This window comes from Micrasema longulum, unplaced genomic scaffold, assembly GCF_059751315.1.
Source record: "Micrasema longulum isolate JH-2025_06_02 unplaced genomic scaffold, ASM5975131v1 h1tg000684l, whole genome shotgun sequence".
Classification (NCBI taxonomy): domain Eukaryota; kingdom Metazoa; phylum Arthropoda; class Insecta; order Trichoptera; family Brachycentridae; genus Micrasema; species Micrasema longulum.
Window position 1 is genome coordinate 1 of NW_028277880.1, and position 548,410 is coordinate 548,410.

A 548,410-nucleotide genomic window follows, 5' to 3' on the forward strand; every position below is an offset into this window, starting at 1 on the left:
AAAGAAACTACGATTAGCGGCCGATCAGTTCGCGGACGAATAATATAGTGACGAGCACCTACGCTCGGGAGGAACCGGTCCTCCTAAAAGTGATTCCCGTCATGTTGAGTGGTCCGCGAGGACGAGTGAACGCGTACGCGTTACTGGATGAGGGATCAACCGTGACATTGATTGACGCAAAAATAGCAAACGACATCGGCGCGCCGGGAGAGACTCGAGGATTAAAAATCCACGGTGCCGGCGGAATGTGCGTAACAGATAGTGCATCAAGAAAAGTCACAATTAAAGTGCGCGGAGTTACGGAAGATTTATTCACTCTCCGCGCAAACACAATACAGAAGCTGAGTCTGCCGCTACAGCCCGTGATTGAAGGGGAAGGCAGGATGCGACAAGTGTGCCCGCAGTTACTCATCGGCCAAGATAACGCCTCTCTCATAGTGACGAGAGAGGCACGGAGATGCGGGGAATACATCGCCTCAGTGACAGCCTTAGGAAAGGTGATACACGGTGGGCGGACACGCCAGACTAACGCCAGCATACTAATGGCGCTTAGTACAGAACAGAGACTAGAAAATCTAGTTAAACAGAATTACGCCGTCGACGCGTTAGGTATAAGTTCGACAGCCAAGATATCGCGTCAGGAGGCGCGAGCCACAGAAACCATGAGAGCCACGACACGTTTCCTACCGCAAGGACAGTACGAGACAGGGCTACTATGGAAAGACAATCGAATATGTTTACCGGATAATCGCCGTACAGCGCTGAATCGATTTTTAAGCATAGAGAAAAAGTTCAGTAAAAACAGTGAATTCGCCGCGGCTTACAAGTTAAAGATTAAAGAATATCTAGACAAGGGGTATGCCCGGGAACTGACGCTGGCTGAAAGACAAGACACTGCGAGTGGGCTTTGGTTTTTGCCGCATTTCGCAGTGACAAACGTGAATAAACCGGATAAAATACGGATAGTATTTGACGCCGCCAGCCGCTGCAACGGGAAGTCATTGAACGACATGTTGGCCAACGGCCCGGACCTTCTCTCATCGCTTATGGGAAATATAATGCGATTTCGCGAGGGAAAGATCGCGCTGGCAGCAGATATAAGGGAGATGTTTCTCCAAATTAAAATAAGAAAAGAAGACCAGAGGGCGCAGCTGTTCCTCTGGCGCGATAGTCCCGAAGAAGAAATTCGGGAAATGATTATGACGTCGATGACGTTCGGCGCGGCGTGTTCACCGAGCAGCGCACAGTACGTGAGAAATCAAGTCGCAGAAGATCACGGGCAAGAGATGGCCGCCGCCAGGGATGCTGTGCGAAATAAATTCTACATGGACGACTATATGGATGCCGTAGACAGTGCAACAGAGGCGATACAACTGCGCCACGATGTCAGCGAACTACTACGGCGGGGCGGATTCATCCTCGCGAATTGGGCGAGTAATGATCCCTCCGTAATGGAAGCGATTCCTTCAAGTCTGAGAGGGAAAAGCGCACGCGAAATAATTAGCGGAACCTCCGTGACAGAGAGGGTCCTCGGCATCAAATGGGACCCGGTGACAGACGAGTTTCAATTTAAATTTAAAGTGTCACGGGAGGTTCCAACAGAGAGGCCTACAAAACGGCAGATGCTAAGTGAAGTTATGAGCATTTTCGATCCACTCGGTTTCGTAGGGTGTTTGACAATACGCCCGCGAATACTGCTACAAGATGTGTGGCGCTCCCACATAGAGTGGGACGAACAAGTGAATGAAGAACACGCAGAGAAATGGCGCACTTGGGTGGACATATTACGCAATACCGAGTGCGCTATACCGCGGCGCGTATCGAGCGCCAAGGGCAAGCCAGTAGAGCTGCACGTATTTTCCGATGCCTCGGAGCAAGCGAGCTGCGCCGTAGCCTACATCGTGGAGGAGAACGCCGCCGGAAGAAATGCGACGTTCATGGCTAGCAAGTGCCGAGTTAGCCCGCTACGAGCGCTATCAATTCCACGCCTGGAATTACAAGCCGCGCTCATGGCCGCACGACTGGCGGCCACAATCAAGAAAGAATGCGGAAGTAATATACGCGAAACCTACTACTGGACAGATTCTACTACGGTGCTGTGCTGGGTCCAGAGTGATTCGCGTATCTTCACGCCATTTGTAGCCCACCGCCTAGGGGAAATAGATGAGCTAACGAACGCTCAAGAGTGGCGGTGGGTACCAGGAAAGAAGAACCCCGCTGATCTCGGGACGCGGGACGGCGAGATACCAGACATCTCCCCGGCCGGCATGTGGTTCAGTGGGCCGAGTTTCATAAAGAAAAATAAAAGTGAATGGCCGCCGCTCAAGATAATAACGGCGACCCCGGATACAAGCAGTGAAATAAAGTGTGCGAACAGTGCCATCGTGATGACAGCCCTCCCGGACGAAAGAAGATTTTCCTCCTGGCGGAGACTGATCAGGACTACAGCGTGGGTGTTGCGCTTCATAAACCACTGCAGGAAAAAGAATACAGGAAGCGCGACACTCATCGCCCCGGAACTCAAGGCATCAGAGAGGGCGTGGATACTTATAAGCCAGACAGACAGTTACCACGCCGAGATAGCCGCAATTAGACGGGGGGAGTGCCTCCCGCGGAACAGCCGCCTGCTGGGTCTCACTCCCTACCTCGATAAAGATAGCGTCCTCAGGATGGGAACGCGAATTATGGAAGCGCCCGCGGTGAGCGAGCAACTGAAGGCGCCCGTCATACTGGACGGAGCGCACGCCTATACGCGTCTATTGATAAGGCATTATCACGAGTCGCGGCAACACGCAAGTACAGAGCGGACACTCAGCGAACTCAGACAACAGTTCTTTATAACACGATTACGGACAAATATAAGGAAAATTATATACGAGTGCCGCTACTGTCGAATACAGAAGGCCCGCCCGCAGCCTCCGCTCATGGGACAGCTGCCTGCCGGCCGACTCGATCATCACGTAAGGCCTTTTACCCACTGTGGGGTGGACATGTTCGGGCCCGTATACGTAACTATCGGAAGACGCCGGGAGAAACGATACGGGGCCCTGTTTACGTGCATGGTTACGAGGGCCGTGCATATTGAAATTACACCGTCGTTGAGTACTGACTCGACGGTGCAGGCCCTCAGAAGGATGGCGGCCCGCAGAGGACATCCGACAACGCTCTACTCGGACAACGGGACGAACTTCAGAGGCGCAGACAAAGAGATGGCGGCCGCCATGAAGGAACTAGCCCACGATCCCGAACTACAGAACGAGGCGACAAGGAGAGGGATCAAATGGGTGTTCAACCCGCCATCGGCGCCACACATGGGGGGAGCCTGGGAACGGCTCGTCCGGTCGATAAAGGGGGCGCTTATGGTGATTCTAAAGGAACAAGCCCCCCGAGAGGAAACGCTAATGACAGCGATAGCGGAGGCCGAGTACACAGTAAACACTCGGCCCCTAACCCACGTCTCGCTTGATAGCCGAGACGACGCTCCGCTGACTCCGATGCACTTTCTCATCGGGTCGAGCGGGGCCCAGCCGCATCTGGCCGATTACAGAGACGCGCCGCCCGAACTGTGCCTCAGAAAACAATGGCGGGTGGCGCAGAAACTAGCCGACGCATTTTGGAAAAGATGGATGAGGGAATATCTCCCGACGTTGGCACAGCGACGGAAGTGGCAACAGGCCGCCACACCGATCATGGTCGATGACCTGGTCATAATAACGGACGCCGCCCTCCCGCGGAATGAATGGCCGCGGGGACGCGTCATAGCAGTCACACCAGGGAAGGATGGACAAGTCAGGAGCGCCCGGGTCCAGACAGCCACCGGAACCTACACACGACCCGCCGTCAAGCTCGCCGTGTTGCAAATCAAGGACGACGTCGGCGCAGAGATGCCTCCTCGGCAGGGGGGAGTGTTGCCGACGTAAAAGTACATGCACCAACTTGGCGGCCCTTCCTGGGGTTTTAATGTAGCATAGGAGGCTTCAGTATGTGTAAGCGATCTACCACCTCCTCAATAAAGACTAGTATTTGTCACTTTCGGGGGTGGTGATCGCCATACTGAAGCCCACATATAGATTAGAAGTCATGAAAATATTTGTATGCCCATAATGTGTTTTTATGTTGTTCTGTATAAGTGTTGATCGCCGCGCGGTCGGCGGGGAACTGCGGCCGGTAGCGGGAGGGTGGGGACCTTATACGTGGCGCGAGAGAGACCGATAGAGCCGGCAAATGTGCTCGCTATCTCTCTCGCCGCGTGATTGGTCAACCTAGCACCGCCCGCTATTGGCCTAGCCCACCGCCGCACGGCAAAATGTTGTATATATAGCCCCGCCGGGGAAAAATAAAGTCAGTCATCTCACCACACTACTAAGGCTTCTTACTCTCCACTTCACCTCCCTACCTCGCTTCAAACCGGACCTCATCGCCACCTGGATTCGAACACCGCTACCCCCCTGGACTTGGAACTCGGATACTCTTTGGATTGGATTTTGGACCCCGGATAATTTGGACCCTTGGATACTTCCCCGGAACACACCCCGCCGTTCCCACCGACGGAGAGATACCGGCCTTACAACCCGGTTGCCTGACTCAGGATTGCGGCCGCCAGCGCTACTCGCTAGCGACCCCGCAAGGGATCTCTAGGCGACGATACCTCCCCCGGAGCTTATCGTTCGTCGGCCGAGGCCCGCCTACGCCCGGCCACTCTGCGTTTGACACCAGCACCTATAGAAATACAGTTCTTGTGACGGGCGCGATTGCTACGGACGAAGCAGTGATCCGCCGCGTCTGTTACAGGCACTATAGCCAATATTGAGCCGCCTTGGCCTCTATTGACTTTCGCCTCCAACTCCTGTCATCTGCTGCAAGCCTCTGCTTAGAATTTTCCAGTTGTTGGGATGCATCCTTTTTGTGTCATCTTTCCAGCGCTGACTTGTTCTACCGACCTTTCTGCCTCGTGTGTGCCCACCTAGGACTCTTTTGATATCCGTGATGATGGCATTCTTTGCACATGTCCAACCCATCTTAGTCTAGTCTCTGATGTTTACAGATAATAATGCCATCTCAATGAGGAAGTTCAGTAGTTTTTTATTTATTTGTTAATAGACTATCAAACTAAGCTAAAATGTATATGTATTATCATAGCCATGCTTTTTAAAGTTTTGTAATTTTTAAATTATTCCGCACATGATGTCACTCTTCAGTGAGTTGTCCTGATTGGCAAGTTGGCTTCCCAAAAATCAGGAATATATCACAACACTTATCATTTATTGATTGAAAAGAATTCATCACATTTAAAGAAGATAATTTAAATGAATTATTTCATACAGTTTAGAGAAATAAAGCCTTGCAATTTAATGCTCTAATTTTCACCACGCGTAAGAAAACATTTTTTATATTCAATTACCCATAGCACTGAACTTCATCACTTTTAATTGAACATTTCTGATGAAGCTTGATAAACAAGTCTTTCTTTATTAATGTTTAAAGAAATAATTATGTGCCCAAAAAATTCAATAAACGATACTAAATATTTGTATAGAACCACCTACCGGTTTCGGGATGGGTTACATCATGAAACCGAAAGACATAGAAAAGTCGGTAAGTGGTTATATAAAACATTTATTCGGTAAGTTTTTTCTTGGTGAGGCTACAATTTTTATTAGAACTTTTGTTATGAAGATTTGGTTTTAGAACAAGATTGAGCAATCGACACAGGGTTAAATAAAAATAAACAACAAATGTGATTGCATGAATTTATTTTCAGTTAAGTGGCTGCATTGAAAACAGCCAAAACACCACCAGTTCATTTCATATTTTAAGATGTTAGAAAACATTTCAAATAACAATCAAATGTCCTGCACAAAAAAACGTGTCGGCTAAATATAATTTGTTATTACAGGAAGACATGGCCTAATAAGGCTAGATACTGTTGAATATTTGTACCTGTGTATTAAAAAAATATATGTAACAATGAAATAAATTAAATGTGATCAAATTGTTGATAAATATTTGTACAGGACAAGTGACTGAGTCAGTAAACAGTCGAGATTTAAAATAAAAAAATATCTGGTGATTCAAAACATTTCACAACTTCAATGATTAAAATTTTGCAAAAGTACTGTTCGTTACATTTTAATGAACAAGTTTATAAACATTATAAAGAATTGAAAAACACCACTTTACTGTAATTTAGCAAGTGATGTACAATGTTACTAGTGAGGTGGTGAAAATAATATTTGTTGGTCCAAGCTTGCTGAGAATTACTGAAGTGCTTCTGGTGAAAAACCATTTTTAAACTGCAGTATTGAATTCGCAAGTGGGTAACAAAGTTTTGGCACTTTAAATCTTCGTACTAAAATTTTTTAATCTGTAATCAAAATTATTTATTCCGAAAGTAACTTGCAAAATTCAATATTATATAACTAATTCCTAATTTGATACATTATTGTTTCAATATCAGGGCACTAAATGGTATATGATTTTTTTTTTTTTTTTATGTTTACTCGACACACACATACGACAACAAAAGTTGTGTAAATAAACATTGTGAATACATTGCGTGTTACTATCTTACTACATGTAACTTTCTTCTGAAAACATATTGTTAACACAGCTAAACTTTACGATGTGAAGAGTTTACATTTCATCATGATTTTAATTTGCACAAGCTGAAGCTTTTATCCAAAGATAGGAAAGTTAACAAAATACAGAACTTACGAGGAAAATATTTAGACAAATAAATTTATGAATTAGTTTATGTCAAAATATTTTACCCGTGTTAAATATTACGGGTGATTTAATTAAGACATTGTAATTAATAGTGAGGACAGACCATTCAAATTAAAGGGCATAGAAGAAATATTGACTAAGCCACTAACTACCGACTACAATATATACCGTGACTCTGTTAGTGTTCAAAATTCAGTTGGAAATAACAATGAAATTAAAACCCTACAAAACTGTCAATAATAGATATAATATTTTATATAAGACACAAAAATTGAAGACACTATATTTTTTTTAATGAAAATGTCATCGCTAGATAACTGAAAGATGCAGGTACACATCTTCGTTACATAAACACAATATATTAGACAACCAGTATCATTTGCCATATGTATTAGCTGTCATTTTTTTTTTAAACCATTAAATATACGTAATAGATAAAATATAAATAATTCCAGCTTTGAGCAGAGCAAAACGAAAAATGTTTTAAAATGTGAAAAATAAAATCTTGCATTTTTGCTATACAATGTTATGTACTCCACTCAAAAAGAAAATATTTAAAAATACATACTCGCCCAATACGGAACTATCCAAAACTAAAATTAGGTATTATGATGTTAACTCGTAAGTTGGATCTTGATCTTGTACCTAGATACACCGTTTTAAAAATTATAATACCATTTCTTATTTTTTTTGGATGGTTTCACATTGGTCGCAATTTCTCCATTGATACATGAATGAACAGTGGATACAAAAGATATTCAAGTTCTTATAATGAATATTTATATTATAAAACAAATATATACATACATACATAAAATAGTTTTATACAAGAGAAAGTAATGTTTCATAGTTCTCAGAGAGGATTCCTCGGGTGTTAAGTGTTTCAATATCAAATACAACACTACTTCAATACAGAAAAATAAACGTTAATATTGAAGCATCGCTATATTCATAAAGTAAAATAATATTACAAGGCATTCGATCCTTGCTAGCATAATATATAAAATAATGATAAATAAATTTAAACATCATCGAAGCATAACGATCCCCCTTCCAAGATCGCCTACAGAATACAACTGTCAGTTGCATTACACACTTACTTTGTGCTCCGAGTCGAGAGGGAAGCTTTCCGGCTGGTTTCACACTGATCACTCTTCCCTCTACTTGCACTGGACTCAATCGGCACTATGTTGTAACAATTATAGAGCTTTTCAAGTCTGCATTTTAAGCGAAACAAGCCTTTTCCACAAGGGCTGATGAACGCGAACGTAGTCCATCCAGAACAACTTCCTAAAATCATGTTTATTCCTCCATTTCTGGGATCTGTAAAAGTAAATGTTACTAGGCTTTATTAAAATAAACATGACTTTAAAACATTGTAATGGAGAACACGACACGAGCTACACGTCGGATGTTACGAGTTATTATATACTTAGAATTAACTTAACATACAATTTCCTCATCCAAACACACATTCGCACCACCCTACCTTAACATCACTTTTACGCAAACTTTGTACAAAGTTTTCCTTTTTTTTTTTTTAAATGAACATTTACTTTATTTGACCTGATATTAGTCAACACGAGTGGCGTTCATTTTAACAAATATAAATATTTATATTGTAACAGAACATTAGTGAACGATAACTTTAAAAAAATACCATATTTTGAAAAGAATTGTGTAACTTTTTGGAAAATTTATTTGAATCGGAAACTTAACTTAAATGCATTCACTTCTTTTGTTCTCCGTGAATAGGTTTTTAAAAGTGAATATACAAAATAAAAACCACATCGCCCGCTCTTACAAGATCCAATGTGACATTCTACGAAAGAAGTCAAAAAAAGGAAACATACACACACAAAGTGATTTTATTTCACAATAAACATTCAGACAATTTTTACTTTTCTTGCCTGGGTATAAAACAAATCAATACCTTTCAACCACACAATCATTTAATAATACATATTTAATAATCGTACATCATTTTTGCCATATGGAGCAAAAACTCTTAATGTTTAAAAAATGTATTAGTAAACAATACACAAGTCCAGTGACAATAATATAATAGGGTTTATCAGGTGTATTGTTTGCCTAATCATTTTGAAATAACAGTAATATTTTACTAAATTTTAATTCAAAAGAAAATAGCTCATAATTTTCTGAGTTAACACAAATACATAATATTTTTTAAGGACAGGAGAAAATTTTTATAAATCATAATGGAGTGTAATTAACACATTTAACTATACATGAAATATACGATACATTGCACTATACAATTGAATTATTTTTAATATTCCGTTGATGTTAATATTTACGAACCAGATTTATGGATCAATAAGATAATGAAAACAAAGGTAAAAATAAGTTATTTTGTAATATTATTAGCATTAATATTTATTTAGTTACAAGAAGTTAGAAGTTTCTAACTGATAAATGTAATAAATAATTATATTATGTAATACATAATTACAAGACTAGATGAAAATAATGAAATTATCAAAATACCCACATTGGGAAATGTCGGTTATTGAAAAATATTGCAAACAAACGTAACTGCGGTAGACAATGCGACGCATTATCATATTTGGTATGGATGAGGTTAAAATACGAACAAACATACTCTGATTCTATACTGGAGAAGTTAAAATATAGTTACTTTGAATATTACAAGTGCAAATCTACAGTAAAAATACATTTTTGACAGTGAAAATTAAACAAACCCAATAATTTTAACAGTATACAAATCATTAATAATTAAATTAACCGACGAAATATAAATATTAAACAATTCTATACAGGTTTTTGAAACGAAACAGACAAATAATTTTTGGCTTAGGATGGTATGTAACATAATGCCCAATATGCATTCCGTTGTATTCCAATTTCCTTTAACCTTTTGTTCATTCACAAAATGGTTATTTGCTACGGCCAAAGTATTAGACCCCAATAATGTACATGTGTCAAAGAGTTTTGTCCAAAACACATAACGGAAAATTTAAATGTATTTATTTACAAGGTTTTTATCATCCAAAAGATGACTTACTTCCCAAATTATCTATGAACTGGGTTATTTTTGATGATAACAATTTCAAAGCCCCCTTCGTTCAACACAATTTTAATATCTACTGGACGTCTTTCTGGTAATATATATTGGGACTGTCCATTTAATATGCCTCGTGAGGCTTCATAAAACAAAAAATACAAACAATAAGTTCTGTAATCGATAATAGATGTCGTACAAACTTGGGAACTCGATACCGTACCACCGTATGCTCGACACCTATTACCAAATACGACATTCTCCAATCTCAAGGATAAAGTAGGGAGACGATTACTGAAACTCTTCATTGCCGGTTAAACTACAAATACTCGAGGCGTGTTTTTACAAATGATTGTACATACAAGCGGTATCCTTAAGATTGGAGACTTTATATTGGCTAATTATTCTAAAGAATCATTCCTTACGGTACTTTTAATATTAAGCGAATATGTTTTCATATTGCGTCAGATACGTTAAAAATATTAAATAGTTATAACATTTGAGGGGTAAAGAAACACTATTGAAATAAATATAACAGTGAAGACTACAGATATGTGATTGAGATAAATGTATAGATTCTGGATTGTCGCAATAATCGTCCATTCAAGTGATAAACAAGCGCAATTTGGAATTAGCATATGATACGCAACATTTACAGGTCTAAATTATTATATTTACATGCACAAAATATAGCAAACATCGGTTGGGGCATAAGGCATACATTGTTTATAAAGTAATATGTAAACAATCATAGAGCACTGATACGACTCGGTCAGATAATGAAAGTAAACATTGTCGGGAGAAACGAAACGGACAATGAGGAGTGGCACCGTGTTACATCGCCATCGGAGTTAGCGGGTGAGGGGGCGGTCAGCGGCGGCGGCGAGCAGCAGCGGCAGGGCGGGCGGGCGAGGCGGGGCGGGGCAGCGCAGCTTGCCCGCGCCCCCCGCCCCGCCCGCGCTGTGGCGCCGCTTGCGCGCGAGAAGGCCCCGTGCCGCTCGCACATAGTCGCCGTCCGCCGCGCGCACTGTGGGCTCTGCCGCGCCCGCCGAGCTGATGTCAGACAGCAGCTGCTCCCAGTCGCGCGCCGCCTCCGCCTCGTACCGCGCGGCCTGCGCGCTTCCCCTCCGCCTCGCTCTCTCCGCAGCCTGCAGCCGGGCGCAGTCCCCGCACCGCTTGCCGTCCGAGCCCCATATCTCCGCCGAATTGTAACCCAACAGAGGCGGCCTAGAATGATCTGTAACCCACGGCGCTCCGTTAGATTCGCATTCCTCACATTGAATCCAGTTCGACTGAGAAGATTCTAGTTCGCGGTCGGCATCTGCAGCCTTTCCGAACTTTTCTTCGGGACCGGGGGATACCTCGGGAGAGACGACAACCTCCGGAGCGGACTCAGCGGCGCATTCAGGGAGAGGTTCGATTTCGTTATTATCGTCATCCGCATCGGAAATTTCTTGCGCAGAGACCTCTGTTTGGACTGACTTTTCAGTTTGGCAAACTTTAAACTTAGGAACGAGATCTCTGCAGGACAATCCTTCGTCCGAGCAGGTGGCAGAGGGGTGAATCTCCAGTCTCGCGTAGTCTATCCCCTGTTTGCGGAACTCCATGTACATTTTAGGTGGATCAATATCGGACTCTAAAAATATGCTTCCTGAACTGCTTCGGTTAAATCTTACTTCATCTAGGTCGCTGATAATGGGGAAAGTTACTCCATCCGGATAGTCGACTATAGCGTGTGTGTTTCCCACACTTTCCTTCTTGATAGGTTTGAAATGAGTGCGCATTGAAGTCAAGTAATCTTCTTCTATCTTTTCTCCATTAGGACCGATGGTAACAGTTTCAGGGAGTCCGACGTTAACAGTTTCCGAGAAATCTACATTAAACTGGGTGTTGCTTTTTCGTTTGATAGTATCTCCGATGTAGCCGGCTGTAGACTTGGGAATAACTTCTGTAAAGGAGCTGTATAGGGGATTATGGTTGAGGGTGGTGAGACTGCGAATGGCTGTGGTGGCGGCGGGAACCGCTGCGTAGCACGGGAGGGGATCTAGGGAAGACGTACTGCCCCATAGCTGAGACTCTTCCGCAGGTCCCCAAGCAGAGAACTCTATCGGGTGACACTCATCGTCTGCGTCGTCCAAATTTAACGGGCGTAGCTTGTTGTATATTAGCTCCATGGATTCTTTGCTGTATGAATCTGTCTCTCTTTGCCAAAGATTAGACTGAATTTTGGGATAAAAGTTAAAGGTTGAATCGGATAAAAAAGCGCTTGGTCGACGATCTTCTTTGCGGAAAGCGCAATCCCCCATTTCGCATTCGAAGCTGGCATCATTGTTAGACCAAATAGATCCAGTCAAGGATGCAGGCAGCGGGCGTTCTGGAGACGAGGGGCAATCAAACATTCGGTCAGAAGGAGAAGAAAGAAGGTCTTGGAAATCAACAGGAATCTCGCGGTAATCATCTTCGGGAGTTTCATTTTGCCGTTTGGGCCAAAGGGCCTCGAGGCTCCTGTCAAACTTGGCCTCGAACTTAGCTATGATTTCTTCCTCGTCGCGAGATTTAGGCAGAGGACAAAAATCCTCCGTTATCACCCAATCCTCGCACAGAATGGCGTCATCACTCTCGCAGCGTGGAGAGGAGTCAGAGTCTCTTTCGTACAGGCGCTTGGAGCCGGCCGAGTCTTCGGCGAGCGTGGTGTCGCAAGTACCGTAGCCCTCGTCGCGGCCGAGGTCACGCAGGGGGTCGTGGGCATCCATGTCCCAGGTGTCGCCATGCGTGACCCACTGGGGCAGGCGTTGACGGGGGGCACGACGGGCGCGGGGCGGGGCGGGAGCGACGGCGCGCGGAGGCGCGGCGAGCGGCGGGGGCGCGACGCGGCGCCCGGCCCAGGTGCGGCCGGGGACGGGGATGTTCTCCTTGCAGGCAGGGTCGGGTTGCTGCAGCGCTGGGAATGCGGCGTAGTAAAGTCGGGCCATTTCCCTCGGGGATAGTGTGCGACGTCGCTCCCTACGTGCTCGTGTAGCCTGGTTAGCTCGGTCTCTACGATTGCCTCCGGTCTCCTCTACTTCCTTTATCTTCTTGCAGAGTTCATCGACCAGTTGTTCGATGCCGGAACCCTACAATTATTTTGATTTTATTATTTCAGCTGACGAAAAAGAAGCGAGTACTAAAAACAAGTCTTTATTTCACTAATCCAAATTACAGGTATAGATATTTTTTGCAATTACCTGTTCCTCGGAGGCATTAGTAAGACACTGAACAGCTGCGGCACGTTTCAAAGCTTCAATCTTAACTGGACCCCATTTGGATTTATTTCTGCGCTCCCAAGTCTATGGAAAGGAAACATAATTAGTATTGACATTATGTAGTTTGTAACCATTCTGAAAAGTTACATTTTCTTAGGAATACGCACCACCACCACCCATCATCAAATGACATCTTATTCATCCACTGTACACTTTCGAAGAAACCAACAATAACAATTTGTTAAAATTGACACATTTTTACAATTTAATAGCAGCAATATTTGTTAATCAAGGCTTCTTCCACCTATTACATGCACCACGTTAATATTATGTTTCTAACTTGAAATCAATATTGTTTAATAGGATACGGGTTAGTGGATACTATTATACATATAAAGTATTTAATTATTAAATTAATTCATAATTTTGTTTCTAATATAAGCTTATAATTTATGTATCTCATTTACCCAATACTGTTTTCTTATTGTTTTTTTCAAATAGCATGATGATATAATAAACACATTCAATAATAATACTTAATATACTGGCCCCCAACTCCTTAAATATTTACATAGTATTAAACGTGAATTTGTGTTAAAATATTATTTAAAACAATTTGATCTGAACCTTAAGTATTCTAGAAAAAATCGTTTTAAGAATCAGTAGTTTTGTACTTTGATTTTCATTGCATTGTACATTATCATTATCATCAGCATTCCCTTTCAAAACCTTATGGTGGCTAGAGCACTGCATCAGAACACCAATCGCAGCAAATTTTGATTGATTTTCGTTTCATAAAGGTAAGATGATCACCATGTATAGTACATTTAACATGTGAAAATATCCGATATTAATGAAACATTTAACAAGTAGAACCTTGCTTGGGTGGATTTTTAATTACAGTTATGGTTATGAAACATTTTTTTTCCAATAAACAAGAATTACAGGTTGTAAAAAGTGATAAAAAAAAAGTTTTTTAAACTTTTTTTTAACACCATTTCCCATCTATAAAACCTGATTTTAAGTAAATAAATCAACATCAATTAAATATTATTAACAATTAATAGAGACACAACAATATTCACAATATATTAGACTAGACAAGATGACTTTGACGGCGGTCTTATTTATTTATTTATGATTTATAAAGTTAGTTCATAACATTTTAAGAATTAATATAAACTTTTGATAACATTATAATTTTTTATTAAAATTTCTCAAGAACATATTTTTAAAATTAATTTGAAATATTTTAATACTTTTTTATTTCTTTATGGTTTGTTATGCCACGGGTCAATATTTTTTATTAGACAATTTTCTTGAAAATTATTACTATTAGTTAATTATAAGCAGGCAGCATATGCTTCTATTTGAGACTTGACTCTCGAAATTTTGAGTTTCGAGATTTCGAGACCAGCAGTATGATTCTAAGTAAGGGGTAGAGAATGCGTTGCAAGCGCGTAATTTTTATACTAATTAAAAAATTTAATGCTGCCAATATCATCCAAATATATAAAAATTTAGGTTACGTATGTTAGTGGCCACAAATCTCGGAAAGTAATCGATGGATTGACTCAAAATTTTGACAGAACATTGCATTTTAGCAGAAGAGTGTTTCTATATACTTTTTATTTGGAAGTTCTAAGGGAAACGGAACATTCTATGCGTTTTAAATTGACTCATGATTTGTCATAGTTAACAAGTACTGAATGACAGTTCTACACAGTGCGCCATTTTGTCAATCCAAAGTTACAATTTTCTTTCCTTATATTCTACAGCATAGTCACGGCAACACAAATTAAGATATTAAATTAAGAAATGTATTTTCTCCGTCAATGATTAGTTGCTAGACTATTTTTATTTACTCCCCATATAATCGATATCAAACAAAGCCACAGCGAAGCGTGGTCGGGTTCAGCTAGTATTATTTAATATAATTAGTAATGACAATGAAAGTACAATTTTACAATATCAGTGTTAGCGCAGGCAGCACTAAGAATCCAAAGCAAAAAACACACTCGCCAGGTCAAAACTGCCATTTTTCAATTAGACTGAGGCAGAATCAATCACTGCTCGAATACATGCTAAAGCTGCACATATTTTCTCTTAGCTCTGGTTGCTAGCTGACTTCCCCTTTAACTAGTTGTTGATTTAAGAAGATTATTCTATTATTTTAGTAAGGCTATTGTGATCTATGTTTTACTAAATGCACTATTTTTTTATACAAATTATCTTTAGTATCGAATAGTCTCAAAAAGTCTCTAAATTTCAAGACTTGGTCTCCGAGCCTCATCTTAATCTTGAGACTCTAATTTGTGTCAAGACTGGAAGCCCTAATGCTGGTGTGCCTATATCCAACGTATATAGTTTGACTAAGGTGTTCTTCCTTTGTAAAAACCATCCAATGGACAACTGTATTTAGTAAATTATTCCCAATTGAATCCACTGGTAGAGAAATATAGGATGATCGTTTTTGATGATGCTGCAAACGAATTGATACATTTAATTTTTTTAATTTAGTACGCAAGTGACATTTTTTTGTGAGCAGTAATGCAATTTTTTTAAATTTGTAGTCAACATAAGAGGCATGTTCAGAAAGTAAGTTCCGTATGTATTTCTTGCCATCGCAGTTTCGCACATGCATAGTGCATACCCTGACCTATTGAGGAGTTGACGCTATGCGTTAGCTAACTGTCGTGTATGCTTCGTGGTGCTTGTTTTAAATGCTAAATAAAATTGAAAATCCCGCCACTTGCGAGATAGGGTCTGTAATTTGTTTCCTTAATGAGGTTAATTAAGTATTAAACCGGTCCGCATTTGTGAACAGGACTGTGAGGTGTGCGGAGAACATGTGATGAGTGATTCAATGGTAAGGAGATGGGTGAGACAGTTCAATGAAGGTCGTGACAACGTGCACAATGACGAACGAAATGGAATTCCATCTTTGATTAGTAATCAACTGGTTCATGCAGTTGAACAAAAAAAAAAAATCTACTCGCTACCCATGAAGATTCCCCAAATTTCAAGATCACTTCACGAAAAACAGGATTTTTGAAAACTTAGTATGAATTACCTGCATTTAACCGTCTCACCCATCTCCTTACCATTGAATCACTTATCACATGTTCTCCGTATACCTCACAGATCTGTTGATGAATGTAGACTGGTTAAATGTTCATTACAATAAGGAAATAATTACAGGCCTTATCTCACAAATGAAACGACAGGATTTTAATCAAGCACCATGAAGCGCACACAACCATCAGCTAACTCATAATGGGGTCAACTCCTTCTCGATAGGTCTACGCATGTGCGAAACTGCGATTGCAGCGCTGCGATACTCTCTGGATATACCTCGTAATTTGTGGGCCGATGTGAGTGATCATAATAGTTGGGGATAGGTACCTTGCCACCCTGTATGGTATCGGGGCTCAGGTCAGCGGGCTGCAGGGGCCGTGTGAGCAGGCTCAGCACGTAGCGGCCGTAGGCCGGCGCGTCTATACCGCGCGCGTCCAGCTGCCCCCTCAGCCACTGCCCTAGGGGGCCCTCCCACTGCGCCGACCACACGTCGCACCTCATGCCCGCGCCCACGCCCGCGCCTGACACCAGATGTAACGTTAGTGTCCGTTCTCACAACCACACACCCACTGGGCAAATAGCATTTGTCCTCTCTACCCGACACTGGACTAATAACATGTGTCTTCTATAAGGTAGACCAATATCATGTAACCTCCCTCCTCACTCAAGGTAAGTAGCATTTATTCTCTCCAATCATACTCAGCATACATTCTTTTTATTTAAAAATAGTATATACTTGCATTCTTGTAATATAACCAAACATTTCCATTTTGGAGGCCATTTTCAACGAGTAGCTCATTATTAAAAAATAGGAATCAAGTAAGGTTAGAGTGGGGTTCGATCTGCGGATCCGTGAGTCTACGACACTAGCATTGGAACCACGACTTGATTTAAAATTAGAGGTTGAACAATATATATATTTATTTGCATTCTTGCCTAAATATTTTAATTTTATCGCCATTTTTAACTAGTCAATCTTTGATGGGTTGACGTAAGACTATAACTGCAAAACTGAACGATTCAGGGGAGCGAAAAACATTATTACAAACCCAACTATTTAGTTACAGAACTCATTTATTTATTTAAGATAATTTAAACAGCGCCATTTTAGTGAAAATCACCTCAAAGGCACTGTACAATAACTATCCCAACACGCCTTGAAACAACAGATCATGTTTTGCAAAATGGGTTATTATTTACAGATCATTTCACCACATTTGAGTAAAAATATTTAACATACACTACTTGAACCATTAAAGATGGGACAGAAACGAGTCTGCTAACTAACTTATACTATTGTACCACGCAATGAATGATAAAAATGAGTCTACTTGGATTATTGAGATATTTTACTATTTGTGTCACTGAAAATATTATGCAAATGCGCGTACTTCTTTGATTAAAACCAAAGTTCAAAAGGCACAAAGTTGTTTATTTAGGTTTTGAGTAGTCGTATAAGTGTATTGTTAATACCATTGATGCAGGCATATACAAGGCATATTTTCTCATATAAATCGTAAAATTAAGAATGAAGTCTTACTGTTATGTCTGCCCATCAAAGAAATAACTGTGCTAGATAGTGGGAATCAAGTTGTGGTAGAATGGGATTTGAAATATAATTACAAAAAACCAAGTATCGCAAATTTGCACATTTATCAAGGAAAAAATAATTCCATTAGATTGTATCATTAATTTGGTTGAAATTTTTACACATTTATAAACAAAGTTTATGAAACCTTAGCATTCTGTAAGTAAAAAAAGGCAACATGATCATTGAATTTGTGCCTAAAAATGCTCATTTGCTCTTTTCTTCAAATATTTTAACCCTTAAGATATTTCCACTTCTGAAAACTTTTTATGCAGATAAGGGGTTGTGCATTTTGTCAATATGCATCAACAAAACATTAATGTCGATTATTTTTCTTAATGTTGATGTAGTTAGGTATGAGAAAAATAAGCGCAGAAAAAAATTATTTCACCACCACCTCTAAAACTACTAACCACATTATAAAATTATTGAAAATCGAATTGAATTATTGATTATCGCATTGAAAATATATTTATTAAAAAAAAATACCACCTCAAAATGATAATTGTTCTTTATTTACTTTTAAAGAACAATGGTGACTGTTTATTTTACTTTCAAGTAAAATTATTGTGATTTGAGCACACTTTCTAGATTTAGTATGGTCTTATCTCAAAAATTTGCGGAGTCATTCTGCAGATAACTTGCCAAGAATTTCCCTAGATTGGTATTCCCCAAAGAATTTCACAGTGAAGAATTTAATTCAGTGACACTTTTATCAATTTTAGATGTACACACAAAACAATTAGTAAGATGATGCATTATTTAAAATATTAAATACAGCTCAAATTTTTTTTCCAAATCTTGTTATATCCGGCGAACTAAATTTGTGAAAGCTGATGTTATGTAGTGAAAATAAGAGATAGAATCGATGATGTGAATTTCAGAATATTGAGTTGTAATTAGTTGCATAAAATTAAATTAAACTTTGGGTAACTGATTGATATACACACATGTAGGCGAAAAATAAACTGTTTCTGGTTTTAAAATGTTTCAGTCAACACTATAATATTTGAACAGCTATTTCTGTAAAATAAAATGAATTGGTAGTATGAAATTACTTTACAATATTTGATATTGACATGTGTGGTTTGGGTAAAATTTATTGTATCCATTTTTAAACGGAGAATTTGTAAGTCAATATGATTCTACAATAAAAAAAAAGTCTGTTACTCTTTATATTTTCGATATAAGATAGAAGAAATGAAAAGATTTTTATCATATTGCAACATAATTTATTCTATTCAGAACATAAAACTAAAAAAAAAATCTTATGAAAATCTCCATCAGTAACTAAAATAATGCATTAAATGAACCAGGAAATATTACCAAGCTTCAGAAAAGTCAGCAAATTTGTACATAGACTCAATTAAGTAAATGCGAGATTAGTTATTAGCTAACAAAATGAGCCTCTAAAATATATTTAGAGTAAGTAAATGACATGTTTTTTATCTTTTTCATATTTGAACTATGGAGAAGAAAAAGTAATTAAGCAACATTCAGTGATACGTGGGATAGTATAAGTATTTTTTTAATAAATAGACCCAAGAGTTATAATTCAACTATATTTTGACACATACCCAATGTCCCTTGCACCTTTTTGATTCTTTAGCATTGACATACCGGCACATTTACAAAAAGACATTCACCACATTTTTGTTAAAATCCATAATCACACAAACCAAATGGAAGCAAATGTTAAAAAAATACACCAAAATAAAGACCTTATATTTACATGTGGAAATGTCAACCATTTTCATCTAAATCTAAGATACCCACAACAGGCAAGAACTACAAATCATGCATTGCCGACTGATTTCTAACATTTGAGTTTTTGCAGAACATGAGTAGAGAATACCTTCTACGGACAATAATGTAAATACAAGTTTTAATATGAAAATTGCCAAACCAAATACAAATTTTAACACATTATTGCATTAATTTGTTATATTAAAAAATATTTTAATTATTGAAGTAAATAACATTTTGTACTTTTTTCATGAGCTTTGTTCTCTGCTTAATTTTATATCTTTAAAAAGCACTCAATAACAAACTGCTATAAAGCTATTTGTCAGGACTTTTTAAAACTATTTCTGTAATTTTGATAATAAATTTAAAAAATCTATAAACTAAAGATAAAAAAAATCTGTAAATCAGCCAGCAACTCTAATGGTTATTTGCCTACATCAATGTTTACAATTATCGAACACCCACACAGAGTACCAAATACAAATTTAATTTAGGCATACAATTATCTTTACATTAATATTTCAGTATTTGCAATTCAAACAATATGACACGCATGAATTTTAACGCTTTTCGCTAAAGCTAATAATTTTAGCTTAACTTATAAGAGAGATAAATTACCATTACTATAATGAAAACAATACTCTATCATTTGTTGATTTGGAAGGACTTGTGGAGTAGTTAATTTGTATTATTTTTTCATACATTTTAGAGAAGCTTTGCGGTACAAATAAATACTCTAATTTTTACCGCATGTGAGAAAACATTTTTAATTTCCAATTTCTTGCTGAGCTTTCTTACTGAGTTATACTTTAATTTGTAGAAATAGACATGCATCTTCTTAATTCAAAATATTAAATATTATGATACAAAATAATACATGAAATTAATAGATCAAATAAGAATAAAAATCATGAAGTGAATAATACTTTAGTTAAGAAGATTTCGATACAAAAGCGAGAGATATTTAATGCAAATAAAAGCCAGACATTCTTGCATGAAGACAAATTAAATGAATAAAAATGTGAACTGAATGAGATTAAAGAACTGCCGACCTTGGTGAAGTACTGAAGGTTAAATATTTCATAAAACACAAAGCTCATTTTCATGATAACGTGGAAAACATAAATGTTGTTCTTAAAACCACTAGATAAAAATCAACTAAGTTCTAGAAGAAAAATATAAGTATATTTACTTGTAAATGGGTAGACACCTCTCATACTGTAACTCATTGAAGTTAAGAAAAGAAAAAGTATTTTATAGAAGAGTATAGTTCAGGGGTAGCTGTTAGAATAACTAATCCATAGTGCTTAAATAAATGGCATCAGAAACTCAACTTTTGTTTACATTAACAAATTAGGTATGGGTTGTTAGATTGTGGTAGGATCTTATCAATATGTGTCAACACAACACATCGATTCAAACTGCAGTTATTTGATAATCTCAAACAACTTCTAATAAGTTCAATGTGTTGTGGACACAGTGATTAACTCACTATCACTACTATTTACTCTGCCTAATTACATTTCCCATTGGGTCCAAAGGTTGCTCAAACTGCATTCCAGTGGAAACATGTAATGTCTGACTTTCTTGTCAAATTAATAATGCAATTATTATAGCCCCATAGAGGTATAACTTAATGATACAAATCACTATTTATATCTATTATGTTTGTATTTCCAATAACATGACTGAACGGTTAGATTTACTCAAACATCACAGAAACATGATTAATGTGTTTGTATTAGCGTTTCAAGGTAACATGCCAGTCTCAGATTACATAACTAATGCCCGAGAGAAAACATGCAAATGGTACTTGTAATAGAAGCATAAGGGCAGCGTTTGCTCGACGGCCCGGGATGCGGAATATAGTGCACTAACCTGATGTTGTTGAGTAGATGTAGCCATCAGAAGCGATGGAAATGATGTGGTGGTTCTCGGCTAGTTATGAGGGCAGATATGCCAGGTCTTTCCTTGTGTTTAGGCATTCTTCTTCGATTCAATTATCTCGTTGTCAAACATAGTTAAAATAAAGTTCCAAAATTCGTAGAGTCCTTATATCATGAGCCAAAATCCAATCATAGCGTGAACCTTCTTAGTTAATGTACTAAAACATGTTTAAATCTTTGGTTTTGCTCGTTTTACTTGCCAACCTAGAAACAGAAAAGCTAGCATGAGGAATGGCGAGCGTCGCTACTCGTAACATCGCATCGCGATCGCCGTAGATAGTGAATGACAAAACTATCCTTGGATACGAGAAACGATCTCGTACGTCGCACGTATCAATAACTAGTGCAATCACGAGGGATCGATATACAAATAATGGTATCGCAATAGTAATGTCACTGAGTGAACCTTGAACGAAAAACACTCACGCGAAACAGAAATACTAAGATGTACGAATAAAATGATGACGGCTCATAGTTGCCTACACACACCTAGCGCCTAGTTCGCGCCACAAAAGTGGGCCGATGACATTACTGGCGGAGTGGCAGGTAGAATCCCGCGCCTTCGGTCATACATACTATGGCAGATTTGAACAACACGTAAAATGATAAACTAATAATAACCGACAAAGAAACAGCAATCGTTAACCTTGCGAATGTACTGACTCACGTCGTATAGTGCATCGATTGCGACATTGAGGAACAAGATTGCATGCATGTAACACACGAGTCTAATTTCCGCACTATCATTTTGAAGACTTTCACTTTGTGTCAAGTACCAATAGTAGAGGAATATCGTTATAGTTGAGTAATGAATTATAAACACTCACCGTTGACTTTCGGAGGGAGTTATTAACCCCGTTTAGAATTACACACCCCGCGAGAATAAAACATGGCAGCCGGGAAAATAACCCAGACGAAAATGTGCGCAACTGCGCTTGCCGTAGGCGATGGCCAATCGTAAAAGCTAATTTTAAAAAACCAATCATGTCCATAGAGGCCCAGAATTCTTAGAATGTGATGTCCTGATTGGTGGAATTCGTTTTCAAGGCCTTATCGACGAAACGCGTGCCATTTACTAACCAATCAAAAGTATGAATTCGTATTTTCTGCTTCGTATAACGGAAATGCGTCAAAACCTGCTAACAAATAAAGCGGTAAATTCAAAAATTTAGTCAACAAAGATAAAATGCGCATGAAAATACCGCCCTTTTCGACAATTTCATTTCAAGATCATGAAAAACTCCAAATGCTTTAGCGATTTCATTTAATTCCGAAACATTTTCTAATGTTTTCAACCATTTTTTTTATCGAAATCTATATTAATACAGAATAAAATAATGTCATTGACCCTACCGCAATAAAAAAAAACAAAAAACGAACAATAGATATCTACATAACAAAAATATATATACAGCATGAGTTCAGAAACAAGTGTGTATAAAAATAAAATACAGTAACATTCATTTGACATTGACAAATTACAAAATTGTCTTGAATCTTCATGTATGCATCAGTTATTTAAGCTATTTTTTTTTTAAACCATTCATTTAAAAAAAACTAATTAACTTCATTAGCATTAATTTATAATGTGTTTTTAAAGGATTACTGTGATCATAAAAACCTACTTTTGATTGTTTCAAATATCATATCCTATTTATAAAAATAAATCACACTAATTATCCTTCATAACCTCAAAATTTACAAACTCTTGTAAAAATGTTTTTTTTTTACATGTATATTTAAATTTCTAAATTACTTATGTATTATAATTTAAATGAATAAGTTTAATTATTAATATTACATTTTACTAGGTATTAAATCAATATTTCATCACACACATTAAGAGGAATTAATAACTTATTATCAATAAAATTCATACTACGTTTCTTTATCAATTTATAAAGTACAGATCTGTGAATACCTGGAATAAATTGTTATTAGTAGTCGGGTTTGCAATAGATTATTTAAAAAAAACTTGGTTGGAATATCAATCAATAGAAGTTATAATATAGTTACCATAATGTGGTTTATATCACTGAGGTATAAGTAAATAGAAATGATGCTTCATAGAACGATAGTGTGAAATTATGTTCTGAAAAATGAGCACTATCACGTCAAAATTGCTGTGAAAAATGCGCAGTGGAGTAAAAAAGGGGCCAATGTCACAACATTACGGCAGAGTAATTTTACAGCTGTTTTGTATAATAAACTATGTTCTAATAACAGTTTAAGGTGTTTTAAACTTTTTTCAATGAAAAAACACTACCAAATAATATTTGGTAGTATGTATGTGTATTTAAATGGTTAAAATATGTGTATTTTTTATTGCCATAAACCCTCTACAAAATGTTGGCCAGAAAAAAATCTGACATTGGCCATTTTAGACCAAAGACAGAATTTGTACCCTTTTACTTGAATGCGTTTTGTGCAAAATATTAAAGCAAAACTCTAACCTTCCGTTTTTGGTTAAATGTAATTTGTTAATTAAATATTTGGCAAACAAGTGTACTGGCGATTAAATGTGAAATGTACACATGTCATGGCGAATAAATTTTCAGTGAAAAAGTGCTCTGGCGAACAGCTGTTGGTGAATAAGTTTTCAGACACGATGGCCTCAAAAGTGAAATATTTGGGTAAATCAAAAGAATACAAATATTTGTTGAAAAAAGAGGAAAGTTCCCTTTTCTTACCTTTATATAAACAGTGTATTGAGGTTAAATTATTTCTAATCCCTGCATTCAGTTAAATTATTGTATTCAGGACCCCGATTACAATGGGAAGTTATCTTCAATTGTATCTATAAAGTTAAATTAAGTTTTCTGAAAAGCAGAATATACATACAATTTTTCCTTATAAACATATTTAATTATATGTTGCCGACGAAGGTACTTTGAATGTTCATGCAAAGATACTCATCTTCAATTTTATCTATAAAGCTAAATTAAGTTTTCTGAAAAGCAGAATATGCATACAATTTTTCCTTCTAAACATGTTCAATTATATGTTACCGATGAAGGTATTTTAAATGTTCATGAAAATATACTCATTTTCATACACAAATATCGGTTTTTCTTTATACAGTCAAAGGTAATTCTGTTAACTTCCCATTGTAATCGGGGCCCAGGACTCCATGTACATACATCTTTGGTATTATGTAGAACCTATATTTTATCTTACTTACACAACTTTCTTTGCAAATTCACAATCAAATATGGAAACAGTAAAAAATAAAACAATATTTAAAAGTATTTTTTTATTTTAAAAAAAACATACAATTTTTGAACCCGATTCACATTGATTATATAAAACCAAAAATGTATTTATGTAATGGGAAAAAGCAGGATAAATATTTAAATTCAACGATTTTACTCAATTTTTTGTAATGCTTATAATAAATAACATACTTTTATTGACATTTCATATATACTCTGTTGGAAATGTATTTTTCTATTTACACGTAAAATATAAAATATAAATATGCAATAAACTTTAAATGGATATTTTGCATGTTTTATGTATCATACAAATTCTAATGGCAGTTGTAGAAAAAACTTGTAGAATATAAACTTAATTTTTTTTTAGTAAAGAACTGTTAACTTTGAAATATTTTAGTACAATTAAATTGATAACTCAAGCAAACATTTTAAATGAGTCTTTTTCACATAAGTAAATGTCATATATAAAAGGAAAGTGGAAATTTTACAATTTCATTTGAAAAAACTTTGAGAGATATTTTAAATCCATTGATAAGTTGCGAAGTATGTATATATTTTATACATGCATTCATAATTGGAAAAAAGGAGACCCAATCTGAAGGCTAAGGTGAACATTTACTATTATAAATGAACATGCCGTTTATTATCCATCAAATTTACTATATTTTGAGACTATTATAAAAATATATTATGTACGTTGTACACCTAGTTATAAATGGATCACAAGCACCTTTTTATTACATAATATAATACAAAACAGAAAAATATATTCTACAATTAACTCACTATACTAAATTAAGGTATTAAATAATAGCATCACAATGTTTTAACTTATTGGTGAAAACTACGTATCAGAATGAAAGTCGTTTTCGACACATATGTCGAAAACGACTGCGTGTTTTATGTCTTCCATAATATGTATATGTACGCTCAAAAATTGCTCGAGTGTTTAAAAAACATGCAGAAGATTTAAGTAGCTGTGATGTAAAATATATCTTTTTTTATGTAGATACATATTATAATTTATGTATCGCACACAATTTCTATGAAATTTGTAAATATAGTACATATCAAACTCAATGTTTGTTTTAAATCACTAATACAAACTGGGTGGTGTTTTTAAGGTAAAAAGTAGTATGTAACACATCATATCGAAGGTATTCTAATAAATAATTATTATTTACAAGTTAAATAAGCAATACATACATTCATAGATATGTAAATAAGAAACACAATTATCGGAAAAATGTTTTGTACGATACACATAAGTGCGTTTTCTATTTATAATTGTCACAAAATGAAAAATGTATATTTGTAGTTATTTGTGTATTTAACAAACACAATCGAGTTAAAACACGATACAAATCAAAATGTTTGAATATAATTGAGCTTTCTTTAAGATTTTACAGTTCTAACAAATAAAATAATTAAGGTTGATACTTAAGAATTTAATATGTAATTCTGACATTTTCTTTTACACCCTGGCAACCATCCTGAGATCTATAATTTGACGTATCTGAAAAGAAAATAATAAAATATGTGCATAATATGAACTATGATAAAGGTATTAAGGAAGTAAACACAAAATTATAATTATTGTACAATTACACTTTTTTTGCATCGTAGTATAAAACAACAACTTAATTACTCGGCGAGGAATTTCCAAGTGAAAAATACCTACATTTTATACTAAATGTGTTCATACCCGATAAATAATGAGTAATAAGAATAAAATAAAAATAAATTATTAATTAATACTTTCTGCTGTTATGACCACTTTTCTTATTGAAAAAAATTCATAATTTGTATATTCAAATGTAAACGCAAGATAGAATATATTATCTTGTAAATTACATTTTTTATTTGATGTCATAAAAATGTATGCATGTAGATTAGGCACAAAAAAAAGATTTGACATTTTAGGATAACAATAATAATACAATAAATATTTTCCAGCAACATTCTCAATGGCCATTAAAAATACATACTTATATAGATTCAAAATGATAAAATTGAATTAGGTAGTTTCCAGTTGTTTATGGGATCAATAAGCACTTATCGTATTATTTAAATTTCAGCCAATTATTAATAACCATTATTTTTAAATGATATTAAGAGTCTTAAAATAGAAGACAATTATATTTTGAGATTTCAGGTTTCCATATTGCAATGAAAAAATATTTTATGCACTTTTATGTTTTTTCGAGTTGGAGTAGAGTGGGGGTTATTTTCGGGCCTCTAATACGTGACTACGCAACACTAGCTACAGGACCACAACCCGATAACACAGTTTTACAATTCCATCATGTGTTATAATTTTAGTATTGCCATTTAAACAACAGTGGCACCCTCGTTTGTTTTCTACCCTATTTCGACAGACTCTAGTTAATTTAGAATGACAAAGTTTATGCAAGAAAAAAAAACATATTTCAAAATCTAGTTGAAATTATTGCCAATTATTTTATTATTCAATTCTGCATACAAATTTATAAATTTGCTCTGATAAAGGTCTTATCCATTTACTGCTGACTATTTTACTGCAAAATTTCAGTATGCCACCTCAATTTTACTTTCTTTATGGCTATAGAAATTGGCATCATCTAGTGAAAAAATACACGGGCAATCAATGTGTTATGTGTAGAATTTTGAATAAAATAAATATTACATACATAAACTACAGTCCCATTTAATCGAAAATCCGGATGAATAATGGAAATATTTTTTGAATTACCATATTCTATGTTAATAGTAGATGAGCTCAGCTCCGATGATGATGATGGTCCATCTCTTCAAGAAAAGAAAGAGTTAAACCATTCGGAAGCAACTAGACCTCATGTTGTACCTTGAACAATAAGAGGAAACATCTCCCACTGAGCTGCTTCTCATTAAACGCCCTAGGGATTGAGCCACAAAGAAACTTCCTTCTCACATGAAGCAAAAAAAAATATCAAATGTTTTTCCTTCGATTTAGTTTTGTATTCTATCACGCAGGAATGTATTCATGTGTTTTTAGAAATTTCATTTTATGATTCATTCTAAGCTGCACATTTTTAGTACGTACATATTTTCCAGTAAAACGTAATTTTTGTTTAATCGAAGCCTCATCGGTCCCATCAAATTCGGTTATAGGAGACTGTAGTTTATTTGCAAAAATAAATGTTTTGTTGCAATCACTATTTATGTAAATACATATAAATATCTCTGAAGATCACCGGTAATGAAAATAAAGGAAAATTACATAGTGTTGGATAGAGTAACAACTTAAAATAATGATAACATTAATTAAAACACAGCCTTGTATTTTGAATACGACTGGTGTATGCTTGTCACGTGAACTAAGCATTAAACATTCGTAATTATTAAGGTATTGGGGAATACACTAGATTTATTTATTGGCTGCCTCAAGCATAAAAAATTAAGGTATGTGAACGGTACACAAACATTTTGTTTTAATATGTGAAGTTCTGTATTACTAAGGGTCAGTAAAAGTTTTATTTATGTTTGTCGATATACACCAATTGAATTTTCAATCCTAAAATTGGAATATTTTAATGAAATTTTTAATAGATAGAAAACAAGAATTTTCCATACAGGTATTCCAACATTTATGTATAAAAAAATAACATGACTACTGAAAAACGGCTGGTAAATTTTTCACCGTCTAATTATAATAAGGAGTCCAAGTTTAATGAATAAGTTACATTAAAAATTAACTATCAATAGAGCATGTGTCATTACAACCTGATACTTCAAATTTTATACGTTAAGAGTTTTTTGTGAATAATAATTCCAGAATATGAATCAAATGTACTGAATAAAAAAATTTAAATATTTTGATAATGCATCTAAAACAATTCCTTGTTTCTTAGAAATAAAGAATTTTGATAAATCTATTGGTGTATGTTATTATGTTTATAATTTGTGCATATTGAATAAGCAAACTAGATAATATTTTACAAAAAATAGTGCTAAAGAAACATTGAATTATAACTACCAACAGGACTTGAATGTGAACAATATTTAAAAAAAATCTATATCATTATGCTGATTATTCTTACAAAGGCAGAGGTTTTTTTTATATCAATATGCACATTTAAGATAAAAAAAACAATACTTGAGACAGCTTTATCTATTACCTTTCATGACAAATAAACAATTTGTTTAATTAAAAAGTTAAAGTCCTTTTTCAGGTCCCTTGGTAGTATCCTGCTTGTGGTCTTCAATGGCTGGTTTGGCCACTTCTGGAGTTTCAACTTGAGGTAGGATGTTCTCCTTTTGCTTCTCAATGGCATCCTGGATTTCTTTTTGTTTTTCGGCCTCCTTCAAAAGATTTTCATTGGCCTAAAAATTTGTTCAATTTATCTAATTTTAAGCTAAAAACCTTGTGTTTACATCTCATATAATTAATTTGTGTTAAATCAGCAACAAATGACTTTAGTACAAATACTATTTCCTATCTTTTAAATTGTTATTTATTATTTCATTGCTATTTAATTTATTATTAAATAATGATTTTTTTCTGTCAAAACTTAAACATGGTAGATATTTTTATGGTAATTTAAAACATATTAATTTTATGAGTTGTAAAAGAAAAATCACATATGTAGTGATTTATGCATAGACTTGTGGCTTGTTATTCAATTTCAGCTTTCTAGTGTTATTTTCATGTGAAAAAGATTTGATCTTACAAATATATTTTCGTAAGCAAGTTGAAAAAATTATTAACATAGTTAAGGCATTAATTTTACTAATTTTTATTTCAGTCAGATCTTATGAATGTAAAGCATAACTATGAATAAAGTGCAAAGGGTTATATCTAAAAATTACTTTGTAAAACTTGTTATTTAAAAAAAAAAAATATTCACCAGCTTTGAAGTATGAAAAAAGGAAACATAACTATGGTTTCCAAAAAGGGAGGCGTCGTGTCAGAAATGAGTGCAAACGTGATTTGGACTATCAAAAATTGAATAATTTCGATTGATTTTGATAAATTTCAAATGCGCACTAAATTAATACTAGTATGAGTTTCAAATATCTCACGATTCTCCAAACAATAGTTTTTGACTTTCGATGACTCCTCATCTTCCAAATATACCTACTAATAATGCAAAGTAAGTCTGGATTGTTCATTTTCTGTCGCAGTACGTCTCAGTTTTATAAAAAGAGGTTAGAGGTGATCACAGCCGTTAGATCAAAGCATCGGTCTCTTTAAATTGACATCTCTGGTCACCGTTAAAATGGCAGTCTTGTTATGCCCACTGCATCATGGCACATCATGGTCGTCAGATAACAGCACTGCTTTCTCAGAAAACCAAAGCTTTACTTTTTTTATTTTATTTAACTTTTGTACATAATGTTATTTGTACATTGGCGGGCTTATTGCCAAATGGCAATTTCTTCCAACCAACCAATAAAATAAAAGTTTTATTTTTATAATTCAAGTTACAGAACATATTCAATAGAAAAAGAAAAAAAAGATTAAAAAGTTAAAAATATATGGAAATAGAAATAAACGTTTACTGCTTCTTTGCTTAAATATTCATACAATCAATGTAATTAAATTAAAATAAATATATATTACATAAGATTTACCTTATTTTGCACAGCGATTCGTGGTTCTTCCAGGGTTTCCTTTTCTTTCTTTTTCAATGTTTTTTGCTCTTTGTCTACTTGTTCTTGATCCATTTCTTTCTGCAAAGCTTTTTGTATTTTGTTTTCCACATCAATAACCTCCTCTTTGTCGAGTAACTCTATCAGTTCTCCAACTTGGTCTTGAGAAAGGTTAACATTCTCCTTTCCGATGGCTTCAATCACCTAAAAAATGCAGAGATAGTGTGAGTAGTCTGTATTTGGTAAAACAATATTAGTAATAAAAATTTGGCAATTTAAATAGCGTCATTTTTGTAAAAATTAAGCTCAAGTATGCTTTACAACATTGTGTATGTTCCAGAAGCGCTGGAGTAAAATAGTCCTAGCTAGGAACCCCGGTATCTGTTAGCTATGTGCTGGACATTAAAAAAAACAAGGTTTGCTTTCAGGTTTGGCCTCAGCGATACCGGGGCAAAATATGGTGTAAGATTTCTTAATTTATATCAAAATCTTAATAAATGTGTTCCTGCCCTAAAAAGGACTTTAGTAACGTTATTATATTTTATGTGTTTCGCACGCCGCGGTCCCGGGTAAAATAGCCCATTTGGACGCGAGTCCCAGCCTTTCACGGACCCGGCGGTCAAGCAAGAGCCGGAAAGATGGGGGCTGAGCGGGCTCCCTCCTTCTGTCTCACCCAGTGCGGAGTATGGACGCTTTGCACGGCCCTATATAACATGTACACCCTGTTTTAATGAATCAATTGAGTCGTGAAGTCTTACAAGTGAAAATCATGTTGAATTTGTTTTCACTCTGTGTGCTCTCCGCCGTCCAGTTCTTCGCTTGCGCTCTGCGTGGCGACTGCCTTTGGCTCTTTATACCATTTGAACCGGGTGGAAATTCCTTATCAGGGCTATTGAGGTTGACTTGTAGTCGGTGCAGTCTGCTCTTACCTTACAGCTTTGCTTGGGATGGTGGCCTCCCATTTACCCAGGGAAGCTTGGCTGTGGTAGACGCCAGGTGACGAACCAGCAAAAACACGTGGTAATGTGTATGTTACAGGATACATTATGATTTCAGTTCAGTTCAGTGTCGAAAATCGACGTTTGTTAAAGTAAATAATACAATATGTTCTGTTTGCAGAACCGTAAAAAAGGGTACAATGAAGTAAAATTAGATGTAGTACAATTATGTACACTTAAATTATAAACAAACATATTAGACACTGTCGATCCTCACTAGGTATGGTAAATACCTATTCTGACGTAGGCAGCATTTATTTATTTTTAAATGAAAATCTTACAAAAATGATGGAACTAAAAAAATTTAAGACTCAAAAGGTTCCAGGTTTGATTCCCGGTGAGAACACAAAAATTAAATGCGATTTTTCTCAAGTCTGGGTGTTCTATGATGTAATTCACCACTGTAATTGGACCTCCTGGCCTGTTGTGGTGAAAAAAAATGTATATAAATAATAACATAAGCTGACTTTCTTATTATTTTATATTTAAATTATTGGGCCACCTGACCTGTTAAAAAACAAAATGTAGTGAAATAACTTATTGATAACTAACACTACAATGGCCAGCACATGGTCTTATTTGAATTGTAATTACGTTTTTTTATTGATTGAATTTTTGGAGATACTTATTACTTTTTACTCTGTTTTTACTCATTTCTTTTACTATGTTTTTACGTTGTATTTTAGTATGTTTTTGGTACATATATATACAGGTTGTTCTTTGAATCCTGTCACATCCGAAACCACGATGATCAGTATCGACAGGAAGACATATTGGCATATTTAAAAATATATTTAGAGCAAAAAAAATTTTTAAAGTAAAATATTTAAAAAAAACCAAATAGTTGTTTACTTCTGCAGGGGAGAAGTGAGGGGAGCGCTACCGTGAGGTTGTCAGCTTATCAGACTCCTCCCTCTTTCTCTCCTGCAGAAGTAAGCAACCATTTGCTTTTTTTGATATTTTATTCATTTCAAAAATATATTTTAATGTGCCAATATGTCTTCTTGCTCATACTGATCATCGTGGTTTTGGATGCGACAGGGTTTAATGAACACCCTGTTATATCATTATTATAGTATTCTATGTATATTTTCACATGTAAAAAAAAAGTATATTGTTAAGTGTCCTCGGCAAGGGTAACCCCAGTGAGGTCACAATATTTTTATTCTTTATTATTGTTTATGTGAAAAAAAAAAAAAAAATTTTTACTATGTATTCAACTATGTATGTTTTTTGTATTTCCTTCGTATTTTACTAGATTTTTTAATATGTCTCTTACCATGTCTTTTACGACATTTTTTTTTACTGTTTTTAGCATTTCTTCACTACCTCTACTACCTTTATTTATTTTGTCTATGTTTTGTTTACTGTTTTTGTATATTTTTTACTGTCTTAGAACAGGGTAAATAAATCCCAGTTAGACATGTCAAAGTAAATTTATATAAATGTATAATTTTATGTGAAACTTATTATTATAAAGATTAAAACTAGCAGCTGATGCATGTACATCTAAAGCATTTCTTCTTAATATATACAAAAGTTGCTATTATAGTAGTCATCAATTATCAATAAAATATGCAATGGTCATTTCTAGAGAAGACTGTTTCATTGGTCAACAACTAGGTTGTTCAATAAATGTTTTCTAGAGTTATATACAAATACAAAAGATGCTAACCTCAATTTAAACAATCGATGTATATATGTATTTTATTTACTGTGTATAAATAATGGAAAAATTAATGCAAGTGCATGCATTCAAAAATTATATAATACACAACAAGTACAAAAAATAAGGATTTTTAGTTTTAAAAATACTAAGAAGTTTGGCTCCTTGAAAAAAGAACAAGTTGTGTTCTGAAACCAGTTGGCATTAGTATTTCAAATAAAATCTTATAAAAATCATGAAAAAAATGTATGTATACCTTAAGCACATCATCAACCTTGAGTTGACCATCAAAATCATCATCGAGTCTACCAAGAATATGTTGAATTTGGGCCATTTTCGAGTCATCAGGTACGTTTTGTATCTTCTTGATCGCTGTCATCAAATCCTCTATGTGCACTAATTCTTCTTCGCTAGTTTTAAGCTGCTCTGGTTTCGATCCCTCGGTATCATCTTTATGCTTTACTTTCTCTTTTTCTTTCTCTAAGTTAGCGAGAACAACATCTAGTTTCGAAATCATCGAATTAACTTTATTGTACAATCTGCAAAAAATCATACATGTACAATTCAGATTATGTTATATCTAAAGTAAACTAGCTAAAAATCAAATAATATAATATGTTTTGTCGGGAAAGATTTGTATGAATTCCCGGTGCAGAAATAAGTGGATGTATTCCAAAAATCATATTGAAAGAATATAAAGCTACAATAAAAATATACAAAACAGTTTGATTAAAAGCAGTACCTTCTGGCACCCTTTGTTTCCTTAAGTTTTAATTGTTCAGCTTGACTTATTTCCTTCAATTCCTGTACATCCTCCTGATAATCAGCCATTTCAACCTTCAGACCAGCAAGTTCTTCTTTCTCCAAAAGAAGTTTCTTCTTATTCTTGCCTAAAAAGAGAAGAAAAAAGACTGAACAAGTGTACTACCAAAATCACAATTTTTAGCTTGGGCCAATCAACTACAGAATGAAGGCCTTATTATGAACTAACCATAGTTAAAAATCTAACCACATAATTGTCTACTATGCGTCGCATTGTCTTTGGCACCGATTACCTTATTATAGAGGGACACAATATGATATGTTGCCTTTGTCACTGTAATAATTCATTTTTGTTACGTTTTTTGTTATTTTATTGTAAACTCAAGTTTCGGGTGTAAATAATTATAATCTCTTTTGTTATATTTATATTTGTTGAGAGATAACCTCAAGGGAACAGAACTACATACATAATATTATGTACTATCATTCTTCTCTAAGCCAACATAAAAATTTAATAAGATCTGACACTATCTACAAAATTATTTTATGATGCTAACTACTGCATGTTGCCCATCAAATGTGAGTTCAGAGACACTATAGTCTTGAACATCCATATGAATAAAGCTGCTATACAGTCAAATGTCATTATGGTAATCAAGAAGGAATGATAAGTATGCAAACCCAGTTTATCTAAAGCATCCTCGATGATTTCAATATCCTTGACTGAAATTCCTTCTTCTTTCTTGGGTTTTTCAGCTTGCGCAGAAATGATGGGAGCTTTGTCGACAAGTTGCGGAGTTTCCTCTGCATCGATAACCGGTGCTTTATCTTGAGCCGCAGCTTCTTCCTGAAGTCGAGCCGTTTCCTCTCTCTGTTCCTGTCTCTCTTCTTGGATCTTACGCTCTTCCTCCTTAATGGCTTCGATTTTAGCCTGAAAGAATATGTCATTCCTTGATAAAACCAATAGCGATAATTCATCAAACATACCGAGTTTTCTAATTTAAATTAGGGAAAAACTATAAGAGAAAAAAAAGAAAAAGAGCAAGCAATGTGCAGTACATTTTAATTCTGTCATAACAGAGTGTGTAGTTAGTTAAGACAATAATAAAAAAAAATATGTAACTTGTTATTATATCTTCTTCCTTATTATAAACCTAATGAACATTTGAGAATTATTCAATCATTTGAAAAATGAAAACGAATTGTGGGTTTTTTAAATATATTTGTGAATAATTTATTTAATTCTTGCACCACAGCGGGCCATGAGACCCCCTTACAGTGGTGAATTACAGAGAAAAATCACATAAAATTTAAGTGTTCTTGTCGAGAATCAAACCAGGAATCTTTCGTGTTTGAGTCAAGTTTCTTAGTCACTACATCATGGAGGCTGTTGTTGCTAGCAAGACCTAAGTCTTAAATAAATTTAGCAATTTTTTGAAGCAGGCTTACAAAAATCCTATCTTGTTAACTAACCAAAAGATCTGCCTTATCATCACTTTATTAATATCATTGATGAATGAGAAGCGGGGATTTAAAAAGAACAAGAATTTTGGATTACATCTCAATATAAAAATTATCGATTTCCAAAACAATGTAATTAAGGTGATAAAAAAATATGAAGTACACAAACCTTATGGTCAGAGGAGCCTTCTTTCTCTGAAATAGCGGCGGTCTGTGAGACTATAATATTTTCAGGAAGAATGGAAATACTGGCTTTCAATTTGTCAGGTGTTGGGACATGTTCAGGTATCATGAGGGCACGGGAGAGCAGGAGCAGCGAAGGCGGCACTTTCTCATTCAGTGACAAGTCCAACCACGACTCGAGTTGGGATCGTAGTCTGTCCTCTGGCATTCCGTAAGCTCGCATCCCTCGGGACCGACACGCTTGCTGCAACTCTGATAGGGATAAACTGTTCACACCTTCCCTCGCAATCATTTTATCATCTGCAGCCAGACTCCGAAGCTTCATGCGCAGGTTGAACCGCAGAATATTACTAGTCCCTATTGTGTTCACTTCCAAGACACGACACAAAGCGACAAGCTGCGGTCTGTTTAATGAATTCAAAGTTATTTCATCCTCAAACAATTTCCCAAAGCGTAATATTTCTTCATTCGTTGGCTGTTCTCCTGTAGACCTTATTTTAATGAAGAATTCCGAAAACTCCTTGGCCAGTTCCGACTGGTGGTCTTTAGATTGTGGAGCCATTTGGTCCAATGTTTGCTGTAGGAATTTTGCCATTTCTAGTTTTACTTTTAAGCTCTGTCTCATTTTATCCTCTTTTTCTGTGTTCGTCTCAAATGTGGACGGTAGCATGCCCGGGAAAAATTTAATAAAAACGGGGAGAAGGAACTCCATGAACGGTACGATTATAAATACTGAAAACGGTATCAATCTAAATACATCGCCGGTGGTGCGAACCAACAAATTATGTTCACGTCGGGTTAGTGTTTTTCCATTTAAAATTCTACCTAAGAGCTTTCTAGATACATTGATATCTATGAAGAGTAATCGGAAGCCGTGATAGTAATGAAGTAGCTCGGCTACTATCTTTTGTTTCAAAGTTTTTTTGACAGGTACTTTTTTTAAGCTTGTTTCTGCTTCAATCGCATCTGCCTCTTTTTTTTTCTTGAGGGTTTGTACCGTTTCCTCGACCTTAGAAGAGGGTTTGAGTGGCTCGCTTTCAAAATATACATTACTTACTGAGAAATGCCTGATCAAAAGAAGATTACCGCTTGAAGGGGTGAAGAACTGATTATTGTCGATGTTAAAATGATCTGCACTCGCGTGTCTTAAAGATAATCGTCCAAATGGGAAAGGAAAAACAATAGATTTGGATATTATGCATGGTGTAGCGTGTCCCCGATATTTCCATTGATTGCAGTGGCAAGAATCTGCAAGGTACCGAAATAATACATTAAAGAAGGAATGTGACATTCACACTGTCATATAATGGGAGATAAATACATAAAAAACCGTAATGTATCAATATTTACTATTTTTCGATTATATAAACAATAGGAATTCAATGATGAAAGCATGTTGAAATGTCAAAATATTTAATAAGAAAAACATACTAAGAATTACTCACAATTAGTTCGGAGTAAGCAGTTGGTTCGCTGGCTGATATTTTTTGGAGTTTTGAATAGACGGTACATTTTGTAAACAATTGTCGGCAAATCATAAATGACACAATATCACGCACTAGAAAAATTGTAACCTCAAGAAGCAGTTTTTATTCGTTCCATCAAACTCGTCTATAAAGTAGTATAAATATGTTTGCATATATATACATAAATATGTCACATTTTGCCTATGTATGTGTGGAAAATATTGGGATATGTTCCGATATTACAGTTGTTCGGTATATTCTAACTTTTGTCTATGGTTGTTCGCATCGTGTAGTCGGAAGTTAGTGACGTATGCATATTTTTTTTATGTTTGCCAGTTTTACCACGTTTTTTTGGCATATTGTGGTCTAATAATGTAAATAGGTACTAGGTTTTATATACCTAGGTAAGTATATAAAAAAAGTTGAAATTATGATTTTCGAATTCTTGTTTTTTTACGAATGGTACGAAGGTTTTTCACGGCCACTGTTATCAATTTTTTAAAATTATTTTTTTTTTAGTTTCTGATACACCATTGAGTAGCTTGCGTGTCCAGTTTACCCTGAAGATGGCTCCTGCAATGGTAACCGAAACGTCAGAATAAATCCAACACCATTTTTAGGCGATACCGTACGGTATCACCCAAAAAAGAAACAAATTGACTTCTTGTTTTATTTCTAACTAAATCATGTTTTTCGAACATATCCCATTTTGCATTATGTTGTAATTGTAATAATAAAGAAGTACGATGAAAATAATACAATTTCGAAGAAAAAAATAAACGAGTTAATTTTTTTTATAGGAAATGTTTAAAAAGGGCGAAAAAAATGTAACTACCCATGAACTTATATAATATAATCAACGCTACATTATCATTGTTAAGAATGTGCTAAATTACTATTCTTTAGAACGTTATACAGCGTTTCTTTAAACCCTGTCACATCCAAAACTACGATGATCAGTATGGGCAAAAAGACATATTAGCATATTAAAAAAAACAAATGGTTGCTTATTTCTGCAGGGGGGAAGCGAGAGGGGCGCGGCCGCGCGGTTGGCAGTGTATCAGACTCCCCCTCCTCCTCGTTTCTCCCCTGCAGAAGTAAGGAACTATTTGTTTTTTTTTATAAATATTTTATTTGTCCTAAAAATTTATTTTAATCTGCCACTGTCTTCTTACTCATACTGATTGATACTGATTACTGTGGTTTTGTATGTGACAGGATTTAATGAACATCCTGTATATGTATTCCAAAGTCTCTACCAAACATTTATTGAGGAAGATTAATGTAGTTTTTATGTGTTTCTCAGGACACAAAAAGCTTGGTTCTCTTACAGTTTTATTTCAATTATATTTTAATGTTAAATTCAATATTGCTATTTTGTTTCAATTGTAATACCTGCCTACTGTGCATTATTAAATTCATGCCATAAAAAATAGAAAAAAGGGTGCTGAATTTTTTGATTTTATATTAGGTCTCATATTTAACACATTCTCATAAACTTATGTTCTTATGTTACAAAAAGCTAACGTAATTTTTTATTTATTATAACTGAAGTTTTGTATTAAATGCATGATACTAACAAAAGTAATTAAATAAATCGTTTTCACTGTTAAACCTACTGTGTTTTTATACTGAGGTCAAACAATTAGAAATATTGAATATACATAATATTTTGGTTAGATTTGGTATGCATGATCTCATTTAATAATAATGAACAGTCCAACACAAATACGTAATTTGAGATAGGTTAAAGTATCCTGCCTAATGTCGTAAACTACGGACAGGGAGGTCTGAGTTTCGAAATATTAGGGTAAAAGATTGCAAATATTTATTTAAAATATAATAACAGAGCACGAGTTGTGGTGGTAAAAACTGAATCTAGGACAACTGAGTTTGTAATTCTACCACAAAATTAAAATAACTTTAAAACTTTTAAAAATAAAGAAAAAGAAAAATTGCTTGGACACAAAATTTCCACATTACCCACCTAATTTAAAAAACAACCAAAAGAATCAAAAAAGCTACCATGGATATTTTTTAGCAATTTTGCTTCCTAAAAAGGTTCTTAGAAATAATGTCAAGCTTGCATATATTACCAATTAGTTCTTCTAGCAAAATGTAGGGCATTATTATCTGTTCAACCGTACTATGTACAATTCCACAAGACTAAAATAGACATAGAAGTTGAGCATAGGCCAAAACATTATGCTCTAATGAGTAAGAACTTTACATAGGGTAAATCCATAGGCAACCAGGCATCAAACTTTTTCCAGATGATGTTCTCTTTTTAGGTGTCATATTGAAATTCTTGATTAGGATTTTTATAAACATTTTTTATTAGATGTCCATCTATGTCACATTAAATATTCTAAACAGGCCATTTAACTAAAAACCCTTCAGAATTATCAAACATACAAACCGTCAGTGTTAAAAATACATACCTATCTAAAACACCAAGAAAATATTTTATTGGAGAATATGGGTAAATCCATGGTAAATCATAGAATTATAATTCTATGGGGTACATGTATTTATTTTTCATTGAGTATTTTTTTTTGATGGGTCTATCAGAAGTACTACTTTTTACATACCTAACATGTAATTTTTATGACAAATATATTTTTTTTACAAAATACACACCCTTTTTTAAATCATTCTAGGATTATTATCTTAAATAACACCCAGGTAGAGTTGAAAATCCTAAGACTTGCATCTGAAGTGAGATTATCTTGCCGTCATCAGTGCAGGATTTACGTGTAAGCTACACAAGCTATAGCTTGGGGCTCCCACTTTCTTGGGGGCCCCCAAAAAATATTGTCCGAGTGAGCAATTGTCATGTATGTATACTTAAATATACTGCAGCATTATTAGTCACAATGCTGCACGTCCGGGATGTCCCATACTCTTCACTTATTTTTTTTAGCGTGTCTTTTCGAAGAACAAAGCGCTATTTGCTTAGGGAGGATTCCCAGATTCTAGTAGGAGAAGTCAAGCATTTTCATTAATATGTTAGACATGGTCAAGCCCATGGTTCAGTGGAACAAGATAGACAGACACATCAGCGGTGCCATTCTGCACTGTTCTCGCGGCCGTAGAAAACACTTGATCTCGTGTATTTTGTATGCAAATACACGAGATTGATGGTTTTCATATGGGAATACAAGCCCAGGATCTGTATGGGGTAATATTTAACAATCGTGTCCAATCAGCATTCCCTAATGTATAAGCAATTTTGAGATTGTTTCTTAGTATAATGGTGGAAAATTGCTCTGGAGGAAGATCTTTTTCTCACCTGTAGAGGATAAAAAATGAATTTAGAAAAACAATGACTCAAGATAAATTATGTTCTCTCAGTCTCATGTGCATAGAAAGCGTCAAACTATGCAGTTTATCATCTGATGATGTCATCAGTGACTGCTCTGGCAATGGCAAGAAAGAAAATATTTTAGTTTAATATACGAGTAATTCCTTAATCCTTATAACATGTTTCAAGAGATAAGACAGTAAGCCTTTGTAAATTGTACCTTTTAAAAGAACTTTTGTTTTTTTTTCTCCAGAGTTTGTTATGAATAAAAATGATTTTAATTAAATATTTATTATTTCACTATCAATGTAATTCTTAATTGTATTTCAGTTTAATTCTCTACGTATCTGAAAATCATATTAGTCACTGACATAGATTATTTGGACTTATAAAGGGCCCCATATTTCAAAAATCTTAGGGCATTATCAAGTCTAAATCTGGCCCTGGCCGTCATATATATTTGAAATGATTGCTGATACACTATAATTGGAGTAATAATACAGCGCCCTATGCACCATTAAGAATGTGTCTATAGTTTATATATTTAAGTTTACCGACACTGTTTTTTCCTTACCATTGAATTTTTAACATCTATATAATTTTTTCTCTAATCACTTTTCCATTACTAAAAATTCTTTTTTGGATCCCTATTTTCATTGCAGTCTAGAAATACTCATAGATAATATGGGAAAATAAAACTACATTTAGTACATCAACTAAGTTGTATTTTTTTATAAAATAGATACATACATCTTAAAACATTTTCAAACACACATTTACATTGAGTAACAACAAAATATATGATAATAACTCCTTGCAGTTATAAATGGAAATATTCCTAAATCCATTGTTAAAAAAAAAGTTTAAAACAACATTGTTTGACAACGTGACTTATCTATTACTTATAAATAATATGCTTTCGTGATTCGATTAAAACAAAATTGATTGCATTTTTAACAATGTGAAAATCAATCAATTAATCATATTACAAACTGAAATCTGTTTTTATATGAAATATTAAGTTAAACGGATTGCATAGTAATAATATTTTAGTTGATAAAATTTACTATGCATGCATATAACAGGACGTAGTACGTACATACAAGAAATTAAAAATATTAAAAAAAACAATTTTGGATATTGCTTTTGATTTTTGAGGGTGCACTTTAACAAAACATAATTGTTTTATTTACTAAATTAACACTACAAGGAGTTGTTAGAAACATAAAAAAATCAATCAAAAACATATCAGATTGTGTACTCAAAAATACCGGGGAAAATATTAATATTAAAAAATACAGGTGTATAATATTTTGATAATTTTTCAGTGGGTTACTTGACAATTTAATACCTAAAAAATTTGGATGTATTTAAAATAAAATTTTAATTGGAGAATAAAATACAGAGGTTAGAAACAATTTCAGCTTTATAGTGATTGTCTGTGAGATATGAAAATTATTTAGTTGTAATTAATTTTCCGTAGGGTGCCTGAGAGATAATAATATAATTTTAGATATGGATTATTTCATGATGTATGTGGATTTCAAGATGCAATTAAAAAACAAATTTTAAAATGTTTATTTGTACCATTTTGTATAATAAGGTTAATCATTTTTTATAATGTCATATGCCCATATATATTTTTGAATGTAGTATGCGATTCTTCCGAAATGTGTCAGACTCTATATTATTTATAGTGAGAAACTCATATTACTTACTGGGTAAAAACAGAAATAATATTTAAAATAAAAGTTTTATCATAAAACTACATGAACAGCCCCATTTATTTTTGAGTATTCACTCGTTATGTTACATTATGTTTTTTTTTGTTGTTGTAAATTTGTGTCTTTAATACAATTTTATTATGATTTTTGATATGTGGTATTTTTCCAATAACAGTGTATATATGTATAAATATATACTATTTAAACCAGGAAATATTTAAATCACAATTCATATGTACAGAATAAAATATTTAAATTAAAATAAGTACGTAATTCTGTGATTACAGTATTTCTGATGATCTTAATTTTTAAGGTTATTAAAATTTTAAAAAAATAATTGAAAAATATTAAGTAAAAATAAACTCAATGTTTAATTATAAAAATTATTTGCAAAAAACATGTGAAATGAATTTCACGGAAGAAAAAAACATTTACCCACACCAAAAACCATAAGGTAGCTCAAAGAACAACAATGTTTTACAAATATAGGTCTAATACAATATTTTGGAATGGTTTTTATTATAAATTTATTTAACAATCAAGAAATAATAAGAATATATAATATTATGTATATTAAACAATTCGATTTCTAACATTCAGGGATACAATATGCATATTAAACCATTTCTTTAATTCATTAATTTCTTTATACTGTCATTATCTTCATACACACTAATAATTAGTTTTCCTTCATTAAACAATTTAGGTAGGTGTGTAAATATTTAAAATGAACCAAAACCCTAACTACCATTTACTTTGACCTCAAATAACGAGATTATTTTAGAAAAATATTTTGGTTATAAATAAAATTTACAGTTTTTGGTCAAATAACTTCATTTTATTGTTTAATTTACTAAATAAACAAAATTGATTCTTATTTCGCAGTATTGAAATAATGTTTACATTAAAATAGTAATGTTAGTAATGTAAAAATAATGTAATATAAAACACATTAATTTGTCCTAAATGAGTATTAAATCATTGTTATATTTAAGCTCTTTTACATTTTCTTAAATGTTATAAGTAGTAAAGAAACTAGATATCCAGAGTAAATAAAACAGGATTTAGAAAAACATCATATTAGAAAATATGGAGTTTAGAAATACTAAATAACTATAAGTAAACAAAAAAAAATACTGAAGACTTGGCAAATATTGGCATAATTTATAGAAGATTAATACAAGTAATAACTTCAGCAGCATTAGGTACTAATATTTTTCATTCATCACAAAGTTTATGTTATATAACTTAACACGGATTATAAATGTCTTTTTGATGATTTTTTTTCATTTCATCGAATAAAAAAAACCTAAGTATAAATTATTCAAGAAAAGTATATTCGATACATCGAATATACCTACCTACATATAGGTTCCAAGACAAACTTGTGAATACTAAACAATAAAAAGGAGGTGTAATGTTAATATTCAAGAATAATAATGCTTAGGTATCCAAATAAAATTTTGATAGATAAAGACGGAGGAAACCTTAATTTTAATACATGTAAATATTCAGCTTTTAGAAACCATCAATAATTTTGAAGATCATAAGACATCATTTACTTAACTACACATTTGGAATAATGTATGTATACTATTTAGAGTAAAACAAAATATAATATATTTATATTTTTAATGGTATGTTTTTATACCATCGATAATAAACATGTAATGATTTTTTATATTCACACAAAATTCACACATTTAGTAGGTAATTTAAATTTAATAGTAGGTAAAGATTTCCGTTCATGTAACATTTTTGTCAATAAAAATACAAATACATTGCAATCTCTAGTACATCAATATTTATTATATCGGATAATACATTTAATGAGTAGGGCAGGTTTTCAGGGGGAAAATATTTAATAAGAAAACCATTGGAACAATCATGCATTATTTATCTAAACACTGAATATACGTGAAACACAGGATGCCAATTTAATAACATTATTTTGGCAATTAAACTACAATTTAATACGCACCATAATTTTTTCATACTTATCTCATAAGATATACATATATTTTCAAATTGAATAGTAATTAATGCCATCAATGTTCATTAAAAAAATATGTGCACATTATAACAACTGTTGTAATCTGCTGTTGATAAAACTTGGAAGATTACTCATGTAATTGAAATTAAATGGAAGTCTTATTGAAGACAAAAAAACCTTACCTAGGACTCAGTGGTGTGTTATTTATCACATTAAACTATCATATTTAGGGAAGAAGTGAAGTTACATAAATCCTACACATTTAAGAGTATAGAAGCGCTAATGTCTAAATCTTGGATTTCAAAAATGATTTAAGACGAATATAAGAAATAAATAAATTAAAGCATAGTTATTGAAAGATTGAAGCAAGGAAATTTTTTAATAAATGTACCAACCAATAGTATTCGGTTGATTTTATAGAAAAGAAATTAAAATATATAAAACATAAATAATTGTCAGAAGCAATGATCAATAATAAAAAAAACAGTTTAAATGTTTTAAGGGGCGAGATAGAAATTTGTCAAAAAAATAAAATATTTAAAATGGAACAAACATTAAAACACCTATAATTTTTGACATTTTGAGCCAATATATGTGTTAACTTCCACGCAAACATACCCCATCTCCCAACAATGCATCAACAATTCAATAATGGAAACAATCGTATCAAAAGATATACATATTTACATTTTCAAGGGTGTTCTCGTTTCTTGGCTTTCCGGCATAAGATGACATTGTCAGACTGACTTCATATGAGAATTTCCAAAGTGGAATGGACGTTACTGGCGGATGTAGAGGGTTCAGGTTCCTCGGCTGCCGGCACTATCTTCCCTCAGGACCACGGGGGTAGAGGACGAGCACCGACAGGGGAGCGTCAGAAGGAACTGTCAAATACTGTCATCGATCTGGAAATGTCTTCGTCATTGTTACAGCATTCGAGGAACTCTTCTAATGTCACAACGCCATCTTTGTTAACGTCCATTTTCTAAAAAGAAGAAAAATACTTTATTTCTAACTGGTGTGATACTGCCCTGCCTTGGTAGTCACTGAGAAATATTAAAGGGACATTTAATTTAGGATAAATTGGTGGTGGAAACAACTAGTCACAATCTCTCAAGTAATATACTTAAAAAAAGGAAATCATCAAACTCATAGGTTATTTTCATTGATTACATTTAATTCATGTATGTATCCACTCATGTAATGTGCTTGGCTGCCATGTAAAGGTTATATAGGAAATATTTTTTTACAAAGGTTTTTTCATATAAAAGCATAATCCAATAATGTAATTAACATTAAATCAATGCAGTGCATCATTAGGCACAAATGAAGGATAGTTGATGATGAATGAATATATGTATAATAATTTGTTGCAACACAGAGGGAAAACATTTTTGAGAAGGGAATATGGAAGTCTGGGCATTTACAGAGCTAATGGCCACTTTACACACTGTGTAACATTCACCATTCTGCCAATGTTTAAACATCCACATTTTTTAAACTCTACCATTTGTTGACTTTTGTGAAGTAAAAGAGCCGAAACCTTTATCTCGTGAGTGAGATTCATCCTGCTGAAACAAATTTAGATCTGAATAACTCCCCAGGGAAGAAATCCAGCCAGTCTGCAAACATTTGGACATATTCAAAACAATATTGATTTGAATAGCCTCAGTATAGAGAAAATGTTTTGAAAGGTTTACTGAACATTGCTAGATAAGAGCAACTGTGATAGCCGGTACCATCTTATCCGATTTTGCTTGAGAATGTCAGGGATTGGTACACAAAGAGCATTTCTGGGTTATTATGCTGTGTGTCGTTCGTACTCTTTTTCGACGTAGCTGATTACAATCTTCATCATCAGGGTTGATGTTATTTGTGTAAATAAATATGTAATGTTATGTATTTAGGATTTATACCACATTGCAGTCGTTGCTGTATGCAGCTTGTTAATTTGAAATTTTTGTCATTTTACAGTCTACGCTAGAACGCACGACACATGGCATAATAACCTAGATAAACTCATTGTGCATCTGAATGGCCGTGAAAGTCCAAAAAATATTATCAGGGATTGATAGCAAAAATCCTTGTTCCTTGAATGAGATCAAGAAGCAAAAATGGACTTACATATAATATCTCAAAAGTATTTTAATAATATAAAAACCTGAAATATTCTCTCCACTTTTTCCTTAACAGTATCGTCATCAACAGTTGGCTCAGCCAACTTCCCCATGAGGTCATAAATAGCTGTCACTATATCCGTCATTTCTTCTTTAGTTATGTATCCATCTCCGTTTATATCGTATAATGAGAAAGTCCATCTTAATTTTTCTTCTAAAGATCCTCTCGAGAGAATTGATAATCCAGACACAAATTCCTAAAATGATGAAAACAGGGATAATAAAAAAGGATTAAAATCCAGAGGAACATAATAAGAACATTTGCGCAATAATAATTCGCTATATGCCACATATTATTATTACAAAAGGGTAATTTACCTCAAAACTTAATAAGCCACTGTTATCTTGGTCCAATGTATTGAATACATAATGGGCATACTGGCTGGTGTTTGCTGTAAGAAAAAAAACCCTTAATGCAAACGTTTTGTAAATGCAAATTCAATCTAACTTTTGAAGTTAAGTGTCAAATACATTTTATTTATTATATACGCCCAGAGGGCTTTTACATCACAGGTACAAAATTAAAATTCAAGTATTTCATAGTATGAGAAAGCAATATGTTAGTCTAATTTATAGGTTGCTAAAATTCCACTCGCCCATGCGCTTTGTAGCTGCAAGGCGATTAGTAATCGAGCTTCAATATTTATCAACTATCGAATACCTAAATTTTGAAAATGGGGTCTAGAATTTCAACTGTCTAAGAGCTCAGTAGCTGCAATACTTGTTATAATCTAACTCCTATTTTCAAAAATGAGTTTTTTTCTATATATAAAGTTTATATTTGAAGCACTAACTTTGTGGTTATTCATTATAATAAAATAAATAAAACAACTTTGTTTTTAACCACTAATTTTTATTTTTCACCGACCAACAAAAAAAACACTTGATTTATTGGGTCCACGTGTAGTATTTAGTGAACATGATAGAAATAAAATAAAAAGGAATCAATTCATTAGTTACCTAAACCTTGACAAAGAAGCTTGTTTGCTTTGAAACCGGTCGGTGAAAAATAAAAATTAGTGGTTAAAAACAAAGTTGAGTTTTTTCATTTATTTTAATGTCATTCAAGCACTAAACTTCATTGTCAAATTGAAACATAATGTAAATGGGAGCTAGACCTCTTACCATCCATGCGCTCTGTAGCTGCAAGACGTGCTGTAATCTAGCTCCTATCTGTTGTAATGTAAATATATCATAATTGGAAACGAGGAACTATAATCCCAATCGCCCATATGCTCTGTAGCTGCAAGACGGGCTGGGATATTTATTTACTGTACAGAGCCCTTGAGGTGATTTTCACAAAAACAGCACTATAGAAATTATCCAACTATAGTAATAATAATATATATGTATCTAATAAACAGGTAATAATTTTTTTAAAGTATCAAATTACATTATGCTTTATGATATATTTTGTTAATATATTTCACTTTACTAAATTTTTAATTTTTAAAGAAGTCACAAACATTGCTGTTCGGATGCTGATTGCTGTTTTCGGGGTTATTTTGCTGTGTATAACATAATTAATTTTCAACATTTCAGACTACATGTAGTATCAATTGTCATGGCGGATAATAGAAAATAATAGGTTCTAGAAATTATCAATTGTTTAATTCAAAGCGGGTGTCAGTTTTCTTTTGAAAAGTGCTCCTGCTCTTCGAAAAACCCACCCTCGGACTTGTTTGTTTGAATGTAACTGTCATGATTCTAATATCAGTAAACTAAACGGTACTGTTCTTTGCACCTTTAAAAAAAACAAAATCAGTATGTTATTTTCAATATTTATAGAACAATTTTAACGGGGTAAATGATAAGGAATTATTATAACTGTTGAAAGTAAAAAAGAAAGTGAATCGGGTTGTGGTCCTGTGGCTAGTATCTCGGACTCACGGACCAAAGGTCCGAGGTTCAAATCCCATCCTACCCCAACTTGATTCCCATTCTCTAATAGTGAGTTATTATTTACAACTCGTTGAAAATGGCCACCAAAATTAAATATTTGGGTAAATCATAAAAACGCAAATATTTATTTTACACAAAAAAAAGAAAATAATAACTAAAAATATTTTCATGATTAAAAATTATTTATGGAATGCTACTATTTACGGCAGATCCAATTACCCACAGTATTGAGTATTTTAATAAATAATTTTATTTAATAAATAAATAATAACATCACATAACTATCTGTCTTAAAATCTATAATTATCTATATTTATTTGTACAAACATGGTATTATGAACACATTTATAGGGCATATTTAATAATATACACTATAAATGCATTCATAATACTAGCTCGGGGGTGGTATTCTGAATCTTCTCCACCCCCTAGAGAGTACTTAATTTAGGGATTTTTATTACTTTGCTTCATATAATAGCCACACTGATGATAAAACGCCATATGATGTATAAAACTGTATAAAAACCCAAAAAAAAAAACAAAACAGTTTGGTCAATTCAACCTAATTAACTGTTTTGGGTAATGCTTAAGGTCGCAATAATGTTTTAGATGAAAATTTTCATGTTAGATTTCACGTGTTCTTATTTATTTGGCAGTCAATCATCAGTTTTGCTAGAAATGAAGCAAAGTGTTAAAGTATGCAAAAATGAAAATCCCCAGATTAATCACTCTCTAGAGGGTAGAGAAGCTTTAGAATACCAGCCTGGGCTATGAAGGATAAATACTAAAAACTGATTTTAATGTAAATCTAAATGACAGTTTGTAAAATTAAGTGTGATATAAATCTGTTGATTTTATGAACATCATATAAGGGAAATGATCATCATGGGTGTTGGCTACGGCGCAGCTTAAAATACTGAGAAATTCGTATATAAACACTCAAATTAGGCTATAGTGCTGCGTCAGCGACTTAGCCTTTTTACTCTTGATTTCTTTAGTAACATAAAATAAACGCAGGGTAATTACAACTAAGTAACTTTAAATGCAATATTTTGTGAGTTACTCACTAAAAACACATTGTTTTATTCTCCATGAACGCTGCAAATACGTAAGTCATGCATCAAATCATCAAAATGTGATTTGAATGAATCACAATTTGTTGATTCGTAGCATTTATCGAGGAAGATGCAAATACATATTTTAACAGTTAACTCAAAAATGCTGATTTTAAAGTTACTTAGTAGTAGTAATTACATCACAATATGCAATTTTGTAAATCCGTTTTTTTATGTTAAGAAGTAATATCAAATCTTAAAACTAATGATTGGTCCAATGACTTCCGAAGTAATACCGATATGCATACTAACCTAGTATTACAGTGATAAAATATACATAATATATAAGGGAATGCTGAAAAGTAATGCACATATGTTTGTAGAACATGAACAAAAACAAATAACAAGATCGGGCAAAAAGTACAATAGTCACCGTTAAGCCCACCACATTTCTCCCAAATTGTAAAAAGTTGTTTCATTCAGTCACTGAAAAACTCTTCCGACTTTTCTCGAATCCTTGACTTGATAGCTACCTTCACCTCATTGTCCAAGGTATAATGATTACTCCTGAGTAGAAGCAAAAACTAAAAATTGCAAGGTGCAAGATCGGGGGAGTAAGGAGGGCACGGAACAGGTTCAAACTTCATGTTTTACAGAGCCTCATCAGTTGCACGCGAGTTAGTTGGACGAATGTCATCATGCTGCAAGATTATTTTACATTATCCCATTTGTTCAATAAAAAAGCTGATTTGTTTCTTGGACATTCCAATATGCTTTGTGATATGTTTTTGAGCGATTCACTGGTAATTTTGAATCAAATCGTCGACGAGTTTGCGATGTTTATCATATGTAGCAGTGATTGGACGTCTGCTGAGTGTTTTATCAACAATAATGGCTTTTCTAGGCTCGTAATCACTAATTTTTACTTATTGATTTACAGTAGATCTATCAACAGCATCGTCACTATAAACAGCCTTCAAATAACAGTTAACTTCAGTAGGAATCACTTTGTCAGCAGTTAAAAATGCAATAATAGCGCGCTGTTTAACTCACATTGATTTAACACTAGATGTTCCATACTTCTGCTTTTCAAAATACACTGGATGAACACAACACCTTATATATATAGTTGGATAATTTATAAAGCGCCATTTTTGTGAAAATCACCTCAAGGGCGCTGTACAATTAATAAATATCCCAGTACGTCTTGCAGCTACAGAGCGCATGGACGGTTGGGATTCTAGTTCCTCGTTTTCAATTAAGATCAATCAAAAATTATAATAGATAGGAGCTAGATTACAGGACGTCTTGCAGCTACAGAGCGCAAAGACAGTTAGAAATTTAGCCCCCATTTACACATTTTAAAAATTGACAAATAAATTTAGTGTATTACAAAATAATAATAATATGAATAGTAAAAAGGAGTAAGATTACAACACGCCTTGCTGCTACTAAGCGCATAGACGATTGGAATTCTAGACCCCGTTTACAAAATTAAGGTATTTTAAAGTTGAAATATGAAAGCTAGATAACCAATCATCGTGCAGCTACAAAGCGCATGGATGAGAGGAATTCCAGCAAAGTTAAAACAATATCAATAAATTTATAAAAAATAGAGTATAGTAGTAAATTGGTCAAGTGTTCATACCAAGAAGTAAGCAATAAAAAACTAAATAAATAAAGCACTGTATCAACTCCATGGTTAACAAAGGGAGATAGATGTCCGAAGAGAATCTTTTGTAGACAGTAGGTAGATATCGTCACCATGTGGTCCACTAGGCTGCTGGAGAATTTCTGGAAACGCACGTGTGTAGACCCCAGGATTACGCCTATTGTTCCAACGACTTGGTGTCCATTTTGGTCCGTATTATTTCGTTTTATGAGACGCAACATTCCTGTTCAAATTCACTTCTTTACATGAATATTACACAAACGCGTGTATAAGCGGTTTGATTTATAATTTTGTATATTATTAGAAGGCAGATATTTGAAATATTATGTATTTATCAATAAATGTCAGTTCACTTTTAGTAGCACTGTTGTAATTTTTTAATTATGGGTGTAGTGTTCTAAATAGCAAAATTTAGGTACTTTCGCGTCAAAAACTGATTCTTAAACGGTTTTAAAGGATTCATATAAAATTTTATGATTTTAAGGTTACAGACGCACTATTTTTGTAAGTTTCCATTGTTCACTATTTGTCACATATTTTGTTAAGAATAAAGTATAAAACAATGCTATTAAATAAATAGTCTTCTTTTTTCCACTGTTTGTTGAAACATGACTACACTACTACACACTAATGATTTATAAACATAAACTCATTGTTTTCTAACATATAACAACTTATTTTCAGATTTATTATAAGATTATAAGCTACGGTTGGGGAGGAACTATATTTCACGCCCAGCCCGTACGGTGGCTGAGCGTGATGAGCTTCTAACCTGCGAATGCGTATAAAGGGAGAATGTTACTTACACATGCCACCTTGTGCGTTTCTAAAGGTAATTTCGTTCGCGATCAACAAGCATGTGTGCATTAGTTCTCGCCTACCCTCGTATTATGTAGTTTATGCAAAAAAAATGAAGGCAATAATAATAAAAAGCAGTTTTACGTTTCAAATATTTTTATTAGGTAAAATTATTAGATTTACATTAAAGGATATTAAAAATGAATGAAGGATGCTGCCTTCGAAGACAAACATCAAATACTATCTTAATATTCTTAGGTCTTAAAAAACAGGGTATAAAAACAATGAACCAATTTGGTATAATCCGTACTTCTTAAAAAATACATGTGTTTTATTGAGATTCCTTTCCATTAGATGAAGAAATGCATTTTCTTTCCAAACATCAGTTCAAATAGTCTGGACTGAAGGCAAAATGTTCTTATTTTTTTACGTTTTAGGCATTTGTCTGATTTTTAATACCTACTTAAGTTAATCCTTAGTTTTTTTTTCAATTGATAAAACATTTTTGAAACGCTGGAATTTTTAATAATGGATAAACATGTACCCACATTATGTAGAGGAAAAGGAATAAAATAAAAATAAAATGTAGATCTTATATTTATTCTTACAGATACAATAATTAGTTATACTTCAAAATAAAAACCACATTTAATTTTAGTCGAAAAAGTCCACTTTGTTGGTTGAAATTACTTTTGAAAATATAGTTCACCATTTCCTATTTACCACAAGGGAGTTGTAGTGACAAATCAACTTCAAAAGGTCGGTGAGTTTAAATAATTTTTCAAAGGATGGGATGACAAAATGTATTATCAGAAGAACCATTTTAACATGGATCGAGGAATTTGACGTAACTTAGTATTTAAAGGAATGTGGTTTTGAAACCAACTTCACAAACAGCTTAAATAACATCGAGTGTCCCATGGTTCATTAAACGGTTGCTTTGTCCAATTTAGATAAATCAAACAACCGAAGTTTCAGGGAATGATATTTACATTTAAATTATAAATGAAAAGTGAACATCAAATGCTACGGATAAGTTATTAGATTTTTAAGTTGAATGAAGTCAGTTTCCTCCAGTCTGCTGTTGGTATACTTCTATGGTATCGGCTTCTTCCATCTCCAAAGAAGTTGGGGTATCATTCTCATTTATTGGCTGGCCATCGAATCGAAATCTAACCACTTGCATTGATAGGCCCTGGAACAAATGGAATGGAATACACATTTAGTAAACATAATGCAAAATGACAAAAAGTAATGTTACATGTGTTGAATTCAAACGTATTCAATAACTTAAATACATTCAGCGAGGACAAAACAAACAACTATAGGCAATATTTATTTGTTTAGCTTCTATACATTCACATTTGTACATTAGCGGGCTTATTCAACTAATAAAATAAAGTGTGGTATTTTTATATTTTTAGTTTTAAAATAAAAAAGAAGAAAATAAAATAACCAGCAACATGTGTACATAAATGAAATAATGTCGATACTAGTCTTCAATGGGAAAAAGAGGAGAGATTAAGGAAGAGAAAGGAATATTTCTTCAGGCTTGATTTAAACTGAGCGACTGTAGGAACATCTTTGACAGTGGATAGGATATGATTCCACAGTCGAACCATATGGAAACTGTATAAGGAGGAATAATTATAGGTGGGAATTATGAGGGTGCTTAGAGAATAAGAATGAAGAGGTAAACCATGAACTGATGACCGTAGAAATTTTCCACAAAGGTATATTGGAGCGTTAGGACTATGAAGTATGAACAGAAGTGAGAGGGTGTAATAGTCTCTTCGCTTTATAATTTTAAGCCATTTCAGTTGCCTACGATAATCAGATATGTGATCATATTTCCTGAGATCAAAATGTACCTAAAGCATGTATTCTGAAGTTGTTAGGGTTTATCAATTTGTTCACAGACTAGGTAAATCAGTCATGGTAACATGGGTAGTAATAATTCTTATAAGAGTGATCATTTGGTAATAATGTGTAAGAATTTATATGGCCTTCAGAGTAAAAAAAGTTTGTGTTTAGGTGGGTTTATGAGTAAACCATACTCTATTGTCCATGTTGACATGCCATTTAGAGTTTAAGACATGGATTCTACTGCTTCACTGGTACATATGATAATGTGATTGAACTCGTAATTTGTAATAGATGTATTATCGTTTAGAAGTAACCAGAGTAGTAATAACTTCTTTTTTTGTAAAAAAAAAACAACAGGGCCCTGTCAGCAATTAAGAAATAGTTGAATTTTATATTTTTTCAATCTTCTGATCTGAATTATCGCATTTGGCGTCGCAGTTTCAAACTAACTTACATTACGGAAATTAAGCTTTCTTAGAAACACCCCCCAATTAGCAAATGCAAAGCTATATTTTTTCAGTATTTTTCTATGTGGTCAAAATCCAGACGCTCGCCACAAAGAGAATTTAGACATTTGAAATGTGGTGATATAAAAGTATTATAATGTGCATTAATAAACTATACAGGATAAACTTCATATTACAAGGTGAAAAACAAATTCCAATTCTCTAATTTCGTAGAGTCAAACATTTCGGTGTGTGCTTATTTAAACTCGCAAATTATATTTTGAAAATGATAAGGTTGGCGAGATCAGGTTCCAAAATGGCCAATGCACATTTTAAAATGCTGTGACTCATTTAGAAGTCGAAGCAGGAAAATAAATATAAAATAAGTAAACAGTATGGTGAGTCATCAAAAGATTGCATGAGGTTATGAAATTATTAGTCACACAGAGAAAGGCAACCATCGGTCTGTGTTTCATTTATTTAACACTATACACATTTACAATTAATATACATATAAGGGCGGGAAATTTTAATAAAGCAGCAAGCAGATTTCTTATTGTCTATGCGCTCTGTAGCTGCAAGACGTGCTGTAATCTAGCTCCTGTATATCATAATTGGAGACGAGGAACAAGAATCCCAACCGTCCAAGCGCTTTGTAGCTGCAAGACGTGGTGGGATATTTATTTATTGTACAGCGCCCTTGAGGTGATTTTCACAAAAACGGCGCTATAGAAATTATCCAAGTATATATAACAGAATTATCAAATTTATCAAGCATTGTTTAAAATGAGTTTTATTAAAGGTCATCATAATCATTCCCCTTTCTCTTTCTGCACACAGCGGTGTGTAGGGTACTCCATTGGTAAACTAAATGCAGTGGATTTTGATAATTTGTTACATGGAGATAAGGTGATCGGCCTTACACTTTTACACTACAAATGTCAGTCTAGCAACAATGAAATATTTTGGTTCAAAAAACCTTTAAAATCAAAATTTCACATCCACCCGCCACGAATCGAGCTCAGGACCTTAATAATGCTAGGCGAACGTGCTAACCACTCTTCAACACGACGAACTTATCACTCGATTTCCTTATCCAGGTTTTTTACCTGACAGCAGCCATCGAGTTGAAAACACTTATCCAGGTTTCTGGTTCTATTTCACACACAGAACTGTATTCTTCATTCGGCTGAACACGGTAAATTAAAGGCAATACGTCAGAAATTTAATAAAATTATCTCAATATGGAATATTTAAGACGTTAATCAAAAAATCTATTACTGTCTCTTTATAAAAGGCCCTGTTATTAAAATGACAAACAGGAAACAGTTCACACACATAGGGTATTTTCACAAGTCGGGAATAACGTTAAAAATAAAATATATATTTAGAGAGAATTTTTACAATTCAAATTATATCACTATCAATGTATTCAAAATCAGTTTTCATCTATAATTTTCGGGTTTAAAAATGAGCATATATAAAACGGAACGCAGTTGGCATCGAGTCATTTTGACGTCACGCGTTACAACTGCCGACTGCGCTTCTAATAAATATTGCGTACAAGTTTGGCGCCAAAATGTCATACGTGCGGTTTGTCCCACAGGGCGCGAAACATCACGGTTTCGGACAATTCAAAATAAACCTTTGTAGAAAATTTATTCGATATCAGTACAGTTACCATTGAATTATTTTGCTTATTTATGGATAAAAATAATAAAGAATTGTAAAAATACCCAATTTATTCTAATGTTAGGCTACAACGGGCAGCGCAAGTAGAAATAATGAGTGAAGAGAGAGTGCCCTATAGGATACTTCACACAGAGCCTCAAGATAGTGCCTGTGGACCCAAACTCCAATCGCTAGATGGAGAGCAACGGGATGTGGATTGGCATCGGGAATTGGAGGAGTACATGACAGAAGGGGAGATGGTGACGAATGTTGGAGGAGGTCAAGGTCCACAGCAGGCTGCAGAGCCAATGATAATTCCATGGCTAGCATTAGTATGTATCCGGGCAAAAGACTGACGTTTTGTGTGAGAAATAAAAACAGAAAATTAAATGCTGATTAGTCCACCTCATAGTGTATTGGTTAACGGGTCCGCCTTCCATGCTCGAGGTACCGAGTTCGATTCCCGGCAAGGTAGATAAGATTTTTTTAAAAGTGGCAGTTTTAGACTAATCTTTAACTGCCTGCACCCGAAGCTTAACTGATCATCTCGCCTTTATGTACCAAATGTTTAAGACACGATGCAAGTACCGAATGAAAATGATTATTTTAAGCTCCTTTCAGTGCAGATAAGGTAAATGAAGGAAGAAAGCACAAATATGATCGCCACTTGTCACATTTGCAATATTATACAAATAATATTCAGATCACATATTATTGTCCAAGAGTAGCATAGCACATGCAATGAGAAAGTTCAGTGGTTTTTAAAATACTTTTATGTATCATATTATCAGGGCTATGATTTTTTTAAGTTCACCCGTGATGTCACAAGTTCTCGTCGATGAGTTCTGCCGATTCGGAAGACCTTGTGACATAGTTCAAAGTAATTAATTTTTAATTATTTTTTTCATACATTTTTGAGAAACTTCACAATAGATTTAAATGCTCTAATTTTTCCTGCATGTAAGAAAACATTTTTTATATCCAATTTCCCACAGCTCTGACTTTCCTGGTTATAGTGATCTCACTGTGAATCGTACTCAGGACCCTAGTGTGCGAGGATAGCATTTTAGCTATTGAACTAACTAGAAATCAATGAAATAGTATGCAAGTATTTCACGTTTTGTTATTATTTAATGTAAAAATGACATTAAAAATAAGATCGGTGCTGATGTTTTCTGTAGTTAAGATTGTATTGTTTTTATGCTCAAACTACTAGTTTAAGGGGGCCTATTTCACCATCTCTTTGTATATCCTGATTGTGAGTATACTGGCAAAAAACCTTAAAATACACTAAGTCATTAAATTTTATGTATCTGTAGTTTTAAAAATAAATTTAAGGTTAAGCCGTATACCCGGTATTTTATTCAGGCTAAAAGCTTTGAACAGCTAAATATTTACTTAATATAAAATTAAGAAACGGATAAATTACAAACACGTTCTTAAATGAGCACTTGACATCTTACTATATTCAAATAAGATATAAAAGAGTAAAATTGGAACAAAACTTAAATGCTCGATTTCTCAAAACAGGGATTTGAGAGTTGAATCTTTTTGCCAGTATACCCACAATATGTCCTGCTAAATCGCATTTAAGTTTAAAAATCAATTTCACAACCTCTGATTATTGCAAAAAAATTATAAATCTCCTTTAGATTGTCACTAAAGTTAACTAGAGGTATTTCCTCTGTTTAAAGCACATGTAAAAATGGTGTCTTTATGTTATCGATATGACAGCAATGCTCAAAGTTTTACAGTGTTGAAAACCGTTCATAATTGACATAGTTAGGTTAGCGAAGAGTTAGGCACACTCTCTTCACCCATTCTTTATACCACGTAAAAGTTAACGATTTATTTATAAACAATGCTGATATTGATTGTCTGGAGCCTTTAACAGATGACGACATGGCAAGAAAGGTAAGAAATAAGCATGCCAACGAAAAAGAATAAGGGCATCGGAACCAGTTGCACGGATTCTAAATACTCAAGCTGTGTCTGCCTTGAATACTTGCTTGGAATGGGCAGACGAAATTGATACCTCCATTCCAGAAAAAATGCTTTTACGCACATTTAAGGATAAAGCATTTTTCTTGTCACTAAGTAACACTTGTCAAAGCACTATATTGGAATGCTTTTAAGATGAACAGCATTAAACTTTAATAATATAACATTTTGCATGATTAAAACATACTTTCAGTTATAAAAAACATTGTTTTTTTAACAAATGCCCATCAAATATCCACATACTATAATCTGAATGCTTCGTGCATCCGAACAGGGTATAAATTTAAGGCGTTTGGACAATCGAGGCCCTGCTATATTGTTATTATTTTTCTGGTAGTCTTCTTCTTCCACATCAGTGATTTTGGTGGTATTGGAGGTTAGCATAATGAAAATAAATAAAATTATTTACCGCTCTGTCACAGTATGCATTCATCAGCTTCCGGAGGGGAGTATGCTTCTTAATCTTAAATTGTACTATGGCATTGTCTTGTCCCAGCACCTTCAGGTTGATGTGTTCACTTTCCCCCTTAAACGAAAAATAAAATTATTGAAAATAAATTACACTTAGAAAATATACGTGGGTGCATGCAGAAATTTCCAATTCACTGATAATATAAGAAACGATCGGCAAAAATTGAGAAAGCATTTATTAAAAACAAAACTGTACAGCATTTTCACGTATGTTATACCACAAGGGTCACCGATCTACACGAGCGGCAACGGTATTCGCCCTATTGTTATGATGCCACATTCCCCGGTGCGATGTTTTATCGACAAGATGACACCAAGCTGCACATAATAATAGAATTGCAGGCGAATTTAACACAGATGAGAGTGTAGCAAAATAAATCTGGTGAAATTATGTCAATGTAGCGCACAAGTGGATCTCAATTACGCATTTTCACAGCCGCTCGAGCTGAATGGTGTAGGTAATGCCGGCACGACGCCGAAGCTAAAAAAGGTATTGTACTTACTTTTTTTTCATCAGACATGGTGAAACGTGGTTTGGGAGGATATTTCCAACACAAATTTGCTAGTTTAAACTATAGGATAAGCCCCACAAATATATTATTTGGATTGACAGCACAGCTCTCGGGCGGCGTGCTAATGGCTTCTCCCGTTTTTGGCGGCTTGAGAAGGAAACAGTCGTACCAACATCCGCACTGTCGGAGTGAATAATGTTTTGCGCGCGCATCCTACAAATTTCGCGCAAATTATTTTAAACATTAAAGTTTCAGAGTAAAATGATGCATAAAAGTTAATAACACGATTTCGAAAGAAAACGTATTATCTAAGAAGAAAAATACTAAAATAAACTCTCGTTGTTCACTTAACAAAATGCTAATAATCAAAGAAGATACTTTTACTTTCAGTTTTAAAAAATAATTCAAAATTTTATTGTTTAACACGTTACACATACTTTGAAAAATATTCAATAAAGAATATTTTTAATTCTTCATGGAGCGTACTCAGGTATTGTAAAATAGTGACGACAAATTGTAAATTAATAATTTATTTTCTTCACGTTGGTACTTACGTTTGTTTATGGTATGGTAAGTAAGTACCATAAAGATGAAATGCACAAAATAGTACCTACTTATAGTAATAAAGATTTTTTTAAATTTTGTAATAAAAAGTGCACATTTATTATAAAAATGCATATTGTTGAAGTCAATATTAAAAATTCTTTGCAGTATTTAAAAAAAAGCAAATGGAAAAATATTGAATGATTGATTATTTTCCTAATAAAAAAAAATATATACTTAACCTAACGTACATGTGGAAATGTTTTTGGGTTAAATTGAAAAAAATTACAAATCAATGAGTGATCATCGTTATTTATTTTTGTACAAAGTTTATTTGTTTTAGCGAAGACTTAATTTCAATGGTTAAATTTTAAATATAACTTCTTGCAAAATCGTAGCAAGTATTGTAAAAATAAAAAAAAACATTCTCCTATTCGCACGGGACATTGCATTGTTACACGTACAGAATGCACCGTATCTCGGTCTTCTGATAAATGATACAAGGTAATGTGATTAGTTTTACGTTTCGTAAGCCAGTCAAGAAAGTACGAAATTATAGAGTGAGAAAACGTCCTTTGTATGAATATTCCGAGTTAACTTTATGAGGAATTGATTACGCATCCTCTTGCATGTTAGTAAACATAAACAGAAAACAAATGAAGTATATATATACCTATGGAGGAATGATGGATTATGCCATGTTGCCTAAAACGCCACTAACTAGTGTTAACGATACAACTAATAATAACTGAAAAATTATCTGCATCTAAAAGTCTTAAACATCACATTAAATAAATAATCAGAAAAATTAGGAACAATAAAAATCTACAAAAGTTACCTAATAATTAATATACCTAAATATTTTTAGCTCACATTTTATGTAACCACTCACCAGTTGATAGAAGGCTTTATATCCTTAAATCGCAGACGTGAAATCCTTTGGTATGAATAAAATATTAAGTTTCTAACACTCGTAAAAAAGTTTTTTATTTTATAATATAACCTAACATAACCTAACTTAACCTAACCCAGTAATAGCTGAAGTTGTTAGGTTTAAGTATTGCCCAGAGTTGCTCTGGGCTGCGATTACAAACGCTATCTTCATTGGTACATATCGAGACGATATAAAGTAAAATCGAAATATATGTACAAACATGTGTATATTTGTAAAAAAATAAATTCCTCGATAACCTGTAATTGAACGTGTTTATAACAAAATGTAAACAACAACAACAATCTATCACCCCGTTTCCCCTTAAGGGTAGGCAGAGAGGATAGAACGCCACAACACTCTATCTTTGCATACAGATCTCGCTTCCTCTACATTCATACATCTTCTCATGCACGCGCGCCGATTATTCCGACTTTTGACAAGTCCATCTTTAAGTATTTGTTAAATTTGGTCATGCCATGTCTTTCTCGGTCTTCCTCTATTTCTGCATCCATCAACATTCGCATTGTAAATATTCTTAGCCGTTCTTTCGTTGTCCATTCGTTCTACATGTCCAAACCAGCGCAGAGCTCTTTTCTTGATTTTGTCGATAATACTTGTCTCAGCCTTACATAATGGACGGATCTCAACATTTGTGCATCTATCGTACATAGTTTTACCACACATTCTCATTACCACTCATACTTCGCTCCCATGCATCAGGGACGGGACCAGGACTCCGTTATGAACTGCCAATTTTGCCTCTTGTGACAAACATTTATTTGCCAAAGTCGATTTAAGTGCACCGTTCACTCTGTTCCCAGCACTCACCCTCCTTTTAATATCTTTCTCAATCATTCCATCCCTAGTGAACATACTTCCTAGATACACAAACTCCTCTACAACAAATGTATTCAATTCATATTCTAAGTTTCATACAGAAAACTTATTTTTAGGTTGTAAATAAAATTGAAGATAATTGTTAACTTTTATTGTAATATGGGCCCTAGGCCGCAATTGTAAACGCTACCTTCATTGGAGCATATCGATACGGTATATTTAACTTTTCTACTATCTCTGCCTACCTCGGTATGCTCTACCGACTTGTCGATATGTGGTTTCATCACGTCATCTCAGACGTCAAATATTACAACCAAATTTAACGAATAGGTGGCGCTGACATTTTGCTCCGCATTAAATGCTAAATTATTTCAATTTCAAAAAGCGCTGGCTTGAACATAATTTTTATATGACATTTTTTAAGACAGTATGGTAAACTTTTCGTCCATCTCTATCAACAAGTACTTTGGTATTACAACGTCGGCTCTACAAATTATAGTCTGGCTCTATCGATATGTCTACACGTGTGTTCAAGCAGATAGGAATTATATGGATGGGAATTATATTTATTTTTCATATTGGCAATATTTTAAATCTCATAGGTCACGTGATCGTACGCATGCGCCATATTTACCCTGAGTTTTCAAACTTCACCGGTAGATGGTTCTGTATTAACCGTTGGAATTAAATGTCTTTTTTAATTTTTTTTTTATTTATTTAAAAAATGTTTACAAAATAAGTATAAAATAACATAGGTTTACATGATTTAAAATTGCAGGGAGTTCGTTTTATATTAATTTTTATTATCTAAAACAAGTTCCTTAAAATCAAATATTATATGCTCGAACTCGAATAGTCGTACTAAAAAAACATAACTTTCTAATGTATAGATTTTAGAATAGGGTGAGTCTCGTGAGTCTAATGTTTAAAAAAAAAAATTAAATGTTTTAATACTTGATATTGATTTTAAGTTTTCTGAAAGATCATTAAAATTTTTCTCTAATTGCCCTATACAATATTGAATTATTTGGAAATCTAGGGTTTCCAGTATTTTGGAAATTAGTGGGTTTTTTTCTTTGAAAGTTTGTATAATAGATGCTTTTCTAAATTGAAAAATAAATAAAATTACAATCGACCCATTTCTCTTTCGTATTTTATATAGTTTTCTAAAATAAAATAAAAAAATCGTCATGAAAGCAATAAGTGCTCGGTGAAACAAATTTTTTATCACTTTAAATACGTAGACATATGTACCGTGGAGCGTGGAGAACTTGAGTCCTCGGTACATATCGATGTACTTACCTCAAAACTTGAAGATAGTACAAACGATACACAATTAAAACATATATATATTGAAAATATTTGTATATCGTACGAGTATGTCCGAAGACGGCAGCTTGCCGACCACATACCGCACACCGCATCTGAGGACATAAGTCTCCTTGGCGGTGCCCACAAACACGGAAAATTTGCTCATTTTCAAACGAGAAAAGCAGCTCGAAGGAGCTCTCTGAAATTTGGTAGCCTTAGCATATTTGTGCTGAAAGAAGGTAATCCAGAAGTACATAATATGTACTTCATTGGGAGAAAAGAGGGAAGTGAATTCTTCACTGACTGGGATTAAATTGATTGGACATGATCAATTCGCTGAAATGATTAAAAAACTTTTTAAAAGCCTTGAAATTCATCTTGGAAGCCACCAGATCTGTATATCCAACAGGACTTATAACATGGCCACGGATAGTAGCGAGAAGTTCCATTCGGTAATCATAGAGAATGGGAAAGGGACAAAGATTAGATTGGTCCGAAGACGGCAGATGAAACTGGGCGCTTTTATAAGTTTATGATTGGTCCTAGCTCCCACATTTTCGTTAATCAAAAAAGAAAAAAAATCGAGTCACCCCAATGGTAAATATCTATAATGTGTAAAAGAAAACACTGCTTTAGTGCCATATTCCAGGGAGAAAATACGATAATACGTTTGTATGAAGAAAAGTCAGACCGCGTTTCCTCTTAACACGGAACTTAATAGCAAGTTGCGACATGAAAATTGGTGATGAGGAACTTGAGACCTGCGGGAAATTGGATACGAAAAATGTTTTCTTACGCGGGGTAAAAAAATTAACGAGTTAAATTATACGGCAAAGTTTCTTGAAAATGTACGCAAAATATATTAAAAAATATTTTAATAAAAATGAAGAACTTTGAACGACATCATTGGTTAATATGAATCAACCAATGATAAGAGAGATTTTTGGTTTACTTACCGTCAACAGAGCAATCGGCAGAACTGACCGAAAAGAAGCCGAAGAGAACATAAAACGACACATGCGGAGTAATTTCAGAAATACAAGACTTTAAAAAATCATAGCGCTGATAATACGATTCATTGCACAGTAAGGAAATTGCTTAGAGTATGTACATACTCTAAGAGAAATTGTGTAATATTGAATAAATATTTCAAAAAAATACATATTAAGTTAAATAAAAAAGATGCTGACTAATCAATAAATATATTTTTAATGCAGAAAATTTCTAAAGCTCATAATGTTATGAATGTATAGTGTCGATAATCAATAGGTTCACAAGTCGATTTAACTGCAAAATAATTAAACATATAAAAAGAGCACACATCCCATAAAAATGTATTTATTTATTTTATTACAGAACAATGACATAAAGTTGGACATACGAGTACATACTTAAATTACATATAGGATAATATAAAATATTGTTTGACCTGTCACCCTTTATTTATTTATTTACATATACATAAGTTTATTGTACATTATTTGAGACATAAGTCCCAACTCCATGGGACTAAAAGTCCTGTGTTAAGATGGGACTAGCAATTAGTTGACACAGACACATGAGTATATCACCATAAATATAGGATCAGAAACATAAAAAATATTTAAAAAATATATATAAATGGCATATCAATATGGTAAACAGTAAACTCAATCATTCGGAAAATCATCAAGGAATTTCTTACTCAAATCCCTCCCACTAAGGATAATCCAGTCCTTAATTTGTCCTTGAGAGCTTAATATGCTCTTCCTAAACATTGAACACTCTCGGTGCGATAAATGAGAGATGTCTCTGAGCAAAAGTCGTACGGGTTTTGGGTATGACATAATTCATTCTCTGGGAAAACCTCGTACGGACATTCTGCTGAGACCTCTCCTTATTGTTTGACCAGAAGTGTGTAAGTGCTTCTTTTAGGTACAGTTGTCTCATATCCAGCACCTTAATGTATTGGAACAGCTGTTCTGACGGGTATGTAAGAAGGCGCCGGAACATTATTTTCAATAATAATTTCTGCGAAATGGATGCCGCACAACCCCCCCCAGCCAGCTATTCCATAGGTTGCAGTGAATTGAAACAGAGCAAAATACACACTTCTGAGAGTGCCAATATCTAGAATGTCTTTAAGAGAGCAGAAAAGATGGCACAGCTTTCTCAACTTAGAGTTTAGTGACTGGATCTGAGCCTCCCATCGCAAATTCCTATCAATGATAACACCAAGGTATTTTATGGAATCTACCCTATCTTACCTTTATAATTATTGTTCACATCATGCATTTAACTTTTGAATTTCATTAATTTTTTTGAAAGTTTTTTCTTTTTTAATGCTTAAAAAAAAAAAAAAAAACTCACCAACCGAAATTGCGAATAATGATTCGATTTGAAAATAGGAATTTGATTTTCATAGCACAGAAAAATTCGCAGCATGGGTGTCATAAGGGATGTGACCTAATTTCAAGCCCTAAAAGTCAATTATCATGACGAGTCAGACAAATCGTATTTAACTGTACGACTTGGAAAAGTTCAGAATAGATTTTCAAATGTCTAAGGACTCGACATTTAACATTGAACCACATCTTAAAGAATTTCGAATATTAAAAGTCAGTCAACAATTAATTTTACAATTCAGTGGAAAGATGGCAAAGTATGATGTCACATTTTAGCCAACATCATCATCAGTGATGCTACAGCTCGTTGTGGCCCTAACCTCCTCCAGAATCTGTCTCCAGTCTCCATTCCTCCCTGCACCCTGAGGCTCTTCTCCCGCTTGTCAGACCAATTGCTCTAATGTCACTTTATACATTATCCAGCCATCTTAATTATGGTCTACCTCTGCTTCGTCTGCCCTACAGAGTTGTATAAAGCCGGCGCGTTCCACCCATGCATACGATGCGACGCATCCCTTGAATATTTGAAAATAATAATATGTATTTTATTATTGAATATTTTAAATATGAAAAAGAAACTTACAAATATTCCTAAAATTATCGCAAAAAATGTAGGTGTGCTCGCGATTTACAAATTCATGAAATATTTTCAGTCTACATACATACCTACGTATTTTATTTTTATTTATTCAGGAAAAACAACAGTTGCCATTTGATAATATAAAAATTAGTACATACATCCAGCTAAAGTTTTTCATAAATATAATGAGAGAACATGTTACACAGTAAAGAGAAAAAATAATATAATATAAGACGACAAGACAAAAAAAGAGCAAGAAGGTAAGAAGGAAGAAATAGAGTGGAGTTCACCGATTCAAAATTTTAATATACCTGCGTATGTGTATTTACTATATCAACATACTGAATACCAAGGTGAATATCCAGGCCTTGATAGTTTTCTTTAGATACGCTGGAATCTGAATACTACTCTTCATTTTGAGTCCAGTCCAAATACAAATGTTTGAATTTCCTCGGACGCGCATTAAGATTCATCACGTTGTCGTATTGTTTTACGAGACTCGTAGAGATAAAAGTATCCAACTTGTAAAATGCAAAGAAAAAACTACTTTAATAACGTAAAGCATTAAGTTTAAAAAGGCGCATCATTAAAATTTGTTAAAAATTTAGGAACATTTGTTTTTATTTATTTATTTATATATAAACGCCCGATGGGCATTTTTAAGGACATATTTATAGGTAGAAAGTTATTATAAAGAAAATTAGAAATACACAATGGTATTTAGTAGATTTTGTGGGAGTAGAAGCGAGAGAGAGGTGTTAATAATTTAATTTGATTCAGAAATCGTTTGAAAGAAGACAACTTGTTATCAAAGAAATCAAGACTGGTATGTTTGTTGGCAGACCTAAGAATTTTGGGCGTAGGGGAATTAAAACCATAGTTAGTTCTATGGTTATCGGTATGAAATAGTAAGTTTTGTCTGAGGTTTCTAGTTGGGATATTTAATTTTATTGAGCTCAGTAGTTCAGGCGCATCAAAGAGTGAGTTGAGAATTTCAAATAGGACTAGAAGGTTGGATTTATTTTGACGGTCTTGAAGAGAAGATATATTTAAGCTAGTTTCTATCTCATAATACGTATATTGGTTTCTGGATAAGCCCAACCTCCAGCCTATCTTTCTCAAAAATCGATGTTGAACTGATTCAATATTCTTGATGTGAACATCTAAAGTTTTAGGTATTGTCCTAATTTGAGTGTTTGATTTCTAATATTATAAGTTTAAATATGGAGTTCTACAAAATGAACACCAAATCGATCAATATATTGTCCTAATGTTTGCAGTTTCACCGCTAGACGCCTTTGATCCATTAATTTATAGACGATTAACGGTTCAGTATCATAATTATAATGGAAAACTTAAATAGCACCGTTTTCGTAATGTAATACCTCAAGCACACTTTAAAAAAGTAATTCAATGCAACATTGATTTTAATTTGACTTAAAATTTAAGTAAAACTTTTCAGAAAAACTTTTTTATTATTAGGGAAGCAGACACTTGATACTAGATACATAGGTAAAACGTGTACCTACTACTAACTAATACAGTAAATTGAATAAAGCGTTTTGGAAAAAATAAAAAGCAGTTTTTTGCCATAATTTCAGCATAAAAGAGTTATATTTCCTACTTCACAGTTATATATTAAAAAGGTATACATAATCTTACAATAATTACAATACAAATTTAGTCAATATCATAGAAAAACCCAAGGGAATAATGAAAAATAATAGTTTAAAAATATATTCTATCGAATGAAGACATCATTGATCATATTATTTCAAATCAATAAATATAAGAAAACCGTTTAAAATTAAAAATAATGTGAAAATGATTTATTAATAAACAGCTTGAACATGAAAAAAATTGAGATAAGTTAATTGGAAGAGTTATAAAAAATGCAAGTAAAAAATCAAATAATTTTTTCGTCCCAATCAAGCAAGCAATCTTCATTTTGTTCTAATTTCTAATACCTCGTGGCAAAAATACTTTGCTTACGGAATCGGGGTATGTTGGTACAGAAATAAACAGAAAGTGCCTCGCAGTATTGTCAGTAGGTAGGTACCCGAAATAAAAAGAAAATGCCTTCTCTAACCACCTCATTTCACAGGCAGCAATTTAAGCGCGAGTTTTATCTCGGTTTTCATTGGTGGATGTCTGTTAAGCCTTGGCAGATATTTCGCTCAGTTTATGGCCTAAGAATCTTGGTGGAAACATCGGATATCCTTCGGGTTGTTCGTTACTTCCAAGGAAATATACTGAGCTGGCTGTCATAATGTTCCAGCTAGAAGGTGAAAATAAATGCGCTCTGAGGAATGAATTCTATCCCGAGAAATAATTACACGCTCACTATAATACCCCGCGGCGAAAAAAACTACATAGATCATTACTCCGAAATGTTTCATAATAATATTGTATTACTTTAGTAAATTTTTATGATAAGGTTGTTTTAAGGTTATTAAGGTTAGTCGGCCTCGCGGTGTAATGGTCAGCGCGTTTGCCTACCATGCAAGAGGTCTCGGGCTCGATTCCCAAAATGATTGATGCGAAATATTTATTTAAAAGGATGTTTTTACACTAGAATATTTCGTAGTCCCTGGACTGGTACCTTAGGCGTAAAGCTGATCATCTCACCTTCATGTATAATAATCAAGATACGCTGAGATTGGTGTACCAATGCAGTGCCCTATGCACCATTAGGTGCGGAAAGGGAATGTTGATGAAGTTGTTTAAAAAAAGAATTTGAAAATATGATTGTCAAATTTAAAAATTAGGACTAACTTACACTGTCGTCAATATTTTAAGTTTGTCCAAATTTTTGTAGACAATAACTGGATTCAACTCCCTATGGAGCTGTTAATATTAACATATTACAACAGGGATGGCGAACACTTAAGAGAAGATATAGAAATGTAGGCATCTACAGGGCTTATGACCTGTCGTATTATTAACATCAGTAATACAGTATTTGATAGACTTCATGAACTCGGCAATAGTAATATTTGATATATTTAGTGTAGGGTATTGTTCCTATAAAAAAACCTTCTGAACTTTTTCAAAGATGGTGAATGGTAATTATATTTATTTATTCATGCATTTCATAATATATACAGTTTTTTGTTCACTTTGCCAAGCTGTATGAAACAGTACTTATGATTTTCTTGTTGTATTACCCTAGAATATTTTATTATTTATACCTTCTACTGAATATGCTGTATAGTTTTTAGGTTAATTTTTAAAATATAAATCTTTAATAAATTTTAGGTATGTTTTTTTTTATAAATCTTGGGTATAAGGAAATTTACGTTTTAAAAAAATAAAAAATAAATATTAAGCCAAATATGTTAGTATTATAAATATTTGTAAAAGGCAGATTTGCCGTTTATGTTAATAAAATAAAATAAAATAATATTAACAGCTCTCTAGGGGGTTGAATCCAGTTCTTGTCTACAAAAATTTGGACAAACTCAAAACATTCACGATGACGATGATTTCCTTAATCAAATAGATTTTTCTGTTACGTATCGGTAAACAAAGAAAGTAACATGTTTGTTCGATATTTTGTATCAAAATTATTGATGTGGGTATGGTGTTTGTTTTGTTGTTCATACGTGTCAGATATAGATTTTTTGGGAGAAAAATGTTTCTGTGAAATTTGATCCTCAGAAATTGTACTCTTTATTATTAAACCTTCAAACCTTAGCTAGAGTTTATGAATTTCGATAAACTCTAGTCGGAGTAAGAACATATTGTGGTTTCTATCAATGACACTTATGTAGACTGCTAGAAAAAATACGAGAACAGGTTATTTCGATTTGCGGGTCTACACCCTTACAGAATAGGGACGCGATGTATCTAACCACGCGACTACACAGCGCGCAGCGCCTCATTACTGTATATTTTCATTTTGCATTACGTACCATACGGGTTTAAAAAATTACAATAAATTATTGTGATCTAATCAAGAATCGAACTCAGAGTCCCCGTGCATTAGACAAGCATTTTAACTGGGGTCGTTACAATGGAATAATTTCGTAATTTGCAGAAAAAAGATGTTGGCATGTCGCGATTTAAGGTATATTACAAAAGCTTATTTTTTTCCGGCACGGGGTATCCCGATAAGGAAACATTATTCTGAATGAAAAAATAAATAAAACAAAAATAAAACCGTTGAACAATGGCCTGATATCATGAAGGCATAATACTATCCAATAGTAAGAGTATTTAAGTCTAAAACATTGTTTCACTAATGAGAAAGATGTCGATCTCAGAAGTGATTATGGTAAGCTGCCTGGCTGCTTTTTCTATCGGCATGACCGGAGGTCTGTGCTGACGCTGCGCTGACAGAGATGTCCACCCGGAACATAAAATTAATATTATCCAAAATGACCGAGTTCTCGATATAACCTCACATTACCCTGAAAAAATGTGTCAGTGTGAATTCACCCCTTTTAATTTTCAAAATGTTAGTCCCCTGAGTGCCACGGATAGAGCCACGGATAACATCCACATTGTTTCATATAGGGGTACCTCAGAATTTAGAACCCTCTTCAACATGAGGGAAAATCTCGCCTCGTGTGGACTGAGTGTGCTGGGATTCTAGAAAACTCTGCCCGTTAGGATAATAAAATCCAGTATCTTCAGTGCAAGGTCACTTGTTCTCCCAATGTGAGCATGAAAAGTCTATCAATTTACAAATATGACCCCAAGATCCATCATTGTCGAAACACGCATGAGCTGGTGGTTAGCCATTTTGTACATCTCTGTAATATACAGTTCGCAATGCTCTAGTAAAAGATAATATATCTATTGTCTACATTAGCAATTTCTTGAAGACATCAGGGGAGGTTCATATTTAACGTCATGAGGTCTTGCAGCCACAGTAAAAATAATAATAAAACAAGTATCAAGGTGTGCTTACGTGATTAAGAATTTTCTTGGTTTTAATAACCAAGTTAATTTCATATCACATACCTAGGTACAAGAAATACTAAAGACGTTAATAAATTTGTGTACACTGTTTAAAAATACACGGTTGAAAATCATTATGTTCATCTTTATAAAATACAGTTGAAGCTTTAATATGCTAAACCATGACGGCTAAACGATCTTGTACCACCGTATTTTTTATTATGTAAATTATTTTTCTTCAATTTTGTTGCATTTTTATAATTCTAAAACCAAGGGTAAGATTTTATGAGTTCTGTTAGCGAACTTGTAAACGTGAATAGAGTTTACTTAACAATCCCGTGAAAATATATTAAATATATATATTCAGAGCGTCGCATAGCTGTTTTTTAAGTTCACAGAAAATGGACTTAAAATACATGGCGATTAACAGTTATATATATCTATGTTTACACTTGTAATGATTTTTTCTCACGTCTTTTATGTACCCTTAATTAATTTTTTTTTTGCACAGCAACAGGCCTGGGGGCCTTATAACAGTGGTGAATTACAGCAAAAACACCCAAGCTTGAAAAAATCACATTTAATTATTGTGTTATCATCGGGATACGAACTTTAAACCTTCCGTGTGAGATTCACGCATGACCCTTACACCACAAAGGCCTTTCACCACTTGGACATTATAAAACTTCATTATAATCTAAGTAAGGCAAGGCATCTTGAAAAATAAATTATTAAACTAATAATTATTTTTTTAAGTTAGATGACATAAAAGTTCGTATAAAATAATATTTTTATTATCCGCATACGACACAGCTACAATTCGATTTATAATTTCTGTCAACGAAACATATGAATTCTTTTGATAACTTTATTTTACAATACTAGGGAATAATATTAATTTTAATACAAAGATATTTATTAAACTGACAGAAACAACGTATATAAATTCAAATAAATTATTTATGTCAGCATACGAATGTTATGATTTTTTTGAATATTGGAATTCATTTCTGAGAATGAGGAATTTTTTAAAACAAATATTCGTTAATAGACTAAGCAAGAATAATAATAAAAAATATATATTTATTCTCAGGACTCAGGACTACGATTTTTTAAGGTTTTAAAATTCTGAAATTACTCCGCAACAGAAATCAATCACTTTATCATCAGTGGATTCGGAAGAACTTGTGACGTAGTTCAAAGTAGTTAATTTTATTATATTATTCATACATTTTCGAGATATTTCGTGGTACAATTAAATACTCTAATTTTCACCGCGTGTAAGAAAACATTTTTCGAAATCCACCAATTGGAATATATGGATTCAAAAAGGGATTTATTGAAAATTTGTTTATGGTGTTTTTTTTTAATTGATAAACTTACGATTGGTTGACTAGTCTGTTTTTTTTGTTAGCTGGAAGATAGCCAAAGTGCATTTATTCTATTACTTGAAGTTTTAAATAATTAAATATATAACGGTGTAACTATAATGTACAAAATGTACAAATATTTTATAATAAAGGAAAATAGACAAAAAACATTAAAAATCAACATAAAATCACGAATATATGACAAGAAAAATAAATATATTATGTATCGTAAAATATTTATTTGTGGAAGATTTGATTTCACAGAGATACAGGTTTGTATCAGTGAATTTAATTTCAATTAAACGTAATGAAAAGGAATTTAAAACTAAATCAAATCCGTATAAACAAAACCGCAATTAATTATCAATTCGAATAAAAGCACGCGTAAAAGCGACATAAATTTAACCCTGGGAGGAAATGTGTAACATAACTACATTTTATGTTTTCCTCAAACAAAGTAACTTAATGGTCGTAAAATAAACCTACGTAACATTCTCGATCGATTCTTGGAAATATTTCATAAATTACCATTTTTAATATTAGTTTCCATAAATAGTAGTTTTCTATCTTAATGATTATGTACTACTTACAATATAAAAATACACCAAAATTCAACGAAAAAGAAAGCTAATTTAATTACGCTTTTATTTTTTGTTAACAGTAGTTAAGTAATAACTTAACTGACTCAAAAACTTAAATTGATATAAAAATATCATCATTTCTCCTTTTTTTTTACATATCCGCTCCTAAGTGGAGCATGTGGACATCATCAGATGCCTCCAAGAGACCCAATCGCTAGCCAGCACTCTCGCCTTCTGGCACGTGAATCTCGTGTCCCTTAATTCCGGCAAAAAAAAAAAAAAATTCCGGCGACGGAAGCCAGCAGGTGTGCAGAAGAAATAAGTTTGGTTAAGGCTCTCTAAGGCATTCGCAGCACGGGTCTAAGCCATGTCCACCACCGCACCCTCAAAACGCTCCGGGATGCGGCTGCTTCCGTTCTTGGACTGCAATATTTGTTACGAAATCGAAACACATTATACCTAATATTCTTATCAAGTACTTACTCTCAAAATTTACAATTGTGGTATTTTGAATTTTGGTAAGAGCCAGAACTCGCACTCATGTTGGAGTACTGGGGTTGAATAATCGGCATTTACAACTTATTTGAAATATATGAATAATATTAATATATTTTAGGGGGCTTATTTTTAAGGGGTATTTTTTAGGTATAGGTACATGTTGAAAAACTTTATTTTAAATATATAATGTGGCACGTGCATAAATAACACGAAAATGTATTTATTGAAGTAATCATTTAAATAAGCTTAAAATAAAAGACATTGTTTTTCCTTCTTTGTTGTTTAATTGGTAAACACAATTGATGCAATGCTAATGCTTAATGTTTGATTCACAACAAGGTGGTGCATATGCAAAATGATGAGATTTTACGTTGAAACAGTCCTGAAGATCTATGAAATATTTTCGTGAAAAACACAAGTTGTATATATACACTATTTAGTCATGCTTGCATAAACCAATGTCCCAATCATGTCGCATTGTAAACTCGAGACAAGATTCGGACTTTTTTGGCGTGAGTCTTTCAAGATTAAAACAATTACTAAGATAGACCAGATTTTGTCGTGAGGTAGTAATTATTATTTAACATCGTTACCCTAGCTTTGATTTTCTTTAGTTGTATTTTATTTCAATTGTACTTGTACATATTATAAAGAAATGTGTTTACCATTGTTAAAGGGACTGAACAAGCTCGCAAATAAATAACAAAAAAAAATTGGGGGAATCAAAAAAATAATATTGCCCTAGCGAAAATATGTCACTAAAATGTTTTGCAGCAAACTTCCGTCGTCATCACCGAAGTACTTTCGAAACGACCCAAATTTTTACCGGACACGGAGCTATGAGAAGTTACCTATATAGGTTTAAAATAAGGAATGATGATTATTGCCCGTGCGATGATATTTCTTCACAACATCTGTTATTTCAGTGCCCATTTTTCAGTTTACAACGCCATTGTCTTGAAGCAGAATGCAGGAAAGATGGAATATCCTTAACAGATATCCACACTGTAGTTAAAAGTAGTTATCACGCGCCATTGTTCTTGAACTTTCCAACAATGGTGATTGGACTCATAAAGGTAATAAACCGAAATCAGTGATCGAACATCCCATTTCTAAGACAAACAAAAACTATTTTTTTCGAGCACCTTAGCCTTGTACATGACACGTAAGGCTACTAAATACAGGGGTCCAAACACATAAAAAAATAAATAAAAAAAACAAAATATGTGCCTAATTGTTATAAAAGGGAGTTAAAAGGGTTAGGAACATGTATAATAAACATAAATTAAACGGACACTGAGATTGGTATGTGGAAAACAGAGCTCCCAAAGAGTAAAGGGGGAATTTCCACCTTTACAAATGGCGTAAATTAATTTTACATTGCACAAGGAGGACGAGTGAATTACGAAACGGGTGTACAGTATTACCACTGGCATTATGTGTAATGGCTGAATTATATCAAAACATATATCATCCAGCAATATGAATCATTTACCTCAATCATTTATTCACCGTGGCTGTTATTTCGTACTAAATTAATTGAATTGTATGTAAATATTCAAATTAGTGTTTACTTGGAACCTCTGTGTGTTCAATGCAATTGATATATTTCTGATGTCGTGTGTGATCCAGATTAAAATAAATTATCCCAATTTGTAACCGACGACATCTCACCCAATTAAAAAAGGAGATACATAATTAAGCGCTAAAACATTATTTTTCAAACATTTTTTTTTGTGAATGCGAATAAACATCTTATGGTTTATTCTCGGTGTCTTGTATGGTTTTGCTGCGACCAATATTTGTGTACTTTCAAAGGCCTCGTAAACAAAAACTATAAGCATTACAGAATATCTAAAATAATGACTAAATAAGTCGTTTTGTCGGCTACCAAAAATAATTTGTGACAAGTGAAGAGAAAGTTGCGAGGTGATTTTCTGCGCGTGAGGGTCTTAATTTGGGCTTGAGTGGGCATGGCGCGCGCTCAGTCGGCCACCTGACACAGGCGATATTGCATTATAATTTTTTCACAGTCAACAATTCTTTCAGATTTGATGCTGCCTCATCATATATTCATCCAAACGTAGAAACAAAATACGTTAAACTTTTCATATTTCAAAGTCATTGCAGATTTGGGTGCCCAATATCTAAGGTCATTGAAGGAATTAAGCCCAACATTACAATGCCAATATTTCTTAATGGTGATTTCAATATCGATCCCAACGACCCAATAAATGACGTGCTGGTTCCATATATGCGACAAGAATTTTATTTACCGTCAATCAATTCTTCATATGTTAGCCATTTGTACTAATGATTTCGATTAATAAATGTTATGCACAGCGTAATTTTGTTTCTTTCATTTTAACTTTCTTCCTGCCAAACGAAACAAAAAAATTTCCCAATAATGAGAGTAACGTAAGAAATTTCGCATTCACGAAATAAAGATCCAACGGGAGCATCAAAAATATTGCAGTAAAACAGTTGTACTTAGGCTAAATATTACCAATATTTTGAGGTTGTCCAAATCTTTATACATAAATACTGAATTGAAGTTTTTAGGTAGAATTTTAGTCTTAGAAATAAGGATTCAATATTTTTACTTTAAAATCAACAAATGGAAAGATGAATAGAATATGGCAATCACTAAATATTGGTTTCTGTTGTCGTCTTCGTTGGACCAGATTAAATCCCCCTTTTTATTGTACATACCAACTCGTAATTACAATTTTTCTCTACAAAAATGTCTATATTTGTATGAAAAACTAAAGAATATTTGTGAATTACCTATAATTAAACATGTACACCGCAAGACAAAAAAAAATACGAGTTTACCTGCTACCGCGCCCCTTGACTTTACTGAACCCTTTTTCTAAGAAATCCTTTATCGATACCTCTTTCTTTTGTTTAATAAATTAAGGACACTATGTGTCACCTTTCTACAATATTTACATTTTAAAATGTCTCAACAGTCTTGTTTTACCCGCGTTTGAGTGAACATAACACAACAATCATGGAAAGTGCAAAGCAAATGTCGATTGCGATAAAATCCAAAATAATCACATTGTCGCAAGAAAACATATCTAATTGTGAAATATCTCGTCGAGTTGGGTATTCAGAAGGTGCAGTGAGGTTTTTATTTAAAAAAATCCAAGAAACTGGATCCATAGAACGGAAAAAAGGAAGCGGACGGGGGCGCGTGACATCTGCCCGAGATGATCGCTTAATAAAAAAAATTGTTATGCGCGATCGATTTTTAACGGCACCTGAAATACACGCAGAGGTGCAGTCTACCAGCACATCAACATTTTCAGTAAAAACAGTGTCCGGGCGGCTGTTGGAGCATGGTTTCCAAACACGGAGTCCCGCAAAGAAACCATTACTCACGGACAAAATAAAGAAGGTTAGACTGGATTGGGCGAAAGAGCACCAGAATTGGACCTTGAAGGATTGGCAAAATGTTGTTTTCTCTGATGAATCAAAATTCAACCTTTTTGGTCCAGACGGCAGAAAGATAGTTCGACGAAAACGTGGGGAAAGATATCATCCGTCGTGCGTCACTCGAACCGTTAAACATTCACCCTACGTGATGATTTGGGGGTGCATGACAGCATACGGTTTAGGACCTCTAAATTTTGTACAGGGTACGATGAATGCCATTCAGTACAAAAAAGTGTTAAAAAAACATATTATTTCAACAATCGAGGACATTACGCAGTATACCGCGGACCCAATTTTTCAGGACGATTCTGCGCCGTGCCATAGAGCCCGCACTGTGAGTACAAATATATATATTTTTAAATGCATTTTGTGACCACATGATAAATAATTTATTGTTTTTTTATAGATCAATGAATTCAAGGAGAAAATTGGCTTAAAATCGTTGACGTGGCCCGGGAATAGCCCTGATTTGAACCCGATAGAAAATTTATGGGCGATTATGAAAAAAAAAGTCGGGAAAAAAAAATCAAAAAACATTGAGGAATTAAAAAAAAACTTAATTCAAGTTTAGGAAGAAGAAATAACATCAGAAATTTTAGATTCGCTTTACGCTTCTCTAAATAATAGAATTTTACATGTTATAAAAAATAAAGGTGAATTCACTAAGTACTAAATATTTTTAAATGTTATAAATATGTTTAAATGTAAAATACTTTAATTTAAAATAAAGCGATAAGAACCTACTTCTTAAATATGAATTAAAAAATAACATGTCTTTTATTATTCCATCACAAACACTCGACCATAAATGAACCGTTATGGGTCTCTAAGGTTCGGGTAATCTGATACCTGATATATAATGGCAATTTCTAAGTACAATTCATGAGTAAGATTTTTTATTTTAACCTTGAAATAACGAGTAGTCATCACATATGTCAAACAATATAAAAAAAACTAATTAAATATCAAGAATAATTCATTATATGTCAATTTTAGTTTTTTTTGAGAACTCGTAAATTTATTTGTCTTGCGGTGTATATAATAAAGATTATCTGAACATTCCATTTGACAGGGTTAGACATAAATTTGATAAAGTTGTGATACCTTGTAGGCATAGTTATTATTATAAGTGATAAAAACTGATGAAATGAAATTAATTAAAAAAAATACAACTTATTTGTACATGTGCGCATATATAACTGATGAATATCTAAACTTTGAAAGTTGTGATTATTTCTTTATTAATTTATTTATTTATTTTAAAGAAACAAACAGTCGATAATGATATAATAATATTTAAAAAATACGGTTTAAAAACAGACCAGCGAAGATTCTAAATAAAAATCATACATATTATTAAATTGTGTTACAACAAAAGGACGTGTTTATGTGTATTAGTGTGGGAGTAAGTGTTCAGGTGTGTGCATCATTAACTAGTAAGTGGGATCGTATCGCAGCAAGAAATAATCAGTATAAATTTATTTTTAAATAAATTAAGAGGCATGTAAAATATATCAATAGAAAAAAAATTAGTTAGAGCAAGAACGATAGAGGAAAGAGTGTTGTGCATAGTTAGTGCTACAGACTGGCAGATGAAATAAATACTTATTTCTTGTCACGCGAAAGGGGACATTAAGATTATTTTTGGAGAGTAGGTGAAAAGAGTCTACTTTATTATTTAATAATTTATGTAAATAGCGTAAATCAGATACAGTGCGTCTGTTTTCAAGGGTAAAAAATCTATTTTGTTTGGCAGATTGGCTGTAAGTATTATAAGACCAATGTCTTACATGTTTTCTTTTGTTTGCGTATAACAAATCAAATAAAATTAAAATAAACTTGACCTCAGAGACTATTTGCTCTAAAGGCTTTTTAATGGATTTGTATTTTATTAATTTGCCAATCAAAAACCAAATTTCAAGAATAAGGTAGAAAAATTGCAATTAGAATTCAAAATAACACAAAAATTAAATTAAAGGCAGTTTTATGTTTAGTATTATTATAATTTTCTGTTATTTTTGTATTAAATGGAGTACCTATGTATAGCATTGCAATATCTAATCATTGATCGTATCAGTTATGACTAATATAAAACGTAAAAAATAAATACCTAACCGAATCAATAAAATCATTCGATTTGAATAACCGATTATTTGCAAAGCTCACTAAAGCTCGCATTATATGAATGAGAAAATGGTATTATATCTTGTGCAGGATTTGACCTAATGAATATTGTACAGACTATGCAAATAAGTTAAATAAATCAGAATTAATTATTATTATTATTGTGTCATGTAATACACAAAATGTAATCGTCAGCGCGTTTGATTACCAAGCATGAGGTCTGATATTTTGATTTGATTTGATTAGGTGTTTTCACACTAGAATATTTCATAGTCCCTGGACTGGTACCTGGAGCGTAAGACTGACCATCTTACCATCACGTAACAAAAAAATATTAGGATACGCTGCGATTGCACCATTAGGAGCGGAAAGGGAATTATGATGATGAATACACAAAATTGGGTGAAATTTTCGGTCAAATTCAGAAAAATTTGAATATTTTTTTTCAACAAATATTTGAACCAATATCTACGCTAAATCCCCACCTTCGATACTCTTAACTGTTAAATTGTATTAATTTTTGTCGCTCGTGTCACTTTCTTCATCCTTGATCTTATTTGTTTTACTGCAATTTTTAATTTCACGCAAGGTTTGTGATCCATGTTATTTTAGAAACCTGAAGTTGATTGTTAATCGCAGAACAATATGTATTTTTTATAATTAGCCGCGTCCTCAAAAGATAGTTCGTTTTGTAAACTGCCCGTTATTTGAAATGGCGCCGAAAACATCTACAAATGTACATTAGAGTGGGCCGGTGATGTTTGAGGTTTTTTATTTTTTTAGACATCAAAGTGAAAGGGGTCTAAAAAGTTGCATTTTGGATCACATTGAACATAAAAATTATTTCAAAAAAATATTCCATACTACTTTTGGCCCTCAACCGAGGTTTGAAGTTTATCACTGTCTGAACATTTTGTTAATTATCTTTATTGATAAAATTATTTTGTGTTAGTAAAGAAATAACTTAATCACATTACAATTTCGAACGCACTTTAAAACTACCGAAATGGAAAAAGTTTACACTCCGCGGAACTAATTCCGTAGAGCGCCTGGCTAATATTGACAAAACAATGGCCTATTAAAACAATGCTACCCATTTGTTACAAAACAAAGTGCAACTCACGCCCTTAGATGCTTATTTAATAAGATTAATGGACATTATAACATTTAATTAGACTGATTTTCTTACTTAAATACGAAATGACGGCCGGTTTACTAAAAAAAATCGTCTTTTTCGAAAATTTCTTTAATATATATTTTAATTGATATTTTTTGCATTCTGAGTAATCCAAAAGGCAACTTTTAAGACTCCATTCATTACAAAATTAGGAAAAAAAAATATCGGCCCACCCTAATGTACATCTACGCGTGTCAATCCGAGTAACGGCTCTGTACATAGCAAATAAAATGGTCCAAGCTTAAGCACAAGAAACCGCACCAGATCTTGGGCAAGATCTCGTACTATTCTCTGGCTCATGTAATACGAGCTTGAAGTAAAATTACCATAAGCTAGAAAGCACAACAAATGCTTTTTACTGGCTGAATACATCAAAGAGGCCATAAATAATAAAATAAGATTCCGTATTGTTAGATGTTTTCAGGGAGTTTGATTAATAACACGGTTCATGTTTATTTACATACATTTATGATGACGTAATGTATCCACGGTAGTGTTTGCTTAATTACCGTATACAAATGTAAGTAATATTAAGACTGACGCATGACGTCTTCCAAATGTACGTTGGTTCCAAGAAACCTCCCAAATCAAGGTAAATTCTCCATTTATTTGCTTGTTAGTGATGAAGAGCGTCTTTATGTAAACCACCTATTCAATGAAGCGTAATGGAGGATTTGACGCATCAAATAAATTTCAATGTTCCTTCCTGAAAACACAAGGCTATTAATACAAAGTTCATAGGAAACGAAAACACAAATTTATCTTAAATTGTCAATTTATTTATTTTTCAGAAAGATGGTCTTAAGACAAAAACAAAGTCAGATTGATTTTTTGTGTTTTTCCAGGTAGTACCAATTAATTTGTTTTTCCAGTTTTTCCTGTTTTTCTGGATTTTTATTTGATGTGTGTCTCGGAACAAAACGTTTGCATCTACAACTACAAATCACATACAAATATATGGTTTTATACAAAAATAAAAATTTGTACCCACAATATTTCAATATGTCCAAATGTTTGTAGACAAGGCTTGATACGGTTTCCTGGGGAATTATAGAGATCAAAAGTTATGGCAACAGAGAAGACAATATGGAATTCTAGGCATTTACAGGGTTTACGACTTGTCATTGGAGAGTCACATTACACACTGTGTAACATTCACCATTCGGTCTATGTTTTAATATCCACTTTTTCTCAACTCTTTCAGCTGTTGACCTCGAGTGAGTAAATGACTAGACTTGTATTTCCCAATTAAAAATGTTTTCTCTCAATGATTTTCAAATATTTGCGTTCCAACTTCTTCTTCTTATCTTTCCTCTTCCCGATGGAAGTTGGATATCATCGTAGCAATTCTCACTTTGTTGGCAGCTGCCCTGAAAAAGGAATGAGTACTGCAATGGAACCAGTCACGCAAGTTCTTTAGCCAAGAGATGCGCCTTCTACCTGCACTGCGTCTTCCTTCAATCCTTCCCTGTATAATGACTTGTAAAATGTTATATTTTTCGCCTCTCATCACATGCCCAAAGTACTCAAGTTTTCTTTTCTTTATGGTCTTCAGTACCTCTTTAACATTTTCTATCCGTTGGAGAACGTCATCGTTTCGGACTCTGTTCACCCAGGAGATTTTTAATATCCTTCTGTAGCACCACATTTCAAACTACCATATTTTTTGAAGTGCTTTGGGTGAGTGTTCACGTTTCGACGCCGTAAAAAAGTACCGCAAAAACATAACATCGTACAATGGGCATTCAAAGGTCTAAATTAAAGTCTCCACTGCAAAGGTCACGCATCCTGAAAAAGCAGTCTCACGCCATCTCTATTCTGATTTTGATCTCTTGTGAATGATCCCATTTATCATTCAGCCAGCAACCTAAATATTTATATTGAGGGACTTTCATAATAACCTGCGTTCCAAGTTTTATAGTCATTAGGAAGATTTGTGGCGTTTTTCGAATAAGCATACATAAGTATAGTCTTGGAAATAATCATTTCTAGCCCTTTATTCAAACTAGCTTTGTGAACTTTGTCAAATAGTAGCTGCAGGCTTTCCATACTATCTGCTGGAAGGATAGTATCATCCGCGTATTGCACATTGTTTATAATTTGTTCATTTATGCCAATGCCGTCTGTTATTTCATTTAGCGTATCTCTAAAAATGGCTTCCGAGTACAAATTAAAAAGAAGAGCAGACAGAATGCATTCTTGTCGGATTCTTTGACGTATGTCTATATCCGATTTCAATTCATCATCCATTTTCACTGCAGATTTTTGATGCCAGTAGAGGTAACCAATTATTCATGTATCTCTATAATCCAGGTTGTTCTTTTTTAAAATTTCTAGAAGTTCTTGGTGCCAAGCAATTGAATACAACAGAGAGCTTCTCTTGTACCATATCCATTCCTAAAACCAAATAGTGTTTCGCTAAAATATTCTTCGCAATTTTTATATAGTCTTCTAGAAATGATTTTCAGATTTTTTAAAAGAATGTGGCTTATTGTTTTATATTTACCGCACCTTCACCAGCGTTCCAACAACTTGCCCAAATATATTGATTTTGGGGTCATATTCATTAAGTTATAAATAACCAAATAATCAAGAGTTTTTTAAAACGATTTTTAAATTACCACTGAATTTAATTTTAATTTTTGTCATAACCTCTTTTTAAATATTTTATTTCATAATTACGTGTCTCACTGGGTAAGCATGTGTCGAGGCGGAAAATGTTTTTTTTTAAGTCAGTGGTTATTTAACACAATCATTATATCCCTGCATATACGAAAGTGCATAGGGCGCTACGTTAGAAAACAAAATGCATCCTAACTCGATCATCTGTTGCTTCAGCTTTTTACGCTTCATGTAGGTACCAGTCCGTCGAGAGGAACATCGTTGTGTTAAACCGCCATAAAAACAAGATCATAATGAACATTTTAGTGAAGTAAGGATCGCGGACTAAATTTTTGGGGTAATTCATTGGTCGGATTCGATCATATGATGTCAAGATAACAAGTAGGTAGAACAAAAGAAGTTTCTAAGATATCTCTATATGAGAAAGTGCGGGTATTATACCCGGCTGAGTTTCTCCAGGTAATGCTCGGCTACAACAATTTAGAGACTAGAAGAAATGTGTATTTAACTACACATTTTTATCGATTGTTGCGCGGTATGGTCGATAATCCTAAGATTATGATGAGCATTTGTTTGTATGTTCCTGATTATTACCTAAGACAGCATCAGCATAGACTGTTTCATATTCCATTATACAGAACCAACCTGCCGATGGTTATGCCTGTTGGAAGGGCTACAGCTATGCTGAACAACATCGCTCCGGATGTTGATCTGTTTCATGTATCTAAAGGGGTTTTCCGGAGCAGGATTCTCTCACTACTTTGACAAAAGCTTCTTTCCTGTATTTTTTTTCTTTTTATGATGATCTTTTTATGTACGTCTTGAATTATAGTTTGTTATGTGTATGTTATTTTTAAATAAATGTATCGAATTGAACTACAAACATACCGACGTAGATACAGATAGTATAGAAGTTAAGAATACCGTCTCGGTATGTACAGATGAAGATAGCGATCAAAGTCGAGACCCTGGTGTATAAATACACATATATCAATGTGATACACATATTTCACTTAGAGTAATAACACGCCGCTGACTAATAAAGTCGCCCATACGGAGAAAAACAGATTATGATTATCAACCACGAAGTTAGCTACAGATTACGGCAATTCAACGGGCCATAGGTACTCGGGTCGTCAAACCGAAGTCCGTTACACGTTTGTTGTTAAACTAAAAGCCAAACTTAAACCACACCAAAAATTTGGAACGCTTTTGTTATATGCAATAGAACTAAAAGATTTCCCTAAAGTCATTTAATTTTTACAAGAATTTCCAAATAAACAAACCAGCCGCGTGATACCCGACGGAAAATAATATATTTCACACATATCATTTTAATCTAAGCGGCACGGTAAAATTAAAGTTGACATTTATGAGATTCGTTAGGACTTATTTAAATTTGAAAACATTTAAATTTTTCTTTTTTTTCAAAACTCCATAGATAATGACTTCAATAAAAATACCAAAAAAACGCCTCGGTAAATACATTATTATTAAAAAAATAAATATGAGCGTTCTTTTTATTTACCCAGATATTTCAATTTTGGTGACCATTTTTAACGAGCTGTAAATAACTCACATTTAGAAAATGTAGGGTAGAGTTGGGTTCGAACCTCGAACCTCTGATTCGTGAGTCCGCAACACTATCCACGGGACCACAACCCGATTCGAATAATATAGTAAAACTTAGTAAAAGAGATTATGATGATAATTTAATCAAAATTATTATTTAAATTTAACGAGTACTCTCAGGTAAAAATCCTGCAAATCGAAATCAACTGGAGATTAGTCGATTTCATGGTGTACTGGTAATTGCGTTAATTGCCAGGAATTAAATAAATAAATAATGGCCCTACCACTCACTCAAAGAAAGTTTACCTTTCTGGCTCCGAATTTTTTTAATTAACTTCCTGCAGCCATAAAAAACTCCACAAGTGCCAATGTATTTAAAAAAATTGTTTGCAATTGGTTGCTGCGCATCGATAGGGACGATATTGTCAATTTTTTTTTAAGTTCGAGATTAGCAATTAACAAAAATTGACAAATCTGCTTTCCTTCCATACTTTCACCTTTATTTGCTTTTTATATATCTTGATATTTTTTTCGTTATGTATTTTTGTATTATTTAATTAAGTCGTCAATCCTATTAAGCATATTATTTATTACTCCTATTTCTGACTACAGGGTAGAGCGATTTTATAGAAACCATATCTCAATTATCATTTCAATTATGTTTTATGTATATATATTCTTTTTCTTTTAATTTCAATGAAACTATTATTATTTTCTTTTTTTTTTAAATACTACTTTATTTGACTATTTCACTTTTATTTTGTTGATTTCATTTGTTATTTTGTAAATTGGATTATGTATAAATCTAAATTTATAAAATTTATAATTTACATTTAAATATTTATGTCTGATTACCTTTTTTAAATTGTATTCTTTGGAATTTTACTATTTATTACTTATACCTTTTATCTGGATTATTATTATATTGCATCACATGTCACTATATTTGAATATAATTAATTCTAATTTGTATTTTTTTATTGTTAATTATTGTGGCTTGACACGGGCACAGCCTAAAAAGTTTTAATAAGTTCACTTATATTTAAACGAGTATAAATTTTTGGTGATTATATAAATAAATAAATTGTAAATCAATAAATATCGATCCACCAATCATGCGATATCACGCAATGGGCTCGTGGTTTGCACGTGCACAGCGGTCTAGTCTCCGTGAATGCACGGTAGTGAATTATTACTCTGAGGTAATGCATTATAATGTTCTGTTTTTAAATAATTTTCTTCCTGAAAAAAACTCCATCTATCTTATATGCTAGCCTACATAATATATGCATTATATTTCATATGTTTTGAAATATATAACGGTATATATTTTGTATGAAAATGTAAAGGAAGGAAGATAGTGGATGACGTGCTATGGTAATGTGGTCATTAAGGAAATTGTGCGGAAGGGTGGTTTTACGTTATTGTGGACGATATGACTGAATGAACATACACAAATACACACATACACAATACAATACATAGTTTTATGGACACGCAAATTATGCAGTTTCCTTTAGTGAATTAGTTTTCAAAATAATATATTGTATATTATACAGGGAAGCGTTCATTAGCGTTCAAAAGGAAAAGCTAAATTCGAATAAAAACAACTGTAACTCAATTTCTACTCCAACTGAACATTTTGTTAATTATCTTTGTGTATTAAGTCTCATTTGTATATTCTCAAAAGAAAAAAAAAAGAAAGTATATTGTGTCCTCGGCACGGGTAACTCCTGTAAAGTAACATTATTTTTATTATTAATCTTTATTTACTATGTGAAAAAAATGAATAAATAAATCATTTCAAGGAAAGGGAAGACATATAGGGTAGAACGCCACACTACTGTCTTTACATACACACCTCCCTTCATCTACATTCTTACATCTTCTTATACACGCACGCCGATGATTCTGACTTTTGACATGTCCATCTTTAAGTATTCAGTCCATTGACTTGTTGACGTCTCAAGTTCTCTTTCGCTTCTTCTCTGTCAGTTTTTCCGATTGGTCCGTCGACGGTAAGAAAACCGGAAATCTTTGACAATTTTCTTATCATTGGTTGATTCATATGAGCTAGTGACGTCGTTCAAAGTAGTTCGTTTTTATGAAAATATTTTTTTTGTACATTTTCAAGAAACTTTGCAGTATTGTTTAATGCTCTAATTATCACCGTGCGTAAGAAAATATTTTTTGTATCCAATTTTACGTAGGGCTGAAGTTCCTTATTGAGGAAAATAAATGGAATTTTTCTTCTAACATTCGGAAAGCGGCGCGGGCGTCACGGCGCGGCGACTGTCTTATAAATATGTACATAAATAAAATGTTATTATATAGCATTATTGATCAAGTTAATTATTTTCAAAACGCAGCCCAGAAATAAGTCAATAGCAGTCTAATGACCAACAGTTCCCGTACAAATTGTAATATCAATCAGGGAAATCGATTGAGATGTTTGGATTGGGTTCACAGTAATCCATCACTAACAGTGGAGAGAACAAATTAATGGGGAGAATTGTTTGAGATCAGTTTATTATATAACATGTATACGCAATGAAAGTAATCAGTAGAGATTACGATTTTTCTAAGGGCCAGTTGCATCTAATAAGACGGATTTATGTTTAAAATTAACGTTTTTGTCCAAATGGTGCGAGTTGAATAAACTGTTTTTGAGAAGTAAAAAGATGCGACTTTGTCTCCTTTTGTCAATCTAGGAAACAAGTCGAAATTTTATATGAATAATTAATGATGAAATAGATAGTAGTTTGGCCGGAAAACGGATATTCGGCAAGCCCCTAAGCCGGTTAGGCCCATTGTCTTAAAAAAACGGTACTCACTCGAAATTCTCTCATAGGATAAAAACAAAACTTTTAATCTCCATAAATAAAAAGGGGTTTTAATATTTTCATTATGTTATTAACAATCACTTATGATCATTGATCATATCGATATGGTTAAAAAGATAAAAAATCAATTGATCATCATGGTTTTGGGTAGTTTCACCTCTTGCGGTTTATTTTTTTCACGCAAACATGTTTTTTTATTTTTTAGAAACGTTTTTTATTTGCGTGTTAATTTTTTTCTTGGGTGTATACTGAACACTGAAAAGCATTTTTATGAAGAAAAGGAATATTTTAAATAACGAGGGTTACTTCCTTTTTTCCAAATAGGTCGATATCAATAAATATATTCAGTGGGGTTGATTTCATGGAATTTTCGCAGTTAAATTGATATTAGGTATCCGCCGGATATTCATTTATTTAAACACAGCATTTCTGCCATCTACATATCATGTAATTGAAAGAGTGTTTAAAAATTAAAATACAGTATTAGATATAATAATTAACTAAAACCTATATGTTTTATACTTGGCGAATTTAGACTAAATGATCACTAATAAAATAACCCATTGAGCACTATTTGGTATCTAGCTGAATAATATACCAGATACTTATCGGATATTCGTTTAATTCACAAATTAACAATTTTATTATACAGAAGAACGTAGGTGTTGTTTATGATAAAAAGTTAACTTTCGCAAATAAAATCATATCTAATTAGGACCTATACATAGTGGGATTTGAAGATTAACGTAATTGGTAATATGACAAGGAGACGGGCACGTCATAAAACTGGTAGGCATAGAAAAGTCGTAAGTGGTTGTATACAAATATTATTCGTCTGTTTAAAGTAATCAAGTTTATTATCATAATAAATGTTATTAAATATTTGTATATAACCACTTGCCAACTTTTCTATGTCTACTGGTTTCGAGACGTACCCGTCTCTTCGTCAGGACACCAATCAAACCAATTGCAAAACCCACTATACACCTTCATCATAGTTGTTGCACAAAAATATAAAACAAAAATAAGCAAATGCACTGATTAGGACAAACCTACACTGATTAAATTATAATAATATTATTTTGTTTGAGAATTCATGAAAAAAGTAGAGGGGTTTAATAGGGTGACCATTACAGTGGAACATCGTATAAAGGACTATATTGTTTGAATATTGATCAAAGGAACGTTATTTTTTAAAGCTTTCTTATTTGAAATATTTCCAAATTATTTACTTTTAACCCTTTATTATTTGTATGTAAGACTTTAACTTCTGTATTTTTATTAAAGTCATCATTTAAATTAATTAGGTGATTTGCGAAATCGGAGAAGTTATTATTGTGAAGACATCTCATATATTCTTTAACACGAATATAAAAATTTCTTGATGTTCTTCCAACGTAAACTGAAGGACAAGAATTGCATTTTAATTGGTAAACACCTGAATTATTTAATTAACTATTTTTATCTTTAATATTAAGCAATAATTTACCAAAACTATTTTTGTTTTTATTATATTTGTATAAAAAGCAGGTTTGATATTATTTTGTAAAAATTTGGATACATTTGTGGATATAGTATTTACATAAAGAATTCTTCTTAATTTATTATTATTATTAGTCTTATTATAATTACTATTGACAGGATATAAAAATTGTTTAATTGATTTTTTCATTAGTTTTCTATTTAAAATAGTATTTATAGTTTAATTGGTGTCCTGACGAAGAGACGGGTACGTCTCGATCTTGGTAGACATAGAAAAGTTGGTAAGTGGTTATATACACATATTTAATAACATTTAATAAAATGTTTGACCACAAAGTTAATGCTTTAAATATTATAAAGTTTGTTATAAGTTTCAAAAATATAAGAATACGAACAAATAACTGAGTTTAATCAGAGAGAAAAATCTAGATAGAATAGTCTGCTACCAGTATGTAAGGTCGCTTTAACCTTTTAATAAAAACATATATTCATGGCGGGTAATATTATGGTCTACTTTTACGAGACGCAAGATACGTGCTTGTATTACTGCAAAAATGAATTTGAACCCGGTCACTTGGTTATATGCATGACTGAATCCTAATTACACAGTGGTTTGCGCCTTATCTGAGCAAATACAAAGGTTTTATATTCAACGCGAGGCCCCCGTGTCAAGATTTAAAAATTTAATTTTAAAAATAATTTATACATCGTTAGAAAATCGATTTTGGAAAATAACCTCATTTACAGAATGGAAACTAATTTCCCGGGGTCATTGTTCTGACTTTTCTTGTAATATTTTTTTAGCATTTAAAAATGCTAATTTTTAGTGGCCATTTTCAATTTTTTAGAAATAATAATAATTATTTTTTTAATTTTTTTATTTTATTTATTTACAATTTTAAAAAACCCGTTAGGGTTACATTAGAAATTTAATATTGTCTAGTCATTTTATGTCTCGTCTAGTCTAGTTAGTTCAGTCATCATGTGCTTTTTCAGATTGATTTTAAATTTGTCTCCAGTAAAAGTTTTCAAGTAGCAAGGTAGGTCGTTGTAGTGTTTAAGTCCATTATGTAGTATTTTTGACTGTCCTGTGTTTGTCTTGCTTTTTCAATATGATAGTGTTGATAGTGTAATATGATAGTGTATGTTATGCGTTTTTAACACTTCGTATCCCGGAGCCGTGTAGACACGTGATTATATAACCACGCGTTGTGTCCCGGTCCCGTGTTTTTACGTGGTTTACCAGCTGTCCAAAAAAGTGCATTTTATTGACATAAAGTGACTTTTATTAGTATTTTTTCAAAAGTCAAAAACTGTTGTTGATGTTAGTAAACTACCTTGTTGTTAAACTACCTTGAGGTGATTTTCACAAAAATGGCGCTTTATAAATTATCCAACCATATCAATACGTGGAAACTAAGACACAACGCGTGGTTATTATAATCACGTGTTTATACGACTCCGGGATACAAAGCACAAAAAAGGACTGAGACCCTGTGTATATGTGCAAACATTGCAATGTGGCTCTCCATAAAGGCCAATATTGGCAAAACTATCTAAAAAAATGACTTATTGAATTGTTTTAAATAGTTATGAGAAGTTTCAATTGATTTAACCCAGTACTTTCATAATTATGACACTTTTAAGAAACCCTTCACAATGCATGAAATTTCACAAAAATGGGCCGGGCACAGGGTAAATTCTATGTGTATTCGGCCGGTGCTCTAAGTGTTTAGAGGAGATTTCGCAATAGTAACGGTATGTTTTATATTTTCCAAGTTTTGCTATTATTTTATTCGTGTTATAAAATTTAATTCTCAACTTTTATGTTTTATTTATCTTTATTATGAATATTATACTTTGCATGCCGTGGACAACTGGGCAGTTATAAAGGAATACCGGTCGAGTAAAACATGTTTTTTAAGAGTCCACGGAAGTGTTCCTCGGAATTTGATATTGTTTTAATAAACATAAGCCAGTTGGGAAGGGATGTACAGAATTTACTGATTTCTGGCATTTCGTAGGTATATACGAATTTTGTAAAAACAATTTTTTAATTGAATATTTTTCCACTTTTATGTTATAAGTAAAGAACAAAAACACCTACTTATACATAGTTATTTATTTCATTGTCCGGTAGAGGGGTTATACATCTTATTGTTATGGCTTTAATACTTAATGTTAAAAATGAAACGAGAAATAATTGTGGCGTAATTAAAACGAAATTACAAGTAGTATAAAAAATATTTTCTGGGACATTCCTTAATTTTATAATGTCTTATATTTCTAGATTGGTTCAATTAAAACAGTAACTATCCTGCGAACATTCAGGTAATTACAAAATATAATCCCGTTTTTAATTATATGTAACAAAATGTTCCAAATAAACTCTAACGACCAATTTAAACAACGTGTTTGAACTATAATTATTTACAGAACTTAAGTAATTAGATACTCGAAGAGGACCTTTTAGGGCCACTTTCTAAAAGTTTCTTGGTTTAATCAACACGAAACCGTAAAATACATGATATTTATGTTCGTTGCTGACACACGGTTTATACTAAAGATCTCCGAGTAAATTTTATTTTGAATTTAATCATTATTTTTTTTATTTGTAATGAGTCATTATTTCTAACTAATGTAGAAGCTTGTTAGTTGGCGCAGGAACTCCTACACCAGTTGGAGATGAACAAAAGAAACGAAATTGATGTTCATTGCGTATTTTTTACATGTTGAATACATTACAGAATTTGGTTTTCAAGCGCGAGAGAAACGGCGATAAATTAAATTAAATTGCAATTTGTTACCCATGCTCTGTGGTCCTTTTGAAGTTCGTGTTTTTTTGTTCTTCTTATCTTTATGGAGAGGATGAAGTTAATTTACTCCGGAGGCCGTATGCTGCACTCTTTTGTCTTAAGAGTCGCATTCGACTTATATATGTTAATTGACGAGTGACAGTATTCTTAAACCACCCATGAGATCACTCTCAAAAACGATCAAAAACCAGTCGAATTACCCAATCTCGAGTGTCCCAAAGCACTCGACATTGACAATCGAATACCACATCGTACCTTCTGCTGTCAAACTTTCCTAAACAATGAAAGCCATGCATGTTTAAATGACGAGTATTTTAATTTCATTTAAACTTATATGAATCAAAATTAACTGCAGTGATGAATATTGTGATATTGGGTGTACCGAGAAATATGCAAATAGCATAAATTATATAAATATTTCCAATCGCTACTGATATGAAACCCAATTATAAAATTATTTCACCCTTCGGCGATGTCAAAATACATATTTGTGATAATATATGTATATTCAATGAATAATGAGCTTTAGAAATCCATTAAACGAATAGGTATTACGTATAACGTGTCAATGTATGTTATATCGAGCTAACAATAATTTAAAGTGTTGTTGTGTCATATACAAAATACCCAAAGTGGCACGTTTGACTAAAAAAAATAAGACAATAATAGTACTGTAATTCACACATTGTATGATACACCAGACCGCAGCATACTAGAATACTGTCCCATAATTTGGGACCCTTCGGAATCAAAACAAAAAAAAATACATTTTCACGGATGTATGTTAAGATTGTATAATAATGTAGAAAATAATGCTAACAATATCTAAAATAACAATTTGTGAATATTTTACCAATGTCATATGTATTGTTTATTGTTTGTGAACCTTAATAAATAAAATAAAATAAAAACACATCCTTGATATAGAAAACTTTCAAAAGCGATTTTTGAGACGAAAAGATATACAATTTTTATTAATCATCAAACTTAAAAGTCTTTTTTTTTACTGTAATTTTGTGGACCAGTTCTTTTCACCATCTAGATGACAATTTATTATTGTTCTGGTATTTTTTATTTATTCATTGAAAATTACACTCGTTTAAATAAAAGTGAACTTATTAAGGCTTTTTAGGCTGTGCCCGTGTCAAGCCATAATAATTAACAATAAAAAATAAATGTTAAAATTTATTATATTCAAATGTAATGACATGTGATGCAACATAATAACAATCCAGAAAAAAGGGTATAAGTAATAAATATTTAAATGTAAATTATAAATTATATAAATTTAGATTCATACATAATCAAATATACAAAATAATAGTGTTATTGAAATCAACAAAATGAAAGTAAAATGGTAAAATATGGTAGTATTGAAAAAAAAACAAAATAATAGTATCATTGAAATCAATAGAAAAAGAATACATATATATACATAAAACATAATTGAAATGATAATTGAGGTATAGTTTCTATTATTTCACTCTACACTGTAGTAAGAAATAGGAGTAATAAATAATATACCAAATAAGATTGAGTACTAAATTAAATAATACAAAAATACATAATGAAAAAAAAATAAAAATATCAAGATCAAGAAAAGCAAACAAAAGTAAAAGTATGGAAGGAAAACAGATTGGTCAATTTTTGCTAATTGCTTATCTCGAACTTAAAAAAAATTAACAACCTCGTCCCTATATTGCATTATTGCATGTATTGCATGTATTGCATTTTAAAACCAAAAAAATTAGGGTAATGTTTCATGTTCTATTTTTTTCTAATTTATATAATTCATCACATCAATGGATTATATTTACTTTCCAAAATGAATAAATAGTAAAAAAAGTGTATTGTCATAAGTAAAAGGATGAAACCCTGTTAAAAATAAAAGAGGCTTGATTGAAAAAGAGATCATATACCTACATAGATACATGAATGTATAGAAACCCTTGATCCTATTTGGGTCACTGTTTTGGGTTCTAAGGAATCACTTTTATCTAATCAATTTGCCCATGCGATCAAACAAAGTTCCTATTTTGGAATGTCGTCGAGCTACCAAATATTTCAACAAACTGCTGAAATTTTCCCACAAATATTTTATTTTATGGATAAACGAAAATTTCCTTCCCGAAATAAAAAAAAGTATCATAATGTTTTTTAATATTTTTTTTTTGCACCACAACAGGCCAGGAGGCCTAATTACAGTGGTGAATTACATCACAGAGCACCCAGGCTTGAGAAAAATCACATTTTAATTTTTGTGTTCTCACCGGGAATCGAACCCGGAACCCTTTGAGTCTTAAATTTTTTTAGTTAAATATTCTGTGAGTCATGCGTCTTGACCACTACACCACGGAGGCCGCCCTCTATAATGTGATGTAACCCTCTATTAAGTAAATAATATAAAATAAAAAGAGTATAACCATACACGTTATAACTCTGTACAAGTCTATTATACCTTATATTGATAGATATTTTAACAAATATAGAGAACCTAAAGAGAAGGGGTGTTTTTTTTAATTTTTATGTTTTTAATCCACAATATTTTGAATTCGGCTTCGTGGTGTTATGGTCAGCGCGTTCGTTTACCATGCGAGAGGTCTTGGGTTCGATTCCTGGCATGGTTGATATGAAATATTTATTTAAAAGGGTGTTTTCACACCAAAATATTTCATAGTCCCTGGACTAGTACTTCAAGCATAAGATTTATCATGTTACCTTCATGCAACAAAAATGATCAAGATACGATACAATTGGTGTACCAATGCAGTGACGATGATGACGAAGATGATGATATTTTGATGTTTGGCTAACGGGGCGTATAAACTGATTACAATCAGTCAACAAAATTATCCAGCAATATTCGTTTGCGTAAGCAATAAAGATGACAATGATATTCTACGGTTAATGTACTAATCGGTACCCTATGCACCATTAGAAGCGGTAAAGAAACAACGAACGAACGGAATAAACATTTGTTTTAAAATATTAACTTTTTTAAACGTAACTTTTTTCGATGCATTGAGGAAGTTCAGTGATTTGTAATTATTTTTTATTTGTTAATAGACTATTAAAATGTATATACTCTAAGATATAACTCAGCCAATTTATTTTATTTTATTTAAATGTATCGTATTGTCCTCGCTGTGATTTTTAAGGATATTGTAATTTTGAAAGTCCTTACTGAAACTTCGATATTACACAGCCTGCGAAGTCACAAGTTCAGGTCGGTGAGTGTTTCTGACATTTAAAAGTTGTGACCCCGTACAAATGATTTAAACACGCTAATTGTCGAAAAAAAATCCCACCCTCGTAGCCGGAAATCTGCTGCCGATTGTTACAGCAATAAAACAACGCTGTAATTGATTGGTTATTGTAAACATGTGATCACATGAACATTTTTCGTTGCAAAGAAGTTAATTGTCTTTAAAACTATTTTTATGAATTTTTTCATACATTTTTATAAATTACACAGCACAATTAAATGCTCTATTTTTGGCCACGTGTAAGAAAAAACATTTTTATATCCAATTTCCCGTAGCACTGAACATTCTCATAGAGACCCTGATACACAATAGCAGTGATGGCAAATCCGCGGGTCTGACACTGACCCACCCTGGCTTTTTATATGACCCACGTGTAATTTGGATAAACTTAATTTTTAATATTATATCATAAAAGAGAGAACAAACAATCAAAAATATTTATCAAATAGAGTATACAACAGCGGAAAACGGTGATTTTATTTACAGGTAAGCTATAAAAAAATATTATTTATTTGTTCCTCTATAGTACGTACATAATAATGTAAGCGATTAATACTATAAATTGCTATTTTTTCTGTGGTTCTGTGTGATACAACAACTCTCATTTATGAAATCAACTCAAACGTCGTAACTTCGTGATATATTATATTGTGTAGATATTTTATTCATTAATTTAACACATAACTTATATAAAAGTTTAAAATAATAGGCACAATGAATTCAGTCAGTATTAAGTATTCTCATTACGATTGAAATATCAACTGGCTGATCTGTTCTAGAAATCAATAATGCCAAAAACTGCCACGTCGAGCCCCAAACGTGTTGCGAGTTATATGTCAAAAGTATCATCTCATAGAAAAATAGTTCTTAAAAAAAATTATTTGAAATACTGTTTTCCAAATCGAGAATCTTCAAAGAATTTGTGTAATCTGCAAGTTTACTCTAGAAGAAAAATCCCATCACTGGGTTGAATATGTTCGTAAATATAGTTTCACTTATTTGTATGAAGAAATAAGCTGGAGTAATCGGCTAGTTCCTTGGATCATCGCTGGTGCTGGCGCGCTTTATTAATATTTTTATTAATGTTTGGAGAAAAATATAAATGGTGGCAATGATTTATAAGAAATAGTAAATATTTGTTTGTTTTTCTGTGAATAAAGTCACCGTAAAACATTATTACGGATAGTCAAATATAATAGTAAGCTGCGCATAATTGCTTCTATACACGATTCACCCCTGGTACATAATATATCTAATAATGAATTTTCTAAAAAGTATTTCAAGTGGACATTGGCTAGCTGATTTTCTATCATATTGTGTATCGTCGGAAGCTTGAATTTTTTAAAGGATTTTAAAGTGAGAACCAAAAAAATAGTTTAAAGTCGTCGCGCCGTCTTTCCTTCTTTCCAAATGACGCCACTTACTTAGTGACCTACAAACTAGTACTAAAAAAAATCATTAACAAAATTGACGCCCTTTACAAAAAGATTCGCCATCACTGCACTTTAGATTCGGTAGTAATATCCTTCTCTTCCTCTTTTATTGTATCTTCTTATATCAGCCGACATTGATTTTTAAAAATATAACAATTGAAGGCATGCATCTACATAAAAAAGTAGGAACTTTAATACACTAGAAACTATTGCGCAAGGAAAATAACACCGTATTGTTTTAGCACGGGGTGTAATAAAAATACCATATTCGCGTGATAGAACAGGAACTAGAGAAATTTTCAGTAGGTATTTAAGTTTTATGTGCGAGAAAGCGTTGTACCATATAACATGGTTAAATATGGCGGACTACCACTGTCAAGAATGTTACATGGCGCCACGCCAGTGTTGACAACAGCAAATAATAACGCTTGCACACATATGGAAATGCAGCTAAAATTGCGGGAAATTTGAAAATAGAAGGAACTCGTTCGTAAAGACATTTTGGAAAGTTATTAACGAAAGTACCTAGCTACGGAACATTATTGTTTTTTAAACAACTTTTTAGGCCTTTTAGCAAAACATGATAATATTGGTCAAATACAAGTTATTACAATAAGCCTATTTATTATAAACAACAAAACCAGAAAAGACGATAAATAAAAATATTGAATTAAACGTTAAATAATGCAAATATACAAACAATTTAAAAAATAATAATTGTAACGATAAACACATAACCAAAGCAACAGAATTTAAACGTAAATGTATAATGTAACACCGATTTGGAACAAGATTGAAATTCGAATTTTAAACGGGGTGATGCATATGCTAATATATTAAACCCTCTTAAATAGTAGAAATAGTAATTATCAAAGTAATTACAAAGAAACCCTCAACATTCAATACGGAAATTCTATATAAATTATTTAAAGTTCAAACAGTAGACACTATTTTTAAAATAAATTCCATTTTACAAATTTATAAAGAAGAAAAAAAGAAAAGAATTTGAGATGAATTAGTCACTCAAATACCAAAATAATATTGAAATCCATGGTCAAAATAGCTTTGTCTTCAAAGGTGTCAAAAATTACAATAACCTCCCAAATGAACTTAAAACTATTAATACGAATATATCAATAAATAAATTCAATGTAATTAAAAGATTTTTTTGAACAAGTGTAAAAATGCATTCAATTTTTATAAGTATGAATGTATTATTTTTTGTTTTTCCTTTTATATCCTATAAGTTTTTTTTATCATGTAATCGTATATTAAAATTACATAAATTCTAATAAATAAATAACTATAACAGCGTAAGTCACTCTTTAAGCACAAAAATTAATATCTTTTTTGTATAGTTACAGTTATAACATTTACTAAATGTGTAAAAGTAGATTTGTATACAATAAAAAAAGTATGTACCATTTATGAAATACGAGTATATTGAATAATAAAAAAAATAAAATATAATAAACATGCGCCTGTACCCATGGACAGAAAATATGCCACCTCCTGTCCGTCAAACACGTGACCACCGGGCGTGAATTTTCGGATCAGGAAGAAGAAGCTTTTCTGGGGTATATCGTGACGGGGGAAGAGACGTGAGTGTGTCACTTCATCCTAGAATCCAAAAGACAATCATCTTCCCCATTCACCAAAAAAATATAAAACGATTAATTCAGCCGGAAAAGTTATGGCATCAGTTTTCTAGGACCGTAAGAGGGTCTTTGGTTGATTTTATGCCTAAAGGGACAACCGTTAATGCAGAGGCTTACTGCAATACCCTAAAAAAACTGACAAGAGCCAAATAGACCCGCAGAAGGGGAATGCTGACCCGAGGAGTAAGCCTCCTGCATGACAACGCCAGGCCCCACACCGCGCGAGTTACACAGCGGCATATTGAATGGAATATTGTCGCTCACCTCCCTATTCATCCAACTTGGCGCCTTTGGACTATCACCTTTTTACCACACTTAAGGAGTTTTTGGGTGGGAAACGTTTTTCCAACGATCAGGAGATCGAATAAGCAGTGAAGAAGCACCTTAAACGGCTGGCGGCGAATTTTTATGACACTGGCACACAAATACTGGTGCGCCGACTACAGAAATGTCTCGACCTTGACAGCGATTACGTAGAAAAATAGTTTTATATTTATGGATTATCCTGTGAATTTCAATATCAATGGGCGGGAGGAACAATCACATAAGTAAACTTTTTCAATGATTTTTTATTTGCTTATCTTGTAGTTTGCAACTATATTCACTTGTGTTCCAAAACTCCCAAGTCAAATGAAATGATTAAGGATAATATCTTCAGTGTACTTAATTGCACAAAATAAATTTGTTAGTTATCAGGTTCAACAAAACAAATAAAAGAATATTTTCTAACATTATGCCTTAAACGAAGTAACATTCAAGAGCTATCACCTTATTATATGTTCCCAGTTATTAGCAATAACTTCTATAAGTATGGAGAAAAAAGGGACATTCTTTTAATGTTAGATTTGATTCCTGTAATTTTTGAGACACAAAAAACTGTCTCCTGAAAAGTAATACATTTTGATTTATGTGATTGTTCCAGCAATGAGCCAAAGAACTAGCCGATTACTCCAGCTTATTTCTTCATAAAAATAAGTGTACTATATTTACGAACATATTAAACCCAGTGATGGGATTTTTTTCCAACAAGTAAACTTGCAGATTACACAAATTCTTTGAAGATTCTCGATTTGGAAAACAGTATTTCAATATTTTTTTCTTAAAGACTATTTTTCTTTGTGATGATACTTTTGACACTAGCAACACGTTTGGGGCTCGACGCGGCTGTTTTTGGCATTATTCATTTCTAGAACAGATCGGCCAGTTGACATTTCAATCGTAATAAGAATACCAATACTGCCCGCCCATAGATTTCATGCAAGCATTTTTTGATCCTACATACGTGTTGTAACCTTATTTTGTAGATAATCCTTATACATATCGAAGGATAATGTCGTTATCTTCTGTTATCTCCAACTAGTGTAAAAAATTCACTCATCAAAAAGAAAAAAAAATCCTTCAAATTATTTTATAATTTTAAAATGCTATTATTATAGTACGTATGTTCTATTCGGAGTTGAAAAGATATTAAAACAAAAGTTTTTTTCAAATTATGTAGGTAAATATTATGTAGGTATAGAATAAAAAATCACACATACGCATAAGAAAAAGAAGATCACTTTATTGGTGACAAAAAAGTATCAAATTTCTTGATAGAATTGAGCACAATAAATAAAAAGTAAGTTATAGAACGAAGATTTGATTAAATTACAAAAAAACATTTTTCTATCGTCGTTATATTTTCCGCTGTCATGCTTAAAAATCTCATTAAATCAAGTGTTGATTTTGATAAAATAATTTGTTACTTAAATTGTCTGATTCTTGGAGCGGAAGTAAATTAGATTTAAAACTGTGATTGCAAAGTTTTTTTAAAATCATTTCTGAAGAATATTCTAGTGTCGATAATTTAGAAGTAATAATTATCTTTTTTTTGTTTCAATTTTAACTCATTCGAACATTGAAAGATTTCATAAAACTATAAAAATTAAAAATAAAACGGTTATCTAGTAGCAAAATGCTTTCCATGCATCAAGTTTGATCCCTGAAAAGGAAAAATTAAATTAATGTAAATAAAAATGTTTGTATTTTACTATCACACGATATTTAGTAATTTTCGATCTGAAGCGTAAAATATATAATTTATTATACAACACGATTAAGATACGAAAAGTAAGAAGATTTAAAAAAAAGATTATTTATTGAGTTTTTTTAAAAGAGAAGATTTATGTAAGAAGAAAAAAAAATATAAATCACTAAAATAAAGTTTTTTTCAAAGCGAGTCACCAAAACGGGACATCCTAGTTGGGACATACTTAGGTAAATTCTGTGTACCTAGTGGTCTGGTGGTTACCTTCCATGAAATCGTCACGGATTCGAATCCCGGCGCAGTTTTGAATGGTGATTTTACATTCAGTGCTAAAGTACAGCGTTTATTGATCATATTTAGTAACATTTTATTATTTTTTAATCCGAAGACTTTGGCTAGAATAATTTACTGTCCATGCACTGGCACATATTACAGCATTGCATAGTAAGACTGATTAATCTTTACACCTTATCTTCGTCATTCTCGAAATCAAGATTCACTGCGATTGATCAATGCAGTGTCTTATGCATCATTAGGTGTAAATAAGGGGATTAATAAAGAAACGAAGGTGATGAATTTAAGTATGTTTAAATAAATTGCAAAAAAATAATACCAGGCATAAAGATTTTCGGGGTGGATATAAATAATTTAATATATAATGTGTGTAAGGCGAATACTCAATGACGTCATAACCCTGTGAATGAATGCCCATATTTCTTTATTTAAAAATTTGTCTCTGTTCGAGAATGGGTAACTTCATTGTTCAATAGTGGCTATTTTCCCCTGCGGTCGAATGGGTTGAAAAGCTGCAAAGTTCATGAAATGGTCGGTTTACACTGCGATCAGAATGTTGCAAAAATGATAAGTCAACACAATGCAATGCGGAATATTAAGCCGTTCCGCCCGCAAAGAGAAGCCATCTGTTCCCTAGGGCGCAGTGCCACTCTTTATTCCATACTAGCTTGTATTCAACTTGCGATGAGAATGGGAGATTTCTCAGTCAATGCAGTTTAGTTATGCGAATATTATTCCCCATTTGAAAATATGGCGGGAATCTCGTCCAGTAGTGAACATCTGGAATAAATAAAATGGAAAACGAACTAAAATGTTGCCATTATACAAAACGTAAGAGACGTTCTTATTTTGTATTCCGTAAAAGAAGAGCGAAATGACAGGCAGAAAACAAAAAAGGTTCAAGCAACACGCGGCCGAAAAATGGGATTATTTTTTCCCTTTTTTGGCATTTTACCAAAGAATGATAATAACAAGGAGGCAAAAAACTTTGTTCTCACGAATACGCATACAGATTAATGACAAATAAAGATATGGTAAGATCATAGATATATATATAAAAAAGTCGTTATTAATTAAAAAATGTTGTTATTTTTTACAATAACTTTTTTTTAATAGAGAATTTTTAGAATGGCAGAATAATCGGTTATATTCATTTTATGCAGATTTTTTGTTAAACATTTTTTTTTTGGAAGCCAGAAAAAAAAATTTAAGGCGATGATTTTCACTGCAACATTTTATTGTCCCCGGACTGGATCTGAAGCGTAATACTGATTATAGTGATTATGTTGCCTGCATGAATAAATAATCAAGATAGTTTGTGCCCTATGCACCACTAGGCGAGGATAAAGAAGTTATAATGTTCGTAGAAATAGCAAGTCCGAAAAAGGAGAGTACTGATTTAATAATTGATTTGTATATACCAATATATATAAATAATGATATTTTTATGTTTGTCGTACTAGCTTTGTGGATCATCGTAATAAATAAAATGAAAATCAATTTAGTTTAATCAACAATGTTTTGAGTGTGTCCAAACGTTTGTAGATAGGCTGTATTTAACTAATTTGTGTAAGAGGTAAAAAAAAAAGAAAATTGTTTTCTGGCGTTGCCTAGTAGTTGAATTGGTTCAGCCGGATGAACCTCACCCACATGATAAACGTTTTAGCTCTTTTACTTCACAAAAGTCAACAGATGGAAGAGTTTAGGAAACGTGCCTGTTTAAACATGAGCAGAGTGGTGAATGTTTCACAGTGTATAAAGTGGCCACTTAAACCAGCCAGTGACATGTCAGAAGCCCTGTAAATGCCAAGACTTTCATATTCCCTTCTCAATTTTTTTTCCTAACACGTTGCCTTTTTGAGGGTTACTCAGCAACTAAACATTAAAATTTATGAAAAAAATAGTGAAAAATTAGTAGGTGTCGCTAAGAGTTGGGATCGTCAGGGAGGGAGTAATTGTGTTTAAGGTGAAATTAGACTTTAAAGGGAAAATATTTCAAATAGGTCTTTGCTTCAAATTAAGTTAAAAACAGCGATCAAATAAAGTTTTAAAAAATGATTTAATATGTAGTTAAACTCAACTAATTTGTTCGCTGTTTTTTTATAATATTTGAGCTGAACTCGACAATGTTTTTGCCATAGCTAGACCATAGCTAGACCCTAGCTAGACCATAGCTAGTACATACTCGTGTTTAGATTAAATAAACACAATCGAAAGTTAAATATCAATCATTGTATTTAGCGTTCTTGTTGTACCTACAAAAGTACTTTTTTATATTTGTATTCCAAAAGATAAAATAATGCATTTTCTCATACAGAATTCTTTTTGCAAATATCAAATTCTGATATTCTAACCAATAGGGGTGCACTATATGTGGGAATGCGATTTTTAAAAATCTATTAATATTATTTTATCGTTACTCAAAATCCACTAAAAATAAATAAATGGGTAGAAATTATACGTAATTTGAGGAAAGAATCTGATTGGGATTCATAAAAAACGAATCTTGTTTGTAAACATTCAAAAGGTTTTTTTATACTAAAAAAATAACAACTTTCTATTTTTTAAAATATAATATGCATTATCGTAGAATGCAGCTATGGAACACGAAGAATAAAAAATTTACGCTCCTAACTTTTTTCTACTTAACAGATTAAAGATATAAATATGCCCATGGCAATGCTCATTATTTTACTGAAAACCGAATGGAAATTGGGACAGTAGTTATTCAGTCTATCGAGGACACACATACGAAAATTGCCTTTTATATATAGATACATTATAAATATTATACATATTTGGTTGATATTATGGGCTCGCAATTTTGCCGTATTTTTACCACTAACAAAACCGTAACTGCCCGACGTCGGCACGATCGAAGCTCGCCAGAATCTGCGTGTGCCCGGTCTGCTTCGGTTCAGTTGGTTTTTGCTCTCTCTATATTTCTAAAATTTACAAATACCCACACCACGTAAATCCGTGTATACTGTAAATTTCTGCCCTTCTACTTGTCGGAAATGTTTGATGGGTTCGAAAATTGCTGCGAGTTCTCGGTCGAAGGTTGGGTATTTCGAAAGTGCGTGACCATAATATTATTGAAATTAGCTAGTTAAATAAAAATAAAATGTTAAAAAAATAGTTTTAATTTAAATAATTTATAAGTTAATAAAAAAGCAACGTAAAATACCGTAAATACTTCTTTATTTTGACCTAACAACCAAAATCTTAATCTCAAAATAAAACATTTTAACAATGAAAACAAAAAAAAGGGAAAGTTTTCATCGTCCATAGTGTTCGTAAGTAGCACTGAAACTTGAGTTTATACGAATCTGTTTATTAGTACGAACGGGAAATTTTCTGATTGCATGAAATTTTGAGGGCAGTTTTGAACAATATTTTGTAAAGCTTTGGAGAGGTAACTGAATACTGAATAGAGAAAGTTTGAATGAGAAGTGGTCGGACCTGACTTTGAATAAACCATCGTTTTTGTACAACTTTTTATGGGTAGAAATTCCTGATGAAATGTTGCACTTTTGTTTCGTCGAACAAAGGCGAAATATCTGGGATCATTAAGACGACGGAAACATCGAAATTCCTAAAGACAGAAATTAAAGTCAGAATTTATTTGAAGAAAAAGCAATGGAATTGCAAATAGCATCCAAGCAAATGGTGGCAATGCAAGAACGGCGTATCAAAATAAGATTAAATAAATTATAGAAAAACAATTATTCATAATATTGTTATTCGTGTTATTAAATCCTAATTTTTATTTGTCAACATAAATTTGAATATAAGTAAACGATTAACAATAATGGCAGGGATATAAATTCAACAATGTTTGAGTATGTCGAAATGCTTGCAGACTGGCTGGATTTCCTCCCAACGGAGTTATTCATATTTATTTTTATTTCAACAGAGAGGGAAATCATTTTTGAGAAGGGAATTTGGAAGTATAGGCATTTACAGGGCTTATGACCTGTCATTGGCTGGTTAAAGTGGCCACTTTACACACTGTATAACATTCACCATTCTGCCTATGTTTGAATATCCACATTTCCTCAACTCTTCCATCTGTTGACTTTTGTGAAGTAAAAGAGCTAAAACCTTTAACACGTGGGTAAGATTCATCCGGCTGAACCAAATCACCTACTAGGCAATGCCTGAAAACAATTAAAAAATTTGTATACTTCTTCTTTTACCAGGTTGTAAATTCAACAAGGTTTGAGTATGTCCAAATGCTAGCACACTGGCTGGATTTCCTCCCTACGGAGTTATTCACATTTAAATTTATTTTAACAGAGAGGCAAAACATTTTTGAGAAGGGAATATGAAAGTCTAAGCATTTACAGGGCTTATGACCTGTTATTGGCTGGTTTAAGTGGCCACTTTACACACTGTGTAACATTCACCATTCTGCCCATGTTTGAACGTCCACATTCAACAGATGGAAGAGTTGAAGAAATGTGAATGGTGAATGTTACAGTGTGTAAAGTGGCCACTATTTCTAGGTGATTTATTGTACTGTGTTGGTGATTATTTATAGTAGCTACTTTTAACATAAAATTTCTGATTATTTTTTTCTTTATACCTTTAAAAAGGCAAATAATCTGATATAACGGAATCTTACCTTAAATTTATTCCACAATAAATTCACAACGGATAGAATAAGAATCTTGTAATTGTGATACGAGCAAAACATTTTTTAGTACAGTTTTACGTCAATTTAGTGACTGCTGGGAGAATCAGAAGCGTCATGAGTGTGCGAAGGAAAGATAAGGGAATACTCCCACACGCGCCCTTTGTACTCCTGATTCAGGGTAGCCATTAAAAGGAAAATAACTATCCCCGGGGTGCAAGGAAGTAATTTGGAGGGGACAAAAGTCTCTCCAGGTCGCTATTATTAGTATAACCGTCTTATGCCTCAATTGCAGCTATTCCCTGCTTTGAAAAATACACCGTAAAATGACTGAAAATACAATACTCCGACTGTTTTTTAAGTAGGTTAAGATAAAAGTTCTAAAATTCTTATTTTATAGAATAGCTTTCGTCTTTTCATTATTGCTAGAATTTCCAAATAAACAAACCTGTACCGTGATATCCGACAGGTAACAGATGAATATCACATACTACGAATACCGATAAAAATAAATGAAATTGATTTAGAATAATTAATCATATCTTTAAAAGTATACGGATATTGTGGATACATGTTTTCAACATTAAAAAAGAAATAAAAATACGCCAATAGAAAAACGCAACAAGTTTGGCCTTGATAGTTGTGACGTCAAGATTCGTGATAATGTTCTAAAGAAATTTGAATGGTCAGGAAAAATAAACATGAATCGTGACGTATTAGGGTGTGGCCAATTGAATGACCGTTTTTGCGGGAGTTAAAAATTAGAAAATAAGAAAATATTTTTTATGCTACCAATAAGTTTTTTTTTTAAATGACAGTATTTCATAGACGGTTATTAATTTAAAAATGTAAAAAAAGACGTGATATTTTTCTATTTAAGACGGGCGTTTCAGCAGTAACAGGTTCCCTTTCACAAATGAAAAATTAAACTCTTTTGAGAAACTGTTTCTAAAGAACAGTTTAGGGAAGCGTGGACGAAAAATCGCATAGAATAATTAAACTGTTCCTTATAACGACTCACGCTGATCTAAACTGTAAATATTTAAAAACAGTATTATTTGATATCCTGGCTATTTTTTTCTTCACTGTAACTGTTTAATTTTCTTATGGTACTATTACAGATATTTCCGAAAAACGACTATTAATCTTTTTTTCCCAGTAACAGTTTATTTTTTTGTGAGACCGTTTCTGCTGTTTCGAAGAATAACTGTTTTAAAAAAGCAGTTTTATTATTTTTTTTTCTTTAAATAGAATATTTCTTGTCACCCGCAATGTCAAAACCCACTCAACAGCACGTTTGAAATCTTATCCACAGAATGATGTTCATATGTTATACCATGTGTAAAGTGCACACTGAAACTAATTAATGGCAGACCATAAAGCTTGTAAAAGCCTAGACTTCAATATTTCAAACAAAAGTAAATATACGAGCATAGCTTGATAAACAGTATTTCTGGCTTGCTAACGCCTATAAATTTGTGTGAGGTTGTAAACAAAGCCCCCTGAAAATAAAAATATATACGCAATGTTTATGTTTGTTCGTCTTCGTGCTAAGATCTGGTTAAAATTTCATGAATTTACAGGGTAGCAGACCACGTGATAAGTTGTAAATTTTTAAACCGCGCGATAATACTTTTGGCGGTGTAAAACGTTTCAAGTTCAAAATTACTGACGGAATATTTATATCCATTGTTTTGAGGCACTAAAATTTTAATTTTACTCACTCCGCGGCTCCTGTAATGTTTGCTTTTGTTGGGGAGATATTCCCTTATAAAAATAATGACAGCGTTTGTACAATGTGAAATTTGTTGTTTCTGTAAAATAAAGTTAAGATAAAACAAACTTGGTATTGCGATTAAAACACTTGTGTATCATTGAGGAGTTCCGCATTCAATTCCCAGTGGTATTACAACAGTAACATCATTGAATACTGGTTGTGGTCCCGTGGGTAGTGTCATGGACTCCGGAACAGTAGGTCCGAGGTTCGAATCCCACTGTACTACAACTTGCTTCCCATTTTTAAACGCGTTTATTTACATTTTAATTTGCTGCAACAGAGAGGAAAAACATTTTTGAGAAGGGAATATAAGAGTCTAGGCATTTACAGGGCTTATGACCTGTCATTGGCTGGTTTAAGTGGCCACTTTACACACTGTGTGACATTCACGAGTTGAGGAAATGTGGATGTTCAAACATAGGTAGAATGGTGAATGTTACACAGTGTGTAAAGTGGCCACTTAAACCCGCCACTGACAGTTCATAAGCCCTGTAAATGCCTAGACTCCCACATTCCCGCCTCAAAAATGTTTTCCCTCTCTGTTGGAACAAATTTAAATATGAACAACTCCCTAGGGAGAAATTCCAGCCAGTCTGGCAGCATTTGGACATACTCAAAACATTGTTGACGTTTATTTACGACTAATAGTAAACAGTCCCAAAATTAAAATATTTGTGTATATCATTAAAACGCACACTTTTTTTAAAAAGTTTTTTTTTTAAGCCTGGGTGTATTTTCTAAATTTTTATTTATTTATTTTACCACAGTTATTAGGCGCCTTGACCTGCTTGGATGTTAAATAATGGAAAAATATAATTTTAAAAATAATCGTTTTCGTTCTTATAATTTAACAAAAATTTGGACAAACTCAAAATATTGTTGACGATTTCACCTGGTCCAAGAAGAATTATAACAAAATGTTTTAAGTTTGGGGCCAGTTTTAACTAGCCGAAAATAACCTAAAGCTAGAAAATGGGAATAAAATAACTTCTTATCCTTAGGCAGAGTTCACACAAGGATAATATAATACTCTCCTGTCCAGCTCCGTAAACAACCTTGACCGCGCAGGACAGGACTGAGAAGACGAGTTTGAGAAGATCTCGTTAGTCTGGAATCTTTTTTTATATTGAACAGAGAAAACCAAGATTTTGAGTACTCGTTTAACTGTTCAAATCTTTCATTGAGTGAAATTAAGGTAGTGTCCAAAAAATTCAACTTCAAATTTCTTTTTTGGAGAAGTTATAGGCTCACCATGGGCCACTATAATGAGTTTGTCGCTAGATTTAGGAAATTTATGAGTAAGTTGGACTCACTCGATGAGCGAGAGGATAAAATGGGGCGCCTGAATCGCTTCTTTACATCTGGCGCCCTGGGCGGTCGCCCAACCGTTTTGTTGAGATCTTGTTCATCAATTATGTGTAAACACAGCATGCACAAATAAAGAAAAAAAAGTTTGTGATTGACTTTTTTCATATTAGGTAGCTTTATTGAATTTTATGATTGATTACAAAAAATAATTACTAACATGATATTTCAAATTAATTTATCTAATTAACATAAGTGACAATTTGATTTTATAAATTGCGTTACCGTTTTTCTATGATTATTTAATGTATCGTTAAAGATATCTTTATCAGAATTACTTTCTACATAATTATATAATCTTAACATATGTGATAATGCGTTAAAGTGCGCCATATTAATACTAAAGGTTGGAAGATAAAATGTAGTGTATGATCTCAATCGCCGACTGGGGACATTTTCTAACCAAAATAAAGAATCAACAAACAATTTATTATTTTATAAAGATACATCAACTCTAAAACCTTTTTTATCTTTGTTTTCCACTGTGCAAACAGCGAGCATTACAATTCATTGCTTAACAGTTTTATAATCTTTGATATGTTGGACAGTTTGTACATGTGTTTTTTGGTGTTTGGGCACATATTTCCAGCCATAACCACAAAAATCCGGATTTCGTGCCTTACATTTCACATGCATTCTTTCTGCCAACTCTCAGCTGCACCTTCACGAAAACAGGTGGCGCGATATAGTATCAGTGATATTTTACGAGTAACAGCGAAAGTAGTGCGATGTCACACGGCATCCTCTCGCAACAGTTTTATATTTAAAAAAAGGTATGAATTTCGCAGAAAAATTGAAATAATATAAACAGTTTTATAGTAAGTTATTTTCATGGCATTTTAACTGGAGTATTCTTGGTATGTCCCTCAGAACTCACGGATATTTTTCATCCTCAGGCTCGGAAAGGTTAAAAAGTGTGATTTGTATATTGTACTGATATTAAATTGAATTCATAGTTTATCGATAATAAGATTTAAGTTAATATTATCATGAACACCATCATCATCAACGTCATCATTCCCTTTATGCATAGGGCACCGCATTGGCACACCAATTGCAGTGTGTTTTGATCATTTTTGTTAAATGAAGGTAAGATGATTAGTTTTACGCTTCAGGTACCAGTCAAAGAACTATGAAATATTATAGTGGAAAAACACATTTTTAAATAAATATTTGATCTGATCCATGCCGGGAATCGGACCCAAGACCTCTTGCGTGGTAGGCAAACGCGCCGACTATTACACCACGAGGCTGACAAGTTAATATTAGGACAATTGTAAAATTCTGTACCTTTGTACTAGTTTAACATTAAATACATAAAATATGTATGAACAGATATGAAACATAAGAAAGTCGTAATTTCTTTTACGTTGGGTTTTATTCGAATACTCACTTACTTCTAAAAATAATCCTACTTCAGGGCAAATTCTTAAAATAAACCTACCAGCATGGCGTCGAATTGACCTTTTAAATTTAAAGATTTTTTACGACATACGACAGTGATAACGTTGCGGTGGTAAAACGAAAATGTGTACGTTGGCGTTGTGAATTTCATTACGACTGAAATCAATACATTTTTGCACGATGGCAATACTTTGATATATTGTTTTTGAAGTTATTTCACGAAGAAGACAAAAAATCCCGGGTTCGACTCTCTACCATAAAATTTCAAATAGAGTTTTTACGGCAGAATTCTGAAGTGTCTCTGGATTTGCCATCAAAAAGACCTGGGGCCTTATGCTGGACTCGTTCGTCTTTAGAATCGTATGTGACTTACATAAATTGACGAGTAATTGTATTCTTGAACCATCTGAACCCTTAACGAGTGCTCGACTCGATGGCTACTCTCAGGAAAGAATTATGTCAAAGAAAATCGAGTGGAGACAAGACCGCTTTGTTGTGTGGTGGCTGATTCAATTCCAAAATATAAGAATTTTTTAAGGCGATTCTACACTGCAATGTTTCATAGTTTCTGGACTGACACCTGAAGCGTAAGACTGTTCATCTTAACCTCCATGTAACAAAAATAATCAAGATACGCAGCAATTGTAGTACCAATTTTGTGTCCTACTGGGCAATTACGATGAAATCAAAATATTATTAAATTTAACCATCAATGTCGAACATACGAAACTTAGGATAAAAAAGACAAGATAGAGTCTCAAAACTCATAATACAAGGGATTAAAACTGTACAATTAGTTTGATGAAGAAAAAGAAAGCTTCAAAATATTTAAAATTAAATTAAAAAACATGTTCTGGAGAAATTTTATACAATTTTTTTATGTTAATAAAAATTCATTACTTCTTAAGATGTATTCTTCTTCCTCTTTCTTCTTCTTCAGCTTTGTTCTCTCCAGTGCTAGATAAAGGCCTCTTCCAAACGTCTCCATTTCTTCCTAACACCCGCTTTCATCATCCATGGTTCACCGGCTATCGAGGCAATGTCATAGACTCATCTTTTCTCTGGCCTTTCAACACTTCTTTTGTTTGCCCATGGTCTCCAATTAATTATTCTGGGTGTCCACGTGCCATCATTTTGCCTCGCTAAGTATCCTGCCTACTGCAATTTAATTTTGCTGCACGATCCATGATATTCATGATTCCGGTTCGGCGCCTTATTTTTTCATTTCTTATTCTGTCTCTTAGACATGCACCGAGCATCTGTCTTTCCATGGACCGTTGCGTGATAAGATGTTATGTAATAATAATTAAGCACAAATAAAATAACAAAATTATTATTTTGTACTGTGGTCAACCTCGTGGTGTAGTGGTCAGCGCGTTTGCCTACATGCAAGAGGTTTCGGGGTTAGTTTCTTATATGATTAATATGAAATATTGATTTAAAAGGGTGTTTTTACACTACAATATTTCATATTTCCTGTACTGGTACCTGAAGCGTAAGACTGATTATCTTACCTTTACGTAGCAAAAATGATCAAGATACGCTGCAATTAGTGTACCAATGCAGTGTCCTATGCGTCATTAGGTGCGGAAAGGGGATGAAAATGATATTGATGATGATGATGATAAATTAAACTCTGTCGTAACATTTTTACTTTAATGAACAAATCGACGACATTTGCATTAAGCTTAGAGTGTGTGTGATCTTAAATATTAGGGTAAATAACAAAAACGCAAATAAAAAAAAAAAAAAGTTTTGAAATATGTATTGGTGATTTAGTTGTCTTTGCTTTTTATAGTTTTTTGTTTGTATATACGTCTGACTTTTTTTTGTGTCACTTTCCACACTACCCAGCCATCTTAATTTTGGTCGCTTCTGCTTCGTCTGCCTTCCAGAGTGGTATAAATAACCTGTTTTAGGGTGCGGTAATAGATCATTCTGTGCACATGGCCCAACTATTGTAATCTTCTTATTTTTACGAATTGTGCAATGTTGGGTTCGCCATACAGTGCCTCTAATTCATAATTAAACCGTCTCCTCCGCACTCCGTTTTGGTTGACAGCATCAAATATCTTCCTGAATATTTTTCTTTTAAATACTAACACCTTGTTTTTTCTCTTTTGGTCATAACCCAATATTCAGCACTATATGCAATGACCGGTCTGAGGAGAGTTTTGTAAAAAATGGTGTTAGTTTTTCTAGCGAACAATTTGGATCCCAGATGTTTAAACACGCCATAATAATTCTTATGGATGCAACTAAAGCTCTTGTAAATTCTAATGTCGTTTCGCGTCTAGATTACTGTAATATACGCAAATCTCCCAAAATATCAAAAACTAATAAACTTTAATCTGTTTTCAATTCAGCAGCAAGGTTTATTACGGGAGTAAAAAAATATTCTCACATCTCACAACATCTTCGAGTTTTGCACTGGTTAAAAAGCCCAGAGAGAATAAAATACAAGCTTTGCTGGACCGCGAAATATTCAAACCCCTTCACGAAATGGCTCCAAAATACCTATCGAACCTTTGTATTAGGGAAAATACACGTCGAAGAAAATCTACTCTTAGGTCAGTATTTGATTCAGGAAGAGGAAAACTTGTCGAAATCCGGCGCTCCCCAAACACTAGATTTGGAGATCGTGCTTTTGCCGCCACCGGCCCCTCTGCCTGGAACCAATTGCCTTCAAACTTACGAATCATCGACAGTCCTAGTCAGTTCAGATTCTAACTAAAATCCCACTTCTTTAGACTATCATACCCTCAATTTTAAATCTGGAAATATAATATATCACTTTAGTTTAGTTAGTATGTAAGTCTAGGTAGCGCCCTTGAGGTGATTTTTTTCAAAAATGGCGATATATAAATCAGTTAAATATTATTTATAGTCGTGCTCTAATCTTGGTACTATTATGGTTTTCATTAGTCATTTCAGTACCGAAATATTCAAAAATGGTTGGTACATACATAATTAATAATAACGTTTCTACGTCTCTAATAGATTGAAAACTCATATTTAGAGAGGGAGTTCGTTTGACATATATTTTTATGCATATAAAAGTATAAAGTATCTAAAAAATATTTAAAACTTTTAAATAATTTTATATTATGCACATTTTCTATTTGCTTTAACAAAATACTAATGTGTACATTGTAATTGGCAGGTGAGCAGTAATATCATGTAAATTTTCCATAACAAAATAAACGAAAAATAGACGGGGCTAATGTAAACACTGAAAAACATGGCAGTATCATAAGAATACTCAAAAAACAAATAGGAAAACCATTGCAGTGGAAAATTCGTTTAGTGCAAATGAATGAGTAACTTTTGCGATATTTGTATCTTTACGTAGACGGTTTTATCGCAGACCCAGCTTTTACACACGGGAAATAGAAAAAGCGCTCGAATAGTGCGATTAACCCTCCATTCCCGGTGATGTGTAGGTAGTACACATTACATTTTATACCTCTATAAATTTGTTTCTAATTTTGTGAGGAATTAAGTAATAATAGAACGAACGCAGCAAACTTCGGTGACAACTTACATCAAGCGGAGACAATACGGTTAGCTGAGCTATATACTGCGGATGCCCCCTGAGAGCCTTAACCACGCTTGCCTACTTTACAATGCTTCAGGTTCTTGACGTTCTGAATGTCCACTGCTGACTGTTCGTCAGCAGTTTATGTCAGAACTGCGGGACGCGAACCTGAATTGGGAGGACGCGCCGGATCTGGCAGCCGATAAACATGCATGGAAGCTCTTTGTAGACACTATATGCTCCAACTAGGGAGCGGACATGGAATTATGATGATTAAATATAATAAATACTGTGTTAAAATTTTCGACATTTCTCGGTTACACATTTACGTATCGGTTAAAATAATACATTATTAAATAAAATATACTTATTGGGCACAAATAATGAAAATATCAGAAATTGGAGATAAATCACCAATTAAACCAATGTGACGCAAGTCGCGGCGTATGAAGTAAAATAGTACTGATTGTTTCACACACTCTTTACCTCTCACTTTTGACGCTTCAGGTATATTCGCAAGCGAGAGAAACAAATTTAAGCGTCGTGTAGGTCAATAACCAAGAGCCTGTACACTTTACTGCCATACGCCAGTAGCTTCTCAAGCTCCCTTGAGGGTGGTTACCTCGCTCGTGCTGCGAGGGTCAGGTAATGGTTTTTTCATGTTTTTAGCAATCAGATTAAAAATATTATAACTTTTGCCTTCAACCTCAAAAAAAAGAATAACCCGCTAACCTATATTTTAGAGGCTTGTCAGCAGGTGGAAAATAGGAGATATGGAAGAAGGTTATGAAAATACACCACAGTACCCGGACCCATTGAGAAAATAATATGTTTTGGATTTTTTCTTGTAACTAATGGAATCGAACTCGTGACACCAGACACAGAGTTAGCCGTTTAACCAACTGCGCCACAGCACCCATCTTAACTATAAATAATTTATGTGATTGCCTTCATTGGCAATATATTGTAATATTAATATATTCAATTTTCCGATTTAAAATCTATCAATTTTGCATGTGTAATGACTACACTGCACCAAAACGCGGGAATGTTTTTGGCACAGTTAGAGAAGGGTTAACGCATTTAAAAGAATCAACAGGTTATTGCCACAAATTGCTGACAATTTGAGTACAGAGTACATAAATGTTTTTAAAATATGTTTTTGCCGTATTATCAGCGCCATGATGAAAGTTTTGTAGTTTTTAAATTACTCCGCGCGTGACGTCACAATTTCTCTACGGTGAGTTCTGCTGATTTGTAAATAGGCTTTGCATAAACCGGAAATCTATAATAAAACTCTATAACGTTAAATCGGGTTGTGGTGCTGTGGCTAGTGTCTCGGACTCACGGACCGAAGGTCCGTGGTTCGAATCCCACTCTACCCCAACTCGATTCCATTTTCTAATAGTGAGTTATTTACAACTCGTTGAAAATGGCCCTCAAAATTAAATATTTGGGTAAATCATAAGAACGCAAATATTTCTTTTTAAAAAAAAAAAAAAAACTGTTTGACTCGGAAGAACTAGCGATGTTGTTCAAAGTAGTTCGTTTTTTTTCCATACATTTTCAAGAAACTTCCCTGAACAATTGAACGTAGTTATACAGAAAACTGCCAACCATAGACAAGTGAAACTGAGATAATAGCCATTTTGTGAGAAAGAGTGAATTATAAAATCTATACAACAATTGGTATGTTTTTGACTTTAACAAACGATAAACAATGAATACATAAGTTTTTTTTATATATGACAATTAAGAATCTTATAATGTAGTTTGACCAGTTTTTATAATTTTTAAAGTACCATAAGATTTTTGTAGTGCTATGGGTGTTTTCTGCACATTAAGAAATGCCGTTTTTGTAATCGACACCTTTTTCCGAAGATGATTTATGTGGTTTTTTGTATGAAAACGGTCTACCTTTAAAAAAAAAAACAAAAAATTGACCTTACTGCACCCGATAACATCAATATCTCATTTTTCCAAAATTGTGAGCTGGCTGCTTTCTGCATAAATGCAATCAATATAATGCTCTTATTTTGCTTCTTTTACAGGTAAAATCACTAAAATGTTTTTCCTAACGCTTGCTGATGCAGCAAACTTCCGTCATCATCACCAAAGTACTTTCGAAATGACCCAAATTTTTACCGGACACGGAGCTATGAGAAGTTATCTATATAGGTTTAAATTAAGGAATGATGACTATTGTCCATGCGATGATATTTCTTCACAGAGTATCGAACATCTGTTATTTCAGTGCCCATTTTTCAGTCTGCAACGCCATAATCTTGAAGCAGAATGCAGGAAAGATGGAATATCCTTAACAGATATCCACACTGTAGTGTAAAGTAGTTATCACGCGCCATTGTTCTTGAACTTTACAATAATGGTGATTGGACTCATAAAGGTAATAAACCAAAATCAGTGATCGAACATCCCATTTCCAAGACAAACAAAAACGATTTTTCCGAGTACCTTAGCCTTGTACATGATACGTAAGGTTATTAAATACAATGGTCCAAATGTAAAAAAAAAAATTCTCTTATTTTTACCGCGCATAAAAAAACAGTTTTCATATCCAATTTCTCGTAGAACTGAACATGTTCATTCCACGTGGTCAGCCAATAAATAAACAAAGACAATGAATTAAAACAAAACTTTTAAAATCATAATTTACTAAAATTATTCCAGTCCGCTGTGCCCAGGTTTCCGCTTTTTTAATTAAACATACTTACATTTTTCTTCCATTACGAGACGCCATTTTGTACAGCTCAAATGAGTTCCAATGAATTCGTTACACAATTTCATAATTTTACTTTCAAATGGTTTTGTGTGTAATTGGATTTCCTTAATTACAGACGGGAAGAGAATTCAAGTAAAAACCTGAAAATTTCATTTCAAAGGTTTTCAATATCCGATTTCTCGATTTGTTTGTTTTTGTGATGAGGAATTGTTAAAGGTGGAAACGATAAAAGAACGTAAAGTAAAATAAGGTTTTGTTTGGCTATGTTTTATAAAGAGGGAAATAATATAATAAAACTTTTGGGGCGTTTTAATGCAATCAATTTTTATGAATGTATGTATGTGTATGCGCATGGGTGTATGTACGCGTGTGTGTATGTACATGTGTATATATGTATATATATATATATATATATATATATATATATATATATATGAGTGTATATCTGTGTGTATATTAATCAAAATGTGTATCCGAATAAGTTTATATTTTGTTTGTCTGTGCTCTATATTAATTTGTTAACTATTATAATATATTAAAATGTAATTGCCTAGCTTGGAACGGGGTATGTACCCTTGTTAGCTGGGCAAAGTGAACATGGAATTGTATTTTGATAAAGAGTGTGAATCAATAAATAAATAATGATTGTGCTAATCAATTATAGCGAACAGTTAAAATTGTTTAAAAAACACATTAATAATCATTCGTTCATGAGCGTTCGAAATACGGTCTCTCAACCTACGGCCAATTGAGATATGTTAGATAGAATAGACTTTAGTCTGTTGCGAGCGTTCCCCGGATACTTTTCTCCTCGTAAGTACTAAAATGCCTGTACATCCTTGCGTACATATGTAGACGCAAAGATACTGCACAAATCGATCAGGAAAAGACTAAAAAAATGATTTTATATCCTTTCACCGATAAGTAATGTTTTTATCTTTTTTCTTTTTTTATTCAGATAACAAATGAAAATACAATGTTAAAACTAAATACAATTTTTTAAAATTAATCTAATAAATATATTTACATCAACGTTTCCCATTACGTAAAAGAAATAAACAATTCTTGTGTACATAATGGAGAGTGACGTCTTACAATAGTTTATTTTATTTTAATTAATAATATTTTTAGAATAACATACGAGTAAATAAATTACAAAAAAAATTACAAACGATGTTTTTAATCAGTGTTATATAAAGGAGAATTATAAATGTAGCTTTACACTTCTTTCATAAATATACTGTATTCCTGGCTGTACTTTTTATTATCTTCGTTCATTTCATTAAAGAAAAATATTCTGAAAATCTTAATCAATACTTGTTTAAAATAGCTCTTTAAATGTTAAAAAACGTTTTATTAATTTGTTACCAGAATTACTTATACGTACAACGTAACTTTAAGCTATATCCTGTCTCTGTCCTGCTTGGTTAGTCGGGCGCATGGTGAAATGATAAACAAAGGTGACGCGTATGCGGAAGGGAGCGACATACTGAATAGAGCTTTCAGTAGACCGATGTACACAGTCCGTGTTTTTTACTGTACTACTTGTTTTGCTTGTCAAAGTCGACGTGATACAACGTGACGATACTTTTTCCCTCCGCTGGTCATTCCTTTTCCTTTGAGGACGACTTTTTAGCTCGGATTTGTATGGCGTGTCATCTCTAGGTATATTATATCTCAACGTTAATAATCATTTATTATTTCATGTTTTTTTAAACCATTATTATATATGTAACTATTTTAAACTATTAAGAAACGTATTATAAAAAAAAAATCAGCTTTTGTTTGTTTGAAATTATAGTTTGCTTTTCATAATAGTTAAAATATTTTATTTTAAGTTGTTTTAAGGTCGTTCTCTGAATTGTAACAAAAGTGGTTTGTCGTAACTCAGAAGTTATTATTCTCAAGGAAGCAATTGTAGAGTTTGATAAAGTTTTAGAAGCGTTGCAGTATGTAAATACGATACTATAATTAAATTGTACTATATTGTGTTTCTTTGATTAAAAATTTATTAAAAAAAAATACAAGTACATTACGATTGTACTATATATTATCGTCTCTAAGAATAATTGATATTGAAAATGATATTTTGTTACGTCATCGAGAGTTTCATGTGAAAAAACAATTGAAATCAACGTGATGAAACGAATGATATATATATTAAGTTGGCGTTTATTTTTTAGAATTTCATGTAAGACTTTTAAAACTGAATGACACTAGTCTAATAATTAAATTTATTTTATAAAAAAATCAGACGATTGTTCACGCTTATTATACTAAAGAGCATTTTAAACAAATGTTTCAAAGATAGGTGCGAAGGTTTTCACGGTCACTGTTATCAATATGTTTCTTTTTGGGTGATACCGTGTGTGCCTACTGCTGACTGCGACACGGTACAAATTACTAGTACTTAAACACACACTTATTTCTACAAAACACTCTCTTGACCCTGAAGATGGCTCCTGCATTGGTAGCCGAAACGTCGGAACAAATCCAACACACACGGTATCACCCAAAAATGAAACATATTTATAAATATTTCAAAGATTCAAATAATTGCTTAATTATATTTTTAATCAGTTTAAAAATAAACAACTTTATAAGATACACGAATAAAAAATATCTACATATCATTTTAATTTGAAAAATTTGTATTCTTAAAAAACAAAATATCACAAAGGTTTATTTTGTATTTACTTTTCCTGACGTTAATTGGGTTGTTCATTATCGTTACTTTGTATGTATTATTAAACTTTTTACAACTGTGTTGGTTTTAATAAAAGAAAAGTTAAGAAACCATTTCCCTATCCACACCAGACGGGGCATAGGGCACTGCATTAGCATTTAAATTTCAGCCTATCTGGATAAATTTTCTAACATGGAAAATAAGGGATAACAAAATATTGCAGTGTGGAACAATCACCGTTAATACAAATGCTTAGCGTCAACTCTACCAGGAATTTAACCCTGTAAGCTAATGCTGCAACGAGGCCCATTTATCACCATTTGATTTCCCCTTCTAGGATATTATTACCTAAATTAGCCATCGAGTTAAAAACGCTCGTACAGTGTTTTGTTTATATTTTTCATATCCAACTTTTTTCTTTATTCGCTTTGCCACAAAAATTAATATAATTTTTTTTACTGAAACGAAAAAATGATTTCTTTTGAAAATCTTTAACAATAATTCAAATAATAAACGAAAAGGATCCTAATAAATAACATAAAGGGACGCCAAGTAAAAGTACGCTGAAAAGGTTTTTTTTAATTTATTATTTCTCGATACAAAATGTCTTCAAATGAGACGAATTCCTTTCGACTTTCAGGGACTCTTCTAACTGAGTACCTAATTAAGTTTCAATTGGACTTGGTAAATATTTACAAATTTTCTCTGAACCCGGCCGTAAACAACCAGATTTGGAAGGGTCTTTTTAATAATGTAATTACTCAATTGATCCGAATATACAATATTATAATACTTTGTATCTTTCATTAGTTAATTTGATTTATTTCACTGTTTTTACAAAGTACATTTTTTCTTTTTTTAAGGTCCCGACTAGCTAGGAATTCCCTAGAGTAATACAAAAAATAAAAAAAGTAAAAAATAAACATAACATTTCTAAATAAAAGATAACAATATAACCATGAGAAAATTTTATGTTCTAAATATAAATACATATTACACAGTAAGGTTCAGAATACCCATATAATAATAATAAGAAAAATAAATCAACATTGGTACTTAAAAAATTATAAGTTTTTGAGCAATAAAAAAAAAAAACCTAAATTAACTAAATAATATCTTTATTTAGTAAAATCATCATCATAAGTTGGTTGGAAGAAGTTGCCATTACATATGTGCATAAATGCTGTTATGTGTATGTATGTTTAAATGTGGGCACACGTGTGTGTGTGTGTATGTATATGGAGATACATAAATAAACATATATATATGTTAGTCTGCATAATCACGGGTCTTCTACTAGGCATTTTAATATAAAAAAAAAGTATCGCAATTTTTTTAATCTCAATTATAATACTTATGATTAATCTAACTGGTCCAAGAAAGAGTACAAATGCGAAAGAATGGTCGGGAAATGGCATATGGAAGTGTATTCTATTGATAAGACCGCTCGTAATGTGATGGTTGGCGCGTTCAACTACTACGCATGAGCTGGGTTCGATTCCTAGCAGAATGGACGTGAAGAATAAGTCTTTAAGGTGGTTTTATACCTACTACAATATTTCATTGTTTCTGGACAAGCACCTAAGTGTAAGACTGATCACCTTACTTGCGGCAAAAATGATCCGGATACACAGCAATTTAAGTGCCGATGCACTTGCTAAAAAAATGATTGAAATTTACTTTGAATTTATTTATTGATATATTAGTTTTAATAATGGGAGGGCCCGATGTCTTGCAGGGTACCCGCTGGCACAGCGCGGGTTTAAACTGTGTAACTCGGTTATAAGCTTAGACTATACCCTGTCTGCGTAATCTATAAGTGTGAAAGCACTACAATTAATGATATGAATAATACACGTATAAAACATGTGAGTCGAGGTCTTGTAAAAATAGTTATTAGTTCATTGGGGGGGTAATTGTAATTCTTGAGACCTTTGAAGAAAAAGCTATTTTGACCATGATTTGTGTTGAATAAAGGGATTTTAATATTATTTTGATATCTAAGTGACTTATTCATATCAAATTTGTTTTATTGTTTTTTTTTATGTTTACACCCGATAGTTTATTCTTAAGAAAAACTGATGACTTCGGGAGAGACTAAAGCGGAATGAGTTCGTCAGAACATGTGAGTTTGTATAAATTGTAGCTATGTTGTTGTTACTAATCAACGTACCTAAATCTCTCGCTATAATAATTCGTTGAAATGTTGTGGAATTTTTTTCATGAACAGCCTAGAGTCTATAGACAAGGTTAAGGCGCGCGGGTATTTTCTGATATCGGATAAAGTGGAATTGTCCCTACGGACAATCCTTTCAGGAATCTGAGTTGCCTTGGCATTAATAAAGTCAAGGAGTGTGAGATATTGTCACCTACATTTTTGGGTCACGCAATCAACTTGTCTCACACTCGCAAGAACAAGACATACACTGCCATGAAATTTATGTGAGAAACAAGGGGAGATTTAACTTAGATTTCATAATGTGTTCTAGATTTAGTATACCCACGCACTAGCCATGCCTAAATGGGATTTTTTGTTTTCATGAAAAAAATGATATGTTATGTAATAAAAAATGTACCAAATGTAAACTGAAAATTGTAAATAAATAAAATAAATATATAAAAAACTGAAAAATTTGCTGAAGTTGAAATACATCCGTTAAAAAAATTATAAACATTTTATAATTATTTTAAATCTTTGTTGTAATATGTTAATATTAACAGCTCCCCAGGGAGTTGAATCCAGTCCTTGTATACAAAAATTTTGACAAACTCAAAATATTGTTGATAAATCCACCTGGTCTACAAAGAAGTATCGAAATTGAAAAAAATAACAATTTCAGGCGTTGCCTGGTATGTAGGTGATATAATTCAATTAAATGAATCTCACCCGCATAAATAAAGGTTTTAGCTCTTTTACTTCACAAACATCAACAAACGAGATAATAGAAGGAATATAGATATTATATATCTTTTTTGGGTAATACCGTGTATGTTGGATTTGATCCGACGTTTCGGCTACCATTGCAGGAGCCATCTTCAGGGAAAACTGTGTGTTTTATAAAGAAATGTATGTGTTTATGTACTAGTAATTCAATGGTAGCCGAAACGTCGGATCAAATCCAACATACACGGTATTACCCAAAAAAGATACATAATATTGATAACAGTGACCGTGAAAACCTTCGCACCTAGGAATATAGATGTTCAAATATTGGCAGAATGGTGAATGTTACCCGGTGTGTAAAGTGGTCACATAAACCAGCCAATGACAGGTCGTAAGCCCTGTAGATGCCTAGACTTCTATATTACCTTCTCTAAAATGTTATTCATCTCTGTTGTAATATGTTTATATTAAATTACAAGTTTTTCTACTAAAAGTAGAAAGAAGATAAATGTACCTATACCTTCTTATTGAAATTTGTTTTTTCAAATTAAAAATGTAAGATTTAAGATAAGCTAGTAAATATTGTAAGAATAGCTAGAAAAATTTTAAGTAATGTTAATTAAACGGATAAACTAGTAAGAATTAAGTAAGCTAACTTAATTGATTAAATGGTAAGTAGAGTAAATTTATCTGAAAAACTAGTGGTATAAATTTAGCTAAGAAAAGAGTTAGTAGTGTAATTTTAGCTAATAAACTTGTTAGTAATGTAAACATAGTGAGCAGTAGTTACCTTTATGCTTATCAACTGGTAAATACTGATAAATTTAGCTGAGAAACTAGTAAGTAGTGAAAAATTATATTTTGTAGTCCCGTGGCTAATACCGCGGAACACGGATCACTGATCGAAGATTCGAACCCGCTCCAACTTGATTCCCATTTTCTAATATTAAGTTATTTATAACTCGTTGAAAATGGTCCTCAAAATATAAATATTTGGGAAAATCATTAGAAAGAACATATTTATTTATAATTTAAAAAAAATAGATAGTGTCAATTTAGCTGAGAAACGCGCACGAAAAATTAAGCTCAGAAACTTGCGAGTATTGTATTTATAATATCAGCTGAGAAATTAGTAAATAGTGACAATTTAATCAAGAAACTAGTAAATAATGTAAATTTATCAGAAACACTAGCAGATAGTGTAAATTTAGTTTATCATTTTACCTTTATCTCCACCTAATGATGCCAAAGGATGCAATTGGCATGCCAAATACAGAGTATCTGGATTATGAAGACGACGTGATCATTTTATTCCTTATGTTCCAGTCCAGGGCTGGTATTCCAAACGTTCTCACCGCCGCGTAGAAAAATCATTTATCTCGCGTATTTATATAAATACTCGATACACGAGTTTTCTACGGCTGCGAGAGCGGTTCAGAATAGCACCCCAGGGACGTTAAATATTGCAGTGTAAAACCACCATTTAAATAATATTTCCTTGGCCTTGCTAGAAATTGAGCCAGGGACCTTTATCATGGATGAGGAACACGCCTACTACTACACTAGAACCACTATCTCCACTTGATTGACTTTTTAAATGATTATTATTACGCCCTTTTTCACATACAGAACTGTACCCACACGTATAATCCATTTGACGGGACACAGTAATTTACGAGTTTAATTTACCCTAGAAGTCTATAAGCGTTATCCAGTATTGTATTTATGTGATCTCCAAATAAAAGCTTATCATCCATCAGTACACCCAAATCTCTCGCTTTTTTTGAACGATTGTCAATTTTTCCTGATAGTTTGTAGTCAAATAGTATCTTTTTTTTCTTTTGAGTAAATGACATAACAAGACATTTATCGGAATTCAATAAAAACGGATTATCCTTGCAATAGCAACAGATTCTATCTAAGTCAGCTTGAAGAACTTTGCAATCACTTATTGAAGACACAATTTTAAATGCTTTATTGTCATTAGCGTATAGCAAAACAAATTGAGTTTTGAATGCATAAAATTATATCATTGACATAAATAATAAAAAAATAAGGGTCCAAGATGCGAACCTTGAGGGACACCTGATGAAATTGGTTTTAAATGATGAATTAAATCCTTTGAGTGATATATTATAATTCCTTTTCAATGTAAGAGCCTTTTGCACACGAGTAAATAAATAACCTTAAATGTGTCCAGCCGGATAAGAAATACAGTTATGTATGTGAAATAGAATCAGAACCCTGGACGAGTGTATGCGACTCAATGACCACTTTCTAGTAGAAACCCTAAAAAAGAAATCGAGTAGAGATATGTCCACCTCATTGGATAGTGGTTGGTTCATTCGCCTACCATTCTTGAGGTCTCGGATTCGGCTCCTGGCAGGGTAGACGTAAATTATTGCCTTTAAAGGTGGTTATACACTGCAACATTTAGATGTTCCAGAACCACGATTACAACCGCTAACTTCATTCATTCATTCATCATTCATTCATTCCTATAGAATAAAATCGATATATATGTACGAAAATGTGTATATCTATATAAAAAAGTAAGTTTCATCGTCGGTAACCTGTAATTGAACATGTTTATAAAAAAAATGAAAACAAATTCTATTTTTTATACAGAAAACGTAGACGTTTTACTTTGTAGATAAAATTGAAGATAAATGTTAACTTCCCATTGTAATATGGGTCATGTGTCGGCTATTGTCAACCTCGTGGTGTAATGGTCAGCGCGTTAGCCTACCATGCAAGAGGTCTCGGGTTTGATTCCCGACATGGTTGATATAAAATATTTATTGAAAAGGGTGTTTTCAAACTAGAATATTTCATAGTGTCTGGACTGGTACCTGAAGCGTAAGACTGATCATCTCACCTTCATGTAACAAAAATGATCAAGATACGCTTCGATTGGTGTACCAATGCAGTGTCCTATGCACCATTTGGTGCGGAAAGGGAACGATGATGATAATATGGGACATGGACCCGATTACAATTAGAAGTTAACATAATTATCTTCGACTGTCTGTAAAGAAAAATCAATATTTGTTTACGAAAATGAATATATATTGGCATGAACATTTAAGGTATCTTTAACATTTTAAATTTCGAGCTCGATTGTTGTGAACTCCTGAATCTTATTAACTTCAAAATACTGAATCGAGTCACTAGAAGAACTGAGTTGTTTGGAACTACATATGTAAGTACTAAATATGCACAACACTCTCCGATTCCGTGTTTACATTCCTAATCCAACAAATTTATTTGTGATAAAGACATTTTTAATGCAACAATTCTTTTTTTTAAAACGTTCTTAAATGTACTGTTTAAAACTAATTATTAAAGTCGTAATCAAACTTTCTTTTTCAGGCAATTTTTTTATAATTTTTGATGTCTATTATTATTGTTATGTTATCTCTTTCCGAAATTAATTCATCTGATATTTTTGTGTACCATATATTATATTACATTATTATCTAATATATACCTGCTGTTAACTAATTTTTATTATTTGTTTTTAACATTAATTTGTAAATACAATTATTTACAATTTATTTAAAATTTATTTACAATTTGCTTTTTATTATAACATTTTTCTTATATTCATATATTTTTCTCTTTCATTATGCAAAATTTCACTTTTTATTTTGCTTTGCAGCATGCTTTTTTATTTCTACATGTATATAGAAAAAATGTTGTATATTTAAAAATTATTACTTACTTATCGGTATAATTTTTGTAAATGCCCCTTGGGCGAATTGTAAAATTAAATAAATAAATAAAACAAATAAATCTTTGTCGGTAACCTATAATTGAACATGTTAAGAAGAAAAAAATGTATGCATATTCTGCTTTTCATACAGAAACCTTCATTTTACTTTGTAGATAAATGTTACCTTCCCATTGTAATCGCGGCGCTAGGCCCTGTTGGCCAATACATTATAGCCAACGCATTGGCCAACGTGTGGAGGAGGCTATTTGTGGCTGGCAGAGCTGGCACATCCACTGGCACATACGCCGGCGTGCGATCCGTCCGTGGTTGGGTTTATACGCACATCAGAGGGCGCTGGCCGAACGCTGGTCATCGCATCCACAAGTTGGCCTGGCTTTTAGTATACTACGAAGTGTGCTATGCGCAAGTAATTTTTGGCGTGTTTTTGACGTCCGCACTGACAGATATTAACCCTCCCTCCCCGGTGATGTGTAGCTAGTACACATTGCGTCTAATAACTATAATATCTCTATATAATAAATATTGGGTTTAGATTTTCAGTATTCCTCCGTTACACATTTGAGTATTAACTAAAATAATTTGTTATTAAATAATAACCACTTATTAGGCACAAAAAAGCATTTTATCGGAAATCGGGGATAAATTAAAAATATAATCAAAAGTATACCTACAGTATACCAATAACACCTGGCGTTACACGCCCACTACATGTCCACTCACGTAGTCCAGTACAAGCTACTTAGTAGCTCTCGGGAAGTTGGCACGGGTGCACATTTCACCCGAGTCGTTGGCGATACCCAATGGTTTTTTTATGTTTTCAGCAGTTAGATTTGAAATATTATCATCTTCGAATAAAATTATGGTTCATTAAAGCCATTCCTTATAAATATTCCATTTTTCCCTTTTTAAATCTCTTATTTTTTATTGTGTAGTGACTACACAGCACCGTAATGCGCGGGTGTTTTTAGGACAGTAAGGGAAAGGTGACTATCTGACGTGTGTGCAGTTTAGCGATGTCATTGCCAATATGCGCGCCGGCGTACTGGCCAACGTACTGGGCGCAGAAAGTAGTGCCGTCTTAACAAAAATGAACCACCTATGAGAAACTCAGGTGGTTTTTTATTTTATTTTTTCATTTTGTTAATATACAATTAAACTAAACTAAAACAATATATTAAAATTTTTACGTATTGTATTATCAGTGCTATGATTTTTTCAAGTTTCGTAATTCTGAAATTACTCGACATCGTTCAAAGTAGTTCAGTTCTATTAAAATATTTTTTAATATTTTATTAACACATTTTCAAGTAACTTTGCAGTACAATTTAATGATCTAATTTTTATCGAGAGTAAGAAAACATTTTATATTTCTGATTTCCCGTAGGGCTGCACTTCCTAATACAGACTAATAAGTACCTCTATCTACTTACATATATAATATATTTTTATTTATGTCATAACCCCGATAACACAATCAAGAATCCAAAAAGCCACAAAAAAACATTAAAGCAAAAAAAACTGTGTGTTTTAAGCAACTCATGTAGTTTATTTTCGCTTTATCGCCGTTTTCTTTTTGTTGGTCAGATTCGTTACAAGGTTGGGTATACTAACCTCCCTGCGGGAAGAACTGAGCGTATATCACCTTGAAGGTTTCTTCCCTTACAACTCCCGTGGGGCACTCAGCCTTGAACCCTCTATATATCCTCTTGATCTCTGCCTCCGTGAAGCGCGTTGACCGGCACAGAGACCCCAATGAGTCTGGACGGTAGCGAGCGGGAGTTTCTCCTAACTCCTCAACCTCAGAATCTAGGACAAGAGAGACACCTGTTAGTGAAATCATTCATTATTTAGCCAATATTAATGAAAAAAAATATTTGGTTGGAAATCAACAAATAACATTAATCAATTTTTTTTCATTATCTTTATAATCACATTAATACATGACTCGGCATATTAAAATGTAGTACATAAAATTATCAAATAAATGAACTTCAAAAAAGGATAACATTGTTTTTTGAATACGTACATAAAATCATTTTATTAATGTATAAAGTTACTATGACTGTCAATCTAGCGATAGTAGCCCTATTCTAAGATAGTCAAAAAAACATTATTTTAATAGCCAAAAACACAATATGTAATATGTTCGCACCAAATCTATACCAACCTACCCGTTCTTCCTATTTCCTAGCGCACTCCATGCAACAATAATACAACGTGTGAGTGCCGGTAACAGCATTAAAAATCTTACATTAACGAGTGAACTGCTTTACTAATATTTCCACAAGCGAGCTGTGCCCGCGTCATTTTAGACCGCCAGATCCATCCAGACAAGCTGTTCTAGCGTTTTCCGACCGCCAGCTTCACCAGGGTTCCAGCACTCCTCACTTCTCATCCATCAGCAGGTTAGTGGAGTTGCGCAACCTTCCTTCCCTAACAATACAGTCCATGTACTATAGATAAAAGGATACATACTTAGGGACTAGCATCGGTTGTCTGAACTGAACTCTTGTCCGTCTGAGTTGTTCTTATCCCATAGAAGGGAAGTGGTAAATTACAAATCAAAATAGTAGACTAACTCAAGAGCCGACCATGCTCTAGGACCCGTTTCGTCTACTCTAAGGTCTGAGAGATTGCTAGGACGATTAGGGTCTTTGCATAGAATTGTTTCTACTGTTGGTATTAGGATACTGGTTTTTGCGAAGAAATCAGTATTATGACGAGAAATGATTTCGCCCGAGTTCGATAGTGATCATGTTAGGATCTGTGTTAGGATTTTGCCAGTAGTGTCTTGATAATTTGATCTTCCTTTGTGATTTGGTATAGATACGTATTGTTTTTCTTCTGTTGCTTGAATGCATGTTGTATAGGGCTATATTCTAATGTTTCCTATATGTATTTGGGTTTTGCGTCGTTGTTTGATTTGTTTGTATTACTACGTTCTTTTTCCTTTCCGAGGCGAGATCTGGAGCGTGCGGCCGCGGTCTTAATTTGAAACTAACACTGTATTCCTTCACTGTCATACTGGAAAATTCGAAAAAGGGGATTGTGCTGACCATGTGTATTTGATTAATCACAAATTGACAATACTGCAGTGAGGGGTACAATAAAAGCTTATAAAATTTCTTTGTCTTGTTATTTCCGCGGTTTGATTGCAAAGAAATATTAAATTTTCGCTTAATTAGTTTAAAAAAAAAAGATATTGTTATGCGAAACTGAAAAATGACTCAAGTCTTTATGAACAGTTTCGGGAAAGGGGTGAATGCTTTCATTGTAGTCCATGTACTCAATTTCCCCCTCCTAGGACGAGGTATTCTTCACACTTCGTCCACTCCTCAACGTAATACATGAATATACCTTCAATATCATAACTATATAACTTCAAATTACTAAATAAATATAACAGCGTGAGTCACTCTTCAAGCACAAGAGCTAGTATCATATCTTTTTTGGAAAGTTACAGTTATAAGATCCACTAAATTTATATAAAAGTAGATTATAATAGAAAAAAACGCGTTTCATTTTATGTAACTATATTTATAAAAAAAAGGTAATACATTAAAAATAACAGTTCAAACAAAAACATCTGTAAAACCATCTATCCATTATCATCAACCTCAAAGATTCTCCACAACCTTACTAAGCATTAAGTAACATCTTCGAGTTAGAGCTCTTACATCATTTTCATGGTTCTGACATTATTTTATATATTTATATATTTTTAATATATGTATCTGGTATTTTTTTCACAAATATATTCTCAATAAAACGAGCATGTTAGATAAAAAAAATAAAAGGAGATACATAAAGTCAATTAATAAAAACACAATAACAAGTGACATTTAAAAAAAATAAAAAATAAAGTTTATTGTTAACTATATAATATACAAAAATGAATTGAGTTATGGTCCTGTGGCTAGTGTCTCGGACTCACGGACCAAAGGTCAGTGGTTTGAATCCCACTCTACCCCAACTTAATTCCCATTTTCTAATAGTGAGTTATTTACAACTCGTTAAAAATGGCCCTCAAAATGAAATATTTGGGTAAATCGTAAGAACGCAAATATTTCTTATTATAAAAAAAACATATTAGAAAAAAAAGTTTTGAGTGAAATGAGACTATTCGTATGAAAGCTTTCTATCAAATTAAACCATAAAAAACCCTGTTGGCTTTCACCACTTTTATTAATATTTCAAATAAAATAAATTGCTGCGTCTTTAAAAAAAGTGAAATAAATGTACTAAGTACAATAAAATAAATGGTTAAATTAATAAAAATAAAGGTAAAAAAATACATACTAGAAAGTTTCTGGAAAAAATCCGTCACATTTGAATTAAATTAATAAATACAATACGAAAGGAACAAATAATCGAAATTGCATGGGAAATTTTAACTGGGGAGTAAATCTAACGAGATTTTTTTTTGTGTGCAAGAATTTTTTTTCAACTGTAAATATGAAATAATTATAATTAAAAATAAAATTTAAAGGTATGGCCGATTCGTAGGCATATCTACTCTCATTTGTGCCGTGTACATGTACAATGTACATACAATAAGATAAAATGAAAGAAAAAATAAAAAAAACAAGTTAATTTGAAAAACGTTTAAATGGAGGATACTATATGTAAACGTTAATAAAATATAATCATTAAGAAGCCTGAACCTCTACTATATTGGATCAAACATTACCCCAGTAAAGAATGAACGCATCTATTATCAACGATTATCTTGAAAATGTTTCTTACTTCCACATCATTAATGGGTTGATTAGCTGTTTTCTTATTTATCTGCTTAAAAGAAAAACCCTGAAAACCCTTTTCATTTGATTAGAAACTGCCACTTAGAAGGAAAAAGGAAACAAAGAGAAATATATGTAATCCTCGCAATTACGTTATAATCATTTGGTCTACGTTGGGTTTGATGAAAGGATATAAGGAAGATCCTTTTTTCAATCCAGTAACAAAATGTTTTCTTAACATTGAATTTCTCTAAAACTTTATAGACATATACTAGATTAATCCTCATTGGATATTTCATCCAGGCTAAACTCATACGGGCCTTAGGGGGGTATCTAAGGTGCTTTAAATAGAATTTTATTTTCAATAACTTTATTGTTAATCATCATTGATTGATTTCATTTTTTGCATAATTCTACCCCAGAATGTTAAAAATGTAACAAAACTATTTGAACATTTTTAAAAAAAATGATTTCCATCATAATTAACTTTTTTCTATGCTTCTCCCCCGTGCAAACAGCATGCATAACAATTTATTTGCCCTACAGTTTAGTGATCTTTGATATGTTGATTAGTTCGCTTCTCGTGCTTTTTGCAAATTGGTCGATTGTTTCCACAAATGATCGTAACAATCCGGATTTAACATGCGTTCCTTCTAAAACTTCCCGCTGTGCCTCATCGCTATCGGATTGCGTGACTAGATCGGGGCTATTCAACGTGTTAAAGCGAGGGCAGTATATCATATAGTATTCTTTTGAAACAGTATTTTACGAAAAAATGTATCAATTTCGAAGGTAACTCGAAATATCATGAAATAGTTTTTTAAACACTACCGTTACAATCACAACGACCAGATCATTTTTTAAAGCGATGTTTATAGCATATTAGTTGGGGTATATCTGGTACCCTCCCCCCGAAACTCGGGATTTTTTTTTCACGCTCAGGCTCGGAAAGGTTAATTCAATGTTATTCTTCTCCCGACCGGGTGGTTCCGTGTTGCAATTCGTTGTAATTGAGCCTTTTGGCCTTTTGTGACACAGGCATATTCCAGATTATGACTACAAAAATTTTAAGAATACATAAAATCAACGAAATCAAATTGCTTAGAAAAATTAAGTAAACCGGTTTACAATTTTGAATAATTCCGAATTTTTTAATCTAATTTATTACTTCTGGAGACTTTTGAAAAATTTCGCGTTATGTTATCTCTTTCCCACCTGTTGACAAGCATCAAGAACAGAGTTAAATAACATTAAATATACTCTTAAAAAGATTACTAACAATACAAGACGTTGTAAAACATTAATTCTTTCAAATGGTTAATAAAAAATATGATGCAAAATTAATTCAAGTAGTATAAAAAAGTAAAAATTGTCTGGCAAAATAAAGTAATTGTAATAACTCCCCTTCCACATCTAATGGTGCATAAAACACTGCAATGGTACACCAACCGCAGCGTATCTCGATATTCTTTAGCAACAAACGGAAGTCGATTAGTTTTACGCTTCAGATGTCAGTCCAGGGACTACGAAATATTCTAGTGTAAGAACACCGAAAATAAACATTTTCATGTCAACCATCCCGGAAATCGAACCAGAGATTTCTCTCATGGTAGGCAAACATACTGACTATTAGACTCCGAGGCAGACAAAACTATTTTTTCAAATTAATGTAATGTGAAAAAGATAAGGGCGGACTCATCGAGGGTTTCCCACATTTCTCAATCCAATGAAGTACATATTATGTACTTTTAGATTACCTTCTTTTAGCACAAAGGCGCTCAAGCTACCAGATTACAGAGAGCTCCTTCGGGCAGCTTTTCCCGTTGGGCAACGAGCATTTTTTCCGTGTATGTGGGCACCGCCAAGGAGACTTATGTACTCAGATGCGGTGAGCGGTACGTGGTGGGCAAGCTGTCCCCTGAGGGTTATTTTACAAACTGTATAATTTTAAAAGGTGGCTACTTAACCAGACAATGACAGGTCATAAGCCTCGTAAATGCCTTGACTTTTTATTGAATTTCCCTACTTAAAAATGTTACAAAATTTAATTTCAATAACTCCTTAACGAGTGAAATCCTGCCTTGTCTATAAACATTTGGACACTCTCCGCGTATAATAATGACGTAAAATTAATTTGAGTATCTTGTTGGAACGCGCATATTTCACCTCAATCTTGCTTTTACGGCATTAAACTAATCAGATAGACCTTCAAGTTAGAATATTATCGTAAACAGTACAGTAATTACATTACTTTATAGTAATTGACTTCTATGCTATAGAGACTATGATGTAATAATGTTCTATAAGCTTTTAGCCTAATTTACTATTATGAGTTCAATGAAATACACTAATATCCGTGTAAGACATAAGGGAAGATATTAATTATATAATTAAAATCATGTAGACATTGCACATATTATGATGCCTGAGTTTAGTTTTTGCATAATTTATATTTAATGTATTGATTGCCGAAAATAAAAATAATCCCTTCAAAATGATTTTAAGCCAGTTGTATTGGGTGCTAACATAAATTTGTGCTTTTTATTCTTAATTAAGAGAGTTAGAAGACCCTCCTTCATTATTTTACAACCAATTTTTTAACACTTCCTAGAATTTTCAACGTACACTTCGCAAATATCACGAGCAGCTTTATTCTCTCGATTGAACGCAAAGGAGGTGTCGAAAATGCCCACTATCGTCTACTTGGTATTCCATTTTGAGGGTTTGTAATAAAATAAAATAATATCTGTAACGTAAAAGCAACCACAATGTCTTGTGAAACAGAAAATTTTCTTTCGAATAAAGTATAACTTTTAACATTTTGTTTTAATTTTAGTGCTCATTTTTAAATTTGAAAAAAAAAACGGACGCAAGTTATGTCAAAACCTAATACTATTTAGTTGTCTAGAGTAGTATTAAAATAAATAATTACAATTAAGTACCTGATTACCTAATATAATTAATATGTCGATTTGATAATAATAAAACATCAATATTACCGACAAAAATTTTCATCAAAAATAGCACGATTGATCTTAATTTTAATGATGTTGATTTTCATTTTCATTTCACTACAACTTACCGTTAAAAAGTTAGATCATATACAGAGAAATGCACAGAAAATAATGTGTCTAAAAAGCATCGTTAATCTAAATATTGTATGACGTGTCCAAATTTCACGTCGCTATGACTTAAAGTTTTGAAGGAGTTCCCGTGACGGACAAACAAACAAACAACACACACAAACGCATTTTCAGTTTTATTTTTCATTAAAATTTTTTTTTAAAGTAATAAGTTCGTTTTTTTTATTGAGTATTTTTTATACTAATTGCATCGTTTTTATAAATTTGTTTAGTTTTATATTGAATATATAATTAAATTGTTATAATTTGAATTATTATGCAATTTGATTACAAAACATACTCTTCTGTTTTTTTTCTAAACTAAAATACTTTTTTGTATTATAAAATGGTTTTTTATTTTAGTATTATTATTTTTAAAATACGTATTTAAATAAGGTTTTTATGATTGTTTTAGACTAAACATATTATTTATATTGGAAAATGCGTGAATACATAAGTAGGTATAATAATATCGCAAAAACGATAGTAATATTGAGTCAAAATATTGCATAAAGCGAACCATTAATCAAATTTCAAGCAAAATATCCGACATAATTGAACACTATTTCATTATTAATAGGTGAGTGATTTAGTGCCATCAAATGATATAAAGCCTACGATGAAGTGGAGCGAATTAGATAAATATATATGTAGATATCTACCAACGTAACGATCGGATAACTCACTATTATTCCCAACTGAGTAGATACAATAAAATGACATTTGAATGCATCCTAGCTGTAGTGGATTGACAAAACCTCAAATTTATTTGATTTTGAATCACTTAAGTGTAAATGAATTTTAATTAAATTGTAGTATTCGGTATAGCCCTTATTTACCAAATATGAATTAGATTTAATAAATATATACGCACTGAAACTTCTACGAGTATTTAAATTGTTTTTATATCACCATTTAAATGGAGTTAGATTTTCATTTTTACCATTAACTTAGCTTTAAAAATGTGTTCCAATTAAATAAGTTTATTAAGAAAAAACAGAGTACCTACATAATATTAATAAAATGTTTTTTTTCTTAATACATAAGGATGCAAATCGCTACATTTCACTAAGGCTCCAAACAGTATAATACCTGTATAAATACGTTGGGAGAAAAGCAGGCTTATTCTGTCATAATTTCGTCTCGTAAGTTAGTTCGCTCGTCATATATCCATCTCTCTCTAACGCAATCAAAACCATATTTTGCTTCCGTTCTTTCTCACACGAAATGAATGAATTTACAAAACGAATGTACAGAATAAGGCCACAGGTGTCTCAGAAGAATCCAGGGTTTGCGTTGGTTTGACTTCCCGAGAAATAAATAAATAAGATAATTGGTAGAACATATTACAATTTGTTTAGATATCCGAAATAAAACACATTTATTGGATTTAACTCTACATGTTTATTTTTAAATATACAAAAGTGTATAATGTGATGCGTTTCGTCTTGTTAGGATATTGTCAAACTAACTTTAGTATTTATAAAAGCCGAAGAAATATCTTGAATGCTAAACTGATGAGACAAATTTACTTTGCTTTTCGCCAAAGCAAACTATCATATTGCAATTTAGCTAGGGGAGGTTGCTCTCGTTCAATCCTTGAACCAGTGAAAATAACACAAAAATGGATCATAAAGATCATTCCCAAAAAAACCTTGAGGTATCTAACGGAAGATCTTTTCGCTGAGTTTAAGATATTGGATGTAAGACAATTGTTTGTGAGGTGCCTACTACTTAATTTTTTTGATAAATTAAGTGAGGTCAAAAGAATTTAACAAAATATAAACACTCGTTCAGCAACACAAATTAACAGTAGTGTCCCATTTGTATCAACCGCCTTTGGTAAAGCAATATAATGGAATTGCTCCAAAAATATTTATTGCCAAATATAAAAGACTCAAAATATAACACAAATTTAAAAATAAAAATAACTGCACATAAAAATAGTTTAGCGAGAGATTTTTTTGAAAAATATATTTAGATTAATAAACACACAAGGTACTTTATATAATTGGTAGACATATTATTCATATTTTTATGTATATAATTACTTTATTTTTATTTATTTATTTACATACGTAAGTTAATTGTACATTATTTGAGATATAAGTCCCAACTCCATGGGACAAAAAGTCCTATGTTGAAATATTATGCTACATTATTTATGTCCAACTAACATATTTTCTTGGCACATATATTTACTTTGTATTTGTATAATAACGATTGTTAATTTCTTACATTTGATTAGCTAGGCATTTATAATTAAGTAGTTTTATTATTTTTTGTTATTGTTTTTGGTATTGTTATAGAACTACTTATCCTTTTAAAGATAAAAAATCTCCATCTTAGAACAGGCTGATCCATGTTAGATTGAGACTATTCTAAACAGAAAACACCCTGTTTTCTTTTTTTCTTCACCAGTTTTATATAGATTCCCTGTTATTATATATTTATTTACTTATTTTATGCAATAAATTTTAAAAATATTTTTTTTTTTTAAATTTACAAAGTTTCCTCATGTACTAACAATAATTGCTGTTTAGTGATAAAGGTGCAAAATAGTGCTAATAGTTTATTGGGGTAAAAAAATCCCGAATACTTGCTAACAACCATGGTGATCTCATCGGTAATTTATTTTGTTTTGCATAATAATAAAAGAAAAACATTTGTGTGTCCTTCCAAAAATATCAACTTTGAAGCCAATTTCAAATAGCCGGAAATATTTTTTGAAAATGGGAATCTAGTCGTAGTAAAGCAGGGTTGAGAAAGTCCCCGACACTAACCCGTTTCAATATTTTCGTTTGAGCCCTGTGGCTAGTGTCTCGGACTCACAGATCAAAGGTCCGTGGTTCGAATCCCATTCTGACCCAACTTGATTACCATTTTCTAATAGTGAGTTATTTACAACTCGTTGAAAATGGTCCTCAAAATGAAATATTTGAGTAAATCATAAGAACGCAAATATTTCTTATTAAAAAAATAATATATATATATATATTATGGTCGTGTATTGTTAGAAATACATTTATTAGTTAAAGAATGCATCAATTTTTGATACGACTGATATAAAGCGGTGGTGATAGTTGGCTTTGCTATATTTTGGCTACAAGTGCGCCTCTTGAGGGCTTAAACCAAGCTTTCTTACTTTACAAGGCATCAGGTTTTCTAGTACTGAACGTCCATCTTAAATTCACGTCTGAACTACGAGACATGAAACTGACGTGAAAAAATGAACTAAAATGTGTAAACCATTAATGAACGGCTATGATTCAACAATATTATTGTTTTTTGTTGAGTTTATTGGATCCATAGAATTTGTCTGGTTTAGAAATATTAATGGAACATGACTCGAACATCTTCAGAAATCCACGCGTCTTTTTGAGTACCATTGATTTATGAATAATGCATAATACATTCGAGAAGCGTGAAGGAACTGCTTTTGCATTTCCTTTGAGTCTGTGTCTCCTGTAAACATCTAAACATGAGGAATACCTGCATCTTGCATTGCATTCCACAAACGAAGAGACATAAATCTTTTCAAAGCTCTTTACCTCCGCGCAAACTATTTGTCGCAAAATCATTCTTGTTTGTGTTGCAAATATCTTTCGGATACCGGAAAATGCATCCTCCGTAAAGGGAGCAGGAAATACTCGGGCAAAGTATAATAGAGGAAAGCTCTAGAAATTGATGGATTTACGTGCCAGTAGCGCAACGGTGAGAATCTGGATCAAAAATGTTTATGTCAGACGGTGCAAGAATAAAATAACTCTTTTTGCTGAGTCTCGCTGTGGAAACCCAAGAAAACGATCGCACAAACATTTTCGATTATAGAAAATAGACGAGCATGTCTTAAATCCACAAATTTGAAATACCAGTGACCAATTTAATTACTTTCGCTGCGCCTTCGAGACTTGTATCATTACTATAAAACGAACTTTATTTCAACACAATCCACAAGGATTAAGAATTCAATAATAACATATTACAACAGAGATGAATAACATTTAAGAGAAGGTAATATAGAAGTCAAGGCATCTACAGGGCTTATGACCTTAGACATCTATTATTTCTTAATTTATTTTTTATTTATTTTATTTATTAATTTATTGCAAAGAAATAATAATAACAGGGAATCTACATAAAACCAATTAATGTAAAATTAAAACGGAGTGTTCTCTGTTTATGATAGTCTCCATCTAACATGGCACAGCCTGTTCTAAGATGGAGATTTTTTATAAAGAAAAGAATAATGCAACTCACATATAAAAAAAACATAAAAAAGAAAAACTAAAACTACTTAATTATAAATGCCTAGCTAACCAAATGAAAGAAATTAAAAATCGTTATTATACAAATTTAAAGTATATATATGTGTCAAGAATACATGTTACTCAAACATAGATAATATAATATTACATATAATTAAACAAATATAAAGCAATAAAATACATAAAAATATAAATAATATGTGAACCAATTATACAAAGTTTTTTTATTTACATATATTTAAAAAAAAATCTCTTGCTACACTATTTATATGTGTAGTTATTTTTATTTTAAAATTTGTTTTACATATTCTATATTACCTTCTCTTCATCTCTGTTGTAATATGTTAATATAAACAGCTCCCCAGGGAGTTAAATCCGGTCCTTGTTTACAAAAATTTGGACAAACTCAAACTATTGTTGATAAATCTACCTGGTCCATTAAGAAGTATAGAAATTGAAAAAATCACATTTTCAGGCGTTGCCTAGTATGTAGGTCTAATAATTTAACTAGACGAATCTCACCCGCATAAATCAAGGTTTCAGCTCTTTTACTTCACAAACATCAACGGATGAAAGAATTGAAGGAATATAGATGTTCAAATATGGGCAGAATGGTGAATGTTATACAGTGTGTAAAGTGGCAACTTAAACCAGCCATTGACAGGTCATACGCCCTGTAGATGCCTAGACTTCTATATTACCTTCTCTTAAATGTCCTTCATCTCTGTTGTAATATGTTAATATAAACAGCTCCCCAGGGAGTTGAATCCAGTCCTTGTCTACAAAAATTTGGACAAACTCAAAATATGGTTGAATTCAATATTATATAAATATGAAATTATAATACCGCAGTTTTGCAAAAACTATATTTTTGTTTTCATAAATCTAGATATCTTTTTTGTTTGCAAGTAGAGTGATACCGAGTAGTCCTAGACATGTAAGTTTTTTTAGATTATATTTAAAACAACTTAGAAAACTATAATAGGCCTTACTATTTTGGTTTATTAGTATTTATTCAATTTTTTTGTAATGACTGTTGTTTTTCTCAAAATAAATCATATAAAAAAAAAAAAATTGAGTTGAATAATTTTTGTCTACTAATTTATTAACTACATGGTGTAATTTTTATGAGTTTGAATAAATATAATTAAATTCACGTGGCTCTTCCTTTATCAAGGTTTAGATTTAGATTTATGACAAATCATAAGCCCTGTAAATGACTACTCTTCCATATTTCCTTCTCAAAAATGTTTTCTCTCTCTGTTGCAACAAATTCAAAAGTATAAAAACATATTTCAGAAATTTTCAGTATCGGTGCCAACCTACGCTTAAGCAAATAAAAAATGAACTCTTTTCTTTTTAAAAAAAAAATATTAGCATTTTTATGGTTTACCCAAATATTCAAATTTCAGAGGCCATTTTCAACGAATTGTAAATAACTCACTATAAGAAAAAGTAACCAAGTTGTGGTAGAGCGGAATGCAAACCCTGGACCACTAATCCGTGAGTTTGCAATACGAACCACGGGACCACAACCCGGTACATTTTGTAAATGCTTAAGTTCCGAGTTAGACTCCTGACAAGGTTGATATAAAATAAATTTTTGAAGGGTGGTTTTACTCTACAATATTTCAGTGTCCAAGACTTGACATTTAACGTGGAAGACATCTTACTTTCATGTTACAAAAAAAGATCAAGTTATGCTGCGATTGGTGTACCAATGCAATGCCCTATGCACCATTAGGTGCACAAAGGGAATGGTGATGATGATTACCTTTCAGGCTTTGTATACTTAAAAAAAATATTTTTTTTAAAAATAAATATTTGCGTTCTTATGATTTACTCAAATATTTAATTTTGAGGGCCATTTTCAACGAGTTGCAATAAACTTATTATTAGAAAATGGGAATCAAGTTGAAGTAGAGTGGGATTCGAACCACGTACCTTTGATCCTTGAGTCTAAGACACTAACCACAAGACCACCAACCAACCCGATTCAAATACTAATAACATAAGGAATGTTGTGGACTGAATAGAAATTGTGCTCACCTTTAAATTCTTTCGTTTGTTTCTTTTATGAAGTACTTCAATTTTATTATTGCTCAGATACCAGTAACGTGTGGATGTGAGTGAGATATATAGAAGTATTCAGATGCATTTATATGATAAATATTTATCAGAGTAACACGTTTACACAATGTGACTTGTTCACAGGACGGTAGTACAACGAAAATTAAAATCAGGAATACCTACATCCGTAGGTAGGGTCGGAATAATTGCAGCCATATGTGAGTTGCAAGTAAAAAATATGTAAATTTAGCACCTAACAATTATGATGGGAAAACATAACTAACAAGATGGGAATATAATAGTTCAACTATCACTTGTACGACAGGTGATTGCGCCACTCGCCAGTTGGCAGATGAACGCTTGAATTGGTCTGGTTCGCGGATATGAGTTGTCTTTATTTACTTTGCCACTGAACCCTAATACAATGAATGCAATTACCTACCGTGTACTGGGGTTCTAGCACTTTATTTTCAGAACTTCTCTCGCGGCAGGCAGGATCAGATCATGTGGTTAGAAAGGAGGGGCACTTGACGTGGTTTCTCAATTATTATTTGCGATTACATGGCACAGTGGATTAAATTAATGAATTACTGATCGCAAAAACAACTTATTTGCAATCGCGGTGAGAATATCAAATGCACACACGAAGATAGTTCAGTTTTTATTATGGAGCCGAGGATAATATTGGTACCCACGGTAGAAATTGCAGCATCTTAACCAGTGTCCAGAAGGTAGCTTATAAATTTGAACGCTCAACCTAGTAAATGTGCTATGCACATATATAGTAAATATGGCGTAACCAACGGGAACCCAAAAGAATCCAGACTAACTTTATGATGGTTCGGGAGTACGAGTTCTGCTGATAGGATAATGTAGAGCTACTTTTTATCAGTCAGAATCCCAAGTGTCGTTGCCAGAGAAAGTTCCGTTTGGCTAGTGAAAATTTTTTTGCGACATTAAAAGCCAAGGGCTCGTAAAAGCTTAAAATATTTTTTAATTAGACCTCATTATTTTCAAAATAACAACTTACATTTTTGTTTTGTTTCTGTAAACCCAAATAAACCTTGAAAGTACGTTTTATCAACAAAAAGTATTACTTTTGTTTCCTATCAGCAAGCGTCATCTGACACAGAAATGTCACTTTTTACTTTGACATTTCCGCCCCATAGAAAACATTCTACTTGACGAAAGTTTCCCTTCTGGTCCTCGATTTCAAACGAACGATACTAATTTTAACGATGTTGATTTTTAAATATTTTTTTATGTTCGTTGCCTTCGTTATTTGCATAGTTTCACTTACTACAAAATTTAAAACGGCTGTTTTTTTAATGGGTATTTACATTCGATATATAGATCATCATCATAATTTCTCTTTCTGCACCCAGTGGTGCATAGCGCTCTGTAGGTAAACCAAACGCACCATATTTTGATCATATGTTACACGAAGATATGGTGATCAGTCTTACGCTTCAGATGCTAGTCCAGGGACAGTAAAATATTATAATTTAAAAAAATATATCAATCTTGCACTTCAATTCTGCCAGGAATTAAACTTAGGACATAAAAAAATGTTAGGCGAACGCGTCATCTACTACAAAACGAGACGGACTTACCTCCACTTGATTTCCTTAGTCAGGATTTTTACCTGAGAGCACCATCACGCATCGACCCGAAAACACTTGTCTAGGGTTCTAGAATAGTGTCAGTATAAAATAACGACAGATCATTTCCTCGATTGCAGTTTTAAATCCAAAATAAACCACCAGATCATGACCCGACAAGTATCGGCACAGCAGCTGATGGTACCACGACAGAAAAACTACTATGGTGACAGAACAATGGGTAGTGTAGTACCAAAACTGTACAATTTAATACCATCTGAAAATAGTGAAGAAAAAAACCTAATTTCATTAAAAAAAATAGTCAAAAAATTATTAAACTGCAAGTGAAACTTAAGTGTGCTTTATTGTGTTTTATTGTGTGTTTTTAACTTCGATTATTATTGAACTATGTACTTACTTATAAATTAAAAAATTAATAAAAATATTGTAACCCGCAGACAAGCTTCAGCTTTGCGGGAACAAAAATACAATTATGTATGTTACTCATTTGTTAAAATGAATAAAACTTTAAAAGAAAAAAAAATTCCACATTCTTCCATAACTTCCATATTCCCTAATTTAAGGTATTCTCCATCCCTGTTGTAATTTGTTAATCTGATTGACTCTCAAGGAGGTGAAATCCAGTCTTTTGTCTACGAACATTTGGACAAACTCAAATATTGTACATACGTAAGCTTACTGTATATTATTTGAGACATAAGTCCCAACTCCATGGGACTAAAAGTCCTTTCTTGAGATGGGATTAACAATTAGTTGACACAGACACATGAGTATATCACCACAAATATAGGATCAAAAACATAAAAAATATTGATTTTTTTTTACATGGCACATCAATATGGTAAACAGTAAACTCAATCATTCGGAAAATCATCAAGGAGTTTCTTACTAAAATCTCTCCCACTAAGGAAAATCCAGTCCTTAATTACTATCTTGAAAATAGTTTTTGTCCTTGAGAGCTTAATACGCTCTTCCAAAAAATTGAACACTCTCGGTGCGATAAACGAGAGATATCTTTGAGCAAAAGTGAATATGAATCTGAAGTTTAATAATTGAGGACTCTATGTTTCTATAAAATAAATAACAGAGGTTTACTAAAACGACAAACATCGATAAATCTATTATCATCTTATTGTGATACTGGTTAGATCTATCTCACGAACGTTTTTTGTTTTTGAATTTCCACCCACCTGTCATGCCTACGTCTTCGTCGTCTGTCTTTGTTATTTTGTATTTCTTTGAGTGAGATAACCAATATTTATGTAGTGAATTCAAAATATAAACGGCTTTCTATTATTATTTTTAATGTGTAAAAATTACTGACTTTAAGTTTTAAGGACTTAAATAAGTTTTCGCTGTTTTCCGACCAATTTTGTTATTTATTGTGTATGCAGATAATTGGTAGAATTCCATATGAAAATTTTGTCAGGTATCCAAAATAAAACACCTTTATTGGATTTAATTCTACTTTTATTTGTGTATTTTTTTGTTAAATATCCCCATAAACTATTAAAAATTTTATGCACCTATTTCATCAAACTGCAATTATTGTTAGTTTATAATTAAACTTTCTAAATATTTTAAGTTAGTTTGATAATGTCCTAATAAGACGAAAAGCGTAACATATATTTCTAAAAATTAAACTTAAAATGAAATCCAATACAAGTGTTTTATTTTGGATACCTTATCAAATTTTAAGATGGTGTCATTTTATTTTTTTTACATCGGGCAATAATATAGCCAACTTTGTCGAAAATGACAGTAAATGTTATTCAACCGGAGTGTAAAAACATATTTTTTCATACCGCTAAACACGTCGAATTTGAAAAAAAGTCTGCTGGTGTAGCATGTAAAATTCTTGCGGAGACTTACGGTGACCATTTTCTGTCGGAACATTACGGAATGGTCAGCAGAAAATTGTGACCAGTTTGTGGCGACAATTGATAAAACAGCAGAAAATTGTAACCAGTTTGTGGCGACAAGTGATATAACAGCAGAAAATTGTGACCAGTTTGTGGCGACAATTGATAAAACAGCAGAAAATTATGACCAGTTTGTGGCGACAAGTGATATAACAGCAGAAAATTGTGACCAGTTTGTGGCGACAATTGATAAAACAGCAGAAAATTGTGACCAGTTTGTGGCGACAAGTGATATAACAGCAGAAAATTGTGACCAGTTTGTGGCGACAAGTGATATAACAGCAGAAAATTATGACCAGTTTGTGGCGACAATTGATAAAACAGCAGAAAATTGTGACCAGTTTGTGGCGACAAGTGATATAACAGCAGAAAATTGTGACCAGTTTGTGGCGACAATTGATAAAACAGCAGAAAATTATGACCAGTTTGTGGCGACAAGTGATATAACAGCAGAAAATTGTGACCAGTTTAGAACATGCCGGAATATCACAATATCATCATCAAACAGCGAAAAAATATTTAGGTCTCCAATACAATATATTTCCGAATAACCATTGCGGAATTTAGAAAAGAAATAATATTTTGAAGGAACTGTGTGTCTTTTTCTTCATTCGCATGTCACCCGAGATTGGCGAGACCGTCGAAGCGAGAACCCTGCACCAGCTGGCGTGAACACTGCCCGAAGGAGCTCTCTGTAATCTGGTAGCTTTAGCATCTTTGTGATAAAAGAAAGTAATTTAGAAGAACATAATATGCACTTCATTGGATTGAGAAAAGAGGGCAGTGAATTTTTCACTGACTTCACATTTCATGGGTAAATAAGAAGGCTTTGTATCACCAAAGAGGTATTGCACTGTTTTGCGTCTTGGCAGATAAATAATAGTTATATGTGTGAAATAGAACCAGAACCCTGGATGAGTATAATTAAAATAATAATAAAAAAGAGTATAATTTGACATTTCAACCAGAGATTATGTCAACTTTCTAGGTTTTTCTAAATCGAAAAGTTCGTAAAAACAACCATAACATAGAAATGAGCAAATTACGATCAACTAAATGAAGTAATCAAAGTTATATTCCATAGATTCTTTTCAGTTTTGTTATTGGCTGGAGAAATACAATTTACTGCGGTCAGTGAAAGTAAGAACGCCAACCGTTTCATGACGTCACAACTGAAAAGTGACACACTGATTACAGTCATTTGTCGCGGTATTTGATAGATGTAACTCTAAAAAATCATATCTTTGTAAATAACGCACCAAAAAAAAAATGTTTGCTTAGTTAAATAGTACGCTAAATGAAAAAAATAAATTAGAAAACAGTGGAATTCCTCATTGGAGAACCGATGCAGTCCCCTATGCACCACTGTCTGCAGATGGAGAAATGATGATGACGATGATCAGTATGAAAATTGATTACATTGTTTTAAGCTTTTGAAAAGCAAATCGATGTCTAACAAAAATGAATAAATTAATAAAACGAAAAAAATCCAACGTAAAATAAGAAAGTAATGATAAATAAAATAAATAAATTGTGTTGAACATTTTTATAGTCAGACTAAGGACATGTCCTTGTGTCAAAGTTAGAATTTTCTTTTAAATGAATTGTTTTAAGTAAATAAAGATTTTTTTAGATAACAAATAATTTATTTAGAGATTAAATGTTCGCAACACAGATATGTCGTTTTTTACTTTTGTGTCATTAAACCTAGTCACGCACACAAATTAATTAGCCCAAATATGCAAAGGAAAAAACAGTAAAGATATACATTTTTTTGTATTTTTAATCAGGAAGTTTAGAAGTGAGTTTGGTCATGAAATGCTAATTTTTTGCTGAATATTTTATTAAATTTGTTTTGTAAGGTGTCTTCTTTTAAGTTACGAAAATAAAAATGTTATCCTCTCATTCCAATTGATTCAGTGATTAAGTAAAAAGTAATATTATTAATTGAATCGGCATTCACTTCGCAACACTTCATTATAAATTATTATGAAAATAAAACTTTGTTATAAGTGTTACACAATTTAAATTCTTTAACAAGTACACTACTACAGTTTCGGGAGAGCACTCCTCCCATCGACAGGTGATATAAAAAAGGTGAATTTTATATCATCCGTCGATGGGAGGAGTGCTCTCCCGAGACTGTAATAGTTTTCTTGTAAAATAATAAGAATTATGTAAGAGTAAAATGTATTTTAAAAATTGATGTACAAATATTTAATCAAACCGATTTTTTTAAAAATAAGTGTTTGTGAAAGTCACACCAGTTACATGGCTAATGACCCAGGACTACAAATATTTGGACATACTCCAAGTACAAACAAACTATCCGCATACATAACCTCGCTTCCGTTACATTTATACATCCTTTTACTTTGATTTTGATCGGCCTCATGCTGTGATGGTCAGCGCGTTTGCCTACCATTCAAGAGGTCTCGGGATCGATTTCCGACGAGGTTGATATGAAATATTGATTTAAAAACGTGTTTTCACACTTGAATATTTCATAGTCCCCGGACTGGTACCTGAAGGTAAGATTGATCATCTTACCTTCATGGAAAAAAAAAGATCTAGATACGCTGCGGTGCCGATGCAGTGCCCTATGTACCATTAGGTGCGGAAAGCGAATGATGATGATGAAGATGATAACTTTGAATATTACGAATTTTGACATGTCCACTTATATTTGGTCTGATTTGGTCACGTCATGTCTTCATTGTTTTCTCCATCCATCAATATTTGCCTCATAAATAATTTTAGTTTGTCTTTTACTTAAATTAAATACTCCAAGTATTTATGATCTTTTAAATATATATTTTTTTAATCTTTCAAATTAAATTACTTTGAATGGCTAAGTATCAAAGTACTTAGTAAAATTTATGACTAATAAACGAATGTGAAAATAAACGTGATCAAAAATATTTTAAGTGTCTCTCAATGTTTGTAGATGAGTTCGCTCTTTTCACACAAATAAATATTTGAAATGAAAATATGGAAATCGGAAGATAAAAGATTTGAAAAAATATTGATGATGAACCAAAGGCGGAATGGGAAATGTTATACTGTGTAGTGTGTGTAAAGTGATCACCTGAACCAGCCAGTAGTCATGAGCTTAAAATGAGACGGAGAACATTTTAGAGAAGGATGGGAGTCTAGGCATTAACAAGGCTAATGACCAGTAGTTGAATGGTTTAAATGCCCACTTTACATACCATGTCACATTCGCCGTTATGCCTGTGTTTGAACATCCACATTCCTACAATTCTAGTTGGTTATATCAAACATATTTCGAGCTTCATAATATTCAACACATAGTTATATTAAATAATAATGCCAGATGAATCTCACCCACATAACACTTTCAGGTCTTTTATTTCAGAAAAGTAAACAGATCCAAGATTTGAAAAAATATGGGTGTTTAAACACTGGCACGATCATGAATGATTCAGTGTGTAAAGTGTTCGCTTAAACCAGCCAATGACATAGCCAAATTCTTTTCTCTAAAATATAACGTGTTCCCTCCGTGTTACAATAAATTTTAATATTTTAAGTTTGTTCAAATGTTTATAAAGACATGGATTGGATTTCATTCCTTAGGCCCTGGAGAGTTTATAACATAAGAGTATTACAAATTGAGAACAAGATTGCCTTCTCTAAATTTATCTCATCTCTGTTTAAGTATATTAAAAAATAATAACTTAACATTTTTATTGGAGCATTTTGAATAAATGTTTGCATAAATTGAACAAAGTTCTTGTACGAGTATTGTAGTGTACGTTGCAATCGTAAATAAAACTCCGTACCCATTCAAAACATTTAACTAAATAGACTATCCGCTAAACATCCTCAGAAAACCTTTACAAACATTTATTATTATAGAAGCCTTAGTTGCTTTTAGCTGAACGAAATACACCCATGTAATCGGTAATGAAAATAAAACATTTTATCCCTTAACGATACGGTATCTATCTGGAACGACCGAGTTGCTTAAGGAGGAAAATAAAGAAAAACACAACAGGGCGGTAGAAGAAAATGGAAACTGTAATGCCGGCATAAGGTAGATAAGTATTGTGACTAAAATGCTATTACTAAAGAAGATTCGACGGGGAAATATATTTCTAAAGGTAAAAGAAATCTGTACTTTGAAATCTGGATAAAGCTATTGACATTTATCTTTGAAAATCAGCCCTCTCGAAAACTCATATCTACGCTTTAAGCCTAGTTTACAGTGACAAGATAAAAAACATTTTAATCCCGCATACAAAAAACCTTATTCTCAAATTAACCTTACTTGAATTAAGTTTTATACTTACAAATGCAGTTGGTTGCATTATTTACGTATGAAATGTCATTCGTAAGTCAGCAGAGTAAAGAAATAAATGCAACCGGTGGATGACATGTTGACACTTTTGATGGACCAGTAACCAATTTCGTCACTCTCGTGACATCGTTGGATTTGTACTATATAAGCTGTGAAATTTATATATGGAGGGGATATTTTGTATGCCCTTAAAACAAAAGTAATATTTATATAATGCAACGAAGAAATCGGTACGCGCGTATATTTGAATCGTGTAAAATATCTTACTATTTTTATTGTGTTTTGAAAATTGTTTTTTGCCTTTTAATGAAATGTTTATCTTGTTATTGTGAGTGCAAAATTATTTAAACAGAAACCTAGAGTATCAACTCAAGAAGCAACTGGGAATTTTCTTTTGAAAACAATAATGTATATTCTGTAAGATCAACAGTATTGCACATGATAATTCAATATCGAAATCGAAAGACATTTCCAGTGCAATTTTCAGGAAAACGTTGACTTCATACCCGTCATGAAGACTTGAAGAACAAAATAATACAACCTATAAAAATACTACTGGGAGTGATAGCGCCAGTCAGTTAGTTCCAAGTCAGCTCAAGTGAATTGGCCGTTATTTCCTTTACTTTCTTGCATCATAAAAAAGTGCAGTAACCTTGTTTCTTCCATCAATATCCAGCTGAGTTAGGTACTCAAATTCTAACAACAAGCAAAATTTTACCGAACTAAAATGTCATTGAAAATTTTAAATAAAGTCCAAGACAGTTTTTGCGGGGCGAAAATCTTTGAGTGTAAAGTCAGCCTGCTGGGACTGAATTGGAGTATATTTGGTCGGGAAATTGAAGTGTGCTCAGCAACTCATTAACTATGATATAAAATTCGCAAAGTTGTCATTTATTATGCTAAAATTCAACAGAGTACGAATTTTTGAACGCAAAAAGATAGCTGTCATAAATTTAACCATCCCAGATTTATTAATATCAATAGAGACAGAGGATACTGTTAATAATTTATCAATTTCTAAAAAAAAGCAGAAATAGAGCAAATCCGAGGAAGACATGGCATGACCAAATCCAACAAATACTTTAAGATAGAAATGTCAAAAGTCAGAATAATCGGCGCGCGTTTATGAGAAGATGTATGAATGTAGAGGATGTGAGGTATGTATGCAAAGACAGTGTGATATTGCATTCTATCTTCTCTGCTTACCCTAACGCGAAAACGGCGTGATGGGTTGCAAGTTTTTGTTTGTTTTGTAGTTCCAAAAAATGACTCCTGAGAATCAGTTTTGCGTAGAGCTGTCTCCACGTTTGGTTGTGCTAAATTACTACTCCTTTAAAAACCACAATAATATAATTGAGGAGCAACAGATCAAAGCGTACATCCAAGTAATTTAGTTTTAAGCGAATACTAACTTTTTTCGTATTCCAAGAACATCGAATCAAACCGCATTTTAATTTATTAAAAAATAAATCGAAATCTGCCTAACGAATCAAAAAATATTGAATTTAATCGTATCATTTTTTCAAAGAGTTTTTTTTCAAAAAACAAGAAAAAACATTATGGTTCTTAAGCTATAAATAACAAAATTTTAAAAAAAGGTTCGAAAACCCTATTTTCAGGGATCACAGGGTTAAGGCATGTCTCAAGCTGTATTTTTATTATCTTATTGATCGAAGTAATAAAATATTTATGAGATAACATAAAAATGACGAATAGAGATATTAAAATGATAGAGTAATGAAAAATAATTTGATTATATAAATTGGAAATAGATTAATGGGGAATTCTGGGATTTAGGATTGATAATTAATTACACAATTTGACTTTCAAACGGCTCTAATAATTGTACTAGTAGTAACAATTCATTTTCAAAGTAGGAAAGTAAAGGGCTAAATGAAAATTTAATAACGTTTTTAAATCTAGATATTGAACTCTCAAGCAATTCTTTCAATAATGAAATATTGTTGAATGTCGGAAATTTCATGATCAATTTATAAAAGTTACTTTTAATGGTACTCTACTCGTAACTACAAACTTAAATTTTGAAACAAAATAATTTATATAACTAGAAGTAAAATTTTGACAATTAGTTAATATGTTTGAGCTAATTGATAAAGTAAAAGTAAAATTTTTAATTTATCACATTTAAATTATAATAACAATTTATTATGTTTTCTTAAAGATATTCTATGATACTATTATTTTGTTTGCTGGTTTGTGTTATGCTTGTTACTCGATTTGTATGATTTATGTTTTATTGGTTTATGCGTTTTATATGTTGTTTCTTTTATTTAGATTGCTATTTAAAATTAATTGTTATTTTTAATACTGTATCATTATATATGTAATCATTAATTACTTTAATCAAATTTATATTTTGTGGTTGTTAACTATTATAGCTAAACATGGGAACAGCCTAAAAAGTAATATGTTAGTGAATATGTATACAAATGTGTAATATAATGTCATTTAAAATGAATAAATAAAAGATAACATATTTAAAAAAAAGCCTTAATATATTTAATTGCAATTTAAAGCACTAACTTTGTGGTTATTCATTATTATAAAATAAATATAAAACTACTTTGTTTTAAACGAGGCACTTCTTTTTCTCTAATGACAACTGACTAACCACTACACTACGAGACGGACTTTTCCGTACTTGATTTTTTAAAGGTTTTTACCGTAAAGTAGCCATCGAGTCAAAAATATTCCAATTATTCTGGTTCTATTTCAAACTGATGATTAATACATAAAGGAAAAAAATAAATATATTATAAAACAACTTTGTTTTTAACCACTATTTTTTTTTCTATCGACATATTTCAAAGTCACACAAGCTTCTTTAGGATAAGATTCATACTTAATTATACCTTAATACACCAACTTCTTTGGGATATGATTTATTACTAAATTATACCTCGATACACAAGTTTCTTAAGGATAAGATTCATTACTAAATTATACCTCGATACACAAGCTTCTTTAGGATTTAACAACTTAATTATACCTTGATACACAAGCTTCTTTAAGATAAGATTCATTCCTAAATTATACTTCGATAAAGAAGCTTATGTAGCTTTGAAACCGGTTCTTAGAAAAAAAATTGTCGTTGAAATCAAAGTTGTTTTATATTTATTTTATTACTTTGATGTATGAATCATTAGTTTGAAATAGAACCAGAATATTGGTCGTGTTTTTGACTCGATGACTGCTTTAAGGTGAAAAACTTTTTTAAAAAGTCCGTCTCGTAGTGAAGTGGTTAGCCCGTTGGCCTACCATGTTTGAGGCCCCGAGTTCTATTCCTGGTAAGGTAAACATGAAATTTTGCTCTAAAAAAATCTCTTTTGTGGCCCCAAGAATGTTCAATGTTCTGGATAAAAATATTTAGTTCTCCAAAATGAAAGCCATTTTCAGGAGAGGTGTCTAATTTTAGATTTTGTCAAAGGCAAAAGACTATTGTAGGATACTGCTGCAAGATATTGAATAGATTTTAATACAATTAAGCGTGTTTTCCAAATGTTTATTGAAATATATGTTCATGTAATAATTTTTATTTTTGCTATTATTTAATAATGTACAAGCTCCCACTTTCCATTATATTGTATGGAGTTGTATATTGTATCAACACGAGGCTCTTGACCTCATAGAGTAAGGGATATATTATATATTTTTATTTTATAATATATCGTAAATGTATTTATACGAATAAATAAATAAAACGTAAAATAAAAATTGCTTTAATATAGATAAGAATTTTGCAAAGACATTTTTCTTCTGTGGCGTCAGAATATACAAGGCTCTCGACGAACATATCCAGCAGAGCGAATCCAAGGCTATTCTTTTTTATTAAATCAAGAGAGATTTTGCAAAGTGCTGCTTAGTAAACTTTCGTAGAAATCGTGCTTTTAATAATTTCTTTAAGAATATTTATACATTAACCCGAAAACGGCTCATTGTTTTGTAACTAATTTCATGTTTGGCATACCGCTACAAAACTTAATTTTTTATGCATTTAGGCGTCTCTTCTAGCAGAAGCGCGCGCATTGCAAATTACTCTCAGGTCGTAACACATGAAATAATATCTCATTCAGTCAGATATTAAAGAAAACTGGCAGCGATTCATATTCGACGTGCTTCTATTCAACAAATTTTCAATTTGGTTGCAGTTTCCCATTCACCACGAGAAGGGCAGCGTATATTATGAATGTCTGGAAAAACCCTTTCACATTTGGCGCCCATAGACACGTTTCATACCACCATTTAAGATAACTGGCCAAGTAAAATCATTGCTTTTTTACTTAATGCATTCAAATTTCCTAGAATATTTTTTTATGTATTCAGATAACAAATATAAGTACACAATATTACTACTAAATACAATTCTTATATTAATTAAATACATATATTTACATTAATGTTTCCCATGACTTAAAAGAAAAAATAATTCTTGTGTACATAATGGGGAGTGACGTCTTACAATAGTTTTTAATTTCATTTTTTTATTAGTAACATTTTTAGGATATCATGTAAAGTCCAAAAAAATATATATAAACGGTGTTTTTAATCAGTGCTACACAAAGAAGAATTATAAATGTAACTTTACATTTCTTCCGTAAATAAATTGTATTCCTGACGGCACTTTTTATTTTTTTGTTCATTTTATTAAAGAAAAATATTCCTCTGGAAGTATAATGCCGTTGTCTTGTAGTTGTTTTTAATATCGGAATTAAGATATTACCATCTGTTCTAGGTCGCTTACTTACGTTTTGTGACCTAGAAACACTACCATTTATTTTGAATTTATGTATTTGAAGCAAACAATTATTTTACTCAAATTTTAAAAATAATTGAAGCGTGAGAAAAGGAGACGGTTTTTTAAAAATAACTTTTATTATTAATTTTTGTATTAAACTATTTATATTAAAAGCACCACCCCATCCGATTATTTCATACTGTAATATGGATTGGGCTGATGCAAAGTAAATTGATTTTAATTTTTCGATGGTTAATATTCCCTTCTCAAAAATGTTTTCACTCTTGGTTGAAACAAATTCAGTTGAATTTTATTTTTAACAAAAATACACAACGTATAGTTCTAAAATAAACTTTGCACATAAATGTACAATACATAATTCATTTTATCGACATGTTGCGTTGGTTTGGACATGTAAAACGAATGGACAGCGAAAGAACAGCTACGATGCAAATGTTGACGGATGCGGAAAACGAAGACCGAGAAAAACATGGCTCGATCAAGTCCATCAAATACTTGAAGATGGACATGTCAAGAGTGGGAATAATCGGCGTGCGTGCATGAGAAGATGTATGAATGTAGAGGAAGCGAGGTCTGTATGCAAAAACAAAGTGATTTGGCGTTCAATTTTCTCTGCTTACTTCTACTGGGAAACGGTGTGATGGTTTGTTTGTTTGATTTTAAAGTGAAATATATTGTTACAAATCTCAACTAAGTGTAAGTATATTTTTTCCAAATTATGGTATAGCTTCATTTTAAGATTGTATTTTAAAAGTGTATTTTTGTAATTAAAATTCTATTTAAATATATGTATGGAAAAATAAACAAGCAAAATAAAAAAAAGTATTATTAATATTGAAAGCATTAACTTTGTGGTCAAACATTTAACTAAATACGGGAATCGGGTACGAATAAATCGGGTACGTCTCGAAACCGGTAGACATAGAAAAGTTGGTAAGTGGTTATATACAAATATTCAATAACATTTAGTTTGTGTAAGTAGCTTGGATGATAGGTTTATAGGTTCAATATTCAATTAACCTGGCATAACAAATAATTTCCATTAATCACTGTGCTATTTGTGTTCTGTCAATGCCGCTGAGCGTTCCATCTATAGAATTATTAAATTCTGTACGTCATATTAAATTTTAATCAAACGATGAAGCGGCGCATTAGATCCAAAACTTCACAAGTACCTACTCTCCATATTTAGTACCAAAGTCCTTACTATGTCGATTTTGAGAAACGAAGGTTTTTGCGATCTTCCACACGATCGACTGTTACGATCATGCTAACCAAGATTTTTGGATTTGACTTTTGTTTAGCCAAACGAAGATTTGTTAACAATCAGTTGGCAAATATCAGTTTTTTTTGAGACTAAGTACTTTTAGATATTATGTGATCTTTATTTTTATTAGAAGATTAAAAAGATCATAATTATTTTGCCAACACGACTAAAAAATCAAAATACAATGACCAGTATTTACAAAAAAACATAACATATTCAATGTCGTAAATACGTATTTTTTGTTAAAAATTCACGAGATAAAAAAGTGATTATTTTTATGTTCTGTGTCTCGTCAAATAAAAAATACAATTCTGTAGATGAAATAGAACCAGATCTTTTCAGTTGATGGCTACTATCAAGTAAAAATCTTGAAAATCTGAAGTCAAGTAGAGAAACGTCCGCCCCTCTTCCGAGTGTAGTATTTAGCGTTCTTCTAACATGTTTGAGGTCCTGAGTTCGATTCCAGGTTTGAAAGACATAAAATATCGGTTTTTAAGGCGGCTCTTAACAGTAACATTTCATTGTTCCTGGACTGCTGTGGAAGCGTACGACTGATCACCTTCAATTTAACATAAATGATCACGATACATACAAAACTACACGGGATTTTCTGAAAATTTGACAGATTCCTAGGACAAAACGATACATAAAATGTTTTCATTAAATAAACAATGTTCGTAAATAAAAAAAATAATATCGACGTCATGTGTTTCGTATTTTAAAATAAATGCGATCCAACATTATATTATTGTTCAAAAAAACTCAACGGTTAAATTGATATGATTTAACCTGTTGACCTTTATGAAAAAAAGCACGAGATGATATTTGACATTTGAATTCGATTTCGTTTTCGGTTCCTAATAAATTGTTTTTGCACAAATATTCATATGCTAAGTTGTCTGGCCAGAGGCTCTTAAGAAGTTGAACTCGCTGAAGTGGAGGAAAGCTGGAGCAGCCGACATTATACCCAATATGAGGATGTCAAGACACCAGTGAAGCGAGGAGGCTATATCACGCTCTCTTCGAAGCCTTTTAAACTTTAAGTACCCAAAGCTCTTGATGTGTACAAACGGAAAGCTTACTGATCTAGACAGGTTTTGAACTGTAGCATACAGAAAATGACTGATGCACTTTGATTAAAAATCAATGTTTTTAAATCTCACTACTACTGAAACAAAACTTTTCATGTTTCTATTTTTTGCTGACATTTTTCCACGGGATCCTAAAAAAATAGAGAAACCATTGTGCGCAAAATCTAAATTTGTAAACTTTATGGAAGTTGAAATACTGCTTATATTTAGTAAACAGTGAAAGATTTTAAAAATAGATGATGGAAGACTTTTCATTTAAGAATACTTTTTTATGCTGTTTTATTCTTCGTTTACATTTTTATGTTTATTTATATTTAAAAAATGTTGAACTCCATATATATATCCATGCCTTAGAGGATAAAACACGAGAGTAAATTTTTTGCCGTATAGAATATAAAAATGGAGACATAGAGTAAGCTTTTTAAAAAATAATAATTATACGTGAATAAAACACCAAAATTCACTTTTGTCTAAAAAATGCGTTTTTATGTTGAAATAAAAATCTGAAGTCCTCTTTGTTTTAATGCAATAAACATCAGTATTTTTAGATACGATTTTTTAACATGTACTTTAATCAATAAAAGAATCATTATTATACATTGAAAGTTCTTCATATATGACAATTATCTCATTTGGTTCAAAAGTTATGTTTTGGAAATCACGCTACCCCAAAATCTTGTTTCCTGAACATTTAGTTGAATGTGACTCCCGTGGTTTATCCATTAAGGTACATATTGTGAGGAAGTAAGCAAAGAAAAGGACTGACGAACACAAAAGAGCGTGTAAACAAATATGCAATAGCGGAACACTTTATAGACACCGGACATTTTTTCGCGTTTGAACCGAAAATTTTGCATAAACCCAGTAATTACAGTGCGCGAATAATGTAAGAGGTAGTTGAAATACACAAACACCTAAATAATATAGACAAAACGACGGGCTGAAATTAAACTCAACATGGTTCCCAGCACTACATACTACAAAAATGAATAGAAATGTGCCTACTGCCAACCGCGACACGGTACAAATTACTAGTACTTAATCACATTTGTTTTTTCTACAAGATACTCAGATTGCCCTGAAGATGGCTCCTGCAATGGTAGCCGAAATGTCTGTTCAAATCCAACACACATGGTATCACCCAAAAAATAAACAAATATGTATGTTAATGTTTGTATGCGCATATTGTATATATGTATGTGTAAACGTAATATATATATATATTATCAACAATATTTTGAGTTTGTCAAATTTTTTGTAGACAAAGACTGGATTCAATTCTTTGGGTGGCTGTTTATATTAACATATTCCTTCGTCCGCAAACATTCGAATTGCGATTTCTCAATATGATGTTTTTGGGTTAGTGACTATTGCCTGAGCGGCGACGATATATTACATAAAAATTAGAAGTTAAATGACATTTTATAATATTTAAAAAAAAAACATTTAATTTTAAAAGCCGATATAATTTTTCGAAAATAAAATAAACAAGCGGTAAAAATCTTAACTGTGGCACACATAGATATGGACACAATTTACAAGTAGCCATTTCTCATACTCGAGTGTCAAGTGAGAGAATATTACACGGTAAGTGGGACTGCCGAGTATTACTACTAACTCATATATATCTGCTAACTTGTCTCAATGCCTGAACTTATATTACAGTTCCGAAACCACTTTTTCCAACTAAAAAAAGCGATGTTCTGTTGAGTGTGTCGTAGATAAAGTTAATGGCCTAACTCTATGAAGTCTAAAGGTGTAACTGAGACATTTGTCTTCTCGGTTTGATTCTTGTTAGTTAAGCGGGTCATCCATATTGTCGAAAAATTCCAAAATGAACAAGATACCAATGAATTTATCAAAGTGATTGATTCCAATAAACTTTTCGAATGAACGAATTTGAAAACTTAATAAATTGAAATTACAGAAGGGTTCGCTCTATTTATAAATGAAGGTGATTATTCAACACTGAATTTACATGTATTTTTCAGTTTTTTAGCTTCCATGAAAATAATTCGACTAACGATTTTCATGTTTATAATTACATTTTTTTCTTTTTTTTAAAAAAAGAAATATTTGCATTCTTATAATTTACCCCAATATTTCAATTTTCAGCGACGATTTCAACGATTTAAATAACTATATTAAATGGAAATTCAGTTAGGGTAGAGTGGGGTTCGACCCTCAGACCTCTAATCCGTGAGTTTGCAACATTAGCTTAATGACAATCTTCTACTAATATACAACTATTGACAATCATAGTAATTTCAATTTCAGTAGCCAAAATATAAGCATTTATTATAAATAGGTAATGTTTCGTTCTAACAATAATAAATGTAATATACGCATTAAGTAGTAAACAATTATTTATATTTTATAAATTGAAGGTATAAAATATTGAATTTTTGTCGACAAGGGCTGGATTAAACCCTTTAAGAAGTTATTATGATTAAAATATTACAACATAGATGGAGGACATTTAAGAGAAGGAAATATGGAATTCTAGGCATTTATGTCCTGCCAGTGGCTAGTTCAAGTGGCCAGTTTACATACCGTTTAATAGGTCAGGTGACACTAGGAATTGGTTTTCGGGTAAGTCCCACATATTCTTAAAACTTCATTATCTCTTTATCCACACCCATGATTGGATATGGCACTAGATTGGTGCACCAAATGCAGCGAATATTGATCGTGTGTTACATAACAGAAAGGTGATCAATCCTACGCTTCTGGTGCTAGTTCATCAACTGCAAAATCTCGCTGTGTAGAACCGCCTTGAAAACCAATATTTCGTATTCTAAGAAAATCTAAAACCTCAATTATTCATGGTGGATGCCCCAACCGCCAGGTGGACTTTCAAAATTTTTAACTGAGAGTAGCTGTCACATCAAAAACGCTAGTTTCGGATTTTGATGCTATTTCACAAACAAAACTTTATTATTTGACCGCCTGGACATTTATTTATTATTTATTTATTTCATTTAAATTATTTATTGACAAATCTTGATGGAATTCCATTGTAATGATGTAATAACTTATATTTACATATTAGTTATTAATTTTAAAAAAATATTTGGTAAACTTTTAATTATTTATTTTGACATCTTGAACATCTTCAGACTGGAGACTGGACTAGTCCCGATGCCCATTAGAGGGTGAAAGCGCTAATTGGTCAAAATAAATAAGTGGAAGTGTACCAAGTATTTTTTAAATTAATAACTTATATGTAAATATAAGTTATTACATCATTACAATGGAATTCCATCAAGAATTGTCAATCAATAATTTAAATGAAATAAATAAATAAATGTCCAAAAGAATAGTTTAAAACATTGAAAAAAAAAGAAAAGCAGCATTGACAAACATAAGGGACATCAAGACAAGATCTGGACAATTTATTTAATTCTTGTTTAAATCGCTGAAAACTTAAACCAACAGAGTCCTGATCTTGTCTTGAGTTAACAATACGACAGAGACGGGTCATTGGAGAATTAAGGCCATAGTTTGTTCGATGCTGATCGATGAACAGTGTTTCTTAACCTACGAGTCGGAATATGAAATTTTACTTGTCCCAGTAATGATGGAACATCGATTATGCCATGTAGTATGCCGAACAAATATATGGAATCAATATTAGTGTTTTTGTAGACTAGAAATATTTAACATTGATTTAATATCAGCAAAATAATTACCTCTCTAAAAAATTACATGAAAAACTAACTTTCTGACTGAATTAGAATCACAGTGCTAAAGTAATATGCCATAGTAATTGGACACTTAATCTAATGGTCAAAAATAAGTAATGTAAGAATTTATCTCCGCCCTAAAATATGGACTCCTTTTTTGCGTGTTTTTTCTAAAAATGAACTTACTACATTGTCTTATTTTTGAGCATTCAATTCAGAATACCCATTCACTGTAGCATCTTTAATTAATAAAGCACCTATCTTACGTGTATTTGTATACTTTGAGAACGGCAACGCCAAGTTAATACAAAAATGTAACGTACAATATTAAATATTCGAAGCTCAAATCCTTGTTTTTTGAGTTGTGTAGTTATTTCGAAAGCGAAATGACTTGATTGATTAAGTTTGAGCGTGGCAAAGTATAAAGTAAAGATGGCTCCTTTGCAGTCGCTAAATATCAAGATCGGAATAATATTGATGATTATTCCTAACGGTAATTACAGCTCGGTAAACTTAAGATGAATTGAGCATTAAATTGTGCTTGTCCATTAGAGAAAACTTAGTTTAACCAGCGAAAATCAAGAATCAGAACTTATTTTCCATTAATCAAGAAAGATTTAAATTTAAAGGTTTGGAAAAACTAACTTTTCCTGAAGTCTAAGAATAAAAAAAAGACTCCTAATGTTTTGTGATATTTGAGAACTTTAAGAACTATTTATTGCGATTTCACGCTGACGGAACTAAAATCTGCAATTTTCACTTTATGCCCGTGCTTATGTGACATTTTACCAGTTTATACTTTCACAATCTTATTCCATTAGTTATAGTAATTGTTACGTTATTTTGAATATTTTTTAACAAAAAATATGTGAAGAATAGGAAAATATTACGTACTACGAACACCGATAAAAAGATATGAAATGGATTTAGAATAATTAATTGTACTTTCAAAATTAATATGGATATTAAGGAGAAATGTTTTCATATATATATGTAAAAAAGAAATTTAATAAATTTACGTTACAAGAAAAACGGGACGCGTTTGGCCTTGGTTGTTGTGACGTAAAAATTTGTAATAATGTTCTAAACAAATTTCAATGGACAGGAACAAAAACATGAATCGTGACGTATTGGGAGCGTGACTAATGGAATAACCGTTTTTGAGGGAATTCAAAATAACAAATTTAAAAATATTTTTTTGGTACTAATAATTAACAAAAAAACATATTTCATAGACCTTTATTGCTTTTAAAATGTTAAAAAAAGTGATAAATCCTATTGCGTTTTGCTCGGAAATGACTAGCGTTATACATTTTGAGATATCTGTTCTTAAATTTAAAAACAATGTGATTGATTGAGTGATTTAACAGGCGCCGTAGCGCAGTTAGTTAGTCGGCCAACAGTGAACTGGCTCTGTGGGTTTGATTCCCGCCGGACGCAAAAAAAATCAAGAAACATTTTTGTCTCAATTGGTCTGGGTGTAGTTATGTAATTTTCATAACCTCCTTTCATGTTCCCCCTTTCCCACCTGCTGACAAGGCTTAGTGGTTTTAAAAAAAATAAAAAAAACATTAATATATAGCGTCATAAATGTGAGCATTTATTTTAATTTCATGTTACTAAAAAATATATCGAAAAATGATTTTTGCTCAGAAACAGTTAGTGTAAAAAAAATATGAACGCAAAAACATTCAATATTCCATTTGATATACCCCTAAAAGTGTGAATAAATTTGACAGCTCACTCATAAATAATTTAATACATTTCAATTACGATACATCGCTTTGCTTATAAAATTTGAGTTGCACTATTATGTTAACAGATGTCAAAAGAACTTTTGATTATTCCAAATATACAAATTAAGTCGTACAGTAACATTTTAATTAAGGTTATGAGAAACATTTTAATAAATGATGATTGTACCCCTAATAAAATACTACTCTACTATACTACTCCGGAAGGTAAACGAACAGAGACAGACCAAAATTATCAATCTGTAATCTCCAAATATCTTTAATCTTCCCAAATTCGATTACATAACCGAATAGAGCACGTCACTATACTGACTCAGTATCAGGCATAAAATAAATATTCACATTTTATCACTTCTTCATAATATTTTAACAATTCCAGTAGCTCAATCACAAATAACTATCGACGTGCTAATAAACGACGTGATAACAATTTCTCACAGTAGTTGTTTATCGTATTCGCAATCACAATGGAACATCCGTGAACACTCAACATTAAACATAAAAATATTTACGTTTCGCGACGTATAATCCTGCTGCGAAGTAACATATTTGAATTTCACGGGTGTAAACATGGAAAATGTTCTAAAACTGCAATTTTTATTTACTTAGGTATGTATTATTTATCATGCTATTCATTGCATTTAGTCAGCGGTTGGCAAGCCAAATGTTAAGAAAAGCAGTTGCCATAGTAATTGTAATTTAATATTTCCTTTTTTGCATGAGATACGCCTTACTATTTTGCAAATGTAATATATTGTATTTTTTTTTATAGTAATTGCCGGGTTTTTCGCTAATGATCTTTTTTTATTAACGAGGTAAACAAAAAACAAACCGACACGAGCGTTGACTTAGAGATTACACACGCATTGACTTATGACTGCGATAACTTAAACATGTTCATTTTTGTTTTTTGTGATCGCTCAAATGCAAAAAGCACGTCGATAGTTATTTGTGATTGATCTATAGTTCATCTGTTTATCTAAGAGAGCTCCTCTAATCTTTATCACAACATGGACTATCTCTTCGTTCTAGTAACAAAAGAACCCTTTTTATACCCATTCAACGCTCTATTTATTGCCTCCGCTTTTATAGTAGTAACTGCATGACTGCGGAATAATCTTCTAACTGATGTCAGAGACGTCCTTTCTTTATTTACATTTAAATCAATATTGAAATGTCACTATCTAAATATTTGAGTTTCTTCTTTCTCTCACTTCTTTCCTTCTTATCCTCTCTTCATAGTATGGTGTAGATTTTTAGTTCATTTATATTCCTATAAAAAAGGGAATGGATGTTAAATTTAATGGTAAAATAATAAGATTCCGTATTAATATACCTAGAATATGTTCATACAACTACGATTTATTTTTTCGAACTGAACGGTTTGGGTCGTTAGAAAGAAATTGCAATATGACCGCCCTTTTATGTTAGTAAAATGTATAAAAATATGTAGTGTTAAACTGATAAATAAAATTAAAATGGCTAGATTATGTGTAAAATGACACGAGAGAATTTGTTTTTTTTTAAATATTTGTATTTGTATGGGAGTTACTTATTTTTTGCCTATATTAACTGCGAAAGGTATGTTCCTTCTTATTACTCTGACTAGTTTGATGATCTGGTGGGATGATCGGTTGTGGCTTGGTTGTGGTTGTGGGATAAGAAAAGGAAACCACAGAAAATTCATTCAGGAGAAGCCGGACTATTGACAGGCATCAACAGATCTTCCGTTCCACTTTGATAGCGTTCGGCATTTTGTGTTCTATTTTTATTGATTGGAGATTTTATTTATTTATGAGAGCATTTGGTTTGACGAACTGGAAAAAAGGCGCAGGGTGGAGGGAAGAATAAAAACAAATTTTTGAGTAGGCCAGGGTCCACAACGGGCATAGCGCCACTGATGATGATGATGATGAGAAAAAAAGAGGAAATATTAAAAAAAATGAAGATTACCGATTAAATAAAATGAACCGTTACTTTTGTTAAGCAATCTTCTCTCCTTTCTCGGATGTAAAGGGTTTCGTAACAAAACGTCGCATTTTTAAGGCCACCCTTTTTAATTTTTCTTGAAATACGGTGGTGTTTGGTACCATTACCGTATCCTTTGAAAAGGAAATTCAGATTACAATGCTCCCTTCAAGGAGAGAAATGTTTCTTAGTAACTAATGGGACGTTTTCTTGGAAATACAATATGAAACTATTATCAGCCAACCGGAAGACGTTGAAAATAACGAGAGAAAAATATTATTTTCTTATCGTTCCTCGTCTTATCGTGATGTTTACAATTAAAAATATAATCTCATTTAACTCCTAAAAGACTGTGAAAAATAATTTCTTTGCGCACGATGTAAAATTGTTTTACCACAAACCAAAGATGGAATTTTCTAAAGTTTAGACATTAAAAAAAAAACATTGAGACATACTGTATAATAATTATTTTTCAGTCATTTTTAAAAATAAACATTTAATTTAGCCATGTTATAGCAAAATAAATTACAAATCACAAATACCCTGTTCATATTAGGTACGTGCGTGCGTGCACTCTTATTTATGTATTTATTTATTTATACTTTTATATTTTTTGTATTCTTTTTTTCATTCAGAATAATGTTCCCTCACTAGGGTGTCCCGTGCCGAGGAAACATTTTACAAAATATGAAATATGCCTAAGATTAGCTATTTAACAAAGTTAACATAATAATAACAATAAAAAAAAACGTAATTAATCCAATTAACTTAATTATCATTAACACAATAAACAGTAAAAAACTAAAATAATCATAAAAAAAATAACCAATTTATATAAACCAATAGAACAAATTTCATAAACAGTAAACACATTTTACCTATTTGGCTTGATCACTATCACTGTCAATAACCGACTGAATCTCTTTTCTCAGAAACACCTGCCCCAGAACAGCATCTCTGTCTTTCTTGTTATGAGTTCTATTTTCGTGCTCTCTCTTATTCATATTTATTGCTGTATTTGCGTCACATTCGTTCTTCGAGTTGGAAAGATAAATATTTCATTGTAAAATCCAGCATAGTTATGCAAATTTTACTATTTAAATCCAGTGCAAAATTGTCTATTTGCTGATTACCAAAAATGCCACTTCATCGTTTAAAAAAAATGAGAGATATATCAAGTATTGAATCGCATGTAGCCCAGTGTGAAATCATAGCGACACAGGAGTTCTTATATTCTAATATTCTTTCCGTTAACGACTGCGCAATAATGCAACATGATGTAAATGAAATATTTAACTAAAGTAAGCATATTATACTATTTTTTGAAAATTCTTGGAATTTCATTGTAATGATATAATAACTTATATTAACATATAAGTTACTAATTAAAAATACCAGTCTAAAAAGGTGTCTATTAGAGGGTGAAAGCGCTAATTGGTCGAACAAATAAGTGGAAGTGTACCAAGTATTTTTAATTAGTAATTATGTAAATATAAGATAATAAACTAGATTTTATTATTGACAAGTGTATTGTGATGTGTTTGACTAGAAATTATCGTCTTTGTATTATGACTGTAAGATAGCTGATGTTTCTTTAAAGCATAACTCGGAAACCAAGGACCAGGGAGTAACATTTGATACCTCATTTTCGTTTCATAGTCACATTGTCAATGTGAGTCATTCGGTTTCCAAGATGTTGGGATTTGTGAAACATAATTCTAAACACTTCGCAGAGTTGAATACCATCAAACTTTTGTATTCAACTTTAGTGCGTAGCATTCTGGAGAGTAGTGCGGTGGTGCGGGGGGCTGAAGAAACCACTTACTCACAAATGGTTGAGAGAGCACAGAATAAGTTTCTTCGTTATCTCTACATGAGAGAGAATGGATACTACCCATTGCAGTACCCATCATTGTTCCTTTAAGATATGCTCGGTATCACAAGTTTGCGGGCCAGAAGACGGTACTGCCTTGCTTATGATGGCCTTTAAGCTTCTAAACGGGTTGATTTACAAACTCAACATTTCGGAGTGCATAAAATTTTATGTACCGAGCAACTATTCAAGAGTTAGGCCACACATATCCTTTGTTTTTCCAGAATGCAGGATAAATTTACCGTTGTTGATGTGTGTGGGGAGAATGATTGGTCTGTTTAACAACCTACCGAGAGAGGTGGATCTTTTTCATGCTGAGATTATCAGTTTTAGACTCCTCCTCTCTAACTATGTATCGTTATGTGTATGAGTGGCTAATTTGTCTTAGCTTACTATTATTTTTACGGACCTCGATAATCTATTGCGCTTTTTTCATCATGTTTTTGTAGATTCTTAATTATAAAATCTATGTACATTGTAAGTGGCAGAAGTGTTGTATTGTACATTTAAATAATTAAAATTAAAACTTGGAAATACATAAAATCCATTTTAAATATCGTCATCATCCAGTGATGCATTGTACACTGTATAAGTAAACCACATGCAGCGTAGTTCGATCATTTGAAAATATCAAGCGTTGTCTAGGATGAAGGTGAAATAATTCAGTCAGATAAATCTCACCCGTATCAAGAAAGGATTCAATTCTTAAACTTCAGAAAATAAAAACATCCGAATCGACAGCTTGGGGAGAATATAAATGCGACATGTGTGAGAACCATGATGAAATATGCTATAAAACACAAGTAGACACCATAAGAACAAATAACCTGCTAAGAATATCAGAGATTAGGGTCCTCAGATCGATTACCGGAAATATTTTGCGCGAGCGGGTCAGAAATTAATTTACTCAGGAAACATGCCAAATTGAAGGTAGGCAGAGTGCACTGGAGTAGATGCCGTAGAAGGTTCTGGAGAACCATATAAACAGAATGAGCAGCGATAGATTGGTGTACACAGCAGTCAATAAATTGCTTTTCGGACAACGCCCACCTGGAAGATCCCCTAAACGATGGAAAGATAGTTGGGTCTCATCACCGCAGATCGAATAATCTGAGGAAAACAGGTAAGCAGATCGATAAGACAAAGAAGAAGAAGAAGAGAACTTCACAAAAATCAATGATTGGAAGAATTAAAGAAAACGCGGGCAAAATTATGAATGTTTAAGTGTAAAGTGGTTTATTTAAACCAGTCAAAGACATGTCATAAGCTCCGCGAGTACCTTAACTTTCATATTCCCTTCTTTAAAATGTTCTTCATCTCTGTTGTAATATGCTTATCTTAATAACTCCTCTATGGGTTAAGTCTAGTTCTAATATACAGAAATACGGACAAACTCAAAATATTGTCAAGGAAATTGTTGCATGCTCGTATCGCATTTATCTTATAAAAAAAATAAATTAAGTGTGAATTTTTATGTTATCGGGAAAAGTAAAAATCGAAATGTTTATCGCAATATTAGATTGATTATTTTAAGAAGCTTTCAAACTAACGTAACGAATCCTTTTTGTATATTTGTTGGCTGTAAATTTCAAGTATTCGCTTAGTTTTTCATTTTGTAGATTTTCTCTCACGTTGTAATTATTCGTCTTTTTCAGTGGGGTTAGATTTTAACTTCCTTGAAACGCTTTTATTCATTGAAATTTAATTCCTCGCATTGTTGAATTTTAAAATATGTTAAGTTTTCCAAAGAAATTCAACTCTCCAGTTTGCTTCCGTTTCTAGGAAAACGTATTGTAAGTCTAATGAAATCTTCCTTTGAGATACAATTTCTCAAATAGAACTTTAGATTTTTTATTTGAATAAACTATACGCAAAACCTCAAAGAAATTTTCAAGGCACATAAAAATGACTAGATGGTAGGTCTCAGGTAAAAAAAAATAGAGAGGAGATAAATCTCTCTCGTAGCGTAGTAGTTACGGCATTTACCTACAATGTTTGCGGTCCCGGGTTTTTTATATAAGAAAAAATATTGAACAAAAAATACACGCAACATATGTACTACAAGATTAAAGTATATTTAAAAACGTAAATTCAAATACACATTCATTATTTTGTGGATGTATCCAGTAACTATACATTGTTTACATAATTCATATCAATAACAATAATATTTTAGGTATGCAAATATAAAGAAAAAAAACAGTTTATGTAATAGTAGTTTGTACCGTGTCGCAGTCGGCAGAAGCTACATTCGGTGCACAGGATCACATATTTTTTGTTATTTCTTTTTTTGCCTACAATTAACGTCAATTGCATCAAAGTATACAAACAGTGATTAAATTGCCCAAATATTCATAACGTTACTGTGTTCGTTAAGCACACATATTTGGGAAATAAATTTATTTGCATGAGTTAAATTAAAGGTTCATTTAAGCGTATTTGAAAATTACTACGCGTGTACAAATTGAACTGATTTTGTAAATCGGTGGCCTGTTTTAAACGGTTGAAAATATTTTGTTGCATAGTATAAAATCCTTTGAATAAATCTAATCATTACGAAACCAAAGATATAGCTCTGTTTTGGTATGTGAAAGTGCTGCACACTTTGAAGTTGAGGTTAAAGGTTCGTTCCACAACCTCAATTTTATTTACCTTTTTAACACGATTAATTAACAATTATTACTGTATTAGAAAATCTTTCTCCCCTTCAGAAAAAAAACATTCTTTTTTCCCCTTAATCCGTCAGCGCTTCAAGTCTCCTTAGATTATCCATGATTACGGGATGACCCAGATTTTATCAGGTCATATTAAATTGTTTGTTTTTTTTTTGTTTTTTATATTACTGATTTTTATGTTGCGGCTGCGTATATTCTAATCACTCTCCTGAACACATCTTATTGAATAGATATTCTCGCTACTATTCTCAACCTTTTTATAGGTCCTGTTAGATATACAGATTTAATGGCTTTCAAAAATAATTTTAAGACTTTTAAAAATTAAAAAAATTTTTTTTTTTTACTAATTAAGGTAAAAACATGTACAGAAAATATAAAAGGAAAAATAATGAAACCCACTAAGCCGCAAAACCGGTTTGTAATGATTTCGTAATGATTTCGGCTAGTTAATAACATTGAATCTATAAAAAGCTAAAACCTGTATCAGGTGAGTAAGATTCATTTGCTTGAACCAATTCACCTACTAGGCAACGCCTGAAATCAATTTTCCAAGTTATTTATGAAATGGTGAGTGAATTGACTTTCAATCGTGATCACATTTGAGGTTCAATAAATACTTCGATAATAATGAAAACTTTGTTATTTCATATTAAAATTTATTCTCCGACTTTCATTACCAGTGATTATAATTTCAAGATCGTGTGACTAACTAGGGAGGTAAATTCTGAATAAGGGTAGGGCAGGCTGCACCGGGTGCACAATATAAGTATAATAATGTGCATACTTTAACTTTAAATTATTATATTATTACACAGACACTTCAGTAACTCTTAAGGAACAATGGCGTCAAATCACTGGATCAGGAGGCCAAAAAAGGATCATTTCTGGAAATAATCCGGTTACGTAAAAAAAAAAGCATTATTAGTTTGACAAGAGACAGTATTAAAGTTCAAAAGTTCAATCAAACCCACCTTGCTCCATTATTATTTAATACTTCTATAAATTATATTATCAACGTTTTTCAATATACAGAACTCTGGCTTTTTGCTGATGACAACAATAAGATAAGATTCAAACTTATTGAATCTCCCAGTGATTTGATTTATTTATTAATATACACGGCACGCAGTGCCTTTTACTTTAAAAAGGTACATATTCAAAATAACATAAACATTTCAATATAACGTGAAAAACTTAAAATTAAATACAAAAGTATTATTTTACATAAATACAACATATATAACACAGCAGTTTTGTATAAAGAACATATTTAGATATAAAAAAATAATTAAACAATGTGTGCAGATAACATTTTAAAAGGAAAATAATTTATATTGTTATTATTGTGATGAGTGTGATTGTTTTCTTTTTTAACACGATATTAATTGTTTAATTGAATTGTGCGACATCAATTGTCTTCAAATTAACATTGGCAAATGTAAAATAATATCTTCCTCGCGACGAAAAAATCTGTGCAATTTAACTAAAAATCCCTTTCAATGGTTTCGTCAATAAAGGATCTTGGCATTTCTTTAGTAAGTTAATTTTCCTGTCGTGAACACATTAATAATATTGTAAATAAATCTCTCAAACTTCTCGGTTTTATCAATAGAGTGACGACGGAATTCAAAAATATTGATACCATCAAAACTCTTTATTGCTCACTAGTTCGACCCCATCTAGAATACGCTTCTTTTGCTAATATGCTTTAGAAATAGAGCAATCTCTTAATCTGTCTTTATTGGAGAGACATAGAACTGAGATGGACCTTATATGCATTTTCAAAATACTTAATGCTATAAGGAATGTCCCATCTCTGTTGCAATCAACTTTTTTTCATGTTCCCAACCATGTCATCAGAAGACAACATCTGCTACTTATTAAATATTCTAAGGGCAACTTTTGTTTTTATGCCCCAATATCCAAAATGTGTAGATTAGTCAATTCGTCATACGACTTGGAATTCTTCGAAATAGATCTTCCGGCTTTTCGTAGATTTTTTCGCGACTAAAACAGTGTGGGATAAAGTTGTATTGGGGTGGTTTGGCTCGAAATCTTATGTCTTTTGTTTTTATGAATATATTATATACCATTATTGTATTGCCCTCGTTTGTCTTTGCTACATATTTTTATGTTCTTCTTGTTCAGTTTCTTGTATATATGTTTCTTCATGTAACTGGCATAGGCCGTATATATAATAAATAAATAAAATAAAAATATACAAAAAAACTCACGCTTTAACTTAAATACGAGACATAAAACAAGAACGTGACAAAAAAAATAGAAATATATATCTATTGCTTTAATTTTTTTAAAACCAACTTAACTTTAAAACACAGTTCTATATTTTATTACAGTATATTGTATTTTTTTTTTTTTTTTTTTTAAATTTATGTTGTTAATACACTCATATTTTTATTTTTATACCAACTATACTTCTTAACACTGTTCCTTTATTTTGTTCCTTTATTTTATTTCTTTATATTGTGTTTTTTTTTTTAAATCTATGCTGTTTATATACTCATCTTCTTTTTTTATACCAACTTTACTTCTTAACACCGTTCTATCTTTTGTTGCTTTATATTGTATTTTTTTAATTTAATGTTGTTTATATACTTATATTTTGTAAAATTTTCATGTATGTAAAAGCCTTATGGGCGTGAAAAAATAATAAAATAATAAAATAAAAATAATATAAAACATAAATATACGTACATATAACATAAATATGTTTATTAGTTTTATACAGATAGGCATCGCATTATTAAGCAGCACATTAATAAACCGGCAAGTACAAACTTACATCAGACTGTTTTTGGTTGGTTGGAAGATATTTCTTTCAACAGTTTCCCCGTAAAAACATAAAATAAAGTTTCTTCTATATAACGTAATATAGTACAATAAGTAAATTAAATAAATGAACAAATATCAGGAAATAACATTTTTCCCACCATTTTTCGTCAAGTATAGTGTGTTATATACATGTACTCCTAAACTGGTATTGTACTCATCAGGGTATTTTGAAGAGCTTGAATATCGATTATCCTCTACAAAACCCATCAGAACGGGAGGTTAAATTCATAAATCCCTTTTTATAGACCACACCCTAACTCCGGTTAATTCCCGCAACCCTTCTATACATCATTTCTAACAAGACCTTCGCTACCAAATGGTATTTGAACTCATCATTTGTGGTCAAGAGTCGGGTAAAAAAACACATTCAGAATAATAAATTATTCTGCCAACAAATGATACGCACCAAGTCGTTCAAAATGGAGATTCTTTAAAATGAAACGCATAAAATGGCACTTATAAATTCACCATTCGGCAAGTTTTAACATTTGTTCTTCTTATAAAAATCCATAAACCAGATGGGAGAAATGAAGAAATGCGGAAGTACGATACACATCATTTACCTACCTTCGCCCAGTGTTGTGTAAGTCACCGTTTTAGCATATATTTAAAAATAACAAAATGTCATTTTCAAAGAATCGTTAATAACTCACTATTAGAAAATAGAAATCGACTCGGACCTCTGATCTGTGAGTCCGCAACACTAGTCATGGGACCATAACTCGACTCTTCAAATATTCCAATTGCAGCTTATCTTGATAATTTGATAAGAAAAAGCTCAAGCTTCAGTTCCAGCGTAAAATATTACTGCCGAGAATCGAACCCGAGACCTCTGGCATGGTAGGCAAACGCTTTAACCGGTAACCCACGATATGGATTCGATTTATTTTTCGAGGATCAGAGTAGTCGTTGAAAACAATCGTCCAGGTTACTGGTGTATTTCACCGAGATCTGTATTATTCGTTCCACCTGTATGAGAGAAGTTAAAATATTCTTACTACATGGACAAAAGGGTGAATGTTACACTATGTACAAAATGATTACTTTAACAGCCAGTGACAGGTCAAAAGCTATTTTCATATTCTCCACTCAAAAATGTCCCTCGTCTTTGCTGTAATAACTATTGTTCTAAACTCTCCATTCCCTGTGACGTGTAGCTATTACACATTGAATCTCATAATTAAAATATATCTGTAAATAATATTATCCCGGCATAGCTATATTGCAATACAATAAATATTTGGCGAAACTTTTCGGTATTCTTCTGTTATACATTGACGTACGTATTAAAATAATTTATTTTTAAATAATGAATATTTTAATTTGTTGCAACAGAGAGCGAAAACATTTTTGAGAAGGGAATAGGGGAGTCTAGGCATTTACAGGGCTTATGACCTGTCATTGGCTGGTTTAAGTGGCCACTTTACACACCGTGTAACATTCACCATTCTGATTATGTTTGAACATTCACATTTCTTCAACTCTTCCTTCTGTTGACTTGTGTGAAGTAATAGAGCTGAAACCTTTATCATGCGGGTGAGATTCATCCGGCTGTACCAATTCACCTACTAGGCAACGCCTGAAAACAATTTCCCAATTTTGTATACTTCTTCTTTTACCAGGTAGTTAATTCAACAATGTTTCGAGTATGTCCAAATGCTTGCAGACTGGCTGGATTTTCTCCCTAGGGAGTTGCTCATATTTAAATTTGTTGCAACGGAGAGGGAAAACATTTTTGAGAAGGTAATATGGGAGTCTTGGCATTTACAGAGCTAAAGACCTGTTTGTTGGACACTAAATAACTATTTTATCATAAATCGGACACAAATCACCATTACAATCAAAAGTTTACCGATATGTCGCATTGTAGTGACGATGAAGTAAAATAGAATCGAATATACGAATATCTCAAACAGTCTTTACGTATTATTCTCGATGCTATAAATATATTTGCGAGCTAGAGAGACAATTTCATGCATGATGCAGGTAAGCCTGTATAATTGCCGCAGAATGCCAGTTTCTCAGTTCTTCCCGGAGCTTCGCTAAGTGCGGTTCATTGACTCGCGTTGTGAGCATTAGCAAATGGGTTTTTAAAAAATGTTTTTAGCAAATATATTTTAAATATAATCACTTTTCAAATATGGCTAATTGAAGTTACTGCCTCTGAACATTCCATTTTCTAGATATTAAATATTTTTTTTTGCTTCTGTTATAACTACACAGTACCGGTACGCGCGTTTTATTTTTTAAACAGTGAGGGAAGGGTTAATAATCTCCCTTTTAGGTAAAATTCAGTGGAACACAAATATTTGGAAATATTTAGGGCCATCTTTGAAACTAGAAGCTGTATGCAAAAACGGTATGATAAGTCAAGAAATCAAAGGCCAAAGAAAACATATCCACTTAGTGATTCGACAATTTAACACGCGCCAGCTCTTTATACTAGTATTTTGGTTTTATTTGAGTTAAATATTTTCCAATAATATTTTTCATCTCTGGGGTATTGTTGGTTTAACAATACATCAATCAAAAGACAAAGCCAAAATTTTTACAAGTCTCTCAGTAAGCTCTTCGATATTTCAGATCCATCGACTGAGCTCAGCTTTTCGTGATACCGAATTAATTTTCTTACTCCTCATAAAAACGAAAGAAAATTCTACTTACACTAAAAAAATATTCCTTTAATACAGCTTTTGCAATTTTATGACATCCTTTTAATAAAAGTAATAAACCTTCTCGTGTAGTAAATCTTCACGTGTTATTTCTGGCATTTAACAGCCATTTTATTGCATTAGAGCAGTTTTTATAGCATGCGGTATTTTCTCGCAATATTTTATTTATGATATTCCATATAATACGAATTTCGTCCAAGATCTAGAACTGTTAGTGTTTATTCACATCTAAAAGTACCTATTTTCAATAAGTAGAAGATAATAAACACTTCATTGGTTTTCTCGAATATATTTCGGTTATCATAATGTACCGAAGAAAATCATATTACGAGAGTATATAAAACCAAATAAAATATAAGTTTGAACACCTTTATTTATTTATAAATTTATTTTATGTACACATCTGCGTATTGACTACCAGGGAAACTATAAACATCAAGAGCAATTTAACGTTAGTATGGAGTGTCCTCTAGTAGAGTTAATTTTTCATCTAACTTAGCTTAGCCTGTTCAAGATGTAGATTTTATGTGTTTGAAATTATAAATTAGTTACATACAGATCAGTTGTATTGACATTTTTTACACTAGCCAAATTAACTTAGCCAAGGTAATGCCACTGCATGACATAACCAATACTATTTTAAATATCATCAACTTTTTTGCTCACTTTAATTTAAAATACACATTTGGTCATAATATTCATAATTACAATACGCGTTTTTCAAGGAATCTTCATGTGTCTAAGTTTCGCTCAACAAAGTTTGGCAGTAGGTCCTTGGAAAATATTGGCCATTCCGAATATAATAAACTGCCTGATGAGCTAAGACACGAAAAACTGAATAAAAAATCCAGAAGTGTCGCAATTAAAAAATATTTCTTAAATCTTTTTGATATTGATAATTATTAATGTAGATTATATAAGATGGTGTTTTATGTTTCTTATTCAATAATGTTTTCTTTTATTTCGGATGTATTAATTTGTATGGTATTATGTATTATCAAAAAAATGTTTTTTCTTATATACGGTCCCAAATGAGTTTCTCCTGGGAGTATAATATGTAATTTTTGTATTATATGTTTTATTAATAATAAAAAAATAAAAAAACTTTATACTTGCTATAAGAAACAGTTAAAGAACCTAACTACTGGATAAATGTTTATGTTAATTTGTAGAAAGAGAAAAAGAAACGTATAAATAAATAGATGTTAAATATACTATATATCTATGACTAGATTTTTGCCACTTAATTGTTCAAATATTTTAAACAGGCTTATTATTATTATTATTTATTTATTAAGTTGTTATGAACCCCAGAGTTCTAAGCACAATACAGTTTGTATTTAAAAAAAAGTTAAGAGTATATAATTTTTGCCATTCCTGATATAGTGCGTTATCTTTACTTACATTTATTTATTTATTTAAGTATGTTGAGTATAATGTATCGCATGGTATTATAATCAAATTAAAAGTATAATTTTTAAAGTGTAATATGCGATGCCATATTAGTTTTAAAAAATATTTTATAGTTTTGCGTAGAGCACTATTATGTTTAATGTGTATACATAAACGTTTATGTATTTAAAATGCATTTGTGCCATGTACACTAATAAATAATAAATACCAATACTGGAAGACCATTATTAAAAAAAAAAACAAATTAATGTTATAATACAAATAATTCCCTTAACATATTATTCATTGTTTCAGAATTTACTTACATTGTTTAAAATTACCAAATAAAGCGGCTTATCTTTAAGTGAACACTTTCGTGATATATATGAGTCCGCTAATTTTCACAAGATTCAAAATCTTGCAACTAGGCGTACCATGTTGGACATGAGCTTTCTCTACAAAATTGCTAATAAGCTAATTGATAGCCCAGAAATTGTTTGAAGCATTTTATATCGAGTCCCTATCCGTAAAACTCGTCAATCTGTACTCTTCGACATTCCTAACTCAATGACTAATTATATGAAAAATAGCACTCTTCAAAGAATACAGATTACCTGTAATGACAGTTTTAGTGACATCGAAATATTAGACTGTAAATACCATATTTTTATCAGATCTGTTAAAGACATTTTAAATTTATCTCCTGCTTAACTTTTAACTTTTTATTTTGACTTTTAATTTAATTTTATCATTCAATTTAACTATTTAACTTTAATTCTTAATTTTAACTTTAAATTCAAACTTTTAATTTTTATTTTTAAAAAGTGCTATTTTTTAGATGTTATTTTTAGAAGAACAAACATAATATGTGCATTACACATGTAAAGTAATTAAAAGTTGGCTTATAAAGATTTTATTAAAAAAGTATAGTTTCCAACGCTCTTGAAGTGATTATTCACAAAAACGGCGCTATAAAATTTGTCCAAATTTATTTTTATTATTAATTTAACTTGCTATAACTTCGCACATATATTGCTTTTTAAATTTTATTTCACCAATCGATAGATCATTCAGAAGAATCGATTTCCGACAAATAACATGTTATGGTTTTTTTGTAGATATTTCGCTTTGTAAAAATAGTCTTCAATCGAAAGTCAGTGTTTCTGATTGACTTTTTTAGGATTTTAAGTCAAGATGATTAGACCATCAAGTCCAAAACACTCGTCTAGTGTTTTGCCTTTATTTTACAATCAAAACCTTATTTTTCATCCACTTGAACAGAGACAATCATGATTTATAAAAGGAACTGATATAAAATTTTTAAATACTTATCGTTAGAGTAATTTAAAAAATATCATCAGTCCGCGATAAAATTCTCAAGGAAAAGCGGACGCCGAACTTGTTTTGAGGGCAAAATATCGAAAAAGAAATACCTGACTTAAAATCAATAAAGATGCTGTCCCATTTCCCTTTGTTACGTGTTTTTTCATTCCATCAATAATAAGTGTCGGAAACATCTTGAATTTCTTTTGGGAATCGTGAAATAAAGTAGAAAGAGAAGAAGATTAGGTCGGACGATATTAATGCGTCTATAAAGAGATAAGGACGTGCTTACACCGGCCCACTGCAGATTATCGAGCTTAAGCATCACGAGAGAAGAAAGAAGACCCGGAGAGAGTAAGGAGATACGCCCAATAGAAAGTAACAAAGGAATTGATATAAATTTCGCGTCATTATAATAATTAAGATTGCCAATTTATCGACAAGTTTGAATTGTTCAATTATTCCCAGCCAAAAGAAATAAAAATGGCCAAACGACAGTTCTGGTGTCTGATATTCTCTTTCAGATCATTTCCCATAAATATTTCACAACATAAAAGAATAGTTGAATCGAAGTTTTCACACTAAACCGAGTAAAAAATCTATTTATATCCAGATGTCATTATTTTTATCGTATTGTTTTGGTACTAAATAAAAATTGTCAATAATCAAGAAATAAATAACGTATTTGTGGTATTAAGACATTTTTCAGAAGAGATTGAGGTATCAAAAATATGGAGGAGTATGGATTAAAAAAGTTTATGATGTAACATTAGTCGAGTCAACTTCTTTATTTACATATGACATTTTTCTTTCGATACAGGTTGTCCCAAAATATGTGTACGAAGTTTAACAGATCCTAACTTTTTGATTTTACTTTCTGAGTGTAATTAATTGGAAATAATTAGTGGAAAATTAATATATTGAAATATAAGATTTAGTATACTAAAATAAAATAATTTGGTATTTTTACGTACTACTTTATTTCAACCATGTCGAGAATCGAACCCGAGTGATGGAGCATGTGAGGCAAACGAGCTGATCACCCGACAACGAGGCGGTCAAATTTTTAATATTTTATAAAGCCTTTGTTTTAAAGTTGTTACAATTTTAAACCTACTTTTTGTATTCACAATAGAGATGGGCATTTCAGTTATTTAAAATAAGGAGCAGTAACAGCTTTCGTTTTACGAATTAAACTGTTTCGTAGAACGATTTTGAAATTAAAATTTAATTTGGAGGATGGCGGGCAAAAAATCTGGTACAAGCAGTTAGTGGCCACTGTTTTGTCCACCCTGCTTTAAACAGTTTTTTTAGAAAGAGTTTTATAAAGTGATTTTATTTGTAAATTAATAATATCCTAACTAATTTTTCCGTGAAATTGTTTCGGGAAAATAACTGTTTTATTTATTTTAGCACCATTAATTTACAATAAACCTGTTAAATTTTTCCTTTATTTTGTATTTAAATGTTGGCGTTTTCAAATCATATTAAACTACAACTTTTTAACGTTTTATACTAGACTAGACTTTTTATCCGGCTTTACTCTGGATTGGGTTTAACTCAATGTTCATTGGTTGTGAAAATTATTGAAATGTTATTTATATTTTTGACTATCTAAAACAAGGTGATTAATCGTAATTAGATGCTCATAGCACTTTTGAGTTACTGTTATAATAATATGTAGAAAAATAAAACATTTAAAAAAATGCGTTAAATTTTGTAATTTCACGTCACTACGATTAACCGTTGAAAATGTAAATTTTATAATAGAATGCATAAAACACACGAAAGAAGTCGGAGAAAAATCTCGTTTGGAAAAAGAAAGATAACCTATAAATCGCATTATTATTGTTGATTCATAATTTCATAACGCCACGACTTACAGTTGAAAAGTTTATTTTAAAATAAAATAGATAAATAATTCCGAAGAAAAAAATTCACTTGAAAACAGCATGAGTGATTTTGAAAGGACATTTTAAATGTTGATTTTAAATTTCCCGCCTTTAGGACTTACAGTAAAAAAAATCGATTCTGCACCGAGAGAGGACGGGAAAGTTTTGGCTCAGCCGTCGACCTAAAAATTGAATCTAAAATGACATCTCCAAATTTTACGTTGCCACGACTTACCGTTTCAAAAGAGTTTCTGTGACAAATAAAAAATACACGAACAAACACACATGTGTTTTCAGTTTTATAATTTAAAAGATAATAAATAAGATGCAAAAGAAAAATAGTCGTACTATTCTAGACTATACGAGTATTTTAAAAACAACTAGTTAACATAAGATTTCAATTTATTAAGTTGAATAAAATCTGTACTTGGTAGAAGTTCTTTTCAGTACGTGAGGTTTTGAAGCGTCATGACAAATGTATGTACGAGTACAATAGGGTATTTTCATAATTTTAATATTATTTTTGTTTTTAAATACGCAGAATATTACGATGATATTTAATATTTTTTTCATACGACGTCAGATAAATTTTCTAGACAATCTTAAAATATGCTTATTTTGAATTACCCGAAAACAAGACGTTTCGCGCCCTGTAGAACAAACGGCACGTATGGTGTTTTGGCTCCAAACTTGTACGCAATGTTTATTAGAAGCGCAGTCAGCAGTCATAACGTGACGTCAAAATGACGTGATGCCAACAGCTGGTGGTTTTTTATGTGCTCATTTTTAAACCCGCAAATTATAAGTGAAAACTTGTTTTCAATACTTTGATAGTTATATCATTAGAATTGTAAAAACCCACCCTAAATATGTGTTATATTTTTAACGTTATTCCCAACTTGTGAAAATAGCTTATTGTACATACATAGGAACCTACTGAAAAGTTATAATACCTCGTGTTCAAATTTTCAGTTCAGGTCAGCAGTTTTGCTGAACATGCAAGAGGTTTCGTGTTGAATTCCCGACGTGGTTGACATGAAATATTTACTTTTTAAAAATGTGTTTTTACACTTGTATTATCTTTCATAGACTGGCACCTGAAGCCTAAGACTGATCATCTTACCTTCACGAGTCCGGGCGGTTGAAGAATCCAGCTTTATATGTGTATTTGATCCAGAATCTTTAATGAGTGTTTTCGACTTGCTGGCTACTTATAGCTTAAATCGGAAATAAATAATGGAAATAAGCCCGCCTCGTTCTGTAGTGGTTAGCGCGTTTGCTTAGCCTACCACGTTTGAGGGCCTGCGTTCTATTCCTAGTAGCATCAAAAAAAATACATAATTTGAATGTGATTTTATACCGCAATGTTTCTATGTTACTTGACTAGCACTTGAAGAAAAAAATGATCACCTACTTTCGATGAAACAAAAATGATCAAGATATGATTCAATTAGATTACTAGTTAAGTGCTTTATGCATCATTGAGTACGAATAATGATTAAATATCAAATAATAGTGGTTTGGATTGAAATGACAAATCCAATGTAATCGTATTCTTAAGATAACTGGCAGTGAAATATCACGTGTCAAATGGTCTTCACGGCACGTGTGTAAGATGGTCGTGTGAGATGCCACGTGTAAAAACATGAATGCGTTAACTGTATTATATTCGTGACAATAAATCGACAAATATTTTGAGGTTGACAGATTTTTTCGTATCAGGAGCTATACCTGTTTGAGAAAGGAACGTAGGTAGAACGTAGAACGTAAGTCTTGGCATTTATATGGCTTATGCTCGCCCTGCCATTGACAGTATTTCACTCTTCATAAAAATATGTAAATTTCTAAGAGTGAAACCATTTTGATGTATATATAAATTTAAATTTATGTGTCCAAATAGATGATGAATACAGTTCTGTCTACGAAATAGAACTAAAATCTTAGACGAGTGTTTTCGACTCGATAGGTGCTCTCATGTGAAAAATATGGATAAGGAATTCGAGTGGAGATAAGTCCGCCTCATTTTGTAGCGGATGGCATGTTTCCCTACAATTTTTGACGTTTTGAGTTACGTTCCTGGCAGGGTAAACGTGAATGATTGATTTTAAAGGTGGAGGTTTTAGATTGCAATGTTTCATATTTCCTAAACGGGCTCCTGAAGCGAAAGACTGATCACGTAACCTTCATGTAACAATCATGATTAAGGTACGCTTCAATTGGACTAATAAATTAGTGACTTATCCACTACGGGTGTAGATGAGGAACTGATAATAATGATGAATAAATAAATACATATTTCTAAATTATTATGTTCAAATTATTATGGAAACCTAATTTATTTAACGATAAAAGAATTGGCAGATTTATTCAAACTAGGAGCGATAAATTTTGATTTGAGCTCTTAAAGAAGGCAGCGTGGAAGTCTAGGCTTTATATGGTTTATGCCTTGTTTCTTGTTGCTTTCAGAATTGAATAAAATACGAAGCTTTCTGATAGATAAAAATTTCAAATTTGTATTTATGTAGAATGTTAATTACCAAGTAAATTATCAGCTGCAGTACTTTTTCCTTCTCTAGGCTGTTCTCTATTTCTGTTGTGATTTGTTGACCAAAGAACTTTTCAAAAAAACTAAACAATCAAACGGAATAAAAAAAAAATTAACTAGACTTTTTTAAATTTACCCATTAATTATGTACCAATGTAATAATTTTAGACAATGAACTAAAATTTGAAAAAAAATATTAGAAACATACCCGAACAATACATTACAAAATACGAGAATGTCAAAACAACGTCAATAACATCATTTTATAACGAGGCGAGGACAGGCAGGTTCTGAAATTATACAATAAACTACCATGCCTAATTAACAAAAGACTCAGACAACCTTCACAAAGGGTGTTAAAAATATTATCTCTAACAATAGAGTATGAATTCAAAAAGAAGGATTATTTGGTTCAATTGATGGAATAATCCGTAAAAGTTTATTTAAATAAAACATGTGAACATAACTCCGTACCTTAGACGATAAAACATGGCAGTTCACTTTTTGCAGTTTTGATGGTAAAAATGCAGATTATGGCAACAAGCTATTTTATACATTAACAAAAATGAAGTCCATTTTCTTCATAAAAATTAGTTTTTAAGTTGAAGGGAAAATCTAAAGGCCATTTTGTTTAAATTAAAAAAAATATCAGTAGTCCAGATACCCTTTTTTAGATGTTAAAATATGGGCAGAATGACAAATGTTACACAGTGTGTAAAGTAGCCACCAAATCACACAGCCACAAAATATTGTTTTCTGAACATTTCGTTCATTGTGACTTCCGTTGTTTATCCTTTAATATTTATTTTTTATATTTATTATGGGATTATATAAATTGTCCACTTCGCACGCAAGAGGTATCAAGTTCGTTTCTTGACAAGGCCAACGTTATTTTTTTATTTAAGAACGTGTTTTAAAAATATAAAAAAATCGGGTTGTAGTCCTGTGGCTAGAACTTCGGACTCACGGACCAAAGGTCCGTGGTTCGAATCCAACTCTACCCCAACTCGATTCCCATTCTCTAAAAGTGAGTTATTTACAACTCGTTGTAAATGGCCCTCAAAATGAAATATTTGGGTAAATCATAAGAACCCAAATATTTCTTTTATTAAAAAAAAATGTATGGTTCATGATCCCCAAAGCATAAGACTGATCGTATAGCTATAATATATTTCATATTGGTGAACAATGGGGATGATGATTATGATAAAAGGGGATGATGATAATGTTGCATGAAATTTGAATGATTTTAAAAAGAAAATAAAAAAAAACACTAACCTAAATCAAAACCGGATCCATTAAATAACCCAATGACCGGCCGTGTATATTCTTAGAATATTTTTTTTTTTCAAAAATACTTTCCGTCTTAGCCTTTAATATTTAAGAACCTTTAAAAAACACTAATTAAATTTGCGAGTTATAGTTTAAAGCAATAATTTATTTAAAGTGATTTAGTGAATAAAATAAACGAATCTTAAAAGGTTGAATATTCAATGACTGAAAAGCTCTTTAAAAAGCAATTTAAATGCATTCCGAAGCACTCCTATTTTTAGTGGAAAACGTTGCTTTTGTAGAAAGGAGGAGATAGCAGATTTATTTGTATTTTTTAAAATTTTTGCGATGCATTTTATCATATTGTATAAACAGTTTATTTAAAAAGTAAATTCATTTGCGCATCTGTGAAGTTTCATGAACTAAATTCGTTGCATTTTCAATTAACAAAAATAATATTGGTGGAATATTAACTATTCGAAAAGTTGATACTAAAAAATAAAAGTGGTAATTATTTTCATTTTAATAAAACTCATAGCATACTATTTTTAATCGTATAAATTAAATGAAGTACTAACATATATTAACGGTCAAAGAGAATTGACCTACTACTCGGTTAAAGTGTACAATCTACTTCTATTATCCATAAAGACAATTAGTAAGTTCTCACAATATAAAATTGCTATTAAGAAATGGATAGTGGAGGTGGGTTGCGCACGGATCGATGCTTGATCCACTATCAAGCCAAATAGGTAAAATGTATGCTCTGTTTATGATTTTTTTTAAATTGGTCTGTACAAATTGGTTATGTTTTTTATGAATATTTTTGTTTTTTATTGTTTATTATGTCAATTATAATTAGGTTAATTCGATTAATTTGGATTGACTTTGTTAAATAGCTAATCTTAAGCATGTTTTACATTTTGTAAAAAGTTTCCCTCGGCACGGGACACCCCCAGTGAGGGAACATTATTCTGTATAAAAAAAGAATACAAACAATGTAAAAGTATAAATAAATAAATATGCGCATTTTCATAATTTGGAAACTTTTTAATGAATCAAAATCTACCCTCTAATGTCAGGGATGCCCCTTTGTTATTGATATCACAATCGAACCCTTTCAATCACGATCGAAATACTATTAGAATAATTGAGTTTTTTCTTTCCTCTCATTCCCACTTTTATTTACTTTTCACTTCATAGTATAATCGTAGTGCAGATTAATAAATTTTACTTGTGTAAACTGCTGTTTTTTTTATATATTTATTGTTGTTGCCTATTTTAAAACAATGAAATTAAGATTTACGGTTTTGGTAAGTAGGGAGAAATTGCCTTTAGGCAATATACCCGCCTTTGTATGTAGAGGAGACCCAGGCAAAACGGATGGACAGGGCATAGCGAATGAATTTGATATTTCCGAAAATGACAACAAGATATCTCTCGAAGCCTCACAATCAGTGTATCACATCGTAACTACGCCATGACATTTTGTATATGTCGTTGGACGAGAGTGTGGGCGACTTTTGTTAAGATTTTAGTTTCCGAAGATTTTCTTGCGAAATACAAAAGTATGTATGTTTGATATTTACAATGTTTTATTGTAAATATTAGCACATTCTGTAAATGTGAATTAAGTCTATCACTTAAAAACCGTTTTTTTTTTAAATTTAAGCGTTTATTAAAGACAATCTTATACAATTCTGTTTTTTAATGTATTGCCTATCGAAAGTTACAACATGTCCCCATTTTTTTGGTAATTTGTCAATGCCATCCCGAAAAAACTAGTCATCTCTTGAATCAGAAAACGAATCAAGCCAATTTTAAATGCCTTGGACTAAAATGAAGCGTATTCCGGAAAGTGCATTCTGCATCCACCAAAACAAATGGAAGGTAGAAAACGCCAAGTCAGAACTATATGGCGGGTAGGGCAGAATTTCCTATCCACTATTTTCCAAATAGTTTTAAACGGGTTGATTTACATGTGGCCGAGCATTGTCATGTTGGAAAATCAATGTGTTGTGTCTAATCTCCCATTCTGGCCGTTTTTCCTTCAATGCTCTTAGTTCAAAAATCAGTTGTTTTTGGTACAGCTCTCCAGTAATGGTTTACCCGGTTTTAGAACTTCATAATACACAACTCTCTTCTGGTCGTCTTCTTTAATCTTTTTCGGTCATTCAAGCCGCTCTTTGTCTTTGATATCAAAATCATCACTTTTAAAGCGTTGAAACTACTTGAAATATTGCGATTTTTCAAGAACATGTTTGCCATACAATTTCACGAGCAAACAATGACTTTCAGCTGCAGTTTTCTATGCAAAAAAGTGACTCAGCAAAACATGCCGCAAATGCTGTTTTTTTCGCCAATTTTCAAAATTTTCCATGATTTAAAAAAATATGATGCGCACAAGCAAATTACAAACTGTTGACTAATTTTGACAGCTTATCAATATAGCTTCAAAATATGTCAATGATTTGCTACAACGCATACACAAGTGTTGACATTTAGTGTCGAATTCCGTTTTTTAAGTTGTAGACCCAATATATTTTTTTTATATCTGGAACCTTAAGTTTCGAAATTCAGAAAATACATGATATTGTTTTGACCAAATGTACTGCCTCAGGCAAAGTGAATAGGGCAAAACGAATGGTCTCATGGAAAGTTACATTTTATAAATTAGATAGATTTCCTTTAAATTGATAAATTTTATGATATTTTGTAGGAACAAATTGATACAAAAAATACTTCAGTGATTTGTTTTAATAATATTCACTTAAAAAGGTATAAAAAACTCTAATAGTTCGTCCCAAAACCGTTAAAGGGCAAAGAGCAAGTAAGAGTTATAGTAGCAGTACAGAAAGAGGGCGACTAACATCTTTTATTTGCTGCTGCATGCAGCGGGATCTTTTATCCAATAATAAAATTCAAATCAATAAGAAAATAAATTATTATGGTTCATTTACAAGTGCAGCGGACTTAAATTAAAAACAAAGTCAGGTGTATTGTCATACACGCGTTAAAGGCCTGATTTGCGATGAAATTTGTATCTAACTAATAACGGGATTAGATTAGATAATGCAGTCAGCGTAAAAGTTTAACTTACGTCTTATCCATCTCAAATAGTGTACACTGACTTTTGTAAAGATTATGATTTGTAATCACTGTGCCCGGTATCCAGGCATTAAAAAATTGTTTTTAAATTACCTAAGTTTTGTGTGTTTATATTAATACTAGCATTTACTCGCGTCTTCGCTCAAGTGATATAAAGGATCATTTTTTTAGGTAATTAATTAGTTGAGTCGTTTACTAATTGGATTTTTCATTAATGAATAACAATTTTTCCAAATGAACGATGTATTTTATCGGGATTGAAAGTAACTTGGTCTTACAACTATCGCTATGAAAGAAAAGCGATGGTCAGTTAGTCTATGGTGACGTAGCATTTTTACTCTGTTCAAAAATCCAAAATCCTACTTCAAAACCGAAACGAAAAAGTAAACCAAACTAACCATAGATAAAGGAAGTCAACATTTCAATAATTAATTTCAAATGGATTATTTCGACATCCCACCTTACAAAAAAACACAATAATAATACATCGAGCAAAGAACTAGTAAGTGTGGCAATTAAGTGAACATGTAACAGCACAAAAAGTCATTATTATCATCACTCCCCTATTCAAACCCAGTTGTGCACAGGGCACTTTATCAGAAAACCAAATGCAACGTAGTTCAATTACCTGATGCATGAAGATAGGGTGCTCAGTCCTACGTTTCAGGTGCCAGTACAGAAACAATGAAACATTGCAACAACATTTAAAATCAATATTTTATGTTCGCCCTGATAGGAATTGAACCCAGGACCTTAAAAACGGTAGGCGAACGCGCCAAACACTACACAACGAGGACTAATCTTAAAGGGATTATTGCCCGTCGAAAACAGTCATCCAGGGTTCTGGCTCTATCTCACACACATATTAAACAACCATCACTCAAATATACATACTTAAAGAAGATGAAAAAAAGTGTATCCTTATGTATTTAAATAATGTAACAGAGTACCTAGTATAAATGATTGATTATCTAAAAAATATTTTATCGAAAAAAAAACTTTAATTTAGGGGATTTGTTATTAAATGATTGATATTCACTCTTGATTAATTAAAAAGATATCTTAGCTGTTAAAGACTAAGAAAAGTTCTACTTTTTTGGTTACTTTTAATTGACATTGTGTCAAAGTTTCTAACTTTATATTTAAACAAATTTCAAGTTTCCATCGAAGAAAAAACCAAATAAAATAAAGGAAGATCAAGAAAAATACTGGTAACCATTTTATGTTTACACAGTTAATACAAAATCCAAATCGTTGATTGAAAAATATGATTTTTACATTATTTTATTTATTTATTAAAAAAACACCTTAATGTGTGTTAAACAACTTAAAATTAATTCAACTTTCAGTCAATGAAGATTGGCCTACTACTCGATTAAAGTGTACAATCTACTTCCATTGTCCATAAGGACAATAAGTAAGTACTATCAATGTAAAATTGTTATTAATAAATGGATAGTGGAGGTGGGTTGCCTATGGATCGATGAGTGTATCAAGCCAAATACGTAAAAAAAAAATCCTGATTATGAAATTTTGTCAGCAAGTTTATATGATTTTTTTAATGTTTTTAATGAATATTTTAGTTTATATTGCTTATTATGTTTACGATGATAATTGGGTAAATTAGATTAATTACGTTTTTATTGTCTTATTTTGTTTACTATGTTAAATAACAAATTTAAGGCATATTTCATTATACTTATTGCAAAATATTTCCCTCAGCACGGGACACCCCAGAGAGGGAACATTAATCTGTATAAAAAAATTAATACAAAATTGTAAAAGTATAAATAAATCAAACGAAAAAAAGCAAAGAAATGCTGATAATATCTTTATGCTTTGATAAATAAATGTCACGTCCTTTATAACCAAGATGAGTTTTTTTATTATTTTTGATAGTTATGCACCTTTACGATGTCAATTTTTTTAGGGTAGTATTATTTGACGGAAGTATTTAAAGGCATATAAGAGTAACAACCTTTTTCAAAACGGTAGGATTTAAAACAAATGAGCTACACATTTTCATAATGATGTTGTTATGTAATAAAATTATGCAACGTAAGTATTTTTTTAATGCAGGTAATTATGAAACAAAAAGGATTACATTCTTTGATTTTAATACCTAGTAATATTTTAGAGTACTGGCAAGTTAAACTCTCTTTCTCATCAGACAGGGTCATTTTGGAATAAAAAGAAGTTACGCCAATTTTCCACATGGTGGTATTTGAGAGTAAAGATGTGTTTCGGACTTTTATCATTCAGTAAAGTTACGACAGTAAAATGAAATTATAGCTTTTTTCTACGGTAAAATTTAGAAATAAAATATTGGAATATAGGAATTAAAATAACCTTCACTCATTTTTTTCACGGTGGAAATTAGGAATATAAAGAAATAAAACCGTTTCTTCACACAAAATAATTTTTATGCTACAAAGAGTTACGCCCTTTTGTAACATAATTGAATTTAGGGCTAAAGATGAATTACGCATTTTCTTTAGTAGATGGAATTTACAAGTTAAAATAAGTTTTACCCTTTCATCACGCGTTGAAATTTAGGAGTAAAAAAAAATCACAGCCTATTCTTATACTTGAGAAAATAAATTATTTTTGATTTTTTTATTACATTTTTTTAGTTATTTTTTACAGTTTACATAAGAGGTAAAATAGAGTCTTAAAAAATAAAGGATAATTACATAGCAATGAAATACATGTAAATAGTAAAAAAAAAATCCCACAAAGGCATGGCCTGTTCGTGAGGATACAAGAAAATTTTAATGAATTTTTAATATAAAAGATATAATAGACGGTTCCAATATTTTTGTGTAACATAAGAAAGAGAAAATAAAATATAATGTAAAAGATCAAATGGTATTTTTTTATTGTAATTAAAAAATAAAATAAATATTAAAAAAAACATAAAAATATCAACAATATTTTGAGTTTGTCCAAATTTTTGTTTACAAGAACTGGAATTAACTCCCTGGGAAGATGTTTATATTAACATATTACAACAGAGATGAAGAACATTTAAGAGAGGTTAATATAGAAGTCTAGGCATCTAGAGGGCTTATGACCTGTATATGGCTGGTTTAAGTGGCAACTTTACACACCGTGAAACATTCACTATTCTGTCCATATTCTCCTTCTACAAAAGTACTTGTGTACAAACATTTGGGCAAACTAAAAACATTGTTGATAAATCCACCTGGTCCATGAAGAACTACAGAAATTCAAAAAATAAGATATTCAGGCGTTGCCTAGTGTGTAGGTGAAATAATTCCATAAGATGAATCTCACTCGCATAAATAAAGGTTTCAGCTCTCTAACTTCACAAACATCAACAGATGAAAGAATTGAAGGAATATAGATGTTCAAATATGGGCAGAATGGTGAATGTTACACAGTGTGTAAAGTGGCCACTTAAACCAGCTATTGACATGTCATAAGACCTGTATACCAAGACTTCTATATAACCTTCTCTTAAATGTTTTTCATCTCTGTTGTAATATGTTCACATGAAAATATTCTTTATTATTAAAGGGTAACAAAATATATCATGGTAAAAAAGAGTTCAAATCTTTAGTTTGTTTTATTTATTTATTATTATTTATTTATAATTTTTTTGCAAAAAAAATATACATAATTAATAACAGGGAATCTATATAATACCAATTAATGTAAAATGAAAACGGAGTGTTCTCTGTTTATGATAGTCTCCATATAACATGGCACAGCCTGTTCTAAGATGGAGATTTTTTATCTTTAGAGCATAAGTAGTCCTATACTAATAAAACAATAACATAAAAAAAGAAAAACTAAAACTACTTAATTATAAATGCCTAGCTAATCAAATGTAAGAAATTAAAAATCATTATTATTAAAATATAAAGTATATATATGTGCCAAGAATACATGTTACTTAAACATAAATAATATAGTATAATATATAATAAAACAAATATAAAGCAATGAAATACATAAAAATATAAATAATATGCGTACCAATTATATAAAGTACTACGTTTATTGATTTACATATATATTTTTTAAAAATCTCACGCTACACTATTTATATGTGCAGTAATTTTTATTTTAAAATTTGTTTTACATTTTCTATCTTTCGAGTCTTTTATATTTGGCAATAAATTATTTAATATTTTTGGAGCAATTACATTGTATTGCTTTTTACTAAAGGCGGTTGATACAAATGAGACAATACAGTTAATTGTATACATGAAAGTTACGCCCTTTCTTTACATAGTAGAGTTTAAGAGTAAAAATAGGTTACGCCTTTTCCTTACAAGGTGGAATTAAGAAGTAAAAATAGGTTTCACCGTTTTATCGCGCCTCGCACTTTAGGAATAAAAAGTACGCTCTTTTTATATGACGGCAGTGCATAACGGAGATAGACCGCTAACCGCTAACCTCACCTCACCCGCAAACGCGCGTTCACACTTGTAAATATTTAATTCTATTTGCACCGTGCAAATGCGCTTAGAGAATAGTAGCTACCGGTCGGATATGCGGCGGGGACAAAATTAATCCACGATAGAAATAACGCTAGGCCCGACTATTTGCGGCACTGAATTTCAGGAATGAACTATTCAGGAACTACATTTCCGTCATAATTCGATTCTCGTGATGCATTTTAAGTGCCTTCTACCACATCACTTCCGGAATAAGAAATTATTAAATTATTGCTCGCTGAGATTGCAATGTGTAATTTTGAGTAAGCGTATTGTTTAACCATAGAATTAAGAAAAGTCCAGAAAGAGCGTAGAATCATATTTGAATACATCGGACTGTGTCCAATAATTCCCCCAGTATGCCCAAAAACTTCTTGTCATAAACATAATATACTTAGTCTTGAGGATCGTCGTTTGGTATTAGATATGGGGATTTTACATGATATTCTTAATGGACGTCTTGATAGTCCTGTTCTGGTTTCTGAGTTGGCCCTTAATGTACCTGGCTACCGCACCCGTCACATGAATCTATCTCTTTTCCATGTACCTGCAGTTCGCACCAACTATGCACAGAACTCTCCTCTGATTTGGTTGGCGCGTAATTATAATGTATTTTTCAATAACATAGACATATTTAACTGCAGTAAACTCACTTTTAAAACCAAAATTAAAAAACTATTAAATGAAAAAAATTATGTTCCTTTAAAAAAAAAAACATTTTTACAAATTTAAGTTGTTTCTATTCACTCATTTCAAACACACACTCACTCTGTCCATTAACCTACCCTCACACCCATACAATCACACACATAATAACATACCTACCAAAACCACACTCCACTTTTTTACACACGCATCCCCACACGAAAAAAACTCGCAAACATGCACTTCTATGAATTAATATCTAACTGAACTGGATTTTTATAATTGTATTTATGTGGAAAAATGATTTGGCTTTATTTTATGTTTTTATTTTTAAGGTCTTTTTTTAATTTTTCTAAAATTTTGTTGTGCACGCGGAAATATTGATTGACACAACAGAGTAGATAGGAAAAAAGTCATTTAATAAGAGTAATTGAATTAATGAACTTTAAACTTAAAATATAAAACAAATATTATTTTACATAAAACGCATATTTTAATATCATGTCAAATAATATTTGACGTTTTAAAGATATTGTCGGTCAAATGTCCACGATAGAGTTGTTTAATCCGAGATCCAATTTTCATTAGTTATCTTTTTAGATGAGCAAAGTAGGATAAACAAATTTACTACCCTGGCAACACTAACGAAATATTCATTTTGTTTCTTCGACAATCTGAAAGATGGAAAAATAATTCAATTTTTAAGTAATGCATTTGCTACATACACATTCATTTGCTAATTACACATGAATTGTGATTGCATCCTGTTTCTTTAAGATCATAGCAGTATTTCTACACGTTAAAAGGACACAACACGGCATTGTTGAATTTAAATCAGTTGCGTACTGAGCGACGTCTACAAAGAATCTAATGAGTCAAAACGTAAACCTACTCATTTGTGAGTAGTTTAGTCGCCTTCTGTTTGATGTGCGTATGCGGTTTCTGGACTATTCTTAATTTTATGTGTTTAACCATGCATGAAATTAATATGTGTCAATAATTAATAGCAATATAGAACTTTCCCGGAACCTCTGTACATAAGGCGAGCCTCTTAGCCATTACTGACATGATTTATTATCTGTTATTAAGTAACAATTTTTTTAAAAATAATTATAATTTATTATTAAAAAAATTTTTTTTTTTTACATATTCTCATTCATTTTCTTAGTTTTTTATTAATATTTTTCTAAGACCAATCCCTTTAAAAACTTAATACATTAAATAAATACTTTTAACTATACTAAACTTTTTTACTCAGTAATTAGGAGTTTGAATCAGTTGTGTGGAGCCCATAATACATAATATACATTGAAAGTGTTCAGCAAAATTATTTAAATACCTAGATTATAAAAACATTGAAACGCTTTGCACCTACAGCCAATCTAGAAAACAAAATGGATTTTTTACTCTTAAAAATAGACGTACAATATCTGAAATACGCTTTGATATTAATTTTTTAAATAATAACTTAGAACTTTTAAATTTACTTTCGAAAATTGTTTAAATATCCCCTTTCGCGTGACACGAAATAAATATTTATTCCATCTGCCGCATGCCGGTCTACGGTCCTAACTATTAACAAACTCTTTCCTCTATCGTTCGTGTTCAAATTGTAATGTTTTTTTTCCTCTGTTGATATTTAAAAAATATTTTATTTATTTATTTAAACGCCTTGTAGGCTTTTACATGTATTACATACATTTATACATATAAAGACAGGCATGTATTTTACACAAAAGTAGCAAAAAATAAAAATTATTTTTAGAAGAACAATTAAAATAAAATTATAAGGAAAAATCATATTTTCACATTTATATTTATAATTCTTCTGTACTTGTGATGTCACTGAACTCCTCCTAAACGGCTTAACCGATTTGCGTGCGGTTTTCAGCGAGATGTAGATCTTTGCGCTGCTTGTGTTCGTTGATATTTTTTAAAAATCAATCAAATCTTTAAAAAAAAAGGTTGGAGCATAAATCTTTTTTTCGTCGATCTACCAGGGTTGCATTCGATGAGAATGCATGTTTTACAAAAAAAGGATGAATGTTGTTTTTTTGTGTTTGAATGTTTAAAAAGTTTGTTTTTGAATTTTTAAAAACAACATTTGCTTTTTATGGATTCCAATCAGATTCCTTTATCACATCATTTATATTTTCTTCCCATTTATTTCTTTTTACTGGATTTTGGTAATACTAAAATAATATTAAATTCAATACATTTTTTGAAATCGTATTCCTACATAAATACACCCCTCTGTTGGTGAGAAGACCGGAGATTGAAGTTTGCAAAAAGAATGCCATATTTGAAGAAATATTTTTCTCTGTTTTGGAATTCAACCATTAACAAGTACCTTGGTACCTACTTAAATTCGATATTTGAATAGGAATAATTTTTAATTTTGAAATTCAATCATTAACACCACCTAGGTACTTACTGATTAATTAAAAGTCGTTTTCCACGCTAATATCTGCAAGCCAACGCTCGGGCAGGACAACGTCTGTCGGATCCGCTAGTAAAAATATAATATAGGAGTTAGATTCTCAATATTCGCATTCAAGATAAAGATTATTTGGCTCTTGACGAAATTGGCAATAGAATTCAATCTGTTAAGAATTGTGTGACAAACGAACCAATTACAAAACATTAAATGTCTTTATTTCTTACTAGCACAACCATTTTATGATTGTTACATAATAAACCTCCAAAATAAATTAATATGTAAACTCACAATTTAAATTTAAGAACATGATCTGACCACGAGACAATAGAGTAACTAACCGTACAGTAAAAAAGCGAAATAATTTTTACAAAAAAAATGTCTTAAAGTAGGTAACACCGCTACCTATTACAAGTTGAAATATTCGTTAAATAATTAATAAAGAAAATGAACGTCAAATAAGAGGGTTGATTAAGTTTTGTGTCTAAGGTCTATAATTTATAGGTACAAAAATACAAGTATATAATTAGACGTCATTAGTTATTAGATATGGCTACTTCGTCACGCAAAGGCCACTAAAATTTATTGTTTGAGATATAAATTATATTGCTCCTCGATGATACATAGATATTGGATATACTATACATATATTATCACGAACATAAAATTAATCATAAATCAGTATGTAAACGTATTTCTCAGAATACGATATAAATATTTGACTCGCTACATAAGATAATGGTTTTCGTTTTTATGTTATGTTTATATTGATCGACCTCTTTAATTATCAGAATTCTCCAAATTTATCATTTATTTATTATTACCTACCAATACTGTGGCAACAATACTTCGACATCATATGGTAAAAATGCAGTCATCAATAGACTTCACTCTCTAGGCAATAAGTACCAGGACGTTGGTGACTCATTTCACATGAAATTTATTACATATAGAACGGCTCTTCTTCTTTATTTTATTGGTAATAGTTCTAAGTAACTATTTGTTACTTTTGTTAAAAATTTGTTTTAAACTTCTTTATTAGTGTTTTTTTTTTCTTTTTTCGTTTCTTTTCTTTCTTAATTAATTTATAAGTAAAAAATATTTCTCTTTATCATTTTTTTTTACATCATTGTCAAATATTTTTCTACATAAACATATACTATTTACCTAAATATTAGTTTTCAATAATAATACATATATATATATATATATTTAATATTATTCAAAATTGTCTTCTTTGTTATTTTTTTAACTGGTTCAAAGTATTTCTAATACCAAATTATCTTTTTTTATCGATAATTCTACAACTGGTAATATTTTATTCTTTTATATAGTTTATATTTCTTAGACTTTCTAAATTAATAATATTGTTTTAAATGCTCTGTATTACTTAAATTAAGCTTACATGTATGTATATTTAATTGTATTTGTAACTAATATGTAAAAGGCACTAAGTGCCGTTTATTTCAATAAAATAAAATAAAATAAAATAATTATAATTCTTATTATAAATCTTATTAATTCTCCAAATTACGAGTTTTGATATATTGAAAAATACAAATATACAAAGAGTATTTTTCATGTCGTCAGATCTTTATTTCGTAAATGTAAATTAACACACGTTACTATCGTTACAGGGAGAAATAAAATTGAAATGAAAGAAATAAAATTACGCTATACAAAACATTTATTCATCGAAATCATAAGTACAAGTGACTAACCCATGAAGAATTGGTCGATGGTAACTAAAATATGAAACGTAGGGCATAGTCGTCATTTTGTTCGGAGTTTTCAGCCTTCTTTCTTTTCTGAGGACGCGGCATTTTCACAATATTTCAATATTTTGTACTTTCCAGTGTTGATTTTATATTTCTTCTCTTATTGACGTCAAACTTTCATTTTCAGCTCTCTGTGGATACCTCGATCACTATAATCGACAAACTCGTTCCGGAAATACAAATAAACTGAGCGCGCGCCGTGCCCACACAAACTCAAATTTAGAGGCCTTCAAAAGTACACAACTATTGAACCCGGCATAACCTTACATGACATTTAGAACGAAAAAACAAAAACACGAACGAACAAAAAAATTATAACAAATTAGTAAATAATGTATTCTCCTTTATTATTTTACAACAAATAAGTAAATAATTCATAGCGTCTTTACCGTACACTGCACAAACATCGCGAGCAGCTATGGCAGCTTTATTTCGTTGATTGAACCCTAACAGAAGAAGGTGTCGAAAATGCTCACTTTCGTCTACTTGGCAATCCATTTTAAAGACTTGTTACCAAATTAGTTAATAATATATATGTAACAAAAAAAAAAAAAAACTAATAATTTTCATTCTGATAAACCTTACCATATTATTTTAATTTTGTTGCTCATTTTTAAATTTGGAAAAAAGACAACTCCTAATATTTTATATTATATGATTTAGTACATTGAGAATACAATTAATTAAGTTAAGTTGGAATAATTTCGAAATGACAATATGATAAAAAATAGTTTTTGGCAGATTTTTTTTGGGACCTTGTTCATTTATTTATTAACGGATATGGTCCAAGTATACAATTTATAGGGTTTAATATTACAATGAAAGAATAGTTTAAAACATAAAAAAAATAAAAGACGCCTTGACAAACATAAGGGACATCGAGACAAGATCTGGACTATTTATTTAGTGCTCGTTTAAATCGTTGTAAACTTAAACCAAAAAAGTCCAGATCTTGTCTTGAGTTAACAATACGATAAAGACGGGTCATTGGAGAATTAAGGCCAAAGTTTGTTCTGTGCTGATTGATGACCTTCAAAAATTATATGTTGTGAAATAATAAAGAATGGATTTTTTTGCAAAAAACCGCACACGATATTTTTTATCAATATTAAAAATGTTAAGAACTTTTGGCATGACAATAATTATTGGGATCGGGTATTAACTACAAAATGGATTCAATTCAAGTGTCAACATTTAGCTAAATTAGCAAACCAAATTAGGTCGCTTTATGTCAACTTTATCCCTTTAATTTAAACACAAATAATAATATAAGTAACTATTTTGCCAACAGTATTTTAGTAGAGACCCAAATTTGGAATAAGTTTATTGTTAAGTTAGTAAATATATACAAGCTAAGGTTAAATTTGCTTAGTTAAGGCAAGGTTAGTAAACACTTAATTAAAAACGATTTATTAATCTTTAAAAAACTGAAACATTAAAAAAATGTAGTAAACATGGACGAAATACGAGATCATTAAAAAATATCATATACTGTGTTTTAAAACGAGATAAGGACAGCCGAAACTTATAAACCAGGGACTGAAATTATACAATAAAATATGAGACAAAACTAAATAGGTTCTTTATAGACCACCTAATAAAAATCAAGTAAACCAATTCATTGAATATTTTAAAATAAATATACTTGTAAAAGAAAATGGAAAAACAACAATAGTTGGTGATTTCAAGATAAATTTATTTGACAAAAAATATGTGTATTTTAATGATTAACTAAATTCTCTCCGCTCTCAAAGGTTATTTTATAAATAAAATTTAAAAAAAAAATGGAAAAAGAAAAAGACAATCAACATCCATAAATACAACTTTAAAATATTCAAAAAGAGCTGAGGAAAGATATAAGAAATTTTTTAAAACAAATGATTAACAACAAATAGCATGCGCAGAAGAAGACTGTAATAAATTATGAAAAATTATTAAAAATATTAAACAGACACCAAAATACCATAATCAAGTAAAAAGGAAATAAAGGAAATGGATGGAAAAGTAACAAATAATCCGGTAGAAATAACAGGAACATTAAATGAATTTTATATACATGTAGGAAAAAAAAAACAAAATAAATGGACCATGTTTAATTATAGCAGAAACACAAAAATCTTTCTTAGACCCGCAACATTAGGAAACATCAGAAAAATCATAGATAATTTGAAAAAAAATTACTTAATAATAAAATTAAATCACCACTAGTGAAAATGCCTTAAGGCACACTTAGTCCAATAAAAATTGATAAATCTGCATATAAAAGAAGGTACATATCTAGATGAGTTAAAAATAACAAAAATCACTTCAATATATAAAGGAGGTGCTAATTGCAAATATCACAGTATTTAACAAAATATTTGAAAACAACATTTATAAGAGATTAATGGATTATATAAAAAATCTTAATATACTCTCAATCAACACGGCTTTCAGGAAAAATATCAGGAACCGCTCTAGTAAATTCAATAGATAACATACAAACAAACATGGATACTGGGATTCTAATCACAGGAGTAATTTTAGATTTTAAAAAGCCTTTGATACGGTACATGTTGAGACAATGATGAAAAAATTAAATGATATTGGAGTAACATTTCAAGAATATAAACAACTAAAATCATTCTTAGCAAATCAGAAGCAGTATACATATGTAAACGAAAAAAAAACAAAATACAAATTGTAAATTTTAGAGTACCACAAGGATCTATTTTAGGTCCACTGTTATATATTTTGTATATTAATGATTTATCACAATACAGTTTTAAAGGAAAAATAACTATGTATGCCGACGACATAGGATTATTTTACAAAATCAAACTGACGCATTTACTAACAAAGACACAAACGATGACCTAAGTATGTTGACTAAATGGACTAATACAAACTTACTTACACTCAATGAAAAAAAAAGAAATATTATAAATTTTGAATATGGAAATAAATATTATAAAATAAATGTTTCCATAAATGCAGAACGACTAATTGAAATTGAACATGTTAAATATTAAGGACTAACAATAGACAGACAATTGAAATGGATAGCTCACATCAATAATTTAATCAGCAAAATAGCAACATTACAGGAAACCAAAATGACACAAACAGACTTCAACGACAGCAAAATAAAATATTGAAGCTAGTATAAGACCTCCCCTATCTAACACCAACTAAAGAACTCTTTAAAAAAACTATTCAATTAAATGTGAATGAACTTTTTCAACTAGAATCTCTTAAATTTATTCATACGTTAGCCACTGATATTATTGTAAAAAATAAAAACTTAAAGTAAATTGTAATAAACATGGACAAAATACAAAAATCGGCCTCCGTGGTGTAGTGGTCAAGGCGCTTGACTCACAAACGGAAGGTTCGTGGTTCGATTCTCGCGAGAACACTAAAAAATATGTTATTTTTCTCAAGCCTGGGTGTTCTGTGCTGTAATTCACCACTGTAATTAGACCTCTTGGTCTGTTGTGGTGCAAAAAAGGTGAAAAAAGTGAAAAAATATCAGAACTATATCACATACAATATTTTAAAACAAGACAAGAACAATCGAGACTTATAAATCAGGTACTGAAATTATACAATAAACTACCAGACAAAACTAAACAAAAGACTCAGATAAACTTTTCAAAAGCCGTAAAAAGTACAATTATCAACAACAGAGTATAAATAAAAAATGAAATATTATATTTGTAAAATGGATGTAATAATCCATAAGGGTTAATATATAAATTTCAAACAAATAAAACAAAAGACTCGGACAACCTTTGCAAAAGATGTTAAAAATATTATCATTATTTTAAGGATGTAAATTTAAAAAATAACAAATATTTTGTTAAATGAATCTGTTATTAATAAAACATTACGAAGAAATCTACAGCCTTATATATGTAATTACAAGGCTGTAGATTTCTTCGTAACGCTTATTACAGATTTCTCCCGTTTTTTTTATCTTGACATGGATGCCAAAATATACAAACCGTCCGGACACTCAATTATAAAATGGGGGTTTAGATATTTTATTCAATATGCCTCTTTCATCTTTATAATATCTCTACTGACACCAGTGTTAAGAGCAATGCATACTTAGTATGTAGATTGACTTAGTCGACATTATTGTATTCAAAATATATCGTTGGTTTAAATGTTAACGTCTGTCCAGACAAGTTGGCGACTATTTGTGTAGCTTGTGCTAGGTACACGCCTAGCGGCTAGTGATGGGAATGATTGGTTAATTAAATTTCATAAGTATTCAAAATTAAATAACATAGCATGTTTAGTGCTATTGCAATGCCGTGCCGTTTGGATTTACCCGATCGGGTTTGGCTTTCTCTGAAACAAACTAATGAAAAAACAAACCCTATTAGCGTAACAGTTAAAAAATTTGGTGGATGGTGATAGACAAATAAAATAGAACGATATGAACTGATAGTGATAGAGATGTTAAAAGCAGTAAATGTTAATTTTAAAAGACGCGAATCTTTTAAGACCAAGAAATATTAAAAAATGAAACTATCGGGTCATTTTAGCTTGAAAGTAGTTTTTAAGACCTCTCAAACGGATCCAAGTGAGAGGAGGAGGCTTTTAATATATTACAATACCAAATTGATTTTTAAATACTATTTTATGCTTTATTTCAGAATACAGTGATATTTAATAACGCTATTTTCCACACTAATAAAACTGTAAGTTATATTGCTTTGCTGTTTGCTAGCTATAACGTTCATTGTTATATTTAAAAAGGTCATTTTAAAAAACAAAGTTTACAAAAAATGGTAAAAGAAAAAGACAATCAACATCTATAAATACAACTTTAAAATATTCAAAAAGAGGTGAGAAACGAAATAAGAAATTCTAAAAAACAAATGATTAACAACAGATAGCATGCGCAGAAGGAGACAGTAATGAATTACAAAAAAAAAAAAAAAAATTAAATCAGAAACCAAAATACCATCATAAAGGCAATAAAGGAAATGGATGAAAAAGTAACAAATAATCCGGTAGAACGGTTGCTAGCTATTAACGTTCATTGTGATGGCGAAAAATTCTCGGGTCTCCTTTAGAAAAACAAATACGATTGTCGTATAATCTTATCATGTCCACTCCCTAGTTGGAGAATAGGATATTCACAAACAGCATCCAAGCCTTTCCGTCAGCTGCTGCTTTTGGCAAATTGAGAAATGCCGTTTTTGAAATCGATACTATTTTCAGAATACGATGATAATAACAGCTTTTTGTTTTTAGCGGAACATAGAATTGACCTTACTGCATTCGATAATACCAATATTGTTTTTTTTCAAAATTTTGGACAAGCTGCTTTCTGCATAACTACGTTCAACTGTCTCTCCATCTCTTCGGTGGTTTTCTAGGTGGACGTTGTCCAGATGTGATTTTATTGGCAGTATACAAAGCCCATCACTGCTCATCCTGCTCGCATAGTTCCTATAGTAATTTGGTCTGAATTTTCTTCTTTATTTCACAAAAGCGTGCAGTATTGCAAATATTTGCTCTCGTAGCGTTTTTTCAGTGAGAGACCTTCAAATCTTTATAACAGCAGTTCTGGAGTTCTGGGTAGCAGTACTGCAAGATAATTTTTAATATTTTTTTTTACTTACTTTATATTTAAAATGTTTATTTAATTAATTACAAATTAATTTTATCATGAATTCACGATGCTCACTAGCGGCTGTCGTGCAACGCACGTCTATTTTTAATACTTGGCCGGTCGTTATAGCATAGTCTAATTTTCCGAGACCGCTTTTAGATGCGAATATCCGGTATGAAGATTGGATTGATTGAGTATCGAATCAGAAATAGGCACTCGACTTAATGCGGAACTTAACGAATCGATATTTATATCGAGACGTTGATAAGTTATATAACATCCACGTTAAAAAGGATGCATTTATAATTGCCTTTCTTTAAATTGATAGGTAATTATAAAATGAATATATAAATTTTAAATGTAAAGGGAAAATTAAAATCAATTAGTTTTCTAGGCTAATGGCCTAAACTTGGATGTTTTTTTCAAACCAAAAAACAAACGTATTAATATTCTTATAGTTTATCCAACATTCACCGGGTTTTATTGCCACTTAGCTCGCTACTTAGTGTGCATTATAAAAAAACATGGATTTCGAAAATCATCATTAAAAGGTGAATTAAAAATGAATAATAAACAAAAAAAATAAAAAAATAGTAGAGATAAATTATTTAGAATAAACTTTCTAATATGTTCAATTCGGTACACACTTATTTATAAAGTTTGTTAAATACTTAATGAAGACACGCGTTTTAATAAATTATATTTAAGTCATTGCCCACATCTCAAAAATAATTCAGGAAATTTTCTTCATAAAACACTTGTTATAAATTTCGATATAATTACGGAACCAATAAATTAATAATCAATGAAGCAATACCGCAGTAGATGAACTTTGTAAATGATGAAGTTTTGTCCACAACAGGCGTTGAGGTTAGTAAACCAAAACATGTGGTTTAGAAGTAACGCATTTGTATCAGTTAATGGCCTTAGGCAGCCCCTCTAACCTACTTCTACCCATAGCTAAGGGTTGTTTCAGAAAATGTATGTAAATTAATAGGATTTAGGCTGTTCAGTAAATGTGGATATTGGGGTTTGTTCTTTATAATCGCAAACGAATTAAAAGGGCAAAAACAGACGGCTTAGAATAATAAAATTTATGATATATGCAATGGGCACATATTTTAGTTGATCATTTTTTTTAAAAAGAAAATAATTGCGTTCCTACCATTTTTTTATATTTTATTTATTTATACGTTTACAATTTAAGTATTATTTTTTTTACAGAATAATGTTCCCTATCTGCTGCCCTATCGCGTGCCGAGGGAAATATTTTACAATAAGTATAATGAAACATGCCTTAAATTAGTTATTTAACATAGTTAACATTATAAGAAAATAATGACGTACCTAATCAATCTAATTATCCTAATTATCTTGTAAAACAAAATAAGCAATATAAATTAAAATAATCATAAAAAACATGATAAATTTATATGGACATGTAATTTAAATAAATCAAGTTTGGGGCACTTTTAACGGGTTATAAATAAACTTATTATCAAATAATGAGAATCAAGTTGTGGTAAAGTGTTACGTGCCGAGGGAAATATTTTACAATAAGTTTAATGAAACATGCTTTAAACTAGTTATTTAACACAATAAGAAAATAAAAACGTAATTAATCTAATTAACTTAATTATAATTGTAAACATCATAAGCAATAAACTAAAATAATCATAAAAAAACAAAATAAACTTATATAGACTTGTTATCTGAATAAATCGATTTTGGGGGAACTTTCAATGGGTTATAAAGAAATTCACTATCAGATAATGAGAATCAAGTTGTAGTAAAGTGTCTGATTCGTGAGTCCGCGACACTATCCATGGGATTTTAACCCGGGTGATTTTAATTCAACCTCTCAGAGAGTTTATCAAATCTGATTAATATTTTAAAGATTTAACAAATCCGGTGCTTATCTTCAAAAAAAGTACAATCATATTCGCTATAACATGAATCAAAGAAGTAGAATAATTAAGGCGTTCCTACCAGGCGCGTGCGGTGAATATTATCAGTAGAGATGCTGACAAAAAATCATGTCTTCTCTATTAGTAGGCATGATTGTACATAAGTTTATTGTTTTGTTTTTGTTTATTTTGGATCGGGTTGTGGTCCTGTGGCTAGCGTCTCGGACTCACGGACCAATGGTCTGTGCTAATGTTATCCAGATGCTAACTCTGAATTGCTTGATAAGTTATAACGATTGCAGAATATTTGTATTCGTTATATCTTTAATCTTCGCAAATTTGACTACATAACCGAGTATCGCACGCAACTACACTGGCTCAGTATCATGCATAGAAAAAAAATCACATTCTATCACTTCTTTACAATATTTTAAATAATCCTACTTCGCCTGTTTATCTGAGAGAGCTCATTCAACCTCTTTCGCAACACGGACTATCTCTTCGTTCTAGTAACGAGAGAACCTTTTTAATACCCAGTCATCGCTCTAATTTTCTTGCCTTCTCTCTCACAGTAGTAGCCGCTCGATTGTGGAATAATCTACTCACTAATGTTAGAGACGCCCCTTCTTTATTTACATTTAAGTCAAGATTGAAATGTCACTATCTAAATATTTAAATTATTCCTTTATCCTTCTTCTTTCCTTCCCACCCCCTCTCATCTCTTCATAGTATAGTATAAAATTATTATTTTTTTATATATATTTATTTTTCTTAATCTTTGCTTTTAATTTTTGTATAAAATTGTAATATTCAAGATGTCCATGTATTTATAATTTTCTTAAACTGAACGGTTTGGGTAGGTAGGAAGAAATTGCCTTAAGGCAATATGCCTTTTATGTTTATTTATTGTATATGTATATAAAGTGTCAAATAAATAAGTGTCTGTGGTTCAAACCCCACTCTACCCTAACTCGATTCTCATTTTCTAATAGTGAGTTATTAACAACTCGTTGAAAATGGCCACTCAAAATTAAATATTAGGGTAAATCATAAAAACGCAAATATTTACGTAATTTTCTTTAAAAAAATAAAAAGTATAGGTTAATATCTAATTAAAATCAATACAATATATAATATAGCATATAATCACTTTATTAAAGTGCGTATGAGGTTATTATACTAAGAAAATTATGCTATTTTTTCAACATTCAATACGGAAAGTCCATATAAACGATTTAAGGTTCATACAGTAGAGACTCTTTATAAAATAAATTCCACTATACAAATTTATAAAGAAGAAAAAATATAAGATTTTGAGATGAAAAAGTCACTCAGATACCAAAATAATATTAAAATTCCTAAATTCCACATAAGTCATGGTCAAGTCACACAGGTTTATTAAAATAATAAAAAAATATATTTTTTTTCTTTCTATATAAATCATATATGCATCTCACACCAACCCCGTTATTTAATTACTAGACTACGCACTACACTCGTAGTTTGAATAATAAATACATAATATGTATGTTTTCATCAATTTCATATGTACCTACACTCCCTTCACTCCTTGCACATACCCGAAATCAATTTAAAATGCTTATTTTTGGATTTATGAGGAATCAACAAAAAAATATTTTGTTTGATAATCCCGACCTTAGCAATTTTTTTGTAGACTAATGAGGTGTTTTGTAAATTCCGGGCCATTTTTTTAACAAAATTTAAAACAAAATTTATTTATAATTAAATTAAAACTATCTAAAAATCCAAATTTCAACATTTTTGTTAATAGTAGTTTAAAAAACGACCCACCAAAAGAAGAAAACAATCACTCATTTTAAACACAAATACAACTTCAATGCTCGCGCGGACTATTATGATAGTCAATACGGTTTAGCGCCAAATTTAATACTCCTGTGCTCACACTCAACGTCTGCATGGCACTGATTTTTAATGAACATTTTTGTCCTCAAGAAATACATGGACGCTTAATCTGTAAATTTCTACAGGTAAAAAATGTTACCCAGGTTTACTATAGTAGTCCGCGCGAGTACTCTTGTGTTAACATTATTTTAACGAAAATTTCAAGTAAAGTTTCGTCACGTAGTTTAAGTATAACAAACTCAAAATTCTATTCCGCTTATAGTCTCACGGAGTTAAACAGCTATCAATTTAATCAAAGGGTGGCGATTGAACGACCTTAGTGAAAATTCTCACCACAATCTACGTTAAGTGATTAAGGAATAGGATTAATTTACAAAACTAAAGGACAACAATTTGAAGACACCTAAATTCAATTAATTTGATTGACGTCAATTATTACAGATTGGTATCCTCAGCGGATTCACTATTATAACAAATTATCATCCAAGAACTTAACAATGAGTCTTTGAATTTTGACGGTTCTTGGTAAATGTATGGCGGGGTTGTGTGATTAATTTTAATTACAGTTTGCGAAATGATTTGGTGTCTTTCGTTCGCAAAATTTATAGATAGAATATACAGATAATGAATTGCAAGTTTGAAACCCGAGATTTATGTGTCAGTATAACGAAATACAAAATGAACACTATAAATTGCAACTGCGGAACCAGTTTAAATCTTTATTTTCTACTTTACCATATTAGTTTGATTAATGGGATTATTTCAACTGATTTTTAATTAGATTGAAAACGGGCATAGACATAACATAAATAGACAAGTTACCGTATTTTTTGGACCATAAGTCGCACTTTTTTACTCTGAAAATTTAACTAAAAATTGGGGTAACTCTTTTGGTCCGATGCGTCTTATCGTCCGCAAAATACGGTACTACCTAGTATTAATAGTCGTAGCATTACTAGCTGCTACACAAAATCATAAAATGTTGCATTGTCTTCATCGATTCGAAAAAAGACTAAAGATTATTATACAAATACAAATGCAGTTATTATTGGTAAGGTATCCAAAATTGAATATTATTGTTACTGGAATAAATTTAACGTTTATTTTTATAATATACGGGAGTATACAGTGTGACGTGTTTCATCTTAATAGGACAATATCAAACTCTCGGACATTATCAATGAGAAGGGGGTCAACTCTATACTCTTGTATATTGTTTAAAAAACCGGGGAATTTAATATTGTAATAATATTTTTTTTTGGATGCCTTACCAATCATTTCAATGGAATTCTACCAACTAATTGCATCCACAATAAATATCCCAGAGGTATTGAATAGTGACGACGCTTCATATAACACGAAGTTCAAATTATGTTCCGAAAATCGTCGAACGCTAAGAGAGTGGAGAGAATTAGGAAAGAGTGAGCGTTGTCGCGTCATGCCGCATCAACATTGCCGTGCAAAACGCATAGTGGAGTAAAAAGGATTAATGTCAATGCCGCTTCAGTATGAAAAAAAAGTTGTACGTCGCTCCCTTTCTCACTACTTCACATTTGCTTAGCGTATGCAAGAAAAAACACTTGCGGATCAAGATCCAGGGTTGTCACTACTTACGGATAACCTTTTTTTGCAAGCAAATTAAAAAAAAAATCAGGGATATTTGATATTTATTTACCATTAGTGAAATGTAAATATTTCGGTTAGGAAATAATTATTTCTGTAATTAGTTGTCTTAATCTCATAAAAATATTTTAATGCAAGACATGGTTATATACAAGACCTTTGAATAAATCAAAAACATAATAAGAATGCTTTTCAAAAATTTCATGGTTCTTGCTATTAAAAGTATTGCATCGTTTAAATACTACAATACAAAAATTCATCGAAATAGAAAAAGTTCAAAATATTTAGCAGTTGTCAAATTTAGTTTGTAACGTTTTGACAGCTGTCTCCACCAGAATTAGGGATAAGGAAACCAATCACGGGAAAAATAAATTCCCGTGAAAACAAACCAATAATTAAGGCCCGGACGGTTGGTAATAAAAGTATTGGCGTAGTGTGGCGTTACTCAGTAAAATGTACGTATTATATTTTAATTCACTACAGTACCTATAAACATTTGTATTCACTCGTTAACTTTATTAAGCATAAAAAAATCAAGCAGTGCTATTTCTGATTTTAAAATACAACTAACACTTATTTTTACATTAAATTTGTTTAATGTTTTTACTTATAAGTTAATAATCGTTCAATGGGGAATCAGCTGACTTCTGGAAAGCATTTATAATTTAGATTTTTACTACGCACATAACGAGAGTACACGATTTTTGAATTGTGCCTTTCAAAATTCTTTAAATATTCAGACATTATTTTTCCATAAAATGTAAGTTTTGTGTGAGTTTTTATCCACTCATTTACCCAGTTCGGCACAAAAAAAGAATGGGTCAATTTGCATTCTTATATTTCAAATATATTCCAGTAAATTGCTATTCTTTAATTTTAATTGTATTATTTTACACTATTTTCTTACTTTAAAAAAAAAAAATTGTTTCTTTAAACTATTTTTATCTGCTCATTATTTTTTCCGTATATAGTTATTATATCTGTACTCATTTTATTTGATTATTAATTAAAACTAATATCTGAGCACACGATGACAAACTATTATTAAATAGTTTATCGGGACAAAATATATTTTGATACTTAGTTTTTTTTTAAATGTATTAATATTGTAATAATGTGTATGTTTTATTGAATATAGACTCTATGCAAAAAAAAATAATCTAATGCAGTTTTTTTTAACCAGAAACCTTCCCGGAAACCACCCAAGAACGTTGTACATGCAGACAATTTTAAATTGACGTGGAGGTAGTACTATGTGTGCTATGTATGTGTACTAGTAAATAACAATTTTTGCAACATTCTAAATGGTAGACTGGTAGTAAGATAATTTGCGGCTTAATTCATTACTATGAGCTCGCCAGCATAGATGTTCATCCATTGATACTCCTAGATACGAGTATTTTTATAGATTTTCTGTATTGGATATTGGTACCATTGACATGAAGAGGATTAAGTGAAGATGCTTCTATCTTACTAAGCAATCTTTGACTATCCGGTTTAAGTGGTCACTTAACAAACGAAATAACATTATCCATTCTGCCTATGTGTAAACATCCATATTTTCTCAACTCTTCTATTTGTTGACTTTTGTGAAGTAAAAGAGCTGAAACCTTTATCACGCGGGTGAGCTTCATCCGTCTGAACCATTTTACCTACTAGGCAACGCCTAAAAATAATCTTTCAATTTTTATGCTTCTTCTTATACAAGTTTGTTTAGTCAACAATGTTTTGAGTATGTACAAATGTTTGTAGACAGGCTGGATTTCCTTTCTAAGGAATTATTTAGATTTAAATTCGTTACAACAGAGAGGAAAAATAATTTTGAAAAGAAAACACGGAGGTCTAGGCATTTACACGACTTGATTGACATGAGTGTTTTCAGGCGTTGCCTAGTAGGTGAAATGGTTCAACTGGACGAATCTCATCCACATGATAAAGGTTTCAGCTCTTTTACTTTACAAAAGTCGACAAATGGAAGAGTTGAAAAAACGTGGATTTGGGAGCATAGGCAAAATTGTCAATCTTACATAGTGTTAAAAGTGGGTACTTAAATTAGCCAATGACAGGTTATAAGCCCTTTAAATGCCTAGAACTTTAATTAGAATATCAAAAGTTATTTTACTTTTACTCGCTTATTATTACAATCTACTTGGGAGATAGGAGTGAGTTATTTATTTATTTATTTATTTATTTATTAACGGACATTGTCCATGTATACAATTTATAAGGTTTAAATATTACAGAAAAAGAATAGTTTAAAACACAAAAAAAAAAAAAAAAGAAGCATAAACAAACATAAAGGACATCGAGACAAGATCTGGACTATTTATTTAGTGCTCGTTTAAATCGTTGTAAACATAAACCAAAAAAGTCCAGATCTTGTCTTGAGTTAACAATACGACTTTTCGTTTTCAATTCGTTTTGTAAATGCATTCGTATCGTATGAGAAGGAACGAGAGTGAAATACAATTTTGATTGCGTTAGAGTGAGATGGATATATGGCGAACGAACAAACTTACGAAACGAAATAGTGACAGAATAAGCCTGCTGGTAAAGTTAACTCTTAAAGAACTAGAACATGTGACTTACCTAGGACTCACAATGGACAGACAATTAAAATGGACAAAACACATAGACGGACTCACTAAAGTAATGGCATCACTACATAGCCTCTTCTACAAAATTAAAGATTTTATATCAAGAAAGGAAAAAATTATGATGTACGAAGCCTATGTCAAAAGTAAATTGAGTTACATGATCGCCTTCTGGGGAACTGGTAACAAGACAGACATAACAAGAATACAAAAACAACAAAATAAAATTCTTAAACTAACATACAACCTACCCTACCTGACCTCTACGACTGAACTGTACAAAAAAACACACCAGTTTGACATAAACTACTTGACTAAAATTGAGACCTTAAAAATTGTGCACAAAATAACACTGGGAAACATACAAGACGACGACATAATATTAGTCAAAAATGCTGACATACATAAATATAACACCAGACAAAAAAAACACTATCATATTGAAAAAGCAAAGACAAACACAGGACAGTCAAAAATACTACATAATGGACTTAAACACTACAACGACCTACCTTACTACTTGAAAACTTTTAATGGAGACAAATTTAAAATCAATCTGAAAAAGCACATGATGACTGAACTAACTAGACTAGACGAGACATAAAATGACTAGACAATATTAAATTTCTAATGTAACCCTAACGGGTTTTTGAAAATTGTAAATAATTAAAAAAATATACAAATATATCAATTATTGTATTTAGTCCAAATTAGATATGTACGTATACATTGTCATTTTTATGTTTCGGCTTACATTAATTGTGAGGATAGAGAATTTCGATAAATAGGTGTTCGAACATTGTTTTCCTGTCACTGTCTTGAAAAAACAAACTGCATTTCAGACCTTTTGTTAGAATATACGAAATCGACGTTTCGCTGTACCGTTTTCCACACCTCAAAACTGAACCGATTTTGTTATTTATTTATTAAATGACAGAGTATCAGAATAAAATTTTCGGTATCGGTATGTTTTGCGTTTTTCAAAAATAGTTATATTTGTATACTATGCGCCGCGCGCTTGAAAACAACAGATAAAACTGTGCTTTTTACGGGTTTAAATGGTTCCAATTTCCATAATAAACCATTTTTTTATAACGAAACAGAATAGGGACACGCCAATGGTAAATATCTATGATGTGTGAAAAAGAGCTCTGGGCTGGTTTGGACATAAAGAGCGAATGGACAATGAAAGAACGGCTAAAAATTTTTTTAAAATTGTAAATAAATAAAAAAAAAAAAAAAAACTAACTAATATTATAAAGTTAAAGTAAACATATTGCTGATATAACATTTCTGCAATCAGTATAATCGAAAAACTTTTTTCGTTGTTCTTTATGTACAAAATTAATCTGGGATAATTTGAAAGGTACGAGTAGATACTTTAATACCATTATTTAAGTAATCTACGCTTGATAAATTTAAAACGGGTATTAGAATTTCAAATGTAAATATCAGAAAAAAACATACGTCTAAACAGATTTAAAGCGACGTTGATAAATGATCATCTGCACCGGCAGTACAGGAAAATAAAGGTAAAAAGTATTCACGAAATACTTAAAAGATTTTCATTTGACGATTCAAGTATTCAAGATTTTCTTTATCCACATAATTTGCATTCGAGATAACAATTTATTACTAAAATTAAATGTAACCAAATAAAAAGAGAAGAACCTTAGTATACAAAAAAGAGTGTTTGGTTTACATCTCAAAACTTGATCGTAGTTTTAAAATAAGTAAACCTTCAATATGGTATATTTTGTGTTTAAACACTTATACAAACAAAATTATATTTTATCTTTCGTTCAAGAATATGAAAAGAAAACCTAAAATAAATCACGTTTCTTGCTACTTTCAATGAATGTAAATTTGAATAAACTAAATACTGAAGAAAAGCGACTTTGGTACTTACATTTGAAAAAAATTGAGACTAGAAGAAATTAAAACGATCTTTTATATCTATTTAGATTATTTAAGGTAAATTATAAAGCTCATATTGTTTGAATAATATCTACGAGTAAGTGTTTCTAGTCTTCATAACTTTAGGAAAAAAAAACCGTTTCAAATAGATTCAATCAATAGTAATGTATCGTCTTTCAATCGGATTTTAAGATGTGGACATTATTCAATCATACTGAAAGCAAGGAGATGGACATTTTGTACTAATACAATACAAAGACGGATTGTTTATACTAATACAATAATTTTATTTTGATAATTTGTTAATTCAACACGTGTTGTATTATTTTTCCATAAACGATGATTTTTGAAATGTTTATTTAATAAGTGTTTGCATGTAACCGGCGGAAAATACGCAATGATTTTTTTGTTAATATTTTTCATTGTTTGTAAACAAAATAAATAACCAAAGAAAATAAAATAAAATAAACACGTTGAAAAGAACATTGTACAAAAAAGGAGGTTTTAATGGTTTTTATTAAATGTTTGTACACAATTATTGTATTTTACCTCCTAACAATTTTTCTTTGTGTACCGGTTTAGAAACGTCCCCGTCTCTAAGTCAGAACGTTAATAAAACTATGCAAATTTCACCATACACCTTCACGAAAGTAGAAGTTGCACAAACATACATAACCAACGTGGGGATAAGACACATGCTATTAGTAGCTAGCACTATCGTATTCTGATTACACACATATTAAAAATGTTTGGCTTATAAGAGAAATAGCTGAAAATATGAGTAGAGGAGAAAGGAATCGGAAATGGTATTTAAACATTTATTTTCTCTCTCGAGTAATTTACACTACGTTTATCCTTTAGAGTTTTGGAGCATTTAAATTTTCCACCGAAGATGAATATCTGAAATCTTTAAATAAATAAGTACATACATATAATGTACATCAAACGGAATCGATTATTATTTTATTTTGTCCTTAATTATTATGATTATTTTTAAATATTTTACCACATAATTAGACGTAATATAATTTTATTTTAAACTAAAACTATTTTTTTTAAATGATTTTTCTATTCACGTTTTTGTGATTTTTTCGTTTTTTTAAATGTCTATTGGTATTTAAACATGTGTTTTTGAATTGTTATAAAAGTCAATATTTTGTTTAAAATTATCAATGGTATTAAAATATATATATATAACTTTTATTTTTATTCTCAGTTTTGCGTTAAATTATCATTGATATATGTTTGTATTTAACGTGAAAATGTCTTAGTATTATTTTATTAGTTTTTTATTTTAACTACCAGTTTGAATAATATTTTATTTTTTTTAGGAATATTTTTTTCTTAGTTTAATAAGTTTAGTATTATATCATATTTAATTTTTGTGCAATACATTTCTCCTCAACACAGGTTTTTAGCGGTGAAATTTGTTCAACCTAACGAAACTGATTTTTGTTTTTTAATAAATAAACAAAAAACATATCCATAATCCAAAAAAAATGCACTTAAGAAAGGATTAGATATATTATTAAAAAAAAAATATCCGACCAGTTTCGCAGCTTCTGAAATATATTTTTATATGTTGTGTTTCATCCCCAATGGAACTGATTAGAGGTTATGAATAATTATAAATTATTGTTTTTTAAAAATAATTATTTAAGGTGCTTTACAAAACAAGAAATAATTGTTAAGCACTAAATATATTTTTAAAATTAAATGATAAAGTTTGAAGTTTTATTAAAATAATAAGTAATACTTATAAATTATTAAGAATTATGATTAAAAGTAATGCAAACACATTTTGTTATAACTACCCGCTGTTGGGAATATAATAAATATTTTATATTTATTAAACTATACTCGTCGTATTGTATTTAGAACCCTTAGGGAAATAAACATGGTTAGTTAATTATGCATAAAAACATTTTCCGAAATTTAGAAGAAACGTTGGAACAAATAAAATGGTCTCAGATAACCAAAATATGTTTTTATGTGCAAAGTTTTCTCCAGAGATAACTCCATAGAATGTTTAACGCAAGAATACATACATTATTACAATACATTATACTTACTAAAACAGAGAACTTAATTAATTTATGTGGTAAAATTAGAGATTGAGGAAAAACACAACCACACTTGTTTGAAATTTTCTTGTTATAATGTTTTGAAACATTGCAAAAATTGATACGCAGAAATATGCCCATAAAGTAATAAACTGGGTTAAATTTGTGATATATTTTGATTAATTTTAACAAGACATGAGAATTGTTATTGAAAGAATTTGGCAGAATTAAACAAACAAAAATTTGGTACATTCGCAACATAATGGAATAGAATTATGCAGTAAATGAAATCAATCTATCTGTCTATCTTCTTCTTCTATATATATATAAAAGGCAATGTTCAAATGGTTGTCCTCGATGGACTGAAAAACTACCGGACCGATTTACGTGCGGTTTTCATATAAATGTACATCTTTGCCACGAGCAGGTTCATAGTTTATGAAATTTTCAATTTATTAAGTACAAAAAATACATCTTTGCCACGAGCAGGTTCATAGTTTATGAAATTTTCAATTTATTAAGTACAAAAAAAGTTAAGAGCGTAAATGTTATTGTTATCCATCACCAGGGTTGCATTCGCCGAGAATGCGTTAAAACGGATGGATGTTATTTTTTTGAGTGTGGAAAAAAGTTTGTTTTTGAATGTTTACAACCAACATTAGTTTTTTTATGGATCCCAGTCAGATTATTTCATTTAATTCCTTATTATTTCAACGAATTTATTTCTTTTTACTGGATTTTAGGTTATACTAAAATAATAACTGACATTCTATACATTTTTGAAAATCGCATTTCTGACTAGAGTGCATCCCTAAGCAGAGTTTGACATTTGCTTAAAAAAATCTTTATTTGAAAATAATTGATTATTTTATTTATTTATTTATTTATTTATGTTTTTAAATTTTATTTATTTATTTATTTATTTATTTATTTATTTATTTATTTATTTATTTATTTATTTATTTATTTATTTATTTATTTATTTATTTATTTATTTATTTATTTATTTATTTATTTATTTATTTATTTATTTATTCAAACTCTTTATCAAAATGCAATTCCATGTTTACTTTGCCCAGCTAACAAGGGTACATACCCCGTTCCAAGCTATGAGCATTTGGACATAATCAAACATTGTTGAATTACTACCTGGTAAAAGAAGAAGTATAAAAATTGAAAAATTGTTTTCAGGCGTTGCCTAGTGGGTAATTTGGTTCAGCCGGATGAATCTCACCCACGCGATAAAGGTTTCAGCTCTTTTACTTCACAAAAGTCAACAGATGGAAGAGTTGAGGAAATGTGGATGTTCAAACATAGGCAGAATGGTGAATGTTACACAGTGAGTAAAGTGGCCACTTAAACCAGCCAATGACAGGTCATAAGCCCTGTAAATGCCTAGACTTCCATATTCCCTTCTCAAAATTTTTCCCTCTCTGTTGAAATAAATTTAAATCTGAACAACTCTCTAGGGGGGAAATCCAGCCAGTCTGCAAGCATTTGGACATAATCAAACATTGTTGAATTACTACCTGGTAAAAGGAGAAGTATAAAAATTGAAAAATTGTTTTCAGGCGTTGCCTAGTAGGTGATTTGGTTCAGCCGGATGAATCTCACCCACGCGATAAAGGTTTCAGCTCTTTTACTTCACAAAAGTCAACAGATGGAAGAGTTGAGGAAATGTGGATGTTCAAACATAGGCAGAATGGTGAATGTTACACAGTGTGTAAAGTGGCCACTTAAACCAGCCAATGACAGGTCATAAGCCCTGTAAATGCCTAGACTTCCATATTCCCTTCTCAAAATTTTTCCCTCTCTGTTGAAATAAATTTAAATATTTTTTAAAAATTATTCCTTATTTTTTATATTTTATTTTTACATTTTATGTTTTGGAATTCAAACATAAACAAGTACTTGGGTACCTACTAAAATTCAATATTGTCTATTACTTTTAGATTTAGAATTCGATCATAAACAAGTACCTACTTACCAATGAAAAGTTACATCTTTTTTACGATTATCTTAACTTAAATTTTTGTAAGTATTCTTAATTATGTTTAATCCTAAGAGGAAACGCGGTTCGATTCTTTTCTTCATACAAACGTAATCACGTATTTTCTCTCTAAATTATGGCGCAAGAGAAATGTTTTTTTTACAATAACAACAACAACAACAAACTATCACGCCGATTCCTCGTAAGGGTAGGTAGAGAGGATCGAACGCCACATCACTTTATATTTGTATTCAGATCTCGCTTCCTCTACATTCACACATCTTCTTACGCACGGGCGCCGATTACTCCGACTTTTACCATGTCTTTTTTTCAAGTATTTGTTGGATTTGATCATGCCATGTATTTCGCGGTCTTCCTCCATTTCTGCATCTATGAACATTCGTATTGTAAATATTTTTAGCCGTTCTTTCATTGTCCATTCGCTCTTTATGTCCAAACCAGCGCAGAGCTCTTTTTCACACATTATAGATATTTACCATTGACGTGTCCCTATTCTGTTTCGTTATAAAAAAATGGTTTATTATGGAAATTAGAACCGTTTAAACCCGTAAAAAGCACAGTTTTATCTGTTGTCTTCAAGCGCGCGGCGCACGGTATACAAATATAACTATTTTTGAAAAACGCAAAACATACCGATACCGAAAATTTTATTCTGATACTCTGTCATATAATAAATAAATAACAAAATCGGTTCAGTTTTGAGGTGCGGAAAACGGTACAGCGAAACGTCGATTTCGTATATTCTAACAAAAGGTCTGAAATGCAGTTGTCTTTTCAAGACAGTGACAGGAAAACAGTGTTCGAACACCTATTTATCGAAATTCTCTATCCTCACAATTAATGTAAGCCGAAACATAAAAATGACAATGTATACGTACTTATCTAATTTGGTCTAAATACAATAGTTGATATATTTATTTTTTTTAATTTATTTACAATTTTAAAAAACCCGTTAGGGTTACATTAGAAATTTAATATTGTCTAGTCATTTTATGTCTCGTCTAGTCTAGTTAGTTCAGTCATCATGTGCTTTTTCAGATTGATTTTAAATTTGTCTCCATTAAAAGTTTTCAAGTAGTAATATATACAACAATACTATTGTGACAGGTACGAGTGTTTAAATTTTACTCTTTAAAATTTAAGTGTTTTTTATCAAAAAAATTATCCACAACACTAATGGCTCCTAAAAAAGACATGAGAATCAAGGATTTGGTGGTGCAATCTAATTCTCCTCAACCCCCTTTCTCTATAGGCATAGATGTAGGAAATGCAATTTCTGCTTTACAAAGTGAAGTTAAAATAATTGCTGACTCCTACGACGAATTAAAACAGAACTTGGCACAAGATGGGGATAAATGGAACAAAGTCCTAGAAAATCTCGATATTGCAAAAAAAACCATTTATGTATTGAAACAAAAAAATCTGGAACTGGAAAATAGAGTGACTAAACTGGAAAGAATTGCTGAGATACAGGAACACGAAAAGAAATCCTGCAACATCGAAGTAACAGGGGTAATCGAAGACAAAGTGAAAATATCATGGACAGCTTCACGAGAATATGTAAAACTATCAAGACATCGATAACTGCCTTGGATGTTGAAACTGCATATAGAGCCAACACTAAACCGTCAGAAGACAACACTCCGCGTCCCATTATCTACAAACTAAACACAAAAATGAAGAAAGAAGTGTTACTGAAAGACGTTAGAAACTACAATTCAAATAAGAAGCCGGAGGATAAACTTAGCTCCAAACAGGTCGGTTTCTTAGGAACGAACAGGCAGATCTACATAGCGGAACAACTAACATTTCGGGCTAAACATTTATACTACTTGGCGAGGAAAGCTGGAAAGGACCGAGAGTATAAATTTGTTTGGACCAGGAATGGAAAGATATTCATGCGAAAAGATGTCGGTGCTCCGATCATACCAATTTTATCTGAAGATAAACTCCCTAAGTAGTTCCAGGTTAGATATGAATATTGTTTTTAAATTCACACTGTTAATATTTATGATTTATCAAATATTTATTATTATAAGAAAGAACTTGAAAACTAAATTAAGTTTCTATTATTATAGAATTATCTTTTTTACACTCACTTTTAATACAAACCAGTTATTATTTATACTGAAAAAGAGATTTTTTTTGGCATTAACCATAGTACTTTATACTAAAGAAATAAAAATCATTCAACAATCGATGCTAAATTTTTCAATGTTACTTATTCATTTATATATAATTTATATGCCATTGAAGCATACAAAATTATTCCAGGCTCAACTCAACTATGTGAACCAAATGTCACTCGTTATTATGACAAGATTGAGCGCGTTTATTGAAAAACTAGTCGGTAAAACAGTCGCCACTAAGATGATAAATAATAACAATTTCATTTCTTATTACTATGAGGAACGCACTTATCAATTATTTTGTAGTATTTCAAAAACAAGTAATGTGTTAGAAACTTTATTTTTAAATTTGTTTTTATGTTTTTATTTTAAAGACCTTTTGGAAACAGTTTCTTTTTTACAGTATGTATACCCAAAAACATTCTGTAGAATTATTGTTATTATCAAAACGCTTGTCGGTAAAACAGACGCCATCAATATGATGATCAATATTGTTAACATCATTTTTACATATATTATTAATATGTTGATTACTAGTGTATACTCTGATAACCTGAAAATATATTTCTGGCTTGTGACTAGAATAAATGTACCAACCTCTTCTATAAATGTTTTTCAATTCCATTGTACTCTTTATAACTATCTTGAATTAATCTACTTTTATCCTTTCATTCTGTATTTGTGCCTAAATGTTATCTTTTACAAAATCACAGAAACAATTAAAACACCATCTATTGTTAAATATCCAAACTATTTTATTGTTAAATTATTGCATCTTACAACCGTTAATTTAATATCCTGTCGTATTTTCTTACTTTCTGGAAATAAAATTGTATGCCAATGTATTCAAATTTACAAGGAAACGATAATAACTACTCATATCTATTATTATCGACCATATCACATTTACACAAGTCAAATGACCATTAATATTTGTGTACATTTTAATTACTATAAATTTATTTTCTCCAACATAAAAATATCTCAAAACCTGACGCATATCTTTTTAATATTTAATTATGGAGGACAGTAATAATGATTTTTTAGAGAAAATGTACAATAATATAATAATAGATAACCTTGAAGAAATAAAGATATATGACTGGTATGGGTACAATTTAAAAATAATTCACTAAAATATAAGGAGTACGGTAAACTTAGATAACTTTTTAACTTTCTTGGATAATTTTAATGATAAATTCGATATAATTATCCTCACCGAGTGTTGGATAAATGAATGCTATCAATCTAAAACGATTAATAACTATATTGAGCATCATTCTATCAAATGTATAAATAGAAGTAGTGGTATAATTGTATATGTTAAGGAAGGACTTATTGTCAATGTGGATGAAATGTTACATTCTCAAGCTAATTGCCTAAAACTAACGTGTAATGATTTGACAATCCTGGCTATTTATCGGTCGCCATCGTTTCTTAATATTCACCCATTTCTCGACTCCCTTCAATCTATACTCAATGACATGAGAGATCACAGGAAACAGATCGTTATTGGAGATATCAACATAAACACGATTAACAATAAACACCATCAAGCAAATGAATATACCTGTTTTCTCGGCGAACAGGGTCTACATTTGATTTCTGATGCGATTACTAGAGAGCAAAGTAATAAATGTATCGATCATATTATAACAAAAGGAATATATGGTTTCGATGCCTTTACTTTTCATTCTAATATAACAGACCATCACACCATTGCCATATGTACCAAATCTGAATCTCACATTACAAAAGAAAAAAAATCTCGCGTTACAAAAATAATATACTCTGATTTGACAAATGATCTAGAAAACGAAATGTGGGAAAAAGTTTTTATGGAGAATGACGTGGATATGGCAATGGACGCATTCATTACAACATTGACTCAATACATAAACAAACACACGACCACAAAAAATGTCTCTCACAAAAAACTAAAATTCACTCCATGGATAACCAATACTTTAGTACAAAATATTCACAAACGGAATAAATTACATGTAAAAGCCAGTAAAAATCCTAGCGATATAATTATTCAATACGAGTATAAGAAATATAGAAATTTGTGTAAAAAGAATATAAGATTAGCGAAACAAAACTACTACAAAAAACTGATTTACGAAAATAGTAACTGCGACCCTGCACGGATGTGGAAAATAGTGAGGGAAATTACAAGAACTTCAAAATCGAAAACTACCCAAATAGACAGTATTGACATAAATAACACAACTTCAATATCAGACACTAAATCGATAGCAAACCATGCGAATAACTATTTTACTTCTGTTGGAAACACTTTAGCCCAAAATATTCTTAGTGAATTAAAATCTAACGAAGACACCCTGGCTTATAATATACCATCTCTTGCTTCAGCACATAAAATTGAAGAAATTACAACAACACCTATTGAAATAATAAAAACTATAGACTCCTTGAAACTGAGCACAGCTACGGGTCCAGATAAAATAAATTCAATTGTTATAAAATCAATTAAAACATATATAGCAAAACCATTAGCATTCATATTTAATCTTAGTTTTAATATAGGAATTTTTCCGAAACATTTGAAAGAATCGACTGTAATACCAATTTATAAAAATGGTGACAGTAAACGTATTAAAAACTACAGACCAATCTCCTTGCTCAATACTGTTTCTAAAATTATTGAAAAAATTGTCAAACTAAAACTTAATAACTATTTAGAAAAAAATAATTTACTCTCAGAAAACCAATATGGATTTCGGACAGGCATGGGTACTGAAAACGCAATAGCTAAATTGACTGAAACAATAGCTAAACATCTAGACAATAGGGAAAAATGCTTGGCTATTTTTCTGGACCTGGCTAAAGCTTTTGACACTATTTCACATAAAATTCTATTTAAAAGGTTACATAATATAGGAATCCAAGGGCAGTTATATAAATGGTTAAACAGCTATGTAAGTGGAAGATTTCAGAAGGTGAAAGTGGGTAGTGACTTGAGCGAACCTGCTCAGCTCTCATTTGGTGTTCCACAAGGGAGCACTTTGGGACCACTGCTGTTCTTGATATATATTAACGAACTTTGTAACAAGCCATCACTTGGACAAATCATTTCATTTGCAGATGATACAGCTATAATTTATAGCGCATCAACTTGGTCAGAAACTCATAAAAAAAGCAAGTAATGACTTAAGTTATATTAAAAAATGGCTAGACGAAAACTTGTTGACTTTAAATTCGGATAAAACAAAGTTCATACGTTTTAGTGCAACTTCCGCCGGGCAACCTAATGAAATTCACGAACTTCAACTACATAATTATTCAGTGATGGTAAATTGCAACTGCAAAAAACTAAGTAGTGTTCAAAGTATAAAATATCTTGGAATAATTATAGACCAGTATTTGAGATGGAATGAACAAATTGAAACTATAACTGCAAAAATTAGGCGCTTAACACATTTTTTCATCCCACTTAGAAATATACTTAAAGTCCCGGACTTGAAACACCTATACCATGCACTGGCAAATTCTGTGTTGACTTACGGTCTAATTGGTTGGGGAGCTTGCACAAAAACCGCCCTTGAACCTGTAGCAATTGCACAGAAATCTTTAATCCGAGTCATCTTAAAAAAAACATTTCGCTATCCAAGTGACTTGCTCTTCAAAGAATTCAGAGTACTGAATATTATTCAACAGTATATATTGAGAACGGTAGTGGTTACACACATAAAGAGAGACATTTACCCAAGCGTCAACCACAACCATAACACAAGATACTCTAATAGGGATCTGATACTAAGTGAAGGGGTCAACACTGTTCTGGCATCGAGACAACACTATAACGTAGGCAAAAAGGTCCATAACCTTTTGCCAGAATCGTGGAAAGACGGGAGTGTTGTCAAGTTACGGAAGGTGTTGACCTCGCTCTTTCATGACATTGGTCGTAGGGAGTCAGAAAAGTTGATGCATGCCACGGATTGGAGAACCTTACTGGATGTCAAAAATAAAATATAAAAAATAAAGAATAATTAAGAAAATATATATTTATAGATGACAACCATGAAGTTTCGCATAAATAAATTGTCTATGTTTTTATGAATGTATGTATGTGTATGCGCATGCGTGTATGTACGTGTGTGTGTATGTACATATGTATATATGTGTATATTTATATATACATGTGTGTATATGTGTATGTCTGTATGTATATGAATCAAAATGTGTATCCGAATAAGTTTATATTTTGTTTGTCTGTGCTCTATATTAATTTGTTAAGTATTATAATATATTAAAATGTAATTGCCTAGCTTGGAACGGGGTATGTACCCTTGTTAGCTGGGCAAAGTGAATATGGAATTGTATTTTGATAATAAGTGTGAATAAATAAATAAAAAAAAATAAAAAAAAGTAAGGTAGGTCGTTGTAGTGTTTAAGTCCATTATGTAGTATTTTTGACTGTTCTGTGTTTGTCTTTGCTTTTTCAATATGATGGTGTTTTTGTTGTCTGGTGTTATATTTGTGTATGTCAGCATTTTTGACTAATATTATGTCGTCGTCTTGTATGTTTCCTAGTGTTATTTTGTGCACAATTTTTAAGGTCTCAATTTTAGTCAAGTAGTTTATGTCAAACTGTTGACTAAAATTGACAATTTTATTTTGTTATCAAACTTTCGATTGTGTTCATTTCATCTATTTAGCCAGAACTCAAATCTAGCAATAGCAAAGCATTGCCGGGTTCAGCTCGTTATTATATATATTATAATATAAATATGCTAAATTTGGGACTCTCGATACCCCCCCACTCCCCCCCTTGGGCCTGGAAGGGTTAAAAGTTTTTAAGATTCTAGGACGTAAAGATGGTTAAGATTGTTCAAGTTAAGTTGAATCAATATATAATGTTTAATTATTGCCAATCCATTAGGAATTTCGCAAGCCTCTTGATCGGCTTAAATAATTTTATTATTTGAAAAAAGACAGTCTTTTAGAAATCTGAATCATTACCTTCGAGATAATATGTTTATACAACAATTTTGTGTGATTTTTTGAGAGTACTTATATATTTATTTGTCATTTAATAAAATCACATTTACATAATATCTGTACCTCAGAGGCAGACGGATGCAAATACTAACGTCAAATGTTCAACAAAAGCGTAAATAATCTACTTTATGATTTCCAATAATGTCGATAAATCGAATGTGATGGTTTTTGAAAGAAATGAAAGTATGACTAAATGTGAAATCACTGTGAATGGAGTTATACTAAAACAAGTAGAGGAATTTGTGTATCTGGGAAGTATGTTCACTAGGGATGGAATGACTGAGAAAGATATTGAAAGGAGGGTGAGTGCCGGGAACAGAGTGAACGGTGCACTTAAATCGACCTTGGCAAATAAATGGTTGTCACAAGAGGCAAAATTGGCAGTTCACAACGGAGTCCTGGTCCCATCCCTGATGTATGGGAGCGAAGTATGGACTTGGAAAAACAGGGATGAAAGTAAACTGAATGCTGTCGAAATGCGATCTCTCAGGCGAATGTGTGGTAAAACTATGTACGATAAATGCACAAATGTTGAGATCCGTACATTATGTAAGGCTGAGACAAGCATTATCGACAAAATCAAGAAAGGAGCTCTGCGCTGGTTTGGACATGTAGAACGAATGGACAGCGAGAGAACGGCTAAGAATATTTACAATGCGAATGTTGATGGATGCAGAAATAGAGGAAGACCGAGAAAGACATGGCACGACCAAATCCAACAAATACTTAAAGATGGACATGTCAAAAGTCGGAATAATCGGCGCGCGTGCATGAGAAGATGTATGAATGTAGAGGAAGCGAGATCTGTATGCAAAGATAGAGTGTTGTGGCGTTCTATCCTCTCTGCCTACCCTTACGGGGAAACGGCGTGATGGTTTGTTTGTTTGTTTGTTTAGAGCATTAATTTGATTTATTATATTATTATATATATTTTTTTAATTAGAAATATTTGCGTTATGATTTTTTTTTTTTTCAAAGAAATTTTTGCGTTCTTATGATTTACCCAAATATTTAATTTTGAGAAAATGGGAATCGAGTTGGGGTAGAGTGGGATTCGAACCACAGACCTTTGGTCCGCGAGTCCGAGACACTAGCCACAGAACTACAACCCGATTCCATTTTTAATTTGTATTTTCAGTATATTAATACGTTGGTTCTTTTATTATGAGACTTACATTTCTTCAAAATCAATGAACATGACCATAAACTGGATACAAAAATCGAAATATCAGTTCATCAAATTATGGATTTGCATCCGACTGCCTCTGAGGTACAGATATAAAAGACAATGTACATAAAAAAACTTTTGTCGATTATTTGAAATTGTATATTAGAATGTACTTTTTGTTGTTGTTGCCTCTATCGATGTAGGTATACCCGTTTTAAGATAGATGCAAGTTGGCTAATTTACAGCCAATGCAATGTTGCAGTGCAAAAATACAATACATTGTTTAAGTCGATTGCGTTGGGAATATAAAAAGATTTTTTATGCTTTAAAGTCGAAGGTTGTGTAAATCGGGTTGTGGTCCCGTGGCTAGTGTCTCGGACTCACGGATCAAAGGTCCGTGGTTCGAATCCCACTCTACCCCAATTTGATTCCCATTTTCTAATAGTGAGTTATTTACAACTCGTTGAAAATGGCCATCAAAATGAAATATTTGCGTAAATTATAAAAATGCAAATATTTCTTTAAAAAAATAAAAAAAAGGTGCTAAAAATTCCACCATACTTTATTGTATATGAGACATGATATTTTTTTTGTATATATATCATTACAATAATAACAAAATGACGTATCTATCATATAAACATAAATGGTAAGCGGGAAGAGCGACAAAAGAGTGAAAAGAGGGGTGTTTTTTTACAGGTAATCTACAAAAAATGTTCAATAATCTGTAACTTCATATAAGTACACAATAAAAATAAGTAATATAATTATAAATTATTATTTTTTCTGTGGTTTTGTGAAAATCAACTTATTCAACCATTACTATCCACGCAATATACGTAGCTTTATTCTGCACTGTTTTAATACATCAAGTATACAAAAGTTTATTAAAAAAATACCATAATGACATTCAGCAGATATTTCCGTTATTATTGAAATGTCAACACTGAACACTGGCCAATTCCCTTTAAAATGAATAATGCCAAAAACGGCCACTTTAAATGCCACATGTCCTATGTGATACATAATATTATGTCAGCGGTAGTCTGTCAAAGAAAAATATGGATACGACGCCGACTGTAAGATATGAAACAAAAATCGGTTCTATGGATATTGAAGTATGTACTTAATAAAATAAATAAAACAACTTTGTTTTTAACCACTAATTTTTATTTTTCACCCAGCGGTTTCAAAGCAAACAAGCTTCTTTGTCAAGGTTTACGTAACTAATGAATTGATTCCTTTTTATTTTATTTCTATCATGTTCACTAAATACTACACGTGGACCCAATAAATCAATAAAATAAAGTACTTCATGTTGAAAATAAAATATTAAAATTAGACAACTTAGAAATCTTAGAAATTAAAAAAACGATTCATAATAAGAAAACAATAATTAATAACCAAATAAACAATATTTCGTTTAGTCCTCTCCTGGCTTACTTCGAAATTAAGGATATCAAATTACCACCCGTGTAAGAAAAAAAGCACTTGATTTATTAGGTCCACGTGTAGTATTTAGTGAACATGAAAGAAATAAAATAAAAAGGAATCAATTCATTAGTTACGTAAACCTTGACAAAGAAGCTTGTTTGCTTTGAAACCGGTCGGTGAAAAATAAAAATTAGTGGTTAAAAACAAAGTTGTTTCTTTATTTTATTATAATGAATAACCACAAAGCTAGTGCTTCAAATATAAACTTTATATAAGTATGTACTTATTTATTTACACCTGCAAAACACATATTCTCCTCTAGGGATGCAAATTGTGGCACCGTACGAAAAGGGCCTAAAACAGCAAAATACTGACTTTGAGAATAAGTGGTCTCGGAAGAATCTCGCGGTCGTTTGATTTTGTGAGGAATGAATATGTGGATAATATGTGGACATATATGGACGCTATTTACTCAGGGAGCAGACATGGAATGATGATGATATATTTACACAAAACTAACTCTTTCTCGGAACCCAAAAATAAAAAGGTGTATTCATGAATAGCAAACAAAGTGATGTATCTGAAAAATTAATAAGAAGCAACTTAGATGTTTTGGTAAACTCAATTTTAAGGGTTGAAAGGGGTTTAAACATGTTTAAAATAGGAAATAAACAAGACACGATGAAAGTTAGATCGTAAAATTTGAATGCCCTGTAATTCGCTATTTATGTTGGTAATAAAATTTTCTTTACACGTCCTATTACATATTTTATAAAGAAATTACCATATTGGAGTTACATTGAAACTTTGAATTTACTGCTGGTCTTAAAATACTAGTTTCTTAAATAGAATAACAATTAACACATACTTAAGAAAATGCTTGTTTCTTTAAAAAATATTTATATAGGAAAAACAACAGTTGTGTTGTGAGAATGTAATATAAAAAAAATAGTACATACACCCAGTTAAAGTTTTTCACAAATATAATGAGACCATGTTTCACAGTAAAGAGAAAAAATAATATAACATATAAGACAAGAGAAAAAAAGACCACGGAAGGGATGCAGAAATAGAAGTAAATCAATGTATTTATGAATAAAACCTGATTGCTTAATCGTATTAAAAAAAAGTATATTTCCTTATAAACTCTTGACTGCTCGTTGGTTCGTCCTATTATTAAAAACGCCTCTCTAATATAGTCTCTATCATATGTTATTCATATTAATCGCATCAAATCTGTTAAGCATACATTTATAAGAAAAGTTGCTTACGGATTAGGAATCGGACGAGATTGTTTTTTTTTTTTATTTATAGAAAAAAAATGTTTGCCAAATAACTTTGAATGTTTTGTTCATACATAAATAATAATAAAGTTTCTTCCTCTCTACTACTCATAATATATATAAAAATAATCACAATATAAAATTGCTATTCAGAAATGGATAGTGGAGGTGGGTTGCACACGGATCGATGAATGGATCAGGCCAAATAGGTTAAATGTGTGTACTGTTTGTGAAATTTGGTCTATGGGTCTATATAAATTGGTTATATTTTTATGATTATTTTAATTCATATTGCTTATTATGTTAATGTTAATAAGGTTAATTAGACTAATTACGTTTTTATTATTATTATTATGTTAACTTTGACAAATAACAAATTTAAGGCATGTTTCACTTTTTGTAAAATGTTTCCCTCCGCACGGGACACCTCAGTGAGGGAACATTATTCTGTATAAAAAAAGAATACAAATATTGTAAAAGTATAAATAAATAAATAAATGAAAAAAAGTGAAAACTCGATTAAAGAGAGAGAGTTTGTTAAACATTCATTTTTATATATGTATATATATATTATTTTATTTACATTACATTTTTTATGTAAAACAGATTCTATAAAATAAGATATTATAATCTAAAAGAGACACAATTTTCTACTGTATGGACGGATAAGGTGGGTCTTATTTGTTTTTTTTTTTCATATTTTTTAAATTCGATTATTTTGGTACAGGTTTTTTAAAATTCTATACAGATCTACTTTTATTCATCAAGTAAATGTTATTACTGTAATTTAGATCTCAATGTTTAAATATTTGTCACTCTTTTAACAGTTCTGGAAGATAATTAAAGTTTTTTTCCCTACATATGAATAATGATTAAAGCTCCAGTAGTAATGCATCTATGTAAAATTGAATTGTTCGGTTATCTAATCCAATCTAAATTAGATAACTTAACTTGAGTTAAGGCTCTTCTAAGGTATACGCAGCACGTGTCTAAGCCAGATTCACCGCAGCATCCTCAAAGCGCTCGTTATAGGAGGCTGCTGCGTCCGTTCTCGGACTTCAATGGTAGCTACAAAATTGATCCATCTTATACTTAGTATTCTCTTTTATAATTTCAATTTTATAAAACACTAAGTTATTGTTATTTCTAATTGATTCCATGACAAAACCTTATAAGATATTGGAAAAGTAAATGACATTTTTTTTTTAATTTGCATACTTTTATTAACTAAACAATTATTGATTTTTATTGAATTTGATTATTTGTGTATCAAAAATATCTTAAAAAGACAATTATTTGGTGGTTGCTTTGAAAAATAATTTAGAATTCCTTCGTAAAAAGTTGTTTTTACTCCGTGAAATAAAATGTACAGAAAAACTCGCGAGCAAGGAAAAATCTTTATTAATATATTCTCATCTCGATTCCGCTTTCCTTTGATTTTTTCGTCAAAGGTATAAAGTAACATAATATTATCATATTTTTAATACGAGTTTATCAAAAACCCAAATATTTATGCTTTTTAAGGAGATGAAAAGTGAGGTATGAGTACGATAAAAACTACTTTCTTACTTATAAAATTAAACATAACACAAACATATCAGATACACACATAAAAAATGTTTTGTCTGTTAAACGAGTATATGTAAAGGGTCTACTACTATTGGCATTTAAAAAAATGCACAACCTCATATGACACAAAACACAAGTACTAGAGTTATTAAACACTCCACCTTGATGCTGCAAAAACAATTGAAAATAAACACGACTTTCAGTAGAAGAGGATTGTTCTACTTCCAGATTAAAGTGTTTTACCTACTTCTATTATCCATAAGTGAGTTGGTACTCGCATTATAAAACTGTTATCAAAAAGTGGATAGTGGAAGTGGGATGCGCATGGATTTAAGAGTGGATCAGGCCAAACAGGTTCAATAATGTTTTGATTGTAGTGTTACTAATACGGTAATTAAATGTAAAATTAACATTTTATTTAATCTATAGCTAGGGGATATTTAAAAATTTCGTAAAATGTTTCCCTCGGAATAGGAAACCCCAGTAACGGAACAATATTTGAAATAATAAAAAAGTACAGAAAAATTTAAAAGAATGAAAAATAATAAACACGACGTTTTTGAGAAAAGATTGGTGTAGGTCATAGTCATTTATCGGGATTGCAACATATCATGTTGCTAACCCAAAATCATTCATTATCAATTCTGAAAGATAGTTAGTATTGGTTACATGGTTACATTAACCCTTATTATGGCAACCAATAAAATAAAAGCATATTTTATTTTAATATTTTTTTCCAGATCAATTAAGATTACAGCGCGTGTCAGCCCCGTAGCGTAAGGGTCAGCGCATCCGCCTACCATGCAAGAGGTCTCGGGTTCGATTCCTGAGTAAGCATGATTTAAATATTCATCTGAAAAAATGTGTTTTTACACTAGAGTATTTTATAGTCACTGGACTGGCAACTGAAACGTAAGACTGATCAACTTACCTTCATTAACAAAAAAAATATCAATATACTCTGCAATTGGTGTACCAATGCAGTGCCCTATGCACCATTAGGTGCGGAAAGGGAATGATGATGATGTGCATGTTGAAAGATTTTATTTTTATTTTTTACTATAGATTTTTTCCTAGTCCTTTTAAACGGACATCGCTTTATGTAAATTTTTAATTTGAATTCAATAGTATCCTATAAGCATGTATACAAATGAGTTTATACTTTCTATATGTGTTTTCAACAATATCTGTTTTTTGGCACACTTAAAAAGATTTATTTATTCACAGAAATCGGCAGTGTCACATAAAAATGACATCCGATATTTTTCATTCATTTTCAAAGAAAGAACTGATAAACAGATGAAATAAACGGCAAACATGTAAAATAAACTTACTTTTGAATAGAAGTAAGTTTCGAATGAAAATAATGCAGATTGTTGCTATTTTACCTTTCCTTATTGGTTTAGTTACCAAATTACTCCAGCCGGCTTCAAGTTCTAATTTGTCAATATTTAATAAGTCACAGAGAAAAATTTAGATAAACTGTCGTTCTTCTTTGTCATTTTAGCCACAATGTTAAATTTAGTTCGTAATTATAATTATCATAGATTTTCTGGCTGTCCCGTAAAACGAACACAAAAGCTTTAAGGGTTAAACAGTGTCATACAAGAGCACATTTTAAATTTGACCAAATAGTTTATAGGTAAAGTTTTTTAATATTTACTTACTCATTTTACTGTTTATATTTTAAATTTTTGTGAAAAATATTGTTATATATTACAACACAACATTATGATTCAACACCATAACAAATTTATTTTGAAATATTTTTATAGTCACTTTTAAAAAAAATTACCATGACAATAATAATAAATTCAGAAATCCATTGATAATATTGTATTTTGTAAGTGAAATCCACATTATAAAAAAAAATGTTACAAAATATTTAATAACGATGAAAGTGTGACAAAAATAAAAAATAACGAATTAGTTGGTCATGAAAAAAAATGGGCTTGGTTACTTTTGCTAAATTGGTCGTAATATAAGTAATTTTTTTTGTTCTAAAATATTTGTATTATTATTTTTGATTTTATTTATTTATTTTATTTTCTTTTATTCAGGAAACATACAGTACAGTGATAAAGTTTGATTATGCATGTATTCATATATATTTATGTACATGTGTATATTTTGGTAAACACGTTCGTGCAAAAAGTATAAATTATCACAAGTTACCTTTGCAGGTTTTTTTTCATATGATTTATTCTGTTCTTTATGCTATGCATATTTACTGTCAATATTCATATATATGAGAAAAAGAATCAATAAAATAATGTACATATACAACCAAGGTTTTGTTTAATTCGTTTTTAAAAGTAAACGCTACTTTAAATTTGAACTGAACTGAATTGGTACATTTGAAGTGAGAAATATTTTAAAACAACCATTTTTAAAAATGTGATGCCTTAGACAGTAAAGAAGCTATGACGCATTGATATGCATTAGATTACTTTGCATAGTTAACACATTGTACATTATCCTAAGCCATTATTAGATTCTGGTGGGATGAAGAGAATATCTTATTTACTATTAGAGCAATCCCATCGAAGTTAAATAGCGTGCTTAATTAAACTTTAGAAAGGAACAGATGAAAACCTGTAAGGTTATAAAGTAAAACACAAACATCATGTCACATGTTTGAACGACAAACGATACATTAGTTTATTTTTATTTATCTATCCCAAGAAAATACACATTTGACTAACAAAACTCATTATCTGATTCCACATACCTTATCCTTTAATATGTATAACGTAATATACTTTTTTAAAAAGTTAATATGTGCAAGCTTTATCTTCCCATGAAAAAAAAAAAAACATCTGTTATTTTTAATTAATTAGGTAATTTTTCATGTACTTGTACGTAGCTTTTGATTCATATTTTCGTTTTTTAGTACAAATTTTTGACCAACTTTGACTAGTCTGTTTTTATTAAGATATTGCTTTTAGCAATAAGTTAGCCAAGTTACCTTCTATATTCCCTTATGTAAAATGTTCTTTATGTCTGTTATAATATGTTTACAAATTACTTACTTACTTTGATGACGTTTGTCTCTTAGAGAACCTAAGTTTACGCTTCAAATGGTATATTGAACTCAAAACTGATATTTTTAATGTAAGTGACTTTTGCCTGAACAGCGACGATATTAAACTGGTTTTCACTGCTTAGAAATAGAAAACGGGAACAACAATACCCGAGAAAAAATCATTGTGCATCTGAACGGCTTGAACATCTAAGAAATTTAATAGCCTGTTCCTGATTTTTGACATGCCATGAATTGCTCCGAAGACCCCTAAATAATGTATCTGAGCAGCAGAATGAGCGTGGGACAAACGTTAGCAGTGCATTTGAGTCCGTTACTGGTGAGAACGTAGTAAGCATGTACTTCACGTTTGCTTTGTTAGGTGATCTTTTCTATACGTGAGCTTTTCTCGGGAAAACGAAGCGGAAAAGACTGCAGTTGGAGGAAATCGGTTGCACATTGCTGTCTGTGGATAAATGCTTGAGATTAACGTTGGAAAAGACGTTTAAGCAGATAAACTGCGATAGAACTAAAAAACATGTCACCAAAAGATGTACGTGAGTATAAATATTTATCCTTTGAATAAAATTATTGAAAATAATTAGTCGTATTTGAATGTCAAATTATTAAAACAAACTTCTGTTTATATTAACATATTACAACAGAGATGAAGAACATTTAAGCTGAGGTAATAGTCAAGGCATCTACAGGGCTTATGACCTGTCGATGACTGAGTCACCAGCTGAGTCACCAGCCATTGACAGGTCATAAGCCCTGTAGATGCCTAGATTTCTATATTACCTTCTCTTAAATGTTCTTCATCTCTGTTGTAATATTTTGATACAAACAGCTCCCCAGGGAGTTGAATCCAGTCCATGTCTACAAAAATTTGGACAAACTCAAAATATTGTTGAAACTTCTGTTTAACTTATATCTTAAAAAATATGTTTGTAGAGTATAGATATACAATGACGACGTGTCACTTCCATATACTCCATATTTGTTGCAATTGAGAGGGAAAATTTAAAAAGGCTTATGACCTATAGTTAACTGGTTAAAGTCTCCATTTTACACATTCGCCGTTCTGCCTATGTTAAACATCCACTTTCCCTCAACTCTTCTATTTGTTGACTTTTGTGAAGTAAAAGAGCTGGAAAGTTTTACTGATGTGGATGAGATTCATCTGGCTAAATTATTTCACCTCTAGACAACGCCTGAAAAAAAAAAAATTATGCATCTTATCTCAGTTTTGTCAACAATGTTTTGGGTATGTCCAAATGTTTGTAGACAAGCTGGATTTCTAAATAATTTCAGCCTTAAGAAAATTCAGCCTGTCAACTATTGTATTATTGCCTGTATTCTATTCAACCGAAAACATGGGCAGTGCATTTCTTTACATTTTGTCAACTTGTATATTAAGTTTAATAATATTATAACAATATGACAGGTCTGACGTGATAAACGGGCAATATTATGACAGATGACAGCCCGCGCATCGGAACCAGGAACGCTAAATTCCCCTCACATTATACGCACGTTATAGGATACTAAATACACTAAATTCGTACTAAAATCATGTCGTTACGCATGTTTAAAGTGACATTTCAAACGAACTTCAAACTTCAAATCTGCGCATGCGTTGGCAATGCCCGGAGTATGTATATTATCTTCTCCCTCTAACGCACGATTCACCGGTATAAAGCGTTGTCTATCTCGCTCAAATGACGATTTAGAAAAAATCACATAGTTTGTACAAATTTAGGGTAAAGAATTGTGCAAAACAGAACATGCACAGGGACGATTGCGCATGCGTAGACAAGATGACAAAATCGTCCGCTAGAGTCGATCTCGCTAGATCTTTTGGCGCTAGTATTGAATATTATGATGTTTACGAGTATAATATTGCAACAAATCCCTGTTTCTTTGTACCTATAAAATATTTTTACTATCAATAAAATTACTTATTTATTTCCACATATTTTTACTTGACCGTGCACTGCATATGCACATATTAAGGAACCGCCTCTGGTAGGTATTCACAAACATGAAAAGATACATTGAGTAAAATCCACAGTTACGAAACATATTATGTGTACTTATTATTAATAAGTTTTGTTACTTAAGTAGGGTCTAGATAATGACATTTGTTCTCGTGTATTAAACGATTAATTAAATTTAATCATCATGTTTTAAATTACAAAAATTAAAAAGAAAAATGCCATAAGTAATCAAAAGAAATTCAAAAGAGTGAGTGATGGCTTTTTGGCAGCAAAGGGGGTTGAGTATTCGCTAGTACTGCGTAACTCAAACAAATAACAGGTATTAATATCAGTCTCATTTCTTTTAAATACAGAAAAGATGATAAATTCAAGAAAAATACGAAGTGTTGCTAAAATTCAACACAGACGTCCATCGCCGTAGTTAAAAGGTAGAATGTTTTTTTTTTCACGAAAACCTGATGGATAAGGGTAGAAATGTTTAACGGCATTACACAACCCCGGGGAATCATACAATGAGACCCTTTTACTAGAATAATATTTATGAGATGTGCATAAATAAAATGATCTAAAGCGATATGCTTTCAAGTCATAGGAATAAAAATATAAAAAAATACATTAACACCAAAGTGCTTTAAATGTTCGATTTAGAATACGGGAATTGATATTTTTTTATTAATTTATTATTTACATATTATTTGAACTGGGATGTGGTCCGTGGGTAGTGTCACGGTCTCACAGATCAAAAGTCCGAGGTTCTAAATCCGCTCTACCACGACGTAATTCCTACTTTATAATAGTAAGTTATTGACACATTGAAAATGGCCCCAAAATTAAAATTCTTGTAAATGATAAAAAACTAAATTATTGGTTTTTCTAAAAAAAGGTTATACATTTTTTAAACTTTATGTAAAAGATTATTTTAGCATTTTCTGGCTTAATACCAATTGGCATTTTTTTCGTAATCAAACAATGAAGTAAAATAAATATTTAATTTTTAGCATCGAAATAGAACAATCAGTATACATGTAAAAACAAATTTCAACAGTACTCGTCTTAAGTAGAAAATAAAAGAAGAGATGAAAGCAAGAGTTTAATGAAATCATCATCATCAATCCTTTTTCGCACCTAATCACAGCGTACCTTGATCATTTTTGTTACATGGAGGTAAGATGATCAGTCTTACGCTTTATGTACCAGTCTAGGGACTATGGAATATTCTGGTATGAAAACACCTTTAAAATAAATGTTTCATCAACCATGTCGGGAATCAAACCCGAGACCTCTCGCATGATAGGCAAACGCACTGAACATTACACCACGAGGCCGGTGAAATGAAAGTCAAAGCTTATTCTTCCAATGTACCATTTGTTAGTATGAGAAGTTTGAATAAAAAGGAACTTAACTAAAAGTCATCTGCGAATTCATTATATTTATAATATCTGGCTTTTTGTGTAAAAACATTGTTGATTTTTTTATTGTTTCCTTTTTTGGTATTATCTAGGTTTCAACTACCTATATATATTTTACACAATGTATTTTTAAGTAATGCATATAGATATTTCTTGTAAATTGTTGTTGATTGTAATGTGTAAAAGCTCTTTGTGGGAAAAGAAAATATATATACCATTGACGATAAAGTTGATTGTATCTTAAATAAAGATGAAATAATTTATATTTACATATAAGTTATTAATCAAAAATACTTGGTACACTTCCACTTATATGTTTGACCAATTAGCGCTTTCACCCTCTTATGGGACTTTTCAGACTCTCTCTTACAGTACACCGCCAACACATGTTCAATAATTTGTCCACCTCTGTTTCATTGAAATATTGCGTATTGTATGTCTTTCAACTTATTTTAAAACGTACCTAAACTTAAGATAATATTAAGTTTTATATAAACCATCCTTACACTGTATGATATTCACCAGTTTGAAGATTCCTATTACAGGTTGAATGCGCTAATTGGTCAAATAAATAAGTGAAAGTGTACTAAGTATTTTTAGTTATTAACTTATACGTCAATATAAGTAAATATTTTGTCTATACCTACGTTTAAAAATGTGAAAAATGAGAATAAAAATTTAAATAACAAAACATAAAAGTTGTAATTCGAACTTTTCAAACACGAAAAATTAGCTTAATTTGAGAGGTAGTAACTTGTTCAATTATATCTGTTAGCGTATTAAATAATTGTCATATATAATATGCGTTTATAACAGGAAAATATCACATACTACAAATACCGATAAAAATATATGAAATGGATTTAGAATAATTTATATATTTTTTTAAATATGGATATGTCGAGAATCTTTTTCATACATAAATGTAAACAATAAATTTAATAAAAATACCTTGCTAGAAAAACACGGCAAGATTCCTAAAAAATTTCAATAGCCAGGAACAAATAAACATGAATCGTGACGTATTAGTGGCGTGGCCAATAAAATGACGGTTTTTATGGGAATTAAAAATTACAAATTTAAAATAACATTTTTTTTGTTGCTACTAATACAAAGCTTTTTTTTTCTAGACGGTATTTTATAAACCTTTATTAATTTAAAAATGTAAAAAAAATATGGTATTTCCCTATTTAAATGGTGCATGAAAATAAACAAATCGTTCAGTTTTGTCTACGAAAACAAAACGCTGGCGAAACAATAAAACGTAATTACAATGGCAAAGAGAATAATTAAACGCACAATGCATCATACGAGTGCATAGCAAGCTACAAGCGTGAACTTTGAATCAATGTACGCCCAGAGTTCCAAATAATAAAACAAGCTGTGCTATTCTGGCATTTGGCGCTCTATTGCACAGGACACCTGGCTCTGTAGTCTAAATGTGCACATCACAGTACAGTACAAATAGTATAGCTCAATGTCCTATATACGTACTTCAAACCAAACGTATATAGATCCGATTCCAAACTCAGTTTTTTTCTGTCAAATTTGTCTAGTTGAAAAAAAAACAGAATAACGGAATAATAAAGCAAAAAAGAATATTTAATATTTTAATTATAATATTATTTTGGAAGAAGAAATTACTATTCTTTTACATTTGAAATCCATTTAGAAAAAAAAATGACAAACGGAACTAATTTTATAAATATGGTCATAGTTTCATAGAGTTTTATATACTTTTAATATCATGAAAAACTTTATTATTATTTCCTATGTATAACAATTCCGATGAAAACGCATATGTTTATATGCAGTATAGTGTACCCAAAGACTTAAAATGTACTGAATACATTAACTTATAAACAGAAAAAATAATACATAAATATAATGTAAAAATAAATATAGCATATAAATATAGAATTTGTCTGACTCGTGGTGTAGTGGTCAGCGCGTTTGCCTACCATACAGAGGTTTCGGGTTCATATTTATATTTATAAAAATGTACCATAAATTATTATGTATAATTTTCATTAAGGAACTTTGCTGATCTGTATTTAAACCTGATCGTTATTATTTTATTCATTCTTTGTTGACCATGTGTTTCTGTAAAAAAAATATTAAAAAAATGAAATGTTTACGTCGCAATAAAGGTAAAAATCTTTAATTAATTTTTCAAGAATAGCTAAATATCCATTTTTCAAATCGTATATCGTATGGTTGTACAAATAAAAAAATGATGCTGAGATCAATAAAATAAAGTGATAATTTAATGTTCGCATAAATAATACAGAGTTTATTATCTATTCAGTAGTCAAATGCCTCACAGCGTTCTTTAACTAGTTTGGTAAAGCCAATCATCCGTAGTAGTCTAGAACTAATAGTAGACACTGCCCGTCGGGTTTATTATAATACAAATACTTGGAGCGTATATAGAGTACATCGTATAGTCTGTTTGCTTCTTTGTTCCGTCTCATCTCAGTCTGGAGTATGTCTAACTCTCATGAACACTCGAGGCAGATTCAAGATACGGCATGCTTAAAAATATTCCGGTTTTTTGGGAATCTACAAAGAAAAATTGTTACGCTAATGAGACGTTTAAATTTTCTTGTAAAATACAAAGCGATCGTACAAAAAGTACTCTTAATTAAGTAAAAATATTTCATATACATCTTACAAAACTTAATTCCTTCGACTTAACTCTACGAAAAAACAAGTCAGTTTGACAAAAAAAACTTGTAAAAAATTGAGACGATAAATTTTGTATTTTTAAAATTTTGATTACATACTAAACAATAATGTACAAATGAGAAAGCACGAATACAAAGATCTTGGGATTGTTTTAGACTAAACACTACTTTTTGAATCGCACATCAATAAAATTACCTCCAAAACATTGAGCATGTTAGGTTTCATAATTCGAATGAGCAAACACTTTGATAATCCAAAGGCCTTAATTTCATTATATTATACGTTTATTAGAAGCCATTTGGAATACGCATCTCAGATATGAAATCCCCAGTATGCCATATAATATTTATAAAGTACCTAAAATACAAAACCGGTATTTCTTATGTATCAACTCTCACTGCCTCTACCTACAATGGAATCACTTCTCTACAATACCGCAGAGTGTATGCAGACCAACTACTGCTTTACAAAATAATGACAAGAATAGTTGACTGTACATAACCACTTAGTTTAATAACAATACATGTGCCAGCAAGGATTTGTAGACGGTACCACCTGTTTGATGTACCAAAAAGTAAAACATCGTATGTTAAAAATGCTTTTTTTCGTAGGACTTTTTTAGTGTACAATACAAAATTCAAAGAAATAGATTACACAAACATCACTCTGTCAGATTTAAAATTTACACTAAAAATGCGTTATGTTACTTAGTAGAAATTATAATAATGAATATGTACATCTGCCTTCCCCTCCTTATCCTCTCTTCAAGCATTTTTGTCCTAACCCCGCCCAATTTACAATAACTTACTGTTCTTAAAAAAATATAAAAAAATTCTTTGATTATTGAAAAATATTTACGAGTACATGAAAATAACATTTTTGCATATAAAAACTTATATGTATTTATTTAATATGTAATATATTTTCTTTACTAACTTTGTATACTTTGTGGAAATCTGTTATTTGTTCTGAGTTCTTGACTATATCTGTTTGTTTACTATAAATATGTATGTAAAACTGTTGATTTCCCAAATACAATGAAATAAAATAAGACAAATCTTGTACAAGACGACAACATAACAGTAATAAAAAATGTCGACTGACACACATAATATAATACCACACAACAACAACACAAAAAAAGCAATGGCAAATGCAAGACAGTCAAAAATACTAAACACTACAATTGGCTTACCTGATGAAAAATTATACTGGAGATAAATTTTAAATAAAGATGAGACAATGCGTGACTTGACATATAATGTGTTAATTTAATAACAAATACAAAAAAAAAAAAATGCTACAGGAAAAAATATGTACAAAAAGAGTGCTCAAAATATATAAATTTTGATTGAAACTCTTTTAAGTATAATTTTGATAACTCGTTCTCACCGAGATACACAAAATGGCGATTTTTTCACTGAATATATTGATTTCGTCAAAAATATTTTTTAACCAAAAACGCACGCATCAGCTCTTTTTTCTGTTGAATGGACAATGGAGGACCGCTTAGGCCTTTGTCACTTCTTTACATTTAAGTGGTTTCTTCTGAAATTGCGACTCTAAAAGGTCTTTAGATTTTAAACATGTCCATAAACGTATTTAACGAAATTTTCTTGAAAATCGACCCCTAATTTATATAAAATATGAAAAAAATATAATCTTAGCGCGCGTGGAAAATGAATTGTTAAGGCGTTTTTACGTACTAATCATTATTCGTATTAGGTGTCTTAAAGTTGATAATATCGAGATAAAAGAGTCAAAACAGATCTGTGCAGAGTTAAATATTTCTTTTCTATCTGTTGAAAGCAATTTGTGTAGAGCTATTTCATTTTATCCTGATGATAAATTTTTTATTTACACCGAACTCAAACCCATACATTCAATGTTTATAGCTAGAATACATAAATTAGAAATTCTTAAGATTTTTTCCAAACTAAGGCAACGAGCGGCTTCAGGTCTAGATGGCATAATTTCTGCTTTTCTTGGTATATGTTAAGATGAGATGGTTGAACCATTAGTATTTCTCATTAATAAATCCTTGTCGCGTGATATATTTTCAGACCGGCTAAAAATTGCATAAATAATCCCAATTCATAAAGACGCATTCACAATTACAATACGCGTTACTCAGGCAATCTTCAAGTGTGTCAGTTTCGTTCAACGAAGTTTGGCAGAAGATCTCTAGGAAATATAGGCCATTTCGAATTTAATATACTGCCCGGTTAGCTAAAACATGAAAAGTCGAATTGAAAATCAAAAAGCAGCGCAATAATTTTTTTTACTAAAATCTTTTTAATGTAGTTATTAATGTAATTTATATAGATGGTGTAAAGTTCTGTGTTTTACGTTTCCATGTAATGTTTTCTCAATATTTTGAATGTATTGACCATGTATGAAATTATTTTTTGTCACAAAAATGATTTCTTTATATGTACGGTTCCAAATGAGTTTTTTTAAATAACTTCTGGGAGTATAATATGTACTTTATGTATAACATGTTTTGTTAAAAGTAAAAATAAAAATAATTCATTAATTAAAAGCTGGAAAGATAAGAGCAAGTAAGATGAAAAAACTTACCCAAAAAAAATAAGCACCCAACAAAACAAAAGGTATAATAAAGACAAAAAATAGACAAAAAAATAATAAAGACAGAACTACCAAAGAAACACATTTATGGGGTGATGAAACAAATTTTAGTGTCATCATCATCTAGTCTGTCTGAAAAAATCACCTGTCGTAAAAAAAATTACATAACAAATGATAAATTTGGTATCCACTATTTCAGGAATTTTTCTGCTTTTATCACCTTTTTCGCGGTGCATTTGCAACAAACTCGCAGTGTACCAATGTTTTTTGGTGCACCAGTTAAAAACCAATCGTTTAATATCTGAAGAAAGAAGTTTTGACTCAATTTAAATATTATTCTTTCTCAAATAAGTTATTCAAGCCTGTGTTTGATCACGTTTGAGCAACGCAACGTGGCAAATACAGTAAAATACTGTTAACAGAACGTGCATAAATAATGTTTCTGTCGTCTTTATCCTGAAATGCATTCCCACCTCCACCACAATAGTCAAAGGTACATAAAATAATCATTTAGCTTCAGATGCATGAACTAACATCATTAAGTAAGCAAGCAGGTAAGCTTGGCAAGCTTGGCAAGCTCCGCAGTAAGGATAGAGTAAGCACATTAATGTAATGTGATTGCTGAGGACTGAATGCAGAATGCACTTACAATATGTAATATTATGAATAATGTACCCTATCAATGTCTGTTCAATTATCATGAATTTGAATGAAAAAGTAATAGGTAAATCAATAAACGGGTTTTTTTTTTTGATTATGAATAATAATTACCATTAATTTTATTGTTCATATTCATGAAAAACTGATCAGAGATGATGGGATTAAATTAAAATCACCCTGTTATCCAGTAATAACGAAATAACAATTAAGCGTAGACTGTAAAATGGCACAGATATCAGATTAGCAAACTGCATATAGTCACCACTGCGACACGGTGCAAATCGTAGGTACAATGTTGAGACAGGTTGTGGTCCCGTGGGTGGTTTTGTGGGATTCAGATCGAGGAGACCGACGCCGACGTTTAGATCCCGCTCTATCATAACTTTATCTTATTTTCTGACTCAGTTTTCTGTAACTAAATAAAAAGGGCCCAAAAATTGAATTAAATAATGGTGAGATAAATATTACATTAGAGTGAAACCTCTAATTACATTGAATTTTTTTTTTAGTTTAAGAGATAAGATATTAGACACGTTTCTTTGAATGTTTCAGTTTGACAGTAAAACTAGTGTAAATTACCACTTGGGTAGGCCGTTTGAAAATGTGTCACAGCGTAAATAAATTCCTATACCTGTCTCCTTTTCTCTTGCCCACTTGAATCCTGTCTTTTTTGCACCTTAATAGTTTCAAGAACTATTCAGTTGATTATTTTGCCACCTGGGGTCAGTTTCCGCTTTGACCGCGATTGAAGTGCATGTTCGGTTTGGAGTTTTGCCGCTTAAGCAGAAAAATAAGAAAATCTACAAAATAGCATACACTCCATTTTCTTGTAATCCATACCAAAAAAGCGCTGTGACATTAACAAAATTTAATATACCCACTGTCGAAAACCAGCTCACGCATCGCCACCACTAGTTCTTCAATAAAATCTGCTCTTAAAATTCATGTACCATTAATCGTTCACGTGCAGCTAAAAAAATTGACAACAGTTTGGCTGAGAGCTTTAAAGTCAACATTTACGTTTCATCTTTAATTACAAATATTAAAAAGATATAAATATATATTTTATTTACATAAACGGCAAAATTACCTTTCACAAAACTTATAATATGAAAGTGTTGGTTTTAATTATTTTTTAAAAACATATATGTCTTTTTTCCTAAGATTAAGAGGCAAAAATTAAACCTCAAATTATACAAAACATTCAGTAGAAGTAAAATATCCGCGTCTATTTGAGATCGCCTGTATTCGGCGAATAAATAATACAGTTTTGTGTCTCGAAATCTAACTACAGTCCTGGACGAGCGTTTTCGACTCGATGGCTACTTTTAGATAGAAATCTTGAAAAAGTAAATCGAGTTGAGAAAAGTCTACCCTGTAGTGAAGTGGTTGTATGTTTGCCTACATGTCATCATCATTATTCTCTTTTGGAACCTAATGGTGCATATGATACTGCATTGGAACACCAATCGCAGCGGGTTTTTTTTTTTTTTTTAAAAGGATTAACCCGCTTAGCCTTTATTTCGAGGCTTGTCAGTAGGTAGGAAAGAGGGGATATGGAAGGAGGTTATGAACAATACACCACAACACCGAGACTAATTGAGAAAAAATTCTTGGATTTTTTTCTTGCAACTGGCGGGAATCGAACCCGCGACGCCAGTTTCACAGTTGGCCGTCTGACCAACTGCTCCACGGCGCCTGCCTGTAGATAATCTTTTTGTTACATGAAGGTAAGACAATCTATCAGATGACAATGAAATATTCAAGTATTACAACAAAACAAAATACCCTTTTAAATGAATATTACATGTAAACCATAATTGGAGTCGGACTCAAAATCTATTGTATGGTAGGCAAAAGCGCTGACTACTACACTACGAGGCTAACGTGTATGATTACTGTAACTCTGTATACTAAGTTCGAAAAATGTATTTTTGATAATTAGCGCTTTATTTATATTAAATATATATATATAAATAACAGTTGTCGGCATATTTTAAAAACATCTCATTTCGCACATTCCTTTAAAAAATAGTAATCTTAGTATTATTTTATTTAAGTTCATTTTGTAATACTTTAAAAACATTTATTATATATAAGAAACAGCATTTCGCTGTTAATTAATATTACTGTATTATCATTTTGCATTTTTCTCTTTATTTCATACAATTTATAATTTTAATTTTAATTTATATATATTAACATTGAGATATAAGTGTACATGTGTATGATGTGCTTGGATGCGCGTATGTATGTAAGTATATATGGTTGTATGTATGAGTGCACTTATATGTATGTGTGTAAATGTATGCGTATATTTGTTACAATATTTTTTTTATTTGCATTTATATAATTTTAAATCCATATAATAAATAAAACAGAGTGAGCCATTCTCAAAGCACAAGGGCTAGTCTCTTTTTGGAAGGTCAAAGCTATGAGATCCATTAAAAGTACACAACTAGATTACAACAGATTTTTTTTTTTTACATTAACATACTGCTAGTTTTATAAATACCACATTTTAAACTATTGATAAAGAAAGTGCCGTTCGACCATAAGCCCGCCAACGTACTAACATATGTGTACAAGAAGTAAAATAAGCAAATAAAAGGAATGAAAAGGGAAATTATGGATTCTAGATCTTCGTCATTGTAAATGTTGGAATTTATGATGATGGATGCTGAATTGTGATCCAAAATGTCGGCAAAGAGCGGAAACGACGCACAACTAATAATTATAATAATTAACACGACGTTTTCAAAAGAACACGTTTTCTTTTTAAAAAATGTAAATGATGTAAAACTAATGCACCATGATTATTTTAGCTAAACAAGGAAGGAAAATGGATTTATAATATTATTTCAACGGTGCTAAGTGATTTACGATCTCCGCTGAAAACGATCGTAGCTGAAAGCTGAAAAGCAACCATCGCCTGAAAGATCAAGCAGATTTCAGATCCAGACAAAGATAGTACAGGATGTGGGCGAGAACTGTGCAGCAAAATGGATATGATTAGCGAAAGAAGCTTCTAAATTGAAAGCTTGCATTTTACCATAACGTTATTTATTTACCCTTTTAAGAGCTTTTAATAAAGGTATTTAAGTATTCACACAAGCACATAAAACCAGTATAAAGTGAAATACTCAAAATAACGCGCATACAATTTAATATTTTATACGAAATAATGTACCATTTTGCGCGTTATTAAAATAATTTAACTTTATAAACAAAGTTGTATAATAGAAAAAATAAATTCCTCATTTAATTTAATTACAGACCAATGAGCGACTTCGTCTAAGCGTTTTTGTTATTTTCTATTTTAAATACTGAATTATATTTTTTATTTTACCCGAATTTAAAACTGTTTATTGTTTTTTTAATGTAAATTAGTTTATTTTTAAAATTTTTGATTATTTCTTAACAACGTTTACCGTCCGGATCATACATTTTGACACGAAATATAAAAGGACAAAATAAATTGACTCGACCCTTATAAGGCTGTGCTACAAAATTCCTTTACACGTGGTGTTAAAACATTGTTTTACCATAAGCGAAATCAAAATTCAAAGTTCAGACATTAAAAAATATATTGTGACATACTGTAAAATAATTATTTCTCCATTTAAAAAAAAACAGAATATAATTTAGGCTTGTTTTAGGAAAATTAATTAAAAATCATAAATACGCCGGTCGCAGAACTAGCGCGTACTCTCGCCTACTGCCAATGACCGACTGACTGAACGTATTTCTTCATTTTATTTGGTTACTTTCACACAAAAACCGGCCATATAACAGCGGCTCTATCTTCATCGTTTTTTCTTGCTTTTTCTTATGTAGTAAAAAGAATTTATTATGGTGTTGATATCACATTCCTTCGTAAAATCATTCTTTGCACAGTAAGGACAAATATCGTTTGTATTAAAATCCAGTTCCTTTATATAAATTTTACTTTTCAAATCCGATGTGAAAACGTTAATTTGAAGATTACAATAATACAGATTTATCATTGAGATAAATAAAGGATACCTCAAGTTTTGATTCCCATGTAGACTCGTGTTACATCATAGATAAGTTAATAATCAAGATCGTGAGATGTTTTCACTATCTTTATCATTCTAGGCAGAAGTGCCATGTTTGTAAATGTAAAATGCCATAATTGGTCCCGGGATGATAAGAAACAGTATTTCAATAATGAAATTAATGAATGATTAGGTTAATTAAATTACACGTATTTTGATATACATATTTTATGAACTTACCTGTACAATATTATTCATTAATGTTAATCCGTAGTAATAAACCTATATATACAATATCTAAATTATGTGAGAGTATGCTTGTCTGTTAGTTTGTGTGTCCTTCAAGTCTATTCAAATCAAGTCTATCAGTCGCAACAAAGCGACTGATAGACTTGATTTTTTGCACAAGAATAGCCGAAAAACTAAAAAATGACGTAAACTACTTTTCCTTAGGAAAAAATCATTTACTCTGGAACATTTATTTAGGAAAATTAATTCTAATTGGAAATTGAATTGATATTAAAACAACGGATACGACGTCACTACAGGCTAACGGATAGTCTTTAAAAAAACAATTCTAACAAAGAATTGAATAAAACGGCACAAAATATTCAAAATAAAGAATAACTAGAAGCCAATCATGTTTTTTAATAAAATATCTACATTTAAGAGATTTGAGTATAAAACGCCTGTCTTTGAGATGTAAAAAACGTATTTGATCACAGGCTACCTCAAATAATTATTTTATCGGGCAGTTTTTTAAATTTCTATGGAGATGGTATTAGAATTGGTAATACAGATTTCCCATAGCAACGTTTCGTGTCTAAATTTTCTGATGGAACATTAGCAATGCATTAAGGCTTTGATTGTTTTGCGCGGCGCAATCTGTGACCTGAAAACTTTAGAGGGTGCTCGGTAGTGAATTGATCTTCGGAGTGGTGGATTTTCAAACTTATGTTTATGTTAATAAACTTCTAACAGCTTCGGTGAGCAAAATCAATTAGAAAAATCTAAAATACATTTATAGAATAATGAGATTGTGTAAGTTTATGAATAAATTTAAAACTAGATTATGAGTAAAAGTCATTACCATTAACATCGTCATGTTGTTTTTTGCACCCAGTGGTGAACAGGGCACTACGTTAGAAAAACAAATGCAGCGTATTTTGATCATCTGTTACCTGTAGCTAAAGTGATCAGTCTAACGCTTTGGATACAGTCCAGAAATAATGAAGTATAGCAGTTCAAAAAATCTTTTAGATCAATATTTCAATTTTAACCTGCCAGGAATGGAACCCAATATCTCAAGAATGGTAGGCAAATACTTCAATTATTATAGAACGAGGCGAACTAATCTCCACACGATTTCTTTATGAATATGTGTCTAAGAGCAGCCATTGTAGAAAAAAATTATTCTTCATCCGCCTGGTCACAGAGAAAATGGGTAGTAGTAGATCCCCATATACCATCGTGTTTTTGCTTTCTTAAATTAATTAATTCAATGAATGTAGTACTAATAATCATTACTGTTTTAAGAAGTCGTAAATAAATTTATGGTTTTGAATTTGATGAAGCTTTTTACGAATGTAGTTAGGAACGATAAATATTCAAGCTTTAAAAGCTGTAGTATTGTGTGACAAAGCTATCCCATTAAATCAAAGCCGACAAACGTCTTCATTTGCATCAATGTCGCCAAAGCATTCCAAAGTTTTCGCTAACAATTTGAGCAAACAGGGGCTTTTACTTTAATTATTGCCCTGGTTCGAGAAGGCAGTGCATGCTTTCCATGAGCTCCCTAAGTGTTTATTTGAGAATATTCAAATCAAATGTAAATTTTGATCAAATTCCTAAAACAAATAAGGGCTATATTTGTTTACTTGTGAATCGACGTGCCAATGTAACATCATTATCTCCCTGTTCTTACCTCGTGGTACATCCATCTTCTTCTTCTTTTTTGGCTTTATTATTTCCACTGCTGGATAGACGCCTCTTCCAAACGTCTCCATTTCTTTTTATCACCCGCTTGTTTACAGTTAAATAAAAATTTTACGTAATTACAACAAAACAATTAATACCACAATTTTTTTTTTAAAATACGAAAACATCGTTAAAGTATACATTAGCAAAAAGTATATAAAAAAAGAAGAACTATAACATAGATAACAAATACAATTATTTTCCTGTATGGAAAAGGTAAATGAAACTTAATAAGAATTCGATAGTCAGATGGCGGACCATCTGTATTTTTGTCTATGTTTTAGTTTTCAAAAGTTTTAATTAATATTTCAGTAAATACACGCAGTAAAAAAATAAAAAAATCAGCGTCATTTAGAATGGTAATTTATTATTGAAAAACGACACTAAAAAAATTTAGTTTGTGGATTTAAGTCTTGAAATTGAGACGTATTTCAGCTCTCCTTAACATTTTTGAAAATTACAGATGGTCCCTTCTGCCATCTGACTACCGAATTATGAAGAAGACGAAAAAAATTGGCTGAAAAGAAAAGTTTGATATTTGAGTTTTTCAAAAAAAACCAACCAATATGAAGGAAAAAATACTAAAGTAAAAAAATAAAATTGAAATATTTATAAACAAGTGAAAAATAATAGTGTACAAAAGTTTTTGAAAAAACTCAAACGAAAATCAGTATGTAGAATTATTTATTAGAAATATAACAGGTAAATAAAGAAAATTTTTTTTTTTTATTAAAATCTAAAGATGAAAATGTAATGCACATTTTGAGGAACAATAGAGTTATAACGCTTTATCTTCATACTAATTTGTTGTAATTTATAAATTTCCACATGGGTTTATAATTATGGTATATACAGATATGCATGGAGGCAGGATGATAAGTTTTACGATTTAAATCTAGCCCAAGGACGGTGATTTTAAAATAATTTTATTATTATTTATACTCTTATTATTTTATGAATGTAGTATAAGGTCATCTCTGGTCCCTTTCATGAATATTTTTTATTCATTTAGCAATACAGGCTTATATGGCTGGAAAAGAAGGAAAACGGTATTGCGGTCCAATTGAATAATAGAGAGCGACTGACCGTCGCTGCGTAATTGGTATGTCTCAAATGCATAGGTGGAGTCACGCGCAGTAAAAATATTTTCGTAAATTTCGGTGTTTCGTCAATGTATGCGAAAAAAACATTTATGATGAAAAAAAATCATAATTCAAACAGAAGGTGAAGGAATATGTATTTGACAACTTATACATGAAATATATGTACATTGTCATTATTAGAGCACACAAAAGAATATTAAAATAATTATAAAACTTAATTACTCACGGAGCATATTTGCTTTTTTTTTACCAAGAGTTGATGACTATTTATAATCACGGAAAAAAGTTTTCAATTTTTACCGTTGTTCTCAAATGTTGACAACTCTATTCGATGTGAAATTTGCAGGTAGTAATTAATTACAGTACTACTCGTAGTACAATCAAACCGTATGCATAGATTACTCTAGAACTCATTACTTAGCTAACCTAAGTAATATGCCAACTGCACTTGACTTGTTGATTGCACCTAAAATTGATACACCCGTATTATCAGAATCGAAATCTGATTCTCACACATATACCCGTATGCAGAGACAAACCTCAAGGTGAGGAGAGTACATTCTATTGTCTTCACCTTCGGGTTATTCTCTGCATTTGAAATTAGAATGTACTTTCCTCACCTTAAGTTTTGTCTCTACATGCGGATATAATCTGATTCTCACACTTATTCCCGTATGCAGAGACAAACCTTAAGGTGAGGAGAGTACATTCTATTATCTTCACCTTCAGGTTATTCTCTGCATTTGAAATTAGAATGTACTTTCCTCACCTTAAGTTTTGTCTCTGCATACGGGTATAATCTGATTCTCTCACTTATACCCGTATGCAGAGACAAACCTTAAGGTGAGGAGAGTACATTCAATTGTCTTCACCTTCGAGTTATTCTCTGAATTTGAAATTAGAATGTACTTTCCTCACCTTAAGTTTTGTCTCTGCATAAGGGTATTAAACATGTTGTCGTAAATATTCATTGTTATATTAAATTATGTTTGCACATGGAACAAGGGAATATTCATGATTATTTAAAAATTGACATTTACAATATTTCGAGAATCTTAAATCTAAATTTTTTGAAACCACTGCAAATCAAACCTCTTAGGATTTGATTTCAAAAGTACGATATCTCAACTGAGATGAAGGAATTATTGAGGATGTGGACAGACAGGCATTTACAGGGCTGCTTTGAGTGACTTTACACACTGTGTAAAATTTGAAATTATTTTGCCTGATGTATGTGTGCTTGGCATCTGAAGCATTAAACTGATCATTTTCGTACATACGACATAGCTAATCATTATCGACAAAATCGAGAAAAGAGTTCTACGTTGGTATGGTTATGTAAAGCGAATGGACGGCGAAAGAATGGATAAAAATATTTACGATGTAAAAATTATTTATTGACAATTCTTGATGAAATTTCGTATTGTGTCTTTTTCAACTTATTTTTTAAATGTACCCACACTTAGATGATATTAAGTTTTATATAAATTATTCTTACATTGTATAATATTTACCAGTCTAAAGATGCCCATTAGAGGGCGAATGCGCTAATTGGTCAAATAAATTAGTGGAAGTGTACCAAGTATTTTTAAATTAGTAACTTGTATGTTATTACATCATTACGATGTAAATATAGATGGATGCGGAAAATAAGGAAGACTAAGAAAGACATGGCATGATCAAATTCAACAAATACTTGTAGATGGACATGTCAAAAGTCAGAATAATTGGTACGCTTGCATGACAAGACGTACGAATGTAGTGGAAGCGATATCTGTATGCCATGACATTAATATTGCATTATAGTATCTAAATTTTATGTATGACTAGCTGACCCAACAGACGTTGTCCTACCCGAACGTTGACTTGCTTTGGATTTTATTGATAAGTAGGTACCTAGGTACTTGTTTGTGATTAAATTCCAAAACTAAAAATAATTAATATTCAATTGTTGAATTTAAGTATAAACATAAAATAAATATTTTTTCAAATATGGCATTCTTTTTGCAAACGTTAATCTCTGGTCTTCTCACCAACAGAGGGGTGTACTTATGTAGGAATACGATTTTTTGAATGTGTTAAAATTAATATTATTTTAGTATTATAGTACTAAAAATCCAGTAAAAACAAATTAATGACTAGAATAATAAGGAATTTCAGGTAAAACTCTGATTGAGATCCACAAAAAACAAATTCTGTTTGTAAACATTCAAAAACAAACTTTTTTTATAAGCAATAAAACAACATCTTTCCATTTTTTTGTAAATGCATTCTCCTCGAATGCAACCCTAGTATCGATGAAAAAAATGCTCCTTACTTATGCTCCTTACTTATTTTTTAGATATTAGATTGAAGATTTAAATATCTACGAACACGCACAGCGCAAAGATCTATATTTCTTTAAAAACCGCACGTAAATCGGTTAAGCCGTTTAGAAAGAGTTTAGTGATATCTCACGTACAGATGAATTATATATGTAAAGATAACGTCCGGTTCGTGTAAATAGTACTTTTAAGTCATTACACACATACTTTTAAGCGATGTGTTTAGTTGTTAATATTCATATTCTGGCGCCCGTCAGAACAGTTGTTCCAATACATAAAAGTGAGATATGAGACAAAAAAAGAAGCACTTACACACTTCTGGTCAACAATAAGGAGAGTTCTCAGCAAAATGTCCGGACAAGAGTTTTCCCAGAGCATGAATTATGTCATACCCAAAACCCGTACGACTTTTGCTTAGAGGCATTTCTCATTTATCGCATCGAGAGTGTTCAATATTTTGGAAGAGCGTATTAAGCTCTCAAGGACAAAAACTATTTTTCAACAAATCGTTAAGGACTGGATTTTCCTTAGTGGGAGGGATTTGAGTGGGAAACTCCTTGATGATTTTCCGAACGTTTGAGTTTACTGTTTACCATATTGATGTGCCATATATATAATTTCAACGCTTATCAGTTCATGATTTACCTCTTCGTTCAACTCTTAAGGCACTCTCTTAATACCCATCCACAATTCCTCTTTCTTCTCTAACTCATATAGTATCCATGAGGCTCGACTGGGGAATCATCTCCCATCCACCATCCAAGATGTTACTACATTATCTCTGTTTAAATCACGTCTGAAGAAACATCTCCTTTCTCTTCCTTAATCTCTTCTCTTTTTCCTTTTCCTCTTTCCTCTTATTTCCCTTTTCCCATTAAGTAGTAGTTCTGATATAAGGTAATTTATAAACAAATACGTTTATTTCTATTTTTATATATATTTTGTTTTTTAATATTTTTTCTATTAAATATGTCCTGTAACTTGAATTATAAATATAAAACTTTTATTTTATTGGTTGGTTAGAAGAAATTGCCATTTGGCAATAAGCCCGCTAATGTACAAATAACATTATGTACGAAAAGTTAAAAAAAACATTTTCTGATCCTTTATTTGTGGTGATATACTCATGTGTCTGTGTCAACTAACTGCTAGTCCCATCTCAACACAGGACTTTTAGTCCCATGGAGTTGGGACTTATGTCTCAAATAGTGTACAATAAACTTATGTATGTAAATAAATAACAATGACGTCAGTAGCCCAATAGATGACAACTCATGACTCGACAGAAAAAAAAATAGAAAATTGACCTTTGAATATCCAATGGCGTCCAATATGATCCGTACTTATTGAGTACTTCAATGGGGTAATTTGTAAGGTTCGATGAGCGCAATCCATCGATAAAAATCTTGAAGAACACGTCAAAGAGAGCGAAAAACTGTCTAGTCGCGTCAGACCGCGTTTCAAAACCCAACAACATTAATCATGCATTATTAATCTCCATCTTAGAACAGGCTGAGCCATGTTAGATGGAGACTATCTAAACCAGAGGACGCTCCGAATTTATTTTCTAATTAACTAGTTTTATATGGATTTCCTGGGATTAAATATGTATACTAATTAATGCAATAAAATGCAAGAGTAGCGTTCTATTCATAGAATAAAGAATAGTTCATAAACCGCATACGCGCATCAAACAGAAGGCGACTAAACTACTCTTAAAGGAGTAATTTTACGTTTTGACGCATTCGTTTCTTTGTAGACGTCGCTCAGTACGCAACTCCCGATGCAATCAATTGAATGAATTCAACTATGCCGTGTTGTGTCGTTTTAAAGTGCAGAATTACTGCTGGGATCTTCAAAAAACAGGATGGGATCACATTTCATGACCGTGTAAGTTGCAAATGCATGTGTAAGTAGTAAATGTATTACAAAAATTGAATTATTTTTCCATCTGTTAGATTGTCAAAGAAAACAAAATGGACATTTTGTTAGTGTTGCCAGGGTTGTAATTTTTTTTACGCTACTTTGCTCATCTTATGAGAGAACTTATGAAAATTGGACCTCTGGGATTAAAAAACGCCGTGGTGGAAATTTGACTGACATTATTTATAAAACATCAAATATTATTTAACATGAAATAAAAATATCAGTTTCATGTAAAATAAAATTGTTTTTAATTTTTCATGTTCAAAGTTCATCAATTAAATTACCTTTTACTAATCTACTCTGATGTGTCAATCAATGTTTCCGAGTAAACAGTAAAATTTTAGAGAAATTAACAAATTACTTTTTAAAAATAAAAATATCTTACATATGTGTTATGATTATATTTTTCACGATCTGGCAACATTACGCGGCGACTTTAAGCATGCGCGCGGCAAAGGTGGGGCAATTGTTTTTTTTTTTACAACGTCCGATGCATTCAAATATGATTCTGCGCTCCTTCTAGACTATTCTAAATTCTATGGTTCTATTCTTTTTGCCGACTCTTACAGGGAAACGACGTAATTGTTTGATTTGAAAAAAAAAGTTAAAGAACAAAAAATAACCGTGACACCCTACGGTTGAAGTACATCAATGCAACCCTTCACACCAAGAATAAAATAATGGTTTTGAAATTTCAATCCAAGTAATGTTATTTTAAATTAACAGGTGCTACAAAATTATTTCAAAATGCTGTTTTTTTATTTTTCTGATTTTGAAATGACGCATATTAAAAAAAAAATATTTTTTGCGTACCTCCATGTGAATTGATTTTTTGTATGTATAAATAATAAATAAAAAATAGCTGTTAAACATAGAAAAAAACGTATTCATTTCTTTTCTGTATTGATGACGTCACATGATTGATTACAACTAGGTGGTCAAACATGCTTTTACGGAAAAACAATTTGCAAGTTTCCACGAAAGAAACTTGATACTATAATACGAGTAGAATAGAGCAAACATCGCAAAAAACAACAGGCAGTAATATTCTTAATACTTTTACTACCATTACAAACGTTTTTCTTTTAATATATTATTTTATTTGCCAGCCACATGGTAACGATTTTGTTCCCAGTAATTCCATAAATATTTTGGAGACAGTACAAAAACGTTTTTTTTTAGAATATTTGTATATTTTACGATAGGAAAATAATATTACATACCGTAGTATAGATACTAATAAAAAAATGTGAAATGGATTTTGAAAATTAACAGCATTTTCAAAATCAATATGGGTATTGTAGACAAATGTTTTTTACTTAACTTTCAAAATAAAATTATTTCAAAAATGCGACACATTTGGGCTTGACAATTGTGGCGTCAAAATTCTTGACGACAACGATGCACGAGCAAAGTTCAAAATTTAACCGAATCGTGACGTGTTGGGGGCGAGGACAATGCAATGGATCGTTTTAGCAGGAAAAATATTTCTTAAAAAATTACTGGACAGTATTTCATACTTATTTGTTTTAAATTGTAAAAAAAAGAAATTGAATTTCCCTATTGTAGTCTGCATGACTTTAAGGGTTGTTTAAGTCATTACGTAATGCAAACTGCTTAAAAAATGTAGAATAACATTGCGCATGGCAAGTTTTTTTATTTATTTTATTTTATTTGGGATTTTGACAGCTATTACATAAACAAAATAAGTAGAACAATATTAACAATACTAGAGCCAATTTAAAAAATCCACTGTAAATCTAATTACACATAATATATATGAATAGAGTTTAATAGAGAATGTGTGTATGCGTGAATAAATGAGGGAGAGGGTACATGTACGTGTGGAAATGAATGAGGAAGAGGGTGCGTGTGTGTGGGTGCGTAAGTATAAAAAATAATTGTTTAAAACTTGTAATAGTATTAAAAATGGCATAAGAAAGAGCTAGGTAAAAAGTTTGAAATCTTTTTGTTAAAATTCAAATCAAGAAATGTTTAAATTGTATTTTTTAAAAGTATAACAAATTTCAAAACCGAATTCTGAAAAAAAGCATTTTATTTTTAAACTTAACTGATACACACTGAATGAATAATGTGCGACGAGTCCCATACAATACTAGTACGGTAGGTAACCACAAAATGCAGTGAAAAAGATATATTGTCAACAATAAAATAAGGTTTTACAGTACGCGAACGTTGATTCAAAACGAACATACGAATACATATTATATGCACCTACATAATGTTTAAATAAGAATAACAAATAAGTTTTATAGAAATGATTCGAATTATAAAAATCAGGTGTCACAAATAGATAAAGTTAATGAGTAGAAAGCAGGTAGCTGCTTAAGTGCCGATATGAATAAAAAAAATAGGTCCTATTAGCTGTAAATGAATGTAAGAACGTTTGTGTAAAATTGTGTTGCATGTCCCAGCATACAAATATTTCTTTTGGATATTGATTAATATTTCATCTCTGCGTCCGAGCGAATTAAGAGAACAGTTATTTCTGTGAAATATACCAGAATCCTGGACGAATGCTTTTGGCTCGATGGCTAGTTCTAGGCAAAAATTCTGAATAAGGTGATCTAGTAGAGATAAGTCTGCCTCGTAGTGAAGAAGCTGGTGCATTTGCCTGTCATGCTTGAGGTCCCTTGTTCGATTCCTGGGAAGGTCAAAATAAAATAAAGATTTAAAACCATACCATCATGTAATAGATGATGGATATATGCTGCATTTAGTGTACCAATTGAGTGCCCTGCCCTGGCCACCAGGTTCGAACAGGGGCTAGATTTTAATTTATTTATATGTTTATTAATTTAAATGTCAAATGTAATGCACAATGTGCTAAAGCGAGTTTTCTTTTTTAAACTCAATGGGAATGTAGTTTTCACAAACAAACTTTTATTTAATTGACTACTAAATTTTCTTAAACGCACCGTAAAATGTGATTATTTAAATAGGTTTATTTTTAATATTAATTTTAAAAATCACTCGTTTTTTATGTCAAAAATACATTAAACGTTTTTACCTCTGGAATGCTCGTTTTAAGAGGTTATGTACATTTTACAATTTTTATTTTTAATATTTTTTAAAAATGTTTTTACTACAATAATCAAAGCACACACAGTATTGAAATAAATGTGAAGTGAGTTTTATTTATTTCTTAAGTTTGACTTTAATAATATTTTCTATTTTAATACTCGGTATTTTACCTTAAGCATACTGTGCGAAAATTGCCTAATAACCAATTTCTCTTATTAAAATTGTATATATGTATCTTGCTAAGTAATCTAATTAGATACCATCTTTTTTTTTTCTTTAAATGAATGTTTTATAAATTTGTCTCAGGGTACTCGATATTTTGTCAATTTCGTAGATCTTTATGGACAAAATTTTTAATTTAAAATTGTTTAGTTTACCAAAATATGTTTTTTTTCTTATGCTTAAAGAATTACTTGATGATTACATGATATCGTGGTAATATTTATAGTAGTTGCCGGGATATTAATTAATTACTTGCAATTTGCGATGCCAGTTAGGTTCAATCACCCAAACAGGCGTGTTAATAAAAGGTTTGCAAAAAAATCCCGCGAAGGAATATTGGTTTTGTGCTGTATTTGTGTGTTGCATCTATTCACACTTAAGGAAAAAAATCTTCTTTTTTAGAAATGTTGAAAATTATGGAACTTTCATCCTTGAAAAAAACGCTTATATGTAGACACTTTTTGAAAATAACAAATACTTTTGCTATAACCTTAAATAAATTTTGATATATAAATAAACTCATGAAGAAAAAATAGTCGTCGTAAGATATACTATTAAGGTTGAATTAAGCATGGTAAAACCAGTTGCGTTTTTATTTAATTTTTAACTTATTTATGCATAAAAAAATATGTTTTCCCACCATCATCAACATCACCATTCCCTGTTTGCAACCAGTGATGCATAGGGTACTGCATTGGTGCTAAAAAACCTCGATAAATATAAATATTTTTCTTAACATAAAAGGTATGAACACTAGCAACACTTGACTGCCAGCCTGTCAACGCAGCAACGCAACACGTTACCAACAACTGAAATAAAAGACATAAATAAGGTCAGACTCTCTTCGCCCGGCGCTGATTTCAGATGTTTCGACACGGAATTTTTAACGACTTTCAATATTTAACGTAAAATAAATTCGTATATTACAGTTAGATTAAGCAACAGAACTTATATTCTGCAAAATGGATAAATATATATTACAGGTCATTATTTCATATGTGTTACGACATTCAAGTAGTTTGTAAAAATACTAGAAATATTCTAGATATACTTATTTATTTCGACAGCTTACGCCTTTTACAAAGTATAAAATAATATTTTAAAACAATTATAATAAAACAACAAAAATAAAAAGAACTATATATAAAGTTTATATTTGAAGCACTAACTTTGTGGTTATTCATTATAATAAAATAAATAAAACAACTTTGTTTTTAACCACTAATTTTTATTTTTCACCGACCCGTTTAAAAGCAAACAAGCTTCTTTGTCAAGGTTTACGTAACTAATGAATTGATTCCTTTTTATTTTATTTCTATCGTGTTCACTAATACTACACGTGGACCCAATAAATCAAGTGGTTTTTTCTTAAGGATATCGAATTACCACCCGTGTAAGAACTAACAAAAAATAATTTTAAATATTTAGATAATCAAAAAAATCTTTAGACAATGGTAAACTTCAAACCTCTGTTGAAAGCCAAAAGTAGTATTGAATACTTTTTAAAATAATGTTTACGTTTAATTTGATCCAAAATGCAACTTTTTAGACCACCTTTACTTTGATGTCTAAAAAAAAAAAAACTTCATACATCATCGGCCCACTGTAAATTGTTTAGGTTTTCATATTCATTTCTTAAAAACGTTTTCAATCTCTGTTGTATTATGTTTATCTAAAATATATCTGCAAAAATTTAGACGTACTAAAAATATTCATAAAATATTGTTTACTAGCTTGATGGATAGACTTTTGATGCGTAACGTCGTTCCTTTGCTCTTGCTAAAGATTAACAGTTTAGTAAAGTTCGGCCGCAATGTTCGTAATAGACCCGATATGTTTGTTTACACGTCCAGAAAATTTCTCTTAGACTGGAACTTGCGTGCTTAGAATAATATTCTAAACATCATGATTTATCTCAAGGTGAGCTGTTCCGGTTGTTTGGACCGGAAGCGGAAGTAAGACGTATTATGAGCCATGGAGACAAAATAATAATCATTTTGAAATGTCGTTTGCAGGTGAAGGGTGAGATATATTATGTAATAATCTACACTAAAAACACTCCCTACACACACCCGAAAACTGAAGACCGAGGGTCATCCTATCATTTACGCTTATACTAACCAGATGATGATAATCCAGATGTTAAAAAATAATGAAAAAAAAAAAATTTAATTTCAGTTTTTTTTCTTCATATTTAAGGTATTTAAACAATATGCTGCATCGGGCACAAAATATTCGTAAACAAAAAAATATAAAAATAAAGATTTTATTTACATATGAAAATAAAAATCTAGTAATCAAAGCTGCGGAAACAATGCAACTTTAAATCTTAAAAATACAAAAAAATCATCATTTGGGTATTAGCGAAAATACGCTTTTGATAGGAAACATGCAACCAACTTTTCGTTTAAAATTTATTTACTAATTTCAAATAACATTGGGATATATATTTACCAACATATTGTAATTTTTTAGCTTGTGCCCGTGTAAGGCTATAATAAGTTTTCTAATAAAATTGTCCTAACAAACGCAGTACTATTTTCTTTTTTGTGCACACTAACTGCAGTGAATTACAGCACAGGATATCTAGGCTTGAGAAAAACTTAGGAATTTTGTCTAAATGTAGTGATATAATAAAGAAAAGAAGCACACAAGTACAATTAAGAACGAAAGCAAACAATATCCTAACTTTTGATAATTGTAAGGAATTATTTCAAAATCCATTCAGTCGTAACTTCAATAAGAGATCTCGTAGGTATTTTAGAAAACAAACATATATTTTTACGAACGCGTCATTGACCATGTTATAAACAAATCTCATAAACTCCATGGCTTCGTTAATAAAGCTTAGTCCGATTCTGACATTATATTTACCACATCATTTATAATGTATTACACACATTATTGCTCGCTGGTTCGTCTTTTGAATACCACGTCTTAGGGATAAGATCTTCTTTATATGTTATTCATATAAATTGCATTAAGTCTGTTCAGCAAAAAAATATAAGAAAAATAGCTTAAAAATAAAAAATAAAAAATCACAAAATTCAACTTTAATTATAGCAGTTTGGAACTTTTTCTCAATATACAGAGCCTTTCAAAACGCCAATTAATTTAGATTTAATCTACATTTAAAAAATATTCAATGGTTTATTTCATGTCCCGACTATCATCATCATTCCATTTCCGCACCTCAAGGTGCATAGGGAACTGCATTGGTACACCATTCGCAAGGATTCTTGATCATTTTCGTTACATGAAGGTAAGATGATCAGTCTAACGCTTTAGTTACCAGTCCAGGGACTATGAAATATTTTAGTGTAAAAACACCTTTTTAAATAAATATTTCAAATCAACCACGTCGGGAATCAAACCCGCTGACCATTTAACCCGAGGCCGACAATATACTCGGCTATAGACTCTGAAATAATTAAATTATGTTCCTCGGTCATCATAAGACTAATTATGGTGACCGGACACCGCTACCCAGATTGATCAAACCTGTTTTCAAAAATCAGGATCTGAATTATTTTGGTTATTAATGAAATAATTTTACTAATCAATTAAAAAATCAATAATTACATTCAATCAATTCCTTATTCATTAATTTTATTTGTCATACCCTTTTCTTTGATTATTTCGTTTTAAATTTTATGTTACCGTATAAAATTGTCTTTTTTGTTATTATATATATATTTTTTATTTATTTATTTAGTTCTATGTAACATAGTCTAATATATATTTACAAGACAATATTTACATCTATACTTATTCTAACATTATTTATCACTATTATACACTTATTATCCTAATTTATAATATTAACTGTTTCATATGTACATTTTAATTAATTATATTCACTATTTACACTATATACTACCTAATATTTTTCACATATATACTTTTTACATTTAATTTTAAATATATTTACATTAATTTCATTTTTTATGCTTTCTGGCATTTCTTCAAATAGTTGTATTCCCTTGTACATAAGGCAGTTCTGGGACATAGCTGTTGATTTCTTTTCCAGTCTTATATTTTTAGATTCTCTTGTTGCATAGTTATGAAAGAACTCATTATTTTTTTGTTTATTTTGAAAATATCTCGGAACTATTCCTTTAATAATTTTGTTTATTTCATTGGCAACATTGAATTTGATTCTTTGATCAATTGTCATGATATCTAGAAGTTGAATCATTTTCTTAACATTTGTTCGTCTCCCCCATCTTAATATTATCCTCATCGCTTTGTTTTGTATTATTTGGAGTCTTTTTAGATCTCCTTTATTACTTAAATATAAAATACTGCAGCAATAATCAATGTGGGGAACGATAATACTTTTAAATATCAGCAGAGAGGTTTTAATGTCTAATTTATTCCTTATCCTTCCTAACAGGGATACATTCTTTGCGATTTTCTTACTCGTATAGTCTGCATTTTTTGAAAAAGATAATTTAGAGTCAATCCAAACTCCTAGATATTTTATGCTTTCAACATTCATGTTTAAAAGAGACTATGTAGATATTTGGTTTATTTAAAAAAAAGCAATATTATATTTGTTCGGACCCGGGGACCCTCAATCACTAATAGTATAAATTAAATACGCACAATGAGTCTTTTTTACGGGATTTAAAATCCGTTTCGTTTTCTTATATTATGAAAATAATATTCAAACTGCTTTGGGATTTAAACAGAATCATTTACGTTCAATACGAAGGTGAAAGTTTAAAAATGCGATTTGTCTTCTAATCTCGTGTTGCCAGACAAACTAAACACGGAATTTTCAACCATTTTTCACTTTTACGACCGAAGCATGAGCTGTCGTCGCCCATGTTTTTTCAACGGCTGACGCTAACGTGTTCACTTGAAAAAAATGAAAGAGAAATGCATAGAAAAATGTGAAAAACTCGTATGCTTTGAAAACTGAAATATATTAAAAGCATTTTGGAGTTAACCTGTTTTCATATAAAACAGAATTCTTTTAAGAAATAGAAAATAATTAACAAAATATAATTTCTGATAAACGGATAGCAGTCATATCAAAAAAATTTGTATGATATATGTGTTATGTAGATATGGATGGGTGGAATGGTGGTGTTGAAGTGGGAGGTCAACAAATATCAAATCTGAGATATGCAGACGACACGACACTGATTGCCAAAGATGAAACCGAGCTAGCAGAAGTCTTCAGACGGATAGAGTTGGAGAGTGAGGCTCTGGTTCTGAAAATAAATAAAAGTAAGACAAAGCTAATGATTGTAGACAGAGCTGGCAGTCTCCTAAGGACAGGACAGATGCAAGACGTTGAACTGATACATGACTTTGTGTACCTCGGTTCGCTCATCTCCAACAACGGCAGTTGCAGACCTGAGATTAGTCGCAGGATTCAAATGGTCAAATAAGCAATGAACCGTTTGGAAAGGATTCGGTGAGATCTAAGTATATCAATAAACACAAAAAAGCGGTTGATGGAAGCCCTGGTATTCATCGTTTTCCTATATGGGGCCGAAACGTGGACAATGCGTGCATACGAGAGAAAGTGGATCGATGCATTCGAGATGTGGTGTTGGAAAAAGCTGCTGCCTGTGCCTTGGACAGTTAGAAGGACGAATGCATCAATACCGGAAGAGCTCCATATTACAAATCATCTATTAGTGGTGTGTTTGAGAAGGATACTGTCTTTCTTTGAACATATTGCGAAAAGTGAGTCAGACAATCTAGAAAAGGCAATAATGTCTGGCCGAGTTGAAGGAAGGAGAAACCGGGGTAGAATCCCATATAAATGGACCGACCAAATAAAGGTGGCTACGGGGCTAAAATTTGATGAGTCAGTTCGTCGGGCTGAGGACAGACTGGAGTGGAACATACTAATTTAGTTTTCGACTTAATGGCTGCTCTTAGGTAAAAATCATGAAAAAAACAAATCTAGTGGAGAAACGCCCACCTCGTAGCGAAGTGGTTTGCGCGTTTGCCTATCATGCTTGAAGTTCGGTTTCTGCCTGGTAACAGAAGGCTTTATAGATTTCTACAAAACACCGATATGCCATAAGTATGAAACGCGCCAAAAAGTGAAAAGAAATTTTACAGAAAAAAAAAACTCTAAATGCGTATGAACAGAAGACAAGGACTTATATACTCCCAGACGAAATACAAAAAAGTGAAATGAATAAAAAAAGAGTTAAATATGTTTTAAAACTTTTTTTCTTAAATTCTAAGTTCAGTATGTAAAAATAAGAGATAATAAAAAAAGAAAACCAAACAGTGTTGTTTGTTTATTTTTTTAATATGTTTCCGTATCAAAAAAGACTGTATTTTAATGATATTTTATTTTGTTGATATAATTGAGATTTTTTTAAAGTGTACATTATCATTAACAAATTACAACAGGGATGGAGAATACCTTAAATAAGTGAATGTTACCCAGTGTGTAAAGTGGCCACTTAAACCAGCCAATGACAGGTCATAAGCCCTGTAAATGCCTTGACTTCCATATTTCCTTATTTAGGGTATTCTCCATCCCTCTTGTAATTTGTTAATCTTAATGACCCCCGAGGGGGTGAAATCCAGTCTTTTGTCTATGAACATTTGGACGAACTCAAATATTGTGATGTACATTATCATGTTACAAAAATATTTACATGTAAAAAAAAATGCTTATGTAAAAAAAAAAAATTGTTTTCAAAAATGGTTTTAAATTGAAGTATTTCATTATCCGTAAAGCGTAAGGCTAAAAAAACGGTCGAGATACGCTGCGTTTGATTTAACACTGTAGTGACCTATACACCATTGGATGAAGATAAGGGTTTGTCAACGGGATTGGAATTCTGTGAAGGTTGAATATTTTTCTGTTCTTTTCCGTCTCTAACAATTCACACTCTCTACATTATTTTGAATTTTCGCCGATGACATGCACATATTTATAAAAAACGTAATTTCTTACCTAGGGCGAATTTGACTCCGGTCCACGCAGACCTGACGTAGTTGAAGAAGCGGCGGTAGAGGGGGCGCGGTCGACGCCGAAGGGCGCTGGGGCGCTCCTCCTCGCCGCCCTCGGCGCCCCCCGCCTCCGAGTCCTCCGTCCTAAGGGCGGGCTGGTGCCCTTCGCCCGAGCTGCAAGCCCGCGCCTCGGGCTGCGGGTGGCGAGCCACGGTTGGGGACTCTCTGGCCCGGGGGTAAGCTGTTCACGTGATCGGCACTTCGTTGGATAACGACTGTTCACGTGACCGGCACCTTGTTAGATAATGAATGGTCACGTGACCGGCACCTTGTTAGATAAAAACAGTTCTTGTGACCGACACTTTGTTCGAGAAGAACTTATCAGATAACCGGCATTGTGTTCCCGAAGAATTTATCACGTGACCGTCACTTTGTTTGAGAATAACTAATCTATCCTATTTTGGTTTGTGGTTACATTAGAGAAATTACGGTTTGGGATAAACCGGCACCTTGCTCAAAAATAACTTATCACGTGACCGGCACTTCGTTAGATAGCAACTGAAGATTCTCAAACTTTTAATTTAATCCTTCTTTAGTAACTTTTTCGATATTGTTATCGCCAAAATATCAGATAATCTCAAATTTTAAAATTATATTCACACTTGGAAATTATTTGATATTTTGTTTTGTCTACAGTGTTACGTGTGATGTGACGGAGATTTTTTGAAAGCAGATGGTGATTCTTAAACTTTTGTATTTAACTTACTTCAGTATTTTTGAAATACATTTTTAAGCGTCAAAATATAAACTTGTTCCAGAAATAAAACAATTAAGTTAGCTACACGTCGTTTGATAGGTATCAGGGATTTTTAAACATTAAAAGGATATAACTCGCATTACAATTCGTCGTATTTCAACTTCTACATACGAATAAAGACACCAATATTCGATTATTAATTGAATCAAAATTGTATTTTGACTTAAAAAGTATAATGAACAAATTTGACTATACCATCTATTCTTTTTGATACATCATCATAATACATATTTTTTACACACCTTAAAAAATATTTTTCAATTATTTTTCAAATTGTTAGAAAAATGCTTTTTGGACATTTTTCTCAATAAGGTATGTTTTTTTAAATATTTTTTCCTTCACATTGTGTTACATAAAAGTTTTAATTTTAAAACAAGTTTATTAGAAAAGTTCTGACTGTCTGGTTTTCATAACTTTGTAAATATTAAATAATGTCAAGATAAGTACTATATTTTCAACAAATTTTGATGCATTTATTTTTCGAAAAGAACAACTCGAGAAAGTTCTGATCATTAGGTCGATAACATTGTAACTTTCTTTAAGGTTGAAACTCTGTTTGTTTACACTTAACGACTCCAAAAATACGTTTAAACAAACATCGATTATGATCTGACGCGTTTGTTAGAAGATTAAAAATAGTTTATTGACTTCAACACATGTATAAATAATGTCAAAAATAAAGTTTTTTCAATACCTTGCAACACGTGTCTTTTCCACTAACTGTAAAAAAAACTGATCGATCACAAACTTTCCCGTCACTTGTAAAACGTTTTAAAACTAAAAACTTTGTTATTTTTAACGACCACCTCGTACAATGTGTCGTAAGGGTAACAACGGATAAAGTTTAACAAACTAAAAACTGTCATAAGATGCAATTAAAAACTTGCTCGCTTCAAACACCGAGCCAAGAAAATATCACTGAGAAGCCGTTCATATGTTGAGTCCGCGCGTCCGGATGTCAAAGTGTGATCGTAGATGTCCGAATTAGTATTTTTTATTTCTGCATTGTGTTCTTTACGTCGTGATGCAGCTGCGACCGACCAACAAATGTGCATCATGATTTGATCCTCACTAGTTGTTGGCCTCGTGAGCAGTTTGCGCGGGTAAATATTCCCGTATCGATCATTGATAGATCAACGCGCTATTTTCACTCCGAATTATTTATTGCACGACGTAGTAGCGAAAATTACTGGTCTATAAACTTTATGGCTTTTTAATCGTTTGATAATCATATTTTTCTACAAGAAAATGCGTGCTTCATCGGGTGTGGTGTATGCGTGACTAATTATATTTTATACTCGTTCATCAATTAATGTATTTTTATGATTCGCGTTTCAGCTGTGAAAATTTTGCTTTTTTGTCTATAAATCGCAGTAAAGAAAAGAGTCTTTCTTCTCTTTTTAATAATTCTTTAACAAGGTTCTTCCCTGAAGGTTGTAAGCTTCTTATTTAAGGCTTAGCCGGAGGGAAAGAGTTAGTAATCACCGATGAATGTCTCGTCTGAGTTAGTTTCTGCAACGAATCTAGCGGAAGTTCTTCGTTAGCTCTATCTGGAGCGACAGCTCGTCCAATTATCTGCAACTAAAGAAAGAAAAATGTATTACTGAAGACGTTATGGATAATAAGCTATAATAAGAAATGGTTCTTTGGTATTCTCTTTTGTGGTAATGTGAGATAAGTTACAGCTTGTAATAAAGAATCCCTCTCGAAATAGAAAGGAAATATGAAATAAAGAATTCGAGTTAATTAGACGCATAATGGTATTTTCGAAAAAAATATCTACATCGAGTGTTAATAATAATCAAGAGGTAAAAGTGTTTACATGTCAATAAATAAACATATTTTCCTGTGATATAACCTGTAAAAGTATGTTGTGATTAGAAAATAAAAATAAATACAGTATTTGTATAAAAATAGAACAATAGTAAACATATTTGAAAAAGCAAACGAGTTAAATTTATTTTATAAGTACTGAATTTAGAAAAATTAAAATAAAAAAGTATGCTACATAAACGTCCTGGTCCAGCGCCACCACAACAGCGATGCTCGCAGTTTTCTATATAACTATATAATAAAATTTAATTGAATTTTAAATAAATGAAGATTTAATGCGTTGAAAAAAAAATGCATGAAATTAAAAAAATTGAAGCTCAATAAGAACATAATGAAGCTTTTGCGTTTCAAAGTTAGAATTCGTGAGTTTTTAATCATTTTAAGAAAGAAAATTTTTACTTGAACATTAAAACTAAGTCCAGAAAAAATATACGATTAAATTAATATCCTTGTGTTATATAATTCTCAATAATATTTTCATAAATCAACCAGACAGTTTTACTTATTCATTAAATTAATCTGTATCTGACGCCCTAATACATAGGCCCGAATGAGTTGCGTTTCGTAAGATTAATGATCTCGTGTCCACGGGAGCTTTTCATAAGAAAAGTACAGCGAGCTTTCGGTACTAAATGTCATACACAGGGAGTTCGCAAAATAACCAGCACAGTGACTCCCCGGCTATATAATTGAGTAAATAGTTAAACCATCTAGGAACGAGTCTACTATTTTATGACTCCGCAACATCCATTATGCAGGCTGTAAATGTATTTGTGGTCACATTAAGATCTCGTATTTAAAAATTAATGAGACGTTGAATATGACTTTGTCTTTCCTGTCATATTAAAACAATGAATAGTCCAAGTTTAGATAGTTGTATGAGAGTCTTCCGAGAAACGGTGCATTTGGCAGTTTCTGTGGTGCAATGGCCAAGATGCTTGCCTTAGACAATACAAGTAATTTAACACTGTAATTGGATTTCCTGATAAGTATTGGTCTAAAAAGATTCAATATCTATGTGAACTATGTAAAAACAATGAGTATGGTAGTGGCGGGGGGTAATTGTGGCTAAATATAATAAACGTTTTCATAAAAATATAAAATAAAATAATATTGGCATTTAAAAATTGTCTTTTATATAAACTCGTTTGTAGAAAATACGGGTAGGGTACATTATATATGGTTGTATTTATTAAAATAGTAGTATATTCATTCCTCATTATTGTCTCCATTAGAATACAAACAATGAAATTAATTGATAAGAATTAACTGCCGGGAATTTTGCTTTCAGAGAATCACTTAATTACCTCGGGCCCGAAGGACATAGCTGTCGATGGAACTACCAACCAGCGGACCCTGTTATAATTTCAATTAAATTTATAAACACGTAATTTAAATACATTTTCATTATAAAACTTCATAAATTTATATGATTTACACCAGTTTTTATTATATACATTCAAACAAAACTTAAATTCATATAATTGTTGTTACCTTATACTTAATTGATTTTACTTTAAATTCTTTTATTTCCATAATTATATAAAATCACGATTTTCAACCCCTGCTGGCACTTGTATATAACATGGAAATTTGTTTAGTCTCCCACCAGTCTGACGATGTCGGTCACAACGAAACCCGGTCACTGGTAAAAATTTATAAATAAAAGTGGAATAAAACTACATACGTATTTTTATTATTATAATTAAAATGCAGTTCCAACAAGAAATGTCAGTAGAAAAACTCAAAATATATGGTAGTGATAGAGATAGGTTACTATACAGACGCATAAAGTTATAAAAGTTAACATATTATAACAGAGATGAAAAACATTTTAGAGAAGGTTATATAGAAGTCTAGGCATCTACAGGACTTATGACCTGTCGTTGGCTGGTTTAAGTGGCCACATTACACACTGCGTAAGATTCACCATTCTGCTCATATTAAAACATTTATATTCAAAACACGATCAACATGTAAGACTTGGAGTTAACCCAAACCAATTCATTTTTATCCCACACTGTGTAAATGGCAAAAAAATCTACCAAAAGCCGGAAGATCTACGCCAAAAAATTCCAAGTTGTGTGACGAATTGACTAATCTACACATAATGGACATTGGGGCATAAAAGCAAAAGTTGTTTTTAGAAGCTTTGATAAATAGCAGATTTTAACTTCTGGTGACATGGTTAAGAACGTGAAAATAAATCGATTGCAACAGAGATGGGACATCGCTTTTAGCATTAAGTGTTTTGAAAATGCATATAAGGTCCATCTCCAAGTGTTTGGTCACGTCCTTCACTAGGGCCTGAAAATTTTTTCGCTACAAATTGAAGAGAATCTGATAAGAACATCGAATGTTAAGGATCTGGGCGTTAGATTTGTGAGCACCTTGACATTTCATGAACACATAGATACAATCAGTGGTAATGCATTGAAGATGTTAGGATTTGTTCTGCGTGCTGCCAGGTTTTTGAAAATACCCGCGTACTGAGAGCTCTTTACAACTTCTAGGTGCAAAGTAGACTCGAGAGAGGCTCGATGATTTGGGGGCCACATGAACTGAAGTACTCTCTTATGATAGAGAAAATCCAATAGAAATTTCTGAGATATCTCTACATGAGAGAGTGCGGGTATTATCCCTGGCTCTACCCAACCGAGTTTCTCCAGGGTATGCTTGGCTGCAACAGTTTAAAGACTAGAGGGCATGTGTATTTGACCACACATTTTTATCGATTGTTGCGCGGTATGATCGATAATTCTGAGATTATGATGAGCATTGGTTTGTATGTTCCTGATAATGACCGTCGGCATAGATTGTTTCTTATTCCGATATACAGGACCAATGGTAATGCCTGTTGGAAGAGTTACCGCTACGCTGAACAACATCGTTCTGGATGTTGATCTGTTTCATGTATCCGAAGGGGTTTTCCGAACCAGGATTCTCCTACTATTTTGACAAGAGTATCTTTATGTATTTTTTGTCTTTTTATAATATTATTATTCTCCAAGACCTTGAAAAAGTTCAACATTTTATTTATTTAGGCTCATCTATCTCTGCAGAAATTTAAAATCGTATCCTAATAGCAGAAAAAGCCCTGACTCGAGTGACCAAAATTTGGCTAGATCGGGGCATCTCGAAAAAATCTAAAATATTTATAGTGCGTACGATTGTGTTCCCAATATTCTTGTATGGCGCAGAAACGTGAACAATTAAAGCTTGTGAGCAAGAGAGAATAGATGCCTTCGAGATGTGGTGTTGGCGTCGAATGCTGAGAATACTATGGACAACCAGAATAACAAATGTCTCTAAACTGGAAGAACTCAACATAAAAGTTCGCCTATCGGCCATATGCTGCCAAAGTATGCTGCAGTTCTTCAGTCACATAGCTAGACATGACCCAGAAAATTTGGAAGAAATAATAATCACGGGCAGTGTGCCAGGACGAAGAAGCAGAGGCAGAGCTGCAGCTCGATGGATCGACCAGGTGAAAACAACCTCACGGACGACCCTATATGGAGCTGTGGAGAGGGCGCAGAGCCGTGAAGAGTGGAGACGCTTTGTCAATGGAATGGCTGGTGAGAGTACCAATGATCACGACCCTCAGAATTGAAGAACGACAGAGAAGAAGAAGAAGAATATGTACGTATTAAATTTTAGTTTGTTTTGTTTGTTTTATTTGAAATAAATGAACTGAATTGAATCTCTGTTCTACGTTTCCCCAATGAAGACAGATAGTGATATTGCTCTATTTCAAAATAAGAACAATAACTCCTTTACGATCCATGGAACCATGGCATTTTTCTCAGAAAATGACGTTGAATAGACTCCGTATAATCAATATGAGTTCAATGATCATTCAAATAGTCTTATCTTTATTTGTTATCGAAATATGATGAGTTAATTTTTATTTTTTAAGGCAATTTCTAATTTGTATTAATTGAAAAAAAAACACTAACCTCTCTTTACTACTTTCTATGAGTCTAAGATTTACTAAACATCGACATAGTTGACTATTGGAAGATTATTACAATTGAAAAATCATTATATAATGTAATCAACTAAATACATTATTTTCATAATGTCAATTAAATTAACGTCATGTTGACACACTTTGTAAGCGAAAGCTTTTTAATGAATGAGTTTTCGTATAGCGTATAATTTTGAATGAATTACATTCAAAGTTTTCCAATTCATCATGTGTGAAAATGAAACACCTCCCGCGAAGGCTCCATTTGTGATAAAAGGATCAACAGGTTATAAAAACCGGAAACTTGTTATAATTTCATTAGGAACCAAAGGGCCAAAGGCTTACGATCCTGATAAGCTTTCAGTCACGCAGTTACACTTACTGGCTGAGCTTTTTCATCATACTGTAGCAAGAAAGGTAATTTAATATTTCCGAACATACAGGTTTATCATGATGAAAGGTAATGCGTTAAATCTTTAGCAGTTTTTGAATGAATAGCTTTTAATCTTATTACATGTAGTAAATTAATTTGTTTGAATTTGATAATATCATGTTTTGAATTTCTTCAGAGTATTTTTTTGATTAATTTAAATGTTTTTTTAAAAGTATACGTTGAAAGTATTTATATATATATATTACCAATCATTTGAAAAAGAAAAAAACATCTACGTTGACGTAAAAGTAATAAAAAAAGTTTTAGTTAATCGCAGATTTCACACCAGAAAAATTAAGAAAGAGATGCCTTTTTATCATCATTCTTCATCATCTAATCACTATCCACATCCGATGGTGCATAAACCACTGCGTTGTCAAATCAAGTATAATGCGGCGTATCCCGATAATTTGTTATAGGAAGGTGAGTTGATAAGTCTTACGCTTCAGGTGCTAGTTCAGACAGAGTTTAAACCATTTTTGAAAACACATATTTTTTTATTCCTTACATGAATCGAACCCGGGACCTCAAGAATAGTAGTCAACATGCCAACCATTACACTTTTATGCGGTCGTTTCTCCAATCGATTGAATTTTTTATTATTTTTACTTGAGAACATTCATCGAGTCAAAACACTTGTTTTGAATTCTGGGTCTAATGCAAACACATAACTGTATTTTTCATCCGCTCGAACACAGAGTAAAAATAATTCGTACTTTATGCCAATGATTATTAAATTTTGAGACAGCTACTTAACAGTTTTTGTTAAAAAAACATTTATGTAATATGAATTAATGATGGTTAATATTTATCGCATTTCCAACTAGAAGTAAAGGGATTGTAGAAATAATTAATTATCCAAACCCACAAAGTGGATTGATTACAACAAATTTTCTATCGAAAGAAACGATATTAGAAGTGTTATAAAATGCGTCAACGATGCGGGGTTTGGGATTCATACCTCCCACATTACGAAGTAGTTTACACTGGATATACAAATATTTTCTTGTCAAGGCGAGCGTTGAACACGATTCTACGTGTGAAATAGAACCGAAATCCCGGACGAGCGTTTTCAACTCAATGGCTCTTTCAAATAATAAAATTAATAAAGGAATCGATTGACGATAATACGATACTTGAGGTTCCGAGTTTGATTCCTGGAGAAATGGACATGAAATATTGATTTAAAAGGTGGTTTTCAGCTACAATATTTAAATGTTATTTAATCAATATAATCTGAATTTAGTGTAGGTACTTATGTAGTGGCTATAAAGTACAGGTAGTGATATAAAAATAATAATAAATATTAAAAACCACATATGTAGACACCTACCTACTGTGTTTTTTTGACATTAAGATTGATTCATTTTAATTTATTCAATTCCGTCGTTGGAGCATATGGTGTCCACAAAGAGCCTTCAGGCATCTTTGTCGGCTGCCAGCTCCTGTAAGTCCACCCAAATAAGGTCCGTGTCTCTTAGTTCTGATATAAACTGCCGACGCCTGGACGTCGCGACGTCCAGGACGTCGAGAACTTGGTTAAAGCTCTCATGAGGCATCCGCAGTATATGGCCCAGCCAACCGTATCAGCCCCGCTTAGTGACAGTTGTCGTCGGAGTTTGCGAAACCGGAGCAGCAAGCTCCTGTGACTTTAAGGTAGGTGCATAAAAAACAAACTTAAGCTAAAATACATCGATCGGAGCTTTGAATTCCCAGCCATTCTATATTTCTCAAGAACACCCCCCACGTGGAAGCTATTAATACGCCCATGAAATGTGTACAATCACAAGATTTGTCGGTTCACGTGTAGAGGTAAAAATAATTATATATAAAATAGGTACAACTGATCGAACAACACTTAACAGTGATGAAGAATTTAAAAATCACAACATAGGTATTTCTTACGCAAGTAGACGTATAAATAAAACTATTCATAGCTTGGATCGCACGTCAGAGAAATTAATCGACTAAGTAACTAATTTAATCAAATTTTTACGATTATTGAGAGAAATTTCATGGTTGATAACTTTATTTTCGTTAGACTACAATCATCTTAAATAGTATTTTGTATGAGTCCGTATTTTGTAGACTAATACTAGTTTGTCAAGTAGATTAATCATTGCCAAACCCTAATCTGTCCCAGGTAGTGCATAAGGCACTAAATTGGTAAAGTTCATTAAGTGTATCTTGATCATGTGTTACAGGAAGTCATAGTAATTAGTCTTACGTTTCAGGAATCAGTCCAGGGACAATGAAATATTGAGTGTCAAATCACCTTTTTAACAACAATTTAATATTGATCCTCTCAGGAATCGAATCAGAGACCTCTAGCATAGCAGACGAAACTAATTAAGGAGTATTCGTCGAATCGAAAGCACTCATCAAAGGTTCTGGTTCTATTAAACACAGGGCTGTATTCTTCATCAGCCTGGACACAGGCAATCACATTATTTTTCTTATTCTTAGTTGGGGGGGTCAGTGCTATGCAAGCTCCATTAGGACGAAACTTTTTTAATTTGTTGCATCAGAGAAAAAAAATATTTTCAAAAGGAAAATATGGAAGTCTAGGCATTTACAATTAAGAGAAAAAGCATAAAAATTGGAAAATAGTTTTCAGGCGTTGCCTAGTAGGTGAATTGGTTCAGTCGGATTAATCTCACCCGCATGAAGATCGCCGTCTACTGTTGGACATGGGGGTGCTTCATGACATACTCAGTGGACGCCTTGATAGTCCGGCTCTTTTGTCAGAGTTATCATTAAATGTCCCCGGCTACCGCACCCGTCACACGTCGAGCTCTCTATTTCATGTGCCAGCAGTTCGTACGAACTATGCCCAGAACTCTCCACTTATACGTTTTGCTAGTGAATATAATTTGAACTTTCCCCTTATTGATCCATTTGATTGTAAAAAAATAACATTTAAAATGCGCGTCTTAAAACATTCTTTTTTGTCTTATACTTAGTTTCAATAATAAAGTTTTATTTTATTTTATTAAATTTTATCTCTATTTCTTAATATTTTATATATATTTATATTTTCGATACCTGACACCCTCTTTCCAATATAACACCCACACACCCACCCTCTCACTCACTTACACTCACACAAACACACTAGTATGTATTGTACGTGTATTTAATGTATTTCTGTGGATATCTGTCATTGGTTTTATTCTCTGTATATGTTATTTGTTATATTTGTATTACATGTATTACTGTTGATATCCCCAATAAATAAAATAAAATAAAAATGATAAAGGTTATAGCTCTATTACTTCACAAAAGTCAACAGATGGAAAAGTCGAAGAAATGTAGATGTTCAAACATAGGTAGAATTGTGAATGTTTTAATGTGTGTAAAACGGGCACTTGAACCAGCCAATGACAAGTCACAAGCCCTGTAAATGCCTAGACTTCTTTATTTCCTTCAGCAAATGTTTTCCCTCTGTGTTGCAACCAATTTAAAGGTGAATAACTCCCCAGGGAAGAAATCCAGCCCATCTGCAAGCATTTGACGGAAATATTCTTGTTATATTTTTTTAAAAAAAACCTAAAATGTGTGCAGGTTTGTTTTCAAAAGCTTTAATTTATTTATGTTTTTTCGGGTCGTTGCAATGTACTCATGACAACGTGACGTCACCCATCCAAAGGCCATTAGCACAGAGGATAATGATTTCATTGACCGTACAGCGGCCGCTGTAGCCTTAACGAGTCTGTGATCTTTATTAGACATTATGTTATTCCTTCCTCCCCCGTTCTGTGTAATAATATGTTGAGTGTAGAGCCAACAAGACAAAAGCCTTTTCAAATTCTTCGTCGGACCATCATAATACATTATAACCGGGGACTTTGCATTTTGCCTGGGAACAATAAAACATTAAAATATACGTAAAACTTGACAGTTGTGTGCGGGTGAATGGGGGAGTGAATGTGGTGTGTAGTGATGCGCACAACGAATTTTTGAAACATTTTATTTAATTACTTATTATTTTTAAACATTTGATTATAAAGTACATACATAAATACGTATTACACACCTTTATATATTTTTATTAGCGACCCACATTATTTGTTAAGAACAGGAAAAAAGTCTTAAAAATTGGCCAAAATCATGGCTTTTGGAATGATTTTAGGTATATTTTATGTGTTTTATATTTTTTTATTTATCGTTTTTGAACTCCAATTTTTTGAAAATGTACTTCAGGGTCCGCGTTGTAATGGGTAGTTAAAATTGAACGAAGTTATGCAAAAAACAGCCAGTCATAAAAAAAATAAACCGAGATAATAGCATATTTTAGAAACGAGTGAATAATCGAATCTACATAACGGTTGAAATGTTTTTGACTTTGACACATGATAAACCATGAATGCATAATTTTTTTTTATGCTACAAAAATCTTATTTTATACTCGAACAGTTTAAATTATTAAAAAAAAAACCGACAGATTTTTGCTGTGGGTGATTTTTGCAAATGGAAAAATGCTGTTTTTGTGATTGACACTATTTTCAGAAAGTGATTATAACGGTTTTTTGAATGAAAGCGGTCTGACTGTTCTTAGCAAAACATAAAGTTGATTTTACTGCACCCTATAACACAAATATATATTTTCTTCAAAATTGTAGACTGGTGGCTTTCTACATAACTACGTTCAATTAATCTTCAGTTTTATCTACAACGTAAAATTAGGTGTTCTGTATAAAAAATACAAAAGTATAATTTTTTTTTAAACATGTTTTATTACAGATTACCGACAAATAAACATGAAATTTTCATACAAATATTCACATGTTCAAACATAAGTATTGATGTTAGTTTAAACCGTCTCGATATGTACCGATGAAGATAGCGTTTAGAATCGCTGCCCGCTGGAAGTTTTATCTACTAGATTTGATTTGGTCTCTTTTGAAAATAGTTTTTTAACATTCAGAATATTCCATGAATCATAACGGGGTTAAGTTTCAAATACGCAATGGTTTTAATACCGAATCATTTTTGTGTTTTTTTTTATTAAAGTGCGTATTATTTACCCAAATACGTAAATTTTGAAGTCATCAAAAACTTTAAACCTTGATCGACCACTAATACGTTATTTAAAGGAAGTATGTTTTATAAAATCATTTATTTTCGCTTTGAAAAGTAACCGTTTTTTTTAACGATAATATTAAAATAGGTCATGCACATCACTACTAAATATGTGTACTTCAAGGGTTCGTCTCTTAAAGATTAAAGGAATTCGCAGATAATTAGATTGAGAAACATATTGTACCATGTATAAATTAAATAAATGTGGACTTTAACGCTAACGTGGAGCACACGTGTATTAAAGTATATTCTGTTTTGTATCTAAAACCATCTGAGCTTAAATTTTAGGTAAAATTGTGTATCCTTAAGTTAAAGGAAAACTATTCTAATGGGTTTAATTAAAAACATTAATTAAGTATAATCTTTATTTTACAATTATAAATCATAAAGTTTTTGAGATAAAATGACATTTAAGAAATTTATTTGAGACAACAAATGGTAGTTTTAAGAGCGCTAAGACCATTTAAAATATTTTCTTAAGGTTTTGATAGAGTAAAAATAACGCTTCTAATACAGTCAAAACTCATGTTTAGAATGGGAGTTTGATTTATTTGATTTTTTATTATTGAAAACACGTTCCTTAAAATAAGATAGTAAAAGAAACTGAATTTTGTTATGTACGAAATCATTATTTAAAATAAACATTTTAAGGCCAATCATTTCAGGAATCGTTTCTAAGTCATATTGCATGATAGGCAAACGGCTGACAATCAGACCAGGTAAACTATTATAATCATTTGAATGCAAGTAAAATCCAATTAATGAAATCAATTTGCGTATGCAGGTTTTTTTTCACGTATTTAAAAATTAACGTTATTTTAATTCGGTTATATTTGACATTGTGTATAAGGAAAATACGCATCGCAATACTATATTTATTTTAATAAGGTAAAATTTGTCCATTAAGATTATAAATAAAGCACTTAACCTAACTTTTAACTTTTGAAAATACGTTCTCCATCGCTGGATTTGTTTTTATTCAACTCGTAATATCGGGTTGTAGTCCCGTGGCTAGTGTTGCGTATTCGCGGATCTGGGTGTCGATGTTCAGACCGCAATCTTCTTTTATTTGATTACCATTTACTAATTCCGAGTTGAAAATGGTTATTGAAATAAATATTTTGGTAAATTATACGAACGCAATTATTATTTTTAGCAATAAAAAAAAACTGTAGGTACATGAGTAATAAAAAAAATAGTGTAAACCTAATATTTATTTTGTTGATTATTTCTGTATATTAAGTCTTCTTTACTAATGTTATTAAATATTTGTATACAGCCACTTACCGACTTTTCTGTGTCTACCGGTTTCGAGACGTACCCGTCTCTTCATCAGGACACCAATTAAACCAACATGCAAACCAACATGCAAAACCCACTATACACTTTCATCATAGTTATGAATATATTCTGTTGTTTGAGAATGAATGAAAAAAGTAGAGGGGATGGAAGGAGCAAAAATGAATTAAATTTAATAAAAAAAAATGCTGTTGATTATTGATATACAATTGATTTAATAAATTCCCTTTTAAATAGAAAACTAAAAAAAAAATACATCAAACAATTTTTATATCCTGTCAACGTTGATCATAGTATATTGGTTGATTTGGTGTTTATTTTGTAGAATTCCATATTAAAACTTATAATATTAGAAATCAAACACCAATTTGAGTCTACTGAACACTTTATTTTATGTTTACAAAAAAAAAAAATTGGAGTTAAAATCCCACATACAAATAATAAAGGGTTAAAAGTAAATATGAGTAATATGGAAATATTTTACATTAGGAAAGCTTTTAAAAATAATGTTTCTTTGATCAATTATCAAACATATTTCCAATATGGTCCTGCATACGATGTTCCACTGTAATGGTCACCCTATTAAACATATTATATTAAGCTTACCTCCTCCCTCCATCCCCTTTACTTTTTTTATTAATTCTCAAACAACAGTATATTTTCATGATTTAATAAGTGCATGTTTGTCCTAATCAGTGCATGCGCTTATTAAAATGCATGTCGTGTTGGTTTTATATTTTTGTGCAACAACTATGGTGAAAGTGCATAGTGAGTTTTGCATGCTGGTTTAATTGGTGTCCTGACGAAGAGACGGGTATGTCTCGAAACCGGTAGACATAGAAAAGTCGGCAAAAGGCTATATACAAATATTTAATAACATTTAGTAAAATGTTTGACCACAAAGTAAGTAAGTGAACTCGGCACGAGTAATCCATAGTGAGGTCACATTATTTTTATTATTAATCTTTGTTTAAAATGGAAAAAAACTAATAAATAAATACGTTTTGTTCAATTTCATTAGAATTTTAATTTTGCATTTTAATTCAAATCGCACATCATTTTCTGCTTTTAAATGCACTTTTAATGGTAAAGCACTGCCATTAGAACAGAATAATAGTGCTTCATTTCAAAATAGCATTATTAGCAGATTTGAATAAAATTTCATTTTGGAAAATACAAAGGCTTAAAGTAGGGCAATTTAAAATTTAGTTAGTGTGAATAACTGCGTCCAAATCCTTTTCAGAACAAATTTCTGAAGTGGACAGCGAATAGCACAAAGCATAATTTGGTCACCATTTGTTCTTTTCCACTACTGAACAAATTTAACAGCTCCTAGCGACAAAACGAGGAATATGTAAATTCAGATGAAGAACATTGCACTGGCACTATTGTACAAAGCTTATGCGGAAAATAGAGATACTTAAAATTATTTAAGCTGTGCAGAAAGCTCTTAGGATACGAAGCTTTTTCCTTAACTAAACATTATTTTTCCTTTTCAAAGTAATACTTTAGGAAGAAAAATATTATTTATGTTTAAAATTTTAATAACGAAGTAACACTTAGCTTACGCAACGATTGGAAGTAATATCAGCTTACTGAAATTATTTGGACGATAGTGAGTTTTTCCCTGTTTTAAACAACCAAATAAAATGTTTTAAAATGAAATAAAATTAAATGAAACAAAAACACATTATTAAAAATTAGATAATTTTTATTTGGACGTACGCAAACAATTGTTTTGATGTTTTTTTATTTTTATTTATTTACAATTTTAAAAAACCCGTTAGGGTTACATTAAAAATTTAATATTGTCTAGTCATTTTATGTCTCGTCTAGTCTAGTTAATTCAGTAATCATGTTTTTTTTCTTTTAGGTCGTTGTAGTGTTTAAGTCCATTATGTAGTATTTTTGACTGTCCTGTGTTTATCTTTGCTTTTTCAATATGATAGTGTTGTTGTTGTCTGGTGTTATATTTGTGTATGTCAGTATTTTTGACTAATATTATGTCATCGTCTTGTGTGTTTCCCAGTGTTATTTTGTGCACAATTTTTAAGGTCTCAATGTCAGTCAAGTAGTTTATGTCAAACTGGTGTGTTTTTTTGTACAGTTCAGTCGTAGAGGTGAGGTAGGGTAGGTTGTATGTTAGTTTAAGAATTTTATTTTGTTGTCTTTGTATTCTTGTTATGTCTGTCTTGTTACCAGTTCCCCAGAAGGCGATCATGTAACTCATTTTACTTTTGACATAGGCCTCGTACATCATAATTTTTTCCTTTCTTGGTATAAAATCTTTAATTTTGTAGAAGAAGCCATGTAGTGATGCTAGTACTTATATATCCATCTATAAAACAATAAAATAGTTTGCTGCATAAAATTTGATTTGCTTAAATGGTTAAGGCGGTAGTCTGGTAAAACAAACGCAAAATTAGGAAATCATACGGTTTCGCCATTTTAAAACAAATGGTTTTTTTTTAAATCGCGCAATAATAAATTGTTGTTGGTAAGTGCTGGTCTAAAGGTCATTAAAAAGTCAAAGGGATATTGTTTAAAATTGAATATTACAACCAGAATAATCTTCTTTTTCCAAAAAAAAGAATATAATTCTATAAAAAAGGTTTAACTAAAGTATTTCAATCTTTAAAAAAATATATACTACCGAAGGCATAATTTGAAGTAGAAATAAAGGAAAATGTCACAAAAATGTAAGTGATTTTAAAATGCTAGTATTAAAAAAATAGAATTTGGCTTCAGCCACTTTCATGTTCAATTTACTATCTTTAAATAATTACAATAAATTTAAGTTCAATACTTAGTATTAATCGAGATCCCAGATACCTAAATTTAGTCTAAACTTGAAATGGCGTAATCTGCTGGTCTAAAAGTAATTATATTTTTATTTATACAATGTAAATATAAGTTATTACATCATTACAATGGAATGCCATAAAAAATTGTCAATAAATAATTTAAATGAAATTATATTTTAGTTACATAAAACTTTTGAGTATATTTTTTAACAGAAATACCCTTAAAAATATTGTTTTTATCTAATTTATGTTTTTTATTTTTTTTATTATTGCGCAGTTTAAAAAAGACATTCGTTTTAAAATGACAAAATCGTATGATTTCCTAATTTTGCTTTCGTTTTACCAGACTACAATTACTATTACATTACAGTTACTGTTACACATTTTCAGTTCTCCAGCAAATTCTATAACATAATATTTTTACATCGATTCGCATTAAATAAACTTCCGTTTGCTGTCTCTTTCAGCAATTAAGGACCTCGGTTAGGTTCGGAACTTAACTAAATAACGGCTTTAACAAGACAAAGGAAGAATGTTTTATTAATTCAAGAGAACAGTTTGTTGACTTTTTTAATTGAGATCACAAGTAAACTCAAAAGGACGGTTAAAGGGTATAATCCAAAATGTATTTCTTCCTTAATTGTTAAGAAATGTCTTGAATCAAAAGTGTTCAGTTTTATAATTGGTAATATCTGCCAAATAATGTCTTTTGTGGCTTGTAGTTACAAAACCCATTGTGTATTTTCAATTTTCTCTCATTTTTTCCTATAATTCAGGCGCTATATACAAAACAATGCGTGTTATTTAGGTTTGCAATGCTTTGAAAGTTGTTGGTTTATTTCCATAATAATCTAATGGGGTCAAATTGCTGAATCTTGGACGCCAATTAACAGAAGTATTTTTGGAAATAATGTTGTAGTCAAACTTGTCATGGAGTAAATGAATGGTTTGACCAAGAGCCGAAAGAGACGCGAAATGTCTATACTTTCATACTCCTTCTCAATAATGTTTTATTTCTCTATTGCAAAAAGTTAGATCTATATAACTCGCTAGCGGGGAAATTCAACATATCTACAAACATTTGGACAAACTCGAAACATAGTTGATTAAACTAACTGGAATAAAAAGAAGTAAAAAAATAGTAAACTTGTTTTCTGCCATTGCCTAGTAGGTAGATGGATCAGTTGGATGAATCTCACCCACATGATAAATGTTTCAGCTCTTTTACTTCACAAAAGCCAACGGGTGGAAGAGTTGAGGAAATATAGATTTATTTTATTTTTATTTATTTATTTATTTTATTCAGAAAACATACAGTCATACAAAATAAGTACTAAAAACAACAATTTTTTAACATAAAAAGACCAATTAAGTTTTCATAAATTAAAAATATATAAACATTAAATGTGACAAAAAATAAAAAATAAATAAGAATTTTAAATGAGAAAAGAATAATTGTTGACATTTGCGTTTTCCATGGAGGTAATAAATTAAAATAAATAAAAATACCGAATGAACACTCCGAGCCATCCACGCACACACATGAACGCACATATAAAACATACACAAACATATACATTACATGTGGCACATATACATAGCATAAACCACTCAAGATGTACATTCAGCAACTATCCCAAATAATCGACCCCATGAAGAAATTTTCTGTACAAATGCAACGTGCAGTTAAAAATGTCTACATCAATAGATGTTTAAATGTTATTCTTATTTATATATTATGTAGGTACATATAATATGTATTTGTATGTTCGTTTTGAATCAACGTACGGGTATTGTCATACCAACGCATTTTGTAGTAACCTACCGTATTAGTATTGTATGGGACTCGTTGGACATTATTCATTCAGTGTGTATCTAGCAAATTTTAAAATAAAATGCTTTAAATTAAATTTTAACAAAAAGTTTTCAAAAGTAGGTATAAACTAAATTAAAAAAAAATAAACTTCTTACCAAGCTCTTTCCTGCACCTTTTTAAATGTAATTACATGGTATAAATTATTTTTTTTTTTTTTATACTTACGCACCCACACACACGCACCCTCTCCATCATTCATTCCCACACACACATGTACCTTCTCCCTCATTCATTCACGCATACACACATTAACATATACACACATGAATACAAACGTTCACACATACAATTACGTAAACTCTTTTCTTATATATTATGTTTTATTAGATTTACAGTAGATTTTTTTAAATTGGCTCTAGTACCTACTGCTAATATATTCCTTCTTATTTTTTATGCAATAGCTGTAAAAATCTCAAATAAAATAAATAAAGATGTGCAAAATGGTAAATAATATACAATGTGTAAAGTGGTTTCTGTAACTAGCTACTAACAGCTCATAAGCCCTGTAAATGTCTAGATTTCCATATTCTCTTCGTAAAAATGTTTTTTCTCTCTGTTGCTCAGGGAGGAAATCCAGCATATCTACAAAAATTTGGATACACTCAAAACATTCTAAATTAACACAATTCAAAAGCATTGTTCTAGTAAACGGCATTACATTTTTAATTTGAGTATTGTTACAGAGCACAAATTAAAAATAAATTAACATCATTTATTTCACAAGAGACAGGATGAACATCAAAGTAATAATACGCCAGTGGCTAATAGAGTCGCTCATATGGACAAAAACCATTATATTACTATCAACCACGAATTTTGCTTCAGTTTATAGCAATACAACGAGCCGTTTGTCCTTAGGTTGAAAATTGCAAGTGCAAACCAAAACCGTTACACGTTTGTTGTTAAACTAAAATTTAAAACTTTTTTCTTTATGCAATAAGTTGATAAGTTTCTCCAGCGAATTATTACTCGGAATTCTATAACGACAAAATCATTATCATAGTAGCAAAAAAATATAACTAAATTTTTTATCTTGTGCACAATAAGTTAATAGATTACGCAATAAGAACAAATCGTTGTTTTAAAAACTTTATGAATATCTAATTAAGTTAAAGTTTTCTAAATTACTACGCAGGAGTCCTTATTTTGAAAAAATCATAGAGTTGTGTAGTGGTGGAGTGGTGTAGTAGTTGAGACGCTTGACTTATGCACGAAAGGTTCCGGGTTTGATTCCCGGTGGAAACAAAAAAATAAAATGTGATTTTTCTCAAGCCTGGGTGTTCTGTGATGTAATTCACCACTGTAATTGGGCCTCCTGGACTGTTGTGGTGCAAAAAAAAATCTAAAACAAAAAGTAAGATGGCAGTTTTTCTGAACGACAAACCGCTTTGAAGAACTTGGTCTAAGAAGAGCGGAGGGGGTAGTAACTTCGTTGAAACATATATAAACTTTGCAGATAACCAAAACTGAAAACTAATTTTCAACATGAATAATAACTGCAATGTAAGATAGCATTATTTATTGAACGTAAACACCGTGTCTTTCATATTCCCAGAAAATACTCATGTTGCGGATCCATGGCCTTCCTGAAAAAGTGAAGTTTATATATAATATAAGTTAAGTTTTTAGTTTTTCAAGAGTTTGAAAATCGAGTGGATCAAACTCTTTTTTTCTAATTAAATTAATTTCTAACTAAAATCGAACTCTTACTTTCTAATTTTCAATTGTTTGTTTTAGAATTTAATTTCATTAAAAAAAATAATTCGGTTTGTATTTTATTCAAATTTCATTATAACATCTTAGGATCTACTTATATTGATTTATTTATTAAAAAAACAACAGCCATTGTGAAAAAAAAAAACAATATCGACAAATTAACCAAAATCATAGGCCAATTACAGTTTTCTATATACGATATTCGTAAATATATTTTTTAAAAAAAGAAAAAAAAGCGTACCCGTGAAAAGCAATTTCAAATAATTCCACTTGTAAAAAAATTAAATGTAACAAAAAAATGCAAAAGAAAATATTTATTTTTATTTTTTTCACTCTGGTCTTCAAAAAATACTTTCGTTAGCGGATGCATATGGAGTAACCCAGATCAGCCTTCCTTCCTTTCTTCTTTCAAACAAGATAAAATGAATATAATATGAAAATATAAAAAAAAAAAACAAAGCAGATAATTTTTTTTTAGATAAGTACTGTTAGATAAAAGTAAAATTATTATTTGCAAGAAAGATCGAGCTTTTTTTTGTAGTGATATATCGATTTCAGAAAAAAACGTTGTAATAATAATATTATATATGTTTAAAGCATAACCTTTGTGACATTTTAATAAATGTAATAATATTTAAATTCTATCATATTTTTTTATAATTTTGTACAAGCTTATTCAGTATTAAAGGAAACTCGTAAAAGGGAAATGTAATTATATTACGTTGTACAAATTTAATATTACATAACAAAAAAAGGAAAAACTTTTTTGTGTATTATATGGACCAAAAACCTAATCATTTTATATTTCTTAAGATGTTGTTAAAAAATCTTGATCCTTGTTTTTTTTCTGTCACGTGGCAGGATTCCCAGGGTAGCAAGGATGACGGAGGAAGAGTTTTACCAAATGGGAAGCCGAATTAACTTTGATTCAAATGCAAATTTTCATTCGCTAATCGCATTACACGCCAGTCTAGAGACAATCCTTTGAGACTGATACAATGGTCGATATTAAGCTACTGGCTTAAAGGAAGGTGACCAAGGTAAATCTTTTGTTGTAAACAATGATCAAATTTTAATATGTTGATAAGGGTGTCATTGTCTTTAAACTTTATAAATATTGCTGTAAGCTTGATGTAACTTATTAACCGTAGAAAGACCAGCACTTAATTTTTAGGCAGCTTTGTTTGCGTACATTCTTTAATACGGTTTTTCAGGACCATAAAACAAAACTTCAAAGGAACATTTTTTATTGTGTACTTTTAAAAACATTTTAATGATTTTTTTGGTAATTGAGATTAAAAACGTATTTCACGAATCAAACTATACGCACCGGACGCGAACTAGAGAAGAGGTTGGGTAGAGAAGAAGTAGATTATTATTATTATTTTTTAGGAATTATTTATTTAAAAAGAATAACCCGCTAAGCCTCTATTTTGAGGCTTGTCAGCAGGTGGGATAAAGAAGATATGGAAGAAGGTAATGAAATATACAAAAATACAAATACAGTATTGTGGAAGGGATGCTAATTTGAGTCATGAAGTATCATTTAAAAAATATATTAATGGTATATTTTCTAATTTATTTATATGCTTCAACTTTTATTATTATTGGTATGGTTTTGAATTTGCATTATTATTTCATTTCCTAATTAATAATTGTATAATTTATAATTTATATTTGTGATTAAATATTTTAATTATAAGTTTTCTAATTTGCATATATTTTGAATTTTTTGATATTATTATAATTATTTCAATTTTTTTAATGCATCATTTAATGAAATGAAAAAAATAGATGAAGAAAGAAGGTCCTTCCTAAACACAGGAATTTTCTAGTTAGTCGGGACCTGGAAAAAAAGAAATCTGTACATTTTAAAACTGTCAAATAAACAAAAAAAAATAAATAGGATTTGGTCCATTTTTTTTTACATATGCAAAAAGAGTTTTAAAAAAAAGGAATTGTTACGATTGACAAGTTGCCATGTGGAATGTTTGAAGTAACTCGGTTTGTCCTTTAAACACCGTGTATGTTGCATGTTGGTGTAGTGAGTGTCCTGACAAAGAGACGGATACGTCTCGAAACCGGTAGACTGAAAAAGTCGGTAAGTAGTTCTATACTCATATTTACTAACATTAGTTACCGTGTATGTGTTATGCACTGTTGTCCCGGTGTCAGAAGTGCGCTTCGTAGTTATTGGCGTGTTTGTCTAACATGCGTAGGTACAAATCCGGTCAGATTGGAAGTGAAATGTAAGATTTAAGGTGGTTCTATAATGGTATATATTTTATTGTTACTTGATAGGTATTTAAATCGTTAGTCTGATCACCTTAAATTCCATTTAAAAAAAATTAACAATTTGTAATGAGAGAAAAATTTTACACATTGCCGAATGCACCACTGGGAGCGGATATGCAATTTATGATGATAATATAGATTTTGATGCCAGAAAAAGCTAGTTTTGACAAAAAAAGTGCGCGAAATGGAATGAACTTCCATCAAACATAAATTGTGTGGGAGCCATCTAAAAAACAGATTTATAGGCAGTGTTAAACCACATTAAAAACAAATAGTTCACTCCAGTTCTTAAGGGAATCGAACCCGGGAATTCAAATATGGTAGGCAAAAGCATTGATTTATGATAAATAAATAATAAATTAATCTGGGCAAATGTTACATAGGGTGTAGAGTGCCCACAAAAAACATCAAATGACAATACATAAGCCCTGTAAATGCCTAGACTTCTCTATTTCCTCCACAAGTATGTTTCCCATATCTGTTGCAATGAATTTAGATTTTTTAATGTAAAAACACTATATTGTTTAATAAAATCTAAAATATGAATGAATATTTTTAATATCATTGAAAATTATCGACAAGCCATTAGTGTTGAGAAAAAGAGCGAGAAAAAGAAACGTCTAAAATCTAAGAACAACATGTATTATGAAGTGGAATAAAAAGCCTAAAAATTACAAATGACTAAAGTTGAAAAGGCAGCAGAAGATTTTTACTGTAAAAAAGAATAAAACTCCTGTAAAAAAAGTTAGAGAGTAATCAAACTTCTGCAATTTGTATAGGAATAGAACTGACTTATAAACGAAGAAAAAACTTTGGACATTTTTTCATTTTAACAATTCTTTAAAAGAAAATTTGATCAAAACTTTTTAGTATTTAGTGAAATCTTTTTTAATTTATCTGTTTGCTGACATAGCTGCTAAATTAATTACAGATCAAAGTTTAAAAAAAACTGTCTTAAAGTCCTAACGGCGTAAATAAACCAACGACAGGTTATAAACCCTGTAAATACCTAGGTATTTTATTTACCTTCTTTAAAATGTTTTCCATCTCTGTTGTAGTATATTAATCATAAAACTTCCATGGGGGTGAAATTCAATCCTTGTCTACAAAAAATGGATAATAACAAAAAAAGTCTAGGACACAAAGTCAAACTTGGTAAAAATAACCAGATAGCGGAGTTACCAAGAAGAATAGGGCTAAGTTAGGCTAGGCTACTTTTGGCAAATTTAAATATATTTTTGAAAATAAACAAGTCCCTATCTGCTTGAAAAGACACGTATATGAATCGTGCATATTGCCGGTGACAACATTTGAACTAGAAACCATGTCTATAACACAAAAAAGTAGCTAGAAGTTAAAATGCACGCAACGATCCATGGAAAGACAGATGCTCGGTGTATGTCTAAGGGACAGAATAAGAAATTAAGAAATAAGGCGCCAAACTGCAGTCGTGGATATCATGGATCGTGTAGTAAAATTGAAATGACAGTGGGAAGGGCACTTGGCGAGACAAAATGATGACAAAATGGGCAAACAAAAGAAGCGTTGGAAGGCCACAGAAAAGTGAGTCGACGACATTGCCTCTATTGCCAGTAAAACGTGGATGATGAAAGCGGGTGATAGGAAGGAATGAAGACGTTTGGAAGAGGCCTTTATCCAGCAGTGGAGAGAAAAAGGTTGCAGAAGAATAAGATGCATTTGTCTTATACGTCTGCCCTGTGGTCGATAGATCAGCGTGTTTTGACTTACCTTTTTGAGTTAGATACACGATACAATAAGATTTTAAAAAAATGTGTTTTCAAACTGGAAATATTATTAATTGTTCCCAATACTAGCAACTGAAACGTAAGATTAAGCTACGCTGCGGTTGATGTATCAATGTAGTCCTCTATGCACCATTGGGTGAAGAAAAGAAATGACAATAATGGAAAACAAAAAATATTTTTAAAAATAATTTAAATCTTTTGCTGTCTACTTTTTTTCTATTGTCAATGACTCTCTATTTTATTTTCATTATTTATTTTATAACCCTTGTGGACTTCATTTTAAAGAAGTCAATTCCACTAGATCAAGGAATATCCATCTTTTTCAAAAAAGTTCAAGGGTATGCCGATGGTGCAGTTATAATTGACGATTCAGTCAGGAGTCTCTTAAATCACTGTAGATTGACTCCACATGCATGAGTTTAAAAATCAGCATTGCAAAAACCCATGTACTATACAAGTTACCATGTACTATGTATGTTACTATTTATGACTTGTAGCCAAGAATCCCCTTACTTCGTCAAACCAAGTAATCGAAAGGGTCGAGATTTTTTAGTATCTGGGGGTATATGCTCTTCCAACCTCTATCATAACATGGACGAGCTCTTCGTTCTAGTGACGAGAAAACCCTTTGATTACTAATTCACCGCTCTTATTTTTTGCCTTCTCTTTCACAGTAATAGCTGCCTAATTGTAAAATAATCCCCCCCACTAATGTCAATGATGCCCCCGACATTTAAATCATGATTGAAATGTCACTAACTAAATATTTGTGTTCATCCTTTCTCCTTCATCTTTCGTTTTCATTCCCCTCCTCTTTTCATAGTAAAGTGTAGATTTTTAGTTTATTTTCATTTCAATTTGTTTATTAAATTATATGGTTCAGTATTAATATACTTAGAATACGTCCATGCATTTCTTAATTTATCAAACTGAACGATTTGGGTAGGTAGGATGAAAGGCAATATGCCCACCATTAGAAGTATATAAAGCGTTAAATAAATAAATCTATGTAATGGAAACGGGAAGTTTTTAAATAAAACTGGAAGTGCGGCTAGGAATAGAAGCTGCCATATTAAACAGAACGGAGGTTATCTAAAGCCAAGCTGTTATTTTGGTGAAATTCAAATAATGCCTTTATAAATCATTTTCCTATATAGATGCGAATCATGGCACCTCACTAGAGCCCAAAACAGAAAAATAATTCGTTTTAAGTAAAGTAGTTTCAAAATACCTTGGTTGAATGAAGAAATAAGAGAACGGACGCAGCTCGGTGATACTGTCACTAAGCGGAGGCGATACGGTTGGCTGGGCAATATGCTGCGTATGCCTTAACCATGCTTGCTTACTTTACAAAGCAAAGATGCTCTTCTCCAACTAGTGAGCGGACATGGAATGATGACGATGTTTTTTTCAATTTATTATATATACAGCCTATGTTAATAACGACAGTTATATGAAGAAACGCATGTACAAGAAATTGAACAAAAATAATATAAAACTATGTAACAAAGACAAAAGGCAATAAAAACAACGGTTTACAATATATTTATAAACAAAATAAACATATAAGACTTCGAGCTAAACCATGCCAATCCATCTTCATTCCGCACTATTTTAGTGATGAAGAATCTACGAAAAGCCGGAAAATCTATTCCAAGAATCCAAAGTTTTTTGAAAAATAATAAACTTCAGCCCTAGGAGGAATTTGATACAATAAATTATTGTGCGCGGTAAAAATTGGAGCATTAAATTGTATGTAATATAAAAGTTTCCTGAATATGTACGAAAAAAAAACAAAATTTAAATAAAACCGGACTACTTTGATCGACGTCACTGGTTCATTTGAATCAATCAATGATGAGAGAGTTATGGAAGATTTCCATTTCGTTTGCTGTGGATGGACTGATGGGCAAAATTGAACGAGAATAAGCAGAAGAGAACCTCTGAAATCACACGCGGAGCTGTTTCAGAAACAGGAAACCTTAAAAAATCACAGCACTGATAGCACGATACATAAAAATGAAAAGAAAAAATCGGCTAAGTTTAATAGTCTATTAACAAATAAAAAAAATATTTAAAAAAAACTGATTTTCCTCATTGTCTAATTTAAACATTTCGGACACTGGGGCATAAAAACACATGTTCTAATGATGATTTATTTTGTTCTTTGACTAAATTTGTACAATGGTGAAACATTCAACGTATATTCTAGATATGGAAAGGCTGCTTTACCAGATAAATTTATTGATAAATTTTGTTTACAATTTCGAAGATGTTTTTATTCGGCTCACGATTCTGAATAAGTTCGACTGAAGATAAAAGTTAAGATATATAAAACGGTAGTAAAATTTATCACACTATGTGACGTAATGAAGCCATTCGAATGAATATATCACTGTTTTTGTTGTTTTCTGATTTATTTGCCATTTTTTTCGTCGATTCAATGATCAGAGCTTTGTTGAAAAGACATCTATTGGATTTATGGAAAGTTAAAATATCAAATAATTCAATTGAAACTTTTGAGAAAGTTTATGTCGAAAAACCTGACATCTTTTGTACGTAAAAATATGTTTGTGATAAACGATCTTTTAAAAAGGTAATATTTGAAAAATACTGTTTAAAAAAATATAAAACCATGTAACTATAATATTTTTTATAACTTATAGGTAAATAATGTCATTTAAAAATTATTGTTATGAACATTTTTTTTATTATGACATTAAAATTCATATAACATAATATAAAACATAACATTAAAATGAACTAATACAACTAAGGTTCTGTTAAGAGTCTAGGTCTTATAATCATCATCATCATCTGTCTGTCTGCACCTGATGGTGCATAGAGTACTGCATTGGTACACGTAATTCAGCGTATATGGATCATCCGTTACCTGAAGTTAAGGTGACCAGCTTTACGCTTTAGGTGCAAGTTCAGGAATGTTAAATATTGTACTGTAGAGCCATCTTTTAAACCAATATTTCATGACGAGCTTCCAAGGAATTGAACCCGGGAACTGAATCATTGTAGGCAAATGCGCCAACCCAAAATAAATTTATCTTCGCTCGATAACTTCAATCATGATTTATAAATGAAAGCAGCCATCGAGTCGGAAGCACCGGTCTAGGTTTCTAGTTATATTTTTCATACAAAATTGTTTTTTAATCCTTAAATAATTATAATAATATAGTTATACTCGCCAATAGACGTTTTGCCACAGTTGGTAAGACGGTCTCAACCAGTCTGGGTGTTGTGGTATATTTTTCATACATAGCTTCCTTTCAAATTCTTTCATTTCCACCTGCTGACAAGCCTCTTAAAAAGAGGCTTAGAGGGTTGATAATAAAGATAAAAAAACGATAAAACTTAAATCAATATCACAAAAGTTTTTTAGCTACGCTTGGTGCAATGATATATTTATATATGTATTTTTTTAATATCTAAGAGAAAATTTAATAAAATATATTTCGAGTTTGTTTATATTATTCATATTTATTTGAACACATCAGTAAACATAAAGATATTTATATCCAATCCATTGAGCATTTTAATATATTGATAACATATGAATAAATAAAGTGTATATAATAGTAGCACTAAACCGCTAACAAAACATAATAACGGACATACTTTACAAAAAAGTAAATACTAAAGTTAGCCAAAATCCTCACAATAATGCCGTATTCAACAAACAAATTGAGAGAACTATCAGATCAGAAATGAGATGCACATAGAGATAGCGCAATCAGCATTGAATGGCTAATCATTATTCTACAGTGATAGTATTAATTTAAAACTGAGACAGTGAATGGTCAAGTTCTATGTTTGGTCCATATTACTCTGTGGGGTTAAAACATGGACTCTCAAGGTGAACTCCATGAGCCGATTAGAGGCTTTTGAAATGTGGCTTCACCGGAAAATGCTGGCAATCCCGTGGGCAGATTTAGCAACCCACGTAGAGGTGTATTTAGTAACCCACGTAGAGGTGTGTTTAGTAACCCACCTCTACAATCGCATGCAAATGACAAATTTTAATAATGAAACGTCAGATCAACAAAAAAATGATTTGGGAGTTCCACAAGGATCTGTTCTGGGACCACTATTGTACATAAATGATATGACTTTAACATTGTCTGATTGCCAAGTTCGACTTTTTGCAGAAGATACTTTAATTTATGTAGCTGATAACGAATATGATTCAGCAAAAAGGAAAATAAATGCAGAATTAAAAACAGTCTCCAAATGGCTTAAAGCAAATAAGCTAAAACTGAATGTAGGAAAAACTAAATTTATGATAATGGGTAAGAAACGCTGCTTTAACAGTGATCACAGTGTTGAATTAGATGGAGAGGTTCTTGAGAATGTTGAAAGTATAAAATATCCAGGAGTTTGGATTGACTCTAAATTATCTTTTTCAAAAAATGCAGACTATACGAGTAAGAAAATCGAAAAGAAGGTATCCCTGTTAGGAAGGATAAGGAATAAATTAGACATTAAAATTCTCTGCTGATATTTTAAAATATTATCGTTCCCCACATTGATTATTGCTCCAGTATTTTATATTTAAGTAATGAAGAAGATCTAAAGAGACTCCAAATAATACAAAACAACGCGATGAGGATAATATTAAGATGTGGGAGACAAACAAAAGTTAAGAAAATGATTCAACTTCTAGATATCATGACAATTGATCAAAGAATCAAATGCAATGTCGCTAATGAAATAAACAAAATTATTAAAGGAACAGTTCCGAGATATTTTCAAAATAAACTAAAAAATAATGAGTTCTTTCATAACAATGCATTCAGAGGATCTAAAAATATAAGACTGGAAAAGAAATCAAAAGCAATGTCCCAGAACTGGCTTTTGTACAAGGGAATACAACTATTTGAGGAAATGCCAGAAAGCATAAAAAATGAAAGAAATGTAAATATATTCCAAATTAAATGTAAAAAGTATATATGTGAAAAATATTAGGTAGTATATAGTGTAAATAGTAAATATATTTAATGAAAATGTACATATAAAAAAGTTAATATTATAAATTAGGATATTAAGTGTATAATAGTGATAAATAATTTTAGAATAAGTATGCATGTAAATATTGTGTTGTAAATACATATTAGACTATGTTAATCATAGAACTAAATAATTAATAAAAATATAAAAAAAGAGGTGCTGAGACGAGCCAGTGCCGAAAAATAATCACTGTCCTCAATAAAACTGAGAAAACTCGCATATCTGGGCGATATCGTGCGCGGGAGCAAATATGCGCTTCTGCAGTTAATCATGATGGGAAGGTCGAGGAAAAGCGTGGAGTTAGAAGACGACAGATGTCCTGGCTGAGAAACGTCCGCGACTGGACGGGAGTGCTCGGGGTTGAGGCCCTGTTCCAGTTGGCACAGGACCGGAATGCCTACTCTAGGGTGATCGCGTCCGAGGGACTTGATATGGCACATAAAGAAAAAGAAATACTGAAGAGCGTCTTGGATTGCTCCCAACTCTTCGAAAGAATTTACTTACGAGTCTCTTAACGCGCAACAAGATTAAAGCAACTTTTGACGTTGAGACTCTAGAACAAGTAATAGTCAAAATGCAGCAATCCCGAGAATTCTACAGTTTATTAATCAAGTATTTGTCAATATTGATTTATTTTGCTGAAGTTTTAACGTGTACCGACGCACAGCTAGAACCTCGTATTATATTATATTTTATTTTTCGAATATATTTCATAATAGATTTATGTAATTCATAAACGAATACTTTACTTATCTAAAATACAGGTACCTATAATATGAATATTTTATGTTTTTATATTTAATAAAAAATGTTTAACAATTTTTTCCACTTATATATGAAAAAATAAATTATATTTTTTAATTTGAGTTTCTATATCTCTAATGAAGAAAAATGTTTAGGTAAAGAGAGGGGGTCTGTTTTAAAAATATTTGTGTGACTAACTTTTTTGTAATATTTAAATGAATATATTTGATTACAAAAATATATCAATTGAAATAAGGATGGAGTGAGCTTCATGTGAGCCTTTAATTTAGAGTTGAATAATTTTGTATTTTTAATACTTTTTATAATTCAAGGTATTGTTGATTAGAATTCTTTTTTCCCGAGAAGGAATAGTGATTTTGTGCTTTACCTATACACACTTCAATGAAGTTTTTTTTCCGTAAATTTGTGACTTTTTCTTTAAAAAAAATTGTATTATAGATCTTTCTTTAAAAATTTCATCTACTTATTTACACATAATTCTTTCAATACCAAATGAGATGCATTTAAGGTTATTTAATTATAATTTTAATAATATTATTTTGTAAAATCAACAAAATACATAAATTTGATTAATAGCATCCAATTCACAATTCTGTACCGTAAAATCGATTGTATAATGGCACTTTTTTATTCATAAATAATATGTCGTGTTATTTTTGTTTCTTTTTTTAAATATTCTATCAATAGTTTGTACAATAGGTAAGTAATTTAAACAAAACTTTAAAGGGCCAATATATTTTTTTATATGTGTAAGTATTGTTGGCTAGGCTTTTTATCTCAAAAATTAGATACTAAAAAACACGAATAAACACGAGAAAAAAGTTCTGGAAATGCTTCAATGTTATGAAAAAATATTCATATTGGATTGACAAAAAGTTTTCTTTGCCTTTATAGGATATATTTTTTAAAAATGATGTCCAAACGAGTCTAGAATTTTTCCGGCTCTCAACGACCCAATTATTGTATAATATCTCGAAACTTCCCCAAGAGAGTGAGGAGATAGAGTTGATCAGGAAACTGATCCGGCTCAAATAAATACAAAATAACTAATCATAATAAGGACAAGGAAAACTATCGCAGGAAATTCCCATGGCTCGGACATTGTTGTAAAATTGGATTGTGTTGAGGCGGACAATTCGCCATTGTTAGCTCAAAGTTGAAAACTGCGTAAAATGTGCCGCCCCGTCATCGGGTCAGCCGCTATTATTCACTGCAGACCCTTGCTGTCAAGGCGGAAAAAAAAACAATTTGCCGCCATTTAAATCTTCCGCTTTTTAGATCGAGGGTATCAAATACTGGCCTTTAGTTTGGGACGCAGGTCGTGAATTTAAACATTTTGCTTTTAGATAAACTCGATAAGCTTTTATTTCAGAATGGCCTTAATTACGTTTAATAAATAAAAAAATACATATTCGATGAACCTTTTACATAATTAAATTAAAACCAGTGATATATTCTTACCTTAATTCTAGAAAAATGTTTAAGTTATGTTTAAGCGCTAACCCCTTGCTTATTTTAAAATAAGCATAAAAAATACGACCAGGGTGGGTGTTGATAGTAAAAAAAAATCATAAGTAAGAATTTATCTTCACCATAAAATATACACTATTGGTGTGTTTTTTCCTAAAATAAACGGATTATATTTATTTATTTATTTATATCATTATAGTTTGAATATCCAATTACTGTAGCTTGCTCAATTACTTAAGCACCTACCCAACTCAGCTAGAGTATATATTTGGCTTTTTTATTATATCCTGCTAGTACTACTGAAAGTCTTATTTTTATCAATTAATATTGCTTATTCTTATTCATTTTAAACACATATTCAAAACTCACATTTTTAAAATTCAATTCATTGCTAGCTTTTTTTGTATTTTTAAATATATAGGTTTAAAAATAAAATTCCTTTACATAGTATTAAACATTTATATTTCATCTTATTAAAAACATAATACAGTGCCCAAGTCTTATTTCTCATTATTTTTTTTTAACTCATTTTTATCCTAATCCACTGTAAATTTAATTTTGTGTGCATATTGCTTGCTTGTTTTTGAGTTTTTAAACGAAATCTAACATATTTAACGTTATTAACTACGTAATTCTTATTATTACTATATTTTAAGTAAGGTAAGTGCTATATAAGCGACCCGTAAAGATCTATTGTGACGGGTCCAGCTCTCTTTTAAGAGCCTTGCTACTGTGTTCAAGGTGAGAGTTTTAATTTTGCGAAATCTGCCCTGACAAGCCCAAATTCGTAAAGTATCGTGCTATTAGCTAAAAGGCAAACTCAGGGTACATTAACATCCTCAAGACTCCGATTACAATGGGAAGTACACAGTAATCTTTGACTGTCTATTTAGTAAAATCAAAATTAATGTACAAAATTGCGTATATTTGTGCGAAATTTTCAAATATCTTCATCGGTAACATGTAATTGTACGTGTTTAGAACAAAAAAAATATCTGCCCATTCTATTTTTCACAAGAAAACTTAATTTTACTCCGTAGATAAAATTGAAGATAACTATTAACTTCCCATTGTAATAGGGGCCAAGGTTTAACAAAATAATTCAGTAAGTCTTATTCAAATTTGTTCACATTACTTTTTCTAATCTATGATAAATTGACTTTTGTGCATTTATTGCTTGCATATTTTAGAATTGTAAGTAGTTTAAAAAAGTCGATTCTTACAGCTTTATAAGAGTTTAGAACTCCATATTTTCCTAGACGACCAAGACAGAAGTTTCTTTACCTTTGCAAAAATGTCAATGTAATTTTTCACTGTGATATTTTCTTCACCTCTTTTGAAAAATCAATTCAAAAAATGATTATCGGGAGGTTCATTTCTACTTCAGTATATTATTATTACTTTCTGATTATGCTCCAGAGCACAATTTGCCACGTTTTCCTCTCCACTAGAAATATTCCCCGTACCGCCATTTTTTCAGCCGAAGTTTCCCGCCAACGGATGGCGAGAGATATCAGTAGCCTTCATATCCGGTGGCGGTGGTCGGAACAGGAAGCTAAGAATGACGGCCTGGGACGTCCGAATTCGAGCGCCGAACGAAATTTGAAAGCAGAGATCGAATACAGAAATGATTGGAAGGAGAAATGAGAGAACTTTTGTGACCTACCAAGATAAAATATTTCAGAAAAATCGTTAGTAATTTTACTGTTTTACGATTTTTAGAAGTAAAAACTTTTTTAGACGCACTGTGTTTTATTCATTTTATAGTGAATATATTTAATATTAATTTTAAACAGATAATGTTAGCAAATAATGCATCGAAGGTTCTTACTTGTTATTTTTTGTAGAAAGTAAAATATTACATTTTTATTTTTATTTTATGTCTTGAGGAAGGAACAGTCATGTTGCGAAACCGATAGACAAATAAAATAAATAAGTGTTTTTTTACAAAGTAAACATTGCTGTTTGAAAATGTTTTTTTTCGGTAGTGAATAAGTTTGATATGTCATGCTTTCCATTAAAACGCTTATTCGGCCTAATTAAAAGAAACTGAGAAAAAACAGTTAAGGGAAGCGAAAATATTAACATAAAATTAAAAACACTTTGTTTTTAACCACTTCTTATTCATTTAATTACCAACCAGTTTCTGAGCTACTATGCGCTGCTTTATCGAAGTACTATTTATAAATTATTTTTATTTTTTTAATAAATTTATAGTATATTTTAATAACAGGGAATCTGTATAAAAATAATGAACAGAAAATGAAAATGGTGTGTTCTCTGTTCATGATAGTCTCCATTTAACATGGCTCAGCCTGTTCTGAGGATGGAAATTTTTATCTTTTAGAGCATAAGGATAATATAATAAAGGAGTTCAGTATTACGGAAAATTTAGATACGTAAATTGTTTTGCTTCTCGCGGTAAAAATTGTACCATTTCGCTGTAGGAAGTAAAATGTATGAAAAAAATAATAAAAACGATTTTGATTAAAATAAACCACTTTGAACGACGTCACTAGTTCTCACAGATGTAGTAATTTCAAAATCACAAAACTTTAAAAAATCATAGCGCTGAAAATACGATTAAAAATAAATAATTTTAAATTGACTTTGTTTTGTAGTTTTCAAATATATCATTTATAAATTAAAACCACTAAACTTCCTCGTCCTTTTTTGTAATTATAAAAAAAAACAAATTAATGCTTATGATCGAGCAGGACCAGAAATTTATTAATGAAAGAAGTAAAAATGTTAAAGCTTTTAATAAGACAATGACTTGTTATTTGCTGATTAAAACTTTAACCTTTGTCATCATCAACATCGTTTCTCTATCATCACCAAGTGCATAAGATACTGCATTGTACTAATAAACACAACGTTTATCGAAAATTTCATGATACCTTAAATTCGAAATTTTCATAATATTTATGTTTTTTGTTGATATTTCATAGTCAATGATTTTGATAAAATCATTATCTAAATTATGAAAATTTTCAGTCAAATATATATATATATATATAGTTGGATAATTTATAGACCGCCATTTTTGTAAAAATCACCTCAAGGGCGCTGTACAATTAATAAATATCCCAGTACGTCTTGCAGCTACAGAGCGCATGGACGGTTGGGATTCTAGTTCCTCGTTTTCAATTAAGATCAATCAAAAATTATAATAGAAAGGAGCTAGATTACAGAACGTCTTGCAGCTACAGAGTGCATAGACAGTTAGAAATTTAGCCCCTATTTACACATTTTAAAAATTGACAAATAAATTTAGTGTATTAATGATACTAAAAAAATAATCATAATAATATGAATAATAAAAAAGAGTAAGATTACAACGCGTCTTGCAGCTACTTAGCGCATAGACGATTGGAATTCTAGACCCCATTTACAAAATGTTAATATTTTAAAGTTGATATATGAAAGATAGATAACCAATCATCGTGCAGCTACAAAGCGCATGGACGAGTGGAAATTCCATCAAAGTTAGAATGATATCAATAAATTTACAAAAAATAGAGCATAGTAGTAAGTTTGTCAAGTGTTCATGCCAAGAAGTGCGCAATAAAAAACTAAATAAATAAAGCACTGTATCAACTCCATGGTTAACAAAGGGAGATAGATGTCGGAAGAGAATCTTGTGTAGACAGTAGGTAGATACCGTCAACATGTGGCCGGTCAAATGTTTATTATAAGACCCCTCAATTTGTTAAACTCCGTCAATATTTTATTATTCCCTTTTCATACCTAATAGTGATTATTTCCATAACATAAAAGTTATATGATCAGTCTTACGCTTAAAGTGACAGTCCTGGACTATAAAAAGATTCTAGTGTAAAACATGCTTATTTTTAAATATTTTATCTCAACTATGTAGAGAATTGAACCCGAGATCTCCTGCTTAGGAGGAAAACGCGCTGACTATTTTAAACACGAGGAGAATAATGTATTAATTAATTTATTATTTAATCTTAAACTGCTGAATATGTCATTTGTGGATGTCCTAATATTAATCTACATTTACTCACATTACCAGAAAATAATAAACATAAACAATCAATATAAATACACTTTACAGTTTTTAGGAACATTTATTTGCTTTTTAAGAACCAGTATGTAGCTACTTAACGTATTATCTGGGACACGTTGCACATTTTTTATTCAATAATTAATATTATTCATTCATTAAATACGTACCAATTTAATTGAAAATAAAATGCTTTTTTTCAAAACGAGGTTTTCAAATTTACTATAATTTATCAAATACAATCAAAGCATCACACCATTACTTGACTAAAATATTTTTGCAAGGGTTTCGAATGTAGATATAAAAATATTTTTTAAAACCCTTTTCCAAGCTCTTTCATATACCCTTTTTGTAATAAAAATACGCTTTAAAATTATTATATTTTACTTACGTACGTTACATTTACAGAAGCACACAAACACACACTTTCACATTTACATACACACACATGAAAACAAACGTTGTACACATACAATTATGTTAACCCTCTCCTTATATAATATTAATAATAATAATATTTGGCTAATTTATACAGCTCCATTTTTGTGAAAAATTACCTCAAAGGTGATTTAATTTTTTGTTTTTTTCTTTATTTCAATTATCCAACAAAATAAATATGAATATTTACAAAGTTAAAAAAAAATATATATATGCCATACATATAAATAAAACATTATTTTTTTATTTTCATTTGTAAATGTAGCCACTCCACTAGCGAAAAAGCACATTCTGCAATGTCGGTGAATTATTTATTTTATACTTAAGAGTACTTTCACGTCAATTGCAGTTATAGTAAGATGTAAAAAAAATAAAAGAGATCAGAAAATATTTTTTTTAAATACGCACATGAAATGAAAACAGAAAAGACTAACAGTATATATAAATTACACTCTAATTTATGAGAAATGTTCAGTAGCTTCTCTTCTAGTACTTTTAGTTATACAGAAATAGACAAAAAATTTACAAGTGTTGTTTTTAATTTTGCTTACGTGTATCTCCATACTAAAAGAAATGTAAAGTTTAGGTGCTACAAAATTTTGCCATCACAAGAAAGAAGGACGTTTTGACATAAAACAAAAAACGGAGAAAATAAATATTTTGTAACTAGGAAATTGAAAATTTTCTATGTGAAAAATACTACAAAAATAAAGTATATTATAATGCGACAGCATGTATAATAGTTTGCCCTAACGAAATATATACATTAATTTTAATAAATTTTACGTTATATATTTAAAAATTAACATTTTATTTTTATACTATTGTTATCAAAAAAATTTTTCGCTTTGTGGTATGACATTTTACACTTATTTGTTTATAAATTTATATAAACCACATTAATTTTTTTGATTACACTTCAACCGGTTTTGAGGTTACAACCTCATCGTCAGGAATTTAACTAACTTAAAATTACACGCGTTGCTATGTATATAATAAAATATTGTATGAAAGAGACAGAAAGAAGATACAATAAATCATAATGGGAATAGTTTTAAAAGAGGACTTGAAGTTAAATTTAATTGATTATTTATTATTTGAAGTTTTTGATTAATAGCTTTATTAATTTCCTATCGTTCTAAATTATCTAAACGAAAACCATTTTTATTGACATGCAAAATTTCATCACCCGTTTCTTGATTAAATTCTTTTAAAACTATTCCCGTTATGATTTATTTTATCTTCTTTCTTTCTCTTTCTTTCAATTTTCTGTCTCTTTCACACAATATTTTATTATATAAAAGACGGTTCTGGCTAGAAACGCCCTTTTTATTTAGTAATTAAGTAAATGTCTTTCTTTCTTCGTGTTAATATGTCAATAGATTCTACTCAACTAAATAAAATAGACGTTACTAGCCATTTACTGCTATTCAAACTAGTAACACCGACTTAATAATCAATTAACTTCGAAATTACCAGCAGATCTTAAATTTAATTGAATACGAGTAGGTATATTCATTTCAGATGTTTCTAAAAACGGAATAGAAGTAAAAATAAGTATTTATATTAACAGCCTTTATATTAAGTAACCTTCAAGACTTTTTGCAGTTAAGTCTAATTTATTAGTGAAAATAATAGGGTTGTGGTTATTTAGGAAGATAATTCAAGTACCAATAGATGCGTATTTTTTTCCTGATTCCGACTATGTATTTGACTCATTTTTGAAAAAAAAAAATAGATGCGTCCTTTTTTCTTATAATGACAGAATTGTCGTGTCTTTGTTTGTAATTGGTTTTTGTCTTTGGTATTAAAATGACAGTTTTTTTTCTTTGTGAACGGTCATATATTTGTTGACCATCATTATCGCTATCAAGTTTTTTTATGGATGTATAGTTAAATAGTCTTTAAATATATTTGTCAAATGTCTAGTACTAGAAATTGTGTAAAAAGTCTATATGTAGAGTATTGATAAGGCATTTTGTTGGCTACTCGCAGTAAGGTTTTTTGTGCTTTCATTAGTGGTTCTAGTGTGGTTTAACTTGTTTCTGTCCATCCTTTAATTCCAAAATTTATAATTGATTGTGGCAGTGCACAGTTAACTTTAATAATTGTTGTTTTTTTTGGAATATTTCTAATGTCTTTAAATAAATTTATTTTATACGTAATCTTTCATTCTGACTAAGGTAAAATGACATATTATATTATATTTTCTGATTTAAAATTAAGGGTATGTTAAACGAAAGAAGTGAGATTTCAGTTGAGATCTGAGCTGACTGGGACTGTCAATGATTCGTAAGTGTGAAGGGAATTGGTTCCAGGCAGAGGGGCCGGCGATCTCCGAACCAAGTGTTTGAGCAGGATTTTGACGGATTTCGACGAGTTTTCCTCTGCCTGAATCAAATGCTGACCAAACCATAAAAATATTATTAAATTAGCAGTGGAATTTTTTAATTGACTCAAGTATTATTTTTGTATTATCATACATGTCTATTTATAAAATAAAAAAAGTAAAAATGGAATCTAAAAAAAAAAAAGGAAAAAAACAAATAATAACAACAATAAACCATCACGCCGTTTTCCAGTAAAGGTAGGCAGAGAAGATAGAACTCCATTTTACTCCATTATACGTATTTGCAAACCGATATCACTTCCTCCTCATTCCTACATCTTCTCATGCACGTGCGCCAATTATTCCTACTTTTTTCATGTCCATTTCCAAACATTTGTAGAATATGGTCATGTCATGTCTTTATCGGTCTTTCTCTATTTCTACATCCATCAATATTTGAAAAGAACATATTTTCAGCCGTCTTTTTACTGTCCATTGGTTCTATTTTTCCAAACCAACGCAGAGCTCCTTTTTTGATTTCGTCGAAAATGCCTATTTCAGCCTTACATAATGTACGGATCTCAAAATTTGTGCATCTATCGTAAATAGTTTTACAACACATTTGCCTGAGAGATCGCATTTGAACAGCATTCAGCCTACTTTCATCCCTGTTTTTCAAAGTCTATACTTCGCTTCAGAAAAAAGTTTATTGTTAAGCGTCCTCGGAACGGGTAACTCCAGTGAGGTCACATGATTTTTATTATTAATCATTGTTTATAATGTGAAAAAAATAAATTAATAAATAAATAAAAACATCAGGGTTGGCACCAGGATTCCATTGTGAACTGCTAATCTTGCCTCTTCTGAAAAACATTTATTTGCCAATGTTGATTTAAGTTCACCATTTACTCTGTACTCGGAACTCACCCTCCTTTCAATATATTTCTCAGTCATTTCATCCCTCGTAAACTTACGTCCCAGTAACACGAGTTCCTATTCCTGTTTCGTTATAACCCCATTCACAGGGTTTTCACATTTAATTAAACTTTCATTTCTTTAAAAAACCATTACACTCGATTTATCGACATTCATCAGCAAATTACTCCCGTTGCAAACATCGTAGACTTTTGTTACGAAAAATTGCAGGTCCTCTATATCATTAGCAAAAAGCAAGGCATCATCAGCGTACAAAAGATTAAAGTAAAATAAATTAAATGAAATAAAATAGAAAAAAAATACAAAATCAAGTAATATGAAAAGTAAATAAAACGAAATAAAATAAAACCACATATAAAACGAATATAATAAAATAATTACAATTGTATTTTTCTTCATACGTATATACAGCTCGGTGAATTTACGAATTGTCATAAAATTTAAATATTAGTGTCGGTAATACCGTATAAAAATGACTGTTTAATTATTTCAATAAAATAAGTTCACTATGCGAAAAAACGTCCTTCAAAAATAAGCTGCAAAAACGAAAAAGTATAAGTAATGGAGAAAAATTCGTAGTACAACTGCCATTTGGGAAATAAATTATTCTTTACAAAAAAATACAAACCATTAATGTTTAAACGCCTCGGAGATAAGAAAGATTTATAAGATTTTTTAATATCTCTGCAAATAGGACAGTATTTGCCGAAGTCTAATGAAAATAATTTATTGGTGTAATAACAATATTAAATTTAAAATTCACTTAAAACTAGGTAGTCAGTTTTGAGTTGAGGGTGTCTTTTAACCATTTAAAACCTAAATTGATTCCTTTGGACCTAATATTTAGCTTTAATTTTTAATAAACAATTGGTCTTAAACTGACAATGAAACGAAAAAGTTTATGTGACATGTGTTATTGTCGTACAATGTATGTTCAATCAAGTTAGTTAAATTTTAGTGGAATATATTAAAACTTGGCTTAAATATCGTTTGAAAGGATGTATATACTCTAAGAGACAATATGAATTCGCTCCAAAATAAACAGACCAGAAAAAATCCAAATGTCAAAACTAAAATAACGAACTTTTCGGTGTAATTCCGACAACTAACATGAGCAAAAAAATAGTGACGTACTTAAGGGATACCAAAAATTTAAAAATACACTTGCCGTTTTCTAATTTTAGTAGAAACGGGAGTTAATAAATTGTACACATCAAATACATTTTAATTAATACCTGGATTGAGAGGATTTTAGAGGAAACGAATATTAGGAAAATACCTTTATCAGTATGACGGTCAAATATTCAATATCTCAAAGTGATTAAAGTAAATAATATGTAAAACCCTTAATGATAGGTCATTAGCATTCATCTTCATCAAACTCTTATTTGCACCCGATGGTGCATAGGGCACCGCATTGTAAAATACAGCTTACATTGATCATCTGTTACACGATCGTAAGGTGATAAGTCTTAATTTTTAATTAATCAAATACATCAAAATAAGACCACTGTTAAAAACAAATGTTTCATGTCAAACCTCACAGGAATTAAACTCGGGACCTCAAGCATGGTAGAGGAACGTACGAACTTATATAGTACGAGGCGGACATTTCTCTATCTCCACTCAATTTCATTTTTCCGGATTTTAACCCGAGAGCAGCCATTGCGTTGAAAACGATTGTTCAGGATTCAGTGCTTCGATTATGAACGCCATCTTCATCTGTATATATCGAGACGGTATACTTAACTTCTGCACTATCTGTATCTTATCTCGGTACGTTCTACCTACTTGTCATATTTTCAAACGGACATTTTATGACGTCAAAAAAAAAAATTGAAACACTTTAAAATTATATGTTTAACCTTAAATAACGGCTTTGGGTACTCTTTAGAATGTTTATGTTATTAATCATAATTGAATTCCAAATAGATTAATTATATAATATTAACAATGTTTTAAGTTTTTACAAATTTTTGTATAGATTAACCGGATTCAACCCCTTAAAGAGAGTTATCATTAACATATTACAACAGGGACGGAGAACATTTTAGATAATGGAAGATATAAGTCTGGACATCTTCAGAGCTTATGACCTGTCATTGACTGGTTAAAGTTACCATTTAAAATATTGTGTAACTTTCACTTATTAATCTACCTATATTTGGACATCTTTATTCCTTATTTATCATATTTATTGATGTGGTAATTGTCGAAAAATTCACCCGGTCCAAGAAGCGAAAAAATTGTTTAAAATATTTTCATGCGTTGCCTGGTATGTGAGTTAAATAATTCAATTGAATGAATCTTAGCCACATCAATAACAGTTTAAGCTCTTTAACTTCACAAACATAAAAAAATGGAAGAGTTGAAAGAATATTGGTGTTCAATTATTGGCAGAATGGTGAATGTTACAAAGTGTGTAAAGTGGCCTCTTAAACCAGCTGATGACAGGTTATAAGCCTTGTAGATGCCTAGACTTCTATAATACCTTCTCTGAAATTTTCTTCATCTCTGTTGTAAAACAATGATGTATTTTATTAAAAATCCCTCTTTATCCCCTTCACTTTATTTTCCCATCATCTACCTTCTTGCAGAGGAGTGTTTTTTTTTCTCGTGTAAATTTTCAAAATTTTTTCTTAATGCAATTTTATATTTGTATTTGTAAATAAAATAAACTGGATGCATGTACATTTTTGATACTCATTAATATTTTTTGTTGTATTTTCACATTAAAATAAAATAGCAAATTACAAACGAATAAAAAATGAATTTTGTTTTGTAATGGAACCACTTTGGGAAGTCAACTGAATTTCCACAGTACTTGAATAATATACACATGATTCCTATAAAATATCAGGTGCCATTGTATGAAATAAAAACTTTTATTCGCTCATGATATAATGGCAATGTTCACAATTCTCTGAGAGGCATTGTATTTCTTTATGTTGGCTACTTTCATATTCAACCGTTTGTCGTATGCCGAATTTCGTACAGAATTGAGGTACATCTATCCATTCGTATGTTTAAGTTCTCCTCTATAAAAGATATGTGTATCTATGGAAAAAACCCTCTCGTAAGATGTATATAGATATATATATAGCCATGTCGTTAAAAGCACGATATAAATAAGACATGTCGTCCTTGGAATAACAAAAATGATATTTTCAGATACACACTTAAGTAACAATGTAACGTTGTGAAATAAAAACCCACTTAAAATTAATCTGTAGATACATTTTTACACTGTTATCGCATCTATTTTAAAATAAAAATAAGGGTTTTTCATGATTTTTCAATATTGATATAAAATAAAAAAAACTTTCAATTTACCAAGTGGGTTATTGTAAATTTTATTAAGAAAAAAACTAAGACTTTAATATACATAAAATAACCTACTTACAGACAGATGGTAAAAGAAATATATTTCAAAAGCAAAAATTGAAAACACTTATATAAAAGAAAAACTAATCTTACGTATATACAAATATATATATGAATTTAACAGCTATAAATTGCGGGTTATCATTCCATTTCTAGTGTTATAGACTCACAGAATAGATGATTACAATTCAAACTTTTTTTTAACGTAACACTGCTACTTATACCCGTATGCAGAGACAAACCTTAAGGTGAGTAAAGTACATTCTATTGTCTTCCCCTTCGGGTTATTCTCTACATTTGAAATTAGAATGTACTTTCCTCACCTTAAGTTTTGTCTCTGCATACGGGTATTAATCTCAGTTAAAAACGTCCTAAACGAACGCAAATAATTATTATTAAAAACTGTCTAGTGCACTGAATAAAATAATTGAAAAAGCGAATGTAATAAGAATTGTAGTGAAATTTGTAATTTGTAGGTACCTTCATATCGCTGGGTATATGCAATTACGTAAGTTCATCAGCATTTGTGAGTTACCCACTAAATTTTAAATTATGATTAGAATTTATTCGTTTGTTGGTTTTAATTTGCTAATTGTTAATTCTTAACTTAGCCGAACTTGGTTATTACGAGGAAGAAAGGACTGGTTGAATTTGTTTTTTATAGGCATTACTCGTTATACCAGAGAAAGGTTTTTTTTAAATCCAATCTCCATTGCATATCGTCGCAAAGAAAACCAAACAACAAATCTCCTAGTCTGACGTGTAGACTGAAGGGCTGACCTTAGTTGCAAGAAAGAAATACTACATGTTATGAGAATGATCATTTCACTAATTATACTATGCCTACATAATAATAACTAAAAACTCATCTGAATGTTACGAGAAAACAGTATTTTTATTAGTTCATTAGCAAAAGAGAAATGCTATGTTATGAGATTTGCAGCACGTTCATTGGTTTATTTTCCAAAGAGGAAAAACTGTATTACTATTCTTAGAGGCGGGACTGCAACAATATTAACACGGGGTACGATGTTCTTTAGGTAAGTTTGTTTAGCATATTCAAGTAAGGGATTGAGGGGTTTGGAAGGGAAATGCGCTCAGAGTGATAAAAGTGTATGAGGATATTTCGTAAACATTTCAAATTCAAGGCACCCTAGAAGTGTCGTAGAAGAGCTCATTCCATGCGCTTTAAACTGACTTTACGAGGTGCTTGGGGCCACGAAGATTTAATACGAATGGTGTTGCAAGTTGTAAATGTACAGGTTGACCGGATTTTGCAAATCCGTTGCATTTTAAAAGGCACATTTTTATGACAGCGGAGATTTATTTAAAGTTTTAGAAAAACCTTTAGGGTGTTCGATTTGTTAACATTTGTTACTGAAAGGTAAATACGGGAAGAAGCATAAAAAATCAACTTAAATTCTTGAGCCAAATAAACTGATTACTATTTTTGGAGTGCTTTTGTTGGGTTAATTGTTTTAAACTTAAAATTGATAACATTGCTTTTATGGAACAAAATACCGAGATACACTGCAATTGTTGCATCAATAAAGTAGTTAAGTGTAAATAAAATATTTAAACTATGGCAAATAAAAAAAATGTATTAATGTTTGTCTGTTAGTACAAATAACATAATTCGTAATATCGCTGGTAAAATGAAAAAAACAATAATGCCATAATTATTTTATCCAGTAGAATGAACAGTTTTAATAGAAATTATTTTTTTTGTCTATTGATGAGTGCGTTTCGGGTTCGATTTCCAAAATAGTTTACACTGTTGTTTGAACTAGCCTCTAAAACGTAAGAGGAAACGCAGTCTGGCTTTACTTCGAACGAAAGTATATTAGTATTTTCTTCTAGGATAATGACACAAAAGCAGTAATTTTTTAACAAACCATAGATATTTATAATTGGCGGATTTCTATTGTTCTGATTTTTTGACAAATTGTTTTTTATGGGAGTTAGAACCGCCCAAAAATCTTAATAAGCGGCAATCTGCCGTATTTAGACATACAGATTACAAATATGAAAAAAATAATTTTAAAAAATGAAAGAAGTACAGACACAGAAAATTTAATTCTGATAATCTTTCTGAAAAAATAGACTAAATCGGTTCAGTTTTGGGGTGCGGAAAACGAGACAGCAAAACCTCAAATTTGTCGATTTTTGTTAGAAATAATCAGTCCAACGTGCAGTTATTTTTTTTGCAGAATATCAGGGAGGCGTCTGTGAGAGAGTGACAGAAAAACTATGTTCAAAATTCAGCTCGTTTTACCTTGAGAAATCATTTGCATCAAAATGATCGAGAGTTATTGTAATCAGTGTGCCAACGCAGTGTTTTATGCATCAGGTGCCGATAAAAGAATGTCGATAAATTTGTATTGAAGTTCCACGCCAGTCAATATTAATTTTAGTACCCATTGAAATGTAAAAAAAATATATATTTTGGTATTTTTTTACGAAAAAAAAAATCGGTAAAAATATATGCAGTGGTGTTGTTCTTCGTTTTTATTTTATTTTATTTTATTTGGGAAATTAACAGTTCTACATACGTATTTAAAGTAAACAAACATGATATAGTGTATAAAACCAGAACTAATAACAGATTTCCACAAAGTATACAAAGTTAGTAATTAAAATATATTACATATTAAATAAATATATATAAGTTTATCTATATAAAAATGTTATTTTCATGTACTCGCAAATATTTTTCAATAATCAAAGATTTTTTATATTTTTTTAAGAACAGTAAGTTATTGTAATGGGAATGAGAGAGTCTTAATCTAAAACAAAGGCATTTACTAAATATAAAAAGAAAATATATATAAATTTAAATTGTTTCGTTTCTTGCGTGAATATTTACATACAAAATTCAGAAGTAAAAGCAATTGTATACGAATACAAACATTTGGTTTTATTATCGAAATTGACAATTTCAATTTGTATCCATGAGACGAATCACTTTATTCCCGGATACGGGTAAATAATAAATTATAAATCGATGTTATCAAGTTATCCCATATATCAAACAACAGACACATTGTATTATCCAGAGCAAATGTGGCTCAGAAAATGGTTTTCCTGTGTCCTAGAAAACGTTTTGATATAACTGGCGTCCAGATGGATCGAAGGCTCCAAGGAAGGTTGTATTTATTACCCCTACAAAATGGGGTTTAAAGGCCGAAAGCCCGTAGATAATGTTTTGAATTTTATAGCCTTTTTGATACAAATCTGTCCCAAATAAGCTATGGACATTTCATGGGATGACAACCCGCGGCTAAATAAATAGCCTTGATATTTGCATTTATTTGAAAATGTAAACGCTTCAATCCTGAAAAAGAAAATCTAGTGTAGAAAAAAATCGCCTCATAGGGTAGTGGTTGGCGTGTTTGCTTTAATGTACTGGGTTTTATTACTGGGAAGGTCAATAAAAAAATTATAAAAAGTTTTACATTGCAATATTTTACTGTCCCAGGATTGGGACCTAAAGCGTAAGACTGACCACCTTACCTTACGTAACACATGATTATGATATGTTGCGTGTACTTTTTTTAATTCATTGCCCTCTGCGTCATCAGTTGTGAATTAGAGCTCGGTGATAAGGATGATGGTACACTTACATCAGTATATTTATTAATTAAATTTTTATATGAAAAAAAACGTATTACAACAGAGATGGAGAATATTTTAGAGAAAGGAACTTGGAGATCTAGATGTTTTAAGAGCTTTTGATCTTACGAAGTCTAACTAGGTGATACATTTACCTAGTGTGACATTAACTAATATTCTATCTGTTTAAGCATCGATATTTTGTCAAATTGTAAAAAAATAAAATATTTTTAATATTTATTTTAGTGATTCATCTATTGCATTATAAAAATTCTAATTTATTATTTCAACTATTATTAACTACATAAAAAATGGAATAAATATTTCATGCATTTTTATTTTTGTATGTATACAAACCGAGGTCGAGTAATTAATGTTATACTGAAATTCCCTGAATATTCTTGAAAGGGAATATTAATCTCTTTTTGCATTTCCTCAGGTTGGTCGCGCTGTAATGTGAATTTAGATTAATACAGCTTTAATGAAAATGATTGACGATCGTGGTGACGTCATCGGTATTACAACCTTTTATATTCTTAAAGAGAAGATATTAATTTGAATGCAAAAAAAAAATCAAACATAAGCAGATTGTTGTTGTTAATGTTTTACAGTGTGTAAAGTGGGCACTTAAACAAGCTGGTAGCGATAGGTTATAAACACTGTAGATGCCTAGAATTATCCAGCTCTGTTGAAATATACGTTAAAACGTGACTAGTTTATGTAATGTCATATTTTATTTTGTATGATATGACGTATGTATTTATTGCTACATTGTGATTTATTCCAACCAGCAAAAAAAAATAAAACTAACTTAAAATTATGTAATAATGACAAAGAATTTTTGTTTAAGATTATAAGCGAATTCAACCGGTATTGAGTGTAATTGCAATTTGATCATGAGGACCAATGAAAGTATTCGACATAAGCTTTAAATACAATTGGCTTATCACACAGTAAATGGGGCAATGAAAGAAAAAGAGATGGATTAATTTAAAGTCGAGGCTAATGAAATTGAAATTTTAAAACTAAAGTTTTTCGGTTTTTGGAACAATCAAAGAGGCAATGAAAGCAGTCAAAATAAATTAAATTAAAATTCGACTTATTGCATTTTCAAAGGTTGTTTGTTAATTGATAAATTTTGTTTTTGGTTTGACTGAGAAGAAGAACCTTCGGTCTTTAAAATAGGTTTCGGGTGGGTGGAGGGAGAGCTCTAACTGCAAAAAAGCTTACACAAATTAAAGTATGTTTATAAGTTTAATAACCTTAATAATTTATTGAACTTAATATGTATTTACTTTTTGGATCTTTAATTAAATCTCGTTCTCCTCTACATTTTTTTCATAAAGCCAAATTTTCGCTTTTCAGTGTGTACAAATGAAATATGCGGGCACGAGTTATTTCTGTTTGAAAATTTGAGATGATAAAATTATTTTCATGTTTATTCCATTTTCCATACTGATATTATGCTTTCATACAAACAGTGATTGCCTTTGTTCCATTAGTGGAAAAAGGAAAACAACATTTCCATGCAACTAACCACCCCATTATGCGGGGTTGAATTAATTGAAAGCATTTTTCATCGCTCTTAAGTGGGACAAGGCTGTTAAAGAAGGGAAGGACGAAAGTCTTTGTAACCCTCTGACGTTTTACGTTGAAATTTTTTTATCCAAGAATCATACAAATTGAGAAGTTACAAAAATAGGAAAAAACCCAAATAAAAATTATGTTATTTTAAAATTAGGTGGTCTCGTGCTTTAGATCTTTTTTAATTGGAATTTCTTACTAATTTTGCAGTCGCAAAAAAGGTCGTGTACATGAAATAAACATCTTGAAATGAAGTACGATTTTAAATTAATCTTCAGGTAAAAAAAAATTATAAGGATTTGCGGTCTGAATTTTCTTCATTAAAATTAAGTAAAAGCGATGATTTTTTACATACTTGAAATGTTCATCATAAGAGTTTCATACCCTTATCATTTTTTTTATTCGTCTTTTTTAGGAAGAAGGAATATCAACAAAACCTTTAAAACCGCGTGGTTTTATTTAATGTCTTCAAACGCACGGTATACAAATATGGTTACTATTTTCGACAGAAAAAAGGTGGCTTAAAAAACATCAAAACTAATTCAGTTTTGGAGTGCGGAAAACAGGAATACGAGACCCTGATTTTCTCGTTTTTAGCTACGCACAGACAGTCTGAAGTGTTGTTGTCCTTTTTGCACTGTATTTTGGGAGAAATCAGTGAGAGAGAGTCAGATTTTTTAAATTCAAATACCTATTCATCAAACTGCTTTGCTGTTGTGTATCCTGAAAAGTTATTGCAATATTACAAAGACACATATATACTTTGTTTAAAACTTAATATTTATGTGAATCTTACCCTGCATCAATTAAGGTAAGGCAATAATCAAAAAATCAACTGATGGAATAATTGTAAGAAATATGGATATTCGAACTAAGGGGTAGACTGGTGAAAGTTAAAAAGTGTTTAAGTAGTCTCTCATACCAGTCGATGACAGGTCATAAGCCTTGAACATTTTTCACAGATTTCCGAATTTCTCAATAATTTTTTCACACGGTTAAGATATTTATAAAAAAAGTTACTTTCATCGTAATTGTTGAGACGTTGGTATCTTTTGATGAAATTTCAAGACGATTAAATTCCAGTATTAGTCTACACATATTTTAACATACTGTAAATATAACCATTTGCGTAATATTTATTCACCATTCTGAAATTGTTCAAATATCTTTTTCTCGATTTCAACGGATGTGTTTTGATTTGTATTATTTATTAATTCATCCAAATCTACTCCCTAGGTGGAACAAACGGTATCCACAAAATCTCTCTGGGCGTCTCTGTTTGCGGTCTACTCCCATGTGCACTCTCAAGTCAGGTCCTGCCGACGAACAGTCAACCGTGGACGTCCAAGACCGCGAAAACTGCCCTCAAGAGGCATTCGCCGTGCATATCGACACCTCCTTAGTATAATATTGCAGCCCTAAAAACGCTATTTATCAGAAGGATTTAAAGATATTATTTCAAGCATAACTCCAAATATAGGCTTTAAAAAACAAACGTTTTTTGTTTTTTTTTAAAATTGCACGTACAATACTATACCTAGTGAAAAACGAAAAGTAAAATATTGTACAAATGATATATTTTTTTTTTTATCGGAATTAATTTGAAAAAAATATTGTATGCAAAGCATACGATAGTTATACATGTTACACATACAGTTTATAATTGTAAAAATCCCTAACGATAATATACATAGTTATTATGTAAATTAAAAAAAATATAAAATATTAGTACTAAAATCAAACGAATATAATATCATTAACTAATTTATTATATCAAGCATTATGCTGTCTTTCATAAAAATATACGTTTTGGTTATTATATGATTAATCTATGATTGGAGTTTCTATTGTACGTAGTGGAGATGTAGTTTCATAGGCTAAATCTCATTTTTCATGCTCAAATTAGATGAATTATTTTATGTTTCGCATTAGTGGAATTGAATTTGGAAAAAATATCTTAAAAATGATTTTTAAAAATAATAAAATACATGCACGCGTCCCAAAAAACAACTTATCATTTTTTTTTGTTGGAACTAAAGATAATATAATAAATACAGCTTACCCACCAGATACCGCACACCGCATCTGAGGACATAAGTCTCCTTGGCGGTGCCCACATACACGGATAATTTGCTCGTTGTCAAACGAGAAAAGCTGCCCGAAGGAGCTCTCTGAAATCTGGTAGCCTTAGCATCTTTGTGCTGAAAGAAAGGAATCCAGAGGTACATAATATGTACTTCATTGGATTGGAAAGAGAGGGAAGTGAATTCTTCACTGACTGGGATTAAATTGATTGGACATGATCAATTCGCCGAAATGATTACAAAACTTTTAGAAGCCTTGAAATTCTTTTTAGAATCCACCATATCTGTATATCAGATAGGACCTATAACAGGGCCACGGATAGTAGCGAGAAGCTCTATTTGGTAATCATAGAGAAGGGGAAAAGGACAAGACCACAGGATGTATTCAGAAGATTGGTTAGGATATCCGCAGCAGCACGAAGGGGAGTCAACAATATTAAAAACAAATAATTTTTGATTAGATTTACCATGACCTGATAAAAACTGCGTAGTCCAGTGATCAGGGATAACCCAAGAAGATTCTAAGCGCTGACAGATTGAAGGAAAAAAAAGAAGGGTAACCTTCCCTGAAGGGGAAGATTCCCATCGCGATTGCCAAGCATTAAGAAGAGCATTTAAAGTCATTTTTATATTCGATTGAGACATTCCTTCAGTTGGGAGTAGACGGACGCCACCAATAACAGAGGAAGGCTTTCTTTAGGTGGAAATTTGCAGATCATCGCTGAACCTCCAGATCTAAACGAAACAAGCCCGTTAGAACCGGGAGTGCATCCGTTGAGCATGTTCTCTATGCTCTAGAAAGAGCCAGAAGAGGTTGCCTTTGTCCGCCTAAAATAATTCGCCTGAAATATTGCAACTCACATCGGTGTGCTCAACAGCCAGTTGCATAGCATACGATACCTAGAAAAATGGATTTATAATAGACCGTTGAAGTTTCAAAAGACAATCCTCAGCTGGCTCTGGCCAAGCGTGCAACTTTGTGGAAAGCCATCTTTCCCAAATTCACGGCTTTCCTAGCATGGGAAGTGTAAGACAGATTTCTTTCAAGGATAACACCAAGGTTTGAAACCGAATTCGACGCTCGAATAGAAGTGCCCAAAAATTAAAATAATAAATAAAAATAACATAATAAATAGACGAAATACGTTAAAAACTCAAAAACGACCATTTGCGTGTTACGATATTATACGTATGAGGCGTCGATATAGTGGCCCAGCCATCCGAATAGCCTTTACGTGTGACAGTTGTCACCAGAGGTAGCTGCGACCGTTGTCTTGATTCTTATAACATTTTTATTCGTTTTATAGTGCATAAAATATCGTTTGTTCAAACCTCCATTGAAATATTTAAACGGTGCCCAAAAAATGTATTCACATTTTATATTGAAAGGAAATGTAGCGAATGATATGAATTGATATGCAATTTATTGTTTCCGCAAGGGCGGATCCATATCGCAGTTTCGAAATAAATGAAGTGAAAGACTCTTTTCTATTTTTCTGTATTAAATTTTAATAATAAATAATCCGAGAGCATTGAAACCTTTGTTATTTAGAACAGTTACTCAACAAAAATCAAATTTTATAATAATTTTGTATAGTAAACAAGTATTTAATATAATCATGATCATTATTAATTATATTTTGAGCTTGTCCAAAGGTTTGTAGACTAGATTATACTCCCTTAGAAGTTATAAAGTTACGGTTTTTTTTACAAGAACAACGTATCATCTCGAAACATGTTGTTTTATTACAGCGGTAGTATTTTGAGTACTTACGAATGTTTGTAGACAGACTAAATTTCCTCCCTAGGGAATTATTCAGATCTAAATTCGTTTTTGAGAAGGGAATATAGAAGTTTATGCATTTACAGGGCTTACCTTTCGTTGGCTGGTTTAAATGGCCACTTTACACAATGTGTAACATTTTACATTCCGCCTAGTTTAAACATCCACATTACTTCAACTCTTTGACCTGACGACTTTTGTGAAGTAAAATAGCTGCTGCTGATACCTTTATCATGCTGGTGAGATTCATTCGGCTGAACCATTACACTTTATAGGCAATGCCTGCAAAAAATTGTTATATTTTTAAGCTTCTTGTCATGCCAGTTAGATTAATAGACAATGTTTTGAGTATGTCCAAATATTTGTAGTTAGTCTGGAGCTCCTCCCTAGCGAGCTATTTAGATCCAACAGAGTTGCAACAGAGAGGGAAACCATTTTTGAGAAGGTTGAGGAAATGTGGATGTTTAAACAAAGGCAGAATGGTGAATGATTTTGAACCAGCCAATGACAAGCCATAAGCCCTGCAAATGCTTATTCTTCTTTTGCCTTGTCTCAAAAATGTTTTCTTTGTCTGTTGCTATAAATTTAAATTTATTCTAGTGACTTTAAAAAATTAAAAAAAGTAAAAAATACAATTCATTCAAATATATGTATATTCAATAATTTCCATTGTCTTTAATTATGATTTATGGTAAAAAAATATTATTTAAGATTTCTCAATTTTTACAACGTTCAAAAGTAACTGACTGTAAAATTGCATTTTTCGAGATAATACGTTGTTCTAGCAAATAATTGATAAGCAGGTAAAATAAATTAATCAAATGAATCACACCCTCATTATTAAGTTTTAGCTCTTTAACCTGGCAAAATCAATAGATCGAAGAAATGAAGAATGAAATGAATGAAAAGAATTTAAATTTTCGAATATCCGCAGAATGGTGAATGTTGCACAGTATGTAAAGTGGTCACCGAAAATTCACAAGCCCTGTAAATACCTAGACTTCAATATGAGTGTCTTAACTGTTCTCGATCTCTTTTAAAATATGTTAATCATATTTTTTTTATAAAATTGTCCAAAATTGAAAACATTTCTGTAACTGAAAGTGTAAAGGGTACTGCGTTCGTTAATTTAATACAGCATGTTTAGTAAAATATATTTCTGATAATGTTATATGCACATTTTATTAAATACCATTTAAGCAATGAAATAATAAAATAGTTTTTAGTAAAAAACTGATTAAAAAATAATGTTAAGTGCAAAAAAACATAAATGATAGTACTTACCACATATACTCACTCTACACTAACTTTTATCGTTGGTTTTTTAACATTAATTTGTTAATAACACTTTTTTATGCTTATATGTATATTTTGTTTAAATTCTTTACAAAAAAAAAATAATTCTGTTATTTTTCTTATATCCATATTTTTTATTATGCAAAGTTTCACTATTTATTTTGCATTGCAGTATGTTTTTTATTGTTTCTACATGTATGTAAAATAAATGTATTTTTTTAATGGGTTGTTTATTTTTCAAGTTATTACTTACTATGTTTGATCTTACCAGTATAATTTTTGTAAATGCCCCTTGGGTGCATTGTAAAATTAAATAAATAAACAAAACAAATAAATAAGTATTTTGTTGGTCTTGCAGTATAAAAGTCAGGGCCTGTTTGCCATGCAAGAGGTCTCGGGTTCGATTCCTGACATGGTTGAAACGAAATATTTATTTAAAAAGATGTTTTAACATTGGACTATTTCACTGTCCCGGGACTGGTAACTGAAGCGTGAGACTGATTATCTTAACTTCAAGTAACAAAAAAAAATCAAGATACGCTGCAATTGGTGTACAAATGCGATGATCTATGTACCATTAGGTGCGGAAAGGGAATATTGATTAATAATTTTTGGAAATAAACTCTAATGGTCAAAATTAAATGAACCTAAGAATATATCACCATCATAAAATATACACTTCGTTAGAGTGCTTTTTCTTAAAATGAACGCATTACATTTATTTATTTTTGACCATTATATTTAAAATGTACAACTACTGTAGCATGTCCAATTATTACAGCACCCACCCTAACCACTTACGGACTTTTCTGTTTACCGGTTTGGAGACATACCCCTATTTTCCTTAGCATACTATTTAAACTCATATTCAAATCTCGCTTTACACCGTCATTAAAATGTTTGACAACAAAGTTATTGCTTTAAATATTAATAAAGCAGTGTTTTTTGAATTAAAAATATTTGTTGCGTTTCAATATTGGAGTTATTATTTTTTAGTTGTAAAAAACCGTGTTAAAAAATTGGAAGGAAAAAGTGGTAGTAGAACAGGATTTGAACCTTGGATTTTGTTATCCGGATTCCGCGGCACTACCACCCACGGGACCACAATTAGTTTTGAAGTAGAAATTTGTTTTTTTCTATTCGAGTAAGTTGATTTAAGTTAGAAAAAAATCAATACATGATTGAAAAACCATCTAATAGAAAGGACACAATGTATAAAAGTCACATTGTATAGCTGCTAACAAATGAGTCTGCACCGACACTTAATAACTATGTTGGCAAACTAAATTAGTACAAAAGGTCAGTGAGTTAGTAAAACCTTATTTATTCAAAGCTTTTACACCGGGCTTACAAGTTCGTTCTCACATAATGGAATTTTAAAAGTAAATTAATTACAGGAATCAGGAACAATAGATAGTTGAATTAAGAGAACACTTCGTCAAGATAACTGAATAATGTTAGAAACAATATATAAAATAAAACACTGATTTTAGTTTACCTATTTAAAAAAAAACGGAGACACGAGCCAGTGTTTGGATTGATATTAATTTTCTGGCTTGAAAGGATTCTTCAAAATAAATGCTTACTTAGATAATTATGTAAAACTTTTATACACATCGTTCAAAATCGGATTGTGGTCTTGTGGCTAGTGTCGCGGACTCACGAATAAAGGTCCGAGGTTTGCACCCCGCTCAACTACAACCTGATTTCTTTTTATAATAGTGAGTTATTTACAACTCGTTGAAAATGGCCCTCAAAATTGAAGTATTTAAGTTAATCTCAATAGCGCAAAAAGTTATTTTTATCTTTTAAAAATCCTTATTTTTTTACATTATTTACATACAGGCAATTTCCTTTTTTTAATTTCATTTTTCGTTACGTTGTGCATATTTACATTTAAACGATAAGTGGTTCAACAATATTTTGAGTGTGTTTAACTTTTTGAAGACATGAACTGGATTCAACTGTCTTGAGAGTTATCAATATTAACATATTAAAACAGAGATGAAGAAGGTAATGTAGAAATCTAGGCTATACAGGGCTTATGACCTGTCATTGGGTGGTTTAAGTGGTTACTTTAAACACTGTGTAACATTAACCGTTCTGCCAGTATTTCTTCATCAGTTGATCTTTGTGAAGTCAAAAAGCTGAAATCTACATTGATTCGGGTGAGATTCTGACTCTATTATATCACATACACTTTACAATGACAGGTCAGGTCATAAGGCCTGTAAACGCCTAGACTGCTATATTTGCTGCGATATAATGTTTATAAACTCGAATTCAAATTGTTCGATTGGTTGAATATTTTTTTCACATTTATTGATCTTCAAAATATATGAAATTAATGCATTTTGTCTGTTATAAGAAAATTGAAATAACATAACGTATCATTTTTCATGAGCTTTTGATTGAAAATTAATTGCGTTTTTTTCAATATAGTAAATTTGAATCCATTTTTTAGAAAACATTATAATTTATTTTTTGTAGAAACGAAAAATAATGTTAAATAATATGTATAACAAAATTTTGGTTTTTGTTGGTAAATAAATGTATTTGTTCGTTTTAATTGACGTATTTATGGATTTTTTTGGCTTTTAAGGGTGTGTCCGTGTTTAGCTTTGCAATAAAAAAAATAACTATCCAGAACAAAATAACGGGAAATACATTTAAAAAATAGCTGACACACCCATCAAAGCAAACAAAAAAATTCTGCGAAAATTGAATTAAGAAATAATTAGTAATAAGCATAAAGAAAAATAAGAAATATGAATTGAGTAAATAAATTCTATTTTTCCTCTTGAAAAATGTACGCTTTATCCCTTGCATTATTTCAAATTTCCGCAGACGGTAAAGTAATTATAATATCATAAAAGCACACCTATAACTAAAGCAATATTCTTCACTTGTCCGGGCCAAATTAATAAAAGGTACAGCTGTTCTCTGGGTGAAATATGACTAAAACCCGGCCGAAAGTTTTCATATTAATAGCGATGTTAAATAAAATAATCAAAAATAAAATTCAATAGATATTTCCGTCTTACAATGAATCGGGTTATTTGCTTTTCTCCCATTCAAACCTGTCGGAAATTGGACTCAAGACCTCTGCATACTAGCTACACGCTCTAACCACAACACCACATCGCCGACGTGAGAAAAAGGTATCATAAAAAACGGAGTAAGGAAAAAAAGGGATTTTCACGAATCCCGTTTTACCACAACTTGTTACAATTTTCTAAAATGGTTACTTCCGGCTAACAGGAAATACTCACAAAATGAAAATTATTTTTGGTCAATCAGAAAAAAGCTAATATTCACAAAATTCTCAAAAAAAGTCAAGAAAGAAAAATAAGTGTAGTGTTGTATTTTCCCTGTCTAATAGTTTGAAGATTGAGTTTGTAGAATTATGTTTTACTTTGTTGTACCGTGATTTACAATTAGACAAAAACATTGCTTTACGGAATATGTTGTCGGCTCATTTACAAGCTGATACTTTGGGCGGACAGGACGGGGATGATTTATCGATGCCATAAGTACCGGGGTGAAATGGGGACATTTTGCGCAGGGGAAGAATAGTCTAATGAACCGCCTCAAACTCAAAGTCTAATGGGTAGACACTGTGGGGTGTAATTCCTAGAAACACCAATTTGTTATTTGGCATTTTAACAAGGCAGGGAATCCGGAGACAATTGGGTCTCTTTTTACAGTAAGCGCGAGCATTGTGGAAACAGTGAATAAAAAAGGTTTCAAAAATTTTTCGTAGGTTTCACGTAAAATGAATTAATAATAAATTGTTTTAATATATCTAAGTTTCAAATTTAAAATACATGGCAGGCTTTGGTAGAATACCATATAGAAATTAGTAATCGCATTTAAAAAATAATCTTCGGTAGACCAAACAGTCACTAAACTCTATTAGTAGAAGCTAAAGAGATTTACAAACATCCCGACAATATAAACACGGATAATAGGATGCGATGAAAATACCCGGTAATTGAGAGATCATATACAACCGTAGACTGTGAAACGACACGGATTTTATGTAAACAAGCCTTATCCCATCCTCGTCGCCAGTTGTTATGGGGTGGCCTTGGTGGTATTGTAGTAAAAGTCTTCTTTTTACTTAGTATGGTATATTTACAAGATATACAGAGGAACAATAGTAACAAGAGGACAAGTGTCTACAGAGGAGGCTAGCTGAAGAATCGCCTGTTGGTCTAGGTATGTGGGGGGGGTACCTTGTGGCCAGTAGGTAGGTGTGGTATTGGGAACAATACAACCCTTACCTACACCTCTTACATATAGTAATTTATTTATTTTATTTTATTTACTATTTCATGTATAAAAGCCTTATTTTATTTCATTTGAAAGCCAACAGACATTTATAAATTTAAAAGATATAATTATACCATAAATACATATCATAAAGTCCAATTAGAGGCTTCCACATAATATTGTTATTCTAAATGTTGTCACATAAAAATTATACATAAAATAACTAATCATACAAAACTTATAATATTACTAGAAATGTAAATGTACATGTTATACATATTATTCAAAATATATCTACTTTTGAATATTGGTCACAAAGTTGCACATTATAATATATAATACAAATATAGTTGACCATACAGTGTACATTTATAATGTGCCTACACACAGAACTGCACATAACCTGCATAATATAGGCTGCGGATTCAAGGCGCAACATCATAACTTGAATTATTATTGGAAATTTCACTTTTAAAGGAAGTTAAAGATATGTTATTAATATCAATACAATTTAATTTCTGATTACACATTTTGCAGGTTCTATTTACAAATGAATTTTGAAAAGATTAAGTGTAACATTTAGAAATTTTAAAAAGAGATTGGTTTCTGGTCTGCGTTACTAGGACTTTAAAATTAATAAGTAATATAATCTGAGGGCAATCTATCATATTATTTAAAGTTTTATACTTAAAAATAACGTCAGCCATGTTCCTTCGAGTTTGGAGAGTTTGGAGTTTAGGTAAATTTGTAGATTGATCAGGACCTGTATTCTGAGTCAACTACTTGAACTAGAAAATTATGAAAACTGTCATGATTTTTTTGTAAAATAGTAACCTCACAATAATAATTTATTTTTCGTGTCCGGGAGATGGAGAATACATAAACATTTTGTATCACTGGTATACTGGCAAAAAAAATAACTCTCAAATCCCTGTTTTGAGAATTCAAGCATTTAAGTTTTGTTCCAATTTTACTCTTTCATATCTTTACATAGTAAGATGTAAAGTGCTCATTTAAGAACACGTTTTTAATTTTCCCGTTTCTCAATTTTATATTAAGTAAATATAAAGTTATTTAAAACTTCTAGCCTAAATAAAATGCCCGGTAACTTAACCTTAAATTTATTTTTAAAACTACAGATATATGAAATTTAATATGACCTCGAGCGTTGAAAACTTTACAAAACTGCATCATTAAGTCAAATCCACATATTTTTTTATTATTTTTTTTTGCCAGAATATGTGAGTAGATAAATTATAACTGGAATCCTGGACAACTGTTTTCTAAATTTAAAAATTTTTTTTTTTACGTAAGTAGCAGCTTTTTTTAACCTCGCTTATAATGAACAAGGTAAATGTATTATTTACTTCAAAGAAAAAGGTGTTTTTTTTTTTACTATAAAAAAATATTCTAAGTTTACTTCAAGGTAAAACTTTAAAAAGTTGTTTGGTGTGATTTGTACAATAGAATCGGGTGGGATGTTTCGGCTGAGATCTGTTTCAGGAGCATCTTTGCATTTGCTTTAATTTATTTATGCTTTATTAAGTAAGTTCATAACAACTTAATAACTGAATCAAAATTATAATAACATTATAATTTTTGATCAAAATTAAATAAAATATTTTTTTTCTAATTAATTGGAAATATTGCAATGCTTTCTATTTCTTCATGTAACTCATTGAACAGCTTTAATCTCCTGTACAACGAGTTTTGAGACTCCGTTTTCTCGGAATAAGTAATCCTATCTTTTTTTCATCCCTAGTTTTATATGTATTACATGCTGGTTAATTTTGATAAAAAAAATAATTATTTAACCTTTTATTTTTTTTATGTATAAACATTGCTACAATATACTTGAATTGTTGCTTTACTGTGAGCAAGCCAATTTTTGTGCTTTTTTTTGCATTAGAATACATGGTTCTTTTAAATATAATCTTTATCGCATATTTTCAAAGAATTTGTGTATTTTTAATTTTCCCTTTATTACATAAAAAAATGGAAAACGAAAATAATGACGAAAAAACCACAAAAAACTCGTCAAAAGATCGTTATAGTTCATCAACTGACTTTTCGACCTACATGAAGAGTGTTAAACATTCGGTGTCCAGCAATTATTGATACCTTTTATTGCCTTAATTATATCTATCATTATTTTCGATTGGATGGCTACTCACAGGTAAAAATCTTGAAAAAGGAAATTAGATGTATATAAGTCTACCTTGTATTGTACGTAGTGGTTTGTTTGTTTGCCTATCATGTTTTAGTGAGAGTAAAATATTATTTCAAATGTGATTTTGCACGGCAATATTCCTGAACTGGCGCTAAAGTGTAAAACTGATTGCCTTACCTTCATGTAACAAATAATCAAAAAACGTCGTATTTGGTATACTAATGAAGTGCTTTATGCTCTATCAAGTATAAATAAAAATACAATCATAATGATGAAGAAAATTAAATAATGGTGTACCGCAATGTAAGTGCTTAAAAATCACAATATAAATTAAGTAAATTAATAATTATTGTTAAAAATATTTGTGTTTGAAATGTTGTTAAAATAAAAAATAAAAATTGAAGATGCTTTCTGCTTCTGCCTCGGACTATGGGAAGAAAATGATGTAGTTTTTCATTTTTTGTTTAGTAACTACAGTATATAGAAAAAAAATGTTAAGCGTCTCCTTAAAATACCGAAAAACTAGTGCGGAGATCAGACGCCGTACAAAGGAGACTAATATCGCTGAAAGAGTGGGAAGATAAAAATGACAGTGGGCGGGTCATATGGCGAGACAAGAAGTTATTGAGTAGACCCCCAGAATACTAAATTGAGACCCTGCGAAAATAAAAAGAATGTAGAGAGACCACAGAGGAAATGGACTGAAGACATCATCGAACTCGTGGAACATGGATGGAAACAGAGTGCCCAGGACAGAAACACGTGGAAAAAATTAGAAGAGGCCTATATCCAGAGCGGAGAAAAACGGTCAGATAAGAAGAAGTAGAAAAAGAAGATATTATATTCAGCTTTCGCACATTCTTCCATGCTAGAAAACTAAGGTCTTTGGACCTCATTTAGTACATCTGAATACACATGTAACATACCTAATACCAAATGAAAGTAAGAAAAACGTTTGTTGACAGCGTCGCTAGAGATAAATTGTCTAATTGTATACATGTATACACCCACGCATCTGTAAATAATAAAATGTCTAATAAATAAAACCGTTATAACATCTCAACATAACACCTTAACAACTTTACAACTTCGTTCGGTCGTTTTATATTACTATCCTTAATACTACCGTCGTCAAAATCTGGAGCGGTAATGAGCGGCGGCGCGCAAATGTAAGCTTACGAGTATATTGAAAGAAATCATATAATAAAACAACAAAATCAAATAATTATTTACGTCGGTGCGCGTAGATACATTTTCAGCACAGTTAATAGACTTAATGTTTTCAAGTATAATTTAGAAGAGTATATTATTGTACGCATTTGAAATGCTTGTGAAAATGTTAAATACGTACGCAGAAAATGTATGAAGTGTCATATTAACAAAGTCTCTACCTGAGTACGAATGTTCACCTTACAAAAGGCAAAAATTTGCACGCGAGACTTTTGCCTTTCAATTTGACTGACGCAAACCTCCCCGTAGACTAGAGTTTTAGATTAAATTATATATTAATGCACACAACGGTATTGAAGTGTCTCGACTCTATGGAATATTCTATTTTCGTGCTATGAATAGATTCTTTAATATAATAAAAGCCAGGCCTAGATTTCCTCAATGTAATATAAAAGTTTACGATGTAGTTAAATTGAATATTGAATCCATATTATTTTTTTAAGTAATGTATTCTATCTAGAATAAATAATTGACATCATTTTTATGAAACAAATTAATTTGGTGATAAATCTTTTTATTATACAATAGAGTTAACACACTAACCCCCAAAACTATTTGACTGTGTCATCTTAACCTTCCCATGATAAAAGTATTTTTAAGTAATCGAAAAATTTACCCAAAGATGTCGATGGTAAATATCGACGATATTATTACAATTCAAACAGTTAACGTCTCAAATTCTAAAGTAAAAAATAAATAAAGAATATAGATTTATACAAAATCACAGTAGTGATAGCTTGGGTAAGGTAACGAATAAGCATTTTTGGCGTAAAATGAGTTTTTTTTAAAGAATCATTACAACGTATGTAGATCTACATAACGTGCCATAATTGTGCATGTTCACATCAAAGGATGTAATACCAACCACACCAACGGGCACTGATAAAAGTAAAAAATGTTTGATTTTGTGGGAACAATAATAAAAACAAAATGGAATGGAGGAAGAATGGAGTTGACTAGGCGAGTGATGTAATTTTTATGTTACTTTACAACATAAAATATTGAAACCTATTCTATGGAGGACTGTATTTTTCTCGAGCCTGGGTGTTATGTGCCGTACTTTACCACTGTAATTAGGCCTCCTGACCTGTTGTGCGATCAAAAAAATATTAAAATCATAGTGGAAAGTCAAAGCGCTTTTGGGTAAAAATTTAATTAATGTATAAAAAAAACATATACGAAATATTTAAAGTCTGTAATTTTGATCTGTGTCCTGGCGGATTGAAAAATACTATTATGTGTGAGAAGTATAACTTAAAACATTGAGCGTTTTTGACAATAAGTAAATCTTTGTCCAATTTAAAATCAAACTGTTCTAAAATAAATAAATAATATTTTTATATATCATAATAATATTCATAATAATAGTTCTGTGCCGTACTTTACAACTGTAATTAAGCCTCCTGACCTGTTGTGCGATCTTTAAAATATTAAAATCATAGTGGAAAGTCAAAGCGCTTTTGGGTAAAAATTTTATTAATGTATAAAAAAAAACATATACGAAATATTTAAAGTCTGTAATTTTGATCTGTGTCCTGGCGGATTGAAAAATACTATTATGTGTGTGAAGTATAACTAAAAACATCTAGCGTTTTTGACAATTAGTAAATCTTTGTCCAATTTAAAATCAAACTGTTCTAAAATAAATAAATAATATACATTATAAAAATAATTAATGATCACAAGTCACAAAATTCAATTTAACATAAAGCAGAAAAAAATATTATGACATGGGAAAAAAATATCGAAATTCCTTTTAATAATAATTCACTCCCTTTTAAAGATAAGTCCTTTAGCTCTTTTGCATATAATAAAAGAGTTTCAATTTGGTTTTTAGTTTCACAACAGACGTGTAACAAACGGTTTCCATTTGTTTTTGCAATTCTCGACCTAAGTACATACAGCCCATTTTGTTGATGTAAACTGTAGCTAACTTCGTAGTTGATAGTCGTAAAATGGATTTAGTCCGCATGGGCGAATCTATTAATCGGTGGTGTATTATTACCCTTTGAAACATTTTAACTTAAGGTCGATATGTATGGGTTAAGCTATGTATTTAAAAAAATAACAATGTATATTTTTACACAATGTTATTACTAAAACATGTTTATGTGTGTCCAACTTCAAGATTTAGAATAAAAAAATAAAAATATTGGCATTTCTGAAAGCTCTTTCACATCATATCGTCCCTTATGTGACATTCCTGTATAAAGAAATCAGCTGAATAGCAAATTGACTCTTCATTGAGCGTCGTGACTCTCCATAAAGCAAAGCACACCTAGAAGGACCCTTTCACTCAGTGAGCCTAATAGATCCTTTGTGACGTATATAACGCTTCCTTGCACCAAGTAATCAATGAAGTCTGACATACTGGTAAATGCTGATTAGGAATTTATATTGATTTTGCATTCTAATGGAGCACGGTACGAGTAAAAAGTCAAATATAATTTTTTTAATGAAAAATGTTTATGTTTCTTTAATATATTCTGTGTCCGAGAGCATAAAAAAAGAGTTCTGATTGTGAAAAAGAACCAGAACTCTGAGAAAGAGTTTTTCACTCGATAGTTACTCTTAGATAAAAATCCAAAAAAAAGAAACTGAGATAAGTACGCCTCGTAGTGTAGTGGTTAGGGCATTCGCCTACCCTGTTTAAGTTTCCAGGTTCGATTCCTGGGAAATTCAACATCAAGCATAGAGAGGAAGTTAATTTACGCAATATTATTTTTTTAATTGAATATTCGCACTTTTATGGTTTTTTTCTCAAATATTATGACCGGAGCCTTTTTTATTAGTCCATAAACATTAAAGTGTATTGAAACACAAAGGGAAAATATTCTGAGATGGTTATATGGAAGTCAAGGCATTTACAGGTCTGATATCTGTGTAACATTCACAATTCTGCCGATGTTTGAACATCCTCATTTTGTAAATTCTTCAATCTGCCGACTTTTGTGAAGTAAAAGAGCAGAAACCTTTATTGATGTGGGCGAATACTTTTTACACATCTTTTCAGACTTTTATATTTTCTTTTATTTTTATCTACTGGAATAAATTTCAATTTTGATATTTCTCTAGGGAGTGAAATCGAATCTTGTCCATAAACATTTAGAGTTACAAAGTCTATAAACAATTAAAAAATGGATGTGGAAATTCATTTGCACATATTGAACGTTAAAATATCAAAGATTTACAAGATACATTTTGAATTAAATATCAATTTATATTTCTGTTTTGCATAATTTAGATTTGACATAAATCATATCTAGAGAACAATAGCTCGTATCTCTGCCAGTAAATTTTCCACGGCATTAATGTCAACACGAAAACACAAAAACCAAAACGTGTAAACATTAAGTATTTCAAAGCAGCTATATCACAAAGTGGATCTCGATAATATTAAGTAATAATTCTTAACGAAACGGGGCGAAATGCGAAACTCCGCACGAGATGAATTGCGAGAGAAAACATGAAAGGAGATATAATTTATTCAGATATAATTTGCTGAATTAAACATTTACAACGTTTAATTACACGATATAATATGCCTGATTCTTGTGAAACGTTATTATAATTTAAGTTTTATCAGAAATAAATCGCATAAAGGTGGGGTGATATTTTTAGTACAAACATAAATCTAAATGTTCAAATGGTTAGTAGGGTCGTAGTGATACATTCCCGACAAACATTGCTGGCCAACGGAGTATGCTAAAAAAATGCTACGAAACGCCATGTTGCATACAATACCAGAAAAACTTCTAACAAGTACTACTCTATAGAAGTGACTCCATGACATAACAATGGGAGAGAGGGAATGGCGAGCTTCCAGCGCAACGCCACAAAACTGGGAAAAAAATGTTGAATAATCTTTACCCACTGATGTCAGAGACGAACCTTTTTTATTCACATTATCAAGATTGAAATTTTCACTATCTGAATACTTGAGTTTTTCCATTCTCCTCTTTTCCATCCCCCCTCTTCATAGTATAATGTATATTTTTAGTTAATTATGATTTCTACATAAAAATTAATATGAATATATATATTCATCTCAATTGTTGGTTAATGCTCGAGTACCGTATCGAGTCTCATGCAAATTGTCCCGAAAAAAAATGAGAGCTGGTGTAAAAAGTCAACATTTCTGTCAATGCCAGTAAAACAATTATAATGCCTTTCACCAAGAGAAGGAAATAAGCTGCTCTTAAACCGCTAACTCTCTTTGATAAGACTATTAACTTTTCCAAGGATGTCAAATATCTGGAAATAATATTGGATCAAAGACTAACTTGGAATTTACACAAACAACATGCGATCAGAAAGGCCATAATTATACTGGGCACTGCCTGCCGCATGGTGGGTAAAAAATGGGGCCTAATACCAAAAGCTGTACTTTGGATATATACAGTCATGGTAAGACCTGTGGTCACCTATACACGTATTGGTTGTCACAAAATCCCAACAAAAGGTATGCAGTAGTGCAACCTACAAATGATGGCCTGTAGAATTGCAACTGGATCAATTTGCGCTGCTCCAACTACAGCAATGGAAACGATTTTATGCCTTAATCCTCTACACATTCATGTACAGATGGAGACGGGCAACGATAACTATAAATCTAGAACTATGAGGAATTTGCAGCAATATCTTATCGAAAATCCGATGTAAGATATGCCATTGGATGCAATAACCATGGAATTAAACTTTAGAAAGCATTTTATGGTGCTTATACCTGATAGGGAACAATGGCTGCCGATAATTCTCTACTATACAGGGAAGGAGACATTGTGTGGTAAACCGATGGTTCCAAGAAAGACGGACAAGCAGGTGTTAGGATATACAGAGTTAGACCCGCAAAAAGGTCTATCAGCTTAAGACTCTATTTCGTTGTCTTCTAAACATTACTCTTTACTATCGATAAAATATGCGCAGACAGTACAAAAAAAAAAGATTTATATTCTCTAGACAGTCTGGCTAAAAGCACTAAAATTGTTTGTAGGCACTCCAAAATTAATTTTTAATTGACCTTGGAGTGCCAACAAAGGCTTTATTTTGTCTGTGAGTGTAACATTAATTCGGATATCTGGACACTCAAACATCGACAGTTACGAGGCAGCTGATGAATTGGCAAGGCTGGGAGCTGAGACAGCCCCAATAGGTACTGAACCCTACTGTAGGTTGCCTAAATGTGTTCTTCGTAATGAGTTTAGGTCATGGACCAAGAAGCAGAGTGTAATGCTCTGGGAAAGAGTACTTGGTCAGTACCATGCAAAGAACTGATAAAAGGGTAGCCGCAAAAATTTGCTTTTGACCTAATAAAGCTCAGCCGAAATCAAGTGAGGGTTATAACAGAGCACTGCAGATTGAACAAACAACTTGCTAGAACGAACTTTTCCAAAACTTCTAGGTGTAGGTTCAGCAGTGAAGATGAAAAAACACCTGTACACATTACATGCCTTATCCTCGGAGATCACTGGTTAAATCTGAGGATGTTAAAGAGCTCGCCCCCTGCCAAATAGCCCGACACTTTACTTTACTTGATTTGTGTTTGCCATTTTTTTAATGAACTAGGTCCGTTAATAAATAAATCAAAAATTAAATCTGAGCTAGGAGGGGGAGATTAAGCAAAATGTTCTCTCTCGCTTTCCACAATGTAGCCAGACTCTTTAAAGACCTGGGCTTGGATGGCGAAAACTAGTCACAATAGATTTTTACAGGTCGCAGTTACGTCAGGAGCTTTTATAGCACTGACCCCCACCACTAAGATTAAGAATACAAATAAGTGTTATCTTGTGTTTGGGGAAATGAAGGGTAAGGGGGGTTTCAGTTAAAAAATTAGCACTTTTTTTAGAAAACTATAAAAATGCGGAATATGGGTAATATTGTTTGTGAGATCGTTTTTTACTTATAGTTTATGGTTTTTATTGACTTTAAAGATTTCTGAGTTGTTTCATTTTCTCGTTTTATTTAAATCGTATACACGAGTAAAAAAGGATTATATTCATTTGTTTATTATACCTCGATAAAGGAGCACATAGTAAGTTAGAAAACAATCGGTAAATGAAAGACTACTATGCGATTAAAGCGAAACGTTTTTTTTAATCTTTCAATTGCCAAGTTACCGCCGTAAGTTGTTTTTTTCGCCAACAATAGTTGAGTTTTGCTTTACTCAAAAAGCCATTTCCGTAAACAATTATACACTTTAAAATTAAATAGTTGATGACAATCTCTACTGCAGAAAAAAAGTTCATTTGCAGACTTTTTTAAAACCAAAAATACAATATTTTTTGACTCTTTTTCAAAGTAGATATATAAACCTTTATTAAAATAAAATCAATTCGTTATTTGTTTTTAAATTAAACTTACTTTTTTGCTAGTAATTGGCAAACCAGTTCGATTTTATTTGGATTTGTTGTGGACCTTTCTTGTTAAGCCATCATCTGAAACAAATTAGGAAAATAGATAAGTATTTTTGTCCAACTACAAAACAAAGAGAACATTTGAATGGATATACAACTAATTTAAATAAAATTTAACAATGTTTTAAGCCACTAGACATAAGAAATAAAAATTTTGTCTCTTATAAGGTGAAATCAAAATACAATTGTTTATAAAAGAGTTATGTTTCATAGAAAATGTAATAAAATGATTATTTGTCTAATGGTTTCGATACGTACTTACCTTTTCGTCAGGCGCTAATCAAACTAACATGCAAATTCTACTATACACGTTCACCGTTGTAGTAACAAATATATATAAACAACGCGCTGATAGGAAGCATGGGCGTAAGTATAGCCTGTGAGCTCGCCAATACATGACAGATGACATTAACATAACCATAGAAAAACATAGCAGTTGAGCTCTCAAAAGTAAAGCAACGTGAATGCAGCAATGCTTGAACTACATGTCAATAATATTCTAATAATAAATAATATTATTTGGCCATACGGAACTTTAAAGCACACCTTGGTTTAATTACTAATAGTATGTTATCGGTTAGGTAGGTGTATTTAAAAAAAATGTTGCGTACCTGAAAAAAGCACAAATAATTATGTTTTTGTAAATGATGTCAGTAGCGACACTCAGAGAGTGGCTTTGTGACGTTTTGACATTTTTTATAAGAAATTCATGGCGTAGCCGAAATATTGTTATAAAAACGAGGATGTTTTTGTTGATTGACGTTAGCAGGCGCTACCCAGGGGCGACTTTGTGACGTGAGAAACTATTTAAAAAAAGAGATTCATGGCGTAGCCGAAATATTGTAATTAAAACGAGGATGTTTTTGTTGATTGACGTTAGCAGGCGCTACCCAGGGGCGACTTTGTGACGTGAGAAATTATTTGAAAAAAGAGATTTATGGCGTAGCCGAAATATTGTAATTAAAACGAGGATGTTTTTGTTGATTGACGTTAGCAGGCGCTACCCAGGGGCGACTTTGTGACGTGAGAAATTATTTAAAAAAAGAGATTCATGGCGTAGCCGAAATATTGTAATTAAAACGAGGATGTTTTTGTTGATTGACGTTAGCAGGCGCTACCCAGGGGCGACTTCATGACGTGATGAAATTATTAATTTAAATATTTTTTTTCATTTTACATAGCGTAGCCGAGATAAGAAATTGAGTGGTGTTTCGAAATTTAACCGTGTAGGTAGCCGCCTAGTTACAATATTATTTTTGTATTTGTATAACTCCTGTTTTATAATGTTTATGTATTTATCGCTATAAGAATTAAACTAAAGATAGTTTTTACTTTTAATCGCTATCCGTTTTTTAAATTATGTTTGTAATATTTATTTTTCAAATATTCAATGTTATTTTTGCATTTTAATTAATATTGTTAATATAAAGCGTATTTTTATTTATTCGAATTTACTAGACTGTTTTTATTACAAAAAATAAAAATGCATATTTCTCTATGTATTTTTCTGTTATAAACAATCTATTAAAATAATACCTATCAAATTTCCATTGTCTGTTGATTTTATTTGCAATCTTCTTTTTTTTCGATAGTTAAAACTCTAGGAAATTCAAAGACAATAAAATTTTTACTGTCATATATTGGCGAGCTCACACGCTATACATAGCCCGAAGCATGCTACTAGAAAAAGAAACAACAACGTGCATTTAATATAATTTTACTTTAAGTCGTGTAGAATCGATTGCCGGGATCTCATGTTTCGTGTAATCAGTGTCCCGACGAAGACACAGGTATGTGTCAAAACCGGTAAACAGAAAAGTCGGTAAGTAGTTACGAGTATATAGGTTCAAATATTGAGTAAAATTACACTTTTTGAAATGTTTGACCAGAAATTTATTTAGTGCTTTTAATATTAATAAAATAAATACTAGTTAAAAAAATATTGTTACGTAGGTAAACAGGTTTGTTGTATTTTTGTATTATACTAACAATACCCCATTTTTCCGACCATTACACCACGAGGCCGACTAACACCACGAAGCGATTTTAATTTTACTGTCTATTATTCAGTTGTCACGTCGTTTATACGTGTATTTAGAAAAACTTATAAGTAAATCCGAGTTTTAGTGCCAAAATACCGAGTTTATTTGTACGACCGGTGTCGAAACCCAACTGCGCAGTTCTTGTAAACGACAGTTATTCTTATATATATTATGGTTCAAAAACTAATTGCGCGTTATCTGCAAAGTGGATCATTAGGATCTAGCTGTGTCCTTTTCCTTTACTTAATGCCGATAGGGTATAAGTTACCTTAAGTTTCTTTTGATTATGTCTGTCACGCTACTTTACGTGTTCGTATTTAGACATTACCGTTTCATCATGACGTTATCCTAACGGCCATGTTACCGGAGACCGTACGCAATTAAGTAACTATGAAGTGAGAAGTAAACCGTTATTGCTCTACTGGAATTTAAGGCCCGATCATTGGATAAAACATTGTAAAAACGCGCCAGGAAAATTCTCTTTGATTCTGTAAGCAGCAAGCCCGTGTATCAACCCCGTTGTGTTTCCCCTAAAATTGGACTTACGTACAGGTCCTATTCCGAAATATCTGTGAAAAGTGCTTTTATTTTTATATACTCCGAACGCGTCGATAGTTTCACGTTATTTCGTTACTCATCTAGGAACTCGTGCTAATTCAAGTGGCGAAAGGCCTGCGCGAGAGAGTCTGTACTAACTTTGCACACCTTTCATATTTTCGACTGATGAAGCTACCGGATCAATTCCGCAAAGAATATCTTGACGGAGTTCTTACCGTTAAGAGTCCACGCAACACACTGGGATTAAGGAGCTATACTCGTCACGCTGAGTTGGTTGATGACATTGAGGTACTGTGAAGATATAGGGATGGGTTTGGATTTTCTTTCTTACTTATAAGTTAATTTAGGGACCCAAACTAGTAGTCTTACCTGGATGACCCGATGACCATGAGGATGGATACACATGATTGACGACTGTTCGAGTAGGTATAGAGAGTAGCGATTGTCATTTTTAACGATTATCAGATTTCAGTGAAGATGGTGATACGATGTATGTTTTAAGCTCTTTATCGAACACTAATTGCACTTTGTTAGAAGTTATGTAGATGCAGATATATGATAAAGACTTATCGGCATAAAATTTGAAACAATGCCTTGTTTACCTTCAGGACGGTAGTTCTTACGATGAATATAGACACAATTAGGAAGAATGAAGGATCGGGATATTTACAGCTTCATATGAGTTTCAAATATAAAAACTGTTTGTTTAACAGACAGAAAAATGTTTGATACAAAAATCCAGTTAATGATATTACTTTTTTTTGACTTTATTACTAATATTATTTTATATTTGATATCATGTACAGAATAAAAACGTATGTTATAGTTAATGTTTTTTACGATTTTATTCATCGTTTGTGAGTATCAAATAATTATCGTATGTTACACATCCAATATATTTTTTAAATGAATCCCGATTCATCATGGTCCATGAAAAAGTATAGAAATTGAAAAAAAAAATTTTTCAGGCGTTGCCTAGTATGTAGGTTAAATAATTAAATTAGATGAATCTCACTCGGATAAATAAAGGTTTCAGCTCTTTAACTTCACAAACATCAACAGATGAAATAATTGAAGTTATATAGATGTTCCAATATGGGCAGAATGGTAAATGTTACACAGTGTGTAAAGTGGACACTCTAACAAGCTAATGACAGGTCATAAGCCCTGTAAATGCCTAGACATCTATATTGCTTTCTTTAAAATGTTCTTTATCTCTGTTGTAATATGTGATTCCTGATTTACTTTAGGTCTTTTACGAAGTCTAATGTCGTTTGTCATTTAAACAATATTTTACGTTAACTATTTTCCAAATTATAACATCGTATGTACATTTTTACAAAAACTGCGAAACCTTTCATGTTTTTTGTAAAATTATACAAAAAATATATAAAAGCAAATACGCACTTTTTAAAAAATCGGTCAATATTTAGATTTATTATGGACAAAAATATTTTTGAATCCTCCTGTAAAATCGCGTGTTGTGAGTTACAAAATTATACGTAAGAGATGTCGAAATATTGAAAATTACGTTTTACTTTGTAGGAAATTAAAGATAACTCCGTTAACTTTCCAATTAAATTAATGTTTGGAGTGCTGCAGTACATAATATTTTTCAATCAACCGTAAAAATGAATGCAATTCAAAGCACCCGTGCTGCATTTCGTTCAAATGTTAACACAGTAATGCAGAACCAAATGGAGCTTGGGTAAACACATATTAACTATATGGAGCATAAGCTATCATCGTCTTATTGCATCTGTGTACGACATGTTTTGTGCAATATTGTACCCGGTATCGCCAGTTGCATGGAATTGGTGCTGGCAGCTACAGTGTAATTCGTTCTGAATTCTACATGGTTTATTGTGTGTATGATTGGGATTTACTGTATATGTATCTGCATGAATTTTAAGGGCAAGAAAACAATTATTTTTAACTAAGTGCATTTTTGTTGCAAAATTAATAAAAAAATATTTACTTAGAACACAATTTGCAAAAAAAAGTTTTTTTTTAAAAAAACTCTAAAATTTTTAAAGAATTATGTCATTGTACAAGGAATTACCGTTACACTTTATTTACTTTGTTTGCTTTACAGAATTTATTTCATATGCTTATATCATTGCATTTTTTGTTTATATGCTAACTGTTTTCTCTTGCATACCTTTGTTATTATTGTTTTTTTTTTACTTTGCAAAACTTTTTATTATATCCTTTCTAACTATTTTCACACATTTTTTCAGTAAATTCTGTGTTTATTCTTTAGTATGTTAGGATATATTTTATTTTTATTTTGTAAATGCCCTTTGGGCGTTAATGAACAAAATAAATTTAAAAAAAATATATCAGTCATTGAAAAAAATTGTTTAAATCAAAAAACTAAACATATATACACAACTATTAAAGAAAAATCCGTTTCGAAAAATAAGAAATGGGTAAGAGTATACTAAATAAAAGAAGAATTTCAAAGGTCAAGTCATGAACCCTATAAATGCATAGCTTTTTTTTTTAAATATTCAAAATCTCAGTTGTAATATTTTCAACTTATTACCTCCCAGGGAGGTTTAATCTAGTCCATGCCTACAAATAATAGACATACTAAATATATTGTTGATTGAAGACCTGAAACCATTATTAATACGGGTGAGATTCATTTGACTGAATTATTTTACCTACATACTAGGCAACAACGCCATAAGTTATTGTCTACCACGGTAAGGCAATTAGGTTCGATTGCTAAAAAAAAATACATGATATGATACTATTTTGAATTAATAGTTTTTATATGGCAATATAACAGCGGTTATCTTGAGAAAAATACAGGGAATCTAGGAAATAATTAAAATAACTTTATTTGTGAATAACCAATAAGAAATGGCAAAAGTACCTCAAGCAAAATGTGCCAGTAAAAAATTTACCGAGGCTCGTAAGTTTCACTAATACGTTGTTTTAAAAGCGTTATTATACCAGGTTTATTATCAACGATTACTTTTTATATGTAAGTCTCTGCACGATATTAAACGAGACCAATCTTATGACGGATAAAACATTTAGTACAGAATCTTGGAAGAAAATTATGAATTTTACCTCGAGGAAACCACTAAATATCAAACAACCAGACAACATTAGCTCACTTAGTTTATGTAAAGAGAGTGAATTTAAATTCTGTTAAATATGTGAGTTTGTATTCAAACACCTTTCTAGAAGAAAAGTTTGGGTCGGATTCTCAAACTCATATCCTGCAACAATTATATCCTTTACGCCTTATAAAAATAACAACCAAACCAAATGAAAATATCTGTGAATATTAATCTAAAAAATAAAAACCGTTTTTTAACCACAAAATCTTTATTTATGAACCGACCGGTTTTGAAGCTATACAGGCTTTTTAATCAAAGTACAGTTAAGTAACTATCAGGCAACAATTGGCCAACGCCGACTGTTACATGCCAGAAAAGTTGTCCTCATGTAATCGGACGTCCAGGTTTTGAACCATGGGCCCTGCGGATCTCAGTTGTTTGGTCCTTTGGGCCTGGGTCAATTAAAATCACAGGTACCTGGAAATATTACCCCTTCGGGCCTGATACATGATTTTTTATTGTTTAGAGTAATCTAATTGTGATAAAGAAAAATATGTGACTCAAAATAATGCCACCAAAACCACACAAAATAAACATATTTATTAAATCAGAGTTGTTAGAACCAGGTTATGGTCCAGTGACTAATATTGCCGAACCACGGATTAAAGGTACGTAATATTACACGTCCGATAAAATAGAAAAATAACTCAAAAATGCAGAATTTCTAGGAGAGACCAAAACTAAATTAACACGTTGTCGAAAACGAAGTATTATTCTATTCACCATTTAAAGCAATTTTGATGTGTCATATACGTTTAGATTTGTCTTAAAAAACAAAACAACCATTTTTATTGAGGAGTGGACGAGATGCGAAGAATACTTCGTCCTAGGAGGAGGAAAATTTAGTAAGTGGACTGTATTGTTGTGGAAGGAAGGTTGCGCAACTCCACTAAACTGCTGATGATGGCACGTGATGATTGTTGGAACCTAGCTGGTGAAGCTGGCAGTCATGAAACACTAGCACAGCTTGTATGGAGCTGGCGGTCTAAAAGAACGCAGACAGAGCTCGCTTGATGATAGATTAGTCGAGCACTTCACTTGTTTGATGTTAGAATAGTACTGATTTTCAATGTTGTTACCGGCACTCACACGTAGTATTATTGTTACATGGAGTGCGTTAGGAATTGCGAAGGACAGGTAAGTAGATATGGATTTGGTCCAAATACTTTTCAAAGAAAACCTCTATTGTCGTAAGGGAAAAAGTTAAAATATGACACTATTTTAAACGGAGACATTCCAATTAGTGTAAATGTTTCATAAAGCCATCAAGCGGAAAAATCGCAAACCCGAATTTCGTCAATTTTCTAGCTTATTAATTTATAAAAATGTTTTTTTTGTGTGGTTAACTAAAAATCAGATTTTTTGAGTTATTCCTCTATTTTGTTGGATATGTGATATGTGAAATCTAACTTAATCATTTTTTTTTAATTGGTTGATTTGGAAAACTCAGTAACGTCGTTCAAAGTAGTCCGTTTTTGTTTTTTTTTAAATTTAATACATTTTTAAGAATCTTCGTCGTATAAATAAATTTTCTAATTTTTACCACGCTTTACAAAACATTTTTGTATTCAATTTCCCGTAGCACTAAACTTATCCGTTGTATCGTATGAATTCGAACATCTAGCCCCAAAACTCGGAAAAGGCGTTGAAACATTTTGACGCAATTTGCGGGGGCGTTGACAAAAGATAAATAGCGGTTTTGTCTACCGTGTAGTAAATGCATTAGTACGGGTCTGAGCAAATTGCGGCCCGCGAGCTGCACGTGGCCCGATTCACATTTTTATAATAAAATGTTACTTTAATAAAAAAATTTCCCGCCTTTTAAACATAAACAACATCTAATATAAAGTTTATATTTGAAGCACTAACTTTGTGGTTGTTAATTATAATAAAATAAATAAAACAACTTTGCTTTTAACCACTAATTTTTATTATTCACCGACCGGTTTCAAAGTAAACAAGCTTCTTTGTCAAGGTTTACGCAACTATTTAGTTAAAAATAAAAATTAGTGGTTAAAAACAAAGTTGATTTATCTATTTTATTATAAAAAACATCATTTATGATTGTAGATTTTATCCATTTACAAAAATTGATCTTAAATAGTGAGCGGTCACAGAAAGAAGAGAAATAGAGACTTAGTTAAAAGATACACCATAGTGATATTTGAAATGTGAGTGTTAGCGTTAGATATTTTGTGCTTTCGCTGGGAATATAAATAATAAACAATCTAATGCATCCCACTAACTACAAAATAGTCACTTGAAATAATAAAAAATGTTCAAAGATTTGAACCAGTTCTATTTTCCTTATTGAATTGTTCGTTATTAGAAAATCAATTATTTTTTATATCATATTTATATCATATCTTTTTTGACAGTAAATGAAATAGGTCTTAGGTTCGATTTCCAATATGGTTGACATGGAATATATATTTAGAAAGATGTGTTTTCACAACATACTATTTCATAGCCCCTGGACTGACACCTGAAGCGTAAGACCTTACCTCTTTGTAACAAAAATAAATTATATACGTTGCGATTAGATGCGCCAATGCAGTACTCTATGCGCCATTAGGTGCAGAAAGGGAGTGATAATGAAATAATGTTTAACTATAAATAGTATTTAACTTGCGACAAGCCATTTAATTTCATTTTCTAATACGGCCTTTTATTCAAAAAGTTTACCCAGGCCTGCATTAGTAGAATCCGCAAAGGAATAAAGCGTACTTAAGACACGGTAACCAGAAAATTTATTCCTTTTCTCATAACCTTTACCCAAAATTAATTGTGTTTGCGATACAGTTTATCATTTTTACGCTCTTCAGAATATTTCAGAAATAAATGAACGCGAAGTATCCATTTGCTTTTTATGCTTTGACTTTATTTCAAGGCTCGCGGCAAATGGGCGTTATTAATAAAGTTGTTTGTTTGATACAAGTTAGACTAGATATCTTAGAAATCTAGATCGTTCTACCATCGCCTAGAGTTATAAATTACAACATTATACAAACGCAAATGTTTTAAATAATAAACGGCTTATTTTAACTTGTTCCACATTACTGTTTCGTCAAGATTTTAGTGAAACTGTCAAAAATATTGAGTGCGCAATTTATTTGGGATGTTAAAGCAGTAACGGCTTATGAAAAAAGTTGTTTTGTCTTTATATTTAGGTCAATCTGAGAATCTTCATCAACTTTTTTTTATAAACGAAAATATTGAATATGATTATATTTTTTTCATATTTTTATATGATTGTAAAAAAATCTCTTTAATGTCTTTGTTTTTTAATAGAACGACAATGAACTTCAAAAATATTAATGCCGTCAAAACTCTTTACGGCTCACTAGTTCGAATATGCTTCTCTAATTTGGTCTCCATTCTATAGGACTCATATTGATCATATCGAGTTTTTCCAACACCTTTTTTTTAGAAAAGGTTACATGGATAGCAAAAATTTCGGGAAGTTTTTTTATTTTGAAATATAGAAATCTCCCAATCTGTCTTCGTTGGAGACACGTAGAACGGAGATGGACTTTGTTTGCATTTTCGTTAAGTTGTTGTAATGTTCCATCTTAGCAGAAATATTTTTTTTATTTTCTTAACTGTATCACCAGAAGTTAAAATTTGCGATTTATCAAATATCCAAAGAGCAACATTTATTTATATACCCCTTATGTCCAGAATGTGTAGATTAGTCAATTCGACACACAATTTAATATTCCTTGGGATAGATTTTCCGGCTTTTCATAGATCTCTTCATCAAAAAAAAGTATGGAATGAAGATGGATTAGCATGGTTTAGCTCGTAGTCTTATATGTCTTTCGTTTTTATGAATATATTATATACAATTATTTTAATAGCCTTGTTTGTCTTTGCTACAAAATTTAATGTTCTTTTTGTTCAATTTCCAAATAAACAAACCAGCCGAGTGATATCCAATAGGGAATGGCCTATTTTATAGGTATCTTCTAAATCCACACGGAACAGTAACATTATTTTATTTATTAATATTATTTAATATGCAGCTACCCTAAGGTAAAATCCTGCAAAAAAAAATGAGTAGAGATTAGTCGGCCTCATGATGTACCGGTTTTTGCGTTTATCTGACGTTTAATAAAAGTACATAGTAAAAAAAATATATATAATACAATAAATGTAATCTTGCCTATGTTATTTTATCATACTGTTTGGATTTTTGCTATGGTTTGAAATGGGCAATCACGTTTTGTCATTCTACGAGTTCATGATTTTCATGTGTTCAATTTACGTGAAATACTTATAATAGTACTTGTTTTATATGTTTTACTGAAATTTTACACTGACACTAGGTTATAACTGATATAAAGTTATATAATACGAACTGTATAAAAATGTATTGTATTGCCATACGCTGCATTCCTCTATGATTTGATGGTTTAAGCTCGCTATCGTACCTTTGAAAATTGAATGCAAAAGATTTTTGAGGTATAAAATGAAGTAAATTCAATAAACACGTTTTTTGCTACGGTACATAGCAAGTCTTTGCCGATCTAAACCATTATTCTTCTAATCAATACATGCTCTATTACTGTCCATAATAGTGACACGTATTTTTAAGGTCCATTTTTGCACGAATTCTACCAGTATTAGAATTCATTTGTTAAATTCTTTTTTCTAATTTGAAATATAAAAACGTGGAGCTGGGCTGGTCATATAGCCAAAATCACAGACTCTAGATGGACCAAAAAAGTCCTGGAATGGCGACCCAGAACGGGTAGAAGAAGTGTCGGCAGGCCTCAGACAAGGTGGTCTGATGACATAAGACGAGTTGCAGGAAGTGGTTGGATGCGGTTGGCTCAGGATAGGGAAATATGGAGACTTAAGGGTGAGGCCTATGTTCAACATTGGACAAGAGACGGCTGATGATGATGATGATGATGAAACAGTAAAAGATGTCACAATATAAATACAATTTATAAGTTAAAAAATAATAACACTTAACATCTTTCACCAATTATATGTGAACACCAATAGTCACAAAAGAAAAACTAAAAATTGTATATAGACTAAAATTTAGTTTTCATTATAAACTATTAAAGCAGTTTATTAGAATTTAAATAAGATTCATTTTAATAAAATGTAGTTTAAAATAGATGCAATTTATGCAAACATGGGCAGAATGGTGAATGTTACACAGTGTGTAAAGTGGCAACTTAAACCAGCCAATAACAGTTCATAAGCCCTGTAAATGCCTAGACTTTCATATTCCCTTCTCAAAGATGTTTTCCCTAATTAAAAAAAAAACCCTTTTATTCATAAATTCTAAATAAATCAGACATACTGGATGTGGAGTAAATTAGAGTAGAAAAGCAGAAATAACAAAGTGTTACTTGTCATACAGTTCCGATTGCACTATAGCAAAGCCGAGAACATCTAAAGGGATATGTAGCGGTTGTAGCATTGAACATATTGTATGGTAAATTTATTCTGATTGTTAGTGGGTTTGTTTGAAGTTGGATGTTATTGCATTGTTTAGGTACATACATATTGTTGTCTCACAGGAGATAACTTTGCCAACACAAAGTAACGGGTCATAAGCAAATATGCAAATACACGAAATTGAAAAATGTCTATTCCACTTTTGATTGGCGAAAATTCTATTTGCATTCAATTGACTAAAAAAACTGGTATTTTATTGATAAGTATTTCAATGTGACTAAAGAAATGATTCTTTAAATATCATACATATGATTACATTTATAGCTGATGCTATGCTGCCCTTAGATACGGTACAATTTATTTATTTATTTATTCTTTCAAAATTACACTAGTTTAAATATTATTTAACTTATTAAGGCTCTTAAGGCTGTGCCCGCGTCAAGCCACAGTAAATAACAATAAAAATACAAAGTAAAATTAATTAGATTAAATTATAATGACATGTGATGAAATAGAATAACAATCTAGAAAACAAGGTAAAAGTAATAAATAATAAAATTCCAAAGAATACAATGAAAAAATATAGTCAGAAATAATTTTTAAAATATAAATTATACAAATTAAGAATCACACACAATCAAATATACAAAATTATGGTATCATTAAAATCAACAAAATAATAGTTAAGTATAGTAGTATTAAAAAAAACAAAATAAGAGTATCATTGAAATCAATAGAAAAATATATATATATATAAAAACATAAATAAAATGATAATTGAGATATATTTTTTAGAAACTCACTCAATCCTGATAAACTAGTTGTTAAAGAATTTTTTTTTTATCAAAATATGTTCATTTTCATCATATATACCCCTGTCCGCACCTATCGGTGAATAAACCATGCATTTTTACACTAAAATGCAGCTTATATTGATCATCTATTACATCTAGGTAAGGTGATAAGCATAACGCTTTTGGTACCAATCCAAAAACCTGAAATATTGCAGTGTAAAACTAACTTTTTAATTAATACGTCATATGGACATTTCCAGGAATCAAATCTGGGATCTGAAGCATGGTAGAAAATCACGTCAACCACTACACTACGAGGCGGACTCTTATTCACATGATGTATTTAAAAAAAAATTTACCTGAGAGCCGCCGACGAGTGAAAAACAACTGCCCAGGATTCTGGTTATATTTCACACACATAACTATATTTTTCATCCGCCAAGATACAGACGAATATTTTTTTATATATATATATCTTTTATCTTTGTTTAAAGAGAAAAAAAACTTTTATTTTAATAAATTAATGTAAAGTTTAATAAAAGATCTAAATCTAATTAAATATCAAAGGATTGATGTAAATGTTTCTTGCAATAAAAATATACTAAGTTATTTTACACAATATTATTTTTGGTATGGTTATATATATTTACATATTTATACACACACAATTCTGGGTTTTATCCCAAGGGGGAGTAGGTATATTATTATTTATATCACTACAGAGATGGGTAGAATTTTTGTTTCAAGATTATGGATATTCGAGCGTTTATAGATGGCGCTCCAAACGCGCTAGCGAAAGCTTTCCTTGTTTCATGACATATATACAAAAACCAAAAATGTCACCGATATGGATATTCGCTAATAAGCGGAATGGGGAATGTTGTAGAATTCTACATAAAAGTGGCCACTTGAACCCATCCTATGACAGGTCATAAGCCCTGTAAACGCTCGAATATCCATAATCTTGAAACAAAAATTCTACCCATCTCTGTAGTGATATAAATATTTCTAAGTTATTTCATAGGTTCATCTTCGGCCCCGTGATGTAATGGTCAGCGGGTTTACATACTATGCGAGAGGTCTCGGGTTTCGGGCCAACATAGTTGATACAAAATATACACTTAAAAGGGTGTTTTCACACCAGAATATTTGAAAGTCCCTGGAATGGTACCTGAAGCGTAAGACTCATCATTTTACTTTAATGCAACAAACAAATATCAAGATACGCTGCGATTAGTGTACCAATGCAGTGCCTTTTCCAATATTAGGTACGGAAAGGGAATGATGATAATGAATTATATAGGCCAAAATTCAACTAGTTTATTCAATCTTTAAAAAAATAATCTCTCTAACCCCAAACCTTTATTAAAAATAGGTTAATTAGACTAGTTTTAATAACATACATTTTTCTGACAAGTTCGTTCATCAAAAGTCACGCAATTCAACCTGGAATACAATAAAAGATTTATGTTGGATAAAAAAAATAACACAAAGCAACACTTTTAGCTTTTTTCACACTATTAAAAATCAAAATATACGAAATCACGCAGTTAAAACATTAAGTGAATAAATGTAAGATAAAAATACTCATTTTCAAAGTTTCTGATAAAAATTTCCTAAATATGTAATTGGTGGAACCGATAATTTATCTTGATTACATTTTGGTCAGAAGGTCAGATGCACGTAAGTACTGGCTAATTTTGCGTTACAAAGTTGCCACGCCTGGTAACACTGATAGATTGGCTACACTGTTTCATCACTTTTCCGACGCCATTGCATCTACACATTTTTTGTACGAAAAACTCCGCTGGAATCAAAATAATGTTTGTGCATAACGTCGCGAAAATTTTACATCTATTTACCATCTATCACCCGCACAATGAGTTGTTGTTTGTGTGTCGTTCGTACTCTTTTCCGACGTTTCGGATTACATGACAGCAGCAACAGATTGGTATGGACATAATTGCCAAAATTCTTAAAAAACACAGCTTCAAAATCGTTTTCAAAATTAGCAAAGGACCGGGATCCTCTCAAAACCGACGGTATTGTAAGAACTGTCAGAAAAATAACAAGAGAAATAGAGCACATGTTTACATGCATAATCGGCTACCCCGAAAAAACGGTTTTAGCCAAACACCATATAGAAACGGAGCAAAAGTATTTCTTCGAGCCGATAATCTCAGGGAGACCAAAGATTTATCAAACTCGATTGGTAAAGAGGGGATCAAGATTAACCAACATTCCAGCTATATAAATAGAGATAATGTGATGCATTTAGAATTCTTGTGGTACCTAGATATAAGAAAATCACATAGAAGTGCACTGTGAAGTGACATAGATTTTAAATTAACAACTGACTGCGGCATGGTGCAAATTCTTAGTACATGACACAAAACATACACATATACGAGGTGTGTTAAAAAAATAACACGAATTTTTAAATTTCGCGGGATCGGAGAGTCAGGTTATCAATTTTTTTATTTTGTTGGAAAACATGCTCCTGAAGTATGCTAAAATTTTCAGCTGAATTCATTGTTTAATTTGTTTGTGGCAGCCGCTAAGGTTAGACATGTTTTTATGAGCTCGGTGATTTTTGTTTGTTAAAAAAAATGGATCGAGGAATTTGTATTATATTTTGTGTAAATAATGAAACAAAGTGTAGCAAAGTATGTGAAATGTTAACAAAAGTTTATGATGAGACTGTTATGAGTAAAACAAGAGTTTACGTGTGGCCGTGAAGACGTTAAAGAAACGAGTGACAGAACAAAAACAGCGGAGAATAGAAGTTGCTCAGGAGCTCAATCACAGATGGCTATCGACATGCTAAAAAACGTGCTAAGTATTTGAGCGATCACCACGAACAATCACGAACACGCTGAAGTTAAAGCGGTCGCGTTGCAAAACGCCATAGATAAGTTCCTGTGCGAGATTCAACCAATCCTCTTGAACTGACCGAAGTTGAATTTCGTTTTGCAACGCGACCGCTTTAACTTCAGCGTGTTCATGATTGTTCGTGGTGATCGCTCAAATACTTAGCACGTTTTTTAGCATGTCGATAGCCATCTGTGATTGAGCTCCTGGTGTCAGTAAATAAGGTTAACGACGATACAGAATCACTGAAACGTGTTATAAAAGGTGACGAAACATAGATTTTAATTCGTGTATTTTTAAACACAATATTTATTTGACCAAATTCTGCACAAGATCTTGTACCATTTACTGACCAATATAAAACGGGCTTTATGATCAATCGGGTTATGGTCCTGTGACTAGTGTCTCATGGATCAAAGGTCCGTGGTTCGAACTCCAATCTACCCCAACTTGATTTTAATTTACTAACAGTGCGGCAACTCGTTGCAAACAGCCCTCAAAATTAAATGTTTGGATAGATAATAAGAAAGCAAATGTTTTTTAAAATAATGGCACAATCGTATTATTTCCTTACATTTTCCAGACTACAGTATTAATTATTCAACTAAAAATTTAATGAACTGACATAAAGTTTGTTCGGGTGATTGATGATGAAGTTTGATTCAATTGCAATTAAAGTCAGTGCTAATCATAAATCATTATCATTATCTATTGTGTCTAAGATGCTGCAGTAAATGCAGCGTATTTTAATTATCTGTTAAATGAATTTAAGGATTTCAGTCTTGCGGTTTAGATGCCAGTTCATGGACATTAGAATATTGCAGTGTAAATCCAACGTATAAATAAATAGTTTATGTGGACTTTTTTTAAAGAATCGAATCCGGTACCTTATGAGTTTAAAAATAAATTTTATATTTGTACATTTTACCGTCAGGAGAGTACTTTGGTTTTTAAATATGGGTGAAATTGAGCATTAGTAAGCCAATGGGGTCACGCGACGTTTTCCGGATGTCAAGTTAGTTTATTCGTTTTTATTGGTTGTGACTAAACAGAGAATTTGCATGAAAACTCGCTTTTGTTAGGAAAATACGTATGTGTGATGACTATAAAACGTGACTTCTGATTGCAGAATATCATTTTTTACAGAGGTCACTATGGAAAAATTAAAAATAAATTAAAAGCAAACAAGAAAAATATTACACACACATATCTACATTGAAAAAGTGTTTTTTTTTACATTAATGTACAGTATTATATAAAAATCTATGACCAGCTTTTTTTCTTTTAAAATACTAACACAATAAATAGTCTTAAAATTAACGTCTTGCCGAAATCATATCCTTCGATTTTTCATACTTAACCAACATTCATCAAAATTTCATTTGAAAAACATTACAAACTATTGAATATTTTAAACATTTTAATTGTCTTATAAAGAATTAAAAACTATGTTTAATACAAAAAAATCTTTCCATTAGCCATAATTTGAACTTACGTCTCACTTCTGTATTAAAATTACTATTCTTTATATTGCTTGGTTATATGTTAAATACTTTAGGTATCCTGAACTGCCGTGTCTTTTTGCCGTATTTATAACAATATCTAGGTATCAATATCCAATACAGCTACCCATTCCATACTAGTATACCTGGTGTTATAATCATGTACCAATTTGTGTTTATACTCGGAGTGCAACGCATGCTGACAAATTAAGTTGTACAAAAGTAGAGCCCTAACTGATAATTTATTCACAAATTTTCACATTAATGATATTAAAATATTGTGTCTGGCGGTATACATATTTATGTAGAAGCAATTTAATTGTAGAATTTGTCAAAATTTGAATAAAATTAAAATTAGTTTCGTTTGATAACCCCCAGGAAGTTATACCTTCAAGAAACTCCCGAAAAATTACTTTAAATCTGAAAATCTCTAACCTTGCCTCATAACATTTTTTAAGAAACAATTAAAACAAACATCGTCTTGGCTTAAGTTTTGCTTAAGTATTAAATTATAATATAAACTTTCAGTACTTCAACGGTGTTACTGCAATATTGTGCAATCCCATAATAGCCACGCTGCCGGTCATTAAAAAAAACTCAAAAGGAAATTAAGTTAAGATAAATCCACCTCTCAGTATTGATTGACACGTTTGCCAACCATGCTTGAGGTCCTGGGTTCGATTCCTGGTATGGTTGATGTGAAATATTTTTTTAAAGGTTGTTTACACTGAAACAAATATAGGTATTTTGCTCAGGGAGTTTTCATGGGTTATCATGCCGTTTGTGTTTGCGCTTTTTTCTTTACATCAATTCTAATGATACACGCCGTAAAATATCGAAGAAGAATGCAAACAACATACGGCATAATATCCCAGAATAACTTGTTATGTTTCTAAATGGTCGAGAATACACAAGGAATTTGAATTGATATATTATTTTAAAGTTTCCAAAAACCATTTTTTTTTCAAAAACGTTTTTTAAATATTTTTGTTTTTTGACCAACAGAATAAACTTTTGAAATGACGTTGAATAAAATCCTGTTAAAGTCATAAATCTTCAAAATCGTCACTCTACTGCAGGAACCCAAATAAAAAGGACCCCTTTGAGGATAAGTTCTCTTTTTAAGCTTTCCCGCTGAGAACATTTATTTTCCAACATACCTCGCTTAATCCGCGCCTTGCCGCCATTTCGAATATGCTATTTCAATTTGACGGCCCTTTAGCCGCGAGCGAACAAGTTTAGTGTGCGTAACGCGAAAAGTTTTTCCCGCGTTCTCCATTAGCGCGCGAACTTTACCGCAAAATCTCCCGCCATTTGCGGCGAGCTGCGCGCGCATCGAATCACACACACGGGAGTGTTAAAAATATTTTTAAACCGTTTGGTGAATAAATCCGCACTTTGAAGTGCATAGGGCATTAGTAGTTTCACGGCACAAGTTGCGGTCTCCGCGGCGTTGTACTTAAGGCGCTTGACTCACGCATGGAAGGTTACGAGTATGATTCCCGATGAGAACACAAAAATTCAATGTGATTTTTTCTCAAGTCTGGGTGTTCTGTGCTGTAATTCACCACTGTAATTGGGTCTCTTGGTCTGTTGTAAAGATAAACAAAGTATGTTGATCATCAGTTATATAAAGTAAATCTATCAGCCTTACGGTTCAGGTGCAAGACGAATGAAATATTTTGGTGTTAAACCACCTTTAAAATCAAAATGTCATATCTACTCTCCCAAGAATCGAACCCGGAACCTAAACACCTAATCATTAAATTAAATGCAATTTTCCACTCTTACTTTTCTTCAATTATCCTTTACCACTCCTTATCAATTTCCTTCTTTTTCTTCCCACTATCTCCTTGTTTTGTCCATATTTATCTTATTTTGATATATAGTATATTTATTATTGATGTCGTTTAAACTTTAAGCCGTTGTCGTTTTATTACAGTATTATTTAGTGAATACATATAACTTGATGGCAGGCACTACTATGTAAACATTTTATTTAGTTTTTAAAAATATATAAATTTAACCTGTACATCTGTTTGTTTTCGAAATAAATAAAAAAATAAATTGTGGTAGGAGAATGCGCCAAACGTTTTTCTACGAGGCGAATTTAAGTCTACTCGACTTCCTTTTTAGGGTTTTTACGTTACAGTAGAGATCGAGTCAAAAACGCTCGTCTAGAATTTGGGTTCTTTTTCATAATAAAATTGTTTTCTTCATCCGCTCGGACCAGGACTGGTTTATTTTTTTAATATTTTGAGTATGTCCGAAGAAATATGCAAATTATTTCAAAAGTGGAGTATGTATTCTAAATATAACAAATGTAATATTGTGTTAAGGTATAATATATATATAAAACTCCCTTTCTGCACCCAATGGTGCATAGGGCAATGCATTAGTACACCAATCGCAGTGTATCTTGATCATTTTTTGTTACATGAAGGTTAGATGATCAGTCTTACGCTTTAGTTACCAGTGCAGCGACTATGAAATATTCTGGTGTAAAAACACCTTTTTAAATAAATATTTCATGTCAACCATGTCGGGAATCGAATCTGAGACCTCTTGTATGGTAAGCAAACGCACTGACCACTGCACCGCGAGGCCGATGTTAAGGTATATCAACATTCAAATAAACATGTAGGTACTAATTCATGTTAATCTCCTAAGATACTCCATTAACCCTTCCGGGCCTAAGAGTGGTATCAAAGGTCCCGGGTAGAATTTTTTTTAAATATATTTTTTTAATAATCTTCATTTTGAATTTATTTTTTTAATTATAAAATTTCAAAATTAAAAAAACCTTATCTTATTTTATTAAAAGTATATATTTTTTTAAATTTACAAATTCTTTCAATAATACATAATTTAAACTTGTCTTTGCTTTCTTACGGTGCAAAAAGTAAAGCTTCGGCATATTTGGTCAGTTAGCACTTGTACTTTTTGCTATTTGGGGGAAAATTTCCAGTCATAAGCACGAATAATTGGATTTCGTGCTTTAAATTTTGTAGTACGCGCAGCAAGATTTTCGATCAGTGTTGTTCAACGTATATCAGCGAGAGCAGCGCGATACCATATACTCGTAGCATCCTCTCGCAACAGTATTTTATGAAAAAATGTACGAATTTTGCAGAAAACTCGAAATATTAAGAAACAGTTTTGTTAACACTACTATGACAATTATATTGTACTTTTTTTAAAAGTCGTATTTCTAGCATTTTAGCTGGGGTATTCCTTGTACCTCCCTCTGGCACTCACGGATTTTTTTCACTTTCAGGCTTGGAAAGGTTTAGAATAATTTCTTAACAGCAATGGATACAGAAGTTAGGACATTACTTCTAGTCACTCAAATGCTATTTCAAAATAGGATTTAAGATGCAGAAGAAATAAAAAGCTAATAAATTTTGATGCATTGACAAAAATGTACCGCTAGGTGCCATTAGTAAAGGATAAGTCAATATAAAACTTTGTGCCTTTTTAATCAAAAAAGTTACACGTAAGTTAGTAGTAAAGAAACACGTTGACGAACTGTGCCATTTTATAACTTAACTTTACAAGTTTCGTTCTCCGCTTAACTTATCCCGCCGTTATATTTGCCGTCATCAAATTTAGTTTTTGTTATTTACTGACCCAACAAAACTTTAAACAGCCGTTTTCTCTTTTTATTTGAATACATTGGTATAATACGCAAAGCGATATAATATTTGTCAAAATAGTTTAAGCGTATTATGTATGATACAATGTGCTATGTACATAATTTTTATTGATCAACATGTTTTCTTTACCACCAAAAATGAGGTTTTTATTTATTTATTTTTTCTTTGCACCACAACAAGCCTTGAAGCCCAATTACAGTGGTAAGTCACAGCTTATTACACTCAAAATTAAGAAAAGTCACATTTAATTTTTGTGTTCTCACCGGGAATGAAACCCAGAAACTTCCGTGTGTTAGTCAAGTCTCTTAACCACTTCACCACGGAGGCCGCGTTTTTAACGGAAATTGATCCCGTTTTATAAAACAATATTGATATACCCTAACTTTTTGGAAACATATTTTGACAAGAGTGTCATGAGCGAATCACAAATCTTCTATTCTATTTATTTTAAAGGAACAAACAGTCGACAATGATTTACTAACATTTTTTTTAAATACGGTTTAAAGACAGACCAGCGAAGTTTCTTAAAAAAAATATACATATTATTAAATTGTGTTACAACAAAAGGATGTGTTTATGTGTATTTGTATGAGAGTAAGTGTAGATGTGTATTAGTGCGGGAGTAAGTGTTTAGGTGTGTGTAAGTGTTAGCATCATTAAATGGTAAGTGTGATCGTATCACAGCCAGAAATAATGAGTCTTAATTTATTTTGAAATTAATTAAGGGGCATGTAAAATATATCTATAGATTAATAAAAAACATTAAGCAGAGCAAGACCAATATGATCCGAAGTCCCGTGATATACGTACATTCTTTATTTTAGGTCAATACTTTTGTAGTTGACAATTACTTGACGAAGCTGATTATTTGATGCGTAAAAGTATAGTTCAAAAATAATAAGTTGCAAAAAAAAATGCTGAAAAAACCTTTCACAAATTAAAAAAAAAAAAAAAATTGTCGGATAAGGTCGAAAATATTCACAAATCCCTCTAAAAACCATAACTCGAAAACTGCGTAAAATTGCGGAACATACGTGATGGTGATTCTGATACCATCAAATGGGACACCTACATTTTGCCTTTGGACGTCACTTCTCAGACCATCCTGTATATTGTTTTTATGTTTCATACTTTACCTACAGTTACAAAAAGTTTGTTTGAAAGCATTATGTATTGTACCATTTTTTATATTTTATTTTACATATTACTAAAAATTCAGACTTTCATCAAAATAAAAAAAACTTTTTTCCACTAGCTATAACTAAGCACTCACATCTCACTGCTGTTTTTAATTCACAATTCTTAATATTGTTTGGTAAAATGTTACATATTTTAGGAATACTGTATTGCAGTGTCCTTTTGCTAAACTCATATTACTAAAAATATTTAGAAACAGCTAGCCCTTACATATGTACTAGTAAGCCTGGTGTTGTTCACGAACCAATTTGAAGTCATACTCAGAGTGCGACGCATGCTGACAAATTACACAAGTTAAGTGTAAAAACAGCGCACTAAATTTGGCGAACGCGCATTTGCGTTCGCAGACCCTACGGCATGGAATGCTCTCCCAGCAGAAGTCCGAAACTGTGAGAGTGAAGTGATGATTCGAAAGAAACTTTAAATCCACTTTTTCTCTAAATAATTTGAATAAATTCTTAACATTTATATCTTTATATAATCACTTTGAAAAGCGCCTTTGAGGTATTATATTACGAAAATGGCGCTATATAAGTTATCCATAATTATTTTTAAGTGACCAATGAAATATGTCACAAGAAAATTTTGTATAAATTTTGAAAATGCCTACACCTTTGTGTTTCTCTTTCTCAAAAAGGTTTTCCATTTCGGTTTCATCATTCCTCAATTCGAAATTAAAACCCAAAAATTGTGAAAATAAAAAATATATGTTTTGGATTTATTTTATCTTTTATTAAAAAGTATTTATAGTAACTAAAATTCCCAAAACATCCTGATTCAGTTCGTGTACGCATTTCATTTTATTATAACTGTTCAACATATAACTTATCCCGAATTAACCATCCCATCAAAAATCAAATCTGTAAAACAGCGTAAACCTAAAAACATTGACTTTAATCGCGATCTATAAAACGAGCGATAAAAATCACGTAAAAACTATTCCCTTAACTACAAGAAAATAATAACCAATAAAAAATAATAACCATACTAAGGGTTGGTTTGCTAGAAGGCTCAATTGAATGGGAAGTATAATATAAAAAGAGAAATACTATTAACTTTCGAATATTTGCTCTTTATATTCTGTCGTCATATAACAATACTTACTTATTTTATTTTATTTTATTTATTTTTTATTTTTTCTCATCATTTTCCTATTCGCAAAAAGTAGTGGATAGGACACAGAATTTGTGTTTTGATCACATGTTTTTTTTGATGAATTATTTATAGGCTTTAATTTCATTTAAGGCAATTGCTTTTTACCCACCTAAACCGTAAAATTTAAGAAAATAAATATATAAAATGAGCGTATTATATAGGCATGAGATGACATTATTATAATATTTAAGAATTTACTGAAAATAATTTTCATTATTTAAATTCATAGTCTGTTGCACAAAATAATATTTTTAACATCTTTTTTGAAGTTATCTGAATATTTTGTTTGGTGGTTTATTGTAAAATGGTCCCTGGTTAATTATATTTAAAGCGGTTTTATGAATGGAAGAGGATGTATTAATTAAATATTTGCTTTCCAAAATATGACAAAAAATCTAGCTAAAAATCAAAACTTATCTGCACATTTGTCGATCTGCAAAAAGCGTTTTATAGAGTTGACAGAGAACAATTATGAAAGGTGTTATCGGAGTATAGAGTGAGCGGAAATCTGACACGGGCTATTGCTTCTCTTTATAAAGACAGCACAGCATGTGTTAGGGTAAACGGATCTTACACATCGTGGTTTGACATTCATAAAGGAGTCAAGCAGGGATGATGTCACCATGGCTGTTCAACATATATATCTATAACTGTATGAAAGAATTCTAAGGCTTAAGAATAGGAGTGAAAATGGGTGATTTAAATATCAATTTTCTTTTGTATGCTGTCGTGCTTCTTGCTTACTACAAAGAAGAACTGGAACTCTTGGTAACAAACGTCTACAATGTATGCAAGCGAAGCAATTTGCTGATGAATGTCGATAAATCGAATGTGATGGTTTTTGAAAAAAATGAAAGTACACTTCTGACAAAATGTGAAATCACTGTGAATGGGGTTGGGGTTTTACTAAAACGGTAAGCGGTAAAAGTGAAAAAGAAAAAAGAAGAAGAAAAGACAAATTTTAATATTCGAATATTATCATTTCAATAGTAATTTAAGTTTGAACATTCAAGGGGCGTTTCTAACGATAGAAATGATAATTATTTACGTTGACTTTGTCGAGAACCAAACGCGTGATCGACATCGTGAGTTTGACGCGACTGATTCGTCTTAAGATTTCAGTCACGGCGATATCCGGCCACTGGTGAATAGTTTTTAGTAAGAAAGTTTTTCAAAAATAAAAAATAAGGCATTTTTCTTGTTATAATCAAAATGCAGTTTTACCAAGAAATGTAAGTAGCAAACGGAATCTATTGGTTATGAATAAATTAGATCTCAATTTATTGCAACGGAGGGAAAACATTTTTGGGAAAAGAAGGACTCAGGGACAGGTCATAAGCTCTGTAAATCCCAAGACTTCCATATTCCCTTCTCAAAACTATTTTCTCTCTGTTGCAATAAATTTAGATCAAAATAACTCACTAGGAAGGAAATCTGGCCTGTCGACAAATATTTGGACAAACTCAAAGCATTGTTGATAAATAAATTAAATCAGTGGCATTTTTAGTAAAATAATAAATATCGTGAACTAAATATACTTAAACATTTTATAAAAAGTATACAAAACGTTGTACAATTTTTGAACACCAATGTTCAAACATAAGCTGAATGGTGAATGTTACATAGTGTATAAAGTGACAAATAAATGCCTAGACTTCCATATTTCCATCACCACAATGCTCTCCGTCGCTGTTGTGATTTCTTAATCGTAATAACTCCCTAGAGAGTAAAATCCAGTCTTGTGTTTACAAACATTTAAACACATTCAAAATAGTATATTTAATCGAACTGGTTCAAGAAGAAACAAATAAATCACTTTACAACGATAAAAGTTTCTTCTCCTTAATTTACATTAAATCAACAAATGCAAGAATGAAATATATATGGATGTTCAAACATAGGCAATATGGTGAATGTTCCATAGTGCATAATGAGGCCACTGTAACCAGCCAGTGACATGTCAATAGCCCAGTGAAAGCCAAGACTTCCATATTTTCTTCTCTAAAATGGTCTCTCTCTCTCTCTGATGTAATTTGTTGATCTCAATAACTCCATAAGGGATAAAATTCTGTCTTTTGTCTACAAATATTTAAACAAACTCAAAATATTGTATGAATTATATTAAACAAACGAGTTAATTATAACATATTACAACAGCGATGACGAATATTTTAGATAAGGTAATATAGAAGTCCAGGCATCCACAGGGCTTATGAACTGTCATTGGCTGGTTTAAGTGGCCACTCTACACACTGTGTAACATTCACCATTCTTCATAATTTCTATCATCTGTTGATGTTTGTTAAGTCAAAAAGCTGAAACCTTTATTTATGCGGGTGAGATTCATCTAATTGAATTATTTTACCTACAAACAAACTAGGCAACTCCTGAAAATGTGATTTTTTCAATTTTTATACTTCTTCATGGACTAGATGGATTTATCAACAATGTTTAAAGTTTGTCCAAATTTTTGTAGACAAGTACTGGATTCAACTCCTTGGGGAGCTATTAACATTAACGTATTACAACAGAGATAAAGAAAATTTTAGAGAAGATAAAATGGAAGTCCAGGCATCCACATGTTAAAATATAGGCTGAATGGTGAATGTTACGCAGTACGTAAAGTGGCCACCTAAACCAGCCAATGACAGGTCATAAGCCCTGTAGATGCTTAGACTTCTATATTACTTTATCTAAAATGTTCTTCATCTCTGTTGTAATATTTTAATGTTAACAGCTCCCTAGGGAGTTGAATCCAGTCCTTGTCTACAAAAATTTAGACAAACTCAAAATATTGTTGAAAGAAGTTAATAATTCTATTATGATGATTTATAGTTATGAGCTTATGTTATTCACGAATGGATAATTCTGGTCAAAGATAATCCGAAGGCGATAAACTTAGCTGATAATATTATTATTATACAGATTATGAATGTATTTAGGTATTATGCATGTGTCCATTCTTGGTTCGTCTAAGAGTATCTTGATCTCATTCTATACTGGTGTATGATACTCTGTAAGGTTAATCTTCATTGCTATTGTCTAACTGAACCAAATGATCTTCCTAAAGGGAGGTTAATAGACTATGAATAAGATACATGACCTAATATCGACCCCAGGATGTTATATTGTATGTCCATTTAAACATTTAAAATAGAGCTGATATCAGAAATGTAATTTTTCAGAGGCATTTTATTTTTTGACATACAGTATAAAAAAAAATTCCTCGAGTCACTGTATGAGGTGAGGAAATGATTGCTTGATAATCCTTGTCTCTTTTTATTTTATTAAAATTGTATGTATGTCTTGCTTAGTGATTTAATTAGATTACATCTCAACATTTTTGTGTGATGAGTTTGTTTTATGATTATAATTTTTGTATAACTTTTGTAATGATGTTTCTATATATTTTTTCTTATAATTACTTTGTAATGATTATAAAGTTGGCTATGTATTGAACTACCAGCCCAATTGGACTAGAATAAAGAATAAGTATTTACGCTATCCACGGCCTGCATGTGTCGGGAATATAATTACAAATACACAGCCGAAATAAAAAACTTGACGTTTTTTACGATACTCTCCCAATTTTTGCGAGTAATCTCTTAGGAATAAATCTTAATTAATAAGTACAAGTTTTGAAAAATTTTATTATAAAATTTTTCATCGTATTTTATACTGTACTAGCAGACCCGACAGACGTTGTCCTGCCCAAACGTTGGCTTGCCTGCTATCATCTTGGAAAAATACTTTTCATATAAGTACTTGTTTGTGATTAAATTCCAAAACCAAAAAGTTGTTGATATTAAAAAAATATTGAATTTAAGTCGGTACTGGTTTATGGTTAAATTCTAAAACATAAAATAAATATTTTTTCAAATATGGCTTTCTTTTTGCAAACGTCAAACTCCGGTCGTCTCACCAACAAAGTGGTGTACTTATGTAGGAATACCATTTTTTAAAATGTATTGAATTTGATATTATTTTAGTGTTACCAAAAATCTAATAAAAAGAAATAAATGGGTAAAAATTATAAGGAATTTAAGGAAAAATTCTCATTGAGATCCACAAAAAACAAATGCGGTTTGTAAACATTCAAAAACAAAGTTTTTTCATACACAAATAAAACATCTTTCCATTTTTTTGCCAGTGCATTCTCCTCGAATGTAACCCTGGTAGATCGATGATTATATATATCTACGAACACGCACTGTGCAAAGATCTACATTTCTCTGAAAACCACACGTAAATCGGTTAAGCCGTTTAGGAGAAGTACGGGGACATCACACGTACAGAGGAATATATATATATAAAGAAAAGAAAAAAAAAACTACAAAATGTAATTTCATGTAATAATAACATTAAAAAAATGTTGTTAGAGCCGGAAGTTTCTGACTATTTTCCTCAGTGAAATTGGTAAGATTCTTAAGAGTTGATAGTGGTTGTTAAATGGCTTGCTCTTTTTTGAACTGTAAATAAATATATTTAGTTTTTTATTGATTGTATTGACTGAATTTTTGATTTATTCCCTTTTATTCTATTTTTACTCTGTTTTTTTTTTAAATACTTTTTTTTAATTTTATATATATTAGATATATGCATTTTTTTATTACATCTTTTACTATGCTTTTCCCTTAAACTGCGTATTTTACTATGTCGTTTGCCATCCAAGTTTGTTTTTTTAAAATTTCTTTACTATGTTTCTTACAAGCTATGAATTTTGTCATTACTGCGTATTTTACTGGGTTTATAAATATGTTTTTAACCATATCTTTTACTATGGTTTTTACTATGTATTTTGTTTTTACTACGTTTATTCCGCTTTTTTAATATGTTTTTTAATTTGTTTTTCATTATGTCTACTTCCTTTATTTATTTATTCTACGTATTGATTTTTTTACTGGCTTAGAACGGGGTAAATAATTTTAGTTAGATAGGCAAAGCAACTTGGTATATATATTTATAATGTTATGTTTACAATATGATAATAAATAAAATAAACAAATAAATAGATTTGATCTATTTTGTGTAATTCTTTAAAACCTGAAGATATATACGCATGTGAAAATATATCGATAAATAATTTCAAAATGTATGTTTTCTATTATGTATCTATATAAAATTACCTTATAAAATAAAATAACAAATAAAAATTAACATTCCCTTACCGCACCAAATGGTGTAAAAAACACTGTATTGGTACACCAATCGTAATATATATTGATGATTTTTTGTTATATGAAGGTAAGACTATCAGTCTTAGGCATCAGGTGCCAGTCCAAGGACTATGAAAAATTGTTCTGGCAAACAATAATTTTTAATGAATATTTCATGTTAATCATGTCGGAATTCAATCCCGAGACCTCTTTCGTGGTAGGCAAACACGCTGACCGCTACACCACGAGGCTGACTATTATTTACACACTTACTATAAATTGTTTTATATATTTTGTATAGTAAAAAAATTTTAAGCAAAAATTTAAAGTATTCGGTATTGAAATCATTATGTTACCTTGATGATGCTGGCTAGTATACATTACTCCTGGATCATACGGGTTAACCCTTCTAGAGATATGATGCCCTGATAACCGTTGTCACTATTACACTGCGCCTTTTGTTCAATATAAGGGCCCCTACCCCTTTCAAGAAGAGTAATCTTGGCCTACGTGATATAGTGACTGTTAATCCTTTGACGCCGAAATATAAGTTGAAAAAAGAATGAATTTAAAAAAGCATATGGTCAAATGCAAAATTCAAAGATTCTAAAGTGCAGTATTTTGTTTTCGCTATCAAAGTTTTCAGCATTTTTTGAAAATAAATAAAGGTAATATAAGTTAATTAAAAAATAATATCAAACAGTTTTCAGTTGACCGATCCATTGTTGATACATTCCAAACAAATAACATGGTTGCGAATTATGTGGCTATGCATTGGTCAAGTACTGTCACAACTTCTACGTCCTTTGGACCCACACCTTATGTATTCTTTGATCAACCTACATATTAAGACCTTGTGTCGTAAATCACGCGTTTATTTTGTTGAGCGTGTGCCGCATCATGAGCTCTGTTTTCGCCAACCACCAGTATTAAGCTCCAGATCGAAAAATTGCCCTAGTGTTAGTGCCACTCGCAAAAGACCATTTGGACCACATCAATTCCATCGAAAACAAAGATAAAGTTAGTGGCATCCATTCCTAATCCATTTTATTTGTTGGGGTTGTGACCAATTGACACTGCATACCACATATCGAAGATACTAACGTAAAGAAAAATACCTGATTTCATAAAAAAAATAGTCAAAAAATTATTAAACAGCAAGTGAAACTTAAGCGTATAAATATATTTTATTCTTCAATTATTACTAAACTATGTACTTACTTATAAATTTAAAAAAAAAGTAATGTAACCCGCAGACAAGCTTCGGCTTTGCGGGAACAAAAATACAATAATGTATGTTACTTATTTGTTAAAATGAATAAAACTTTAAAAAAAAACAAAAATTAATTTAAAATTAATACAGTCTACTCCACTAAATAATATCGCAGAAGCCCGAAGGCTTTGCCCGAAAAACTTAACTGCTCAACAAGTGTATAGTTTATAAGGTTTTTGTTCTTTCATTGTGCGTTTTGTAATATAAATAATAAAGATGTACATAAATTAATTTTAAACATAAATACCTAGTGCCTTAAACTGTCTGAACATTTTGTTAATTATCTCTGTTTATAAAGTCTTCTTCGTTTATTCTTAAATGTAAAAATATTTCAAATAAGTATATTGTTATGTATCCTCAGCACGGGTTACCCTAGTGAGGTGGCATTATTTTTATTATCAATCATAGTTTGTAATGGAAAAAAATATGAATAAATAAAAAAATGTTATGTTAATTATAAAACAATATTAATAACAAAATGAAAACGTTATTAAAATGAATTGTCAATACGATTATATAATTAAAAGAAGGAAAATACAAACAAAAAACAAACAGGCAATTCTAGAAATTACTCTAGGTATCTATTAAATTTTTTGAATACTGTTATTATTTTGTTTAGGAATAGTATAATACTGTTTGTTCAACTAAATTATTTACCAAGACATTAAATTCGAAATAGAGAAAAACGTTTACACAATTTTTGTTTTGTAATGTACCACGTCGAAAAGGTTAAGTTAATTATTATTCTATGGGATAGCGTAAATTTACCCTAAGTCAACATCATACAAATATATGAAAGCAAAACCTTAATCTAGAATAATTAATTTAACCTTCAAGATAATGCGAAATTCATTAATTGTTCAACCTTAATACAAAATAAATATAATTTAATTGAAAATTACACCAAGCGTAGCTGAAGTTTTTTTAATACTGTTAACTATAAAAGTTATCAAGAGTTTGGTTAATAGGATTTTAAAAAACCTTTTATACACTATATGTTCACATAATTTTCCATACGAGAAGTAAAAAAAAAAAAGTTTTATTGGTTATAAATGTAGCGTATAGGATATAAAGAATAGATGTCTATTATTATACAAATAATAATGTCTGACAGCAGTTCACATGATTAACATTTCTGTTTAAAATAAATATATTTTAAGGTTCTTTATTAAGAAAAAAATACCGTAATGGGTAAAAATGCCTAGAATATGCGAGCAATATAATAATGGATTTACCAAGGCAGATATTTTTCATGCCATTGAAAGTAGACAAGTGTCAAGTCATATAAATATTGAGAGAAGCGAATATTTAATTTAATAAAAATCCATTAACTTTTTTTTGTTCTAATTAACATAATTTTAATAATAGTGTCTTCAGTGTAAACAATGTTTTTGTGTTTTTGGTGTGTGCATGGGTGACTTGGATTAGGTGATGGGATTTTCTCGAACAAGTATACATAGATAATTTTATAGAAAAAAAAACCAAGTGAAAAAAAACAAAGTTAAAATACCTTATTTAAAACCAAGAGAGAAAAGAAAAATCAGGAGAAAAAATATTACGAAGACACAAAGTATTTTTTATCAATGATTTTAATAAAACAATTAAATAATAAAAACAATATCATCAGCAATTTGTCGAGGAAAATATTTGAGTTAAATGAATTAGAACAGTTTTTAAAAAACATAAGTAAAATAATAAATAATGTTTCCATCTCACAACCTTGCCGGGGCTGAGTGTGAAAAAAATCTGTGAGTTTCGGAGGGGGTACCGGTAATACCCCTCACTTAAATGCTATAAATACGACTGAAAACATGAATAAAAATATGGAACTATAATTTTCAGGTTAGGGTTTATTAAATTATTTTATAACATTTCGTGTTTTCTTTGGAATTTATACATTTTTCATGATAAACTATTGCCAAAAGATACTATATGAATTGCGTTGCTGAATCTAGTCAAACAACCTGTTTATAGGGAGGAACAGCGGGAAGGTGAGACGGGAATGCATGTAAAATGTAAAGAGTAAAATCCGGACTTTTGTGGTTATTTTTAAAAATAAGCAATCAATTAACAAGGATAATTTCATGTGAACTGACTAACGCACCAAAGATGACTTAACTGTAGAGCAAATGAATTATTATGCTTGCTGTTTTCACGGTGGAAAAACGAAGATAAATGTTAAGGTGAAAATGTAAATACATTAAATAAAATGGCAAAAGAATATTTCAACAATTCAGGTACGTTCCAAACGTTATGAAACAAATATATTTGATAACAAAGTTATTGAAATTAATAATATACAACTTGGGGGACCATAGACCATTTAGGCCCGGATTATAAAAACATATGCATTTAAAAAACGTTATTATCATTTCCAATGCCGCCACATTTATAGGCATTGGATTATTTTGGAATATTAGTCAATTAAATGAAGGCAGACGGTTAAAAAAAGTAAGTGAAAAATATTTTGAGCCACATTTTACGTTTTCAGCTTTGAAAATTATAAAACCTGCTTGTATTGATTTTAGTCCAGCATTAAAAAATCAGGGACATGTCACAGGGGTCTGGATAATAGAAAATAATGGAATATGAGAGGGTGTGAAATAAAACCTTTGTCATTTATCACCCTCTCGTCAGGTGTAGAGAGTGGAGGAGGTATAATTGATATGGGGCAGGTGAAATTATGACTGACGTGATGATGAAAATTGGTACAAATTTAATAATTTGAAAAATAATGTCGACGTAAAATCCACACTGTCAAAAAGACTTATTTTATAAAATTATCAAAAACATTTTTAAATGGAATTTTAGATGACTTTATTTTTAAGCATGTTTTTAAAATATTTAGACCATTGGCTTCATTAAACATTCGTAATGTGTATTGCAACAGAGAAGAAAATCTTTAAAAAAAAAGGATTAACCCGCTAAGCCTCTATTTACAGGGTTGTTAGTAGGTGGAAAAGAGGGGATATGGAAGGAGGTTATGAAAAATATACCACAACACCCAAACCAATTAGAAAAAAAAAATCTCTCTTGAATTTTTTTCTGGCAATCGGGGCAAGCGGGAATCGAACCCGAAAAGTCAGTTTCACAGTTAACCGTCTAACCAACTGCGCCAAGGCGTCTTTGAGAAGAGAATATGGCAGTCTAGTCTATTTACAGGGCTTATGACCTGTCATTGGCTGGTTCAAGTGTCCATTTTACACACTGTATAACATTCACGATTCTGCCTTTGTTTAAACATCCACATTTCCTCAACTCTTCAATCTGTTGACTTTTGCGACAGATGGATTTGATACATTTAGTTTTTTGTTCGTTTAAAAAAAGCAGTCATAATTAATATACTTGGGTTTTATTTCGCACAAAATGCATGACAATGCTTAACGCATAATGCATGTATGTATATGTGTCTGTGTATGTAAGCATATGCAAACATACACACACACATATATGTATGTGTGTATGTTTTTATATGTAAATTTATGAAATATTTTTCTATACGCCCATATACCAAGTTGGTACATTTCCTTATTTTTACTTATTATTGTATCTTTTAGTTTTTCTTATGCTATTTTTTATTTTCACTAAACGTACATACTTATATTTCACTGCTGTACTTAAATGTATTTCTAGTAAATATAAAAGCCCATAGGGCGTGTAAATAAAAAAAATAAAATATTTTGAATAAATATCAATATCTCTCTCAATCAATACGGCTTTCAGGAAAAAAAGGAACCGGAACCACCTTAGTAAATTTAATAAATTACATTAAAACAAACATAAATACTGGGATTCTAATCACAGGAACGATTTTAGATTTGAAAAAAACTTTCAATACAGTACATGTTGAGACCATGATGAAAAAAATGAAATGATATTAGAGTAAAATTTCAAGACTATAAACCACTAAAATCGTACTTGGCAAACCGGAAGCAGTATACATATGTAAATAGAGGATCTTTTTTGTGTTCACTATTATATATTTGATTTATTAATGACTTTAGTACAATTTTAAAGGTAAATTTATTATGTTTGTCGACGACATTGGACTTTTCTATAAAAATAAAACAAATGTTTAATAAAACAATGACATAAACGAGGACCTGATTATATTGACTAAATAGACAAACACAAACTTACTTACACTTCATGAAAAAAAATGCAACATTCTCCATTTTTAATCTAGAAAAAAATGACATAAAATAGATGCTCACGTAAATGATGAACGACAAACTGAAATTGAACATATTAAATACTTAGAACTAACGAAAAAATCTCATGTTTGAAGCCTTTGTAAAAAACGAATTATGTTATATGCAACGACTATGTAGAACAGGAAATCAAGTCATTAAAATTTATTCATAAATTAGCCACTGATGTATTTGTAGATGAACTTAAACTTGAAAAAAATTGTAGTAAACATGGACACAATACGAGAATATCGAAAAAAATTGTATACAAAACCTTCTAAAACGGACAGTCGAGACTTATAAACCAGGGACTGCCAGACAAAACTAAACAAAAGACTCAGACAAACTTTTCAAAAGATTTATTTATTTATTTATTGTGGATAACTTATATAGCGCCATTTTCGTAATAAAATACCTCAAGGGCGCTTTACATGGTGATTCTATTGTTAAGTTAATTTAATTGAAGCTTTTAAATTTGTAATTTAATTAAAATAATTTATTTTGTTGTCACGTGCTACGGATTTATTCAAATGATTTAGAAAGATGTATGAAATTTTATTATCAACATGGAGTGTGAATAAAAAATAAATATTATTTTTGTAAAATATAATCCGTAAGGGTTAATGAATAAATTTTCAAATAAAAAAGTAAAAAACCGGATTCTGGTCCCGTAAACTTACGGATCAGAGGCCAGAGATTCAAATCTATCTAAACAAGTGTTTTTCAAACTGTGAGTCGCGACTCTGAGGGGGTACCAAAGCCTGGTTTGGGGGGACGCGGTCACAATCAAGGCAAAAAAGCGGGTGTTTTGTGTTCTATACTAAAATAAATTAATACATTGATTCCAGCGTAAAAACTGTACCTGTTTATTTTTTTATTACCTGTCGAATCTAGGTTATATTTTTAAGAAGCTAGTAACCGAAAAAATCTAATAAGAGTCGTCTTCTTTTTCGTTTTCGTTTTTATTTCTACCATTGAAATGAAGGTTAGTTTAAATAGATAGAATGTGGCAAATGGCAGAAATAATTAAAAATCTTCCCCTGTAAGCTTTGAATATTTTCTTCATACAAAAAACGTCAATATTATGCATATTAAATTTCATTTTAATCATACCGTATTATAAGATGAAAAGAAATATTTGCGTTCTTATGATTTACCAAAATATTTTATAATATTGTTAATAACTTACTGCTAGAAAAAGGGAACCAATCACGGACTTTTGAGCCGTGAGTCCGAAACACTAGCCACGGGACCACAACCCAATTCTGCATCATATATATGGTGCTGCTGCTTTATACCTTAGACTTAATTTCTTGATGAATTGAGAAAAAAAAAATCGGCAGTCATTAAAATCACGGGTATACAAGTAGCATATTAATAAAATTAAGGTCCTGAGGGAGGGGGGGGGGGTTGCCAGATTTATTTATTTGTAAAGGGGTTGCGTTTTCAAAAAGGTTGAAAATTACTGCGCTATATCATATCTCGATTATCTCTAAAAATATTTGAGTTTATCAGAAAAATGCAAATATTTTTGTTTCTTTTTTTTTAAATTCTGGAAAACTTTCTGCTTAATTGTAATGTTCTCTTATGTATGTAAATAAGCCGTTAATTTTGTGAGCTTTTAGTTGTAAACGCTGAAGTTTTAATAACAGATTTACGTATTTATAATAATATTAATTAATGAATTCCGGAATGCTTGGTCATATTTATTCATAATATACAAAAATGTAAATTTACATATTCCACACAAAATGGATAGCTTTTTCCAGAAAGTGGGTACTAATTATCTAATAATGTTGAATCTGTTTATAAACATTAGGAAATTAGAAACGTTAACATAGACATAAAAGAAATATCCATTGAAACACTAATATTTATCTGTTTTCTCTCTATCCAGGCGGATAAATCTAATATACTTATAAAATGACGTGTAAAATCCGTTTGCTTACAAATTTTGAAAATAAATTTATAAAATTGGAATATAAAAACGTATTAAAAAAAAAAATAAACAACTCAATTGAACATCAGTGGTATACACATTTTTAAGTGAACTTATAATTCAAATAAATATAATAGCTATGAGTAAACAATTACATTTTTAACTCAAAAAGTAAGTATGATAATAAAAATAAGTATATAATTTTATTACACTTTAAAAAAAAATACCATTGACCGGGTTTCATCGTGACCGACATCATCAGACTGGTTCCAATTCCAACTTGATTTCTGTTTTCTAATAGTGAGTTACTTACAACTCGTTGAAAATATCTATGTATTCTTGTTGAAGTTCCAAATATATATATATATATTTTTTTAAATGGCCGCCAAAATCTAAATATTTGAGTTAATACGCATCTTAGATATGAAATCCCCAGTATACCATATATATAAGTGGAATAGAAAATATTTAAAACAAATTTATAAAGTACCTTAAATACAAAACCGGTATTTCTTATGTATCTACTCTCACTGCCTCCACCTTCTATGGAATCATTTCTCTACAATACCGCAGAGTGTGTGCGAACCAACTAATGCTTCACAAAATTATGACAGGAATAGTTGACTGTACAGAGCTGCTTGGTTTAATAATAATACGTGTGCCAGCCAGGATTTGTAGACGGTACCACCTGTTTCATGTACCAATAAGTAAAACATCGTATGTTAAAAATGCTTTTCTTCGTAGGACTTTTTTAGTGTACAATACAAAATTTACAAATATAGATTACACAAACATCACTCTGTCAGATTTAAAATTTACACTAAAAATGCATTATGTAACTTAGTAGACATTATAATAATAAATATGTACATCTCCCTTCCCCTCCTTATCCTCTCTTCAAGCATTCTTGTCCTAATCCCGCCCAATTTACAGTAACTTAATGTTCTTAAAATAAATATAAAAAAATTCTTTGATTATTGAGTACATGAAAATAACATTTTTAAATGTATAAATTATATGTATTTATTTGATTTGTAATATATTTTCTTTCCTAACTTTGTATACTATGTGGAAATCTGTTATTAATTCTGAGTTTATACACTATATCTGTTTGTTTACTATAAACATGTATGTAGAACTGTTGATTTCCCAAATAAAAAATAAAATAAAATAAGATAAAATAAATTAAAATAATTATAAGAACGCTAATATTTCATTTTCATTTTTAAAATAATATATGCCCTAATTTCAAATTTGTAATAGTGGGAGTTAATAATGTTCCAAAAGTGATTGGTCTTCAGAAGAATCATTAAATTCAAATATCATACCTACTCGTGAAAACGCAATGCTAAATATCTGTAGAATTAATTATTTTTTTTGCACCACAACAGGCCAGGAGGCCCAATTACAGTGGTAAATTACATCACATAACACCCAGGCTTGAAAAAAATCACATTGAGTTTTTGTGTTCTCACCAGGATTCAAACCCGGAGCCTTCTGTGTGTGAGTCAAGCGTCTTGACCACTACACCACGGAGGCCGCCTAACATGCTAAAACAATTAAATTTCAGGAATAACAGTAATTAGGTAGCTCTTGATCTGGTTTTTGGATTTGATAAATGTTTGGAAGTAACTAAATCATTAGATAATCTCGAGCCTGATCATCAACATCATCGCCCATTGATATTAACATTTATTTATTTGCCAAAGAAAGTCACGACTTTATTATTAAATTTCGTAATTCGTAAGAAGATTGTACTTTGTAAATGTATGTAGGTGTATTCAATGTTGTTATTGCTTGTATTCTATAAAAAGCGGTAAGCCGTGTAATATAAAAAAAAACAAATAATGAAGAAAACAGTTCAGTGTGTGAAATAGAAACACAACCCTGGACGAGTGTTTTCGACTCAATGGATGCTGTCAGGTCAATATTTTGAATATGGAAATCGAATGCAGACAAGTGCGCATCGTTGTGTAGTGGTTGACACTACGTTTTTTGTTCAAGAGATCCTGGATTAGATTCATAGCAGGGTGGATGTTTATTGTAATTGAAATTAAAATACAATTAGTTTTACACTGCGATGTCTGATTGTTTCTGGACTGGGACCTGAAGCGTTAAACTGACCAACCTTTTCTTACAAGTAACAAAAAGTTAAGTACCAATGCAATTCCCTATGAACTATGGGTATAGGTTAAGAAATTATGATGAAATTTCACAGCAACTCATGAAATGGTGTTTTTCCTAAGGTAAAAATCAATTATAAGTATTGCTCTTAAATAAAGCATTTCTTTTATAAAATCAGTAGACTGAGCAGTCTTAGGGCAACAAAGAAAAATATTAATTTTGTACAACAGTCGTCAGAATAATGGGTATATCATTATCATAAGCTGGATGAGTGGGCCATGGCTCTATCCAGGATGTTGTGTCCCACGACTTTTATAAAAATAAACCAACAATGATCGCAGCTTAAACAAATTTAAACGCAATAATAATAAAAAATAAATCGCCGTTTTAAATAATTAAAAAAAGTCTAACCGTCGGCGTCGTTCGAACCGAACTACACCGGGCGACCACGTGACCATACTCTACAGTCCTTTAAAGCAAGGCTGGCACGCCAATCCATTCCCCGCTGGACCTTGGGCAAGTGCACACGTCTCTCCCGGAACCCAATAGTTCCCGCGCGAAGCGTAGAAGCTTCCAGCACTTTATTCATACGAAAAAATGTGCCGATCATAAAATGTTTCCTCAGAAAACCAGCTTGGTGGGTTAGCAAAAATAACGCTCAATCATATAATAATACTAGCTTTTCCATAAAGTTCAGTGCATAATTCGCTACTCTTTTACAGATAAATAAATCAAAGCAACGCTCATTTGAAATAGCGTCCGTTAAATCGAGCCGTTTTGTTATATCAACGACTCTCCACATCTATCTTTATCTTTTAAAGTATCTTTTGAAGTATCTTTTAAAGTTACGTATCTATTTGTATAATCTTTTGTCTAATACCTTTTGTAATTAAATGCTTATTCTAGCATGGAGCGTCTCGTTACCCCACAATTTAATCGAATCCATGCACGGTGATCACGTAATGGCGTCTCGCGCAGACCTTCAACTTCAATAGCTTCTTTAAAGCGGCGGATAGTCAGGCTCCATCTCCTCTTATGAAAATTTGCTAGGATGGTTCGAATCTACGAATATCCGGTGTTTTTTTGGAGCATCCACTGTCAAGGTTTGTGGTTCAGATTCTATCTAACACAGCGCCTTTGTCATCAGGAAAAGTGAATTTTACTGTTTCCACAAAAGAACCCCCGGCCAAATTTATTTGGGTTGCTATTCACTTAGAAATAATTTTGCTTACATTCCTGTACATTATTTATCCACTGAATTAATCTCAATCAAACTGTTTTTCGAAGATAACCCCTGGCCAAATTTACAATTTAAAAAACCTGTATTTGAAAATAATGGCCACAGTAATAACATTTGAATGCCTAGAGGAATAACCCTGTAAGTTGTTCTAGAAACACTATTAACTATTGTACACACTGTAAATTAATATTGTCTATTTTCTGGTGTTCTGTTTCCACATAATTCTTATAATAAACTCAATTGTAACAAATGACTGACTTATAATTCTGTTCTTCCAACCGATTCACCCCCTAAAAAAGGAATAATTCGGGTACTCGAGGACCCATGGCTTCCTAAAAAGAACCCCGAGCAATACAAGACCAAGCTCTACCGGAGTGAGTCGAGGGCAAGATCGTAGTAGCAGAAGTAACACGATAAGGAGTCTCCTCCACTCTTGTTGGTTTGCTGTCCATTCTCTCCAGTTCTTTACCTCTAGCGTTGTCGTTTCTGCGATAGGGTGTTTATCAGCAGCTTCAGCCAACCTGTTTTTTTTTGTGATTGCCGGGTCATCTGAGTAGGTTTCGGTTTTTTGATTTTGAGGTTTCTTGAGTTTTTCGTAAAAGCCGGTTTTTTTCTAGGGTGAGGTTGTTAACCACACGCCAAAGTTTTTAGTATAAGGTAATTTAAATTACCAAATAACATTGTATTTTTAAATTCATATCATTTTTGATAAACACCCTATGTAAAGTCCTGTTATGATACTGTTGTTTACTAGAAAAAACCTTATTTATTATTTTGTTATGGGGTAAACAGCACTTTCACAAAACAATGTATGTAAGAACAAAGAACTGATTTTCCTTTGAGTTGGGTCTAAGGAATACGCGACCTTTTCTTCCTTTGTTTTGACACATGACGTTTCTTTATCTTCCTTATATGAGTTTTGTATATCACATCGTAAACAACACATTAACCGGAAATGTCACTTTTGACTAGCGGTTTCTATGCCAGCAAAATATTTGTTTACTAAATTTACAAACTGGTGATCGTAGTACAGAAAACTTGAGTAAAATACGGGTTTTATCTATAAGAAATTAGATAATACTGATTAAAATGTATTTATTGAATGGTTATTGAAAAGAAAGAAGAATATTTCATTGTTAATAGTTAATTTTCAATAAAAAAAAAATGGCGTTTTGAGTTTGTACTATTTTTTGTAGATGATAACTGAACTTCATTCCTGAGAGTTTTTAGGAATAATATTTTTTGATTTTTTATTTTTTGATAATTTTTTTTTATTTGCTTTCTTATGATTGACACAAATATTTAATTTTAAGGGGCCATTTTTAACGAGTTATAAATAACTCACTATTAGAAAATGGAATCAAGTTGGGGTAGAGTAGGATTCAAACCACGGACCTTTGGTCCGTGAGTCCGATACGCTAGCCACAGGACCACAACCCAATTTATAAGAACAACAATCTGATTTAACCAATCCTGACATATGCTTCCGAAACCTGAGTTATGATAAAGAATATTAAGGGAACCATTGAAACTATCGAAAAAAGAATCTTCAGAGCTATTTATGGCCCTGCAAGAAAAAACAACCATTGGCGTCGTCGCTACAATAGAGAGCTGTACGATATTTTTCGAGCGCCCTATAAAATCAACTCCATCAAGGTGGGACGCTTGAGGTGGGCTGGTCATTTAATTAGAATGCACGACGAAAATCCCATAAAACGCCTAACTCTATCTGTACCACAAGGACGACCAAGACCAAGAAGGCCCAAAATGCGATAGATGGACTGCATCAGCGCAAATATGACTTGGAAGTGAGGAGCTGGAGAGAAAGGCCAGCACATCGGTAAGAGTGAAGGAGACTCCTGGATTTAGCCAAGGCCCAGCAAGGGCTGTGGGGTTTATGATGGTGATGATGTTACAAGAGAGACAAAAATGAGAATTAAATGACCTGCCATTGGTTGGTTTAAGTAGACACTGTACACTTGTGCGAAATTTACCATTCCGCCAATATTTGAATCCAGCAATAAAATTTCAGCTATTTAACTTCACAAACATCACGGATGGGAGAATTGAAGAAATATGGGTGTTCAGACACAGAGAAAATGGTAAATATTACACAGAGAATAAAAATGGTCACTTAAACCAGCCAACGACAGACCATACGCCCAGTAAATGCTTAGAGTTTAATAATTTATTTTTATAAATGGTCTCCATTTCTTTTGCAATATGTAAGTTTTTATGTAAATAAAGATAATAAAGACCATAACATTAATATTTTTTTGTCATATGTCTATGCAAGTTTTTGTATACAGGTATAAGATTTTTAACCCTCTAGGGGTTTTTATCTAAATAATACCCACACAGATATCTCAAAAGTGAAGAATGTTTTTCCAACAAAATTGAGAACTTTTTATGTATTTGTACGTGTTAAAAATATAAACATAAAAAAGGCAAATGGATGGGATTTGGCAGAGCAGACTACTCCAGCATTCCTTAACTGCTAGGAAACGAACCATTAGAGACTGAGGACCAATTTAAATACTTCGGCAGTATTGTTACAAAGTCTGTAAACCCAGACCTGGAGGTGATATGTAGGATCAAAATGGCCCGTAGCACATTCAACAAAATTAGAAAAATTGAATTTTAAACTTAGGCAGAGGATAGTTAAGTGCCATATTTGGTCTGTTCAGTTCTATGGCTCAGAAACCTGAAATTTGAAAGTGCACACTATGAACCAGTTGAAGGGATTAGAGATTATTATTATTATTTTTATGGATAACTTAAAGATGTAGCAATATAATGCTTCATATACCGTGAACAGATTTGGTCAAATTTGTAGGGGTACCGAGGAGAGCTAATTACAACGGACAATTGTTAAAATGTACAAAGGTTCCTAAAATTTTCTATCTGAATCACTAATGGGCAAGATTAAGGGACAATATGAACCTGGCAGAAGGTAAACGTATTGGCTGCATAACATAAGACACTGGACCGGAATGAAGTGTGTGGAAGGGTTGTTACGGGCAGTGCAAGACACAAAAGTCTTCTTTGAAGTGATTGCCAATGTCACCAACGATTGCCACCTGATAGGGCATAAGAAGATAAAAAATGTGAAAGTAGACGTATTTATGGGTATTTCCGTTTTTTCCACAGTCTCGATCCTGGGGATAGGTTTGCAGCAAAGTCCTGCATATTGTTTTTCACTGCGTTCTATTTTCTGCAGCCTTCTTCACTTCAATGTATGAGGAGAAGTTAAAGTCCTCGCACACTTTTTTTAATACTCCCGTCATTTCTAAAATGAGTAAAATGGTTCAATATAAAGAATCTTCCCTTTATTATAACAGATCATCAGACCAATGAAATCTAAATCTCTATATTTTGTTCTCAAAATCCGTGTGTACTCGTATTTATAAGTCAATCTAAAGTATGAGATCTTTCTTTTTTCTTTCCAATCTGATTGAAATAAGTCACCCTAAAACACACCTTCCGAATATCGTAACGATATGGAAGCACATTTCAACGGGCAATTTAATACTCTAGTCTGAGATGAAGGAAATTGCTTACTTCGAGGATTCAAGATTATATTGTATAAGGCTAAGCCTGGTATCACGTAACACTTGTCACGTCTGTAAGTCTGGAACGTATGTAAATGTAAAGTCAAGCAAACTGTTCTTATAAAACATGCGCTGGAGCTAGGATATCCGAAACTTCATAACAAAGGAATGGATTGGAGTTATTGGATGATTTAGAGAAAGTAACAGGATGTCATAATATTTATATCGGCAATTAGACGGAATTAATATGTTGCGAAAAACGAACTGCAAAAATGAAATGTTTACAAGCAAAATATTATTCTTAAAAAAATACTTAAAACATAATTCCATAAAGAGGTTTGAAAATTTTTTATTTTTTTTTCAAAGTTGAATAATAAGCTAATGAACTGACATACTCTATCGCCATCAGAATCGGGAAAATGAAATTGAGGATGACAAACAAATTTACTATGTATACTAAGGTTGCTCTAACGGTGATAGGGGCAAGCAGTCAATGTAAATTCTAAAAAAAAACGCGAATCTTTTGTAAACAAAGAAATAAAAAAATTAAATATTTACGATTCATTATAGATGACAATTTTTTTTTTTTTGCAATGTGCGGATCTGAAAAAAGGCCACAAGACCTTTAAAACGGATCCGGGTAAGTAGGGGGTTTTTTATTGTTTATTTCACATAAAAAAATGTAATGTAAGATTAAAATGTTTTGGACACTTCTCATAATACGACAATCTTAGATGTAAGATTCTCAAATAAAATGTGTATGTAATATGTATTTTTAAATAAAAAATAAATGTGGTAGGAAATTCTTCTGACATTTTAAAAGGTCAATTTTTAACCCACACTTACCTAAACAGGCTGTATTAACCTTTCGCGGAGTGCTTTTTTTACCAACCTTTGTAAATGAGATTTTCTCAATGAATTTTAAATTTGGAGGACTTTATATATCAGTTGTAGTTTTTTAATAAACTAAATAAAAATAACCTGCAATATATTAATGGCAATATTTCAATGAGAATAAAGAAGGAGGCATAGTATTTTTGTTATTTACAGGTCTAATAATCGGTCTAATTGGCAAGTTTGACATATATGGAGAACGGTGAAAATTATAGTGTACAAACATAAAATAAGGTTGGATAAAAGTTACAGTTTTGGACTTACTTAAAATATTATTTACAAATATTTTACATCATATCTTTTTCCTCGCAGTGTCAATTTTAGCAATTAAGCTAGGGTTTCCTAGGACAGCAGTGCCCGTATCTTAACGGCCGTAGTGAACGGTGATGCGGTGGACAGCCGTCGTAGTGGTGACTAGAGAGTGGTTTTATTTTTTAACGATGTTATCAACACCATTTTTATAGGTAACCACTCTTTAGTCACCGTTACGACGGCTGTCAACCGCATTAATGTTCACTACGGCCGTTAAAATACGGGCACCGCTGTCCTAGGAAACCCGAGCTTTAGTTTGCAGCAAAGTCCTGCATCTTGTCTTCCACTGCGCTTCATACTCTGCAGCCGTTTTCGAGGCTCAGTTCGAGTTCTCGCACACTTTTTCAAAATTGATTTGTCCCCTCAAATATTTCTTCTACAATGTTATGCAGGAGACCCTCATGGCCTATAATGTGGTTAATCTATTGGGCCTCTGCGAGATGATTTTAATAAGGTGCTTCCCTTCTTTGATTCTACTGGGAACCTCGTCATTAGTGATGATGGTCTCTCTGGTCCTGATCGTCTCTCTAAAACATTTCTAGTGTTCTTCTGTAGCACCACATCTCAAAGGTCTCTAGTCTTTTCCTATATCTTTCAGTAAGACATCATGTTTTACATATCGTGGGCATACAAGAGAAATTGACCAAGTGACAAAATCAATAATGTTCAGGGGAGCCATTTAAGTGTTTTTCTAGAGTTCAATTGCTTCTCAAAGATCAGATTTTATAAGTAGGTGGTTGATAATTGTACATTATATGTACGTTACTTTCAACTTTGATGTAAATCATAAACGTATTTCAAAAACATTACCATTTTAAAATAAAATTAAAAATAAAAAACTTAGTCAATTTTGGCTGTAAAATTTGTCATGAAATTTTGTAGATTAACATTTTTGTTTCGTTCATTGAGGGAGGTAGTATTTTAGTTTATTTTATTTCATAACTATGAATTATGTTTTTGGGACTTTTAAATATTTATAAAGGGTTACTAAACACAAATACGAAATAAATGAAAAACAACAAATAATTAAGAAGTGTTGTGTAATAATCTACAGATTTTTTTTTGTAAACGAACTTTTTATAAAAAAAAAACATATCTGTCAAATACAAAACGTACCTATTCTAACTTACTAACTACTAATTCTAACTCTCTCTGGTGACATCTACCTACATGTAAAATGTTACTTGGTCAATTCTTTGGATCTTAAATTTGCTAATAAAAGTGACGATGTGTGTTGGTCAGCTTTACTTGTCAAAAATCTGTGAACTTCTATCAAATGGTCACATATTTTAAAAAGTTAAGTGTGTCGGATTGACTTGGCATTTTTACCAGTCAAGAATTAGCTAATACGATGTCAAAAAATCAATAATCTCAATTTCGTCATTTTTACAAATAGTCACTTTTACTTGTATAACCACGATATGTACATTATCAACAATATTTTGATTTGTCCAAATTTTTGTAGACAAGGACTGGATTTAACTGCCCAGGGAGCTGTTTATATAAAACATATAAATAGTTCAATAAGATGAATCTCACCCGCATAAATAAAGGTTTCAGCTCTTTAACTTCATAAACATCAACAGAAGAAAGAATTGAAGGAATATATATGTTAAAATATGTGCAGAATGGTGAATGTTACACAGTTTGTAAAGTGGCCACTTAAACCAGCCAATGACAGGTCATAAGCTTTGTAGATGAATAGACTTCTATATTGCCTTCTCTAAAATGTTCTTCATCTCTGTTGTAATATATATGTACATTTATTGGCTCCATACATATATCTTGGCAAGTTGCTTGCAGAGCTTTAAGTCTATGTTGTTTAACTCGAATATATTTTTTTTTTACTAAACGTAAATCTTGCTTGATGTATGTGACTGTATCTGTCAATATCTCTTTTCGTTCTACCATCCCAGGTGATCCTGCTACCAAGGCACAATATTGCTTCTAATATTATTGAATTCATTTACTGCTCATTTACCCCACAGTCATCATTTTAGATTTTGTTTTTTGAATGCTTTATTCAGTATTTGATATATTCTTAAGGTAAATCATCGTCATCGTCAACTCTATCTGATAGTGCGTAGGGCACTGCATTTCTAGACCAATCGCCGCGTATCTTGATCATTTGTAACACGAAGGCTTACGTTTTAGCTATCCAATCACTATAAAATATAGCAGTATAAAATTATTTTTTTGAATGAAGGACATAAAAACATGTAGCCCATTTTTTATTAGATAAAAATTGTTAAAAGTGAAGGGTGTTTATTAAATGGAACTTTGTCTTGTTTTTAAATCAAGACCTGAATATTTTAGTACACAGGAAAAAAGCTACTTTCATAACACCAGAAATAAAAGAAAAACAAAAAAAATATTGGCAAAACAATCATTAATACAATGAGATGCATGGCAGTAAAAAAATATAATTAGCTTCCCAAAAAATCTAAGGGAATAAATTGTATTAAAAAATTTACGAGAGTGTTAAAAGTGTTTCTAATAAATAAATGTTTCTTTAATATAAATGAATATTTGGAAGATGCAATTGAATAAATTAAATTGTGTTTAAAATAATGGATGTTAACAATAATAGTCACTATAATCTTGTATAATGTTTTGACTGTACGTGTTTTTTAAACTTTTTGTTTTTTTAATTAATTTTTATTACTGTATTTTTTATTTAGTTTTGACTAGACTGCCAGAAATTGCAAGTGGCAATAAGTCCGCCATTAAACCATGTTAACCTTTGGTACTATCACGTTGTGTATTTTGGTTAATAAAGATTTATTATTACTATAATTATTATTATCATTCTCCAAGTTTGTTAGTGCTTCTGTGAGTTTTTCTTCATTTTTACCAATCAAAGCGATGTCACCAGCAAACATAATCATATTGATTTTTTGTCCGTGTATTTTTATTTGGACAGCATGACCAGTTTTTAATCTGATTTTGTTTATCGCGCACCATATGTTATAACCATTAAAGAGTACGAAATATAAATAAAAGACTTGTAGTACTTAAGTCCCCAAATGCAAAATAACAAGTGTTAGGTTTCATCGCTTTTGGGACACTTTTGAGACTGGTATCTTTATTATAAAATTCAATCTACTTGTTTGAAATCAATAAAAATAAATAATAAAAAATATCTATAAAATAATCAATGGAATTAATATGAAGACATTTTCTTACTGCGTAAATACACAGTTTAAATAGTGTTGTTTATTTTGTTTTAACACAAATATTATTAATATTACAGTGTTTTTTTTTAATTAAAATTTTGACTATCCCAATGAACGAAACTTACTTCTTAAAACATTAAAACCAAGAGAAAAAAACATAATTATTTTCAATTAGAATGACCGAAAAAATGACAATGTAATTATCAATCATCTTGAATGTTTATTATAAATTACCGTGAACTTCAATAAGAATTATAATTAACAAAGTTGAGTGTTTTAAAAAGGCGTTCTTTACCAAAAAACGTATCCATTTATCTTATAAACGATTAAATTGCATTATATAAGAAAACAAAAACATCCTGAAAAATGGTACACATCAAAATTTACACCGTTCATCTAAAAATGTCTGCTTAAATTACTTAGTCTAGAAACGAAAAGTAATTTCTCACACGTAGTTGGCCATTTATTTCCAGGACTTTACTTGCAGAAGGGGACTTAAATAAAGCTTCTTCAGAACCAGGACTTATGCATATTGTCTTGATTACTATTTAATGAAACAGAAAAAGGAATTAGAATTTTCCTACACTGTGATAATTAAGTGGAATGTCTTTGTTAAAAATGCAGTGTAAATTATCCTTTGTGAAATATCAAAACTTCTAAATTAAGCAATATTACTTTTTTTTATAACTTTAATCTAGTTTGAGCTATGAAAATTATTTTTAAATAAACGTAAAGCAATAAAAATAATTTGCATTTTTCGTATTTGCTTTTGACTTCATGAACCTCAGCCGAAATCAAGTGATATGTAAGTTATTATTAAAGACTTTGCAGGGCACTACAGATTAAACTGGCACTTTGCTAGAATGAACTTTTGCGAAAATTTTATATAAAGGTTCAGATAGACTTCAAGATAGAAATTCAAAAATAGATATCAAAACACTATCTATATAGTCAGAATGTTTTAAATAAGGTGGATAAATAACAATTTTTATTATAATCGAACAGTTTGAGAACACATCCCAAACGCCAGGATAACCTACTGATAGTAAAAATGTGTACCTACTATGAGTTATGACCATTAGTTGCATCAACACTTACCAATGTTATTCCCACTCTATTAGCCGACAACCGACGAGTTTAAACTCTAATTTTCAATTTCAATCAGCAAAGTTGAGCCTAAACTAAAAATGAAACAAAGTTGAATAATTGATGCGTTTTCGTCAAAGTGGACGAAAAGGGTTTTCAAAAAAAGTAAAATTATGTTACTACTCTCTGTGATAAAAATCGCTAACATTCAAGTCTGACAGAGAAGGATTGTCTATCTGAGATTTAACTTACGATTTGGTACGCGAGAAACTTGGAATAAAAAGGTTTAAGAGTGTTTTGAACTTTCTTTGAGTTTACTAAACGGAAAACTAATATCCTAAGTTTATGTGTCTTTGCAATTCTCGTATGTACAGATCTTCGAGCGATAATTTCCGCCTCAAGATTATGGAGTTTTACTAGAACGTTTTGATTAAGTGATTTGAAAACTAAAATTAAACCAAAATTTTGAATTAAATAAATAAAACAACTTTGCTTTTAAGCACTAACATTTTATTATTATTTTTTCCACCGACCGGTTTCAAAGCAAACAAGCTTTTTCGTCAAGGTTTACGTAACTAATGAATTAATTCCTTTTTTTTCATGTTTACTAAATACTACACGTGGACCTAATAAATGAAGTCTTTTTCCTTACAAAGGTGGTAATTTGATTTCAATATTTTTGAAGCTAGACAGGAGAGGACAAAAAGAAATATTGTATATTTGGTAATTAATTATTGTTTTCTTATTGTGAATCGCTTTTTTAATTTCTAAGATTTCTAATGTGTCTAACTTTAATATTTTATTTTTAACAGGAAGTACTTTTAATCCAGTGTCTTTTTTGAAATCAGATGATTTGCGAATTCAGAAAAATTGTTATTATTTAAGCATCTAAGTGTTCTTTTACTCTTATTATTATTTATTCAAGAATTAACGGTACAAGTACCTTTTACATTACATACATACATAAGTACTTACAGTGGAGTATATACAGTAACAACTTTTTCAATGCTTAGAAATAACATAATTAAAATATTGATTTCACACTTAAATGTTTTACAAGTAATTGTTTATAAGCTATATTAAAGTTTCTTTTAGTTTTTCCAATGTAGATTGAATCGCAATCATTAAAATTTAATATAATTAAAATTAAAATTTAATATCTCAGAGTTATTATATTTATGGACTTTGTCTTTGTGATTTATTAAAAATATTCTTTTATTATTAGTTGTGTAGAAAACAGGTTTAATGTTTGATGGCAGGAAATAAGATAATTAGTGTTTGAAAAGAGGCGTTCTGTCTCTTTTCTATTAAAACAATTAAGAAATAAAAACATGACCGATTTATCGTTGAATTCTTGGAAGATTAAATTAATTTCTAATGGCAATTCTTAATTATTGTTACTCATATTCGTAGTAATATGTACTTTTTTCTTCTTTTGATATCATTTTTGATTCATAATACGTGGTACGCGTTCCATGCTGTATTGTGTAAAAAAAACGTACAAAAAAATAACAATAGTGGATAAGTTTCCTAACATAAAAATTATTTTGGGATTTATAAAAAGAAAAATGTTGCAATTTATTTATTGTATGTGAATTTTTTTTAAATATGACAAGACAAAAAAATACTATAAATCGTAAAAAAGTTTATTCAATACCATAATCATTATATAAATACCCCTAGAGGGTAAAATAACCATACAAAAAATTCTTAAAACGAATAGTACCATTATAAGAATAATAATTTTACTAGTACGCATTGTTAAATTAACGAACAAATATTTTTTCAATGTCATTTTGGTACCACGTTATTTCAAAACCATACGGACAGAGGTTTTTTTATTCTTTTAATAATGTCAGAATATTATTTATAAAATATTATTTTAAGATACTTATTTTTTAAAAGCATTTTTTTGGTCCAGAAAAGAAAAAGTTTTTTTTTAAATCCTAATTGAATTTTTATATTCTAAGAAGCTTAAATCTCAACAATACAAATATGTTTTTAAAGTCTTGGGTAGATTTATTAAAAAAATCAGTTTTCAGTTCTTTAAAAATAAGCTGGCAATAAATTGTCCTTTTACGATTCTTCTTAAAACTCTTTTCGTTAGTAAGCCAAGAAAAGGGATTAATTCAGGACAAAAATCTGAATTTATAATTTTCAATATTACCCAAAGTTTTATAAGCGGTACCAAATTGAATATCTTTGAAACGAAAATTCAAAAGATAATACGTCTTTGTCAAACACATTTAAAAGAAAATATGATTTTAATAATAACTCAATTAAATAAGCAGCCACTATGGTGTAGTAGCTATGACACTTACTTTAACGTGCAGAGAGTTCCTGATTCGATTCCCGATAAGATAGCATTAATTTAATGTTAATGCGATATTTTATTAGCCTAAGTGTGGTGTGCTGTAACATATCACTATCATGAAGCTTTTTATGTTATGAATCAAATATTGAAAGTATCAAATTAAATGAAATAAAAACCACTCGTTACTTTTTTTTCAAAAATTAGAGTAGAACAGATGATTTATTCCGGAAAATGTTCCGGGACTGTCACCGTTATTGAGCCCTCGGTCTCGACAAAATTTACAATGCCGCATGCCGCGATTAAAACTTACACAATGCAGAAAACTGTTAACTAAAGAAAATCTACCCTGACCATAACCGACTACAAATAAGTAGATTGGGTGGGAAATCTTTTCAGCAATTTATGTATCTAATAAACTAATAAACTCCACAGAGGCTGAACTTTCCTCGATAGAATATAAGTAGAGAGATTATGTAGAAAAAATGTTTTTTTCTGCTAGTTGTTGAAATTTTTATGGAATTTATTTTCAATTCCTGCCCATAACGCCAAAGTTAAAAGAATCATATCATTTGATATCAGCCCAGTCAACCGACAAAAGAACTCGTCTGCTGCTAAAGACTGTAGAATCAATATTGCACTATATCAGGTTAATTTCAAAATGACTAACATGGAGTTCTACAAATTAATACTTTAAAGAAAAAAAAGAACTGATAAGGTAAATAATCAGAAAAATGATCTGCAAGTACTTTTTTGGAAAGAAACAGTACAAAAGATGTAAGAATAATATTTCCTGATAGTAAAAATAAAATAAAAATATCATTGAAGTATAATTAAATATATATGACGCTTCATATAACGCGACTTTGAGATCGTTTTCTAAAAATTATCAAACAATAATGCTGTGCAGAACGCGCAGTTGAGTAAAAAAGATTAACTGTTTATGTCGCTTACTCTGAATTCAAAGCTGTACGTCGCGCTCTTTCGCATTATTTGACATTTGCTTAGCGTAAAAACAATATTTTCCACCAAATACAAGAAGCTTCGGAACCTATGTAGAATGGAACACAATTCGGGTGTTTAGTGCCGCATTTAGTGTAAACATATATCGATGTAAAAATTGCTTTTTTTGTTGCTATATCTTTCCACCTCAGACGCTTTTTTGTATAGGTAAATGTTCTTTAATTGAAATTGTATTGTCAGATACAATGAAAGCGCCCGTCCCATTTCCGTAACTGTATACAAAAACTAGTGTCTTTCTTCATTTTCGCATGTTCACTATCGAACCCCTCTCTATAGTATCATCAATTCGTGATTAAATAATACAATTAGTCAGTATATTTACTTAATTTAGTTTCCTTTTGTGACAGAGAAATTCAGCGCTGGTTCTAAATTGGGAGCGCATATATATTTTCCAGATCCGGCATCAAAAAGAGGAAAAACGTAGTAATATAAACATAATAAACAGCGAAAAATCTCTATACATCTCAGAAACCTTTACAGAATCCACCCAATACAACACGCACTCAAACAACGAAAGAAACCATTTGCATTCTAAAGCATATCAGTACATCCAATTAGCAGAACAATACCGGCAAAACCATAACACATATCCTTAAACGATCCTATCAAACTCACGCGAAGTTTCCTTTCTTCAAAACACCGTATCTCTTATGAAACCCCCATTGTTTTTGTATAATCCAGTGCCAAAACCCTAATCGTCGTAACACACCGGTTGTATTCAGCGGAACTTCGAGTGGCTGGATTGTCCATGGACGAAGCAAAAAGGTTGGCGAATGACGAAATCGAATGGAGACGACTGATGGTGGCCATTTCATATTCCACAGATGTGTGGGGTTCATAGTCCATAATCGATGATACACTCGTGTTAAAACGTTTCACCTGAAATAGTGTGATGACCGAAGAAAGCAACGTCATCATTTTCTGTATAATCCAATATCACATTTAATGCAAATCTATAAGTATTGCACATGAAATCGGGGGGCGTCGTTCTGCAGTTCATTCACATCGTCCCTACCATGAAAAAATGAACTACAAAGGAACGTTGTCTATAAAGAGACCATGGGACGCAACGCCAGTAAGTCAGCCCAGCAAGTTTAGTTCACTTCAGTCCCGCTCGACGAAGTCATTCAGTTCCAGCATGTAGTTCAAGCGCAGTTACTTCAACCCATAATCGACGTAATACTCGTCCGACATAATTCATTATTTATTCACCATGTAATAAATAAACATCAAACAGCAACCTCGTGTCTTCTCTGTCAATCTCTAACTGGGGTAGGAACTCTAACCGACACTCAAAAACCTAAATCCTACAGATGTGAAAATGGAATGAAGACGAAGATGCGGTATTCAATTTGTTTAACAGACAGTTATATTAAATAAACTCTTTGATAATCAATCAATGACATCAGTACACAAATATAAATGATAGATTATATTTGAATTTTTACGTGAAATAAAATAATTTAACTACTGAATAAATACGTTTTACTGAATATGTTTGAGTAAACTGGGTAAAAACTGAGTCAAAGCGCTTGAAGTTGACCGATTGCCGATACGTTTCATAGATAGTTTTAGAAGTTTTTCAGGTTAGGAAAAGTATTCCCAATGATAGATCGTTCTCTATTTATAGGTATCTCATTAATACAATTCAAACATAAATTGGATTTCCTTATCATGACGATACCAGAAAAATTAATACTTAAATAATTCAACAGAAACCCCGGAGAAGGAAATATGTATATCTAGGCATTAACAGGGTTCGTTATGACCTAAAATTAATTGGTTTAATTATTTACTTATATACATGGTTAAAGTATTCTTAAGTAAATCTTATGCGGTTTTACCACAAGGCTGTAGACTTATTACAGCACACCTTAAAAACAATATCATATTTAAAATTATATTATTAGAAATCAAACACTGATTTGAGTCTACTGAACACTTTATTTTATTTTTACAAATATAAAAACAAAAATTTCGTGACAATTGTTTTGCCTTGTTAGGGCATTTTTAAACGAATGTGAAGATTAGATGTATTAAATGTCTTTATTAGTCTATTATAATATATCTTCACATTCGTTTGAAAATGCCCTAACAAGGCGAAACAATTGTCACGAAATTTTTGTTTTTATATTTTTTATATTTGTAAAAATAAAATAAAGTGTTCAATAGACTCAAATCAGTGTTTGATATCTTATATTATAAGTTTGAATATGGAGTTCTACAAAATAAACACCAAATCAATTAATATCATATTTATTTTAATCACGTTTTTGTAAATGTATCTTTGGGAAATAAAAACAAATAAATTAAAGATTAAAAAAAATATTGAAATTGATAACTTACCAAATTATCTAAGCAAGATACTGGATAAAAAGTTATCTGAAACGAAAAGAGAACTTGTTAAGTAAAATAAATATTTTCTTGACTTGTTCTAAAATTGTAATTATCTGAAAAAAATATATAAAGTGAAAAAATATATAATTTAAAAGACTCTTGGTCTGTCTTTTGTATGTCTACTTTCTTGTTTTATTAATGTTAAAAAAACATTTAATTACGATTTTTGTAAAAAGAGAAAACTATTATGAAGTACATAAAAAGGGAAAATTTTTGCAATTTATTTATATGTTTATATTTTAAAGCGAAAAATTCATTACAGATAATGAATTAATAAACAATTTTAGTGTCAGTTATGAAACCTAAACTTAAAACGGAATAAATATGATACATTAAAAAAATTATAATCAGTTGTCAATTTTAATAAAAAAGAAACATTATTTTATCGTTTTAGATTCAAAAATGGTTATTCTAAAATAAGGAAGAAAAAAAATTATGAAACAATAAAGAAATTTGAAATAAGCTGTTTTATTTATCACTAGCTGAATACTGTAGGTATTGTAGAAAACATTCAGAAAAACTATATCTGGAAAATTCCCGAAAACAAACAAGAAAACTTTATAATTTCCCGGCAAACAAGTGAATTATTAAGTCCAAACAACTCCGTAATACAAAACGCAAAATGTAGGTAAATTCTTAGAAGCTCTGTAGAATAAATTCTTGTTTCTGTCCAAAGGTACAATAGGTGATGGTAAGTCAGAATTAATACAAAGATTTAATGTTTCTCTAAGGTTAATGATGTTTGACCCCCGGATTGTTAAAATAAATTTATTTATTATTTTATTCAGATTACATAAAATTGAAACATTAATATAAAGTTGCTTTGATTATTTAATTAGGGTAAATAACCCCAAAATTATATAATTTCTTTAGCCAAAAACCGTTTGTTATATGCATATTCATATTTATAAAAGTAGTTATTAAAACAAAACGAAAAACAACTAGTTAACTTTATAGGGCAAATGAATTATTTTAGAATTTAAATTTTTTTATTTTCACATAAAATAAATTCGATAAATAAAACAAATAATATTTCATCCATCGTGCATCGGTCAATATACTGACCAATGATTATTTAAAGTTACGTTAGAAAATAAAATCTTTACATATGTATATAATTCTTCTGTACGTGTGATGTCACTGAAATTCTTCTAAAGGGCTTAACCGATTTACGTGCGGTTTTCAAAGATCTTTGCGCTGCGCGTGTTTGAAAATATTAAAATTTTCAATCAAATCTGTAACTAAAGAATTAAGAGCATAAATTGTTTTTTCATCGATCTACTATGGTTGCGTTCGATGAGAATGCATATACAAAAAATAAATAAAAGATGTTGTTTTTCGTGTTTAAAAAAAGTTTGTTTATTAATGTTTACAAATAACAATAGATTTTTATGGATCCCAATCAGATTATTTCCGTATATTCCTTATAATTTCTTCTCACTTATGTATTTCTTTAGTGTGAATTTTGGGTAATACTCAAATAATATTTACTGACATTCAATACATTAAAAAAAAGGACAATTATGAATAAAGTGCACCCATGTCGGTAAGAAGAGCCGAGTTTGACATTTGCAAAAATAAATCCATATATGAAAATGAATTATTGTATGTTTCGGAATTCAACCATAAACATGTACCTCGGTACCTACCTAAATTCAATATTTAAATAATTTTATTTCCAGTTTTAGAATCCAATCATAAACAAGTACCTAGGTACCTAAATATTTCATTTCATTTTCATTTATTTTTTTCATTTTCATATATTTTTGCACCACTACAGGCCAGTAGGCCCAATTACAGTGGTAAATTAGATCACATAACACCCAGGCTTGAGAAAAATTCATTTTGATTTTTGTGTTCTCACCGGAAATCGAACCAGGAACCTTCCGAGCGTGAGTCAAGCGTCTTGACCACTACACCACGGAGGCCGCCAATTATCATTGAAAAGTCTTTTTTCAAGCTAACAGCAGGCAAGCCAACGTTCGCGAAGAACAACGTCTGTTGGGTCCGCTAGTTATATAATAAAATAACACAGATAATTTTAACAAAATTTTGTTTTAGAATATAAACAATTACAAATACAAGTATAAATATCAGAGATAACATTTTTTTAAACAACCGATTTGACAACCGTAACCACGTCAACTTCACGCGGTTGGAACAATAACCTTACTAACGACTGTTCTAGACAACGTATTGAAGTAATATGGTTGAAATTTCTATGGGCGGTACTGGAATTATGATCCTTAAAGCAACTGGTTTATTAATATATTAACCAATTTCGGTCTTTGCCCTATAAAGTGTTAAAAACATTTTTTTAAAGAAAAATCTGGTTACACAGGAAGAATAATAAAGATTTACGAAACTTAATTGACGTAAAAAACAACAATTTAACCAAGACCTTAATTTCTTTCGAAATTAAAATATTCCCATTATGATTCATATTTTCCTCTTTCTCTCTCCTGCTTTCATTATACTGTTTCTTCCTTACAATATTTTATAATGTTAATAGAAACACAAGTAATTCTTAATTAATTCAAGTCCTGATGATGAGGAAGTAACTTCAAAACCGGTCGATACATAACTCAAAAGTTGAAAATTTTTGAAACAAATTTTAATTTAAAAAAGTTGAAACAAATTTATAAATAAAGTGTACTTATAATGTCCCACAAAGCGAATAATGTTTTTGAAAATTTAAACTAATACTTAATTTTTTAACTCAAACTTTTAGAGCGATTTCTTTAAAGGGTAAAAGGGCACACGAAATAAATTATGTTCTTTTTTTAAGAATTCCTTTGATGAAGATTATTGGATTTTATCAGATGAAGGCATCGTATCATCATGGCATTTTTGGGGGATAAGTTCAACTTTGAAAATAATAACGTTTAATAACGTGATCTGTTTACCTGAAATGGCATCAAAATCGATAATTTTAAAAATGATATATTTAGAACGATAATCCATCGAATTATTTTAATCAAAATTAGTTTTTTTTATTCGAAATAAATTGTAAAATTACTCATTCCACTTTCCGCATCCAGTGGTGCACAGGGAAATGCATTTGTAAACCAAATGCGACGTATTTCATTCGTCTGGAACATGAAAATATAGTGATTGCTTTAAATGTTTTTTTTTCAAAATAAAAAAGTTGTGGGGCGCTACACAACGTGAAAAGATAGAATCAAAAGGCAATTTTTTTTCCTACAATATAACCTACATTGATTTACTCATACAAAGGTGTCACAATATGTAATTGATTAAAAAAAATATATATATATTTTACAAAAATTGTATCTTTGAAATAAATTCGTATTATTTTAAGATATTCAGAGAAACTACGAAATTAACATCGTGGTAATACAGAGGATTAATGTGTGTTTATTTAGCATTTGAAGTCATAATGGATTTTGAAAAAAATAAAGTTTACCAGGATAACTTCAATTTGAAGTATAGTACGGCAAAAAATCCGATAAAGAAGTGAATTAAAACTGGGTGTGAGAATGGCAAGATAATGACTGTTATATAGTATGTCTACGATAAGTATTATTATTATAATTTAAAAAAAATATATATTTTACTTTCTGTACATCATTTTAATTGTACATTGGCGAGCTGATTGTTAAATAAATTAAAAATTAAATAAAATTAAATGGCATATTTCTCCAACCAACCAATAAAATATATATATATTTTTATAATTCAAGTTTAAACATATTCAATATAAAATAAAGATAAAAAAAAATGCTAACGATATATAAAAATATAAATAAATATATTTGTTTATAAATTACATTATATAATTACCGTTACTTAATGGGAAAAAAGAGGAAAGAGGAAAGTAGGAGAGATTAAAGAAGAGAAAGTAGATGTTTCTTCAGACGTGATTTAAACAGAGATAATGTAGTAATATCTTCGATGGTAGATGGGAGATGATTCTAGAACATGGCCACTATATAAGTAAGAGAAGAAAGATGAATTATGGATGGGTATTAAGAGAGTGCCTTGAGAATTAGAACGAATAGGTAAACCATAAACTGATAAGCGTTAAAAAAAAATAAACAGGTATTTAGGAGCGTTAGGAGCATGAAGTACATTTAACAGAAGTAAGAGAGTGAGTGAGGCGAGGCAAAAAGATTGCAGGCGAGGCAAAATTATTGCAACCCAGAATAATAAAGTGAATACCATGGGCAAAAAAAGAAGTATTGAAAGACCATAGAAAAGATGCCGGTAAAAAATGAATAATGAAAACGGGTGATAGGAAGGAATGGAAACGTTTGAATGAGGCCTTTTTCCAGCAGCGGAGAAAATAAGGCTGAAGAAGAAGAAGAAGAAGATAATTAGATGAAAGTTTCCAGTATATTATGATAGGAAATATCATACAAATCCAAGTGAAGTCAAACCGTCAATCCCTAGAGACGTATTGAATTAGGGTTTTTAGGTGTTTAACGTCTGGAAATGCTACATTAATTTGTCGCCGGCCGAGGTGACGAGTTGATGTAGCTTTTTAATATAGGCAACAAGAAAGCGTTCGAGTAATTCAATTGTTAAGAGTGATAAATCTTTTCTTTTTAAATAACCATTTTGCCTTTATTAAGCACACAACTTGAAATGGCTGATAAATTGAAATATTCCCCTCCACACCATAATTTTTTTTTTTTTTATTTATGAAAAAAAATTCTATTTTTTTTATTTATTTGGACAACTAGCTATGCTTTAAAAAGAAAATAAAACATAAAATAATAAATGACAGGTTTTTACAAGTAGCATCACAATAAGGTCATGGAAAATTCTCTTTTACTTTTTAATCACCTAATCAATAAATTAAAAAAACCACGAGACGATCGGTAGTATTATTATTGAAATCTAAAACCAAATAAGAGATATATAAAGGATTAAACTCTAGACTTTAGGATAACGTCATAGGATGATATGTGACGTCGCCGGCAGTTTTTACATAATTGTTTATATTTTTTATAGAGCAAAAGGTATTTATTTCAACAACTTTTAATTTTTTTAATTCAAAGAAAAATTTGATTTTTTGAGCCTTTGTGCAGAAATATATAAATATATGAATACGGCATAAAAAATATTTTTAATATTATCCCTAAGAACCCGATAGTGGCAATAAAGTGGTGTTGGGCGGTTAAAAGTATTAAAATCTATTCTACGAAGCGCAATATTTATTGCTTACTGTGAAGCCCGTCATAATAAATCGAAATAAATTAAGAAAATGTTAAAAAATATTTTAAACGATAAAAACAACCCGAGATTTTATTACTTATTATTTTCATCTACCAACCTGCTAGTGTTTGGAAGTAACAAGGAATAAAATGGTTTAAGGCAATACACCCGCTTTAAAGTGTTTATACTCGTATATAAAGTAAAATACAAATAAATGGGTCGTTTTTTTTCATCAATAGTAAAAAAATATTACCTCGCAGGGGATACCCGTGCCAAAGACATTTTACAATAAACTGAAAAAATATAAATGAATAAATAAGAAAATACTTAAAAATTAAATATATAAACATATAGATATTTTCAAAACATTCAAACAAAGACATTTAAATAGTTTTAAAAAACTATTAGAGGGTTAAAAAAATTACAAATATTTATTAGACATCATAAAAATTATATAAAAAAAAAATGTTCCTTTATAGACTTTTTAAATGTTATCATTGTTATTTGTTTTTTTTTTTTTTAATTAAGCGGTGTATTTTTGTATTTTGCATAACAAGCGAAGTATTTATTGTAACTTTTAAACCTGTGATGTAAAAGCGAGAATAGATTTCTCAAAAGTTTATCCAATCAGATAAGGTGTTTAATTGTAAACCTTGACAAATGTGAATAAAGCAACAAAAAGAGTGGAATAATTCTTTGGTATTTCTGAAACACAAAAGAGAAAAATGACTTGTCTAAATGCGGAACGTCTACTTTCACTAAAAACGGTGTAATTTTTTCCGTTTCTCTACTGATAACAAAAGCATTTTTAGCCTTGGCTAATGGGTTATTAAATAAAAATACTTCGCGTCATTCTAAAGAAAGTTCAAAAGCAGCCTGAAAGGATGGATATAATTTCAGAATCCGTGGAAAGTATTTCAGAATCGATGTGAAAACACACTCAATACTTACTGCCCGTAAAAACTGTGGATCATAGAATGAAAAATAAGCTAGAATATCATATTTTTTCAAATAAAAAAAATCATGGTGATTATGAAACTGTATCATCTATTATTATTTAACTGCTATATTAAATAAAAATACTGAACTCTGTTTAAGGTAAAAATATTTTGAAGTGATTAAAAATTAGATTTACGTTTTATCTTTCATCTTTGCAAATTTGACCACATAACCGAATATCGCACGTAAACACGTAGTTTCGGAAAAGATGAAACATTCACATTCTATCACTTTTTTACAATATTTGAAATAATCCTACTTCGCCCGTTTATCTTAAAGAGAGCTCTTCCAACCTCTATCACAGCATGGGCTAACTCTTCGTTCTTGTAACCAGAGAACCTTCCTATACCCATTCACCGGAATAATTTTTTTACCTCCTCTTTCATAAAAGTAGCAGCTCGATTATGGGATAATCTATCAACTAATGTCAGAGATGCCCCCTTTATTATTTACATTTAAATCACGGATGAAATTTCACATCCTGAATATGAAAGATTTCCTTATTCTTTCCTCTTTCCTTCCCTACTTCTATTCTCTCCTTTCTTCATAGTAATGTGTTAATATTTAGTCAACTTTTACTTCTTTAAAAATAAATATGTACACCGATATCTTGTTTTATAATCAAATTATAAATATACCGTCAATATGTTCATATACCAATGATTTTATCGAATTGAACGGTTAAGGTGATTATATTTTAGCAGAATAACAAAAACATCAATGTAAATATGCTGCAGAGGAGAGAAAAACATTTTTGAGAAAAGAATATGGAAGTCTAAGCATTTACAGGGCTTATAACTTGTCACTAGTTGGTTTAAGTGGCCATTTTTCAGACGGTGAAACATTCACCCGTTTGCCGTTATTTAAACGCCATAATCCCTTCTCAAAAATATTTTCCCTCTCTGTTGCAACTAATTATGATCTAAACAACTCCTTAATGAGGAAATCCAGCATGTTTGCAAACATTTGGGCACTCGAAACATTGTTGAAAAAGTATTAATGTATTTATTGATCAGAAGTTACCTTTTTTTTATTTTGATGTTTTTACCAGTTGCATAAAACGTTAAATTACCATATATTTTAAAAGTATATATATTACATAAAAAAGTACCGTATCTCAAACTCTTTGAGACCAAAAGTCCTGGAATGCGTCTATAACAAAGAATACATGAAAAGTTAAAGCATACATTTTATTTGAAAATACAAAAAAAATTAATTATAATCTTCCTATCAATTTCCTATATTATTATGATTATAAATAAATCAATTCTGTAATGTCTCACAGCGGTCTCCTGCGCCATTCATTTTTTGTGTAATTTATTCTAGTGTCTACCTGTACTAGAATTTATCCGCTTATTCAGGGCGTAATGTTATCCCCGTAATTTAACTACATTAGAGTCTAGCCATCTGCTAATATCACGCATGTGGCCATTTCTATCCAAGCCATCTACTCGGCAGTTGCGAGGGAGTAAATTATTATCGCCAATCGAGCCGGTGCGGTGACTCGAATACCATGATATTGGATTGTACAGGAAAAAAATAATACATTAACATAATTTTAACGACTAAATAATTGTTATTCACGCAGAAAGTAGGTGTATTCTAAAGTCAAATCAATTTTGTATTTTTTTGCAAAAAACATTGATATAGCTAAAATGTTGCGCTGGCAATATCTGTTACAGGTTTTTAGTAATTTTGATTTTTTATAAGTACACACAACTTTTTTCAACAAAATAAACATATTAAGAATATTTTATTTTTTTAAAAACGTTAATTTTTTCTTTTTATTCTCAATAAAAAAATACTTTTAAGGAAACATCATCAAAAGGTACATTATTTAAATTATTTCCTTATATGAAAAAAAGTTTCTTAAGAGATATTGCCCGCGCAACATTATGGATAACTAATATAGCGCCATTTTACTATCATCATCATCATCAACCGTCTCTTGTCCAATGTTGAACATAGGCCTTTAATAACATAATCCGTTAAGGGCGCTTAACGTTTACATAGATATTTATTTATTTATTTATATACGGCATTTCTGCCATTTACATATATGTGGTATAAAGAGTGCTTAAAAATAAACATATTTTAAAAATCGAGTATGAAATATTAATATACTCGTACTATACACATTATTTATTACTTGAAAAACATATATATTTTAAAGAAATTATACAATAACAAAATACATTAATCAATCAAATTATAACTATTCCAACCCAATTTTCTGAAGATGATTTGCTTTTTTTGATAAAAATATGTAAGTTAGGCAGAGATAAACTAAATAAATCAAAATGTGATGCATATTCATTCCCAGTATTCTGTAATCTAACAATAGGTGAATTATATTGAACTACCGTTCGAGAATTTTGACAATAAAATATTGTAGATGTTCTGCTTAACCTAGGTGGTACATAGAATGAAATAAATTTCAGTAGATCAAGGGTATCAAGCATTGGTTTTATTATTTTATATAAAGTCGTAAGATCGGTCGATTTTCTTCGTTATTGCAATTAAATTAATTTTAGAGAGTCTAAAATTTTGTTATAATTTAATTGATATTGATTTTTATTTGTTTTATGGATAACTTATTATAGATCTTGATTAACCGAGGCCCGAAAAGCCGATCATCTGAGACCCGCAGAGCCGATTTAATAATCCGAAGAGGACAGATTCATTTAAGCCCAAAAGGCTGAATTTAATAGTATGTTACAGTGTTTTTAATTTAAAAAACTGAAATATAACTATTTAATTAAAATCACTTAGCAACCCAACCTTTTTACCTAGTTATCAAATATATTTGTTTAAATTGTAGCGTTATTGAGTGGCAGAATATTATTTTTTACCTACATATAGATTATTCCGAACAACAAAAAACAAATTGTGAAGCCTAAAAGAGCGATGTTTTTAGGTGTCTGAGATTCTAAACTACAACAGCCTGAAGGGTCGATCAACTAAAGCCCGCAGGGCCGATAGCATGAAGCAAGAAGTACCGATTTTTTAGCATGTAACAGTCGGCGATAGCCGACTGTTGCCTGTTAGTGTAAGTAATGAAACAAATAATACGAAAAAAAACGTTATTATTACAAAGTTGATTAAAGGTATAGAAAAAGTAAAATGTGTACTCAAGGATTGTGAAAAACAAGAACTAATTAAGGGAACTTTTTTTATGGTGTTCATTACAAGGAAATCCCACTCATTTAGAATGGTGTAATTTTCAAGTTACTTTTTCTAACAACTTATTTAGGTAACATGAAAGGAGAAGCTTTTAGCGGTCCTTATATATACTTTTGCAGTTGATTTCTTACAAGAGAAAACTTTATAATAGTATCTGATGTCCAGGAGTAAGCTTCAATATAAATGATAATGTTTTTATTCAGTAATAAAACTGTTCTTATTCTCTGCTGAAACCTTTTAAGTACCAATCATTATAATCATTCTCTTCAATCATTCTTCATCGATTTTTATATCACTCTAATAGTCACAAAATGATGTCACTTATACTTTAAACAATTTTTTATGTACATTTACTATTAATATTCACTATTCATTCACGAGTAATATTATTATCATAACACAATCATAATTATTAAAGTTTAAATCGGTACTGAAGAATAACATAATTGAGCTGTCATCGTCTGCATAAAAACATTTTATAACTCATGTTTATTTTATTTTTATTAAGTGAATCTTTGTGTTTAAAACCATCAATAGATTTATACTGATATGCTGATATTAAAGATTAAAATGTCAATTCGTAATATTATATATTTTACGACAAATTCACTGGCAAACCACCAAACAGGACTTATCAAGTATCATTCTAATCTAATTTTCTTGTTAAGACATAATATATTCATCAACTCTTTCTCACATATAACCAAAGTGTATAATCCTACCTCTCTTGAACTCTTAACCCCTTAAACAATTAAAAAAAAAAAAAAAGATTTTAAAAATAAAAGTTTTCTCAATTTACTAATCCAAGAAATGCAAATAATGGCTCGTGATATATTTTTTCCTAATATTAATGTAGCATAAAACATTTCTTTCGATGTCAAAAAAACATAGTAAGCTGAAAATAGTCGGTTATTAGAAGAATTCACCCATGCTATTTTTTCCATATTGTCTCTTCGTCTCGTAACGTGGTCAAAATATCTAAAAACACGGATTTGTACAGTGGAAGAAAGACGCTGTTCAATACCCAGTTCTCGGATAATAGAGACATTAGTCCTATGGGCTGTCCATGGTATCCGCAGCATTCTATGTCAGTGCCACATTTCAAAAGCGTCTATCTTTCTTCGTTGTCTTTCTCTCGGGGTTCACATTTCTGCGGCGTACAAGAATATTGGAAAAATGAGGGTTTTGTAAACCATTCAGATTTTTGTAAAACTAGTGATACTGCGTCGTTGCCAATTTAAAAAAAAATTCTTCATCGCGTTGGGAGCTGTAACCTTTCTATTCTCATTTTTAACAACGTAGTATATTTATAAAAATAATAAAAAGGTTGGATCTTAAATACATACCTTATCTGATTATTTGTATTCTTATGGATATCATTAATTTGAACTTGTTTTTTTTTATTATATATTTTACTATATTATTTATGTTTAATAGCTATGCATTTGTAATTAAGAAGTTTGAGTTGTTTTTTTGTTGTTATTGTGTTAAAAAGTATTGAACTATTCATTTATTTAATTTTGCAATTCGTCCTGGGGACATTTACAAAAACAAAAGGTAAGTACTAACAGAGTAATAATTTCAAAAATAAATGAAAACATATTTGTTCTTTTTTTTTAACACATGTAAAAACCATAAAAGCATACGGCAATGCAAAATAAACAGCAAATTTTTTTAATTTTCAGAAAAAATATGGATATAATGTAACATTAGAGTTTTAAAATACGTATTCGAAAAAAAAAAAAAAAACATTTGCTATAAAAAGTAAATAAGAAAAATTAAAAAGCAAATTGTGGATACTCTTTCTTTTCTTTTTCCCCTTTAAAAATATTTTATTTACAAAAATTTCATATTGTAAAACAAAAAAAAAATCCATTTTAGAACAGGCTGCGCCATGTTAGATGGAGACTATTCTAACCAGAGGACGCTCCGTATAATTTTTTGTATTTACTTGTTTTATATGGATTCCTTGGTATTAAACATTTAAACTTATTTATGCTCTATATATTAAAAAAAGGATAACGAAGAAACTCGGAGAAAAAAAAAAACTTAAATCTAAACTCAAGAAATGTAAATTTAAAGAAAAAACACATATTATTTTTGGACAATGTTTTCAGACCGTCTTGCTCATTATTTCAAGGAAAATGAAACAACTTGTTTGGGAAAACATGACTGAAAACATGTCTTTCTGCCTTCTATTTTAACTCATTAGACATGTATTGTGCCGAAATTTTGGTATTATTTTTACGACGTGTTAGTATGTCAAGATTCACAGGATAAAAGGACAAGAATTTCAAAGCATGTTGTCAATTGCCTTATTTTCTTAAGAGAAAGTAATTAAAGGAAACGTTCGTATTTCGTTTGAAGTGTGCTTTAAGCGAGACCTTTTTTTATTGCTCCGTAATGAAACGAAAATTTCGTTTGTTTTTGTTTCGTTTTACGACTTGTTAGAAGATATTTAACGTATTTTAAAAATTAAATTGATATATTGTTTTTTTTTAACAGTGTACATGTACAACAGTTTGCTTAAAATTCGAAAATTAAACAACCGTAATTTAATGTATTAAGTTCATGTCTTTGTCATATGTTGGGCAGGTGACATGGCGCAGTAAGCCGATCAACTGTGAAACTGGAGTCGTAGGTTCGATACCCGCCAGTTGCAAGAAAAAATGAGAGAAAGATTTTTCGCAATTGGTCTGGGTGTTGTGGAGTATTTTTTATAACTTCCTTCCATATCTTATCTTTCCCATCTGCTGACTAGCCTCTAAAATAGAGGCTAAGCGGGTTATTCCTTTGAAAAAAAACATTAAAAAATATTCATACATAAGTGGCAATGAAGAAAATTAGCAGTCCGGGAAATGGAATGCTAAAAATGTTTTCTTTTAGGCGTTTAAAATAAAGAGATTTAATTGTACGGAAACTTTGAATGACGTCACGAGGTCTTGTGTTTCAACTAATTTATTTATTATATACATACGGCCTAAGCCAATTACAACAGTTAGATGAAGAAACATAAATGCAAGAAACTGAACAAAAAGAACATAAAACTATTTAGCAAAGACAAACAAGGGCAAAATAATAATAGTATACAATATATTCAAAAAAACGAAAGACCAAAAACTTTGAGCTAAAACATGCCAATCCAACTTCATCCCACACTGTTTAGTCGCGAAAAGATCTACGAAAAGCCGGAAGATCTATCCCAAAAAATTCCAAGTCGTGTTATGAATTGACTAATCTATACACTCTAGACATTGGGGCATAAAAACCAAAGTTGCTCTTAGAAGATTTTATATATAGCAGATTTTGACTTCTGGTGACACGGATGGGAACATGAAAAAAAAATGATTGTAACAGAGATGGGACATCACTTAAAGCATTAAGTATTTTGAAAATGCAAATAAGGTCCATCTCAGTTCTACGTCTCTCCAATGAAGACAGATTAAGAGAGATTATTTATTTTTAATTTATTATACGGCACAAGTGCCTTTTACAATATAAAATATAACAGTATAATGAGTTAGTTGGATATACAAAAATTAAAAAAACAGAAAAATAATATGAAAACATAAGTATCAAAAAAAAAATAACAAGAAAAATATGCATATACATGTATGTATGTTAGCATAAAAAACATTAAAAAAAATAAATTAATTTACACCAGATAATAAGCATAAGTAGCTTTTGCAAATAACGATAGTGTTGTGATAGATTTCTGGTTTATTGTAAGACAATTCATTTATCAGCAGAACTCACCAGATAAATTGTGATATCACAGGTGGAGTAATTTCAAAATTGCAAAACTTTATAAAATGATAACGCTGATAATACTATAGTTTATTAGTCTGCTGACAATTAGAAATTTTTATATTATTATATTTATATAATTTTTTTTTTCAACGGTTTATGCCTTTACCAAAGTATTCAAATTATAATAATAGAAACAATATATTTTGTGGTTTAATAACCAGGCGTTTGTCCACCACGCATAAAATCTCGTTTCAATTTTCGACATGGTTGACATTAATCGTTTATTTAAGAGGTGTTTTCGCGTTAAAATATTTCTTTAAAAAGCAATTTAACTCTCCCCTGATCATTTCACCGTTACGTTACAAAAATTAACAAGAAACACTGTGGTTAGTGTAACAATACAGTGCCCTATGCACCATATTTGAGGGAAAGGGAAAAACAATAATGATAATGAATAGAATTAATGGTTTACAGTGGATTTCTAAAGTTGTTATCACAATAATAATAATAATAAATAACTTGCGTAATTTGAATGCTGTAAAAATTCCTGACTTTTTATATTTCACTAACCAAACCTCAATATGCGAGAGGTCTCAGGTTCGATTCCCGGCATGGTTGATAAAAACATATTTATTTAAAAGAGTGTTTTCACCCTAGAATATTTCATAGTCTCTGGACTGCCATTAGAAGCGTAAGATTGATCTCTTACCTTTATGTAACAAAAATTATAATAATAATAAATTTGGCTAATTTATAAAGAGCCATCATTTCGTTGTAAAAAAATGCAATTATTAAAAAAATATAAAAATAATTCCAAAATTTCCACATCAAACCTTTGGGCGGACGCGATTCCCACGCTGGACGGACGCGATTCGCGATGCGTTGGAGTTAACAGTATTCGCTAAACACGCTAGATTCTGCTCTTAAAGTTGGGTCCATTTCTTATAGCAAATGTTCGAATTTTGCGCACGCGTTTTAAGATTCATAAAATTGTCATACAGTTTTACAGACTCGTCGAAATCAAATCATCCAATTTGTGTAAAATGCAAATGCAAACTTGAAACGAATCTAATAACGTATGGCATCAAATGTAAAACAGCGTATTATTGAATATTGCCCAAATTTGAAAATAACTGTGGCCTTTTGCTAAAATTAATTTGTTTCATAAATTCATTCGTATCATATGAAAAGGAACGAGATCACAATATGGTTTTCAGTGCCTTAGAATGAGATGAATATAGGGTGAACGAACGAACTTACGATACATAATTATGACAGAATAAGCGATCTTGTTTTGTTTCACAACTACACGCGCGTGCGCTGCGTTACGTTTGTAACATATAATACTATTATTTCAAGAAAAAATATCACTGTGATTAGTTTAGTAGACTGAATTAAATAATTTTTTGTCATAAATTGGTTTTATAATATGCAAGAGGTCTCTGGTTCAATTCCCAATAAGCTTGACATGAAATTAACGTCGTTTTTACAGTAAAATATTTCATAGTCCCTGACTGGCACCTGAAGTATTGAACTGATTATTTTACATATTGCAACAGAGATGAAGAAGATGGATGAAGAACGTGGAGCGAGGAGGAACACTTCAACACAGGTGAGTTGATTTTCATTGAATATTAAGTGGCAGTAAACGTCCTTAATAACGTGTGTGTTGGCTGACCTTGATGGACCATTTTGAATCAATGCATGCGCTCTCTAAGCTATCGAGGAATTGAATTTTGCGCCCCTCTCTCGCGTCACCAATCTTACCTTTATGTAACAAAAAACATCAAGATACGCTGCAATCTGAGTGCAGTGTCTTATGTACCGTTTAAGTGCAGAAAGATTTTAAAATTAAGATTTTATTCACATTAAAAATATTTTCTTAAATTGCGACATTCTCAAAATAAAAACTTGTTGCTCTTACTTGTTCATACTAACAGGTAAAGGTTGTCTTTTAAACTAATTAAAACTGAGTCCATTAGCTTCCGTCCCAATATAATTTTAACATAACCTAAAATTAAAGTGTGTTTCTTAGTTTCAAGGGATTTTCGAAGCGTCTACTAAGGATTCATTTCCAACGGCTGAAAATCCAATTCTAAAATTTCTTAAATTGTTTGAAAGTGCCTCAAGAAGACTTTTACAGTATAATCTTTTCCATAGGGAGCTAAAATCCTTAAGCTCATTTCGTTTGTAATCTGCGGAACATTTATTTAAAAGCCGTATTACGAAGGTATGCGATTGGATATAACTTGAGATAAATGAATTTCAAAGTAGTAATTTTTACAGATAAAATTAATATACGTACCCATTTTTTAAAAAGTAATAAATTACAAACATTACGTGTACGTACTTTGTTGAACTTTTGTTTTGTTAGTTTTTTGACAGATTTTTTTATTTTCATCATCATCGTCATCATCACCACCATCATAATCACCTTTCCGCGCTTAGTGGTGCACAGGGCACTAAGTTTATACACCAACCGAAGCGTGTCTTGTAATTTGTTGCATATCATAGTTGATTTCTAAATTAACGGCAATTCGTTATAGTCATATCACAATCATATAATTTATTACGTCAGCATTTAGTTTGTGGAATAGAATTTTTATATGTTTTATTAATGAAACACTTTGTATATACAGGGTGTTCATTAAACCCTGTCACATCCTAAACCACGGTTATCAGTATGAGCAAGAAGACATTTTGGCACATTAAAATACATTTTTAGAACGAATAACTTTTTTTTTTTAAATATGAAAAATAACAAATGGTTGCTTACTTCTGCAGGAAAAAAAACAAAGAACGGGGAGGAGAGAGTTTCATACGCCGACAACTGCGCCTCCGCGCTCCCCTCGCTTCTCCTCTGCAAAAGTTAACAACCATTTTTTTTTTTTTTAATTTTTTTAAAAATATTTTCTTTGTACTAAATATTTGTTAAAATATGCTTATATGTCTTCTTGCCCATACTGATTATCGTTGTTTCGGATGTAACAGGGTCTAAAAAACATCTTATATATATCAACTGTGTCAATTTATTGTTATTCCCATCTCAAGACAGAACTTTTAGACCCATGGAGTTGGGACTTATGTCCCAAGTAATGTATAACAAATTTATGCATGTATATAAATAAATTAGTATACCAGAGTTGAGATTAATATTTATGAGAATACTTTCAAGTGTTATATAAATTACCTATCATAAGATGTAAATATTAATGCAAACACGGCCGATCTGCAGTCAATTTGTAAATTAATGATAATTTCTAGTGTTTCATAGTACATTTGTAAATTAATATCAAATTATTGTTTGTCACTGTTCTTTGTAATATTTAAAGTTACTTGTTATGCATTTTTTATAGTCTTTATTTAATAAATAATACATATTATTGCAATATTAAAGCATCACAAAGAAAACAAACAATTAACACATAGTTTGTTCTGATAAACTATTAAATAATAGTTTGTCATCAGGTGCTCAGATATGAGTTTTAATTAATCAATCAATAAAAGCATCGTAGTCAAATATCTAAATCAATCGTAATGTCTTCTGAATTACCGAGTGAATTTGTAAATCAAGAGTGATTTATTTTACAACAGAAAATTCGCTGAAATTTAATAAAGATTCTAATAATTTAAAATCTGCATCTCGTAGAAATTTCCATTACACAGTAATTTAAAAAGAGTGGTTGGTTTGAGAAAAGCGCTTTACCGTTGATAGAGAAGAGTAGCTAGAAAATATTATAATTGCCTTCGGAGACGGAAAAATGTAATTGCGCTGTCGGCGCATAAGCACTAGAGTCTAGTTTAAAAGAAATATTTGATTACCCCGAATCGGGTCACCGGACTGGACTGTCTTTCACTGTCATATTTATACATTAAAAAACAATTTCTGGATTAGGATAGATAAAGAGGGAGCCTGCTTTACAATCTTACAGAATACGTTGAATTCGTGAACTTTATAGGAAGGTCGTATATACCATGAATCGTTTGACGCGCGTTTAGTATATTGGAATCTTAGTTGTATCCCACATAGGTAAATCGTGTTATACGATATTTATCAGCATCTCGATGATGCCAAGGGTTTACTCGTTTGTTCCCTCACTTCGGAGTATAGGACGCCATGACTCGAGATTATAAAACCGCAATAATTAAAACACATGACCTGATCCAATGTCCTATCATCTATCATCAGTTTGTTGCCCTTAGGGTGCTAGGTATTGTTATTTTTTTTGTTTAACAATATCTAAAACAAAAACAAAAACTTAGCAATATCTAAGCAACTTATGACTTTGTAAAATTTCTCATATGCAAGATGAATTTGTGTACTATCTTCAGATTCTGCTACTATGGTTGCATAGCCTGCGTAACATGTGATGTTAACGACCTTATCTCATTTAGTCCTAGATTTGAAAATTAGTTAAATTAGTCTTCGAAACGCAAAAACTCCTTTATTCGCATTACCCTTACCGTGCACTGCGCAAATATCGCTAGTAGCTTTGGCAGTTTTATTTCCTTGATTAGATTTTGATATCGAAGAAGGTGCCAAAAATGCTCACTTTTGTCAACATGATATTCCATTTTGAAGCATTGTAATCAAATGATATAACTATTTTGGCATAAAAGCAAACGCAATATCTTATAGAGCAAAACTTTTTCTTTCTAATGACGTTCAACCTTTACATTTTTTTAAAAACTTTTGGTCTTCCTTATTCAATTTGGAAAAAAAACGTACACAACTTGTGTTAAAACTCAATATTTGCATATAAAAACAATATTCTGAAAAAAAACCGTTTTTTACAGAATCTTTTTTCTGTTCCTTGATTGAATACCTGAAGCGTAAGACTAATCACTTCACTTTCGTGTAAAAGTCAAATTGTACTAAAACATCACGGCGTGGGGCGTCGCAACAACACGAAATATTATTTTCACTTTTTGGATGGAACAAACCCCACTATAGTTAAGCAATAATGCGCGGCACTCCATACAAAATTTTGTAGCGCAGCGCCGCTGAAGTGCAATAACGCTCTGCTGCAGTTTGAACTTACTGTGTAACAGATAATCAAGAGTAGTGCCCTGTGCATCATCATTTGCATATAATGATATGGGATGCTTACATATTTTAACAGATATATCGAAACACTCTGAAAATAAATTATGGAAGTTTTGGCATTTAGTTACAGTTATTCAATTTCGACAAACCCCCTTGTGAGTTAAATCGATGTCTACTAAGACTTGGGGATACTGAAAATAATTAAATCCGTTTGAACAGAGAGGGAAAAATTTTTTGAGAAGGAACTGTAGAGGGAAGAAATATAGCCTGTCTACAAACGTTTGGACATACTGAATTTTTTTTTTATTAAACTATCTGGCATAAAAAGAAGCATTAAAAAATAATAGTAGTTTTTAGGCGTTACCTAGTAGGTGAAATGGTTTAGCTGAATGATCTTACCCATATGATAAAAGTTTCAGCTTTTTTAATTCACAAAAGTCAACATTCGGAATAGTTGAGGAAATGTGGATGTTTAATGCAGTATAATGCAGAATGGTGAATGTTACGTATTGCGTATGTGTATAATGGTCAAATTAAGCAGCCAATCACGGGTTATAAGCCATTTACATGCCGAGACTTCCATATTCCCTTTTCTGTTGTTAAAGATTTACATCTGAATAACTCCATAGGGAGATCATCCAACATGTTTAAAAGTATTTGGGCACATTAAAAACATTATTAATACATTAAATACTGTTATAGTATTTTAATTTTACCCTTTAAAACATAGTTACGTAACATATTTCTCATAATCACAAAATTTCTAATGTAATTAGGAAAAATACAGGAATTTGAATTAAGGTATAAAAATAATATTATATCTGCAGGAAAATTTATTCGCGTGTCAAGGGTTGAATGTCACACCAATTAATCTTTAAATACTTTACCCTATGCTTTAAGGGAAAATATTTATTTTGTTAACGTACAGTTTAAAATACGTTGCTTACTGAGTTAAATAAAGGTTTTATCATTTCTGGTCATGTCAGTCAACCCTTTCTCACCGAGTGTCCCTTTGAAGAATACAAGATTTGAGGTTCTTCTTAGCATCAACTCTCCCAAATTAACAGAAAAGTAAAATATATTTTTTTATCCAGACAATGTTTCATGGTTTTATGATATTCAACACTAAAATATAACTCTTTTATGCTAAAATTATGGCTTGTCAATATATTTTAAAATTTTAAATTGTATATTGCGAAGGTACCAAAGTATATTCACAAAGACCTGACCGCTGAACACGTGTTGACCACAAGCCCATTGCGTGATTTCACGTGATTGGATCATTACGATCAGGCGGCCTCCGTGGTGTAGTGGTCAAGATGCTCGACTCACAGACGGAAGGTTCCGGGTTCGATTCCCGGTGAGAACACAAAAATTAAAATGTGATTTTTCTCAAGCCTGGGTGTTCTGTGATGTAATTCACCACTGTAATTGGGCCTCCTGGCCTGTTGTGGTGCAAAAAAAAAAAATACGTACAAAGGTAAAAATCTAAATGGTATTATAAAAAAACACAGAGTGGATTGATTTTTATTGTAAAACGTGTAATTAATTTTCATTACATTTATTTATTTAATCTAGTCTCGATTTCCCTTTTCCGGACTTTTACCCGAGAGTAGTAATAATGATAATTTTGTACAAAAAATATTTCAAAAATTATTTAAAAAAATATATAATTTTAAATAACACAGAATAGGTTACAATTTTACATTCAACCCCTGTCAGTCATTTACTGCCCTTTTAAGCAAAAAGACAGTTATTTGCAGAAGTCATGTGTTAAAATACGAAATTGTTCATCAACTTTATTCAAATAAAAAAAGAAACTGTAAGTAATCAAAAGTAAAAATTGAGTACGTCAATTTTTTCTGAACATAAAATCTGTATGTATCATGTCTACACTGTTTTTGTTTATGAATCTCTGGATATTGTGTGATTACTCAAATACCTTAAAAACAAAAAAAAAACTTTACATTTTCACTGCTTTTTATTATCAACTTGCTTGCATGACTGCTTGAATGACTACTTGCATGGTACTTTTAAAACTTAAAGCATAACATTTGAAGACAAACATTTTCTATAATTATTAGAAAATATCATTTGAAAACAACCAATTCCCAACTTTTCTATGTCTACTGGTTTCGAGACGTACCCGTCTGTTCACAGTGACATTAATTACAATTCAATGAAAATCTCACTATACACCTCTACCATAGTAGTTGCACAACAATATAAAACCAACGTACTGATAGGATAGTATTTTTTATTATGAAGTCTTTTATTATAATTAGTGCACGTTGGTGTCAGTTTCTCATAGCATGTGCATATAAATATATCCCGAATACAACTTTGTTTAAATAATGTGGAAAATTGACAGACTCCCGAATCATTTCAAGTAAAATTATTGACATACAAGCATACGAATAATCGAAAATGTCAACAACAAAAAAATAGGATCTACCCAACATAATAACGCAAATTTGTATTTTTTTCTAATTTTATACGTAGTGTTCATGCAGTTTGACTGTGGAATAAACTCCTATCAACTAAACGACTATCAAAAATGTTTCAACAGTCTCTGTTTAAATCACGCTTGAAGAAACATATCCTTTCTCTTCCTTCATTTCTCCTCTTTTTCTGTATCCTTACTCCATTTTACTCGCACAGAAATGAATAAGTGAAGTTCTATTTAGTAACTACATGTATTTTCTTTTCAACTCGCATTCGTCTTAAGTTATAAATTATAATTGAAATATAAAAAAAACAATTTTATTCTATTGCTCGATATATTTGATGGGCCCCGCCAATGTACAAAATGTATGTTTAAGAAGTTAAATAAATAAATAAAAAAAGAAATAAAAGATTTACAATTAACGTTTTTTTTCATCTAAGTAATAAAATCAGGTGAGAAAGAGTTGAACGGTAGCCTTCTGCCGGTTTTATCAGCACCATACTTCGGCTTCAATAAATATGCAAATGTAGCTTCATCGCTGTAGGGTGCGCCTGACCTTTCAGGATATACAAACGAATCAACTGACTTGTCAGTGGGCGAACTTTCCATCCAAGAGCCTCAGGATATGAAAGCATCTGATACCGCAAACTTTCCTTGTACAGGGGCGGCTCTAGGGATTGAAATGTACGCGATACAAATTCGCGCCTCTACGTATTTTATAAAAGTTTTTCTTTTCTAACACTTTTACAGACACTTTTTTGTATTCTATTTTTAAAACATTGTATGGCTTACGAAACTTAGTTTTTGTTTGCCTTTACAACATAAAATAAGTGTTTACAAAGGTTGTATCTCTTTTTTTTTTAATTTTAAAAATTAGCGTAAAATTAACAAAACGGTAAAGGTTGTAATAACGATAACCGTGTCAAACATGAATGACTATTTTTATTTTTATTTTTTTCTTCATAAAAACCTTCATTACCATAAAAAAACAATACATTGATTTAAAAAATGGAACACTTGAGGTTGAACTTGCCGAAAAAAGTCTGGCTCTTGTGTTTGGCAATGTTTGGCATTTGTTTTATAATGTAATATTTCAAAATAACATTTTATGAATTCTGATTTTGTCATTATTTTTATTTTTGCTATCACCGGTCAAAGAAAGTTGAGGTCTACTTAATACAATTTCAATATACATATACATTTTTGATGAAACCTTGCTTTTAACAAATGCAAGGTACAAATATTGTTTTTTTTAATATTCATATTAAAAACAGTTAAATATAGGTAGATTGCTAATATAATCCAGAATAATATTTTAAATCAAAGTAGACAGAAAAATATTTTTTTGTGAATCGATGGTTTTATTATTAGAATCATGTAACAGCAAGCAAAGAACTCTTTAAACAAACTAAACATTTAAATAAAACTGAACTCTTTAAACTAGAATCCTTAAAATTTATTCATAAATTAGCTACTGATGTAATTGTAGACGAAGAACAAAAACTTGGAAAAAATTGTAGTAAATATGGACACAATACGAGAATAACAAAACAATATAATATACAACATTATAAAACGAGACAAGGAAAGTCGACATTTATAAACCACGGACTAAATTTGTACATTAAATAACCAGCTAACACTAAACAAAAGACTAAGACAACTTTGCAAAAGATGTTGAAATTTTTTTCATTTATAAGAGAATATAATTTTTAAAATCAAAAATTTGTCAATTGAATGTAATCCGTAAGAGTTTACTAATAAATAAATTCCAAAGAAATGAAATAAAAAAACATCGTGTATATTTTCAACGTTTTTTCAGATTTGCATAAATTATAATAGGACTTCTCAGCCAACTCTCTTCATAGTTATAAAATAAATCCAACCAATCACCGCTTGTTGGATAAAAACTGACGGTATAATTGATATGATTTAACTGTTGATTGGACAGAAAAAAATCAGATATGGTTTGACGGAAATAAGCTCGCTATTCTTCTCTAAATAAATAATAAATAAAATAGATAACCAAAAATCTGTATCTGACTGTGCGTAAAAGATGTGCTCCACTGGGCAAACGAAGTTCGAATGTGTTTTATACGATAATTGGCGAATCACGTCGACAATTATCGGCGCCAGACTGTAATAACGATGAAATACTAGAATAGTGTTACCACGCAAGTACGATCCACATACTAAATGCATTGTTATCAGGTTTGTAACGGAGCTCCGCATCCATACCCGCGAAACATCAGATTACTTTAGAAGATCCGCATGCGCATTGATTATTGCGAATGTTTAACAGATGCGTACCTCTTTTTTACTATGCATTGTTTTAAGTTGTCGTTTTTTCAGAATTATGTTGATTTAAATGTAACAAACATTTTTTTTAAAACTAATTTAATTCAGAGTTCATTTTTTAATACATAAACAGCTTCCGTACCGCGCTCAGCCTCCGTACCGGCTGGGCGTGAATTATAGTTTATCTCTCCAATCGTAGCTTAAAATTCGAAAATAAATTATTAACTGTTAAACAAACAGTGTGTTAGTATTTATTTAAGTGGCCAATGTGTAGACAAAAAGTGGAAAAAGAAGACTATTCATTTTAAAACATTATTTTGAGCTTTATTTTTACTAAAATATGTGACAAGTAGTGAATAACGGAAACTTTTAAACAACAGTGCGCCAACTTTAAAATAATAAAAAGTATAGGAACCTATTAAAATCGTTTAAAAATGTTTTAATTTGTGATGCAAATGTACCGAAATTTAATTATCTGAAATACTACCTCCCACGATAAATTATAACAGTGTTACTAAAAGTAAACTACTCAATAGATATTAATTATTCTTTCCAATACACTCATACATACAAAATGATACGTCAATCCTTAAACTACTATCATACAAACGTTTGTCTAATAATCATGTAAAAAGTAAATAAAACTGAGCGAGAATTCCATACCCATTATAAAACGAGATAATACACACTAAAATGGATACAAAGTCGTGGGAACAATAGGCATCTTTCACACCTCGGGCAACTACACGTGGACCGGACCATCTTCTTGGAATTTAGCAAACAACATGTGTTTGCACATGTGCGACACTGCGACAGTGACTAGTGACTACCCAAAATCTACGAAAGCTACCCTTCGGATATTTTTATCTGTTATGCTATCCATAGTGTTGAAACGGTGCTTTATCTGTTTAGTTTTTTATTGTTAACTCTTTAGCACCAACACTTTACAAATTTACTATTATGCTCAATGTTTGTTTTTGTAAATTTATTGATAATTTTAAATTGAGAGAATTTCACTCGTTCATGTTTTTTGTAGCTACAAGACGATTAGTAATCTAACTTCAATAGGTAAATGTTATCAACTAACAAATATCCAAATTTAGTAAATAAGGTTTAGAATTCCAACCGTCCATGTGCTCAGTAGCTGCAAGACTTGTGATAATATAACTTCTATTTTTATTCATTCGTTTTTTATTTCATTTTTTTAAATTTCAGTAAATCTCTAAACTTTATTGTCAAATAAAAAATGTAAATAGGGGCTAAATTTCTTATTGTCTATGCGCTCTGTTTATCATAATTGAAGACGAGGAACAAGAATCCCAACCGTCCATGCGCTCTGTAGCTGCAAGACGTGGTGGGATATTTATTTATTGTACAGCGCCCCTGAGGTGATTTTCACAAAAACGGCGCTACATAAATTATCCAAATATATGTATAAATATATATTATATAATGCAGATATTTTCAGTTTGATCAATACACGGTTTTTTAGGGCCAGACTACGAAACTTCAGAAGAACATTCCCCTTGGTAAGATTGAAAAAAAATCCAAATAAAAAAAATTCAAAATTAAAAAAAGTTATTTAGATTTCAAAATGGAGTAAGTTTTTAATTTCTCGGAAGAGCATTCGTTCCGCAAACTCCTACCCCTGCCTGACAAAACAAAATTATGATAAAAACGTACTCGACCAACGAAGCGATGCGCACCAGACGCGGACAGGGGAAACGGCTGGGTAGGAGAGGGGTAGGGGTTTGTAGAAGGACTGCGGTTGTCCGAGAAATAAGGGATTTACTACATTTTGAGATTGCCATTTTTGTTTAATGACTTTTTTAAAAAAAAATTAGGAATTTTTTTAAAGCTTACCTTGAGGAATGTTCCTCTGAAGTTTCACGGTCTGATAAAAACCGTGTACAGTGATAGATATTAAGCAAAATTCTTTATTCTTTCATAGTAAAAATCGTTATCATTGTGATATATAACAGAATATTAATCGATTATGGAAAAAAAACTATCCCTGCCGTTGTCGGTAGTTGCCAATATTTATTAATTACAAATGCAAAATTAATCTTAAAATGTTAATTTGTAAACAAAGAGCTGTGTAATTGCCTTTGTGATTAGACGCCACGCCTCGCAGCTCCGTATACTGCCATCCTTCCATAATCGGTCTAAGTTATTTTGTGTGTGAAATACTTGTTAACTAAGTAACTAAGAAGCTTAACGTATTATTTACATGACGTTTGAACCTTTTTAGAGGTTGCCGTTTAAAAATTTAACAACAGCAAAATTATGTTGGTATATTAATGTTGTTTAATTAATTAATTTTAAATTCTTGAAATAAAAAAATATTTGTAGGCATAATATGTGTTCTAATAGACATCATAACTAGGTAAATAATATAATTTATACTCGTATACTTTAAAATACTAGTTTATGAAATAACACACAAAAATATACTTTAACGCAATATGAAAATTTTGATGTTCTTTCTTTTTTAGTTTTTTCCTAAATAAAAAAAAATGGCCACTTTTGAAAAATAATTAGTGACTTGCCATATTTTATTAAAAATAAAAACATAGCAAAAATGATCAAAAATACCATGTTTATATTACAACATGCCTTAGTCATATTTTGTTTCCAAAAAATATCATTTTCTTCGTAAATTGTTTGTACTTATTTTTCTTTCCTGCTTCTCAAGACATCCGCATCAGCATCCGCGGATGTCAATACCTTAAATCAGCTTCCGCTTCCCCGGTTGTCAGAAAAGCCACATCCGCTACATCCCTTATGGTCATACCCAGTTACTAGTTGCCTAAGGTTTAATCCACGAAGAGTGAAGTTATAAATCTTAAAACTGACATAACTGTTGGGTTTTTGTATAAATGGGCAAAATTTGTCGATTTATCATACGGTATTAGGACACAAAATGCTGTGATCTCTTTAAATGGAACGGAAGAGCTGTTGATGTCTATTAATAGTCCGGCTACTCTTGAATGAGTTTTCTGCGGTTTTCCCCTCATTAAATAAATGCAAACTTCCTATAAAGCTGAACAATTGTCACCAATAAAATTAAGAATACCCAGGTATAATAGTAAACTCAATCATCTTTTTTCAACATATCTTCAAGAATCAAATCTGGGTAAAAATGAATACATTTATCGTGTATGCTCGTCATACGATAACAATTTTAGCGCAATAGATCTTTTTAACGAAAGAAAATACTGTTTTAAAAAATATATCAAAATTGCGATAGAGACGTCACAAGAGCAAAATTTTTAGTTACAATTTTTTTATTGTTTTATTATTGGTTTTCATTATTTTATTATTAATTATATATATGTACGCATATGTATGTGCATTATTGTATGCGTATATGTTCATGTTTGTATGTATGTGTATATATATATGCATGTTCATGTGTGTATATGTATCATCCGCGGTACGTTCATAGAATGCATGGAACCATTGGTTCCCCTAAATTTAGACAAATAATGTTAATAAAATAGTATGTTTAATAAATTAATTATCGGTGATAATTCCTAACGTTTAGATTACTATAAACAAATAATGGAATAATAATTGTATTTATAATGGCAATAAATTGCGGAAGAATTTAAATATTGCCTTGTAAAAAAAAAATGATTAAAAAAATATAACTTCCCAGCGCGTCCATTTACCAGCGCTGACATGCGCGTACTATTTACTACTAGCTGGCTGGGTATCGATTTAAAAAACGATCGCGATGGAAGCATATTTGAAATCCCGTTCCAGCGCAGTACCGAACGCGCAGTCCGGGCGCAGGCGCAGACTAAAATTCTTACTGGGCAAAGAAAGCAATCGAAACATACTAGTACATTATTTTCCATGTAGTTTACATGTGATGCGAACGCAGCGCCACGCTGCGCCGCGCAGCCCAGATGCGACTTTGGTAATTTTGGACTGAACATAATGTTATAATTTTTATTTTGCGGTGGAGTAGGAAAACAAAATAAAATGTAGAATTTAATTCAAACATTATATAAACATATTATTGATTTGTAATGAGAATTTTTTTTATAATCTATTACATATTGTGTTGATTTTTCGGGTTCAAATAATGACCAATTCTTTTTTGTTGAAAAGTCATGTTTTTTCACAAGATAATGTATGTTTTAGTTTCACTGCATTTTCGTCATATAAAATATAATGCTACAAAATACTTTGCAGTTACTAATTATAGTTTATATTATAGTAAAGTTAGTTGATTTGTTATAACAATTCATTACTAGATATGTTTTGTTATTTATAATCATATGTATATAGTATTTAGTTTGTCTTTAATTTCTTAAGGGCAGTGTATATTATTATATACCATTTACTTATATATTAATAGCTCTCTAATCAAAAACCCCACCGCACGCACCTGATATGTATGTATGTAAGTGCATATGCATATATATATGGATTTGTGTGTGTGTATCTATATGTATGTTTACATTTATTTACATTTTTATTTATTTTTTTATTGTTTTATATTAACTTGCTATTTCTTCTTCTTCTCTTCCTTCCCTATTTTCCCATCCCATTACCTTTTTCCCCTAGCGAACTGTACGTTTTGTTTTTTTAATATTTTTGTTCCTATGTGAAACCCATAATTGGTCTTGTGTTGTAATTCTTTATGTTTTATTTATAACTATGACTATGTTGGTTTCAGAAATATATAAATAAAAAATAATTTAAAAAAAAGCGAAATACTGACCTTTTCCAACACTACTCAGATACAGATAGCTTGCAAACAAAATCCACATGGAAAATAGGACCATGTTCATTTATAAGCAAGGTCAATAATACGGCAACGTCCATATACATCAACGATGTTTTTAGTTTGCCCAAATTTTTGTGAACAAAGACTGGATTCAACCTCCTAGGAAACTGTCAATATTAACAGATTACAACAGAAGAAAAAAATTTAGAGAAAGGAATGCTTTGGAAATTGGACTTATTTTAACTGCGCAAGTTTTGTGGACAAGTTTTTGGCCGTCTTCATGGCCATTATTTGTTAACCAACTGTATGAAATGATTCCCCTAAGTCACTGTATGACCTGAGGTTACCTTAGGTTAACTTTAGGTACTTGAGGTTAGGAAATGATCGCTTGATATTGACTGTCTTTTTTCATCTTTTTAAAATTGTGTGTGTGTCTTGCCTGTAATCTTAAAATCATAAAATTTAATTTGAATCCATTAAAATCGTTTGAGAACGCATCAACTTTTGGCGCGAAAGTATCCAAATTTCGCTATCTGGAACACTATCTCCCCTAATTAATTAATAAATATCTACCTTCTTATGACATACAAAATGATCAATCAGATCTCTGGCTTTGGATTTACGTGGGAAGGGGCGAAAACGATTGCTGGCGATAAAGTCTCCCGGAGGCAACTGGTGATGTCCACATGCTCCATTAAGGGAAGGACGTGAAAAAGAAGAAAAAAATAAGATAATTGTACTCGTATATTTGCACATAAGTAAATTAAAATGATTACCACACCAGCGATTTCACGTGATAATGGCACGTGTCTCCGTTCCGCTGTGCTAAATATTTAATAGAAAATCACTTCATTAGAGTGCTTCCGGATTTCAAAACCTCATCTTTGTGACCAACTTAAGTATTTTTGTTTTATAACGCAAGTTCAAACTCTATTGTACAAAAATTACACTGTTCTTTATTGAAAAATTACAATTGGATTATTTGCATAAATATTTCAAAAGATATGAAATACAAAAGATTAAAGAAAGTCAATGTTAAGATACATTAATGGAATATATTAAAAACAATTATTAATATTTTATTAGTTTTTACCTGTTTTTTTTTGGACCTGAATTAATTGCTGTAGATATAAAAAAAACTTTAAATTCGATATAAACTAAATTAGTTATATGAGCAATTTAATTTTTTCAACGTTTTACATTTTAAGAATTGTTTAACATTCTTTTTTAATGAACACTGGATCTGAAATTGATAGAAAATCAATAAAGTTTATGAAACAAGAGTTATTGCATATCTTACAATATACGTTTATGCAATCAAATTAACTTACTTGGCTTATTTTAACATTTTGAGTTTGTCCAAATGTTTGTAAACAAACGACTGGATAATTTATTAAAGTGGCCACTTAAACAAGCCAACGACAGGAAATAAGCCCTGTAAATGCCTAGACTTCCATATTTTCATATCTTAAATGTTCTCCATCTCTGTTGTAATTTGTTCAATTAATTTGATTGAAATTTATTTAAAACTTGATTAACACATAATTTGAATTGAAGAATGATAGGAATTCGCTCTAAAACATACAAACCGGCCAGAAGCCAGCTGTCAAACTAAAAAATAAACTTTTCTATATTATGATAACTACTTACACAATCAGAAAAATAGTAGAGAAACCAGTAATTAGGAAATAAACCACCCACTTTTTAGTTTTAGTAGGTGTATGAGTAAAAAAAAAATATTTGGTGAAAAATTAAAGATACACCCGGGAGGAAGGGTTAAGGAGATTAGAACGTCAGTTTAGTAATTTTAAGAACGGCAGTAAAGCAAGTAAGGGTTGCTTATTAAAATGCATGGCATGTTGGTTTTGTGCAACAACTATAAAACTTATACTAATTGGAGATATTGACAGTAACACAGATTAAAAATACAACAAACCAACAAAAACATAATTGTGATCCTGTGGCTAGTGTCTCGGACTCACGGCCCAATGGTCCGTGGTTCGAATCCCACTCTACTCCAACTTTATTTCCATTTTCTATTTGTGAATTATTTTCAGCTCGTTCAAAATGGCCCTTAAAAAATAAATATTTGGGTAAATTATAAAAACGTTAGTGTTTTTTTTCCTAAAAAAAAAAATGACATTCCGAAGTAAACGGTAAAATTTTATTTATATTTTGTTTTTTTCCTTTATTTCTTAAGATAACATAGAACAAAATGATCGTTTTGGCACTGCTAGATTTGATAATATATATTTTTAATATATTCGTGATCCACTTTAATGTACAACGTGCAAAGCGTAAGCTGATTTTACTGAGCTTAAAGCTCCTTACAACAGAGTATAGCCTCTAAAGCTTCTACATTATTATGAAAACAGCTAGGGATATTGGGTATTTAATATATAATAATCAGTTATATATACTAGTATGCATATGCAAATTTATAAAAGGTATTTTACAAGCATGAATGGTGATCGTCTTATACCCTGTGATACGAATTGGATGAGTCAAAGCATCTAAATAGAAAGCATATTATAAAAGCATCCTATGCTGACAGAAAAAATACTTACTGTTAAATTTTTTATCAAAATTATTTAACTAAGTATTCATATTATTCATATTTCAAGAAGTAACTTCATGGTCGAACATTTAAACTAAAATAATTAAATATCAGTTTACAATCACTATCCGACTTTTTATGTCTACCGGTTTCGAGACGGTATTTGATTAAAATGTCTTTTCAATAAACCCGACATTTTTTATTTAAAAGTTAATTGATAATGCAACTTTTGACCTCCTAGTTCCTCTCCCACCAGAACTCGCATCTCCACCTATTCTCCAACATAAAAATAAGTGACTAATATTTGTGACAAATTAAAAAAAAATTCATAATCATCAAATTTTAGACTTTCACTTATTATATTACAAATAGGTAGTATAATTAATCCATTATTTTCAAATGTATTAAATTAGGTAAATAGTGAATTCAACAAGTTTGTGTTACAAATATTTATTTTAAATTATCATCATTCCTTTTCCGTGCCTAACTGATTTGGTACATCAACCGTAGCGTATCAAAATAATTTTTGTTACATAGTAAAGTTCACAATCTTGCGATTACGCTTCAGATGCGAGTGACTGAATTTTATAGGAGAAAAACAAAAAAACTTTTTGAATAAATATTTCATGACAACCATACCGGGAAACGAACCCAAGACCAAAAACTTAAATATTTCTTTCATTAAAAAACAAATAAATTAAAAACGCAATTAACTACTTACAATAAATTAACTTCTTTTCTTATCTTCTGTCAGTTAATATGACTTTCGTATGTAACCAAAAATTCGGTTTCAAATTAACGCTTTGATAATGAAAACAATTTACAATGTATTCGCAATTGATCGGTAGGAGTCAAATCATTATGTTGTATGAAACTTTTCTTTATTATGTAAACACAAAATGAGAACTGTATTTTTTAATACACGAAAAGCTCCTTTATGACCGTTTAAACCTTTGTTAATGTAATTACTAATTAACCACCAGTCTCTTACTTTAATACACCAGTAATAGACTTAACTAGACATTCATTAGCATTGCCGTCATAAAAATAAAAATTAATTTCACTTTCGCCGTAACAAAAAAATGTTATATATTTTAACATGAAGGGTTCACTACTGATGTATAATAAATTTACACGTTTTTCCTATATTAGCTACACATCTTAAGAAACGACAAATATTGCGTTACCCTCAATAATTTTTAAAAAAGTAGGCGAATGAAGGAAAGTATAAAAAATTTAAAAACTGCATACATATTAACAATAAAATATAAAGAATTTATATTATGTAAAAAAAAATGGAAAACAAGTTTGAAGTAGCGTATATATATAAATAATTATAAAATGTACAAATAAAACAACTTTGTAAATATTTGTAAAATTTCAAGTTTCCGGGCCCCAAAATATTCAATATGTTAGTGACCCAAACATTGCAAAACCATGACCCGGATTCAATTTGATAAATTTGTAAAAAATTGGTTACTGGGAGTAGGTTGAGAAAATTTACTCCAAAACATTCTTACACAATAAATAGTAAAAAAACAATATTGTATAACTGTATAGTTAACTAGGAGGTTTATTATATTGTTGTTTATTTTGAATAAAAATGTCTACCTTAAAACAGGTCGTACCTAGTTAGGCATACTAGACATGATCCAGAAAAATCTATTTCCTAAGTGTGTATTTAGTAGATAAAGTAATTGGTATTTTTTTTAATAAACCATTATTAATATTATTATTTTTATTCTATTGGGTATTAACATAAGTTCTGTTCGTTGTTTTTTAAATTTAAAAATGAACACCATAAGCAAAAAAAAATGGCAAAGGTTAAATGTTATTTGAAAGAAAGATTTCTGCTTTACAAGATATTGTGTTCGCATTAACGTTATTTAAATTGTTTTTATTTATATTACAAACTTTTAAAATGGAATGTCAAATAGACGATAGGGAGCAATTTTACACCTCTTTCTGTTCACGTTCAATAGAAGGACTTAAGCTGAGAAAGCTACTCGTGATATTTGTGTAGTGTACGGTGAAGAGGATTTGAATTATTGTCATTTTTTTAATGAAATAATAAAAGAAAATACATTATTGACTAATTTGTTTTTTTTGTTGCGTCCTATTCATTGAAAAAAAACTTAACAAAATTCATGTTAACGCCTAATATATAAAAACAAGTGCAAACAATCAATGAACAGTGAGAATTAGTGAGAATTAATGTAAATATTTATAAACGTATTTTTCATTGTTAATATTAGTAACTGGTGAATTCCATCCTCTTATTTCAAATTCACCCACAAAGTTAATAATTGTAAAAAATAAACAGTCTGTACCGCAAATAATAAAATATATAAGATATCAATTAAATTAAATCATTTGGCAAAACTTACGTTAACACCTAGCATATTATATGAGGACAACAATAATGTTAACAATAAATGATCTTAAAATAAAATAATAAGAATGTAAATATTCATAAATGAATTTTTTATTGTAAATATTTAAAATTGCCAAATTTTTTCCTCTTTTTTTAAATACACCCACAAAGTTATTTTTTACAAAAATCAGACAGTCTTTAACACAATCAGTAAAATTTGCAAGATAATAATTAAAGAAAAGAATACCAATATTCACACAAAACACATTCATATTTATCATGGATACAGAAGGACCCGTCGCAAAAGATCTGGAAAAATTGCAGTGCGTCAGAAGCTAAAATAGCACTGACCTGCATTTTCCAGAATAAGAATAAAAATACAGAAGAAAAAATTAATAGTAGGCAAATATATAAAAGAGAGAATACTTGCACATGTCATGGTATAGTGACTATTGGTAGATATTTGCAAAACTATGGACCTCTTTTTCTCCTTCTTTTTTCCCTCTGTTTCCACGCATATCAATATTTGAAACAAAAAATAAAAAACAATGAGCTGAACCACTACGGCAAATCAGAAAAATAAGTTTTTTTACACTAGGTAAAAATTAGGGCGCGGAATTGAATTGTGCGGCGGAATTTCTCTAAAACGTACAAAAAAAAACTACTTTCACTGACATAACAAGCTCTCCTTAATTAACCAATGATAGTGCTGTAATAGATTTTCAGTTTCCGGGAAGCCAATCCACCAATCAAGACTCACCGAAAAGAACTAGTTATGTCAGGCGCGGAGCAATGAAAAAAATACTATTTATTAACTTCAATACTAACAGAATATAAGACTGTAAATACTCCAATCCTACCCACGTTCTTCTTTATTCAAATAGTTCTGGTTGTATCGTCCTATGAATAAGTCACATATTGTCATAATTTTTACTCTGGCAAGTTTTTATCAGCATATCTGGATATGCATAATTTCGGATGAAGTGGAAAGTAGTGTTTCATAATCGGTCCCAAACATACGTTTTCTCATCACCAAGACGATACTAGTAAGGGCGAATTTGTGGACTGTGAAGACATTCATACGAGAGAGGTAAACGGAAGAACTAAAAGTGAGTAAAAAATTTCCACACAGTCCACAACATCCACCAGTGTTATCAGTTTACAAAATCACTCACGGGTAATGAGCTGACCAAACCAATACAAAACTTTCAAATTGTAGCGATGATAATACGATACATAAAAATAAGAAATTTTTTGTTGCGTCCTATTCATTAAAAAAAAACATGATAAAAACCACTCAACTTCCTCATTCATTAGATGTAGTTAGTATGTGTTAAAGTTAAGCTCGCGGTGTATTGATCAGTGCGTTTGCGTAGGCGTGGTAGCCACGCAAGAGGTTTCGGGTCGATTCCCGACATGGTTGATATGAAATAATTATTTAAAAGAGTGTTTTTACACTAGTATATTTCATAGTCCGTGGACTGGTGCCTGAAGCGTAAGACTGATTATCTTACCTTCATGTAACAAAAATGGTCAAGATACCTTGCGATTGGTGTACCAATGCAGTGTTTTTTGCACCATTAGGTGCGGAAAGGGAATAATGAGATGATGAAAGTACAAGATATAATGATGCCTTGAATAGACTTGATAAAACTATTGTATTTACAACTCATATGTCCAACATATTTCAACAGAATAAGACAACATTTTAAAGAAAGAAACATGACAGACAAACAGTTTTGAGGATTACTCGAAAGTGATAAAACAGTCGATATTGACTCGAAATTTGATGATTTTGTTAATCAGTCAATTCAATAGATCGACTTCTATATTTTAAATACCAATTTAAAATATCTATAAAACAACTTTATGTAAAATCTTTGTTACTATACGCACGTAAACATTATTCTCTACCTTCCGTTACAAATACAAGAGGTACTAGATACTCCACCCTGATGCTGCAAAAAAACAAAAAAATAAGTACAACCTTCGGTCAAAGAGGATTGGGCTACTACTCGGTTAGAGTGTAAAATCTACTTCCATTATCCATAAGGACAATAAGGAAGTTCTCACAATATAAAATTGCTATTAAGAAATGGATAGTGAAGGTGAGTTGCACACGGATCGATGAGTGGATCAAGCCAAAAAGGTAAAAAGTGTGTACTGTTTATGAAATTTGTTCTATTGGTCTATATTATTGGTTAAAATAAACATGTTTTTTATGATTATTTTAGTTTTTTATTGTTTATTATGTTAATGATAATTAGGTTAATTGGATTTGTTACGTTTTTTTGTTGTTATTATTATGTTTCTTCTTAATGCTTGGCAATCGCGATGGGAATCTTCCCCTTCAGGGAGGGTTACCTTTCTTTTTTTTCCTTCAATCCGTCAGCGCTTAGAATCTTCTTGGGTTATCCCCGATCACTGGACTACGCTGTTTTTATCAGGTCATGGTAAATTTAATAAAAAAATATTTGTTTTAAATATTGTTGACTCCCTATCGTGCTGCTGCGGATATCCTTACCAATCTTTTGAACACATCCTGTGGTCTTGTCCCTTTCTTCTTCTCTATGATTACCGATAGAGCTTTTCGCTACTGTTCATGGCCCTGTTAAAGGTCCTGTCGGATATACAGATCTGGTGGCTTCTAAAAATAATTTCAAGGCTTTCAAAAAGTTTTGTTATCATTTCGGCGAATTGATCATGTCCAATCAATTTAATCCCAGTCAGTGAAGAATTCACTTCCCTCTTTCCTCAATCCAATGAAGTACATATTATGTACTTCTAGATTACTTTTTTCCAGCACAAAGATGCTAAGGCTATCAGATTTCAGAAAACTTCTTCAAGCAGCTTATTTCGTTTGAAAAGGAGCAAATTTTCCGTGTATTTAGGCTCCGCCAAGGAGACTTATGTCCTCAGATGCGGTGGGCGGTATGTGGTGGGCAAGCTGTTATTATTATGTTAACTTTGTTAAAAAGCTAATTTAAGGCATGTTTCACATTTTGTAAAATGTTTCCCTCGGCATGGGACACCCCAGTAAGGGAACATTATTCTGTATAAAAAAAATAATTCAAACAATTTAAAAGTATAAATAAATAAATATAATTTTAAGAAGAATTTTCACTCTTAAATTCTACAAATATTTCCAAATAAATGTATTGGATTATCTCTAAAATTCAAGTATCTTTACATTTAACAGCTCATTTATTTTGATTGTAAGTCGTATATTCAAAGTTTCATGGTGAGCTTAAACGGCTTTTGAGGTATAAAGTAAGGCCGGTGTTAAATATTAAAGTTATCTAGAGATCAAAAACAAGTACAGAGAATTCATGAACTTTTCATTCAAAACAAGTGAAATTTATAAGCGCCAAAGGAACAAGATTTAGGGGTCTTTTGTCTTATAAATATAGGGCTCTTCGCATTAAAATGTGGAACTAATTTCGTTGTAAAACTTAGAATTTCAGTAAAAAATCTTGTTCTTTACATAATAAATTGAATAACAAATTATTTAGAGATGTTTAAATTTATTCATTTTTTAAAACTGTTGATGAATTTTTGCAATACGTAAGAATGCATAAAATAACATATTTAAAACATTTAAGTTTGTAAGTGAAAATTCTTGATGGAAGTTCATTGTAATTTATTTTATAAATAAAACACGAGTGATACTTTAATCCACAAATTTGGAATATCCAGTGACCGGTTTTATCGCTTACGCGACATCTTCGAGACTTTACCCACTGTAATATAATTTTACTAATGACTTTTTACCCTTTGTTTTTCAGAAATCATTATTTACAAAACCACACTCACGAAGGATGGGACACCAAAAATATAATAAAATACTTAAACGCATTAAAATAGCATTATATCAATTCATTAGTTAACCCAAAGAAAATTTGTTGATAATGATCCTTAAGATAAAAGTAATTTTATTTAATTTACTCACTTGTAACTTTGAATTATCTATCCTTACCTATGTTTTGTATAAATACATTTAACTTTTTAATAAAGATACCAGTCTCGAAGATGTCGCGAAAGCGATGAAACCGGTCACTGGATATTCCAAATTTGTGGATTAAAGTATCACTCATGTTTTATTTATATAATAAAACATATTTAAAACATAAACTATTGCGAACAATATTTTGAGTTTGTTCAAATTTTTGTAGACAAGGACTGGATTCAACTTCCTCGGGAGCTGTTTACGTTAACACATTACAACAGAGATGAAGAACATTTTAGAGAAGGTAATATAGAAGTCTAGGCATCTACAGGGCTTATTCTGCCCATATTTGAAAATATATATTCCTTCAATTCTTTCATCTGTTGATGTTTGTGAAGTGAAAGAGCTGAAACTTTTATTTAAGCGAGTGAGATTCATCTAATTGAATTATTTCACCTACACACTAGGCAACGCCTGAAAATTTATATTTTTTTCAATTTCTTTACTTCTTCATGGACCAGGTGGATTTATCAACAATATTTTGAGTTTGTCCAAATTCATGTAGACAAGGACTGGATTCGACTCCCTGGGGAGCTGTTAACATTACAATGTTAGTATTGGATGGCAGGCCCTACTATGTATACATTTTATATAGTTTAAAAAATAAAAAAATTACCTGTACATCTGTTTGTATTCGAAATAAATAAAAATAAAAATAAAATAAATAAAATAACAACAGATATGAAGAACATTTAAGAGAAGATAATATAGAAGTCTATGCACCTACAGGGCTTATGACCTGTCATTGGCTGGTTTAGGTGGCCACTTTACACGCTGATAGATGAATCTCACCCGCATTAGAATCTAACCCGCATAAATAAAGGTTTCAGCTCTTTAACTTTACAAATATCAACAGATGAAAGAATTGAAGGAATATAGATGTTTAAATGTAGGCAAAATGGTGAGTGTTACACGGCGTGTAAAGTGGCCACTTAAACCAGCAAATGACAGGTCATAAGCCCTGTAGGTGCATAGACTTCTATATTACTTTCTTTAAAAGGTTCTGCATCTCTGTTGTAATATGTTAAACTATTGTGCTTAAAATACATTTTTGAAAATTTGTGAATCCTTTTGAAGATTTATAATAAAAATCTGAAATAAACCCGTTAAAATTAATATTTTTTTTGCACATAAGATTTAAAACCAAGCACTTTTTTATCGTACATATCATATGGATGACAAATACAGTTTTGAATGTTAGACACAATCATAATCCTGAAGTGTGTTTTTGGCTCAATGGCTAATCTCAGCTAAAAATCCTGAAATAGGAAATCGAGTGGAGATAATTCCACCTTGAAGTGTATCTATTCCGTTTTCATCTACCATGATTTCTGGCTAGGTCAACGTAGACTATTATTTGTTTAAAGTGCATTTTACATTCTAATATTTCTCCGTCCTTGGACTGGAACCTGAATAGTAAGACTGATCAACGTATGGGACAAAAATTATCCAGTTATGTTACAATCGGATTAACAAAATAGTGGCATACGCGCATTCTATGCGAAAGACCCGTTCATATATAAATAAAAAAATCGCCTTAATACTAAATGTGACCATTTGGGCATATTTTTATAATTTAATTTTTTTATTGAACATAAATAATATCATAGTTTATTAACAAAATAACAATTACTTTATCTACTACATATTAACTTAAGAAATAGATTTCTCTGAATCATGTTTAGTCTGTCTAACTAGGTACAACCTGTTTTAAGGCAAATCATTCTTTATTTTGGAATTCGAGTAAATTAATTCAACTTGGAAAATTTCTTTAACTATTTAGAGTCGTAACCATTTTTAAGGTAAATAATTAACCGGGTTGTGGTCAGGTGAAATAATTATGGACTCACAGGCCAAAGGTCTGAGGTTCAAGTCCCCCTCTACTGCAACTCGATTTCCATTTTTCCAGCACAAGTTACGAGATTTACGACTTTTAGGAAATGGTCTGAAAATTTAAATATTTTAGTAAATAATAAGAAATCAAGTATTTGTCTTTAAAAAAATGTATGTTAAGACGCTTTGTTTTCCATTTGATTTTTAAAACCCAACATTTATTTTATTTCTATGTTTTTATACTTATATTTTTCTTAGACGTTTGTGCTAATCGCCATCTTATGTTGATTTGACGCCCACGTAATGCAAAGCAAAATTAATTTTGGAAAAACAAGATTCTTTAATGATTGTCTTTTTATTATATTTCAAACGATAATTAGAGAGTCAAATCATGGAAAACATAAGCCCAAAATTACCGATTACCATTTTGTGATCAGTGAAATATGCTTTAAAATGACAATGTAATATTATTTCCACACATAAAGTGAGACGTGATAGGACGTTATATTGGATACAAACTTGTCAAATGGCACTAATACAAGATGGCGTGCGTTCAATTGTTTCCTAAATAGGCCAGACGCCATTCTTAGGAAACAATTAATGGTAATTAAGTTATAAATATTCTTGGGCATGCCAACCCTACTCAAAGCAAAGTGCCGAAAATTACAACTATATAATTTAGGGCCGTTCATCTCAAGACTTAACAAGACAAATTGCTATTAAGCTCATTTGTTTATTCATTTATATAAAACACATTAATTTTTAGCAATACATCGAGCGGTTTCTATGTTACTACGTCGTCGTCAGGACTTATGCCAACTTACCTTTTTGTATTGTGAAATATTAAAATAAAAAAACAAACGAAAAAAAGGAAGGAGAGTGAAAGAAGATAACATTAATGACAACGGGAACATTTTAAAAGAAGACTTAGAAGTAAAACTGAATATATGTACTTATACGTGTTTGAATGTACCAAATGCTTTTTTTTATTTCTTTACTTTAAATAATTTTTTTCAACGTACTGTATGGCCTTTCGGGCGTTTATGTGAATCAAATAATTTTTTCATTTTTTTTTTATTGGTTTTTCAAATTGTATTATGTATATTACAATTATTATTTTTTGTCGATAATTTAACATTTTACACTATTTATTACCTTGTAGACTACCAATATGCGTGATTAGGCGGCAGTGTAGTTTTTTGTTCTAAAAAGAGGTCCTGTTTCACAAAAAAGGATTTTGCCCTAGATACAGGACAAGGGACAACTTTAGAGCGATCAGTAAGATCGACAAGACGTGGATTTGTGGAGAGGAAACAACCTACCGCCATTTTGCAAAGGATTAATAATTCAATGTACACGTCTCGACCCAACTCCAAACTCAATATAGTGCTGATCCGATCGACTGGATTCTGGATACCCTGACTTTCAAAAAGATGGAGTATAAAATATATGCCTGGAATTAAATTGAGTGAACTGATTTAAAATTTGATTTATGAGAGGTGAACTGAAGCTGGCTTTGTGATACGAATTTGGCGGATTTCTGGGGTTTGACAAAATGATTCATTTATCTGGAACAAAATAGAATCACTTTATGATATTCCTTTCTCACATTTGCGATATGATTTATTTTAGTGTTTTGAGAATGTCGAAATTTGTCTTAATAAAAATAAAACATGTTAACTAGATAAAAAATATTCCTTTTATACCTTACAATTGTTTTTTTTTAACCAATTATGAAAAAATAACACGAAAATAAAATTCGCCTTTTTTTCGTTAATTACAAGAGAAACTCTAATTTAAATGAATGTCCGGTTATGTGATTAATTCGATTTTAACTATTGTACTCTAGAAATCTGTGTCTCATACAAAGTCTTCTTTCTTTTACAGATATTTTTTTTATTTGCTTTCGTAATATAAAAAATAATAATGATAAATTTAATTTATTTTTTCAAAAAAATCAACTTATACATTAACAATCCATAATAAAAACCTTTCTGAGATGAATTTTTTTCCGTTATGAATCTCTAGTTTTCGTGACACACAATTCTTACATACTATCAACACAAAGTTATCGTATCCTGAAGCGTTATTTCGCACGGATAAATCGTAAAAACGAAATATAAGAAATCAAATATATATCCCTCGATTCGGGCAAATTGTCGCCCTAAAATCCTTTTCCAGGGCACTGAAAATCACGCCAGTTGTTTTACCTTTTCACATCTAACCGTTCTGGAATTTGCCGAGAAAAAATCAAAAGTAAATGGCATCGACGACTTTCTTATAGAATAATGTATAGAATTTGGACGTGGTGCAAATTGATTCACATGTGTAAGATGTTGCTTACGATAACAAGACACAAATCCTTTCAGAGACATCACGGAAGAGAATGTTTAAGTAAAATACTTTGATTCAAGACCCACTTTAGTTAAACCTTGAGTAGGTTTTGAGTGAAAAGGTTGAATTATTTACCACAAACCCTCGTTTTTACCAAAAGTATCCTTTTAGATCACTTTACAATGGCAATGATTATCGAATATACGTACTTGATAAAACACTTAAATAAAAATATTTTTAAAAGAGAAACAGTTTTTTGAAATTTCATTCTTTAATTATTTATTTATGTACAATACAGTACAAGTGCCTTTTATTACATAAAATATAACTGTATAAAATATTATGTAATTGTCCTGGTTCATGTATACGATAAATTGGAAGAGCAATTTAACAAATACTGATAAAACATTTAGCTTCACATTATTAAATAACGACATAGCAAACTGTTAAAAATGTCAATATGAGATGTGCATACATTCCCTAGGCTGTTCAAAGGTTAAGCAATATACGTGAGTAGCAATGATGGTGGTCTAGTTCTACTTGTTGACATGTTAATATTTATTAAACACATAAGTCCGAATTAATTGAATTAAGAATCCATGATTTTACGTTAAAAAGTCATATCGGTTATCCTACGATCCTTCAAATTGCTTCAGGAAGGCAGGCCTGTAGGTGATATTTAAAAAAATAAAATTTTATTCCAGTACAATGGCTATATAGTGCAGAGCCAATTCTACATTCTAATATTAACAAAAATATAATAATAAACATAAATATAACAATAAACATAAATATAAACATAAAATAAAATTTTATATGGCCGCACTTATGGTGGTCTTAACAAATTGCGCCATCGCTCGAACAACGGTGAATGGATCCACCCTGCAGTGGCTTGGAAAATTTTGTTATTAGAGTTTTTTAGGCGTTCCCATAAGCTCCAGGCTCTTTGGCGAAGCAGGGCAGCGAAGGTGTTTATTCGTCCAGCTGTAAGCATTTCAGAATCACTGCAGTACCTAGGCAATCCGAATAATTGTCTGTATGAGTTGTTATACGTGAACCTTAATTTATTCCACGCTCCTTACGTATAGTTGTTCCAAAGTTCCGCTGTATACATGGACGTCAAATACGAAGTAAATATGATTTTCTTCACTTCGTTACTGCATTGAAAGAAGCGTCTCGCTAGCATAGAGGCCCTGACATTAATGGCTCTTCTCTGTCTCTCTATGTCCTGATTGTCTTTACAATTATCAGTCAGTATGTGCCCTAGATATTTGACTTTTGCAGTTACCGTTAAACTGTTGTTGTCTAGGAATACAGGTGGTGATGGGTGCAAGAACTCAGAAATTGACGTCTTGTGTTTAAATATAAGAACGGCAGATTTGTTTGCATTGTATATCATATTGTGGTCAATTGCATATTTTTCGCAAATATTGAGCAACAATCTCATACTTTTAATAGATGGAGTCAATAATACCATATCATCTGCATAACTAAAATTGTTAGCGCAGACGCCGTTAACATGACATCCGACTTTGGATGAATTAAGGAGCACGGTGAGATCATCCATATATAAATTGACGTTGTCGTTTTTGTTATTTAGTTTTAAAATGGGAATACAACAGCAATTGATATACGACTACCTACTGCATTTAACTTACTGTATTAAAGTTTTCTGTGTATTTCAAAAAGCTATTTCTAAGTAAAACTGAAATGCCATATGAATAATTCAATGAGTTTCTACACTGGCAACTTTTTACAAGAAGACAAATTGAAAACAACATTTTGCAGCGATACTGACTTTGAAATGATGAAGTTTTGCGGGAATAGTTTCTGAATACTGCTATCCGGTTTCAACTTAGGTTTAAGGTACTTATATCGAAAAAACAACTTTAAATAGAAAATGAAAGTATATTTAAGTAGAGATCGATGCATTTTTGGAAATAAACATGGAACTTTATGCAATTAAAAGCCTTTTTTTAAAGAGTCTTTATTCAAGATATCACATCTGTTAAACATTACTTTACAATCATCATAAGCTCGACAGCCCTGGGTGGGATTTGACTGAATCCAAGAGTCTCTTCCACTCTTGCCGGTGAACTGCTCTTTATCTCCAGTTTCTCATTTCCAACATTGTCATATCTGCGCTGATGCAGTTTATTGCATTTTTGGCCTTCCTGGGCTTCGTCGTTCTTGTGGCACAGAGAGAGTTAGGCGTTGTATAGGTTTTTTATTATTTTATAATATGAAACATATTTTGTCCCGATAGACTATTAAAAATATGTTAGGTACTAGGAGGGTGTAAATAATAAAAATGTTATTTTTAGAAGAAAGTACATTTTTATTATTTACATCCACGTAGCACCCACAACAACTGGTGTCAGAAGTGCGATATTTTTCGAAGTCATTATTTCGTTGCTTAATATTCTTCTGAAGTATGCAATTAATGATCGAACCCTAGTGCTAGTTGGGTTAGTAAAAATATTTCATTTTCGAAATACTAAAGAAAAATTCAAGAACACAAAGGTTATCGCAACTACAGCTTTAAGAAACTACGGATAAAGATTGAAACATCTTTTAATTCCAAAGTTCTAAAGATACATCAAGACTACAGCTCTAAGAAACAAAGAAATGATTTAAATATCTTTCTTAAACAGCTCTACGTTTTTGAAGAAACAACAGACATCGCCGAACGCCTGCCTCTCCAGCGTTCGAAGTTCTCCAATGTCAAACGATTGAAGAAACATACAACACATATTTCAAGACTGGTGTATTGAAAACCTCCAAATTCCTTATATTTATACATTTTTATAACTACTCTTCTCTTGTTCATTTATATTTGACCCATTTTAAACTTACAATTGCATTCTAAATGCCTCCTAAAATGGAAACATCTCTAGAATCTAAAACACAAGTATCCCTCGAGTTCCTTACCAAATTAATACATCAATTCGATGGAAGTTCTTTTAAATTACATTCGTTTATACAAAATTACAATTATGCATATAGTTAAGCATCCGAGTCACAAAAAGATAATTTATTTGCGTATATCCTAACACAAGTAATCGGTAAAGCCGACTTAATCACCTCGTGTCGATCTCTAGAACCATGGTATGAGTACAAAGACTTTTTGTTAGAAAACTTTACTGAGAACAAAAGTTTTTGTCAAATCCGATTGGAGTTGCAATCCGGTGTTCAACATAAAAATGAAACTGTGATCAGTTTTACTCAGAGAATTGAAAAGTGTTACTCTAATCTAATAAGAATAACAAAATCAGAAACAACAAATCAAGTCGAACTTTTAGAAAAAAATTCAATGATTACCCAAATGACACTTCATTAATTTTTAATCGGGATAAACTCAATTTACAGTTCAGTTATCAGAAGTCAAAACCCAAAATCCTTCGAAGAAGCGTCTTATCTTGCATTAAACGAAGAAAATCTTTTACAATATAGAACTTCACAAAATCCAAATCTAAATCATAATAATAACACTTCTAAATTAACTTGCAATTATTGTAAAAAATCGGGTCACAACTCATTCAACTGTTTTCACAATATACAAAATAATTTCAACCAATCAATGTCTAACAATCGAAACTCGAGAGTAAACCGTTTTCCTTAAATAAAAATGAAAATCCTCAATCAACTCAAAACCAAATCAAAATGTGTAACTACTGTAAAAAGGTAGGACACGTGATATCGGAATGTCGAAAAAGACAATTTAATAATCAACACCGAAACCAAAATCAAAATCGGAATAATTATAATCTCGTAAACTATCCCTCTAATAATAGAAATCCAAATCGCGATACTAACAACTCATCTACGAACTCCCAAAACCAAAATTCTTAAAACTAAATCAATTCCGCCCGGACTGCCTCGCCGCGGAATTCATCGATCATCCTAGCGAAGGCAGGATTTTCAATATCGACAACTTAATTCCTCATATTAAAATATCGTGTCCAAATTCTTCTAACTCTAACAACAAACTTAATCTTATTTTGGACACCGGTGCCGACATCTCTTTAATCAAATCGTCATTAATACAGGAAGACGTTCCTATTGATGTATCATCGAAATTAAACTTAAGAGGTGTAAACAATACTATAACTCCTACTACGACTCTCGGCATCGATTTATATTTTGATTATAAAAAATATAATCACAAAATCCATGTCATCCCAGAGTCAACCAACGTCCCTTTCGATGGATTGATTGGCAACGACTTTTTACGACAAGTTCAAGCAAAAATCGACTATGAATCGAATTTTTTACTATTCCATGGTCAACTAACTCATATTCACTTCGAATCGAGCATGGATCAATCTTATTCTCTAAATCATTCTAACTATACTAATTCTTCTAACTCTTTCATTACTATTCAACCACGGACAGAAACTCTTATCGAAATCGACGTACAAAATCCAGAAATCAGAGTTGGAATTACGCCCGGAATGGAAATATCCGACGGTGTCTATCTATGTAAATCTATTACAAAAATCCAATGTAACTCTAAAACTATTACTACAATTCTTAATACTACCGAAAAAATGTTTACATACCTAACTTAAATCTAACTCTAGATCCCTTCGATGAATCTACCTCTCACGAAATTAATACTAAAAGCGAACCTGTAAAAAATACTAAGAACGTATTAAATTTAAATCTGAAACTAATATCCGCGAAACTAAAATATTCGAGTCAATTCTTAAATCATCTAAATCAAGAGGAAAAAAGTTCCTTGACGTCACTCATAAAAGAATATAATGATTTATTTCATTTAGAAAACGATAATCTAATATGTACAAGTACTGTAGAACACGAAATTCATACTACATCGGACGTTCCAATATTTATAAAATCTTATCGGTACCCCGAGGTACACAAGGCAGAAGTCAATAAACAGATATCTAAAATGCTCCAACAAAATATTATAAAAGAATCGAAATCTCCATGGTCATCTCCGCTCCGGGTAGTTCCCAAGAAGGAAGATGCTAGCGGTAAGAAAAGGTGACGCGTAGTTATCGATTATCGTAAATTAAACAATGTCACAATCGGTGACGCATATCCTCTCTCAAATATTACGGAAATCCTAGATCAATTAGGTCATTCACAATATTTTACAACTTTGGACCTTGCATCTGGGTTTCATCAAATTCAACTTCGAGAAAAGAACCGTCAGAAAAGTGCCTTCTCTACCCCACTTGGACATTACGAATTTAACTGCCTCCCATATGGACTAAAAACAGCACCTGCTACAATTTAAAGGCTTATGAATAATGTTCTCTCAGGCCTTCAAGGTATACAATGTTTTATTTACTTACATGATATTACAGTCTTTGCAGATAATATTTAAAATCATACGATTAAACTCAGAAATATATTTGATCGCTTAAGAATTCATAATCTCAAATTACAACCAGACAAATGCGAATTCATGAAACGAGAAGTAGCGTATTCAGAACACGTCATTTCTAACGATCTAGTGAAACCAAATCCAGATAAAATTTCTGTTATAAAAACTAACCCAGTTCCTAAAAACCCTTCAGATATAAAATCTTTTCTTGGTTTCGTAGGTTACTACAGAAGATTTATTTCAAAATTCAGCATGATTGCGTAACCCCTCACTAAATTACTTAGGAAAGATGAACCTTTCAATTGGACAGATAAACAACAAGAATCCTTTGAAACACTTAAAAACTTTCTTATTTCTGAACCAATACTTCAATATCCAGTCTTTTCTGTACCATTTAACGTCACAACCGACAGTAGCAACTTTGCGGTTGGAACAGTTCTATCCCAAGGACCTATCTCAAAGGATCTCCCGATATCTTATGCCTCGCGAACTCTTAACAAAGCCGAATCAAATTATTCAACTACAGAACGCGAATTACTTGCAATAATCTTTGCAGTTAAACATTTTCGACCTTATTTATATGGCGTAAAATTCAATGTTATAACTGATCACCGCCCTTTAATTTGGCTATTCAATGCTATAGATCCGAATTCTAGATTAATCAGATGGCGTTTAAAACTCGAAGAATAGGATTATAACATAATTTATAAACCTGGAAAACTCAATTCTAATGCCGACGCGTTATCTCGAATAGACAGTAAGCAAATTCTAAACTTTAAACAACACCCTGAAATCGATTCGTTCGAAGAATTTATCAAATCTGTGTATTGCGATAAAATTATCGGAACGAACAACATGAGTGAAAACGATAATTATTTGCTAGACCAAAGCAATAAGATTTGTCATGTTATATCAAACGGCAAAGAAATGACTAATGGCATTTCTTTCGAAATTAAAAATATTATTGATAATTACGCTGAGTTATCAAAATGCAAACATTGTGTATACGATATCTTATATTCAGAGTTTAAGAAAACTAAAATATTTCATATCATGGTAAAAGAACATTTCTGGGACAAGCTTTCATATAAGGATATATTTGAAAGTTTTAAAAGATTAAAAAATATGTTAATCGAACAAAATATAAAATCTATATCTATTCCCAAATTTAGTAATGACATTAACAATCTTAATTGGAACAAAGTTAGATCTATCATTTACTATTTTTTTCTGATTCCACCATAAAAATATACATTTGTAACAATAAAATTTCAAATCTTAATTTAGAAGATATACCAATAATAATAAAAGAAAACCACGACTCTCCACAATCTGGACACTCCGGTTTTCATAGAATTTTTAAACGAATTAATCAACGACATTCGTGGAACAAGATGAAAAAAGATATTAAAAATTATATTAAATCTTGTGAATCATGTCAGAAAAATAAAATTTGTAGACAACGTAACGTCAAACCTATGGAAATTACAACAACATCCGAAAAACCTTTCGACAAAATATTCTTCGACGTCGTTGGTCCTCTACCTCTAACTGAAAACGGTAATAAATTTATTCTTACGCTCCAAGACGACTTAAGTAAATATTCTCAAGCATATCCAATCCCAAATCACGAAGCAGTCACAATAGCTAACGAATTCGTTAATGATTTCATTTGTAAATTGGAACACCCAAACGAATTCTTACCGATCAAGGCAAGGATTTTACATCTAATCTTTTAAAAGATGTCGCTAAATTATTTACAATCAACAAAATTCAAACGACAGCATATCACCCGCAATCTAATGGCGCGTTAGAAAGAAGTCACGCTACCTTAGCCGACTACCTCAAACACTACATATCGGACAAACAAACCGATTGGGATCAATGGATTAATTTAGCCATGTTAGCTACTCCACATACTTCGACAAAATTTAGTCCTTATGAGTTAATATTCGGTAATAAACCCGAACTACCTACATCAATCACAAAACCTCCCAAATTCTTACTTACGATTATTATATGGATAACCTTCAACTTAAATTAAATAAGTCTTATCAAATCGCTAAAAATAATATAATAGAGCAAAAACTTGAATCTAAAGAATATTATGACAGACAAACTTCTAACAATATCGAATATAAAGTAAACAACAAAGTTTATTTAAGAAAAGAATTTTCAAAAATTAATCATTTTAAGAAACTTACTCCTAATTATTCTGGACCATACAAAATATGTGAAATAAACTCCCTTGTAAACTATACTATATTAATAAAAAACAAAAAAATCAAAGTACATTCAAATAGATTAAAAAAGGCTTTTGTTTCAGAGTCATAATCTACCTACTACAAACGGTAAATGCATTAGAAAATGGGTTCAACTGGACTGAAGTAACTACCTCTTCTGGAATATATTACAAACATGTAAAAACAATTAACTTCGTTGAAAATACATGGAACATACTTCCATATTTAAATATAGAAACATTCGAAAATAAACTTGCAACCGTTCAGAAAACTTACGAAAAAACAGTAAATATTTGTAATCAAGGTATCTATAAAAACTTTTCATTTTGTGAACCTTCCATTAGTATAATCGGTGAAATAATTTAATTGTTGATTCAAAAGGACGTTACTTTAAAATAACTTCTTGGAAATGCAAAAATTAGAAATAAACGTGCGTGGTTCAACATTATAGGTTCAACCTTCAAAACGATATTTAAAACACTCGATGAAAACGATGCTTTGTTTTATAATGATGCTATAGATTCATTGAATACAGACAAAAAAGAATTGTATAACTTACTGAAACAACAAACACAAATTGTTAAAACAACCATAGCAAATTTTAATCAAACACTCACTAACCTTGATAAAAACGAAAACATATTTAACAAAAATTTTAATAAATTTAAAGATTATGCTCAAGATGTCAATAAACACATATTCAACATTGAATTGAAACTGGACATTGAAAGTCACTTAGCTTTACTCACTCTTTTATCAACTGAATTGCAAAACGAGTACTATAATCTCATTGACACTATTACCTTTGTAAAAAATAATATTTTACATCCTTTCATCATAACTCCTCGACGAATGATCGAAGAATTAACAAAATTCATACCACACTTACCTATCTCAATGTCATACCTTTTACCACTTAGTCTAGAATATATTAATCAACTAATGACTCTTGTTAATTCAAAATGTATTTTTACCAATAATCGCATTATTTTTATTATATCGATTCCTTCGACAAATCATAATATGAACTATAATTTATTTCAATTGATTCCTCTACCAATGAAAAGACCAGATAATAACTATGTATTTATTTTACCTTTCGTAAATTATCTTGCAATTGCTGAAAATAAAATATATTATTATATATTGGACAATTTAGACTCCTGTAAAACTGTAGATGATAGAAAATCCATTTGTCCATTACTAAAACTACTCTATTCTATGCAAACACGACCTATCTGTGAAACGAAATTACTATCTAATATTGCGAACATCCCTAGTAATTGTAACACTAGAAAAACAAATTCTATAAACGAAATCTGGCACCAAATGGAAAATAAAAATCAATGGATATTTGTGCTTCCTAAATCAACGACTGTTAAATGCAATGCTGTAGTTATAAAAATTTAGAAATATGATATAAATATGACTTACATAAGAAACATCACTATTTATTTATCTTGAATCTTGCAGAGAGCTTGAAGGAATTCGGAGGTCTTCAATACACCAGTCTTGAAATATGTGTTGTATGTTTCTTCAATCGTTTGACATTGGAGAACTTTGAACGCTGGAGAGGCAGGCGTTCGGCGATGTCGGTTGTTTCTTCAAAAACGTAGAAGTGTTTAAGAAAGATATTTAAATCTTTTCTTTCTTTCTTGGAGCTGTAGTCTTGATGTATCTTTAGAACGTTGAAATTAAAAGATGTTTAAATCTTTATCCGTAGTTTCTTAAAACTGTAATTGCGATAACCTCTGTGGTCTTGAATTTTTCAATAGTATTTCGAAAATGTAATATTTTTACTAACCCAACCAGCACTAGGGTTTGATCATTAATTGCATACTCCGGAAGAGTATTGAGCAACGAAATAATGACTTCGAAAAAAATCGCACTTCTGGCACCAGTTGTTAGGTGCTAGGTGGGTGTAAATAATAAAAAATGTACTTTCTTCTCAAAATAACATTTAATTCCTACACAAAAATACTGAGGTTATGCTTCTAGTGACTACTGTAGTGTTTTCTCTGTGAATGGGGCTTACATGCCCTTATATTATGATATTATATAAATAAGATAATAAGGTCTGGACATAGTTCGCTGCCTGACCATGCTCCGTGTACATGTATTGACATGATACAAAATAATATTAATGAAGAAAGTGTATACAAGATTGTATGGTGTACATGTACTGACGTGATACAGGGGTATTGATAATAGGGAAGTTATACAAGATTATGGTGTAATCAGTGACAGTTACATGAATCACAGAATGGAATAAATAAAGAAGAATACACAGTAACTAAGATAATAGAATAAGTGGAAAATAACATAACAAATATTTTCTCATCGGGTACTCAGACATAGGTGTAAATTGACAAAAGAGAGTAAAGATATAGCGTTGTTTACATATAAAATAATGAACTTGTATTTTATTTTTATTTAATTAATGTTTTCATTGTAAAAAAAATTATTCAAAAAAAAATACATGTACATATGTGAAAAAATTATACTAATTTCAAAATACATTTATTAACCCATTTTTAAACTTTTTTCGGGTATTTTGGCTGAACCTATTCATAATAAATAATAAATAGGTACATGTGATACAATAGTAAAATTATCATATCTATATTTTTTTAATTACTTAAAAAAGTTATCATACACACGTATGTATTTAAAATCCAGATAAAAAATCAACCAGAATATATAAAATAAAACAATCGTTGAAATTAATAGCATACTATGTAATACAAAAATACAATTGTAATTAAAATTGAAATGAAAATGTACTAACGTGAACAAAAAATTGTAACTAAATTTAAAAAATACAAATCTATAAAGTGTTAATAATAGTAATGAATATCGTAAATAATTAACTGTTTATATAATATTAAATATCAGAACAAAAAAATAAACCAAGAAAAGAAAGGAAAGCAAAAAAAACATTATTTAAAAAAAAATTAATGAGTGCAGGACTTTTTTTAATTTAACAATATCTTCCCTATCAATGTATAGTCGCATATTGCAAACATATTGCTTATTAGCTGGTTTGAGTGATCGCTTTGCACAGTGTTTATCATTCTACTCATTTTCAACCAAATCCCCAAAGAGGTAAAATCTAATTGGTACTTAATTACAAAGATTTGGACACCCTAAAAATAATGTTTATTAAAATTATGGCGGAATTGATATTTTAAAAAATAGCTGGGCGATTTTTTATTTTTATAACTTACACACATTTAAACGATATTCTGTCTAAAATTACTAACATAACATTTTTTTCCTATATCGAAGCATAAAAGTTTTGAAATAGTCGTAATTTTCATAATACTGATATTTATCAAATAAAATATCACTTGGATTATTAATATTAATAAATGTACGTTTGAACTCGTAATAAAAAGGTTTACAATATTTAAGACATTTACAAAACTTTGTATTCAAACCTGAAATTGGATTACATCACTGGTTTGAAAACACAGTCTTATTTTAATCATATGCATTCCCCTTTCTAAGCCTAGTGATGCATAAGGCACTGCATTGGTATTCTAATCGCAGCGTAACGTAATCATTAATTAGATGTTACGTGAAGGCAAGATGATCCCGCTTCAGTAGCTTTCTTATCATCAGGGTTGATATCCAACACCGTAGTGGGATTCGAAACGTCGCGTCTGTAAGGAATGCAAACAACACACAGCATTATACCCCGGAAAAACTCAATGTGCTTTCGGGACAAAAAGTAAATGAAGTTTTACAAAGTTTTTTTTTTTTATTATTGATGTAAAATTGTACTTTTGTGTATTTTTAGCATTGAAAAGGGTCACAGTGTCTTATTGATCAAACATATGACAAAGCCACATTGTATCGAATTTAATGAGTTGGTGAAATTAAATTTATAGCAACATCAAGTCGTAATCTAGATGCAGTAGAATTCACAATCTGTCCAGTTCTTTAATAGAGGCTCATCCAATTCTCCTAAGTGCATATCGGGAGATTTCGCTCAATGAAATCTTGAGGAATTTATATCCCGAGTACTTGCAATACATTACGGAATTGAATCTGCAACGATTTCAAAATTTCAATTTATCCCAACGAATCTTAGAATAAAATTAATGATTAAGTAAATAATAAAAGGAAGATGAACTGGAAGTTGTAAATAAATAAAACCATTTACATAAATACTATCATTATGGTAGTTATACGAATTAAAATAAATTATTACAGTGGGAGGAATTTGAAATACTGAGAAAATGGTCGAAATAATAGGCACCCGTGCGTGCGAAGATGTATGGATGTAGAGGAAGCTAGATCTGCATGCAACGACAGAGTGATATGGTTGTCTATCCACGGGGAAACGGCGTGATGGTTTGTTTTGTTTGAGAAAAAAAATGTGTACTTAAAAAACAAATAATAGAAAATAAATATTTGCGTTCTTATGATTTACCCAAATATTTTAATTGTTAGGGCATTTTCAACGAGTTGCACATATCTAAGTATTTTTAATTATCTATTTTTTTTTATTATTTATTTTGAATCTTAAAATAGGGCACACATAAACATATTTTTATGTGTGCTCTAATTATAAGAATTATTTGAGAACGTATAATAATGTGTACAATTAAACTATTATTTAATTTATAAGTTATTTAACATAGATTTCTTGAACTTCTGTTTGAAAATGGAAATCAAGTTGGGGTACAGTGAGGCTTGAATCTTAAACTTCTGATCCGCGAGTGGATTTTTGCCACAACCTGGTTTAAAATACACGATACTGTTATTTTATTTTCTCTTTATTATTTATCCAGCATAAAAGGTAATTAAATGAAAATCAAAGAAAGCTGTGTTTAATTTTTCTACTTTTATTTACAATTTTCAGCAGTGACCAGTTTCGCCATGCCCGATATTGTCATACCCTTTCACGTATATATAACAAAATATTTTTTTTATGTCCCACCAGTTTCACCGTAAGAGCTTCCAGCATCCAGCATCCACCATTTAAATATTTTATTGTTTGCAAGATTTAAGTACTTGGAAAAAAAACGTTTAAAAAAATTAACAGATTGCTGTATTGTTGACAGTGTCGTAACATGATCAGTCATTAGCAGAATGGTGAATGTTACACATCAAGTAAAGTAATCAGTTAAACCTACAGTCGTAAGCACTGAGAAAACTAAACCAACATATTTCTATTATGGATCAAACAGGTGTTTTATTTATACTTCTTTATGTACTTAATAATTAGCGCCAAAAACAAATATTGGTATTATGATCATATTTAAGTTATTTTATTTTTTGAAATATCAACACAAGCGTATTGCTGATAAAATGGCTTTAATGAACTAAATATAAAATCGAAATATGCTGGCATTAATAAATCAATGCAGAACCTTATACACTTGTAAAAGTGCGAATAAAGCTACCATAAAGATTAAAGAATAATAGCATATTTATTTGTTTGATTTATTTATTTAGCGTATATACGGCCTATGCCAATAACAACAGTTACATAAAGAAACATAAATACAAAAAACTGAATCAAAATAACATAAAATTATGTAGCAAAGACAAACAAGGGCAATACAATAATGGTATACAATATATTCATAAAAACGAAAGACATAAGACTTTCAGCTAAACCATGCCAATTCAATTTCATTCCACGCTGTTTAAGTCGCGAAGAGATCTACGAAAAGCCGGAAGATCTATCCCAAAGAATTCCAGGTTTTGTGATGAATTGACTAATCGACACATTCTGGGCATTGGGGAATAAAAACCAAAGATGCTCTTAGAAAAAATATCATTGGTATTTAAAGCAACTCTGTGGCCAAACATTTTACTATTTTTTTGTTTTGTTAAGTTTTTTCTTTGTGAGCAACGTAAAATAGAAGTAGGTAATAGAAATTTTTTAAGAGTATCAATTGATGAGGTATAATAAATTATTTTCTTTCAGCGATTTTGGCCAATACCATTTTTATCTAGCCAAGATATTTAAATGTTGGTAAAAAATTAGTTGAATTTTCTACTTCTACTGGCTGCGAGAAGTAGCCGTCTCATAGTCAGGACACTAATTTCACTAACATGCTAATCTTAATCACCATGCACCAGTACAGTATGTTAATGCAATTTTTTAAATCATTACATAAGCTGCATCCTCAGAGAGCAACTGGTTAAACCCAAGGATGTTAAAGAGATCGCCCCCTATTTAATAATCCGTTACTTTAAAAATCTGGATTTGGAAAAGAGAGATTTAGCAAAATGAGAAATCTCGCCTTCTACACTGTAGTCTGGCAATTTTAAAACCTTATCGTTGAGGGCGAGAACTATCCACGGGGACCCGTCACAATGGACCTCCACAGGCCGCAGTGACGTCAGAAGCTTAAATTTCTCAGACCCCCCCTTAAAGAATAAGAATGCATCAGTTCATGTGAGTGAAAGCTGATAATAGCATATAGCAACTACTATAGTGAAGGTGTAAAGTGGGATTTGAACGTTAGTCATTATTGTCCTGATGTAGAGACGAGTACGTCTCAAACCCGGTGGATACAAAAAGTCGGTGAGTGGTTATATACATGAATTGTTTATTACCTACGTAAGAAGAAAAAATGAAGACACGAGTTGGTAAAGGCGTTATTTCACATTTTGTCTAAGTGGTATTTTTTTTTACATAAATGATGATTTTATTTTTTTTTATTTTTTATTTTATTTTATTTAGAAAACATACAGTCATACAAAATAAGTATTAAAAACAATAATTTTTTAACATAAAAGGACCAATTAAGTTTTCATAAATTAAAAAGATATAAACATTAAATGTGACAAAAAAAAAAAAATAGAATTTTAAGTGAGAAAAGAATAATTGTTGACATTTGGGAATTTAATCTAGTATAGCGAAGAGGACAACGGAAACCAATATCTTGTAAAAGATACGGCGAATCAATTATATTATTGAGAATTTTGAAAAGAAAAATTAAATCATATGTAAGGCGCCTTTTTACCGCACTTTCAAATAAAACCAACTTACCATCAAAAAGTAAGAGAAACTCGAATTTGAGAGCAAATGAAAATGTTATTTTATCAATAATTTTACTGGTTTGTTTACTAACGTGGTATTTATTTTGAAGAACTCCGTGTTTTTATTTTAATAATAAAATCAAACACCGATGCAAGTCAAATTATAATCGTTTATTTTATTTTTAAACACAAAAACGAAAAAATCTGAAAATATCGTCTGTTTGAAAACACCCTTATAAGGCAAAAAAAATGCCAATATTTTTGTTTTTGTGTTTAAAAATAAAATACATTTTTTTAATGCGTTGTCTTGTAGGTAAATTGGTTCAGACGAATAAACCTTACCAACATGATAAAGGTTTCAGCTCAATTACTTCACAAAAGTCAACAGATGGATGAATTGAGGAAATGTGGATGTGTGTACGTACAGGGTGTAAAATGGCTTCTTAAACCAGCTTAATGCCCAGACTTCCACATTTCCTTCTTAAAAATGTTTTCCCCCTCTGTTACAATAAATTTATATTTTAAGTAGACTCAAATCAATGATTGATTTTAACATTAACATTGTATTGGTGTTATTTCTTCAAATATTTTTGTATCTCTCATAAGAGCTTGGAAAAATAAAATGTACGAAAATGATTATAATTTTATTTGTATTCTAGGTTTCCAAAATAAAACATTTACATGAGACTTTAAGAAATCTTTCCGTTTTACAAATGTCGTAGAGCCATTTCATATTCATGAGAGCGCCTTCTTTATATGTATGTTCGGACTTGCCATTCTTTCTTCCTTCAAGTTGAAGACGAAGTGCTTCTCGTGCTTATGGGAAATAATTTTATAGAAGGAATAAGCCACAAGGGCAGCATGTTGGAGATTTGTAAAGTTTAACTTGACAAACAGGTTTTATTCTAAACTGAAGTGAATTTTAAGCAGGATGTACTTTTTTCAGGATGCAGTACCAAATGGATTGCTTAAACCCTTTTAAACCGAGTTTACAATAAAATTTCTAATTTTTTCATAAAAAAACAATTAAGCGTATCTTTTATCTAATCATCAGTATAACTCGAAGAATGATAAAAATGCTAGCTCAGAAATTTTATGTATTTTATGTATCCTTGTTGAACTTCCACATAAATAAAAAAATATTAACTAAATTCCGCTCATTATAAGAGCATGTGGACATCATCAGACGCCTCCAAGAGACCCTATAGCCAGCCAGCACTTTCGCCTCCTCGGCGAAGGAGATACAATTTGGGTGTAGGCTCTTCTGAGGCATCATGAATTACTTACTCACGTACCTACAGGAATTAAAATACTGAAAATTAAATTTTAGAATTCTGATATTTTAAAGAACGTCTTTATATTTTTACGCTTAATTTGATAGGTGGGTTTATGTAGAGAAAATTTTTTTTGTTCCACAGCCGGCTTTGGCCGGGTTTGTTTGTTTTTGAGCGAATTTGTATCGTGCCTTTTTAAGAGGATGTGCGGTTTGACTTTTCTTCATACTAACGTATTCCCGTATTCCCTTCCTGGATTAAAGCACAAGAACGATTTTTACACACTACAGATATTGATCCTAAGTGTGTTCCTGATTTTTGTATTTTTTGATAATTTGTCTTTTATAGGAGCTAAGACCACTTTAAGACACTTTCGAGTTCTTTCTGATACCCTTTCTAAAAAAAAGCATCTTTTCAGTTTTGGCGTGCGGTAAACGGAAATACGAGACCTCGGTTTGGTCGATTTAAGTTAGACACAATTATTCCGAAATGCAGTTGTCTTTTCGCAGAATTAAGGGAAGCATCTGCCAGTGAATGACAAAAAACTGTATTCAAATACTTATTTATCCAACCGCTCTACGACGCATATCCTCTTGAGGCATGTTTAAAATATGTTTTCCTAAAGTTTGACTGAATGAAAACATATTGTAAGATACAGATGTTTCACGAACTTTACCGATTTATTATTAGTTTGGTAGCCAACGTTCATTAAACATGAAAATTTAATATCTTTAGGCATATTTTTTTTATACCTTTTTTTAAAAATGTAATTCCTCTAATAGAAAGAAAATCAAAAATATTATATATCTTAGAAACAAATTATTATAATTAAATTAAAATAATTTATTATACATTAAAATAATTATACTTCTTGGATATAAAGATACCTTGGAAAAATGTCGTATTAATATCAATCACTTATTAAATGGGTGGTTTTTAGTTTAATTTCATAGTCCCCGGACAGGCGCTTGAAGCGTGTGACTTATCTTGTATAATATATTTATTTTACTTATATTTTAAAAGTATTACTAATTACTATTCATTTAATTGCTGATACGCAGCGATTAAAGTACCAGAACAGTGTCTAATGCATTTTAATTGCGAATAGATGAAAAAAAGGGATGATAAATAATATTTTACGATTACGTATTTCCATAGTACAAGTGATTTATGAATTATCATGATTTGGTTGTGAACGTGGATCTCACAGGGTATTCTAACGCGCTTACTTTTACACTGCAAGACGGACTTATCTCCTCTCAACTTTTTCTGTTATTTTCCCCTAAAAAGACTAGTTCAAGATTCTAGTTTTATCTCGTATACAGCATTTAAATTTTTATTTGCCCAGCAACGAAATAAAGTTGTTTAATAAAGTAATAGTTGATTTGCAAATTAAAATATAAATTCAAATAAGTACCTATGTGACGCAGGCAATTGAATACTGAATTATATTTATTTAATTATATTAGTTGATGAAATTAGTATTTCCAATAACGTTCAATCAAATCATCACGTTAATTATGGTAAACCCAGCCTGAGCAAATATTTGATAACCTCCGATGGTGGAAATTTTTGATAATATAAAATAATATTAATTTAAGTTAGAAAACTTTAATCTATAGTGTATAATAATCGTTTGAAAAAATGAAAGAATAATAACAGAAGTAAAAGCGTGTTTTTGTAGCACTCAATTGATAAATAATCTTGTTTTCAAAATAACGGTTATTTTTTTTATCGTGATAGAATTTTCGATTGGAATTTTTTTTAAAACTTTAAACGTGTTTTCCGTAATAACCTACATTTCATCAAAATACTAAGACGGTGACAAATAAATCGTTGGGAAGACTTAAAAGTTTTGTTGATAAAGATTCACGAAAAATTATTGAACCACACATTATCTACGGTAGAAGCATATTACTTTTATGAAAACAAGAAAATTTCAACATATAAACAGAATTACAAAACAAAGCTGAAAGATATTTTTTTAAATTTCACAACTATAAAGTCATAACAAAAATAATATTTAAATTAATAATGGCAAATAATATTTTAATTAAAAAAAAAAACTCCGTATTTATTCTTTTTTAAACCTTTCCCTCATGACTGAGGATGGCAGTTGTACTCGATGATTTTTTTGTGGTCTGCCTCCAGGTAATCCTGTTTGGGGCAGAGCGAAGATCATTTGTCACTGAAAACCCCAGCGTTGATTAAATTTAGTCGCTCCATCAGGTAGGTGAATCTTATCTGAATCTTCTTCCATCCACTCCGCCCCTCACAATGAGGTTTTTAAGCCTGTCTGGCGATGTGACCAGAATATTATAGGATTTGCATAGAACGCATAGTTGACAGTCAATCCATAATATTAAATTCATAAAAAATGTACACATTTATACGCATCGCCGTCCGTAGAATCCAGAGCATTCTTTTCCAGTACCAAATTTCGAATGCATCAATCTTTTTTCTCTCCGACTCTCTCAACGTTCATATTTGCACTCCATACAGGAATAATGAGGAAATCCAAGTATTGACAATATAACCATTCGTATTTTTAGTAATGCTCCGAGCCTTCCTTCCACACCTTTAACCTTCCGCACCTTTCCGATCCACCTTTAATGTTTTTGTCAAAAACATCGCTACCACTGATGTTTGAGCCCAAATAAACGAAGTCATGGTTTTTTTCAAAATGATTTAATATGTTTGAAGAATAAAATTTATAAGGTCTGTCAATCACCGTTAGTTTGGTCTTACTTTAGTTGTTACTCAAACCGAGTGCCAGACTTCTCTCTCAACACGATATAAAAGTAACTTCATCTCGAACTCACACGTTGTTTCCAGTGTTGTGTCATCAACAAATCGTAAGTAAGAGATTTTTCTGCGTCCAATAATAAAACCAGCCTCCCAGCCATTTTGAGCTTTCATTATTATATATTCCTATACTCTCTACATATGTTAAAAAGACCAGGGGAAAGTATGCATCCCTGGAGAACGCCTTTTAAACCAAAAAGCTCTCAGATAATGCATTATTAAATCTGACCCGAGCAAAACTATTTGAAAGATGGATCAGGTATTTGGGGACTCCCATTTCATCTAGTGTTTTCCACAATTCACTCCACTTGACATAATCAAAGGCCTTGCTTTAGTCTATAAAGCAATGTATAACAGGTAATGTATATGTATGTAGGTAATTATATATAATTTAATGTTATTATTAGAGGATACGTAAGAATGTGTTCATGTTTGCACTATTTCAAAATTTAGAATAAAAATATCAAATTGATTCAGAATCATCTTGCACGCGACGATGCTTACAATTAGGGATATTTAGTTTTAAAATCAGTGTTTAGTTGATCAAAAATATAGGACTTTTCGTAAAACCATGAAAAATGAAAAAGAGAAGTTAAGTGACAAAATTATTTCCAGAAATAGTCCTGTTAATAGACATCCACGATTCTATCTATAAGCTACGGAAACACAAACCAAAAACCCCTGAAGGATTAAAAATATAACAGTACCTTAAAGTGATTATCAAAATTTCCCTAATCACATGGGTGCACAACATTAGTACTCCAAATGCAGCGTTTTTAGACATCTGTCAGATGAAGCTAAGGTGATCAGTCTTACGCTTCAGATGGCAGTCTAGGGCCAGTGAACTTCCCTTGAAATGAATGTTTTACCTTAATGCTGCCATGAATAAAACCGGGACCTAAAACATGGTTGGGGAAGACGCGTACTTATCTCTACTAGATTTTTTTTCAGGATTCTTATCTGAGAGTGACCATTGAGTCAAAAACACTATTCTGGTTTTATTTCACACAGATAACTGCATTCTTCATGCTCCCGGACACGGAAATTGACATAAATAAGAGGTTGTACCTAAGCACATATTTATTCATCAAACAAAATCACAAGAATGGGTAAATAAGTGTATCTATTATATCGTTCTTTTGAAATAGGTACATAATAATAAATTATGTATCGAGATGGAGCAAAACATGAGCTCTAACTAAATAGAATCTTGCATAATTAATTTAGTTAATAGGTAGTTTACTTTTGAAAAACGTCATGAAACGCAACTGATGCGACGCTTCAATATTGATATTGTATCTTATTTTAACATAATACAACAGAGATTAAGAACATTTTAAAGAAGGCAATATAGACATTAATATTGCTTTCTTTAAAATGTCCTTCGTCTCTGTTGTAATATATGAATGTTAACAGCTTCCCTGGGAGTTGATTCCAGTTCTTATCTACAAAAATTTGGACAAATTTAAAATATTGTTGGTATCTTATTTTATTTTCGCAGCAATTTTGCTTTAAACAACTGAAATGTACGCACAATGATTTAATGTCAAAGGTTTTTTTACGCTCGTTTTTATTTGGATAGCCGTATTAATTTTAGTTTCATGAGGTTGCAAACCTATTATTTCACCATTATCAGTACTAACCAGAGTTCAGATTTGAAATTCCACGCGTTTCCCAGATTATTTGAATTGGTAATGTGTTTTAGCGTTTTTTACGTGACCACAGGAATAAACAACGCAAAACTCAGTAAATGTTAGGCTTTTCTCATTTTTACGGGCAATAAAACATTTAAGCTTCTAAAATTACATGTTTTTAATAAAGTATAACATTGAGAGGAGATCCTTAAGCCCACCATCTACTCGCAGCTGTTATGGAGTCCTGGGGGACTCTATTTTTTTTGGCAATTCATCCTATGAAGGATAATTTCCTGGGGGAAACTCTGTCAGCTGCGCATAGAGGTAAGTTATTATAAAGATTCCTCAGGAATACAAACTCTATGCATATCAAAGAGTGGGAGAAGATGTATGGACAGAGGCCAACACGTCGTCCCCACCCCTCAGGATCCCCTCGATGCCACTGTTTTTTTATTTTAAACAAACAATTTACATAAATGAACGCATCCAAATATACAAAAACATTTTTTTAAAACTATAGTAGAACAAAAAATATAACTTATTCAACAAACATAAGTAAAAATACAAATATTTACAATGAGAAAACGGTTTTTAATAAAGAAGGACTCTCTGGGTGGTCAGAGGTAGAAGATCCGAATACCACCCCCATAAGGGGAGGACAAAACAAAACAACTTGTGCGTTCCGCTCGGAAGGAAGCACAGTACCAACTAAATAAACATCCCACAGGAACAGTTGCCTGTCCCACTATATTTTACCCACTTAGGCGTCCGCGCGTCTGAGGAGTTCTCAACGCGATACCCAAGTCTGGACAAACTGACTTAAGAGTGCAAAGTTCGTACTGTTGGCCATTAGATCCATATTCCACGCAGGTCACATGACCTCTGTCAGACCATTCAGCATCTCATCTCTGGCATCACAGTGCCACAAGATGTGTTCGGCCGATTAATGGTTATCTCCGCAAGCACAGCTCGAGACAGGGGCAAGTCCAAGTCCAAGTCCAAGTTTATGAAACTTGTCTCTAAACTCTCCATGTCCCGAAACCATTTGTGCTGTATGATGGTCATACGCCAAGAACTTACTTCACATCCTGTGTCTGATGGGAGGTAAAAAAGACCACGTCCATCTCCGCGTACATGCCATGTCCCATCTATTCTACCATTGATTGAGAGTTACGCCTCGCATAATATCATATAGTATAACATTATAACAGCTGAAATCTGTCAAAGAATTAAACAGTCTTTGATAAACATCTCATGAGCGCTTGTCTCAACGATTAAAAAACGTTAAAACAGGCGCTGTACAGCAATTAGTTAGACGGCAATCTGTGAAACTAGCGTTGCGGTTTTGATTCCCTCCAGTTGAAGTAAAATAATACATGAACGATTTTTTCGCAATTCGTCAGCCTCTCCCAGACGGTTTTTACATGCCAGAGGTGCAATTTTGAATTTAGTCTATCTTTTATAGAGTGAGTAATTTGGGTAAATAATATTTATTATTTCCATGCGACTAATTTTTGCTTCATATATGGCCACACTGATGATTACACGTCAAAAATATAAACACGTGAAATCAAACATGATGATTTTCAACAATGTTTGATTATGTCCAAATGCTTGCAGACTGGATGGATTTCCTCCCTAGGGAGTTGTTCATATTTAAATTTATTTCAACAGAGAGGGAAGACATTTTTGAGAAGGGAATATGGAAGTCTAGGCATTAACAGGGCTTATGACCTGTTATTGGTTGGTTTAAGTGGCCACTTTACACACTGTGTAACATTCACCATTCTGACTATGTTTGAACATCCACATTTCCTCAACTCTTCCATCTTTTGACTTTTGTGAAGTAAATATCATCAACTTTTCTGCTCACTCAAATTTAAAACACACATTTGGTCATAATATTCATAATTAGAATACGCGTTATTCAAGGAATTTTCATGTGTCTAAGTTTCGCTCAACAAAGTTTGGCAGTAAGTCCTTGGAAAATATTGGCCATTCCGAATAATAAACTGCCCAATGAGCTAAAACACGAAAAACTGAATAAAAAATCCAGAATTGTCCCAATTAAAAAATATTTCATAAATCTTTTTGATATTGATAATAATTTATGTAGTTTATATAAGATGGTGTTTTATGTTTCTTATACATTATGTTTTCTTTTTATTTCGGATGTATTAATTTGTATGATATTATGTTTTGTCAAAAAAATGTTTTTTCTGATGTACGGTCCCAAATGAGTTTCTAATAACTTCTGGTAGTATAATATGTAATTTTTGTATTAAATGTTTTATTAATAATAAAAATAAAAAAAAAGAGCCAAAAAATTTATCACGTGGGTGAGATTCATCCGGCTGAACCAAATTACCCACTAGGCAACGCCTGAAAACAATTTTCCAATATTTATACTGCTTCTTTTACCAGGTTGTAATTCAACAATGTTTGCAAATGCTTGCAGATTGGCTGGATTTCCTCCCTAGGGAGTTGTTCATATTTAAATTTATTTCAACAGAGAGGGAAAACATTTTTGAGAAGGGAATCTCACCCACGTGATAAAGGTTTCAGCTCTTTTACTTCACAAAAGTCAACAGATGGAAGAGTTGAGGAAATGTGGATGTTCAAACATGGGCAGAATGGTGAATGTTACACAATGTGCAAAGTGGCCACTTAAACCAGCCAATGACAGGTCATGAGCCCTGTTAATGCCTAGACTTTCATATTCCCTTCTCAAAAATGTTTTCCCTCTCTGTTAGAATAAATTTAAATTATGAATTTCACTTAGAACATTGGAATACCATGACACGGGTTCAATTTAATGTAAAATATTATTGATTGGGTTTATGTAGAGAAAAATTGGAAAATTTATGAGAAAAAATTCTTAAATAATAAATAGTATAATTAAATATTGTATGACTAAATAATAAATTTTCTATTAGGTAGTAATGTTGTTAATTATTTTGCATGTCTGCCTTAAAACAGGTTGTACCTAGTTAGGCAGACTAGACATAATCTAGAGAAATCTACTACTACTACTACCACCATCACGCCATTTCCCCGTAAAAGTAGGCAGAGAAAATGGACCACCACACACGTTTCTCCTGGCATACGTTCCTAGCTTCATTCACATTCATACATCTTGTCATACATGCCCTTCGGTTCTGTCTGCTTTTGACATGACCAGATTTAAGATTTTGGTTTATCTGATCATGTCACGTCTTCCTTGGTCGTCGTCGTTTCACGTTGCCGTTCATTTTTGCCGTATATGCTTGTTTTACCATTATTTTGTCGTTTATTTGTTCTACATGACCAAACCATCTCAGAGACCCTTTCAAAATCTTATCAATTATACTTGACTCAGATTTACACTCTCGCCTGATTTCATCATTATTAACCCTGTCATACATTGATTTTCCACACATTCGTCTAAGAGATTGCATTTTAACCGCGTTCACTCGGCTTTTATTCTTCCTCTGCCAGGTCCAAGTTTCACATCAATACATAATTGTTGGGACTAAAACTCCGTTGCCCACTGCCAGTTAAGCTTCGATTGACATATTATTATTAACAATTACGGTGCTTGATGCGCCGTTCATTTTGCTGCCCGCATTCACTCTCCTTTCAACATCTTTTTGTACTCTTCTATCTCTTGAAAACATGTTTTCCAGATACACATTTTTTTCTACTTATTCAAAACATTCATTTTTTACATTTATTATGTAGTCAGTAACCTCACTTTCCCTTTCAAATACCAACACTTTCGACTTGCTTTTGTTCATCGCCAATTCACTCTCAAGGCATACATCATACATTCAAGAGACTATTTTTTATATTAACTAAAACATGCAGTAGATGAAGAAATTTAAATAAATGAACAGTGATTATTTTTATTTTTGTGGCAACACTATAGACGTCACACGTGACGTCGCGCGCCAGGTCCGAGCGACGAACAAGAGAGAAGCAATTTGGCTGTGTTTGGTGACACACGTTCTTTGGACAAAAACTTTATTAAATTTTAATTGTTACGATTTAATTTAAGTATTTCCATTCTTTATGATATTAAGTATAGTTAAATTTATATATTGTATCTTTTGTATTAATAAAAAATAGTACAACTGTAAGTATAATCTTTTACTCTATATGTGCATTATACATAGCATGTTAGTCTGAAGATTTATCCAAAACGAGCGTGAAGTAAAAAACTTTCTCACGAGATGATTTTTACGGAACGATATCAACGCGGATAAATATTTAGCAATTTATGTGGAACCTACTAGGCAGTCGACTTAACCCGACGTTTAGTAGGTAACAAACACCACCATATTATTATTATTATTAAATTCTGTGAACCAATGAATAGTGCTGTAAATTTAGCGTTCCTCACTTAAACAAATATAAAATCATTCTTACATATAGGCTTTTGTGATAAAAAGTGGCCACTTCAAAACGATTATAAACTCAAATCCCAATTTAAAAAAAAAATATGATTGTTTAAACATGATTTTTATACGACTTTTGTCGATTGGAAAATATGACTTTTTAAAAAACATTTTAAGTAATAAAGGTAAAATGAAATACTGTCCTTTAAAAATATTTTTTTTTTTGCTAATTATTAGTAGCATAAAAAATACTTTTGAATTTATAATTTTGAATTTCCGCAAAAATAGTGATTTCATTGGCCACGCCCCTAATACGAATCGTTTTTATTGGTTCCCGGTCATTGAACTTTGTTGAGTACAATATCACAAATCTTGACGTCACAACAACCAAGGCCAAACACGTCGCATTTTCTAGAAACGTATTTTAAAAAAAAATATTTTTTACATTTATGAGTCTGAAAATATTTTTCCACAATATCCATATTAATTTTTAAAATACAATTCATCATCATCATCGTTCACCATCATCGTGCATTGGAACACCAATCGCAGCGTATCTTGATAATTTTTGTTACATGAAGGTAAGATGATCAGTCCTACGCTTCAGGTACTAGTCCAGGGACTATGAAATATTCTAGTGTGAAAACACCGATTCAAATAAATATTTCACATCAACCATGTCGGGAATCGAACTCAAAAAATACAATTAATTATTCTAAATCCATTTCATATATTTTTATCGGTTTTCGTAGTATGTGATATTTCCCAGTTACCAAGACGGTATCCATAACATTTGTCTGTATTTATCTACCGAGGTATTACAAAGCCGGTTCTTTTGACCTCTCGATACGTACTAAAAAAGATAGTAAACCAGAAGGAAAAAATATAAAAACTAAATTGATTTTTTTTGGTGGCAATGTTTATACAGCTAGACGCTCTTTTATGTAAATAGGGCAGCATCTTGTCACTCCATCTAGCCGTTCGGATAAAAAACTAACAGTTATGTCAGGATGTTATTCGACTTCAAAATTTACTTATTTCTCTCTTCGCTGCTGGGTCTATTGTCACAAGGTCCTGTCCGTACATGTACACGAGGAAAATGCGGCCGTGCAGGGTGGGAGGGTAGTCATTGTTCCTCGGAGATAGCCTGCCCGTCATTTTTTTCGAGTAAAAATTGCTGTTTACCTGCGGACAATGGTCGCATTCTGGGACAAAACAATATTGGACTGTCTACGTGCAAACTGCATTTTAGTTTAGGAATTACTAGTCGCAATTTTTTTTTTCAACTACTGAAATAAATTAATATATTTCATTAAATGCGATTAACTTCATTTTTGTGACTGGTGTGTTGTTTATATAGTGATAAAGTTGAATTCAGAAGTTTGAATAACCCTATATGGCATACATACATGGTACATATCTATTGATATTTTAATATTATGTGGGAGAATTTTATACGAAGGTTAATATTACATTTTAAATGGCCAGAGGAGAAAAGTACACTGAATGATAGCGACGTTGATTGATGACTGCTATACTCATAATGTATAGAGGCTTCTTTTTTCGTATACTTTGGTGATCCTGGCTGAATTCTCTGATTAATTAAATAGAATATTATGTTTTATTATATCAGTTGGAATCCAAACTGAAAAACACGACAGTGTTAAAGGGATCATTGTTATTAATTTGAAAAGATAGGTCCATTTCCACATTTTTAATTCAACAAAAATAAATTTACATATATACATTGAAACTGAATGAAGATGATTGGAACTGAACCCGCCAGGGCAAATTCGCATATAGAGGAGGTCATTTGCTAATTATCGGACCTTACTTTTTTCAGCTAAAGTTTTATAGTTTGGGAGATATGACAATTTTTAAACTTTACTAAGATTTTTCCAAAATTTGACCTTCAAGCATCCAGAACTTTTTTTTCATTATTTTAGTATTTTTTTACTGTCTGTTGGAAGTCATAAACATCAGTGATTAAAATACGTTAAAACTTCTCTCAAACAAGGGTTAAAAAATAAGATATTTCGCTTTTAAGAAAAATGTGATAAATTAGAGAACTAACAAAGAGTAGAATAAATTATTAAAACACCGTATTTTTGTTTTATTTTAGGTTGAATTTGATCGTAAAGTTATTTTTAAAATGTTATTTTTTTAAAGAGTAATCTTATATTTACCCTAGTTTGTGGGAAGTTCCGATATTTAATCACATATTTTATTATTTTATTTTATATATACAATGTATAAAATAACTTCATGTAACAAAAAATGATTTCATTTACTTATCATTAAAATTAAAAATCCAATTCACCCTTAATACATTTCAAAATGTACATAACCGATAAAAAAAGAACGGGAGCTTTGTACCTAAATACCATGCGAAATGCAAAACTGGCCAACAGAGGGCGCTGTCAAAACTTTATAAAACAAAGAACTCAAGACAGATCACTCTCTTTTCCATGCTGACAGCACAAAACGAATAAATGTAGTTTAAGTAACAAGAAAATATTCAAAAAGACTATAAAAATGGATATTGGAGGTGTGTAGAAGTAGAATGGATTGTCTCATTCGCCCAAACCAATATTGAATCACCTGCTCCACAAACGTATAGTTAGTGTAATGTTTTCGCTCTTTTTATAAAAAAAATTATAAAGGTATGCAGACATTAAATATAAACATAAATACGTAATTTGTAATTACTCTCTGAATATTAAGTCTTCTTTGTATATTCTCAAATGTAGAAAAAAATTATATTCTTAAGTGTCCTTGGTACGTGTAACCCCAGTGAGGACATATTATTTTTGTTATTTATTATAGTTTATAATGTGAAAAAAATAATAAATAAATCTTAAAGGCCTTTTTATAAACTATTCCACAATTATTATAAATTCACTAAAAAATAAATCTCATGTAAGTAATCTTCATCGCACATAATTTAATAATCATCAGCCGCATAATTCTAAATAATTGTATCTCAGATCGAGATAACTTTCTAATAGATCATATTCCAATAGTTAATATGTTATAACTGTTAACGTATTACAGTTTCATAAATTGATTTTACTAATTAATCTGCAATTTTGGTTTTCGGTAACTTTGCATGCTGATGGCAAATACAATACTGGGTGAAAGTAACTCATTTAATTTTTAAATACAAAATTTTTATTATTTCAAAGATATGATATTACAGTAATACAATTGAAGCAACTTAATAGCTTGACGTTTCAGAAAATAATAGCCAACTTTATAGCCATGAGTCAACAGCTCCCTTTATTCTACTGTGCACATTGTATTTAGGTAAAAGAAGGTAACCAGTCACCTGAAAATTATTTAATAATGAATAGATGTACTTTTTTTTGTACGTAAATCGTTCGTTTTTTCATGGCCTTTTCACTTCTCAATTCAGGTGTTCTGGCCAGTACGTAAATCAGTAGATTCATACGGGGATATTGAAGTTTAAAAAATATTACAAAATATTGAGGGCAATGGGATCACACTGATAGCGATGTGATCACAGCAGATAACAAGAGGATGAAAGGGGAGTTTTTGGCGCCTCAAAATCAAAACCAGCCAGCTAAGGGAAGATAACCCCGACAGATAAGTCCACCAGAGAAGGTTACGGGAAACCACTCTGGTCATCTTTTCCCAGGAATCACTACGGCGAGTACATCAATAAGCAGTCGGCTGCAAAATATAAAAAGAGCGCAGGACAGATACATATGCTTTCGTTGTAGTGATCGCCAACGTTGGAGGAACCTGGCAAGGCACTAGAAGAAGAAGAAATAAACAGAATTCCACCAAACCAAATATTTTTCTCAGTTTACAGAAATAAAAATAGAATAAAAAATCCAATGAAGATTGAGTTTTTCGACTGAAACTTTCTGGGAAACTGCATTTTTAAAAAAAACAATGTAATATTATACATATTACAAATTACAACAGAGATTAAAAACGTTAAAGGTAAGATAATATGGAAGTCTAGGCATCTACAGGGCTTATGACCCATCATTGGCTTGTCTAAGTGGCCACTTTACACACTGTGTAACATTCACCATTCAACCCATATTTGAACATCTTTATTCCTTCGATTCTTTAATCTGTTGATGTTTGTGAAGTAAAAGACCTTAAACCTTTATTTATGCGTCACATATAAGCCCTGTAGATGCCTAGACCTATATTACCTTATCGAACATGTTTTTCATATTTGTTGTAATTTGGGAATATTAACTTCCTAGGGAGTTGAATCCAGTCCTTATCTACAAAAGTTTGGATAAATTAAAAATATTGTTGATAAAATGTTGTGTTAAGTTTTTTCCATCAATAATTTTCACCGGTGACCCAGTTTTGTAGTCACCAATATCGTCATCAACGATACGAAATAACTGCCGAGAATTTTGCTTCCGGAGAATCACATAAAAATTACAACCTTCCCGGGACACGGCATTTAAACGAACCATTTTTAAGTATTAAACTAGTCTGTAGAATTTAGGTTTTTGTTGGAAGTCGGAGCTTCTACCAAAGTTGAAGATTGACAGAAGACAAAAGGTTGATATTGAATGCGTATTATACTCGTCCGGCGAATAAATATACGGAACACAAGAGTAATGGTGATGATGAGCTGAAGTGACTGCACTTGGACTGCATGCTGGAACTTAGTGACTGCATTGAGCTGACTCTTTGAGCTATCTGTTTGAGCTGATTGGGCGTTACCACGCCCTGTGGTCTCCTTATAAGCCTCGTTCCTTTTGTTCTTCATGTCTCTATGACGTGAACGTACTACAGGACGTTGTTACGTAGACGGGCGTTTTATGTGCAATACTGTTAGTCTTGCAGAATATAATGTATTGTATTCAAAATAAAATGTCGATTTTCTTCATTGGTCGTTGCTCTATATTTCAGGTGAAATAATTGCACGTCTATGTGCCATCAATCAATGGAATATGACCTCTAAAACTTGTTTAACTACAGCTTATTTACGTATATTTTTGTTAATTTACAATATTTTTTAGACTAAAGGTTACTTCCTTTTATTTAAGAACAGACGAATTTATTATAATAACTTGGCACTCAAGTCAAAAAGTCCTAACGCGTTATCTGTCACCGGCATTTCTATGACGCTATATTAAATTCATGATATTACGCAGTTGGTTAATGTTGCTACATTGTTGGCTTTTGCGATTGCGAGATTACTCTCAAAGGATATTTCAATCAGATGCCTGGCAAGGCAGTTAGCAAATCTAATTACCTCTTAACAGACTGAGATCTTAGAATATGCGAAGTGTGTCTATTATGTGATGTTCCAAGCACTATCGGTGAACTTGTCACTCACAGATGTCGCTTAGTATTGTGCAGAGTTATAGTATAATTTCAAACTTCTTCCTAGCTGTTTTCTTTTGAATATTGCCGGTTAAGGAACAGACAAGAAAGCTGTCCAGAAAATACATACTGTGTTTTGATGTTTTACTTAAAATTTAATTAATATTTTGTTTTGTTAGAAAAACGATTTAAAATTTCAAAAACAAATGGTGTCATTTCTGTGTCGTATGTTGTGTCCAGATGAATAAATAATACAGTTTTTACATTTATTTCGGGTATTATTGGACCACTTCAACAAGTTTTTTCTAATATTTTTATCTGCAAATTTATGTATAATTAAATTTGACAACAAAATAACATGAAAACATAATTTAAATGATGTTTTTATGGGTAGTCCAATGTTATATTGATATTTGGTTCACTTTAGACTTCAGTATTTTTGATGAACGAATTTCTTGATTTTTGACCAAAAAATCTCTCCGGGTAACATTGGACTATATTTTTTTAATATAAAATACTCTTCTGATCCAAAGCATTTAAAAAAAACATGAATTTGTGTCCATTAACCCAAACAAACTTATTCTTGGGTTCGAGTGGTGGTACCACACAAATAAAATAAAAAAATTGATAAAGCTTTTTTTATTCTTTTAGAAAGTAATCCGTCATATATAAGTCAGGTGTTTTTCCAATATTATATTGAATTCCAATGTTCCCCGGAATGACTGTATATGAAATAGAACCAGAATCCTGAACGAGTGTTTTTGATTTGATAGCTGCTCTCAGGTAAAAGTCTTGAATAAGAACATTTAGTAGAAATAAGTTCATTTCGTTGTGCAGTGGTTCAAATGTTCGCTTACTATCCTTGAGGTCCTGAATTCGATTTCTGACAGGGTGCACGTAAAATATTGATTTAAAGGGATTTTAGAATAACACATTATCTTTTTTTCTGGACTGAAACCTGAAACGTTGGTCTGGTTACCTTTCCTTAATGAATTAGATGATTAAAATACGCTACATTTCGCTTAAAAAACTCAGTACCATATACACCATCGAGCGCGGAAAGGGAAGTGATGATAATATACCGCCCTAGTTAAGTTTTTTTAATACCTAAGAGTATACATAACAAATACATTGACATTACCGTAATTATTTTTTCTTGTTTGAAAGAAGAAAGGAGGAAGGGCTGATCTGGGGTTACTCCATATGTATCCTTTGGCGAAAAAAGTTTAATTTTAAAGTTCGATTAAAGAAAAAACCCTTTCGTTTATTTTTTTATTATTTAATTATTATTATATTTATTTTTTACGTGTGGAATGATGCGAAGTGGCTTTTTAAAGGTACTCTATTTTTTTATTTTTTGACATTGTAGTGAGTAATGTATAAAAAACTGTAATTGGCCTATAATTTTGTTTTATTGGTAAATTTTTTATTTTTTTTTGTTAAAAATGCAACTGTTCTCTTTTCATTAAAAAAATACGTTTTACGTGTTTTATTTATAAATAAATAAAAAAAAAAGTTTTTAGGATAGAAACATTAACGTACATTTTTAATCAATGATGAAGCTTAAAATTATTAGTTTTTAACAAATATTTTAATTAGTTGCAACAGAGAGAGAAAACTTTTTGATAATGGAATCTGGAATTTTAGGCATTTACAGGGCTTGTGACCTGTATTGGCTGGTTAAGGTGATCACTTTGCACACTGTGTATCATTCACCATTCTGCCTATGTTTAAACATCTGCATTTCCTCAACTGTGTCCTCTGGTAAATTTGGATTATCTTTGACTAATTTAGATCTAAATATATGCCTAGGGAGAAAATCCAGCCTATTTACAAATATTTGGACAAATTAAAAACATTGTTGACTATCTAAATTCCTTAAATATATATCTTTTCTATTTTATGTTGAGGTTTGGTCATGAAACATATCAATCCTCGATTGCCAAATCGTCGTTCTATGAAAATTATGTTCTATTAAATTGACCTCAACGCTAAACATTATTTAATTGATTTGTTTATAATATGTAAGCATCGGGAGAGATGTTTCGGTGGCCTGAAAGGGAATGATGATGATGATGATTTATGGTAAATGAGTTGAATCGGGTTATGGTCCCGTGGCTAGTGCTGCGGCCTCACGTATCGAACCCCACTTTACCCCAACTTGATTTCCATTTTCTAATAGTGAGTTATTTGCAACAAAAATGGTCTCTCAAATTAAAATATTTGGGTAAATTATCAGTAAACCAATATTTCTTTAAGAAAAAAAATGCGTCGAACATCATTGAATTTATAACAATATTTGAGTTTGTCCAAATGTTCGTAGACAAAAGACTAGATTTTACCCCCAAACCAGCCAATGATAGGTCTTAACCCCTGTAAATGCCTGGACTTCTATATTTCCTTATTTAAGGTACTCTCCATCCCTGTTGTAATTTGTTAATCATTGAATTTATTTGCAAAATACAAATCGTACATAAGTGCTACAAATTCCAAATGTGAAAATAAAAAAGTTTAAATACCTACTCTAGAATTATGGTACAAAATTATTTTTTACAATTTCAAAGGCAATCCTGAGATTTAATATTTTTTCTTGAAAACCAAATTTTTTTTCACAAGTTCTCAATTGATTTTGAATTTCAATATTTGAATAATAAACCACTTCAACCGGAAACTTTGTTATTCTGATTTATAACTTTCTTAAGAAAAACGTCCATTCTCTTTTTAATCTCACGAAAATCTTTTAAGCGAGAATAATCTTAAAAAAAGATAAGTTATAATCCTACTTACACGGAAAATTGGAAATTATTCCCGGGTCGGGGCGTGTAGTCAGATAAGTCACAAAATAGTTGTAACGAAATTTAAACTCCACTCGCCTAATTTTTTTTTTATCTTTCGATGAATAGAAAACGCGGTTTGATTTTTCTTCGTACAAAACTTATTTTTGTATTTTCTCCCTAGCAAATGGCACCAGAGAAATGATTTTATAAATTAGTAGAGATATTTACCAGTGGCGTGTTTTTAGTGTTTTTTTTTGTTGATAAATTGTTAATAATGGGTACTAGAACCACCCAAAAACCCGTAGAAATGCCCAGTTATATATGTTGTCTTTAACCGCACAATTTTTAAATATGACAACTATTTTTAAAAAACAAAAAATCTTCCGATACAAAAATTTTTATTCAAATACTTTGTCAAAAAAAATAATTTAAAAAGAATCAGTTTTGAGGTGCGGAAAACGGGACATCGAAATGTCGATTTTGTCTATTTTAGGTAAGCATAAAAGGTCCGATATGCAGTTGTCTTTTTTGCACAGTATTCGGAAGGCATCTGCAAGACAGTGACAGAAAAAAATATTTTTAATTGAATCGGCATTCACTTTGTAACACTTCATTATAAATTATTATGAAAATAAAACTTTGTTTTCAGTGTTACACCATTTTATTCTTTTACAAGAACACAACAATTGTTTCGAGAGAGAACTCCTCCCATCGGCGGGTTATATAAAACTTTATTATTGTTTTATATCACCCGTCGATGGGAGGAGTGCTCTCCCGAAACTAAAGTTGTGTTCTTGTAAAATAATAAAATTGTGTAACACTGATAACAAAGTTTTATTTTCATAATAATTTAAACAGAAAAAAATGTTAAAAAACCTATATGTCGAAATTCCCCGTCACCCTATTTTCTTACAATTTATATAATCCTATTGATTGATATTTTGATAAATGATTTTTTGTGGTAGCTAGAACCAATCAAAAACCCATAAAAAGCGTTCAGTTTTATCTGCCGTCTTTGGACGTACGGCAAACAAATATGCTTAATAATTTTGAAAAACGGAAAAAGTGCGGACACAGAATTAAAAAAAATAAAAATAAACAAAAGCCGTTCGATTTCAGGGTGTGGAAAACGGGACAATGAAATATTTATTTTTGTTAATCAGACGAGCAGCTGTATTTTTTGCACAGTATGGTGGAGGAAGGTTTGTTTGTATTTGACTGAGTAAAAATAATAAATCAATAACTTCTATAGTAAATTATTGCTGCGAATTTGAAATTCTTACTGGATGGTAAAAAAAAAAAAATAGTAAATTCAAAAACAAAAGGCCATCATGAAGTTTCGCCTGTATTTAGTAAATTGTAAATCTTAAATAAATGTATGTTTATTATGTTTGTATGTGTATGTGCATAGTATATGTATATGTGTGAATATGTGTAAACGATTATATTTTTTTAAAGTTTATATTTTATTGGTCTGTTCTTTCTTCGAAAAATATTAACTTGTAAATATTTATTATGTATTTAAATTTAATTGCCTATCTTGGAATGGGGTTAGTACTCTTGTGAGCTGAGAAAAGATTTTAACAAATAAATGTAGATATAATAAAATGCTTAGATAAATAAATAATGTGAGGTCCACTAAAGTAAGTTAGATTTTGTGCTAATCCAGATAACTCCAATACTCTTTTTTAATCGCCAAAAACGTTTTTAAATACAATGATAAGTCATTATCATTTATCATTTATCATTTATTTATTTATTCATATATATGTACATTACAAAATAAAATATCTTAATTCATACATATATAAATAATTAGGTAAAATTAGGTATATGTAAAAAAAACACATTAGCATACATAATATCCAAAGAATAATATGTTAAAAAAGTAAGAGAATCTTGTAACGAAAAACTCCCTCAGAGACGTGAAAAATGTCAATGTCCAAAGTGATATTGTTCAACATAGAGATAGCCCTTCCAACAGGCATAACCATTGGCAGGTTGGTCCTGTATATTGGAATGTGAAACAGTCTATGTTGACGCTGTCTAAGGTAATTATCAGGAACATAAAAGCTAATGCTCCGCATAATTTCAGGGTTGTCAATAATACCGCGCAACAATCGAAAGAAGTGCGTTGTTAAATACACATTCCTTCTAGTCTTCAAACTGCTGTAACCAAGCATACCCTGGAGAAACTCAGTGGGATAAAGCCATGGATAATATCCGCACTCCCTCATGTAGAGAAACCGAAGAAATTTCTTCTGAACCCTCTCCACCATAAGAGAGTACTTCAACTCACACGGTCCCCAAATCATCGAGCCACTCTCGAGTCTACTTCGCACCAACGAGTTATAAAGAATTCTCAGTACTCGTGTACTACCAAAAACCCTAGCAGTACGCAAGACGAATCCTAACATCTTCAATGAACTACTACAAACTGTTTCGATCTGATCATGAAATGTCAGGGAACTCACAAAAGTGATGCCTAGATCTTTAACCTTCGCAATCCGCATAAGATTCTGGTCATTCATTCTATAGCGGAAGAATAGCGTTTTGTGGGCCCTGGTGAAAGACATAACTGAGCATTTTGAAATATTGAACAATAATTTATTTCGTCTTCCCCATTCAGATACGTTTAATATATCCGTTTGGAGAGAACGAAAATCATCCAAAGTTTTAACCCTCAAAAATAGTTTCAAGTCATCCGCGAATAATAAAAAACGCGATTTGACTACAACTTTTTTAATATCATTGATAAAAATAGAGAACAGTAATGGACCCAAGTTGGATCCCTGGGGAACACCTGAGTAAGTATTAAAAATTTTTGATGCAAACAAGCCATGTGAAACGTATTGATTTCGGTTTCGGAGGTAGCTCGCCATTAATTTTAGCATTCCATCCGAGAAACCGATCTCACTCAGCTTGTTTAACATAACATCATGATCGACTGTATCAAAGGCTTTGGCAAAGTCATTATATGAGCAGTCAACCTGATGTCCTGCAAGTCAAGATGTTGGCCATAAAATTAAACGTTAATAATACAAATCGTTATTTGTTTCACATGAAAAAACATAATTATTATAAAATGGATGTAGGGAATTATTCAAACTTTGTTTTTGCTGTATATTAAAAATGTAAATTTGGGACTTAACTGCGTATACACGCCAACCCGGAAATTAATTTAGTTATTACCTTTATTAATCTGTCACAACCGGTGTGAACATATACCCGAATACGGAACATTGATAAGGGGGTCCTTGAAAGATTATAAAATCTTCTAAAAAAACTCGCCCTCCTTTACGCATGAAACTACGGTTTTGCAGTTATTATATAACATTAATTTTTAATTCTCTATTTTCAGATTTAAACAATAAAAATGTACAAAATATGCAAACTGACAATCTGCAAATGAGAAGTTAATTATAAATTAAATATAGTTAACGTATATAGGTATCTGAAATGTCGTAAATATTTTTTTATTTTTTCAAAATTAATTAATGAATTTAATTATTAACGCCAATAAAGCTTTTATATCTACATAGGTAATAAATAATTAACTAATACAATTTAAAATTAAAAAAAAAAAAAGAAAATACTAGATACTCAAAAAGAATAATTATAATTAGTTTTATATAGTACAAGCAAAAATATATGTTTTTTGTCATCAGTGTGTTTGTTCCCAAGAGAGTGAATTCTCAGGAACAGAAAATGTTCGAATCTGACTTGGATAAATTAATATTTCGAAAATAAATAGAATGCCTCATTGGCCATTAGGCACATTGAAATATATGCATTTATCGTAAGCCAATTAAAATAGTTAACCAAATGCAGCGTTTTTAGATCATCTGTAATGTAAATATAGGGTGATCAGTCTTACGCTTTAGATCCCAGTCCAGAAACAATGAAATATAACTGTTTACATTTTTTAATTTGTTGCCATAAAGAGGGAAAACATTTAAAGGAGAGGAATATGGGAGTCTAGGCATATACAGGGCTAATGACCAGTCATTGGCTAGTTTAATTAATAATTAAGAAAACGTTGTTGAATTACTGTTAACTTACTGTTCAAACAACTTTCAAAATAAATATTTCATCTCCACCCTGAATTGTAGACGAACGCGTCAACCACTACACAACGAGGTGAAATCATCTCCACTCGATTTTCTAAGTCAGAATTTTTACCAAAGTCAATTTCAGATCATTCAAGTCATTCTCACAAAAATGATTAGTATTTCAACAAAATAATACAGGTTTTAAAAAAAATGTATTTATATAAACAAAACAAAAAATAATATAACTTCTATATTTCTTAATGATATTAAACGTGAACGTTGGTTGCTCATTTCTTCTCAACAATGTAAATTTAATATATCCTTCTATTGGACGTAGAATACTTAAGATGGAGGTCAGTAGAGAGAACCGAGTGCAACAAAGGGGTGGAAATACAAAGTGCATCTCATAGAGCGGTAGTTGAGGTTTTCAAATTTCTCAGAGGAGACTTCTAGAAGCTCTTTAAGCTTCTGTGGAACATTGGACCGCGGTTTTCCCTCCGGGAAACCAGTTTCGACTGAAAGCGAGTTTGCCCAGTCAAGCGACAAACCAAAACTCCAGTAAAGCAACCAAGATGTTTCATTCAAGATAAATATTATAAAATATCAAAAACATATAGGACATATTAAAATATCCCAATTACATCGGAAAAATAACTATATTATGTTCTTAGCATTAGAAGCGCTGAGTTTACCGGTGATTTAGGAATTGAGTTGTGGTGACGTGTATTTCCCGCGTTTGTAGAATATTTCATTATCTGTCTCAAATACTCTTCACTATATTCGCAATATAAATATTAAGGAGAGAAAGAGTTTTTTTCGGAAAGGCTTTATCTAGTTATTTAAATCTATGCTGATAAAAATATTTTTAATGCACATGAAATTACTTTTACCCAGTTAGTGGAAAGCTCATTTAAGATAGGTTAAAATAACAAATCCACGCAGCACGATATAGTGGCTCGATTTTTATTTAATTATTTATTTATTTATTTGATGGCAGGCAAACACATTTATCAGTTTATATTAAGACCGACTATCCCAATACAGTTAATTATTTCAGAATATATGTTAATTGTTTTTTTAGCTTAAAATAAAGTTTAAATAGAATTTAACTAGCTACTAACAAAAATACGCAATTGAAACTCAAAACTCACGAAACATTATTATAAATTTCAAATGCAGGGCAATTTATAAAATATAGAGTTGTAATGACACTTGTAAATGTATTAATTTTTAAATAAATAGGCTATTTTGAGAAAAAAATAAATAAAAGAAACGCCTAAATTCCTTGCGCGCAAATTCATATCACATTTTTTCATTTTTATACCAATTTGGAGTAACCGGGGATCAGAAGAATTGAAGGTGTTTTTATTCTGGATTTCTATCGGTGTTAGTTCAGAGAAAAGTAGACTTTGTGGAATACGCCATTGGGGTCAGAGTTGTGTGGCATTGCGGCAGGCACCTGTTGGCATGGAAACAGGGGTGCTTTGTAGAGTACAATCCTGACGTTAGATATTTATCCCCACTACGAATCGTGCAGGCTTTAAAGGAAGAAAAAATATTCCAAATTTGATCATAGCTAAAAAAAAGGCATTCGAGATTATTTGACGCAATTGTTTTCGATGTCAAATTTACTTTTGGTTAAATCTTCATAAATTTAAATAATTAAACTTTGTATTTGTTTTGTGCAAATGCGCAAATTTGTCAAAAATATTAAGAATTGGTAGGCTGGACATTAAACATGGTTGCAGACGTATATTAGTTACTCGAAATGTGGCATTAGCGTATTTAAAAATATTATCTTTATTGATTGAATCATGAATCGGCATTTTTTTTTAAATATTAAAACAAAAAAAGACGTTTATAATACAAGGGTCAATTTCACTTTATGTACATAAGCATTCAGGAAACTAATAAAAAAGAATAAAATACACGAATGAGTAAATTATGTGTACGCGAAAACATGAATTAATTATTGAGCGGTCAAAAACAGTTCCAACGTTTTATTCTCCTGACGCCATATGAAAGTAGGCGCTGGGGTCGCTTGGTCCCCCCGTTCAGCTCATGTGTAATTTTTAGATGCTCAGTGAGGGAAAGGTTAATATAGAAAATCACGAAGTTAGGGAGTACTTTGAACAGGAACGTATTTATAAATATTTGTTACATATTATAATATAATAATAATAACAATAAAAGAAAAACAGAAAAAAAAATTGTTAGTTAAATATTTAAAATTCTAAGAATTAAATATTTAGAGGACAACTTCATTTTTTGTGACATTTTTCTTTTTTTTCTGCAAAAATTGGAAATTATTTAATGGCTTTTGTAATTTATCTGTTCTGTATAAGAAAACATAAAATAGAAATATCATAGATAAATGGATGAAATTACTTTTGTGCTGGAAGGGTTTTATTTTGTAAAAATCCAGCTGGATCGCGATATAGGCTGAAGAAATTTCAATACCCATCCGCTACTCAAAAAGGGTTTAAATGAGTAGAATCGGCGAGAAAATGTATGTTAGACACGATTCCAAAGAAAATCCGACGTAGAATAGCCATTTAAAAATTCGTCATTGAAATTGAAAACGATAAATTATTCATGCGAAATATTCTCTGATATAATGTTACTCTAAAAATGTAAATTCACTTTAAAATATTTAAAAAAAACCCGTATGAAAAATTATTGTTATTTAAGAATATTTCATTTTGAGATGTCGGCATTTTATCATACAACCACCTCTATTTGAGATTAAGTTTCAATGAAATAGTTTGCATTTTACTTTATGCAGAATTTATTTTTTAACAAAAATGTTATTGTTGTTATTCGTTGACATACCATTTACAGAGTGTCTTGAGAACACACAATAAAACATAGGTCTGTGAACATCAAGTGTGGTAGTTTTTAACCCCCGCCCAATCAACCATAACCACGGTACAATACTTTTTATGAATGGACAATATTGTATGTCTTATTGTTTTGAAAAATGTATAAACTTTTAGTGAATCATCAAAGAGAACAAATTCAAATACTCTTCTCATTTACTCATTTCAATATTTTTTTCGTTTTTTTTTAGTATCTCTGAGATTTTTTGAGGGTAAATTCTTATTTTCCCAAATGTTTTAATCAGAATAAAAAGGCATGATCAAGTCTCATTTCAAATTCTCATTCTCAAAGAAAAATTGTCTAGAAAATGGTTAACGGATTCATTTGTGAAAATTGAATCAAGAATGTAATTTTGCGTGATATTTCTCTCGCTGTTGAAATTTCGACTTGACGCAAGATTAAAGTTTGCACGGTAAACGACTGTAAAATAATAATTTTAAAGTGAAATGTTTCATTACTGAATAAAAAAAGGCTTGTTGTAACGAAAAAACACAATTGATGTTTAAACTTTAAGTATAATAATAAATTATATGTAATTAATAAATTGCAATTTTTTCAGAAATTCATGTTGTTATTAAATGTATATTTAATACGCAATATCTATATATATCCTCTTGAGCATACTCGGGACTAACAGTTTGCTACTTAAAAGTAACAGGTTCCAATTGATCTATTTTTTTAGGCTGATGAGACAATGAGTCGAGAAATTTGACATTTTGAAGAATACCAAATATTATGTTCCGAATAGATACCTACAACAGCGTCATCACAGACATTTTTAACTTCCGGCTTATAGAACCAACCTGCCTGATAGGAAGAGCAGTGAGGCATCTAAACATGATCACTTTGGAGATCGAAATCTTTCACATTAGTAAAACTGTGTTTAAGAAACGAATACTATTGCTATTGAAGAGCATTATGTATTCATAATATTAGGTCATTGGTTAAAGGTTCTTGACTTGTTGCGTGGTTCCAATTTTTCTTCTTCTTCTTGCGGTACCTTGTCAGGTCTTCCCGACGTTGGCGATCACTACAGGGAAAGCATTTGGGTCCTGAGCTACTCCAGAGCCAGGACAACTGCTTGTTGGATGTACTCGCCGTAGTGATTCCTAGGAAAAGATGACCAAAATAGTTTCCCGTTGCCTTCTATGGTGGATTTTTCTGTTGGAGCTACCTCCCCTTGGCTGGTTGGTTCTGGTTTGGAGGCGCCAGAAACTCGCCTTTCATCTTCTCGTTATCTGCTGTGATCACACTATTATGAGTGTGATACCACTGCTCTGAGTTCGCGAAATGGACTCTAGCGAGTTGGCTCGTCAGTAGTGCTGCGGGTGGAATGCAACTGGGCATTCGCAGCATTTAACAGAATCACACCCTCCAGCAAAATGTAACTCACTGCGACCCTACTGAGGGTTCCAATTGAATGCCTTAAATAAGCTTGTGATGTCATTTTGACCCAATAAAAAAATAAACAAAAATGTCAAATATTACGAAAATTATTAAAGGGTTTTTCAAGATAAAAAAACATTAATAAAAAATATTTTTTTCAAATTCACATTTTTATTTATTAGCAATGACTTTATTGAAAATTATTTAACCAACAACATTTTAAGTACGTCCAAATGCTTGAGGGTAAGTCCTGGATTTGACTCACAAAAAGTAATTCAAGGTACACAAATATTACAACAGAGGCGAAGAATAGAATATGACTATATCGTCAGGTTTCTGGCACAAATTGGTAACTACAAATTTTCAAAAAATGAGGTGAATATCTATGTTTAAAATTGAAAAATTGTTTTTTTTTAGGCAAATAAAAACATTTTATATTTTAAAATAAGAAAAAAAAAATACAATATTCAACTTGCGGTTTCATTTTAATTATTGATTTGGAACGAGCTTTTTCCTTTAAAAATGCAATATCTCTTGACTAATAAAATGTTAGTTACCAACTTATGCCAGAAACCCGACGATATTATCTTTTGATTCATCAGGAAAAAAACGTTATTGAAATTCGAAATAACTTCGGATTCAGAAAATAAACCATAAAAAGTGTAAAGCGACTACGTCGAATCATTTGAGTTGAAATATATAATTCAACAAACAGGAATCCATTATGTTTTTGGAATTCAATTTTGTACATTGAATTTCTTCTGCCTTGACTTAAAATTCGGAATAAAATAAATTATTTCTTACCGACAAACCAAACATTAATGTTTATTTTACTAAAACATGTTTATGGAAGTTTGAATTCTGGAAATTAACAAACGTGATTCTTATAAATAGTATCTTGCACGATTCTGTTCAAGCAGAAGTTGTTTGATTAATTGAAACAGTTCGGAGCCAAGTAATCCCAATGATTTATCGCATGTCAGAAGGAATCTGTTATATTATTTCACACCATATATTGTGTTACTTTATTCCGAACCTTTCATTGTATTCTTAGTATAATTACTCGCCTAGTACACGTAAACGAATATTTTGAGTGAGATGTAATAAATATCTTTAAAACTTACTTTTTTCCAATAATACATGTGACTAGTTTTGTCCATACTTCCATTATCTATAGCTAGCACGCATGGGAATGTTGTATTAAAACCAAGCAAATATAAAGAGTTTTAAAAGAAAGTGCTATGATTGAAATAGAATCTGAAACCAGGACGAATGTTTTAGACTCAAGTCGACTCTGTCTCAATTGAAATGACGGTATCCTTAGATAACATCCAAAGCGTTAAATTCCAATATTAGTCTACCGGGCAATATTGTAAAAGTTTATATGAACAATATTTTTATTATAAAGATGCGTATTATTTTTAAATCGAGTATCAATTATTGTATTCATAATAAAATAAAAATTTGTGTCGTAAAGCATACAAATTATCGATTATAAAGGAACTCGTAACTACAGTTTCATAATCTATGATTGATTATTGAAATTTTTTGAATGTTGCTTTACAGAAAAAGAGTCATTTGTTTCCATCCCTACAATAAATTATTGGAAAAATATCGACAATTTGAGATCGATATGAAAATTAAAATTTTGGGGAAAGTATACTCTAGAAATTTACAGCTAAAATATTCTACTATAAAAAAAATAAAAATGCACTCCAAGCTCATAATTTTAAAAGGTTTGAGATTAAATTTTTTTTTTAAACTGTCAATAAAAGTGTAATTCAACTTAAAATTTAGAAAAAATTTAAATCTTATAAATACGCTTATTTTCAAAAACGAAAAATTATTATATCTTGCTTATTATAATTTAAATCTGTGGATATTTGTCATTGGTTTTATTCTCTGTTTATTTCATTTATTTTATTTTTTCACATTTATAACGGTTGACATATAATAAAAACTCGATAAATAAAATAAAGATCTAATTTTACTTTAAAGATTTGTCTTTATGTACCTACCAAAAACAGTTATTTTATTTCAGTTTTATGAAACATTTGAGTATGTTTTTAAAATTAGAAGTGTATTAAAAAGTATTGCTTTTATCTAATGTGGATTAATGAATTTTTTTCAATGGTTTAATTATGAAAAAAAAAGCGTTTTAAATTTCTAGGTTTATCGAAAATCCCATTTTCGAGGGGTGTGAAAGTGAACGGTTAATTTATTGAAAGTACACATTCTTTATTTTTATTTCAGCATTTGATGTTCATTGACCTTAAATATTTTTTAATTAATGATGGTTTTTTGAGTTTAACTATTGACTTATTTTATAAAAAAATCAAATTTCATATTAATTCAAAATAAAGTCAACATATGAAAAAAGTTAATAAATCTAACAAATTGTAGAAGTATGATTGAATAATAAATGAATACCACCGTAGAATTACCAATTTCTAGAATCAAATAAAGGAAATTAAGTTTGCTTAAAATAAGTCATAAAAATAAATTTTCTCCCTCTAACTTTCCGTCGAAGAAAAAAATGTGAAAAAAATACATTTTGACTATATTTTGTAACTGCTATCAATACAGGTGATAATTTAATTTAAGGAAGAATCGTCGGAATGTTTTATGGTTTGGTTTCAAGATGGTTGATTTCAGGCTGTCTGGCTCAACTTAGGTAATATTTTAAGGTAAAGGTTAAAATTCATGGCAAAAACTTTGGTAATTTTACTTCCATAATTATAATTTCAACTTGGATCTCTTTGTGATCTCTACATAATTAAATATAATATTACTTCAGCGAATTCAAAATGTTGTTTGGTTCAACAAAGGAAATAAAATATTAATTGCTACCTTTATTCATTCTCCATTCTTAATGTGAAAATTTAATTAAATTGAATAGTGTATTTGTTTATAATCAGTTTTAGACTTTAAGTCCCCTTGGAGTTCTTTTTGGTATTTTTTGAAGATACGGGTATGTCGCGAAACCGGTAGATATGAGAAAGTTGGTATGTGATAATTTACAAATATTTAATAACATTAAGTAAAATGTTTGACTACAAAGTTAATGCCTAGTATGTGAAATAATTTGATTAAATGAATCTCTCTACAACAACAACGGTTTTAGCTATTTAATTTCACTAAAATCATCAGATGGAAGAATTGAAGAAATATGGATGTTTGAACATAAGCAAAATGGTGAATGTTACACGATGAGTAAAATGGCCACATAAACCAGCCAACGATAGGTCAAAAGCCCCGTAAATGCCTAGACTTACATATGCCCTTCTTTTAAATATTCTAAATCTCTGTTGTAATTTGTTAAAATCCAGTATTTTGTTTACAAACATTTGGACTACATGTTACCACGGAAAAATTAAAAATAATTTATAGTTTTTTAAAAGGGTTGCATTGGGTATTTTTATTATCTCATTATAACGCGATATTATAAGTTTTGATTGTGTGAAGTGTGCTGGAAATACACCATTTCTGGCCACGTGGTAGAGGGATCCCTTCTCAAATGACAAAGCTGCTTCAGATAACGATGTGAAATATCGCTCTAGATATGCGGTAGCACACTGAACCAATGCAGAGAGCACCAATTATCTGGAATTAGTTTCTACATCACGAACATTTTCCTTGTAAACTGTTCCTATGGATTCGACAGTTATAATCAGTTCAGTTCAGTGCCGAAAATCAGCGTTATTATCAGGATAGTATTATTATATTCTGTTTGCAAAACAGTGAAGAAGGTAAAAAAATATGAAAATTAGCAAAATCAAGTGTAAGCAAACATATTGGGCACTGTTTATTATTTTTTTTATTTATTTCAACAGGGAGAGAAAACATTTTTGAGAAGGGAATATGGAGATCTAGCCACTTACAGGGCTTGTGACCTGTTATAGACTAGTTTAAGTGGCCACTTTACACACTGTGTAACATTCAGCATTCTAGGGAGGAAATCCAGCCAGTCTGCAAGCATTTGGACATTCCAAAGAAGAAGTATAAAAATTGGAAAAGTGTTTACAGGCGTTGCCTAGTAGGTGATTTGTTTCAACCGGATGAATCTCACCCACGTGATAAAGGTTTCAGCTCTTTTACTTCACAAAAGTTAACAGATGGAAGAGTTGAGGAAATGTGGATTGTCAAACATGGGCGAAAAGGTAAATAATACACAGTTTGTAAAGTGGCCCCTTAAACTAGCTTACGACTGGTCATAAGCCCTGTAAATACCTAGACTTCCATATTCCCTTCTCAAAAATGTTTTTGCTATGTTGAAATAAATTTAAACGTGAATAACTCCCTAGGGAGAAAATCCAGCCAGTCTGCAAGCATTTGGACATACTCAAACATTGTTGATTGTTTATTCTCACTAGGCATAGTAAATACCTGTTTTGAGGTAGACAGCCATAGAATTAAGAATAGTCCAGAAACTACATACGCGCATCAAACAGAAGGCGACTAAACTACCCTTAAAGCTCGTTGCAGCTGCACAAATGGCTGTGGGACACTTCACTTCTCACTTAATTTGTTCTTTTGCGGAATGCGCTAGCGGTAGCGGGAGCGGTTATGCGGTGCGATGCGGTAAGCGGCGGTGACCAAGATAACTCTGTGGTCAATTCTTTACTAAACTACTGGATGGGATAGGACATGGGTGAGAATTATATTTTGAAATATAGGTTATATTTACTAACATTAGTTAGAAGTCATTTGTTCAATCATTAAGATATTGGCTGTGAGCGGAAGTTAACGCTAGTTAAATGACCGGCGTATTTACGATTTTTAAATTTATTTTGCTATAACAGGACTAAATAATATTGTGATTTTTATGAGTTATGGAAAATAAATCATTTAACAGTATGTCTTTAAGTTTTTTTTTCAGATGCCTGAACTTCAGAATATTCTGTATTTTGCTTGAAGTAACGCCATGTCAAAGCATTGTATGCAAATGTTTTTTTTAGCCCAGCATTTTAAACTAAGCAAAAGAATCGATATTTCGAAATAGAGGTATGTCAAAACAAAACAAAATACCCATAATCACTTATCATTATTTCATTTATCATAATTTAAAATAATATTTTAGGCCTGTTATAGCAAAATATGACTTCATTGTTTTTACTATGGGGAGCATGATATCAAAATGACATAAACAGACTACAAAGACAACAAAATAAAAGATTAGTGTAATTGAAATGTAGTTCCAATAACAAGAAATGTCATTAGAAAAACTCAATCAATTACAAAGCAGGGTTTTTTTCAAAATACGTTAGCAAAATATATTGGCATAATCAATCATCATAAATACATATATGTACTGTAGCGTGTAGGAAAATGATAAACTTAAATGAAAGAAGACTGAATGCTTTCAAAAAGCGATCTACCAGACTAACTACTATAGGGAATAGGAAATCAAAATGACATAAACAGACTACAAGGACAGCAAAATAAAATATTCAAGTTAGTATATGACCTTCCCTATTTAACTGCAACTAGAGAACTTTTTAAACAAACTAAGCAATTAAATATAACTGAACTCTTTCAACTAGAATCATTAAAATTTATCCATAAATTAGCCACTAATGTAATTGTAGACGAAGAACTAAAACTAGTAAAAATTGTAGTCAACATGGACATAATACGAGAATATCAGACAAATACCATATACAACTTTCTAAAACAAGACAAGGACAATCAAGACTAATGAACCAGGGACTGAAATTATACAATAAACTACCTGACAAAACTAAACAAAAGACTCAGACAAACTTTTCAAAAGATGTAAAAAATATTATTTTGAACAACAGAGTATAAATGAAAAATGTATATATTATTTTATGTAAAATGAATGTAATAATCCGTAAGTAATTACAATTACATAATAAATTTTCAAATAAAAAATATAGTAAGGGAGATTTATCAAGTCTTGTACTCTATATACTATGTGATATCATTGCCACACAAGGTTAACATTAACATACCGATGTCGCAACAGAAACGCAGGAATAATATTTAATATATATATATATATATATATATATATATATATATATAATCGTGATGTGTAATTTAAGGGCGCGGAATATACGTACAATGTAAATATAATAAATGTGAGCGTAACTACTGGCATATAGCATAAATCGATCAATTAATCAATAATTCCATGTCCGCTGCCTAGTTGAAGCATATGGTGTCCACGAAGATCCTGCAGGCATCTCTGTCGGCTCCTGTGCATCCTCTCAAGTCAGGTTCGCGTCCCGTAGTTCTGAAATGAACTGCCGACGAAGATTTAGCGGTAGACGTCCAGGACGTCGAGAACCTGATGCTTTGTAAAGTAGGCAAGCGTGGTAAAGGCTCTCAGAAGGCATCCGCAGTACATGGCAAAGCCAACCGTATTGCATCCGCTTGGTGACAGTTGTCACCGGAGTTTGCTGCGTTTGTTCTCTTATTATTTAAATCCGCACTAAGTAAAACCACCGCGCACCCAAGATTCTTCTGAGACACCTATTCTTAAAACTCAGTATTTTGCTGTTTTGGGCCCTAGTAAGGTGCCGCGATTTGCATCCATAGAAGAAAATAGGTGTTACGTAGGCGTTATATAGGCGGCATTTGATTTTACTGAGTAAATATCTGATCTTCGCAAAGCCTTCATATTGTTGAATGTGGCGACTGCTATTCCTAGCCACACTCCCAGTTTTTTTTTAAAACTGCCATTTTCCGTAACATATAGCTTAATATCAAAATATTTTTCAAATATATAAACGCTAAGAAAACGAAATGAAGTTTACTAAAAAACAAACTTATATTTACACGTGTAATACGTGGACACAGATTATAATATCTTAATATGAAGTTTCTAAGAAAATGCCCTATCTAGAAGCGCAATTTATTAAAAGTATTACAAGCATGGTAACATATTTTCACTTCATATTTATTTATTTTACAATTTATTCCTTAATACAAAAGTATTATGAAGAACATTTCAAAGCTTATTTAAAAAATACAAGTTTAATTATTTTGTAACATCCTTAATTTTCATAAATTTTGTAGTGCGCGATTTTCATATAAATGAAGCGACCCGAGTAAACTGTTATTTTCTATCGAACGCAAACTTGGTCCTAAAAATAAAATCTGAGATACATACATTTTGTAGCCGGATGGATGTTGCATTACTTGAGGGAATGTTGAAATATCTTTCTTCGAAAAACGCGGTTTTGTGCGTCGAATAAAATACCTAACTCACCCATACTCGCTAGCCTACTCACTCTCCTTGAATAAAGGATGTTTTGAATGAGGAAAGTCCAGACAGTTAAAGTTTTCAAAATCTTAAGTGTTTTTTTCTTAAAACCAGTTCAATTAATTCAGTTCACCTAAAGAACTAAGTTCTAAATTTTTTTTTTAATTTTACACTTTTTTGTTTTGTACATTTTGTTTTATTTAAACTTATTTTTCTTTATTTTATTAGGTTATTCAACGAAGATCCATACTAAAAAACTGCAACTTGAAAGTATTCGTCAAGACAATTTAACATGCATTAATATGCATGTATATAATTATTAATATTAATTATGCATAAATATAATACAATTATTTTATCTTAAATTTAAGAATTATATATAAAATAAACATATATACATATTTTATATATAATATAGAATGCAATAAAATATAAGTTGTACGTGTAAACTTATTAAATAAGGTTGATTTCTAAGAGATTATTCGCAAAAGCTGAGAGAATATCATGAAAAATGACAATTTTATTGTTTCGGGAGTAAATATTATATTGCCGACACATGCGTGCCATAGGTGTGTGGTATGTTGCTTTATTTGGAAACAAAAGCAATTTTAATATTGACCAATGTCTAAGTGTTTTCGGTGCCACATTTATTTGTATTTTATTTAGGAGGTTAGTGTTTACTTTATAGTTTAATATTTTATGCATGAATTTTAAATCGAAAACAACATGAGAATCAAAATAAAAAAGAGTTAGAAATTGCTCGTAATTTGAATTTGAACGTGGGTTAGAAATTCGAAACTAATACAAAAGGTACTTTACGAACTTTTTAAAACAGATTCTATCGAGTTTATAATATGATTTTGATATTGCGGACTTCATACGCATGAGGCATACTCAAGATTACTTTAACTCAAATACAAATGAACATAGTTTTTTTTTTTTACTTATTTGGGTCGCTTGTTGGGCATAGAGAAATGAATTGGCAAACTAAATTTAATATGATTTTAATTATTATGTTCTAGGTGATACATAATATTTTTTTCACATACAAATCCGGATTGCGCTATAAAGGATCTCAAGCATGTCTGGCAAAGGCAACAACTGAGGCGGAATTTTCTCCACTAGACTTCCCTTTTTTTTTACCTGTGTATAGCCATCGAGTCAAAAACACTAATCTAGGATTCTGGTTCTATTTCACACAGAGTACTGAAGATTCAGAGTATAATTTCTATCAAGCATTAATTCTAATACCCGTTTCTTCTAACTCCCGTTGCTCAGTATCCGATACTAAAGTTTTTCTAATAATGTTTCGGAGGCGTATGAATATAATAATAAGAGAAACTTCCACAATAAGTTACATAATATCTATCGAACTCTTGTGGACGGTTCCACAACGATAACACAAGTTTGTGAAGTAAGTACATACATTCGATATCCTGGGAGAATCCTAATTTCCTCGAATGAACATTGTTCCTTAAATAGTTGTGTTTCTGCTAATGAAATTACCCCCGAGATGGAAGAAGGAGCATTATAAACACAGAACTTACTTTGGACTTCCTCTCAGTAAAATAATTGCACGGTCAAAAAATTCAAAATATTCTTTAAAATATTGAAATTTCAACAGATATGAGGCACTAACTTTATGATTTTCTATGCTAAAAAAAAATTATGTTGCAGCAGAGCCAGTTGCGAGAATTTGTAATTTATATTAAAGTGAAAGTTTTGTTCAGTATTCCATCAATTGGCTGATTCTAAAATTTGGGCTTTTTCCCAGCCTTTCTCTGAGGCCTGCTATACGGTGTTGTAGGAGTCCATCCAAGTAAGGTAGTCTAGCAGCAGCAAACATCTCTCTCTATTGCTACAATATCGGGTAAGATTGTGTAGGGCTCTATAACATATTTTAAAGTACATGTCTATATCCCCTAACACTCCGTTAGTTGTATTTACTTAACTGTCAATATTCTTTCTATCCCAATATCCCACCCGCGGACAATTTTTTTTAATAGAGGTTTAACGTGTCATTTCTTAAAAATAAAACTTTTTTTTTTAGTTTGTGTAATTTTTTTCAAAATATACTGATTTCATTCGAAATCGTATATACGTATACAACCTCCTTTTATAGATTTATTAAGTCCTATAAAAGCGCCGTTTTATAAAAAAAAATTAACCAATTATTTTGTTGTATTAAAGGTAAAATGTTGTCTTATAATATATTGCACAGTTTTGCCATTAAAGTTTTCATTAAATAAAAAAAATGAGAAGGCAAAATGTGTAATTTTCTTACTCTGTGCTATGGAATATGTTCACACATAAATTACTGTTTTTCATTATTTTTTTATGTAATGAAGAACACATTGAAAATGTACAAATTTTTAAAAATTATGCGAAGAGGATTAAACTCCAAAGAAATATCTATTCTAATATAGAAAGAATGCACCAAAAAATTGGCATGCTCACAGTAAAGCAGCTAATTAAATATAATGTAGCAACTTTTACACATAAAATTATTAAAGGGATGAATAAAATAAAAATAATAATAAAATTTAACCATCAATGTCATACATATGAAACAAGGAATAAAAAAAGATAAGATTATCAATGAGGAGAAAAACTAATTGTACAAGGGATTGAAGCTGCACAATGAGTTACCTGAAAAAATAAAAGGGATAGGAAAAATCAAAATAAATAAAATTAATTTGAAAAAATATGATATTACGAAATTTTGATAAAAAAATATATTGTTATAAAAAGTTTTAATTTATTCTTAAGATGTTATGAACAAACTTAATAAAGCATAAATAAAGATATTTTCGAAAAATTTAAAATGAATTAAAATATCAAAGTAAACATGCATTTTCAAATAATATAAATAACTTTCATGTTATGAACTCGTTCCTTAACAAGATTACAGCCAATCATCCCACCAGATCCTCACACTATAGTCAAAGATATTAGAAGGAACATACTTTTTGCAGTTAATATAAGTCTTGTACATAATAATAAAGGCAAAAAATAAGCAACTCCTATTAAAAAAAAAGTTTCGTATATTTCGCAGCCAGGGCATCTGTCTTCTTCCAGCCCCTCGGTGACCCTCAATCTTACCCTTCAAAATTAAATAAAGCAAGTGGTACTCTTTTCTACGCATAATATGCCCTAAATACGAAATTAGTATTGAATATATGGAGAACATGCGAAACTTTCAATAATGAAAAAAAGCTGTATAGCTATAATACGGCTTATGATATTTATTTTACTGCTCCTTTGAGGTGCTTTTCATAAAAATGGCTCATATACTCGTACATAACGTGTGAATATTATATATGTATGCATAATAAATGAGAGACATTAAAAATCTTTTAATATTCACACAATATACCAAAAATCCAGGCCTCAGACCTATTTTTTATAGTACCTAACAATATTCATTTTGTTTATGGCATTCAAAGAGGTAAAAAAATAATAATTTTCGCTCCTTGTTTTCAAAAAATGATCAACTTAATGGATGACTGCTTATTTTTAAAAGTGGTTTTATCTTCATATGAGTGTTTTCTCTTTTCAATATCAATATACCATTTCATTAAATTTCATATCGCTAATATATAAAATACCGCCTGAACCCAAAGGTTTATACGATTTATGGAAACGAACTTAAACACCATTACGTAAAGTGCTCACGCAAAACAAAAGCTGTTCAAAATAGAATTTTGCTTTTTCAATCTACTTTTAATATTGTAATGAGAAAAATATGAAATTTTGCTCAAGCTCTATAAAATTGAAGAGTTCACGTGGCCAATAATTATTAATTTAAATAATAAAACAGAGAGCTTTAATAAAAATACGTTTTATAATATTTGAATACAAAACAACATATCTGCATTAAAAAACTCAAAATGATAACAATAAGATGATGTAACTAGATATGCAAATACAGTAAGTGTTAATATTATCATTAAGTCAAATACCAATTGTAACATAGGCTTACTTAAGAAATAAATAAAAAAAGAGGTCTCAGCAAAATATTCATACAGATTTCAAGAAAAGTAATCATACTACAACGGTAGTAGATTTTTTTAGGGAGGAAAGATTTCAGTTGAAAACTCCCTGATGATTTTTCAATGAAATGAGTTGTTTAATTAATGTACATTAAATGTTTATCATTATTTTGTTTTTTTTATACTGATGTGCCAAGTATTGTTTTTTCATAATATTTTATTGTTCTTTATATTTTGTGAATCATATTATTGTAGTATATTATTATATTAGCACATAACTTAAACTATATGAAAGAGCATAAGCTCTGCAAGTCCTTTATTTTCACAACAGCTTTATCTGCGTTAAAAAATATCCAACTAAAAAATATAAAGTGAAATTGCTCAAATCGACCCATATAATTAGTTTCTGGCATAAACTACGCGATATCCTATAAATTGACAAATGAAACACAAAGCACTTTGACTGCGCTTGAATGAAATAAAATATATAATAAATTTACGAATATAGGTAAGTGAAAATGTATGAAGGGTATTGTTTGGTTGATTTGTGATAAAAAAAATGAAATAATGTATTTGAATACCATTAATGATTATATGGTAATATTCGTTCAGCGAGTTCAATGGCCAGTTGTGTTTCGATGTCCGTAGATAATGAACGGCTATTGTGTTTTATGTAGGTATACAATGTCAGTGACTATGATATAAAGGTTGATTGTGAAGTTAACGATGGTTTGCGCCATAAAACACGTTCATTAAAATAATTATCTTGTGATTACTTTCAACCCTTCACAATAGATTTACAACAATAACTTCCAACATAACGCCGTAAACATACTTGGATATCGCATTAGTCATTAAAATGTTGATAACATTAATAGCAGGTAAAACAATGAAAATTATTAATAAAAGAAAAAGTACATATGTATATTTTTAACACATCGAAATTCTTTGTCGATTTGTAAAGTTTAGAACAAGTACCCTAAACTTTAAGGTCCCTAGTTTAAAAAAAAAAATACGTTTCACAAAAAAAACGTCTTCTCGTCTAAGCTTAAAATACGACAAAAAAATCATATGAATAGTCCATCAAAATCAAAAAAGTCCATCGTTTGCGTGATACGTAATAACGCAACATTAAAGAAAATATTCATTAAAACAAAACTTTTTTCGATGCAACTGGCTCTAAGTCTAAAAGGATACACCCTGAAAAACAAATACCTTAAAGAAAACAAAAATTAATATGAAAAAGTTGATAAACTAGTTTTTCTCAATTACAATTAAAGATACCGGAACCTATTTTACAAAAGGATAAGATCCACTCATTACCGTTGAAAAAAGTATACTAAAACAAGAAAAATGGTAAATATGTTTCCAGGTATGAAAATCAATTCGGTATTTCAAAAAAATTACATTCTATACTGTTAACGAAAAGGCGGACTTTAAATAAAAAAACGAATTTTATTCTGGTTTGTGATAGGGAAATATTTGAAGAAGAGATAGGAACATGGAATGGATACCTACCTTTAATATGATGTGAATTTTCTTCAATTTCGGGCACTAGATGACAAAATGCACTGTAAAATGTAACAGTCTTTTCAACGACGCGCGACAAATCCAAGCACTTTTTATCCATTTTTTTGTGAAGTACAAATGTTGTTTTGTTTTTGTTCTAAATCCAAATTTTCTAATTTTGAATTTCTCCGATCTTGATGTTAGATAGGTACCATAAGAATGGGTCAAGGGAAGGATGGGAATGAAAGGTAATCGGCCGGGAATAATATCGATAAATGCTGTTATTTACTTAACATATACTATTTATTGTACCCTTATTTTATTAAAAATATAACATGACCACAAAATTAAATAAAGTAAGAAAGTTAATTCACTATTACTTTTATATACATATTATACACCTAGTAGGTAAAAGGCACTAGACGTCTGGATAATTGGTTTCACGATTAGAGGAAAGAAGTAATGCAACCTAAGATATGCTGGTGAAACCTCATTCACTATATCGTTAGAGTTTGAAATAAAATAAATAATAATTAAACATGTAAATGCATTAAGTTCAGACCTGGGTTTTAAATAAATATGAGCAAAATTAAGCTTATTGTCATTGATCGAGCAAATAAAGAAGTACCATTATCTTTGTTGCAAAACTTAGAAAGAGTCAACCATTTCATTTATTTAGATCCTCTCATCAGCAATAGTTGTGAGTGTGAATGTAAAATACGGTGACGTGTTGGTATTGCCAAAAGTTCTATGAATCACCCGGTGAAGATTTGAAAGAATCGCACTATAACCGCAAAAATCAAAAAGAGACTGTTTTTTTCAGTGCTCATGTACAGCGTTGAATGATGGAAACAGATAATCTGAAAAGAAAAAAATCTAAGTTTTCAAAATGTGATGTTGGCGGCGAATGTTGCCAATTCCATGTATAACCTGACAAACCATCATATCTATAGTCCAGGAACTTAAGAGAAAGACTAAAATCTATGTGCAAGAAAAGAATCTTGCAGTTTTTTTTAACATATTTTCAGAAAATACTCTGAAAGTTTGGAGAAAACTATTCTGTTAGGAAGTGTCGAAAAGAAAAGGTAGCGTGAGCGTTAGCTGACAAGATGGAGATGCTTAGTCGCTGAATTACCAGAAATATTAGTGCCAAATGCCTACATAGCAGCACTAAATAGTTCCAGATAGAGGTAAACTGGCCACAGACGAGTCATGCCTGGAGTCGGGCGTCAGAATTATCACCCTCAGACATAAGGCGTGAATTCAAGAGAAGTAAAAGAACGACGAAGGAAACATCAATATGAATTTGTATACAAAATGGATTAATGAACCAATAATTTATTCTACCTTCAATAAAAGCCTTTTTTTATATTTCGTTATTTTAACACAAACGTATTAACCGCTTGAATTTCGATAACTACCTTGAAGGCGAAATCCAGGCCACGTCAAACGGATTGGTTTATTTTTCAATAAAAATTATAAGTTTTACCTTTAATGTAACATTTTTTAATGTCAATTTGAATAATTAAGATCTATCCTTTTAGGAAACGAGGATTTAGCACATTATACATGAAGGTTTTGAACGCCGATAATGGCTAGTGGTTCAAGCAAAACTAGTCTGGTTTACCTGTTTACAGGGTAAAGGTTGGTTGGGCTACCCCATTGGGGTAGGTGGTTGTTTGATTTGCGGCCACCCCCCCTAATGCGGGGAGCAAAGTTGCTTCCTTTGACCGGATGCGGCCCTGTCATTTGGCAAATGGGACCAGATTGGAAATTCGCAGGTGATAAGTGTACTAGAAATTCCACGTGAGATGGACTTGGTAAACTTATGTGATTCAAATATATTTCTAATGAGTAATTATAAAATGTTTTATTACAAAAATGATAGTACCGTGGACTTCAAGTGTGAACCCCGTTGTTCCTCAACTTGAATCACATTTTCTAGCACAGTTAACGGCTACATAAAAATTGCTCCCAAATAATATTTTTTAGGTCAATTATAGGAATTCAAATATTTATTTAGACAGGCCGTATTATCGTTGCAGTGTCGAGTACTCTGCATTAAAGAAGTTCCGAGATTTGAACCTCGCTCAACCACATCTTTTTTTTTTTTTTTTTTTAAGGTTTATGCGACAAAAGAAAATGGCTCCAAAATTAAATTAATATAAACGCGATTTAAAAAAAAACCAATTAGACCTTTTTATTATCTTCAGTAACAGAAACAAATAACAATTATGTTGAAACATGTTATATTACAACAGAGATAAAGAGCGTTTTGTTGACAGTAACACATAAGTTTAGGCATTTACAGGTCTTATGGCCGGTCGTCAGCTGGCTTAAGTGGCCACTTAACAGATTGTGCAAAATTCACTTGTAAATGCCTAGGCTTATAATATTTGTAATATAAATAATATGGATGTACATAAATACCTTGGTTTTAAAAGTGTCTAAATATTTGGTAATTATATTCGTTTTTTTAAATTAGTCTTCTTTGTTTATGCTTAAATGTAATTTTAAAAAAGTATATTGTTAAGTGTCCTCGGCACGGGAAACCCCAGTGAGGTCACATTATTTTTATTATCAACTTTAGTTTGTAAGCAAAAAATATGAATAAATAAATAATAAAAAAAAAAATATATCGTCATCATCATCATTCTCTTTCCGTACCTAATGGTGTGTAGGGCACTGCATTGGTACACCAATCGCAGTGTATCTTGATAATTTTTGTGACAAATAGGTAAGATGATCAGTCTTACGCTTCAGGTACCAGTCTAGAGACAATGAAATATTCTTGTGTAAAAACACTTTTTTAAATAAATATTTTATGTCAACCATGTCGGGAATCGAACCCGAAACCTTTTGCATGGTAGGCAAACGCACTGACCACTGCACCACGAGGCCGACAGTATAATATAATCCCTTCTATAAAATTTTCTTCATCTCTGTTGTAATAAATTAATATCAATTTTTAATTAGTAAGGAGGTTGAATCTAATTTTTGTTTACAAAAATTTTGGATAGATTATAGATAAAAATTAAAAAATATTTTCAGGCGTTGCCTAGTATATAGGTGAAATAATTTGGTGAGAATTCCAGCCGCATCAATAAAGGTTTCAGCTCTATAACTTTACAATAGTCAACAGATCGAACAGTTGAAGAAATATAGATGTTCCTGATGTTCCAAATATAGGTAAAGGCAGAATGGTGAATGTTACACAGTGTAGAAACTGGCAACTTAAATCAGTCAATGACATGTCAGATGCCCCGTAGATGCCTAGAATTCTAAATTTCCTTGTCAAAAGTGTTTGTGAACCTTGTTGAAATATGTTCATAAAAAATATACAGTAATATACTCTGTGTAAGTAAATGGAACGGGATTAGGTTAGGAAAATAAAAAAATATACACAAGTAGTCCGGAAATTACGAATTTTTGCGCGTATTTCAGTGTTCACAGTGTGAATTTTATATAATCTATGTCTTTAAATTGAATATTAAAAACACTGTTTTGGGAATGTCCTAATGTTTGAAGACAAAATTTGTTTTCAGGCGTTGCCTAGTAGTTGAAATGGTTCAGCTGGATGAATCTCACCCACATGATTAAGGTTTTAGCTCTATTATTTATTTATTTATTTACATATATAAGTTTTTTGTACATTATTTAAGACATAAGTCCCAACTCCATGGGACTAAAAGTCCTGTGTTGAGATGGGACTTGCAATTAGTTGACACAGACACATGAGTATATCACCACAAATATACGATCAGAAACATGTAAAATATATTTTTTTTAAATACATACATATATATTTGGCACATCAATATGGTAAACAGTTAACTCAAACATTCGGAAAATCATCAAGGAGATTCCTACTCAAATCCCTCCTACCAAGAAAAACCTAGTCCTTAACTCCTTTCTTGAAAATAGTTTTTGTCCTTGAGAGTTTAATACGCTCTTACAAAATATTGAACACTCTCGGTGTAATAAATGAGAGATATTTCTGAGAAAAAGTCGTACGGGTTTTGGGTATGACATATTTCATGCTCTGAGAAAACCTCGAACTGACATTTTGCTGAGACCTCTCCTTATTTTTCGACCAGAAGTGTGTAAGTGCTTCTATTATGTACAATTGTCTCATATCTAGCACCTTCATGTTTTTCTGTGAAATTATGAGAGGTTTTAAAACAAATGCTGCACAACCTAGCCTAGTCAACTTTTCCTTAGGTTGCAGTGGATTGAAACAGAGCAAAATACACACTTCACAAAAGTCAAACATGTGCAGAATGGTGAATGTTACACAGCGCATGAAGTGGTCACTTAAACCATTCAATGACAGGTCATAAGCCCTATAAATTCCTTTTACTATTATTCTTCTTTTTTTCCCTTTTCAAAAATGTTTGCCCCCTCTGTTGCAACAAATTTAGCTCTAAATATTGTAAACTCCATAAGACTTTCGGAAAAAATATTTTGGGCACTTCGTGTTTTACTTATTGGAATACAAAAGTATTTGGGTATGAGTACAATAACTGTTTTCTGTTTGTTACATGGTAAGCAAATGAGTTAACCTCAAGACCACGGAAGATATACTACCCTTATCAGCAAAAATATAGCTATCTGCAAAAGTCATATTTTGAGATAATATGTTGCGTATTTAACAACATTATACATAATAATAGAAAAAATAAAAAGAAAAAACACACTTCGTCAATTGTTTCTAATTATAAAACCAAAACGTGTTATATGAGGGTATTAGAAATAAACTTAAAAATCTCCATCAAAAACGGAAAATTATTTATTGGTGCCAAAATAAATTATGCACAAAAACCTACCTACCTAAATGATTGCAAAATTAACTATCTCTAAAGCTTGCAAAAACAGATTTGAATTATACCACTTGACAACGCAAACTAAGCATTCTCCATTGAGTTGGTGAAACATAATTACAAATCTCACAATTATTTTCTTCAAAGTTTTTCGATAATATCTCAATAACTCCTTCAATAGAGATTCTTAAGTTTGCTTCCCTTACCCTCATATATTGACTACGCTGTGTTTTGGTTTAATTTTTTTTCGATACTGTGCTGTTGCCTAAGCAAAGTGGTGCCAAATAAGGTTTTCCTGTGTCCCATTTCAACAAAGACCTCAAACTCACGCACTCCTTATTAAAGAAATTATATCAGTTTTTTTTTAACATTTACTACCATCAAAATACAGTTCTAATGTTGGTAAAAATCAGTTTATTGTGACAAATCTGCACATTTTTCTACGTTAATTTTAAACTGATTGATTAAAAATATATTTTGGCAATTGTCGTTAGCGTACTTGTTTTTTACTGATTAAATTATCTTACTGAAGAGATTGCCGGGCATACATCTTGATGAAATTTCACGAACCACTGAGGAACGCGTTTCACTAATTGGGAAACTCTGGCTTTGATTTATTTCAATTTTTTTAAATTAAAAATATTATGTCATTTTTTCAACTGAAATGTTTTTTTTAAAGCTTTTTGCTTTGTATTAATCTAGCTTTTACCCGCAGTTTCACTCGCATGGTATAAGGGAGAAATTAGTTAGGTAATTAGTAATAAGTAATTGGATGTGGTGAAGAATATCATAACCATAAAAACCTGTTAATGATGGTTCAAAAACTAATAATTAAAATTAGGCTTAGTAATAATAAAACATATCACTCCATCCAATTATTTCAAGAGGCGAAACATTTGAATGTAATACAGACATATTGTAAGCAATGTCTAAAATATGTTGTAAATCGTCAGCACTTGTTCTCTTAAAACTCAAACCGCCATATTCAAAGAAAAAATCAAGTGTTGGCAATTCCATTTTGTAAAATTCATCGATTAATTTATAAACTAAGTCAAAAATATAAATGCAAATGTTTTATTTTCCAAGTAAACTTTTAATTCGCTTAAGTATTTATTCTTAATAAAATTATCTATCTTTAATTAAATAACTTTTACTCCCCACCTATTTTTTATTTATTATATTTCATATTTTCCGCTTACTTGTATAAAACATATTAAAAAATCCAGAATATTACTAGATTTATAAAATGTTTTTAAAAATGCATCAACACCAAAACAACATAGATTTCATAGGGTATTCTAGATTGAGTATACCCACGCACAGGCCAAGCTTACGTGGGATTTTCTTGTTTTTAAAAATAAACAAAAATATATACATTATGTCATAAAAAATGTCACAAATGTAAACAAATAAATTGAAAAGAAATAAAATGATTATTTTTGTCATTTATCAAAATTTTTTCGGTGGAATAATATTATTTTTTAGATAGAAAGTAGCTTGTATCGATTGCTGGACCTCCAACTATCACTACAGAAAAATATAACGCTCCATTAGGCTATGGCGATGTAGCATAGTTATTCTGTTTACAAATACAAAATCCTACCATAAAACCAAAACAAAAAGTAAACAATACTAACCATAGATAAAAAAAAGTTAATTACAGTTATTAAAAAAAAAAAGTGAAATATTTTTTTTTTAGTTATGACATCCTACCTTACCGCCTAATTATTTTCTAACAACGTTGCTTTTTATTAATATATTATGAATTTTTTTAATTGTACTTTTTAATTCAGGATGACAAATAAGTTATCTATTTTGATTCTCATCTCTCCAACAGTACCGGTGCAAAAAATAATGTCGATCGGTCGCTACGTTGAGACGTGTAAACAAACACACTTTCATATTTGTAATATAAAAATGGATATGGATGGTTCCAGAATTTTTTTATAGAACAAACATAGGTACCTTAAACCATTTCTTGATGTTTGCCAAAAAACTGCTTTTCTGGTCATGGAAGAATAATCCTCAAAAAATATGTCAGCCCCATGGTGTGCTGGTAATTTGCCTATGTGCCTTGATATGAAATATAAATTTATTTAAAAGCGTGTTTTCACACCAGAATATTTTTTAGTCCCAGGACTGGTACCTGAAGCGTAAGACTGATCATCTTACATTCATGTAACAAAAATGATCAAGATACGCTGCGATTGGTGTACTAATGCAGTGATCTATGCACCATCAGGTGCCGAAGGGAAATGGTGATGATGATAATCATCATTCGATCTCTTTTTTTTGTATTTAATTTTTTTGACTACGTGGTTTTAATTTTTTTTCTCACACAAAGTTCTGTAGTTCCGCGAAGACGAGATATTAAATCAAATAAATGTGTTTTCGAATTCTCTTTTAGCAAAAAGGATTATTAGAAATGCACTGCGTCATATTTTAATACTTACATTTTCGTCTCAGAGAGATTTATATGGCTCATATAATCTCTTGGGAAATTCGATTCATTTTTAAGCATATATTTCATTACTCGTTTACGTTAAGAGATCTAGAGAAATACGAAGAGTCCCCCTGAGGAATATTCCACAATTTCATAAAAGTTATCTCAACTAGACGATGTGGGTCAGGCGAGCCTTCTCAACTTGACATCACGTCAATTTACTACCTAGCATTTAATAGCCCAATAAAAAGTATATCTACGAATTTGTGAAGCTGACACAGTTACGTTTCATGGAAGAAAAACATAGCCCTTTATTTATGACGTGAAAAAATTCATAGCGGTATAAAGGTTTTATAATTATTGAGTTTTATAGTTCCGTGTCCACGTGGAATGAATAATTCAGTGTGTGAAATTGAACCAGAATCCCGGACAAGTGTTTTTTGGCTCAATGGCTTCTTAAAAGAAACAATTCTGAAAATGTAAAGTAAGTTGAAATATGTCCACCTTGTTTTCATGTGATAAATGCATCCTCCTACCATGCTGACGTCTTGCGTTCAATTCCCAGTAAAGACGACATGAAATGAATAAAAATCATATTCTAGACACACGACAAATAAGAAAAATAATATTTTATAGTCGGCCTCGTGGTGTAATAGTCAGCGCGTTTGCTTACCATGCAAGAGGTCTTGGGTTCGATTCCCGATATGGTTGATGTGAAATATTTATTTGAAAGGGTGTTTACACACCAGAATATTTCATAGTCCCTGGACTGGTACCTGAAGCTTAAGACTGTTCATCTTATCTTGATGTAATAAAAAAAACGTTAAGATACGCTTCGATTGGTGTACCAATGCAGTGCCTTATGCACCATTAGGTGCGGAAAGGGAATGATGATGATTTTATGACAATTCCATAAAAACCTAATAGAAATAACGACGGATAAAAAATAAGTATATGATACCAGACAAAGACAAAAAACAGAACTTCTGCAACCAAAGACAAAAACAAATTACGGACAAAGACACTTCAACTTTTCGACACCCAAACTTAACATTTTTTTTCGTATGAAAATACCGGTAGGCAAAATTAATAACAATGCTTTTTAAACTCTAGTCAATAAATGGATAACTAAAAGGACTCGAGAGGAAGCTGATAAATATGTCTTATGTATCAGAGAATAATTAATATTTATTGCAAGTATCTTTTCATTTCATGTACGTATTTTTAAAACTAATTTTCTGATTTCTTTTAAATGAACCATAGTTATTTGAACCATAACTACAATTGATGTGATAGAAGTTTTATGTTTAAAATAAATTATTTACTGATACTCCATAATTTGCATATAGATCAGTGGATCACAAATAAAAAAAAGTATAAATGTACTACATATGTATATATATTTATTGTAATAAGAAATAAATAAAAACATTTTAAAGTCCTTGGGCTAAATCTGAAGCAAAAGACTTATATTATCTCACCTTCGTGCATCAAATAATAAAGATGCGCTGCGGTTGAATAATCAATTTAGTGTCCTATGACTTACTGATAGAGGGATGATGATTATTATAAGTATAATTACGTTTAAAATATATGAAAAAATCACTATGCTAATCACTGTAGCGATCCTTGTATAATGTAGTAGACTTAAGGAATGATACATTATATTAATTCTTTGTAAAATCTTCCTTATTTATTACTTAAGTTATATCTGTTTTTAGGAAAAATCGATTTATAAGGGCTCATCAAATGAATAATGCCACCACGACCATCAATCACAAAAACTCATAATAGGGAATGAGGAGAAAGGGGTTATGTGGAGGTAACTGGCGAAATGTTATCGTAATTTAAGCCGTGCATAAAGCATCATATTTTTTTACAAAATATGTGATTTATAATAAATATGGAAGCACTGCCTTCTGAAAACCGAAAACCTTTTTTAATATCGAAGGTCTCCCTATCGGTTTCACTTATATGTAAAAAACCTTTTTTTTTTTTGTCTAAAATCAAGTTTTTTTTTCCATTTAGATTTCATTCAATTCAATTCATTTCATTTATTTAAAATATAACATAAACATTACAAATATATATTCAATACGTACATATTATAAAAAAGAAAAAAAAAATACACGAAAGAGACTCATGTCAAAGTAGTCGGAGAATCCTGCTCCGGAAAAATCCTTCGGATACATGGAACAGATCAATATCCAGAGCGATGTTGTTCAGCATAGCGGTAGCCCTTCCAACAGTCATAACCATAGGCAGATTGGTCCTAAATATCGGAATATGAAAAAAATCTATGCTGACGCTGTCTTAGGTAATTATCAGGAACATACAAACAAATGCTCATCATAACATCAGAATTATCGATCATACCGCGCAACAATCGATAAAAATGTGTAGTCAAATACACATTTCTTCTAGTCTCTAACCTGTTGTAGCCAAGCATACCCTGGAAAAACTTGGTCGGATAGAGCCAAGGATAATACCCGCACTCTCTCATGTAGAGATATCTCAGAAACTTCTTTTGGATTTTCTCTATCATAAGAGAGTACTTCAGTTCACGTGGCCCCCAAATCATCGAGCCACTCTCGAGTCTACTTCGCACCAATGAGTGAGTTCATGAACCTCGATTTTAATTGAAATAAATTTTACAAGTTTCATTGTCCCCTTCGTTGTGAGTTTGTCAATATTTATGGAAGGCTTATGTTAAATATTGTATTTCTTCTTTAAGACTAAATTGTAATTAGACAAACAGTTGCAAAAACTGTTAAATTCTTCTTTAAACTCACATTTTTAAATCCGTTTTCGTTAAGGTATTTTACATAAATTTAAAAACAAAACATCAACGTCATTAAATACTTAGTCATCTTATTGTTAAACCAAATACAGTACCATTATCATTTATTACAAAAAGATAAGATGATCAGCCGTACGCTTCAGGTACAGTGAAATATTGCAGTGCGAAGTCTTTTTTCACGCCCATAAGACTTTTAAAAACACAAAAGTTTTATAAAACACGAGGACGTAAACAGCACAATTTTTTTATGCTAATTAAAAAACAAAAAAAAATAAAGAAAAAAAAAGAAAAGAAAGAAAGAAAATAATAATTCTGAAATAAAATAAAGAACAGTGTTTAGAATTTTTTTTGATATACTAAAATATATTGAAATAGAGTGTGCTGTAAAAGCGGGAACATTTTGTATAAAATAAAAAATAAAAAGTCAGACAGAAATACAATTTAAGGATATTATGTAACTTAAAGAAACACAATGTAACAGTTTGAAGCAGCTTGGTGAGTACGTAATATTTTAGTGCAATATAAACATAATATTAATATCTATTCGATATGGAACATAATGTTATACACAGTTTTTTTAAAATTTATAAGACTTATCTCTCTTCAATCCGTGCCTCATGTCTGAAGATGGTGATTACGCCTGACTCCAGACATGGCTCGTCTGTGGACAGTCTCCCTCCATCTGGAACGGTCTTGTGCTCTTCTATAGGCATTCGTCAGAGATGATTCTGATAACTCAGTGACTGTACCGCTCCATCTTGCTCTCCACGCGACCTTGTCCCTTCGACACTTCCCAGGAGAATAGTTACTATGAATAATACTATGGAGACGGCTAAGTGGTCAACAACGCCGAGTCCCGGGCGGCGGTTGTTAAATATCCCGTGGGCCAAAGAAGGGCCTGGAGAATTAAATAACACCAAAAGATCCTAGGGTAATATGGCAGCAGGTATTACTCTTAACTTACTCTAGACACGTGTGGATAGGGTACTGCGGTGTAGAAGGCAACGGGAAACCACTGCACTATCCCTCCCAAGACAATTACAAATAAAACTTATATATCAGAACCATTCCTGAAGATGCCTACCTAGGCAAAAACGCTCGTTATATTTATTAAAAATTTAGCGTTCTTATAATTTACCCAAATAATAAAATTTTGTTGGCTATTTTACACGAGTTAAATGAAAATCAAGTTGGAGTAGAGTGGAATTTCAAACCTTGGACCTCTGATTGGTGAGTCCACTTTACTAGCCACGGGACCACAACCCAATTCATTATTATAATCAAAATCACTAATTATAAGAGTTTTATCAAGAAATATCCACAAAACATAATAATTTATCTCAAGGATATCACTATATATCTACATGAAACGAAAAATCCAGATACGCTATAAATGGAGAATGAATGTAGTGCCCTATACATCATTGGATGAGATAAAAGAAACAATGATAATGATGTTTAGAAACTTAAATTTCATTCAAATACAAAAAGTTTTTGCTATTTTAGTTTGAAATATATTTATACCAACCAAAAGTTTTATTCTGAAGGTAAGAAAAGTTTGCAAAACAATATAAAATATGCTAGTAGTTGTATGAAATTATATAATTAAACTTGCTTGTAAAGTATACTAGTTCACTTGGCGTCAGTTCAATTAAAAGTTGAATCAAATATGAAAGTTAATCCAATTCTCGGTTTTTTAGAAACATAATGCATGATATTTAAAAATTGTATTTCATTTAATATTTTATGGGTTATTTGTTATAAAAAGACTAAATTTTTTTTTATTAACGTCGCAATTTGCTGGGAAAAAAGACTAACAAATGAGTAAAAAATAATAATAATTGACATGTAAAATAATTAAAAAGTACAGATTGACACAAATTATTAGGAACATAATGAGAATACTTTTATAATATTGTGTTTATTTAAATGCAAAGAATATTATACTATTAAAATCTTTCACAGCGTGCAATTCGTTTTTGGCTCACGATAATATATCACATTCATTTGAAATTGGGTTATGAGACAAATCTGATTATATTTAATAAAAAAACACTAAGATAATAATAGTACTCGAAACTTGAAGAATATGGTTCAGCGATAAAGCCTACAATAAGCCTAACATAGTGCAATTTGTTTAAACAGGGCAGGTAGAGAGAAGGAGTAGGCGCGTGGAGAAAATGAGTAAAAAGAGAGCGTCCAATAAAATACTTCACATAAAATCCCAAGGTAGACGTAGCGTTGGTAGACCCTAACTCTGATGGCTGGATGGACCTGTTGACTTTCGACCACGATCTCTGTCACATGACATTGCTCTAAGTGACCAACCTTTCATCATCTTTCAGTCACCATCCGCTTCAGAAATGGGTCGATTTTGTTGCGATTCAGCAGCGATTCGCAGATGGAAATTTGGTTCATGAGACTTTTTTGTGTCAGCTCTTGTGGCACCCAAACATCGAGCTTTTTTTTAAATACAGACTTCTGCAAAGGGTTCGAAATGATTTCATTATCATTATTTAGCTCTTGAGCGATGCTACGACTACTAACATGACGGTCTATCTCGATATTATTCATGATTTTATCGACATTTTCAATGACAGGCCTGCCAGAGCGTGGTGCATCATTTACCTTCACTACACCAGAACGCAATCGCTCGAACCTTTGTTGTGCAGCACGAACCGAAAAAATATTGGCTGTGAATACATCGAAAAAAAATTAGTTGCTTTCGACGCGTTTTTCTCTTTCAGGTAGCAAAAATGTAAAATATGGCGAATTTCATCCTTTGAGATACTTGACGCACGGTAGTTTACGACTGAACCGACAAAGCGCAATATTGCCGAAAAAACTTTTGTAGTATACACTCACACCTTTACAACGCCGTATTGTATAATCCAATTTGATCAATAATGAATGAGATATACTTAGTTGAAAAAAAGGCTCGAAATACGAAAATACTTTTTCCCCAACCTGATTTATCTGTATCTTTAAGGATAAACCACAGGAGCCAATTTGAACGAAATGTTATGGAAACAAGATTTTGTGATTTTTTTGTGAATTTGTGATTTTTCGTGAACTTTTGAATCGAATTCAATAATTTCAGCCTATAAAGAAGTTTCCATGTAAAAAAATGTTTTTGTTTAAAAATAATACTAGCACATATCAAACCAGTGTATCTGGGACTACTGATGTTTTTGAATTAAAGCAAAGTGGATTTCAGATTTTTATTTCAACTTAAAAAATAATTTTTTTAACGAAATTTTTTTCAACGAAAACAGGTTAAATAATTTATTCACATGTAAAATAGATTATTTGCAGTTTTTTTGCATTTTTCTCATAGAATTAGGAATAGTCCAGAAATCACATGTGCACATCAAACAGAAGGCGACTCAACTACTCATAAATGAGTAGGTTTACGTTTTGTCCCATTAGTTTCTTTGTAGACGTCGCTCAGTACGCAACTCCTGATTTGAATTCAACCATGCCGTGTTTTATCCTTTTTAAGTGTAGAAATACTGCTAGCAACTTAAAGAAACATGATGAAATCACATTTCATGTGTAATAAGCAAATAAATGTGTATATAACAAATGCATTACTTAAAACTTAAAAAATCTGTCAGATTGTCTAAGAAACAAAATGGAAATTTCGTTAGTGTTGCCAGGGTAGTAAATTTGTATACACTTATTTACTCATCTAATGAGAGAATTAATGAAAATTGGATTTCGGATTAAACAACTCTGTGGTGGACATTTGACTGATATTATCTTCAAAACATGAAATATTATTTAACATGATATAAAAATATTTGTTTTATGTAAAAAAAAAATTGTTTTACATTTTAAGTTAAAAGTTTATTAATTCAATAATTTTTATTAAACGACCCTTTACTTATCTACTATTTTGTGTCAGTCAATATTTTTGCGTGCACAATAAAATTTTAGAGAGATAAACAGATTGCTTTTTTTAAAACTTACAATTGTGTTATGATTTTTTTTCCCCATCGAATGCGCGTGGCAAAAGTAGGTCATAGTGGGGGAATTATTGGACAAAGTCCAGTGTATTTACATATGATTCTACGCTCCTTCTGGAATATTCTTAATTGACTAAGGTTTTAACCTTAAAAATGACAAAAAGTGGACTCCGGTGCTTTATCTTCTAAGGTAAATATATTGAATTAGGATTACAGACCGCAGTTGTTATACTCCTGCTTCATGAATATTGTAAGGGTTTGGTGTAGGGAAGGGTTGTGATCGGGTCTTACTAATCTTACAAAATGTAAAGCTAATAACGAGCTTACCTCGGCCGCTATAACGACCCGCGAACGACTAAACTTCGGCACCCCCGAAGAGGACACGCAGTCGCCTGAAATCCTGAAACCTGAAACGAGATAATAATTATATTCAGATTTCGCTTTGAAAGTTTGGGAAATGCGATAAAGCCACCGATTAATGCCTCCATACTTTGTAAGTTATATGATATGAGAAGAATTTAAATCGAACATTATTTTAACTTCGATAATCGAAGGAATTATGTCGACAGAAAATATTACCGAGTAATTTTAAGTCTAAAAGTTTCTTAGTTTAATTTAATTGTATAACCAAACTATTTTTTCAATTAAAAAAAATAATATTAATTCATTGGAAAGCCAACAGACATTTATAAATTTATAAGATACAATTATACTGTAAATACATGTCATAAAGTCCAATTAGAGGCTTCCACATTATATTGTTATTGTAAGTGTTGTCACATAAAAAATATACATAACGTTAAATAACTAATCATACAAAACTTATAATATTACTAGAAATGTAAATAAAATACATATCATTAAAAATATATCTAATTTACAATATTGGTCACACAATTGCACATTATAATATATAATACAACTAAAGTTGACCATACAGTGTACATTTATTATGTGCCTACATACAGAACTGCACATAACCTGCATAATATAGGCTGCGGATTCAAGGCGCAACATCAAAACTTTAATAATATTTGGAAATTTCACTTTAGGAGGAAGTTAAAGATATGTTATAAATATCAATTCTATTTAATTTCTGATTACAAATATTGCAGATTTTGAAAAGATTAAATATCGGAATATCTAATTTTGAAGCTGGTATAAACATCAATATAAAATACATATTAACAAAACCTACCATGCAAGAGGTGTTGGGTTTGATTCTCGACTTGGTTGATATTAAATATTTATTTTAAAGGGTGTTTACACACAAACATATTTCATTATCTCTGTACTTGTACCTAAAGCGTATGACTTACCTTCATGTAACAAAGTTGATCGAGATGTGTTACGATTGGTGTACCAATGCAGTGCCCTCTGCACTATTCAGTGCGGAGAGGGAATGATGATGATTGACAAAAAAATTATAACATAAAAAATGTGTATCTCCACTTGATTTATCCGTACCAAAGACGCATTATTTTATATTTATAAAAAAGAAAAGGGAAAAAATGACTTTTTTTTTTACATAAAATAGAATAAATTAAAATGAAAGAAAATCCCGTATATGAATAGCCTGTGCGGGAGTATTATTATTCTTTGTCAGTTCTGCTGATTGGTCCGTTTACGGTAAGCAAACCGAACATCTTTCACTGTTTTCTTATCATTGGTTGATTCATATGAACCAATGACGTCGTTCAAAGAACTTCGTTTTTATTATATTTTTTGTCATTTTTTTCAAGAAACTTTGGTGCTCATTTTAATTGCTCTTATTTTTACCGCGCACAAAAAAACATTTTTTGTATCCAATTTTCCTTAGGGCTGAAGTTTTTTACTCATAAAAAAATGTTATTAGTAATTAATCTTGAATGACTGAAATGAGAAAAAGTTTATAATGTACCTTTAATTAATGACTGTCATCCTCGTGGTGTAATGGTCAGTGCGTTTGCCTACCAAGCAAGAGGTCTCGGGTTCGATGCCCGACATGGTTGACATGATTTTTTTTTAAAAGGGTGTTTTCGCACCAAAATATTTCATAGTCCCTGGATTGGTACCTGAAGCGTAAGACTGATCATCTTATCTTCGTGTAACAAAAAAATAATCAAGATAGGCTGCGATTTGTATACCAATGCAGTGCCCTTTACATTATTAGGTGCGGAAAGGGAATTATGATGATGATGATGAGTAGTAATTGATTATTTTGAAGTTTTAAATTTGAAAAATAAATGTATATTCTTATTTTTCGATTAAGTTGTCTATATATAATAAATCATGTTTTTTTTACTGCTTTTGTTCGTAATCTTTAAAAATCATATCATATTGTTTGTAAATATATATTTTTGTTTCCGTTTTTCCTGATATTTTTACATAATTTACTAATGATATATTTTATAAATATTAAAAAAAAAATAAGAATCATTGATAAGATTTATTCAATGCGAATATAAATGAAATGTAAAAAAACACTTTATTTTACTAAAAAAAGAATATTATTGGGAAGTGCTATGGTTTTAAAAGTGACTTGTTTTTAGAATATAAAAAAAAAAAAAATTCTTTCTTAGTATCGTATTTATAAGGACTACGATTTAAGTCTTCTATTTTTTAAATTACTTCGCGTTTTCCGTCTAAAGTTTTCTTTTCCTTCTCGATGAGTTCTGCTGAATCGTCAGTTACTTACAGTAAACCGGAAATCTATTACAAATCTCTTATCATCGGTTGATGGAAGAACTAGTGACGTCATGCAAAGTAGTTATTTTTATAACAGTATAATTTTTTCATATATTTTCAAGAAGGTGCGCTTGTTTAATATAATGCTCTAATTTTTATCGCACGTAAGAATACATTTTAAATATCCATTTTTTTTGTAGGACAAAACTTTCTCACTTAATTATTAATTATTTATAGATTCCACTCTTAATTAATAATAATTGATAAACAATGTACAATAATATTCGAAAACCAAAAAAAAGTCTGGATTGGCTTATAAAAATATTAACATTATTATGTCCAAAACTTTTCTGACAAGTATTGGATTTTATCCCGTGTACATGTAGTGAGTGAAAAGCCACATTAATCAGTGAATGACAGATCGTAAGTATTATATTTCCCTTTCTAAAATGATGTCAATATTTGTTGTATATATCAATAACTAACTTCCTTGGTTTTAATCCTGTTTTTGTCAAAAATAATATTTTGGGTTTGTCTAAATGTTTGTAGACGAATTCCTGGAGAGTTACTAAGATTAACATATGACAACATAGAAATTACGCACTGTGTAACATTTTAATTTTTTTATCATACATATTTTTTCCATTTGTTGATTTTAATGAAGTTAAAAAGCTGAAACGTTTTTTGTTGTGAAGAAATTCATCTGATTGTATTTTTTCAATTTCAACTTCACTAAAATAAATACATGGAAAAATTTAGTAAAAACAGATGTTCAAAAATAGGCAAAATGGTTTCAGTGTGTTATGTGGCCACTTTAATCAGCCAAGTAATAACCCCTGTAAATGCCAAGAACGCCTTATTACCGCAACTCAAATATTCTTCATCTTTGTTGTGATTTGTCATTTTATATCTACAACACATAGACAAACTCAAAATATTATGTAGACTATGTTCTTTTTTAATAGGCTCCAGAAAGCGATTTCCATGCTTTAATTCTAACGTTTATTTACTTTCCACGTACATATTTTAAAATGTATTCGTTAAATGTTTTTCTCTGAAGTGTATAGACTTTATTTTACATTTCTAAAAGCACAGTGTTATACAAAACGTAATAATATTTACATAGTGACTATGAAAATATTATTCAGCATTACCAGCATGTGTTTTTTAGATAATATTTCTGCTCACCAAGTTCATATAAAACAGGTTAACAACCTTATTTTTCACAGCTAGTAAGGGTAGCGAAGCCGATGCCTAATAAACATCAATCAAATTGGAAATTTAGAGGATACAATTTAAAAATTGAAAAACAGTTGTGAATTAAGTATAGCGAAATAAATCCAAATCCCTTGCACATGGTAAAAGTTTCAGATCTTTTACTTCACAATAGTCAACAGATAAAATATGTGAGGAAATGTGAATATTTAAACTTAAAAAAAAATGGTAAATGTTACACTGTCTGTAAAATGGCCACTTAAACCAGCCAATGACAGGTCATAACTTGTGTTTTCCCTTTCTATTGCAGCAATTAAAAAAAAAATTTAAAAGAAAATAGCGTTCTCATAATTTACCCAAATATTTCGATTTTGGCGGCCATTTCCAACGAGTTGAAAACAACTCAGTATTTGAAAATGGAAATCAAGTGAGAATAGAGTGGGTTTTGAACCTCGGACCTCTAATCCGTGAGTCCGCAACACTAGCCACGGGACCACAACCAGATTATGATCTGATAAGTATAGTTTATATTCAATAAAGTTCATTTAATTGATTATTCTACGAATTTGCTTACGCTATAAATATTTTTTACACAAAAGATACACTCATATTAATGTTATTCAAAATTAAAATTTCACAGGCATCCAAGATAATGATCAACAAAAATACATTAAGTTTACTTTATTGTTTATTGTATATGCGGTTAAAATACGGGTAGGTATGTTGAAATAATACATTTAAATAAAAAGTCTTATGGTGTAAATGGTATTCAATTTATTTAAAATTAGTACAGTTATTTAAAAAAATTAAATAACTTATCGAGTACATGACATTAACTAAATTAACCAACGATTTTATAAAAATAAGTCTGCTTAATTGAAGTGCCTATTGATACACAAGCGTTCCTTTGGGGATAAATTTATTATGATCAGACATACAAAAGACGGTAGACTTGCAGCGGGATATAAGTAAACTGTTCTAATTTACAGAAGTATTTGCATTTTGAAACTTAAAATGGCGACCCGAGATCAAACATCTTTAACCAATTTCCAGAAAAGAAAATTCAGTGCAATTTTTTTTTTCAGGTAAATCTACTAACACTCAGTTTAAATCGGTTAACAAAAACTTTTAATTTATTATATTTGCCCAGATAGCTTTCAAATTAAAGGTATAAAATTCAAATTCAAGCGTTTAAATTAAATGTTAATACGGAAGTATTCATTTAATGAAAAGAAAATATTATTATATGGTTTTTTTTTCAGTACCGTATTGCAAAATAATCTAAAGTACATAAATAATAGTAATATGGAAATGAAAATAAAAAAACTACATACAAGTAGGTAAGTTTATAATTAAATGTGTTTAATAAATTGATTTAAATGGGTGTTTTAATATTATAATATTACACAGTCCCTGGACTGGGATCTGAAGCGAAAGAGATTATTTTACCTTCAGGTAACAAAAATGATCAAGATGCGCTGCTATTGGTGTACCAATGCAGTGCCCTATGACACATTTGGGGTGGAAAAGAAATGACGGTTATAATAAAAAGTAAGAATAGTTAAAGGTAAAAAAATAAGTTTTCAGTAGTAAGTAGTATTTATGTGTAGGTTAGCAAATACAAAAAATCAAATTTATTTTTAGTTACAGCGTTTGAACAATGTTTGTTATTTGGATTTTATATCCGTAATAATTTATGATCTATAAACTGTTTTTCCATACTCGTTTCCGAGCCGGTGAGTCTGACGGTTGGAGAATTTAATTTCTAATTAATTTACAAATTTGGTATATGGCTTATTATTTTTTCTCCTTTTGGACGATAGGTACATAAATTTAAAAAAAAATCGGGTTTTTATTCTGTGGCTAGTGTTTCGGACTCAAGGAACAAAGATCCGTGGTTTGATTCCCACTCGTCCCCAACTTGATTCCCATTTTCTGATAGTGAGTTATTAACAACTTGTTGAAAATGTCTCTCAAAATTAAATATTTGGGTTTATCGTAAGAACGCTAATATTACTTAAAAAATAAAAATTGAAGAACAATGACAGACAACTGGACATATTATAATTAATAAAGCTAACATTCAATAGTTATATCATATCGGAGACCCTTTGCTTTTTAATTAAAGGTAGAATAAATAACAAAAACTAAAGAATTCTCTCACAATAATCATCATCATCATTATTTCCCTTTTCGCACCCAGTGGTGCATATGGCAGTGTATTGATGAACCAAATGCAGAATATTTCGAACACCTGATACGTGATGGTAAAGTAATCAACATTACGCATTTTTCTACATTACGTTTTTCCCTACATTTTTCCATGCCTATAATTTCAGGAGAATACAGAAAGCTGGCTACGAGCTCACCCAGATTCATGGTGGGTTCATGAGCTACCTGCATTGCTTCAAGCTCTCCAAAATCGACAGCTGCCAATGCGACGATGAAACTCCTCAAGATGTCCCTCACCTGCTGATACATTGCCCCCTTTTTGAGCTTTCAAAGACAACAGCTGAAGGTGCGATGCTGAAGCCTGGGTAAAGACCTATGCGACATCTCATCGGTGATAGGTAATTAAGAACTCAAACGAGATGTAGTTTCAAACATGGTCGATATAGTGCAAGCAATCGGTAAATAAACTAAAGTACGAAACAAAATGCCGAACACTCTTCTAGAACGGAAGACCTGCTGACTACCGTTAACAGGCCGGCTTCTCCTGAAGAGTTTAAAGTGGTTTCCTTTCCACATGAGCAAATACTGAGACGTTATTGATTGGCCCACTTTAGTATATTCTTCCTGATCCCAACAGTTTAGATAAATTTAAAGTAATATATTTACTGAAAAATTCTCTTTTGATATTTAAACATTGTATATTATAAGCAAGGTAAAAAATAATACAACTTACATTTCTAAAAAATTTATAAAAAAAAAAATCAACATTTTGCCTCAGACCAAGAACAATGAAATTTTATGATTTAAGCACTTCATATTAATAAATAAATAAAATTAATTTCAGTTTCAATCCATACTAACGGCTTTATTTAATAATAGTAATAAAAAGATGAAACAGTTTTTAAAATAATTGGTTCATTAACCTACATAAATAATATTTATTTGTATTAACATATTCTAGGCAAAAGGGCAAACGGCTTTAAAAATAAACACGTAGTTTAAATGTTCAACAAAACTCAAAGACAATATTGTCATAACAAGAATTTTTATCGAACATATTCTCTTTAGATCTATTCCCTTAACAACCCTTCCTCGTGTTGGGTTGCCATATACTTCCTGTTTATTAAGCAATCCCCTTAACCCGGCTTATCCTTGGTATTCTATTCCGATGTTTCTTTTGGGAGCCATTCGATCAATTCATTCGGTTAGAGATTTACTCAAATGTTTATTTTATTGAAAAAACAAACATGTCAAAAGTCGTAATAATTGGGATGCGTACATTAATGTTCAGGAATAAGATAAATAAATGTACGGCAAGCAAGATCTATGTTTGTATAATGATAGTATTGTGACGTTCTTTCCTCTGGAATGATCCAGACGTATTTCCACCTACACACATTTTTTAAGTACCTAGATTATAATAACAATAAAACGCTTTGCACTTACAGCCAATGTACAAAACAAAATGGATTTTTTTACCCTTGGAAACAGACGTACTTTGTCTGAATTCTGCTATTTATATAAATTAATAATAACAAACTAGACTCTTTAAACCTTCTCTCCAAAATTGATTTTCATGTCCCCTTTCGCGTGACAAGAAAAAACATATTTATTCCATCTGCCAGTATGTATCATTAACTATGCCCAACACTCTTTCTTCTATCGTTCTTGCTCAAACTACAATTCTTTTTCATCATCTATTGATATATTTAACATGCCCATTAATTTATTAAAAAATAAATTTAGACTCATTCTATTTGGCTGCGATACGCTTCCACTTGCTTTTTAATGATGTTCACGCTTACGCACACCTCTACACTTACTCTCATACAAATACACACAAACACACATTGTTTACATGTATATAAATGTATACATATACATATATACGCTCGCACAAATTAAAAAATGTACCATAATTTTATATGTATGATTTTTATCTAGAAACTGTCTGGTCTGTCTGCAAACCTTATCTTTATTCTGTAATTAAATCATTGATGACTGTTTGTTTCTAAACAACATATTAACATTTAATAAGAAAATATAAAACAAGTTAAATGTGTTTTACTAAGTGTATCATCATTAACCATAACCGTACTTGGTGGAGCATAAGGTACTGAATTTTACAAAATCTTTTACAAACAAATAAGGTGATAATTTTGCTCTTCAGGTGCCAGTCAAGAAACAATGAGGAAGTTCAGTGGTTTTTTTAAATTTTTTGTTTGTTAACATATCATTAAAATAACCGAAAAATTGTTTTGAACTTTTTGTGTGTATCATATTATCAGCGCTATGATTTTTTTAAAGTAATATGATTTTTAAATTACTCCACCTGTGGCGTGACAAGTTTTTTTTGGTGAGTTCTGTTGATTGGTGAGTTGCCTTCCCATAAACCGGAAACCTATTACAATACTCTATTATTGGTTGCTTCAGAAAAACTCATGACGTCGTTTAAAGAAGTTCATTTCGATTATTTTTTTCATGTACTTTTGAGAAACTTAGACGTACAATTAAACTCTTTAATTCTTTCCGCACGTAAGAAAACCTTGTTTATATCCAATTTCCCGTAGCACTGAACATTCTCATTGAATATTGTAAGTGAAAAAACTCCCTAAATATATTGAAAACTGTTATAAAGACCAAGGGTCTTCCTGTCAGTTTCAAAAAAGCATTTTTTTCCTTGATAAAAATAGGCTACATTTTTTTATACCGCAATTTTCATTGAATTTGACACTGCTGTTTTCTCTACAACTAATTTAACTAATTAAATATTGTTGTATAGAATTACCTTATTAGGAAATATTTAATATCGAACCTCTCAGAATTCGAACCTTATACTACGAGGCGATTTTTTCTTTTCTCTTTTCTATTTTTAGTACTTTTCTTGAGAGAAGGCATTGAGTCAGAACCACAAGTATGTGAATATTTTGCATTATTTAGGTTTTATGTATTTTTGCGAGAAGGAGTTATTAGTGTAACCATAGAATTAAGAATAGTCCAGAAATTGATACGCACATCAAACAGAAGGTGACTAAACTACTAATAAATGAGTAGGTTTACATTTTCACCGACAAGTTTCTTTGTAGACGTCGCTTAGTACGCAACACCTGATTTGCATTCAACTTTGCCGTGTTGTGTCCTTTTAAAGTGTAGAAATACTGCTAGGATCTTAAAAACACAGGATGGTTTCACATTTCATGTATTATTAGCAAACGGATGTTTAAGTAGCAAATGCATTACTTAAACATTATTTTATTTTTCTATATGTCAGATTGTCGAAGAAACAAAATGGAAATTTCGTTAGTTTTGCCAGGGTAGTAAATTTTTTACCCCACTTTGCTCATCTAATGAAAGAAATAATGAAAATTGGACCTCGGATTAAACAACTCTGTGGTGGAAATTTGACCGACATTATCGTCAAAACATCAAATATTATTTATCGTGATATAAAAATATCCGTTTTACGTAAAATAAAATTTGTTTTTTATTTTAAGTTTTAAGTTCATTAATTCAATAACTCTTATTAAATGACCCTTTACTTATATACTCTGTTGTGTCAATTAATATTTTTGCGAGCACAATAAAATTTTAGAGAAATTAACAGATTGCTTTTTTTTTTTACCTTACATTTGTGTTATGATTATTTTTTTTCCCATCGTGCAACATTACGTGGCGACATCAAGAATGTGCGTGGCGAAAGTGAGGAATAGTGGGGGGATTATTGGACCAAGTCCGATGTATTCAAATATGATTCTACGCTCCTTCTGAACTATTCTTAATTGTATAAGTGTAACGAAGAAAACTATTACTGTATCGTGCTTGTTCTTTATTTTCTTCTAGTTCTAAAAATGTCACTATGTTTATCTTATTTTTGTGAATCCTAAGTGAATCATCAAACAAAAAAAATTACCCAATAAAGTTCAATACAACATTTAGAGATTAAAAATGTTATGTAATTTTTTAAATCAAAACGTACTAAAATGACTTGCCGTTTATCTTAAACAATGTAAATCCTGTTAATTCTCTGAACAATTATTTGTAAATTGCATTTAAACGAGGTTTATTGTTTCACAACTGATACATTCACGTATTGTTTGTGTCAAGTAACTTTTAAAACTTTGTCTTCTGAAAAGGACCCACCATTGTTTCGTTTTCAACAGATTTAGTAAAGGCAGATAAACTGTTCAGCTTAGTTTTTACTTTCTGCTTTAGAAAGCTTTTATACTATCATTTGTTTAAATAAAACAGGGTTAGAATAATAAAATTTTACACATATTTTTATTAGTATAATTGAAATGTAGTTCCAATAACAAGAAATGTCAGTAGAAAAACTCAATCAATTACAAAGCAGGGTTTTTTTCAAAATACGTTAACAAAATATATTGGCATAATCAATCATCATAAATACATATATGTACTGTAGCGTGTAGGAAAATGATAAACTTAAATGAAAGAAGACTGAATGTTTTCAAAAAGCGATCTACCAGACTAACTACTATAGGGAATAGGAAATCAAAATGACATAAACAGACTACAAGGACAGCAAAATAAAATATTCAAGTTAGTATTTGACGTATTTTATCTTACAGCAACTAAAGAACTTTTTAAATAAACTAAACAATTAAATGTAACTGAACTCTTTTCACTAGAATCCTTAAAATTGATTCATAAATTAGCCACTGATGTAATTGTAGACGAAGAATTAAAACTTGAAAAAAACTGTAGTAAACATGAACACAAAACGAGAATATCAGAAAAATATCATACGCAACCTTCTAAAATGAGAAAAGGACAATCGAGACTAATAAACCATGGACTGAAATAATACAATAAACTGCCAGACAAAACTAAACAAAAGACCTTTACAAAAGATTAACATACTACAACAGAGATGAAGAACATTTAAGAGAAGGTAATATAGAAGTCTAGGCATCTACAGGGCTTATGACCTGTCAATGGCTGGTTTAAGTTGCCACTTTACACACTGTGTAACATTCACCATTCTGCCTATATTTGAACATCTATATTCCTTCAATTCTTTCATCTGTTGATGTTTGTGAAGTTAAAGAGCTGAAACCTTTATTTATGCGGGTGAGATTCATCTAATTGAATTATTTCACCTACATACTAGGCAACGCCTGAAAATATTATTTTTTCAATTTCTATACTTCTTCATGGACCAGGTAATTTATCAACAATATTTTGCCTGGACTTCTATATTACCTTCTCTTAAATGTTCTTCATCTCTGTTGTAGTATGTCAATATAAACAGCTCCCCATAGAGTTGAATCCAGTCCTTGTCTACAGGAGTTTGCGCAAACTCAAAATATTGTTTACAAAAGATGTTTAAAATATTATTATTAACAGTGGAATGTGAATTTTTAAAGTAAAAATATTTTTATTTATTAATATCCCTACAGAGATGAGGTAGAATTTTTTTTTCAAATTCAGGATTATGGATATTCGAGCGTTTACAGGGCTTATGACCTGTCATTGGCTGGGTTAAGTGGCCACTTTACGTACTACAACATTCCCCATTCCGTTTATTAGCGAATATCGACACAGGTAACATTTTTGATTTTTGTATATATGTTATTAAATGAGAAACCATTCACAAGCGTGTTGGAGCGCCATCTATGTATTGATATTGAAGTTATGTATTTTTAATTAGCATATTATTTTATTTTATGTATTTAAGACTCTTCCGAGTTAAATTAAGTACTAGTAATCGCCTGCAGATGACTCTGCAATTTATTTATACTTATATTTTGACCAGATCTTATTACACAACATTATTTTTGGTACGTATGTTCAAAATACACGTACCAAAAATAATGTTGTAAAAATATTTTGTTAAATGTATGTAACCCGTAAAGGTTTATCAATGAAAATTTTAAATTAAAAAAAAAAAGGGCTATCTATGAAAAATGCACATGCTGACATTTGTTTTAAATGTAGGCGTCGCGCCGCGCCGCACCGTGACAAAGTTGTTCAAAGGATCAAATTATTTTTTCTTCATCTGTAAGGGTGTTGTGGTGTATTTTTAGTGTATTCCTTTCAAACCTTTTCTTTCCCTTCTGCCTACAACCCTCTAAAAAAGAGGCTTAGCGGTTTATGCTTCTCAAAAATGCAAGCCTCGTACTAAAAACATTATAGAAAAAATACAAAATATGCTTTTTGCGTGACTTTAAATATTTAGAAAGAGCAAATAAAAAAATATTGGTTTAAATATTTTCTTTGAGAATGTTGAAGGATGCAGAAAAACACCATACCAAAGAGGAGCAAGTTGAAAGTCGGAATAATTTTATCAGCACGCGTGGATGCGATGTACGAATGAGAGGGAAACGAGGTCTGTATGTAAAAGTTGAGTAGTGTTACATTCTAAACTATCTGCTTGCCTCTATGAAAAGGCATGATGTAATGGTTTGTTTGCTATCAGATTTGTACGGATATTTTTTTCTGTTTTATTTCATTAAAAACATTGAATGTTTTAAAAAAGGGACAAGCTTTTAAAAAGTTCATATTTTTAATTTATAATATCGTCACTTAAAAAAATTGCACTTCTAATAAAATAGTGTTTTAACACTAGAATATGTTAAAGTCCCAGGACTGGAACCTGAAGCGTAAAACTGTTCATCGTTACAATACGTTACAAAAATGATCAAGATACGCTGTTATTGTTATACCAATGTTATGCCCTAAGCACTATTTGGTGCGGAAAAGAGTATAAAGAAGAAGAAAAATAATTAAATAGTAAAATCGTGCCAATCAATTCTTTGTTGTTTGTATAGTAATACGATATACCTAATTCATATTAACATATTTTTTTTTTAACAACTTAAATTAATGTTTGTATTACCGTAGTTTCAAGAAAGTTAGTAAAAATTAGAGATAACGCCAAAGTGGTAAATCTCATTAAGATCTAGAAACATAGCTTAATTTGAATGTAGATATTTGTCGACTTAAAATTAAATTAATAAAATAAGAGAAGTCATACTAATTTGCTCAATTGGGTTTCAGGTGTGGCGCACGAACAGAATCCTAACTAGCGAAAATTACCTGCACCAAAATAACCTCACTCGACCCTTTAGCAAACAATGGTTTAGGTAATGTTGACGCTAAGCTGCTTCTAAAATAGGCTTCGCGCACTTGTCTCGCATATTAAAGCACGGAACAAAGCGCAGCTAGCAATTAAAAATTCCGCATTTGCACGAGGAGAGATTTCCCAGCTAGACGTGCAGTCATTAACGTGCTACAGAGTTTTGCAATCCAACGTCCGGATGTCTAGTTGTCCGTTTATCTGGGTATTATGCCACAGCGAAGGGCATAATAAATTTCGGATATCCGCAAATGTGAGAAGTGCCGTTTAATACTAGGAATTCTGCATTTGTCTGCCAAAAAAACTGTTAAAACACCGTATGGAATTATATCATTTATTGTCATGTCTCATAGACAGGTTCACCGGCATGGAATGTTCAAGAACTTGATAAAATATGTGAGCTTAGTTAGACTTTCAAAAACGATAAAATAACGAAACGTGTAACAAAATGGGCTTTTAAGTAAACTGCAAAAGTATTATTTTTTATTTGCTCATCTACTACGTTTACACGTGTGTCAAAACATTTACGTCAAATAACGTTAAAAGATAATATTATCAATGTACTTTATTACAGAATATAAATTTAGTGGTTATCGGCTACAAACAAAGTTTTCTCGAGGACGAACCTTTTCTAACTGTATATCTTAAACGACGTAACATTGAAAAGTTTTCACCTAACTATGTATTCCCGATTATTAGCCATAATCCTATTTTATAACTAAGGAGGGCAAAAAATGATATTTTTTTGATGTAAGATGTGATTTCCGTAGTGTTTGAGATACAAAAAACTGTCTCCTGAAAAGTGAGGAATTTTGATTTATGTGATAGATGTAATATAATAAACTCTAAAATTTGTGGATTGTTTTTGTACGCATGAATAAAAAAAAAATTTAACAAAGAAGAGCCACAACAATATAAACGTATTTTAACACATTAAAATATCATTATTTAAATCCTTATAATTGCCCAGCAAAACTTCGTAAAATATTTGCTAGACATACATAATTCAATTTAGTTACCGGTTTGAATTCTTTGTTCTCTTTTTGTATTATCCTAAGATTAAATTTTATATTCAAGAATCCAGTTTTGAAGATATCGCAAAAGCCATGATACCAGTCACTGTTTTCAATCGATCATCTTTTATTACAAAAAAACAAATTTAAAGAAATATTTACTGGTGGGTGAAATATTCTTTTAATGTATGTGCGTGAATACAGATAAAGAATAACCTACTAATTCATTACCTAAAAACATATTTTAACTAGTAAATTTATTTCATAATACAATGTTTATTCAATGACCCATTTTCTAGAATCCACTTTCAATAATCACTCACTAATTCCAATTGCAACGAAATATCGGTCAATCTATTTTTAGGAGAGTGCATTTTTAATCCGCTTTTTGTAATGCAATTTCGCTGAGACAAAGTTTGGTATACGTTGAATAAATAACACTTTTATTATTTTATGTATTCGCATTTAATCAGTAATTCAATTATGTGTTTATTTTGTTTAAAATTATCCTAAAACTTATTGAAACCTCGCAACCAGAGATTGAAATAAACAATTGAAGGAGATTACGTTAAATATTACCGCAATTAAATTTTTGAATACCACGAAGACGAGTTATGGTCCTGTGGTGATATTACAGACTTAAGTAGAATCGAGGCCCAGTATATGGCAACTTTTTTTAATTTTTGTAAATTCAACAACAAACGTACATTGTAAACTGCAAATATTTCATTGAAAATATAATGTTATTAGCTTGTATATTAGTTTTATTCTCAGAGTAATAATGCGCCAAGCTATAGAGGAGCCTAAACGTAGGAAAACCATACTACGTAAATACTTTTTTGTACCTGTCTATGATTACCTCTCCTAAATATATGGAACAAAAACTTAAAAAAACCTTCTCCTGCACAATTGGCTATTTGTCGCTTACGTTTTTCTACCGATTATGATATTTGATATATGATATATGATGGAATAGCTCTCCTTTAATTCAATAATAAATACGGGAAAAGAAAACTGGAGTGCAAAATACCAAAAATGTATAATATGCTCCCATTAAATAAAAAAAATCAAAAAACTTATCTGGCTCAAGCGAAAGACGTTTGCTGAGAACCTGTTTTTTTTGTGTTTTTCTTTTTTATTTTGACATTTTTTTATTTTGAATGTAAATATTTACGTTTTTTTCCATAGTAATAAGAGTTTTTATATGTTTATATAATTTAAGAGTTAAGATTATGTCTATACGAGTATATTAGAACTTAACTATAAGCACCTGCTGACAAATTGTATTTTATGCAGTTAAGTAGGACTTGATAATTTATGTGTTAATTTTTGTATGATTTTGATAAATAAATATAAAAAAATAACACGTGTATCTTGCTTGGTAATGAAGTTAGATAACATCTCAATGCATGTGTTTGAATGTTAAGTATATTTGTCTTAGGGTACTCAATATTTTGTTATTTTCGGAGACCCCGATGGACAGAATATTTCATTGAAAGTTATCTAATCTACATGTACACGTTTTTCCAGTGCAATTTGCAACGCCAGTCACATCACAGGAACGGGTGGGTTAAGTAAACTTTCCTTACCTTTGTAAGTTACAAATGTACGTAACGAAACAATGATCATAGTCATTAATCAAAAATTGTCCTGGTTGGTCAAAACTAGAATCGGAATTCATATTTATGCTTTTTGAAATAATCAATACAATTATTACACACCTAAAAGTTTAACTTTTTAAAATCAAGCTTTGGAATATTTTATGAAATTTACTTACTTTAAGGTAATTTTTCAATTTATTTACATTATATGAATACCAGTCCATGATTTTAGTGAGAACTGAGTTACTTTTACAAAAAAAACCTTTATAATATGATAAAAGACTCAATTACAGTGGTAAGATATAGAACGGAATCCCCTGGCTTGAGAACAATCACTTTCTTGTGATTTTATTTTAAATCTAAGCTCGAACCCTCTGTGCGTAAGGCAAGCGTCTTAACCACTACCCTGCGTATGCTTTAAATGAATTGAAAACTTTTTTGATCAATAACATGATAAATGTGTTTCATTTGCGATGAAAATTTGATCACCAACACAATCAATCACATTTGACGAATCGTTTCAAAAATCTTTCAAAGATTTCGATTAGCAAAAGTTTATCAACACATTGAAATTTATTCCATTAATTTTGCGGACGTATGATCCCAATGATTAATGGTGATTGTTCAGTAATGGAAAAAAACGTTGCGGAAATTTAGTGTGGAATAATAATCATTAAGGGTAATCAAGCGATCTTAAATTAATTAGTAGATTTGGCAAGGGATGGGTACTAGACTTAGCCAAGTCAGTTTATGAACCGCTTTACTGAAATTTTAATGTTGGAATATTAAATTACAATTAAATGCATGTACAGAGCAGATAATGATACAATTAATTAATGTTAAATGTATTATTTTGTCTGTATCCGGGTAGATAAGGCATACAGTTCTGGGTTTGATTCCGAGAAAGGTCGATATTAATTATTTGATTCCATGGTGGTTTTGATCTGTAACTAAAAATAGGCGGTGTCAATCGCATGATTATGAAATTTATATTTTAGTGAGTAAAGGCGTGAGCATCGGTAGAGTTATGTAACCTTTCGAAATACTGATGATTATAATCAAAATTTATCTTTTTTTTTTTTTTAAATACGTTTATGGTAATGGATTTTTGTAACTATATAGTAAACTAGCTGACCCGACAGACGTTGTCCTGCCCGAACGTTGACTTGCCTTGAAAATACTTTTTTTGATAAGTAGGTACCTAGGTACTTACTAGGCTTGTGATTTAATTCCAAAACTAAAAATGGTTAATATTTAAATATTAAATTTAAGTTGGTACTTCTTTATGGTTGAATTCCAAAACATAAAATAAATATTTTTTCAAATATGGCATTCTTTTTGCAAACGTCAAATTCCGGTCGTCTCACCAACAAAGGGATGTACTTAAGTAGGAATACGATTTTTAAAAATGTATTGAAATCAATATTATGTTTTCAGTGTCATCAAAAATCCAATAAAAAGAAATAAATGGCTGGTATTTTTAAGGAATTTAAGGAAAGAATATGATTGAGATCCACAAAAAATTAATGATGTTTGTAAACATTCAAAAACAAACTTTTTCATACACAAAAAAACAACATCTTTCCATTTTTTTGCAAATGCATTCTCCTCGAATGTAATCCTGGTAGATCGATGAATAAAACGTTTATGCTCCTAACTTTTTTTTTGCATATTCGATTAAAGGTTTTAATATCTACGAACACGAACAGCGCAAACATCTATATTTCTATAAAAACCGCACGTAAATCGGTTAAGCCGTTTAGGAGGAGTACGGTGACATCACACGTACGGAGGAATTATATATATACAAAGATGAATTAAACAGTTTATGCTACAGTTCGTTTATCTGCAACATGAAAACATTTGGTGTAAATCAATAATTTATTTCAGTCTGTTGAAAAGTTATATTTTACAGGTTTTAAAAAATGCTTAAAATAGGTTAAGATAGTAAGTATCACCAATAAATACTTTTTTAGTGTTAATTCAAAAAATAAATTATTTTCCGTATTTACAGAAAAAACAATATATATATTATAAAAAATAAATTGGACTATAAAACAAGCTCCATGAACCCGAAGTTTGCTTTAAAAGCTTTGAACTTGTTGGAACTTTTTTACCCTTATTTGATAAAATAATTTAAAGACAACAAAATAATGTATTTCAAAGACAACATTTCTTAAACACAATCAGTTTACAGTCAACAAACCATTTCATGTGTTTTACTAAGTGAAACGGGTTTTCGTTATTTTACATTCGAATTGTCACAGTTATAAGGAAAAGATATGAAAATATTTGTGGATAACTTTTTTTTTAAAAGGATAATTTAAAGGTTAAAGTTCAATTTAACATAGGGTTTAAAAAAAAAATATGCTGGATATTATAAACTATTATAGCTTTAAACTATTATTATATATTTTAAAACAACAAAAGAATGCCTATCCAAATATTCGTATAATGCAGTCAGCTAAGTAATAATTTAGTAATAATCACTATCGTCTTCAATCCTTAATAATAAAGCAATACATTGATCTGTCAATCGTATCGCACTTTTCTGCTTTGCCAAGAATCCAATCTGGGATAGGCGAACGAGCCAGTTATTATACCAAGAGTTTTCTCTTTTTTAGAATGTTTAGCCTGAGAGTAGCAATTGAGTCGAAAAAACTCGGAAGGATTCTCGTTCTATTTCAAACTTAAATGAAATAATATTTGTCATCTGTCCGGATACGGACATTCCACTTATATATATTGTTGGAAGGCTGATAAAAAATTGGGTGAATAAATTTTTATAGCAGTAACTGCTACATACATAGTAATAAAACAGTCTGTTCCGTTGAGACAATCAGCGTAAAATTTGACTTGTCAGTCGGCTTCAAGAGCCGAAAAATTGAGGTTGTGTTAACAAAAGATGGTTTTTAATAATACCACCCTGTGTGCATACAAAAAATACTAAAATATATCTGCATTTAAAAAACTTGATTGATGAACAAATTTAGCAGTTTTTAAATTATATTCATTTGTAATTTAAAAACTGCTAAGTTGGCTATGTTAAAAATTCGGAGTGGTATGTATTTTTTAGTCTGTATAAATTGGATTTATTTCCAGTGTTTTAAAACCAAACGCCGAACAAAGCTATTTATTTGATAAAAAAAGCAAACAGACTAAAATTTTTTTGTGAATAAACATATCAAACAAAATAAATTATCAGCGTGAAAACGGAATTATTCATGATCAAGTAATGGAACACACAACGAGTACAAAATACGATAGGTGAAATACTTGTCCTAAAATGAAATTTTCGCTTCTCTAATGTAATAAGTGGCGTTTTCCATACAGCATCGGCGTGATAATATAATCCAATGACGTCGACGCACAGAATGAAATTAGAACCTTAAGGTTGGCAAAAAATATTTCATTAGTTTTTTTAATCAACCATAGTTTGAGTATATTTCGATAGTGAACAAAACTCTGATCAAACAAATCCTGACATATACTTTTAAATCCCGGGTTATGACAAATAATATTGAGAGAAAAATTTAACCCTTTGAAAAAATAATTCTCAGAGCTGTCTATGGCCTTGTGAGTGAAAACAATAATTGGCGTCGTCGCTACGATAGGAAGTTATATGAAATCTAAGGAGCGCCCGATGTAATCAAATCATAAAAAACATCAAATGACTAACTTTCTCTTTGCCGCAAGGACGTCGAAGACCAGGAAGACCTAAAATGCGATGGGTAAACTGCATCAGTGCGGGTACGAAAACGTTGGAAGTGAGGAACTTTCTGTAGGGGAAGGGCAGCAGATATGCTTGAGGTTAAAAGACGCACGCTATGTGAACATCGAGTTGAGAGGTGAAAGGGCCATTAAAAAACGAAAAAGGAGAAGCTATGTGAACATTTTGGTTAAAAAAATATTTGCTGGTAGGAATATCCATACGCACTCTTCTGTGCACACCAAATCTTCGTTAGCGCGCGCTTCCAGCTTCTTAAGGCAGATAATCATCATCTCGCCTCCGCGGGATACATTACTTTCGAAAATTGGAGTAGACTCCTGGACTCAACCAAAGCTCTCCCAGGGCTTTCGAGCTTTTGATGATAATGATCGTTTGAATTAGTATGTCCAAATATTTGTAGAAATAGTGTATTTTAGTCCTTAGGTGGTAATTAAGATGCAAATTTATTGTAAAAGACAAGAAAAACTTTTTCTACAAAATCACCAAACGACAGTTCATAAGCCTCATAAATGCTTAAAATTTCATATTTCTTTCCCAAAAATATTTTTTCTCTCTGTTGCAAAAATTTAAGATCTTACTACTTCTTTAGAGAGAAAACCAGCCTGCGAGCTAACATTTGGAAATACTCCAAATATTTTTAATTAAACTAACTGGTCTAAAAAGTATTTTCAGGTGTTGCTGAGTAGTTACAAAAATTCTGGCTAGTGAATCTCACCCTCATTAATAAAGGTTTCAGCTATTTTACTTCACAAAAGTCCACTTTTATTCGTTCTACATGTCCGAACCAACGCAGCGTTATTTTCTTGATTTTGTCGATAAAACTAGTTTCAGCCTTACATAATGCACGGATCTCGCACATTTGTGCACCTTCTGTACATAATTTTACCACTCATTTGCCCGAGATATAGCAATTAGCCTACACTGATCACTGTTTTTCAAGTTCCATACTTCACTCCCATACAAAAGGACTGGCATCAGAAATCCATTGGTAACTACTCGTTTTGTCTCCTGTGATAGACAAACATTTGTTTGTCAAGGTAGATTTAAGTGCACCGTTCACCCTGTTCCTAGCACTCACCCTCCTTTCAATATATTTTTCAGTCTTTTCATCTTTAGTGAACGTACTTCCTTAATACAAAAGTAAAACAGGCAGACAGGCGCCGTGGCGTAGTTGGTTAGACGGCCAACTGTGAAACTGGCGTCGCGGGTTCGATTCCCGCCAGTTGCAAGAAAAAAATTCAAGAAAGATTTTTTTCTCAATTGGTTTGGGTGTTGTGGTGTATTTTTCATTACCTCCTTCCATATCCCCTCGATCCCACCTGCTGACAAGCCTCAAAATAGAGGCTTAGCGGGTTATTCCTTTAAAAAAATATACCTGATACAGTATATCTTGGGTCACACTGACCTTACATTAAGTTATTCTTTCATCTCTTATAAAAAAAATATATATTCAATTAATCAACATCCATTGGCAAATCACTTATCTAGTAGCAAACATGTTTTTATTTTTTAAATATGCACAGTAACACATTTATAAATACCTATTTCAATAAAAATAAAACAATCTTATTTTTAAAATAAATATCACATACCTTTATTTTTAACTTTCATGTTTTTGTATCTCTTGAAATATATAATTTACGGCGAAGAGTTTTTATTAAAAGCATACTTCAATGAATGGCTACAGGATTTTAACGCGACAGCTGTCTAACAAAAATAACAAATAAACAGCAGAAGGAGTAATAATTGGGAATTGTTTTCTCATCAATATATTTTTGTTAAAACGCAGATTTTTTTTTTCAATAAAACTCATTACCAGCTTTAGGAGTTTGGGACCACTCCGTGCGACTTGGCGTAGATTAAACTTGTTACAATCGAATATTCTAGACTTACCTGCGGTAGACCCAACTTGTTTGAAGCTCAAATATCCAAGCCCACACATTGCGGAGATGGCACAAACAAACATAAGATTATCTAAGAAACAATATACCAATATTATCTCAACCTCACTGAATTCCGAATATTCTAATTAAGTTATATTTGACTATGTATCTTACTAGCAAAACACTTCATTAAACTTCTCTAATACAAATGTTGAAAAGCTTGGTTATGATTTGAGTTTCGAAAACAAGGATGTAACTCAGCCTACTAGTACGATGCTAACTAACAGAAGTATGAAAGTATTCGTTATCATTACAGTGAAATTCCGTTTATCTGAACTGTCATTCGAATTTCCAAATACCCAGATTGTTATTAGGAAATCAAAAAGTAAGAGGATGATATAATAACAGTTAATAACGTCTAGCACTCATAAATTCGATAAAAATTATTATCATTAAAACTCTAACAAGTTTTACTGTAGTATTTTTAAAAAGGGGATGCGGGGCGTGAAATAGTGAGGAGCGAAGCCCTAGGGCTTCTACAATGTTATTTAGTGGAGTAGACTGTAATTAAATTCAATGAAAATAAGTGAGTTTCCTCGATATGCGGTATGCAGTGTACATCGGTCATAACCCCAGCAAATGAGATATTAGGAAGAGATGCCACTAACCTGGTCCTTGTTCTTGAGAGACCTGTCAGATCTGACTTGACACTTGTGGCGGCACTAACACAAGGGCAGGCCCTAATTTGTCTAATTGATGGTTGTTGAAAACCAAGTTTTATAATGCGGCACACACGTTCAACGAAATAAACGCGTGATGTACGACACGACGTCTTAATATGGCGGGTGATTAAAAGATACTAGAAAAGAGGAGTTAGAAGTTGTGACAATACTTGATCTATGCATACTTACATATTTTGTAACCAGCAGGCAGACAGCTTTTATCCCCTCTGCTGATTTGTTCCTATTTCGTCTTTCTGGTAAGCTTATTTCACTTCTAATGTATATGTGTCCAATTTGTTTTTGAATGTATTAACAGATCGTGGCGTAACTCATTCACAAATTTGCCATTGATAAAATGTTTAGCAAGATTGAAGTTGAACTTTAGCATTTATAATGTTATCGAATGTCCTATCAATTGTGTATTCCGGCTATAAGTGAAGATGTCATAATAGCCATGAAGCATTTTATAAATCAAAATTAGATTGTCTCTTGCTCTTTACGTTCTAGTGTGGTTAAGTAAACTAACAGTTGAATTTAATGTTTATATTAAATGTGTGTTTTTATTAAAAGCCGTAGCAAAACTCATTTTTGGAATCTCTTGGTTTAGTCAAATAACTCCACTACTTTAGGATTTATACTTGCATTTTTCTTTACAATTTTAATTTTTTAATTTCATGTTCCGCGATTTTAATTGAATTTAACTCAACACCTTTCACTGCATTTTTTCCTGTGAGTTTGTCAAATTATATGAAAGGATATTGTTATTCATATTTAAAATTATATTGCGAACACGAATGGAAGCAAAAACTGCATTTGTTTGTACTTTAAAAATCTATATCCATTATTGTAATTTGATAAATTTAATGAAATAGGATTGAATTCTCATTATAATTATTTCTTAACTACAAAGCCTTTCATATAAGCCCCCTTTTTTTAAACTACTTCAAAGTAAAATAATAGCTGCGATTGACAATTTCAATACCAACACAACTTTCCGTTAATGGGAAAGGATGGTATAAAATATTCACTCAAAATTTTTAAAAAATTCACACAAAGAAAAGTATTCTTCTTTCGCACGTTAACATATTATGATTAAATTGTTACCAGTTATATTAAGTATTGCTGTCAATTGTCAATAGATTTTGGACACTACCAGACAGAATTTCTGAACGCCCAAATTATTTTTTATTATGTGGATGTTGTAACAGTACAATGCGGTTGCATTGCCATTCATAAATCTTGTATATCAAGCTTGCTTGATCTGTTTCAATCCACTGCTACCTATGGAATAACTGGCGAGGGGGGTTGTGCGGCATCCATTTTAAAGCCTCTCATAATTCCACAGAAATAATATTCCGGCGCCCTCCACATACCCGTCAGAATTGTTGTTCCAATATATGAAGTTGCTGGATATGAGACAACTGTACTTAAAAGAAGCACTTACACACTTCTGGTCGAACAACAAGGAGAGGTCTCAGCAAAATGTCCGTACAAAGTTTTCCCACAGCATGAATTATGTCATACCCAAAACCCGTACGATTTTTGCTCAGAGACATCTCTTATTTATCGCACCGAGAGTGTTGAATATTTTGGATAAGCGTATTAAGTTCTCAAGGACAAAAACTATTTTCAAGAAAGAATGAGCTAAGGACTAAGTTTTCCTTCGTGGGAGTGATTTAAGTAGGAAACTCCTTGATGATTTTCCGAATGTTTGAGTTTACTGTTTAGCATATTGATGAAAAAAAAAAAATGTTTTTCATCCTATATTTGTGATAATATACTCATGTGTCTGTGTCAGCTAATTGCTCGTCCCATCTCAAAACAGGAATTTTAGTTCCATGGAGTTGGGACTTAAGTCTCAAATAATGTACAACAAACTTATGTTTGTAAATAAATGAATATAATTATTCTGTTAAGTTGCCAAAATAACGTATCCTCCTGGTTAAGCCATTTTTTGTTTTGATTTATTTTAGCCAGAAGAATCATATGTAAGTAGATACTGGCTAATTTTGGTTTTGTGAGGTTGCTACACTTGACGGGACATTTTTGGTTTGGATACACTGTTTGGCCCGCGCTTAGCTTTTTCAACAAGTCATGTTACACACGTTTTTTTGAATTGATAAAAGTATTTTGCTATTTATGCCGTGAAAGTTATTATAACTTCGCCTAAACTCGCACAACGCCGCAAACATTTCATCATCCATCGCCGTTCATCATCATCCGCCGCCTCTAGACAAAATTATGTGCCTGCAGTGTTCCTGATCACCAATTTCCCTAACAGCCTGAGCTGATCGCCGACAAGGAAGAGGACTCAACACCAGGTTAGTCAGTGTTATTACATGGTGATTTTCTCTGGTTTGAGTACATTTCTAATAAATTATTATGAAATGAAAACTTTGTTATTAGTGTTACACAATTATAACAAAGTTTTATTTTCATAATAATTTATAATGAAGTGTTACGAAGTGAATGCCGATTCTATTAAAAACATTTCTAATATATTATTGGCTACATCCACTAGCTCATATTGTCAGTTAAGAAAATTAATTTACTATCCGCTATCATTAATTTATTTTTAAAACGCTAAGGTAAAATTATTTATGCAATTCACTACCTACTTAGTTAAAATGAGTTAATGTGACAAATTTATCTCCGAAGGAACACAAACAAAACCGTTAATCATTTCGTATTTTTGCTGACTTATTTACTTTTGTTTACCTGAACGATACTATTATGGAATTATATCCAACGCGTTGAGACTATTAAAGTAATTTATCAAATTATATCGTTTATCTAGCGGAAAAGTTTAACAAGACAATGAACAAAATAATAAAATAAATTATAACATACACATCACGCTAAATGAAATAAGTATGATACAATAATTAATAATATTTGGTAAACTTTACAGTTCTTTTCAAAACAGGTTATCCTAGAGATATTCGAAAATAATGTTATCATAAAGTATAGTAAAATTTTTAAAGGTTTTTTACCACTTGTTTTAATTTTTTTCTACCCAATGGTTTTATTTATCGAGGTATAATTAATTAATAAATCTTATCCACTTTTGTTTTAATGGTGATTACTAAATATATCATTAAAACATATGAAAATAATAGATCAAGTATTTCGTCATGTTCTTGTAAATATGAGATGTGTGAAGTGAGATCGACACGATCTTTAAAACTCGACAGAAGTGGACTAAAAGACTAACAATTTAACCATTTTATTTTGAAATTTGAAACAGATTAACCGCGCTTTAAATTTGAAAGCGCGGTTAGTCGTAGACTGATAGAGAAGTGTGAAGAGAGTATGAGCATTGATGATATGTGGAATTTTTTGAAAAAAAGTATGTGTGAATCAGCAACAGAAGTATACGGTGTGGCAAAACAAGAAAGAAAGAAAGGTGATTCATGGTGGGATGATGAAATAAAAAAGCTCGTTCAAGAAAAGAAAAAAGCGTGGTTAAACTTGTTAACAATAAGTCAAATGGATGCCAGTAAGTATGCCGCATTAACAAATGTACATATTGAATGTAAGAAGAAAGTAAAACAGGGTGTGCGTGAAAAAAAGAAATTACTGAAAGAAAGTGACAAAAAATGACAAAAAATTTCCAAGAAAATATTAAATTATTCTGGAAAGCGGTTAAAAATTCTCAAAAAAGGAAAGACAGCGGATGTATGACAGTAGTAATAGGAAACAATAGAAAATGGTGACGAATGATAATGGAATTAAAACAAAATGGAAGGAATATTTTTAAGGAGGTGTACGAAAGGCACACAGGAAATGTATCCAGTGCACCATCTTCTCAAGTAAACATAAATTAAATTACATGTGAACAATAAAAAATACACATTTAAATAAAATTAGCAATGAGGATGATTAAAATTAAATTATTTTACATATTTATTCGTAAAAATAAAAACGCATTTTGTATACATTTCTTAAACCTAAACAATCGGCAGTAAAAAAAACGTTTTTATGCTCCTATAAGGGGTTAGTTGAATTAAGGCACAATTTATTTTTTGTGTTATAAATCACAAAAACTCATTTATTTAGTAACAGATTGCAGCTCTGCCTGTTAATTTTGTTGACTTGTGTTTTCTCGCTTTTATTTATACACTCGCGGAGAGAGGAAAATTTGTGACAATGCGCACAATAAATATGGCTGTTCTGTACTAAGTGCGCTAGAGTGTATAAAATTGCGTCGTATGACGTGAGATAAATCTCGGTAACATCTGTTACATGAGGCAATTGAGTTCAACGGTCAGTCTAGCGTAAATATGACTATGACAACAGCCTGGCCAACAAACGTATTTCCGGCTCTAGCACCTAAAAATTACAATGAATTATGCACGGCAGTTTTTGTTAATTTTATAATTTTCTACGTGCAACTCTTATTAAAGACTATCGGAAATAAACTTTTTTCTTCGAACACATCAGGTATTTAAAAATATCGCGTGTATTCAAAGAGTCAACTTTGTATACGTTTGCAGTTTGCTCGAGTAAGCTTCTACTCTTTGGTCTCCACAATATGTCAGAAATAAAAGAAATTCGAGAAATTTCATTAGACATTATTTTCACGTCATCTAAACTGGAAATGCAGGTATACCGGTCTAAATAATAATCATATGTCTTCTTGAAAAAAGCACTACTTAATATTTTAAATTGAATCGGCATTCACTTCGTAACACTTCATTATAAATTATTATGATAATAAAGCTAAGTTATTAGTGTTACACAATTTTCATTATTTTACAAGAACACTACTACAGTTTCGGGAGAGCACTCCTCCCATCGAGAGGAGTGCTCTTCCGAAACTGTAGAAGTGTTCTTGGAAAATAATAAAAAGTGTGTAACACTAATAATAAAGTTTTATTTTCATAATAATACATAATAATTTAAAGCACTACTTGTTTAATTTAGAAGATCGCCATTGGCTGATAGACATGGGGGTTCTTCCTGAAAAACTAAGTAGACGCCTATGTAGCCCGGCTCTTGTGTCACTAAAGACACCTGGCCACCGCGCCCGTCACACGTCAAGCTCTTTAGTTCATGTGCCAGTATCTCATACGAACTATGCTTAGAACTCTCCACTCATACGTTTAGCTCGCGATTTTAATTGAATTGTTGACACATAGACCCTTTTGATTGTAAAACATTAATATTTTAAATGCGTTTTTTAACAAACACATTATGCTTAGTAATTTCACATTTTCATAATAATAAAACCATATTCTGTTTATCATATTTCATATTTTATATCTTTATGACACTTGTGAAATAATATACACACTCGTGTCCAAACAACAACTCACCCTCACAACTAATCTCTATAACATATTTACACAAGCAAAAAAACGATTATTTATTTGTTATACTTTTTATATACATATGCATTAGAGCGGGCATAATGCCTTAAGGTATTTTTTTCCTACCTACCTAAACCGTTCAATTTGAGAACATCAGTGGTATAACATATTGTAAGTATATTAGAATATTTTAATTAAAACATTAACATACATATTTACATATTTTTTAAGAAATAAAAATTTACTAAATGTTAACACTTTACTATCAGAAGATGAGGAGGTAAAGAGAGAAGGAAAGAGGAAGGAGAAAAGAAAAATTCAAATTTTCATACGTACATTAATAAAAAGACGCATCTTTGACAATCGTGAGTAAAAAGCGGCGAATAAGTATTAAAAAGGTTCTCTCGTTACTAGAGCAAAGAGATAGTCCATGTTGTGATAGAGGTTGGAAGAGCTATCTCAGATAAACAGGCGAAATGGGATTTATATGTTGTAAAGTAATAGAACGTGAATGTTTTTTCTATGCCTGATACTGAGCCAGTATAGTTGCGTGCGATATTCTTTCATATTCTCGATTCTTATTTATTATCGAAGTTAATGTATATTCAATGTACTTTTGTGGATATCTGTCATAAAGTACATTATTTCATATTTTTTATTCTGTATTACTGTGGATATACACTACAAATTAAAATATATATATATAGGTATTTAAATCATGGAAAATCACACTAGGATTAAAAAACTTATATATTCTAACGTCATATCGAATCTGCTTTTAGGGCAATGGTGAATTGGTGTAATATATCATTGAATATTTCAACATAAAATACATTTAAAAGCACCACATCAAAAGCGAGTAAATACATTTCAAATTAAATTCTAATTTGGTTGCGATTCAGGATGCCGTTTGTATAAAAAAGACTCTCGAAACAATATTGTTAGCAAAAACATTGAATATCTTTCTTCAAAGAAAGTCGGAGACAAAAAAATCAAATAGATTTCTTCCCGAAATGGAGAGTGATTCGTTTGAAAAAGAACTGCGAGTTTCTTTGAAACATGTTAAGGCCTGTTTTCACTAGCCAGCGAGAGGCACGTTTTAAAATCCCATGTGTTGTAAATTGAATGCCATGCGTTGTAAGTTTAAAAATTCTGTTGGAAAAGCGCTTAGTCTATTCTTTGCACACGTGTGATCAAATGTTTTTTCCTTCAAGCCAAAGATTCTGTATAATCTCAGAAACTGTGCACTAATAACAGGTACAATTGAAATAACATAAACAGAAATGGAAACAATAAACTCAATATGATTCCTGGATGCGTACGACAAACAACAAAACGACGCTAAGGGCCGGTTTTGTGAACACTCGTTCGTTAACTTGATACCATTTTTAATTAATATTTGGTATACCGGCCTATTATTGCGTTTTATAAACGTTCGTAGCGTTACGAGCCGTTAAATCTGTGGTTAAATGGTTACTGGCCGATTTTGGCCGGTTAAATGCATTACGATCCGTTACCTTCAGCGCCGCTGTCGTATTTGACATGACAGTCGTTTTATCACATTGTTATTTGATCAAATCTCCACCCAATTAACATGCAGATAGTCATTATTTTGGGATTTAGTTGAATTACCAGTTTTATATGTTTTTTTACTCTGCGTGGTGGTATAAAATCAACTTTAGTCTGATGGATAAATATATTCAGCAGTTAATTTTTTTAAATTTTAAACATGGTTTATTGATATAAATGTATACTAAAATAACAGATTATAGTAAAAACTATCCATCGTACCTGCTCGTTTGTAATAATTTTAATTTTAATTCAGAGTACTCTCAATTCATAGTTCTTTTTTGTGTAAAAACTTCGTTCAAAATTGTCGAGTATTTGCATTTAATGTATTTTTTCATTCAATGCGAATGCGCACCGTTCGCATTTGACAGAAAGAGCTTAGATAAAAAGTTTTTTCATAGACAATTGACGAAAAAATTAGGATTTCTATGAAAATGCTTACCGGCAACCGTCCGTTAGCAAAAATGGTTTATAGAACACAAAACCGTCGGTTATCGTAACGAACGACCAACGGTTCGTTACACTTACGGCAGTTTGATTATATGTTTATAAAACTGTCCCTTAATGTACCTACTTCCAAATGCGACATGGTACAAACGACTAGTACATATTGACATATTTTTTGTACGCAACACACAGTTTACCCTGAAGATGGCTCCAGAAACGGTAGCCGGAACGCTGGAAAGAATCTTACTTACACATAATGATAAAAAAGTCAATACGCATTAGAAAATACTAGATTATAAAATCTAATATAGTAAAGTGTATCTTCTCAAGGCCGTTTATAAGTCTCCAAACGCTGTTATTAAATGTAGCCCTCTCAGACATGAATTAAAAAATCGAGTGTATGTATTACAGTACATTACGACTGAATTATTTACTAATTCTTTAAATTACTAAATGGGTTGTGATTTCGAGATGTTTCCCGAAACTTCGCATTATATAGAAATCCGTTATTTGAACCCCACTCTACCACAATATTACTAGTTTCCCATTTTCGAAAGCAGTTATTTACGACTAGGTAAGTACAAATGTTTTGCCTACCATTCAAGAGGCATCGGTTTTGATTTCTGACATAGTTTAAATAAAATATTCACTTAAAACTTTGTATCCCTGAGCCGTGTAAACACGTGCTTATATAACCACGCGTTGTGTCCCGGTCCCGTGTTTTCACATGGTTTACCAGCGGTCTAAAAAAGTGCATTTTATTGACATCTTGTGACCTTTATGGGTATTTTTTTGCTGCTGGTAAACCACGTGAAAACACGGGACCGGGAACGTGATTATTATAATCACGCGTTTACACGGCTGCGGGATAAAAAGCACAAGAAGGAGTGAGACCCTGTATATGTGCTAACATTGCAATGTGGCTCTCCATAAAAGCCAATGTTGGCAATCTATCATACAAAAATGACTCTTTAAATTGTTTTAAATAAATATGAGAAGTTTTAATCGATTCAACCGAGTATTTTCATAATTATGACACTTTAAGAAACCCTTCACAAAGCATAAATTTTCACAAAAATGGGCCGGGCACATTGTAATTTCTATGTGTATTTGACCGGTGCTCAAAGAGTTGAAAAGTTGTTTTTACACTAAAATATTTCATAGTGTCTTGGCCTGGCACCTGAAGCGTAAGACTAATCATCTAGCCTTCATGTAACAAAAATGATCACGATACGCTGCAATTGATGTACCAATGTCCTATGCATCATAAGGTGCGGAAAGGGGAGTGATAAGGATGATGTTGAAGTAAAAATTAAATTAAAACTGAAAAAAATTCGTTAATAATAAACACGTAAGTATTATTTTTTTCCTTTCAAACTGCAAATACCGGAATGAAGTATTGATTAATTCACACTCATTTTTCTGAATGTTCAGTTTCTAACTTAGAAATTATAATCTTAATCATTTTCGTGTCCGTTCACCAGTTGGAGCATAGCGTATCCACAAACAGCCTTTAAGCCTTTGTGTCGACTGAAAGCTCCTGTCTACGAAATTCAAATTGCGTCCCGTAGTTCCAACACAAACTATCGCCAAAAATGCATAATGTCCAGAACCAGATATTTATTTATTTATTCATCAACGGTTGAAAGAACCTTTTTACAAAAAAAATATTAAGAGTAATAATAAAACAGCAGTGAACTATTTTTATTTAACAAAATATGAAATATAATTGCAAAATAATAATTCAAACTGAAGAATTTAGTGAAAGTAGAATACATAAATACAACAAAAAAGTTAAAAAAAAACAACATCTGGAAATATAAAATTACAATTAGGATGAGGAAATGTTATGTGAAATATGACAAAGTTGAGAATGACTTAACATAAAAATGAAGTTATTAGTTTTCATGAGGTAATAAAAAAAATATTTTACGTAATGACACTTTTTAAACAAAATGTGTTTTAGAGCAATGTGAAAATTTAAATTATCTCAATAACACCTTCATTTCATCAGTTGGTTGGAAAAATTTGCCATTTGGCAATAAAAAATCCGTATCCAAGGAATGAAAAAAATGTGAATTCAAGAATATTTTTAAAAAAAACATACCCTTCAAAAAAATAACGAGTGGGACTAAATTCGAATTTGTATTTAAAATGTCGAATATTTGTTCAAACTAATTGCCATACCCATGTATGTATCCTGGGTATTGGTGAGTGCATTTTAAAGTTAGTTCGTCAATAATTATTGTTACAAAAAATATTCTTAACCTCTGTAATCCTAAAAAAGAAAAATGCATTTATTTTAATTTTAAATGCACACGTTATATATTATATATTGTGAATTTGATAAAAAAAACATTTTACACAAATCTTGAAGAAAAGAAGAATAATATTTTGGTAACGTTGCTTGTGTCGAGGACTGATGGTCCGAGGTTCAAACCCCGCTCTACCCCAACATGACTTCCATTTTCTGATAGTGATTTATTTACAACTTATTTCCATAAATTTTGAAAATGGCTGCCACAAAAAAAGCAACGCTCAAAGTTTGCTTGTGTGTACGCAGCTTAACAAGACTGAAGGTTTCGGTTTGCCAAAAAAAATGTATACTTAATGTTTGGCTGCAAATAAAGCAGTTGAAGTAAAAAAACAATTTTCGTGACGATTTTAGCCTCTGCATGAGGCGCAGAAAGCGGTAAAAGTAACTGCCATGTTTGGTTTATTGTCCTTTAGCTCTCTGATGCTAGTTTTATAAAAGGACGGAATTGAAATATGAAAGTATTTCCAGATGTATTGGTACAATTTCGTAAAACCTTTCTGGAAAAAATATCCAAGAAAATTTCCTCAAAAGCAGTCGTGCCGACGTGGAGTGAGTATATATTTTCCTAGGTTATGCAAATACAAATAATAAAAAAAAGTATCCCAATAACATGTAAGCGGTTCGAACGTTATTAAATAAATTATATTTTTCAAACAAACAAACAAATCATCACGCCGCTTTTCTGTGTCGGTAGGCAGAGATAAAAGAATGCCATTTCACAATTTTTTAGCATACAGACATTGTTTCCTCTACATGCATACACTTTCTCATGCACGCGCGCGAGTATTCTAGCTTTTGACATGTACATTTTTTTTATTATTCATATTTTTCTATTATTATTTTGTATATTGTTTTGGTTATTTTGCATATTGTTTTGATTATTTTGTATATTGTTTTAATATTTAAATAAATATTTTTGATTTATATATAGAAGAGTCCCGACTTAACCGGAATTTTCTAACAAGTCGGGACATAAAAAACATATAATGGTGTCTATGATAAAATTGTGTATTTTGTGCATTAAATAAAATAAATAAATAAACATCTTCAAGTATTTGTTGGATTTGATCATCCCTTGTATTTCTAGTTTTTTATTTTTTTTTGTCGTTTTTTGCCATCTTTTTGCTCTACAACGCAGAACATGGTTTTCAGTCTTAGTGCATGAATCTCGATATTTGTGCACCTATTGTACATAGTTTTACCACACATTGGCCCGAAATCGCATTTTGACAGTATCTAGTCTACTTACAACCTCGTTTTTCCAATCCCATACTTTCCTTCCATAGAAAAAGGTTGGCACCAGGACTTTATTGTGAACGGCCTATTTTGCTTCCTGCGATATAAATATATATATATATATTTTCATTACTAATTTTTTTTTTTATAAATAAAATAATATTTTCGTTCTTTTGGTTTACCCAAATATTTGAATTTTGGAGGTCATTTTAAACGAGTTGTAAATAACTCACTATTAGAAAATGGAAATCAAGTTTCGGTAGAATGCGGTTCAACCATGTACTTCTGATTCCTGAGTCTGCGACACTAGCCACGGGAAGGCAACCCGATTTATTTGCCAAGGCTGAGTTGAGTGCTCCATTCACCATGTTCTCAGCCCTCTCTTAGATATTTTTAATAGTAAAATACAAAGTCCCTTTTTTTACTTACAAATAAAAACCAAAAAATCTTTGTGACGGCATAATTTATATGTAATATATATTCTTTACTAACTTTGTATACTATGTGGAACTCTGTTTTTAGTTCTGAGTTTATACACTATATCTGTTTGTTTATTATAAATATGTATGTAGAACTGTTGATTTCCCAAATAAAATAAATAAATAAATAATTTAATTATACCATAATAAAAAAAAAACATTTGTAACATGATTTTTAATTTATTTTAGTATTTATTACAAATTTTTACCATTAAAACTTAGAAATAAAAAATTTGTTGCCGATAAAGAAGCTTGGATGCTGTCTATAGACGTCATATGCTGCAAATAGAGAGTGAACATGGAATGATTACCTAGTTTCTTCAAGTGGTAAAATATTACAAAGACAAAGTATTCAAATAATACATATATGGAAATATATGTATATATATACTGTAATATTATTATTTTTAGTTGGACTGAGGCTGAGCATACTCAACTTTGAAGATAACTAGCTTCGCAGTAAATTTATGGGACAAGTAATAAATCAGCAACTTTTGTTGGACCCAATTGCGCCACTTTAACTATCCATTTTATTCGACCGGGATCGGTGAAGGTCAAATAATTTAATTTAATATGTTAATGTTCACTTAAAGTGAATAATTTGTCAAACAAATTTACTTTCATCTCCGAAGATAAAATGTTTTGAATTGTAAGTTTTTAAGTTTAAATTCAGGTATTTTATATTATTAACCTAGCCGGACTGAAAAGGGGAACTTCAATACACCATATATCAATTTTCATTCTATGACTCGAGTATTATTAAAGTTGTGTACTGCATATTTTTTTAGTCTTGGACATAACAGAAAGTACAACAAGTGTTCAGTAGACTCAAATCAGTGTTGGATTTCTAATAAATGTTTAAATTGTTTTCACTGAAATTACAAAATAAATAAAAAATGTGTATATTCATAGAATCACTCTGTAAAACGCCCTTGAAGTATTATACTAAAAAAATGGCGCTATATAAGTTAACTTTAATAATAATAATGTGCAAAAGTTAAAAAATAATAAAAAACTGTTGTTTCGTTTTGTTTCAGGTAAAAAATATTTTTATTTTGACATGTCCACAAGTAGACTCATAATATGTATGTATGTGACTGCCAAAAACGAACCTTTCGTGAAAATTGGTGTCCTTTCTAGCATTAAAAATTTTGTGAGATAAAGGCAATAAAATTTTACACCTGAAACAGAAACAAAACATCTGTCTCTGGTAACACGAAAGAAAAAAAAAACACAAAAAAATGTCCAAAGGTACACCACTTGCACCTAGACATCGAAGCATCAACGTCGTTTTCTTCTGTTATCTTAACCTGGGATAGGATCTCCATCTACCAGCAAGTCAAAATTCGCAAATCGATTTTAAAAGATGTATCTGAGAAGTAATCAGTGGCTTATAAATCTTATTTTTGTAATTTTGAAATACGATGTGCGAAAAAAACGGCAGCTCATTTCTCATTTCCCACAAAAACAAATCTCGTATAGATGAAAGTTTACAAAACGGCAAAGGAGTTTTGACAAAAAAGTGTGAAAGTGAGAAAATTTTTAGTCGATCTTCAAAACTTTTGCCATTTATTTGAGAAAGTAAAGATAGGATAAGACACAGGAATGTCGGATTCAGTAGTAGGGTGGGTAAAATACTTGCTTCTAAATTTCCCCATGGACGTGACGTCATGTATAACTGTCATCTTATAAACCCTTAAAGGCACAAGTTTTTTAATATTACTCGTAATTGCAATGATATTTTCATCATCATCATATCAAACCTTTATCCGCGCCGAATGGTTCACGTGGCGCTACATTGGAAAAGTGAGCCAGTGTATCTCGATCCTGTGTTATAAGAAAGTAAGGTGATCAGTTTTATGCTTCGGGTGCCAATTTAGGCGCGGTAAAGTATTGCAATGTAAAATCAACCACCTCATTAATAAATACAAAAAATTTAGCCTCCTAGAATTTTAAGCATGGTAGGCGAGTGCGCTAGCCAGTACACTACTAGGTGAACTTTTATCCGAGAAAAGTCATCGAGTTAAAAAAACTGGTGAGCGTTTTGGTTCTATTTTAAGGACAGAACTGTATTGTTTATCCGCCCGGACACAAAAAAAGTCAATTATCCCCAAATTAAACGTTGTTAAGAAAGCAGTCAGCCATGAAACTGAGATAATGGCATTTTTATGAAAAGAGTGCATATTCACATCTACACAAAAATGGAATGTTTTTACTTTGACAAATGATTAAAAATGCATATCTTCGGTTTTTTTTTGCCACAAAAATAAATTAATTATGTATTTGATCAGTTTAAATGATTTTCAAAGTCTGGATAACCACAAAACCTAAGATGAGCATTTTGCAGACAACAGCCAGCCCTATAAAAACTCTGATGTACTCGTATGTTGTGTCATTATTTTACTTAATTGTTATTTACTAAATTAAATTGTTATATTAACTTTAAAAATATTTAAATTACGTGTTTAAGGAATTTTAAGTGATTTTTTGAGATAAGAAGTTGATGATACCTCATTCAAACTTTAAGTGAATGTGGTGAAATTCTGTATTAAAACATATACTTAAGATGTTTTTTGATTATTAATGAATTTATAGCATTCAAATATTTGTTTATTTATCCATTTTAATTTATGTAAGTTAAATAGATTTCTAGGGGCATTAATTTTCCGATTAGCGTCCATACCATAAGATTTTTCTAGTGTTTTGGGTATTTTTTGCAAAATGAGAAAATTTTATTTTCAGAATGTAATTATTACAGTTTTTTGTATGAAATTGGTCTGGTTGTTTTTAGCGAAACATAGAATTGACCGTAGTCTACCCGATAAAACAAATATCTCATTTTTCTAAAAATTCAGAGCTGGCTGCTTTCTGCATAACTACGGACGAACGGACGCAGCAAACTTCGGTAACAACTGTCATAAAGCGTAGGCAATAAGGTTGGCTAGGCCATGTGCTGCGGATGCTTCCTGAGAGCCTCAACCACGCTTGCCTACTTTACAAGGCATCAGGTTCTCGACGCCCTGGACTTCCAATATTGATTGTTTGACCTCCGGGACGCAAATCTGACTTGAGAGGATGGATACGAGCTGACAGCCGACAGAGATACTTAGAAGATCTTCATGGATACCTTATGCTCCAACTTGGGAGCGGACATGGAATGATGACTAGTATATGGGATGGAAATAAGAAGAGCGATCAGTGCGTCGGTGCTTTTACAGGCATACCTAAGTCACTGATCTTCTGTGTTGCTAACCTGTCGTGTATGTTGTCTATGCTCGACTATTGGCGGTACCTACTTCTGAGGCACCACAATATAATCAAATTGAGTTTAATCAAATTTATTAAGGATCAACTGCTTCGAATATAAAAAAAAACGTTTATTAGCAAACAGATGTTTTATTTTTTTTTGCAAGTTTATTAATTATTGAATGTTTTATAAGAAAACCCCAATAGTCTACAAACATTTATGCATATATTTTAAATACATGTTTTAATGTTAGAAATATTAATATTATAAATATTGGAATTATAAATATTAATTAATATATAAATATTAAAAATATATTTTATGAAATATTTTTATTCGTATATATTTAATTCAAGTAACTTTTTTGAAAATCTGTATTCATGCAGTACTGTTGGTGACTAGGTAGATAAAAAATAATACAAATCTAAGTATAAACTTCTTTAAAACGATTTTTACTTTTGTCTGTGTTTAGCGAAATCGGAAAGAAATTACGTATTCAATATTTTTGATCAAGTAAAATGTTACAATGGAATCAAACCAATACATTGGTTGCCAAATTTAGATATTACATTCCACTGAATAAATTTGATTTGAAAAGTTTCAATAGAATTGAACGTGAGAGTTACGATTTAAATTTTGATCAAATTATTTCAGAAATTTGAAGGTACTGCAAAACTTTATAAACGCAATGAGATACTCGACTGCGGCTAAAATTTCATAATTTTCAACTTTTCACATCAATAATACTAATTAATAACAAAAAACAAAAAAAGAAGACAAAATTCTAGACATTTCATTAAAAAAAATCTTTTTTATAAATTTAAAAGTAAAAAAAAAGATAATTTATTTGAAACAAACCTTATAAAATATAAAACTTAATTTAACAATTTTATTCAGGGTGTTTTTTCAAATACCTAAAAAATAAACAAACTTAACAATAAAAATGCAGGAATCAATTAACTGGCATTATTTTCATATGAAATTCTTATGGTTTATTTTTTCAACGAATTACCGTTTGGCTTTAAAAACAAATTTTATGCGAAATTTCTCTAAATTTTGTTCGCTAAAAGGAAAAGTTATACGAAATTGGTCGAAAATTTTATGAGTAATTGAAACCTTGGTGGAATGTGACTGAAGTTAATTAAATCCTTTAGTAATAATACCACACCTGGACATTATGAAATACCCTTTTGGCGAAGGTTTAGTTGCAGTAATTAACAGGCGAACCCTTGTGATCATAAAATAATGTTTACCAGGGTAAGTTTGTATTGGCTTTTACTATGAAAGACACAGGAGTCCGATGTGTTGACTTTTAAAATAACATCTAACCTCAGTCAACATATAAATTAATGCGTATTTGTTCGTACATTTATACGTGTAAATAGGGTGGTAAGACCCAACATAATTAATACATGAAAATTAAGCTATTTAAACAATGCTAATTACATTTTTTATTCAAGCTTGTTAATTGGTGGAAGCTCATAGAAATTTATTCTAAAAATTGCAAAAAACCAGTAATATACGCTAAAACAATACTCACTTATAGATTCAACAACTATTCTTACTCAAATGAAAGACATAACCCCTACAATATATAACATACAAATAATATAATCACTAGATCTTCAACACAAAGACAACTTAAACAAATACAACCTAATACCACTTTCGGACAAAGGGATTTTAAGTATTATTCAATTTAAATCTATGACCTATTTTAACTATCTATTTAAACAATTAGTAACGAAAAAATGTTAAAAAAAGCATAAAAAATGTATAGTGGAGCTATGTAGAAGTAAAATGGATTGTCTCATTCGCCCAAACCAATATTGAATCAACTGCTCCACAAGTGTATAGCTTGTGTTATGTTTTTGTTCTTTCATTGGGCGTTTTGTAATATAAATAATATAGATGAACATAAATTAATTATAAAAACCCGAATACGTCGTGTTTAAAACTGTCTAAACATTTTGTTAATTATCTATGTTTATTAAGTTAGTCTTCTTTGTTTATTCTTACATGTAAAAAAATTTCAAAAAAGTATATTGTTGAGTATCCTCGGCACGGGTAACCCCAGTGAGGTCACATTATTTTTATTATTAATGATAGTTTAAAATGGAAAAAATTGGAATAAATAATTAAAAATCCTTAAATGTATAATTTTTGAGTAATCAGTTACTGGTTTGACCGCTTTTCCGGCATCTTCAAAAATAATTCATTATGCTTCTGAAAGTCAGAAATAAGATAAATCATAAATTTTCTAAACTCTTTTTAAACCTGGGTAATTCCATGTCATTTATTTTAGCTAAATTGTAAGCATTCATTTTTTTATTTCTCAATCTTCTAATTCATTATATTAACTTTAGTTAATAATTATATTTGGTTCCAAAAGTTTCAGAATTAAAATATTTGCTGTGGGTGTGTCATCCAGGTACATGGCTAGAATAAGTAAACACTATTTAGATTATTATTTATGTTACTAAAAATTTACATAATGAACCGCTTTAAAGCGATATTTCTGGACTGAATACCCACAAATTTTCTTTCAATTAAGCTAAAAAATCTTTCTAAAAAATGGGATACATTTCCTTTCCTTCTCTTAAGCACACCTGGTTTGTCCCATAGAATTACGTGTAATTGAGTAAATTTTTTTTTGTATTTTACTTTGACGAGCATTCGACAAACAACATTTCTTATGTAGTTTAATTGGTTATTTGAAAAAAATAAACATCACAATAAGCTCGTAAATAAACAAAAAAGGTACTTATTTTAAACCGTAATAAAACAACATTTTCAATGACAATATAAGTAAATAAAATATGCATTTTCTTTTTGAAAATGTTTGTTAAAAATACCAAACAAACACTTAAGCTCAATACTAAAACTTTGTTGTCAAGGATTTTAGTATCCTTGTAGTTAAACTTTGTACGAGAGGAAAACTGGTGAGAGTTTTTCTAACATAATATTATGGCGAGACTATGAGTTCAAGTGGTAATAGTTACATTAACATCCAACAAGGTCTGGTCGACTTGCATCCTATGGTCAGTAGAACTTGCTCTACCTCTATCTAGCAATTTAAGTAGTGACTGTTTGAGAAAATTAAACATAGCTAAAATCTCGCAAATGTTACTTAAAAAACCATTCACGTTATTGCTTTTGCGCGTTCAAGTTTGTAAATTAAGTGTGATGTTATTTTAAATATTGGAAACATTTATTTTGCCGCCAATTATTTTAATAAATGTTAATAAATATTTGTATATAATCTCTTCGAGCGTGTTTTCTGTCTACCGGATTTGAGACGTAACCGTCTGTTCTTCAAAACACTAATTTTACTAACATACTGTAATAACTGTAATAAAAATGACATTCAAAATCCACTATTCACCTTTATCATAATTTGTTGTAGAAGTGGGACAAAAAAATTGTTCTTTGCAACTATTAGGAATTGGTCTGAAAATTTAAATCAAAAAAATATTTAATTTATCATATGGGAAAACCTTGCTGACCTTCTATTTGAGAGGCTTTTTAGCTAGTGGGAAAGAGAGAATAGGGTAGTATGTTATGAAAAATATACAACACCCAAACCAATTTAGAAAAAAAGTTTTTTTTTTCTTCTTGCAAATGGTGGAAATCGGGCAAGCAACGAAGAGCTAACTGTTCCTAGAAATTGTAATAAATATCGGAAAAGGGCATTGCAATACACTGTACTTTAAAGAAGTTACATGCAACCAAACAATTTTAAAAATAGTGAGTTAAATACAAGAGTGAGACGTGTGCTTAAATTATAGCTAACGGAAAAAAGTTTTTGGTATTAATAATAGTTTAAGTTTTAAATAATATAATTAAATATAATATATGGTTTTATATGTAATTTTTTCAAAAAAATTGTTGTTAATTTATGTTAAGTATGAAGCAATATATAAGAACCTGTTGGCGAGATGTATCCTTACAAATATTCAGTAGTACTTTAATTTTGTGATTATTGTGTAAGTGTTTTTGAAAAATAAATGAAATAAACAAAAACAATTTAATTAAAAATATTGAGAAAACCGACATATAAAGGTACGAATATCTATAAATCTTCTAATCATCCTTCATCACATAAACATTCTGCTTTCTATACTTTGATACATTGTCTTACTTCAATACTACTAAAAAAAAATATTTTCAATTAAAATTAAATACTATAAAGAGTATTGCTTTCAATAATGGATATGGACCAAATTTAATTGACAATATTTTGAGTAAAAAATTTAAACCACCTGCGCCATATACGTAACGGTATAAAGTAATATTTTTTTATAAAATACAACAGTAATTTGGATACTTTGAACAATATCCAAAAGACGATCAGCGCCCTTGAGGTGATTTTTAAGACTCCTGGCTAAAAAGCTCAATAGAAAGGTTCCTCTGTTACAGCTCTAAATTAAGTGTTTTTAAGGAAAAAATTATGTTTTACGATTAACTCTAATCTTTTCATTTTTTAAAAATTTTCTGTAAGTGGCAAAAAACGCCATGTTAGAAATTGTGAAACAAGTTGTGGTAGAGCGGGGTTTGAATCTCAGATCTCCTATACCTTAGTCCGCGACACTACTATGTGACCAAGATCTCTCTCAATTCAATGTGCAAAGCAGCCGCGGACGAAATTCATATTACTTTGAAAATGGTAAATCTCCACTTTGAAGTTGCAGCATAAGACATAATACAACTAATGAAATTTAATCAAACTATGAGAAAGAAGCAAAAATGCGTGTCACTTATCGAAATTGTAAGAATTTTCGCAGTTGAGAAGAGCGATAAAATAATAATTAAAAAAAATAATTTAATACCTGTAGTATCATTGAATTTTATGAAGTTAACCTTTATTATTTAAAGTTTTTTAAAACGAATAGAAACATAGCATGATACACCAACTAAAATAACCAAAGCATATATTCAAAGTTTCAGGGAGGACTCTGTGTCATTGGCGCGTTGCCAACATTGATAAGATCTACATAATGTTTTACGGCGGAGAATGTCATAATAATACTGACACATGCACAAAAAGCCAAAATTTATCAGCCTTCCAGAAATAAAATATGGCCGCGGAGTCATACAAATGGCCTTATTAAGTTTTTCTATGTAGTCTTTAATGATACAAATAACTTAAGTAGGTATGACTTTGCTAAAAAATTAATAAATGTAAGGTTTGTGAACAAACTAACGATTTTCGTTTTTATTACAGTGAACATTGTACAATCTATAAAAAATATCATTCAGTTCATCGCTAACCTTTGAATTTAATTGACGAATCATGTCGACAGGGTTACGAATAATAAAATCCGAAGAGAATTTTTCCAACTGTAGTTGTATTTTAAAACATTGAGAAAGAGCCATGAATATATTTGATTTTTACAGAATAAAAAAAATGACAAAATAACGGTTAAATAGATAGTGAGAACGTACAAATCACACTACCCCAAATCCACTACTTACAGAGAAAACGTATTTTAAAAATAAAAATGTAATGTTCACTCAGCAATCCGGTAGATATCGAACCAGAGCACTGTCGGATGATTGAAAACGCTGAATTACTGAAATAACTAATAATGACGCCTTTAAACGACAGAAGCCATGTTTATTGTAAACATAAAATATGTATGTAATACTATAGTATACATAACAGTAGTAAATACACAAAATTGAAGCGTAAACATAAACTAAAACCACAATGATAAAAGTTAAGCCATTTCAAAGAGAAGTGTACACGATTAAATTTTGTCTAAGTGAAGATACCATTGTAGAAGACCGCTGCGAGAAGTTATTTACTGTATATATTTGATTATATGCAATATTTTGGTGTTCTGAGTAATTTAAATTTATTTATTTATTCACATTTTTTGCTTACAAACTAAAATTAATAATAAAATAACGTGACCTCACTGGTTTTTTCCGTGCCGAGGACACTTAACAATATATTTTTTTGAAATTACACTTGAGAATAAACAAAGAATATTTAGACAGTTTTAAAAACAAGGTATTTAGGTATATTTACATTATTTATATAACAAAACACACAATGAAAATAACAAAAACCTAACATACGCTATACACTTGTGGAGCAGTTGATTCAATATTGGTTTGGGCGAATGAGACAATCCGTTTTACTTCTACCTAGCTCCACTATCCATTTTTTTATATACTTTTTAAACATTTTCTTGTCACCAATGCATTCCATTATATTGTATCCCAACTCAACACAGGTCTCTTGGCCTCATGGAGTTAGGGATACATTTTTATTTTTTTCTAATATGCATCGTTGTATGAATAAATAAATAATAACGAACAAAGTAAACTAACTGTACTGTAGAACTGTAGGGTAGTTACCGAGTTGCCTGTATAAAAACACCGGATTACCGGAAGGGCTGGAGAAGTGAAGGGCCGGATTACAGAGAGAGTACTGTAAACTTAAATACATAGAAAAAAATAAGTACTTTAAAAAAATGATCTTATTCCTAATGATGTATAATTAAATAGTCACATAACTAGCACGAGAAAAATGGCATTGAATAGTTTGAAAGATTTTTGACCCATTTGACTTATCCCTATGGTACACGTGCAATGTGGCAAGATATATGACATGTATTCCACCAAAAAGTCTTTAGACTTAGTGAGTAACAAATTGTTAAATGTACGAGTATTTTGAATAATAAGTTAAGCTCTGCTCTGCAGCACTGAAACTGAAAATATAAATGAATGATTATTCGTTTTAAGATAATTATTTTTTTATTAGTATTATTCTAACAATAATTACCTGACAACTGTTTTTAAATGAGACAATAATACAAATAATTATCCCTACATTTGTTTTATTATTATAATAATGTCCACATTTTTTTTTTTGACGTATGAGAATATTTTTCTTAATAAAAAATAGAATAAATAGTAAATGCCAATAAAAGTTCAATAAAACGAGGCCTAAAGGACCGAAAATCCTAGCATGTTATTATTTTTAATAACAGGTTTTTCACTTTTCAACTTCAATCACTTACTAACCAAACTTTTGCGTAGATATTAAATATATCTGTTAATTTTGTGTGGTTACATTGGCATTATTTTAAGCGAGAGATTCTTCTATTCAACATTTAATCTTCTCCGAACAACAATAAAAAATTCTGAGCCCCAAAAAGCCGATATTTTTAGGTGCTCGAGATTTAAATCAACTGAGGCTCGAAAGGCTGAACAACTTAAGCCCGTTGGGTCAATATAATAAGTTGAGAAGGGAATATGGACGTCTAGGCATTTACAAGGTTTATAACCTGTCATTGGGTGGTTTAAGTGGCCACTTTACACACTGTGTAACATTTACTATTCTTTCCATGTTTAAACATCCACATTTCCTCAACTCTTCCATCTGTTGACTTTTGTGAAGTAAAGGAGCTGAAACCTTTATTGTGTGAGGGAGATTCATCCGGCTGAACCAAATCACCTACTAGGCAACGTCTGAAAACAATTTTCCAATTTTTATACATCTTCTTTTACCAAGTAGTTGATGACCACTTAAACCAGCCAATGACAGGTTATAAGCCCTGTTTATGTCTAGACGTCCCCATTCCTTTCTCAATAACTTTCCCCTCTCTGTTGAATTAAATTTAAATATAAATAATTTCCTAGGGAGGAAATCCAGCCAGTCTGCTAGTACTTGGACATACTCAAACATTGTTCAATAAAACAAGACCCAGTGGGCTAAAAACACGAGGCTCGAAGGGCCTTATTTCCTAAAACGTTACAGTTGTCGATAGCCAACTGTTGCCTGCTAGTTTCAAATGTATTTTAAATTTAGTGTCTACAAATTGATATGGTGGGTATGCATAAAAAATACTGTTCTAAAGTACGAATTCCATTTAAGAGCAGACATTCCTTTCTTTTAAATGTTATATGGATATATATGACAATACATTATCTATTTCGGTAAATAATGTATCGATTGTGGTAAAAGTTTCCCCTTTATCTAGATTGGTTCAGTCCTAAATCAATAAAATACAGAAGAGTGGCATTTTTAAAAATATTTTTTGTCATTTCATTTGTAAAGTATAAATATCACCATTTGAGTTTTCCGAAAAGCAATTGCCTATAGTTAAAGTTTTGTATAATTTGACAAATTTCTTATTTGTTAATTTTTTTTATTTTTATGTTCAAACATTAAAAAACAAAAACTTTTTTTCTCTGCCTAGGTGTAACTGATTAAAAGGCAGACATTGATTCAAGTGAATATTTGTTTGCAACTTGCTGGTAACAGTCAGCGATAGAGTGCGAGGAAACCTGAATATTTTTTTAATCAGCCCACTAGGTCTAAATTAAATAGTTAGTTCTTGGGACCTTAGAAAATTGGCCCTACGGGCCTTATCCAGCGAATGGTTTGTTTTTTTACTTACTAATTGCGATCAATCCTTTACCAATTGTATCTATGTTTGTAATATAAACCTTTTTTAGCAATATTTTAAGTTTGTCCAAATATCTGTAGACAAAGACCAAGGACAAGAATCATAATTTACATATTACTACAAAGACAAGAAACATTTTTGGGAAGTAAAAAAGAATTTAATGGTATTTTATAAGGCTTTTGACCTGTCATTGGCTGATTTAAGTTAACACATAATTAGCCTTTTTTAAAGCATAATAGGTTTCAGTTAAAGCAAGTTACTTTTTATACAAGTAATGACATATTTGAGTTATCTTTTTCTTCGTAAAATCATTGTTTATGACGTCAATAAGGTTTAAATCACCGAACAATAACATCATTAACGATAGATATATAATTGTAAATATATACTAAATTTCATTACAAATAGTCAAAAGAAATTTTTTTAAAAATATTTGCTACGCATGTGAAAATTATTTTTAAACATGCATAAAACTTTACCATCTCCTGAGCAAATCATGAAATATGATGAGATAAAATTGTTTTTTAATGATACTTTTATAGTAAAATGGGTATAAAAATTAATATATATTTCATTTTAAAGTTGCACTTAAAACTACTCTTTTATTGTAATATTTAAACCTGATAAACTGTATACATGGATAATGTCCGTTAATAAATAAATAAATTAATAAATTTATACATATTACATAATGGTTAACTATATGTGACCCATAGAAGTCTATAAGTGATTGAGCGGTAAATTTTTATAACATAAAACAAAAAAATATTATACTTAAAATTGAACACACATGATGCCCATAAGTAAAATTACTTTCAGTTTGTAAAGGTCAAATTTCAGTAGTAAATTACTTGTTGTACGGAGGAGAAACACACATCGATGAAAAAACTTCCTAAACGTTGCAACTAAATTAAAAATTGACATGGGCTAGCATTTTCATCTACTGGCGAGTTTTTGAACTATCAATATGACTAGAATAAAGTCTAAGACTCATAATGGACGTTAAAAAAAAAAAAACTTTGTTATAGTAAAATGGCATCTAGACAAAGATGACTGATTTTGAGGCCTCAAATGAGACCTTCGTTTATTAGAGGGTTATACGTTCCTTTTTGTTGGGATTAAGACATATTATTGAATATTGCCAAATATGTTTGGAAAGATTTTACCCATGTCAATAAAGGTTTTTTATCTCTTTAACTGCATAAAAATAAACTGAAAAATAATAATTGGAAAATAAAAGAAGATGAATGTACCCATACAAATAAAAACAGAATGTTGCACAAAGTGTTTAGTAATTTTAAACTTATAATATGAGACATCAAATACTGATTTGAGTCTACTGAATACTTAATTGAATAATAAAATAAATAAAACAACTTTGTTTTTGTATTTTTGTTTTTACTTTGTTTTTATATATTATATAAAAACAAAAACTTTGTGACAATAGTTTTGTTAGTTAGAGCATTTTTAAACGCATGAAATAAAGTGTTTTTAGTTATTCAATTTAGTTTTTTTGTTTTTAAAATAAAATGAATTGTTCAGTAGACTGTTTGATTTCTTATGGTGTAAGTTTGAATATAGAGTTCTACAAAATAAACACCAAATCATTCAATAATATGTCATGTAATTATTTAAAACCGCCAATGACATATGATAAACTGTATAAATATTTCTATTTTTTTATTCCCCAGTCAAGGAAGTTAACATAAGGGATGTCTGTTAAGAATTAACTTATTCAAAAGTTGAATTAAATTGAAATAAAACATTGAGGTTTTATATTCCACCCGCGATAAGTGTGCCATTTTGTCCACGAGCAATAAAGTCTTATTTAGCTTGAACTTTATTTTTATCTTTCTCATTCTTTCCAATAACATGCGGGGAAATTTTCGTATCCTTCCTCTTGTTCGCACACTTTATTGGCGTCATTTGTATAATCCTAATATTCATTTATCCTTCGTTGTCAGTTGCTTCACGCTTTAGACGTTTGAATCTATGAAAAAAGCTCCCTAAGATAGAAATAATAATGTTAGTTCAACATGTGGCGTATTTTTATACACTGTAATGAAGTTTGAAGGATTTATTAGAAAATCAAATTGAAGTCATGGTTATTTTTTTCATTTCTTTTATTTATGCACTCAATGTCCCATAGTTAAATATGCTGAAATTATTTTTCTATGTAATAGAAATAGAAGAAGCATATGATCGTCAATATCCATACAAAATAATTAAGCAAAACGTAAGTGTATGGTGCAAGGCAAGCATAAGCTTATTAACCTAGAGAGTTAAAAGAAGAACAATAAAAAACCCCAGAAACAGGACAAATACTTTTTTCAGTGATTAAAATACATATACGAGTATCATACAATCACAGAAATTTTTTTTTTTTTTTCTGTTAACTCCTTTCTTAAATAGACAAAAGCGGCTCGTTGGAGCGAAGCAATCATCGCATTTTGACTACTTTTTTGCCAGCCGTTACCCCATATTTTTTCCCCAATTTATAAGACAAAGAGCCACATTTTTTTATTTTTTAGTAAATAAATTATAAAATTTGAAAAAAAAATCTGAAGAAAAAAAAATCTAAATTCACACAGAAGGTTGAGGAATATGTGAAAAACAATTTTTATATGAAATCCATGCACATTATTATTATTAGAGCACACATAAGAATATATTTATGCGTGTCCTATTTCAAGATTTGAAATGTACGTACATATATATTTCATTTTATTTTACTTATTCTAAAAATATGACGCAGGTTCAATAATTACGGTGCAAATGAGATAAAATTTAGCAATATGTATATTTAGGTTTGACAATAGATCATTATTATTAATAATGATCTATTGTGTATGTATTGTACATGTAAGAAAACTATGTAAGCGATAAATATAAATAAGTAATAGAATGTACATGAAATATTATGTTCCTGTTAATAATTTGATAATTATTTATTTGTCTCTCTCAGAATCAATTAAACGATATGCAATAGCTTCCTGGGATTATCAAGCGAAAGTATTATGGATTTTATTCAAACTTTACAAAATTCAATAATTAAACTGATACTTTATAAATTTTTACCGCCAGAAACACAATATTTCAATATCATTTTTTTTTAATTTTCATTTTTTCATTTTTTTGCACCACAACAGACCAGGAGGCCCAATTACAGTGGTGAATTACATTACAGAACAACAAGGCTCGAGAAAAATCACATTTTAATTTTTGTGTTCTCACCGGGAATCGAACCCGGAACTATACCACGGAGGCCGCCAATGTATAAATCTGTAAATAAATTATCAGTAAGGGCTCTATTATGGAACAACTTAATTTGTTAGCTTGCGTCGCAATTCGAGTATAAACACAAATTGGTACATGATTTTATCACTACGATGAATAGTATAGAAGGGCTGGCTGTTTCTAGATATTGTAATAAATATGGCCAAAGGACACTGCAATACAGTTTACAGAAAATAAGTATAAAGTATCGTACATGTTACCGAACAATGTTAAGACTAGTGAAATTAATACAGAAGTAAGACGTATGCTCAAATTATGGCCAACAGAAAAAGGTTTTTTATATTAATAAATAGTGTTTTTTTGTTTTTGTTTTATTTTCTTTATTTTACACCAAACTTTTGAGTTTTGAGAGTAAGCGCTTGAGAACGATATAAGATATAAGGTGGTTCAATTTTATAACTAACATTGAAGTCCGAGAACGGACGCAGCAGCTTCCTATAACGAGCGTCTTGAGGATGCGGCGATGGATCTGGCTTGGACACGTGCTGCGCGTGCCTCTGGAGAACCCAAACCCAAGTTGCCTCTTTTTTAAACCTGCGGGCTCACGTCGTTCTGGAAAGCCGTCAATGTCGGTTTTTCGACTTTATTCGGCTGAATTGAGGGGCGCTAGTTTGACGCGGGAAGAGACAAAAATACTGGCTGGCGATAAGGTTTCCTGGAGGCAACTGGTGATGTCCACATGCTCCACTTAGGAGCGGATGTTGAAAAGAAGAAGAATAATTTTTAAGAATAGAAGAATTTTTAACCAAAGATGATATAATACTAAATGTAATGATTTTGAAATAAAATGTATTATTAATGTAAGTTTTGTTTAAAATATTAAAAAATAAAAAAAATAAACTGCTGACGAATTGTACTCTTATAATTCAGCAGGACGTTAATTTTAAGATTTTTTTTTTTTATAAATGAAATTATTTTTTATTATTAGGAATAGTCTGTGCAGAGTTTACAGTTTTGTTCATACGATGATAAAATATTTTTTAATTATTTTTTTGTTCACACCTATATGCTATAATTTAAATAAATGTTATGATTTATTACATAATTCTTACAAAAACTTTATAATAGTATTTTGATTTCATAGTTGGTTACCAAAATGTTGTTTATCAACTGTTTTTTTTCAAGATGGCCGAAGAAATACATTATCTCTAACGTTCTAATACTTCAAAATGGAGCGTGTTGGGAGTGTAAAAGTGGGATAGGCCTGAAATTTCATTGTATTTTGTTTATTTTGAAATAAACCGCTTCTGTGGCACCCTTTCCCCAAAAGATCTGAATTATTCATTACTGGAACCGCATGCACAAAGCGGGCATTGGGTTGCTACGCCTACAATGTAATGAAAATCAACGATATGTTAAAATTCTGTTTCGTTTTTTAGAATGAATGGAAATTTAAAACGCCTTTTTCGAGCATTTCACGCGGTTTCACATAAATTGAAAGTACATTAACTTTGACCAAACGTTTAAGATAGTAGATACGATTTTTGCCGGGATGCCTAAAATTTTCCTTGATTTTTTTTCCTAATTCAGATTTTTTTAAGGATCAGTGATGAAAATATAAAACGCATATCGATAAAAATGCAGTCTACTATACACCATTACGTGTGGATTGGGAAATGATGACATAGAAATTAGAAAAAACTCAAAATTGCACAATGAGGTAGAAATAGTTTAATTTCAGAAATCTTCTGAAAATACTTGAAACTATTTTCAGTGTCCATATCTAAAATTATTTTAATTTTAAAAACAATTATTGAAAGCATAATGCAATTAAAAATGTAATAAAAATACAAGTCACATTTTTTTTAAATGTGAAATGCTTTTCAAAAATAAAAGAATAAGATTAATCTATTGTCTTTAAATAATAAATACTAATGTACCTTAGTTTACTAAAAATTTTAAGAGGCGTAATCTGCCAGTCAATAAGTTATAATATTACACAATATTTCAAATTCGCGCAAATTTTTGTAGACTTAAAATGGATATCATTCCTTAGAGAGTCATTTAGATTAACAAATAACAACAGAGACGGAGAACATTTTTGTGAATATATTGAAAGGTGGCTACTTAAATTAGCCAATGACAGATCCCAACACCTGTAAATACCTAGAATTTCATATTTTCCTCTCAAAAATGTTTTCCTTCTCTATTGTTACAAATTTTCATTTAAATTTAATTCATTTAATTTTTTTGATAGTGCTAACCACTTATCATACGACATGGAAGGAAGCAAAGAAACAACGCCAAAACTAAATCATTAACGTCACATTAAATTATTTGTCGTCATTTGTATCAATCGTCGTATCAATGTCGTCGTTTGTATCAATTTGTCGTCAAAATATTTTTCGCTTCCTTCAATTTGGTTCCGGTTCATCAGAATTTTTTATTGATGATTTGCATTTGTATACTCAAATACATTTCAAGACTATTTAAATCGTAGAAGACTTTATGAATTGTTGGCTCCTCTATCAAGAATTATAATGCAAACTTCAACCAGAATCATCTTGTAATGAATCCAGTTCTTCATGACCGTCGTGCCAACAATTCAGCCCAGGATCTCAAAAATCCTAAGAAGATACGCTAACTACTACACTACGGGGTGGACTTGTCTGCACTCGATTCCATTGTTCGGGATTTTTAATTAAGAGCAGCTATCGATTCGAAACACTCGTCGAAAATTCTGATTCTATTTCACACACAGAATTTTATTCTTCATCTGCCTGGGTGCAGTAGTAAAATAAATAAAAATATTAACATATCACAACAGAGATAAAAGAGGACAAAAAAAAATTTAGAGGGAAGGTTTAAATAGTGTACTTTATTATTTAATAATTTATATAAACATCATAATTCCGACATAGTGCGTCTATTTTTAAGGGTAAAAATACATTTTATTAAGTAGATTGGCTGTAAGTGCAAAGCGTTTTATTTTCTTAATATTCTGGGTATTAATTTACGAGAACGACCAAAGAAGAAGTGGCATGATCAGATAAACCAAAGTCTTAAGTCTGGTCACGTCAAAAGTAGACAGAACCGAAGGGCAGGTCTGGTAAGATCAATGAATGTGGAAGAAGCTAGGAATGTATGCCAGGATAGACGTGTATGGCGGTCCATTCTCTCTGCTTAACTCTACGAGAAAATGGCGTGATGGTAGTTGTAATAGTTGTAGTATCAAGGTATTTATAAAAGTTAACAGTAAAAAAATATAAACGTTTTGGTTTTTTTTTATAACTACTAAAATTTTAATGTGTATATTTTTTAAATGACATCATCCTTTTTAAACATTGGCAAAAAACTTATTTAATCCAACATTGGCTCTTTTAAACCCAAGGTACAGAAATAATTATGAATAAAAATTAAATATTGAATAAATGTTTAAAAATGTGTATAGCACAAATCTGCCCGTTTTCTCTCTTATTTTCACAACACTGTGGTAAATATAATAATATGGCAACAAATTACAACAGGGGTAGAGAGTACCTTAAGGAAGGGATTATGGAATTCTAGGCATTTACAGGGCTTGTCATTGGCTGGTTTAAGAGGCCACTTTACACACTGTGTAACATTCAACAAACGGAAGAATTGAAGAAATATGGATGTTCAAACATAGACAAAATGGTAAATGTAACAGTGTATAAAATGGGCACTTAAACAAACCAATGACTGGTCAGAAGCCCTGTAAATGCCTAGACTTCCATTTTACCTTCTTGAAGGTTTCCTTCATACCTGTTGTAATTTGTTAATCTTAATGACCCCCGAGGGGGTGAAATCCAGTCTATTGTATACAAACATTTGGACAAACTCAAACATTGTAACAATAATATGTATCTATTTTCATATTTAATATTTTTTTTTAAATATAAATACCACACCAGTGACAATTATTATAACAACTAACTTAAACGATTTGGCGAAATACATTTGTATAATTTAAATTATGCTTATGGTGTCTAAAAATACATATAATTATTAAAATAATACAAATACATGCATACTTAAATCTACACGTACATACATATATAAATTACTATAAAAATATAAATTATAATCATAAGTACAGCACAGAGGCGGTTTTTTAGTATGTGCATAAGTGTAGTGCACTGCCAAGTAAAAATTTGTGTTAATTAATTAGTAATTTTATTTAAAGTAAAACTATGTAATAGGTACAAAGAAATTTGGATTCGTTGCAATTTTATACTTGTAAACATCAAAATATTCAATACTAGCCCAAAAAAATCTAGCGAAATCGACTCTAGCGGTCGATTTTCTCATATTGTCTACGCACGCGCAATTGTCTCAGTGCATATTCTGTTTTGCACAATCCTTTACCGTGAATTTATATGAAATATACCATATCTCCCAAAATCGTCATTTGAGCGAGACAGACAACGCTTTAAACCGATGAATTGTGCGTTAGAGGGAGAAGATACTATTCATATTCCGGGCATTGCCAACGCACACGCAGTGTTGAATTTTAAAGTCTGTTTGTAATGACATTTTGAAAATGCGTAATGACAATATATTAGTACGAATTTAGTTACCTACAACGTGCGTATTATGTTGGGCGCATTTAGCGTTTCTGGTTCCGATGCGCAGGCTATCATACTATTGCTCGTTTATCGCGTCAGACCTTTCATATTATTATAATATTACAACTACATAGATGTTAAACATTTTTTTAAAAATGCACTGCCAATGTTTTTGTTTAAGAGCCGCCAGTGGTACAGCACATACGTAAGTACTGCGCAGATATTGTGCCGAGAAACAAGCCACCGTCGTTATATTGGATAACTTGCTTAGATTATTCCCGGTTCAAATTATTTTGAATATTTTGGTTGCTTTCTGAACAAAACCGTTAAAAGGCGTGTTTTATGTACCCTTTATTGGTAATCTGTATATGTATAATGAACATTGATTTTTCTAATACTTGACCTAGAATATAAATATCGTGAAACAGCAAAAATAAACTAATTATCTTAATAAGAATCTAGACTACTCAAGTCAAAAGGTTTGCTTGTAGTGCCTCGTAGTAATTAGGAATGTACTAGTATGTTAAAGTTAATCACGATAAGAGTCAATATTGAACATACCCGCGGAAAGGAACTACTCTGCAGACGAAGGAAAACTACAAGAATGTTCAACTATTCGGAGCATGGGAAAAGGTCAAAGGCGCGAGCGATATTGAGCTCAATTGAAATATTTGCTTTGGATTCCTGGCATTTTCTCAATACTTTACGGGAAAATTAAAGGCACATGTGACATACACAGTACAACATGGTATATGGGACATTATTATAATGATTTCCATGAAACGAAGAATATAACGGCACAATGGAGCTAGCTATTTCAAAAGGTCACATATTTTCATTGTAATCCAATAATAAAAGGTGTAACCTTTGAGGTTGAAAAACGTCGACTCATTTATTTTGTAATCTTAATATCATACTCCTGGTAAAAAAACTAAAATAAAAATCCGTATTCATTCTGTGAAGTATGTAAAGTATATTCACCGTCACCCTGCATTAAACAATCATTTATGAAAAAAATTGTAATCAAAAATATGAAATTTTAAACACAAAAAAAAAAATTACGAAATCTATAAAAACGAGAGATGATATACAAATTTGTAATTTGTAATAAATATACCTTTATATTATATGGGGAAGTAAAAAAGTCTAGTGTTCCGCTTTACGGTCTAATTGTTAAGGTATTTGCCTACCATGCACGAGGTCTTGGGTTAGATTCCCGACAGGGTTGCATTGAAATATTTATTTAAAATAATGTTTTTACACTGCAGTATTTTTTAACTCCCTAGGCTCTCACATGAAGCATAAGACTGATCACCTTGAAAAACGACACAGGGCAATTGGTGTACCAATGCAGATTCCTATTCACCCTAATATGCGGATAAAAAAATAATTATGATGATGAAAAAGGTCTACTAATTAACGAGTTGCATGTCCACAATTTTTTTTTAAATAAAATTTTTGTACATATTTAAATATTTGACAAATATGTTTGTAAAATAGAGGGTTTGAAAAATTGAAAATTTTTTCCAAATTAAAATTTTAAAATAGACTAAGCAATATGCATAGCAAAGGAAATTAAGACAGAGATAAACAGAAGAGATTAAGGAAAAAAAAGGAGATGTTTCTTTAGACGTGATTTAAATAAACCTATTGGAGACATATCTTAGCACACAAACAAAGCAGCTAAATTCTGAGATTTGAGAAAAGGTGTCTCAGAAGAATATTGGGTCTGCGGTGGTTTGACTTTGTGAGGAATAAAGTAATAAAAGAACAAACGCAACAAACTCCGGTGACAACTGTCACTAAGCGGAGGCGATACGGTTGGCTTTGCCATGTGCTGCGGATGCCTCTTGAGAGCCTTAACCACGCTTGCCTACTTTACAAGGGATCAGGTTCTCGACGTCCTGGACGTCCACTGCTGATTGTTTGTTGGCAGTTCATGTCAGAACTACGGGGCGCGAACCTGACTTGGGAGGATTCACAGGAGCTGGTAGCTGACATAGATACTTGGAGGATCTTTGTGGACACCATATGCTTCAACTAGGGAGCAAATATGGAATAAAAACACATATCTTTGATAAAGGATGAGAGATGATTTTACAGTCCAGCCGCATGGACATTACAAGGGCTTGAAGGGAAGGATGAATGGATGGAGATCGAAAGGGTGCTTGAGAATGTGAACGATGATGTTGAAATTGTTCACGAAATTATAGTGAAGCGTTTTTCCACTTTCCTTTTGAAATTCTTCATTTTTTTTTGCAACATCTACACAATGACTTTGATACAGTTTTGTTGATGAAGACTGAATGATAAATTTTAATAAAATATACGTCACATTAAAGTAAAAATCAAAATTAAAATACCTAGATACATTTAGTTTGGTTATTTTTCATAAAAAAATTAATGATATATTTTTTTTAAATAAACAAAAAGAACTACAATTCATTTTAAGAATACACCATTTTTAAAATGTCTGACAAATAATTTAGTAAAGTACCGATTTTTATTTGATAATAATCTATAAAATATTTCAGAACCGTCAAAGCATTCTTTGATTGTTGAAATACATTGGATATAAACCTCGCTTGATAAAATCAATCGGTGAATAAAACGACGGCTCAATTTTCCATATGTACATTTATTGAGAAAACATCGTAAATAATTTTGCTTGCGTGCGCTTAATTAGATAGGAGTTCAATAATGAACCTTCAATTAATACGTTAATTACCCGAGTAATAACTGACTTTTTGTTCGAAACAAAGAAAATTACACCCGGCATTTATTGTTTAGAACTTAAATTTTTAATAAGTTTGATAAACATTTTAGGCATTAAAATACACAAGAATTCTTACAATCCATCCAATTGATAAGTGTTTCATAAATGCATACTTATAAAAAAGAGAGTATTTCATTTTGTGAAGGTCTGCTGACGTCACTGTGAAAGTTTCCCATTGTTTCAGAAAGAGGGGTTTCATAAAAGATACCTTTACTGATTTTTTTTTCAGGATTTATTCCATTCGACGTTTAACAACTTTTAAACGTTTAAAAAAGCTTCTTTTAGACAGCAAAAAAGAAAATTTCTTAAGAACTCTACTGAAAAGTATAACTTTTACTGGTGAGAGTATATTTTTGACGATAAGAGTCTTGATTTGATCAATAAAATGCCTCAACTTTTTGTCGATGATTTTCACACATTTAATAACTTTTAATTAAAAGTTTGGCTTCATTTGTCCTACATATTACGTAAATCAATAATATTTTTACAAAATTATACAATATAAGTTTATACCTTTTATTATATTGGAAGGTTTTTAAGTAAATTTTCCGATTTTTCTCAACCTTAACAGAGGAACCAAATTTTTACAAATTTTTCGAATTGAATCCGGATCATGGTTTTGCATTTTGGTTTATCTGATCATGCCACGTCTTTTTTGGTCGGTCTTGTCTCACGTTACCATTCAATTTCGCCATTTATACTTATTTTACAATTCTTTCATCATCTATTCGTTCTATATGACCAAACCATCTCAAAGACTCTTTCTTTACCTTATCAATTATACCTGACGCAAATTTACACTCTTGCCTGATTTCATAATTTGTAATCCAGTCATAGATTGTTTTCCTTAGAATGAAGAGCTAAAAGAAAGTGATTCAGAATGAAATTTTAACTCAAATTATAACTTTTCCGTTTTGCAAATTATTTAACCTATTTGTTTACCGTACGTTCGAAGACGGCAGATAAAACTAGGCGTATTTATGGGTTTGTGGAGGGTCCTAGCTTCCATACAAAACAATTCATCAAAAAAACGAAACAAAAAAGACACGCCGATGGTAAAAATATATTGTGGGTATACTGGCAAAAAACGCTAACTCGAAAATATGCGGATTTGACTAAATGATACAAATTCGTAAAGTTTTTTACAAACTGGCAAAATACACTAAATTATGTTAAATTTGAATTATCTGTTGTTTGAAATAAATTTAAGGTTAATTAATATACCCGGTATTTTATTCAGGCTAAAGGCTTGAAATAACTAAATGTTAACTTAGTATAAAATTTAAAAATGCAAAAATTAAAAACATGTTCTTAAATGAGCACTTTACATATTACTATATTTCAATAAGATATAAAAGAGTATAATTGGAACAAAACTTAAATGCTTGATTTCTCGAAACAGAGATTTGAGAATTAAAGCTTTTTGCCAGTATACCCACGATATAATGTGTAAAAAAATAATTGCTGTAGTACAATAATCCAGGGAGAAAAATTGATAATACGTTTTTTTTTAAAGTCAGACCGCGATTCCTCTTAAAAATATTGACCTCTGTATAAGCCCGGCTACACATATTGAAAGATATTAAAATCTAGCCGTGCGGTGTTTAATTCTCTTTTTTACTATTTTGTCACTTATCTGACTACACACCCCGACCTAGGGATTAGAAATTATTTACTGACGGAGGAAAATAATAATCTAAAATTTTAATATGAAGAGATAGGTTAGGAACCAGCCTAGTTATTTCTACTCCATATTAATGCTACACACAAAGTTTTATATTACTAATGAAAACATGTTTGTTGTCAATGTATTCTCACATATTAAATTCTTGTGGAAAATGTGCCATGTTTTCAAATTACACGATACATAAACGTGACTGTTTTTCTCGAATAATTTTACTGAAAAAACATTTAGATTCATACAAAAAAAACAGATTTTCCTCTTTTAGAAATGTAATAAGGTTTTTATGAACATTACCAATGTGTAAAATGATGTCAGAATCCACTGAAAAAACATTATAATATTTTATTTAAAAAAAGTTTAAATTGTATAACGTAACAATACTTGGATAAAAACCTTTGTTTTTCTTTATGAAATTCAAAACTATTGATATTGCGTTTACCTTTAAAACGAAAAATGATATAATTCACATTTGAAGCTTGAGGTTTATGGTCTAACTTTCACAAAAAATGTTAGGAAATATTTGCATAAACTTCTTACAGACTTGTCTGTGACTACCGGTTTTAAGACGAACCCATCCCTTCGTCAGGATGGTATTTACACTAATATATAAATCCTACTATACGTATCCTCATAGTAGTGGAACAATAATATTTTATTCGTTTCTATTGATTGTGATTTTTTTTGGTTTCGATTCCCGACATGGTTGAAACAAAATATTTTTTTAAAAGAGTGTTTTCACACTAGAATATTTCATAGTCCCTGGATGAAGCGTAATACTGATTATCTTACCTTCACGAAATAAAAAAAGATTAAGATACGCTGCGATTGGTTACCAATGCAGTGAATAATGCACCATTAGGTGCGTAAAGGGGTTGTGAATGTGTGTCAGACTTTTTCTTGAATCGGGTTGTGGTCCTGTGGCTAGTGTCTCGGACTCATGGACCAAAAGTCCGTGGTTCGAATCCCACTCTACCCCAACTAGATTCCTATTTTTCTGATAGTGAGTTATTTACAACTCGTTGAAAGTGGCCCTCAAAATGAAATATTTGGGTAAATCATAAGAACGCAAATATTTCTTTTTAATTAAAAAAAAAAAAAGGGAATTAAGATGACGATTTAAAAAAATAAATTATTAACGTCTTCATACAATGTTCCATTATAATTGTGACACTTTAAAATATTTTACATGGTTAGTGACCATGTGTTGCTTAGTAAATTAAATAAAATTTGTTACTTATATTCTAATAAGGTTTTGAGCATGTCCAGATGTTTGCAGACAGGTTAGATTTCTTCCTTAGAGTATTTTATTATTTATTTTATTTTATTTTATTTGGAAAATCAACAGTTCTACATACATATTTTTAGTAAACAAACATATATAGTGTATAAACTCAGAACTAATAACAGATTTCCGAATAGTATCCAAAGTTAGTAAAGAAAATATATTACATATCAAATAAATACATACAATTTATACATATAAAAATGTTATTTTCATGTACTCAATAATCAATAATTTTTAAATATTTATTTTAAGAACATTTAGTTACTGTAAATTGGGCGGGATAAGGACAAAAATGCTTGAAGAGAGGATAAGGAGGGGAGGGGAGATGTACATATTTATTATTATAATGTCTACTAAGTTACATAATACATTTTAAGTGTAAATTTTAAATCTGACAGAGTGATGTTTGTGTAATCTTTATTTATAAATTTTGTATTGTACATTGAAAAAGTCCTACGAAAAAAAGCATTTTTAACATACGATGTTTTACTTATTGGTACATGAAACAGGTGGTACCGTCTACAAATCCTGGTTGGCACATGTATTGTTATTAAACCAAGCAGTCTGTACAGTCAACCATTCCTGTCATAATTTTGTAAAGCAGTAGTTGGTCCGCACACACTCTGCGGTATTGTAGAGAAATGATTCCATGGAAGGTGGAGGCAGTGAGAGTAGATACATAAGATATAAAATATATTCTATTATTCATATATATTCAAATATTCCTTCAATTCTTTCATCTGTTGATGTTTGTGAGGTTAAAGAGCTGAAACCTTTATATATGCGGATGAGTACCTTCTCTTAAATATCTTCTATATTACCTTCTATATTATAATCTTCTATATATTAATCTTCTATATTACCTTCTCCTAAATGTTCGTCATCTCTGTTGTAATATGTTAATATAAACAGCTTCCCAGGGAGTTGAATCCAGTCCTTGTCTACAAAAATTTGGACAAACTCAAAATATTGTTGATAAATTACCTGGTCTATGAAGAAGTATAGAAATTGAAAAAACAATATTTTCAGGCGTTTTCCTAGTATCTAGTATGTAGGTGAAATAATTCAATTAGATGAATCTCACCCGCATAAATAAAGGTTTCAGCTCTTTAACTTCACAAACATCAACAGATGAAAGAATTGAAGGAATATAGATGTTCAAATATAGGCAGAATGGTGAATGTTACACAGTGTGTAAATTGGCCACTTAAACCAGCCATTGACAGGTCATAAGCCCTGTAGATGCCTGGACTTCTATATTACCTTCTCTTAAATGTTCTTCATCTCTGTTGTAATATGTTTATTTACAGTAAATTTTTAAAGTTTAATGTTTTTTGTTTTAAGTCATGGAATTAAATCATAAACAAGTAGATAGGTACCTACTTACCATTGAATGTAACATACTATTTTAACGTTAATTCGATCGTTTTTACACGCTTTCAAGACACAATCAGGCATTTTGGTTTCGATTTAAATAAGCCTTCGTCAAAACCTGGCTGGTGGTTAAATAACGACTAAACACGCGTTGAGCATGACTGATTGTTTGGGCATGAGTTAGGTGTCATAATTTCTTAGGGCAGAAGGTGAATGTATGTGTAAACGGTTTTATTTTCGAAAATCGCACCCGTTTATCTGGCTATTTAAAACCATTATAAAGGAAATTTTGATAGGTATACTTAAAAATGTTTTCTTCAGAGGAAATGCAGTCAATTTTATTTTCATACAAATGTATTCTCGTATTTTCTCCCTGGATTATGGCACTAGAGCATTGATTTTTTTTACTCACTACAGATATTTATCATTGGCGTGTCCCTATTATTTTTTTTTTGATTTATAGTTTATTCAAGGATCTAGAACCATCCAAAAACCAATAAAAGCACACAGTTTCATCTGTCGTCTTCGGGCGCACGTATACTACCTTGATAAGTTTTATTGAAAAACCCAAAGAGAAACGAAAAAGAAAATTTCATTTTGATTCTCTGTTTTAAAAAAATAACCTAAAAGGGACATTGAAACCTCGGTTTTGTCTGTTTTAATTAGACATAAAAAGTCCAACGTCTTAGATTTTTTTTCATAATATCAAAGAGGCATCTGCAAGACAGTAATATCTATTTATCAAAATTTCCTGTCACCGCAAATCCTTATAATTTAAGTAATCCAAAACACAAAAATATAACATTAAATATTTTATTCATTTTTTCATAAGAGGTGAACCTGTTGAGAATCTGGCGGCCTCCGTGGTGTAGTGGTCAAGACGCTTGACTCACGCACGGGAGGTTCCGGGTTCGATTCCCGGTGAGAACACAAAAAATAAAATGTGATTTTTCTCAAGCCTGGGTGCTCTGTGATGTAATTCACCACTGTAAATAGGCCTCCTGGCCTGTTGTGGTGCAAAAACAAAAAATAAATGTAAGAATATGAAAAAACACAAAAATATAACATTAAATATTGTATACATTTTTTAAATAAGAGGTAAACCTGTTGAAAATATGGAAAACTAGTCATTTATAGTACGTACGATATGTTTTAATTAAGTTTTTTTTTAAAATAAAACAATTTAGCTGTTTTTACTACAATCGGACAATAGCAGGGCACAACCTTAAATTTTCGTATTTCCCTATCTTAAAATCACAAATTACATTAGAGACGTAAATATTTAAATGAGTAACATAATGACAAAACAATAATAGGAATGGAATATGTTTTTCATTATGAGATGTAATGAGTTATTTTGGAAGTTTTCTTTAGAAATACATTGATGGAAATACGTTTGTATTCAGTTATTGCCTATAATATTAAAAGCATTCATTTTGATGGCTTGTATTATCAGGAGTCGTATATCTGAAATGATCTACAGACAAGATATAAAAAATAACTAGGAAGATAAATGATGGATTCAGTATACAATTGGATGCTTCCTGCACGGTATTCTATGAAATGTCTTTCCAACATATTTCTTATATGTAATTGATAAAATATACAAGATTATCCATACAAAAATATACTTATACCTTTACGTGTATCATTATATCGTAGATTATAGAAATTTGAAATGATTTAAACAAAACGTAAATTACTTTTCAAGAGAACGAAGAAAATATTTTCATTACACAAACGTATTCCTTTTTTTCAATATTTAAATACCAACTCTTGTTGTACAATGTTTGTTTTAGAATGTTAACAAAAAAAAAAGAAATTTTACCGAAAATTAGTTTTGTTTTATAGTTTTCATTTTATTTTGATACGAATTTTTTACTGTTAAAAGAAGCGTTAAAAAATGATATTTTCGTTTCGTTTAAATTTTGTTTGCATATTTTCTGTTTTTAATATATTTTGTTCATGATAATATCTACTTATAACGTAATTTTCATATTTTTTTTATTGAAATACTTTGGATTGTGAGAACGTGGAATGGCATCCTAATTCAATACTTTTTGAACCATACACCCTCAAACGGCCCATAATAGACAGAAATTGTAACCAATGAACTCCGAAATCTTATGTCTGATAATACAGACCCTTTTATTTACCACAATTTAATTTGTATGATTTTTATTTCGAAACTTTGCTGGTCTGTCTTTAAACCGTGTTTTTTTATGCTATTATATTATTGTTTACTGTTTGTTTCTGTAAAATAAAAAAATAGATACAGAAAATTGCTCTTATTTTTCTCTAGTTTCAAAGCACTGGTGATGAAAAGTTTGATTGACTACCTCATTTTTACGTAGAATTTTTGCTAAAGGTTATAAGTTCGAGTGCTTTTTGCCTTTTCCAATTGAGTGTAATGATCTTTTATTTAAATTTGGAGTAAATGAGATGTAAATTTATTAATGTAATCACTACCATCCCAAAAGCTTGACAATGTCACCACTTTTTTAATTAGCTTTCTATTTTATGCAACGATCTTACA

At 31.2% G+C, this 548,410-nt stretch overlaps 5 protein-coding genes and 1 long non-coding RNA gene across 11 annotated transcripts; 2 read left to right on the forward strand and 4 right to left on the reverse strand.

Annotated features, from left to right (window-relative positions):
• Positions 1-101: 101 nt before the first annotated feature.
• Positions 102-4,967, forward strand: LOC148279659 (uncharacterized). Its single transcript, XM_088229593.1, has 3 exons — positions 102-900; positions 1,726-2,796; positions 4,921-4,967. The coding sequence occupies exons 1-3, from the start codon at positions 102-104 to the stop codon at positions 4,965-4,967; spliced, it is 1,917 nt and encodes a 638-aa protein (XP_088085719.1).
• A 4,586-nt stretch (positions 4,968-9,553) lies between these two features.
• On the reverse strand, positions 9,554-22,323 carry LOC148279660 (uncharacterized). 2 transcript variants are annotated; one of them, XM_088229596.1, is made up of 5 exons: positions 22,197-22,323; positions 21,302-21,573; positions 16,417-16,610; positions 12,994-13,095; positions 10,471-12,882 (listed from the first exon to the last, which is right to left on the reverse strand). In XM_088229596.1, exons 3-5 carry the CDS (start codon positions 16,588-16,590, stop codon positions 10,621-10,623), a joined length of 2,538 nt encoding a protein of 845 aa, XP_088085722.1. In that variant the 5' UTR covers positions 16,591-16,610; positions 21,302-21,573; positions 22,197-22,323; the 3' UTR covers positions 10,471-10,620. The 2 variants fall into 2 exon arrangements, with proteins under 2 accessions (XP_088085723.1, XP_088085722.1); XM_088229597.1 differs by lacking the exon at positions 16,417-16,610 and having other exon boundaries at positions 9,554-12,882.
• A 2,284-nt stretch (positions 22,324-24,607) lies between these two features.
• LOC148279661 (mitochondrial proton/calcium exchanger protein-like) lies at positions 24,608-36,879 on the reverse strand. Of its 5 annotated transcripts, none has more exons than XR_015822817.1 (8): positions 36,710-36,879; positions 35,251-36,512; positions 34,302-34,551; positions 33,601-33,748; positions 33,115-33,397; positions 30,177-30,398; positions 27,316-28,925; positions 24,608-26,100 (listed from the first exon to the last, which is right to left on the reverse strand). XR_015822817.1 is itself a non-coding variant. In XM_088229600.1 (8 exons), exons 1-7 carry the CDS (start codon positions 36,774-36,776, stop codon positions 28,758-28,760), a joined length of 2,400 nt encoding a protein of 799 aa, XP_088085726.1. In that variant the 5' UTR covers positions 36,777-36,879; the 3' UTR covers positions 24,608-26,100; positions 28,721-28,757. The 5 variants fall into 5 exon arrangements, 4 of the variants coding, with proteins under 4 accessions (XP_088085726.1, XP_088085725.1, XP_088085727.1 ...); XM_088229600.1 differs by having other exon boundaries at positions 28,721-28,925; XM_088229599.1 differs by having other exon boundaries at positions 24,608-27,426; positions 28,721-28,925.
• Positions 36,880-37,004: 125 nt separating this feature from the next.
• Positions 37,005-38,344, forward strand: LOC148279662 (uncharacterized). Its single transcript, XR_015822818.1, has 2 exons — positions 37,005-37,134; positions 37,250-38,344. It is a non-coding gene; the product is annotated as an uncharacterized LOC148279662 (long non-coding RNA).
• Positions 38,345-44,457: 6,113 nt separating this feature from the next.
• On the reverse strand, positions 44,458-257,857 carry LOC148279663 (A-type potassium channel modulatory protein KCNIP1). The gene is made up of 6 exons (XM_088229595.1): positions 257,852-257,857; positions 257,466-257,682; positions 125,397-125,591; positions 46,247-46,320; positions 45,913-46,125; positions 44,458-44,736 (listed from the first exon to the last, which is right to left on the reverse strand). Exons 1-6 carry the CDS (start codon positions 257,855-257,857, stop codon positions 44,626-44,628), a joined length of 816 nt encoding a protein of 271 aa, XP_088085721.1. The 3' UTR covers positions 44,458-44,625.
• Positions 51,494-58,507, reverse strand: Sumo (Small ubiquitin like modifier). The gene is made up of 3 exons (XM_088229594.1): positions 58,314-58,507; positions 57,749-57,865; positions 51,494-52,550 (listed from the first exon to the last, which is right to left on the reverse strand). The coding sequence occupies exons 1-3, from the start codon at positions 58,329-58,331 to the stop codon at positions 52,419-52,421; spliced, it is 267 nt and encodes an 88-aa protein (XP_088085720.1). The 5' UTR covers positions 58,332-58,507; the 3' UTR covers positions 51,494-52,418.
• Positions 257,858-548,410: the final 290,553 nt, after the last annotated feature.

Coding starts and splice junctions, on each gene's coding strand:
- LOC148279660 (XM_088229596.1), bottom strand. CDS start 16,590: ATGAGGTGCGACGTGTGGTCGGCGCAGTGGGAGGGCCCCCTAGGGCAG. Junction 13,096..16,416: donor ATACCATACAGGGTGGCAAG/GTACCTATCCCC, acceptor TCCTTTCCATAG/ACTTGGGAGCGCAGAAATAA. Junction 12,883..12,993: donor CTAATGCCTCCGAGGAACAG/GTAATTGCAAAA, acceptor AAATAATTGTAG/GGTTCCGGCATCGAACAACT.
- LOC148279659 (XM_088229593.1), top strand. CDS start 102: ATGTTGAGTGGTCCGCGAGGACGAGTGAACGCGTACGCGTTACTGGAT. Junction 901..1,725: donor TGAAAGACAAGACACTGCGA/GTGGGCTTTGGT, acceptor GCTCCCACATAG/AGTGGGACGAACAAGTGAAT. Junction 2,797..4,920: donor CGAGTCGCGGCAACACGCAA/GTACAGAGCGGA, acceptor TCATCTTTCCAG/CGCTGACTTGTTCTACCGAC.
- LOC148279661 (XM_088229600.1), bottom strand. CDS start 36,776: ATGTACCGTCTATTCAAAACTCCAAAAAATATCAGCCAGCGAACCAAC. Junction 36,513..36,709: donor CTGCTTACTCCGAACTAATT/GTGAGTAATTCT, acceptor GGTACCTTGCAG/ATTCTTGCCACTGCAATCAA. Junction 33,749..34,301: donor GGATGCTTTAGATAAACTGG/GTTTGCATACTT, acceptor TTCTCTTTTTAG/GCAAGAATAAGAAGAAACTT.
- Sumo (XM_088229594.1), bottom strand. Junction 52,551..57,748: donor ATGCATACTGTGACAGAGCG/GTAAATAATTTT, acceptor CATTTGTTCCAG/GGCCTATCAATGCAAGTGGT.
- LOC148279663 (XM_088229595.1), bottom strand. Junction 125,592..257,465: donor CGGAGTCAAATTCGCCCTAG/GTAAGAAATTAC, acceptor CTCTTGTCCTAG/ATTCTGAGGTTGAGGAGTTA. Junction 44,737..45,912: donor AAGTGGAGAGAATATTTCAG/GTTTTTATATTA, acceptor TCTTCTTTTTAG/AAAATGGACGTTAACAAAGA.